Source organism: Marmota flaviventris, chromosome 7 (assembly GCF_047511675.1).
Source record: "Marmota flaviventris isolate mMarFla1 chromosome 7, mMarFla1.hap1, whole genome shotgun sequence".
Lineage (NCBI taxonomy): Eukaryota > Metazoa > Chordata > Mammalia > Rodentia > Sciuridae > Marmota > Marmota flaviventris.
The window spans coordinates 95556646-96133361 of NC_092504.1; the positions used below are offsets into that span (position 1 = coordinate 95556646).

Below are 576716 nucleotides of genomic sequence, written 5' to 3' on the forward strand. Positions count from 1 at the left end.
TCAACAAATAAATGACCTAACATTACATCTCAAAGCCCTAGAAAAAGAAGAACAAATCAACACCAAAAGCAGTAGAAGACAGGAAATAATTAAAATCAGAGCTGAAATCAATGAAATTGAAACAAAAGAAAAAACTGACAAAACAAAAATTAGTTCTTCAAAAAAATAAATAAAATTGACCAACTCTTAGCCATGCTAATAAAGAGAAGAAGAGAGAAATCTCAAATTACTAATATCTGTAATGAAAAAGGAATATCATGACAGACACTTCAGAAATACAGAAGATAATTAGAAATTGTTTTGAAAATTTGTACTTCAATAAAACAGAAAATATTGAAGGCATCGACAAATTTCTTGAGTCATATGATTTGCCCAAACTGAGTCAGGATGATACACACAATTTAAACAGATCAATTTCAAGCACTAAAATAGAAGACACCATCAGAAGCCAACCAACCAAGAAAAGCTCAGGACCAGACAGATACACGGCTGAGTTCTACAAGACATTCAAAGAAGAACTAATACCAATACTCCTCAAATTATTTCATGAAATAGAAAAACAGGGAAACTTCTAAACAGGCCAATATCACCCTGATTCCAAAATCAGACAAAGACATGTTAAATAAATAAAGCTTCAGACCAATATTTCTAATGAACATAGATGCAAAAATTCCCAATAAAATTCTGGCACATCAAATACAAAAACATAACAAAAAGGTTGTGTACCATAATCAAGTGGGGTTCATCCCAGGGATGCAAGGTTGGTTCAACATATGGAAATACAATTCATCACATCAATAGACTTAAAAGTAAGAATCATATGATCATCTCAATTGATGCAGAAAAAGCATTCGACAAAATATGACACCCATACTTGTTCAAAACACTAGTAAAACTAGGGATAACAGGAATATATCTCAACTTTGTAAAAGCTATCTATGCTAAGCCCCAGGCCAACATCATTCTAAAGGGAGAAAAACTGAAGGCATTCCCTCTAAAAACTGGAACAAGACAGGGATGCCCTATTTTACCACTTCTATTTAACATAGTTCTTAAAACTCTAGCCATAGCAATTAGACAGATGAAAGAAATTAAAGGGATATGGATAGGAAAAGAAGAAATCAAATTAGCACTATTTGCCAACGATATGATTTTACACCTAGAAAATTTCACCAGAAAACTTCTAGAACTAGTAAATGAATTCATCAAAGTAGCAGGATATAAAATCAACACCCATGAATCAAAGGCATTTCTGCATATCAGTGACAAATCCTCTGAAACGAGGAAAACTACCCCATTTACAATAGCCTCAAAAAAATAATATAAAATATGTGATATTCAACTTAATGAAAGAGGTGAAAGACCTCTACAATGACTAAAATAAATTAAAGAAGACCTTAGGAGATGGAAAGAACTTCCTTATTCTTGAAGAGGCAGAATTAATGTTGTCAAAATGACCATACTGTGCCTTTATGTTGGAGTGTCTCTCCTGTTTTTTTTAACATTTTAATTTTCTTTTTATTTTTTAATTTAATCTAATTTGTTATATATGACAGCAGAATGATATTAAATTTATATTACACACATAGAGCACAATTTTTCAATTCCAATCAAAATACAGATTTAATGCAATTCCAATCAAAATCCCAATGATATTCCTTATAGAAATAGAAAAAGCAGTCCTGAAATTCATCTGGAAAAATTAGAGACCCAGAATAGATAAAGCAATCCTTAGCAAGAAGAGTAAAGCAGGTGGCATCACTTTACCAGACCTTAAACTATACTACAGAGCAATAGTAAGAAAAACAGCATGGTATTGGCACCAAAACAGACCTATAGACCAATGGTACAGAATAGAGGACACAGAAACAAACCCACATAATTACAATTATTTTATATTACATAAAGGCACCAAAAACATATATTGGAGAAAAGATAGCCTCTTCAATAAATGATGCTGGGAAAACTGGAAATCCATATGCAACAAATGAAATTAAGCCCCTATCTCTCTTCATGCACAAAACTACACTCAAAGTGGACCAAGGGCATAGGAATTAAACCAGAGACCCTGCATTTAATAGAAGAAAAAGTAGGCCCAGATCTCGAGATCCACCCACACCAGCCAGTGCAGGACCCAGGCTCAGAGTAGGCCCTGGTTCACCCCTCCACCTGTGGTGCAGATATCCGCCAGAGCCTAGCCTCTGGCACAGGACCACCTCTTCTAAACAGCAGACTACTGTGGGAGCCCAGGCCCAGCCCAGATCCATCCACACCATCTTGTGCAGGACCAGGTCCAGGGTAGGTCTGAGTTCATCCCCCCTACTACCAGGGAACGTAAGCCTAACCCACTTCCATCTTGGGACACTGCAGTCATCGAGATAGCCTTCCCCACACAGTAGCCCCTAACTTTTTGACAGCAGACAGGGCCTAGATGCAGCTGCATCTCAGAGCAGGCATCCCAAAGGGAGTGTGAGGCCCACCCTTTCAGCCCCATCTCTGTAAGACATTGGGTCCATTTGGGGGCACCTTAACTATTATCTCGAGTTACCTCAGTTATTGCCGCCACCACCTTTAGATGCAGTAGCATACATTGAGGGACACCAGCAGAGTCTGGAAGCCCATCATCAAGGTGAGGTACAGACAATCTGCACAGGTACTACAAGAATATAGGGAAGAAATTGTAATATCTCAGATCCACATTGCAAGAAAGGAAGACACATAGACAACATGAAAAAGCATGAGAGGAAAGTGCCCCAAATAAACCAGCATACTATAATAACAGAACCAATGCACAGCAAAGTTGATGAAATATCAGAAAAGGAGTTCAGAAGGTTCATAATTAAAATGAACTGTGAATTAAAGAATGATCTAAATGAGCAAATTTAGGCAAAAATTGATCATTCCAACAAGAGATAAGAGAGCAAATACAGGTAGCAAAAGATTACTTCAAGAGACTCTGGGGAAAAAAAAGTCAGAAATCCTTGAAATGAAGGATACAATAAATCAAATAAAAAACTCAATAGAAAATGTAACCAGCAGACTAGATCACTTGGAAGAAAGAATGTCCGATAATGAAGACAAACTATACAACCTGGAAAATAAAATTGATCACACAGTGAAGATGGTAAGAAACCATGAACAGAACATTCAAGAATTATGGAGCAGCATTAAAAGACCAAATCTAAGAGTTACTGGGATAGAGGAAGTCACAGAGCTTCAAACCAAAGGAGTAGGCCCAAATCTCCATCATGTCAGATTAGGCCCTAACTTCCTTAATAAGACTCCTTTAGCACAAGAATTAAAATCAAGAATCAATAAATGAGATGAATTCAAACTCAAAAGCTTCTTCTCAGTAAAAGAAACAATCAGTGATGTGAAAAGAGAGCCTAGAGAATGGGAGCAAATTTTTACCAAGTGCACATCAGATGGAGCACTAATCTCTAGGATACATAAAGAACTCAAAAATCTTAACACCAAAACAAATAACCCAATCAATAAATGGGTCAAGGAACTGAACAGACACTTCTCAGAAGATGACAATCAATCAACAAAAACAGCATGGTATTGGCACCAAAACAGACCTATAGACCAATGGTACACAATAGAGGACACACAAAAAAAATGTTCAACATCTCTAGCAATTAGAGAAATGCAAATCAAAACTACACTGTCATTGCATCTCTCTCCAGTCAGAATGGCAGATATTAAGAATACAAACAACAATAAGTGTTGGTAAGGATAAGGGGGAAAAGGAACACTCATACGTTGTTGACAGGACTGCAAATTGGTGCCTCCAATATAGAAAGCAGTATGGAGATTCCTTGGAAAACTTGGAATGGAACCACCATTTGACACAGCTATCCTACTCCTCAGTTTACACCCAAATGACTTAAAAGCAGCATATGACAGGGACTCAGTCACATCAGTCACAACACAATTCACAATAGCTAAATTGTGGAAACAACCTAGATGTCCTTCAGTAGATGAATGGATAAAGAAAGTGTTATATATACACAATTGAATATTACTCAGCATTAAAACAGAATAAAATCATGGCATTTGCGGGTAAATGGATGGAGTTGGAGAATATAATAGTAAGTGAAGTTAGCCAACCCCAAAAAACCAAATGCTGAATGTTTTCTCTGATATGATGATGATGATTCATAATGGGTATGGTGAGGGAGCATGGGAGAAATAGACAAACTTTAGATAGGGTAAAAGGGAAGGAGACATAGGAGTAGAAAAGATGGTGGAATGAGAGGGACATCATTACCCAAAGTACATGTATAAAGACACAAATGGTGTGACTCTATTTGTGTATAAACAAACACATGAAAAATTGTGCTCTATGTGTGTAATATGGATTGAATCTCATTCTTCCATCATATATAACAAATTAGATTAAATTTAAAAAATAAAAATGTAAAAAAAAATAGCTTTTTATACACCTACAGTAAGTCCACTGAATAGGAAATGAGGAAAACAATTCCATTCACAATCGCCTCCAAAAAAATTCCTAGGAACTAATCTGACTAAAGAGGTGAAAGACCTCTGGAATAAAAATTATAGAACGCTGAAGAAATAAAGACCTCCCATAAAGACTTTAGAAGGAAAGACCTCCCATATTCCTGCATAGGCATAATTAATATTGTTAAAATGCCCCTACTACCAAAAGCAATCTGTAGATTTAATGCAATCCCAATCAAAATACTAATGGCATTCTTCATAGAACTAGGAAAGATAGCCCCACAATTCATGTGGAAGAACAAAAGACTCAGAATAACCAGAAAAATCCTGAGTAAAATGAGAAATGCTAACAGCATCACAGTACCCAATTTCAAGCTATACCGTAGAGCTGTAATTACAAAACAATACGGTACTGGCATAAAAACAAATATGTAGATCAATGGAATAAAATAGAAGACGCAGAGACTAACCAACACAGATATAGGAGTCTGATTCTCAACAAAGATGACAAAAGCCTGTATTGGAGAAAACACAGCTACTTTAATAAATGGTGATAGGAAAACATCACACGTACAAGAATCAAAGTAGATTCCTATCTCCCAAACTGTCCAAGAGTCAATTCAAAATAGGTTAAAGAGAAATGGGTATAAGACAAGCTGCAAATGCTATTAGAAAACATAGGAGAGACACTCCAACATAAAGACACAGGCAGTGACTTCCGGAATAGGACTCTTATAGCTCATGAAACAAAATCAAGAATTGAAAACGGGGTGTTGGGGGGATCAAATTAAGGAGCTTCTGAACAGCAAATGAAACAATTAACAGAGTGAAAAGACAGCCTCAGGATGGAAGAAAATCTTTGCCAGCTACTCTTCTAACAGAGGATTAAAGTCCAGAATATGTAATAAAAAAAAAAACTCAAAAAGCTCTGCAACTGAAAAACAGACTTTTCAATAAATGGGCAAATAAAGAAAACAGAAACTTCTCAAAAGAAGTATAAATGACCAACACTTTTATTTTTAAAATGTTCAAAATCTTTGACCATCTAGGAAATGCAAGTCAAAACTACACTAAGATTCTTTCTCATTCCAGTCAGAATGGGAACCATAAAGAGTACAAATAATAATAAATGCTGGTGAGGATCTGTAGGAAAAGGAACTCTTCTACACTGCTGGTGGGAATGTAAATTTGTAGAGCCACTATGGATTTAAATACGAAGGTTCCTCAAAAGACTAAAATTGGAACCACCAAATGACCCATCTATACTACTCCTCAATATTTATTCTAAAGAACTAAAGTTGGCATATTCTAGAGATGCCTACCTATGTTTCTAGTAGCACAATTTACAATAGCCAACTTATGGATGAAAGATGAATGGATAAAGAAAATATGAGATATATACATGATTATACATATATATACACACACACATATATATAATGGAATTTTATTAAGACATAAAGAAGAATGAAGTTTTGCCATTTGCAGGAAAATGACTGGGTCTGAAAAAACATTGTATTAAGCAAAATAAGTCAGTCTCAGACATATAAGTGTCACGTTTTCTCTCATGTGTGAAGCTAGAGAGGGAAAAAAGGATGTCCTAAAAGTAGAAGGGAGACCATTGGGGTAGTAGAAGGAGATAAGTAGGAAGGGGGACTGGTGGGGAAGGGGTTATTGGGGAGTAAAATTGATCAATTTATATTATATGCATGTACAAATATGCCACAATGAAAATCACTATTCTGTATAATAAAAAATGTATAAATTAAAAAAGAAAGAACAGAGGAAAGATTAACAGTTATTCTTTAGATTGAGGATCATATTCCAACATCATTCTAATTCTAAAACACAGGCTCATATAAATGACAAAATATATAATACCTAGAACAGGAAAATATGGCTTATAAAAATGTTCAAAGACTGCAACGTTACCAACAAGATCAATCAAGTATTCCAGAGTATCATGATGTACCAGAAGCACTGGAGGAACCTGCTGAATACTGCTTCTCTAGAAATTGCCAAACATGTATTTTAATAGAAGAGCATGACTTCCTAGGTCTGCGCTAAAGTCCAGTGTAATCATACTTCACCCAAGTCACTTCCATTATGATACATGACACCTAATTAGTAAGGTTATTCCCTTTAGGATCCCTGCTGAGAATGAAACATTTATTGAAAAGATCAATCTTTCATTAAAATCTGCTGGAATTGCCTGGAAATAGCACTGATCTTGAAATTAATCATCTTGGTTTAGAATTCTGTTAGGTCTCTATTTACCTTGTGACCTCAGGGAAGGTATTTGCATAATCTGTGTCACTGCTGTGTCAATTTAACCTAAAGTAGGGAATAATAACAAGTATTATCCAGAGCAATTGTTTCTATAAGAACTGGTAAGTGCTTTGTAAAATGATCCGTGAACATTCCTTTTACATTCTAAATTAAAATTCACACAATTCATTTGAGGAAAGATGTATTCATCTATTTTGCATTGCTACAATGAAATACCTGAGGCAGTTAACTTTATAAAGTGAAAATGTTTATTTAGCTTGTAGTTATGGAGATTAAAGTTCTAAGATCAGGAAGCCCATTGGTTTGACTTCTAGTGAGGGTGGCAGAGGGTGACAAAGCATGGCAAAAGCATAAGTAAGACCTAACAGTCACATCTCAAACTGGAAGAGAGAGAGAGAGAGAGAGAGAGAGAGAGAGAGAGAGAGAGAGAGAGAGAGAGAGAGACTGGACAGGGTCCCAGATCCCTTTAAGAGCTACACCCCGCAATGAACTAAGTACTGCTCACAGGGCCCTACCTCTTAAAGGCCCACTACTAACCTGAGGACCAAGTCTTTAACATAATGGTCTCTTAACAGAGATTGTATAATGTATGCCCAAACTATAGTAGATGGGGGGAATGAAGAGAAAGAGATTCTTCATGTAAGACTTAATTCAATTTTTAGTTTTCTAAAATTGAACATATACAGACATTATGTTCTTGGGATAGAAAAAATGTTTTTTCCACTTGCGTCATAGAATCAGTTTTCTTCCAGGAATGCCTTTGGTGTTTGCCTGTTATGCTAATAGGAGCTTGAAATACTGGGGAAAGCATGGTTTTTAAATGGATTTAAGTTACTCATATATATGTCTTTCATTTGGTTATTCAAAGTTCTAACTTGAAGAGTAGTTATAAAAATGGTTACTTGTAGCAGAATTTTTTCTACAATTCTGGTAGAATAACAATACGAGCATTTATATTTAGAAGTGACTATCACACAAAGAATTTAGAATGCTATAAAGATAGCATGTCATCAAATATTCTCCATTTCCTGAGCGTATCCAAAATCTCTCTTTTCTCCTAATGAGGGCAAGGAATGCAAGTCTTAAAAGTTATTGAAATCAAATAGAATGACAGTAGTAAAGATGATATTAGAAACCAGAGCTTTCATTTTTTTCTTTATGTGTGTGTGTGTTTGTGAGAAAAGGGCATCTCTTTTTTTCTGATGTAATGACTGTAAAGTAGAGAAATGCATCAAAAAAGAAGAGCATCAAAAAAGCCAGCTATCCCACTCCTCGGTTTATACCCAAAGGACTTAAAATCAGCATACTACAATGATGCAGCCACATCAATGTTCATAGCAGCTCAATTCACAATAGCTAAATATGGAACCAACCTAGGTGTCCCTCAATAGATGAATGAATAAAGAAAAAGGTATATATACTCAATGGAAGAGTGAAATATTAGCATTCGCCAGTAAATGGATGGAGTTGGAGAATATCATGCTAAGCGAAATAAGCCAATCCCACAAAACCAAAGGCTGAATGTTTTCTCTAATATGTGGATGCTAATTCACAATAAGGCAGGAGGCATTAGAGGAGAATATCATTACCTTAGATTAGGTAGGGGGAAGTGATGGGAGGGGAGGGGAAGGGATGTAAGGATAGGAAACATAGTAGAATGGAACAGACATTATTACTTTATGTATATATGTGACTACATGACCAATATCATTCTGCAATATACACTCAGAAAAATGGAAATTATATCCCATCTGTGTGTGTGATATATCAAAGTGCATAAATGCATTCATGTATAACTAATTAAAACAAATTAAAAATTAATTTTTAAAAAACCCTAAACGTAACACCCAGCATGATTAGGTTTCCATCAAAATTTAACTCTCTTTTTCCAGGTATTCTGTAGATTTTAAAATCATAACCAAAATAGGGAAGTTGGAGTTCTGAATAAATGAAATAGCCTACAAGATTATATAAAACATGTGTGGTGTGTAATTTATTTTTGTTCTTTTTTAATAACTAGATAGATTGGGCTTTAAAATTCCTGCTCTATGAATTTTACTGATTTTACTGTTATGAGTTAAATGAAGTCGCCTTGCTTCTACCATGGAGGATGAAAGTAATTTTGTAACATATGTAATATGCCAAAATATACCTACTTATAAGTTGTAATAGGTCCTACACATGCAACTCTGAAAATAGAAAAGAGATAGAAATACTATTTTTGATATAGGAAATGATAACAAAGCCCTTAACAGCTAGGGGGAAAAAAATGAGAGACAATCTTCAAAAGAGTGAAATAAAGCAAAGTACATGCTGACCAGAAAGTACATTGAAATGCTGATAAAGAAGAAAAGCTCTGACCTCAAATGCATAGGAGGAATAATTCTTCAAGCATGGATCATAACTACTGAAGTTCAGGAGCCCTAGGCAACTTATGTGTATGAAGACTGAACAGGTGCTGGTCCTTATGGTATGTGTCTATAGCCAGTTCTTGGGCATTAAGAAAAAATGGCGGGATGAAGGGAGCTAAAATTTGCCACTGTATAGTCTTCTCATCTGAAATCTTCAAGGGTGGCATTAAACACAGGCATCTAAAAGCTAGAGGAAAGTATAAATGAAACAGTAAAAAGAAAACATCAGAGAAAGAGCAGTAAACATATTTTTCTATACCATACATATGGGATTTTTTTTTTGTCAGTAACAGGTGAGCTAGGTTCAACAACAACTTGCTAGAAGGGAATATCCCTGAGGTTATAGTAATATGGATTTGAAGAAAAATAAATTTAAGACTTTGGGGTATTTATTGTTAGCCCACATGATGCCCACGGTCTTGCCTAAATTCACCCAGTATGGCTCTGACACCTATGGAATATACACTTCAAAGATTCTCTGTAGTCTAAAAATTGAGGACTGCAGAACAAATGCTTGAAGCTTGATCCTTCAAGATCCCTGGCAGGAAAGAGGTGGTACAACCGGGGTGATCAATGACAATTTAATGAAGGGACAATTTACAAGGCCTAGGGAAAGAAACCAAGAAGGTATGGTACAAAGTCCCAGAATTAAAATGAGCAAAGCCACTGCAATTCCTAGAGAAGGAAAGACATGCAAAACTAGTTAGATGCATGCTTGTCAGGCAGAACTTCATTTTAACAGCTATGGCCTTTTGGAGAGGAACAAAGCCATCACAGGACCATATTAAGCAAAGATGGAGGGAAGTGTGAAGAGGGGGGCATACGCCAGGGCTTCTTTATTTTCCTATCCTCTGGTTTCCTGCCAAGGCCTCCCTTAGACTGAACCTAGCTGAAAACCAGAGGGAAATGGGACCATTACTTCAGTCCTTAAAAGGCAGCCTCTAAGTGCACAGAACAGAGCGAGAACAGAAGCATAAAGTGGATCCCAAGCCTCAAATGAGAATATCCAGCACAACCTCAGCCCATTAGAAACCTCCTCAGAGTTGCTTCAGCAGTTTGCTGAAAGTCAAGAGAACATTTGGGCAAAAACAACTCCACTTAGTGTATCATTTATTTGGGGCATTGTTCACAACCAACCAATATCATGAAAAAAAGTGGAATTGGCAGTGTGCGAATGTAGAATGGTAAGTACATTAAAAAAAAAATGCGAAACTGAATGCTCCAAGGATGAAACAATGACTAAAAAGAATGAGGATTTTACCATATGGATTGACATTTTTTTTGTATTGCAATCAAAACAAGATATAAAATGCAAATCTAGGGAGGAGAATGTATAACACTGGTAAGAATAGGCACAGCAAGACATTAACAAATGACAGCCCTGAATCTGCAGTAACAGAGAACACTGCAATAATCCCAATGTTGATTAGAAACCAAACCATAACAAAAGAACTATGAGAATATTTTATATCCAGTTTAGCCAGATTTAGTGTTTGCAAAGTGATGGAGCTTTGAAATCAGTCTTTAAGAAGTAATATCAAAACACCGACTGAACAGCAGAGAACAGTCTAGAAATCATTGGTGGTGAGGTCAGGATGTTAAAACACTGAAACAGTTAACAGAGACATTTATAAATATGTAGTTCTTACTTTTGCAAGTAATTGTTCGTATACAAAAAAAAATACACATGGAAGTAAGCCTCAGGTGATGTGTGGGGTGGAAAGTAAATGCTGATATAAAGGTCAGTGCAGGTTAATGAATTAATAGTATATCACAAGTTATGGGAAACAACATAGCTAGGCTCCTAGCTAATTAAAGCTAGAATGCAAATAAGTTGAGCATATTCCTCAATACTCTGTCCATAAATTTCTGCTAAGTTCTGTGACTCTTTTCAGAAATTAGTGGCAGAGATGAATTGGCCATGCTTACTGCCCTCTTAGAAGCTGCAAGACTAGTGGGAGAAATGGACACATAGACCCTAGACCTCTGCTCTAAAAAAGTCCAATTTTAAAAGCCTGTGATGAGATGAGAAGAGCATGAGAAACAGCTGGAGTTGAGCATCATGAACACCTAAATACAATTCTGCCACTATCAGCTTCCTCCAGTTCCCTGAAGGAAATTTAAACTGAAGGGAAATCATCCAATGAGGAAAAAAACCTTTCTGGAAACATTGACAAACAAATCCCAGTGCAGAACCCTAGAAGTATATTCAACTCCAGGAGGCTTCCTTTGCACAGCCTCAGCAAGCACAAGAATTGTTATTTTATCTACAATTGATTTTCAGAGGGAGTCAGGGAGGCAGGGCAGTTAGCAACCCCCAAAGAGAAGACAATATTGGTGCTTTTTCCTAATACAGCTGTATACCAGACAAAGAGAAATAAACCCTGCACATGGAAAAGAACCGCACGGGACAGGGCCTCATGACATGACTCCCTTTTTCCTCATCCTGATAAGATCAGCCTGTACTACCATAATTGAACAAATATCCCCATTTATGTGATCTATTTCTGGGTAACAGACTGCCCCCAAATCTAATGGCTTGAAACACCATTGTCAGTTTCTTCCCTAGTTCTGTGGTTGAAGAGGCTCAGTGGGCAGCTCTCCTCCACTTGATTTTGGCTGGGCCTGCAGTCATCTGAGGGCCCAAGTGAACTGGAACACCAAAGGTGGCCCACTCGTAGTTAGCTCCAATATGGGCAATGTCCAGAAGACCTGCATGCATCCGGTACCCTCTCCATGTGACTCAGGCATCTCACAGCAGGTCAGCATCTGAATTGAAAGCAGAAGCTGCCACAAGGCCTAGAACAAGCACAGTGTTAGCTTCCAGCTCATTTATTGGTTAAGAAGTCATTAACAGACTTGGCCTTGACTCAAGAGGAAATAACAGAAGCCAAAATAGAACCCCCAGCTCTCTTTAGTTCACTACAATCCTTGAACATAAAATATTCCTATTAGCACTTCAGACAACAAAATAAGGGGACAGAGATGAGGAAGTATTGCAGATAGTAGCTTGAGTTCTCTCCAAAGGCCAGCATCTTTTTATCAGAAAACTTGAGTAACAATAGGTAATGTTATTTGGCCAATATTGTCCACTGGTGAAGGACTGAGGGACAGCTGCTTAGTTGTTGACTGACTAAATTATAAATCAGAATTTGCAAGTGGAATAATATGGGAGAATCAAAAGGAGTCAAGAAAATAGATGCTCAAAATGAGATGAATTCAGGGAAATAAGTCAAAGAAAACTGATTCTGAGTCTGAACTCCTTGGAACCAGATGGCACAACTTCATCCATAAAAGTGGGACTGGATTGGGATTAAATAAAAACCCTAGGGAATTAATACAGTGTTTAGTGTTTTGGGAGATTATACAACTGGAATATGAATATGGCTAGTTCAGTTTCTTATAATTTAAATTGTTGTTCCTTCTGTGCTTCTCTATTTTCTCTTTCCCTTCAACCACACAGACATGATTGTTATTTTATATAGGGCTGGGGATGTGGCTCAATGATCACATGCCTCTGAGTTCAATCCCCAGAACCCTCCCCACCAAAAAAAAAAAGATAATGACAAAGTAAGAGATTTCTAAAAGTACCTAGAAGCCTACCCTGTCTAATCAAACTAAACCATACGCAATATTGTTACAGAATGGGAAGGAATGGAAACTGAAAGAAGTTGAGGAAACTAGCCAAATGTGTTTTCCTTCTGTTTGAACTAAGTTGTTTTGCTTTTTAAATTTAAGCTAACTTAAAAAGACAAAAACAATTCTATTTCAAACTCACTTAAATGTTCTATACATCTCATCAACCAATTTTAATTTTTTTATTAAATTTTCTACCTTTAAATGTATTTCTATTATTTTTGTCAGAGATTTCCTGGGGAAGCCTCCAATTTTATAATGGAGGTCAACAGGAAGATCAGCTTTCATGAGAAGAGGATTGCTTTCTTAGGCAATACTTACTTCACCAAGGGAGGTCCATCTGTATTCTCTAGCTAACAGTTCATAGCTAGTAGCTCTTCTTTGTGACTCCTTTTCGGCAATTACCTTACCATCAAATATTTGAGATTATTTTATTGGATAGGGAGAAAGAGAGAGACTGAAGCAAATAATTTCTAATGGCTGAAATAGGAGTAGTCAGGCAAAGTTCCAGAGAGAAGCCAAGATTATAACTGCCCAGTTCCCACTGACATCAGTGTGAGTAATAAAACTAAATCCTCTGGAGATACTTTGAAATTTTAGCCTGCAGTATCTTTGGAAATGTTTCACTGTGAAATTGTATTTCCAATTCCACAGCCAATAGTTCTTCTAACCAACTTCTTCTCCTTATCCCAAACATACAATAGCATCTAACTCTGATCATTTACAGTGATCACTTCAATTTATATTAACTGTACAGAGGGAAGGGGAAGTCAGGCAGCCACTTCTGACCTGCCAGTTTGAAACAGTGCTGCAACAGCTCTTTCCTTTGTCCTGTTGACAAAGGGATTGTGCAAAGTCTTCACCAAATGTTCTCGTCCTACCTTAGAATGTTCAAAAAGGGACTAGGGCTGGGATCATGGATCCATGGTAGAGCACTTTGTTTAGCATGCATAAAGCCCTGGGTTCAACCCCTTTCAACACAAATACACACAAAAAAGGATGTTTGAGGAGCACTACAGCAGTGGGTTGATTCTTAAGACCTAACACACGCATCTTACTCTTCCTCCTCGATACAGGAAGAATGGAAAATAGGAGAGGGAGGGCATAAATGTGGTTTCTCTCCCCCCCCCACTTTTTCTGTTTATTGATTTTTAACCTTTTCCTAAGGATCCAAACTACAGCTCCCATAAAAGAACATGTGCTATGTGTTTATTTAATTTCCCAGTACTTCTCTGTGTCTCATCAAATGAGGGTGATGATGAGGACTAATAAATACAAAGTGCTTAGAAGTGTGCCTAACACATAGCAAGCATTCAACCTATGTTAGCTGCGACTATAAATCTTTACACGGGATTTGGATAAATGGGTAGCATAGTCCTCTTCTGAAGTGATCATTTATACCATGCACACACTCTTTCTCACCCACCTGATTTGTGTACAACTTTTTATACCCAGAATTCTTAAGCAGTAGGTAAAACAATAGAGTTAGTGTTATCGATGACTGGCAGGATGATAATGCATGAAAACCTCCTGGAAAAATACCTACTTCAAAATATGTTGATGATGATGGTTGTGGTGGAGGTAGTGTCAGGGGCTCACCTTTACTAAGTACCAAATGTTGCTCAGGAATTGTGAATTGTGTTTTGCCTATTTTATATATAAATACATATATAATATATTGGTTTTATATCTAAACTACACATGGCTTTTTGACAGATGCTATGGATATGGTTTGACTGGTCCCCAAGGGTCCATTGTGATTAAAGAGTTGATCTCCCCTGTAATGTTGTTAGGAGATGGTAAAACATTTGAGAACAGGGGTTAGTAATAAGTCCTTAGGTCACTGATGGCAAAAGATAGTTCTTCAGTAAGTCATTGCTTCTCCCAACAAGGTTGTTGTAAAAGAAACAAACCTGGGCTCCCATCTTCTAAGGCCTCTAGTTGGAGATATAATCACCTGCCTGCTTCCACGCATGCTCCTGATTTTGCTATCTGCATTGAGGTGATACAGTCAAGGGCAGCCATTGCCAGAGAATCTGCATCATGCCTTTTAGATTTTGAATCTCCAAAACTGGAAGCTAAATGAACTTCTCCTTTTCCATAAGTAACTGATTTCAAGTATTTGTTATAGTGGTGAAATGTTGATACAATATAAATATACCTCTATCTTATATGTAAGAAAACCTAGAAGCATTTCTTCTTGCTTCCTGTTTCAGCTACCTTCACCATTAAGTTTATAAAGTATGGTCTAATTATTTGTCTTTACTTCCTTAATAACATTGACTCATTTACCTACTCAACTCTCAACTCATCAGTGAAATGAATGTCCTCCTTCCTGCAAAATCCAGTAAGCACTTTCCCACTTTATCTTACTTGATCTCTCTATCCACTCTCTCCAGCAAACAGTACTATGGGCTTTTACCTCCTTAAAAATGGCCTCTGTATTTGGTTTGTATGTTACTACCTTCTCTTGGGCCTTTATCTACTTATTGTCATCAATTTTAAATAGATTCCTATTCCTCTTCACTCTTTAAGATAATGGATTTTAAATATTTTTATTGAAATCAAGTGAAGAAATATATCTATATCACAAATCTGTACTCAAATACCTATTTATACATTTCCCAAAACAATTCTTCTTTACTGTGTGCAATGTATTCAGATAACGTTTGTTTTATATTACTAAATAATACTGTTATAGTCATAATGTGACAAACTCATTCCATGGTTTACACATTTTCACATTCTTCCTTAACATCGTGTTTCCTTTTTTGTGTGGTTCAAACAGATCCTGAAGTGACCAGTCTGCTTGGTCACAGCTTTGCAATCTTGCATCACATATTAGCACATGGTGGTAGCAAAGCCCAAGAGAACAGGCAATACTTTTAGTTAAGTTCAAAACACTTTAGAAGAGAATTATAATTAAGTTCATAGAACATTACTTTAAACAATGCTATGCATATCAAAGAGGTGTTTTGCTAAAAATTTTTAATTGAATGAATAAATGCTATGTGGCGATATGGGTTTTAAGTGTTTGGGGATAGAGAAATTTGAATCAACAGAAACATGAAATAACAATAAAGGTCTTTAAAAGTAGAGCAATATACAACACCAGTATTAGTTGCTCATTTTAATATCTTATCACCTAAGTTTACTCCTATTAAAAAAGAAAGAAAACGGGTGCATCTCTTGTCATCACTTCAACAGTCATTCATTCATCCCTTCAGTGATAGATAGCTGTTCAGCATTTTCTGTGCACAAGGTGCTACACTTGAGGTCACACCAGATACAAAGATAAATCACACTTGTCCTGCAAAAGTCTTTGTGTTATTTATTTATTCAGTTTAATCTCTTAACTAATAATGCTTATTTTCTAAGTACTTTCTTGCCTCACAAACATTCATGGCTGTTTGATCTATTCACCTTTCATTGCTAGTTCAATGTTTTTTAATCATGCTCATTCAGCTGTCACAACAAACTAAAATCCAGTCAACCATTTTTATAGAGCATCTCTTTGGTTTTTATACAAATTTCAAGTACTCTTTCATTCCGAGAAGCTATCCCTTGATAAATAGTTAGTATTTAGATCCATATGGTTGAGGGATTAGCTGTGATCAAGTTTTATTACATATAGTGAATCTTAACTACCAATTAGATGTTAAAACTACATAATGAAATCCCAATAAAGTAGATTTTTGTCTATAAAGAGTTTCAATACATGTGGAAACTAGTGTATACTTTCTAATTTTGTCTGTTTCAGATATCAGTGAACTATGGTCACAGAGCAAACCCTACTTGTTTCTTGTTTTTGTAAATAAAATTGCATTGAAACACACACACACAATGTGCTTTTATGACTTTAGCAAAATTCATTACATGGACAATAATCTAGAGCTATTTATGTATTTTTTAATCCCTAAGAAAATGAAAGATTGTGTTTTAACTTCTTGAAGCCTACCGGATATCACTATTTTTAATCTAGTAGATTTCTTTTCTAGTCAAGACCTAGAAACTCTTACATAGTAAGTTAATCACACAGGATATTAATAATGTCTAGTTCTATGGGCACTTTAGGAATGAATATGCTGTGGATGTGGTGATGAGGAGAGGGTTCATGCTACACTATTGGCCAGGATGAAATACCAGGTACAGTTTACCCCAGAGGATTTTTCCTCCAGTCTGGAATGGCAGCCTAGGTGGTAGAAAAATACTAGTCTAAACCCATACCAAGTAGAGTCTACGCACTAAACACATGACCTAAGCATAGGAATTCCACATTGAAATATACATTCTTGCATATATACCTAGAAAACTTGTATGTGTAAGGTTGTCATGCCAAGCATTATTTGTAATCATGAAAAAGTAGAAGGAACTCAAACATCCAACACACATGTACATGTACACATGCACACACAGCATAAAATTCTTCTTGTGAATAATTAAAAATGAGTAACCTACATCTAAATGCATAATTAGGCATAAACCTGACTATTAAGCAACAAAAGTATAATTCAAAGATGCATATATAATGTCACATCACACATGCAAATTCAAAGATGCATATATAATGTCACATCACACATGCAAATTTTATTTTATTTTATTTTTTAATGAGAGAGAGGAGAGAGAGAATTTATATATATATATATATATATATATATATATATATATATATATATATATATATATTAGTTTTCGGAGGACACAACATCTTTATTTTATTTTTATGTGGTGCTAAGGATCGAACCCAGCACCCGGCGCATGCCAGAGAAGCGCGCTGCCACTTGAGCCACATCCCCAGCCCACACATGCAAATTTTAAAAGCCATAATGGGAATATGATAGATTAAGAAAGATAAGTTTCTTCTAGGGTAGAAGGAGAAGATGGGACAGAGGGAAAGAATTTTACTTATTTAAGCATTTTTTTAAGGATTTGAAATACAAGTGGCATAATCTTCCCATTTATTAAATCTGGGTGGTAGGAGAAATATGGGATCTGAATTAGAACAAGATATATTCCATGCTTTTATAATTATGTCAAAATGGATTCTACAATCATGAATAACTAAATAATAATAATAAAAATAAAGAAAATCTGGGTGGTAGATTATTGGCATATTTTAATTTATTCTCTTTAATCATTCTTATAATTCAAACATTAGCAGTCTTTAGACTATTGTTTAAAAGGCAACACAAGTGACATGTGGCCAGAACCATCGAATAGTCTTCCTTGTTCACATTAGCTGATGGGGGCAATCGTGATTTCGGAAGGTTTGTCCAATTTGCAGCCTACCTTTAATAATGTTATTTATTAATTAAGCAGTATTCACAGAAGCTGGCATTTTGGTCTGGGTCATAGTCAAGAATGCTACATTCCTCCCAGGATGGAAAAAGGAAAATTGACATCCTAATTTCCTCCATAACTCTGTCAAGCAATGTGAAGTCAGGCACTGTGCCACAGAAGCCCTTCATATGGGTTGGTTCATTTTATCTTTTGTCTAGGTTTGATATTATTATCACATTTTATAGATTAGGGAGTTGAGGCACTAATACTAAGAAGCAAGAGTTCAAATAGGAAAGGAAAAGGAAGGGGGAGGGAAGGGGAAAAGAAGAAAGTCCCTCCTCCCATTATATTTCAGTAAAAATAAAGTTCAAAATATCTGGGGGCAGGGAACTTATGTAGATGAGACTGACAAAATTTCTTCTCCCCATCTCCAGATCATTGGTATTACAAATGGAAAAGTTGATCGACAGCACCTCTCCCTAAACAATTGGTAGAAACCATCCTTATGCAGTCAACACTTTTGGTTCTATTTCAGAGATTTATGTGCTATTTCTTATGTCTTTGAACTGAAAACAGAAGGTGAATAAATACAAAATAATTCTGACCCCAAAAGAAAAAAAAAGTGATTCTCCATAAATTTAAATCTCTATTTAGGGAAGTAGAAAGAAAACTTAACATATACCAATACAATGAGAATTTCATTTTTGAATATTATGTTTGGCATCCTAGTCTTATGAGGGAAAGTAATTTTGACACTTTTTAAAACAAAAGTCCATTTGAAAAGCTATGGTTGGCTTGTATTTTGTGTCTGCTATTCTCATGAGCCAGAATACAGTCTAGAATACCAAAAGACTGAATGATTGAAGGGTTTTGGGGAAATACAATTTCTTGGGCAATATAAAAGATATGAGCAGGAAACAAATTGCTTAGAGAACCAGTTCTAAGTAAAACAATAAAATCATGAGTTAATTACAGATAATAAAAAACATTTAATTGAAAATATTGTAATTATAGAGACTTTATTATAGTATTTGAGAATTGGGCATATTTTTGTTTTCGACAGTTGAATATAAAATACCCTTGTGTGGTACAATAAATGGCAAGCTGGAGGTGTAGCCCAGTGGTGGAGTTCATGCTTAGCAGGTAGGATCCTCTAAGTTCAGTCCCTAGAACCACAAAATAATAACAATAATAATAATAAATGCAACTCCTAAACTCCACTGTGCTCCACCCCCTCCATCCCCTTCAGCAGGAAGTGTCAAGGAAATGAATAAACATAATTGAGACCTAAGTCACTCTCTAGACAACAGAAAGTGAAGTTCTTTTAAAATTCTGCCAAGACCCAAGGTAAAACTAAAAAGAAGCTTTGTGATCCTTGGTGAAATTATGGGACATATCTACTCAAAGCTTTCTAATAATTCCCAAAAGGATCTTCCTTCCATGAAGTTTACAAGGTGTTTTCATGATGGGAGCATTGAATTAAGCTGGGGAACCAAGACAGAATAAATGTTGTATATTGTAAAAAAAGGCATTGGCAAAACACCAAATTCATAAAGCAGTTTAACTTTGAAAAACAAATAACTTAATTATTAGACTTTCATTTATAGTGAAATGATGAATAAAAGCAATAAGAGGGATTGGTGAGGGAAAAGTTTTGAGGAGCAAATTCTTTGGAGCTATAGAGAGAATAAAATAATAAAACATAAAATAGTAAATTTTGAGGGATTTCAAATAAGAGATATCCATAAATAGAAGAGGATTTTCATATAACCCATAAATCTACTCCAGAAAAGAATCAGTTTCAAATTTCCACTAGAATCAGAGAGGGTAGACCACCCCTTGCGTGTATATTCAAAATAAGAACCTTCGTATTCCCCTTTAACCATCCATCCCTCTGCCTTTATGCCCATCTCATCCTTAGCCCCAGCTGAGACATAAAGAAGCCATAATTGGGGATGGAAGCAAATAAGAAATAAAAGATCAAATAAACATTCTCCCATCCCAGCAGCAATAGAATAACAATTGACCCTACTAGAACAATTGTAGAGAACAAGGTCATTTGGGGGCTCATGGTTTCAGAGGTCTCAGTCCACAGACAGCTGGCTCCATTTCTTGGGGCTTGAGGGGAGGCTGACTATCATGCTGGAAGGGCATGGAGGAGAGATGCAGCTCACATGAGGAACAAAAAGCAGACAGAGATCTTCAGCTTCAGATATATATATATATATCCCTTAGCCCTGCCCCCAATGAATGACTTCCTCCAGCCACACCCCAACCTGCCTCCAGTTAAAGCTCAGTTAATCCCATCAGGGATTAATTCACTGACTATGTTAAGGCTGTAACCCAATCATTTCTCCTCCAAACCTTTTTGCGTTGTCTCACACATGAGCTTATGGGGAATACCACATTTAAATAGTAACAACCATTAAACCACTATAGGCCAGCAAACACAAATACCTTTTGATTTTACCTAAATAACTGATAACATGGAAGCAGACTTCTTTGTAGAACTCCAAATAAGTAACACTCTGTTTTAACTTTCTTTATATACTCAAATACAATATTTTTTCAAGTTATATTTTAAAATATCTTTTATTTTCTCTTTACTTGATGCCTACATATCAGCCACCATCTCTATTGGAAAATAATTATTTTCTTACTCTCTATATCAAGAGCAAAATATTCAGAATAGCTATCAAAAAGTATTTTCTGCTTATGACCTAGAACTAGAAATATAACCTGAAATTTGAAGAAGCATTGCCACATGATTTTATGCATCCCATCTTTTTATGTACAATAATCACACCTTGAAAGTAAATATAAGCCAAAAAGTTAAGTTTCTTCATTACTTACTATACAGAAAAAGCAAAGTAATCAAAGACCCTATTGCTTATAACATTGACAACTAAAATGGGAATTTTGTACAATAAAATTGTCTTCTAAGTACAATTTGTGAACTGTCACTTATAATTGCCTGATTATATACCAATGTTGGCAATCTTTTTGTGGACTTCCTATAAATTTAACTGTTAGGAAGTTAATTTTAGAAGAATTTATAAATTGGATTAATTTTACATGGTTCAATCTGCTTTCCATCTCAGTTCAAATTATTATTACTTCTAACACAGTATGTAGTACTTACAAAATAATTACATTTTTATTAGAAAATGTTAGCATCCAACAAATGCCACTAGGTTCAATTATCAAAATCGAAATAGTCTCTAAAAGAATATTCTTTTCTTATAATTGTGGTGTAATGATGCTCATTTATTGCCTTTACTCATGGCTGTTCAGCCAAAATTCATAGAGAATTTATTCATTCTGGCATTTTTGCTTCATAGACCTTGTGTTAAATGACTTCTTTGCACACGTAAATCAATAATTCACTATGAGCAGGGCTTTGATAAGCATTAGGCAAGTGGCACTAACTTTTGTGTCTTGCCCTCAACTAACAAACTCCATATGCTAGTACTCCTACAGAGGATTCAGATGGGTCATTGTGCAAAAGCTTTTTCTGGCTCATATGTCTTACAGAAGTGAAAGGTTTCCTGCAATGAAGCAAAGGAAACATGCCTTAGGACACTTGTTATACTATTTAAAAATGCCTGAGATTAGATAACTTATAAATAACAGAAATTTATTTTCTCACAGTTTCAGAGACTAAGAAATTCAAGATCAAGACATCACCAGGTACCAGGTCTACTGAAGCCAGTTCTCCCCTTCCAAGATGGTGCTTTGAGTACTATGCTCTCCCAAGGCAGAAGACACAGAAGGCCAAAAAGAGATGAACTCTGTGTTCTCACATGAGAGAAGAGCCCCCCCCCAAAAAAAAAAAAGACAAAGACAAATGTTGCACAAAGTCTTTGATAAGGGCCTTCATACTATTTAGGAAGACTTTAACCTCATGCCTTAATCACCTTTAAAGTCCCAACTCTTAATTCTTTGACATTGGCAATTTCATTTCAACATATGAATCTTTGGAGTACATTCAGATCATAGCAGAAGGATCTATTTTTAAAGTAAAAGAAAGTAAGCATTTATAGTATGTCAAAATACATTCTATTATCGTGTATATTTAAAAAGAACATAATAAGCAGTGTTAGACTGGGAGATTTTGAATGACTGTGTGTGGGTTAGGGTTCTGCTAGTTGAAAGAGAGAGTCCAGCCAGCTGCAGAAAGCTCAGATGGGTTTCCTATACTTCTAACCACATCAACCTAAATCTTCAGTGCAATTAACTAATATGATTGTAAAAACTGCCTTCTACAAAGCACAAGACAAGCTTTATCATTAGGATTCTTGCTAATTATAATGGAGTGAGTAGGCATCACAGGTGAGTAATCACAGGCAATCATTTAACAATAACTAAGCTGCAAACATGACCAGTCTTTTCAAGGCCCAGGAGAGTTTGAGAATAGCAAGGCAGAGCCTGCAAAGACGGCACCCTCATGAAGATGTGACTTTTATGAAAAAAATAATATTTTAAATAATATTACTCTTAAATAACACTATTAGAAATTGATATAAATAAGAAATGAAGGGTATAGGACCTCTTTGTTTCTCATTCTGCAAGACAAAAAAAACCACATTTTTTAAATATTGAATAGTTTCTGAACAAATGTCTACTGATAGCGATTTCTGAACATTTATAATGCAAACGCAACATTTTTTTCTGGTGAATGGAGTGGAAAATGGGCCCTTGAGGTCACAGATAACCAGAGCGCTGTAGTAATCAGTTGACTGAGAGGCCCTAGGTCAGCAATTCCCAGATGTAAATTTACAACAGGGAAGGAAGGAAAGAAGGGAGGGAGAGAGGAAGGAAGGAAGGAATGGGGGAGGGAGGGAAGGGGAAGGGAGGAACTGAAGAAGGGAGGGAGAGAGGGGAGAAATTACAACACACACAAAGAAATCCAACACCTTGAGCAGCTGTCAGGAAATACCTCAAATGGAAGAATTCACACCAACAGAAATAAAATGATGAAATAAACTGAAAAGGATTTTAAAATTAGTATATTTAGAATATTTAGAGATAATTGAGGAAATGATACCTTTGAAATAAAAATAGGAAATGATTTTCTTTAATGAGAGGAAGTATTGAAAGCTAGCCTTTGGGAATCTTGGAAAGAAAACAGAGTCTGATTAAATAGGGAATTAGTGTCATTTAAATTTGAACTGAAGAAGTCATCCAAAGCAAAGCAAGAAGATATGAAGAATAGAAAAATGTGAAAAATAAATTGATACTGGAAATAAATGAATTAAATTGAATTAACTTTTAGGAGTTCCTAAAAGTAATATTTAGGAAATCTTTGAAAGAAATATTAGCTGATAATTTTTCCAATGAAAAATAATGGGGCAATCCTTAGTAATAGAAATGAGAGCTGAGCAGGATTTTCTTTCACACCTAGGTTTATCATAGTAAAATTGTAGAACATGAAGAATATAGAAAAAAATCTTAAAAATCAGTTGAGAGAAAAGACATAGTTCCTATAAAAGAACAACCGCAGGAATGTCAGTAGTCTTCGATGAGAAAGAGGTTGCCTCAGAATTGAAACCGTCTAAATAGTCCTTCTGCTTTAGGGCATGGACCTGTGTTGTGGTGCTCCCTCCCAAACAGAGTCTGAACTCAAATTCCCAGACACTCCCTTGAAGTTGGGATTCAGTTATCTATATTTGACTCCATGAATCAGACACACCCATTTGAGAATTTAATTTGAAAGTGAGCCAAGGGAGGAATTAATCTGTGCAACTTCCACTTTTTCTGGCATGAGTAGTGACAGAGCAATTGGAACTTCGGTGGTAGCCTTAGAAGCAGGGGTGGTTTTCTGCAGTTGCTAGCTGGGCTTCCTCGGGCGGGAGGAGCTGCTTTGGCCTTAACACACACTGCAGCAACGGAGATGGCAGCTTTTAGACTTTTTCTTTTTTAGCTTAGAACTGAGAATCTTAATTACAAAGGGTAAGTCAAAAAATTGACAGATTTCATTAATATTCAAATAAGTAGTCTCTAAATAAAAGTAATGACTTTTATGAATAAAATAAGGTTACATTAGTATCTTAGCAATCTATGCTTTTACTTATCCTAGAAAAACATCATTAAATCCTCTTTGAGTGTCTATGTCATACCAATAATATTTATTTTGGAACACAAACCCTTGAATAGCCAATAGCGCTCCCCTGCTCCTCCCTCCCCACTTCCCAGTACTAGTGATTGACCCCAGGGGTGATTTACCACTGAGCCAATATCCCCAATCCTATTTGTTTTTTATTTTGACATAGTGTCTGGCTAAATTGCTGAGATTGGTTTCAGACTTACAATCCTCTTGCCTCTGGCTCCCAAGTCATTGGGTTGACAGGTATGCTCCAATGAGTCTGGTTCCTTGAATACTTTTGATTGCATTTACTCTATAGAAAAATCTTGCACTTAGGGACAAACTCTGTTGTAAAATGCATTTAGAGCAGACATAAAGAATTTGGATTACATACACCTTCAAAACTATTTGGTAGCAGATGGTTTCCTGCTTTAACCCATATATGTTTAATATAACATATACCCAAAGAATAATACCATCCAGAGTAAGGGAATAAAAAGTTAATTGAGGAAGAAACCAAGAAACATGGATAGTCAGTGACAATATCAAGAAACATGTTGAGGACATGGTCTGAATCACTGAGCTAAAGCAAAATATATTGCCTGAATAAAAGGAATCCAAGCATTCTAAAAGACAAAATGTAGGGCTTTTTTTTGCCTGAGGACTATAAGCATCATTATAAATTTTAAATAGTTGATGGAGAAATGTATTTTTCAAAAGTAAAAATCACCCTAAGTTCCAACACATTGAAAAAATTCTTGTTAACAGAAATGGTTATTGATTGATAAATGCCAGTAATTTTTCTAGGTACATGTAAAGACTTAGGTCATAGATTTCATGCCACTTTTAATTGCTTTCAAATCTTTCCAATAATTGATAGTGAACAAAAGCATGTGTATTCTGACCATTTCTTTAAAAATTCCAATGAAATTTAATGAAGAAATACAAAGTAGGAAAAAGAATCAAATAAGGAAAGTAGATGAGATGCAAACAATAAAATTCCATAATTGTATCCATGAAGTAAGGTTAAAAAAATGGGGATTAGTTAATGTAATTAAATTATGGGTTTGGCCTTTTCTTTCAAAATACGAACTTTCAATTTATTTCAAAGGAAAAATACAGCTATTTACTACTGACAAGAAACACTCCTAATGCAGTATACAGAGAAAAATAAATGTAGGTGTGATCAAGAAAATTTTGAACAAATACTAATAAGAAATGGAAACAACCTGATTAACTTTTCTTGAAGCAGGGCTTAGAACAAAAACAAATGAATAAATGAAAGCATTTAACACACACAAATATAATATATATAATTTATTTATATACACAAATATATATATATATATATATATATATATATATATCCCTTATAATTGAGTCTTTGTAGCCCAAGAGTAAAAGGTAAAAAATATTCGTATAAAAGTAAAAACGTACTCCTAGAAAGGAAGATGACAAAGCAATCATCATGTATTTTAGTACACATCTTTCAGAATTCAAGAAATATCAAACAAAAAATAAGATATAACATATACAATTTAAATGTACTATAAGAAAACTTAAATTGTTTGGTACATAAAACTCTGTCCCTAACGCAGAGAATGCACATGTCCATACAATATGAGCTAGTAAATTCAGGAAAAGTATAGAAGAGAAAAGAGAAAAAATGGAAGTAATCTAAGAGATAATGCTATGTATAATCAGTGAATACAATAATAAAATAAACAAAAACAAAACTAATTTTTGAAGTTTAAAAGACTTAAAAAAGACTTAGTTAAAGCTAAAAGAATAAAATATGCTACTTATGAAATATTTGTGCATAATTCATCTCCATGAAAGAAAACTCAAAACATTGTGCCAGAATAAATAGTCCTAATGATTTCTTCTATCAAGGACCAATACTAGGGAAAGTCACGAGACATACTCTGAGACTTTTTCTTGTAAAGTCATTGAACTTTAAACATTAGCAAATCCTCTAAGTAGACAGGAAATGATTATCAAGTCTCCTACATCGGAAAAAAATGATCTGGTCTGCCTTAGATTTCTCCACAACTACCTTCAACATTAGTAGGTGGTGCAATGACAATTTCAGTCCCATTCAAAGTGTCCTTTATAGGCCATAGAAACAGCTTGAACATGCAGTGAATTAAGGGAATATTGTTTCAATGAGTCCCTTTGAGTAGACCAGTAGAGGCTGAAATTCAGCCAGTGAAGAGATACCTGAGGAAGCAGACACTGCCAAAGAGAACTGGTGTTGAACTGTGTCCTGAGACCAAAATAAACATAGGAATCAGGATGGCTAGAGGGAATGTTATTTGTCCCATCAATGCAAAAGGGTAAAATTAACAAATGTTTGGGTGGAGAAGGTGAAAGAAGGTAACAGAGTTGGTAAAATAGATTGCCTGTAATCACTTGGAATCAAAAAGTTAAAATGAAGTAGATTGTTCAAGAAACGGATACACAAACATATTTCTTTTCAAAAGTAAATGTCAACAAAACTATTATCTAATATTAAATCATGGAGGAAAATCAGAGGAATGAGGAGAAAATGTGCTAGTTTTTCAGTGAGGACAATAGAAAGCTAATAGACAATTATATACAGATGTAATTTTGAAGGACACAGACTTTCACATATATAAACCTTTCGAAATATATGAATACTAAGTGAAAGTTTTTAAAAAGAAACCAGACTATACAGTGTAATGCTGACCAATTTAAGTTCACAAAAATTTTTAATTGTTTAAAAAAATAATACTGCATGGAAAAAAAAGTACAAAAACACAACCAAAAAGCTTATGATTATTCTGAAGCAACTGACAACAGGAGAAAAGATCTGCAACTCATGCTTCATGTGTAAAACTAATATATAAATTTGAATTTCACATATAAAACTAATATATGAAAAGCTCTGCTGACCAATAAGAGGAAGAAAAACAATTGGTAAATACAGGCAAATGATACAAAAATGGAACAATTTGCATGAGGCAAGTTCCCTGTGAATCTTAAACATATAAAAGGAAAATATAAAAATATAAAAGAAAAAAAAATCATGAAAAGAAAAAATCTTAAAGATATTTTAAAAAGTTTTAAAAATTGAGATTTTTTTCTCTCTGGCATTTGAAAAGTTTGTTAACATACAATAATGTGAGGTAATAGAGAAACAGAATGCCCCATACATATATTACTAGTAGGAATACAAAATGGATTGCAGTAGAAGTAATTTTGCTATCAAAAGCATAAATGGTTATCTCCCTTTTATCTGCAGTTTGGCTTTCCACGGTTTCAGTTACCTGGAGTCATCACAATTCAAAAATATTAAGTGGGAAATTCCAGCAACAAACAATTCATAGGTTGTAAATAGTGTAGCATTGTGAGTAACTGGATGAAATCTGCTGCTGCTTCATCCCAGCCTGGCCAGGACATGAGTCTTCCCTTGTTCAGTATATCCCTCCTATTCTGAATGCAGTACCCATCTGTTAGCCACTTCGTAGCCAGCTTGATTATCAGACAGACTATTGCTTTTCATAAAGCTTATTCTCACATAAACTTTATTTTAATAATTATCCCAATTCCCAACTGGTAGTTCAAATATTGAAAATTAATATGGCACAGAAACCAGAAGAAAACAAAAGATAAATTTGAATAATGATAAATTGATGGATTTTTAATAAATATTTACAACAGTGTGAAGACAGTATAGGGAAACCAAAGGGAATAATTGAGTATATGGTGACTGGTAACAATGTAGCCATAACTCCTCCTAATTCCCAAGTTTTAGAGATGGAGCTATCAGAAGAACCTGGAAGAACAAAGCACTGTGTAAGAGAGGAGCTGGAAAGGAGATGTGTCTGTCTGTGCAGGGACACAGGTGGCCTAGGATGACCTCACAGAGAGGATCCAGACAAACTAGCTCCATAACATTCATTAGTCCTCCTCTGGACCCTCTTCTGGAGCTAACTTGAATCCAGAGGGCAAGGAAGTTTGATTATGTAATTCATGGATGTCAGACTCTGTAGGCATAAAGCAGACTGGAGGTACTACACAGGGGCTATGGAAGGACAGAAGGAAGATCATCTCCTTATCCTTTATACCAGTGTGAAGATTGTGTCAGCAATTCAAGGCCCATACAAAATCCCTATCAATTACTATATTATTATTGAATGATGACAATTTTGTTGTATGTGCCCAGTGGAGCAATTTTTTAATTTGTTCTAATTAGTTATACATCACAGTAGTATGCATTTTGACACATCATACATAAAATGGAACATAACTTCTCATGATATAGAATTATACCGGTCATGTAATCCTATATGCACACAGTGTAATAATGTCCAATTCATTCTACTATCCTTCCTACTCCAGTAGCCCCTCTCCTCCCTTCACTTCCCTCTGTCTAATCCAAAGTACCTCTATTCTTCCCTAGCCACCACTTACAGTGAATTAGCATGAAACAAAATTTTAACTGTCCTCAGTGTTCTTAATATAAGAGATAAAAAAGGATAAAAAAAGAGCTAAGTAATAATCACAAATGCTCCTATCATATAGATAAAATAAAACAAATATTCTTATCTCCTTAAGATATAACTGATTATTAAAAGTGTGTATTTCTACCAGTATTCTCATTTCCAAGCACAAGTCAAGTACCTTGGCTTGATGGATTTCTTTGCTGGGTAGAGTAATTCAAATTTTCATTATTTAATAGAATCTAGTCCTTGGCTCTCTTGTCTTTATTGAGATGATGCAGGTTTTGTTTTATTGACATGAACTACTACGCAAAGGACTAAAGTGAGGTACCATACTGAAACCTCAAGGTTCCAGATATAGTCCCACTTCTTCCAATGGATACCAACCACTAAATTTATCCCAATAATGGTGATCAAATTCCTGCATCATCATACCTATATGACTATTACTGTAAGGGCCAGAAGCTTCTGAGCTTCAAAATCATTATTTTCTTAAGTACTAGTTACTCTACATCAACCATGATTAAGGTCATAATGGCAGGAAGTAAAATTTCTTAAAGTTAGTTGTTAGATATCATCATGAGTATGGCTACTTTATTGTCAAATCTTATTTCTGGCTAGGAGAAATTGCATGATAAATGGCCTGCTAGAGCAAGGCGTGTACAATAAGTTGGCAAAATTTTACCAGTAGCAGGAGCCATAAATGAGCCTTCAGTGAGCCATTCCACCATTCTCTTAAACCAACTGTTGTTTTTTTGTTTTTTTTGTTTTGATGTTGTAGTACATGGTAAGACCAGTGAGTTTCACAGGGCAAAAGTCCATTGTTGCCATGTGTATGTTGCATATATATGTTCCTTAATCAGAGGAATGTTTGTACAGGATATAATGGCATTTTGCCAGTTCACAAATTGAAGTACTGAGAGAAGAATGAAGTCAAGGAAGGCCAGTGTAAATATGGAAAAAATGTATTTCCATGAGAAGAAGAATCAAATATAATCAGTGGCTAATGTCCAGCTGTCACATCCGAGAAATGGTCACATATTGAGAAAGTAACATTGATCTCTATTGCTGTACATTTGGGTCCTCAACAATGATGGCTGCAGTAAAATCACATTTGATAAGAAGACCACCTAGTTGAACCTGGATGTAGCCTCCATCCCTGCCATATGGGATGTTCATGGATCACTATTAAATAATAGGAAGGGAGGAAGTTTTGAGAGATAGAAAGTCTGGTGTCCATTTTCAAAATAATCAGCCTTATTTGGATCTAATTATAGTCCTTCCTTTTGGCCACCCTAATTCTAAAATTAGCCAATCACATAGATAGTAACACCAAACTCCTCCAATCGGAGTGAAGGCCAGCACTGTTAAGGATATAAGCAAGTGGACTGCCTGCCTAGGCTGCTTGCTAGCCAGAAGTAAAGGTTTGCCTGTCCACCCATATTAGAGAATATGTTTAATTTCTTGCAGGCACCTCATTACATCTAACAAAGTGACATCAAGAAGTAAAGCTATTATGTGACCTTAATTACTAGTAACATCTTTCACTGTGAATAATTCTAGTAAACATAGGATACATGGATATTTATGCATTTTTTTCATTGCAAACAGTGTGACCATATATATTTCTCCTACACTTTCTGGCCAGAAATTTCCAATGTTCTTGATTCCAGGTCACTAATCAACGGGGCAAACAATAGCTGATGCCCATAAACCAACATACAAACACACATCAAACCCTTTCTCCTCCCATAAAATGTAGACAACTAGATGTTCTAGTTTTGTTGACTTGAAAAATTTGTCTTCACCTTTTCAGGGCCACTCTTCCATGCGACACTCCCTTCCATATGACACTCCCTTCCATGTGACAATGGCACACTGTGTAGCTCTATCCATAAACAAGTCCCATTATTCCTTTCTTCCATTAACTGGAAACAGGGAACTCCCTGCGAAGCTGTAGGTGTGGACTCAAAAGGAGACAGTGAAGGAACAGCTACAGCAGGAGTCTGAGCCATATGTTCATGCAGTTTACTATTAGACCTGTATAAGCAAAGTCATACAAACTACTTCCATTTCATTATGAAACGCTGCTGTGTATGCAGTTTTATATTATAGTGTGATACCCAATTCATATGGGCACAGCGTTGTTTGTTCCCTGATCATGTGTTTTCTCTCTAACAAGCCTCAGTAGCAATTCAGGAGGAATTACTTTTCAAGTGGAAAATGGTTACTCACCAAAGTAAGCATAGATTTACTCTGAAAAACCCTACAGGCATGCAATGTAATTATCTTCAGCACTGTGTATTGACTTTATACAATATCGTTTTTATCTCCAACATTTCTAACAAAATTGACATTACTTAGGTCATAAGAAGTATGCTGCAGGGCAGCCTGCCCCACTGCCTGGGACTACTGTAGAGCCCTACCTATCTCCATGTCACACCCGAAACCAAACACTGTAAATAAATACAGAGGAAAAAAAAAGTTTGAATATGTCATATGTTGTCTCTAAAATCCAAAAAAGTCCATAAAGTGGTGCCTCATTATTTATGATAGGTGCTTAAAAATTTAAAAAACTATATGCCACTTTAGACATTCTCCATATAAACGAAACCAGGATATGACCCAGAATACCAAAAGGAAATAAAAAAGAGAGAAAAACTCACAAGTGTAGCAGACCTTTGATATTTTGAAAGGAATATTTCCCACCACTAGCATAGATCAGACATAACTAAGGCATCTTAGGTGTTTGCTACTTTATTCTTGCCAAGTGTAGTTACTATACTGCCATCAGTGAAGTCAATCTCTGTAATATTCTGTTGGTTACCAAGATGACCAAAGACCCTCTGATCTATATTACCATATTAAGAGAAAACACAAAATTTGTTGTCATGGGGCAAATCAGTAAAATTGTACTGTTGTCTCTGCCTTGTAAATACAACCTGCTTCTGATTTTATCAGTTGAAGGGAATTGACTAGAGAGCATTTTCCAAGTCAATAAGTATATATCAAGTTCCAAAAACTGTTTCATTTGCTGTAGTAAAGACAACACATTTGAAATTTCAGCTGAGGCCCTGTAGTTACCTGATTATGCATGTGGTGATCTACTCTGGGTTCCACAGATTATCTAATTTTCAGTTCAATGTTCAGTTAACAATGCAACTATGAAGTTATATGTAAGTAGGAAATGGTAGTTATCACTGCTTATATACATATCACAAGTCTTTGAAAGATGGGAATAACCTCTGTTATTTCCATGTGGATGCAATATTACTTTTGATACTATATTTTCATGAGGATTGTTGGAGATAGTAGCAGGGATTTCCTCTTAGTTCTTCCTATTATAATAACCCTCACTCCATAATTCAAGGATCCACCATGATGATTTTGGCAGATACTAAATACAGGTATTCCCACCAGACATTCTGTGACGAAAAAGGGCTAATAACAGGACAGGTCTGTAGTCTGTCTTGACATACTGTGAGATGGAATAAAGCCATAATTCCATGTATCATTTGACTTGCTTCAAACCCCTACTGGGTTCATAGTTTATAGTTACATTTAAGTTTTCCTGATCAAATTTAGAGTCAGTATCTAATAAGCCCAATAAATTCTAGATTTTTTATTTTATCTAGCTCCCAAGTCATTTAGATTCATGTATGAGTCCCTCTAACAGAATCATGGGTCAAGATTCATTTTCTACACCTGTAGTCACATTGCAGACTCCTTTCCCTCATGTGTTCTAGCCTGTCTATCTCAATCAAAGCTGTCTGGGTCTGTGAAAGGGCATAGTTCTAGAAATAGGACATGAAACTATAGAACATAATCCTCACACAGTGAAACAAGTTATTTCTCTGCCTAGCAGAACTAGAGGTTCTTTTGCAGAATTATCTTCTTAGATTACCAATATTTTATTTCTATAGAATATATAATAAACATTTATTGATATACAAAATGATCATTAGCTTAGGCCACAGCTTTCTGTGGGTCAAAACATTGTCTAAATTTGATCTCTGGCTTATCATGATAATGGGGCCCACACAGGCTACAGGATTAAGCATTGAAATATAGCATCTAACATTTTCAGAACCATGTATTCCCAGTAAAATCAAGAAACTTAGTTCCAATGATATGTATCCAACCTTACCCTGGGCCTTTACAGGTTCACCACCATAAGGCCCATCAAAGTTGGTAGTGTCCTCTCACTGATATTATTTGAGAGAATAGAGTCCTCCAGGTCCTCAAAGGAGTTGCAGTAGAGGGAGGTGGGTATTGAACATATATAAATCTACCACTGCATTTACATGTTTCTAATGCTTGGGTTTTTTCCTCTGAAGAATGACATGCCATGTCAAAGAGGGGCCTGGACCATGGGTGTGATTCTACTTAGGTGATATATGTAAAGAAGCCAAATGCACAGAAACAGAAGGTAGAATTGTGTTTATCAGGAACTGAGATGAGGAGAAAAATGTATACTGTTCATCATGTATAGAGTTTTTGCTAAATGGAAAAGTTCTGTAGATATGTTTCATAACCATATGAATTTTTTTAATCATACTGGATTGCCTATTTTAAAAATGTTATGTTTTACATTTTATGTTGCTCTTTACCACAATAATAAATTAGAGAGATGAGAGAGATCTTGAGAATTTTCACCATGTTACCATTATCAGATGATTTAAACAATGCATACATGTTACCTGGGCATTTTTTCTGATAAAAATGAATGATGTCCTGTAATTTTTGGCATGTAATTTAAGATCTCCTCAAGCAGATTTTGTACCTCTTAATCTAGGCTCTCTTGGAATTTAACTCTCAAGGCAATGGGAGTAGATAAACGGAAGCCAGGAAGAGAACTGGTATCAGCATGTGAAAAAGGCCATCCCCGGAGTAATTAAAAGGTTCTTCAGTTTGTTCCTCAGATGATAGGAAAGGTCTTTCTCTGTCTACATGGATATAACCAGGAGAATGTGAGGGTTTGATGATCTCAGCTTCTCCCATGATTGCTGCCATGTCCTGACCTTATCTTGGGGAGTAAGTCCCACTTACTTTCTCCCACATGTGACTTTACTTTTAAATACTTTTGTGAACAGCATTTAATTGTTTCTACAACTCTGTAATCTTTATTATGAGATAGACCTCAAACTTGAATCTGAGCCGCATCTGCCCTATACCTGTAGGGATGAGAGAGAACTGACTCCCAGAGCAGGCCTGATGGTCTCCTCGTTTGTTTCTAAATGTACATGTATAGCTCACACTGTCCCTTTTTACCCTACTTACTAATCTAGAAATGTAAGAAGGAATCAGTTGACTCATCTCTATTATTCCTATTGTTGCTATAGAAAAGAAGTGCTACATCCTCCTTATCCTTACTATTAAATATATGGTCTCATGGCAATTTTATAAATGTTACATGAAAGCTAGTTGAAAATGTAGCCTCTTAGAACCATCACAGACTTGTATTAGTAAAAGCATATTTTAACAAGAATCTGCAGTAGTCTATATAGACCTTAAAGCTTGAGAAAGGTAGTTTTAAAAAGGGTGATATTTCTATACACTACAGATTTATATGTGATTCATTTCTCTTGTCAATAAAGTTGTCTGTACACTACTTAATTTTATGGGCAACTCATCTTATATTCCACTTTGACAGTCTATTTTCTGGAACTACTTCTGGTACTTTACCAGTGAGGATGCTGGCAGGCAACAGGAGACCCAATAAAGTGTGATAATTTAAGGATGTTAATAAAATAATAATTTATAAGATGTGAGTTATGAAAGAATAATATATTAAGACATGGTCATGCACATCCAGAGAGTTCCTTTCTGTAAGAATTTAGCCTCATTGTTCCTAAAATTTTCAAGTTTATTTTTGTTTATCTATGTCTCTAACTTTTTTCTACCATTGAAGCAAGAAAACAAGAAATTTCACTAAATCAAGACAAAGTAAATTCAAAGGAGAAAACAGAATGAAAAAGCAAAGAAGTAAGAAATAAGTAAATGAGACCATTACAAAATTCTTTGCTATATTCGTAGGACCAAATATGGCTAAGGACTTCTTGGAATGAACAAAGAAATGTGTACAAAGCTAAATCTGCAGGAGTAACAGCTTTTCCTACTTAAATACCAGGAATAAATATCTCTTTTTCAAAGAGAGAACACTATGTAACTTAGTGGTCACATTTCCTAACAATGAATTGACTTTGTAAATATAACAGAAATTGAAAGTTTGTAGACTAAAAGATCAAATCAGCATTGAAACTTTAAAGGCCCTGTTTAGAATGTAAATACTTTGTTCCAGTGTCAAATACTTGCCAACTCAAAAACCTAACCAAAAGATATGTAAATACAGATCCATAATCCCTTATCTTAAAATTTTACTGCAACATGTGTTTTGCAATTTAAAATTTTCCCAAATTTAGAAGGCTAATACAGGACACATGTATATATTACGTAACACTGCAGTGAGGCAGTCCATATTCAAACAGATTAATATATCTGCAGTGATATACATGAATATTCACATAAAGTGGGATAAGTATATTTATAAGGACTATAAATATCTTTATTTTAGTCCAGAATAATTTCAAATGAATCTGTACTAAAGATGAAAGAACTTTGAATTTTGGATATTTGGCAAGGGTAGATTTTGGATTTTACAATTATCTTTAAGGGATTATGACTTTATGTCACTTTATTTTATTAACCTAAAATCAATTGAATTTATTCATAAATTACTTGGGGAAGCAGTATAGAAAATAATTTCATAGGTTTTCAATACTTGCAATAAATAATATGTTTACATTGTAGAAATAAGATAATCATCATTATAAGACTAAGAAAAGGGAAAACCCTTCCCAGGCAATATGTCAGAACTCAACACCTGACCCAACTGATTATAAGAAATCTTTATTATCGGTATTATAAAGTGTGTGCAGGTGTGGAACGAGAGAGGTTCTCTTTTATTTTCAGATCTCCGGACACTGAGGAGATGAACTGAACCTGATACAGGGATTACTGCCTATCATCTAGTTGTCCTGGATTTTGAAGTAGATAAAAATACATGACAAAATGTAGGTTTGTTTTCCATGAAGAGAGTCAAGTATTTACGATGTGTAGAAGGATCAGTACAAAACCATTTATCAGATGAGAAACATGTCCACCAAATATTTATGGGGAGTGAGTAATATATTCCAACTACAGAAAAAGATAGGTTTATTTATAAACTGATCTTAATGAAATATAGATACATAATTTAATCAAACAAGTATTCAAAGGAAAAACATAAAGACTCGTACTAAGGCCAGGAAAGCAATGCATAAATAAACTTTGAATTTCAACAAAAAGCAAGAACATATTGAAAATATCAAATATAAATCATAGAGGTGAAGAATAAAAAAACTGAATTGAAAAGTTCAATAGAAGGTGTACCAGTGGACTAGATTGAGCAGGGAGCTCCATGGCAGGCCATTAGAAAGCACAGAACCTGAAGAGGAAAGAAGAGAATGAATGAATAATAGTGAAGAAAGCTTAAGGGACTCATGGGTGCCATCAAGTGAAACAATATATGCATCATCAGAGTTCCAGGAGAGAGAGAGAGAGAGAGAGAGAGAGAGAGAGAGAGAGAGAGAGAGAGAGAGAGAGAGAGAGAGAGAGAGAGGATTATTAGAGAAATAATGGTTGAAAACTTCCTCATCTTAGGGAATGAAATAAAAATTCAGATCCAGATAGCACAAAGGATGCTAAATGAGATATACTCAGAAACCCACACTGAGACATATTATAATCAGAGTGTTAAAGATACAATGGGAATTTTGAATAAAGCAAGAGACAAGTGATTGTTACATAAAGGGGACTTCCAGAACACTATAAGCAAAATTTTCAGCAGATATTTTGCTTCCCAGAGAGAATAGATGATATAGTTAATGTGTTGAAAAAAAAAAAAACTACCAACAAATAATACTACACCCACAAACATTTTCTTCAAAAATAAATGACAAATATTTTCTCAAACAAAAATTGAGAAAATTTATCAACATTAAACCTGTTTTACAAGACATGCTGAAGGGGATTCTCCAAGTTGAAATGAAAAGATGCTAAACTGCAACATGAGAGCATAAGAAAGCTGAAGTTCCTTTTTTAAAAAAAAATCATAAGGGGCAACTCATTGACATTGGTCTTCATAATGAATTTTTGGATATCATATTAAAATATTAGGCAGAAAAAAAGAAAGGATCAAAAAAGTGGAACTGTGTCACCTAAAATTCTTCTACATAGAAAAAGAATAATAAAAAAATGAAAATGCACCCTATAGATTGGGAGAAAATATTTGCAAATCATATATTTGATGGGGGGTTAATAGCCAAAGAATTTAAGGAACTAAAGAACTCACACAGTTCAACAGCAAATCAAAACAAATAATAAAAATCTTAATTTAAAACAAATAACTTATTTTTTTAATGGGCAAAGTATCTGAACAGACATATTCCCAAAGGAGACATAAAACTGGCCAACAGGTGTAGGAAAAGGTGTTCAAGTTCACTAATTGTTAGATAGATGAATAGGTAATTAAATTGTGGCACATAATCACAATGAAATATTATTTAGCCTTAAAAATAGATGTTGCCAATTGCAAAAACTTGAATGCACCAGGAGGACATTAAACTAACTGAAATAAGCCAGACACAGAAAGAAATATACTACATGACCTCATCTACATGTGGAATCAAAAAAAAAATAAAGTCAAATATATAGAAAGAGACAATAAATAGAATAGTGGTTATCAGAGAATAGAAATACCAGAAATATGAAAATTTCCCACAAGTAGATTTTAGGTGTTCTTATTACACACAAAGAAAAAGATAATTGTGGAAAATGATAGGTGGGTTAATTTGCTTGACTATAATAATCATTTCAGTATGTATATGCATATCAAAATGTGATGCTGACCAGAAGTTCCATTACAATTGCTTCTCTAAGGAAAACTACAGCAAAGTATAACAGTTCCTTCAAGGGGATGAAGTAACAGTCAATCTAGAATTCTACACCCAGTAAAGGTACCTTTCAAATAAGATGATGAAATAAAAATTCTCAAAAGAAAATTCTTAAAGATGTATTTTAAACAAAATAAATTCCCACATGGAAAGTCTGAAGTTCAAAAAGAAATCAAGAGCAAAGAAGTTGTTGAATATGAAGATAAAGGACATTATTCTGACAATTAGCTAACTTTGATTATGAATTATATATTAGACAACAGGATTATATAAATTTATATCTTCCTAATTTTGCTAATTGTACGTTAGTATCAAAAAATGCCCTTCTTCTTATGGAAAATATGATTAAATTTTTAGGAGTAAAAGGCATGGAATTTGCAATTTAGTCTCATAATTCAAGGAAAAGCTACTATGATAATATACTAACAATGAATGAAACTAAAACTGAATGAAGTATATTCAGGATTTCTTTCATTCTATTCTGGAAATTTTTTTGTAAGTCTGAAAGTACTTTAAAATAAACTGCTTCTAAAAGAGAAGTCCAAATTTACATAAACTCATCTGAAAAGACAGACTAAGAGTTAACACCCTCCTATTGTTAGTCATTCTTCATATTTCAATGTGAGCATAATTTCAATCTCAAATTTTAGAAATGGCAGGAAGTCAAAGGAAAATGACAGACCAACTCATGAATTCAGGTGAAAAACTTTCTGAAAAAAAAATTGTTAACAAATGGAATCTATAAATATAGAAAAGAAAATGAATCATGAATAAAGTGCATAGATCCCATGAGTCAAGGGTTAATATTTAAAAATCAACTAATGCAAACCAGAGAAAAATCAAATGATCTTATCACTAAGTAACAAAGGATAAAATTCAACTTTGTTTCTTTACATCAATAGTCAGCAAGCTAAGAATAAAGGGAGAACTTGATCTCATAAAGAGAGTTTACAACAACCTAGAGCAATCATCAGAGATAATGATGAAATATCAGAAGGTTTTCCTTTGAAATTAGGAACAAGAAAAGCATGACTACTCATGTGATTTCTATATCATATGCAAGTAGTACTCTCCTGTATAAAAACACTGCACTTATGCAATGAAATTACTAACACCCTGCTAGTGTTAATAGTACTAAAACAAAGGATTTAAAAATTAGAAACAAAAGCAAAAATTGTCTATTTCAAGTGTGTGTGTGTGTGTGTATGAAATTTCCAGTGAAGTGAAAGTGATGCCAATTCAGTAAAAACTGTAGTTCAAATTTTGAATTTTTATGTTTTTCCCAAGGGTGCAATATGCAGCCTGACATTCTCCTGCAATGCCAGGCAACATATAGCCTCATCTCCTAGTCAGCCACATGATCACCAGGTGAACAACCCATGCTCTACAATGTACTGTGTTGATAAATTATGATGTTTAGTAGGTTACAGCTTCAACTTAGGATATTTTCAATTTAAAGTAGTTTTATCAATACGCAACCCAATCACAAGGCAAATCTGTATATATAAACTAAAACCTCCAAAAATCCACAGATATATATTTAGCTTACTAACACCTTACCTTTTTTGAAAGAAAAAATTACATGTAATACCAACTGTTTCTACACCAGTAAAATGGGATTAGAAAATGAAAGTTTAAAAGATAACATTTATCATTAAATATATGCAATATTTAAGAAAACATTTCATAAGAGAAGTGCAAAACCTAAATGGTGAATTTTTTACTGAGATATATTTGCAAGGTGCTATATAAGTGGAGATATATCATGAACATGGATTGGGAGACTTAATTGTATAAAGTTTTTTAAATTAGTTCTAATCAGTTATACATGACAGCAGAAAGCTCTTCAATTCATTGTACACAAATGGAGTGAATTTTTCACTTCTGTAGTTGTACATGAAGTAGAGTCACACCATTCATGCAATCATACATGTACCTAGGGTAATGTTGTCCATCTCATTCCACCATATTTTCTACCCCCCATTACCCTCACCTTTGCCCCATCCAAAGTTCCTCCACTCATCCCATTATCACATTACCCCCCCCCCCCCAATTATGGATCAGCATCCACTTATCAGACAGAACATTCAGCCTTTGGTTTTTTTGGGATTGGCTTACTTCATTTAGCATGATAGTCTCCAACTCCATCCATTCACCTGCAAATTCCATAATTTTATACTCTTATAATGCCGAGTAGTATTCCATGGTGTATGTATACCACAGTTTCTTTATTCATTCATCTATTGAAGGGCGTTTAGGTTTGTCCCACAGTTTAGCTATTGTGAATTTTGCTGCTATAAATAATGTTGTTAAATCCCTTCAGATTGATTACATATTAATATGATCCATGTCCAACTCCCAAGACCCATTCTCCAATATTTACCCCCACTATGGAATTTAACAATCTGATTCAAAAATTTACATGAAAAGAATAAGGAAGAAGAATAGCCAAGACACCCAGGAGGAAGAAACAAGAGGGAGAAGCCTAGATTTCAATAAACATAAAAATTGATGCAGTGTAGAACTGAAGCAAGGACCAACAAATACACGAAAAGATCAAAGCTGCCAACTCAGAGTACATGTACGAGGAGACATTTCCTAGACAGTGGAGGAAAAAATGGTAAATGGCACAGTGACAACTTGCTATCCATTTAGGAAAGCACAACTGTATCTGTTTAAATTTTTTTCAATAAATTTAGTTTAAAAAATGTAATTGGCTTTAGCAACTTATAGATCAGACAGTATCCTATTAAAAAAAACTTGAAGGAACTTCATTAGCATGAGAGAACAGTTGATTTTGGTGAGGTAGCTTCAACAGGAACAAGAAAACAAAATAATACCTAAAGGAGACTGGTTGACATCCTGTTCCTTCAGGTTACTTTCCTCTTTCAAGCAGAGAGGACTTCCTTATGGTGCTGGTTGGGCCCTTTCCAATTGGTTACAGTGAATCTCCATTTTGGGGAAGAAGAAAAAAAAAACTAGTCTTTGGGGGGATTTTCCTGTTTCCTTTTAGCTTCACTTTGATGACCTAGCAGGTGTGACTACATTTTGATTAGGTCTGTTGGGGCCTAGTGTAAGAGCTCAGACCCAAACAACAAATGTCTCCTGTCATTTCTATATCCTCACCACATGTGTCAATTCCAGAAGTAGAAAAGACATTATATCAAAGATGTAAGTAAATAAACAAATAGAATATGAACACAGGATATAACTTCAGCACTTCTGGGCAGAGAAAAATTTCCTAAGTACAAAAGCAATAAGCATAAAATAGAAAGCTTGATAATTTAAACATTAAGAACTTTATTCCTCCAAGCCACCTAAAAAGAGTGAAAAGGTAAAGTGGGAAAACAAGTACAACACATGTAATCTATTTATTTTTATTTAACAAAATTATATTTCCCCCTGCCACACAACACAATTCACATTTCTAAGACAGTACTCCGACAATTTGAAACATACAGCAGGAAACTGCCTAGGAAAGATAAGGAAATCCATTCAACAGCAATTTAATTATAAAAGCATTTAATTACAGGGGTAGCAATCAGTACATGGAAGTTCACACTACGTTAAATGGAGAGCCTGTTAGGAGAGATAGATTACCTCTGAACTGAAAGCCATTTATGGAGCACTAAACTGTTAGAAATTTCATTGTCTAAAATGGGTCTTTCTTTCTTTCTTTCTTTTTTTTTTTTTCAGGGTCACACGACTTTAATGTAGTGCTTTTGTAGAAAAGACCAACTTTGGAAGTAATATTTTTGAAAGCCCTGGATGTCCCTGGTTTCTGCTTGAACTGGACCGGGTTCCGAGAGTCTTGGCCACTTACACACCTCCATCTCCCACTGCACCAGGTTCGGTGCTCGCGGGTTGCCAAGAACGCAGAAGAGCAGGAAGCGCTCCCCTCCCTCCCCTCCTAGTCGCAGCTGTTGGGGTCCAGTACTCTGCGGATTTCCCCGCAGAGGGATCCGTGGAACTCGTGGTTTTCATGCTCTAGGTGAAACGCAGGGAGTGAGGTTTTGCTTTTTTGTTCTTGTCCTTTTGCTCAACCGAGACATCGCTACTTCTTGTGAATTTTGAGGTTAATTTACTAAAACGATTAGTGGAGCCTGTGCTTCGAGTCTGGGACAGTGGCGTAGCTTCGTGGGACAGGCTGCGCGAGGCAGGAGGGCCGTTGGATGTTGCGGTTCGCCGTTCCGCGGGGCGGTGGAAAGTGTCCGTTAGGAGATGGATTCTGCCCAGGGTGGCGACAACTGCTAACCCTGTGGGTTGAGCAACTGGAGTTGTCTGATCCGGAATGGTGCTGTTCTCCTTGCCATTCTGGATCGCTGAACGTCTGTCCGCTGTGGTACTCCGCCGCGGTGTCATCCCTCCAGATGCAGTGCTGCTGCTGGGGACAGCGGGGCTTTTCTTGGGTTCAGGGATATCTGCCTTGTTGGGATTACTTGTGTTCCCACGCATGGGACTGACTGGAGCAATTCCCTTTCCTCCCGCCGCACTGCCACCTGATTTCCAGGAGGGAATTCCATCTTCTTGGAGGTCACTATCTGCAGTGCTGCTCTGACTCCTCTTCGGATATGCCACAACTAAAGGAATAGCTGGTCCAGCATGGTCACTGCACCGTCTGGGCTCCTGGCTTGAAAAAACACTTTGTGGTGAGAAGACTGGCCGGTGCTGTGGCTGAGGTCGCTGCTTGGCCGCACCTCTGAAGATTTTTCTCCCCAGCAAGTAGGTAGCTGTGATTTCATCATATTTCTTTTATACTGAGAGATTCTTGAATTTCTTCTTATGAATATCCCATTCCTACCATAATATCTATTCTCTTCTGGTCTGAGATGTCTAGCTCTGCTTTAACAAAGGGTTTAAGTTCATCCTGCTCACGCCTGCGTTGATCCACCTGTCCTTCATGATTTGCTCTAGAGTGCCTTGGGTAATTGGGTTGAGCGCCACTACACGTTTGAGAAGGTTTTCACAGCCTGTGGACATGTAGAAAGGGATTCTGTATTTCCCTGGTAACACTCTCTAAGTTCCTTCAGATTTTGCCTTTCAAAGGGAAGCGACCTGCTGACCTGGGTGTACAGGATCAGGATAACTCTGAGACTCTGCACTTCGACTTCTGGCCCATCGGACTTCTGGCCCTGGGACATCTCTGGGACTGCATATGGAGGACCACCACAAAAGGTGTGTAGTTTACTGTCAAGAGTAAACTCATTGCTAAAACCGAAATCTGCTATTTTAACGTTCAAATCCGCATCTAACAACAGATTTTCAGCCTTGAGGTCCCTGTGAATTATCTGCTTTTGGTGGCAGTCCTGTACTGCAGACACCATAAATCTAGACTTAGCTCTTGTTTCTTCATTCTTCATTCTTCCATGTGCAACCAAATAGTCAATACTTCACCTCCACTTGCATACTCCATGATTAAGTAGAGTGGTTTTTTGTTTTTTTTTTTTTTTTTTTTTTTTTTTTTTTTTTAGTTTCAATGACTTCAAACAACTTCACTATGTTTGGATGATTTAAAATCTTCATTATTCTTACTTCTCTGAAGAGCTTTTATAGACTTGTTGGATTGAACTGAGTTTTGTGAATTATTTTCATTGCAACCTCTCTGCCTGTAAGGATGTATCATGCCAATTTCAGTTTCGCAAAGTTCCCCTTGCCGATAGTTTTCAACAGTTGTTTCCGATGTGTGGCTGCTCATCTGCACAGGAAGCTATGAAATTTCCACACTGCAGTACAGAGTGCCCAGTTCTGGAGGTGACTTCTTGTTGCCCATCTCATATGAGGTGTGCGTGATATGTGCAAGGTTCTTCATCATTAAGTATCTTCAATGGCTTTTTATGACTTAACAGAAGAAAAAATAAACTCCTAAATCTACTCAATGAGCAAAGCTAATAAATGCCATGGGTAACACTGGCAGGCTTAGGATAAGTAAGGGTTAGGTAAGGGAAGGGGAGACAAGGAAAGAATTGGAGATACAGGGTTATAAAAAATAGCCTCAAATGCCTTCCACAACAAAAGATGCTTGCCTAGTTTAAAATTATCCTTCTGGGTAAGTCTAAGAGTAGAAGGCAAATGAGGAGTGCTTCTAGGTCTATTCATTCCCAAGATGTATATTCTAAAATCTGCTATGCAGTCAGTGCAGTCATAATGGTATTGACTGCCTAAAGAATGGTTTTTTACACTCGTAAGTGGATCAAGGACCTAGGACCAGAGAGCCTTCCCCTACTAGGAAAAAAAAAAAAAAAAGCAGGCCCCAATCTCCATTATGTCCTCCTAGAAAACAAACTTCTCAACAAGACTCCAAAGTGCCAAGAAGTAAAATCAAGAATCAACAAATGGGTTGGTATCAAGCTAAAAAGCTTCCTTACAGCAGAGGAAACAATCAAGAACACGAAGAGAAAGCCTACAAAATGAGAAAAAATCTCCACGACTTTCACTAATCTTAGAGCACTAATCTCCAAGATTTACAAACAACCCAAAAACTCAATACTAAAAGAACAAACAACCCAATCAACAAATGCACAAAGGAACCAAACAGACAGTTCACAGAAGAAATACAATAGGTCAACATATATGTATACATACATATATATGTGTGTGTGTGTGTGTGTATATATATATATATATATATATATATATATATATATATATATATATATATAAATGTTCATCTCTAGCAATTAGAGAAATGCAAATTAAAGCTACATTGAGATTCCATTTTACTCAAGTCAGAATGGCAATTATCAAGAATATATGCAACAGTAAATGTTGGTGAAGATGCAGGAAAGAAGGTACATTCATACATTGCTGGTGGGACTGCTAACTGGTGCAACCACTCTAGAAAGCAGTATGGAGACTCCTCCGAAAACCTAGAATGGAACCATCATTTGACCCAGTTATTCCATTCCTTGACATTTACCCAAAGGACTTAAAGCCAAGATACTATAGTGAAACGAACACATCAATGTTCATAGCAGTTCAATTCACAATAGTTAAGCTATACAACAAAACTAAGTGCCCATCAACAGATGAATAGATAAAGAAAAATGTGGTACATGGAATATTACTCGTCTACAAAGAAGAATGGAATGATGGCATTTGCTAGTAAATGGATGGAACTGATACCATCATGCTAATATTCTCTCTGATATGTGAATGCTGACTCACAATGGGTAGGGGGAGATTTCAGGGGACTTGACAGGGAGGAATGGGGAGATAGGAATGGGGAGATAGGAATGGGAAAGACAGTAGAATGAACATAACTTTCCCATGTTCATATATATATATACATACAACTGGTGAAACTCCCAATCATGCACAACCACAAGAATGGGAAGCCACACTCCTTGTATGCATGACATGTCAAAATACACTCCACTGTCATGTATAACTGATTTATATAAAGATGAAAATAATCCTCAAACTAAAATCCATAAAATCTTCCCTGAATTCTCTGAGCCAATATAAACATGACTACTTCTAAGATCAACTTTATTTTTAAAGGCCCAAACAGCTTGATGATCTCTTTCATTCATGGTTGGCAAGGTGGTCCTTGTGAACATCTTACTGCACTTCAACTCTGCACCATGAGAGGCCCTGGGCAGCCAGTGAGCAGTAGCTAAGAATTGCCCATTTCACAGCCCCGGTCTAGATTCCAGGCCTGCCCTGACTGTGCCCTGGCGGGTCCCAGGATTCATTCAACCCAGCCCATTGTGCTACAGAGTTCAGCTCCACAGCCTCCACACGGTGCCACTACCCTTATTTATTTTCATGTATCCCAAATATATAAAAATCAAAATGGAAAAAAAAAATTTAAATGGGAAAAAAAACATGAACAAGCAATTCACAAAAGAGAAAATCTTTTTTGCTACAACCATATACACATGCTTATTTTCTCCGGTAATAGGAAAATGCAAATTAAAATAGCATGATAGCATTTTTAACTTAAAAAATAATACATAAAATATGTTTATGTTTATTTTGGAACTATATGTGTCTGTATGTGTATTAGAAACATATGAACCATATTTCACTAGGTAATTGCAGATTCTGTACCAAACTTTTTTGCAGAAAAGAGGGATGTGCCTATTATTTTTTAAAAACTTGTGCCATTATTTCTAATAAATCATTAGTAATAACTAACCTGTCTTTTGTGCAAGATTAGGATGCACAGAATAGTTGTGAATATACACTAATGTGGTGACATTGATTATGCTTTGAAATATGGTATTTCTATTAAATCTATGATAAAGTTCAAAGCAGAAAAATTATAATTATGCATTTCCTATGCCACAGAAAGCTCACCATTATTTGTACAATCATTGCTGAGATACTTTCAGATATAAGGAACTCAAGGGAATCCCATTCAGTCTTTGAACAGTTCAGGACTGGAAAGTTACTCCTTTTCCTGTTTTGTTGGGATGGATTTGCTTCATTTTTGAATTAATGTTTCCTCATTATTTTCTCCACTTGAATTTTGTCTCACCCTTAGAATCAGGTAAAACCTTCTTTCATCTGACACAAAAGTTTCTATAAATTAGAATAATCCAGTATAATAAAAGTTAATTCATGAGGTAGTAGGCTCCTACAGCTAGAAATATACAAGCAGAGGATGAATCATCATTTTTCACAATGTTATGGAAGATCATATTCACTAAATGACTTCCCAAGAAATGTCTAAGGTTATGTTTCACCAATTTTAAGAAATATCCAAAATTCCTTATAGTATTCCTAGGGAAAGCATATCCCATGAATGTGTTCCTCCTGTCCACCTTCTGATTCACTTGGGCAGTTGAAGCTGAATGTTGCAACAATAGCAAGAGCCAATGGGGCAGGACAGAGGAGATCCCTGTTCCTGATGGTCAAAATGCCCTAAGCAATCAAAGACTTGATCACTGTTTATGTGTGTATTACAGAAAGCACTCTAAAACCAGGAACTGTGCTGTTCAATATAGAGCCACTAGCCATGTATGGATTACTAAGACTTTGAAAGGTAGCTAATAAAAATTGAAATTTAACATATATGTAAAGTATATACTGCACATCGGACTTAAAACAAAAATGTAAAATGTATCTAGTGAATCATTTTTACAATGATTACACATTGAAATACTAATATTTTGAATAGCTGGATTAAATAATATTTGTTATAAAACTAATTTCATGTTTCATTTCACTTGTTCACATCTATCCTGGAAAATTTTAAGTTACATATGTGACCCATGTTGTATTTCTATTGGCAGCACTGTCATAGAAACTAAGGTGGTTGATCACAGCCTGATGCTCTGTGAGGTAAATACTGCTGACGGAAGTATTTTGTTTGTCCCCTGTAGTATTATTAAAAGGTAAACTTAGTTGCAGAATTTGAAAAATTATCAGTATTTTCATAAATGGAGATGTTTAAAAAGTTAATTTGACTTTTCTTAGAAATTCAGGAGATGGGGAATTTCTTGTGTTGCTTTGTTACCTGACACCATTGTCTGGAGGAACTGCTGAGGATTTTTAGCCCAGGCTTGCCCCTTCACCACAGTCCCCAGCATTCTCTATGGTTAGCCTTTACTACCTTCAACCTTGGGCTCTATGTAGATATGTTGCCTCTATAATAATCCTGGTAAGCTTTGGAATTTGCCCCCTTTCCTTTAAGATCTTTACTTTAGCATTCAATGTGGGGGTGGGGGGAGAGAATTGTTGCCATGTTTGGGGGATAGAAAAGGGAGATTTTAGTAACAGGTATTTAATGACTCAGGTATCACAAAGTAGAAATTTGTGCTTGCATGTGGCAAAAAACACAGGTAGGAAAAATAATTGTTGCCAATGACATCCATTCAATGAATGAATTAGATGAGGGTTCCCAGCCACTGGCTGAAACTGAGGATTATGTTCAAAACTCGTGTTACAATCCCACATCCTGAAATCAATAGGGAGCAGTCATGCCTGTGTATACTAGAATTCTACAGCAAGTGGTTTGTTGATTCTTCTTGAAGAGAAACCAAATGGCAGTCACCCAAGCCGGAGAAACAAAAGTCAAAGGGCTCTACAAATCAGAACAAACAAGGAAACCCCATGGAGGTGGTGCCTGGAACAAGAGAAGCCCTCATTACCCTTTGATAATCAGTTTACCATGAGGCCACCAGGGGAGACCTAGTATTCGAAAACATATTGGCATTTATGATTACCTATTTGTCAAGATGGTCTAAGAGCTGTCCTTTATATAGTGTCTCCTTCCCAGCATTTCAGTTTCTCCTTCATTACCAGTTGGCCATTTAGAGACCTGGTCATTCAAAAACGGCACAATCCTACATTGTTTCCTAGCTCAACACTCTTCCTGACAGGATTATTGAGGAAGCATTATGCAAATGTATTGTTTACTAAAGCCATAAAACCATCTGGTCCTAGAGGTTCATTTTTTTTTTTTTTTTTTTTGTATCTGACTTCTGGAAACCAGCATGGGTTTAACTTCCTCTGTCCTTCCTATTCTAACTGCCAAGCCACTGTTGACAAAACACAGGCACTTTAAGATTCTCGTTTTTGACTGAGTTTCTAATCCTGATTTTTGCTTTATTTAACTCTGTTCTATTTTCTCTAAGAGCACCTTATCTGCAACATTTACATATCCCAATTAATTTCCATATTTTTCCTGTAGGCTTCTTTTGAAACCCTTCTGAGTATTTCCAAACATAGTAAAATATTTATAAGTATATCTCAGCGATACAAAGGACATTTGTAGGAAATCATAAAAACAGCCTTGGTAATAAACCTGAGGGCATGGCCATAACAGTCAGATGGCAGCATCTAGCTTTCCAAAATCCATCTGTGTTCCTACTCATGTATCTATACGTTTGGGATAACAGATATCAAAAAACTAAGATTTTTTGTTTATGAGTAACTGGAAAAGTAGATTTAGTTTTCGAGATTACTGCACAAAGTTATGTTCTTTCATTCTCATTTTCTATGAGAATTTTGGACTTTTCAACTTGCCACTGTTCTGTAACATATCACTATTCCTCCAAATCATTGCAATTTCTGAATTTGCTTTGGGAATGGAACTGTATTTCTGTCCTCAGATCTTTCCAACATGATCTCTGGCAGCTGATGGAAATCATAGTATGGAAGTGAATTATGCCTCTTATTAGGCTCTAAAAACATGAGGGCAGTTGTCAATTTGGAGAAGTGAGGCTATCCTCTGATCTTGTTATCTATCTACTGTGAACAACAGGCAAAAAGGAAGTTATCTTGTCCCAGTGATGTAGATAAGTCACACCTGCCACAATATTTATTTTCTATGACATATAAAATGCTACCAATGCCAGAGGGCTTTTCAAGATGATTGTAAACAATATTATGTTTACTATATTGTCCAAGTACTATTAAAACAGGTTGAACCTTCATGGTTCCCAGATAGTTGCAAAAAAAAAAAAAAAAGAAAAAGTCAACCAGAGAACAAATTTTAATGGTTTTGAGATAATAAAGGACAGATCATTTGGAACATAAAATAAGCAAATGTTGTTTGATCACTGCTTTTTCATGGCTCCCCTTATTTGACCATTTGGTCATTTCAAATCCCTTATGCCTAATATTTCCTTAAATTGCACACCCTGTGCTCTGTACTATTACTACGCTTATTCTAAGAATTGCTTGTGAGAAATTAGGTATGAGAGCAATACAAAGAATATGTGAACTTTGGTTAATGTCAGAATCCTAGGAGTTGCCATCAGCTAAAAAAAGAACTGGTGGGAGGAGGATGTGGCTCCTTCTACTCAAAGGCTTATAGTACTTTCTGGTAGCCACATCCTGCCTGTGGCTAGATCAACCCAAGTACCACATCTTACTGTTTTCTTGAATGATAAAACATCATCTGATATTGAAGAAGGGTCCTCCCTGCCATAAATCAGTGTTTACATTACAGGTGAATAAACATTCAGGGCCATAGGAAACTTGGGGTATTGAAACTTCCTAAGCATTTCATATACATGAAAATGTTTGTGCCCAAGATGTTTTATTGAATATAAGGAAAATGTCATCTGCTGTGGTTTGCATCTGGAATGTCCTCAGAAAAGTTCTTCTATTGAAATTATGATCACTGCGGAGCAGAGTTCAGAGGTGAGACTCTTAGGCAAAATTTTGTGCTCTAATATCATTAGTGGATTAATCTATTTACTAGGTTAACTGATTGACAATTGAGTGAACTAGTGGATAGTAACTATACGCAAGTGGGGCTTGGCTAGAAGAGGTAAGCCATGTACCCTTGGAATCTATTTGTCCTTGGCCTCTTCCTCTACCTCTGTTTCCTGGCTGTCATGAGCTGAGAAGTTTTCCTTGGCCAAGTCCTTCTGCCATGTTGTTCTGTTTTATCTTGGCCCCAGAGCAAAGGAGTCCATTAACCATGGACTGAAACCTCTGAAACAACAACCCAAATTAAACTTTTCCTCCTCTAAATTTTCTTTTCAGGTATTTTGGTCACAGTGATGAAAAGCTAATGTGCCATCATAGAAGAGAATTTGAAAAAGAACATAAATGTACAAATAAGTAATTCAAAATGACTCCCACTGACTAGTATTTTTTTCCTGCTAGCATGTATTTAATGTGTATTTGTACATATACATATGTAAGAATTATGTTAATCTTATAAATATATGCATGGGTATATTTATAAAATTGAAATCACATACAAAATTAGCATAGGATGATATTAATATATCAAGAATTTTATTCCTTAATTCACTTAGTAAGTTTTCTTTAAAAACACTCTGTGTAACATTTCATTACATCAATGTCTCTCAAACTTTAGCATGCATCAAAATTGCTTTGAAGGCTTTCTGAATGCTGGCACTACAAACTTGTTCACTACATGATACAATCTCTTATAATTGGATATTTACATTGTTTCCTTTTATTAACTTTTTAAATTTTTTTTTAGTTGTAGATGGACACAATACTTTTACTTATTTATTTTTTATTTATTTATTTTTATGTGGTGCTGAGGATTGAACCCAGTGCCTCACGTATGTAAGGCAATCACTCTGCCCCTGTGCCACAATCCTAGCCCATTTTTAGCATCATCTCTGACAATTCTTAAATTTACTGCCTTTTCCTTCTTCCTTCTTTCCTCCCTTCCTCCCTCTCTTTCTTTCCCATCCTTTCTCTTCTCTTTTTTCTATTACTTTTTTCATCCCTTGTTCATTTATCATGTTTAATATGATGTGAAGTGAGTTCATTACCCAGCACAGTTATCAAATACCTATTCCTTACCTATTAAAACATGCACGAGCACATTTAAAAGTTAATTTGCAAGCTGCTAAATTTGATCTTGGTTGTATTTGTAGGAAATGTGAACTGATAAAAGATATAATTTTTACTAAAGCACAACAGGAAACACGTGTACGACCCATAATGAGAAAACCAGAAATAAAGCCATGGTAATTGGTGTCCTCTAATTTCAACATGTGTCTTAGCTTCAGCTTGTATTTCTAACCAGTTGTTTATAGAGTTTCCTTGATTTGGTCATTGTCTTAAAAGTAATCTTCTCACAGAGACAACAACATAAAAAGAAAGCTTTTATTTCTTTGGGGAAACACCTTGAGAGTTGAGCATGTTTCCTGGAGTTTGGAGCAAACGGGAACTCTATTTAAAAATCCCTCTGCATCACTGTACAAAGTATATATTTTTATTGTCTGGCCTGACTTCTTTAGTTGCCCTTGGTCTGACAAATGCCATACTTTCCTCAGTCTGTTATACTAAACCAACCCCACAACCCTAGAATATGTCAGAATTGCATTAAAAATTGCAACAGAAGTTAAAATAATCACTTTGCATTTGCTTTGATGAAGTCACATTTTGTTTACAAACACAAAAGTCCCTCTCATAAGTACTTGTCAGTAATTCTTTACTCTTACTTTATCTCCCTCCATAAAAATCATCTCAATTGTAATGCTAGCAGAAAAATATCACTGTATCATCTAATCTCTGAGGCAATGACATTTATTTTGCACTTTTCAGTTAGCTTGTACTGTCACTGTATCACTAGAACCCTGAGCCTCAATTGTTACAATGGTAAAACTGAGGAGAAATACCAGAGCTCCAGATTTGAAACCAATCTACTGACCAATTTCAGGGCTCTGCTGAATGAATGGCAAAGTAATAAAGTATTTTTATAGCATATTTTTCCTAAGAACTCACATCTTAAGAATTTTGAAATGAGGAACACTGTTATTAACAGAAACACATGTATAATTCAAAGTCAATTAGATTTTTTAAATGTATTTAGCAGTTGTATCCAGAGAGTTGGCGTTGGAGTTTTGTTGTGTTTTCATTTCCAACAGTCTAGTACTGCAGAGATTTGTGAGGATTCCATTTGGGTTTTGGGAAATTATACCCCGACACTTCATTCCATACCTCTTGTCCACTTCTTTCATTTTATGTCTTCATGCTTATGATTACAGCATACATGATATTTTTATTTTTTTCCTCACCCACATAGCTACTGTTACTGATCTGAATTAAAAGTGATAACTATACTAGCTCTGTGCTGTTACTGCCCCATTCTGGTTCCATAATGGGTACCACTAGTAAACCACATTTCTCTCTTTATATTTGCTATATCTTTCCACAACTCTTCTACAGGTAAGAAGATAACCAAACACTGAAAAAGTCATTCCTAGCTGGGTATGGTGGGCCTGTAATCCCAGAGACTCAGGAGGCTGAGGCAAGAGTATCTCGATTTTGAGGACAGCCTCATTAAGTCAGCAATACCCTAAACAACTTAGCAAAAGTCTGTTTCAAAATAAAATAAAAAGAGCCAAACAACTGGGGATGTAGCTCAGTGGGAAAGCACCCTGGGTTTAATCCCTGCTACAAAAAAAAAAAATAAAATAAAAGGTGAGGGGAAGAAAAAGTCATTCTTGAGCCTAACTCCTAACTGTGGCAAATAATCTTGTGTATCATTACCTTCCATGTGGACAGAAGGAAGTAACAATATCTGCACCAAGAGTGGAAGCTAGGAAATAAGGGTTTAAGGAACCTAGGAGTCTCTTCAATCTGTTTCAGGTTACCAGCTGACACTAAAATAATGAAGATTTCAGGATCCCTGATTGTTGATGTTACGAAGCTGCACATGAGTTATTCTAGATTAAATAAATCCCAAGTGTGGGGTTCTCCTTGTTATGTTCTGGAAAATTCAGACATAAAATGTAGACATCATTTTATGATGAATGACACAATATTTTCTACTCTTTCTATGACTACATTAAATAATGACTGCATTGTATCTATTTAAGTATGACTTATAAAAAATCAGGCCTGTCTTGTAAATTATTTCTCCAAATAGAAGATACACATTTAAAATTAAAATTTAATAATGTCAGAATCCTAGGACACACACAATTTAAAACTATAAAACATGTTTGCTCTCTCCCTAAAGGTTTTGAAGTAATAAGAAATATGTGATCTATTACTAAAATATATACAGTCACTATTTTTTTTCTACCATAAGAAATAAGACTGCAAAATAGAGAACATGGGCACACGGCAGCCACTCTCACACAGAATTCCTGGCACAGGTATTTCCACAGGGCTGGGACAATGGACATAATTCAGCACCTTGGAGATCTGCAAGAACACCTGGATTCTTCTGCTTTGTTTGACTTTCTATAGTAGTCATCACTACTATTTTTCCAAGAGCTAAATTTGGGTTTATGATAGTTAAGAGGTTTGCATTTAGCTGAATAAAATATTAAGTGTATTCTTGGGAAATTTTTCATAAATATATCAGTGGTATTATCTAATTTCCTTTTTTTCTTTCTCACACACCTAACTGTCATAATTGAGATCACAGTTGGCCAATATTTGACAGTGGGATTCTCCTCCCTCTATCTGGACCCATTGCAGCCATCACTAATGGATCACAGGATACTTCTCCATCAGCTTATCTTAGTAACAGGACTCTGAGCAGCCTTTGTCAATAAATTTAAATAGGGTTGAAAGATGAAACTTAATTAACTCCCCAAACTAGACTGAGGTCATGTGGTGAAATAGATGTTTTAAACCTGGCTATATAGCCAAATTACTTTAGTATATACAAATAATCCCTGGGTTTAAGCCAGACTTACCAAACTAGAATGTTCAGGTATGGGAGACTAGAATTTATATTTTAAACAATTTCAACAGGATGATAGCATGAAGCCAATCCTGCCCCTGTTCACAAGTTGATTTGGGGGAAACATTAATAGAAGGACAAAAAGTGGGGATTGAATCCAGGGGTGCTTTACCACTGAACTACATCCAGAGTCTCTTTTATTATTTATTTTGAAGCAAGATCTCACTAATTTGCTGAGGTTGGCCTCAAACTTGCAATCCTTCTGCCTCAGCCTCCCAGTCACTGGTATTCATAGGCAGGTACCAACTTGCCAAGCTAAAAGGGGAAAAGATGAATTAATTTATTAAATATTTTCGAATCCCAGTTTACTAGTCTATACAAACAGTAGCACGATACTTCCCTCAGTAGGTTCTTTGACAGACAAAATGAAACCAGGTACTTGGATGCACTAAGGAATGGTGGTCCATACATGTCAATTCCCTTTGTTAAACTGCCTTTTAGCAATCTGACTTCACAGGAGATCATCAAGATGTGATTACCTCACTGAAGTCTTTATCCATCATCAAGGAAACAAGAAGGCACAGATCTCATTTTCCTACAGACTTTATACATCTGCATAACTCTGGATATTTTTAAAATCACCATTATTTGTATTATTTGAGATGACATGGTTGGTTCAACATGCAAACTTGTGCACATCAAAGTATACCTTAAATTCACACTAGCTTCTGTCACTATGGGACAGATATGAAGAAGTGATACATATCACAAATAAAGGAAGTTGGGTTGTCTCTACAGCATGTGGGTGAGTAAAAGCAAATATCACTCTCAGACAATGTTTCATCAATCTCCCTCCAGTCAATATCTTCACAATTGAGCAGCTCATCTGAGGAGGAGCAAAGCCATGATTTAATAGGAGATATGTGTGTGTTTGTGTGTGTGCAGGTGTGCTAATTGAGAAGTCCTTGTGGTATCCCTAAAATCTTACCAAATGTACTAGTTTGCTTTTATTGTTCTCCTAGAGAGTCAACATTTTACCTCAAAGATCTTGAAAGCATTGAAGTAAAAGCTGTACACCAAAATGGAGAAGAGAGGGTGACAAGAAAATGTGATGGAAAAGATGTTCAGAAGATACTATGATATAGGCCAAGTCAAGGTGACGTGCTCTGTGCATATCCTATGGCTTGGGGAGGAGAGTCTACAGGTGGATGAAGAGTAGGTATGATCACAAACCTTATAAAGACTAAAACTATTGGAGGGGCAGTTTCTCTGAGGAAGAGCTGTTGAGCATATCTGAAAAGCATATGACCAGTGGCCTCAACAAATGCCAGGCTAAAATGAGTATTAATTACATCAAATGCAAACAAAGGCAATTTTTGTCCATTCTTTATGTTACATGTCTTCCAAAGAAAGGTTCATTCTAGAAATCTAAACAGACCCAGTGAGGAGAGAGTCTCCAAACAATACCTAAATGAAAGCTGGCTCACAAGGTGACATAATACCATTGTCAAAAGGCTCCATCTGCTTATTCTAAAACACTGAAATTATAATTATAATAAAATAGCATGTAAGTGGTGTTTAAAATTATATGCATGATGAACAACATAATTGGTCATTAGTCATTAAGGAAATGCAAATCAATCCTACCTCATACCTACTAGGACAGGTAAAATTTTAAATGATAAATAGTAAAAAGTGTCATTGACTTCTAGTTTCCAATTCAATAAGTAGAGAGAAATCCTTACTCCATCTGTTCGAGTTCATTTTCTGTTGCTATAATAAATACCCGAGACCAGGCAATTTATATACAAAATAAGTTTATTTTGCTTCTATTTCTGCAGGGTGGATGGTCTGAGAGTACAGTGCTAACATTCGTTCAGCATCTAGCGAGAGCCTTCTTGCTCTTGTATTACAATATGATGAGGGTATCTCATAGTGAGACAGAGGAAGTGAGCCCCAGAAGTTCCTATGTTAATGCAGATATGTTCAGAGGTGAAGGAGTTGGATTGTGAGAGAGATATCCTAATCAGTTCAGTCTAGTTTGAATGAACTGACTGGGTGGTAACTGTAGGCAGGTGAGGGAGGAGGTGGGCAAATGGAGAGTACTCCAGAAGGTCTCATCTTCCCAGTGCTCCCTGGCCCACTCTCTCTCTGCTTCCTGACTGTCATGAAGGGAGCAGAGAACATCCACAAGCCTTTGGCCATAATGACTTTGTTCATCTCAGTCTCAGAGCAACAGAGTCAGCCCACCATGGACTAAATTTCTGAACCACTAGCCAAAATAAACTTTTCCTCCTCTAAATTGTTCTTGTTGGGTATTTGGATCAGAGCAATGCAAAAGCTGATGAACACAAGTGGATTATTCTATTCATAGTGGCAGAATTTTATGACCCAATCATCTTCCAACCAAAGGTCTTATTACTTCACACTGGGGACTCAGCTTCCACCATGTGAATTTGAGGAAAACACATTCAGACCATATCACCATTCTAACAAATGAGAAGCTTAACAAATTGAACAATCAACAACTGTTCTAGGATCACAAAGGTTAACCTAAGTGCCATCATCCCAGATATGGGACACATATAAAATCTTAAATTGAGCAACATATCACTTATGGTAACTTTTGAAATAAATGTTATATTTTTAGAGTTCTAGTCTTTTGAGGAGAGCGATAGCAAAAAGATTAGAGCATTTGGAAAGATATATAAAGCATATAGGTAAAGGATATATAAGATCTAGATAATGATTTCTGATCTATTTAATGCACCTATGACAAAGTTATTGAAATATTTGCAGTATTAAAAATGTAGAACTTAATGGAACAATATATAACAGTCATTTTTCCCATGAATCACCAATAAAATAAAATTTAAAACATAATAACATTTTCATTAGTCTCTCAAAATGAAATATTTAAGTATAAATGGAGCAAAATATATATGATGTCTAAGAATAGAACTACAAAACTCAGATAAACTATATCAAAGAAAAACTAAATAAATGGAGAGATATTCCATGCTCAAGGATAAGAAGACTCAATATTACGCAAGCTCAGTTCTTCTCAAATTGACCTATAGCCTCAATAGAATACAAATCAAAATCTCAGCAAGTTATTTTATGAATATTGATAAACTTATTCTAAAGTATGGAGTAGAAAAGACCCAGAATAACTACTCACTGTTGAAGAAGAAAAAATCAGATTGACAGATACTAACCAATTCCAAGACTTAGTATATGCTATAGTATCAACAGCATGGTGTTGTTAAAATAGAAAAATCAGTAGGGCAGAAAATATATACGTAAATACAGTCACTTGATATTTCACAAAAGAGCAAAGGCAATATGATGAGTAAAGATTGTCTTCACAAAAAATTGTGCTGGAGAAATTGAATATCCATATGCAAGAAAATAAATCTAGACACAGCCCTTATACCCTTCAAAAATTAACTCAAAATAGATCAGAGATCTGTATGTAAAATGCAAATCTATGAAATTCCTAGAAGTCAACACAGGGTAAAACCCAGATCACCTTGGGTACGGTGATAACTTTTACATACAACACCAAAAGCATGAATCAAGAAATAGTATCAATTAGATTAGGTCCAAGACCAACTAGCACACCCACACTGGAGCCCAGGCCTACCACACCTCCATTTTGGGACACTGCAGCCATCTCCATAGTCCTGCCCATGCAGTAGCCTCCACTTTGGGACAACAGATAGGGCCTGGAGGCAGATGCATCTCGAAACAGTCAGCCCAAACTTTCAGGCCCATCTCTGAAAATTGTTGCATCTATTTTGGGACACACTGCTACCCTGAGTTACCTCTGCTATTGTCACCTTTAGTTGCAATATCATCTATCATGGGACACCAGCTAGTGACAGGAAGCCAAATATCAAGGTAGGGTACAAGTAATCTGCAGGGACACTACAAGATTATATGGTATAAACTCTGTAAAACCTCAGATCTGCACTGCAAGAAAGGAAGATATATAGACAACATGAAAAAATAAGGGAAGAAAGTACCCCCAAAAAACTAAGTTACTACAATAATAGAATCCATATATAGCCCAGTTGATAAAATGTTGTAGGAGTTCAGAACGTACATAATTAAAATGATATATGAATTAAAGAATGACCTAAGTGAGCAAATACAAACAAAAATTGATAACTCCAACAGAGAGATAAAGGAGCAAATATAGGCAGAAAAAGATTACTTCAAGAAAGAGAGATTCTGAAAAAAAAAATCAGAAATTCTTGAAATGAAGGAAACAGTAAATGAAATAAAAAATACAATAGAAAGTATCACCAACAAACTAGATTACTTGGAAGACATACAACATCAGATAATGAAGACAAAATATACAATCTTGAAAATAAAGTTGACCACACAGTGAAGATGGTAAGAAACCATGAACAGAACATTCAAGAATTATGGGATAGCATTAAAAAACCAAATCTAAGATTTATTGGGATAGGGGAATGCACAGAGACTCAAACCAAAGGAATGAACAATCTCTTCAATGAGATATCTGAAAATTTCCCATACATGAAGAATGAATTGGAAAATCAAATACAAGAGGCTTACAGGACACCAAATGTACAAAATTACAATAGATCTACACTAAGGTACTTTATAATGAAAATGCCTAGCATACAGAATAAGAATAGAATCCTAAAGGCTGCAAGAGAGAGGAATCAAATCATATGTAAGGGGAGACCAATTTGGATCTCAGCAGATTTTTTCAAGCCAGACCCTCAAAGCCAGTAGATCCTGGAACAACACATACTAATCTCTGAAAGAAAATAGATGCCAACCAAGAATCTTATATCCAGCAAAATTCAGATTCAGATTTGATAACAAAATAAGAACCTTTCATGATAAACAAAAGATTAAGGAATTTACAGTGAGAAAGCCTACACTACAAAGTATTCTCAGCAAAATATTTCAGGAGGAGGAAATGAAAATCAGCAAAGGGAGCGACTACACTAAAGGAAAGACCAATCAAAAGAGAAAACAAGTCAAGTTAAAAACCAAAAATAAACCAAAATGTCTGGGAATCCAAATCATATTTCAATAATAACCCTGAATGTAAATGGCCTAAACTCATCAATTAAAAGATAGACTGACAGTTTGAATTTTAAAAAGAACCAACAATATGCTGTCTTCTAGAGATTCATCAAACAGGAAAAGATATCACAGACTGAAGGTGAAAAGGTAGGGAAAAAAGTACCATTCACATGGACCACATAAACAAGCAGGGGTTTCCATCCTCATATCAGATAAAGTGGACTTAAAGCCAAAGCTAGTGAAAAGAGATAAAGAAGGACATTTCATACTGCTTAAGAGATTCATACATCAACAAGATATAACAATCATAAATATATATGCCCCAAACAGTGGGGCATCTATTATGTCAAACAAACCTTTCTCAAATACAAGAACCAAATAGACCACAACACAATAATACTGGTGGACTTTAATACACCTCTCTCACCACTGGATAGATCTTCCAAACAAAAACTAAACAAAGAAACTACAGAAGTCAATAAAAACAATAAATAATTTGGACTTAACAGACATATGTAGAATATTCCATCCATCAATGAGCAAATATACTTTCTTCTCAGCAGCACATGGATCCTTCTACAAAATAGACCATATGTTATGCCACAAAGTAAGTCTTATAAAAACAAAAGATGGAGATACTACCTTGCATTCTATTTACCATAGTGGAATGAAATTAGAAATCAATGATAAAATAAAAAATAGAAGCTACTCCAACACCTGGAGACTAAACAATATGCCATTGAATGATACATGGATAAAAGAAGACATCAGAGAGGAGACTAAAAAAATTCTTAGAGGTAAATTACAACACTAATACAACTTACTGAAATCTCTGGGACACTATGAAGACAGTGCTAAGAGGAAAGTTCATTGCATTAAGCTCATTTATTAAAGGAAGAAAAAGTCAACAAATAAACGATCTGACATTACATCTCAAAGCCCTAGAAAAAGAAGAACAAACCAACTCCAAAAGTAGCAGAAGATGGGAAATAATTAAAATCAGTACAGAAATCAATGAAATTTAAATAAAAGAAACAATTCAAAAAAATTGTCAAAACAAAAATCTAGTTCTTTGAAAAAATAACTAAAATTGACAACCCTTAGCCACCCTAACAAAAAGAAGGAGAGAGAAAACTCAATTGCTAAAGTTTGTGATGAAAAGAAAATATCATGGCAGACACTATTGAAATACAGAAGACAATTTAGAAATTATTTTGAAAATTTATATTCCAATAAAATAGAAAACCTTGAAGACACCAACAAATATCTAGAGGCATATGATCAGCCCAAACTGAATCAAGAGGACATACACAATTTAAACAGATCAATTTTAAGCAAGGAAATAAAAGATGCCATCAAAAGCCTACTAACAAAGAAAAGCTTGAGACCAGACAGATTTGCAGCTGAGTTCTACAAGACAAACAAAGAATAATTGATACCAATACTCCTCAAATTATTCCATGACATTAAAAAGGAGGGAACCCTTCCAAACTCATTCTATGAAGCTAGTATCATCCTGATACCAAATCCAGGCAGAGGCACATCAAGGAAAGAAAATTTTAGACCAGTATCCCTGAAGATACTGATTCAAAAATTCAGTATTTTAATTGTAATCACATTGAATTTGCATATCACTTTGGGTAGTATGATTCAAAAATTCTCAATAAAATTCTGACAAATTGTATATAAAAACATATTTTAAAAATAGTGCACATTGATCAAGTGGGGTTCATTCCAGGGATGCAAGGTTGGTTCAACATATGGAAATCAACAAATATAGTTCATCACATCAATAGACTTGAAGATAAGAATCATATGATTATATCAATTGATGCAGAGAAAGCATTTAAAATGCAGCTTGCTTTCGTGTTCAAAACAATAGAAAAACTAGGGATAGTAGGAACATACCTCAACATTTTAAAAGTTATCTATGCTAAACCCAAGGCCAACATCATTCTAAATAGAGAAAAATTTGAAGCATTCCCTTTAAAAACTGGAACAAGACAGGGATGTCCTGTTTCACTATTTCTATTCAACATAGTCCTTGAAACTCCAGTCTGAGCAATTAGACAGACAAAGGAAATTAAAAGGATACAGATAGGAAAAGAGGAACTCAAACTACCATTGTTTGCTGATGACATGACTCTATACTTATAGCCTCCAAAAAAAACTTCACAGAAAACTTCTAAAATTAATAAATAAATTCAGCAAAGTAGCAGGATATAAAATCAATACCCATAAATCAAATGCACTTCTATATAACAGTGATGAATCCTCTGAAAGAGAAATTAGGAAAACTACCCCATTCACAATAGTCTCAGAAAAAAATAAAATATTTGGGAATCAACTTAACAAAAGAGGTGAAAGACCTCTACAGTGAAAACTACAAAACACTAAAGAAAGAAACTGATGAAGACCTTAGAAGATGGAAAGATCTCCCATGTTCTTGGATAGGCAAAATTAATATTGTCAAAACAGTCATACTACCCAAAGTGATATGCAAATTCAATGTGATTACAATTAAAATACCAATGTCATTCCTTTTAGAAATAGAAAAAGCAATCATGAAATTCATTTGGGAAAACAAGAGACCCAGAATAGCCAAAGCAATCTTTAGCAAGAAGAGTGAGGCAGGAGGGAACACAACACCAGATCTTAAACTATACTACAAAGCTATAGTAACAAAAACAGCATGGTTTTGGCACCAAAACAGGTCTGTAGACCAATGGTACAGGATAGAGGACACAGAAACAAACCCACATAAATACAGTTATCTCAAACTAGACAAAGGTGCCAAAAACATACATTGGAGAAAAGACAACCTCTTCAGCAAATGTTTATGGGAGTAGAAATCCATATACAGGAAAATGAAACTAAACCCCTATCTCTCACCACACACAAAAATCAACTCAAAGTGGATCAACGACCTAGGAATGAGACTAGAGACCCCGCGCCTTAATAGAGGAAAAAGTAGACCCAAATCTTTGTCTCATCAGATTAGGCCCTGACTTCCTTAACAAGACTTTTAAAGTAAAATAAATAAAACTGGATGGATTCATACTAAAAAGCTTCTTTTCAGGGAAAAAAAACAATCAATGAGGTGAAGAGAAAGACTACATTTTGGGAGCAAATTTTTGCCACACGCACATCAGATAGAGCACTAATCTCTAGGATATATGAAGAACTCAAAAAACTTAACAACAAAAAAACAAACAAACCAATCAATAAATGGGCTATGGAGCTGAAAAGACACTTCTCAGAAAAAGACATACAATCAACAAATATATATAAAAAATGTTCAACATCTCTAGTAAATAGAGAAATTCAAATCAAATTATTCTAAGATTTCATCTTACACAAATCATAATGGCAGTTATCAAGAATACATTAAGTATTGATGAGGTTGTGGGGGAAAGCCACACTCATATATTGCTGTGGGACTGCAAATTCTTGCAACCACACTGGAAAGCAGTATGGAGATTCCTTAGAAAACTGGGAATGGAACCACCATTTGACCCAGCTATCTCACTCCTTGGTCTACCCCCAAAGGATTTAAAAACAGCATACTATAGGGACACAGCCATATCAATGTTTATAGCAGCACGATTCACAATAGCTAAACTGTGGAAGCAATATAGATGCCTTTCAATAGATGAGTGGATAAAGAAACGGTGGTATATATGCACAAAGGAATATTACTCAGCATTAAAAGAGAATAAAAATTATTGCATTTGAAGATAAATGGATGGAGTTAGAGAATATCATGCTAAGCGAAGTAAGCCAATTCCAAAAAACCAAAGGCCAAATGTTTTCTCTGATAAGTGGATGTTGATCCATATGGGGGAAGGCATGGGAAAAATGGAAGAACTTTGATTAGGCAAAGGGGGGATGGGGGAGAAGGAAAGATAGTGGAATGAGATGGACATTATTACCCTAGGTACATGTATGACTGCACATATGGTGTGATGATACATTGTATACAATCAGAGGAATGAAAAGTTGTGCTACAATTCTGTACAATGAATAAAATGCATTCTGCTGTCATATATTCCTAATTAACGTAAATAAATTTAAAAAGAAAAAATAGAAGAAGTAGTATCAAGCAGAGCATGGTGGCACATGTCTGTAATCCCAGTAGTTCTGGAGGCTGAGGTAATGAGAAAAAAAAAATCGTGAGTTCAAAGACAACTTCAGCAAGAGCAAGGAGCTAAGCAACTCAGTGAGACCCCACATCTAAATAAAATACAAAATAGGACTGGGGATGTGGCTCAGTAGTTGAGTGCCCCTGGTTCCAATCCTCCCCGCAAAAAAGAAGTAGCATCAAGAAATAATTGGTAAGTTGGACTTCATGGAATTAAAAGTTGTGCACTGTCAAGAGAATGAGAATACAAGCCAGAGATGGAGAAAACATTTTCAAAAGACACACATGTTAAAGAACTGTTTTCTAAAATACAGAAAGAATGCTTGCAACTTCATAATAAGAAAATTGACAACCTGATTTAAATGGACAAAGGACTTTAGCAGACATTTTATAAAATAAGGGATGCCACTGGAAAATCATCACATGAAAATGTGTCATTAGTTGCAAATTAAAATGAAATAACCACACAACCATTAGAGTGGTCAAAAGCAAAACATTAGCACTCTAAATATTGGTAAAGATACAGAACAACATGAACATTCATTACTGGGAGTAATGCAAAAAAAAAAAGGTGCTTTGAAATATACTTTGGCAATTTCTTATAAAACTAAACAAATTTTCTCCATGAAATTCAGTAACTCCTCCTAATTATTTGCCCAAAAGAAAAAAGAGAGAGAGAGAGAAGAAAAGAAAAGAAATATATCCACACACAAAGTAACTGCCTTCTAATGTTTTAGTAGCAGCTTTTTTTTTATAATTGACAAGACTAGAAATCAGTCAAGATATCCCTCAGTAGGTAAATAAATAAATAAACGATATAACATCCAGACAATTGAGTTATTTGGCATGAAAAGAAGAGCTACCAAACCACAAAAAGACACATAAGAAATTTCACTGCGTATTATTAAGTGAAAGAAGCCAATATGACAAAGCTGTGTGCCATACGCTTCCAACTTCAAAACATTCCAGACCAAGAAAAACTATGATGAAGACAAAAAAGGGTGAGTGATTTGCCAGAGGTTAAAGAAAGGGAGCAACAAAGAGGCTGAGAGCAAAGGGATTGTAGGGCCATGAGATCATGCTGTACGATACGACTACACAGGGTAGATGTCATATTTTCCCAAAGCGCATAGAAACCACAACACCAAGAATCAAACCTACACCTTGGACTTTGCATGATGATGACATCCATTGATGCTCCCTGATCATACCAAATTTATCACTGCACTGTGTATGCTATGGTCATAATGTGGAAGGTTGTGCATGTAGGGGGACAAGGTGTTTTTATAAGCCCTTTGTGCTTTCTTCTCTATTTTTGTGGGAATTTAAACTACTCTAAACAATGAAGCTTATTTTTAAAACAACAATGTTGCAGGTTTGTGGGAAAACAAGAAACACATATGGGTGGTGGGTACATAACAGAGTACCCTCTTTGAAGTACAGTGTGGCACTTCCTCATGGTGTTCAATACAACAGGATTACTGCATAAGGTAGACAGAATAACAACCCCTGAAGCTGCTCATGTCCTAATCATCAGAATCTGTAAATATGTTACCTTATGTGACAAATAATACTTTGCAAATGTGATCAGGTTAAGATCATGAGAAGGGGAGACAGTCCTGGATCACGTGGCAGGCTACTGTAATCACAAGTCCTTATAAAGAAACGAGAGTTGCAAGAGAGTTAGTCCCATGGATGTGTTGGTGGAAGCAGAAGCCACAGGAAGCAAACAATGGAAAGATGCTCTACTGCTGTCTTTGAAGACAGGGGATGGGTTTTGAGCCCAGGAATTCAGGAGACCTTTTTTAAAAATTATTTTTTTAATTTATATATGACAGCAGAATGCATTACAATTCTTATTACACAACCTTTTAAAGCTAGAAATTTCACAGGGAAAAGATTCTCTAGAGTTTCCAGAAAGAATGCCATCCTGGCCTCCTGAACTTCTGATGTCCAAAACTGTAAACTAACAAATTTCTGCTCCTTTAAGCAGCCAAGTTTGCGACAAATTTGTACCGCAACCATAGGAATCTAATTCACCACAAGACCCACCAATTTGGCACCTTGGTGCATATTTAAAATAACTGAAAACATGTACACACCAAACATAAAACTTGAATGTTTATATTATTAATCATGATAGTCACATAGAATACCCCAAATGCCTATCAGTGAATGACTAGATAAACAAATGTGGTATGTTTATATAATGAAATATTATTCACTAATGAAAAAGAACAGATTGCTGATACATGCTCTAATATGGATGAGCCTTGACAACAGTGCTAAGCAAAAGAAGCCAGAAACAAAGAACTACACATTTTATTATTCCATTTATATGAAATGTCCAGAATATTCAGATCCATAAGGACAGAAATCAGATCAGTTACTATAAAAACAGCAGGGGACAAAGAAGGGAATAGGAAGTGATGGCTAATGGATGCAGGTTTACTTTGGGGTGTGCAGTGATGAAAACTTCTTATACTATGTGGTGGTGATGATTGCACAATTTTGTGTGTATGTTTAAAATGGGAAATTTCATGAGATATAAATTGTTGGTCAATAAAATTATTATAAAAAGTATAAATACCAGCCTGATACATCTAATACTTGAATATTTTATCTCAACATTATGTATTAAATTCCAAAAGAGTGGTAGTTTTAGATAAAGGAGGACATGGTTTACAAATTACATCATCTTTACCAGCTTCACATCATGAAATATGGTATCTGGAAAGAACTATTGAAATCATTGTATTTGAATAACCCAGAGAGACAAACTGAAGCAATAATATTACCGACCAATTGAGAACTGCAATTCAGTCACTATGTCATGCTTAACTTTGGCAGTGGTTGCCTCTATTAGAGCTAGGAAACTTGGTGACAGGAGGCAGAAAACTGGATAGAAAGGCTTTGGGTGACACATAAAGGAAAAATCAGGAGAAATAATAAAGTAGTTTAAAAAAAATAAATGTTCATTGACCAAAGTTCTATTCATGGAGCCTAAAGAATGAATAACAAAAAAACAAAATGGCAACTGGCATGGCAAAGCCTTGCATAGGGACCGTTGTGTTGAGATGAGCCAGACCTTGTTCCTTTTATAGAACACCTGTGGGTTTTTAATGTTTGTCTTACCTAACACAGATTCCCAGATGCCACTCACGGCTGCCTTTGGTTCCTCACCAGACACCCTGCTTTATCCTTCTTCTCTCATTATTTTCTCTTTTCTTGTTTCCCCTTCAATTTCAATCTCAGAAGATTCTTTTCAATAATTTCAACATATCCATCTTTTGGCAAAATTTGAATCTGGGCTTGTCTTTCCTGGATAAATGTAGTTATGCTCAGACACGTACCACTTCCATAAGTCAAATCAATTCCATTCATCAAAACTCAGAAGGTCTACCTATTTTGCTATAACACACTCATAGTCACATGAAAAAAAATTCCCTGTGTTTCCTGTGTCATGCAAATGCTTCTGAGAAAATTAGGTAGCAGACAAGGAAAAGTAAGAGAAATAAAATCAGGCTAAAATTTTCCAGAAAAACTGGATAATATTTTTCAGAGATAGAAGAAATGTGAATACTTAAGAAGATATAATCAGAAAAAGTTGGTCAAATATGACAGTAGACAGGGGGAAAAATGGAGATGAAAGGAAATGAAATAAATATATGGCACAAGAAGAAAGAATGTTTTAACATTTATATTCCCCCCAAAATAACTATAAACCTAGTCTTCTCTTTTTTTTTTTTTTTTTCACAATACCTTTCAAAAGTGTTTGAGGTATAGGTAAGTTACAAGATGTCAAAGTAAAGCCAAAATGTGTCTTCACATGACAATAAAAATGCACTTTTTTCCAGGTGTGTTGGTGCACACATGTAATCCCAGCAGCTGGGGAGGCTGAGTCAGGAGGATCATGAGTTCAAAGCCAGCCTCAGCAAAAGTGAGGTGCTAAGCAACTCAGTGAGACCCTGTCACTAAATAAAATACAAAATAGGGCTGAGTACCCTCAAAATTTAAAATAAAATAAAAATACACTTTCTAACACATAAAAATATTCCCTACTTGCATTTATTTTTACTTTTTTCCCTCAGGAAATAACTAAAATCCTCTAGAACATAATTCAGCTGAGAAATTTCAAAATATGTACTTTATTCATATTCCTTTGTTTTCTCTACAATGTCTTATCTTCATTGACCTAAAAATTACACAATACAATGAAAGTATTCAACTCTGTGAAGATAAAAAAAAAATCTCAAATTTAGAAGATAAATTACCTGACATTTTACCCTGCCATGTGGCGGGCACTAGTGTTAATTTTTCATGGCTGTGACCAAAATACCTGACCAGAATAACTTAGAGGAGGAAAAGTTGACTTTGCCTCCCAGTTTCAGAGACTCAGTCCTCGGTGAGCCAACTTGCCTGCTCTGGCTGTGAGGTGAGTGGAAGGGTGTGGTGGAGGACAGCTGCTCAGTTTATGGCAACCAGGAAGCAGAGAGAGAGGAAGGAGCCAGGGACAAAATAGAATGCCCAAGGGTGTGTCCCCAGTGACCTGCTTCCTCCAACCATGCCCCACCTGCCTAGAGTTGCCACTCAGTAAATCATTCAAAGTATTAATCCATCAAATGGATTAATCCACTGACTAGATTACAGCTTCAAAATCTCACTATTCTGCCTCTGAACATTCTTGTATTACACACGAACCATTTTAGGGGACATCTCATACTCAGTGATGTTGGTTTTAATACCTGATTTTGGAAAAGTGTTTGAAGTTGGGGATTCAGGAGTGGAGAATTGTATAGAAGCTAACATACAAGTACTTTAAACAACTAAATGACCTATCCCAAAATACATCATCAAAAGGGGGATCAATATTCTGAATGCTTTCTTACTCCTAATAAAGGAAGAAGCATTTGGGGCTGGGAGAGAACAGCAAGAACTCACACCACCATAGAAAGTAACTGGAAGAACACTCGTTATTTACTGAGATTAGGAGCATTAGTTGGTCAGGTAATAATAATTTTTTAAAAGGTTAAAACAAAGAATCATATAAACATTTATATATTGTCACAAACTGAAGGTTCAGAGATTGTTCCCTTCCTGAAAATTAACATGTTAACAAGAGGTTCCAGGTGAGAAGAAGAATCACTCAGAGAGCAGCAGGCCACACACATGCTACTTGCCCCGCCCCATGCAGTGACAAAGAATAGTTTGGGAGAAAGCGCACAGGCAATGGATGCAATCTCACCAGAGCAATCTCCAGCTTAGGACACACCAAACTTTTATAAGGGAGAGGAAAGCAAAACTTCCCAGTTTCTGCCCCCAAGGAAGACACCAGCTTTACTGTCAATCATTCTCCCATCTGCAATGATTTCTTGAAAGTAAAATCATCAGATCTTATTGTAGGTGAATAAAACTGCGTGTGTTTAGGAATAATGTTGTATTCTAAAATATTAAGAACAAACACAATGATTATTCAAAAATGCAAAAGTTTGGAGAATTAAGTGATTTTCAAAATACTCAAATTTCAAGCAGGGTATTATCCACCACCCCTCCACCTTTTCCTCTTCACATTACATTGTCATTATTTCACACTCAGGAGAAACTTTCCTGAACACTTTCACTTTCATCAGCTTCCTTTTAGAAAGAAAGAAAAAAAGGACCAGTTTCTTGGTTTTTATCTTCATGGGCTCAGGCTTCTGCTTATACTGTAGCATAACCAACCAGGGGTAGAATACATTCTGTCTCTCACAGCCAGTTCATTGTAAGTCTTAAAATCCCTCTGCCAAACTTGACTAGCTTTGTGCATCAACCAGATCAATTCAGATCTATAGATTCTTTAATCACCAATCCATCTCCATATAACTTTTGAAGTACAAAATAATTAATTCATTTAGGAAGATCCTCTACATTTGCTACTATTGATAATGTTAGATGCTAATTGATAATAACATGACTTGGGTATTTTAATTAAATATTGTTACTTAATTTATTGGCATAGACAATCTCATTGCCATATGAGAAAAATCAATGAAAATGTCTAGACTTCAATAAGGAGAATACTTTGTGGTCAGAAGACAGTGATCTTGCCTTTGAGGCAATGCAGGTTACAATGTGCTCAAGAGGAATATTTATATAATGCAGGATGTAACTTTTGAGAGGGCCATTTGTTTGTTTTATTGCTACATGAAGCATACAAGTTAAATATTACTGGCTGCTTGAACCACTGGGTGAGACAACAGTTCTGCCTGGGTAGAAAAGATTTATATACATTATTACTGTGCACTGCTTTCATGGAGAGCAGTAAGGAAACTTGCTAACAGTGATCAAACCTGCATATTTCAAAAAACTTCAAATGCTGAAAATCATTTTTAAAGCCCCATTTTTTTTTTTTGAGAACTTGGAAAAATCAGAAAAAATCCCAGTGGAATTATATTTTCACATGGGGTTTTAGTTTTGTTTTATTTCACTGAGATTTTAAATGTGTAGTGTTTTGGAAATACCTGAAAATTCATGAAACCCAAAGATTTCATTAGAAATATATGCATAGGTGTATGACTCTATGTGTGTGTGTGTGTGTGTGTGTGTGTGTGTGTGTGTGAGAGAGAGAGAGAGAGAGAGAGAGAGAGGTGTTTATTAAGGTATTTTAAATTAACTTGTCATTTTTAAACTATAAGCATTCTTTTCTGAATAGAAAAAAATGTGATAAATGCATTAAAACAAGATAAACCCAAATTTTATTTTGTGATAATAGAAATTTATATTCTTGAAAAGGAAGTCAAGTAATTTCAATAACATGTAATCATGGGGATATATTAAATAATCTGTACAAAATTTCAGAAAAAAAGTCTTTTAAAAATATTTTTTAGTTGTCAATGGATTTTTAATTTTGTTTATTTCCATATATGTGGTGCTAAGGATTGAACCAGGCCCTCACACATGCCAGGCAAGTGCACTGAGCCACAACTTCAGTGCAAAAATCCTTCTTTTTTTGCCTCTTATAATCCATATTCTGGTAGGGGATTTCAGAAACAATTTTTATCTTTTTTTTTTTCTGCAACACACATCAATATATCGACGACTCTCTTTAAAGGAATGAAAAGGAAAAAAATCCAGAGAAGTGCTCCTCAGAGAGAATCTTCATTTTGTTAGCAGCTCACCATATCAAAAGATTGATTGGAGACAAATCTTGCCTATGAATAAATTTTTTTTAAAAAGCCAAAAGAAAATGAATTAATTTGGGGAGGAGGGAGAAGGAAGGTTCTGGAGATTTAACTCAAAGGCACTTTACCACTGAGCTATATCCCCAGCCCTTTTTTTTTTTTTTAATTTTGAGACAGAGTCTCATTAAGTTACTGAGGGTCTCACTAAGTTGCTGAGGATGATTTATTTGAGATCCACCTGCCTCAGCCTTCCAGTTGCTGGGATTACAGGCATGTGCCACCAGGCCCAGAAAAAGTGAATAAATTATAAGTTATACTAGGTTTCTTAAATATTACTAAAACACCTTGACATTTCTAAAATGACTCTGGAAAGGATAGCTTTCGGTTACTTATCCTTTGGAACTCAGTCATAAAGGAATTTTAGTTTCTTTATATGAAAATATTTAATGTAAGTATTCATTATTCTGGTAAATTTTCTTCTTACTCAAGAGTCCTTTCTCAACCATCTTAATTTGTTCTCTACTGTTTGACTTTTTATTATTCTGATGTGCCCATAATTTCCTCTGCCTTATTGTTTCTACATCTAGTGGGAAGGATGGATGTGGCAGTGTGGCAGATGTAATGATAATAACAAGAAAGGGAAGACCAAGATGCAGACCAAAAAAATAGTTCATTATGTTTTATTGTGTGTTAGGAATTCTTCTGAGTGCCTTGGAAATCTTTCCTCATTTAGTGTTCAACAGAATCCAGTAAAATACATTATATTTTATCCACATTTTAAATATGAGAAAACCTATGAACAGAGATAATAAGTACCTTGGCCAAGGTCCCACAGCAGTCCCAAATGGCAGGCTTTCTAAGCTAAGTTGCATTGACGCGACCTAGGCTTCCCTTGCTTCTAAGAATATAGTCTGAGTCCTTGTGCCTACTTAGAATAGCTTCTGGAAAGTTCATGTCCACAGCTATTTCTTCCATAGATTTCTATAGAGACCTGTACTATGGTATAACTTGGAGTCTCAAACCATATAATCAACCTGGTATTAGCTTAAAGCTTACACACTCTCTTTTCTTTATTTACTGACCTTTCATGTCAGATCACCTTTCTTAAAATCCTGGACTCAGGATAAGGCCCTTCTTTGTGTCAGCCATCAAGATTCCTAATCAAGCCAAGTTAGTTGATCTCCCTCAGTGTTGGGCCAAACTTGTCAAGGTCACCCCATTGAGCTTGTTTTTCCTGGCACCTCCTGGTATGTTCTCTTCTGAGATGTGAGCAGTGGCCTTGCAATCAATACAGCTCACAAAGCAGCAACAGCAGCCAGAAGCTTCTCAGAAATATATAGTCTTAAGTGTCATCAGAGACCTGCAATTCCTACATGCCCCACATTTGAGAAGCCACGCTGCAGGACATTCCCTGCCCTTTGATGGTTGGAATTAAGACTCCAACACTGTGGATTTAAACTCTAGTGGACATTGGAACCACTGGGGGAGGGTTTGTTCAAACACAGACTTCAGGATCCCACTGGAAAAGCCTCTGATTCAGCAGGTCTGGGGTACACTGGACCTCAAAATTTACATTTCTAACAAGTCCCCAAGTGGTGCCAAGGATGCTGAGGTGGAATGACACTTTGAGAACTACTGTTTTAACTCCCCCTGGATTCTCTCCTCTTTTGTACTCAAAATTGTGATAGAACCTTGTGAAATCTTAACTACAGGTTCACCACCACCACCCCAGTGAAGCTGGAATCTAAGAATCAATTGCAGGCTGATGAAAGCCAGCGTATGTTTGAGAGTAAGGGATGGATATCTGAGATTCCTGCCCTCACCCTGGTATATAGACAATTGTTTCTTCCAATATGTTAGTTTCATAGGATAATTTTACTACCATATTTAACTGAAATGCTCACAATTAAAAACCAGATAGAGCAAAATATACTTTAAAATTTCTATTTATATAGAACCTTCAAAATTAACACTATTGTGATAAAGAGGGACATTCTGGTAGGAAATCTATTAAATTACTGAAGGATCATGATATAAAGGAAGAATTTGAAGTCAAAAAAGGAGCAGCTAGGGGATTATAAATTATGTTTCAGGACCTTAATTGAGGAGAGATTAGGAAATTGAAAACTTGCATTCCCAAATTGCTTCAGAAATTGATATTTTGGAATTTTGAAACTTATAAAAATAAAACTATTTGTTATTCCAGACCTAATAACAAATACAATATAAATGATTTACCTGAATGTCACTGACCTACACAATTGGAAAAATTCAAGGTGTTCAGTTGTGGAATATTTCCCAGAATGTTTAAAACAGCTGGTGATTTTTCCAATGTGATAAGCACTTACAAAAAGGGTTCCAGCAGAAACATGGAGAAATAATGATTACAAACTTTCTCTTCCATTTCAGAGGTTGTTAAAATTTAGAGCAAATTGAAACAAAATATTAAAGCATAGAAAAATAAGATGATTTGAATACACACACAAACATACCATATATAAATGGTTTCAGGAGAACTGGAACTTATTTGAAAGAATATAGGGAAAATGAGAATCAATAGTTATAAACTATCAAGATTTTCAGTTAATTTTCTGCATTAAACACTATTAACATAATTTAGTCACCAAGTGATCAGAGTGATTAGAACTGTGGTTTTACAATGGTTTTGAGCAAGAAGTGCAGGATAATGATAAATAAACTCATCTCTGAAGTGTTCTTTTATAGATTTATAAATAATTTGGAGGAAGCAGTCCAGAGCCAAATTTCCAAGTCTATAAATGGCATAAACTTTTTATTGCAGTGAAATCATAAGCTAACAGAGATAAACTGCAGAAATTTCTTTTGGTATGAGAGGGCATAAAAATGGCAAATGAGTTTCTATATAACAAAGCCCAGAAAGAAAGTTGCTTATGGAAGGATTATCCAAACTTTACTTATGACTTAGCAGGAACTTGGAACCAGCAACTATCCAGATAAAGGCCTAAGCATTCCTTATAAAGTCTTTCCTAAGGACATTGGTCCTCTGAGATATCTCAAGGAAAACAGTCAAAAGCTGGTTATTCTTGAGAGAATTAAAAAAAAAAAAAACTTGTTTGGATATTGCACAAAGTCATAAGCAAAGACAAAATAGAAATTAACTCCTATACTAGTAATCAGAAACTATTACATATGTAGTAGAATGTTGAATTAGATTAGAACCAAAAGATACAACATTTCCAACTGCAAAAATGAGACTCTGGCATGAGAGGGCAGACTTTGAAATGTGAAACAGATAAACAAATAATTGGAAAAAAAAAGTTATTTTATACAAAGGGGAAATAAATGATCTACTATTTTAACCTGGGAGTTAGAATCTAAGCTTTAAAAAAATTCTAAAGGTGTTTGATACCACCATGATGGTTGTCACATATTAGGAAAAAATAAGGGTTAGGTTTAATACCACCTTTGAAATGAAGGGGAGAGCCCGGCAGTTGTCAATAACTACTACATTTTCCTAGAGCCATTTTTACTGACAAAATATTAGTCTGCAATATACCATACAAAACATTTTCTTGTATCATTGTTCTTACAGTTCTGTAAAGTAGCTCTCTTCCTGATAAATAAGAAATTCTCTTTGTATCTGCTTCAGTCCTCTGCTCCTGTCATTTGTGTATTTCTGCCTTTATCTACAATCTACTGCTTATCTTCCCACTCTGTCCCCTTTCCCCCACATTATACATTATTTTATCTTATTTTCAGCTTCTTTTTGTCACTCTCATTTCTATTCCGATTTCTTTCATCTCCCACTTTCCATTCAAACTCCTTCTCTCTTTTCTAGATGCCACTAAACTTTTACTATTTGATGTATTAGAAATTGTAAAGAGGAGGAAAGATAAGAAAATGAAAATAACTAAAGGAAAAGAAAAGTCTATTTAGGGTTGGGAGGAGATTTGGGAATGTACTACATCCTTGGCCACAGGGACACATAGTGCTATAGTATTCCAGTTCTCTTTCTCCCATTCCATGTAGCACAGGCAGGTAGATAGCCAAGGGCTTGATCATGACTTCTTAAATTTTTCTTCCTATAAAGGTACAGAATCAAAAAGAATAAACATGATTTTCTTAAAATACTATTAAAATACTCATTTTTTTAAAATTACATTCCTCTGTGAAACAGCATGTCTTTATGTAAGTCAACCAAATATTGCATTAAATGTAGAAACATGAGAATCCAGTTCTTTTCCATTAAGCTTGATGTTAGCAAGTGAAAAAATAAAACAGACACACCCTTCTTGATGTTTATTTGTTTGTTCATTTATTATGGAAAATATATTTAATTTTCATGAAAACATTTTCATGGTAAAATGTAATAGGATTATTATGGCTACCATTCAATAAATTGCTGAATAGAAACTTAAAATTTCTCAGTTTTAGTTTATAAAATGGTAAACAATGGTAACTAAACCCATTAAAGTAAAAGGTTTTAGGAGTCCTCAATAATTTTAAACAGCGCAGTTTCTTTATAAATTATATTTTACTATTCTTTAACATTATTAAATGGAAACAATAGACTGTTTAGCATAGTTGAGATTAATTAAGTCAATTAAGTTTCTTAATTGAGCAATACTTTGTCTTTCTTAGCAGTTATCATCAGCTGCTGAAAAACCTAATTTATGGCTTTATACTGAAGAGTTGTGAAAAAAGGCAATCTTTCTTTCCAGGAACACTTTTGTATTCAATGATGGAAACACATACCTCTCCATCTCCACACACACCCCTCTTGAGACAAATATATAAAAATCCCGTATAAACTTCTTTTGTACAAATGTTGCATTTGCTGGTAACCAAAAGAAATCCCTACTATCTCTTAGAACACAGAAATTGAAGGTTGGTGTTATAATCTGGCACCAGCAAGTTTGTAGTCACGGAAGTTTTGCTGGGCTGAGTTAATCAGGAGGTATGTCTTTTAAAGGGCACAGGAAGCCCTAGGCATTCGTGAGTTGATGATTTGTAATTAAGATGACTAACACAATTTCAACCATTGAAGAATGTCATCCATGATGGGAAGTGCGAATTTCATTTAAATCTGTACACTTGGATATGAATATGACAAGGAAATTTTAATATTTGCCCATAGATGGAACAAACTACGGAAACTGTATCTAAATGTGTGTTTTAAATTTATATAGTTTTTCATGGTCTGGAAAATTAGTACAAAAAGTATTTCCCAAAGTGGTAAGATTTCTAAGAAATTTGGCAGATGCAAATCTATAACTTTTCTGTAGAGATAAATCATCAAGTCATCCTCCCAGGTTTCTAACAGATAAAGCCAACTGAACACGATTTCACAGTCTAAAATGACAAAACCCTTGAGGAAAATATCCAGAATGAGTCAGAGCCAACAGAAAACTAATGGCAGGAATATACTCCTAATTCACTCATGTTATAGACGTATAATATGTGGCATAAAATACTATTTGAAACGATAGATGGGATGAAAGAAGCAATTGTTTAAACAAAGGGAAAATAAAATACTCTCTAAAAAGATCAGGCAGTTTAGAATGACTGAGTTGCAAGAAATAAAATAATGTAATAAATGATTTTTTTAAGTAGAGGTAAGAATTAGGTTCAAAAATGGATTGAAAAGAACCTATTGAGTTAGAGTATATACCATTATATACCTGGAGAAATTATTCAGAATGTACCATAATAAGGAAAAATAAATAGAAAAAAAAATGTATAAAAAAGTGACATGAAATTTAAAATGGAAAAACCATTCTGTATCTAATTAGTTATAAGAGAAAAAACAATGAAAAAAGGAAACATCTATAGAGATCCATTTCCAATAATTTTCTAGAAACAATGAAAGTCATGATTTCTCAAGTTCAAAAAGCATAATGATTGTAAATGTGGGATTATAAAATCAAATTTATTAGACAATCTAAATATCTTCTAATGAAAGTGATGACAGAAAAAAATTGAGGATAAAAAAGATAGCTTCTCCATAAACACATGGCAATCAATTAAAAATATAATAGGGTTTTACAACAGTAACATTGAAGCTGTAAAATAGAACAATAATGTTTTCAAATAACTTCCTTCATTTTATATCCATCTAAACTGTTAAAAAGGGACGAAAAAACATTTTCAAAAAAGTTGAAGAATTTAGCATAAACAAGCCTTTAAAGATAGAGAAAATTGAATAAAAACTGAAGAACTAAAAAATAAAGAATAGAAAGAAATAATTTATAATTATGAATTTTAACAGGCTTTGCCTGTATCTAAACATGTAGTATAAATATATTTAGCAATAAGTAAATAATAAAGTTTTTAAAAATGTTAGAATGCAAGGGTAATCTCAGTTTAACAATTCAGAAGCCATTTAGGTGTTGAGGAGTCTAGACTCATTTATCTCTTTATAGCAGCATTTAAAGGATAAGCAAATTAAAGAACAGCTATAGAATATATAATTCCCTAGTATGAAGGGGAAAGGGTGGAAAGATAAATAAAATGTGGCTAATCCAAAGGAAATTGAGATAAGTTATAGTGAAGTATTAGGAGGTAGGCATAAAGTAAAATAATACAAATAAATCATAAAATAACACATCACAATAAATTTAATAAATACTTAAAAATATAAAGGCAGAAAAGATGAACATCAAAGACATTTTTAAAATATAAAGCCAGTCCTAAAAGGAAAACTAGAAAAGCAATATTAAGACCAGACAAAAATACACATTCACTCAAAAAGCATTTTAAAAATAAACACTGCCTCTACATTATTAATTTAAAAAAACTCAACAGAAAGATATAACAATGAAGATGTAGGAAAATGTATTTTAAAATATACATAGCAAACTTTGACAGATGAAAATAAAAGACATGTCTGTTATCAAAGAGAATAACAAGTCTGATTTAATGGAAATATATAGTCAATCAAAATCAATAAAATGCTATTTTTTATTAATTCTAATCAGTAAGCATGACAGTAGAAAGATCTTTGATTCATTGTACACAAATGGAGCAGAATTTTTCACTTATCTGGTTGTACATGAAGTAGAGTCACACCATTTGTGCAATCATACATGTACCTAGGGTAATGATGTCTATCTCATTCCACCATCTTTCCTAACCCCTTCCCTCTTCCCTCTCCCCTTTGCCCCATCCAAAGTTCCTCCATTAATCCCATGTCCCCCCTTATGGATTAGCATTCACTTATCATATTTTTTTAAGCACACATGAAAGAGTAAAACAAACATGACCAAAATATTTGATCATGAAGATGGCTTTGAGTTTATATATGTGGACTGGTATTAGATAATTCCAATAATCGATTCATATAATAATAATTTTCTGGAATATTTTCAGGGAAGAAACATTATATAAATATCCCAATAGGTGAAGAGTAACCATATGATAAAATTCAACACAAATTCAATATGTGAAAACATATTTTTAAAAAATCTCTTAACAAACTAGAAATAGAAGGAAATTTCCATAACTTAACAGAGAGTATCTACCAAATTCCACAGCATACGTAATATTTCATGGTGTAAATTTAGTAATATTTTTATAATCAGAAACAAGAAAAGAACATCTGCTTTCAGTGATCCTATTTCCATTTTTTTTCCCAGAGGTTGTAGCTAAAGTAGTAGAAGAAAAAAATTAAGAACGAAGGCATACAAATTAAAAAGGAACTGCAATTATTCTCATTCTCAGATGGTATGCATTACACATTTTTACCAACCATGTTAAAAAAATTACTAGAACAACAAGAAAGCTTAGTAAAGTTGCTTGATATAAGATCAAGATAAAATTTAATCACAAGTTTCCAATAATAATAAAATTGCTTGTATGAGACTAATCCTTTGGCTTATAACAATTACAATTATAACTTCTCAATTTTTTTTAAAAAAAACATCTTTTGAAGAGAGATGAAAAATAGGAAAATTTAGAGCAATCTCAACATTTGAAATAAGGAAGCTCACCTGGGGAAAATTAGCATTTATATGACTTTTTGCCTGAGAGAACTCCCCAGTGGTCTCTATGCACCATCTAGATCTAAATCAGAAAACAACAGTTTCTCTGCTCTCCTGATGGCTCTGCTTGAGGGATCTGTCATTCCACGGACTTCAGGTCACTTGACTATCCTAAAATCCAAGCTCTATGACAAGCTTGAGAACATTACCATGATGTAGTTCATCTGACCTTTTCTTGGAGTTAGGATGAAAGCAACACTCTTTTCCACTTTCTACCTCCTTAGTAGAAACAAAAGTCTCCTCCTGTGCACTCCACTTTTTAGCAAAGCCATGCTTGATTGTCAGCTGGGTGATTCTCAATTCAACTCTGAACTGGGGTTGGATTTCAGAGGTAAGCAGAAAGACTGTCCATAAATACTTTACGTTTTAAAGTTGTTTCTATGGGAGTTCATTAATGTTTATTGCTGTATTCTGGTAGATGAATATATAAGATTTTGCTGATTCTATGTTTAAGGGATATTTGAGTTGTTTTCATTGACAAATGCAAGATAAGGCAGTAAAAAAATGTGTTTGGTTAGGTCTTTGAGTGCACAAGTGCACATGATTCTTTTGAACAGAAACCTAGATGTGAAATTGCTGGTCTTCAGGAATGTGTCATTCAACTTTAGTAGGAAATTCTGAGGAGTTCTTTAAGTCCTTATATCAATCCTTTTTGGTTCTGTGGTTCACTCCACATGCTATTACAGTATTATGTGACTTGATGATTTCACACCATCTTATTAAGTGTAGAGGAATCTCATAATGACAATTTGAATTTTACTAGCTACATTTGTACCACATATCCAATGCTACTCTGTCAGTCTTTAATAGTATCTATCAATAAACAAAATTTTAATGTTGTGCTGCTTATCAAGGTTAAAATGATTTTCTACTCTCACAGACCTCAAGAGATTTTACTATAATCTTCAAAGATTACTGTTTCTTGCTCATTTATATCTGCAAACCATATGGAATTGATTTTTCTATCTACTGTGATGTAAGCATCAAAGTCCTTCCCCCACGCCATATACATATTCAGTCGATCTAATACTATTTATTGAAAAGACATTCTTTCTACATATCTCTTTGGTGTCGTGTTTGAAGGAATTCAAATGTGTAAATACTTGAAAGTTATTTTATGGACTTTCTCATCTGTTCTACTTGATGATTTGACTCTTCTTAAATGAACTATTCACTGTCTAAATCACTGTAGCTTTCTAAGTCTCGATATCCAATAATATGAATCCTTCTACTTTATAATCCCTTTCAAGAATGTGTTGGCTATGTAGGGACCTTTGAACTTGTATAAAATATTAGATTCTACTTACTAAGCTTCATTTTAAAATATTTTCTGGAGGGCTGGGGTGTATCTCAGTAGTAGAACACTTGTCTGATATGTAAAAGACCCTGGCTTCCATTCCCAACACTACCAAACAAAACAAAACAAACAAACAAACAAACAAAAACAGAAAGAAAGAAAAGAGGAAAAAAAGAGAAAAAAAAATGGCTGATTTTAAGAACTTTTTCCTTTGATTTTCAAGAAGCTTATTATGATGTTTCTACATGTTATGCTCCATGTATTTATCTTGCTTCGTGTTTATTGTGCTTGATAAATATATTGCTATAGAGTTGTCACCAGTTTTGAGAACTTTTCATCCATCATCTCTACAAACATTGCTGCTTTTCTAATTTTCTCTCCTTTCCTTCTAGACCACAAATTCTTTATATGTTAAAACATTCTCTATGTTTTCATAAGTCTTTTCTGTGTTTTTCCATATTTTCCCCCTTGGTGTTTTAGCTGATTAATCTTCATTTGTGTTATCTTCTAAAATTTAAAAAATTATATATTTTAGCTAAATAATTTCCTGTACATTAAAATTTTAAGTTTTAATTTATTTCAAAGATAAATTGAAAGGAAAGTACAGTGATATCCTATATGTGTCTGGTTTCCACAGAGGCATAGCTATCCTCCACAGCAAGAACCCCCACCATAGTGGTAAAACTATTACAATTTATACCTACATTGAAACATCATTATCATTCAAAGCCATAGTTTACTTTTTAGTGCTTGCTCTTGGCAATGTACATTCTATAGGTTTAGACAAATGTATAATGGACTGCATCTGTCCCTAAAGTACTATGCAGAGTATTTTCATTGCCATAAAAAAATTTTGTGTTCAGTCTAGTCATCATTCCCTCTCCACTAACCCCTGAAACTACTTATGTTTTTCAATAGCTCCATATTTTGCCTTTTCCCAAATTTCATATAGTTGGAATAAATACTTTATAACCTTTTCTGATTGGCTTCTTCCACTTAATAATATCATTTAAGTTTCTTCCAAGTTTTTTTATGACTTGATAGTTCATTTGTGTTTTGTACCATATCATATTCAATTATCTGTAGGTAACATACTTCATTCACTTACTAAAGAACTGTCTGGTTGCTTCTAAGTTGTGCGGACATAAGTTTCCAACTCCTTTGGTAAATACTCAGAAGCATGATTGCAAGATTGCATGGTAAGTACACGGTCAGCTTTGTAAAAAACTTCTAAACTAAGGGCTCAGTGGTAGTTCTCGCCTAACATGTGTAAGGCACGGTGTTTGATCCCCAACAGTGTAAAAAAAAAAAGAAACTGTTAGAATATTTTTTTCTTGATATTTCATCAATTATTTCTCAGGTAATCAATCATCATATCCAGTTAAAATATTTTTTAAAGTAGCCATGCTATTTTACATTCCCACTAGCAGTTGAATGTGAGTCCCTGCTGCTCAAAGCCTTACCTTGTCACTGTTCTGTATTTTAGCCATTCTAATAAGTACACAGTAGTATACATCGTTGTTTCAACTTAAATTTTTAATGACATCATCATCATCATCATCTTTTTTATATACTTACTTGCCATGTGTATATCTTGTTTTGTGAAATACCTGTCAAAATCTTTGACCTGTTTTAAAATAGAATTTGTTGTTGCTGATGGTTGAATTTAAGAGATTCATATATGTTGGAAAACAGTTCTTTATAAGTTTTAAAAATATTTTCTCCCAGTCTGTGTCTTGTTTTTTCATTGCCTTGACAGTGATTTTTGCAGAGCAGAAATGTTTAATTTCACTGAAATCCAGCGTATTGATTCTTGGACATGATGAATTGTACCTAAGTTCTTACATCTAAAAGATCATGACCAAATTCAAGGTGAAGGCCATCTAGATTTTCTTCTACGTTAGCTATGAGAAGTTTTATAGTTTTCCATTTAACATATAGGGCCATGAGACATTTTTGCAAGGGGTGCAAAGTCCATGTTTTTTTGTTTCATTTGAACATGTATATTCATTCTTGTTTATTTTTTATTTTTAATTTGTTCTAATTAGTATATTCATTCTTGCAGCATTATTTGTTGAAAATATTCTCTTTGGTTATTGTCTTTTCTCCTTTGTCAAAGATTCAACTGACTACATTTAAGGGGAATCTATTTTCTCTCTGCTCCACTCATTGATCTTATTTACTCTTTCTCTAACCCCACATTGACTTGGTGATTCTAGCTTTATTGTAAGGGGTGTTAGTTTAGTGGTGTCAGTTACCTGACTTTATTCGTCTTTAATAGTGCGTTGACTAATCTGGGCCTTTTTCTATGCCATATATCTATAGAATCAGTTTGTCAATATCCACAATACAACTTGTATTTTCATTGAGATTTCATTGACTCAAAGATCAACTTTTTAAGAATTAGTATCTTGACATATTGACTCTTCCTATCCATGAACAAGGTATAGCTCTCAATTTATTTAGTTCTCTGAATTCTTTCATCACAGTTTTGTGGGTTTTCTCATTCAAATGTTGTATGAATTTTCTTCCATTTACACAAAAGTATTTCATTTTTGGGAGTGCTAACAAATGTGATATTGTGCTGTTGTGTGTTTGTTTTTGCAATTATATGGACTAAATCTAGGGCCTTATGCATGCTAGACAAATACTGTTCCCCTGAGCTAAATTCCTAACCCCTGGTGTTATGTTTTTAAATATCAAATTTCACTTATTCATTGCTGATGTGTAGGAAAGTGATGGACTTCTATATACTAATCTGATATCCTGAAGCCTTGCTATAATTGATTTTAATACCATGAGGGTTTTTTTTTCATTCTTTTATATTTTCTACATAAGAAATGTTACCTATGAACAAAGATTGTTGTATTTCTCCCATTGTTGTTTGTATACCTTTATTTTCTGTTCTTATCTTAGTGTGTTGTGTAAAACTCCCAGGACAATGTTGAAAAGATGTGACAAGAGGAGATAGTCCTGCTTTATTCCTGATATTGGTGAAAAAGTCTTGAGTTCCTCACAACTAAATGATGTCAGCTGCAGGTCTTTTGTAGATATTCCTGATTAAGATGAAGAAGATTTATACTGTTCATAGTTCCCTAAGAGTTTCTAATCTCTTTTTATCATGAAGGGTATTAGAGTATGTAAATGCTTCTTCTTCATCTATTGACATGATCATATGATTGTTCCTATTTAGCCCTTTGGTGTGATAGATTACATTAAATGATTTTTGGATGTCAAAATAGTTTTGCATAAATGAGATAAATCCCACTTGGCTGTGGTATATAATTCTTTTTATACATTATCAAATTTGATTTGCAAATTACATTTCGATTTTTATATCCATATTAAAGACAGACATTGTTTTGTAGTTTTCTTATAATGTCTTTATCTGGTTTTGGCATTAGGGTCATATGGTCCTCACAGGATAAGTTAGGAAATATTCCTTCTACTTGTATCTTCTGAAAGACATTTTAGATAATTGATATAATTACTTCCTTAAATGGTTGGAACATTTCACCAGTGAACCCATCCTAGCCTTCTAGGGGTCTGTCTGGGATTTTAAACTCTCATATTCAAGATATTTGTCGATTACATTTCAGGTTTCTCTGTTCTGATGCTGCTTCCCATGGAGGCTTCAGCTTCACTATTTTGTAATTTTCTGTATTCCCGATTATCTCTCAAAATTTGGGGCACCAGTTTGTCCTGTGTTTTCATTTCTCTTATGAATCCAGAAAGATGTGTTGAATTTTCAGTTTGTTGAGCTTTTTACTTGTTAGGATAGAGTGAAGACTTTTAATCTTCTTATACATGCACAACTAAGAACTAGAAATCTATCCTTTTAAAAAAGTTATAAATAAATTGGCTTTATGCACTATGTTTGAATTTTTTGATATGTAGTTTTACAGCTAGATATGAACAGAGGATGGTGGGATGACTTTTGGCAAACAGACATATATATTTCCTTTTTCCTTTAGGAAATGTAGACATCGATACTTACATATCTCCTAATCAAGGCAACAATCTATAGATTTATCTATAATTAAAGAATGCAATACTTTTGCAGATTTTCAGATTAAATATTCTTTTTTAAAAAAAACTAAACTTTTTTATTCTTTCTTTATTTTTTTATTTTTATGTGGTGCTGAGGCTAGAACCCTGCCTCATATGTGCTAGGCAAGTTCTCCAACTTCAGCCTCAAATTAAACATTCTTTACCCATTGCATTTATATTATTGCAACATTAAATATTTCCATTGATGATAATTTTTATTTTTATTTAAACAATACTGGGTTCCAGTTTTATAAGTTCTATTCCATTTCTGGTGAGCAATCACTCCCCCAGTGTACTCCTTTACCAGTGTACTCGTTCAATAAAAGCCAGAGATTTTACCAGGGTCTCTTCACCGTGGAGCAAGCCTTGCTTTAATGTTTCTTCCTCTTCATCCCAAGGTCCACAGACTGCCAAAAGCTTTGCTCAGTTTCATGACCTCTTAGTCATTTTCCACTTGGCTTCTCCTCCACTCTGCTTCCATTACACTCATCTTCTTAGAATATGGAGAGAGGCTTAGCATCTGGCAAATGCATGGAGACAAAAATTATATCAGATACTGGGTTTATTTCAGTTCCTGTCTTCTCTCCCAGATCTTAGCCTGTGGGGTTCCTGCTTCTGTATTTGCTGTTCACAAGTTTCTAGGTTTTCTAGTTTTGTGTTGTTTTATTTTGTTTTCTGAGGAATTTATACCGAAATAAAAACTTACATAATTGTAGGAGTAACTAGGAAACTTGGGTTCCAAAGGGGAAAATTAGATAATACAGAAAAATCACTGCCCAGTCCTCCTGGAGACAGGTTCTTCCAGCTGCTGGAACTGCAGTGCATAGGTAGATAGGCTCTGTGGAATGCTGCTGCTTCTGGATCTCATGGGGCAAGTCCTATGACCAGGAAGAAGAGCTACACATAGGAGGGTCAAGAAAGGACATGCTGGAAGCTATCAATATATCTGTGTCTGTCTCTTACCTTTTCCAGTCATGATACTCTCCAAAGAAAAATGGTGATTGCTTTACTTCTCCCTTCCAAGTCTCATATAAATATCTCTTTTGGCTGACTAACGGAAATCATGTGGGGAAGGAGATTCTGGTAAGCATGGTTCTAGCCTAGCCATGTTGAAATAGTACCAAACCACTAGAGATATAACAAGTGGTTTACTCAGAAGGAAACTAAATGGCCAGTAAACATAATAAAAGATGCCAAAGTGCACATTTACTCTGAAAAAAATGTTATTTGAAAACATAAGATATGATTTCACGTGCATCCGATTGGATAAAATAAAAACTGTTAATGAGGATCAAATATTCCTGGCAGAGTGTAAATTAGTTCAGTTGGGTTAAAAAGCAATTTGAAATATTAAATGACATTGGAAATATACACAGCGTTCAAGGCAATGATTCTTCTGTTAGATATGCTTGGTTCACACATGTACACAAAGAGAAGTTTACCAAAATATTTATAGCAGCATTGGTTTTAATAGCTAAATAAATAAATAAAGCTTCAAAAGAAAATTAAATGTCTGCTAATGGGGCTCTGGATAAACATCTACTTATTCATAAAATAAAACTTATGCAATGGTTAAAATGAAATAATAAGAGCTAAATATATAAATATGAATAAATCTTAAAGACAATGTTGAAAAAGCAAGTTGCTAAAAAATATAGAGAGCATAATAGCATTTCTATAATTTTTTAAATATGCAAAATAACACCACATATATTTATGGAATTCATACATATGTATTAGAAGTATAAAACGTCCAGAAGAGTGATGCCAACTTCAGGGGAATGCAATAAGGGAGAGTTCACAAGAGGCTCTGATAGTATTTGCAATAGTTTTATTTCCTATGTTTGGTACAGATGCATGGGTGCTTGTTCTGTTATCCCAATACATTTTAGTTAGCCATCACTCCTCCAGTGTACTCCTTCAGTCATTCAATAAAAGCCAGATTTTTTACTGAGATACCTTCTATGTGGAACACTCCATGCTTTAATTTTTCTCCCTTCCTCATCCCAAGGTCCATAGACTGCCTAAAGCTTTGCTTACTTTCATGACCTCTTAGTCACTTTCCATCTCGCTTCCCTTCCACTCTGCTTCTGTTACATTCATCTTCTTGGAATATGGAGAGAGGCTTCTAACCTGGCAAATGTATGGAGGCAAAAAATATGTCAGATATTGGTATCATTTCAGTTTCTGTCTTCTCCATTGGAAACAACACCAGGATACAGAAACCTTAACTGAAACTGACAAACTCTTGAGTAGGAAAGTTTAAAGTTCCAAATTTATTTCTTAATTGCTGAAAACAGAAATCTGATCTTGCAAAGTATATTTAATTCCCCTGTCCACAAAAATAGTTCCTTATCTTCACCTATTCCACATATCAGTGCATCATCCAAACTTTAAATCTCTCCCCTCTTGATTCAAACGTTTTTTCTTTCTTTTTATGTAATATTAACTAGTTTTTTGATATTTTATGGTTAAGACTGAACTCTTGCTTAAAATTAGAAAATACTATCTCAGTAACTTTTGTATTATCACACATCTTTGAACCCATGTAATATATTTTTCTTTACTTGGGTTTTATCTTATTTTGGAATTACTTTGAGTAAAAAGTAAGGGTCATTTATTGAAAAGATAAAGGATTTATTCCTTATACAGTAGTCCCTTGGTACAGTAGAATGAACTGGACATAACTTTCCTATGTTCATATATGAATACATGACCAGTATAACTCTGCATCATGTACAACTACAAGAATGGTGGTTATATATTCTACTGTTGTGTATAACTAAAAAGAACAAATTTAAAAAATAGTCCCTTAGTATCCCTGAGGGATCAATTTGAGGGCTTCCTTCTACACAAAAATATGAGGAGGCTCAAGTCCCTTATATATAATTGTGTAGTATTTGCATATAACCCATGCGTGTCCTATTGTAATACTTTAAATCAGCTCTAGATTTCTTTTTTAATATATATTTTGTTTATTTTTGACATGTTATGATTTTTTAAAATTTGTTTTAATTAGTTACACATGACAGTACAATGATCTTCACATATCATACATTTGAATCAGATGTGGTATAATTTCTCATTTTTCTGAGTGTACAGATTGTCTAGATTTCTTATGATGGCTGATTCTATATACATACTAAGTAAGGAGTTTATACTGTCTTGTTCAGAGAATGATGATAAGAAAAAAAGCTTGTACATATTCAGTACAGTCATAATTGCTTTCTGATTATTTGTTATCTATATTAGTTGAATCCAAGGATAGGAAGGACAACTATATTTAAGAAACTGATAACATTTACTAGAAAGGTTAGAAAGGCATTTAAACTTGGCAGGGCTGGTACACTTGAGAAAGTCTGTAGGAGAAGGGGAATATAATACGGAAGGGAAGAACAAATGGAGGGAGTCCCATCTTTGGGATATACCAGAATGAAAAGGAGGAACAAAGGAGTTAACAAGAAGACATATGTTGTAGATTGTGTGAAATGGTCCTTCCTCAAAACCCTTCAAAAATTTTCAATATATTCATTAATTCATGAAATGCTGATAAAGAGTGAAATTTTAAGGAAACAGTGATGGTGGGGGATATTCACATGAGAGTATAATATGGCCAAGAACTAAAATAGCCCATGTAGATTAGGAGCTCAAAGTCACATGAGGAAACATGGTAAGGAAAGACCGATTTTACAGAGAGCTCTGCGAACAGCCACTACCCCTAGAAGTGGAAACCAGACCACATTCATTCAAATTGCCAAAGAATATGACACACCACTGTTGACAACTCTACCACATTAAAACATATTTTAAACAGGCTGACCTTTTCCCATTCCTTTCAATACAGTTTGTAAGTGAAACTGAAATGCAGTGTTTGCTGTCAGGAAAGTTGATTCAGAGCAACATAATTCAAATGACATATAAAGTATGTGTATATCCTGCTTAGGCCTTAATGGCAGAAAAATGGTAGCATTATTTTTAGAAAGGTGGATTAAAGTCAAATTTACATATAAGTTTCATTTTTACAGTTAGATATGTAGAGAAAATGGATTGATAACTTTTGGGAAGTTGATGTATGTTTTTTCTCTTCCTTTTAGCAAATGTAGACATCAATATTTAAGTAACTCCTAATCAGGGCAATAATCTGTAGACAAAGTATCTGATACTTTTGCAGATTTTTAAAATTGAACATTGTTTACCCTTTGGATTTAAAATATTTCAACATTAAGCATGTATGTTGTTGGTAACTTTCATTTAAACACATTCATTGCCTTCTTATATTTTTCTGGTGAAGTGGTCATTAAAAATAATTCTTCTTTATTTAAAATTTAAAAGTTTTATTTTAGAAAAATAAATATGATAGAGTTACAGAACAACATTGCTTTGATTTAAAATAGTATGAACTGAACAATATGAAAGTATGGTTTTCTTGTTATTAATTAGCAAAATTTTAATGATTTTTGTTTTGTGCATGATATTTGTTCTTTTTAAATTCCTTGCTGGTATATACATGTCTTGAATTATATTATGCCCTTGCGATGGAAAAAGAAAGTTGGACCCAAAACTTCTTGTTTGTAATGAGTTATTTGCTAAGCAACAGAAATTTTAAACTTCTCTCAGAAGTTTCATTGATGGTAACAGTTGGAACAAGCCACCTCAGTATTAGTGTTAGGGTGGAAGGGTCTAGAGTCAAGGTTTTATGATTTCAAACCATTGTTGGTCTTTGTAAACCTGGGTCACTTCTTTAATCTCTGTGAGAACATTACAAAGCTCTCTTCTTGGGAGAATTTGAATGAATGAATAGGATCGTAAGTGCAGAACTTCCCGTGTAATGCCTAACATAGTAATAATCAACACTTGTGAGGTATAATTATTTTTCTTAAATTATGTAGGCTAAAAATGGCTATTTTGGGGCTGGGGTTGTAGCTCAGTGGTAGAGAGCTTGCCTAGCATGTGTGAGGCACTAGGTTTGATCCTCAGCACCACATAAACAAATAAATAGATAAACAAACAAATAAATATATAAATTTATTTATGTCCATCTACAACTAAAAAAATAATTAAATTTAAAAAATGGGGGCTGGGGTTGTGGCTCAGCAGTAGAGCCCTTGCCCCGCATGTGCAAGGACCTGGGTTCGATCCTCAGCACCACATACAAATCATAGATGCAATTGCTGCTTAAGCTCAGGCCATTGCTGCCTGTCTTCAGTAGGCAACATAGTCAATAGAAGCACCTTAGGGGCCAGAGTGTCTTAGACACTGCCTCCTTTGTGACTTGAATTTAGGTCTCTACACCTTACTTTGCTCATTTGCGAGTTGAGAATTTAGAGGAGAGGATTTCTATAGGTCTAATCTAGTTAGTCCCAATAATCAATGAGTTAGTATTCTTTCTTGAATACACCTGTATTATCCACTAGAAATACATGGACCCCACATTAAAGTGAGGCTCAAGAGAGAAACACAGGTAGCTGAAGAAGAAAGAATGTCTCTCCTGACAGATTCACTCAGCAACAAAACTCATCATACATTTTAATATCACTAAAAAAGGTGAATTCACATAGTCTACTTATTCTCTAATTTCTTCATTCATGTGAAAGCAGTGCATACCTACTTTATAGGCGGTACTAGGAATACAGAAATAAATATTTCCCCTCCACAAAGTTAGTGGGACAAGCACACAATCACACCATTGTGAAAAGGACCTGAGTGTTCATGAATATATGGTTAATTTCCCATGTGGCACTGCAGAACAGTGGCAAAAGGACAGTCTCTGCAGTCAGTTAAGTGTTAGATTAATTGAATAGCCATATGGAAAAACCAACCTTAACAATTAATAACCTTAATAATAAACAAAGATAAAGCCAGGTAGATTGCAGAATCAAATATGAAAAATAAAATAATAAAGCCTTAAAAAGATAACAGAATGTCTTTATAAATGTGGAGTATACAAATATATCTTAACATATAAAAAGTTCTGACTATGAGAGAAAAGACTGACAAACTGGATCACATTAAAATTCTCAAAATATTTCCTTATCAAAAGATAACACTAGGCGCTGGGGCTGTGGCTCAGCGGTAGAGTGCTTGCCTGGCACTGTGAGGTACTGGGTTTGATCCTCAGCACCATATAAAAATAAAATAAATAAATAAAATAAAGATATTGTGTCCAACTACAATATATGTGTGTGTATATATAAAGATATATCTATCTATCTATCTATCTATCTATATATATATATGATAACATTATTAGAATAAAATGGTAAATTCCAGAAGAGAATTCATAAAGAAGTGCTAAAAATCAGTTAGAAAAAGACAATCCAATAGAAATATGGAAATGGACTTAAAATAATCTTTCACAAAAAACCAGATATCAAAATGGTCATTAAACATATAAAAAGTTCTATAATATCATTGCAAATCAAGGAAATATTAGGTGAAAACATAATTTTGGCATATGTACAATGATATGCCACCATATAATGGCAAAAATAAAACAAGGAGAACCAACCTATAGTGTTGAGATGCTGTCATGAAGAATCATGTGATGAGTCATGTTTGAAATGAGGCTTCTGAACAGATAAAACACTCAGCACGCACCCAAGGCCCTCCCAGGCTGGGAAGGGGCCCTGGCCACAAACACCTGGGAGAGGCCTAGGCTCTGAGTTGACTCAATGCATTTCCTGTCTTAAGAATATTTTCGTTTTAACCATAAATGGGTTAAATGCTATATTCTGTGACTTGAGAATTTCAGGCATCGAAAAAAGGGACATTAGTTGAGGATTGGAAATGGGGAAGGAGTAAAGCCATCTGCAAGTGAAACTGCAAAGGAGGAAAATTTGATATTGTATGAGAAGAGATATGATTTTTTTTAACTCCCTTTCTTAAATGAAGTGGTGTGGTTACTTTCCTTCATCCTCCCTCTCTCCAAATGTTTTTCAATCCTGGCTAGTTAATGGTTTCAGTGTCCTGTCTGTAACCCTCTAAGTTTCCCGTCTCCATGCAAACAGCTCCCTATGTGCTTCTACCTATGTCTTTGTTGGGGGCATTGTGCTTAGACTTGCCTGGCATTAGCCCCAGGCAGTTTTCTGCATTGACTGTTGGGTATATTTACTTAGCTCTTTGGCTCTGATGAGTCTGCTCTAAGGTGACTTATAAACCTCCTTGCAGGATTGTACCAAAGTTTCCTCATCTGTGGGTCTTTGCTTGATATCAAATCCTTGCCGGACTTTCTTTGCTCCCCTGACACATTCCTAACTTTCTTACTACTTTTTTTTTCCTTGGAAAATCTTGTCTACATCACTTTTATATGAATCTTCCTCTCAGGGTGAACATTTAGTGACCCCAACCCTTAGGTATCTATGTATTATAATTACCTTGGAAGTAGGTATTTAGGTGAATAGAAATTCTTAGCTCAGACCATGAGAAAAGAAAGCAAAGTAAGGAGCTTAATCTTTTCATGACCATGTGATATGGTGTGTGTATGTGTGTGTGTGAGGGGGGGGGCAGGGGTGGGAGGGGGAGAGACTTGTTCAAGGCAGGCCAACAGGCAGAAAACTCAGGCAGGCATTGATGCTGTGCTGTTGAAGAAGAATTCCTTCTCTTTCTGGAAATCTCTATTTTGCTAAGTCCTTAAAATGATTGGATGAGACCCTCCCACATTATTGAGGGTAGTCTACTTAAAGTCAATTGATTATAGGTATTAGCCACATGTATGAACTATCTTCATAGTAAGATCTTGATTAGTGATTAATTAAATAACTGAATTATAGCCTGGCCAAGTTGACTTGGAAGAAAAGTCATAACACTGTAGGACTAATGAAGTTAGAAGAGACACAATATGTTTTGCCATGTCAAAGTAGCACCAACATGACCTTCACAGAAACTGCTTGGCATTGATGCTGCATAATAATAAATCTGCACATTATTAAATTAGTCATATTAACTTCTTACAAAATGCTGTGACTCACAAAAATAAACAATCATATATGCACACACATACATAAATATGTATATTCATATTTTTAGATAATCGGCTCATGACTTTCAAAAAATAGAAAGGAATTTTGTGTTTCTACTTATAGTGAAGACGCATTAAGTGGGCATTTTTCCCAATCCAGTTTGTCAACTATTTTTCCAACATTATCTACCTGCAAAGGCACTGGAATGAGAAGAGTGAGGGAGACAGAGCTGGGAAGAAGACAACAAATAGAATTAATACCAGGAATCTGGTATAGGCTCATGGGGCCCCAGGGCAGATATCTTAATACCAAACCAGTCCCAAGGAGTGTATCTGATTTACACCAGTAGAGGCCATGCAAGAGGGACAGAAGGTTTGATTCAGGAAGCAGGACAGGAGTCATGGTCATTCCAAGACTATCTTGGCATCTAAAACAGATAAGACACATCCCTAGTCATTGGATGTCAAACAGTAGCCTGGAGGTCCCGCAGGATAGATTATTTAGAAATCTACTTGGCTTTGTTTCCTTTTATAAACATTTGGTTTCCCTCTAATTTTGGACAGGTGGGAAGATTATGTACCTTTGCCCTCCTTGAAATTAGGTGCAGTGAAGTAATGAGATCAGGCCAATGAAGTGTGAGTGTAGTCACTCATGAGTGCCATGCAGGCAGAGGCTTTTGATTGCTGGGCCTCACCTCTCCAGCCCTCTTCTCCTCCTGCAGGGTGACAGTCGAAGCACCTGTTGATGTCTGCGCTGATTGTGGCACTGGGATGCTGAGTCAGCACAGGGAGGACAGCTGCCCTGGCAGGCTGCCCAGACCTGCAGAGGACTTCAAACTTCTGTTAAGATCCTGAGATCTTCAATTTTTACTGCAGCATTGTCTAAATCTTCCTGGTGGGGACATGGAAACTAGCTATCTAATTAATAGCTCCAGAGCTTACCAAGACTCCCCAGTTAGAGACTATCTGTTGCCTAGAATCTCTGTCTTTCTTCCTTTCTCCATCCATACTGATTAATTCATTTTATTTTTGGCACTGGGTATGCTATAGAGACAACTGGGATGGGCAAAGATGGGATCAGAAGGTAGTCATTTTCATAATGAGGAAATGGATTTTCGTAACCACTGGAATTGAAAGGTGTCAACCCTTGAAAGTGAACAGAGGGCATGCTATAAACATCTTAGCTGCTCTTTTTATCTTACACTTGATTTACGGAGGGCTCTTGCCAAACATATAGTAGGGGAGTTAGTAAGGAACATAAAACACTCAAACCAGCTCTGGAAAACAACCCTATTGTAAGGATACTGAAAGACCTAATATATCCAGGAAAAAGTTAAACAACCAAGCAGCATGAAGGACAAAAAGGAACACAGAGTTCGTAGCTTCTCTTCCTCTGCTCTCTCTGCCTCTGCTGACTCTGACCCATGGCTTCTCTGTCAAGAATGGTATCATCTGTTTATACTCCTTGCACATGAGTCCTGTCTGTGTGGCCACCTTAGTTCATTCAAACTTTCCTGTGAATTTTAAGGTCAAACTCTTCACAGAGGGCATCTGACTAGGCTAAAGTTTCTTTTGTAAAATAGTTCAAGGAATTTAAAGGTCACCAACCTTTAGGTGACCTCAAGAAGATGTTTATGTACCCAGGTCCAACCCCCCCACTCCCAGGCCAGTGGTTGAACTTATGACCCAAATGATCACTCAGCAGGTGAGGTGACTGGGCCTTTTTCTTAAAAATAAGTGTGCTGGTGCTGGTAAATTGTGATTTAATCAAAACATGGTCTGTCATAATTGTAAGAATTGAAAGCATATTCAATTCATGGGGTACTTTTAACAGGACAGATACCCTGACACATATCTAGCACACTTTCCCCAACCAACAGTATTTCTTTGGCCTGGGCAATCGGGGACACCCCAAAAGAGAGAAGGAAACTCTTTTGAGGGACTGCTTTTAAAAAACACAACCCCAATTCTATTTACTTCCTCCCTGAAAATTGCTGATGTCTGGCCTAACTTATCACCAGGGAATAGCTTAGATGTTGCAAACAATAGAACTCTTTGTGTATCTGGAGAAAGAGGAAATATGAGTAATACTGTGCTCTCACTGATCTACACAAGTAACTACTCTTACAGTGAGAGACACACCTCATGCTAACAACTGAATGCTTAAATTCCCATTCCATTTCTCATCCTGAGGGCCCAAGTCAACTGTCTTTATTCTACGAAGGTTAGTTTTATGACTTAAAAAACCCCACTAAACATGAAATTTAATGTTTTTTCTTACAAATACTTTGAACTGTTTATTTCAACTATGAAAAAAATCAGAAAAACTAACTCCAGACTTGCATTATAATAGAATATTCACTTTTTCAACAAACATTTATTAGTGACCTAGTGTGTGCCAAGTGTACTGCAGACACTGTGGATTCAGGAACAAAACAGACCAGTCCTGTTCTCAAGGTTCTTATTTATCTAGTTACGAGTAGCCAAACAAATACATCCCACTCATAATGTTAACTAGTCTAAAATACTAAAAGGAACTGAATCGATGAAGAGAAGCAGAGAGAAATGTGGTACTATTTGAAGTAGGTATACAAGACTTCTTTGTGCAGCTCAACAATAATCTCCCCTTCTGTTAAGACCAATAGACAACTCTCAGTTGTCATCTTAGTCAATCTGTCAGCATCCTTGACACAATTTACTTCATTTGCCTGGCTTTAGAGACATAATCCTTCTATTCCATAAGCTGTCCCTTTCCATGGGCTTTGCTGGTTCCCTTTTCTCCTTACCCTTGAACTGAAATAAAGCATGACTCTGCTATGGCTTCCTAATTCAAATGCCAGAGATGTGAAGGTCTCTCCTTTCAAGTCCAGGACCTACATGTCTGCATGCCATCTCCACTTCTACGTGTAACATGCAACTCAACATTGACATATCTAAGTTTAGTTCTTCTTCATGAAACAGACTCCTCCTTTCCAATCTTTCCTTTCTCAGTAAATGGTAACTTCTACCTTCTATTTGCTCACACCCAAAAGCTTGAAGTTTTCCTTGACCTCTTTTTAATTTTCCCATATCCTGTATTCAATCCATCAGCAAATCCTCTTAGTTCAACTTTTTACATATACTTGGAAATGGATGCTTCTTACCACTCCCTTCTAAACTACATAATACTAACCAACTTATTTCTAGTTTGGGTCATGACAAGAGTCTCTCAACTGGTCTTTCCACTTCCACCCTTTCTCATTTCCCATCACTTTGCTTGTTTTCTCTAAGCCTATATGATAAAATCCCTCTCATTTCATCCAAAATAAAATTCAGAGTCTTTCCTATTATATAAAGGCTTTATATAAGCCGAGTTTACACGATCTCTCTGACTTTACCTTCTGCCACTCTTTGCAGTTCACTCCAGCAACACTGGCCTCCTTTGACAGTTGGTAAAGATGCCAACCAGACTCTGCCCTCAGGGCCTTTGCATCTATAGTTCCTTTTTGTCTGGAACTCACTTCTTCTGTGTGGCTGCAGAGCCATCTCCATCACCTTGAGAATCTCTGTTCAAATATCAGCTTTTCAGAGACCCCTTCTCTGTATGCCATGGCCACCACAGCAGTTTGTGTCACTTCCTTCAGTGCCCTAGCCACTGTGTGTTATGATTATGGTCATCCCTCAGCCCACTTCCATGGCCTGTGTGTAGTGGAAGTGCTGTCTTCTATCATCTGTCTCTCTTGACTAGAATGTAAGTTTTATGAGGGTAGAGACTTTGGTTTTTCCATATTACATTCACAGTGACTGATAGGTATAGATACTCAATAACTATCTATTGAATATATGCCTTCCACTAGCCCTAAATATTAGCAAAATAAAACTTTACTACTTAGAAGTAAATGGAAAGGTGGCTGGTCTGAGTGCCAAATTCAAATTAAGAATAGAATATTTACTTGCAAATTCATGAACTTTTAATCAGTAATGGGCAAACTTTTGTTCTAGTAAGGGTAAATCTCTGCCTGCTTTAAAGGATAAAACTAATTTCTAATTATTTACTGGTTTTGCATATGTAAATCTGCCTTGAAAGGACCAGAAAAAGTTCTTCTAAATTGATCTATCAAGTCTCCAAAAATGTTGTTGTAGTTTGATTAGTGAGTTCTTTGCTATTATTATTGAAGTGTTCTCAAAGCACTTCAAATGTAAATTTCAGCTCATTTTAGGTCAAATATTCTGATTTTTTTGAGTTTAGAAAAGCCAAAATACATACAATTTTATAGCACATTTGTTTCTTGGATTTTTAAAATAGAATGGCAAATGTATAGCTCTTCTTAATGGAAACATTTATGACTTGGCACAATCTATTCATAATTTCAAAGTCTGGAATTAAATTAAAGTTAAAACTGTCTAGGAGAAAGAGTTAATGACATTTCTCTCTCATATGTGTGTTTGTGAGTTTTAGTCATACTGATATCTCCTTGAGAATAGAGACCCTGGTACTTAGCCTAACATCTATCTCATACTGTGAATACCAACACTCATTCAACAAAATTTGTTGAGCACCTACATTGTGCCAAGAACTTGGATATGAAATGAGGATACAAATATAAATAAAATGAATATTTGGTTATTAAATCCAAATGAACATTGATCAAATATTCTTGCCAAATTTTATGTAAAATATTTCTCCATATTGAACTTGGTATACAAGTTCAAAGATTTTCATTTAATCCGTAGTGGAAAAATTATATGTATTCCTATATATACTTGCTATAAAAATGCTCAATGTTCAGAATTGTCTAAATGAATTAAACTACCTCCTGACAAAACCAAGGCTCAAGAAAATTTCAAGACAAATCCAAAAGATCAACAGCATAAAGCCCTTTCAGTTTGAACCTCAAATAAAATCCATGTAGACTAGTGTATTTCATAGAGCCTCTATAGTAAACAAGAAAGAACTCCATACAAATAGAAGGGAATGGTGTGGGAACTTGATTTAAGAACATACATCAAATTCACACACATTCATGGTCTTTCCAGGCCTGACTGTCTATTTACAGATCCTTCAACTTTGTATCCCACCATCTTAAGTGAGAATGTAGATAGAACATACTGATATCTAACTCAGAAGAGCTATGTCCAGAAATTATTATTCAAGTCTAATATCCAAATGATAGTAAATCCACCCCAGAATCAAAGTCCAATATTTTAAAAGTTATTCTCAAAATAAGATATAAAAAACAATGTCGTTTTTTCCTCTTTTCTTCTTTCTTTTTTTTCTCTGGATATAGCAAATCACTTAGTAAGCAAAACAAAATATTTTTCATTTCCTATAATTTGCATCCAAACTGTATAAAGCATTTAAATGCACATGATTCCAAGTACACATTACTTTCCCTCATATTTATCTTTATTATTATTTTTGATGAAACTAATAGCAAACTAGTTTGTTTTCTCCAATAGTAAGAGAAAGCAGCTTCTTATGCTTAATTGTTTGTAAAGATAATATGTATGTAACAGTTATAAAGTAAGACTTTGAGATCCTTGAGTGGAGAAACAAAATCGTTGAATCATTCTTCATTCTATACTTTTATGCATCATCTAACATCATACCTTGTACAGAACAGGTGTTCAAAACACAACTGGTAAATGAATAATTCATTCACAGAAAATTAAGATTTGATGTTCATGTATTAAAAGAGGGAATATTTTTAGTCTTCGGGTTGTTCTCTTATATAACAGTTACACAAGCCTTTGGGATTTAACTAAGGATTTTATTCTTTCAATTAATAAAATAAATGAGTTTTGTATGTTGATATAGTACTACTACCTACCCTAACAAACATATCTTCAACTAGTGGAATAACCCAACAGAAGATTATTTCTTTATAAGGTAAAGTATAATGCAGATTTTCTTCATAGGCGACAGCATTCCTTTAGTTGAAGAATTAGCTCTAGCCACATGATGTTCTGTGGGTCCCTGAGTCTTAGAAGCCTCTGTATGCAACTAAAGGTTGGGAGCTGATAGACTGGAGAATGTGTATCTGCTCCTTAACTACCTTGGCTAGCAAGTGACAGAACACTTTAGCCTGGATCCAGGGTCAGGCTGGGAAATGGACTCCCTAGCTGGGCAGATGCTAGAGAGATAGATTATGGAAAGGAAAGTGCATTTTTTTTTGGGGGGGGCTAACTTTTTATTTTCTTAATTTTTTCTTCACAAGCAGAGGACATTTCCAAAGTCAGCTCATGGAAATTGAAATAACTTTTTGAAAATGTAAATTCCAAAGGTAATTCTATGAAGTGGTAATATAATCAAGAATAGCTCGGACAGTCTAACAGGATTAAAAAAAAAAAAAAGAAAGAATGGCAGTTGCAGACAGTTGGATGTCTAAATGAATATCTGAGTAAAAAAGATAATTTGGCTATCAGGTTCAGTAAGCCAAGTTTATGGATATTAACTAGTCCCCAGTTTTTAACCTGCTGTTAGTTTTCTTTGGAGCAGGGTCCAATTTGTTTAAGAAGTGTCTATGTTGCAACAGTTGTAGAACTATACACATGCTTTAAAAATGCCTGATGATAATAAGATATGTTGTGAAGTAATAATGATTCATAACTTTTTTTTTCCCACACATACCTCAGCTAGGAGGTGTCCTAGACCTGTAGCGGACTGAAGGGTGTGACTGAAAGGTGTGCCTTTATTTCCTATCTCTATCATAAAACTTCTCTATGCTGCTGACATTCTAAGCCTTCTGATGTTGGTTCAATGGCATTTTCCTATATTTGGAGAAAGTTAGTCCAAATAACAGTGGGAACTATATCTGTTTGCCACATGTGTGTGAGAATGTTTTGCCCTTGGAAGTGAGCATCCCTGGACATGGTTTCCTGGTCTTTCCTGAAGCAGGCCCTCTTCACCCACAGGTCTTGGCATCCTTCCCTCTCTGTGTGCCATCTGGCCTGGGACCAACTTCCCAAATCTGCCTCAGCAACTAACTCTGCTTGTGTCCAGGAGGCTGTTTGCAACAAACCCTTTTGGAGGAGATTATGGTGACCTCTAGGAGCACATGATTTTATGTTTTCTGAAAGCTATGCCAGACTCTAGGCTTTACTGACAGAGAAGACCATTTTTAGAGCACCACACCCCTATATGCAGGCTCATAAATTACCTACCACAGTGTCTGGCATATGAATAAAAGGAGCACAATACATAATTATTGAATAAATTGTCTGCCTAATTACCACATCCTATTCTGGGGTTGTAAACTGGCCAGCAGAATCTCACCCTTTGGGCCCATGGCATCCTCTCTTTGCTGGTGGGACACACCCCATATCCTGTCCCTTATCTTGGAGGCCTCCCCAGAGGCTACTTTCTAGTGTGTGTTCCTATTTCTTGCAGTTCACACTACCCCTTGTGTTCCAGCACCACCAGCCCGAAAAATAAGTTATTAAAACTTAGTTTTCAAGTTTGAGCTTAATCTAATCCCTGTCGTCAAAACAGTTCTGCTGGCTCCATCTCCTGCCTTCCTAAACCCTTTTCTAGGCCATTTATTGGGTCTGTAGTTCAATTCAGGAAATAGGAAAAACCCATTTGGAATTTGCAAATAAAATAGGAAGGACTGAGGGTGAAAAATTTGTTTAACTTTCTTCATAATTCCCTCCAGAATTCCAACTTTCTTGAGGGTCCTTGGAGCTGAGGTTGATCCAGGAGAGGCTGAGATGACACCTGGCAGAGGGAGAACCACTTCTAAGATTCCTCTGGTCTGAAAGGAGTATTTCTGCTACTAACACTCTGCCCCCCAGCGTCTAGCATTCTCGCCTTAACTTTCCTTCCAACCTGAGATACCACGGCGGGCAACTGCCTACAGCTCCAAGGTCCTGCGGATATCCAGAGTACCAAGTGGATGACAGGCAGATTTGGTGTCGCCTGTCCCAAACAGTGGCTGAGTGTCCTTGTGTGAACAGTCAAAAGGCGACTTCCACGTTTCTCCCGCTCCCACATTTCTCCATAGAGTGCAACAGGGCAGCCTAGGATGGCTGAATCGCCCGGGGTCGGGTGGACTCCTGTCCCCACCCTCCCAGGAAAGCCCGGTCCTGTGTCCCGCAGCGCCAGACACACTCAGCCAGGTCCCTGATCCGCGACTTTTGACAGGGGACCCTTCCTCTTAAGGTGTGCATGCATGGGTGGGAAACAGTAACAGCCACCATACCGCCAACACAAAAGCCCACTAGAAAATACAACCGTACACCCCATCACAGGCGGAGCCCATCTCCGCAAGGTAAGTTGTTTATTTGTCGTAGTTTTGGCGATTCTCCCTGGACAGCTGCGGCAGCGACAGCAGCTGCGCCGTGGGCCCCAAGCTCCTCGCGCTCTTCCTTCCTCCGCCCTCTCTCGGTTGCCCCCACCCGCTTCACTCCTCTCCCCGCCTTCTCCGTGCCCTCTCACAGGCCACGCACACACCCGGAGACACCGTCCGTTCTTGGCTACTCACACTGCAGCTTAACCCAGTCTCCAAGGCGCGGGTGCCAAGGAGGCGCGGGGGTGTATGCGGATTCCAGGGTAGGAAGCCAAGTGAGGGTGGGGGTGGCATGGTAGAGCCCATCTCCTCCCAGCCACCACCCCCTGCCCATTCTCCTTTCCTAATCCTGGCCTGCCAGCAACAGTGACACCTGAGCAAGGACTGGGCGGTGGAGGCGGCAGGCCCGCTGGACTGGCAGCTGGTGGAAAACAGAGCGAGGGGCGGGGACAGCAAGGAAGAACGGGGGGCGGGACGAATTCGGAGGCCGCCACCTGGCAGTGAGGGACACACGACCTAGCCAATGAGTGCACGGGGCTGCGACGTCGGGGCGGGAGGCCGGGGGCGGGCCCCGCGGGGAGGCGGAGGCTACCTCGGCGCTAGAGGCGGGGGCCGGGAGGAGGAAGGGGAGGAGGCGGAGGCGGGCGCGGTGGCGGTGGCCGGCGGAGGCGGTGGCGGAGGCGGCGGAGGAGGGTAGGTTGTGCCCGGGACTGTGTGTGCCGAGCTCCGCGGCTGTGCCTGTGTGAGTGAAGGAGCGGTGCCGGGAGGCAGAGGCGAGCGCGGGCGAGCGCGGCAGCGGGACGTCTACCGCGGCCGCGGCACCGGCGGCTGCATCGGCGGCGCTCGGTGTGGGGAAGCAGCGGCGGCGGCGGCAACAGCAGCAGCAGCAGCAGCAGCAGCGGCCGTCTCAACGCCACCGGGGACGCCGAGGCGCTGCTGGTGGCACTGACATCCGCGGCCCTGCCTCTTCTCCCTCGCCCCCGGCCCTCCCCATGTGATCGGTCTTAATCCCGGCCGTGTGCGCGCGTGGGTCTCCATTCCGCGGTGCCGGGTCTCCGTGCCGGGGTGGGTACTCGTGTGTGCGCTTCTCCTCCCCATCCCCCTTCCCCCAAGAATAAAAGAAGAACCGGGAGGCGTGCTCAGAAAATAAATAAATAACCACCACACACGCGCAGCCCGGAGCGAGTCGGCGGGGCTGGCGGCGGCAGTGGAGGAGGAGTGAAGGCGGCGGCAGCGGAGGAGGGACGCGCGGAGAAGGCAGTAACTTTAAAGCCAGCTCAGAGCCCAGACCTCCAGCCAAGCGGTTTGCAGCGCGGCGGCGGCGGCGTTGAGTGTCTGGCCCGCCGGTCCGGTGGGGGTGTGCAGTCGGACGGACAAGCAGCGCGTCGCTGTCCCCCGGCGGCTGGAGATGTCCGAGCCCAAGGCAATTGATCCCAAGTTGTCGACGACCGACAGGGTGGTGAAAGGTAAGCGGAGCGCCACGGTCGCTCGGGTGCACTGTGTGCCGCAGGCGCCCGGGCGGCTCGCCTCGCCTCCCCTCCCCCCCGCCCAGGGTTCTCCTCACCCAGCTCCAGCCACGGACCTTCTAGGATATTGTGCAACCCGCGAACCCCCTCCCCCGCGGCGCCCTTCCCCCACGCCTCCCTCTCAGCTCCACTTGGGGCATTTTTATTGACGGGGGCGTCAGTTGGCAAATGGCTGAGCCGCGGGGAGGCGGCGGCGGGGGCGGCGGTGGCGGTGGCGGGAGGGGGCGCCCCGGGGGTGGTTGCTGGCAGGGTGTAGCTGCTATGACAGAAATAGGAAGTGGGTGGCTGCTCGCAGGCTTGCATGGGATCGGGTTTATGGTTTTCTTTTGCAGAGAGAGGGGGTGATTTATGGCTTTTAAAAAATTAATATGGCATTTTTATGTGGCCGTGGCTTTCCACGGACTACCTCGCTGGGGCAGGGTTCTCTCGGTGCTCCATTGCAGCAATTCCCTCCGCGCCCCTTCCCCCTCCCACTGGAAGGGCCTGCACAGGACTCGCGAGAGAGCGGGAGAGCGTGGGGGGAGCCTGGCGTTTCCTTCCGCGCGGGGCTGGGTGGCCGTCCGCGGGAAGGTGGCCGAGGGGGCGCGTGGGGGATCATGAGGCTGGGAACGATCGGAGAACCCCTATCAATGCCCCCGTCGCCCCGGGATTCCCCCAAACGCCTGAGAACGACGTGAAAAGCCATTCTCCAACCTCTCTCACCACCGCTGACATCCTTCTGTCGCCCTGTCATTGCTCTTGAAGGGTTCCCCTCGATTGCACACCTCCCCTTGGGAACCTCATCCCGCTTATTTTCTTCATGCCCCTGGCACCCTTTGTAACGGGCTATTTAATTCTCCACCCTTGGATTTTATGTATACACTCGGTGCAGGGATGGTTCTCTGATTGCTGGTGAAGAGAAGGCGGGATGCCAGGGGTGAGGAAGGGGACAAACTGTGGTCGTGAGATCCCACCGTCTTCATCACGTTCCAAGGTGGTGTGGGGGAGGAACCTTCGTAGGACTCTTGCAAGAATGAGGCAACAGAGCAGATCCACCAGGATTAAGTAGTGTCCCTTAATTGTGGGGTCAGGACACGGAACATAACCGAGATGAACATGGACTGTGTGCGGAACGGGCCTCTGAAATTGGAAACTTGGCCTGTGGTGTGGGGTGTGTGTCTGTGGTGTTGTGTTATGTGTAGAGATGTTATCTGATGGGGCCAGAGCATGCAACTAGAGTGCAAGGCAATAAAGTCATTTGCACCAGGAGCACTTAGGCTAAGTAACACAGCAGCCTAAAGACTACATAAGTTTCCCCGGGGTTTCAGAAAAGATCCTGTGCCTTTCAGTTTTAAAGTAATTGTGTGTGTGAAGTGTGTGTGTGTGTGAGGTGAATGGGTGGCCGGGGACTCAAGGGGGAACTTGTGTTCTTTTTTTTGAGAAAGAGAAATAAAATGTCTTCTTTTGTTTTGATTATATTGGAATAATTCTTGCTTCTTTGCAAGACTCACAGACCCATCAAAATAAGGAGGAAATAGTTTTGCAAAAATGATTCGAAATACGACTACAGTTAGATGCACAACTATGATTTTTTTTTTTTCTGCAGGCATGGATCCTTATGTAAACAGTCAAATCAAATTCATTCCAAAGAACTGTTTTGTATTAAAGATTTCTGTTGACATTTTCAAAAATGAAGACCTTTTACTGAAATATCAGAAAATGACCAAGATCTCCCTAATGTGTAAAGTTTAGGTGTAGCATCATTCTGTAGGTTAAGATTATTTATTCTCAAAACAATTAAGGTAAATTTACAGTTCGGTTAATTGCAGTCAATGTTTGGGCAATTAAAAAACAATCATGCACACTTATGGTCACATTTCTTTTTTTTTAAATCACGAAATATGGATTCCTAATGTAAACATAAAGTTGTTATCAAGTGAGCAATGTGAAAATAATTGTTCATAATTCTGCCTTGGTGTCTTTGCCAGTTAATATGGTAGAATCTATTTAACCATTCCATAGCTATTTTACCTTTTCCCCCATGCTATGTTGTTATGATTTTTCATTAGAAGTACACAGTTCTCAATAATTCCAGAAATTTGATCTACATATTTTTACACAAGTGAAATGGAAATGTGCGTAATAGACTCAAAAGATGAAAAGTTAATCTTGCATTTGTTTTGATAGGGATTCTGATGTAAATCTTAAATAAGGGATTTTGTTTATAGAAAAAACTTTTATTGATGAATCTGATTATAAGGTGGGCACACTGATGCTATTTCTGTTATACTTTCTTGTTGATTATATTGTTGGCTTAAAAGGCATTCTTCAAGATTGTAATCAACATTTTGTCATACGTGAATTTTTTGTGATTAGTTATTTGAGAAAAATCTATTTTGATCCTCTTGAATGTGAATACACATGCTCAGTAAGGGGAAAGTATATATTTACTGAGTGGAAAACAAATTATTAAGTGATTTTCTTTTTACAAAAAGTAGGTAATATATAGTTTATTAAACCAGTATTTACACCAAAATATTGTTAGAATTTCATTTCAGTTGTCAAGTCTTCAACACAGGATTATCCTTGAGGAAATATTTGTGCTACTTTGGCCTTCTCTCCTTTTCCAAAGAATATATTATAGTATTTGCTATGTATACATACAGAAATGAGAAACATTCAGCTCATTATTACCTTGGCATATCCTGATATTTGCTTACAGTTATCTTTATTGCTATGATCTGACTTTTGTTGTGTAGCAAATTGCTGTGTACAAATAAAGCTGTGCTTGTGGATTTTTCTGTGGTGATTTGTTGCCACCTCTTTTGATTTGCACTTCCAGAATGCAACTTTAGAAAGGTAGGTTGAGTCTGAGTGTCAACTGTGCCATTTTTGAGGTTTGTAGAGTCTGCCAAAGTGTGTTCAAAGTCCCTGATCCATTTTCTAAACCTTATGAAAGGGAAGATAGAAGTGGGAATGGGAAGTATTTATTAGATTACCTCAAAACAGAAAAATTACTTCAATTAGTAAAACAGATGTTATTTCATTTTGACTGTTCTTAGCAACAATAAAAAAGTATAAGAATTAAGAGAAAACATCTTGGAAAGGTATTTATTGGAAAGCAGAACAATTTGATTATTTACCGTTTTACATTATGTTTTTAAGGGACTATTTCATAGCTATAAGGCAAAAGACTGAGGGTTATAAATAGAAGAGTAACCATCTCCTTTTCCTTACCTTCAATATACTCTGTAATCTGGCTTTCTATGCAGTGGTACTCCACAGGCCTTGTTCTAAACTTTGGCTTCTCTTCATTGCTTTGTACTTATTCCTGCCTGGAATGATTTGTGTAGCCCTAACATTCTCTCGTGGCCATAGACCTTTGCTGTGTGACAGTTAAAAATACATAGAGAAAATTAGTTCTATGTGATGATAAGTGTGTGACTTTTTAATGTAGCTCTTCACATCTTCAGGTATTTTGTTATGGGCCCTTTGCCCTAATTGATTTTATGTAGAAATTTCAGATACCCTGGGATGCAGCTGAAGGATAACTTCTGGGTAGAGTTCCTGAGAATCTCAAAAACTCTAGGCAGTGCACTGTTGTGCTTTGTGTAAGGTTGCTATTGGCCATGGGGAACGAGCTGTTTTTCTTGTATACTGTCAGCTTATATACTCTTGGTGTAAACAGATACTCATAGGACAATTCTGGAAAGGTATCAAAGACCATGCAAGCAAGAAGTTGTAAGTAAAGTAAATTAATATTACATGAGGATTCAGGCTAGCCAGTATTTCTAGCTGAGAGACTAGTAAAACTACTTAAAATGAAAACAAGAATATGGTACATCAGTTATAACTGTCATGTGTGGTTCTGGAAATGGGGGAGTAAGTAGCCAATAATGCTTTTCTTAGTGATACAGCAAGAAAAGCTCATTGTGACTTTATTTTACTGAATTTTGTTACAACCAGTTGAGTTGTTTCATGTGTCTGGTTTCCAATTTGAGTATAATGAAACCTTATTAATTCAGTATCATTAATTTAAATTTATTATGATTAAGCATCAGTGTTTGGTAGGTAAGTTTTGCATCAGTACTGGATGTGAAGAAAAGGTTCTGCTAATCGAATTAACTCATAGTGCTGTCAGGGATAATATACTTTAGAGAACAAATCCTTTTCAGGACTTAGTGAACAGCATGCAAATTCATGTTGTTAGTTACAAATCAGGTTGATTCATTAATATTTCCTTTCTGGACTTGTGTAAGGTAAATATACCACAAATTCATAGCTTTTAAAACATCTTGTAATCTTAAGGCTTAAGGCAACACCTGAGAGTTTAAGAAAATTCCAGTGGTTCTAAGTGTTATCAATAAAACATAAGAAGAAGAGTTTTTATTGAAGTGTGGGGAAGAACTCTTACTTTAATGGACAATATATTTTAAGACACTCAGTTAAAATGTGAAAAATTAGCACCTTAGAATCTAGCTAGTGAGGTTTACTCTGACATTGTTTATGTTAGTTGAAAAATATGCCTTTTAAAAATCTATTTGTTTATGACCTGTTTTGATTTATAATTTTAGAGATATGAAGTATGACTTGGATATACTGTGCATACATAACTTTTATAATTGGCCTCTTATGCTTTTCCTTATCTTTTTTGTGTCAGCCATGTGTAAAGTTGAAACTAATTATAAAACCAAATAAAGAATCCATTTAGAGTGACCTCATTGGAAAATAGCATTGTTCTAGAGATATTCTCCTTTTAGCAAATGCAGTTAAATTACCATTTTGAACGTTTTGTGAAATTGTGTTGGACACCTCCAGAAATATGAAGAAAGATGATGATTCATGATATGGAATTGGGATAATTACTAAAAAATTACTTTGTCAACTTTTTCAGCAACTTTCTGATATTGCATTCTTGTGCTATTTAAGGATATGGTGAGGTTTTGAGTCCCACTTTAGTGTCTTTTTAGGTTATGTATTATAACTCATCAGGCCCCTTTTCCCATATGTAAAGGACAATGATTATACCCACCACTCTGAGGACTAGAGAATCATTGAATGAGATATGGGAGTTTGAATGGTTACAGTTGGTCTTTCCTTTTGGGAATGGTGATTCAGTGACTGCTAAGACAGAATTACAAATGACAACATGTTATGTATTTTCAGGTCACTCGAGAATAGTAAGAACCAGTAATATTGAAAACCATGAATGCCTTGGGTCTACAACAGTAGCTTATGATGACACTTATTTGTATGTTTAAAGAAATGGAGAGAGAATAGATAGAATGGGACAGGTAGGACTAGACTACAGGTAAGTGGAAGCAAATTTTTCCTTGAACAAAGAGGCTCTTCTTGAAAATATTTTTGAAAATTGATACCTCCTTTTTGGATGTATTTTAAGTTGTCATCACACTTTGTTTCCTATTTTGTTTTACTAAATTACTAACCATGTAAAATAGTTTGATACATTTCTATACCAGCAGAATTATAACATTCCTGTGATGAATATTATAATTTGGTTTGATTTTGGCATGAGAGTCATTGAAGAAATACTGTTAAACATTTTTTTTTTCAAAAAAATAGACACAGAAGTAGAAACAGCATATTTGCTTACTTTTATTTTGAAGAGTGCTGTTGTAAGCCTCTTAGCCTGTACCTCAGATAATGACCCACACTGTTGCTCTGGTCTGAGGATTTTGTTAATTTGTGGAGATCAGTTGGGCAAAAATATCAACCAGTGCTTCTTAGGTATTTCACTCCTTTTTAAAATCCAGTCTTTAGGTGGGAATGATATAGGCACCAAGACAGGATTTCAGTTTATAAATTTAGTCTCTAGTACTTTTGATATTTTCAGCAATTTTAATTTATTTTCTAATAGTTTTGCCTCCTATATGAAGCTATCAATTATATTTCATATAAGAAATAAAATTTTAAAATTCCACATTCTTCCATGGTTGAATTTTCTGAATAATGGCTTAAATCAGATATACTGTCAGCTTGAAGACCTAGATCCACTGCTGAGATCTCAAATTCATTTTCGCAGACATGCACTTCAATAGCAGAAACCTTAGATATTAAAAAAACGAAAATGCTGACTGAGGAAATGGCAACAAATTATTAAAATGCTGCATTTTTGGAGTTAAGGAGGGTTTTTTGAAACTATCATAGAGAGGGATAGAACTTTACGCATTTCTTCTTTTTATTCCCCTAAGCCATGATTTTGATTCACAGCAAAATAGTCTGCTTTTAAAGATGGTTGGTTGGGTTTTCTGTCAAACTCTGTTACAACTGGGAATGTTGCATGTGTCTATAAAAAAGAGTTCAACAAACAGGGAGACATCAGGGATTTATAAAAATTGCCTCTAATTTATGACATACCACCTTACAATGTTTGTTAATTTCAGGTACTTTCTGCAGTTATGAAACCAGAAGAAGGATGTTTGGCCTTCAGAGAGTTTTATTTATATGAAACTAAATTAAGAAAATAACATCAACTCTAAAAGTTTAAGACTTAAAGAGACTCTATCTGTATTGCCCCAGTGTTTTTCTTCTTTTTTGGTGGTGGGGGAGGGGGTCAGTTGTGTGTATGGGACAGAAGGAGTTGCTAGTTCTTATTTTAAATGTTTGGATATTTTTATGTAACATTAGAATATTTTGTAAATTCTATGTCTGTTTTTAAACTATGTCTCTCAGGTTGCTGTGTATTCTTGGAAATGCTTAAAATGATTTGTTACTAAGCATATTTAAAGTTATAGTTTGGAAATGTGGTCATTGCAATGGTGGTGTCTAGCTCAATGCCTTGCTTTTTATGCACTGAATAAATTTTTGTTGAATAATTTGGACATTGCAGAGTTACCTTCCGAAACAATAAATGGAGATAAATTATATATTTATTTTGAGTCATTATGTCAAGTTCTGATTCGTTGTAAATGGTTCTGCATGGTGACTGGTGAATGGAGTGCTTCCATCTCCAGCCAATCATGGAAGGGAGCTTGAGGAGAAGGCATTAATAAGGTGACACAGTTAGGTTGAGGGCAATTTTGTTGGTCATTTGAACTGACTTTATTCTTGCTAAATTTAAAAGGCTGAATTCTTTTCACCTTAGCTTATTAGCTTGAACTTGAAAGCTTTCTTTCAGTTTTCCTTGTATTTCCCCTTAGGCTAATCAATTTTTGACAAGTGAGAAAAGATATGTTAATCACTCAGTGTTGGATTTATTGGGTGAGTTATATATTTTAATTATTTCCCAGACCTGGACTTGAAGAGAAAATGACTTGGCATATTTCATGGAAAACAACAACAACAATTCACCCAAAACAAAATCCAGAAAACCCCAAATTAAAAAAAAGAAGAAAACAACATTCCTTTGTAATATAGAAATGTTGCCTTTTCCCATATAATCTCCTGCCTTCCTCTGCCCCCCAAAATGTCATTGGATCCTACCCAAGGGAAAGATATATGGGCTATATGAGAAGTGTTTTTTTTTTTTTTTTTTTAAAGTGTCACCAACTCTGCTGACTTTTTATTTTCTCCTTAGTGGGCTTTGAGCCATCTAGTGACATTTGTTTTCAAACATCTTGTAAGCTATGCCATTTTATGAAATTAAGTTAAAAGCATAATACATTCTCTTAAAAGTATAGGTCCTGAATCAGGATTTCAAGGATGTGTTATTTTTTTTTTGTCTGTTTATTAACAAGGAAATTAAATTTTTAAAAAATGATACAGTCTTGTATTGTTGGTTATTTATGTATCATTAATGCTATTAAAGTACACACATACCTTTTCTGTGTGGGCTTAATTATTGTGATAACAGTAGTTGTCCTTCTCATTCAGTTCTGTTCATTTGTCATCTACTCTGGAATTTGCCCCTCCTGACATCTTTTGTTGGAGAGAAGGGAGTCAGCCTCTTCATTTCACTTTGATAAGAGCAAGTTGCTCTGATGATTTGTTTACTTGTCTGCCTCTCTTCCCTAGGAAGTGAAAGGCCTTGGAGAGAGCAGCCAACTTATCTTCATACCTTAAGGTCCAGCACAGAGCCTGCTATAGAACAGGCATTTGATACCTGGTTGTTCATTGAATGAAGTAACAGGCAAAGGGTAAGATAGACATAAAAGTTTTTTTTTTTTTTTTTAAACCCAGGGCAGTTTAACCATTGAGCCACATCCCCAACCCATATTTTTTTTTGTTTTGAGACAGATTCTCACTAAATTGCTGAGGCAGGCTTTGTGTTTGTGATCCTTCTGCCTCAGCTTCTGGAACCACTGGGATTACAGGCATGCACCACTGTGCCTGGCAAAGTTTTTAAATTATATAGAGTTCCAGTTTGAAAATTTATGGAACTTAAGTCATGGTCAGCTCACAGACATCCAATGAATCTCTTGATTTGTAAGCCTCAATCCTGTAAAAGTGTGTTTTCATGTGTTTTTAAAATGCTCTTGTTTTATTAACTGGGCTTTTATAGTTTTTGCCCAATAGCCAGAATGTACACACATAATTGGTAGGAGTGCCTTTCCCAGAGGACTGAGCAGTTTTTAGTGGATTTGTGTAGGTCAAAAGGTGTATAGGTTAATTTTCTCCAAGGTAGATGATGGCTTATTTCTCAGGAAGACTAGTGATTATACTAATTTGGGGGAGGGCTAGGTGACAAGCAGTTAGGAAGTCTAGATTATACTTTACAATGTGCAAATGCAAATGAATAAAAGTTAGTAAGTTTGGGAATTAGAGATGTAAGACACATTGCACACCCAGATAGGAGGTGACTGAGTGTGTATATGCCAACAATAAACCTTCAGCCCCGGCTTGAGTACAGACTACTCATAGCTCTCCCCCATCTATCCAATGACTGATGTCTAGAAAAGCTCAGCTCCAGAATTCACACCCATGAGGAGGCAGCATATGAGGCACGACTCTCAGTTCTGTCCTTACAGATGATCACTGAACCTTTACTATCCCAGATTTGTCTACTGGCTTCTGTTTAAATTAGCCGGGCAGGTCGGAGTTTCTCAGCTCTTTTTGATTTTCATTCTGACTATAGTCTCAGATGGTCTGGGACTGACTTTATCTCCCTAGCACAGGATTATTTTCTCTTCAAGGTGTGGAAGACTGAGCAAAGTACAGTTTCAAACATAAAATCTTTTTAAACTTCTATCTGCATTCATCAACTGGGAATGAATCTCTGTGGCTTTCACCTCTGGTTAGAATTCTTCCTGAATATTCTGTTCATCTCACATGCCCTTCTAGAAATGCAAGGGTAAAGTTTTGGAGTATATATTTTTTAAAAAAATGTCTCTGTGATGATTAAAGAACTTTAAATTGTAACAGGAACTGAAAGATTATACAGGCTGAATCTGAAAAGGGTGAGTCGTGATTTAACTAAGGTTCTGAAAGTTAGAGGCCCCCTTTTTGTAGTAGTTCACATTCAGATGTTGTTCACCATTCCTGTCACTGAAGAAGAGAAAGCAGAATTTGGAAGCAGCAGAAAATTGGATGGCATATTTAAAAAATTTTAACCAGGTAGCAACATTTAACAGTGGAATGGATTATGGGAATCTTGTGAATGGAGAGAATGGATGATTCTCATTTATTTTAGTTCTAACTGGGAACCTGTTTGCTAAGGCATAGTCTAATTCTAACATTAGGAGATTTTCAAAGCTGCAAGGAACTTTGGAAACCTAATTTGACCATGTGGCCCACAACCAGTCCTTTGTGTGCTGGGGAGGAGGATTGGAAGGGATAAGGGAAACCTTTTATTTGTTATACCTGCTTATGTCTGAGCCTGTGTATGAAAAATACAACTCATAGAATTGAAAGGTTCACCAGAATTTTAGCACAGGCCACTCCCCATGTGGGCCCTTCTGTCTAGCCTCCTGGACAGGGCAGTCTAGCCACTACATGTTACATTTCTAAGTGAGAGGGAGAGGTCTCTCTGGATACACACTTGTTGTTCTTAGAATTGCCTTATAGGGTTCCAGAGAATGAGGCTCATCAATTTTCCTCTGAGAACTCATTTAATAATTAAAAACTTTTCTTATTCTCAAGTCTTCTAAGTGGTTCCCCCTACAGGGTGATTTCTTGGTCATCTTGCATTGTAGAGGCCTTCCTTTAAATCCAAGTCAGGTTGTTTGGATCCCTTGAATGGAAAAGTAGACAGAGGTTCATCTTGGCCAGTTTCTCATACCTTGCCCATCTGTGTCTTCATGCTGACTTTAAAGCTGTCTAGGATTCAGAAATCTCTCAAAGGTGGGCCCAGCCCTGCATCCCATGATGTCCCTTGGCTGCACAAGGATTGCCATTGCCACGATATTCTTCCACCTCATGCCTTTTCTACTGAAATTCCCTTTATTTCCTCCCAGACCCTGTGGCTTCAAGGTGTCAAATACCTAATCCCTATTAGTAGGAGGATCCAAGAAAACATGGGTAGCTCTTGCATTTTAACATCACTTTCTAAGGTAGAGTTTTCACATTTTATTTACATTAGGCAAGTAATAAAGACAGGATGCTAGCATGGCGCCAAGATGGTGTCAGTGGGGATAACTGAGAGGACACTCTTGCCTGTTTACTTTTCAGGTCACATCACACCACGAAGGCAAGTCAGCCTTGACCAGAGCAAAACCTGCCTCTTCTGCCTGCTCTCACTTGTGCCTGGTCTTTGATGGTTGTTGATACAGAGCTTCTACAGTCATTGAATTTCATTAACCTATGGATTCCTTTGTAATTTGATAATAAGTTTAAGTTTCACTGCGACTTGAAGGAGGCCAGTGGCAACCTGCTGTGGTGTCATAGCATTTCTGTGTTAAACTCAACTCTGAGGTGTTAACTGCTGATAACAACATACAAAGTTTGCAAATGCCTAGCCTAATTTAAAAATATATCCATATAAGCTAGAGTGGATTTGAGTTCAACCTCAAAATATTAATTTCACTTTCATTCTGTCATGAAAAGGATGGAGCTGTATCTGTCATGGTGGGCATCATGCATAAGCTGCAGTCTCCTTGCTTTTAAGAATATGCCTTAAATCTTTGTGGATTTCATACTTTCTTGTATGTTCCTGAACCTTTTTTGATGACAATTTATTGGAACATGGATTCACCCATGCTTATGTTATATGCAGGTGAATTTCATGTCATGTGCCTCCCTGGGAAGAAGTCTATAGCCTGCAATGGGAGAATGTACTGTTGCTAGTCAGGTCTGTAAATTGAGTAGATATTGACACATTCAGCTAGGCGCCTTGACTTCAGAATGTTCTCTGAAGTTTCCCTCCTTAAACATCTCCTGGGGACTACCGTGTCTGAAATTCTATTATTGGTTCTTTGAGAGAAAACTGGCTCTTTTGGATAAAAGTTTCAAAAGTAATTCGTTTTTTTAAAAACATAGTTTAGTGTGTTGATTAGTTTAAATTTTCTTCCCTTTGGTATTGTTGAAACCAGGAACAATCTTGTATTTCTGGAGATTTTTAAGAGTATGAACTTTCATGCTTCATTTTTAAAATCTCATGACATATTTTTTTATAATTATCACTCAGTCTTCCAAACTGCCTTCCCTCCATCTCCAGTATAATAAAATTATCTCATTTGGTGAATAGATTCTCTTATTAAGTGTAAAATGACTTAAAACATTTTCCCTTATCAAAACATCCATCTTCTCATCCATCCATCCATCCATCTGTTCATGTGTGCATCAAAGTTTTAGTGCCTGCTGTTTGCCTAGGATTTGTACTATGTTCTTGGACCCATTAAAAAGTAAGCAATCTCTGAACATGACTGCCCAGTGTGGGAGGCAAAAGTGACTTTAACATGGCAATATAAGTTGTAATTACTTCACTAACAGAAGGTACAACATGCTGTGGAAGGGCGGTAAGGAGACTGATTAACTTTTCATAGACTTTCCTTTCATTTTTGACAAAAATATATTTAACCAATATTAATATTCTCTGGTGTACTGTATATAGATAGATGTTATGACATGGAGCTTATTTTATAATAGAGGTAGCATGAAGGGTGTTGCAAAAACTGATGGGTGTTTTTATACCTGGAATTCTGAAGCTATTGTAAGGGATCTTTGAGTAGCATATAGTGAAATAGAATCAGGCTGTCGAGGGTGGAAGTGACTATAAATGTCAACTAGTTAAATTATCTTTTAAAAATTATGTTCCTATTAGATGGTTGGAAGCCACTTATCCCCACCCATCCTCCTCAAAAAAAAATTATTTCCAGTGGTAGGAAGGCAGCATCAGAATGTGGAAAGAGCATTAGTTTACTGCTGGATAAAACTCACATTTAAATCCTGCATTCTCTATATGCCAACTTGTGTGTCCATGGACAAATCATGTAACTACCTTGAACCATTTGTCTTATGGAAAATTAGAAAGGATAATGCTCATATTGCAACTTTGTAGCAATGAGAGGAATTGTATGTAAAATGCCTAGTCTGGTGTTAAGAGCCCAGAACATGTTTGATGTTATTTTATTGTTGGACAGCTCCTTTGAAAGTCAAGCTTTCAAAATTACTTCTAGAAGTAATTTGCCTTAAAGTATACACTTCCTCATTTCCTGTCCACTGTCAAGTCCGCTGTATTTTGGGGCCCTTTGCCATTTTACCGTGACAGTTGGCAAATGTTAGCAGTGGCTGTCCAGTTTCTGGTTCTGTGATCTTTCATGTGATTGGCCACTTCCTCCTTTTTGAAACATTGTCTTTACTAGCTTTGATGAGTTTTTATCTTTCTTTGGCTTGTTTGCCAGATCCTAAGGGCTGATATTCTTCTTTTCCTTTATGAGTTCTTCCAGGCATTATTTGTCTTATGGGGTTGATTACTACTTGTAGACTGATGACTAGCACATCTATAGTTGCAACCTAGTTTTTTTCTCTGGAACTGTCTCTCAAACCCCACCACAGTTGCTGTAGATGAATATGATGAAAATGAAGTGGTGTTCCCTCTTTTCTACCCTGGGTGATGTGACCACCGTCCGTCCTATCAGTTAAACATGTCATTCAGTTCAGGCCTTTGAAATACTTTACTTATACAGCAGCTTCCCAACTTCATTCTCTTTCGACCTTATCTGTTTGCAGGCACTCATTTTCTTGCATTGTTATAACAATGCTTTTTAAATTCGCTTTCAGTTGTCCCATGTTTTTCTTACTGACTTGTAGGAATAGGAATTCTTCATATATTTGACTGTAGGTACGAATTCTGAAAACATTTATTATAAAGCATGTGTCACTTTGTACTGCATTTAAGTCTCTAGTATATTAGATTATAAGTCAATGAGAGTCTAAAGGAGATTTTTATTCAAATATGTGTTCTGAATGTTTATCTGTGTTTAATCTACAATAGAAGTTGATTGAAATGAACTAAACTTAAAAATCCAAATCAGACCTTCCATGCAACTTTTTTTTAATTTCCAGTGTGAAAGTTTTATGAATCCATTATGCACAGCTCTCTGTGCTACCTCCTGTATTTTGTACACAGTGCATCACGAATGTTTGCAACACATTTTTTTCTTTCTTAACTGAAATATTGAGGGCAAGGTCTTATCCACTTGATTTCCCCAGTGTTTAGCCTGATGCTTGGCACATAATTCTGTTTTTTTTTTTTTAAATGATAAATTAGATAAGATACTCCTGTATCTCACACAAATATAATAATAATGGTGCCATTTTCCCCCAACACGATACTTTCAAATCCATGTAGCCCAAGTTGAATCACTTTATTAATACCCTTGATTTAAAAAAAAAATACCTTCCCTTCTAATTACCCTTGCCAGGGCATTTTCATGTGAAGAATTCATAAGCCAGGTCTTTTTTATGGTGAAGTTTGTTAAGTATTTTATAATTCTAAATGCAAAACCTTAATACCTCGGTTTCATTCAATGCTATCTTTATCCTCTGATTTTGTCTTTTTTTGTTTTTTAAAAAAATTTAGATTTTTCTATCTATTTATTTTAGTTATTTGCTCTCATTTATTCAATAGATTTGTCTAGGCATTTACCTAAACCTGCCTACCAAATTAATTTTTGGAGAAAATTTGGATGAGTGCATTCACAAATTTTTATTTTTGGTTCTGCATATGTAACACTGGACAAATTACCACATGTTTTAGTTAAAAGTTTATGGCTTCTATAAAAATAAAAATTCAAAGAGGCACTTGAGCAATTGTTGCCCTTGGTGTATCTTTCATATTTCTCTATGGCTATGGTTTGGAATTATAAATTTTTTTAAAAGGTCCAATTTCTTTGCCTACCTTGTGCTTTATTTTGATTTTTTATGACTTCACAGAGTTGGAAGAAATGTGTATTCCAGGGACAATGATTAGAGAGTTTGTGTAGTTTTTATTGGCATATGATTTGTAATGTATTTTATTTCACACATGCTTTTTTTTCCTTTTGGTACCAGGAATTGAACCCATGGATTCTTAACCTCTGAGACATATCTCCAGCCCTTTTTTATTTTTTTATTTCGAGATAGGTTCTCCCTAAGTTGCTTAGGGCCTTGCTTAGGTACTAAGATTGGCTTTGAACTTGCAATCTTCCTACCTCAGCCTCTCAAATTGCTGGGATTACAGGTGTGTACCACTGCACCCAGCTTCACACTCACTTGTGAAGAAAACTCTATTAATTTGTAGGCTACTTTACTTTTTTTGTAGGATCTTGCTTAAAGTAAATACATGAATAATAAAGAACTTTTACATCTTTTGAACTTTCTATTCTAACAGTAATAATAATACTAATATATGTGCCTAGCATGAGCATTTCCTCACTTTAAGTGCCTTGTTCAAGGTCACTGCATGAGTAAGTGGTGAAATGGGCATTTGGATTCTAGTAGTTTTGACCTCAAACCCTGGCTTTGACTGCAATAATATTAATTTGAGGGGAAGTTGAGACAGATTCATTAAACAGTGTGGGAAGATTCATTCCTGTGAATTGATAGAAAAAGAGACTGTATTAGGAATTTGTTTTTGTATAAAACACCAGCTGCTGGAAATCATTTTGTAGAACATCATTGGGAAAAAAATCTAGTAATGTAGTGGACAAGTATTTTTGTCTCTTTTAAAATATGTAGCTGAGGCTTATACACAGTGGGACTAGACTGTAAACAAGGCTTTACTTGACATCAACTGACCTTACCTTGGAGTCACAACACAAACTAATCCGAAACATAAGAAGAAGTGCTATGAATTACATGAAGGAGTCATTTTTATTGGACCTTGAATTTTGCCTCTAGGTTAAAACTATGAAAAATAAATCTAGTGCTAGTTATCGCATGCCTCTGGCCTTCTCTGTAGAGACTGATTTTTTATATTCATTTTCATATTTTTGTCACTAAAGCAAATAAAGGAAGCCACACATAGCTAAAGTGAAAGCCACTTCAAGGAGTTGTCACATGAAACATTTTGAGAAAAGAGTTATGTGGTTTCATTGTAACATCTTAGATGCAAATGTGAATTGTTTTGAGATCAGAATTTTTTATATACTACTTTTAACTATTCTGTACCATGATGAACGTTTAAAGCTAGCCCAGTTGGAATTTTAAACTGAGTAAAAGAAATGCTTTACAAGAAAAGGGTGGTGATTCAGAATTTTAATGCTCCTTCCCTGGCAGGTCTTCCATGGCAGGTGATTAGAGAAATTTGTATTTTGTGCATGATTGATAAACATATTTCTGAATCAGCTGAACATGGTTTGACTGACTTTTGAGAAATCCTGTGGTTGAGTAGTTGCAGGTCCTACCTGTAGGTGTAAGGGGAGATTTAGCACCCTGCTTGATTCTCTGGATCTTTCAATTCAGGGAGCTGAAATTTCATACTGGGGCATCTTACTTTCCCTTGCTTCCTGATGAATGCCTCTGCATGTGGGAAGATTTATTCCCTGCAGGAATCAGCATGGGTTCCTATTTTCTTTTTCTTCCCTGTGACATTTTTGTGAACCTGGGACTTCAATATGACTTCTTTTCTTTCTTTACTTTTTTTTTGGTTGTTGTTTATAAATGTGTTTGTTAACATGTACATGAAAAAATTCAAATAACTTTGTTTTTAAATAGGAGTACAGCTAGGATGTTTTATTGAAGGTTCTTGTTTTGTGAACTAGTATTTATTGAAATGTAAGGTCTTTCATGGCCTGAAAAACCAAAATATACATTACACCTTTCCTGCTATGTGTGTTTATTTTAATACTGAAGCCAGACTTTGCCTGAAATAAGCTTTACCTTATAAGGGCATTGATTTTTGAGATATGATTATGCCCAGTGTTTATTATTGCATATATAGATAATTCGAATGGTATAAGTATAGCAAATATCAGTTAAGACTATATCCAAATAGGAATATCTAAGTAAAATAACCAAGGCTTAAACATACCAGTGGATGCATATATGAAGAAAGTATGAAAATATGTAAGACACAAATGTGAATACTGTTTTTTAAAATGTGGATTAAATCTGTGTCTTGTGAGTGAAAATTGAAGTTGGAGATTAACTTAAAGAGCACTTTTTTTTTTGAGAATTCCACAGGTCAATACTTTACTGTTTTTGCTCTTTCTTGACCTCATGAGGGAGGCTGAATATTTGTACATTCCAGGCTTCTGAGATTTTCTTATGGGAAAGGCATGCTAGAATCCCATTCAGTCACTGTGTTTCATAAGAATTCAATTGACATGAACAGAAGTAAAGTTCTTATGTGTGTCCTTGTACAAATTAAAAAAAGAAAATGTACATAAATCATGTTGTGTTTATTCACTATTTTTAATGATGCTTTTCTTTTCACTCTTGTGCTAAGCTATGTATTGTGACTCTTATGCTTAGCTATGTATTGGTATTATGTATTGTTAGAATTGTGTCCTTTCTTATCAAGGTTTTCAGCTGTGAGGTTTTGTGAATGATTTATTTCCAGAATGATGAAATTTTCACCAATAATGTATATTTTTAAATGATTATGTAATTATGCTGCAGATAATAAAGAGTACCATCTGTTCTTATTTGGATTCTGGCCTATGAAGAGATTCCTCCAAAAGTGATATTTTGCTTTTGATGATTTGGCCTGTATTCAAGGTGTTACTCCCCCCCCCCCCCCCCCCCCCCCAAAATGTCATCCCCAGCAACTGCTCAGGGATTTTGGCAAATGGAAGAGAGTGAACGGGAGGAGAATCTATGTTACTCTCAGACGACATTGTCATATACAGAAGTTAGCAGAGGTGCTTGATTGCAGGGCACCTGCATTGATTATGGTGTCAGGCCACTAGCCTTCTCATGCATGCTGTCAAGACATGGCATTCTGGGTGTTCTTTGAGTGTTACTTATTGCTATTTCTGATGGAATCTGGTACAGACCATTATGAAAGAGGTAACAGGAAGAACTGTAAAGGCGTTATCATGGCGCATTGTCTTCATTCAGGACTCATCTACTCCTATTTTGGAAGCACTCCTTGTTCTTCTCTTACATTGGACTGATTTGGATTCAAAATAAGTTTATCTCTATAATGTGATCTGTTTGGTGTCAGGCTTTTCCACATTTTCTTTTTATCCTCAAGACAATCCCCTGAGGTTGTTAAGATGGGAACCCATTCTGAAGTCTGAGAGTTAGTTAGTTCAATGATTTGCTCATGATCACAGAGATGTTCAGTGGTGAAGTTGAGATTCAAAAACAGAACTAAATTTATTTTGAAAAATTTCAATTATACTTAGTAGGTAGGAGAAGAGGACATTTAGCCTATCCCACAGAGTAATTATGGAGATTTTACTACATTTACTTTGTTCTTTTTTTCTTTTCTTCTCCTTCATCTCTCTCTCCCTCTCTTTCCTCCTCCTTCCCCTTCTTTATTAAAGTATTTAAAAACAAATCCCAGGCATCATGTTATCAAATGCATAAACTTTCACTATGGGGTTGATGTTTTGTCTTTAAATGAAATGGTCAGAGTATAGGAGAGCATGCCATATAGAAAAAACTTATTTTTCAGTAAATCAAGTTATATACCTGCATTCAATTTTCTTGGAAACTTACTCATTATCTGCCATCCAGTGATTAATAAAGTAGTAATGAGGGCAGAGGATGTAGCTCAGTGGTAGAGCACTTGCCAAGAGTGTGTGAAGTCCTGGGTTCAATTCCTAGGACCTCAAAATTTAAAAAAAAAAAATTAGTAATGAAATAACTCACAGAGTGTTAAGTCTAGGATTAGAACAGTCCCTCATGCTTAATGTGTATTCATTTAGTTCACAATAACCCCATATTGTATAATAATTTGTGTATTTTAAGTTGCTTCTCAAAAATTGGTCATATTTTTAACTTAAAAATAGGAATATTCCATATGGCCTTGAAGTTCAATGTCTTTTTCACTTTTAATATTGGTTAGAATACTTTATTGATGGGGAGACAGAATGTTGCTGCTCAGGAATGTGGTTTATATAACCTGTAGGGTGGGCATTATCTGGGAGTACATTAGAAATACAGACTCTGAGGCCATATCACATGTTTAGAATCAGAATTTGCATTTTAAATGAGATTCCTAGTTGATTTTTATGTATATTAAAGTTTGAGAAGTGCAGGTAGTAATTAAACAGTGCCTCACAGCAGCTGCACATTATAATCATTTGGAAAACTTTCACCAGTGCCTACCCTTGTCCCTAGCCAATTGAAGTGGACTTACCAGGTGAGACCCCAGCATCCTCTTTTTGCCCCCTCAAATGATCATTTCTATAATACCCCAACAATGACATTTTTAAGAAAGAATCTCACAGGTAATTCTTAAATGTGGCCAGACTTTAAAGTGCATGGGTTTAATAGGACTACAGTCCTTTCTTATTCTATTTCATTTACTTAACTCTGAACAAAACACTTCATTTTGTAAATCGTACACTGCAAATGATGCTGCATAGTAGTTGAAGATGAAAGAAATTCCAGACTTGCACTTAGTCTTTTTGTAGGTCATTGACTGGTGGTAGTACAGAAATTGATTGCCTTTTTATGCAGGATTGAGCTTCACTGTTCTTATCCTCCCTTGACATTATGGAGTGAAAGTGTGACCAGAATTTATTGTTTATTTTTTTATGTCATGTGTTCCTTCAGATTAAAAGTTATGCTGAAGGAGGAAGAGTATTATGAAACACTGAATAGACAAACACTAGACCAAGAGTTTTAAGTAAATTCACATCATTACACTTCATAGGATTCTAAATATTTTTTAATTTTTGTCCCTTTTTTTCTTTTTTTAATGTACACATGGTTATTTGATTTTCTTTAAGTCAGTTTCAAGTCTGTACTTTGTGCATTCAGCTGCAGTTACTGTGAGTGCTCAGTGATGTAATTGAAAGAAGGTGCAGGAGGGAATGGAGTAGTGGAGGCAATTGGAGTATTAATGTGCTGCTTGCCCTGAGCTGTCTCTAGTGGAATGTTTAGAACCAAATTAGCAGCATTGAGTCCTTGCTGTGTGACAGTGGTAAAAAAAAAATTATGTGCCTCAGTTTCCTTATCTTAAAATAGAAATAATAACAGTGTCTATCTGTAGAGTTGGAATAAGGAAAAAAAAAATGAAGCACTACATGTGAAAAGCAATCAGATGATTGCGTGGCACAAAGTAGATGCAGTAAGAAATAAGTGGAGCCAGAATCCCCATCTGAATACGTGAGGAACTACAGATCTCACTTCCTTAACAAAAATCCTGTTTTAAACCCACTGAAAAATCACTCAACTGTTAGGCTAAAAGTCTGTGCTTTCATATATCGACCATGTTTTCTTTTGATGTATGGCATATTTAATTGGAAAAATATCATTATATTATAAAATCATATTGAGTATTTTGTAACATTCACTTTGTGCCAGGAATTCTTCTAAGCCATGAGTGAAGAGGGGGGCTAACATGCTTATAACACAAACATAATTAGACATGGTTTCTTGAAGTGCTTTATATTCCTCACCCAAGAGGCAATGAAGTAATCCAAATTTTAGTCTTTTAAAATCATTGCCTTCCCCATAACATGGTTGAGTTTTCTTAAGGTCCTTCATCTGATGAGTACTATTGTATAGTTTGGTTTGGTTTCAGGAATAGTTACAGGTGTTTCAGTTTAGGCATGGAGGAAAAATGGGGCAGACAGGTGTGGTGGTGAACAAGGGACTATTTGAATCATTAAATATGAGTTCAAACATTTGGTTCATTGCCTTTACTTCCCAGAAGGCAAAATTGTGGCTAAAATGTCAATATTTTAATGCTTTAATGCTATTTTTACTTTTTGATGCTTTAAATAAATACATTTATGCACATATATGCATATACGTAAGCTTAATATATAAAAAGTATTGGGATAGCAACATTGAACATTCTTTTTAATAAGTTATATCATTTTGATGTTTTTCCCTCAACTAAATAGTTCATCTCTTTATCGTAGATGTCTTAGTTTGTTCAGCTGCTCTAACAAAATACCATAAACTGGATGGCTTATAAATAACAGAAATTTGTTTTTCATAGTTTTGGAGTCTGAGAAGTTTAAGATCAGGGTGTCAGTTGAGTGTCTGGTGAGGATCCACTTTCTCCCTGTGTCCTCACAGATGGAAGGAGTGAGGGGTGTCTTTGAATCTCTTTTTGGGCATTCACTGATCTCCCCTTCTAATGTTATCACCTTGAAGATTAGGATTTCAATGTATGAATTTCAGGGAGACACAAGTTTTGCAGACCACAGCACTAGAGCTTTGCATGCATTTTGGAATAGACTGTGGAATCCATTTTTTTTCCTTCATGGGCAAGATTGGGCATGTTTTCATTGGCACAGAAAAAAATGCTTTGTGAAGAGAGTGACTATTATTTACTTAACATTTAACCAGAAAGCCTAAATATGTTCAAAAGAGCTCATTTACCAAGGATCCTGGGGGAGAAGTCTTAGAGGATATGAGACGAGGGTTTTTTTTTTTTTTTCTTTTCCCCTCTCTCAACTGGGGCGGAGGCGAAGGGCCAGGCTTTTGCTGAGGAAAAGACTGTGAATGGTCTTCTTGGTAGCCACCTTCTCTGCTGCCACAACCGCCTTGTGATGGCTCTCTTCCTCATTCTTCACAGTATTGCTGCGCTATCATCTGACTCTTGATTTTCTCTTGCTTCTGTACACAAGTCAAATTCCCTTCTCTCACGTTGGAGGCTTGGTGCCCCCTTGGTGTGAAGCTTTGTTTTCGTTTCATTATCCCCATCTTGGAGGCTGGTTCACTGGTACTTCATATGCTTGGAAGGATTCCTTGTTTCATGCCAGAAGAAAGCAAATGAATTCTGCTCCTTAGTCCTTTCACACACAGCTTTTTTTGGAAGAAAATATAAAGGCAGAAAACGAAAGACAAAGACCTTATTGTCAGCACTGAAGGTGGAGTGACACATGTCCTCATTGGATAGACTTTTGGTCTCTGCTAATACTTTTAAGCCTTTGGGGCAAGGATTGCTTTTTCTTGTTTTATTGATGTGATACTGCATGCTAAGGTAGCATCCAGCCCTGAATGCTCTTGTATTTCTTTAAATAAATTTGTGTAGTTTCTCAACTATGTCTTTTCCTTTAGTAATGTAACTTTGTAAGTTAGTTGTACCATACCCTACTTTTTGGATTGGAGTTAAAGATGCATAAAAAATACACGCGTATGGACAAGTTTCTCTAAGTTTGCTCTCCTGGAGTTTGTTTATAAGTATTTTCATCTGTGAAATATAAGTGAGAAAACTGAATTACAGTTTTGGATCACATAGAGCATTGGTGAATATAAAAGCACAAATGTGTCTATTGTATTAGGTAACAGTATTTTGATAGAAAATAATACAAATCTCAGCAAAAATTCTGTACCTACAACTGGAACAGCATGGGAGCGTCATGGTTTAAGCACTCTGGCATGACACTCTTCTCTTCCCCTTTACCCCTCTGTGAAGACTTCCTGCTGTTGGCATCACAGCTCTGCAAGGTTTTCCATATTGGAGCAGTGATGCTCAGTGGGAGAGCCAAGCTGCCGTGGGCTTTTCATAGAGATCTCAGAATAAGCCTGATATATTCATGAAAATCCATATGCTCTGCCCTGAGGATCCCAAGTGGATCACAAGCCCATTTTGGATGAATAAATCCAGGTCTGTTAGACCCACCTATTTACAAACTCATGACAGCCTAATTACAAATCAGAGTATTGTTGAGCTGAAGTGCAGTGAAGGAGCTCCTATGGTTATTTTAAGCGTTGGTCAGACACTGGTGGCTTTAGGATTTGTCCTTTTCTAGTTGATTATTTCTTCCTAAGCACCATAATTCATCACCTGGAATCCAAGCCCCCTGCACTGTAGGAAACACCCTGAAATAATAAGTCTGTACATGCATGTACATACACACAGAATAGATATTCCCCAATTTATAGTAAGATTATGCTCCCCCCACCATAAACGCATCATAAAGTCAAACTGTCATACACTTGAAAGCATCATGCTTGGCTAACTGTGACAGCAGAATCTATCGCTCCCCCAGGATTGCCTGGCTGGCTGGGAGCTGGATCTTGCTGCCACTGCTCAGCATCATGAGAGAGTATCCTGCTGTACATCACTTTCCTGGGCAAAGATAACTTAAAATTTGAAGCATTGACGTCTTTACTGAATGTGTGTGGTTTTCATGTTGTAGTAAAGTTGAAGACTTCCAAGTCAAATAGCTTTCAGTCAGGGACTGTCAGAATATGCCACTCAAGCTATCCCGTGACTGCCGATAGGTTTAAAAAATACTGTCTTCCTTTTGCATGTGTATTGTTTTTAAAATATTGTAATACTTAGGTGAGCAATGTAGTTTGATCACATTTTAGGGTAGCCATGTGGGGTAGCATATATGGAATGCCTCCCTAATGCTAATGCATGATCTATAATGTAAACTTTTAACATTACAATTTGGGAAAGGCTATTTCTGGTATTTATTTATTAGAAAAAATTACAAGAAATTGTGTGTGTGTGTGCGTGAAGTCTTAGTAGAAGAGTAGAAAGGTGTATGGTGGAAGGGTATTTCCTCATCTTGTTCTTAGATTTAATGATTTTTCTTAATTTTTTGGGCTTGTTATCCCTGAATTCACTGACTCCCATGGAAACTGAGGATTGGGTGGAGAAGATTCAGATACTCAGTGTCTTATGTATTGTTCAAAATTATTCCAGGAAGCAGGTATTTTTTTTTTCATTTAAAGTGAAGAAACAGAAGTGCAGGAGCTATATGAACCCAGCTGTTCAATACATATGATCTCACAAAGACAAGTGTACTGAACAGTTTTTACTGGGTCTGCTGTCTGACCTTAGTAGGCTATTCATTTTTATTTCAAATAAGTTTATTGGTGTAAGCTTATTCTGTCAATGTTCAACAACTTTTAGTAATTGATATTATTACACTTCTGTACCAAAACCTCCTCTGAATATCCCTGAATCGATTCTAAACTCAAGTTATTCAACTAATTTGAGAAGCTTTTTCTTCCTTTGACTTGCTTCTTGATGAAAGAGATGAACTTTTATGGAACTGCTGTCAATTTCATGTCATACCTAACGTACTGTCATTTAAAATGGATGATTCTGTTATAAAGGTGAGTTTCATTTTCATCAGTGAAGTAACATGACTTGTAATTTGAAAGTTTTGGGTGCTCTTGAGTAGGACTTACTCATAGAACTTAGAGTCCTAGAAATTTATTGAAATTAATGAGCACTAATCTTTGGGTTATGAATGAAGTGAACCTTAAATCAGGACCCTCCATTGATAACATAGTCTTTTCCGTAATGACATGCCAGACAGCCAGAAATAAGAATATAAACGTCGTCACTTTTCAAATAGTGTACTCCTAATTTTTGAAAACTGATAATGTAATTTGTTTCTCATTTTTGGAGGTGCACATTATTGAAGGAAGATGAGAGAACTTTCTTTTCTGTTCTTCCTTTTTAAAATCATTTCTTTCTTTTCTGTTCTTCCTTTTTTAAACAGACATTTCTGAGCCTGATATCATTCTGGAAGAGAATTCCTTTAAATGCTCAGTAGATTTTAAGAAAATCTTTCAATGGGTGTCTGCTTTTAAAGTCATTTTTTCCTCTTCATTAGGTTCTCATTTGCTGCCAATTTAAAAGTTTTAGAATTTTTACTTAAAGGGTTGCTTGTTCAGCAAAAGCCGACTAGTCTGCTTTGAGAGGGTGGAACCTGTGTAAAATGATTTATGAACCTAAAGGTTTAGAAAAAGTGAGAATCGTTAAACCAGTCATCTCTGCACATTTCCTAGATTCCAGATCCTTTTATGCTCAGGGACTTGTGAGTCATAATGGACTAGCAGTCTTCTCTTGAATTTGTAGTGGGTTTGATGTTTGTACTGGAAAAGGAATGCTGGCTGCCGAGTTAGAATCCAACACAAGGTTTTTGACCCCAACTTTAGGAACCTGTGGTATCTGAACCTCTTTCATCGTTAGCTACAATTGGATATTTTAATACCTGTTGCTGGAACATGTCCATTATATTTCTGTTCTTAGTAGCTGTTACATACTTCCAGGCTTACTGGATATATTGCAGAACAATTATTATAGTTCTATGTATGTACAGAATCCTCAAATATAATTTTAGTAAGATACCATGGCACCTAGATTAATGGTTTAATTGGCCATGTGAGTATCAAGCCAACCTCTTAGCAGTTTATCTGGAGTCTCAGCATATCGTTAATGAAGCCTGTTTGCTTCTGAAGTTCTCTCATCTTGCTGTTCATATGTTCATAATGAAGCCTGTTATCATTTCCATGGTTTCTTTCTAAAATATTTCATTATTCAAGGAAAAGTGAATATTTCTCTGTGTTTGTTCTCTTGGGAAAGTCAATTTAAAAAAAATTTAGAAGGAAATTTAATCATTGTAGTTCCTTTTATGAAGTATACTGTAAATTTAGTTTACAGAGAAGTTAGGGTTAGGGTAGAGCTCAGTGGTGAAGTGCATAATTAGGAGGAACAGTTTAATTGGTATAGGACTTTTCGGAGTCCAGGCCTTTTATGAACAAATGTTAGTTGGTTATTTTAGTAGTGATTTTTTTTAATGCTATTCAATAGTTTTAGTTTTTCTGAATCTGTTTTTTAAAATATGAATTTATGAGCTTGGGATGAAGTTCAGTGGTAATGAGTGGTGTGCTTGGCAGGCAGAAGGGCTCGGTTCAGTTCCCAACATTACACACACACACACACACACACACACATACACACACAAATCCAATATTCAAAAGCATGTGTGCTATCATTTTTTAGTAAGCTGTTTATATTCCCAGATTGCTTTGATATGTTATTTACTACATTTCAACTTCTTTTTTTCTCAAAAATAAAAAAATAATAGGCAATACTGGTTCAGTTGTGTTATATGTATCAGGTAATATTCCAGCATATTTTTCACCTGTTTTCCAATTAATATTTACTGCCTATAATAACTCTTAAGAAATATTATTGGCCATATGTTATAGATGAAGAGACTAAATCACAGGGTAAATAACTTGACCAAGGTCACATGGTTTGTAAGTAGTGATGATGGGATTCCCAGCCCAGTGATGAGTTTTAGAGCCTAATATTAAATGCCATTAGATAACATGTCTCTGAAGAGAGTGAAAGATTGCTGGGGCTGTCATCAGTGGATCATCAAGTAGACCCAAGTCCACAAAACATCCAGCTTATTAAACAGTGTTCTTAATACTGGAAAAAGTGTGCAAACATTATTATCAGTATATTACTCAGCTTTTTAAAATTTTTCATTCTAATTTGTTATATATGACAGCAGAATGCATTACAATTCATATTACACATATAGAGCACAATTTTTTATCTCTCCGGTTGTATACAAAGTATATTCACACCATGCATGTCTTCATACATATACTTAGGGTAACAATGTCCATCTCATTCCACCGTCTTTCTTAGCCCCACGCCCTCTCCCTTCCCCTCCCGCCCCTTTGCCCTATCTAGAGTTCATCGCTTTTTATTACTGTAATGAAATACCTGACACAAGCTACTTATGAAGAAAAGAGATTCACAGTTCTGGAATTTCAAAGTCCAAATGGCATAGTGCAGCCTCTATGGCTGTGTCACCTCATGGTGAATAGTAAAGACAAGAATGTCCATTCCCGCAGGACCAAGATTATATCTGGAATCAGGAGCAGAGACAACTGGGTGGAACCAGTCTGACTCTTTCTATAACATCCCTCCAGGAGAACTTAAGGGGTCAAATGAGAAGTACCTTCTGAGAGCATGCCCCCAGTGACCTAGGGACCTCCCACTAGACTCCATTTCTGAAAGGTTCCACCACCTCCCCCAAAATGGCCCTGGGGAATAAAACCCTCAATGTTTCTGTGTTTAATTTTTAGGCTTTTATTTTAATCATGATCCTTGGAAATCTGTCTAGATCTAAAGAGTGACAAAATATACTAAAACATATAAAATAGAAACACATGAAAAGAGTTTGAAAAGACTTGGAATGTTTAGTCTAGCACTTACGATTGTGAAGAGATAAAAGTTATCAGGTAAGTGAATTTCCTTAACAAATATATGAATTTTACTATCTTGATTATGGATTGAATTAGTGGAAATGGCATCACTTTACCTCTGGAGACATTTAAGGGTGTGTGTGTGTGTGTGTATGTACACGAATAAGCATGCACTTACCCATATTAGGAGAAAACTGAGTTGAGGGGCTCTGAGGCTGTGTTTAAGGGACAAAGCATGACTTGGTTTCTTTTGCTGAGGACGGTTAAGGATAGTTGTAAATGTACATAAATACTGGGGTAAAGATTAATTACTGAGGCTTCTTTCATATTTAATCCTTATCAACATTTGCATTTTCTCTTGTGTTCTCTATTTCATTCTTGGTTTATTACCTTTTCATGTTAGTTCAGAGGTTTTTAGATGGCTAATAGTCCCTGAAGCCCAGTGGCACAGCTATTTGGTAGGACTCTCTATGATTATCTGATCGAAAGCCATGCAGTCTAACTCTGCAATAAGATGGCCATTGGTGGGCTGGGGCTGTCGCTCAGTGGCAGAGCCTTTGTCTAGCATGTATGAGGCACTAGGTTCAATCCTTAGCACCGCATAAAAAAACAAATAAGTAAATAAAAGCATGCTGTCCATCTACAACTATTAAAAAAAAAAAAAGATTGCCATTGGTAAAACCAGTCCCACCTGATTTTGTCTGATAGGCATTTTTTTTTTTAATAATATGAATGATGAAAATAACTTCCTCAAAAGTAACATTTATTCTTTGGGTTGCCTGTAATGAGATAAATCCATTGGGGTACGATATTCTTCCTAAGAAATACCACTGAATCTGTCCATCTCAGTTACCTCTGATTTGTTGGATAAATTGATAATATTGTGAATAAATTAGGAGTATATACAAATTCCTATGACAGGTTCATCTAGTTGCCTCTAAATGTCCATTCCAGCTTCTGTTTTAGTGATAGTAAAACTCTTGATTTTTAGCTTAGCGCATTTTCTCCCAGCCAGTAAGCCTATATTTCCTGACCTACTTCATAACCAAATGAATGCTTATGATAGGTTCTATCTAGGGGGGAAACTGAAAGGGTGAGTGTTACTTCTGGGACATATCCTTAAAAGGAAGGAGTAACACACTGCTCCCGATTCCCTCATTCTACTTCCTGCGACACAGATATGATGATTGGACCTCTGGCAGCAATTTTGGACTATGAGAGTAAGAATGACACTCTCTATATAGAGGAGTCTGGTAAAAGGACTCAGGAACTTTGTGAAATTGCCATACTAAGGCTGGATTACCCACTTTGACTTATTTTCTGTGAAAGCTAAACTTCTTATTTAAGCCATTGTTATTCTAACAGATACAATTCCCTTCCCATCCATAAAGGCCAATGAATAGGATCTTTCTTGTGTGATTTATGCTCATGGTCATATTTCTGTATCCTAATGAGTGAGTCAAACTCTCAACATGTAAATGTCAGTAAATAAAGGGAAATGGAAAAATCCTCAGAGGGGAAAGAACATGAATTTGATTTTGAATTCCACTGGTTATACAGTCTTGGGAAAGGATTTAACCTAAGTCTCAGTTTTCTGTAAAACCAGAGTGTTAGTGTGTTTTAGTTTGCTCAGGCTGGGTGGCCTGTACACCACAGAAGCTTATTTCTTACCGTTCTGGAGGCAAGAAAATCTTGGTCATGTTGCCAGTATGGTTGAGTTTTTGTGAAGGTCCTCTTCAGAGATGGTAGTGACTTATCATAATGTCATGTGTTGGAAGGGCCACATATAAGCTCCATTAAGTCCTTCTATAAGGCATTGATCCCATTCATGAGTGCTCCACTTTCATGGCCTGATTCTCTCCCAAAGGTCTCACTTCTTGTACCAAGGATATTGTGAATTCTGGGGACACATACATTCAGACCATAGCTTTGTATTTTCTAATTATTATTGAACAAACTGTAGAGTTGGCCCTCTGTATCTGTGGGTTTCACCTCTTGATTTGCTAACTGCAGATTGAAAATATTTGAAAAAAATTCGATCTGTGTTGAATTTGTTCCGACATTTTTTTATGCCTTATCTCCTAAACAGTACAACAATTATTTACTTAATATTTACATTATGTTAGTATGTCATCTAGAGATGATTTAGAGTTGACAAGAGGATGTGCATGGGCTATGTGCAATACTACATCATTTTTGTAACTTGAGCATCTGCAGATTTTGGTATACTCAATGGATCATGGATGACAAGGGACAACTGTAAATACTTGACCCAACATATAGTCAGGAAGATGCTCAATATTTATATTTGTTACTTCCTGTTTTTTCCTTATGTTAAAGTATCTGAGATCCTATCAAATTTCATTTTCCTTTAATGGCATAGAGAGAATAAAGATGCTAGAAAATGGAACACCTTAAGGGTACTGGCAGAAAAAATAGAGGAAAACTTGTGCAAGGTAAGAGGCCTTTCACCAGAGAACTGTTATAGGAGGTCACAGAAGATAAAAAGGTAATTGAAGGAATTCAGTGAAACCTGAAATGAAAATGGAGTTTTCAGGGCTTGGTATTTATGTTTCAGGGTCTTATTTATGGAGAAACTTAGAGTAATGATGTAATTAAGATTTCTCTCATTATGTGGGATTATTGTACTTACATGAAAGAAATCCACTAAAGCAAGAGCTTGTAGTTTGTAAGCGTGCTTTGAGAAAAACACAAGTGAAATCTATTGTTGGTCCACACAGCATTTCTCATAAGGGAAGGGAATATGCAATGATGCATATACTGAAGGAAGACGGGCATTCAGATATCTGGGAGAAACAGATTGGAGGGATTTTTGAACTTTGTTTCAATTTCCCTCCATGTGGCTCAAATGAATATACATAAAAAGCCTCTGATAGAGATGACTTTTATTCTTTTAAAATATATGGAGTTAGTTTTTTTCTCATTACATTATTTCAGATGGCTTATGGTGAGAGGTATTATATTGCTGTTATTTGCAGTTTTCACAGAGCAGCCAGAAATGTAAGAGTTACTGTTTTGAAAATGAAATCTTTTGGCAACTTGACTGGTAACATCTCTTTAATTAAAATATGATAAATTAGAAGCCTAACTCCAGAACTTAGTCTTTAAAATTAACATATGTTGAAATATCTACGATAATGTTGCCAATACAAGTAAGTGTCAGATAGCATAGTGCAAACATATTTTTACAAATTTCTAATTCCCTTTAGTTTCTGGATTGCCTCCCAGTCTGAAATGTAGGATAGGTGATGAAATTGCTGGGCATTAAATGCATTTAAACATTGCAAATGTGCTCAATTTTCTCTCCTATTGATTGACAGACTAGTGTTTCCTGCTGTGTGGGGATGACTATGTTTTTCTAGTGTTTGTCTCTAGATTGCAGTAATCCTCACAGAATAGTTTTTGGGATCAGTTCTCTCATTTTTTTTTTTTTTCATGTGTTCATTCATCAGCTGGAGTTGACATTTAATTATTTCAACCTCACTTTCACCACCATTATAAAATTAGGTTTAATAGAGTTTTAAAACATCCAAACAACATGTATCTTATATCATCTTATTTTCCTTTAAAATCCTGCTACTAAAAAATCCAGAGTGTCCATTTGCTTATAATAAATCATGCCTTCCTCTAGGAATTTTTAGTCAGTTTAATGGGACTTCTGCACAGACAGCTGTGCCTTCTGAATTGTTTCTGAAAACGTTTTATATTCCAAGTATTACCAACATGAAGTGCTGATCAGGAGACTGTTGGGGAAACTCGGGACAGGGCTTTTTTTTTTTTTTTTCCCTCCTAAATCAACATGGATCATAAACTGAAATGAAGAGAAAGTTATATTAAATCCCCATGTCTGTGTTGTTTTGAATGTCATCTATACAAATGGAATGTTAATGTTAGCTTTCAAGAAAACTGAAGCTTGTAAAAAATCGTATCTTGATGTGAGGATGACTCTTCATTTGCTTTAAGTTAAAATGTCAGTGGATTGTCCCAGAGGTTAAGTATATATAGTATATCCTTCAAGAACTCAGAATTTCTTGCTACTAACAAATAAGAAACAGCCAAGTGCAGTGGCACACACCTGTATTTATGGTGACTCTGGGACACTGAGGCAGGAGGATTGTAAGTTTGAGGCCATCCTCAGTAATTAGGGAGACCCTGTCTCAAAATGAAAATGCTTAGTGGTGCAAACCCCAGTACCTCAAAAAGAAATAGAATAAAATAAAATGAAATAGAGATGTTTGTCGTAGAAAAATGCATTCCCACAGGTGGGCTCTTTAGTAATGATGAAAGATGGAGATTAAAGAAAATGGAATCATTTAAAAGATCTAGGTGAAGGATTTGCTTAGATTGGAAGAAGAAAGGGAAAAAGAAATAAGCTTTTGGAAATTTGTCAGAATGCTTTTCTGAATAACTTAAAAGTCTTATATTATGGTATACATCTTCATGTACTTTTTATGTGTTCCTTTTGTCTTGTATAGACTGCAGGTTAGGATGTCAAGGACTCTGGTTTCACCTGCAACCTGTGGTTTGTCTGGTTGTGTGGTCCTTTTACATTCTGATTGTCTTCTGTACATTCTGTCCTTTGCTGGATATTTGTCCCTTAGAGCACTAATCTGTATGTTTCTTTTTTAAAAATTAATAATCGTTATTTGAAATTTCTTCAGCTAGTTATTGTACAGCTTAGCTTTTCCAAGTGACTTTTACTAGAGGAGATATTTTGACTAACTTTTTCATTGTCCACCCAACCTGTACCTTAACATAACAAATGTCTTTTCAACCAACTTAAGAAAGAAAGTAATTCATGAATGTTAGTTCCATAAGTAGGATTCTAAATATTTTTATTTACTGCTTAAAACTGGCTATTTGATTCTTATATAAAAATCTCTTCTTCCATTTGAATTCTTCTAGTAACTATTGAATTACAAAAATAATGTTCTAGCCTTCTATGTATGTCTTATACCAAAAAATCCAAGTTGTAACTTACATACTTACAGTGAAAATGAACTTAAAGGTATTGTAATGATCCATTTTATATAATTGCAGTTCAGTGAAAGCATTGCACAGTAAGTATGCTAATATGTGTATATTTCCTTTATCTCATGCTCAGTTCAAATCAGAAGTAATCTTTTTACACTTTATAAAATGCTTTTTAATACTCCTTACTGTCTTTCTCAACTACTTAATAATGAAAGGAATACTTCTCTATTTCACCTAGAAAAGTACTTAGGAAAGAGTAGACATTCATTAAATGTCATATCATTTTTGTCTTAATAATTGCATAGTGTGTTGTAGGATACAAAGGAAAATGGCAGACAACAGAGTCTGCATAACTTGTAAGTGGCTTTTCTGCATATCATCATGCCTACCTGAAGTGGAAAAAGATAAATAGAGAAATACTTCAATGGCTGGCTTGGGCAAGGTGTGCCTGCATATATGTATTCAGAACCTTGGCTTCCCCAACAGAGAGGTGGGAGTCCTGTGTGGAGACATGGTGTCTCACGTCACAGGCTGACCTGTGACACAGACATGGAGCGTGAATTCGGGCAGAACACCCAGTGGAGAGTTCCATGGACTTTAGTAACTTATTCCATTTTTATGATTTTTAGATACCTCATTAGATAATAGGATGCAGACTTTCAAGTGCATAGCCGTAAAAATTAGATTAGATAATAAAATGAACTAGGCATAGTGCCTTGTCATATACTAAGTACTCAACTAATTTTAATTGTTTTTCTCTAGGGACAAAGAAATAGTAGGAATATAGTGCAAAAAAATAATTAAACATCTGGCATTATGTTTTTATAACTTGTAAAAAACAAACTGATCTCTTGAAATGTAAGTTCTATTTGGGTTCACAGCAAATAAGAAATAATGAATTATCTGTTTTCTTGCTGTGACTTATTAACAAGTGAGAATTGATGACTACTTATCGATTTTAAAATTAGTCTTCCTCATAAAGCAATTTTTTTATAATTTTAGTCTTTGTTTAAAAACAGATTTTAATATTTTTCATTATTCACTTAGTGTTACTTAAACTTTCTACTCATTTCTTTAGGATGAAGAATTTCAAATAACTTGCTACTTCCATTTTAGATACATTAATTTAACTTTATCTTAACAATGTAAATCTATAATTGTTTTTTAAAAAGTTGAATAAGTCCTTAAATCAAAAATGTTTATACTTTCACTCTACTAAATTTTGTCTTTAATTTCATACGTTATTCCCAAGCAGTTTTTCTTGTGGAAGTACAACATATTATTAGTTTTTCAACTGAAATGAATGCTTTCTTTTAAAATGCAGTTTATATAATTTCCTTCTCTGTTCTTTGCAGGAATAGGTATAACTCTTTTTGAAAAACTTTGAGGGTTGTAACTGTATTAGTAATTCCAATGAACCTGGCAAATCAATATTAAAATAAAGCGTAATGGGCTGGCCGCACATGCTTGTAATCCCAGCTGCTTTGGAGGCAAAGGTAATTCAAAGCTAGAGTCAGCAATTCAGGGAGGCGCTGAGCAACTCAGTGAGACCCCCGTCTCTAACAAAATACAAAATAGGACTAGGGATGCAGCTCAGTGGTCAAGTGCCCCTGAGTTCAATCCCCGGTACAACCCCCGCCCCCCGCAAAAAAAAAAAAAAAGCATAACAATCATTAGTATTGGCTACTGAGAAATTATTTCTTTAATACCTTTATTTATTTATTTATTTATTTATTTTATGGTGCTGAGGATCGAACCCAAGGCCTTGCATGTGCTAGGCGGACGTTCTACTGCTGAGCCACAACCCCAGCCCAAATCAAGTTTTTTTTTTTTTTTTAAATTTAGGTCATATTTACATTTTTGTAGCATTGCACTAATAATGATATATTTTTAAACATTGCCGGCTGTGAAAATAAACTTCTATGTAGAACAACAGGAAATTAATCATGGGAAGCTTTTCATTTCACTGATTTAAATATAGTAAGAATTATTAGAGGGGTTGGGGCTGTGGCTCAGCGGTAGTGCACTTGCTTGGCATGTGTGAGGCACTGGGCTTGATTCTCAGTATCCCATATAAATAAATAAAATAAGGCCTATCAACAACTAAAAAAAAAAATTTTTTTTTTTTTAAATTTTAAAAGAAGAATTAGTAGAGTTGGTGTGGTGTCTTATGCCTGTAATTCTAGCTACTTGGGAAGCTTAGTCAAGAGGATCAAAAGTTCAAGGCTAGCTTGGGCAAAGTACCTCAAAATAAAAAATAAAAGGGCTGAGATGTAGCAGAGTGGTAAAGTGCTTCTGGATTTAATCTCTAGTATACCAAAAACAAAACAAAAAAGTAGAGTTAACTAGTACAATTGGCACATTTTATTTCAACAAAAGTAGTTGTTAGCAGCTGGGGCTGCAGCTCCATGGTAGAGCACTCACCTAGCATGTGTGAGGCTGTGGTTCTGATCCTCATCACCACCTAAAAGTAAATAAATAAAATAAAGCTATTGTGTCCATTTACAACTTTAAAAAGTTAAAAAAAAGTAGTTGTTAGATAATTGGTTGATTTGTGTACTGATATTTTCATATGAAATATTATATCAAGTTTGTTAGGACATGGAACAAAGAATTAGAGTTTGAATCATTAGAATAAATCAATAAATACATGCTTTCTTTTAAAAATAGGGTCATATGTAGCATATTTTTAAAATCTATATATATCTCATTTAGACAGTGTAGAAATACTCTATAGAAACGCTTCAATGCATTACACCTTAGAAGACAGAGTCTTTCCTGGTAAATTCTGACTGTTGACCGTAGATTACAAAAAAAATCAATCAGCAGAATCAAGTCTGTTCTTGTGCAAGTATATCTGGATTTAAAAAAAAAATGTACAGTTAGAATTTTCCTTGGGCCTTACCTAGCAGTGCGGGAGTGTGTTTCCCCCTTTTCTTCTTCAATTTTCTCCCTTTCACCGGTCCATCCACAACCCCCACCCTCCCTCCATTTCCTCTTTTTCTTTTAACTGTTCTATTTTCAGGCAGGGCCATATTTGTTTCTTGGTAATTACTGCTCCTGTTGGTCATGTTGGACTGAGAGTTCAAAGCCAGTCTCAGAGACTCAGGGAGACGCTGTCTCTAGTAAAATATATATTTAAAAAAGGGATAGGAATGTGTGGCTCAATGGTTAAGCACCCTTGGGTTCAATCCCCAGTACCACAATAAATAAATAGATAGATAGATAAATTAAAATAAAATAAAAGAATGTCTTCCCTGACAAATGATTTTATGGAACTGTGATATCCCCTTCCTGCTTCACCTTTTAGGGTTCAAATGTTTGTAAGACACCTACTATCACAGCATAACTGCTTCAGAAGCCTGATTGCCTCTGTTTCAGAAGGATTATATTTCTTATATTCTATTATTTATGGGTCATTGTCAAGAAGGGAGCTTTGTCATTCTATAATATCCCCGGGAATAAAGCCCCTTACAACTAGAAGCCACAGGAAGTACGAGGCTAACACCTGATGTGTAGTATCTTTTCTCCCTTTCTGTTCCTGCAGGTTTATAAATCATAGATGACAAAGGCCTTGTTCTCAGAGCACAGAAAGGGAATACAGAGGAAGGTGGGGCTGGGGTACATTTTATAGAGTGGTAATAACAAAAATATTGAGCTGTCATAGGGAAGTTTTTCCTTTCCAGTTTTAAAATGTAGCATTATTTTGGCTCAGGTATATTTTTCTTGGAAGAAAATAACTTAAAAAATTCAGTTTCACAGCATGAAGATATTTGCGTGTGAAAACCACCAAAAAATCTCCATAAATTGCTTTTGATTTCACATTCTAGGCCAGATTTTTGGTGTATGAATATTTAAGAGCACAAACTACAGTCCCTTCAATAGGTAGATGTGAGTCATTACAAGATGTATTGTTAAATTATTTGGGGACACGCCCAATAGATGAAAAAGCTAAAAAACATGTGAGATATAATTAGGAAATTCTCCCATGATTACTCAGTTACCATTGTGCTTTCTTTATCATTCATTATGTTTGGATAATAGATTCAGTAGTTTCATAATAAGGAAGGATTCCTATCCTAAAGTGGCTGTTTACCATAGAACTGAAATACAAAAATAATTTTTTAAAAAAGAAGTTTATCTTTCAAAAAGCAGTGAATAGTCGGATTTTAACCTTTTGGGTTACTTTGGCTGGTGAAAAATCACTGATCATAGTATTTGCTCTGGAGAAGGCTTCACCTGGGAGCCAGCAAGCATCCAAGTTCATCTAGTAGGTTTGGAAGTGGAAGAACATTTCCGTTAAGGGGAGTATTTTGTAATACTTTTATAATGTTGGGTATATGACCAGCTATAGCAGCATTTTTAAGCAAAGATGTATACCATTTGTTACATAATCAAGAAGAGTAAATTGTTAGCAGAAAACTGTTTTAGAGAGTTAGCTTCTCTGCCTTGTATGTATTAAACTTTGACAGGTGAGATCTTTTTAAAGCTGATTTATCAGCTAACCATGATCATCTGTCTGGTTCCCTGGGTTTGTGTTGCCAAAACCACATTTTCAGATTTCTTTCACAGAGGTAGAATCCCCCAAACACTGGAATAAGTCAATTATTCATTCTCGTTTCAACGTGTCCTGTTTTAAGTTCTTGTGGATCAGGAAAACTGAAACTGTGATCACAGCACATGGCTGGAGACGAAAGTTTTATTTGGTAGAGTTCTACCGTCAGACTTCAGACTTTCAACAAAACTGGGGTCATTTGTATAAATACAGTACAGTATGTCAGTGGCATTTGCTGTTTTGATTTAAAATGAAATTAGGGCATCAGGTTCTTTTAATTCCATTTTAGGTTCTTCATGTGCACAAGGTGATGTAAGTTTAATGCATTTTGCTGGGAAACATCACTGTTTGCAGAGCGCTGATACCTGCATTACCACCATTTGCTTCAGTGCTTGAGAGAAGCAGTGATGATATGCATTCACCAACACCCTCAAGGATGCTCCCTGAGCAGCCCTATAGCAGGAGGGGAAAGAGCATGTACTCATCTCTGTCCTGGTCTACTTCCCAGACCTGGGGTTTTCTGTGGCTGTCTGGCTTATCTGTGCTAATTCTCACATCTTAACTAATAGAGATGCCAGTAAGTAAAGAAAGGAAAAAAAAAAAAAATCAGAGTATACCTTCACACGTCTACCAAACTCCATTGAGTAGAATTTGGTTCTTTTAGTCGGTCATTCTATAATACTTGATGTATCAATTTCAGAATTACAGTAAAAGCAAAGCAAATAAAATGTGTAGCTCAGCTTGTTTATTTTTTGGTTGCTTCTGCTGAATGTTTTCCTTTTAGGTCAGAATGAGTTTTTGTGCTCTATTAGGAAGATTAAATAGTGAGGATGGTGATGGATGGACAGCACATATTTACTTACTTTTTTAAAAAAACCATATTTATTTACTTTTTTTCTGTAGCTCCTATGTGTATTAGTAGTTTCTTGGTGGCAATGTTTCTTTCACTCTCCCCTTGGCTCTGCCTCCAAGTGCTGCCTTGTGTTGGCTGCTAATGAGCACTGTCATTTGTATCTTTCTGGGGGGGACACCTTGGTGGTCAGGTGGAGGAGGCAGGGCACATTCCAGAAGTGTACTGGTAGGTGTTCAAGACAGAGCACTGATTCAGAAGCAAGTAGGGGTGTGGGGTGAAAGTTGGCTACTAACTCAACCCTCACCCGAGGCAGTATTTCGCACGCAGAAAAGTGCCTTCCCTAATTAGCTGCTCCAATATACAATTAAATTAATGACAGCCAACCAATTTAGAAATCCCTTCCACAGTCAGCTAACCAAACAATAGATGTTCCATGGATATGACAAAAAGCTAGTTTTCTTGCACGGAGGAATTTATAGCTTTGCCTGTTGTGTTTGTGGTGGACTGCCTTTTGTCTTATGAGAGTCAATTTTGTGCTCTCCTTTTCAGCAGGTAAAAATTCAAACTTTTTCGTCCTTTGGATGTCTGATTGCAAAATAAATAAATAATCTGTTACTCAAGTCTACCTTTCCAGCAATTCCTATCCTTGTAAAGCATTGTTTAAAGCTTTGAAATTAACTAGTTTAATGGCTGGTAACATTCTCAAGTACTGAAGAGTATTATATTTCCATCATTTCAGATTCACTAAACAAGTGACCATTTGAATAAATGACTTAAAAAACTATTTGTTAGGCTAGATGTATCTTGATGTTGTTAAAACATTTTTACACTGTTAGATGCTAGAAGAACTTCTGTGCTTTTTACAAATTTTTTGGTTGATTCTAACCTTCCCCCAACCTTTCATGACCTGTTTTCTGTCTTTCAAGTAGGTAGATTATGACAAATGATTTTAGTTTGAAATTACTCTTGAATAGAGAGTTTTGATAATCCAAATCTCACTTTGTTCTATTCAGAGGTTACAGTTACAATTAGCTCTTGCTTTTATGTATATATATTTTGTAGTTGTAGATGGACTCCATGCCTTTATTTTATTTGCTTATTTTTATATGCAGTGCTGAGGATCGAACCCAGTGCCCCACACGTACTAGGCAAATGCTCTGCTACTGAACCACAGCTCCAACCCCTTAGCTCTTACATTTTATATGAGAAAAGGGTGATTGTTATAATTTCCCCATATTTTTGTTCTCATAGAAATATATTGTAGGCTTATTCATTAACTAACCTTGCCCCAAAGGAAATCATTAAGACATACATTCATACCACGTCTTAAATATTTGTTGGTTTTCTAGAAAACTTCAATTTTGATTAAAAGTAGCCATCTAAATTAATTTAGTATTTTGTACTGAGGCCTGAAACATAGTAATTCTGTAAGTACCTTTCCATAAGCAGTAACTCATGGATCACACTGTGCAGTTCCTCCCAGAGCTATGTAGAAAATATTTACTATATCTTTTCTGAAAAAGGTTAGAGGATGAGAATAAGAAAGAATAATGCCTTTTATGGCCTTTGATATTTTAGTTTTCAGTCATGAGCTTTAAAGTTCATTGTCATAAGCGAAACAGTTACCCTGGTTGAAAACAAGGCACTTTTTCCTTCCCCACATGCCCAGAAACATTTTCAAACCATTCCAACCCACTGGGATCATTTGCTCTGATTTCAGATAAGCAAAATAAAATAAACAAACTGGTGCCCACATGGGAACTGGTTCTTCTGTCTCTTGTTTTAGGCCTGCAAAGCCAAATGTCTCCTTAGCATCCTTGAATGGGCCTCATTGTTTATTTATTATGCTTTTCACAAGTGCTTGTAACTTCACCCTTATTTTACTAATAGCTTTCTTCTAAAGTGGGTTGACATTTCAGTTAATTTTCAATGGCCTCAATGTTTTTCCTTAAATTGGGCCAGACTGACTGGCCTGTTTAAAGTTAGGCAGTCTCATAAATTGTTGCATATAAAATAAAGAACATTTTTTAAAGAGATTTTTGAATTTGCTTTGCTATAAAAAAAAAAAAAAGATAAGGTCATGTGAGAAATTTTTCGTCCATAGTTTTTAGTTACTTGGGTTGGTAAAATTAACTAATTGAATAAAGAGTATAGAATCTGTGAACTAACTTAGTAGTTAAAACCTGTTAGCTATGTGAACATGTATGTTTTTAATCCTCTTTGAATATAATTCTGTTTAAAATCTTAACATGAAGGGATTGAAGAAGTTGATTCGTGGCTTCTTTATCTACATGACCAAATGTGAACACTTTGCACAGTGATCTGTGTTCAGATTTTTATTGCATTCATTTTTAAAGCCATAAAGAAAAAAAATTATCTATAGAAATGAGACTACAGGGGAATGTTGTCCTTATATCAGAAATCAAAATTTACAAACAAAAGGGCAGTATTGGTATAGAAACCAGCATTGTCAGGCACAACAGAAGCAGGTTCCAGGACATAGAGAAATTTACTGAAATGATAAAACAACATTTCAGTTAAATAGAAAAAAATGTGGAACTTTCAGCATATAATATGGCATAGCTTCTAGCCATAATTAAAAATTACTTTAAATGCATTAACAGGATAAATATAACTCAAAAGATAATCTAAGTAAAAAATATTGGCAGAAACCAGTTGACCATTAGTAAAATATCTTCATGAGGTGTCTTTGTAAAGGTGCTGAGAAACCTTAATCTGTAATAAAACAAATGACATGCTAACTGTGGAGATCAAAATCTATCTTGATGAAAGTCTATTTAGGGTTTTGGGATAAAGATGTGAATTTGAATTATGGTTTATCTTTGAATACCACTGAAAGTATATTTAGTGTTCGCTCCCAATTTATGAGTGAGATCTAAATTTGGCACTCAAGTTTTCAACTTGATTCCTGTGCTTTGTAATTCTGCCTAGAGTGACTAGGGAGGCCTCCAAAAGTGGTGGCTGAGTGCCAGCGACTTTCATCTTGTCATGATGAGCTTTGTCTTGCTGACAGAGCCAGTTACTCTCAGGGCACGGAGACTCAGTTTCTCCTTTTCTGAAATGGGAATAATAATATTGAGAATTAGCTAGTTACTGCTGTAGATTATTGAGTATCCTGTGTATCAGTTCATTGCAATGACAGTCTTAGATATGTTAGTCTTATTAGAGGATGCTATAACAAACTATTACAGATCAAGAATTTTTAAATACTCTCTGATAGCATACCAATTTAGGAAAGTTTAATCTCATTTTTTCAATATGTAACACAAAGAGGTTTATAATAGTGTATCATTGCAGCTTGATCTTCTTATGGTGTTATAGCTAGAAGGGCCCTGAAACATGAGGAAAACAGAGGGACTTAGTTGTCCATGGTTGCATAGATGTTTAATGACCGAGATGGGACTTCATTTGAATAACATGCCAGGGAGTGTTTCTGGCACAAATAAATGAACAAATTCATATTCTTACTCTAAATCTAGGACTCTTTCTGTAGCATTTATACATTTTACTACTCCCTATTTTCATATGAATAACAAATTTTCATAAATCCAGGTAGTCTAAAAGAAAGAGAGTACCCTTTTAAGAAGCTGGGTAGCTTTTCTTTCATTTTTACTTTTTTCTTTCAACTGAAATTTCTTTATGATATTCCATAAAGTGAATTAGATGGACCAATTGTTGTGGAAAACAAATACAAACATTCACTTGTTTGCATGCTTTATTTTAATTACTTCATTATTTGGTGGTTTCTGTTGATCACATATATGATTTAAAAATATGTGTATATATACAAATTGCTTTTAAAAGAGAAACAATTGGAGTAAACTTTATGTTAAGTATATACAGAAGTACAAAAAAGCTCACCTGAAATATGTAAACCATTCTTTAAATTCCTCAAGTAGGATTATTTTTCTCAGGAGTGAGCATAGTTGCACTATTTAGGTCAAGAATGATTTAGTAAACTGGGTGATTCGTAACACTAACTGCTTTGGAAACATTTGCATAGAAAGGGCCTCATTTAGCAAGTAGTGAGGATCATGTTCTTTTTTGATAATAAATTGTTTTTTCATTTTGATAACACTTGGAAATTTAAAGACTTCAATGCTTCCTTATATGTCCATAGAGCATGTTGGTACATGTATTTATATAAATGAGACATTTTATATATAAATGTATGTATGTACTTTTTAAAAAGGTTGTTCAATGTGTAAATACATTGAATTATGATTTCTGTTAAGGATATTTGAAATGCCTTAAAAGTAAAATCTTCTATCTTGAATTGTTTCCTAAAAGATTGATAAAGTTTTAGTTTAGTACTTTTTCTATTTTTTATATTTTCTCCAACAAATTACATGAATAGTGTTTAAAAAAAAACATGATAGAATCTGAGTATGGAGAGGACTCAGAATTATTCTGGTAAAAATTACTTTTGGGGAGTGGAATAACATTTATGACCACCATATAAAGTGTTATGTGACATAAAGTGATTTGAAAAGTTAATTTAAAAAGTCATGGCAGCCACGTTTATACATACAGCAATACTAGCAATCTGTACACGTGGAAAAATAAGAATTCATACTCCATTTGAATCAAATGTATGATATGTCAAGATCATTGTATTGTCTTGAGCAATTAATAAGAAAAAAAAGTCATGGCAAATGTTGCTTCATCACCATGGTAACAACACTAATGCCATTTCACTAGTAGATTATCATCACAGTTTATGTTTCTGACTTGATCTTTGTCTTTTATGTATCACTAAAGCCCAAGCCAATATGTGTGACTTTGACAATATGATCCAAATAAGTTTTCTGACTAATGTTTTATAATGTTTCTCATGGTGTTTTATAATGCTACTGTGATTCACATTTCCTGGATACAAAGTGTTTACAGGTAGTTTGACTTAACAGCTTGAAATGTTTAATATGTATGTGTACTAATCTTATTAGTTTGTATCTGTTAAATAAAGTTGATGATATGTTAGCTTATTTGTCCTTATGACCCAAATTATTTGTCTCTTTGAAATAGACTGTGTGTTAGTCTGTTATTAGTCTATTTACTTTTTTTTTTTTTCTTCCTCCCTAGGAGACTGTGTTTCTCGAGGGCAGAGACCATTATCTTAATCAGCTTTGCAAACTCTGTGCCAAACAGAGTTGGGCACACAGAAGTATTCACTAAAAGTGTGTTGAAAGAATTCCTTTTAGAGTAACTCTAGGACTTTGTAAGATTTGAATCCTTCATGATAAGGAGGACAGTGTAAATATATGTTTACCTACTAATGATTAGGACCTGATGAAAAAAAGCTTAATGTTTTGTAATGGAAATTATAAATATATTGAGTCAGCACCAGTTACATGTTTGCTTTAGTGGATTATTAAGATTAAAAAATCAAGCATTTGTTTTTTCACATTTTAAAGAGGATAAACATTCTGATATATAAAATTTATTCATAAGTATATTTATATCTGTATCTATCAGAAGATTCTTGCTAGGTGTGGTATTGACAACCAGTTATTAGAGGTGACCTTATGACCTCAAATTAAAAAAAAAAATTACTTGCTTTAGTTTACTTTAAAAGGTTGTCTGAGTCTTTGGTTCTGAATGACATCGGGCTGCACCTTAGGTACTTTTATCTTAGGATGGACCTTTCTGTAATTCTATCATAGAAGGAGCTGTCAGACCCACTGAGTTGTGCTGATTGTGGGTTTTTTGGGGGGGAAGTACTAGAATTCTTGATCTTTGAAACTGAGAAGAACCTTTGGAGAAAGCCTAGCGGGGATTGGACGAAATATGAATAGAGCCAGTTAGTTTAAGAGCCGGTTCCCTGATTCCTGGGCCTGTTGCTTTGTATCATGTGTTCTCACTCCTGAAACAGTTGAGAGAAATGTACAAACAGCTGAGCTGCAAAAGGGGCAGTAACATTAGGAAAAGGCATGAAAAAATACACAAAGCTAACCTCATGGTTTCATTTAAAAATGATAAAAACAATATGCAGCAGACCTTCAGCATGTGTGACTTAATGCAGGGGATTCTTATTATCTAGACCACTGTTCCTGCACAGGATAGTAGGGGACAAGTCTTCAGAGGCTTCTGTCATGACAGAAGGGTGTCTGTGCTAGCAGCTGTCTCTGTGTGTGGTGGTTGGCTTGGTTGACCCTTTCCCAGGGCTGGTTACCCAGTGGGTTCCTTTTTGTGGAAACAGAGTAATTGTCCAGTCTGCCCTCTGCGCGGTAACCTGCGGTTGTGAAGAAACTGCAGGCCACCTTCTCTTCGCCTTACTTACATGGATCTGTTGGCACTGTCCTGCTCAAGTAGTGACCTCTACTATGACAGCCATTCATGATGCTCATTTTATAATCTCTTGGAATGTGGTAAATGGTTAGGGTCGTGATTAGTTTTGCCCCATGCCTTAGTTTCTGTATTTAAAATGGAGGCTTCCTCTTGTACTAGGCATAGAATTAATGGAGATAATATTTATTAATCTGGGATGAATCCCATTGTAATTCTAAAGGAAATAGAGATGATTAGGGAGGCTCAGAGAATATATCACTTGCCAGTATCATTGACAGAGGTAACTAAACTTCATTGAAAAGACAACAAGAAAAAAATATTATTATTTGTTACTACCTCTGAGCCAATGGTATTTTGATTTGAGGATTGTTAAGTTCCTAGAATGATATTGTGTCCATTTTTACTCATATTGAAACATTTCACAAGCTCTCATTTCAATGTATGTTATTTCAACATATTCTTATTTAACTTCAAAACATTTCTGTGGTAGCCTGACTGTGGACCTGTGTATGGAGGGGGTTAGCAGTGTCTTCTGTGACCATTGATACTCCAGCTCTGTTGGTAAGTCTCTTGATGTGTAGGCCTGGGACTTTTTACCTTATCAGTTGTATTCACGTATATACTAATGTACATTTTCATACATCTGTAATAACAAGCCAGAAACATTTTCCTTGGTATATTAAAAATAAAAATAGGGGAACAAAGAGTAACCTCATGGAAATACTCAAAAAATTAGTGTGTGATAAAAACCCTTAAATAAAATGACATGGTCACCAAAATTTATAGGACGTATAAAATTTCATCTTTAAATGTACATTCTCTAATGTACATATGCTTCTAATTACCTTCTGGTTATTTTTGAAGAGGATAACCCAAAGCAAAAAAGATAAACTGGTTATCACCACCTGGAACTTAGTGAAAGTCATTCACTCATCTTTGTTTTGTGTGTCTGTTATTCGCCCAGACTGCTCATATGAAGGTGGAGGAAAGTGAACCACTGGTAGCCTCTGGGAGAGGTGTAGACTGTGTTAGACTCGAGATAGTAGTAAACTTAAAAACTGTGCATATGTTAAACTCCTATGTTTAATTGTAGATGCAAAAAATATTCCATGGGTAATGGTTAATTTCTTATCAACACTGTAAATTAGACGCAGACAGGAATTTAGAATGACTTAGCGGTTTCTGTGATTGAGATCAACTGCATTTGTTTGATAAAATTACTTGCTTTTACAAGATTGCTAATTCTTAATGATCTTAGGCAATTCCTTTTATTCTATAATGTTTAAATGTATAAATATATATATTTTTAATATTAGTGTGTTTCCTTGACATGTTTGCTTCAAAGATACGTGATATTCCTTTAGGAATAAAAACAAAACTCTTGCCTGCTTCCAAATCCATTAAGTAGGAAAACTCACTGAGAAGGAGACATTTTTGAGGCCTTACAGTAGTGAAGAAATTTGAAGTTCAAAAGTTGTTTTCTTTGTTTCCCTGAAACAAAAGGTCTCACTTTCTGGTATGAATCAGTAACTTTTCTTTTCATACTTTCTGCTGGGATTCAGAATAAGTCACAAGTGTCCTCACATCTAGGCATAGAAACATCTTTAGGATGTTATGGTAGGCAAGGCCCACAGGAGAAGTTATTTGTAGATTTGCTAATTACCCAGTTAAATTTATGAATGTGGACAGCAAGACCCCAAAGAGAAGTTTAAAGCAAAGGAGTCATATCAAGAAACCAGCCAGGTCACAGTTGTGTTTTATTCTGTCTAGACACAGCCTTGACTCATGAGATCTAAAATGAGGTTTTGAATGAAGGTGTCCAGTTTTCCAAAAGGAAAGCTCGGGAAATTTTATTTAGAAACTCTTTCCCTCCGGTACTTTACCACTGAGCCACATCCCCATGCCTTTCATTTTTTTGTTTTGAGACAGGATCTCACTAAGTTGCTGAGGCTGGCCTCAAACCTGCTGTTCTCCCGCCTCAGCCTCCTGCATTGCTGGGATTTAGGCATATGCTACCACACCCAGCTAGAATCTCTTAATAGTCTTAGGACATGTATGTGCTCAATGATGGAGATTTTCCTCCTATGTAAGCTTTATGTACAAATTGGAAAATAGATGCTTATTTTGATACAACTGTTTTCCTGATTATTCATAAGCTGTTTAAGCCACTATTGTATAAGTGAATATTCTTTCAGACAAGAAAGAATTGTAACTGCATATTGATACCATAGCCTATCTTTGTATGATGATCACCTTAATCAGTATTTTATATTTTGAGACTCTGGATAATTAATTATTTTAATGTTATTCCCTTAGTGGTTTCTAAGGCAGGAGTTGGGTTGGCTTTGGCAATTTCCCTAGATAGTTTTAGTTGCTACAACTAAGGGGTGGTGCTGGTATTGAGTGAGTGGAGACCAGAGATGCTGGTATCTACAATGCATAGGTCAGTCCCTTTCTCAAAAAATAACTATCTGGCCCAAAATGTAGTAAGGCCAAGGTTACGAAACCTTGCCATGGGTGGATGGGACTATCTCTAGCTCCCCATTGCAGTATGCAGTGTATTAGTTTTTAATCTTTAAAATTCACAAAGCATACTCTTAGAATACAGCAGTATTAGAGACATAAATGTATCCTTCAGTGAGACAAATTACTCAATTAGCTACATATAGGACAAATATTATACTGTTTACTTGACATGTGGATATCAAATTATAATGCTGAAATATACATGGGTAAAAGAATAGATATGGTAAAATTTAGTGTGTGTCCTACAGTTATATATTGCTAGAGCTACAAGGACCCTCTAATTGGTGGCTCATAATTGGGGTGATGTGCTGGTAGGCATCAGTGCACTAGAGTTATTTGAGGAGATACCTTTCTCAAAAAGGAATGCTTGGAGTCCTTTACCAGTCTTGGAACACGAAGACATGACCTAGGGAGTCTTTTCATTATCTCACTCATTTTCCATAAGTGTAAAGATGGTGACGTTCCCAAGGTAACATGGTCAACTGACAACTGACTGCTCCACTAAAAAAGCAGATTGTTGGGCTGGGGATGTGGCTCAAGCGGAAGCGCGCTCACCTGGCATGTGATACTGTGTCCACCTTAAAAAAAAAAAAAAGCAGCTTGTATCCTTATTGCTTTGATAGGCTAGCTTTTAAAGTGTTGAAGTAAAGTTTGTACTTTGATTCTCCTCACTAATGCCCCCGAGGTGTCTGCCAGGCCCAGTGCTGGTGTCTGAGGATACAGACAGTGTCCCTGCCCTCACAGAGCCGCAGAGAGCTAGAGAAGAAAACAGATCAACAAACACAATAAAAGCAAAGCTGTAGGAATGCTTAGAACATGGGGATAGAATCACTGAAGAATCCCTTGGTTCAGCTGAGACTGAAGAAGTAACTTGCCCAAGGTCACCTCAATGCATGACCCTGGTAGAAAGGAAGGCAGGGCTTAGACCTCTGAATGCAGTTCTTTCTGGCGTCCCACTCCATGCCAGCAGACATGTAGGTGGGGACAGCAGCATCATCTAGGTGGTGAAAAGGAGGGAATGTTTTAGAGTAGGGAACAGCCAAGAGAATGTGACCAGCATTCCTTCATTCCTTAAGGAAACAGAAGCCCTGGCTGGGCTGCTGTCTGCCTAGCCTAGTGCTAGTGTCAGAGGTACAGCCAATGTCCCTGCCCTCATGGAGCAAAAGAGAGGTGTTTCTTGGAGGCCTGAGGGTTATCATTTTCCTGAGCTTGCCTCCTCCCCTGTCCTGGGCTCTGGGCAGTCAGTAACTGCTGTTATGGAAAAGTGTGAAGAAAGGACTAAAGGGGCTTATGATAGTGTATGGAATAGAGGTAGGAGGTGAGGGAGGAGGAATTGAAAGGGTCGTAGGATTAACAGAGAGAAAAGGAAGGACCTGTTTCTGAGCTTCTCGCCCTTTCTGCCCTGCGCCTTGGAGTGCACTGGCCCGTGGACTACATTGTAAGTGAGGAGCACGTCTAGGCCTGCTTCTTGTGCATTTTGACTGTAGCGTCAGCATTATGATACAAAATTTCAACATAACGTGTTGAAAGAGTAGATGAGATTTGGACAAGATGGCTAGCAAGTTCATTTTTTTTTCAAAATTGTCATAGCCCTGTAAATATCCACATAGATTTAGAAAGATATTTTAAATATTTACATAACATGGTATTGTATATTAGATTATACTAACAGCAAAACACTTCAATGCAAAATAGATTCAGTAGTCACTGTATTTGAAACACATTTTTTTTTCTTCTTTAAATCATATCAGCTCTTGAGAATTTGTAAAATTTCTTTCAGGAACATATTGTGACGACCCCCTATATCATGTTTTATGTTTTCTGTTTGTTTGTTTGTTTCTTCTTGTTTGCAATAAACTGAGGACTAAAAGCTGTACTTAGTTCTACTTAGTCTTTTAGTTTTTTTTTTTTCTTAAACTGAGATAACAGCTTGCTTAAGGAGTATTGTGGGAATAAATAGTATCTAGTTCATTGCCACAGCTTTAATGTCCTCTGTATATGGTGCTTGAAAGGGCAACTTTGTAAGGGAATTATCCTCTTGGTTCCTACTAGAACTCCTATGAGTGAGAACAAAGCAGGAAGTTATTTGGACCTACAAAAACTGGGCTGACTTCAAGGCCAGGAGGAAATGACCTGGGTGATGCAAGTGCTGATACTTTAGGATTAGCTCTTCTGATAAGCTTTAAGCTATTCAAAGAGATAAAATTGGTATTTTGTAGAAACACAATGGAACTTAACTAGGATGACAAATAAAGGGCATTTGTAATCTTTTCAAAAGTTTGAGTATGGAACACTCATACCTGAATTTAATAAACATTTATTGGAGACTTTACATGCTAGAATTTTTGGAAGCTGTAAAAGGATTGGATAGTTCTGCCCTCAAAGATCTGACAACACGTTAGGGCAGAGATGCCTTGCACTTTGAGAGCTATGTGCATTAAGTTGATGTCATCAGTGTGGAGAGAGAAGGCAAGGAAAGTTCTAGACCATTCCAAAGGAATTTTTGGTCCCTCTCATCCTTCACACTACTGTTACCTTTGTCCAAGCAACCATTATACTGAATTTACTATTTCAGATATTTATTCCATTGTTTCTTTTCTCTTTTGAAATGTCCTGGAGAACAAAGACTGTGCCTTATTAATCTTATTCTCAGAACCTTGACAATGCCTGATAAACACTGGTTAGAATTAATGACTGAATAAATAATGCATGGATTAATAGGTGAAAGCTTTGAGAACGAGATGGAGCTATGGATGTGGATTGGTAGACAGGAGGGCACGCCTTCCCTTGGCTGAGACTGGGAGTGGAGAGAAGAGGGAATATTCCAAAGCATGACGAGCTGGGAACATAATCTGCATTAACTTTATATAATAAATTAGAATGCATGTCAGTGTAGACTCATTAGGTTGCAAGTAACAGGAAACCTAGCTTAGAGTGAATTAAACAATGTCACACAGCAACTCTTAACTTTTCCAAAAAAGAAATGGCCCCTACGAGAACTGTTAGTAGAAGCAAAGGAGGAAGTTGTCTCAACCTGTGGAGAACTGACTTAGTTGACTTGGAGAATCTTATTGCCTTAAGTAGCTACATGCATCGTCAAGATTCAAAAAATTCAGGTATTGGTGAACCACATGATCAAATGATGTACCCAGTGCTGGTCACTTAGTTCTCCTGGGCTCAGCCCGCCTTCATTCTGAGTTTCCATGGCTTTGTGCTCATGGTAGCAAAATGTCTATGGCAGCTCCAAGCCTTGTTTTGTGTTTCCAACACTATATTTGGTAGAGCTTGCCTGTTCCCATATTATATTTTAATCAGAGCCATTAAAATATAATATCCCATTATATTTTAATGGCTCTGATTTTATTTGTATATCTCAGAATCAATCACTGTGCTCAAGGAATTGGATGTGCTGTTTGGCTTTAGCCCATGCCATGAGCTACTGTTTCTTGACTGCCCCAGGCCCTCTTCCAGGTATTGGAGAGGGTGTATAAATCGCAGCCACACACCTTCACCTTCACCTTCACCTTCACCTGGCACTCTTCCTTTGTTTAATTCTTCTCTACAACACTTACTACCTTCTAACATACTATGTTTTGCTCATGTAGTGGAGAGTGTGCCTGTCTCTGTTGGAATGAGAGCGTTCCAAGGGAGCATAGTTTGGTCTATTTTGTTTACTATTCCTTTCCCTTTGTCCAGAATATGTAGGTGTTCAATATCTGTTGTCTTGAAGTAAGAATAAAGAGGTAGTTCCTTCCTTATGCTTATATTAACACATAAGAGTACATATATTAAGTAAGTGAGCAAATGCCAGGTATAGATATATGTTAAAAATAAAACAAGGTGAGGAGGAAAGCAAATACGGGGGTGATTCAGTTGGGGTGGCAATTCTGCTACAGCTGTTAACAGGAGGGGAATGGGTTATGGAAAAAGATTCCTGGGACTGCCCCAGAAAGATCAAATGGAGAGAAGACAGAAAAGATCTTCCTCATAGAGGGAGCTTATGGCTTAATCAAATTAGAAACACAGATATGTTCTTTAGAAAAAGCACCATTTCTGGCACCTCTCAGGAATTTCTGTTGACTTTTAACTTTATGTCACTCATCTCTTAAAACCAAAAGTGACTTTTGGTTTCCACATTGCTTCTTTATACAGTATTGGCATTGTTCAGTCTTGGTTGTCCACACCAGGGTGGCATATTTCTGATGTCACGCTAGCTTCCTTCCTAACACCTTGTTGTACTCCACTTCAGGAGCATGATCTTAGGTTACACAAGACCATTTCATTATTAGTCTTAAGCAGCATTAGGAAAGTAATCTGATAGACACATATGCCTGCATAGACACACACACACACACACACACAGGAGTATCTGTATCTGTGAGAAGCGGTTAATCTAAAATTGTCAGAATACCTAGTGACGTTGCTAAATTGAATGTGTAATTGGAATCAAGTGATATTTGAATACGACAGATTTCTAGAAATTGTATAATGAACTCACGGTTGATAACAAGGAGAGATTTACTTTTGTAAAATGAAAGTGTCAGAAATTGCATACATACACATAAGCTTGTATATAAAAAAGACATACACCAAATTGTTAAAATGGTCATATAAGAGAATGGATTTTTGCAATCATAAGAATATTGATTTTATTCTGTACTCTGGGAGATATATCTTTGAAGTTTATCTGGCAGCATTCACGTTTTTTTTTTTTATTCCAAGAAGTGAAAAAATATTAAGAGAATTAAAAAAATTGACCAAATAGTTGTCTTGATACTGAATTAAATACTGGGCTTTTTGTTTGACTTTGCTATCCTGGTTTTATAAAGCAGGTATGAACATTTTATAAAGCCATGCCCCATGCTAGGTGGTGAAAATGTTTACAACCATTGACTCCTTGATCCATCTGAGAATTAGTCACAAAGAAGTAATTCAACCACGTAAAGGAGTTATATAGTACATGAAGTTGATCATTGCAGGTTTAGTTACAAAAGTAGGGAAAAGCTTGCAGTCATCCTAGATATTCAACAATAGAATAGCATGATAGTCCCCTTCAAATAAGAATGACTCCACCTTCTACCCATTCTCTCAGAAGGCAGGTTAGAAACAAGCAAATTAATATATAGCTTATTAAATTTGTGGAATATTATGGAATTCTTGGTGACTCTAACCACAAAAATGTGCATATAGAAATGTTTATGGTGATGTATCAAATGAAAATGTGGAGGAAAGAACTTTAAGCAAACATGACCTCAACCATGCAACTAATATTATTCTGATATACAGAGATAAAGGAAATCTGCAAAATAAAAAGCATATTTTAGGTTTGAAGCCCTTTATGTTGTAAATTTAATTTTAGTAATGTGTTTAGTGTAGATATATCTTTAAATAAGAGGATTTGCATTATATTTATAATGGGTTTATAAAAGTGCCTTTTTTTTTATTAAAACAAGAAAGTAAAAACTGAATTTTTTCTCCCGCACCGTTGGAGAGTGGTAGATAGTGTTGATGGTCCTCACTTTCAGGATTTCCATCTTGCAACCAAGTCGGGAGGAAGTGCCTCAAATCAGAAAGGAGAAAGGAGAAAGATGAAGGGAAACAAGGCCTTACTGTGTGTTTGTGTGTGTGTGGTGTTGTATTCTAATGGGTTAAAGCATTGCCTTAACTTGGGTTATTTCTATCCTCAGAACAGTGTGTAAACATTTTTTTTTTTTTTTTGGAAAAAAGCTAAAATATTTAGACAGCTGCTTCCTTTATTTTTAAAAAATATACAGATAATATTTTTACCACCTCACAGACATAGTCATGCCTCTGTAACTAGCATACTTATTCCTGCGTTTGGTAGCACTGTATTGCTGCCAGTTCCTTTCTTACCTTTTAAAATCATTGTTATCCATGAATTCTTTGAACCTAGGGTACCTGAACATTCAGATGACCTGGGAGGAATTAATTAATTTTGTATATAGTTTTCCATTAGGTTTGTAGGTGATCCCCATGCACTTTTTCTCTTTTTGTATGGGTGACTATTATTTTACTTCAGTAAAGTAAATGGACCTTATGTATAAGCTAAGAATTGTAAAAGGGCAGAAGATTAATGTTCTTCACCTGTGACTCTACAGCACACACACATATGTATATTATAAACAATCACTGATTTTGGTTTTTCAGCCAGACACCTGGCCATTTTAGAGATTTATTAATTTAACTGATTAATTTGGCAGAGAAGATTAGTGCTATAGCTCCTTGAGATGGAGGGATCCTTGCATTTCTATCACTAAGAGCTGCAGGCGGTGTAAACCCTTGGCCTCCCAATGAGCTTTGCCTTCCTGGATTCCTTAGACTCCTATTTTTATAGCAGATTCTACTTTGGTTGCTGGCATGACTTTAATCTGGCAGGACAAAGGGCTTTCTTGAAGGTGACAGTATCTTCAACCTGTCCCAACTTCCACAATTGGGGCAAAGGAGGGCAGAAATAGAAAAGAGCTAAAATTCATAGAAAACTAGTTACCATTATGTTTCTTTCTTTCTTTATTTTTTTATGCCATGCAAGCCAGCCATTTTGGAAGGCAGAAAAATAATTCCGTGTGTGCTGATTGAAATGGCAAGCATCTCCCTTTCTCTGGATGTGGGAAGATGGTGGATACTTAAAGCCTAGGTACTCAGTACCCTTGAATAAGAGAAGACAGGCTCCTTAGGGTACCTAAACTTCTGTACCCCATGCTGATAGTTGCCCCATCCCCATATATATAAATTAAAGTGTTTTGCTACTGTTTGATCAGAGATTGTTATTTCCATGCTGAATATTTTCAAAACAAGAACTCTGCTAAGAAGAAAGGTAAACATCACTCTTTCCCACAGCTCTTCTTAACTCTGGCTCTTATGGTGGTACAATATTAAATGTACATATTAAAAAGTTAAAAGTATATGTAAATATGAACGAGATTTTTTTCAGTTGTGACTCTCATGCTTAAAATATGCTTAAAATAAACAAAAATATAAAACTAGTGACTATTTTGAATATTTTAGACTCTGCTCAAACAAGATAAATTAGCTAAGGTATTTCTGCTAGTAGCTACTTTGTCAGTTACTGGGTTTGAGAAATGAAATACGGATTTGAGAATGAGCTTTTTATTTAATGTTTAAACATTAAATGCTGAGTAGATAGCTTTAAAGTGCTCATTTTTTTTCTTAAGAGAAAAATATTATTATACACACATGCACATATATTTTTTTCTTCTGTTGTACAACCTAAAACCTGTTGGGGAAAAAATATGTATTTTCCACTAGGAAAAAAGTTTACGAGGACTTTTCAAAGCCTGAAGGTTCAAGTCCCAGCTGTCGAAAACTGATCCTAGGCTGCTGCAGCTCACCACTCTCTTGTAAGAGTCTGAACCCCATCACAGGTGACAGCTGACCCACTTTCTCAGACCTTGTTAAAGGACCAGGCTCCTTTTGTAGGTCTTTATATTCCTCCATGATGGCTTGTCATGACCAGCTGTGTCTGCTGGAGCCAAATCCCTAACACTTATTTTTTTGTAGTTTTACTGTAACTAATCAGTTTTGGAATAATGGTTAAAATGAACCTTGGGTAAATTTCTGACACATACAGTAGCCTGTAATAGTATTTAGAGTTCTATGCTGAAATGCAAATAGGTCCAACAGATGCCAAGTTCAGTCATGAGTTCCTTCAACTATGTAAGAAAGATTTGTTTTTAAATCAGTGGTTTGAATTTTACCAAAATAATGAACTCCATAAATTGCATTCTAAGATGGCATGATTTTTCTACCTTCTAGGTAACTTTTCTCTATAGTAAATATTTCCAGGTGCAAAATATTATGATCTAAATAATTTGTGACCCCCTCCATGGTGTGTGCAAGTATTTTGAAAGAATCAGGTGTTTGAGCAGAAGCCATTCCAAGATTGTGGTTGGCATTTGTATTCATTTGCCTCGAGATATATTTATTGGCTTTTACACATTTTCTCTAAAGAACACAGGCTTTTGCAATGCAATTTAGGTACTGGCAATTCTGCTGTTTTGCTTCTTTGTTTTTGTTGTGTAAGCTTTTGGCCAAAACTTTCTGTGGAAGGACTACAGCAGGTTCTTGGGCTGCACTCCATGAGCCTGATTTTGTGAAGGTTTATTCTGGCATTGATTAATGGCATGGCTCAGAGTGACAGCACTGATAAGTTCAGAACCTCCTCTTGCTGACTTTGTGGGTCATGCTTGACCGTCTTGGGAGAGGTGTTTCCCGGAGATAGGAAAGGCCCAGCACCTACGTGGGTAGAAATTCTGTGAAACAAATAAATGTATAAATAGAAACACCCCGGTGATTGAAAGGGAAGGAAAAAGAAAGTAGTCTTAGTTAATTCTTTGACGTGTGTATCCTTGTTTCAGAAGATATGGAACGTTGGTTTGCGTGATGTGATAAAGCCAGGGGCAGTCTTTGCTTGCTTACCCTTAAGAAAGAATACCCGTACAAAGAGATGGGTCTTCAGTGGTTTGTTCTGTGCAGGGGCCACAACTCTTATACTCCATTTATTCATAGATTAGCCATATCAGATGCAAATCTATATGGGGGGAAAAGTGTAAGTAATTTATCTTTAATGGAAGGGGGTGCTTGGGATGTTATAAATTCCAAGCCCTTGACAACATTTGACTTTAGGAAAGCAAGAAATATAAGAGTAGTTTAAGAGGAAACCTTTATGTCAAAATTGGTATTGCATAAATTTTGAATTCTATATTTACCTGAAGGAAACCTTTAAGTTCTCTGTGCTGAGGGGATGATTTCAGATTTCACCATAGTTAGGTGTGAGATCCTTCTTCCTGTCAGTTTTTGGGGTTTGTGGGCACATGTGGTTTCCTTCCTTCCTTCCTTTCATTAGGAATCACATATTGCTTTATAAAGATGCTGAAGGAACTTGCTGTAGCTAGTTTAAGTCTATTGATGAATAGGTATGACATTTTAATCCACACGTTTTTAAATGATGTTTGGTTACTATTTGTTCAAAAGCAACTGAATAAAAAATCTCCAGCTACCCAGATTCTAATCGGCACTGATGACTAATCATGTGGAAGGTTTGAACATAAAGGTTCTAGTAAAAAATAAAAATTACAATAACAAATGCATTTGTATGCTCCCTGATTTGAAAGTACAGAATGTTTTCTGTGCCTTTTAGATATGAGGAATTATGACACTGAAATCAATGGTAACCACAGCAAATGCATCTTACAAAACAAATGGAAAAAAGAGTGTTGGGGGTGGGGAGTGGGAAGGATTCAGTGTAGAAACAGCTCAATGAGTAAATAAATATTTAAACTTCATGCCTTGTTACTTGTGTAATCATGGGATTTGTAGAGTTATGTGGTATATTACATTTTAGTTGGTATCCTATTTATCTTGTGTTAAATAACCTATTAAACCAAAGTTAAGTGCAAAAACAAAAGCTAGTTATGAACTTTCTGGTTCTTAATATCTTCTTGTGGAAAAAAACAACAACAATAGGGAATTGAATTAGGTATTTGCTCAGGTTTCTGTGACCCAGAAGGAGTCAAGGAGTGATGGGAATCATTTTTAAGTTTTAAAATGAATTAACTCCATGACTTAAAACTCCTGGGGGGTGTCTAGGCATCTTTTACAAGATTTCCAAGGAGATGTCATTATTCCTTCTGATTGAGATGCTTATGGATGCAAATCAAAAACAAGTCAAAGAAAAATATACACACACAAAACCAAACAAATCCTGAGCCCAGCAGTTTAAGGACACAGAAGGTTTATCAGAGGGGTCTGGGCAGCATTGTCCACTAGAAATTTCTTAGTGGTGGAAATACCCAGCATGTCTGGCTTCCAGCCTGATAACCAGTAGGCATTAGTGACTGAGTGCTTGAAATGTGGCTGGCCCAGCTGAAGAACTGGGTTCTATTTTTTTTTTTAGTTTTAATTAGCCTAAATTTATATAGTTTTTAGTATTTAATGGAACTGTAAGAATCTCAGTCCTGAGATTAGGAAGGAGGCAGGGTGGGCACAGGGACCTAGGACTATAGAAGCTGGAGTGGTGGGCTCTTCAGAGCTGCTGTTCCCATAACTTACTTATTAGTGATACCCAATCAGTGTTTACCAGCTGAAAATAATAATTACAGGGAGAAAAAAAAATTTGTATCTGCATGAATCTGGTGTCTGTGCACAAATCAAACAACTATTGGGTTGCAGATTTGCTGTATCTATGTAGGATAGGAGCACTCCATGTCAGTTTCCAGGGCAGAAGGAAGTTTGAGCCCAGGAGCAATTTCCAGAGTTATCTATCACATTACTTAAAGGGAATCTTTGTTCCCAGCAAGCACTGATTTTCTAAGTTTAAAATACTTTTATTTGCTAATATACTTGTATTTTGCATGACTTAGCTTTTTATTGCAAATGTAAAATAATTCTACTCTTTGTTGAGTAAAAGTTCATTAACCTGGGAGATTAACATTCTAACATTGCATAGAAATAAGTCAGAACATGACAGCTATAACGAATAATAGGAGTCATTTGAACAACCAGTTCTCCTATTAGGCATGAGGAAAACCAAGGCCTAGAGATTGTTCTACCTTCACACAGAAAATCAATTGTTAGGTTAGGGACAGAGGCATGCTTTCATCTAGAACTATGTTGTTGACCAGCTAAATGTTAAAACTGTTTGAAAAGACAAATAGAATAAGATATATTCTATGCTTGTATAATTATAACAAAATGGATTCTACTGTCATATAAAATGAAAAAGAACCAATTTAAATTTTAAAAAAAGAAAAGACATCCTTTTGAAATTTGGGTCTTTTCCTGTAAATTATTCTTATTGTTGTTGTTTTATTTTGCACAATGATAATGCTAAAAATTTGTGGTTAAACTTAGTAGTGTAGGCTTTGATTTCTCAATAGTTTGTTTTGTTGGGTATGGAGGGACACATCTGTAATCCCAGTGGCTTGGGAGGCTGAGGCAGGATGATTGAGGCAGGAGTTCAAGGCCAGCCTCAACGGGTTAGCAAGGCCCTAAGCAACTTAGTAAGACCCTGTCTCAAGTTAAAAAATAAAAAGAGCTGGGGATGTGACTCAGTGGTTGAACACCCCTGGGTTCAATTTTTAGTACCGACCCACCAAAGGAATTTGTTTTGTTATTAATGTGGGGAATTCAGGCCTGATTTTCTGTGTCTTCTATGAAATTGAACTGATCATCCAGGAGAACCTGTAAGACCCATATTTTACAGAATTAAGTCCTCCCTTCAACTCTGGTGAGGTGTGCCCATTGTTTCTCCCATTAGAATCCCTCAGCATCCTTTTGGATTTCACAGATTGGAGAGACTGAAGCTTTTTCTGTGTCCAGGAAGCTCTGGTTATAGCTGTCACCAGGAAGGTATGAAGTGGTTATCAGGGCTCAGACTGTCAAAAACCCTCCTACTCAAAGTCAGTTTTAGCAGTTAAGCTAGATTGAAATGATTTTGCAAGTGGATTATCTCTGTTAATATAGAATAACTGCAAAATCCTTTTAAACATGTCATGGGTGGGAAGAAGATATAAGGACTAGCTGTTTTCCTAAGAAGATAGAACAGGAAATAGCAAAGTTAATTTTCAGTTATAGATATTGGAAAGCCCTATGAATGTGAACTCACAGACTCCCTAGGGTCTGATTGAATGTATGCTGAGTACAGATTCTTCTGCCTTGCCTCCCTAGGTTTTGCATTTTGGAAACCTAATACAGAAGGCAAACAGCACCTTGAAGAACTAGCAAGCCTGCCTTTGCTCTGTAAAGACAAGAACTTTTATGAATTTAGGGAAGATTATTTTTGCACTAAGTAAAGTGAAAATGAAATTATGAAAGGAAGGGAAAAGGAAAATAAACTTAAACCGTAGTTTGTTTTCCTACCTGACTTGGATCAGGTGTGTTTCACCACATTCTTATTAACATTTGGTTAGTTTAAAAACCAGCTGTACTGTAGTCTAAACTAAGAATTTCAGAAAGTTTTGGCAAGTTCTTTCACAGTCTTTTCAGTCATAGATAGTTTCATTAAAGAGTTTTAACTATGTAAGTAACCCCTAGGCCCTTAAGTCCAGTGGTGGGCCCATGAGACTTGCGTTAGGAGCAGTATTTATCACCTTGGCCAGCTTCTCTTTGTGTGGGTGCTGGGGTACCAGGGAATCACTCTCTGTTTTCCCCTGCCTCATGGGCCATTTTCCCTGGATAGTCTTCATCTCTCCAGCCTCTAACCATCGGGACGCTGTTCTTCTCTTTTCTGTGTAACACACTCATGGAGCAGTCTCTTCCATTTTGCTATCATGGATATGCCGAGGTTCCTAATGTTTTATCTTTAGTTTGAATCTTTCCCCAGAGCCACTGCTCTCTTATTTCCAAATGCCTGTTGGCAGTTTCGCTTGCCCATCTACATTAACTTGTTCCTACTCAGACTCCTGCTTCCCCATGTTCTGAGGAGCAGCACTAGTGTTCTCAAAGCTCCTCCAACACAGTACACATGCTCCAGCTCGTGCCTTAGCATGCCTGCCACGCTCTTCTCCCAGATACCCACGTGGCTTGACTCCCCACCTCCTTAAGCCTTTACTCAGATAGCACTCTCAGGCCACCCAAATTCCCTTTTCACTTTTTCTATAATGCTTATTCCGACAGGTGTTCTATTTGTACATTGGCTATCTTGCATTCCAAGAATATATGCTCTAAAACAGTAATGATTTTTGTTCATTTTGTTCGCCAAGGTAGTCCTTCTTTCTACAACAGAGCCTGATATGTAGTAGGAGCTCAGTTAATATACATTGAGCGGAAGACTACAGAATTTCTGTGGTGATGCTACACTTTAATTCAGTTTCACCAATAGAACATTTGAAGGTGCTTCATTTCGGTTCTCCTTTGAGGCTTCACTTTAGATTCCTTATTTCTTTGGGAGAAAACAGCAGTCCCTAACTCCTAAGGGAAATTTCCGTTGTGTGCCTTTTACTTTTGCAGCTGTCTCTGAACAAATTGCTCAGTCTAGCTGCTTCTTGGAATGAGTTTCTCCTCCTCTGAACTTCACTTGGCTCTTCTGTCTGTCTCCCCGCTTGGCTTCTGTTCACAGAGCTTAGTTCTGCTTCCTGACCTCACAGAGCTTGCCCTTTTTATAGTAAAAAGCCTGTGGTGATGTCACTGGCTCAGCTGGTTTCAATCAGGATGCTTGGTTGAGGCTGGTGAATGACTCTGCGAGCTCTTTTGCCTGGCCGGACTGGCCAGACTTATTTTGACACCAAAGGACACAATTTATATAGCGTGTCAACTATATGACAGGAATTACATGCAAGTCCCAGGAATGATTTTTTAGCTCTTCACTAATGGAAGTTTGAAATGGTTGCTGGCTGCTCATACAAGCACAGCGCAGTCAGGTGTCTGGTGCTGCTGGTCATCTGCTTATAGGCTCTTACCCCTTTAGTACTGCCTCAAGCATTTTTGTTACTTGTTACTTCATTGCTTTCTAAATGTCATCCCCCAGATTTTTAATTAAGCTACCCACAGTCCATTTCCCACCTTGAAACTCTGCCTTACACTTACTCATCCATTTTTTTCTCCTGGATCCATTTTTTTTTTTTTCTTTTTTTGGCCTTGCTCTCTGTAAAATGAAATAGCATTGTGTGTTCTTGTGGTTGAATGTTCAGTTTTTTAGATCAACTTAAATTCTACATGGTCATCTTTACTCTTAATCTGGATCTCCTGCCACAATTGTTTGTTGACTTTAGAACATTGAACAAACTTTTCTTGGTGAGAAGGTGATTGGATTGTCATTCATTTTTTAGGAACATTATGTTCTTCAGTCTCATGTGGTGATTCCAGAGTGAGAGACTCAGGAATCACAGTTCAAGACCCCTTAGGTCACAATGGACAACTCTGTTTCTGAGCAGGCACTGTTTCTAAAACATGGCAGGCTGTTAGGGCATAGAGGACATCAGTGTCTTTTTGGCAGTTAATGGACCTAGTTCTCAGGCAAAATTTGGAATAATGAGATAATAGTGTAGGACTGACAAATGCTAGGGAGAGTATTAATAGAATAATCTTCTAATTTATTTTTTTTTAGTTATATGTACTTATGAGGTACAGTGTGATAATTCAGTGTATGTACTCAATATGTAATAATCAAGATGGTAATTACAAAATAATCTTAAAATATATTAAAACATACTTCCCTCCGTCTAAACTTATAATTTAAAAATTATATAAGATTAAACACAGTCTTAAATGTATTCTAAAACATTGAATTTTAAAGCTATAGTTAAAAAAACTGTTCTTAATTTTTTTTAGCAATAGTTTTTATTTCTTATTTATTTTTTATGTTTGCTGCTAAAATAAAGAAGTAGATCTCTCTTCATATAAAAAATGGGTTTTTATGTATTAGCCGGTTCAACATTGTGACTGGGAGAAAATATCTGGATTTACGTGGGATTTAAGAAAAATCAAGACAATCCTAGGAAGATTAAGAAAAAGACTTACAAGACTATAATATAGTCACCGTCTTAATGTAATGATTCATTGCTTTGGTTTTCATGGAAATTTCTTTTTAAGAACATTATGAATCACTGATACATACAATTCAGAGCACTCAAATCACTGGAACATAGAAAATAGAGACCTTGTTTGCAGTGATTTGCCCATAGTAGGTACTTTCTAAATACTGTTAACTTGCTTTAGCTAAGTGTGTTACTAGAACATGATGAAGGCAGTTGCACATTTACCAGTCTGTTTAATTTTTTGGTGAGAAGGTGATTGGCTTGTCATTCATTTTTTAGGAATGTTATGCTCCTAAGTCTCATGTGGTGATTCCAGAGTGAGAGACTCAGGAATCACAGTTCAAGACCCCTTAGGTCACAATGGACATATATTGGTGAGCATTTAAGCAAAGTTGCGTACCGCTCCCTTACAGAAAAGATGAGTGACTCCTTTTTCTTTTCTCTCTCACTCTCTGTCTAACAGGAATTGCATGCATGGGTGAACTGAGTGTGTGCCCCCCTTTATCCTAGATAATGGATGGGCCCCTAAGGAAATAAATACCCTTAGAAACTCTTGTATATCAAGTTATCTAAATATTGACAACTAAATGCCAATGAGAGAGTCTTCTCAGGTAGAATATTTTTAACAAACGGAGCTTTAGCTTTGTCATTAAAAAATATACTCTCTAATATATACTCAAATGAGTTGGACACTTAGGTCCACACAAAAACCTCCATATGAATATTTATAGCTGCTTTATTTATAATTGCCAAAATGTGGACATAACCAAGATGTCCTTTAATAAGTGAATGGATGAACAAAAAGATGTTCTATCCATATGATGAGATATTATTCAGAGATGAAAAGAAATGAGCTATTAAGCCATGTAGGGAAGTGGATGGATGCCTACTGCTAAGTGGAAGAGGCAAATCTGAATGGCTACACAGTGTGTGATTTCAATAACATCATGTTCTGGAAAAGGATGACCTGTGGTAACAATAAAAAGATCAGTGGTTCCCAGGGGATCAGGGGTAGGAAGGATGATGGGGAGGGGATGGGTGGCATCTGCAGAGCAGGAAGAATAATGGATGGAATATGAGATAGTTTTAGGGCACTGAAACTATTCTTTATGATAAATGTAATGGTGGGTAGATACTTTATATATTGGTCAAAATCCATGGAATGTACAAAACTAGGACTGAATTGCGATGTAAACCAAGGACTTCAATCAATAGTAATATATTGATATTGGCTCATGAGGTATAACAAATGTACCACTCATGCAATATGTTAATATTACAGGAAATTCTGTGTGGATATAGGGGGTATAAGGGAATGCTACATTGTTCAAATTTTTTGTAAACCTAAAATTGTTGTAATGTGCACGCACACACACATTCTTTCTCTCTCATATATATGTAGTAGGTATATATAATTTTAATTTGAATATATGTAATTAAATATTACTATATAAACCCTCAAGAGAAAACCCTATTTCCTGGCATACAATGGACATCTGAGAAGTACGTGGAACATCAGTACATGATGGGATGGTTGAAGACATGAGCCTGGTGACAGTGTATGTGATTATGCCATGTAAATCATGAACTCACAAATGTGGAGAAACATACTAATAAAGAAAAATGGCAAATATTGTGATCTTGAAACAAATTCAGTGAAAACATTTGAGAAAGCATAAGAAGAATTTGAATTAAAGATGGAAACTGTTTTAAAAAGTTTAGAAATAACTGTGATATTCTCCTTTCCATGAAAATTGATACATGTGCTTTCTAGATAGACTGTGTGAATTAGGGATCCCCTCTTGACTCAAATTACTGCTCCTTTTAACTTGTGTGTTCTCCAGGTTTCAGGTTATACTGACTCTCAGAAGGGGCCCTTCTCTGGAGGTGTTGTTTTCTTCATTGCTTAGGATGGTCAGGTTTCTACAACCTTGATACAAAACCCTGATGAGATGTGAATGTGACTTCTCTTCATAACAAGATTTCAGCAAATAAGGCTGAAAGGCATAGAAGGCTAGGTGGACTAACATTTGCATAGTACTTTGCAGTTTGGAGACTTTAAAGTAACTTACTTTGTTAAATCCTGGGTAAATTTTGGAATGATCTTAGTTCTTTAGTTTTACTTTCAACAGTATTAAGTGCAAATATGTTGAAGATGAATTGCTGTTTTTCTCAAATAGGCCTCTTGTATTTGGAAATAATTAAGGAAATAATTTTCTAATGAGTTATGTTTGATAGAATTGTATTTTTCTCAGATTTGTATCTTCTTTGTGATAGTCTACAGGAACATAGGAGGTCAAAGTTTATAACATGTTGCCAACTGTCATAGTTTGGATCTGGAATGTCCCTGAGAGGCCCACATGTTGAAGGCTTGATTCCCCAGCTTGGCACCATTGGGAGGAGATGGAACCTTTAAGAGGTGGGTCCTCCTTGGAGGTCTTCAGATCACTGGGGACTGTGCCTTTGAAGGGGATAGTGGAACCCAGACCCTTTCTCTTTTGCTTCCCTTCCTTGAGGTGAGCAGTTTTGCTCCCACATGCACTCCTGCTATGATGTGCTGTCTTGCCATAGGCCCAGAGCAATGGGGCTAATTGGTCATGGACTGAATCTTCCAAAATATGATTTAAAATAAATTCTCTCTTTGTTAAGTTGATTTATTTTAGCTGTTTGTCATGGCAACAGAAAGCTAATACACCAACTGTGATTCTTCAGAATTGGATATTAAAGAAGATGTAATGTTCCATAGGTTATTTTTAAAAAAGAACAAGACACTGTGAGGATAGGGAAGTTGCTTATCTGTAGTCCTGAGGCGTTGGGAAGGTGTCTGATGAGAAGTGGCAACTGAACCAAGCAAGACCTGAGGGATTGGTGGCAGTTAGCCAAATGAGGAGCAGGTAAGAGAGGAGCCTGTGAAGAAAGTACAGGAGTAGCCTGGGAAGAAGCTCTGGTTAAGGCTGCCGAGATGGAAGAACATAGAGATGTTCTTTGTGGCTGGAGTATATACCATTAAATGTGAGGGTCATGAGGAAATAATGAGGCTACTCAGCAAACAGGATCAGATGAAAGGCTTCTAAGTCATGTTAAGTCATTAACCTTTTTGGAGCCCAATCACTGAAAATGATTGTTTCATTTTTGAACTTTTGAACATCTTGTGATTAAGAAATAAAAACTAGATATGCGGACTTGAAGTGCTATTGTTCACACACCTTATCTCATATAAATTGTTCTATTGCTTAAAATGACTTGGATTATAATCAAGCACTGTTAGATTTATAAACAAAATTTCACTATAGCTTGATTATTGGTATCTTATGAAGTGAAATATTAAATGAATTATATAGACTGTGTTTCTGGGGATAGATTTGTAGAAGTTTGCTTGTTCGTTGTGCTGGGCATTGAATCCGGGGTTTTGTACATGCTAGGCAGGCGCTCTACCACTGCGCAACACCCCAGTCCTGTGGGAGATTTTAAAAGCAGAAAAACTCTCCACAGTTCTACTAATGTGCGTAAAATGTATTCTTTTTTATAGAATTCTTTTTTATAGAATTCATGACTTTATGCTGTAATGCAGTACAGAATACTAAGGAAAGAATTAAAAGGAAAAGAAGTGGGGAATATTTGTAAACTCTGTAAGAATCTCATTTTAAAAGAAGAAATTGGGAAATTAGATGTAGAGTTGGTTAGTATTCTTTTTGAAGACTACTTTGCCCTAAATTACTAAATGATTCAGTAAATCTTTGATCTAATTAGTTGGACTGAAATAATTAAAGATTAGTTAATTTTGGAAATAGTAGCAAAATAATAGCTGGGATGTCCTTCAGTTTTGAGTAAAGACTGCAAAATAGAATTGAGACCTAAACACATTGCCCATCTATCATGTTTTCTTTTAATCTACTCCATGCTATTTAGAGATTTATTCTGAAGTTTCTTTATTGAATGGTTTTCTTTTTTCCAGGTATCCTTTTTTTTTTTAAATTAAATGGTTTATGTACTTTTAAAAAATTTGCTTGTTGTTTTTAGATATACATGACAGTAGGATATATTTTGACATATTATACATACATGGGGTGCAGTCTATTACATTTCTTGTGGTTGAATGTATTGTGGGTTATACTAGAAATATTCATATATGAGCATAGGAAAGTTAGGCCCAGTTTTATTCCAGGTATCTAATTTATGTATTGAAAGCATTAATTTTAATAGACAGTTGCTCTTAATTGTTGACCCAGGATGATTTCTTATTTTAATTTATTTTAGTCTGAAGTGCTGACAGGTATTGTCTCTTCTATAAAAGTAGTATTTTTGTGAAAGAAAATTTCCAATTTCTTTTTAATTCATTCTTACCTTGTAGATTTTATGTATATTGAAGCTTATTTTTGAAGAGGCTAAAGAAAATTTCAGCTTCTTAAGTGAGAGCTGTCTTAATAAATAAGTAATTTTCATTATTTTTCTCTACTAAAATAAAATCTAAGAGTGAAAACTGTTCTTCATTCCTTCAGTCAAGAGTGTTAGAAACTAATACTTTTAACTTGGTGTTAGGATGTTACAAAACAATTTTTGAATTAGATCATAACTTATACCAATTTGAGTTTTAAACATTCTTTAATATATACTATGCTTAAATCTATTGTCATTGTTTGGAAGATCATAGTAAAAATTTGCAAAATCCACCTGCTTGGAACTTAAAATAATCTTGAGGTCTGATACTACTTAGATGATCTAAAATTGTTTTTCTATAAATAAAGTCTATGTGCTGTCAACAGAGTTTGCCATTAAGCAGATTTGATACAGTCTACGCATGAAGATTATTTTAAACAATCACCTAGTGCAGGCTCTGGTTCAACTGTACAAATACTGAGTCATCTAGTTTTATAGGATAGCCTTATTACATACATTTTACAAATGAGGAAACTGAGGCACAGAGCAGGAAAGTGGGAGAACTGGGATCAGAGCCCAGATTATCTGATAATATAATCCTTAGTCCGGTAGTGCCACTTCTCAAAGCCTAACAGAAGGATCAGTGCTAAAGGAAAACATGTAATGGTTAGTAATGTTGAAAGCATCCTTTTCTTGGATAAGTTTTATTGAAATAGATCAGTTTACTTGATGGTCTTATTCTATACTGTATACTGCATATTCTGTACATTATAGTATGAGGCATGATATCTCTGGTAGTTACCCAGGCTTTGGTGCTTAACAGATGTGGGTTTAAATTCTGACTGCCATTAAGTTATAATTACTTATAATTCTAGGTCATGTCTTTAAATATAAAATGGAGCTAATAGACTTCACAAGATAGTTATGGGATTAAATGTGGGTAACAGGACAAGTATATTGAAACTATGCAGTAAGTGGCACGTAGTATTATTAAGTGTTATAATTAAATGATAGAGCTAGAAGTCCTGTGGTGGAAAAGCTGTGACTGAAAAACAGAGTTTCAGTCTTATGTTACCTACTAAGGACAGTCTTATGTTACCTACTAAGAGATCCACAGGAAAGTGGCAAGATACTCACCTGCCTTGAGGTATAGGGAGTCGGATCAGGGAAGCTTAAATAATAATAAACAAAATTACACTTTTTCCTCAAATTGAGTTAATAATCATAATCTTGTTATCACTGTTAGCAATGACTGAGACAATAGCAGCGTATTTAAAATTTTATTTTAAAAGGTAAGTTGTGTCGATGAACAACATAAACATTTGCTTAGTATTTTTGTTGTTTGTGTTTTGTGTTTCTGTATGTGTGGGTGTGTCAATTCTTTCCACCACACTTTTGGATCCATGTTTTACTTTTGTTTATGGTTAGCTACACTGTGTCAGTCTTGGGGGAGAAGACTTTCCTCTTAATGAACAGCAGGAAGCTGTCCACTTCCGGTGGTGCTGACTCACTAGCAACAGGAAGACAAATGATTCCTGAAGATGGGAGGGGAAGGGTAAGATCCTTCTTTTCCCACCCAGGGAAAAAATAAGGGCAATATTGTAAAGAATTTATGAGATGGATAAGAAATTGTGAGTTAGAAGTTTTTGTCCTTATTTATTGAATTTTTATTTATATTCTTGCCCCATTGCCTTACCCAGGAGAAAGAAATTTCTAATTCTTTCTGCCTTTTAAAAATTGCATTTCCTTTCTTTACTTAGAGGGTGCAAGAAGACTATCAAGTATACACAAACAGCATTATGCTGAACTTCTGGTAGGTAATATGTATGTGGAAAAGTAAATAACTTAATTTACCAATCATGTTAGTCACCAAAATATTCATGGGGTTGAATGAAAGAATTGTAAAAATATTTCAGTTATACTGGATATAACTTTCTAGCTAAGTGCATGAATTCTTAGTATTATTTGTCCTGAGTTTATTTGAAGATTAAATGCTGCGTTTTAATTACTGAAGTTTCAAAAGCACATAATCCTATAAAGGGAGACCTAGATGTCAGAAGATGGTATAAGTGCTGATATTTGGAGCATCGTGTCTCTGTGTGACATAGTGAGACATTGAGGAAGACCTGCATGCGGTGACAAGAAGGGTTGCCGTTGACCTAAATGAACTGCTATCCCTAATTCTGGTGTAATCACCCTATTTGTACCCTCTTCAAATAAAGAACTCCTTCCATTTTTCAGATTATATAATGTATATTATATTGCATTTATTATATATATTTACTCACAGAATAATTTTGGGGGAGAATGAAGCTTGATATATGTAAAATGAGTAACTTTTACAGTAAATTTAATAGGATAATAGATCTTTCCTGTTTTGGAAAAAGCAAGAACTTGGCAGCTTATATAATACAGAGGTTCAACTAAAAATTATTAGAATTGATTTTTACATATAGCTTATGGAACTATTCTTTAAAAAGTCCATATAGTCACACTATATTTAACATACTTTGGAGTATAAAGTATGTTACCAAAAGAATTTTTATCCCATGATTTATTCGAATGCCAATGATAATGATAGTATAGTTAAAAATAGATCTTAGTAAATTATTAAGGCATATGCAGAGAATTAGTGACTGGTCCAACCAGCTTGTAAATTAAGAAATAAAACCATTTCAACTTAAACAAAGTATAAAAGAAATTGAACAGGTCCTTTTACCAATATGAAACTCTGCCATTTCTAGGAGGTACACCAAGAAACAACTTTTTGTATCTAAGTTTTATAGTTCAATATATGCCAGATAATTGGTAGGCAGTTGCTTTGTGTTTCTAAACATATTTTTTAGGAACTTATGATATTATGCAGTGGGCTGGATATTCCTTTGCACTCAGTGTTAGACGGGAACTTAGTTTGAATGTGCTTATCTATTTACCTGATATATTGTGCCTTGTGATAGAATAATAGATTGAGATACATATTTACAACAATTGTTGAAGATTTTACTTTCAAAGGGTACTTTGGGTTTTGTAGGTGCCATGCACATGCTTGGATTTATTCATGTCTCTCATGGATATTTTGATAGCAATAGTTAGACACTTTAGTAACACAGATATGAAATAAAAATGCTACAAACTGAATACCTTCTTTTTCATTGTGGCCTCTTGCAAATTGCTGTCTTTGTGCAATATTTCCAAAGAGCTTGATTGCAATGTATCATACCCAGAAGCATGTGAAGTGTTTCTTCATTACCATACCACATGCTATGTGCTCTTAACTCCATTTGTAGGAATTCCTCCTAACATTGAATGGAATTCTCGGGAGAAAACTCAGTCACAGACATTACCATGGAAACAAGGAAAGTTTATGAAATGTTCACATGTTCACAGAAAACTAGGACGAGCTCATAGAGACCGCCTAAGTAAAAGCTTTTCTTCTAACATCTTTCTGATGTTACATTTCTGGAGTGCTGCCATATTTGGACTCTTACCATATAAAAATTTGTATGTTATCTTCCTCATGTTGTTCTTGTTTTGGTTCTTAATTATGCCAGTAGTATTCTCTCTCTCTCTCTCTCTCTCTCTCTCTCTCTCTCTCTGTTGTGTCTGTGTTCTTACAGTACTGGAGATTGAACATATGACTTGATGCACACTAGGAAAGCTCTCAACCACTGAGCAACATCCCTACCTCCACTTTCTGTATTTCGTAGCTGTGAAACAAAGTGGATTATCACCACATTGCTTTTACATGACATGAATATGAAGCCAGTGAAGATTGTGGTGATAGTGGCATGACTGTTGCCAAGCTTCTGAAGTATTATTCTTATCAGGGCATAAAGAAAGTTATTTTGACCACTGTTTACTTCCCAGTTACACTATAATTTATTTAGAGTAAGATTTATAATAGCCTGTTTTAGGCAGTGGATTGACTGATAGACCAAATAAGTATCACTGTATTCTAAGCAGAAGTAATAAGTACCCAAACTCATACACTGGCACTGGGAGATATAACTGAGATAAAAATTGGAAATATTTACTAATTATGACTTAGAAACTATATTCATGGGGCGAGAGAACAGGACAAGTTCTGGGGTATCCCAGCATTTCTAGTTTGAGTGGAAAGAATAGTGAGCTTGAGGACAAAAATAAGAATTCTGGGAGTTGGGAGATCAATATAATCAGAGTAGAGATGGCTCAACAAGGAAACCAGGAGATGAGGAGATGGGTGGGAAGTGCCCAGTTAGAGTAAATGTAGGCTGTCTTTACTTTTGCTTTCCTTCCCTCTGCATGTCACAAAAGATACTGTGTTGAGGTGGAATAGACCGGGGAAAAGATTTTTCTTTTTTTTCCTTATTTAATATAAAAAACACGGAGAAGACTGACAGTTTTTGTAGGAAGGGAGAAAGGAGACAGTCCACAGGAGAATCTGCAAATAGAAGAGAAATAGTGTCCATAATTGATAAGACAATAGACTTGAGTGGGCATTGAGGCAGTTTCAAAGGAAAAAGGGGAAGATTTGCCTTGACAAAGAGCAGGAATACTTAGAACTCAGAATGAGCCTCTAAAGGAAAGAGGAGGTGAGAACCATGGAATCTCGTAGTCCAGGGCCTCCATCTTCTTGGGGAGGCTTTGAAGGTAGGTTTACCATGGCTCAAAAGTAACAATAAAAATGAACAACATTGACCAAGTTGGTGGCATCATCAGTGAAGTTGGTGACTGTTCTTTTGCAATCCTCAGTAGTTTTCTCCCGGGCTGAACAAAAGTTTATGAACTTTGGGCAGCTAATATTTATCAGGAAGTCCCAAGGGCCAATCAGTTAAAAGAATCAAATGCCAAGACTGCGTTCATGAACATAACATCAAAATCAAATCATGCTGTTGTCCTTGGCTTTTTTTCCCATAGCTGGTTAAGGAAGATATCTCAAATGCACCTAAGTCTTGGACATTTGGTTCATAGACTTGTTCCTTAAATGTCTGGCTAATATTTGAAGCTTAATATGGTTCAGCAAATGTTAATGATTCATTGTCAGAATTATTACGGGATCTGAGTCTTTAGGTTCCTCTAGGTATATAGGTAAGATAAATGTGAAATTTTATCTTTAGTTCATGAATAGTTAAATGTAGTTTTACTCTGTGCATTGCTTTCTGTTCAATTGGGAGCTTTTTATGGTGATGTTGACAAATTTAGGGTACTGTTATAGCTGAAGATGGTTTGTGTGTTTGAGTTTGTTTTAGCTTGTGATCCCATAGCACCATGGAGTTCAAGTTGATAACTTGAAAGATCAGAATTCTCCTCCTAGTTGCTGAAGGCCCATTAATCACTGTGCACCTCATCACTGAGATGGGACAGGTTTGTCTTCTGTTTTCATATTTCCCCCACTGACGATTAACTGTAGGCAGGTACTTTTGTAGAAAAGGAGTACTGTCTCTTTCCCTTTAATTTAGTTGAAAATAGACTAATGAGAATTTATAGAAATTTTGTTTTTCTGTGTAATGATTTTAATTCAGGCCAGTGAGTGCATTTCTGAAAAATGAGCAAATTACTTGTTTCAATTAAAAAAAAAACTTTAAAAACAATTAAAAATCTTCTGGTATAATTAGATAGAGCACTAATCTCTAGGTACAAACTCAAAAATCTTAACACCAAAAACAAAAACAAAACCAAAAAGCCAACCAATAAGTGGGCCAAGGAACTGAACAGACACTTCCCAGACGATGATATACAATCAAATCAATAAATATATGAAAAATTGTTCAGCATCTCTAGCAATTAGAGAAATGCAAATCAAAACTATGATTTCATCTCACTTCAGTCAGAATGGCACAATTAAGAATACAAACAACAATAAGTGTTGGCAAGGATGTGGGAAAAAGGGCACACTCTTACATTGCTGGTTGGACTGCAAATTGGTGCAACCAATTTGGAAAGCAGTATGGAGAATCTTTGGAATTCTGTAAATGGAACCACCATTTGACCCAGATATCCCACCTTAGTTTATACCCAAAGGACTTAAAAATAGCATACTACAGGGACACAGCCACATCAGTGTTTGTAGCAGCATAATTCACAATAGCTAAACTGTGGAAGCAACCTAGATGCCCTTCGGTAGATGAATGGATAAAGAAAATGTGGTATATATACACAATGGAATATTACTCAGCAATAAATGAGAGTAAAATCATGGCATTTGCAGGTAAATGGATGGAGTTGGAGAATATAATGCTAAGTGAAACAAGCCAAGTCCAAAAACCAAATATCAAATATCTTTGATAAGGATGCTGATTCATAATGGGGAAGCAGGTGTAGCATGGGAGGAATAAATGTACTTTAGATAGGACAAAGGGGAAGGGAGGATAAATGGGGGTAGGTAAGATGGTGAAATGAGATACAAGTGGAAGTACAACATTACCCTAAGTACATGTATGAAAACATGAATGGTGTGACTCTACTTTGTGTTCAAACAGAGATATGAAAAATTGTGCTCTATTTGTATAATATAAATTGAATTGCATTCTGTCATAACAAATTAGAATAAATAAAATAAAAATTAAAAAAATCCTCTGGTATAAGTTAACAGTAACATAAACAGTATATTAATAGTGGAGTAAACAGCAGTGTATAAACTATGATTATATATTCCTATATGATAAAAATCACATCTTGAATTCAAGTTATTGAACATTTTAAATAATTTTTGTCAATTTGAAATTCACTTTCGCTAGCAGTATAGTAACTAAATTTTCCTTTTTACAATAGTGTAAATTATTATTAAAATGAAGATTCAGGAGACATAATTACATTTTTACATATGTTAATTTTTCTTTTAGAATCATGTATCGATACATAAACTATTATATTCTGGTAAATTATTATTAGTAGTACTAAAAATGAACCCTCAAAAAATTTTGTTAAGGAGTAAAGATTTATTTCTATAAACATAATGTAAAACTTATTATTCACTGTATCAGATTATCTTTTAATTAGCTACTTTTAGAAGAGTTTGAAAATTTTTAAAGGTAAACACAAGAACAATATTGTGTGTTAAATGATTAGACATGTGAATTATTTGTGTGCAATGAAGTATACTTTATTGCTGCTCTTAGATATGAAGAGTAATGGGTATTATCTCAGAATCATAGTATTTCAGTACCCAAAGAGTTGATAATACTATTAGCTAATGCTTATTGATTGCTTACTGTAGTCAGGTACTACCTCAAGTGCTTTTGTATTTATTAACTTAATTAAGATACCAAAGAGTTAGTCTTTTTAATGTCTTCTGGACACAGAGCTAAGGGTTGGGATAAAAATAATACAGAATTCTTACCCTGAAGAAAATTCCATTATAAAGATGCAAATTAAAAAATAAGAAGGAATTCAGAAAGAGTTATTAGTGGACACCTCCAGAAGACGACATTGAACTTACTCCCTGCAGTCCTGGGATGAATTCTGAACTTCACTTCTACCCTTTACCTGTCTTCTTAAGTTTTCTTTACCCTCTTTCCTTCTTTAATCATGATGGTTTCATTGGAATCCTTTGCTTCTAATGATTCACTTGCCTTCTTTTCATTTCAAGAGTTTTTCTCATTCAAGCCAAATTGTCTCTTGACTATTCACAGTACCTTTCTCTGATATTCCCAGTTCAGGCTCTCCCTACCCTAGTTTACCCTGGATTCTATCTGCAGACATGGGGAATTTTTTTTTTTTTAACTTCTAAATTAAATAAAAGGCATTTAACTCCCCTTTGCACCTTTTCATTCTTTGCCTTATTTTCTGACACTGAATTCCTGCCATACTTAGACAGTGTTGCAATGGGTTGCTCTCCCTTCCCATATCTCTGTTTCTGTACCCTTGTTCATCTTAGATGCCTCCTCCCACCCCAGTTCTCTAAGTCCTTATTTTTTTCTTCAAAGCACACCATCTTCAGAAAATATTTGTTGAGTCAATTAATTGCCTAATAAGAAATGAGAGTAAGATTTGAAAAGATTAATTGGAGAAGAATTTTAGATGTTGGGTGGATCCAACTGTTTGGCTGGTATTTAGTGTTAAAGACACATTTTGGGGCAGTTCAGTGGCCAAAGCCTGCCATGTAGAAGTAGGCTTGCATGTTATTCCTTTTATCAAAATCTCTTTGATTTTGCTTTACTTAAAGGTTGAAGTCTGAACTGCCTTCATCCCTGGGTTCCTATTTGCTTTCCCACCAGGCTCCCTGTTGTTTCAGAGGTTTTTCTCATGGTCTTTTATCTGCCTGGAAAACACTTTCCTCTACTTCTTTGTCAAATTAGGTGTCACCTCCTTTAGAAACCATTGCCAAATTCTGTCACATCCTTCCTCTTCTGGTCTCAGTCTAGTATTGGCTTCATGCATTTGTATTAGTAAACTTCATTCTTAAGTTCCTCAAAGCAGAGTCAAAGCACCAGTACTGTCATGTGATTATTTGGCTGCTTGAGTGTCTTTCACAAGACATTATGAGTACCTGGAGCATAGGGGCAGTATAATCCCAAGTATAAGACATTCTTCCTAGCATAAACCCTGAATAAATATGGTTGGAGAAGTCTTTATTCATATTTATAGGTAATTTATATATGTTATGGACTACATTGACTTGTGGAAACCTTTAACTCAATACAATTTCTAATGAATATTCTATGCAATACAGGAATTATCTACTACTATTTGTTTTTCTAACAGAAAAGCAGCTCACTTCCATTTATATTGTCCTCCCACTGTGGAAGAAGGTGTGTAAATCTGCACATACATATTACTTCAATCCTGGGTAACCGAAGAAGCCCTAGGGCTGAAGAAGATTAGTAAAATGTCTTTTTGGATTCCATATCATAGCCCTATCACGTGGTCCAAATAGGAATACCTAGGGATGGTAGTCTGCAGCTTCATAACGTTTGGTTTATTGAAGACAAGAGTTGATCAGTCAGATTCTGTATATGAGAGTGGGCAACATTAGTAATCAACACTTATTGACCATTTATATTTATTCTCTCCTTTTATACTTAAGGACACTTCTGGGAAGCTGGGTATAGCAACTTTATGTTAGTCCCAACCTTGACTTTTACTTGAGATTTTATTAGGCCATTCTTAGTCATACGTTTTTAGTTTTATTCTTAAGTTGGAGTTGGTATAGACTGAGTTAATAACACTCTGACCTTAAATGAGGGAGATTAGATAGTCACTCAGTGTGCAATATAGGACTAATTTTTATACTGCACTAGTAACAGTAACTATCACAAAACCAGGACTACATTTTAATTCAGTAATTTCATTCAAAATGCATTTGCTTACAGGGCATAGTGGCACAGGCCTGTAATCCCAGTGGTTCTGGAGACTGACACAGAGGATCTCAAGTTCAAAGCCAGCTTCAGCAACTTATCAAGGACTTAAGCAATTTAGCAAGACCCCCATGACAAAATTAAAACAAAAAAATAAGAAAATGGCAAGGAATGTGTCTTAGTGGTGAAGTGGCCCTCAGTTTAATCCCTAGTACAAAAACAGTATCTGTTTTATAATGCTGCATACTTTTTTATAGTTCTGATGCCACATATAAATCACAAAAGTATAGGATGTATGCAAGTTTTTCTACTCTTCCTTTTCATTATTAGTGGCTTTACATCTTTTGACAGTTTAAAGAACAAGAGCATGGAGACTGATGATGATGCTCCAGAATTTTGGTGAAAAGTATAATAAATGGTGGCATTCTTAAAAACAGGCTGGAATTATCGTTATTATATCCAAGGCACTTGATAAGAAGGTAAACTAGCTGAGGAATAAAGTTATTTTACTGGTTACTTGAATTTATAAAATACACCTCAAGTCATTTCAGGTACAGGTAACATGAAATTCCACATTCCCTCTCCTGTGATATCACAGATGCAGTGTAGAAAGTACAGTCTTGTGTTTTTCTTAGTAGAACACGTGAACTCTACCTTACCTTAGAAACATTCATCAATGTTGCTCTTCCTGTTTTGTTCACCTGCAATTACATACTGCACAATTAGGTCTTTCTTTAGTTGGTGAGCAAATGACCAATGGCATTTGTCAAATGGTCATGTGTGGTTTTTATTTGGTTTATCACTCAACTTTGGAATTTATCCACTCCTTACCTTTCATTCAACTTCTCTCTCAAAATGTTGAAAAAACAGAGGGAGTGGAGAGGGATAAAAAAAGTCACTGTTATTATTTATTCATGTCTCCAGGTGATTCATGTTTAGGTATATTCCCTGAATCACTATTTATCACAAGCAACTACATTTTTTTTTATGCCCCATCCTCTTATGTGTGAGGAACCTTACTGTTCCTTGGCATTCAGGCCAAACTAATAAGAAAAACTCAAGGCTAACTATCTTGGAATGTCTTGAACAAGGTCGACTGTAATGCATTATTGCATATGGCTGATGTACAGTGGCCTACAAGAAAACTAAATCCAGTCAGAGACTAGGAAAACCAGTACAATTTTTTGTTCCTCTTCTGAATTGTCTTTTTAAAAATCATTTAGATTGAAGGTGATTGGCTACCACCAGTTCAGAGAGAATTGTTTGATCTGCAAAGAGACTTAAATGGTTTTCCTTGGTTTCCATCATGGAGGATTCAGATTTCACATTGGAACCTGACTCGCCGGCTACATCCTTTTATAAGGGCATATGTTGGCAGAACCCATCTTGCCTCCTCTGTCCCCTCTTTACTCCACAGTTCCTTTGCCTCCGTGGCTTCTATAGGCATATGGGTCTACTACACTTTCTTGAGTGATTAAATGAGATATGGGTTTAAGGATTATTTGAAATGAACAAACCACTGTGAGAAATGGAGGGTCACTGGCCTGTGGGATTGTGCACCTGGGCATATAGCATCTTGATGAACATAGAGACTGAGTGACAGAGATCAGTGTAATAAACTGGATTCATGTGCATTTGTTCATTACACATTTTTCTATGTTGCATAGCAGTTATTTACTAGTTGATATAATCTGGAATGTGAAGAACATTCAAGAGGAATTATTTTTTTTCTACATAAGACTTAGAAATCATTTCAGTTTTTGTTTCAAAGACTTTCAGAAAGACTTAATTTCTGTTCAAATTCAAACTCTCACAGTTCAAAGGCAGCAATAAACGATAGTACCTTCTCATTTACTAATTAAATGCTGAATCATTGAGAGAGAGAAAGAGGGAGAGACAGAAACAAACACTACCTCCTTTGCAGAACTTTGTTGTATAGACAAAAAAAATATGGAAAGGATTCATGCTTTATTTGATTTAGGATGTGAAAAATACTTCATATGAATATTTATTCTTTCCTCTTTTGAAGTCTATGTAAAGGCAAAATTGCTAATTACTATGAATATCTGTAAAGAGATAATCTTCTAAACATAGCTCTGGATGGAGATAATTCCAATGATTTTTGTGTTATACCAATTAAAACATTCTCCTGACCACCAAACTGAACTTGGTAAAGTGTGAAGAATGATCCCAGGAAGATAATTTGCACAGCATTTCTAGGTTTCTCTTCTACTTACATAAAACTTTGGGATGGTACTTTAATAGACATAATATAAGGTTTATGTGGGGTAGATGATAATGTGGTTAAATAGATTATTCCCTGTTTGAACAAAGAAATGAACAATTTAACTAATGGTTCCTATCAGTCTAGAGAGATGCTTCTAGTGGTGATGAAGCAGCTCTGACCTTTGTGTGTGTATGGGGGTGGGTATTGATATTTTGCCATCAATCATGGCAAAAATAAGGAAAAAAAAAAAGAACTCACTGGATAATATGAAAATAAAATGTGAAGTTGTCCATGGAAAAAAACCCCAATTTTAGAAAGCACCCTTCCTTGAAATTAAGGAACCCATCTTTTTTCTTCTTTGAGGCCCCTCTTGTATTGCACTTTATTAAAGAGATATTCTAAGACTTTTTTTCCATTGATTGAGATGTAATTCACATTTTTCAGTGGGAGGCATAAGAATGACACTGTTGTCTTGACCTTACTCTTACAAATTCTGACTTAGTTAATCTGAGATGTGGTGAAGGAATTAGTGTTTAGTATAAGCTCTTCAGGGAATTTAAATAATCAAGGTTAAGGACCACTGCACTATTTAAATCATTGGATATCTAAGGTTTTTGAGGTGGAAGAAAGGGTACACATTTCCATATACTAAGCAATAACTACTACTTTCTAGTTGTATGTGTTGGGCTTGGGTGCCACCTTGATAAGAATGAGAGCTGAAAACATTGAAAATATCCTGAAGAATATTAGGTTCCTCTTCTGTTTACTTGTATTTTCAAACTGCGTATAGAGAACACACAGGGTTATGGTGTGTTGTGCACCATAAGCTAAATAAGTTGGTATCTGCTGTCAATCATGGTAGTGCAGTCTCAGCTTTGATTCTCTGCAGTTGCTTATTCTTCTGCACCCCTCTTATTTGGTTCCTCTGAGCCCCCACTGCCCAAGAGAAGATACTAGGGCCCCCTCAGTCATCCATGGGTATAGATTTTAATGCAGACTTTCTTCTCAGCTAGGTCCACTAACTAAAAAAGTAAGTGGTCAAGTAGAAAGCTATCAGAGTCAACATTAGCATGATTTGTGTTTTCCTAATTATTCTTAGAAGGCATTGTGTCCAGTTGAAAGTGACAGAACATGAATAGGCCCAGGAAAATCAAACTGAACATTGTGACCCCTACATTGCAGTCTCATGCATGGAGGTTTCCTAATTTCCTGAGACACTTATTCACTTGTCTTTATTCACCTCTTTGTAAAATGAGAAGCTTCAGCTAAGTAATTACTGTTTCCTTCTAGTCCTTACAATTTGAAATGCTACTTTATTATTTTAGTTTAAGAGGGCTTAATATCTTCTTGTTGCCAAATGCTATTTCCCAAATGAAAAAAAAATCCATGTAACAAGTGAATAAGAATTAAAATTTTTAGATAGTTTCATACATACACTTAGTTTTGGAGTTTTGGGAGTATTTTATATTATGAATTCAGATCACACTAGTCTGGAAATATTTCTATAATCTTAGGTTAGGGGAAGACTGGATATTTGGATATACTCTTATGATTTCGCTTAAAATGCTTCTATAGAGTACAGAAAAACTATCTTTGCCATTTTGCAGAGTGATTATTAGTAAAATATGGAGGAGATTGGCAGATTGCTTTTTTTTTCTTAAAAAAATAAGCAATATAAAATATGTTAAAAATAAGTCTTTGCATTCTATCTTAGTTCCTGGTTAATATTTAACTCAGTGAACAATTCTTAAAAATCTTTGAGATAGGAGAAGACCAGTGGAGTAGAAAGAGATCTAGAGGGAGGGAGAAGGGTCAGGAAAGGGGAGAAAATGGGGAATTAATTTAACTAAATCATGCTGTGTGCATATATAAAGGAACTATAGGGATTCCAGCTTTATGGATGCATAGAAAGCACCAATCAAAAATAAATAAATAAATGAGTGAAAAGAAGATCAGTAGAGTAAAGGAAGGAGAATGGGGGAGGTCTGGGGGAAAACAAGGACTGAAATGCAGTAAATCAAATTCCATGCATATATGATTTTGTCAAAATGAACACAGCTGCCATGTATAACTATAATGATTTCATAAAAATCTTTGAAAGTAATTTTTTGTTGTTATGTAGGAAAGTTAATTACCTTCTGAATATTTCATATTTAAATCCTATTGATAGATACAAGTAGAATTGATTAACTTGAGGAGTTCTGGAGAGAATAAGCATTAATGCTTTATTCTTTCTTTTGATAGCTTTTGGAGGGGGAAGCTAATGACATATACATAGAATATCAGTATTTTTAAAAGGAGATGTTTGTAAGAAAATTGATGATGATTAGAATTTATATGAAAATTCATGATGGTTTTCTAAATATTAATTTGGGAATTTGCAGAGCCAATGATTATGTAGGATTTTCTAAACTGATGTGTAATGTTGATTTTTCTAAACTAATGTGCAATGTAAATCTCTGACACAACACATGCTTTGTAATGGGATCATTGATGTTTTGCACAAAATAAAATTCTGATTATTTTAAGTGAGTTATACTACATCAGTAATTTATAAATCGTAGTGCATGTTTTTATATTTTTTCAGCTAGATATATTAAAAATTGCAATGTAGTGTTTGTAAATGCTTTTGGAAAAATGTAGTTGTTTGGGGACATGCCTTTTAACGATCTGAAACAGGTGTAAACAATGTGTAAAAATAATATTACATACGGTAGATAGAATGTCTTGGTATAAATACTAAAGAGTAAGGAAATTCTTTCTGTGACTTCAGATTCAAGCATTTGATTCTGAAATGCTCAAGGCTAGAGGTATTTGTTGCATTGTTTTGTAGAATTTTTTGCAGTATCCCTTCCCTTGGATTCAAAACTGACTGAAGTCTTGAGGGAGTCAAATCAAGTCTACCACTGAAACGCCATCAGAGCCTTGACCTACCACCTGTTTTAATCTTGGTTAAGTGACTTACATTGCCAGACCTCAGCTTCATGATCTCAAAATGGAGATATTGATGGTACCTATCTCATAGTTCTATGAGAATTAGGCAAAACTATATACATATATGATGTCTAGCTAGGGACTGCTGTATACTTAAATATTCAGTAAAAGTTAATGATAATGTTATTTTGCTTATGTGCTATAATTTTTTTCTTTTGCCATTGGTGTGTGCTGTGTCTGTTTCCATTCCTTCTCCTTCCCTAGATCACAAGCATTCCCTGGGACAGTGAAAGCAGTTAAGTGGTTTTCTTAACTTTAATGAATCTTCCCTTCTAGCTCATTCCAGATAGAAGTAATGAGAAAGTAGGTGCTGATACTGACTAGAAACAGAAATATTAGCATCTTTTGTAGGATAACTTACCTGATGATAATAATTGAGAAGTGACTCTAAAATTGTCAGGGGGCAGTTTATGGAACGAATTACTTTAGATGAATAGAAGTTGTTGCTTTAGGAGAAGGGGAAGACAGTGTGGATTTAAATATTAGGGAAAGTGGAAAATGATAGTGTGTCATTGGCATCCTGTCTTGAGTTAACCATTTTGACTTGTCAGGGTTGTTTTATTAATGAAAGACCTTCTAATATGAAGGCTTATTTGGATGGCATAGTATCACTCTAGAAAGATCTTAGGTATTACCATACATACTAGGAAAGTAAAAGTTTTCTTGAGAAATCAGATATGCTATTTTGAGGAATGATTTTATCAGGACATTTAAATCATGTGGTAGACTTTGAATTCTCTTTTTTGGATTATGAAGTGTTCTGTGAGACTGGAAAATATATTAAGAAAGTTTTAAGTTATTACATTTATAATCACACACATACATAGACACACAGAGTATTTTGTTGGCTGAGAATTATCTAAGGAAAAATGAAATGAAGAGACAGTATGAAATCCAGCAAAACCAAAGATCTTTACTGCACTAGCAGTTTTCACCTTTCTTCTTGGTATGATTTGCCCTGTCTTCAGATGCCTGTGCAGCTGAAGATGAGTCATTAAGAAAAACTGCATTTTATAATAATGCTTTCTAAACTGGTCAGCTAGCTAAAATTGGCTGAGGCTGAAAACAGCAGTTTCTGCCTTGAAAGGATAGAGTAATTAGTATTAAATTTGGTCAGGAAGTTTCTTATGTTCTCGGCCTTGAGCATTTTGTTAGTACATACTTTTGAAACAGGTTGCGTGGATTACATAGAGGCTCACAGGGGCATGGGGCTCACAAAAGTGTATACAGAATGCACCAGTCTGAGAGAAGGGGGCATATGAAAGAAGATTTGCATACTTATTGTAACTTGCAGATCTACTGCTCTGAAGGTTAGCATCTTTTAGGACGATGTTGTGGTTTTCTATACAAGGATCCTAAAATACTTTTCAGAATTTGTAAATTTTTCTGAATATAAAGATTGTGTGGAGCAGTGTGAAATAACTGTGGCATTATAATGCTGTGCTTTATACTTTTTTAACCAGGTTACTTTTACATTTTGCCAGATATATTCTAGCACAAGTGCATTTGTAAAGGTACTACTAGGATGCCTTGTTTCAGCTCTTATGGAAGACAATTCTTACTTGGTATAACAAGCAACCCCTTGTGCAAAGAGATAGGGCCCCACTGTGGGAACTGGCCTGTGGGCATGGGGTGGGGTGTTTCAAGTTACTGAGATTTATTGATCTCTCTGATGATCTTGGTCAGTATGGCATCCCTGCTCCTTGTGGATATTTGTTGACTGAATAGCTGTCTACTTTTCAACTGAACAGGAAGAAGGAAATGGTAAAAGCAAAAAGAAAATGGCCCAGCAATCAGATTCACATCAGCTGGGTTCAAAACCTGCCCTTTGACCAGTTTCCAAAGTTGCTTTTATCTTAAGGACACATGAGAGGAAGCAGTTAGCACGTGAGGTGGTAGAGTACAGTGACAGAAGAGAGGAACATACTTGCAGTGTTGTTTTCCTCTGAGTGGAGAGAAGGAAGTGTTTGTAGTAATAAAAGTATTTAAATATAAACTGAAGAAAATCTTTGGTTCTCGTTTTTGGTAAATGGGGAAACCCAGCACAAAGATGAAGAGGTGTAATCTGTCTAGATGGAGTCAGTTGAAGATTTAAAAATAGAAACAAGCTCTTCTGACTCTGGGAATATGCTACATGCTCCTTTTAGCACTAGGAAGACTTGGGTGAAAATCTTCATTAGAGTGGTTTTGGGGTTTCTGGAATCAATATACTTGTCTGATTACTTCTCAAAGAGATAGTTTTCCAATGATTTTGAAATATAATATCCCAATGATTTCTTTCCCCCAAGAGGGTAAACAGCAGATTTCATTGCCAAACTTGAGAGAAAAGCTAAGCTTACCATTTCTCACCATTTCTTCTTTCTGAGTTGCATCTCAGGAAGACTCACCCTGATTCTTTGGGGAGAAATGAGGACAACGAAACCAGGAAATAGGTGGTGGTAGAGAAGTGGTTTAACTCAATAGAAGGTGAACAAGAAAGAAAGAAGTTCAGAGACCAAAAAATTCCCTAGGTAGAGAAGTGTTTATGGTTTTGTGTTCAAGTTACACCTTCCCACTAGAGAAGATCTAATTAATTAATCAGCTAACTCTGATTTAGATGGAATTTACTGGGATTTAAGTCTTTGGAATACTGAGATATTTGAAGGAATATTAGATTACCTTCTCATCCAAGAGGAAGACTGAGGTGGAACAATACAGGAACCCTCTTCTCTTATGTCTTTTTCATTTTGTATCTTTTGTTTGCTCCTTGGGTCATTGGTTCAGCAGAAAATTCGGGAAACTGACTATGGGCCATAGTTCCTTCACTTCAGAGAGAAAATCCATGTGGATAGTTCCTTGAGGTTCCTCTACGAGGTCCATTTTCTTCATAAAGTCTTAACCCCATTACTTTATAGGTCTTTTTCCATAAATAATCTATGAGAGCTTTGTATTTATATTTCAGATACTGTCTTCTTGGTTAAAGTTGGAATTTTTTTCCCCAACCTGGTTTTGTATTGCTTTGAATGCTAATATCACAACTGGAAACATGCCTTTATTTTAAAGTATTATTATTTATTTATAAATTAACTTGTTTTTTTTAGCAAATATTTATTGAATACCTACAGCTTGGATGAAAAATTATGTTTTTCTGCCTTTGGAGCAGTAGGACACAATTTTAGTAAATTTGTTTCAGATAGTTTTATTTGTTAACAAGGTTTTAAGATAAATTATTTTTGGCTACTTTTTGGACACTGAAAAGACATTCTGAATTTTCTAGACAGACGATAGAGAAACTAATTGAAAATTTCTTGGGTACATTCTAAACACAAATAATGCATAATCAGAATCTCATTTTCTTGAATAAAGTAAATAGTATGGTTATGGTAAGAATGAATGCTTTTACACAGCTATTGATATTTTCTGTAATGTATTGGACAGTAGTATTATGTCATATTCTGAAGGTTTCATGAATGAAGATCTCCATCATCCATCATAATATAAGTTAAAAATAAGTAGGATTATATAGAGCAGGTTTGCCTGCCAGACACTATTCTATGTATTTTGTATATACTAATTCTTTTAATCATCAGAACATTTCTGTTTGTTAAATACTGCTAACATATTAAACCATTTGTCACTGATTTTCACATTCTAGGTAAGTTTAACAGAATCCACAAACAATAAATATCTGTAGACCTCCCAGCAAATGCATAGCAGTTCGTAAATATCAAATAAAATGTCTCAGGATGTGCCCATTGGATTCTGTCACTTGAATATGGAATTGTCAGTGCAGTTGGAAACCTTTATCTCTCTAACTAGGTGGAGGCAACCAGTCAACCCATTGCCTGGTGCTTTTTCGCTTGGGAGTGTTGGTATACCTTACCTGAATTAAGCAACCTTTCACTATACATTCATACAGGAATAAGCAGGAAGACAACAGAGTTAAAGAACCAGGAGTAAATAGTAACATGGAAGTGTTTTTAGAACTCATGGTAAGATATGGATGCTGTGAATCTCAGATAGATCAAGCGACAGGTTCAAGGGCACATAGCATGGCTGGGATGGGTTCTGTGATCACAAATATCTAGATTCAAATCCCACCCCTTCCTGCTTGAGTGACCCTATCAAAGTTAATCTTTCAAAGCCTGTATTTCTTTATGTACAAAAAACAAGGCAGCAACAACACTTACTTTACTTTCTTCCTTTAATGAGAATACTAAATAAAATGATATAAATACTAAATAAAGTGATATACTTGATGGTGTCTAGTTCAGAGTTTTGTATCATAGTTGCCATAATAAATGCCAGTTTTTCTTTGTCCTCATTGTTTTTCTTAGTCCCTGTGACTCAATCTGCTACCCTAGAAAAACAACCGTGAGATTTTGATGCTACTCATGGGACCAGGCAATCCTACTGGCAAACATTCCCAAAACACACAGCTGTTTCATAACAGGCCTATTGACTCCTTTCATCATTAAAATTCTGCAATCATCATAACTCAGTTTAACTGCATCAGACTTCTTAATGATCATTTAAATGGAAATTTCTGTTGTAGATATGGTTTATTTGATATCAGTGAGTACTAACACTAGTGAGCAGGCAGCCTTGCTAGACAAATATTTGCCTTCAGTGTTGGCCGGTGATCATGATTGCTGTACTTTGAAAGCACATGTAGTTACACTTCTAGCAGGTGGGCATTTGCAATTTCTAGCTGTGTGTGTGTGTGTGTGTGTGTGTGTGTGCGCGCGCGCGCTTGCACACACACCCCATCATATAATTAGCAACCTGTTGTAAATCATTCAAGCAGTGATTTACCAGAATGAACAATAGCTGAGATTACGCATCGCTAGCTTTAATACTGTAACCTGAAAGATAATACTTTCTCCTAGGAGTCTATTCTGGCATTAAATGATTTTAGAACAGTTTCCAACTGCACTGTGGACTCTAGTTTGACAGCAGATGATAATACAGTGTTGATGTTGTGCTAGTGACAGATTCCTTTTAATGATCTCTATAGCGCACCTTTATTCCATTTTGAAATATATGTTTACAGTAAAAATTTTGATATGCAACAATGGAAAATAGAAGATCAGTGCCATGTCCAAGGACAGAAAAGAATACAAATTGTTAACCATATTGGTAATTCACCAATTGCTTTGGCCATCTAATGACTAGAAGTGTAGATAAAGAGAGAAAAATGATTTAACATTATTCATTATCCTACTTAAAAAATGGGAGGCAGGGGAAAGGTAAACAGTAGATTTGAAGATTAATTAATGGCTTCTTTATGAAAAACTAGCATTAACACAATGCCAGCAGCAATTAAGTCATGAAACAGAAGGGCAAGATAAAGAGGCTGAGAATGTTTCAGGACACTTCTGAACAAAGTAATTAAGTGCATGTAGCACCAGACAGAAGTAGATGTAAAAACCATTCAATAAATCTTTATTTAAGTTTGAGAAATTTCACTCTTATCTTCAGATGATTAACAAATAATAGACTGCTTTTACATTTGTAGAGTTCATTTTCTTGTGGGTGATAGGAAGATATCACAATTGTTTTATTTCTGATTTGAAGAATACAATTGATTATGGTTAATGTGATAAATGTGGTGAAAAATTGGAGAGGAGAGTCTGTATCTTTACTTTTTTATCCCTTCTGTTGTCCTTCTCCTGCAGAGCTTTATATTTATTAAGTGCTAGGTGAACTATCCATGTAAATTGGATAATGTAATAAGTAAAAAAATAAAAAATAAAAAATTAAAAGTGTAACTTGCATTTGTAAGTAACCAATATAACTTGAAGACATTATGTCTTTACCATTATTTCTTTTAAAATAAAATGAAAATTAAGAACTCCTTTTTGGTGGAGTACAAAAAATAATAACTGAGTTGGGGAGGAGGAAAGGAAGAGAGATGAAGTCTGTGTGAATGTGGAGCGCTGAGTTTTCTATCGCAATGTGTTGACCCTTCCTTGCTCCCTTCTGGTTTTCCTCCCTCTCTCTCCTGCTTTGCTTTCCTTCTTTCTTCCTCTTCCTCTCCTTCTTCCCCTTAGTCCCTTTATTTCTTCCATTTCCCCTCCCCCTCCTCCTCCCCCTTCCCTGCCTCTCTTCATTTCTTCCTTCCTTCCTTCTTCTGCAGATATTCTGCCTCAAAAATTCATCAGGGTTAATAAACATTTAAAGGTCCTTGGTGTTACTGGTTATTTAAATATTGTAGTATGATATGAAGTGGCTCTTCTTTTGTAGATGTGATATAACCACATGGAGAAATGGAGGTTATGATCTGAGATAAATAGAAGCAAGTCAAAAGAGGTTTGTTGTAAGAGATGTTAAAGGATAGGCCTCTGGCTTTGGCTTTGCTATGAGTTAGGGCTGTAATTCCCCAGGCAGAAGAACAAAATTGGAAGTCAGAAGGGATAGGCTTTCCCAGTTCAGTGATTTCAGTTGTAAAATTTGAAGATTTCTGGTTTGTTTAAAAGAGACGTGAAATAAACATTTTGCTAATTACTTTATATCTTATTTCACGTTCAGTATTGTGGGACAGTAGAAGATTCACTCATTCACATACTACTCATTTCCTGTCAATGACAGAAGGCTCAGGATTATGTAAAATGGAAGAGGCAAAGATTAATTGAATACATGGTTTGCTCTCAAGAACTTTGTAGTTTACAGGGAGAATCAAGCCATTGGCTGACTGAGTCACTGAAACAATTTATAGCAATCATAGTGGCTATAAATACAAAGCTTGTAAAGACTCAAAATCTAATATTTAGAATAATTGAGGGAATAGCCGAATGATATTTATATTAATTTTTTCAAATGAAGTTGGTCTACAAAGTTCATTTAGACAATGTTCTCTCATTGATCATTTCTGAATGAGTGATGTCAGGGAATACAATTCCATTTTTGTAATAATATGGAGTTATAACTTGCTTCTTAAATACAAAACATTATTTTTATTCATCCTCATTGCTAAAAAACTATAATTGTTAGTTGTTGTAATAATCAGCATTTTGGAGTTAGAAGAAAGTGATAGAGGAATCAGTAAGTTAGTGAATCTTGCAGCTTTAAAAATTAAAAATGCAAGACAAGTTTTTAAAAAAGGAAACTTCCCCTACTTACAGAATGTATATAGTTTATTTCCTGATCATATGTGTAGAATCAGTATATAAATGGAAATGAACCTGTGAATTGTATCTGATAATTCTTTCATTATTCATTAAGAGCTTAATATATACAAGGTTTTCCTGCTGAATGCAAACATGATTAATGGGCCTCACCCTTGACCTCATAGGTTTAGAACTTCAAGCAGATATATAAACTAATATATCTAGCACAGTTTTCTAAATTGTACCTGGAAGAACAAACTACTAGGAATTGGTGGGGATTGAGTCAGTTTTCTAGGATAAGTTCTTCACCACATCTCCACAGAGGAAACTGGGATTGATTTTTCTTTTTCTAAGAGTGGATTTAAGAAAGAGGTGCTATTTTCCCCTCTTCCCTTCATATATGAACACATTTCTGAGACTATTTCATTCAGTGAAAGACCAAGAATAGTCTTTTGAGTGGAGGGGGGAATGGTAAGCTCTTATTTATGCCATACATTATTTTAACCTATTGTAATGTGTTAACTTAATCAGATAACCTGCAAATATGAAATTTAAAGTCTAAAGAGAAAATCAGATTTGCTTAATAAATATTTACTAGAAACAAAAAAGATGACACTGTTAGGGACCTTGGAATTCTGTACTTGTATAAGTAATGGGAAAATTTAAGAGTAAACTCTTTTTGCATGATTAGATAAGGTGATGGGTTCCAGGTGTGAGAGGTCACAGGAAAAAATGGCCAAGAAAGAGGAAAGGTGTTCAGAAAAGAGATGTGAAAATGCCAGACAGATGTCACATCTTGGGCTCAAGTTCTGACAATCATTGTTGTTTTTGAAACCCATAAAGTCACATTTGGAATGCTACTTTAGGTTTCTAAGACTCAGGTACTCTTGTAAATGGTACTTGGGGAATCAGATCTTTTAATGTTCAGATCTCTCTATTGAAGCATATATACACTGTTAATGTGTATAACATAGTCCTTCCCTTCTTTCTTTTCTGGAAATTACAATCAGCAAATCATTGCCTTTGTACATCTGGGTCATTTTTTACATAAATGAGGAAGGTCTGGAATATTTTCTGGTACTTTTGTCTTTGTCTGTAACAATTTTATCTGTGAACTCTAAACATGCAGAGCCTAGAGATTGTCATTTAGAAATTATAGACCAGAAATTAGAAATTACATATGTATTTCATTCAATTTCCTTTGAGTGTAGTGTAAAGAATATAGATGCTAGAGTTAGGATTACATTCGAATGCTGAGTTTGAATGCTGGCTGTGATACATAAATACTGGGTGACTTTGGGCAAAGTATTATTTTCTGTGAATTGGATATAATAATAGTGTTCGTATGTGCAGTCAGGGCCAACTTCACCATCATGCAGCCAGTGACATTGCACATGGTCTGGTGCTCATGTGTAGCCCTGTGTTCGGTATTTAGGTGTTCAGATTGTCATTTGTTGTAGTTTGTATCTAGAATGTCCTTCAGAAGCTCAGGTATTGAAGACATTTCCCCAGTGCAGTAATGTCCAGGGGTGGGGCTTTTGGGGAAGTGATTGGATTCTGGGGCATTAAGCTCATGAGTAGTCTTATCCATTTGATAGGTGAATGGACTACTCATGGAGGTACAAACTGTGGGCAGGTAGGGCATGGTTGGAGGAAGTAGGTTACCGAGGGCGTGCTCTTGGGGACTATATTTTGTCTTGGCCCCTTCTTCCCTTTCCCTCAGCATTCCACCTTCCATAAGCTGTCTGAGCCGTTTTTCTCTGGTATGCCTTTCTGCCATGATGCTCTCACTCTCCTCAGACTCAGAGCAGTGGAGCCGATGACCATGAACTGAAACCTCAAAATAAAACATTTCCCCATTGAAGTTGATTATGGAAGGTATCTGGTCCCAGCAGTGACAAGCTGACTGCTTTCTTAACAGCTTTAACTGTGAATCTCTGTTTTTTAGTGAAGTCATGTAGGATAATGAAGCATGGAGCCTCAGCTCCATGTGGTCCCACTGGGTACTGCCCCCTCACTTCCCAGGAGGGTGTTCAGGAGGCAGCTTCTCCTGGTTACTCCATTCCCTCTACCTCTATCTGGAGCCTGGACATGGGATTGGGGAGTCAGCTCAGCCATTGGTGCCTGTGCTGAGTTCTAGGGACAGGAGGGGGCTGGTACTGTGAGGTTTTTGCCTTTGCCCTGATTATGTGTCATGATATCATGGAGGAAATAGGTTGCTTTTCTTCCTGCAGTTTTAATAGGGGACCTCATATTTCACTTAGCATTGGGTACTGTGGATTATGTAGCCAAGCCTGGATAAGGTGCTTTCTAGGTTGCAGAGCTAAGAGATGTAAACAACTAGAGCTATGGTGGTATACAGTAAGTATCGTAGAAATGTGTGCCATTATAACTATCTGGCAAATGTACATGTCTAGCCTATTATCTAGTTAAGTCCCAAGTACTAGTTATTTATAAGTATTATAATACAGTTATATAACAAAGTGATTTTATAAAAAAGGAGTAATTTATTAGCATAATTTCTTTGTACATGTTGTCATGAGTAATATTTATTGTGTTCGTTTGGATACAGGTCATTTTAAAATGAGGGGCAGCCTCTAATTTGTCATAAATTCATGAGGTCTAGTAACTATTTTAAAGTTATTTTACTTTTGAATTTCCCACTTCATTAATTATAAAAAAGTATTTGAAAAATAAAAGTTATACAGTGGTGGAAAGTGTTATTCTAAGCCCACTTTTTGTTAAAATCCAATGTGAAACCAGCATATCACAGAAGATTTCCCTCATTAACATACTTTATGCTCTATGTATTATTTAACTTTTCATCACTATGATAAAATACTTGAGAAAGTCCACTTAAAGGAGTAAATATTTATTTTGGCTCACAGTTTCAGAGTTTTGGTTTATGGTCACTTGGACCCATTGCATAGGCCTTTGGTGAGGAAACACATCATGGCAGGGAGCACACTGTGGTGGAGAAAGCTTCTCACCTCATGGTGGCCAGAAAGGAGGGAGAGAGGGAAAGAGCGAGGAAAATAGAAAAAGGGATAGAGAGTGTACCTGCACACAAGAGGGGTCAGGAACAAAATATACCCTTCAAAGTCCTGCTCCCAATGACTTACCTCTTCTTCACAGGTCCTGAAGGTTGCCCCACCCTCCTAATAGCACCACAGAATAGTAAACAAGCTTTTAGCACTTGACCTTCTGGAGACTTTTCAGACCAAACCTTACCATTCTCTAATGCAAATGAATACAAACTGGGCCAGAGTATTTATGATTGCTGTGTTTCTCATTGTGTATCCTCCTATTGTAAATGCAATTTATTTTCTGTGTTCCCCCCCTCATTTTAGCATACATTTTCTTAATTCCTTTCTTTTTTTTTTTTGTCCAGAAAGTATCTGTGGGATATTGTATATGTTTATATTTATGTATTATTAAATAAAGTGGAATTCAAAAACATTTATCAATAACTTGTTGTGCTTGAAAGGTGCTTTGCATATGTATTATAATTGTTGAGAGTTCAAGAAAGACAGGGATTTTGGGTTTCAACAATATCATTGCCTTTCTTTAATCTTTGACTAATGTTCTGAATTTGACTAGCTGTATAAAGAACAGATGGTGGAATGGTTCAAGTTGATGTTCACCATCTGCTTCTCACATATATAACTTGTAAGAATGTATCTAAAAAATAATATAGCAGGGATCTTCCATTTTGTGGTGATTGATCAGAGAAGCTGTGCCATTTGGGATGATTGTATTTCGATATGAATAACTTCATCAAAGAAACATAAGCAGAAATGCTTCATAAGCTGTCTCAGTGTGTTGCTTTGTCTGTTATTTGCATGTATCCACATTGTCATCATTGGTTTTGGTCAAATCTTGATCAGTGTCCAGGAATCTTTGAAAGTGTATTAATGGTTGATTGAGTTTACCGAATACCTTGACATATTAAAAGTCTCTTCACTCTGAAATAGTAGCAAGCGTGCACTTTCCCCTCAATGTTTAATGGAAGGAGAGAGTTTGGTTAAAAACACTTGATTTTTATAGATTATATGCAATACAGCATTAGAGGTTTCTGAGTGAAATTTATGTCAGAATTGATCACAAACAAATCTGCCACCCTATTATTGGAAAAATAGACCCAAGTAGCTTACTCAGGTTTTTTTTTAGTTTAGTTTTTTATTAGTTCATTTTAGTTATAGAGAATATTAGGATTCATTTTGACATAATTATAAAAGCATGGAATATAATTCGCTCTAATTCAGCCCCCAGTACTTCCTCTTTCCCTCCTCCCTTCTCTTTATTCCACTTATCGTTTTGCTGTTTATTACAGTGCTTTGTGAATATACATTGGAGTTGGTTTTGTGCTCCCTCGGAGCTGCCCCTGGCATTAGGCTTGTCAATCCTTTGCTCCCTGTGTGGGAAGCATGTGTCTTTAATAAGTGGCAAACCCCTGGATCAGCAGCAGGTGGATGGCCATTGGTGTTGGTCACGTTTTCATTGTTGTGACCAAAATACCTGACATAAATAACCAAAGGAGGAAAGATTTATTTTAGCTCATGCCGCTGAAGTTTCAGTCCATGGTCAGCTGGCTTGAGGGGCCTCATTTAGAAGGTCCTCACAAACTAAAGCCTGTCAGCTCATGGCAGCTGGGAAGCAGAGAGAGATGTGGAGAGGAGAGGCCAGGGAACATGAATACCCTTCCAGGGCATCCACCCAGTGACCTCCTTCCTCCAAATAAGTCCCATGTACCTATGATGTCCACTTCCTCCCAGTAGTCCATTTAGCTCTCAGTGGATTAATCCACTGATGAGGTCTGAGTCCTCATGATCCAGTCACTTCTAAAAGCCCCATTTCTAAATCATTGTTGCATTGGTGACCAAGCCTTCATCATAAGAGTCTTTGGGGGACAGTTCATATCCAAATCATAATAGCCATAGAATTCACTCTGTTCACCTCCCTCAGGTGTTTTGCGTGGGCTTCATGGTAGAGTGAACTAGTATGAGAGCAGTAGTCTGTCAGAAAAGGGAGATAGATCAGGACTGCTTTATTTGAGGGAAAAAAGATAGTAGGTATTGAGCTTTTGAGTCAGGCTGCAAAGGTATAAAGAATAATGTTAGCACAGAGAAAGTTATTGTTATTATTATCAGGTATCCATGAAGCAGAATTATACTTGGACCTATGTGGGTTCAATATATGGTCTTAGTTCTGGGAACTTCAAAATTCCATGAAGTATGTCTTTGTCTTTTTTCTTTCTTTTTTTATATAGTTGAAAGCCGTTACCATGGAATTACAAATTTAGGTACAGAGATTTCCCACCAGACCCTTCTTTATCTGTTCCACTGTAGTGTGTCTTAGTTTATGTTGTTGAGTTAATACCAACTTGGGAGAAATGACATATATATCAGAAAAAAAATGTAAGAAATAATGTTATTTTTGTTGAGTGGATGTTTCTGAGTTTCTGTAGAAATTTCTGTTGAAGCCTTTGGTCCAGAAGGTGGTTTAGGATTCTGGCTTGTGACTGTCCTGTGAGTCTCATTACCCTGACGGATTTTGGCATTTATGTGTGGTTGCTTAAAGGTGGAGATGGAGATCCTGTTTTACTCTTTTCTTTTGGAAATGGCAAAAATCTCTTCCTGCTGGTGAAAATCAGTGGGCCCTTCATCTTTGAACTCTTGGGAAAGGAAAGAAAGAGGACATTAGAATATACTTTAATGAAGCAGCAATTTGTTATTGTATACCTTTATGCTTGAATGTTACATTTAATTTCCACACTTTTTTTTCCTATTATTCAGAAGTGCTCTAGAGAATCCCTGGGGTTAACAATTATAGAACATTTAACAAATAGTCGTTGATTCTAAAGGGTGAAATTTCATAGTACTGTATTCTGAAGAGCTAGTCATTCATTGTTAGATACAGCTTAATTTTTTTCCCTGTGAAATTTATGTAGATGTTTCCATTTACTTTTAGCAGCTAGGGATACTGTTTGTTAGTCATATTTTTACACAGTAGCAAAACCTCTGGGGTTGAAACCTTTGTGTGTGTGTGTGTGTGTGTGGTACTGCAGAATGACCCAGCGCCTCACAAATGGTAGGCAAATGATTTACCACCAAACTACATCCCTGTGCCTTTTTAAAAATGTGTTTTGAGACAGGGTCTTCCGTTGTACTGGCTAGCCTCAAAGTTGGGATTCTCCTGTCTGAGCCTCCAGAATATCTAGAATTACAGGTGTGTGCCCCTGCTGGTGTTAACTTTATAATTAGCAAACTATAAGCAGAGATGTTTATAGGTACCTGTCATTTATAGCTCTCATATTATACTAAAGGAAATTTATTCATCATTGCAAGAACACTGAGAAAAATATATATTTATATATACCTGTGTAATAGGTATATATGTTGCATTTCTTTTTCTGATAAATAAAACTGTATTTTTGATAAATGAAACCTCAAAGGACTTTCTTTAGATTTCCCCTGTCATATTGTTCTCACCATTCCATATTTATATCCATATAGACAAAATTTTCTGACTCTTTGGGAGCAAAGGGAATTATTGCCAGTTCTTCATATGTTAATATTAATTCATAATGGAGAAGTTAAATAAGAGATGTGAAAAATTTCTTTGGGTTAAATAGAAGTGCAGTTTTTCTAATAAAATAGAAAGCACTCTTTCCTTATAGGCTATAAAGATATCTTATTTCAAAAAAAGGAACAATGCTTTCTTTTTTTACTTTTTTAATCATCATACCAAACTAATTTTTCAGGAGAAAGGCCAATTGGCAACCACAGTTGAGACATTTTATTTGCCTTTAAAATTTTTATTTTTCATTAACATAAATATTAGAAGTCTTTTGTATTTACAAAGGGAAATACACTCACTCATTAACCCTATTAAGATTTTGCAGTTGGAAAAAAAATAATCTCACTTAAGGGAAAAATTAGTAGAATGGAAAGCTTTTTTAAAAAGTCACTTAAGATTAGCCAATTATGCTAATTTAATATTTAGGTGGCAGAAGGAACGGTTTTGAATTTATGAGATTCAGGTAATTGGAATTAGTTTCAAAAGTATATGGGAAAAATGTATATTTTGAATTAAAAGCTACCAGCAAGTTAAGCTAGCACCATATCTTCTCTGTCAGGTGTAGATAAGAAGGCCAGAAAACTATATTAGTTGTAGCTATTTATTTTTTATAATGATGGCAGCTCACAAAAGTTTAATATCCATCTTTGTACCATGATATTTTGTTAAATTTGTTTCTCATTGCAACATATGAAATATTTTTCATTATTTCCTTTTCACAGATGCAGAAACTAAGACTTTGAAGGATGTAGTCATATGTAAAATATGATAGAGTAAGAAGCAGAGCTTGCCCTGGAATCAAAGTCTGTCTGATTATTAATCCTTGGCTTTTTCACTATGCCACATAAACTGTGTGACCTTAGCTAAGGGGCTTAACTTATCTAGGGAACAGTCTCCTAATCTATCGGAATGTTTAGATTGATCTATATCAGAAATCTCATTGGTTCTCAAGTTCCAAGAACTAATTTTTTTCTCCTGGTTTGAAAATGGATATCATAAAATAATACAGAGGTTACATATTAAATAACACTTCCAATAAATTATTACCTTGATATCTTGTATAGCATTTCAGCATCAAAGTGTGTAGTCATCCAAAAGCTAATATTTGATGGCTGTTCAGTTGTGCTTTACCTCTGGGAAAATTATACAAAAGGTTAGTTGCATATAATTTATAAAAAATTAATTGGAAAACAAATTTGTTTTTTTATTATGTTCCAAATGCATTGATGAGACTCTCTTTAAAATGTGATAGAATATAAAAATAGCAAACTTATATTTTTGGCAATTAGCCTTGTCATACAAAACATGACATGGGGGACTACATTCAGAAACTTGGCAATATGATGTTGTCATTTGTCCTACTTTGAAAATAAAAAAAAATACATGTAAATATTTTGAAAAATGTGTAAAATGAAATCGAAAGCTAATGTTTGCTTTAGGTTCTTTGTCATGTTCTTAAAACCCAATTAGTTCTGATAACTGATGTGAGAATATCAAGAAATATTTTGCCTTATCACAGAATAATAGCTTCTTGTGTACTTTCTTTTTCTTGTGCTGAACTTTACTATTTTATGAGGAATGAATACATTTACACATACAGACACACACACACACACACACACTTATCTTTCCTCTTGCAGGCAATGAAAAGTTTCTAGCAACTTCTTCCAAGAAAACATGTTGTACTTTTAATGTATTAGTATAAGGACAAATGATAAGAAAAGACATTAAGAAACACTTAATATTATATGCCAAAAAATGTAAAGCTAAAGCGAAACTTATTTGTGTTACCTTTGCTAATCGTGTATTAAAGTGATGTTCAATGTGGATGAAATGCAAAAGAGAAAATCTAAATCATCTTTGTAGTAATAGCTGCATTCTTTTAACAAATTTAAAAATCCCCCAAAGCAATAATTTAGAATTTTTTCTTTTTAAGTGTTGTTTAACATTTAAGAATCTTTGATAGATGTCTTAAGAACCCTTTAAAGGTTTGAAATACAAAGATGAGTGCTAATGAGGAGCAGACAGAAGAAAATTAATAGAACTCCACTAATTACAAATCAGAAAATTTTGTCAGTGTATAGCTATTGGGCATCTTAATCTGCATCATTCATATCTTTGGGGAAAGAGGACAGATTAATAATTTGAAGTGCAAAAAGATAATCCAACCAGCATTGAGTTGATTATGTGTCCATCAGCTGGTGTCAGTGGGAAAGGTAAAACCCCTTCCCTAGAGCGATTGCATGTACTGTGGAAGTTGAAGTTTACTGTTTGGTAAAAATGATGATACATGTATACATTTAAATGTTTGAGAGATGATACAGCTGACTTTCTTAGAATAGTGGCTTCCTTTTAATTCAACAATTGCCATTTATTCTGCACCAACTTTATTCTGTATGCCTTTAATGTAGCATCTCTACTTGTAACAAGAATAACACAGGAAGGAATTCTAATCTATAAATTGAACGTACTTAGGTCCATCTGGCTCTATAGCTCAAGTTCTTTTTACCTCATACTACCTTTTAAGACTTTTTTCCTGCAATTTTCATTGTAAAGGACCCTAGAATATTAGAGATAGAGGGAATCTTATTGGTCATCTAGTGAAAATCTTTAGTACTCTGGCTTTGGGAGAGCCAGAAGAAGTTTATGGACTTGCAAATAAGACATATATAGTGTCTAGATTGAACTTTAGTCTGACCTCCTTTCCAGTACCATTCAAGAGCAACTGAACACATACTTTTCACTCAATTCTTCATCTCTCTATAATGTTAAGTTTCTATGAGACAAAGAAGGGTTTCTTGTCCTTTGAGTAGGGCCAATTAAGTGACACATGCCTAGTAGCATTCACTAAATATTAAGGTTATTTCTTCTGTTTTGTTTCTGTGTTACTTCAGAGTTGCTGTTTCAGTCTTTCAGTCCTCCAACAACTGTTAACTGATTTCCAATATTAAATTTCTCCTGTTGAAATATCTACTGTGGTTTTGAATTTCCTGAGTATATTCTAATGTAAAAAAAATCACAAGCAGAGTGAAAAATATTAAATATATGTGGGGAAAAGACATTATGTTAGATCACTTAAATTTTGTGAATTATTTGCTTAAAATAATTATAGAAACGATGCACATGTTGTGTTTAGTACAAAGGGCAGAATAATGTGACATGGCATAGAAAGGGCTGGTAGGGAAAGATCTTCAGTGATAGCATGGAGGAAGACATTTATTAAAATGGCAGAACATCTTTTCCAGAATAGAAGGAGGACATTACTGTATCTCTATTCGATGAAACTTTAAAAATATTTAATATCCAGAATTCCACAAAGTTTATTTTATGGTAAAGAATGTTCTGTTCTAGTTAGCAAGTTTCTGTGTTATTTGCATTTGATTGCAAATGAATTCTCTGTTTTGAAGGAATTGCTTATGCTCTACTTATTGTACATACTTTGCTCTTCTCATAAGACTGGTAAATTTTTCTCATGCTTTCATTTTATGGGACAGCTGGAAGATCAAGGTGGAGGTTACAGGATAAGGCTACAAACTCAAAGTTTACCCATCTGGCTCAGAAAGACTAACCATTTTCACCTTTGATTCATTAGCATTATAATTTAACTAAACTGATTATAAATCACAGTGACAGAGCCCTTTAAGTCTTCATATAAAGTAGTCCTCAAAATGACCATAGACATTTACTTACCTGTGTATTTTGTGTGTAAACTAATTTAGCTTGCAGTTAATACATGGTCTCTTCTGTAACACTTATATATTAGATTATTTTCTTGTATTTATAAAGTCAGAGTAAAAGGAAAATTTTAACTCCAAATAACCCAAATTACATGTAATTTATTACCAATTAAGGTTTTATTAGGTATGCATTAAAAATAGATGTCTTGCTGCTTCTCTTCACAAATCTTTTTCTAGTGCTCTTGGCTGTTCTTTTTGTTTTAAGGCCACAAAAGTGGCCAAAGCTTTGTTTGTCACTTTGGGCTATCATATTTCTTTATATGACTTCACTGGTTAAAGATGATCACAATAAATAAAAAGCATCTCATTGTCCTCTTCTCAAAAACAGTGTTCTAGTGTATATGTCACAGTTGCTATCTTACTTCAATTGGGCATTTCTTTGTCTCAGGTCATCAGTAATATGATTGTTAAAGCAGACTCATTTAGACCCCAAGATATGCACGTTTTTCTGGAAGTGAAAACACTGACATAAGACATAGGTGCTTCTTTTACAGAGTTTCTTCTTTAATTGGGAAAGATAGAGGCCTAAGTAGGACGAGGTGGTTGGGAAAATTTTGTAGATGAACTGTGACTTGCACCAGTTTCTGGAGACTAGCACAATGTAAAACTGTGTGGAAAAGGGGAGGCAGAGATGGGTAGAGTCAAAATATACCCAACTGAGCTGAGAAAGAGATGAGTGCATTTGGAAAGATTAGAGATAAGGGAAAGTGATAGGAAATAAGGATGGCTGGGTGCCCACTTGTCCACAGGACTAAAGAGGGAATCAAGAGATAGAAAAGTGTTTAGAATAAAACATGATAATAGTGTTTCCCAAATTGCTTCATTAATGCATGCTTTGGGGGTCTCTTCTTCATATAAGTGTAGAATATGGTAGGCCAAAGGAAGGTTACAGATTTCTATACCTCAAGACTTCAGAGACTTTAATATGTCAATGTCCATGGTGAAATTTTAAGAAGGAACCATGGCAAACAGAATATGTTAAAACTAGTTGGCTATAAGTGTTTTTGTTGTTGTTGTTTGTTTGTTTGTGTGTGTCTCTCTGTGTGTGGTTTGTTTTATCTGCTTTTGACAACAAAATACATTTTGGAAAATATTTCGAAGGAGATTGATGGCATCATTGTAGGTTTTAGAGGACAACAATGCCATAGTGTTTTAGGAAGATAAATCTTCTTAAGATAAACTGGATAAATAGAGAAAGAATAGAAGCTCTTGAAATACTTCAGAGGAAGGCTGCAGCTTGGTCAAGGGTGGCAGCAGCGACGTTGAAGGATAAGAGATACTTTCAAGAAGTTAGTTAATCAAATGAAAACCCTACAGGATGTATTGACATGGTGCATTAAATAAAATGATGGTAAAGTGCTTGGTTTAGTGGCTGAATGCATTTTTTAATTTGTACTAATAAGGATAAAAGGGTGGAAAAAAAAAAACCCAGAAATAAGACCTAGATAGCTCTGTTCCAGAAGATTGCAAATTTGGTGGCATCACTAATAAGACTGAGGTAGCAGGGAAGAGCTGGTGTATATGAGAGAACATGGTGAGTTAAACAGGTGATAAGCAAGTGCAGTTGGATGGTGGGAGGAGGGGATGGCGGAAGGTTCAAGGTTGGAAATCTTCCTGTGCAGTCTGTGAGCCTTCTCTTTTGTATAATCAGACTGCTTCTCTTTATCTTTTAAAAGCCGTGATGGGAAGCGATTTTTAAAAAAAATATCCATTGAAGTGAGTATGGAGAAGCTACTCACCAATTTCATTTAATTTCTGTAGATTTTTTTTAAAAAATATGTGGGCTGATGGTGATGATAGAGCTGATGGCTCAATTTCATAGGCGGAGTCCATTTTTCTCCTTTCTTTTTTTGTCAGTGATGCATATAAAATTATGACATAGCTTGGAAATGACTTTAAATAGTCTCCTTTAAAGCAGTTTCTCACAGAGCCACATTTGGCACCTTTAAACATTTCAGAGTCAGGTATTGGGTGCCACAGAGCCGAGGGCTTAGGTATAAATTCCATATTAACCAGTTCCATACTTCATTGCATCATGTATAAAATAATCAAGGAAAAGGTGTCAAAGCAGTTTGAAATTTTCTAAAATCTAGAAAGTGTCACATCAACTAACCAGTTCTGTTCTGAGTCTTTTGTTTTCCTGTGCAGCTTTAGTGGGAGTCCATGTATGTGATCTGTTGGCTTTTCTTTTGTCTGCAAAGGGACAGCATCCCCTTAATGGTGCTGTTATTCAGCTGTCTTTTGGGATGTTCCGAGGAAATTATTTCTCACTTCCTTCTATTCCATGGACTTAATTGAAATCAGCATGTCGTGTGCTCTCAATAACATATTTCTTTTCTTTTTTAAAAATATTTTTTAGTTTTTGATGGAACTTTATTTTATTTATTTGTATATGGTGCTGAGAATCGAACCCATTGCATCACACATGCTAGGCAAGCGCGCTACCACTGAGCCACAACCTCAGCTCCTCAATAGCATATTTCACTGCTGACTTTTTTGTATGTTGTTTTTGGGTTGTTCAACTTGCAGATTAAAGAGGTCAATTATCTAGACATTCTGATTCACTCTTATTAATATTACAGAAATGTTTAAACAACAACAATAGGAAATCATATAAGTGTGTACTAACTTATGTTTGTATGGTAAAGAATAGACATTGGTACAGAATAAAGATATCCATATTATTGGAAGTTGGTCCTAGAGTGATTTTTTTTTTTTTTTGTAAAAGATATTTTAAGGAACAAATCTGTATAAGGAAGCATGTTTTAAAATGATACTTTGAAACTAAAATTGAGTTGATTTAGAGACAAGAGTGACTGATATATTCCTCTCATGTCTCAAGTATTAGTAATATTTGGAAAATATTGCAATCTCGCCTTCGGTCCTGGGAAACCAACATTCAACTCAGTAAGAGACTATGGTCCCAGTCATCATGAGATAGAACATTTTGGTCTCATAAAAAATATACTAAACCTTATCATATAAGTTAAAACTATTCTTTTAAAATTAACTTTTATTCTTTTAAGAATTAATAGTTTCAAAGTGGGGTGTGTATTAGGAACATCTTTGTTTAGGAGTTCATGTATTTTCCAAGCGAGGATCAGAAAGATGAAATAACCACCCAAGACCATGCAGGCAGGTAAGAAGAGCTGGTACTTGAACTTAGGACATGCAACTCCCGGCCAAGAAGCCTTAACCCTGTACTCATTTTCACAGCCACTTCTATCAGTTGGTATGGTATTTCTTATACAGATGGTGCACAATGGGTGATTTTTTTTGTATCCTTAGGGACACAGATGAGAGCATCAGGGAGGTTGTGTGTTGCTGGTGGGTGTGCACATGCGCATGTGTGCTTCTGCTTATGCGTGCTCACATGTACTGCATATAGAAGTCGGGGAACTTCCAAAAATTGATTGACAAAGGTGGTGGTCAGGCAGTTTGAAGAAGTTGAATAGAAAATAAGAAGAGGTTTCAGGAAGTTTGTAGGTTATGAGGAGTGGGTATAAGGGAAATAGTTTTGTCCCAAACATGTCCTCAGGATATGGAAGCACTCTTGGCTTGGAGCCACTATTATGGTCACCCTTGACCCCTCTGCTCACTTGAACATAGTAATATTCCACTGTAGAGTTGCTGCCATGATAGTGGGTAATAAAACACAGAGTCAGTGGCACCTTGAGCCTTCGTTCAAGGACAAGTTATGAAGCAACGGGTTCACTTATGAAACAGATTTCATAATGTAAACAGATTTTTGAAAGTGACACATACAGGACAGCCTGCAAGTCTTGTGATTCTGTGAGGCATGAAATGGGTGGAAAAATCCAATCTTACTATTTTTTTTATTAAAATTATGTTTTTCTCACTGAACAATCTGAAGCACATGCAGTTATTAAACTTGACTTCTGTGTTGTGGCACTGTGCATCCCCACAGTTGATTCTTCCTATTTCTCTTCAGTACTTGTGTTTTCAACTAGTAGCTTATGAGTTTTCTGTTGGAGATGAGTGGATTAAAAAATAGTTTCCAGGCCATCTCGCATGTTTATATCTTAATTAGATTTTAAAAATAACTGTTTTAGGAAAAGACTAAGTGGTTAACAACTTTAATTGCTTGTCTGTTCCTATTCAGTTCCTAATATAATGCTATTGCCATCAGTAGTAAATAAGTTGTTGATGAACTGGCAACTGTCTATAAACATTCATATAATGTAGGTGTTTCTACCATTATTCTTTGTTTGAGAATTTTAGTGTTAAGCATTATCACATCTATTAAAAAAAAAAAACCATGAAGTGCATTTATGAGTGTGAGTGTGAGTGTGTGTGTGTGTGTGTGTATTTTGGTGCTGAGGATTGAAGCTAGGGCCTCATGTATACCAGGCAAGTGCTCCACCACTGAGCTACACTACCCAACTCTATGAGTGTATTTGAGGATAGGGGAAGGATGTATTTGGAAGACAGAGTAGTGATACAGGTCATGTATTGGTAGGATGCTGTATAATTGATATCTGATAGCTCTAGAGTATTAAAGAGTAGTGACTTCAAAGCACAGTTTATACAGTATATAATGCTTCTGGATGAATTTATCAATTTTATATGAAAATCCCACTTTCGTCATGTGTTATCAATCTATCTATCTATCTATCTCTGTATTTGCCAGTTTGTTATTGAGTACGTGTGTTGGTGAATTTATTTTGTTTAAAAGTCCTGTTGATGGAGGCAGAAGTTTTGTGTTTGAATTTTAAGTAATCTAGTTACAGTATGATTTTTGAGCTCTATATTTAAGTAATTTCCATTTATAAAGAAGGATTTATAGATGAAGAAGATTGTAATAGTAAATTTTACTTCATCAAGTTGCTGTCAGATTAATATTTTGTTTTCTTCTTCTTCTTTTTTTTTTTTTTATAACAGGGCCTGGCAAATGGTACAAACTAGATAAATGACAGCTATTATTATAGAGAACTAAAATAGTTCAGATTATATTATTGTTAACATAATTAATATAACATAAAATGATTGGAATAATTTGTTCTCAGGTTTTTAAAATATTTTAAAACTTCCATTTGTTTACTCAGCAAAAATTTGTTGTGTACTTACTAATATTAGAAACACTAGCATTGATATTGTCTCTTATTGCAGCTTTGTACTTGGAGCAACTGTTCTTAGGGATGCGCAGGTGTACCTCATTGTAAGAATTAAAGACTAGGCCTTTTATCCCTTTACCACACATCTCCTCTTTGGAAGGAGTCTCATGGGATTGTTGCCTCTTCAGATTTATTTGTGGATCGCTTGGACTTCGGTTAAGGCTTCAATTTGCTTTGGACTCTTGTAAGGTTGGATCACTAATTCCATCCTAAGGTTTTTGCTTTTAAAAACTTTTTTTAAAAACTTTTTAATGAATATTTTACCATATTTTGCATTTTAAAAAATGAAAATGATTTGATTTGTCCACAAAGTGTTTTACTTATTTCTGATGTTTCTTTTTATTCTCTTTTATCTTTGTATAATGCAAATCCTACTTTCCCTTTTTTTTTTTTTTTTTGCCATCTGCTTATCTGACTTCCCTGCATCCCAGATTTTAAATTCAAAGACTAATCTGTTTATTTTTCCTTACACACAAACAGAAATCTGAATAAGGAAGGGTGGGGAAAAGAAAGGAAAGCTGTCCATAAAACATGTAATGGGTCTTTCTAATAGACCTGATTGAATTGATTACTCTAGCAGCTCACCCAGTGGAATAAAAAGTGTAATGCACTCATCATTTAGTTATAAATTTATTCATTGCAAAGAGCCACATCCCATTAATTTTATGTAATTTGGTAATTCCCAGTAGCTGCTGCTGAAGCATGTGGTCCCTCTTGGTATTGTGTAGTGATGTCCTCTGAAGAGAAGAGAACTCTATTGTGTATATAAACTTTAAAGGCCCAAGATTTTCACAGCATTCACAATCTTAACTGTTGCATTAATCCTGTGTATACCCTCCTTCTTAAAAAATGCTTTTGTCTACTGTATTTCTGAACATAAGATTGTGCAGAACTGTAGACAAAATGATGTATAAACTGGTTGTTCTGTGTTCCAGTAGCTACCCTAAAAAGCAGTCATTGTAGTTACTTTTACCCTAAACCTCCTTAAGCCACCCAGTCTAGATTGTATTTAATTAAGATCTGGCTGATATTAGTGTACAGTAAAATGTGTTTGAGCCCACCACCATAGGGGAGTTGCATTTTAATTATTATTATGTCTGAGGAGTGAGATTTTTGACTGCCTTGGCATGCTTGTGTAATCCTTGATGTAATTGATTCCCTAAAGGGATAATGACTTTGAGGAGTCAGTTTTAGTTACTGTTGGGTTGTAACCTTTTATTTTACTACTTGTTCAGTGTAGATGGCCCAGGGCAGCCTTAATATGTCTTCATATTTTCTCAGATGAGAGTTGCAAAAAGCAGAGAAAGTCATTAAGAGGATCATCATTTTAGCATTGTTACTATTAACTTGTGAGTTTGTATTAACTATTATTTCAGGCTTACCCTCTGTTCTCCCCCAACCCCTCCCATAAATTCTTTTTGCTTTTCAACTGTAATTATAAAATATTCTAATTTCTTCTTTGCTCTTCCCCTACATTTGAAGAGGAATTGTGGGTTTTTTTTTTTTTTTTTAAGATTATTGAGAAGAAGAAGGGTGTAATTGAGTGGCATCAAAGCACCTTAGTGCTTTGGCGAATAAAATTAAACAAAATGTTAAAATTTTGTTGAAAAGTACTTCAGTGAGATCATAACATTTTTTAAAAACAGTTTGTTTGTTTGCTTCTGACAGAGTGAGATGTTTAAATGTGCATATAATAAGAGGTCAGGCAGCATACTCTAAGGACCTTAAGCAGTCTCTTTGCTATTATTGGCAGAAATGCTTTTGTTTGAAGTTCTGCTCAAGGGGTTCACAACTCCCCACAATCTGTTTCCTGACCTTCAATAAACTTTCTTTGAATAATAGTGTTTGTGGAAGGTGGAGGTTGATTTAATTGTTGGTGATAGGTGTGCGTGTTTCAGTTATACTTGGGAGTACTGGCAAACAGGAGGATGGTTATGTTAGATTTTTGATCCTAAAAATAATTATGAGTCATCAAAGTGCCAGTAAAGCAATAATTGTGTAAGACATTCAAAACATCTTAGGTCAGAGAGAGAATTAAGTCTCTGAGAAGGCTGGTTGAGGGATAGGTGATAGAGTATATTGAGAACATGATTCTAGTCTCTGGTGAGCAGAGGAGATTCTCTTTATATATCCATTAAAATTGAAGAGCTTCCCACAAACAATTAAGATCTAGTTGTGGTCTGAGATAAATATTGATTTTTAAAGTAGAGAAAATATGATTTTTGAATCCCAGCTCTTTAAGTTATGCACTTTTGGACTCTAACCAGCCCTAGGGGAGTTCAGTACTTTATTTGGAGGAAAGTAAGTTTGAATGTCTTTCCTGCACGTCCATTTTTAGAATTTTTCCTTAGTTTTTCATCTTTAAGGAAAAAAAATCTTATCTTATAAATTCAATAATTAATGTTACACCAAAGGGTTTATGAACTGCTTTTTAAATCAAAAATGTATTAATTTGTCTTAAAGGGATTTTTTTTCTTGAATTAAAACATTTTTGCCTTTAAGTATATATTAAGTTCATTCTTATAGAAACAGTAGTTAAACATACAAGTTTAAAAGGAATGAACAAATCCCAAATATTTATTTTTGTTTTATACCATACATTATTTTCTCCATAAAAATGAAAGTAATTTTCTTGAAAATATTATGGAACTAATGTCATTGCCTTTCAACTGGTTCATGATCCAGTGAAGGCCAAGCTAATAAATCTTTTCAGGTAAAATTTATTTTTGTTTCAAACTTAACATTAAATGTTATATATATAAAATAATATATATTTGCTAATCAAATTAACTCTTATGCAAGTTCATTGCTGATTTGCTTTCTCTACTATAAGCTTATCATGCATTATATATTTTTTACATTATTTTGTGTGCACATTATTTAGCTATTCAGCATCTGAATCAGCATATACAACTCTTTACTCCCCAGAGTACTGAATAAATCTAATTCATATGATTCAGTTGGCAAAATGATAATGTTATATTCACCCACTAGCTTAGAAAAGTATTAGTATGTATACATTAGATCTTGTTAATTGGGAAGTCACACATCCAGCTATGATATGTTTCGCTGGACTTGAGGTTCCAGGAGAAATCGTATTTTCAAAATACTGTAAAAAGTGTAGCCAATAAAGGGAGACTTTCAAATTAAATAATGATAGCTACTACTTCTGATTATAAGGATTTAGTTGCAAAGATTTTTATATAGAGTACTTTAATCATGATTAGCCTGCTCTTCTAAGAATTTGACACAGATTATATCATATAATTTTTATAATATTTCTATAAAATAAGTTCTGTTATTATCCCCTTTTACAGGGGTGAGGACACTGAAAGTAGAATCTTCTCAAAACTAGTACACAGAAGAGCCAAGGTTAAAAGTTGATATTCTGAGTGCAGAGATTTTCCTAGGGACATATTATAATGTGTATTTGAAAGAATGTGTTGCTAGTGCAAAAATCAGATGATGTAAAACATAAGTGATCAGCAATTCAGGGGAAAGAAACTACTTTAAAATGTACCCTCTTGCTTCCTATAGATGGTAAAATTTCATCAATGATTGAGGCAAAGTGCTGACTGTCATCAGCTCGGATTCTTGCTTTCCCCCCTTCCTTCTCCACATGGCAAAGAGAGGGATCTTCTGCTGGTTCCTGTTGCTCCTGCATCTGAACCTTTTCACAGCTTCTCATTGCACTTGAATATACCTTCTTTTCTCTGGTGCCTACTTCTCCAACTGCAGAGTGGGTCCCACCCCACCCTTCAAATTTGCTCATGTCAACATGGTTCCTTTCAGTTCTTCTAAATGCTAATAAGCTTTTTCCTACCTCAGACTTTCACACTGGCTGTTGTCTATGCCTAGAATATGCTTCCTTCTGCTTTTCACATGACTGAGTTTTTAATCATCCTTCAGATCTTGACTCAAATATCCCTTCCTCAGCAGAGTCTGTTCTGACTATCCTGTTGAAGTTGGTTTCCGCTTTTACTCTCTGGTTCATACCCATTTCTTCACAGTGCTCACTATAATTTGTGATTCCTTTGTTTATTCATTTAGTTGTTGTTACCTAGGCACTGTAGTATACTACAAACTCTGTGAGTACAGGGCTGGTGTTTATCTTATTGCCTTTTTTCTCAAAGTTGGCCCAAAGCCTGTCAGAACTCATGTTCTGTATCATTTGAATGAATCATCAGCTGTGGTAATATAATGGTTCTTCCCGTCAAGCCATGGTAAATTTGACAATTTTCCTTGCTTTCCTTTTTAGGCCCTATAAATACAGAATCAAATTTAAATTTAAATATAGAAAAAATTGTCAGTTTTATTGAAAAGTGGGCGCTACACAGTACAAAGGCTTATTACTGTTAAAAGAACTTATAATCATTTTGTAAGAAATTTGCACATTACCTTCTCTGACATCAGTGAAGGAAGCTAAATGTGAGGTGAAACAATCTGAGGGTTGACCATCAAATGGTTATATGGTGTTGTTTGGGGTAAATGTTAGTTATGTGAGAAAATGGTACTTAAAAAATCAGATTCTTTCAACTAATTGTTGGAAAAAGCACTAAAGTATTTATTATACATTATTATTCTAAAATCCAAATGTCAATGGCCTTAACATGTTTTATTAATTAAACATGTTTACTGTGCATCTATTTTATACCCAAACATATGTATAGATTGTGGATATAGACAAATTAGTTTTTGCCCTCTTGAAATTTATTCTGTCATAAGGGAAGAATTGTATTAGCAATCATTTTCCATTGCACATCATTTTTCATTGATGCCAATACTAACACTGAAGCCAGTACATATATTATATATCCATATTGGGGTGTGTGTGTGTGTGTGTGTGTGTGTGCATGTTTGTGTGTCTGTGTATGTATCTATTCTGATGTGTTGATTATGTACATATATGTCTAGTGAACCATTCAAAAGTTTGTAGTGACATGCATTGAAGATTGCTTGTCTGGAAAAATGGTCAACCTCATTTATATTCTTTGAGGCCCAAATGAGATACCTTAAAAAACCATTTTCAGTTATATTTATTCCTAAGGTAATTTAGCCTCACCCCAAATAAGGGATATAGCTTGTTATACAAAGTATATAGTTCCTTAAATTGTCTAAACTATGTATAATTTGGAAAGTTTAAAATTAGATATATCTTTTTGAAAAAAATTATAATTTTGAAGTAATGTCTCAAACATTACTTTCCATGCATTTATAATTTACATCATAAAACACCCACTCTTTTTGTTACATTCAGTTATATATATATATATATATATATATATATATATATATATATATATATGTGTGTGTGTGTGTGGGGGGGTAATATATGTATTAAAAAAACTTCTAAATACAACCTATTCCCAATATTTATTCATTTTTCATATCTCTTCTAGGCATATAAGTTCTTCCCTTTCATAATAACTTTAAAATACTATCCGAACTCTTGTTAGTTTATGTTAAAAAAATAAAAGAGTAAAGATCTTGGTTTTTAGGCAAAAAGTTAATGACTAAGTAAAAGGAAGTCATGTCCTGATAACATTTATCTCTGTATATCTTTCACTTTGAACATGTAAATTTCTTACTGCTTTAACCTTACCTCATGTTAAAAGGATGGGCTTTCTGTAACTTTTATTCATTTTTAAGCAATTTATTTTCACTTACTGAGAACAAAGAAGCAAATAAAAAAAAAGGTGGCTACTTAATGAAAGCATTTATTTTAAAATGCCTGAAAAGTCCTAGATTTGGACTTACTAAAGTTTTCATTTGTGTAAAATATATAATGTTTGCTCATTTTATTTATTTTTCTTGACTTTTAAATTCACAAGGCCATTTAACTTTATAATAAGAAGTGAAAAATAAACATTACAGGCTTAATTTTCTACATAGTGGATTCTCAAAAACCTTTTAGGGTTTATTTGCATTTTACTTAAGATATGGAAATGAAGTAGAAATTATCCTGAGTTATATAAGAAATCAATTCATTCCTTTAAAAATGTTTATGACTTACTTTTAGTTTACTGTTATATAAACAGTAACTGAAGATCAAGTTTCAGCTTGCTGTGTCAAGTAGGGCTAGCAATGGTTCTCAGTTTGCCTAGAACCAACTTTTCTGGGTTTTGCACTGAAATTCCTAAATTCAGCAAAAAAATTCTTCCTCCATCTTTGGTAAACCAGGATGTTCACCACTTTGATAGACAAAGTATGTCTAAACAACACTGCTCCATTCAGGTTTCTACATAGTTACTCTTGTAGCTGTACATCTAAAAATACTTTCTAATATGAAGTTTTTAGAAATTATTTTATACTTAATGTAATCCTATTAGTTAGGTAGACTTTTCTTTAAAAATAATTACAAATGAAAAAAAAAAAAAAACAGCAAAACCCAACTCTCATTTTTGTAGTTCATGTGAAATTGAATAATTTGTTGGAGGAATATCAGCAAATGTCATATCCATTACATTGCACGGGAGTTAAATATGAGCCTACACAGAAATCCTTTAACTGAAGGTGAAAGAAACAGCCTGTATTTATAAAATAGGTTTTATTTCATGGTAAGCTTTATAACTTAATAGTATATTAACTTAATAATATATTAACTATATTAAGTATATTAACTTAATAGTATATTAACTATATAACTTAATAAATATAGTCAATGTGCATGATGGTCCTTTCTTGTTACTACTACTACTATCATTTTGTGGTACTGGGGATGGAATCCAGGACCTTGAACATAAGAGGCAAGCACTCTACCACTGAGTCACATACTCAGCCCCTTCATTTATTATTGATTATATCTTTTTCTATCGTTGAAATATCAGAATATATACTATTAAATATATTTAAAAATTGACTTTTTAGAATAAATTAACAAAAAATAGTATTTTTAAATTTAAGGCATGCAGCTAATGTAGAATTCAAGTGTTTTAGCAAGCAGGTTTTCTATAGAATTTGGAATATAATATAATATTCCTTTCTTTGTGAAGGTGACTTGTGTTATGAACACTGAGCAAATTGAAAGGCAAACATGTGAAATTGAACTCATAAATTTTGGGTTTACATGTGATCCGTCATAAGATATTGAGACCAGCAACTGACTCATGAGTGATGGAATCAGAGATGATCCACTTGAAGTACTCCCAGCTAGACATAAAGCAGTACGTGTTCTTGTGTATTTTATTTTTTGGTCGTAGTATTATCACTTTGAGTGAAATAGATACTTTATTAATTATTTTTTAGAAACAACCTTTTCATGTTTGTTCAGTGCCCCAAAATTGTTTCTTAAATTCTGGCAGAGTATATTAAAAATGTGTGCCATTAGTCCCAGGAGGAACCAAACGGCTCAGTCAGCACAATTCATCATTACTCTACTGGAAAAAAATAACTCAGCGCGCCTGCCCTGCTTGTGGTGAGTCAGTGGCATCATGTTCATATACTGACAGCACTTTTTTCTTTTTAGGAATTACCCTCTCCATCCTGAGCCAAAATTCAAAGCAGTGAGACTATATTAAGTATCAGCATTCCAGAGAGCAAAGGCTGATAAGTTTATTTAAAATAATTCATCCAAAAATGTCAGGTTAGGGCTTACCACCTTTTAGGTGCGGAGGTGATGGCAGAGGTCAGTTTGATGAAGGTCTTCATTTTGGGGAGCTTTTGATTTTATAGAGAATAGGAAATATAATGAAGTCACTTCTTCAGTACTGAGATCTGAGTTACAGGTAATATGCAGTGAGAGTTCAGAGGTGGGAGTAAACCCTCAAGTACTTACAAGGAGGGCTTCTCTTCTTTGTTCAATTATTTCATGCAAAGTTCTTGGTTTCACATATGTTGGGAATGTGAGGGCCGGAGGATAGAAGTGTAGAAGAGAAAGAGGAAAAAAAATACTCGAAGGAAGAAACCAGGTTTGTTGCTAGTATTAGAGATCTCTTTCTTTCCTGCTTCTCTTCTCATCCAGTAGGTGGGATTGACTGTTGTTAGCTGGTGTCTCTGCCCTCCAGATGGTGGCGGTAGCCAGGGTGGGAAGACTGATCCTGGTGCAGGGCTCCTGGAAACAGGGAGTGCCACCCACCAGTCCCTGCAGGGAGACTGCACCTCATGGGTCTCTTTTTAGGACCGCTCCTATGACTTGAGTGCTGGTTACTATCTCCCTATCTTACCTGGAGATTTCCTAATTCCTGGTCTCTCTCTTAGGCTCCAAACTTTAGCCCTGTCTCCCTCTCCCTTAGCCGTTCCCATCTGGGGGACCTCTCACACCATGTGGGTGGCGCCCTGGCCACACTGCACACCTGCCCAACAGAGAGCTGCTTTTGTGTTGGGTGGTTACTGTGTTATTACTGCTGTGGGGGAGGGGCGGAGTTGGAAACCTGATACCTGGCCAGATGGAGATCCTATCTGGGAGCTGCTCCCACCAAATATGGTGAGAAAGGTTATCCAAGATGGAAGCATATTCCTCTCCTGGGTCTATATTCAAAGGACTTATAAACAGCATATTACAGGGACACAGCCACATCAATGTTTATAGTAGCACAATTCACAATAGCTAAACTGTGGAACCAACCTAGATGCCCTTCAGTAGATGAATGGATTAAAAAAATGTGGAATATATACATACATTTTTTTACACACACACACACACACAATGAAATATTACTCAACAATAAAAGAGCATTTGTAGGTAAATGGTTGGAGTTAGAGAAGATAATGCTAAGTGAAGTTAGCCAATCCCCAAAAAACAAATGCCAAATGTTTTCTCTGATATAAGGAGGATGATTCATAGTCCGGTAGGAAGGGGGAGCATGGGAGGAATAGATGAACTCTAGATAGGGCAAAGGGGTGGGAGAGGAAAGGAGGGGGCAGGGAGTTAGCAAGGATGCTGGAATGTGATGGACATCATTATCCAAAGTACATGTATGAAGACATAAATTGGTGTGAACATACTTTGTGTACAACCAGAGATATGAAAAAAGTTGTGCTGTATATGTGTAATAAGAATTGTATTGCATTCCGCTGTCATTTAGTTTTTAAAAAATCAATTAAAAAATTTAAAAAATATTTTAACAAAACTATACTCCAGTAAGATTTTTTTTTTTTTTCCACCAGGGATTGAACCCAGGGTCACTTAACTGCTGAGCCTCTTCCCCAGCCCTTTTTATTTTTTTATTCTGAGACAGGGTTTCGCTAAGTTGCTCAGGGTCTCTCTAAGTTATTGAGGCTGGTTTTGAACTCATGATCCTCCTGCCTCAGCCTCCCAAGCCACTGGGATTACAGTCATGCGCCACTGTTCTTGGCTCTAGTAAGAATTTTTAAGTAGAAGATTTAATTATGGTTTTGATGCAATAGCTGAACAAAAATTTATAGAACATCTACAATATGTTTCATGTTTAAGAGAATAAGAGCTGCCTTAACATTCAGCTTACATTTTTTTAAAAAAGTAAATCATAGTTCAATGGAGGGAGACAGACATATAACAAGTATTAGTAATAAGATAACTGTTATACTAAACGGGATGTAGTTCCTTATTTATGTTACATTTGTGTGTTTAACATCTATATTCATGGTGGCTTTGGCCAAAGCCACCAACCCTGGATTTAGTTAGAACTGGAAAATGTCTACCACCTTATCTCATGACTAAAGCTAGTCTTCATATATCAATCTAAAAAGCCAAATCATTCTTAACATTTTTGGTAAGGAAAAGTATAAATTCATTTTTTTTAATTTAAATAAACTTATCCTAAGCATCTCATTCTTGATCTCTAATGCTAAATTGAATGGCCTGATAACTTTCCGACTTACAGATCGATCAAGGTGTGGAATGTAGTGGCCTGATTAATTAAAACTCTGCTGACTTTGACATTTATTGTTTTGCTCTTATAGGATTCTCCCTCTAGACTAGAGGTCTGTGTCATCTTAGTTGCTTGGAGCTTGGGAGGTTTTTAAACTCTGGGCAACACAACGTTGTAAGATTTGAAAAAATGGAGAACAACATTCCTAAAAAAGAAGACTGGAATGGAAAAGAATTTATGGACAACCAGAAATATTCTGTAGGAAATAATTTTATAGAAGAGGAGATTTGGAAAATGAATATCTGGAAATTGTTTTTTAAAAAGTTATCTATATACATATGCACCTGGGGTGACTTTATGTTTTGAAAAAACTGCATGAAGCACAGGGTATGGAGTATAAGGTTTTTCTAGATGAGGAAGGTCTGGAAGGGAGATCAAAGAAATAGTTTATAGAATACACAGAAGTCTTGAAAAGAGTGGAGAATAGAATCATGGAAAGGAGAAATTCTCCCTCTAACTTCAGGGTAGAGTTATTTTTTGTAAGTGGAGGTAAGACAAGAGAACTGATGGGGGTCTTGTGTGTGAAACAATTTGCATGCTGTCAGTATCTGATTTAGATTTTATTGATATGGGCAGAAGGGAGACCCTGGCCTTTTAGCTGTTGAGTATCATTACCTATGGGTAAGAATGGTAGTGGGGTGCAACTGGTAGATAAGACAGGAGGCAGACAGTGGGAGACTTCATACATTAAGGAATGAACATTCTTTCTACTTATTTCTGAAATGAGATGTATCTTATGATTGGTGGCAAGTTATAAAATAATTGACAGTTTATTTCTTTTGTATAGATAAATAAAATGATATACTTTAAAGTCTACAAAAAATCATAATTCAGGCAGAGGCGATATTGGTCTTAAAGTAGGACCTGCAAGTGGCGATAGAATCTAAGACAAGAGAAGAAAAATCTGGCTGACATGCTGATTGTGTGTGCATGTGTGTGTGTGTGCCTGACTTATAATTAAAGGCTTCTGAAGATTTTTATAACAATGTTTAATATTTGTTAGGATGTATAATGAAATTCACCTTCATTAAATCATACTGATTTGAGTGATGAAAATTTTAATAAGAATTTTCAGTAAGAATTTATTATAATGAAGAAAGAATTCTATCTACCTATCTGTATATATCTCAAGACCAGTAATAGTTTCAAATGCAGCCTTTTTCTCCTTTTTGGATATCTTTTCTTCTTTATCTCATTACCTGAGATTTTCTCCTGTTTTTTTCCTAATTCTCAGTTTTTGTCTTACAACAGCTACCACTCAGAGAGCATTATGTGCCATTTTGAATTTTTTTATTTGTTCTAAGTAGTTATATATGATAATAGAATGCATTTTTTCACACCATACATAAATGGAGTATAACTTTTCATTCTTATGGTTGTGCATGATTTAGAATCACACTGGTCGTGTAGTCATATATGTACATTGTGGAATTAATCGGACATTATTATCCTATCCTTCCTACCCCTGTATCCCCTCCCCTCCCTTCACTTCCCCTCTGCCTAATCTAGTGTACCTCTATTTACCCCCCCCCCCCCCTTCTTTTTTCTGCTTCTCCCTTTGCCTTCTGTCCTTTTTACTCTCTGCCCTGTGGACAACACTGGGAATAATATACAATACAGAAGGGAGCAATTAGCTCAGCATTTGGCCAAGGGATTATCTTGGAGACTGAGTAACTTGTGACTAACTCCTTAGGGCTCAATTTATATTAATGTTGCCTTCAGATTCACTTTCTTCACCTCATAGCATACTGCCAACCTCCCTAGTTGTGTATTCAAGCTTTGCTTTGTCAACAAATGAATAGATCAAGTAGGAACCAAGTACAGTTTTTGAAAGGTGCCAAAGAAGAGGTTATCACAAAATGACACTTTTTTTTTTGCAAGAATTCTTATCTGTTTCTTATATACTTGGTATCTGAATCCTGAAGAACAGTCATTTTCTTTGCACAGAGGAATCAGCAGTAGAAATACATAACTGAATACATAACTGACTTCCTAGATCTAGCCTAGAAGCTCCAGCTTTCTTAGCTTTGCAGTTGAGCATTTGCAGTTTCATTCAAAACTGCAAAATATTTTCTCCAAAATTTATTGCTTTTATGTATGTTTATGTGTAAAGTAATTAATAAAAATCTTTATTCTGAAAAATTGTTACCCTATTGGTACTTTAAGAGGTTGCTTTTCCTTAGAAGTTATGCTTCAGGCTGAATTATTTTTTGTTTGGTTCCTAAAAAAAACTTTTTTATATGTTTTGTTCCACTCTGCAGTGCTTTGAAGGCAAAGAGTTATTTATTAGACTCATTTAATCATTCTGTTTTTATATTACTTTTTTTTGCAAACTCATATTAGCCCAGCAGAAATGGCTTATTGTTGTGGAGTGGCAAGAATGTAAATGCTGATTGTCCAATCAAAAATAAATTCTCCAGACAGACCCTTGCATTTTGTTAATTGGAAAATCAAAACTGATTATCTAATGGCACAGCACTGACTACACTCTAAAGAAGTTGTCTTTTTAGAGTTTTTGTATTTCCAGATCTTTTTTTCTAATTGAATGATTCCCTTTTCAGTAGTATGTCATTGCCAAAGTACTTGTAACTAATAAAGAAGTGTGTTTCAGTAGGGATAGATCCTCTGTTAGGGTTGGCTGGCCCTATTCTTTTGCGAGAATTTAAGTCTTTGATAGTTGACTTTTTGTGCATTTCAGTAAGTGCTTTGCAGTCACAAAAGCGTCTTAAAAAAAATCAAAAAAGCTCCTTTTCATGAAAGATTTTTTTTTCAGATGTTTGTGGAGAGATTTTGTTTTTATTTCTGAGGAACTAAATGAAAGAGTCCCAAATTAGAACAATTTGAGAAGATAAAATGTAAAATCCTTTTTTGCATATTGCCTTTAATCAAGTCTTTTTAATGTTATTTGTGTGGTTTTTAGTTTCCATATCTCAGAATGAAATGGTTTATATATAAATTAAATTTGATTACTTCGTAAGGCTTTTGACAAATGCTATGGATGTTCTTCTCATATTTTGAATTGTGATTTTACTCTCATAAGATTTTTCCCATATTCACATTTCAGTAATTTTCTCTGAGAATGAAGAGTCTTATAATTCTGCTCAGTCTCTGGAGGCCCTGAAAGATTGTCTCATGGTGGTTTCTAAGTGCATTCCCTGTTTAGGTGGCTAACAGATTCGTATCATGAAAAAGAGACACTGTGTTCTGACTCCTTTGAAGCACAAGTATTTTAACTATTTGTTCTCTAATTAGGAAAAGGAGTTTGTATTTATTTAAAATGATTTTCACATTACATTTTATGCACTACATAACTTAATTTTATCAAATAAAGTTTACCTTGAAAAACTGCTGAGAGAAGCCCCTCCTAATGATGCGCTGCAGAATGAATGTCTGCTCGCTCTCCTTAAACCATGGACAGGCTTATGTAGTAAATATATTTTCTTTTCTCTGTGTGAAGACGCCACAGTGTAACTGAAACATGAGGCAGGGAAGTTAAAATTTATGCACTTGTTTATCCTTTTCTTTATTCCCTTAGTGCATCCAGCAGATACTTAATGAGTGACCTTCAGTTTGCCAAAGTATTAGGATGAAGATTTAGTGACATATGCAAAAATGTGTTTCTTGTGTTTCTTACCTTGTAGAACAAGAGACAGCTGGAACTGTTGTACTATAATATATGATAGTCCTACCTAATCCTGCATGTAAAATAAGAAGAGAGAAGAGATATGAGAAAAAGCAGGTGTCAAATAAGAAAGATGGTGTTAATTTTAAATTATGTACCACACAATGTATCTGTTAAGAAATTGATGAACATTCATTTTCCTAAGAGGAATTTAATTAGGGCCTGTTTCCTTTTTTATCATGTGTCGTCTCTATTAAATGATATCATTTACGTTCGTGTGTGTATGTATGAATGTACAAAGCAATATATCACGACCCCACGGACATCTAAATTTTCAACATTGAATTTATTGACAGGACTGCATTTATTTTATGTTTTAGAATGCTTACTTGAAATAGACCCTGTCTTACTATAAGAGACATTTGTACAGTATCTGCAGTTTATGTGTTGTGTTTCATGTAAAGAAAAATCTGCTTGAACCATGGATAGGCTTATGGTAGTAAGTATATTTTCTTTTTTCTGCTTAAAGTGATAATGTTTCACTTTACTTCACTTTGAAGTGATGATATTTCATGATTTCAATATTTCCCAAACATTTGTACCAGAAGATAACATGATTGCTTGGATGTATGATCATCTTCTTACATGGGAAAAATAGCTCAGAGAGACCTTCCTAATTGGGAACATATTTTGAAAGCTCAGTCTGTACATGAAAAAAAAATCTTTTAAGCATCTGTGTTATTCAGCTTTTCATCACTGTGACCAAAATACCTCATAAGAACAACTTAAGGGAGGAAAAATTCCTTTTGGTTCACATTTTCAGAGGTTCAGTCTGTGGTCGACTGACTCCATTGCTCTGGGCCCAAGAAGAGGCAGAACATCATGGTGGAAGGGCCTGAGGGAGGGAAACTGTTCCACTCTTGGTGACCAGAAAGCAGAGAGAAGGGGGTGGATACATGGGGAAGATGCACCCTACTAAGGTACACACATAGTGACCCACCTCCTCTAATTATGCCCTACCTGCCTGTAGTTAACACCCAGTCAGTTCCTTCAGGTTAGGATGGACAGGTTAGGTTATAGCTTTCACAGTCCAGTCATTTCACCTCTGAACATTCCTGCATCAACACAGGAGCTTTTGGGGGACACCTTGTGTCTGAACCATAACAGCATTGTTCTCCTCCAAATATATGCTTGTTTGTTTGTTTAATACAAATAGTGATCTTTTTCTGTGAAATCTCTGAAAAAAACTGAGCCTAGGCAAGCCATGCTGAGTTTCAAGAAGCCACATCACAGTCCAGGCTGCATGTTTGGTATTTTAATTTAGTGATACTTTGAACTGGTGCTTTCACTGAGTTAGAACTTGTTTTGTTTTTGAAAGTCCTTGACTCAGTTACCTAGCAAAACTCTTCAGTGTATCAGTTGTCCTCATTCTCTGACTTTGGTCATTCATATTATAAATGTGCTCCATTAATCACAAGGAAGCTTGGGTCATTGAAACACATGTCTTTCCCAAGTACAGACTGAGAGTATCTCGTGGTCCTAAGTTGGGAAGTTTTGCCTAGGTGTTGGGTTTGGTAACAATAAGGGCAGAGAAAAGAATGGAGACAGAGGTGTGTGGGGTGTGTTTGTGTGTGAGAGAGAGTAAGTTGGAACTGGAGAACACTGAAAGAAGCTTGGACCCTCAAAAAGTTCACAGATATACTGCAGACATGGCAAAACTTGCTCAACACAGTTCCCTTAACCATTTATATTCAAGTTCTTCAAAGCTTAGGTCCTAATCTATAAGGTTTTATCATATAAAGCAAGAGTAATATTATTTTATTTTAATATTAGAATTTCAACATTTCAGCTATTTTAACCTCAGTATCATGACTGTAGGATGTAATACAATTTATTTTCCATAAATATTTTCTATTTGAAGCAAATATAGGTTTTTTTTGTTTGTTTTTTTTTTAATGCTCACCCACATTTTTTATTGCCTATACTCAAACACAAATGTTCATCTTAAGGACAGGAGTGGAAGCTTGATTGGCATTGTTTCAAGTGTTGATATTTTCATTTTTATGTAGTTGGCACAGAGAAGGTCTTGTTAAGTCTACATCTCTCCCAGATGTTTAAGAAAACTGAAAGGAGTCATTGTTTTCATATAAGTATTTTGCTCATAATTTATAAAATTATCTTTATTGTTTCTATTTTAAGTGCCTTTTAATTGTCAAATATGTGTATATTGCCTGGCTCAGTGGTGCATGCCTGTAATCCCAGCAGTTTATGAGGCTGAGGCAGGAGGATTGCAAGTTCAAAGCCAGCCTCAGCAAAAGCAAGGCCCTAAGCAACACATTGAGACCTTGACTCTAAATAAAATACAAAATAGGGCTGGGGATGTGGCTCAGTGGTCCAGTGCCCCTGAGATCAATCCCTGGTACCAAAAAAAAAAAAAAGTATACATTTAACATTACTTTTAGAAACATTGCTAAACACATAAGGAAACTCTAATTTGCTCTTCCTGTTACTGATAAAAGCATTCTAGAATGAATAAATTCTTTAAAATTAAAAAAAAAAAAAGTTCTGTAGTTCAAAGGTTCCCAAAGGGTTATATGCAAAATGGCCATTTTATCTGTGAATTTTAGGTTAACTTTAGCTAACTACGCTTTCTATGTGATATTGGTTCAGTTAAGGGTTACATTTCTTAGACTATTATTGTATGTATTCAACAAATATTTATGGATCTCTTTTTAAAATGATAGTTGTTTTCCTAGCTACTGATGATACAGTAGTAAGCACATTTAACACACATATTTTTGTCCTCATAAAATTTGCGTTCTTGATCTGGGACTGCCACTCAGTTGCAGAGTGCTTGCCTGGCATGTATGGGGCACTGGGTTCGAGTCTCAGCACCATATAAAATAAATAAATAAGGGTGTTGTGTCCATCTGCAACTAAAAAAAAATTTTAAAAAGTTGCATTCTAACAGGGTCATAACAGAAAAAGTTAAAAATTTGATATATCAAATAGTGATTTTATGAAGCTGGAAAGAAAGATCCAGAGTGCAGGAAGTGTTCAGTTTAAAAATAGGGTGGTTAGAAAAGGTGGCAGGAGGTGACACATGTAGGAAGACCTAGAGGAGATGAGGGATTAGCTTCCTCTTGTGGAGTAAGGCTCAAGCCACAGCAAATCCTGCCTCTCTGAGGGGACTCCAACTCCTGGTGCAGAGTGAATGAGGTGGGGGCTGAGGAGAGGAAGAAGTCAAAAGAGGTGTCCCATGTGGGAATCCACGATGTCATGTAGTCCTATGAGGGCATTGGCTTTACTCTGAGAAGCTACTGGAAAACCTTAAGCAAGAAATGTAATTGAAAAGTTCTTCAGAAACTGTAACCGTAGAGTTTCTTTGAAACATATTTGTAATATGTACTGACTAGCTTCCACAAAAATTTTCTTATTTATTCAGAATATTGAATTTTGGAAGACTTTGTATTTGTAACGGTCATTGCTCAAGTTGGCTACAGCAGTTCCTTCATAGTCCTGTTTCAGGTGATTTCAAGTCTAGAACAGTGTATTAATGTAGGAAGAAACCAGACTGCTATTTTTCTCCTTAGGGCTTTTCAGTGACATTTTGAAATGGAAACATTGGGGTAATAGAGTGAAATTGTCAAAGTAATAGCTTTTAAAGGAAGTTTTTAGACTAATAAACATTTCTTGCTTCAGTTTAATACACAAAAGAGAACATGCACAGAAGAAAAGTTAAGGGACCTGACCAATATTTTCCTAGAGTGGGAAAGAGAAATAAGGGTCAAAGGGAATTAAAGAAGAAAAAATTCTGACTGTAAAGACAGACAAGCTATCAGGAAACCCCAAAACTGAAATGCTTGGGAATCCTTGAAAAAAATCCACTTGGTGAAGACATAGAATTAGTGTCCATACGTCCTGCTTTCCTTTTTCCTCCAGGACAATCCCAATTTATGCTTGTTGTCCCAGTAATTATTAATAGCATCCTTTTCATTCTCCAAAGTGTCCTGGTTTAGATGATAAATTTGTGGTCACTTAACATATGGTTCCATAATTGTGCTTCACACCTTTCATATTTTTTAGTCATTTCAAATTTGGGTGTCTTCATGATTTTTGTTTGAGTTGAGGTAATATTAATTCCATAACTTTGTTTTCTCTTTATTTTTTTCCCCTATGGTAATGGTTTCACAGACTTCTTTTTAGAGAGGAGAGATTATCCACTTTCTAGGCAGTTCTGAAGAATATACCTTTTCTTTTCTTTTTTTTTTTTTTAATTTTAAGGGCTACTGAACATTGATTTTTATTTTCTCTAACATGTCTGCCTGTTGAGTAAGAAACTATTTTACATTAAAATTTACATTTGGTTTCTAGAGTGATGCTGTTGTTATTGTATTATATAATTGTACATAAAATTGTGGTGTTATTTGTGTATTGTATAAAAGCATTAGAGTTTTGGTTTGTAGAAGGAGAGAAAGATGAAAATTTTATTTTAAAGGTAATTTTCTGGAATGAATGCTTTCAAAAGTATGTATAGTTTTGCTTTGCTAATATATTATCTACATTTGAAACATCCCTATATTGTAAATATTTCTGTAACAATCTATGGACATGTAATTGTGGAATCAGATGACAAGAACTAAGTTGAGAGTCAGGAAACCTGGATTCTAGTTTTGTTTTCTTTTTTAAGTTCCGTGATGGTTTAGACCCATCTGTCCCTTAGGGCTTCTGGCCCAAACTAAGTTATTAGGCTACTGTGTGAAGCTTAGAAGCTAATATGTTTGGAAAACTTTTATAAATAATAATTTCTATTTAAATCTGAGATTGCATCAAATTTGCAATAAGGAAAGCCCTTTTAAGAGAGACAGTTACATTTCTTTCCTAAGGAAGTTCTGAACCAGTAAGTTAATTACCTCTTTCCCCTAGGGAGTAAATCAGCTAATTATAAAGAGAGACCAAGGTCAAATTTAAGCCAATCTTTTCATTAGTCTGGGAGACTACTTAGTCCATCCCTTGCATGGGGGAATGCAGGAGTTAAATGTGAATAGTTTGACAGGTTGGGAAGCCTTGGTAAATGGATCTAAATAGACATTTCACAATGACTTAATTTTTTCATTGAAATTAAACTGCATTAATAGACTGTCAGAGATACCCAAATGTCTATCTTTCACATATATATCTTTTTGTTTATGATACCCAGTTTCCTGCACAATTGGCATGTATAATTAAATTTTAACTGTGTCTTTACAGCTAATCTAGCTTGGTAACTATGTGTCGTATCAGATATTGCTTAGCTTTATCCTTAGAGATTTTGGAATAAAAATAACTGTGTTTAAATAGTTTAAAAATATTCCTTTTAAATGAAAGTTCATTCATATTTTTATTATTTGATTAAGAATAGATCCATATTCTATCCTTGTACAATTGGCCTATCTTTGGTACAAAGGATAGTTTTATGAACTACATTTTTATCAGTGTAACAAATTGTCCATTCCTGGTTACCTGCCAAAAGATAGTCATGACCTTGGAGTAAAGAAACATTGGGAAAAATAATCACATTTCCATATGTGATGTTGGGCAATGCGAATGGTATGAGGTGTGCCCTTCCTCTCTTGTACACTTACTTAAGCACACAGGAATGAAAGAAAAATAAAGTTAACCTATTGTGATTTTTTTTTTTTTGAGGACTAGAAAAGCAATGGCCAAACAGAACAATCATGGTTTTAACACTATTACTGAATGTGTTTTTAATGTGTGTTTGAGACAAGATCAGGAATGGGATACTATTCTGAAACAGTAGCCCAGTTTTATAAGTTGGGATACTATTTCAGAATGAAAATGAATTCTATCCATTTATTATAATGAGTAATATATATATATATATATATATGTGTGTGTGTGTGTGTGTGTGTGTGTATATATATATATATATATATATATATATATATATATATAAAATGTTCTTTCTCCAATACTAAAGAAAAGAAAAAATGAAAGGGAAAGAAGGCGGAGGAGGAGGAGGAAAGAAAATGAACAGAAGTTCCTGACCAGCCCTGGTTCTTGGATTCATGGTTTCTTGTTTGATGTATTAGTTCTGGCCCTTCTTAGTTCTGGGGTACTGCTGGCAGTTGTCTTGAAAAAGAATGGATTTACCTTTAAATATGATATATAAGAATGAGGAAATAGAGATTTTTAACAGTGAACACATTAATAGGTAAAGGTTTTGTAATTATCAAAAATTCTTCCTATTATGTATCATTGAACCAAAAAGAGAAGAAGTCATATATCCTTAATTGTAAAAGAGCATTGTCTGAAAAATGTATTGAATTGAGAAAATTAAAACCAAAACATATTTAAAATATTAATCATTTTGTATATTTTAAAATACAGAAATTTTCAGAATTTGCTTTACATTATTATTTTCTCAACTGATGTTCAGTATCAAAGAAGACAATTCAAAGATGTTAGTACTTTTGCCCTGCATTGTCCAGAAAACACTCCTTTAAAACTAGATCTCTCTTAGTTTGGATATAGATGGTCAGTTTCAAGTATCTGTCCTATTCTGTTATTTAGAAAGAGAGTTTTTCCCACATACTATTTATTTAGTTTATTTTTTATTAATTTTTTATTTATATATGACAGCAGAATGCATTACAATTCATATTCACATATAGAGCACAAATTTTTCATATCTCTGATAGTATACAAAATATATTCACACCATCTCTCAGCTCCCACCCCTCTGCCCTATCTAGAGTTTGTCTGTTCCTCCCATGCTCCCTATCCCTATCCCACTATGAATCAGCATTTGAATGAATCATCAGTTTGGCATTTGGTTTTTTGGGATTGCCTGACTTCACTTAGCATTATCTTCTCTAACTCCATCTATTTACCTGCAAATGCCATGATTTTATTCTCCTTTATTGTTGAGTAATATTTTAATGATAAAGTTGTCATGCATGACTGGAGAACCCAGCTGTATGTCTAACTCCTGATCCTGTGAGTGCCAACTCCTCCTTTCTTGTTTGACTGACAGTGCGAGTGAAATATCCCATGGTATGTGACAATGTGCTTGTTATAGGGGTCCCACTGCTGCTTCATGTAATTCTTCAAGTAATATATATCAACACGGAAATGACTTCCCAAATGGTTTTAAAAATATGATAAGTAATTATGATGACTTAAAGTATTTTCAGAATTCACTCATAATCTAGACCCCTAAATTTAAATATAGGATATTTTATATTTGTAAGAAAAAAGGAGAAAAATCCAATAAGACACATCTCATAAGAAAATAAAAACAAATTAAGGATTATTTGGATGTCTCCTTTTGGTTGGATAGCTTCTATTTTAAAATGTGTTTTGACAGTGTTAAGAGCACAGTCTAGGAGAGAAAGCATGTGTGAGCTTTCAGTCTTCAATAGTGACTAGGACATGTATTTTTGTCCAAGGGAAGTGTGTTTTGTTCATAAAGTAGTTGTTTAAAAGTAACTGGGGCCGATGCTGTTCTATATTATTTTTGTACAATCCATATGTTCTGGAGTTGCATATGTTATTATGTACTATGATGTGTCCACTCTGGTGATAGGCAATCACCCTTAGCACTTGACATTTGGGAACTAGGAAATTCCTTACATTTCTATCCATGTACTTATTGCTGATGGTTGGGTTTGATTTTTTTAATGTGGTTTTCATTAAAGCAAGCTGCTTGACATAATTTTTTATATTATTGTTTTTTAGTAAAATGATCATGAGACTTAAATTCCAGTTTGAAAATGTATATATTTTTTTCATCTGTGAAGGGAAGCAGACAAGAATGCCTTTTAATTCTCAAAATGTGTTTTTTCTTTGAAACAAACTTTTAAGCAATGTGACCTAGAATACATCATATCTGATAGAACTGCAAATCTTCAATAGTTACATAAGATATCCTTTTACTAAAACAAGTTATATGAACAGACTGATTTAGTTCTATAACATATAAGAGCTACAGAGGCTGCTGTGTATTTCATGTAATTTTATGTGAAATTTCCTTGAAAATTGCACTGTGATGTCCGGTTTTTTATGGTCTTCAGATAATTTTCTATCACAACACTTCAGATTTCATAGAATGTAAAATTGAGATCAATGTTTGCTAACTCTCACAACTAATGGAAAATGTATGTGAAACTTGGAATCTGTAGAAGCAAGTCATCATATAAGAGGAATTTGGAAAGCTGTCTCTTAACAAATTGTACCATGAATGAATTTTACTTGGAATTGCTCAATTCTTCTTGATGTTATTATTTTTTTCAAGTTTTTTATTTGTTCTTCTAGATGTACATGGCAGTACAGTGTATTTTGATATATTGTACACATATGGAGTATAACTTATTCTCGTTAGGATCCTATTCTTACAGCTTTATATGATGTAAAGTTCACTGGTACTATATTCATATATAAACATAGGAAAGTTATGTCCGATTCATTCTACTGTCTTTCCTTGATGTTATTTTTGATCATCAGAAATTTCCTGGTCAATGGAATTTCTGTTACAAGACTGATGTAGAGTGATTTAAAACAGAATACTTGGACTTCTCATGGTTTAGTCCAAGGAGGACAATCTGTTTCATACCTGCCATAATTTAATATGAATTATTCTGTATGTGAGTGACTGTGTATGTGAGTTATTAACAGAGATTGTATAAGAGAGCCATTGGTCAACAGATGCTATCCTTAGGCAAAATGGGAATTTGGAAAAATAACCAAAATATTTCATTGTCACGTAATAGGTAAAAAGAATAATTAAACTAGAAAAAAGGGGCTTCCATAATTCTGATTGTATCCAGATAAGTATATTCTACTTTGAACATCATAAAAACTAGTTATTTTAAATTCAAACCTATTGATCTCCAGCTGAAAAGCTTCAGTAATTATGTTAAATAAAACAAGTGTCAATAACATATATTTGTTAGATTATATTTTAGTTTGTTTATAAAGAAATAGATTAAAATAGAAGTTGAAATGTTTCTGTGAGAAAGGAATATGTTAATTTCACATCTCTCACTTGACTATCATTTTCACTGTTAATTAAAGGAAACAAGGCAAAAAGAAAAAAAACAACAAACAAACTAAAGTACCAAAATCCCCAAACATGCTGTTATGAAATTGTAAAAAACAAAACATCAGGCTGGGCATGGCGGTGCAAGCCTGTAATCCCAGCAGTTTGGGAGGCTGAAGTAGGAGGATTGCAAGATCAAGGGCAGCCTCAGCAAATCAGCGAGGCCTGAAGCAAGTTAGTAAGACCCTGTCTCAAACAAAACAAAACAAATCAAAAAGGAGTGGGGATGTGGCTCAGTGTTTAAGTGCCCCTGGATTCAATCCCCAGTACTGAATAATCAGGCAAAACAAAGCATTGGATACTCATAAAATTATTTTATAAATCTATTCTCTAAACCTTTCCAAGAGGATTTGAAAATATTCAAGTCTGTTGTAAACATTAGGCCATTGAATCATCTGCTTTCCTTTAGGTGTGAATATTCATATGTATTTGTAGCACAACTTTGTAACTGGAAACGAGACATACTTTTTTTCCTGAGTGTGATCATCTGTTTTATACTTAATTGAAGAAGATTTCTTCCAGTTTTCTGATTATAATGATGACATGGCATGTAAGAAACCAGAGCATGTTAATCAAACCTTGTGATTAAGTATTTAACTTCATGGAAAATGATCATTATGGATGTTCAGTAACATTCATTTGGCTACATTACATGTGAAGTTAGTTTTATTCTTAATGCTATGAAGTCATGCATTTGTATATCTTGTTAATGAAGGAAATGTGGGACTGTTGATTTTGAGTTTGACTTATTCGTTTTGCAGTTTAAAGAATACATTTAGAAAATCAGTCTGCATTGTTACATGGAATATAATTTGTTAAGCAGCCTCTCCTAAGTTGACAGTACTGAAGGCTGTAACATGTTTTGAATATTCATTTCATTGTAGGCATTGACTACTTTTAAGGTTGCTTTAATTGAAGGAAAATGGAGCTTCTGGGAATAAAGTTTTCATTTTTCACCACTGAAGGTTCAGAATAAAGTGATTTAATTTCTCTTTGGAAATAACTTGTAAGTGACCTTTGCTTATAGTCTGGTCTACTGAAAGGTAGATGAAACAGAGCATGTGTACTGAGCTTAATGGTGAGATTTTATTATCACAATCTAATTATTTTTAAAGAAGAAATTAATTCCCTTTTGTCTTTGTTTTCATGCTAGTTCTTAATTTAATTTTCAAAATCTGATTCAGAAGCTTACTTTGGGAAAATAATATTCTGGATCTTTACTTTTAGCTTAATATATATGTGCAATATTCACAGTACTGGAAAATACTTTGGGAGAGGAGAGAATATTTTATTAAAATTCTGTACATGTGTCACTCATGGTAGGCTAGTCTCTTCAATGAAAAGTAGAGGGAGGATCAGGCTATAAATTTAGTGATGTCATTAAGGAAATAAGTATGTGTTGGAAATGTCCCCCATATGTTTAATGAGTCTTACTGAGGAAATTGTACTAGTATATTAATGGAAATGTCAGTAATACTCTACTGTATGTAATTTCATTACTACATTTAGATTTTCTTTAAATAGTCTTTTGGTATCTCAAGTATTTCTATTAAGCACTAACTTGTGACTATTGTATTTGTCCTGAACTTGTTGCATTTGTAATTTTATTCTTACTGTGGAATAAAATTTATTTTCTCCTTATTCTGTGATCCCACATTTTAAACAGTTGTTTGAATATTATACTTCCTAGTTGTAATGAGGAAATAGGAAACTTTTGAATACAATACCATAAAATGTGACACATCATACTTCTGCAGTGAAGCTGAGGACCTCAGCCATATCTTTCCAAGACCATTCTCATGCTCTTGGGGCAAAGAGATGTCATGTGAACATTGACTATTCCCACAACACCTAGCTCAGTGTCTGACACAGTGGGCACTTTGAACAGTTTGTGTAAATGAATGGACACACTCAAATTTTCAACATATGTTCTCAAGAGGACTTAAGTGTTTATTTGTGTTATGAGGGTGCTTTTAGATATCCAGTAAAAATATAGGGGACACATAGAGCAGAGAGATTCTTCTATTGGTTGCTGATTGCTTGTGTCTGATACAAGACTATTTAAAAAAAAAAATTGTGTCTGCTCATTTCAGTCATCAAACCCTGTCAGTTTTCCCTTCATATCCTTTACTTCATTAAGTCTTATTCTTTTTCTCAGAGAGTAGTTTGTTTTTCAGTTATCTTCATCACTGAAATATTCTATTATTTGTGTTCCTACCTTATCAGGATGTTGAATGTACTGTACTTTCCATTGTTTCCATCATTTTTTTCCTTTGTTTTCTCTAAATGAATTGTTTCTAGAAAGGAATTTAAACTTTTAGTGATTATTATTCAGCCTTCCTAGTGTTTGTGAAAATAGAAGTTGACCTTAGTATTGAGTGCTATGGGAAAATTTGGGTGTAACAAAAAATTTTAAATCAGGGGAAAAATTCTTCCACATGGATGGCAGAATGTGCTTGTTTTTCCACATTCCAACTCCAAAAGGGAAAAAAAAATATTTGATAATATAATATAATGCATTTCCTCCCTTACCGTAGTAAATGTTAGCTGTGAAATATATGAGAGTAAAAACAAATTGCTTTTTTGTTTAACTAGGAATTGGATGAGTATATAATCCTATTCTTTGGGAAGACTGTTCTATTCATATTGAGAAGGAAAACTTGGGTATGTTCTTTATAAGTCCACTTAATAACTTCCTATTTCCTTTTCTTTCTCTTCCAACTTCTCTGCTTTTTCCTCTTTCTCTTTGTTTTTCTCTTTCCTCCCATTTTCTTTGCATCAAGTTTAATTAAGAATTCACTTATTGGTGTGCTATTCCAAGTGAGGTTCACTCTCAAGCTTCAGAAAGCAGAGAGGAGTAATGGAACCATTGTTTGTTTTTTTTTTCCCCCAAACAGACAAACCAATCTTTTATTAAGATGTAGATCCCTTTAGCATCACTCTGGGCTTGGGATTGGCCTGTGTCGGGCGTGGGTTTACCCAGTGCAGGAAGTAAAAAAGGCGCAGGGTTTGATTCCTCCAGTGATACTAGGATTTTGGTTCTGTAGTTTCTACCTTATCCCTTCGTACAACATCCATTTTATACAACTGACTGCACTTTTTTCCTGATTTTTGTTTTTGAAAATGTTCCCCTAAAATTGTAGTTTGGGGAATAACCCCCTAGGTTTTGTTAAATATTGAGATGGCTATCAGAGGTGCATACATGCATACCACACCCTTTTGTGGTTCTCATTTTGAAAATGGAATGGATCTGGAGATTATTGGAACTCTTCGCTCCTCATTCAACAAAAGAACTGAGTGATTGAGAAATGAAATGAAAGGGCAAGTTTATGTAGCCAGTGAATGGCAGATCCTTACCACAATCTTTCTTTCTACTAAATTGAGGACCAATAAATATTATACCACATTGTATTACTCACTCAGCCTGTAAATAAATTTGTTTTCGTTAGTCTAAAAATCAAATACATTTCTGAAAGTTATTTAGAATACCAATTTTATTTCATAGATTAGGTGGTTTAGTGTGCATAGTATATAGAATTAAAACCAGATGTCCTGGGTGTACATCCAAACCCTGCCACTTAATATTACAGTGAACCTATACAAGGTATTTAACCTCTTTTCCTTAATCTGTCAAATTGGAAAAATAAACACTTTATATGATTGTAGTAGAGCCAGGTTTGAAATCCAAGTATTTAAAACTCTAGATACCATAGTAAAGTGCTCAGGGATAAATGAAACCCACAGAGAATGTCTGGCCTTAGATTACCCATTACTGTAGTTGACTTCTTAAATGAATTTTAGAAAAGTTACTAAAAGGTAGCCCATGAAATTCATTTGTGATCTCAGATAGCATTCTTATATAATTTTTGGAACATTTTTATTTTTCCTCATCATTGAAGGTACATTATTAATATTTGTATATGACTTTAGCAAAGGGATTTTTTTAGTAGCCTGTCTTTCAAAATGGTTTCTCATATGACTTACCATAGATGTATGTGGTTATTTTATATTTTAAGAAGTATATTATTATAATCCATGGGACACTTTTAATGGAATTTATCACTTCTAAGAAGTGGTTTTGAAGGACTTACGCAGTTTTGTCATGCAAGACCCCAATCTGGTGATGCCTTGGTGAAGTATGATTCATTGTACTGTGATTGAAAACACTAAAGAAAATTTAGGATTCAAAAAGTATAATTCTGCTCATTTGTTATAATCACAGTTCCTTAATTCATCATTAAAATGAGAAGAAAATAGTTCATCTAATTACAGTTTTGGGGGTACCATATTACATTTTTCCTTACATGGCTACAAATTATTTTCAGATGAGAAGTCTGGTGTAGTGCTATGCAGTTTATTGATAGTGAAGTGTCTTTCCTCTGCATTAATATGTAGGTCAGCCAAAAAAATCACCCCAATAAGCAGTATAATTATTAGGTTCTTCTATTAATCATTCTTGGCACAAAGGTTGAAGACTAAGGATTTTTTTTTTCTCTTTAGTTTAGTCAAATAGTTGTTTAATGAAAGATGTTCTAAATTGGTTTTCATGCAGTCTCTCATCTACTGAATGCATCTTCTATTTCTCCACCTCTTTATGTTCCTTTTATTGAACTCTGGTGATACTTAGAGCATTAACCTTAAAGTGAACATTTAAAAATATTTGCTGGATGGCATTTATTTTGATTTTATATAGTAAAATACATTATACCTTCTTCTGTTGTTTTAGAATCAACAGTATATCAAGAATATGAGGTCTCTTGTAGAGTAAATTGCATTAGCTTTGTTGAATTATTGAATTTTTCATTTAAAATACTTAAATGGAATCAACAAGTTGATTTTACTTAGCCATTACTTATTTACCATTCTAATCCTTAGAAGGGGAATAAGGATTAGAACTGTAATCAAGTTCTTGTCCTCTGGCATACATAATTTAATTTTTCCCCTCTTATAGTTTACCTTTCTCCAGCAAAGGAAAGAAAATGCTTGCACTGTAACAAGTTGAAACATTATACTTTGCTTAATAATTAACTGGTTGGTTAATAGGTAGAAAAGAAAATAGAGACAACTTTTTTTATTCCTTTTCTAGTATTATAAATGATGAATTTGGAAGAAATCAACATAATGCATATTGATTAAAATATTCTGTGTACTTTTTGACAGCCTTGTTCTGTTACATATAAGTATTTCTTAGCAAGAGAGGTTTATTTACATTCTCTTATTTTGCTTAAATACTTTTGGTTAACTGAATAATTTTGTTTCAATTATATGGTGATTTGTATGTATTTAAATAAATTTGACATAAATTTCTCTTCTTGGCTTGAAATAACATTACATTTGATAGATGTAATAATATATTGCATACTATTATGTTATGAATTATAAATATCATTATTATAAATAATCACGTTTGGTAAAATGACTTTCCCTAGTGCACACTCAATCCAGTGAATATATACAGGACAAAATACAAAGAAAGGACAGAAGAGTTGTATTAGGAAAGTGTCCACAATTATACTGTTGGACCATGAGAATGAAAATTCTCGATTATTCCTACTAGGGGGAATAGATTGTGTGCTTTTAACATTTGTCTCTTGCATGCTGGTTAAAGAACTATTTTAATGTAAATGAAAATGAGAGAAATTACTGTGAAGAAAGTTAATATGGTAGATTGTAGGCACATGACTGATTAGTGTGTCAGTGATTTTTGGATTTCTCTTCAGTCAGAGATTATCGAAATGAGACTTTTTCATAACAAAATTTGGATCTTTGCTTTTGATCACTGCTCATTTCAATGAGATTTCCCAGGTGATTTTGGTAGCTAGTCATATCAATAAACCTATATGAGTTACTTCAAAATGCATCAACCTGAGAAAGGAAACTGTCACAGTACCCTGCTATGGGAAGAGTTACACTCTACAGTTTTGAGATTTTAATTTTGCTTACCAAATATGTAGGAGCAGATCTTCTTCCCTGGAGGCACATTATCAGTAACTGAAGACCAATGTGTCCTACTGTATGAGAGGTGGTCACCTCTCAATGCTGGCCTATAATAATTCTTGATATTTTTCCTGGTAAGTCCCAACACAGAAAGCTGTCAAATTTTTCTACTTTTGCTCTCATTTCACTCATCATATAACAGTAAACATTGATTGAACTCTTGGTCCTTGTTTGGCATTATTTTAAGTTTTTGATCATCCTCCCAGATGTCACAAGACACATAACCCATTCAAATCCCTAAGAAAACTTGCCCCAAATAAAACCATTTAACCTCATTTAACATAGATATTCTGAAGCTCATTTCCCCTTGAAAACTGTTTTTTCTTTTCTTTTCTTTTTTTTTTTTTTAGTGATAAAACATGTATTTATCCTAGCACTATAGTTGGGAGAAGCTTCTGTATGCATAAAATCTGATGTTCTTCGAAGGCCTGCTCATCATCGGGCTTCTTTGTGAGTTGCCCCTTTGAGCCTTCCACTAAGGTCATATTATACTGATAGTCAGAATTTTCATATTTGAAAATGAGGACAAATAAATTTTTGATTAGATAGCCATCATGGGGCCATCCCTAATCCCAACTGGCAGATAAGTTCTTTCCTGTTAAGCCAGTTAGATGGTATAATTATTTACATAATATGCAGGGTTTTGAGTAATAAATATGCCAAGTATAATGAGGGTTTTCAAGGATATTACAAAATATAGGCATTCTGAACAAAGGAAATCTTGTGGGAATTCACTGGAGTACAATAGCAATAAATGTGTGTTTGTGTGTGTGTGTGCACTTAACAAATGTGAGTACTTACCTCACACTAAGTACTGTACTAAGTGCTTATGCAAGTATGATCTCATGTAATCCTTTCAACAGTTTTTTTGAGGTAAATATTTTATTGTGTTCATTTTACAGGTAAGGGAACTAGTTTCATAAGGATTTTCTCAAGGACCCTGAGCTATTAAAGTGAATGTGATGATAGGCAATTTTCTAATTTAGAACTAATAACCACTATACTTTACTACATTTAGAGCTCAGATCCTGCTCCATGTTGCTGGAAATTGTCAACAGTAGGTTGGCCAGAAAGCTTTTTAAGGAGTAAAGGTAGGGGAGGAGCACTTTACAAAATTCCAAGCCTGTCTGAGAGGTAGCAGCTAGCATTGATGGAAAAATTTTGGATTTTGGGTGTGACCCAAGCTCAGTGGAAATACTTTGCAGGATTCTTTTCCTTCTAGATTTACCCATCCGAAGCCAAATTAAAACAAAAAAGCTTCTACCTTTGCAAGCTGAATACTGAACTAGTTGGTCATTGAAATATTTTGGTTTCTTTAAAAAATGAAAGAGATTAAATAATAAAATAAAGGAGCCAAATAAGATGTTCAAGGAGCAAAGTGTTCATGCAGGATAAATAATATCACATTTAGAAAATTGTGTTGAGATGTGAATCATACATGATAACTAATTAGACAAATGAGTTTGAAAGGCTGCTATGTTCATCATACTAGTTAAAAAATGGTGAATTCACAAGGAAAGGGAATCTGGAGAATTAAGTACTTTTGGCTTTGCCCCTCATTATCTTTGTTCCTTGGATGAGTCAGCTCTGATCCACAGAGGTAGTATAGCAAGGGGTAAAAGCACAAAGCAGCAACCAGGAGCCCTGCTGTTAGCCCTGGCTTTCTCTAATTATTTGCTTTATGAACTTGATATAGTCATTTTAGTTTTTTTGTCCCTGATGTCTAGCATATAGAAAATAGAATAGTATATCCATATCATAGTCTTGGGAAGGTTCAGTAAATTAGCACATATCAAGTATTTAGAAGAGTATCAGACATGTGTTCAATTCTGTGCAAGTGCTAATGATTTGTATTTTTATTATTTTATTGCTATTACTACTCCTCTTACTCTGAAACTAAGTTTTTTTTCCTAGTAGAAAATTTGGGGGTTAAATTGAATAATCTGAAATAACATGACTTCAGAATTGAATAAATATTTTTGAATTCATCATGGAAGCCGTCTAGTGGCTTGTGGAGCGTCTTGTATGTGAGAGTATGAAAATTACTATAGTCAGTGAGTGTTTTGTGTTTTAAAGACACAGATAAACATGAAGTAAAGAAAACTGTTTGGTGACCAAAGGACATTTTATAAGCATTTGGTATTCACATGTGTGGAGGATTTAGGTAGAAAGCAGGCTTCTGCCCTTTTCAGAGATTGTGACATTTGAATAGGAGGTCATATGATGAAGGAGGTATGCAGTATATTTGTTAATAATGAGGAATGCATATGACATACTTATTTTTAATAATATTGTAGGCATTTTACAAATATTTGTCTAGTGTTTAACTTACCAATAGAAAATTGTAGCATAGAAGCAGTTAAATAACTTGATCAAGATGATGTAGATTACACAAGCATTCTGGCTTCTGAATTTGTGCTTTTATTTCCTTCACTTATCATCTCTGAAAGGTTTGAAGAAATATATGACATTTAAATCGGAGGAGTGAGTTCCTGGGAATAGGTAGACTGTAGGGTATGAGGATAAGGTGAATCAAGAATAGGTACCTGGGAATGTGGAGAAATAGTTTGGCCATTATTGGAATAACCCAGACAACAATCTACTGTGGAACTAGACTAGATGGTTACCATGGTAATGGTGAAGAAAGCATGGTGAAATGGACTTTAAGCTTCATTGGGTCATGCACTCTTGATACTCAGTTAAACTATGGAGTTTCTTCCCAGATATTTGTGTGATAAACAAAATTGCAATGAAATTGCAAAAAATATCATAAACCCATTACTTATTTGATGCTTTACCCAGCTTGCCTTTTTCCTCTTTTGTATTAATTGTTTGTTTTCAGAAAAGTCTACAATTTTCCTTTACTTGGTATTTGTTTTGTGTTCTAATGTGTTTTCTTATAGTAATTGTGTTTTAAAATATTTCACTTTTGGGCTTGGGTTGTGGCTCAGTGGCAGAGTGCTTGTCTTCCACCCTTGAGCCATGGGTTCGATCCTCAGCACCATATAAAAACAAATAAATAAAAATAAAGATATTGTGTCCAGCTACAACTATAAAAATTTTTAAAAAAAAATTTCACTTTTTTTTTTTAAGTTACCCATTCTTTGATCAGTAACTTTCAAAATATAAGCTTGGCAGGATTTTTTTTCCTGGTACTGTGGATTGAACTCAGGGGCACTCAGCCATGAAGCCACATCCCCAGCCCTATTTTGTATTTTATGTAGAGACAGGGTCTCACTGAGTTGCTTAGTGCCTCACCATTGCTGAGGCTGGCTTTGAACTCATGAAGCTACTTTCTTAGCCTCCTGAGCCGCTGGAAACTCGGGAGGTTCTTGATGACTTACTCATCTTTGTATCCAAATGTATAAATGTATATATAGAAATGCTTGTAGGGAAATTGTCCGTATTTCCATTTCTTTGTTGCATGAGTACAAAAGTGGTGGCAGACCTTGTGGTCAATGGATAGTCTCCACTGTGAGCCACAGCATTCAATGTTTATTCACAGATGCTCATTATTTGAATAGCTATATCTGGGATGGAAAAATTATTTGCATTAAAAGGAAGACATCAGTCCTGTTTCCAAATGCACCTTAAAAGTCCTCTTGTAGAGAATCAGAACTTGAGATTCTGCCTTTGCTTTCAGGACATACTTTTTCTGTCTCCTGAGCATGGAAACCCTCAGGGTAATTAGAGTCTAGTGGCATGGGAGTTCAGAAGAGTTTGGACCAGTGATTATTGTTTGTCATGTTTATCATTTGGTGTGAGCGTAATAATTGAGTCCCACTTGACTATGTGGGGAGTCACTATTGCAAATGGCTATGAGAAATTGTCTAGTAAAACTCACATGCTATTTAGGGTTGTCCGTTCGTCTCTCTCTCTCATTCTCTTTCTCTCCCTTTCTTTCTTTCTTTCTCTTTCTTTTCCTTTCTTTTCTTTTTCTCTCCTTAAATACAAAGTAACTTGACAATTTAGTGAGCTGAACGTGAATTTTTCTTCCTCAGGACATAAAAGTAATCAATTTTTTCTTATTATTTTAAAAAAAATTTAGCCCTGAGTGTTTACTACACTCCACAGTCCCCTTTATGAATGTATAAATTATCTCATAATGGTAAATATTCCACCAACGATAATGTTAATGACAGTTATTTTGGGAAAAGAAGCATATCAGAAAAGCAGTTTTGTAGGTTTGATATTTTCTTAGATTTTAGGCTTATAAGGAAAATTGATTTAAGTTAGTTTTTTTTATACTTAGATAATGGGTAGATTTTTTCTCTAATATTTAATGAATGAGTGTACCCTACTTGTCATTTTAAAAAATACACCTGATACATTGAATACTAACAAATTGAAGAATATTTTGAACTTCATAATGAATTCCCACATTTTTGGGGAATAAAGATCTTTTCCTGATTTGAGTCATATACCAAAAATAAAAGGATTGGCAAGGTATTTAAACCTTTGTTTAAGTGCCACCGGAATCAGGAAAGGAGGTATTTTGCTGAAGATGAAATTATCACATAACTAGGACAGCTCTTAAAAACAGTAAGTCATTTAAAATTCTGCATAATGATAGTGTATACCTTTCCCTTTCTTTGAAGCAGAGTGCATTGTTTAGTGAGTGATCTGTTATAAGAGATAATTGTGAAGTGTGAAATATATATCATCATGGACACTGTGGATATGCCCTGACATCCCTCAGGGAATTAGGAAATTTAGAATTCTATGCAGATGTCAATCATGCCAGGAGCTCACCTCTTTCTATTTAGGGTGCTGAGAATGGCTCTATTTGCTTCCTGTGGAATAAGGGGCATAGATTTTGTGGCAAGGCCCTATTCTGAGTGTGGAATGGCCCTGTGGTTGGTGAGGATGATGGCAGGCACAGCTCTGAATGAGTGGAGCAGCATTAAGTGTCAAGGGATTGCAACGTGAAACACAACCCAGTTTTTGGAGTAGTGCATGTTGTTACTCCATCTGATTTTATATTTGTGTGTTGATTACTTTTCAGTGAACATATCTTACATTTGTATTAGCCTTTCAATATCTCTACATTTAGTAATACTGACTTCTTAAGTGGGGATTTTAAGGCAGTGAATGATTTTAAATAACAAGGTAATTTAAAAAAATAGTAAATGTCCATTCTACCAGCTCTGAGTTCTGCACATGTAATAAAGACTAAAATTTAATTTTATTAATTTAAAAATACCACTGACAGTGATTCCTAAATGGCCCACCATCACGTCTGGAGTGTTTTAAACTTGAATAATGAAGAATTTATGGGACTGATCCTTTTTTGAGTGCTCTGAGGAACCATAACCCAAAGTCATATATCATGAGAATTTTGTTGTCCTGTTTATCATTTAATATGTGCTTAGAATGAGCAAGATAAATCTCGGTTTTAGCTATTCTTGACAGATGCATTTCACAAAAAAATTTTCCATTTGTGTCTACTAGTAAGATTTGGACTTAGTCTGATTGGTTGCAGATAACTTGTCCTGCAGGTACTTAAAAGAGGGGACAGGAGGCTTTTCTCCTCCTGGATTTCTTATAATATGATGGTTCTGAGAAAGTGAGTTTCATAAAATCTCAGATGTTTGTTTTAAGTTTAACAATAAAACTTATTTTCTATTGATGCATACTTCATAAAATGTTTATTAATAGAATTCCTATAAACTTGGAGAACATTTTGTCTAAAGGAAATATTTGAACTGTTCTTTGAAACTTAATGGGATAGTACTTTAGGAGCTTAAAATCACTGAAGCCCTGTGGTCTTGATGTATCATTATTTTTATTATTATTATTGCATTAGTTTTTGTCATAAGTAACAATAGATTTTATCTGTGATCCTACATTCATATATCGGACCAGAATCATGTAGCACATGAAAACTTTTGAAGTGACTTCTTCTCTTTTTGCAGTGTTCTGTCTAGAAGTTGCTCATTTTTTTACTGTGTCTGTCTGTGAGTCATCTTGGGAGTGGCCCTGGCTCCCATCCCACCATGTGGTATCTGTGGTCTCTTTCCTGAACAGGTACTTTAAATGACATTTAAAAAAGAAGGTTTTAGTTTCTGAGTTATTATGACAATAGGTCTCATTTTTATAATTATATACTTTTAGATCTGAAGAAAGTCAGTTTTCTATTCCCTTTTCTTAGAATACTACTTCTTCTTTCTTTCTTCTACCACGGAAACTTTTCCAAATTGTGAGCAAGTAGGAAGTTTTTATTCATTCAAAAACACATTGGTCAAATATCTACCCAATACCAGGTCACTGAGCTCAATGGAACTTGATTATTAATTGTTGTATGTAATTATTTTTGTTTTTTTGATTAGTGATTATTGATTGAGTCATTGTTTAATGTGAGGTTTAGGATTACCTGTAAATTTTCAATTGGAATTATAATTCCAACAATGTTTCCTTCATCATTTGAAAATTTTTAAATGATGTTCAAGATATGCTCTACATAGGAGTGTAAACTATTTATTAATAATGACTCTTTTAAAGGGAATGAATTGTAGTCTCTTGATGCTTTACTGTGAAATTGCCCATTTTCCATTTTTTTTTGATTAAGAAAATGAATGTTTGATTTTAAATGAGAATTGGCAATTTAATTTTAAGGCTAAATACAAAAAGTGAAAATAAAGTTTGAGAGGACCTGATTTTAGGTGATACTCATTAAAACATTCCACTTTTTAAATACAGAGAAGTGTAATATTGTGATTTGGATCCTACACATTGGGGGAAGTAGGGATTGGGATCTCTTGTATGGTGTATTATTCACATGAGCAAGTGTTCATCAAGGACCATTAAAAGCCGTTAACAAGTCTGGTCATCAGAATGAGGCAAACAGCATAAGCATTACTGAAGCCTGGAGAGGCCCACTGGGCCTCATGTTACCTGCAAACTGCTCTGGTGCCTACTGGGAGAAGGGAAGACAGAGGCAGGGCCCCAGGGAATTAAAGCAAACCTGGAGATTTCACTCCTGCCCCTTTCTCAGGGGGGTGACTCCTCTGAGGCCAAATATTTCGATCTTTGCTTTACTGTGGTGCACAGATACAAAATGCTGTATAATAGTTTTTTCTTTTTCTGTTAAATGATCACCCTTCATAGGCAAAAGCAGCAGCATGGTAACATCCCCACATTGCCACTTAGGCTTACATTATTTGATGTTATTTGGGACAGAGATTTGCCCTTTTATGAAGACCCTTTCAAAGGAGAAAGTTTATTCATTAAAAAAATGATTCATGCATCTATATGTGTTTTAATCACAGATGATAGGGACTGCGTTGGGCACAGGTGGGCATGGAAAACAGGTGACCATCTAGAGTTGAATTGTGAATGTGAAAGGAAAGAGTTGTATGTGGGCATAGATGGATTTTTTGCATATCCATTTACAAGTTTCTCACTGAGGACAAAGAAGTCAGTATTCCATTTTGCAGGGTTGTTATTTTTTAATACAGAGGTTTCTAAAGTTCTTATTTATCGCAGAATGTCTAATAAAGTAGTTCAGCTCCAATATAGGTAAAGCCTTTGCTTACTTTATGTTTTACACTGTTGAGTACAGGACTTCTGAGGGGTCCAGTGTGCCTTGGCTTCACTAAAGTTTTAGAATCCTGGGAATTCTTCATTTCTGTAGGGCAATTATCATGTTTAAAGGGCTTGCTCACTTGGGATATAAATTATAATTGTGTGAAGTATCTATCATTATTTGTTTCTTGATTTTAATCTCCTATGATATATTTCTCTAGAGAAAATGTCCAAACCAAAATATAAAAATAATTTTAAAAATCAAATAAATAAAATAGAGCATATATATAAATAAATAGAAACTCCTCTGTTGAAATTCATCCCAATGAGAGAATTTTATGCATTACTGTAAGTTTTATTCTGGAGATTACTGTAAATACTCTTTGCTGAAAATACTGCTATAGTCATTTCACACAGTATTGAGATTTTTCAATGTAGCTGAAGTACTTCCTGATGTAACCAAATATATAGGTTTTAAATTAAAGTAAAAAAAAATGCAGATCTGTAAAACAATAGCTCCTCAATTATATATTTAAAAATTTTAAAGTATTTGTGTTTACTTAAATATTTGAATTAAAACATTTAATGTTTAATTAAAATTATTAATTTAATCTGAACATTGAATAGTATTTCAAAATCAGATGATATACTTTTGTTTTGCTCGTGTCCATATATGAAACAGTGACCACCATGTAAGTTACTAGACTTTTGGATATAACATTTGCATCTTACAAATTAAAAAAATATTTTTTGAGCAATGCTGAAATATTTTGAAACTCTTAAAATAAAACTTCTGTCAAATAACCTTTCATGTTGAGTCACTGTTACATAATTCATTATATAAGCTATTTTACATTGTAATGAAACGAATTACCCAAAATATCAAAAATTAAAATAGTTTTGTGATAGAATTTCCCAAGACTATGTGTGGAGGGGGTTGTGGACTATTACCCATTCCTTTGTTCTTAGGTCCTTATAGATAACAATGCATGGTGGCAGGAGAATAAGAAAAGCTGTATGTGGGAACAAAAAGAAGTACTGTATACAAATAAGCATATTTAAATGAAAACTATTTTAAAATTCAGTTAATAAAAGAAGCTGTGACTATACTATTCAGTACTCATTTTCTCTAATTAATCATTAATCCCTGTAATAAGTTGTTGTCTGATATTTATTGAATAATTGCTTATAGCATATAACACAGTTAAGTTTGATACATACTATGAATGATATATAGTCCATAGCCAGAGAGCAAAAGAAAATTGTTATTTCAATGAAAGCCTGGAGTCCATTTGTACCCTTTTATTATCACTTTTCGGATGTTACATAAAATACAGATTGTCCTGTATTTGCATGTGAACATTCAGGAAAACCAAAGGAGGTATTTAATTTGCTAGTGAAATTATCAGGACACATACTGTGTTTGTTAATTGAATATATTTTAAGGCTTAGGACTTCTAAGGTAGCATTTAAAGGAGCTGGGTAAGGAGATCTGTGCTAAGGATGGAAGTCGTCATTACAGCAGTAGGAAAAACACCAGCAAATTAGTAAATCAGAATTTTACTTATAGATCTATGAATAATCATTTTTTAATCTTAAGTGGGACTGGATGTTTCTGTTTACAAGCTAGTCAACCACACTTGAGGTAGGCATGCATATTTTAATTTGACAGGCATTAATATCTACAATAAAAACTAGACTTCCAAACAAGCAAGTGATGACTATCTGCAGGAGTAAAAATGTGTTCTTATGGTTGGATCTTCTTAGAGAATAGCTGCAGTTTAGCTCTATTTTCCAGGCATGTTTTGCATACTTTGCATACAGATACACTGTGTGTGGATCAACTTTTATCTCTGTACTGATAGAATTAAAAAAAAAATTCTGAACTCTGTATAAATTAAACCAAATTGCTCAATATTAAAGCACAAATACAAATTTGGGGAGCTGGAGATGTGGCTGAAGTGGTAGCGCGCTTGCCTAGCATGTGTGATGCACTGGGTTCGATTCTCAGCAACACATAAAAATAAGACTGCATATATATATATATATATATATATATATATATATATAAAAGTAAAAGTTTAAAAAAATTTGGCAAAAAGTCTTTTACTTCCTTTTACATACTCCTTCATTTTCTTCAGAAGTAGGGTCAGATTTTGCATATGTTGATGACTGATGGTGGAGTTACTTTTGTATATTTTAATTGGTATATTGTATTTTAGAATAGCTGAACTAAACAGTTCATTATGTCCCTTTAAAATAGAATCTTGTCTTCTGGAGTCATCTAAAGTTTATGTATTTATTAAACACTTGAAGAGAACTATTCATCTAGATCAAAATATTTCTAGATTTAACCATTGGATGTATAAAGATTTTTTTGTGGCTAAAGATACTTTTTCCTCTCCCTTACTGCTTACATTTTGTTTTATTATCTTTAAATTAATTCTTTAATTTTATAGTCTATCATTTTGCCAAACTTTCTAAAGCAACTAATAATTGTAGGACACTGGGAACTCTTCAAGTATCTGTGTCTGCTTATGATTATTTTCTATTACCCAATTACCCCAGCCCTTCTCATTGCCTAGTATGTAATGTGGTTCATAAATACTTCAGAAGTGCTTCATGATGGATTGGTTAATTGATATGGTTTGATTAGAATAGAGGTTGGTAACATATACAAATTTCCAGAAGGGAATGGATGGAGTGCCAATCTGAGGTCAGGCCAGAATGTGTTTTGTGTCTGACATGTGATATCCTTAAGCTGTTTTCTTAACATGTGCTGACACAAGTATCTTTGACAGCCCTTGTGCAGAATAGCCACATAAAATATGGGACAAGAACTCTTCCTGTGCATGTCCTGATTACAGAAAGGGATAAATAAACGTGTCTGGACTTGCAAAGACATTGCATCTGCTGTGGTTGATTGACTGGCCTGAAGCCTGTTTGGGGGAAGATTAAATGGCTTGGCATTTGTATGCCTTTGCTTGCAGTATAGGCTGGTGGATCTCAAATTGGATTTCACGTTGGTATTATCTAGGATTCTTTAAAAATATGCCCATACTTTAATATTGTCTGGGACCCCTTTAAAATAATACCAATGACTTGGTTCTACCCTAAACTAATTAAATCAGAAATCTCTAAAGGTAGGGAATGGGCATTATCCTTTGCAAAAGTGATTCCAAATGTGCAGTCAGTTTTGAAGTAGTTTGAGGTTTTGTAGGAATCAAATGAAAGTTAAAAGAAAGACCAAGGAATATAATTTCCATATACCTTTTTCTCATTTATTGAGAAGGAATACAGAATCTAGAACACCATTGTCCGGTAATAAGAAGTATATGTCACATAGTATTCTAGTAAAAGGATTACATGTAATTTTAAATGCTTACATAGCCATATTTTTTAAAAGTAACAAAAACAGGTGAAATCAACTCAGAATCCAGGGTTTGAGATGAAACTCAATTCTCTGCTTCTGTCTGCAGGTGGGGTTTGTGTAAATTGTGGGTCTCTGCAGCTGAGAAAGCCCATTTTAGTGTTAGCAGCTAATCACAGCAGGTGATGCCTGCTGGCATCAACTCTGAGGGTCACAGCTGGAAAAGTTGGATTCTTCTCTACTATTATTGAGTGGCGTATTGCAGCTCTTAATGGTGGGCTATGCCTTCCAGCAGCTCACCGCCAATTTTTTCTGGGTTCTTGTCTTGCAAATTCAAAGAATGAAATCCATGGGCAATAATGGAAGGAAAGAGTGAAAGAGTGAAAGGAGTAGAATTTATTCAAGTGAGAAAGAAAGAGAGAGAACTCTCCCAGGGCGAGAGGGCACCTGATTGCAGGTTGCTGCTAGTCTAGCGGTTGATAACAGCTCTTGGGCTAATGCCATCATTGGTCCACATTTATGCTAATCAAGTCTTAGAAAAGTTTGAACACTATTAGTTAGCCCTTGAGTCTGAAAGTTCCTGCAATCACCATTTGGGCCTGTCCCAACCTCCTTTTCCTTGCTGCTCATTTGCCTGGGCCAGGCCACTGCTGGGCTGCTGGTCACTATACCCTAGCTCACCATGCCTCAGACTTGTGAGGGGATGATGGCAGGCCCTGTGCTGTTGCTGCCCATGCTCCCAGCCCACGTTCCAGTCTGCCCATTCCACCTCTGTCAACACTTCTCCTGGGGATTAGTCGGCCAACTGGCTCCCTGGTTGCCAGGCTGACCAGGACAAAGGCTAGAATTTAACTTCAGGAACAAATTATATCAACTCTTCTAAATCCAGGGCTTATTGTAGATTGGCTTGGAATAGTTATTTTCAAGTGCTAAAGAGCCATGTTAGCTAGTCAGTACCATATTGAACAATGCAGGAGTAGGTAATAGGGCGAGTTCAGTGGTAGAGCGTGGATTAGCACGCACAAGGCCCAGGGTTCATCCTCAGTTCTGACAAAATAAATAAATGAAACACAAAAACAAAACAATAAAAGCCCCAGAATTTGGTTAGCATTCCTTGGAAGCCATCAGCAGAGAAAAGCAAGGTGAGCCAATTGTTTTAGGCTCCTTTCTACTCTGGATATGCTTGAGTTTCCAGGTATGATATTGTTAGAGGAATAAAAGCAAAGGTTTTTTTAAAAAAAAAAAAAAAAAAAACACTTTGTTAAATGTTCTTTTAAGTCCATTATTCCTTCTTGTCAGCATTTATGCTACTACTCCAGGCAGAGGTCAGGCAGCAGGAATCCTGTTCTTCCTTGTGAGGAAGGTGTTACCATGACAATGACTCAGATGTTTCCTATAAAATATTGGGAATCTCTTCAATAGTGGTTGAAGCAGCTCAGATTTGAAAAACAGATATTCCATACCTGGATCTACCCCAGGATGGTAAGAGAACACTTATAGTTACTTTGCCACATAGTAGTTGTTTAAAACTCATTTAACCCAAAACTAAGGAAGAGGCCCCTGATCTTTTAGAGGTGTGTTTGCCATCATCAGACACATCCTCTGACTACAGGTGTTTCTAAATTGGAATGCCACTCTTTCTGGTGCATGCATAACTGATAACATCTTCAATATTAGTTGTATAGATGCCAATATTGGATATATGTGATTTGGGTACATAATCTGGTAACTTTTCTCCACGTCAGATAGATGAAATCTGGTGTACCAGGAAATAGAAAAGGAGCAAAGCTACATTCTTGACCATTGGAAATGAAGATCTGCCAGATACCCGTTCGTGACAGAAGAACACAATCCTAGTCATTGTGTTGTTTGCTTTTTAAAGCCATCTGTGATGTTTCCTGTTAGGAGTCAGTCAAGGACTTACATGTCTCAAATTATAGCTAATTTACTGTTTTATTAATTTGAGGGAAAAAAAAGTGACATCAATTGGGAATTGTAGAGAAAGCTGAGAGAATTTTTATCTATTTATAGGATGCTTCTAAGAAGTCTTACAACACTATATTCTGTACTTAACAGGCAATTTTAACAAAATTGTTTTGGAAAGAGCCAACCCAAATATCAACAGCTATTTGAGACTTTGAAGCAGCACGCACAAACTTAATTTCTCTAGTTCTGGTCTATACCAAGGAAAGCAACTTGTTATAATACTTAAAGCAAAGGAGTGGAGGAGAAATTTAATTTCATTATATGAAGCATAGACACTTTCACAATGAGTTAATGAAATTAAAAAAAAATGCTTTCCAAACACATTGGATTCTTTGGTCCAAATAGTTCTTGTTCAATGTTTGGCACAGACCTACATGTGGGACACTAGATGAACAGAGAAAGCAAATAAATGTGACCTTTATAAAGCTGGTATTTTCTTTATGAAGCCAGAAGGTGCACAAACACACAAATATTAGCCCACTCTTATTTTTGTCCCAGAAAACTTCTCTTTGGCTGTCGGTTTCTCTGGGTTCGATCCTTGGCTTCACTGCTGTTCATCTTGGTTCCCTGAGGCCTTGCCATCTGTCTAACTGGTAAAGGGCCCGATCTCATCAGAATCCCTATCATCCATTTGGAAACACAGCCCTCTGATTGGCCATTTTCCTCTTCGTTCTCACCTGGTTTATTTGCAACCAACTCCAGCAGGTGCAGGTGAGGAAAAAAAAGTTTATTTGCAACCAACTCCAGCAGTGCAGGTGGCTTTACCTTAGCCAGTTACTTTAGGATTAGCAATTACTGGAAGGAATAAAATCTGCATTGAAGGGTGGAGCATCTGTTATTGCAGTGATCTTGGCTTGGAGAGTCTAGGGACTTATAGAAAGTCTAATTCACGAAGGTGAGGCTCTCCCTACGGTGCTGTTTCTTTGCCTCTCATCTTAAATATTGCAGCACTTTCAGGTTTAATCCTTTGATCTGTGTGAAGTCGAATAAGACCATCAAGAGCAATGTGGCAGAAGCCCACTGCTTTTATCTGCCTGACAGTAAATCATCCCTCTTACTGACTGTGCTCCTGTGATTTTCTCTGAAAATCTTGCAGAGCCATTTAAACCTTCGCAGTTGTTTAACTCACATCTTGGCAAATCTTTTTTTTTTTTTTTTTTTTAATTTTTAAATCAGATCTTGCCCTGGCCCCAAGTATGTTTTTGAAGTTTCCCCCTCTCTATCCTCTATCTTGGTTTATATCCTATAGCCTGAATACTTTTGAAGCAATGCTAGGTAAGCTATTTGTTAACCTCTAAACATACATAAAGAACTCAGTTAAAAAACAGTAATAATGTGGTCGCTGAAATGTCTCCATATTTTCTTTTCTTTTTTCCCCCTATGTTTTCTTATTATCCACATTAGTCATCACTGCAAGAAATAGTGGGTGGCAACAAAACAAAGTGGACAAAATAACTCCCAAATTTAATGACCTAATTTCCTTCTATTCTTACCTCCTTACTTAAAGCTTGAATTTTCTTCTGTTGAGCATGATGCTTTGACATTATACATTTTGCTTTTATTTTATAAAGCAGCCCCAAATCTTGAAACTAAAGGTTTTTAATTGAAACTTTTTCTATTTATAAGAAACATCTCTCAGTATTTATTAGAATTTCAATTCCAAAAAAACATGAGTTAGTAATCACTTTTTAATTATTAAATACTTTCTGGAAAGCAGTTTAGTTTAGTTGCTAACACAGGTATTCTGGCATCCAACTGCCTGAGTTTCAACTCAATGTGTCTATACAAATCACCAGGTGATTATCTTGGGAAGGTGTTTATATTTTTGAGCCTCAAGTTTCTCCCCCACAGCAATGTTATGGGAACTAAATGAGTTTATACATAAACACATGTACATATACCTTACTCATCTTTCAGCATTATTGCTGTGTCCAATTTTATTAACCAAACAACACCTGGCAGAAAATAAATGCTCTATAACTATTAGCGACTGCCATTACTACTTACTTTATTTATTAAAACAGTCATCTGGTAGACATAATCCTCACTTTATGATGAGTTAACTAAAGCCAAAGGAGGTTATTGAATTTGCCCAAGGTCACTCAGCTGGGGAGTGTGCACTGCCAAGGTTTGCACCCAGGTTCCTTTAACAATGAAAGCCTCTTGCTTACCCAACGAGTCTGTCACTGCCACTTTATTGTGGCGCCATAGTTCCATAGATGTGGTTGGATTGTTAGGAAAATCATGCTTGCATCCATCCATAAAGGTTTATTTCCTGATATTTTTATAAAGTAGTTACAAGTTCACTCGGATAACAAATTTGTGCTATTAGATTGCACAGAATTTCTTGGCACACATCCAGCTTCAGTCTTGCTCTTTTGAGAGACCCTTTTAGAAAGTGGGAGGTTCAGGTGTATTCCTTAATTTAATGTTTCTTCCTGAGAAAAGAACCTTCATGGATAGGCTCCCATTGCATGTGGGGCATTGCATATGGCACTTGAAAGTAACCTGAATCCACATTTGTGCTCATTGCCAGATAGTGCTCATAGATCTGAGTTGTCACCCAGTGTGTAAAATAGAGAAATGGTGAGTTTTTGCGTGGCTCATTGACCTTTAATCAGTTATTTAACCTTTGTGATACCATCTCTGACATATGTCGGATGTCCTGGCACTGTACTGGAGTTTGGTGAATAGGCTGTGGCTGAATGATTGACTGAGTGGCTCACAGACATTAGGATGACTGTAGCTATAAGGGAACTTCTCACAGTAAAGATGGGGTGGGGTGGGTAGAAGAGAGGCTGTTTGGTTCTGAATCCAAGGAATAAGTAGTGTTTGTCTTTATATCATTTTCCTAATTATCTGTATCCCCTTTCTATTATATCATTTCCCTTGATCTTCAAGTTTCCCTTTCAGTTCAAGGGCACACACTTTCACATGCAAATCTTGATTTTCCTGTTTAGTTTTTGGTGCATTTGCACCTTTCTGCTAAGTCTTGATATGTCTCTTAAACAGAGAATCAGTAGCTCAGTGCTGGGCTCCAGTTGGAGCAGTGAATCTGGTGGGGCAGCTGTTTTCTGTTTCCTTAATCCCAGCAGAAGAGCCTGCTTCACAGTGGAGAATTATCTTTGCCTTGGTCAGTTATGGTTGGATGTTTAGGAATTATTGTGTTTTGTGGAATGAGTTATTGCCCAACAGGACACTTTTCATTCCTTAAGAAAACAAAACAAAACTCAAACAGGATCTTTTATGTGTCGGAGAGAGTACTGAATGAATAACAAACTGCAAATTTCCTTTCAGCAATCACATTACATCTAGAATCAAAGGGGGAAAGATATCTTTAATTCTTGATAATACATGATCATATTTTAATATGGAAACTTTTAAAATTATGTCTCTAGGTGGTTAGAGACAGGGATGGATATTTGGTGGTTATGACTAAATCTTTTGTTGTTGAATTTCGGTTAATGTAATAATTTGACTTTTTCTCTTTCAGCTGTTCCATTTCCTCCAAGTCACCGGCTCACAGCAAAAGAAGTATTTGATAATGATGGAAAACCTCGTGTGGATATCTTAAAAGCACATCTCATGAAGGAGGGCAGGCTGGAAGAGAGCGTTGCATTGAGAATAATAACAGAGGGTGCTTCCATTCTTCGACAGGAAAAAAACTTGCTGGATATTGATGCACCAGTCACAGGTAAGTCCTGAGAATGGAGTCTGCCCACTTGTGCCTACACTGAGTCTTCAAATACTTTACCATCATACTCTTTACTGTTGAATCTCTACTGAAGGACTAAGGATAGAATGTCTACAAAAATATTTTTTATTTTCCTGTACTAAGTACCTATAAAATTGCCATGTTCTAAAAGTGGTGTGCAATGTAGATATAGTGAAAATATTCTAATATAATTAAGAATTGATACTCTCTGCCAGTGGAAACATGAATTGCCATAAAGCATACAGATTTATTCACTGGGAAAGATTAGGCTGAGTATTGTAAGCCTTCTATAGTGTTGACAAAGTCACCAAGTTAAAGCAGTGGTTCCCAAAGTGTGATTCCCAGACTGACATCATCATTGCCATCACCTGGAAACCTGTACAATGTAAACTCTCAGGGCCTACTCTCTGACTACTGAATCAGGCAAATCTGATTCATTGGGGGGAGGCCCAACAACCTGTGTTCTATCAGGTCCTCTAGTTGTGTGGTCCTCTGGGTTCTAATGTACATTAAAGTTTGAGAAGCACTGGATTTTAGAAGAAGTCTGAATTTCTCTCTTTCCTATGGCATTTTCTGCCTAGAAGATGAGTTTTTTTTAAAAAAATATTTTTTTAGTTGTCAGTGGACCTTTACTTTTATTTATTTATTTATATGTGGTGCTGAGAATCAAACCCTCACAAACACTAGACAAGAGCTCTACCACTGAACTACAACCCCAAACCTGGAAGATAAGTCTTTATTTTTTAAATTTTTTGGTTCTGTTACTTCTTGTGGACAGATACATATTTTGTGTAAGTTTGCTTCTTTTAGGCCATAACCATTAAATCTTATCAGAAAAACAGAGCACCTAATACCCATGAAATTTTGATTGACTCTTTGTGGAGTCTGCTGTACTTGAAAGTTTTCATTTTTAGAGAAACTAAAAATGATTATTTTTCCTGGAAATATTTTTATTTTGGCAAGGGGAAAACATTTAGACACAGAATATTGTTCTTTTTGAAAGAAAAGGGTCATTTGAAAGTATCTCATGTACACTATGAAGAATTTCTTTCTTTTAAATTTTCATGTACTTTTATTGTCCTTCATATGGATATTTGAGTGTGCCTGTTAGAAAGAAAATAAGCTGTCTTGAAGATCAGACTAGGCCATTTTTTAATCAAAACATTTCTAGTAATTCCTATTCCAAAGAAACTGGCCTTATTCACATATTAGTTTTGATTAGCAAGGCTATTTTTCTTGCTTTTAACTAGAAAAAAAATGACCATGGGTAGAGGCTGGCAGCAGGAGGAGTCTGCTCTAGTAGTTTTAACCTATTGATGGGCCATGGGCAACAAAATCAAGAGCTAACCCTGTGCCCGGCACTGTGAACATATTATACAATTGAGTTACCTGTTATCTCCAGCTCTCAGGATTGTAAAAATACAAGGACAACACATGCTTTACTCTCTTGCATACCAAACTTCTAAAATTTTAAAGTATCTATTACTTAAGAATCCACATTGGGGTCTGGGGATGCAGCTCAGTGATAGAACACTTGTCTAGCATGTGCCAGGCCCTGGGTTCAACCATAGTACTGGTGAAAAGAATAAAAAAATATCCATTGCAATGAATTCACACCTATATGTTATTAATATAAGCATTATATAATATCTTTATCATTAATTTTGATTAGAATAAATGGCATGATATTTTATTTAGTTTACTTTTTCTTCACTTCCAATGAAGAATTCATGTTGAATTCACTAATGAGCGTTGTAGGTGTTAATGGAAGTGATAATTATAGCTAAAAGGAAATGTGTAAAATAGATATTCAAGGTAAAATGTTTTCTGGAATGGCTTAGTTATCTATTGTTTGATTAGGCTCTGTCCTGAAGGATCACACAGGGAGGATTTTGGAAGTCTCTTTTATAAGGACACTGATCTCAATCAGTAGGGTTCTGCCCCCCCGATCTGAACCACCTCTTCAAGTCCCTACCTCCAGATACCTGCCCCTTGTTGATTAAATTTTAACGTAGGAATTCCAGGGAAACATCCAGACCATAGCAACTGAGTTAGGATATATATTCCAGTTTATGATTTTTCTAAGCAAAAGCTGAAACATGGGGTGCATTCCAAGAAAAAGAGGGTACATTCATCAGATAAAATGACAATCTCTATGTATTTTGAGATAAAATTTAAGCTAATCTGAAATCTGGAATGCTCTGAAATTTGGAATTTTTTGAGCATCAGGTGTCTTCTCAAAATTTCCAAATTTCATAGCATTTCAGATTTTTAGATGAAGAATAAAGTCTCTGCAAATATTCCTAAATGTACAAACTCCAAAATTTGAAACACTTCTGATCCCAAGCATTTTGGATGACAGATACTCAACTTGTACTTCTTATAATTTATCAGTGAAATTTTACGATACATGATTGTATTCTAAGATTTCATTTTATCTGGACAGCTGAACAAACAGGATAGTATTTATTTTTAGATTTAGAATTTATTCTTTGGGCAGTTGAATCAGTAAAGTCTTCAATATTAGGCTGTGCAGTAAAAGGCATAGTCTGCACTTAAAAATCTTCAAGATAAAGTACTCTTTATGCAATTCAGAACTCCATACTTTAGAAGATAGAGAATCTAAAAATTTAGAAAAGAAAGAAGAAGAAGAAGAAGAAGGAGGAGGAGGAGGAGGAGGAGGAGGAGGAGGAGGAGGAGGAGGGGGAGGAGAAGGAGGAGGAGGAGGAGGAGGAGGAGGGAGGGAGGGGTGAGGTGGGGAGAAGGAAAATAGTATAGTTACAAATGAGAACCTGTGAAGAAAGATTAAGAGAAAGAAGCAAGGACTTCTTATTAGGGAGGGTAAAAGCCTGAACCCTGACCTTCTAGTGGTTTTCAATGATATTCGATATAATATCTCACCCGGGATATGTCAAGTTTCTAAAATTGCTAAGGTGGGTGGCTTAAGGTAGAAAATAAAAACCCAGTAACTTTTTGAGTAGACTATAAACTCTCAAAAGGATGTATCAAATATGTTCTAATTATACATGAAGCTGCTTCTCAGCTTTCTCTTCAACCTTCCCTCCTATTTTGTTGATAAAAAATTTAATTTTTAATTGTTTAGGCAGGAGTCATGCTAACATCTGCCATGGTTTACTCACATTCAAAAGAAGCCTGGGAATATATGTCCTAGATATTGGAACTCTGGATTGCACTTCTTGGCATTAGCATTTCTTTAATGTTTAAGGGCACAAGGCCTCCTCCTTCATGTGTACATAAAGGAATGCAAGTTTTCTATTCATTTAGAATTTCCCCCCTTAAATTCTGTATGTTTTACTTTGGAGAAGACAGACGGACCAGGGTGTTTCCTGCACCTGTCCCTTGGAAGAGAGTGATGAAGCAGTGTGAGTGTGGACGTGGAAGCCAACTAGCCATCTTCTCTGGGTTCCCTGTCAAAACAAGAGGGGTATGCCACAAGTTCTGCTCTTTTCTCTAAGCTGACTTTCCTGGTTCAAGTGGCAGCTGTTTCCAAGATTGAATTTGAAGTGTGTATTTCTGAGTTGGAGGCATCTTGTGAAGAAAATAAGTATCACTCTTTGACTTTCTTTGGAAAATTGAGTTGAATTTATCTCAGTTCCCTTGCAAGTGTACATATGAAAGATTCAAAAAAGCTTCACATATCAGTGTGGCCACTCATTTTAGAAATTCAATTTTGCAAGCATTTACTGGGCATCTGCCTGGTACAGGAGGTATGGATTATACACATGGGAATAAGACCAGGTTCCTGTCCTCCAAGGCTCAGAATGTAAGAGGAAAACCCGAAACTGTTACTTGTCCAAAGATAACTCTATCAAAGTATTGATTAGATTAAAGGCCTAGATTCTTCTCAAACAAATTAAGAAGCATCCAAATAAATATAGCTAATTAATAGACAAAAAGGTTTTCTATCCTTTAAGTGTCTAAGGTTTCTCTAACAGTACTCAATGATGATTATATCTGTTTTTGAGTTTAAGAAACTACTAAATAGCTGAGATTCTAACTGACCTGAAGATGATTGAGATCTGTTTTAGAAGGTTAGTACCATGCATGATGTATGAGATGTAGTCCTTGACTAGAATATTCAAGTTCCAATTGCAGAGTCAGACACATAAACAGATAATTACTATATTTTTATATACACACACACACACACACACACACACACACACACACACCAGGGATTAAACCCAGGGGCGCTTAACCACTGAGCCACATCCCCAGCTCTTTTTTATATTTTATTAGAGATAGGGTCTCGCTGAGCTTCTTAGGGCCTCGATAAGTTGCTGAGGCTGGGTTTGAATTTGTGATCCTCTTGCCTCAGCCTCCTGAGTCACTTGGGATTACAGGCATGTGCCACTGCACCGGGCCACTATGTAATTTTTGAAGATCTGTATTGAAGGTATCTAAGAACTGGTGTGGCAGTCAGAGAAAGGAATGTAGAGAGCCATGAAAATGTTGACATATTACATGATGTTTAAATTGAACCACGTATTATGAGTAAAATTTTACTTTGTAAAAATGCTAGGGGCAGGGTATGGTGGTTCACACCTGTAATCCCTGCAACTCTGAAGGCTCAAGCAGGAGGATCCCAAGTTCAGGACCAACTTGGTCAACTTAGTGGGACCCTGTTTCAAAACAGAAAAATAAAAAGCCTGGGGATGTTGCTCAATGGTATAGCACTCATGGCTTCTATCCCCAGTATCCCCCCAAAAAAGAAAAATAAAATGCTGGGGGAAGGGTATTCTAGATTAAGACAAGAGCATATTGATATATTGATTACTCTGGTGTTGTTTTGTGAAGTGGCAAGGCTTGTTCTTGGAGGATTATTGTGGAAAGAAAGGGTTTCAGAGGGTGTGAGAGGTAGAGGGGCCAGTGAGTGAGACCTGGTTGGAAGGGCAGGGTCACATTCTAAAGCTCTATAAGTAGTGGGTAGTCCATGCTTTCATGGGTCTTTGAGCAGGGCAGTTACATAATGAAGTGTGTGCCTAGGATAGCATCCTGGATGAGATAAAGTAAGGTGGGGCAGAGGAACTCTTGGGAGAGAGGTTGATTAGGAACCTTTTATACTCCATTAGGGGAGCCAGGATGACTTTGGCAGGGTCGAGGGATTGGATTCAACTTTTATTACATGGCCTTTTAAATAAATGACTGTCAAAGTTGATTTTAAAACATCTGTTTAGTTTGTATTTTAAATATCAACATGTATTAGAGACTTTTGACTATGGTAAAAGGGTTTAGGTAGGGATCCAATTTGCTACATTTCTTCTTGAATTTCTCATATTTTCCTGTTTTCCCTTTGGCTTAGCAGGGAACATTCTGCTTATTTGTAAAGCAAAGGCAGACCAGGAGCTGAATAGTGATTTAGAACTCATTTTCTGCTCTCTGGGCTGAGGGGATAGGCCAGCATCCTCTGGGCAAACTGCTAATCTCTCCGGTTTGTCTGTTTCCTGCAGTGGGGGATTTGTCTCTAGGGCAGAAAAGGATTCCCTCGGTGGACAGGCCTGCCATTTAGCATGTCAGGCAGTTGCCAGGAGAACCCTTTGGCTTTGTTCCTGGATGTGAGAGTGGACTGGTGGCCAAGTTTAAGGTCATGGCATTCCTTCCCTTACAGCAGCTGACGTCAATTAGGAGAATTCCCCTTGCCGGTGCTCTGGGGAGAGTTCAGTGGGGATTGGAATCCAATTGCGACCTAAAAGATCAGTGTTTATTCTTCTCGTACTATCACTTGTCATTATGAGGCGGTGTGATCTTAGTTTATATGGGGATAAAATACAGCTTTGGGGGCATGTTGCCCACTTGGAACTTCAGTGGCCGAATCTTTGGGGCCTGCTCTGCAGCCAGAGGCCTATTTTGGTATCTGGCCCACTGCTGGCAAGTCAGCATTTTTCTGTCCTAGCCTGTGGCAGCAGCACATCATTTTGTTGTCCTTATTCTCTTTAATTTTAGGCTTTTTTTTTTTTTTTTTTTTTTGAGATAATGATGAGAATAGGTCACTGCATGTGAGCCAAAGTCCTTTTCGCTCATCCATTCACCTCTCTGGTCTTGGATGTTTTTAGGAAGCCCATTTTACAAATGAGAAAAGGGCAACTCCATCACAATGATATCTCCAACCTTGAGCATGGATTAGAATTACCTGGAGGGCTTTGTAAAACATAGGTTGCTTGGTCTGACTGTTACCATCTAGGGTTTCTGGGTTTGTCATCTCTGTTTATCAAAGAATTGAAGAACAGGACACAGAGAGAGCATGCAAGTAGCAGGTTAATTGCAAAAGCAACAGAGGCACAGAGAGAAACTTCTGTGGAAAGAAGGGGCCCCAGAGCTGGGAATCTGGTGGGGGAGTTTTGGCCTAATCTTTTTATGATCTCTGGAATTTCTTTTTTTCCCTTTTCTCCTCCCCTGTCCATGCTCTCCTCACTATTATTGATCGGTGCCCCTCTATCCATGTAATCTGTTTTAGTTTTTTTGTTGGATCCTCCACTGAGGAGCACACGTAAGGAAATGTCTGTCTAATTGGGTTCACCACTTGTGTCCATGAGTGCTTTTGTCAAGCAGGAAGTTGACTTCATCAGAAGACCCTCTCTATACTCCCTTTTTCTGGCCCTGCCACTAACTTCCTCACTCACCATCTTGTCCTGGCTGCCTAAGCCCTTCTGCATCTCCTACATGGCCTTCAGAGTTTCTGATTCCTTAGGTCTGGAGTAGGACCTGACAATTTGAATATCTAACAAATTCCCCAGTCATAATGATGCTCTTGATCAGGCACCAAACTATGGAAACCACTGGTTTAAGTACTTGGACTGCCCTTTCATAGCTAGTAAGGGGAAGATCTTGCTTTGGTCAGACATCATCTACTTAACTCATTCTTAGTGATACTATGTTGTATATACACTGTTCTACCTGGATATTAAAGAATTGGAGTCACAGCTTTCAGTTCATTTGATGAGAATTTCTTTCTTATTCATTAACTAAAGAAAATATGAAGAATAAAAAAACTATGAAGCTAAAGGTTCTCAAGAAATGTAAGGGATAAATTATTTTGCCTGCTGATTATATTTATTGCATTCTACATTAAAATTTGTTACTATAATACAAGCAAGGCAAAACAATAATGCTTAGCATTTAGGGGCATGGAGTATTATCTATTTAGTTTTTCTAGTAAAAAACATTCACAGGACTTATCTTTACATCCTGTCCCAGAGTTGAGTATAGGAAGCCACTATAATTTGTAAAGAAAGAATCAAAAGCATGTTTAAGTGAACTGGGGGTGATGAACACCATTTTTGTGTCTCAGCCACGGAAATTCAGTGTTTGTGTGCATAAGTCAGTAATAATCTACTGACCTCAATAAACATGGACCACCATTCACAGAACATATCTGATGATCATTACAATTATACTGTAGTTACAAACACAGATATTTTTTACTTTAAAACTCAGTATTCCATGCCTTTCTCAGTTTTTGGTCAGTTGTTACTTTTCACAAATAGAGAAGTGTTTGAGTGCATTAGTAATGCAACTCCTGTAATTGTTTTCATAGAAACATGAACATTCCCCCAAATTCTTTTAAATCTGAAAAAGATCACTTGGAGGAATAACTACTCTGGTTCTTTTGAAGAAGGTTAGATATATGAAAATTATTACTACTGTGGCTTTTCAGAGAAAAAGTATTTCAAATAATGGTGTTTCAAATAATGCTGAAATACCTACAGGTAAAGAAAGTCTCTTAGGTACTTTAAAGGAAAAATGTAGGTGTTTGCTTTTATCTACCCAGATTATATCCGTGTTTTCAATCTGATTCATGTTCTAGATTCCCATTGGCTCCTTGTTGAGCCAGTAACACTTATGGGCTATAACGGAAAGTCCTAAACATGGGTTGTGGACTGGTACTGATCCATGATGAAGTTTTTACTGAGCCAGAATGGAATTATCTTTTCTATTCTAGTGAGACTACTTTCTTTTTGTATAAAAAAACTATGGTGGCAGTGGATGGTAATTCTTTTTTATGGCTTTTTGGTGGAAAAATTAATGACCTGTTATTGTTGTAGGGCTTACTCATATTTGTTAAACTCTTTATCATCAGTCACTGTTACAAACACTGTTCTTTTCAACCCTTAGAGTTCACACAGCTCTATGAAAAAATTATTGTTCTCACCCCCATTTTAGGAGTGACGAAATTGAAGCACAGTGAAATTGAGTATCCTTAGGACAGTTAACCAGGTAGCAAGTGCCAGCACTGGGGTGAAACCTCAGGCAGTTTGGCTGTGTGATTTTGCTTTTTATTTGGTGATAGAGGTTAATTTTTCAAGTCCATGAAATCATTAAGTCTGGAGTGGCCATTTAGCTCTATTGCCCTGAACTATTTTTTGTTGTTATTATTGTTGTTTCTTTTTATTGTTCCACTAAATGTTAAATATATAGAACACATATCTTTTATTTTCGTTTTGGGATGTTCTTCTATTTAAGAATAGTTTTAATGTAAATGCACTGCTGATTTGCACAGAGTGCATCATAATAATGATATAATGGAAACCTCTGAGTTTATTATTTGTGTGTGTGTGTGTGTGTGTGTGTGTGTGTGTGAGAGAGAGAGAGAGAGAGAGAATCATTTAAATAGCAGTTATCTTTTTATTGTTCTCTTTTTCTGAAATTGTTGATTTTTCCAGAATGTATTGATTTTGATCTTAGTGCAGTGTTTGACCCTGAGATACTGGATAAATAAAATACTCAAATTTGTCAGAAGTCTTTTCTCCTAGAAGAATTTGTGGTTTAATTAGTTGAAGAGTAAGAGAAAGAATGTGTTAAATTTTGAGGTAGATGCTTTACTTGTATAGTACTTGAAATTAATTTCTTGGTATGTAAAATGTATTATTTAAGAACATTAATTGCTTTTATAAACATCTTGCTAATGGAAAGATTTATTACCCGAGAGGAGAGAGGAGGCCTGTAGGCAGTTTATTCCTGTCTTTGCTTCTGTCTGAAGGGCAAAAGCTCATCCTTCTCCTGAATCTTGTACAGATTGCCAGCAGCATCATTGAGTGACCCTTTTCTCATCAAGTAACATGGAAGTCCATGGAATGGTTTAAGAACTAGGTCAATCTGTTGAAGAGGAGAAGAAATAGCTTTCAAATCCAGTGTTGTTTTCCTCATATGAAATCCTAAAAGGTTTATGTTAGTGCATTGTGTATATCTAATTACGTGTGTGTGTGTGTGTCTGTGTGTGTGTATACATTAGTATGTAGGGAGAAATAACAAGTGATAATAATTCTCCCTTTAAGTTGTTTTTATCATAGGGAAAATAGCATTTATAGCAAAATGTACTTTGTTAAAATAGGATTGTACTGATTATATGATGGTGGAGAAACTACAGCACATCCCATTTTCAGGGGTCTTTATTCAGGTATTTTGTTGTTGTTTTTCAGAGATCTTGATGAAACCACATCCTATTTTAAAATTCTGAACATTTCCATGTCTGCTCATGTGATTATTTTCTGATTTTAATTTATGGTATCATATAATGTTTTTGTGCAATTAATTTATATTCTTATTTGCTTTGGCAGTTGGTGTGACCACTTATCTGAGTAAGTGGCTTTATTTCATTGTGTTTCTGGAGATCTCAAGGTCTGGACAGCATGGATTTTGAATTTCATAGTCACTAGTTAAATATGTCGGTGAAGTAAACCTGGCCTGTTTTATTCTTTCTGTAAACTTATCTCTTTAGTTTCTTTCTTAATTCTCTGTGCTTCTATACTTTTTAAAAAAAGTTAATTAGTTTATTTACAATAAACAAACCTCTGTGCAAGAATAAAATAAAGATAAGTGGGAAGGAAAATTGTACATAAAAATACCATTTTTAGGCTGGGATATATCTCAGGTGTTAGCATGCTTGCCTCACATGTACAAGGCCCTGGGTTCAACCCCCAGCACCACAAAACAAAGACAAAAACAACAACAACAAAAAATTATCTAAAATGATTAACTGAGCATCCTTTTTCTCTTCTGGCTCCATTTGTAATGAATTCTTTTTTTCCTTCACAAAATTAATGTCAAGTTTACCATTTTATTTATACTATGCTCATTTTCAGATTCATGTTTTGTTATATTCAAAAGAGTATTTTTAAAAGGAAAGTATTATGATTGGGTCCTTTGGATTTCATGATTAGTGTCAGACATTTTGATATTAAAAAAATCCATTTGGAATTCTTGAACCTGATTCAGAAACAGTTGTTAATGCTCAGGATTTCCAAATGTGTTGCCTGATTTAAGATGCCATCTGGTGGTATGCATTTGATACATCTAGCTGTACTTTTTAAACTGCCATCAGAGTTGTATGTCCTTTATTACTAATGAAGAATGTTTTTTAAATGACAGGTAAGGACATGTGTTTACATGTCAAACAACAGATACTTTATATCTTCCTTTGTGTTTTCTCAAAATAGTAAGCATATTTGCTTTGCCTTATTAGCATAGTAATTTGATTCTTTAGGGAAAAACATTATAATCGGGCTCCAATTTTAGGGACTCAATTTTGCTCCTAAAAATGCATAGATATTTAAAATCACCTGTCAAAACTTAATTGCATATGTTTTTCACTTAGTTTTTGGAAGATAAAATTTGGGTATTTAGCTATCATGTGGTAAATAAGAGATTATCAGATAACCACAAATGTGACAAGAAATTGCTCATTTGAAATGCTTTTTCTCATGTTTTAAACATTAAAGTCCACCTCCTTTTAATATGAACTTTAGCTTAATCTTAGGTACTTCTTTATTTGTCTTCTTAAGGGAAAGCTGGTAATAATTATTAAATATATATCAAAGCTAGGCAAAAGTTAGTAAGTTGTTTGCATTGTTATATAAAATGTCCAGTCCACTTAATAAATCATGGCTGGTTAATTTATTTTATTAAGGGCATGTGACATTGAGCCAATGTATAGATTCTTTTCCTACTATAACCTGTTTAGCATCTCAACTTTTACTCATACTTCTGGTCCAGCTAGTTTCTCCTTAAATAAATAAATATTTTAAATAAAGTGACTAGAATAAAAAGGGATGAGAATAGAAAGTGTGATAATGCCTGCTGTACAAATCACTTGAGGTATATCATGTAATAACAGTAGGGACTTAATTTATGGTGTCTGGGTAAAAATCATCTATGAGCCTTCTGGGTCAGCTACCTCCTAGTTATATACCATTGTTTGACCCTCGGCTTCCTCATCTGTTCACTAGTGTTGTTCCCACTCCTGTGGCTCAGATGTAGTTCAAAGCTGCAACTACAAAACTGGTAAACTAAGTGCCCCAAGTAGTAACTGTGTTGGTATATTATTCTAGTAAGTGTTTGCTGTGGCTGTTAGTCTTAATGCTGTTTTGGTTCTGTTCCCTTGCTTGGTGATTAGAACATAGAGACCTTGTATCTCTATCAGTTTGAACAAAATAGCAGAACTATGCAGGGGTAAAACCTCGAGGGCTCTGGTGTGGAAAAAGGAGCTGACAGTTCTTCAGGCCCGTAGCTATCCTCTATCCATCCTTTCTTAATTCCAAATGAGCATTAATTTATTTTTTAATTTTTAATTTGTTCTTTATATATATATATATGACAATAGAGTATATTTGGTGGGAAGGGCAGCAGGTACCAGGGATTGAACTCAGGGGCACTCAGCCACTGAGCCACATCCCCCAGCCCTATTTTATATTTTATTTAGAGACAGGGTCTCACAAAGTTGCTTAGCCCCTCACTTTTGCTGAGGCTGGCTTTGAACTTGTGATCTTCCTGCCTCAACCTCCTGAGCTGCTGGGATTACAGTCATGTGCCACCACACCTGGCAATAGAGTATATTTTGATATATTATACATACATGAAGTATAACTTATTCTAATTAGGAGCCCATTCTTGTAGTTGTGTGTGATATGGAGTTTCACTAGTGGGAAATTAGCATTAATTTTTTTAATATCTTTATTTTTTATTTATTTTTATGTTGTGCTGAGGATTGAACCCAGTGCCTTATGTATACAAAGCAAGTGCTCTACCACTGAGCTGCAACCCCAGCCCAGATGCACATTAATTTTAGTTAAAGAAAATAAAATTTTGTTTTCATTAAGTTTTTTTCATACATTCAGTACATCAATGATAAAGAAGAAAATAAGAAATAAGAGTACAATGAAATATGAACTTAAAGATTTTTTTTTTAAATTAGAAGTAATAAACTGAGGGAGAGTGGGCCTTTCTCACAAATTGCTGTTGAAAATAATGATTCTTTTCATTGATGACAATTCCTCTGCACCAATACCCTTTCATTTCTAATTTTTCTGACTGATTTTTTAAACAACAATTCATGGAACTACCAGCAAAGTGTACATTATCTGTATTTTGTGTTTCCCAAGTAATATGCAACCATAGTTCGCTTTCTCACATTTAAGCAGAAAATTGGTGCAGGGATTTCCAGTGATTTTTTTCCCCTCCAACTGGTGACGAATCCATTTGGGAATATTTTGTTGTATACCATTTTGTCAAAGTCTTGCAACAGTTTCTAGGCTTAGGCTACCCTTATAATGATTTCTTAGTATGTTTCAAGACATGTCAATAATTCTTTGAGTAAGATAACACTAGGCAAATATGAAGTTTAGACAGAGAAAAGAAGAAATTGTAGGTTAAGAGGTCATGTGTCAAAACAATATACATTGGATATATATTGATTAGTTTCAAATATACCTTTATTCTCTCATGTACAATAGAGGAATGTAAGCCATTTTTTGGATAGTTAGCCAAATGTTTCAGGTTCCATTTCAAGCAGTGAATGATTCAACAAGAACTCTGGGAGGTAGATACTCTTAAATGCCTATTTTTATATATGAGAAAATTGAGGCATGGAGAGATTTACAGAGCTTTCCCAGGGTCACAGACGTGGAAAATCCATAATCTAGAGGGCTCTGATCTTTCCATCATAATATTATACAAAGCCATAAAAATCTGCTTCAGAGCCCAATGAGGCAGGGTGGTTGCCCCATGGACAGTTCATTAAAATATTCTTGAACAGGAAATTCTCTGATATTCTTAACTAATGCTTTGAAGCAAGTAACTAATGATACTTATGTTTATAATCATCCAAATTGTGCCCTCAATGTTATGCAAATTATAGAGAAAGAATGTACAGTTAGTGAGGTGAAGTAAGAATTAAAATATGCTGGAAGACCTGAAGTCCTTTTAATACCACTCAATGAAATTCAGTTTATATACGCCCTCAGTTCCTATTGGCTCTTTAATGAACGATGAACTTCAAAGTAAATTTTGTTGTTTTCCCCCTCCTCTGAAATTTCCATTAAATAGTATTTGTTGCAAAACCTTGATAAAAATGACAAAATCTTATTATTTAATAATTTTATTATTTATCTTGTCACTTCTTCTCTAAAATTGTACCTTTTTTTTCAGGAAAAATGACATGCAAGTACTAGGACCAAAGGAAATTTAATGATGATGTTTGGTGTTGAGAGCCACAGCCAAAGTGGCCCCAGCAAACTTCCAGCTGATTGACTCACTGCCCCTGGCAAACTTCCAGCTGCCAGCTGATTGGCTCCTCTGCCGTGATGCTCATTGGGCTGTTTCCCTGCCCTTTCAGACCAGGGAGCTGCTCATTGGGGGACTCTTTTGGCTCCGCCCACGCGACCCAGCCAATTCGCCTCAAGAGCGGGAGGAGTGGGGCTTGAGAGGCTCCCTGGAAGCTTGCTGGGGCCGGTGAGCCAAACAGCTGGAAGTTTGCTGGGGCTGCTGTGAGCCAATCAGCTGGAAGTTTGCTTGGGCAGCTTCCCTGTGGCTCTCAACAGTTTGGTTTCTATTTCAAAATATATTTGGGGCCTTAACAGCTTCTACCCTTCTGCTTCCAGCTGCTTCTTCCATTTTTATAGACCTGCTGCAGTTTCCCCTTGACTCTGATCCTTGCCTGGTGCTGGGGTGTCCAGGCCACATGCCCTTGACTCCCCCTGGAAAGAAGCTCCTCCCTTAGGTCTTTTCCAACTCCAAGAGCTAAAGAATGGTAATTAACATTCTTTGAACTCTTACTACACACCTAACAATGCATATCAGGCTGTATGGCCTGTGTTATGCCACTTGGTGAGGTAGGTACTATTGTTATATCCTATTTTAGACAGGGACTCTTTCCTGGAAATCTATCATATAAGCCAGATTTGTGGTTTTAAGTTTTATAATAACAACTTGAAATTTTTGAGACAGGTGAAATTAATTTTAAAAACATTTGGTTTATCTAGCGTAGTGGTGTATGCCTGTAATCCCAGTGGCTTGAGAGGCTGAGGCAGGCAGATCATGAGTTCAAAGCCAGCTTCAGCAAAAGTGAGGTGCTAAGCAACTCAGTGAGAACCTGTCTCTAAACAAAGTAAAAAATAGGGCTGAGGATGTAGCTCAATGTTCGAGTTCCCTTGAGTTTAATCCCCGGTACCCCCAACAAAAAAAAAATTTGTTTAGCTTTTTTAATCTAAAATACTATTTTAATCCATAGTCAATATAAAATTATTAATAAGTTATTTCATATTCTCCTCTTAAAAACTCTGAATTATTACATTTATTTGATATCCATGGCACATTTTATTCTGATGAACTGTATTTCCAAGTGCTCAATAGCCAATAGTGGGAGCAATATTGGACAGAATAGTTTTAGATAAAGCTTACACAAATAACATGCTTATGATATATAGTCTTGGTAATCTAATGCATCAGCCTAGACTCACATTCATGTAACTGAGACTGAGCTCTCAGAAAGTGCTCTATTCTATCTCAAGAGCTAGATAGCTGTTTTCTTCTTTCAATTCACAGTGCTATCCTTGCCAGACTGTTCAGTGGCTTTAATTGCCTGCATCTCCTCTAACTGGAATGGTCAGTTTCTGTTCTCTACCTATTTCTTTCTGTTTCAGTTGAACCTAAGATATTGTGTTCTGTAGTCTTTTATCACTTTCCTTTTTGGGTAATGGATGTAAAATCACACACCAGTGGAAATCTGTGGGAGTCACTTGTCTATTTTATTCTAATTTAGCTATTTCTGTCTTCCAATAGTTGTTAGCTCATAACTCTACACTGTGCACTATTTGCTATTTCCATTTGGCAAAAGCTATATTCTGTTTCTAATTCTTCTGGTCTGTCCACTCCAACACACTTTGTTTTATATTCCCAAGTGATCTTGCAAAAAGCCACCATATTAATTTCAGTAAGGTAGTGTTTCGATTACCATTCCATTGCTTAGAAAGCATCTCTGATTACCCATTCCTCACAGTAATAATTCCAAATCAGCGTGGAGCAGTGTTCACAGGTAAGTGTATTGCAATATTTAAGGAACTAGGTGGGGTAATATAATGGCATACAGAAGCAAAGATGTAGAAAAATGGAGAATTCAATAGACTTGATACAGAAAGTGACCAACTTGGCAATTTGTCAAATAGAAAAACTTACTCTTAGGATAACAATCATAAAATAAAAGCATCCTGAGTAAGAGAGAACACAAAATCATACTTACATAGTTTTAAATAGTTTAGAAGGGATGTAATATTAAATAAATGGGTATATATACTATTTCTTTTTTTTCAAGTCTTCCTACTCTTTAACACCATGCAAATTTTTATAATGTGCAATGTTTATAATTAAATTTTTTATAACTGCTTTCATATGTGTCCATGATATACATTTTTAAATATTCTTTTAGCTGTAGATGGACACAATATCTTTCTTTTCATTTATTTATTTTTAATGTGGTGCTGAGGATCAAACCCAGGGCCTCATGCATGTTTTGATTATGTTTAATGATTATATTCATAGATTTTAGGATATTAGGTAAAATAAAAGGCAGAAGATTTTGATAGTGTTCCATAGGGGACATTGTAAAGCTCTGTTCTGTACAACTGAGCAATTAGATATGCTGTCTCCCTGTTATATTCTTCCAGTTCTTACCTTTTGTAAGTGGTTCACATGGCTACTCTCTGAAGACTAAATTTCCTAGCTTCTCTTGTAGCTATATATAGCTGACTAAGTTCTGATCCAGGGGGTCTGAGCAAAAGTGGTAGGTCACTTCTAGATCATGCAGCCAAGAAGAAATGTAATGCCCTCCTCATTTTGCTTTGACCTTCTTGCCAATATACTTAGCATGGCAGAAGCTGAAAATGCCATCTTCCATGAGAGGGAAATCATATGTTGAATAGGGCAAAGTACCAATATAGAAGGGTCCTTGGCTGCCAATTCTGTGTAATTGCCACATTTGCTTAAATTATTCACATTCAAAAAAGTATTTTCTCATATTTAAGCCATTGTTTTCTCATATTTAAGACATTATTACATGTGCATCTTTATTATAATTTGTGTTCTAATTCTGAGTCTATATCCATTCATGACTCCCCTACAGATTGTTTAACTCTCTGTTCCAACATAGCTAATATGAGGCCCTGCCATAAACACTATTATTTTCCAAAGAGAAGCTAATATATTGTTCTTTTAATGAACCTTGATTATTTTTGTTTCTCTATTTTGAGGTACATTTGGGAAATTCCATTTATCTGAGGTATAGCTTCTCTGGAATTTTTCTTTTCCCATTGATGTGAATATTTTGTTTTTTTTTTTTTTTTTTTCAAGAGCATACCAAGTCTTGTGTCCTCTGAAAAGATTTCCTTGACCCATAAGATAGGAAGTGCTTTTTCCTCCCCTGTTCACATAGCATTTTATTACTTATGCTTGTTGTTGAACGTTTGCCTTGTATCTGGTTTCTCAATTAGATTGCAAATTTCCTGGGGAAATTATGGTAGCTAAAATTTCTCAAAAGCCACCTTACTGTTTATCCCAATGCCTGCCTGTATTAGGTACTTAATAATTATTTGATTTTTGTTTAATATTAATAAAATGTTACTTTATCATCATGAAAATTTAGAGGCTTTGGAGATACTTGTATACATTATTTTTGTCTGAAAAATCTAGGGCTACTTTTCATTCTTCTTCCAGTTACATTGTCTTGGAAATAGAGTAGATCACAGCATAGCTCCTTGTGATGACTTACATGTGACATTGGTCAGGCGAAATCAGACCTTTTGTTTTTCTTTTTGTACCAGGAATTGAACCAGGGGCACATAACCCTGAGTCACATCCCCATCCCTTTTTATTTTTTATTTTGAGATGATCTCTCTGAGTTGCTTAAGGAATCACTAAATGGCTGAGGCTGGCTTTGAACCTGCGGTCCTCCTGCTTCAGCCTCCCAAGCCATTGGAATTACAGGTGTGCACCACCACACCTGGAATAAATACTCTTTTTTTTTTTTTTTTACGTGAGACATAAACTATTGTGAACACTTATTTTATTTTGACTTGACAGGCTTACTGATTGTCACAATTGCATTTCATAACATCTGTGTTGTGCTCTTTAGCTTGTCACCTTATATATGTCTTCTCATAATTTCTTATGTAAAGATTTGACAACTTTTGTGCCTCTCATGGGTAAACTCATAATTGCCAAACTTTGATAGAATCATTGAATTGTAAGAGACTCTATCTAATCTAATCCTTTCATAGTAATGTATTTCTTTTCTTATATGTCAAAAAGCAACTTCTTAGCATTTTTCTATTTTATATGTCAAATGTGATTTTTGAGCAGTCTGCCTGAAAATGTGATGGGCCTTCCTCTGTGTGTTTTCATCAGATTCTTTTAGGTACCAGATTATAGTTACTTGAGGAATATTGAAAATCAGAAAAATAATTTGCATAACCGAGGATTATCCCCTTTATTGTTACTGAAATAATTTTATAGAGTTTTTTTTCTTACTTTTTGATTCTAAGGTATAAAAATTTCATTTATTTTGGGTTACATTATTTTCTTTGAGCTTTGTATGGTAGTTTTGTGGACTTGTTTTACAAAGTATTCTCAGGGTTTTGGAGTATTTATTATTTCATCTGATGTTTAATTGCTTCTATTTAGTGATCATCAACATATGTATAAGGGCCCATAATATACCTAGTAGAAGTGTTAAAAGCAGATATACCTCCTGTGTTATTCTTTTCTACTTTTAATATGTGACTGTAAATTAGTGATATTGCATCAGTTTGAAAAGATTCTCATCCATAGCTAATAAAGGAAAAATTGCATTATTTTCAGTCCACATTCTGAAATATTAAACCAGAGCTATTGGAGCAATATTTATTCCAACATGAAGTTGCTCTACAAATTTTATTTACCACTTGATTTGGTTGTGCTTTTAAACTCCCGGTATAAGAACATTGTAGTTGAGTTCATTATGACATATTATTATTGTTGTTGTTGGAGATTATTATTGTAAGATAAAATGCTAATTATTTCTTTCAAATAAATATTTGGAGTAGTCCCAGAGAAGGCCAACTTCTGGAATTAGTGAAGACATAGGTAAGTTTTTTACATAATATATAAGCAGGTGGGCTTTTCAAAATGGCCAATGTGGAGAATAATTTAGGTTTCAAACCATTGCACTTTTTTTATTTGTTCTTTTCAGTTATACGTGACAGTAGAATGCATTTTGGCAGATTATATATAAATAGAGTATAACTTGTTCTATTTAGGATCCCAAAAGGTATGGTGTTAGTAATTACAGCAGCACAACACACTTAGTTTAGGACCAGCCCCAGACAAAATAGCTTAAATTGTTCCTGGAACTGTGCCTTCAGGGCCCCTATTCGATTCTGTCAAGTCCACCAGATATGATCATGTGGTCTCAATAATGGGCAAGCTGAACGTATAACTTTGGGTACATTAATCACAGTCTTATCATTTGTGGCTGACCACAGAACAGTATACCACAGGCACATATTAGGATGATCTGCACTAACAAGGTGTGGGTGATCTTCATATCAATAAAATGTATGAATTGCATGTGTTTATATATAAATATAGATGTGACTGATTTTCCAGGAAATAATAACGTGAAACATTAGAAATTCAAGATGGTGATGGTTGGGTAAGCCAATCAGATGTCAAAAATTATAACAAAGCAGAAGTGCTGGTTTTATAATGTTCTTGTACACACGAGGAAATGCATAGGACAAATGAACAATATAGATTGACACACTGAGCTGATCCAAATATTTTTATGGTTTTCATTTTTTGAGCATTTACCCTGAAATAGGTGCTGTGCTGAGTACATACCTATAGAGGTGTTCAGCGGCTCTTAGCAACTTGTCAGTGTCAGCAGAATGGCATCCCTGAGAAAGCTTTCTTTACCTCTGACATTGCAGGGTTTCACAGAAACAGGTAGATTATGATGAAAAAGTAGCAGCAGTCACTTCTGCCCAAGGTATGCTCTGTTTTGTAGGCAGAATCTTACACAGGGTGGAATGGTTACATAGGACAGTGTTCTTGGTTCCTTGTCATTGGCAATTCACCTAATTGAGGCCGGTGGTGATTTGCTTAGGGACAAGGTGAGTGGTATAGCAATGAATGAGTTTCGTTGTTGACGGAACTACTTCAGCCAGATGGAGGATTTCTTGAGACAATATCCAAAACTAGGTATCTTATCCCCAAATGGAGTGAGATCATAGATGGAATTTAGACCTAGATATGTATGTTTGTTTGTTTTAATTCTAAATATACTTTCCAAGAAGTTAAATAATTTATAAGGGGACCTGTGATTTTTCTGGATACTCTGGCATGAGATGAATCAGAGGAAAAGAAGCATTAGAAATTTAGGATAGTGATGGTGGAGTAGGTCAGTCAGATGTCAAAAATTATAACAAAACAAGAATGCTTTATAATGTTCCTCAATGCATGCAGAAACGGATAGGAGAAATGAACAATATAGACTGACACACAGTTTTAGAGAGTGCAAGAAAGGGAAGAAAATTGAGGGAAGAGTGGATCAAACATGATGAAAGCATTCATAAGATTGTTTAGAATCTGGTCCAGTTGGCCAAAAAGGCTCAGGATCCATAGACAAAGCAAAAGTCACTGGAAACTAGCCATGGGTGAAAGAAACAATTATCTAATGGCTGAGAATGACCAAAGAATGCCCATTTTGAGGATGAGGAGAGGATTCATCAGACACTATTCATGTGTGATTGGGTCATATCTGAATAAATAGTCAGGAGGGACAATAGGGACACTTGTATTCATATGAGGAATGTCTGGGCTCCCTTACCAGCATGAAGGTTTTATGTTGGATTTAGACACCACTAGGTAAATGTATGGACAAATGCTCATTCCTAGAAAGGCACTGATGGTAAAATTACCACGGATATAGACATGACCTTTTTTGAGGATAGACTGCGATAGGTTTGGGGGTTGACTCACTGTACATAATTGTCCAGTTTGGAAGGGTAGAAAGGGAGATAGGAAGGGCTGTAGTTAATTAAGCATTTCATCTAATCAAAGGATTCTGAGAAATGCTGGACTTGGAAAAGAAGACATAGTCTGACTAGTTGAGGTAAAAGGGGACATTGTGCCTGTCTTTACTGGATAGAGTAGATTATTTTAAGGATCAGTAATGAACATGATTTCAAATAAATTATTAAAATATAAAAGCAAGTTTTTTTGAGCAGAATTTGATTTTCTATTTATTTAATCAAAGTCTACTGTTAAAGGTTTGTTCAGTATTCATCATGTGATTGCTAAGTAGAAAAATATGAACACTTGTATAGAAAGTAAAACTGGAGCATCAATGTATTCAATCCTGTGTGATTTCTTTCATTATGTCACATCTGCTTTCTATTGTATATGTAATGGGAATGTCATAAGAGTAACCCTGTCACCAAGTGGAAAGATCACTGGCTTAAGAATTAAGCAAAAATTGGTTTAAATTCAGCCTAACAAGTTGCCTGACATGCTCCTGTGCACTTACACCTCTGTGCATGTGTCTGATGCAGTCAAGCATTGCTTAGCAATGGGACAAATTCCCAGCGCTGGTCATTAGGTGGTTCTGTCCTTAGGCGAACACCATCAATTGTACTTACAACTGTCTCTGACAGCTGTGTCCTCATTATACAATAGAATCTTATTGGAACCACCATTGTAGATGCAGTCTGTCATTGATGTGTCATTATGTGGCACATGATTATAATTTCTACCCTACAGTATGTTAAGAGTTGAAAGAAGGTTTGAAAAGTTTCTCACTCAATAATTGTTGTAGTAGGAACCCAATGAATAAAAGTTATTATTTATTACTAGTAAAATTAATATATATATATGTACACACATATATATACAGGTATGTATGTATACACCCAAGCCTTCTGTAAGAGACAAATTTGAGTCTCTAAATGTATTTCTTACTCAGAGTATGTATTACATAGCTTCAAAGTGACTAATCTTCATTAGAAATTTGATTAGCCTAATCAGGATTTCCTTTTGTCATTCCTTAAAACACTTCTATGTCAAAGTAAAGGACACCCTCAACTTTGGTTGCTTCCTACCACATCATGGTTTCCTGAACATTTCAGAACCATTTCTATATTTTTTTGAGTTCTTCCATATCCATAATGACTTATGTCATTAACACAATCTGTATTATTATAGCAGAGGCTTTCCATCCCTATGGTATTTTTTTAGAAGAGTTCTTTTTCACCAAAATGCTTTTCTTCTTTAAGTACGTGTTCTTTCATATTCTTCTCACACAATAAGAAGTGGATCAGTCGTATTTTAATTTGAATTATTTTTCTATATGGCTAAAGAGAAAAAGAATAATGATAAGAAAGTAGATTTATGAATTTTAAGTAAAATATTCTAATGTATCACATAATTTCTGACGTTTTATTGGATGTTGGCCATGTTTCACTGTATTTTTAAAATTTTTTTTTTAAAGGAGAAGTATTTTATAGAGGGAGTAAATAAGTAATGGTAATTAATTGAATGAACAGTGCCATTTTTCCCTCTATCTTTTGATTGTTCTTAAGAGTTAATCATTTGTCCCTCTGCATTGAATTATTTACTGTGATTATTTTCTTGCTTTGCATTGTCACCTAACTTTGCTTTTGGAAGAGACTTGCTGGTCACGATAGCTACAGATCGGAAGGTCTGATGAAATGGGAGTTGAGTGGTCAGGCCCTGTCATGTGCAGTTGGTTGATGCTGAGCTAGGGCTAAGAACTTGGGTCTCTTCTATGCCCTGAAGGCTCCAAATTATGTTCCACTGCCCTTCTTTGCTCTGTGAACAAAAATGGAGAACATCAGTGATTTCACTTCTTTAGTATGTTCGTTTTACTTTCTCAACTTAATTTATCTTGGCTTTATTAGTATATAATATATTTATGTTCAATTAAAGCCTGAAAACACACCCTAAGTCAGTCTTCCCCACTAACCTTTAAATACAGTAATCCCTTAAGGTGCTTCTCATTTTGTCCTTGACCTAACACCACTTCTTCTTCTTACATCATATTTGGCAGCAGGACAGAGGTAATGACCTGAGAAGCCTGATGTTTGTCCATTCCATGGCCATCCCTATTTAAGTGCTGGGAAAGTTTCCCTCATCTTCCCCATAATTACCTTTAAAGGTCTTCAGCCTTGAGAAAGTAGGGTTTGGTGGAGACCACATAATGCTAATGGGAGTGTACCACAGGTCTCCATTCTCTATTTCCTGTGGAAAATAGAGTGGTTTATGTTTTTCAAACTCACTCCTCCATGTGATAGAACCAACTTTTATTTGTTCATTTATCCCTAAAAAGCAAACAACATTCTGCCCCACTGTTTGCTGAGTTTTCTTTCTGGCCCTCCCCTCTCAATTTGAAAATAGAAAGCATTTCATACACCAAAGATCATCATTTCTGAGGTGCTGCTTTCTCATCAAGCATGGAGAACAGATTCAAATATGCATGTTCTTAATATTATGCAGGGCTGTACAATTTAAAAAATCAAAGTGTATATATCATAGAGCTTTAACTCCTTTGGTTTCATTAAATGCTCCTTCTTGAGTGAACATTAAGATAAAAAACAGAAAAAAAAAAGCCTCATATCTGGAAGAAACCCTACAAAAACCAACTCAAGTAGCAGAGGGAAGGAATGGGAACCTGCCACTGACCAGCTGGAGGAGGCTTGGTGTACATCAGTTCAACTCACTCCTCCTGTTTTCTCATCAATAAAAGGAGGCAGCCCAGTGGTGCAGGAATCACCCACCCATGCCTTGTCTTTGGTTTCATTCACTCCTCGAACCTCCCACAGTGGGTCCCTATGTCCCCACTGAAGCTTTCACCTTTCATGGTCTCTTTAATTTCTCAAAAGTAAGACCTTTCTCTTTTACAGGTTCCTTTTGATTTCTGTGGCTTCAAAAATAAGCAAAGTTTTATTCCAGCTTGTCCTGGAAATTCTTTTGTTTCCTTTCTTTAGTCTTTGTTTTAACATTGGCTTTCAGGGCATTCACATCTCCTTTTCTTCAACCAGAAGAATTATCTTAGATCTTTGTCATGTCTCCAGATATTTTCCAGGATGTTAAGTCTTGCCCTAGTCCTCCGGCTGTCCCTGGAGCCCCCGCTGCACAAAGTGTACCCCTTTGTGACTACATGGCCTGGAGTCACAGTGCATAGACTGAAATCCCAGCCTGTCATTTCCCGGTTCTGTGACTATTCAAGTTACTTGCACTGTCGGTGTGTCAGTGTGTCCCTGAAAGTTGTTGTAGGGATTAAGTGAGTTAATATCTACGAAGCTCTTGGAGTGGCATGTGGCACACAGCACACACTGTGTGAGCCCTAGCTTTACTGTCACTACTGCAGGCTCTGTTCCTTTCTCCACCTTGCTAGTTTGTATAGCCAACTGAGGGTTTCATCTGACTCAGAATCAGAATTCATGACCTTTTATGTTCTTTTAGATCAAGGACTACACATATGTTGGTGCCTACTTAGGTACTTCAAATTTTACACAATCTCAAATTTAGGTTCACACACATCTACTCTAGATTCCTGTTGTCCTAAAAGTCATTCTCAGGGTTCATAAAGCTCCCATACATTATTAGAGGAAATGTTTCACTCAATTCAGGATTTTTTAGAAAATCTTTAAGCCAGATTACAAGAATTCATAAATACAAAATGACTTAAATTCTCTTTGGGGGAAAAAAAAAAAACCATTTGAAATCTGGATTTTGGTGAATTATCCCCCAATCCCGAATTTTGTGATTTTTTTTCTTTTCTTTTCTTTCTTTCTTTTTTTTGTTGTATCAGGGATTGAACCCCAAGGTACTTAACCACTGAACCACATTCCCAGCTTTATTTATTTATTTATTTATTTATTTATTTATTTATTTATTTTGATACAGGTTCTCACCAAGTTACTTAGGGCCTTCCTAGGTTGCTGAGGCTGGTTTCGAACTTGCATCCTCCAGCCTCAGCCTCCTGAAATTTTGTGAAATCTTAGAGGAGAAGATCAATCCACTGAATACTTTCATTTTTTTCACTTCCTTGGAAATAAACCTTTCAGGTTTATACTTTAAAAAGAGCTAATTATGGGCTGGGGTTGTAGCTCAGTGGTAGAGTACTTGCCTCGCATGCATAAGGCACTGGGTTTGATCCTCAGCATAACATAAAAATAAATAAATAAAATAAAGATATTGTGTCCATCTACTATCTCTCTCTCTCTCTCTCTCTCTCTCTCTCTATATATATATATATATATATATATATATATAGATAGATAGATATATATAGATATATATATATAGAGAGAGAGAGAGAGAGAGAGAGAGAGAACTAATTACTATTGAAAAAGGCAAACTGATAAAAACATAAATATTGAATAGATTATAGACTATCTAGAAGTTTGATAAGGTTAAAGTTATTGACTGTAGTGACTTCCAAACTATTTATTAACAACTCAGGTTTTTCTTCAAATTAAGTATTGTGTAAGACTTTAAACATGAAATGGGTGGCCCTAGTCACCAGCAGAATAAAGAAAAAATCACATAAGAAACAGATTTGGGAAACAGGTGCTCTGCTTCATTTCTCATTCTAATCTGAAAACACTGAGGATCAGAGAGTTCTCTTTCATTACCAGGCTGTTTGACTAGTGAAAAGCTGAAGTTGGAGTAGAAATCAGTTGCTTTAATTCTATGTAAGCATGATTTCTATACTTAATTCCACTTTTGTGCCATGAAATTATTGTTATAGTTATTGAGGATTATTTGGAAGATTACATGTGTATGAAAGAGCTGGTGCTTTGTTATGGGTTGATCTAGGTTCAAATTCTGAATCTGCCTGTTTTGTTACCTAAGCAACTTAACATCTCTGCACTTTAGTTAGCCCATAAGATTGTCTTATCTGTAAAATAGGAATGACACTAGAAGCATGTACCTGAGTTTTTTTTTAAGTCATGCTATCATTTCAATGTTATCTATCATTATTAGTATTGACACGATAATTACTAATATCATAACATTAATTTAGCTATTATCAAACACATCATTTTGATTTAAAAAATTAAAATCATTTGGATAGAAAATATCTTCACAGGGGGTGGGGCTGTGGCTCAGTGGTAGAGCACTTGCCTAGCATGTGAGAGGAACTGGGTTTGATTCTAAGCACCATATACAAATAAATGAATAAAATAAAGGTCCATTGATATCTAAAAATTAAAAAAAAGAAAATGTCTTCACAGAACTGTTATTGAGACTTAACCATCTCTGAGTCTGTACCTGTATCTGCACTTTTATCTCTATCTGTGTAAATCCTGACACCACACACAGCCTTTCCTACTGCAGAAGAATGTGGGTGTGATGTAAATACAATAATGTTCTTTTTTACCTGTCAATAAAAATGACTGTGGCTACAGCTGTCTGTAAGTGTAGAAATCACCTAAGGTTTCATTTTAGTACTAAAACCATAGGCCCTCTTAAGTTAGGATTTTTTTGTTTTCATTTACACTCAAGTTGGAAACCACCAGGTTTGCACACTCTTAAACATTCAAGTGCTGTTTTTCCCTCCTTGCACAAGGCTGAATGTCCTGGCCTCCACATACCATCCCCTGCTCATAGGGATCTAGCTGAGCCTACAGGACATTTTCACTTATAGCCTAGGCCACTACCCATTAATGGTCCATTAGTCCCTAAAAGCCATTTTCAATGCCCAGAATCTATCTTCAAAATCATGGCCTCACTGCTACACTGGGCAGATGTCTCTAGTCCTCCACTAAGAGGCAATGGTGAGAGAGGAGAATGAGCAGGGAGGTTGGCTTATGGAACTCGGTATCTATATGGACTATCATAAATCCAGGAATATGAAATTTAAATATCTAGGCAATGATTTTTATCATGGAAAGAAATCTCATGTGTGACTATTTAGTGATTTGATTTTTATTAGTCTGAATTGTGAAAATAAAGTGGTGTTATAATTTTGTAAACTGTTTATTTTAATAGGATCATTATAAAATGTATTAAAGAGATGCTACGGTTTTTAGAAATGAGAGCTTAGGTACTTATGTTTAATATGTCTTTTGGGAATGAGAAAGCAAATGAACTCTGAGTGTAAGTTACAGCCTGTCCTGATTTAAAGATTAGATTCTGTCCCCACCTCCACCTTAGTGAACTAGGTAATTTCATGGAAATAGGTCTAACCCTCCTAAGATTCACTGTGGAAGGGGCCACAGGTGCTCAGAAGGAATCTGAAATGGGGAAGGTTTACAAATAGTTCCTTTTAAGATTTTAAAGGGAAAGGGAAGTGGGGATAACATTTTAGGCATATTTAGTCACAAGGGGACTAAATGACTAACATATAGTTAGTCACAGTCCTCACTAATTTATGCATGTTTTCGTATTTAAAGCCCTTAAGAGCCCCACAATTCAGTAATTACTTTAGCACCAACTATATGCCAGCCACTCTTCTAAGTGGTTGGAATATATCAATGAATAATCAGCAAGATAGTGGTGTATCTCTTTTCATAAATGAAATAGCCACAACTCAAGGAGGTTAGAACTTGCACAAGGGTGTGGGAGAGGAGTGTTGGAAATGGGATTTGAACACAGATCTCTTTAGTTCTACAGCTCCACTTTGGAGAATACAGCACACTCATGTTGGGGGTTTTTGCCTACAAAATATGGCAAAAATATCTGTTCTGCCCATTTGGGTTTGTTGTGAAAATCAAGTAGTACTGAATCAACTGTGATGGTTTTCAGTTTCTTCTTTTTTCTCACTGCTCTCTATAGGTATTTTGATAGAGTATTAAACACTCTATATTAATTCTGTTCACAAGTATGACTTTTCCAGTAGAAAATACACATCTGTGGTCTCCATGCTGTCATACATTCAGTCAGCCAAATATAACAAATATTATTGAGTGCTGTTAGGCACTGTGTTAAATACAGTGTGCTCATGTAAATAAGATACATGCTCATTTTCTCATGCGTTTTTTTTATCCTAACAGAAATAGATATTAAACTCTTTACACAACTTTTTATATTTGTGATGAGTACCAAAGGATAAATGGAGAATCGTTTGTGTCTTTTATACCTGTTCCTATTTACCAAACTAATTCGTGAATTAATGGATAGTTAGTATAAATTCCTTTGCAAAGTAGTGACTGAGCAAAAGCAGCTGAGCATCCTCGTACCAGGGATCAGAACCCAGCCCTGTGTTTACTGGCTTCGGTACTTTACACAACTCACTAAGCCCCTCTGTGTTCCATTTTCCTGCAGATTAGGGAAAATATTGGTTTTATAAGGGCTAAGGGAAGAACACTGGGAAACAGTTTAGAACAGGGCAAGACATGGTGTGCAGTAAGACTTAGTCATTATTATTTTTAGTACGACTACCATGTAGTAGAAATTCTCAAGGAATTTTCTGTAACCTGTAGTATTCACCTATTAGCCTTATTAGAAAAGTTTATTCAAAGAACTGTTCTTATGCTGGATGGAGTGTGCGTCAGAACCAACTGGAGAGTTTTAAATAATACACATCTCTAAAGTCCCCTTGTAGAAGATTCTTATTCAGTTAGAATTGAGCTCTACCTTTCAAAATCTTCATGGATCACTCTGATGCAAACCTCAGAGGTAAGAGTGAGGAGCTTCAGTGACCCAGGAAGGAGTTTACACACGCAGAAGGGCAAGAGTGTGAGTATTGACAAACTGCCCAGTGAACTTTGCTCTGTATGCCTGCCTGCCTTTGAGTGAGTATTGATAGCTGGTTTGAAATATGTGATCAGTAAGCAAAACAAATAAATATTTAGGGATTCCTGCAGACTCTGTTGTAGCCTTGAGGATCCAGGAGATAAAGCCAAACATCTCAGGTACTTTGCAGTATATTCTGCTATTTGCTCTCCTTTGAGAGTTTTCTTTTTTTATTTGTCTTTTCCTTCTTTTTTCTTTTCTTTCATTTATTTATTTACTTTTTTGGGGGGGGCGTGGTACAGGAAGTTGAACTCAGGGGCACTTTACCACTCAACTATATCTCCATTCTTTTTTTTCTTTCTTTTTTTAACCACAATTTTTCATATCTCTGTTTGTATACAAGGTATGTTGACACCCAATTCAGGTCTTCATACATGTACTTTGTATAATGATGACCATCCCATTCCACTATCCTTGTCCATTCCTTCTCATTTAATTTTTTTTTTCTAAGACAAAGTCTAAGTTGCTGAAGAATATTCTCAAATTTATGATCCTCCTGCCTCAGCCTTCCAAATTGCTGGGATTGAAGCTGTGTACCACCATGCCCAGTCTCTGTTGGTGATTTTCAAAAGAAGCAGGACTTTTTTCTGTATGTTTTAATATACTTATGGAAAAAAAATAATTTCTTGATAGTTCAAATAGTAGATTTTACATGATTTGTTTTAAGGTCACTATCATTTTATAATTTCAATAAGCAATCCAGAAATGTTAAATTATTACATGAGGGTTACTGAAAGTCACTTTTGTATCCTGTGTTATGATTTGTTACTCCACTGAGGGTGATGCAGATCAGAAAATACTAGCAAATTCAGTAAATACTGAATTCTACATGGGGAATCATAGAAATAGGAAAATTTCTATAATTGATGGCAAAGCCAAAGAACATGGTCCTGCCTGATAATTCACTTCCCAAATTTAAACTATACCACATGATACTCACTGTAAAATGAAATATTTTCTCTTTGGAATCTTCATGGACTCCCAAAGTTGAAGAGAATAAAAATCACCAGCCTGTCTTAGAAACCTGGATTATAAATGACTTCTGGGGATTACACCTCTTGGGTCCCCTTCTTCCTCCAGGGAGAAGTCTTTTCTACTGTCCTTTAATAAAACTTCAACTTTCCACTCTAAAAAAATAAAAATAAAAATAAATAAATGACTTCTGAATCAGAATTTCTTCAAGCCTCTTTTTACAGATTGCTATAAGGTTTCTAAGTATTGTATCTATGAAAGATAGCATTAACAAAGGTATTTACAGCTTCTTATACATAGCTTTTGTGTGATCAACTCCTGCCTTTTTAGCAGTTTATAATCAAATACTCAGAACATAGGTGTAGCAAAGAAAAAATCATCAAACCCACATGTAGACTGTTTTAGTCAGCTTTTTTGCTGCTGTGACCAAAAGACCTGACAAGAAATATTAGAGGGGGAAAAGTTTATTTGGGGACTCATGATTTCAGAAGTCTTAGTTTATAGACAGCCGACTCCATTCTTTGGGGCCTGAGATGAGTCAGAACAATCATGGCAGGAGTGTGTGGTAGGAGAAAGTGGCTCAGGACATGATGATCAGGAAACAGAGAGAGATAGAACAAAATATAAACCCCAAAGTCACACCCCCAATGACCCACCTCCTCCAGCCACACCCTATCTGTCTGCAGTTAGCACTCAGTTAATCCCTATCAGGAGATTGATGCACTGATTAGGTTAATACTCTTCCAATCCAATCATTTCATTTTAAACCTTTTTTGCATTGTCTCACACATGAGCTTTTGGGGGATACCTTAGATCTTAAACTATAACATAGGCATTTAGTAACCACCTTTTCCTTTTTGCCTATTTTCTGTTGATCTCAAAGGATATTTAGCATGTGACATTACTATGATTGCTTTTCATTTTAGGATTAGAAGTTGACTAATGTTCCCTGGAGCTGCCCATGTGGTGAGAGAGGTCTGGCTCCTGGTCCCATGTCCTGGGGTCTAATGAACAGTGCCCTCTGGGGTGGCAAAGGGCACAGCATGTTTGGTCCTTGAAGCAGCTCTGTGCATGCTCACTGCTCCTTCTCCATTTCACTCTTACTCATCATCTTCTCTAAGTGCCCAGTTAAATCCATGGAGGAGGTGCAGGTGAATTTCATCTAGGTGCTTTCATTAGGATTAGGCAATATTCAGTTTCATAACTTACCTACACATGATTCCCATCTAGACACGCATTTGAGATTCAGTGAACAGGCAGGCCTACTTGTTGACCCTTGCAAATAGATAATTGCTGAACTGCTTATCTGTAGTTCTTTATTGTGATTAATTGCCCTTGTGGAAAAGAGAGCATCTCAATTTCCTGTTTGCATTTGTTATTAAAATCTATGAAGAAGCTTTATCGTTGTTTAATTTAGTACATATTGATCATCCTCTGAATAAAGGGAAGATAGCATTATCAAAAAGTAGTTCCAAGGGTTTACCATTGCTTTTTCAGGACATGTAGCAGCATCACCTGTGTATAAGCAGATGTATCTAATGCAGCAGACTTAAACTATCTAATGTAATGAGGTCCAACTTACTAGACATGTGGATATGATGAATGCTTCTAAATACTCATTTTCAAGGACTAGTGTTCATGGTCTTATAGATGAGGTTCACTTTTTACTGTGCCAGCCTTTTTTTTCTCCATCAGCTTTTGAGTCCTTCTCTTTTGGGGCCTCTTGACAAGTTGATTTTCCTTCCTCCTTACAATACTTTGTCTACTTGGTTTTAAAGATATGATGCTTCCTGCCTTTCCCTTAGTTCATGGCCATTTTTACTTAGTGTCCTTGGAAGCTCTTCCTCCTCCAAGAATCTCCAGAGGTGTAGTGCTTAGACACCTTCCCTCCTCTGTCTATACGAGCTCCCTTTGGACATCTGGCCTGTTTTCCTACTTTCAAAACTGTCTTTTATTGGATGCTTCGTAAACACCTGTGTCTCTAGCCCAGTCCTTCCCTTTAAATCCAGTCGTATTTCTAACTGCTCACTTCATTTGCCTTGGCTAGGAGACATCGTAGATTCAAAGATGTGCACAGACCCACTCCTGAAATTCCTTCATAAATCTGATCCTCCTACTCTTCTCCCATCTTGGAATATTACAACTGAGTTCCTGATATTGCTTTTTTCTTTCACATCCTTTCTGAAAATTCGTAGGACTGTGTTTAGAACAAATCAAACAAATTTGAACATTTGTCATCTCTGCCACTTCTGCCCTGACCTATGCCACCTCACCTAGATGATTGCAGTGGCCTCTACTTAAAGTGTGTTCCAGCCCCTCCCTTACTTAGGTAGAATTACATGATTCATTTGGAATCAGTAGAATTGTGGGATTCTACTTAGGATCACATTGACTGATGGGTAGAGATGGCTACATGTAGAATCATCCTAAGTAGAATCATACAACTTTGTACGCCAATGGCTTCCCTTCCTGGTAGAGAGGTCAAGACAGCAAGTCCTTGGATTCATTTAAGACCTGTCCCTAACACTTCTCTTCTTCTGTTTCCAGTTTTCTCTAATTTCATCTGTTTCTTCTGTCACCCTTATTTATTTATCTCAGTCACTCTGGCCTCCTTTCCATTCCTCATACATGTTCTGTACTCATTATTCTTTCTACCCAGATCACTTTTCACCTACATGGTTTGACCTCCTTCATGTCTTTGCTCAAAAGTAAGTTACCCAGTTGCCTCACGGACTGCTCTATATGAATTTTTAGCTCCTCTTCCCCTAATACTGACCATTTCTTGGGTTTTTCTCTTAGGCATACTTCGTTTATATTCTTTGATTGCACTTATCATCCAATGATGCAATTTATAGCTCAGCTTTTAATCTACTTATTATCTGTCCTCCTCATTAGAATGTAAACGCAAGGAGGAAAGGGATGTTTAATTTTTCCTATTTCTTTTTCTTTTTTCCTATTGCTCTCTTCTTATTGTTTAGAATAATAGTTGATATAACTTAAGCACTTGGTAAACACATGTCCATTCAGTTAATAATGTTTTAAATATTGACTAATCCCTTCTTTGGAGCTGCATATTGAAGCCCTCTAGCTGAAGATTTTCTGATAACCATGTGGCTTGGATTCAACCAGAAAGACATGCTGTTTTGTGTGCATCGCGAAACAATTTGTTCTTAAGGGATCTTAACCAAGAGCCTCTGCAGAAATGCTAGGAATCATCACCATTATTACTCTTTAATGGCTGTGGCTTCTCAGTCTGACACAATAACAGACATTTACAGAATCTATTACCTAAAAAAAAAAAATTATTTGTCCCATTTCTTACAATTAATGACACAAATGCATTCATTTGGAAGCATGAAAGTTTGAATTTTGACTTAAGGCAAATCATTGCTCACCTACTTTTATCCTGAATTCAGGTCATAATGTTCACTTGCAAGTAGAATTAAAAAGAGGAAGCAAGAAAGAGAGACTGGCCATGTGATATTATATCAGGGTGTTTTTTTTTTGTTGTTGTTGTTCTTATTGTGTCACTGTTTTCTAATAATCTAGTTCTTGGTAACACCAATAGTACAAGGTGAAGAAATCAGTATTTTGGCTTGAACTCAGTATAGGCAGCTTTCATACATATTAATGTTATAAAATGAACAGTATAAGTAGCAATCAATCAGTGTGTTCACGTTATTGAAATCCTTAGTTTTGGAATCTGAGAGGTAGAAACCAACTTCAGCTCCCCTCAAAGACAAAGAGTGCTGAGAACCAGGTGGGACACACTTGGAATCCTGAGGGTGCTGTAGCTGCCATAGCTACAGTAAAACACAGAGAAGCCCAGGGATGGGTGATGCAGACACAAGAGGCTGAGATTTCTGGAGGTCTGTACTTTGGGCTGCAGTATTGGCTGCTCCAGATGATTCTGCTTGCATGTGACTACCAGGAGTATTGGGATCCCTGGAGGCAGAAACTCTATTATTCATATTTTAAATAATGAACTAGCTACTTTTTGAATGATGATTTTTATAGAAAGGAATAATGTTGATTAAAATCCAAAATAACAACAGTTTAGTCTCCTCAGAAATTAATTATACTAGGTGAAGTCTGTGTGTCAGGGCACGCCACTGCTGGCAGAGGTGAACTAGGCAATGAGAAATTAAATTTAGGAAATGTGGTCTTCTTCTTTTCCCACACCTTTTTAAAAAAATTTCTTTGGGGACAAGAAAGTGTTCAGGAAAAAATATTCTAAATATTCAAAAGGAATTGGGTAAAATGAATAAATGTGGGATGTCTGTATTGAAAATGATTTTTTTATACTTTTATTTATTTTTATGTGGTGATGAGGATCAAACCCAGTGCCTCATACGTTCGAGGCAAGCGCTCTATCAATGAGCTACAATCTCAGACCCAAAATTGATTATTGCAAATTAAAAATCCACTTGGTTGGATGTGAAGGAACTGTCCATTGCACTGCTCTAGAAGGGCAGTCCTGTAATACTTTTGCACTGAAATGAGTCATCAAACATCACAGAATTGTGTACCTGAGAAAACTTGCAGTAACAATTGGTTGAAGAGAAAGGAAAATCTTATCATTTGAACCTCACAGCATCTGGAAGACATTAACTTTAGTGTTAATTGCCTATAACAAGGAAAATTTCTTTGCTTAGAAATACTTTGTTAAGTGATGCAAATAGTTGTTGTATATGTCTCCTCCTAAAATGATTTGGGGCCATAATGTAAGTGCAAATTCAAGTTTATCTTTTCAAAATTTGCTAAGGAAATTTGTATTGCAGCTTCTACTGACTGTATTTTATTACCTCACTATAATTTGAAATTTTACTTCACTAATTTAGCAAGCCTGCAATCTTCAAACTTTGCTAATTCCCTCACTCTGTCATCCTGCCTTTATAAAATCAATGAGGCGAAATGTGTCCCTCTAACATAAAAATCATTTTTGCTGTTATTTTGAAATTTTTATGTATCTCTGGCCTTCGTCTCCTTACCAGTAAAGCTAATGCCAGTGTGTTAGTCAGCGTTTTTGTCACTGTGACAAAACACCTGAGAAAAATAAGTTAGAAGGGTAAAGAAATATTTTGCTACATGGCCTCAGACATTTCAGTTATTGGTAAGCTGGCTTTGCTACTTTCAGCCTAGTTGCAAGACAGAGACATCATGGCAGAACATGTGGCAGAAAAAAGTCCTCATTTCAAGGTTGCTGGAGGTGGGGGGAGGGAAGGAGAGGGAGAGAGAGACAGAGACAGAGTGAAGGGTCTAAGGACAGGATGTGCCTTTCCAGAGCATACCCTGTTTCCTGCTTTTTCTAGTTAAGTCCCATCTCTTACTACCTGTTAAAGGTCCATTCAGCTATGAATTGTCTATAGATCAATCATTAGATGAGGTTGTATCCTTTATGATCCAGTCATTTCCCAAGAGCCCCACCTCTGAATACTGTTGCATTGGGGACCAATCCTTCAACACATGAGCCTTTGGGATCCAAACTATAACAAGACAGTATATTGTATAGGCTTCAATAATATTATTTGAGAAATTTCTTTTTTTTCCCCATGACTCATAAAAGATTGATCTGTACTTGTGTTTGTCTAGTTCTTTTGAGATAAGTTTTGTTGATGTGTACTCCTAAGTTGTATAATATTTGGACAGCTTACACATTAATGAAGAGAAAAAGTTTAGATGCTAGTAAACTTTTCTTCTTCTTTAGTAAAACAACAAGGAAAAGGGTTTAATCTCAAAATTTAAAGGTTAAGAACATACCTGATTAAATAGAAAAGAAGCTGTATGCAGCACTTTAAAGAGCTAATGTGTATTCCATTAATTAAAAGGGCATTATTTTACTCACATGTTTGAAAGACTCTCCTTATGCAATGATAAATGTGCAATGTCTGTGTTTCTTTGATTACTCTTGTTTTTAAATCATATACATCATACCTTAACCCTCAAAAGGAGTGCAAAAAAGTGTTTTCTATATGGAGCATCATCTGGCCTGAAATAAGCTAGTTTTTCTTTTGTTGACTTTGTTATTATTGTTTTGCTTAACTGAAAATTCTGCAGAACAGATGCAGGGATCACTCTTCAGGTATTACTCTACCCAACAGATTACTGGACAAAATCTTCCAATCCTTCATACTTCAAGAAGGACTTTGACTCCCACAAAGTCAATGCTAATCACTACATCATATTATATGGTAATAAATAAAGAAAATACTTTGTATGTATAAATTCCTATATGTTTGCATTGCTTTTAATTAATTTATTTGTTTTGGTAAAATGAAACTTAAATATTTATTAATCCTGAATTAGGTCAAATTATATAATATGCTGCACATAAATGCACAACAGTTTTTACAAATATTTTCTTACACTCATGGCCAGTGGGTTCCAGTGGTCATTTATAAGTACAAATAATGAAGGCCTAGATGTAGAATTACAAATACTAAAATCCTTTCATCTACCATCTTTCACCTAAGGTCATGATAGAAATGTATTTATTTATGATAAATGGCTACTAGCTCAGCCTCTGGCACTAAACCTCAACATAGAACCTGAGGAGCTAAGCGGAAAGAAATGGAATACTCTATTCTTTTTCTCTGCACTAGACTCAAAAACTGTACAAGGTCTGCTCTACTTTTTTCTACATCTAAATTTAGCCAAAATATTTAAACTATAACCTACCATCCCATAGACAAGCCAGAAAAAGGAAGAGAATGTTGAACACAATGGCTACCGTCATTGTCAAGTGCTATTTTCTCCAGAATCCACCTCAGGCTTTTGCCAAGTGCAAGGAGTAGAGAGAAGAGGGAGCATGCACCTTTTCCTGAGGGCGTGAGGAGGAAAGGATGAGAGGATGCTAGCTCCATCTTTTTCAAAGCCTCCACCAGACAGTGGCAGAGACCATATTTGCTTAGGCTCTGTGTTTTTGTGTGGACTTCCAGACTGTAACCTTGACTTGTGCACTGGCACCTCTGGAAATGTGACAGATTAAGACACTGGTTTCTCTTGGATAAAGAGCTCAGGACAAAAAATAGAAAAACTAGACATTTAAAACTGAAAAGAAGTTTAAAGTAATGAATCATATTTAATTCAGATTGTTGGAACACATGGAGGAGTATCTATCAGTCAAGGTTTTTTGGTGTTGTTTTGGTTCACTATGGTGGTATAAACTGGAGTCTAAGAGACTACTGAGGCCATCCACGGTGCAGGAAACCCATGCTCAGACTATATCTACTCTATAGTCCCTAAACTGGGGACTCATATTTGAACATAGAATTGCCAGTCATTGAAAAGTATTTACCAAAGCCCACCGACCACAGCTAGGTCGAGTGCTAGAGAAAGGATAACTTCCACCTCGCTTGACCTTCAAGCATCACATACGTAAATCTCCCTGGAAGAGCCTAAGCCATATCTTGAAACGTGAAGCAAGGAAATCTGGGAAATGCAGTTCTTAGACTCCCAGCCCCTGTTATACAGGGAGAGTATATAAGAGTGTGGTAATGAATGCTAGCTAACAATGAAGATTTGTCAAAGCCTTGCCTGTTTTCTAAGTGAAGTGAAACCCAAGGTTCTTAAATGGAGAGAATGAGAATCAAATTTGCTAGTAAGAAATTTAAACCCAGGGACAAGATATTGTAAACTACATATAATTTGTGTATGTTTACATGTGTCTGTGAACTCTACTCCTTTGGCTAAGAAATTCATTTTCAAGGGCTGGGCAAAAGTCACATTTTCCACAGGGCATCAAAGAAACAGAAGTCAATTTGATATGTAATTAATATATTTATATATTTTATCTTAAAAAAAGAAATGTGCACTATCAGCTTCCCTATAGAATATATGAATGTATGTATACCCAAGTTATGTACAGATTGTTGCTTATGAAAAAAATATGAATATGCCTGATTTAGGACAATGCCTATTATGGGATGCTGGCGAAGACAGTGGCCTTTCCTTTTCTTTGGGAACAAATGAATTTTCTCTTACATATCAACTGCATCTGTTCCTTTTCCTGTATCTTTCAGAAATTTGCACCTGTACTTGAATTTGTTCAGAATCCCTCACCAGGTTTTGTAAGATCTACACTGTACTCAACTGTATGTGTTGAAAGACATTTTTGGATTGTGTAAAATCATAATTGTCAACTAAATGTTTTTTTTCTTAATGTCTGAATTTAAATGGTTCTTGGGACTGCCAGTCTTTTAGAGCTATGAATCCTCTCCCATTTGGCAGCAGATAGCTTACTGCGAACCTCTTGCCATCTGATAAATGTTCCCATAGCAACACTAAGGCAATCTGTTTAGTTTCACTAAATACAAAAATCATAGTCTGAGAAAACGTATAATGTGCCATACCATATTATAGCACCTAGTGAAATGATTTATGGGTGATTGAATTCATTGTGATGAAGGGAGAAGCTTTTAAAAAAATCAATAAACATTTATTGATTTATTATCTTTTTATTTTTGTAGAGACAAAGAAACCCTTAAATCCTGAGCTGTCACTTTGAACCTCAACAATCATTCAGATTTTCTTTGACATTAGCAGATCTAAGTTCCTGGGCTCATTTTTTTCTGTTTCTAAAATCTGACCCCTTATTATCTATTTGGATACTTTTGCTCTCACACATATTCTAAACAAGATCTTCATTCATCTGACTAAAAAAATATTATTTAAAAGAATAAATACATTCTGGTATCTAAAACACACAAATGACTTTCTGGCTTGTAAAAATCGAAAGCACACCAACATCTTTTTCTGAAGCACAATCATTGAAAGGGGTTTGCTGCTTGAGTGAGAGAGCCAGTTGGGCCTGTTTTAAGCAATTCAAATGAAAATTTTACTTCACAGAAACCAATGAGGGTACTATTAATAATCTCACAGAGTGTACTTTGCCTCCTAAGAATGCACCATAGTTATCCTGTACTGAGATCTTTTTGTGCATTTATCATGATTGGACTGCCTCATATTTGATTTAGACATAAATTTGAGGTTATTATTTTTCAGGGGGTTGATGGACATTAAAGTTGGCAGAAACTAAAGAAATTACATTAGCCCCTTTCCTCCTTCTTTAAATGAAAGGATTGGGGCAGAAGGGATCAATTGCTTGCCCAAAGCCACCCAAACCTTGTTGGTAAGGATTAGAATTATTTATGATCAACAGTCCTTGTCATTGGATTTGCCATGATAAAAAAAAAAAAAAAAATCAGTATTGCTACTTCATCATTGCAGTCACTAGGAAAGTTTTTACCTATAACACAATTAAATTATATGACACATCGCAGTTCAAAATAGTCTGGAATGTAGCAGCCACACTTTTCTATTCTACTTTCTATTTTATATTACATTTTCCTTCTTTAATTTCCCAAGGTAGTTGCTGCCTTCTCCCTTCATGATTATTATAATGATGTGCACGTTAATATTTTTGATTAGGCAATTTTCAATAAGAATCGCACAGAATATAATATCCATAGCTTCAATTTTTGTAACTCTAAGAATAATACTGCCCCTAGCAGTGGCCCCATTTCTGTGTACAAATGGTTTTGATGTATGTATTTCAGGTATCTGGAGCAAGCAGAAAGACGTAGTCCTGGTTGATATCTATTTTAGAATTAGCCCTACATCCATAAATGTATATTGTTGAAAGATTTCTTTCTGGAATTATTCAGTGCTTTAATAAGATTATTTTGTGTGAATTTTTAAAGTAATGAGAATACAGCACATTGTATAAGTATAAATTCATGACTAGGAACATTATGAGGGCTTCTGAATCAGTTTTACTTAGCAAACTTATGACCAATTAGACCAATATTAACCGGTAATAAACAAAGCTTTCTTCCTATGGACACCAGAAAGGCCAATCCAGTTTACCTAATTGAAAAAACGTAAGGTAAAAACTGATTGCAAGTCTAAACCTGCTTTTGAGTGGAAAGGTTGGGTTACTGTCAAATCCCTGCTGTCTTTCTGAGATAACAGAAATTAAGATGAAATCTGGGGCTGGCCACTGTTCCTGTCATGAGGCAGGAGTGGAGGGGTTGGGTCAGTGGGCAAGTGGGGTGAGGAGAGCGAGGGAGGTAACTGGTGAGGACCTGCTTAGATCAGCACCACCTGATGTGGCGGAACAGTGGCTGCCAAGCACTGGCTTTTAGAATCTGCCCCTTTTCTAGATCCAACTTCCCCCTCCTGATGAGCTCCCTGTGGGCCCTGGGCCATACTGCCAGGAGTGATTCACATTTTGGCAGAATGTGTGACTTGCTGTCTTCAGAATTTGGGCCATTTACCTAAAACTCTATGAGACTCAGTTTCTCATTTGCAGAAGATAGACAATAATGCTACCAACTTTAGGGAACTCTGGAGACCTGACCTCTGAGCCAAACCCTGGAGTCTGCTAAGCCTGCCACTGTTTTCATGGTTTAAGTTGTTTAAACATTTTGAGCCTTAGTTTTTCTCATTCACAAAATGGAGTATCATGAGCAGTGTGAAGATTAAATAAGATGAATGATATTGATTAAGAGTATTTGGTAAATGTTACTGAGATACACATTAACTTTAAGATGATTAAAATACTCTAGGTAACTTCATTAGCCATTGCATCAAATGTGAACACAAAGCTTTGACTATGTTTAATAAATTATATTCTATTCATGGTGCATATCAGATTTCTATCTCATTATTGAATATTGCAATTGGCTGATTTCTTACAGATACTGATTATTGAGTGCCAGCTGTTTGTCATAGAAAAGGCCACAATTGATGTCACTGAGGCCCAGAAAACCTTGACCCAGGATATGGTACCAAGTTTTAACTGGTCCCATTGTTTCTCCTCAAACATTTCAATAAGATAGGGTGCAAAGGTCCAAAGCCTTAAACATTAAAACTGAAAAAAGAGACCCCTAAATGTCTCTATTTTTCATTTGAATTGCAAAAACATCTTTTTATAGGAAACAAAATCCCTCTCAGCTTAAGTACTGTTTTTTCTTGTTGTACATTGCTTCAGCTTTTCTCTCCTCACCAGGCTCCCATTTGTGATATATCTGAAAACTATTTCCACATAACACATTCTCTGTTCACTGCGCATCTCCCCTGGAGCTGCTGCCTCCCTGGGGAGCACAGATGAAGCTGCCTTGCTACCAGGAACAGGCAGGGAACTCAAGAAAATGACTTTTTGTCATTGTGAGCAATTTTCTGGGTCTGAAGTCTCAGGTTTCTGGTGGGTTATTCTTTCTTTCTCACCTTGTTGGTGATTTTCTAGCTTTAATTGTTTCACAGAACATTTGTCACTCTGAAGCTTTTCCTTCAAAACAAAGACGAAAAATTAACATAGTAAAATTACTTCCACAGTGGCCTTTCTCTCTCAGTTATGATGCATGTCAATAGGATGTGAGTATTTGAATGTAGGAAAGTTGAAGCATTATACCACTTTGGATACTAATTGGAATTAGATCCTGAAAACTGGGAGTTTTTTTGTGCCTGTCAGGGAACCTTTCTGGATTCATGACCATTTTCTGAAATAAGAGGCAGAGTTATACAATTTTGATTTGTAAACTAAGCAATTAGAGTGCTCCAAAGTCCTTAACATTAAAAGAGTGTTGGCCAAAATTACACAGATCAGTTCTCTTTGTCCTGACAAGGGTTCACTTAAGTCAACCTTTGTGCTCACAGACACCAGCTCTTTTTTCTTGTGCAGTGTCCCCTCTAAGATTTATTTTACTCAAGACCCTGACATGTGTCTTGTCTCTCAGGCTTGAAATTTTAGAGACCTTCTTGGTTTCTTATTTTCCCTCATCCACTTTGCTCATCACTTACTGACTCCTATGTTACTTAAAAACAAAATAAAACAAAACATTTTTTTTTAGTTGTAGATGGACACATTACCTTTATCTTTTTATTTGTTTATTTTTCCTATGGTGCTGGGGATCAAACCCAGTGCCTCCTGCATGCCAGGCAAGTGCCCTCCCACTGAGCCACCACGCCTGCCCCTATTTACTTTTGATGCCTTCTTGTTTCTGTTTCCTCCTGAACTATTTCCACTTCCTTCTTGTTAACATAAAGGCATTGAGTGTGGAAAGTACAAAAGGGCTTGACATTCCCAAGGAACTCATCTGTAGAGCTTTAACATTTAAATCACCAATCCTATTACTTTCCAAACTCATTGTTTATTTGTGCACCTGCAGTTGGAGTTTACTTAGGGGCACTTTGTATAAAGAAACATTTTTCATCATTTAGTAAGCCAGATTGATTACAGGACCTGGGAGGGGAAAACAACCTCACAGAGAAGCAGAAGCGTGGTGCTGGCTAACAGCTTGCCTTCTTTCACAAACCGACCTTATAACTCTGTGCCCTAGAAAAATGAGAAATGAGAACATTTGGAGATCACTTGGGAAAAGTTGAAATCGTGAATGTTAAGTCTGATTGCTAAGGGGCTGTGGTATTTCCTGCCTGTTTTGCCTGTAGTTAGTCTCTTTCTCTTCTAATTCATTTTTTTTAATCTGCTAGATTAATTTTTGCTAAAATACCATTTTGCATTCCTCATGCCTTGTTTAAAAATCTGCAGTGATTCACCATTAGTTCTAGAAATCAGTTCAAAGGCCACAATGAAGCTGGTTTTCAGGCTGCCCACAGTCTGCCTCACACCCATCTATCCCCTGCTTTCCTTCATAAACATTGCAGAACTGGCTAAATCGGTTTGTTCTTTGTCCCTGGAGTATAATTTTCCTATCTCTGTGCCTTTTTTTCTGAATTTCTTTAGAATAGCATTCAAATCTGGTACTCTTTCTTTAATGTCTTCCTGTCTGTGTTCAGGTCCTCTGGGCTTGGCCTGAGGACCTGAGTGGTTGTAAAGGGCCTAGCAGTTGAAATGCAGAGCACTCCATGTTCCTTAAAGAGGATTCCAAAGACATAAGCAAATGTCATTGCTTCCATTATTAATGCTTATTGACACAAAAAGGTAATTGAATTAGGACTGAGAGGTTGACCACATACTAAAAAGAAGCATTCAAGTCAGTTCAGAATTGTTTATCTTTGCTACCTTATTGCTTTAGCAAAGCTGGTTTCCCAGTTTAATGTGAAAAGCCATAATTGAATCAGAAGAGATACAAGAATCAGATTGGATGTGAAACCTCCCTCTGCCTCCTCCTGAAGTACTTCCATATCTCTAAATGGGTATAAGAATGATGCCTGCCTCCCTACCTGTAGGATAGTTGTGAGGATAAGAATGGTAGTAAGCTCCATAATTATAATCTGCTAACATTATTATTAGTAGTAGTATTGGTATTATAGATATTTTTTGATGAATTTGGTATTTTGTCTCTCAACATGTACTCTACCACATTTGATGTTGAGTTCAAAGTTATTTCCTGCTTTGAAAATGAAGTCTATTTCAAGTTAGAAGAAAAATTCATCTACCTTTAAGCAGTAATGAGGCATTTAGCTCACTGAGGTAGTTATATGCCTCCCAAAGTGGGAACTTACAACAAAGGAATCATTTATGCTTAACAATTCCTTATATTAGTCATGTAATTATCCCTTCTCTTAGAAGCCTGGGGCCAAATGGATTCATTCCCAGGAGAAAGAAACTATCTCTTCTGGGCTAACAAAGGTTGGAGTATAAAGGCCAGCCATCCTCTAAGCATTGCCACCTCCCTGATCTTGGAGCTCCTGCTTCTTTCTCCTGAGTAGGTATGGTTAAGGCATAAAAGCAGGGAGGACATTTTCTCCTCCTAGGAGCCAATCTGAGGCCTCAGGTGCAGAGAGAAATGCCCGCTTTAGTTCTTCAATGGGAAAGGGGCTCAATGAAACCATTCCACATGTATGAATCTACTTTCATTCATCTATGCATTTACCCACTCTTTAATTCTTTTTTCAATTCATCAACCATTTATTAAGTGTTCCACAGGTGACAAGCATTATACTAGGTACTGGATATGACAAAAAGAAAGAATGAGATTGATTCCTCTGCTTTGAGGTTAGGGAGGTTTTTGTTTGTGTGTTTTAGCATAGTGAGTTGAATTAAATCTTAAAATATTTCTTCTGGGAATGAATATGTTCTGAAACAGATTTACATTTGCTAAGCTCCATGCCAAGTAGAAAAAATGGAATGCAGTGCAATTTAAAATTCATAAAATGGAAGCACTTGAGTAGCTGGAGATTTTCTTATTGAGGTGAAGAAACCCAGTCTTAGTTGGAGTCGCAATGATTAAGCAACTCTAGGGTAGGCTCTAACCAGCAATTTCCAAAATCCAGTCACTTTGTATTACCTTTGTGATAAGATGTTGGAATTTATGTTACAACTAGAAGGTTTTATGATTTTTAGATGTGTTGAAAACATTTTTATTGCCCCAAAGCACAGAATATTTTTTACCACTCATCCCACCTGCCTAGAGAAAGAACCATTTCCAAATTTCTGTGTAGAATAAGCTGTGTGCTGCTCAGTAGTTGGGACTAATTTAAATTTTGATACTGTTTGTAGGTTTGCTAGTCAGAATTGTTACTGGGTATGCTACTTTGGATTTGAATATTTTTTCTTGTTTACTCGCTGGTAGTCTCTGAAGTCTGTACAGAACATCTGCACTACAAACTTTCTCATTGACTAATAGGACCCTTCATGGTTCTTAAAACATTCTGAATAAGAAATAACTTATAGGGCTGGGGCTCAGTGGTATAGTGCTTGCCTGGCATACGTGAGCCACTGAGTTCAATCCTCAGCACCACACAAAAACAAATAAATAAACAAAATAAAGACATTCTGTCCATCTACAACTACCAAAAAAAAAAAAAAACCTAATTTATAGATGAGGAAAATAGGAGGCAAACAAGCAGTATTTATCATATGGATGATATGAAAATGAACGTGGTACTTCCTGAAAAAAACAATTTGGTTCATTGATAGAATATTCGCTCCTTCTGAATTACAGATTTTTTTTTTTTTTTTTTTTTTGTCTCAAATGTGGCCATGGGCTTTCTCTAATAACTTTTATCAAAGAACAGCAGACAAGACCTTGAGTAGTTGTGGGTCTGTTCTTGTAATAAAAGTGAGCTGTGACAGATGTGGTGACATTACTGGAGTGTGACTCTTTAGTGTGGTTCTGAGAGTGGGATTTTCCTGCTCCTTGTCACTGTTAACTAAAGCCCACCAGGAAGAGATCCTCATAAAACTCCTTTTCTTCTAAGTAGATAAGATATGGGGGCCCCCTCACTGAGGAGGAAGCCCAGCAAAGTGCTAATAGGATACTCAGTTTCGTATTCTAATTGGCAGCCCTAATTAAGCTCTGACAGAATCTTGTTCTGTTGATATTTTGACACCCTCTCTGTTGACCTGATTCTTTGTTCAAAGATCTCTTAGTGGCTAAACAAACACATGTGTAGTGATGACTAGAATTTTATATTCCATGTGCCCAAGATACAGTTCTCTTTTGTCATCCGTATATCTCCAGAAATCTTGAACTGCAATATGTGCTGTTGAAATGAATGTTATAAAAAAAAAGAAGATGAAATAAACATGATAATGTATTTTTTTGCTAATAGTTGAACTTAACAAGGGATGCTCCTTTCCTTGGTATAATATCATGCTTTGTTTAGGTTCCATGCTGAGAAAAGCCTGAATTCTTTTTTCCACATACTGCCTGCCTCATTCAGACCCACGCACAGAGTCCTTTCTGCATGTACAAGTCAGGCCACTGCCCCTGCATAAAAGCCCTTAATAACTCCTCTTTGCCCTTTGGACAGAATCCAGGCTCTACCACAGATGGAAGGCTAAGGGTGGCTTTCTTCTCCAGGCTTTTCTGTGTCCTTTTCTCTGACACTACAGACTCTGGTCTTACTGGATACTAACCTTTCATGGAATTTGTTAAGTTCCCCTTTAACCCAGATAAATCTTATTTACCCTTTGAGTCTCAACTTAAATGTCACTCTTGCAAGGAATCTTATCCATAAATGTTTGCAATCTGCTGCCTACACACTCTTCTTTTTGTTGAGACCAGAGCAGTTAGATTTGCTTTTAATCAAGCTCTCTGTGGTCTACATTATCTGTATTTCTTTCTAGGCTGTTTATTTCTTACAAGGACCATGTCTTTCTCTCTTCTTCTCTCTCCATTGTGTAATATTTTGCTTGCTTCATGGTAGGTTATCTTAAATATTTGCTGATTGACTGATTGATAAGAAGAAAAAGTTGTGCAAGAGCCTAACCTCATGATGGAGAAATCTGTTTCTAGCAAAATTAACTCTTGAGTTACATTATTGCATTTTATTGTATTTTTAACAATGGCCTATTTCTTACTTTAATGGATAAAGGGATAATATTCTATAATCTTATAAAATCAAACATCTTCATTGAGCACTCATATCAGAATGTGATTAGACAGTTTGAATTGACAAGTTTTCAAGATAATTCACAAAAAGAAAAATCTTCAAATATCCAAAAGGCATTATTTTACTTAGTTTTCATTATACTCAGTTATTATCTATTTCTTATCAGGTTTCATAAAAGCCTTGATTGTTACATTCAAGGACAAAGTCTCAAGGTATTTCTAGGCATTAAAAGTGGATTTTTCTACACTGATGTATCTAGTCAGTACATTTTTACTGAAAAAATAATTAATTTAAAAGTTCTTTAATACTAAATTGTGAATATTTAGAAAAAAACTTAAAATACTATCTTTGCTGTCTTGAAATATTTGAAAAATATTCTTAAGTTCTGAATTTCAGCAGTTCACATATACATTATCTTTCCAATTATGCTGAAATAATGAGGTTTGTCTATATTTTATTTCCAGAATACAAGAATATTTGAATACATATAAAGCAATTGAAAATTTTGGCTTAAGTTTGGGTATAATCTGTATCCCTTCCTAGGTTAAAAAAAAGAAAAGAAAGAAAAATCAGAGTAATCCCAGAAGCTTGGGAGGCTGAGGTAGGAGGATTGTGAGTTCAAAGCCAGCCTCAGCAATCTAGCAAGGCACATAGCAACTCAGTAAGACCTTGTCTCTAAATAAAATATAAAAAGGTCGAGAATGTGGCTTGATGCTTAAGCACCCTTGGGTTCAATCCTCAGTACCAAAAAGAGAAAAAAAAAAAGAAAAATGTAAATCTGTTGAAACTCATCAAGATAAAATGTAAACAGATGACTATTTGTTCAGAACAATGATTGTTCAACTATTATATTTAAATCCTGACCAAAGGTCCATGGCTGTGTTCCCTGAGCATGCAATAAAATAGCTTTCCAGCATGAACTAGTAATGTTAAAGGGAATGTCTTATGGATAATGTTTTAATTTAATTTTGAGGTATTATAAATAGTTATAGTCATTGTACAATTTGGTCACACAATCTTTATTTCATTTTAAACTAACTTGTTGACTGTGTAGAGTTTATAGCATAGAAGAGTAAGTAAGCCTAGAAGATACACACAGGGAAAAGGTCATGTGGGTCTCCCTTAGGACTGGGATTCTGTGTTTGTTTCCCCAAATAATATGTTGTATGCCTTGACAAAATCCAAAAGTTAAATGAAAAACAATCTAGTGTGTGAATGCCAAGGACGAAGCCATTTGTATGAATTTATAGACTCAGAAAATACTCTAAAGCATTTAGTCTTTATTTTGCTTCTTTAGTACTTTATTTATTCTGCACAAAATGTCATATATAATGCTTTATTATAGCAATATTTTGACATAAGTCAAAAAATACTTTGGTTCCAGTGAGTTAATGGAAATAATGATGGATCATAACTATGCTATCACTCTGTTTTTTAATATTCTAACAGTGATAACAGTAGTTCCATAAAGGGCTTTATGCTCAAAGCAATTTAATACATGTTCTCTCAATAACTGAGGCAAGAAAGGCAAACGTTAATTTGTTTAATGGATGAGTAACATAAAACTTTTAAGAATTAGGTTAGTAATGTGCTAAACCTGCTATGCTGAAGTCTTCTGTCTCCATGGTGAGTTCTCTTCATGCTGCTCAATGCTGCCTAGGAACTATCATAGTTTCAAAGCACTAAGAAAACTCAAGAATCAGCAGTAGTACAAGCACAGAATTTGGAAGAATCACCGATCTGACCTCAAAAATCAAGAACTCTAGAATAAGCTGCAGAATTAGTCACTCTACTATATCTGCCAGTTCATCTTTCCCAGATTCAAAGAATGCTAGATCAAAAAATATTTTTTAAAAATTAAATCTGTTATAAAAAAGTAAGGCTTTTTTTTTTTGGTCTTGTCATTATTTCCTAAATAGCAAAGTGTAGCAGTTTGACAATGTATTAGGTATTTTTTTTTTTTTTTTTTTTTTGCAATTTAGAGATGATTTAAAGGACATTTGAGGATGTCCATATTATACGCAAGTTTTATATATAAGTGCTTAAGCATCTATGGAGTTTGGTATCTAGAATAAGTCCTAGAAGCAATCCCTCATGTATGCTGAGGGATGAGCATAAAGTATTTTGGCCTTTTGATTTTTTTTAAAAGATGCACATGCCAATAGAGTGTATTTTCATGGTGATGAGTATATTATGAATCTTTTAATTTCCTTTGAAATTCTAATTATATATTCCTTTTTTTCAGTCTTTGTACAGAGAGTAGAAGGTCTACTATAGGGCAGTATAGTCTGGGTATCAAGAACAGACAGAATTAGATGGCTTGGCTTCAAATCCTGGCTTCATTTATCATGAATGTGAATTCATGTCACTCTGGAACAACCATACTATCACTCTTACCCTTAGATTGCTCCCCATTAAACTGGAATGGGTGGTATATATGGAATAGAGTTTTTAAGGACCTTACCACCTGGTTTTACTCATTGTTCTCTCTCAGTAGCCTAGTCATTGCTGGTGTAATGACCAAATGAGATGGTTGAACCCTGGGAGTACTGCTGATACTACCATCACCTCTCACTTAAGATCTCAATTATAATTTAATGATTGTACTTGACAATTTTATCAGTGTTTGATAAATATATTTGATGAATGCAAATGTTAGGCTTGGGGTTGCCCTGCTTAGCTCACCACTATTGGTCAGGGAAAATCATGTCCTTTGTGATACAGAACGCATTATTGTCTGAATTTTCAACACCTAATACTTAAGCAGTGTGAGAAGCATCTTTATGAAGACAAAACAAGCAAACATTTTCATTTTTTTTTTTTTGTCCTGATACCAAACGTGTAACCTTCAGCAGAATTCTTCCATTTCTACCCATGTTTGATTTTCTTCTTTCCCTGGGGTTGAATTAATGCAGGATCTCAAAGGTGATTTTTCAGTTTTGTGAACTAGAAAGCAATTTCTTTCCTTACCTTCTGATTAATACATTCATTGGTTTTTAACATGGGTTATATCTCTGAAAACAATCTTTCCTAACACATGAATTACATAAGAAAGCGTGTGAGACCCAAGCCATGTCTTGCTGGTATCACATACAACTTTTTTTTTAGCTGTGTTGCTGTGAAGGTTACATGATGAAGTTCGTATAAGGAAAGATAGTGCCTCATACCTGTAAGTGCTCAATAATTTTATAATTATTCCTAACTTAATTTTATCTATTTCTGCCTTAAATACCTTTTAAAGAATTTAACAATTTATTTCACATGAGTCCCAGCTTTCAAAGAAAACAAAATCATGGCATTTTCAACAGCAACATTTTAAAAAGTACCAATTTCTGTTGCTTTTGAGAATATAACAAGAAACCTTAACACAATACAAAAACATTTAAATTGAGCTTTATTCATTAATGTGATATACTAGTGAAATACAAACTATTGTTGTGATATGTTGCTTTTTAAAATATATGAATATATTGTGCTTTAAAAAAATTTTTTTTTCTAATTTTGAATCTGGTAATAGAATTCCCTGAGAGACTTGCCAGCTTTACACCTTTTAACCATTAAATATATAAATTCTGACAGATATGATGATGCCCTTGAGAGAACTGTCCATTCTTAACCTTCCTTCAAAGTCTCTGTTCCCCTGTCCTTTCATGGGTCTGATGATGCACTTACCATCTGAGATACAAAACAGGCTCAGGCCCCCAAGATCTCACGATCTTGTAAAGTGCTGTTGAAGCTCAGAAGGCTGAGTCAGGATGAATGCAAATTCAAAGCCAGCCTCAGCTCCTTAGTGAAACCTAAGCTACTCAGTGAGACCCTGTCTCAAAATGAAAGAGAAAAAAGCCTGGGGATGTGGATCAGTGATAAGGTGCCCCTGGGTTCAATCCCTGGGATGGATTGATAGATAGATGGAGGATGGATGGATGGATGAATAGATGGATGGATGGATGGATGGATGGATGGATGGATAGATAGATAGATAGATAGATAGATAAAATGCTATTGGAATCCAAACAGGTGTCAGTTCATCTGCTTGTTACTTTTAAAATATGTGTGCTGATTCAATTGGGAATTCAGTCAACAACTCTAAATTATTAATTCTGCATTCTGAACAGGATAGCAAGTCATTAATATCATTCAGGAATACTGTTTATAAGTATAAAACATAAATTATGGTAATGTTTCTTTCCATGGCATCTGTAATTTCTGAATTTAGAAAGATAAATTAGCCTTCATGATCAAGACTTTTAATATATTAATAAACAGGCTAACTGGAGCACTAAATGTTTAGAAATAATTCTACATGAAAAAGTCATTTTGAGGAGCAATAAAATGTCACAGATTTTAATGGGAGTACTTACCTTGATGTAATTAATAAAAACTATATATGTAATTTAAGGAGTCGTGTGATTCATAAGTCACACTCACCTTTCCTAACTTATTTTTATTTCATATCTAATTCAATGGGAATATTTTTTCAACATTTTAAAAATTGTATAAGACCTAACAAGTTTGATACCACGATAAAATTTAATTTTAAGTGTATTTCAGTAATAATGCTACTTTTGGTGTATCTGAGAGAAAAAGGTTCTTCTCTTATTTACATTTTAGGCAAGAATTGAAACAAACATTTTGAGATGGGTTGTTTTTGTGTGCTGTATGCCCAGAACCAGTGAAACTACCTGATTGTGTCTATTTCGGGCAGAAAAATGTATCTTAGTTTAAAGAAGCCAAGTTATTTAATTAGATTTTGGAAATAATAATTGTCCTAGGCGATTTGATAACCCAGTTATTTAAAAAATTAGTTTCTAAAATGATAGATGCTAGATATTTTTCAGTATAAGCTATTGTGAGTTATGGAGAGAGCTGCATGATGTGTGATTTGCATCTGTGTGTGTGTGTGTGTGTGTGTGTGTGTGTTTGTGTGTGCATCTATATGGGTGTAAAGGTGGGGATGAAGTATGGGAGAGTGGTAAGGAAAAAAGTGGAAATTGTTGTAAATTAATCGAGTATATTATGCTTTTAAAAGAATAGCTTTTGAAGAGAATCCAGATTGGTCCCATTTCAAACAGCAAAGGTAATAATATCTGTGAATTACCTGTATGCCAACATTCTTGTATTGTATTTCAATGGACTCAGCTTATTTTTTCCCCTTCACTGTAATAGGAACTCTGTGTCTTTTTTTAGTTAGTGGCCTTTGATATGCTCAGATAAAAGGCATCCTTCTGAATTCTTTCATCATATACTACAGCTAGCTATCAAACTCTCACTCAGGGAGTGTCTGAAAAATAGTCTCCAAATTTGTTTTAAATTGTTTAACAATGCAATGGCTTTTTACAAAACTTAAAGGAAAATTAAGCCTAGATTTAATTGTATGTTCTAGAGAAGAATTTTTAAAAATGGGAATTGATTCACCAAAAAAGAAAACTCTGAATTCTAAGTCCTTGATAATTTAGTCTAATACATCTGGTGACGGAAAATCCAATGGAAAGAGTCTATAGACTTTGAGGCAAATCTGAGTTTAAACCTTACCTCAACTACTTTCTATCTGTGTGTTCTATACCCTTAATCTTTCTCTATTTCAGGTTGTTAATCTGTAAAAGTGGGGATAAAAATAGTACTTATCTCAGAGGGATATTGTACATATTAAATACTGCATGTAAAGCACAATGTCTGGTAGATGGTAAATATACAGTACATTCTGGTTCTTTCTCAAGTTTTGATACTGTGTATGTCCTAACTGTATATCCTGAGTCACTTTACTTACTATACCCTTTGTAAAAAGAAGACAGTGTTGACATTTGGGATTCTTGTGAGAATTATGAATGACATCAGAAGAGCCCAGCAATATTCCTCACCAAGTGTTGCCTTATTTACATTAGTGCTTGGGGAATAGTAGCTTCACTGCAAAGCCCCTACCTAATCTCTGCTGTTTTTTGAGTGCATTTGGATGAAACAGAGAATAAGGAGTATCCATTGGGAACTTTGTAGACTAGCAGAGACTGAATCACAGAAAAGGTAAATACAGGTGAGACTATTCTAGTTGTAGGAATGGAGAAAATTTCATTAACTTAAGCACTTCTAAATTTAGGTTCCTCTTACTTAGCTCTGGACAAGGCTGAAGTTTGCAATGAAAATGTTTGGAATAGATTTTATGTTTTTTTAACTAAATTAAATGTGAAATATAGCTCAAAGGGGATGATTAGCATTTAACATTGTTGCTAATGACTTTAAGCTCAGCTTTTATACAAAACCTTTTTTATATATTCATTAAAGCCAAGGCCTTCAGTTCTTTATAGTTTACAGTAAAGTGTGAACTTCAAAGAAATAACATATTCTTTCTTTAAAAATGTCCTATAATTTTTTTCCACTCATTTACATGGATTTTCCCACATTTTGGACCAACTTTAACTGCTTTCCAATAACAAATATGGTTAAATATTTGGTAAGAAAAAGGCATAACTAATCCAAAATGTTAAGTTCCTTAAGCTATTTTCTACAAACATTAAATATACAGTGGTGTTTTAATTTTTATTTATTTATTTTTTAATATTAATCTCTTTCTTTTCATTTCTCTTTTGGTACTGGGAATTGAATTCAGGGGTGCTTAAACAATGAGTCACATCCCCAGCCCTTTTTATATTTTATTTAGAGATAAGGTCTCTCTAAGTTGCTACGGCTGGCTTTGAACTCACTGTCCTCCTGCCTTAGCCTCCCAAGCTGCTGGAATTATAGGCATGTGCCACCACACAGAGCCATGTAGCAGTGTTTTTAAAAATGTAGCATCACAATCTATGAATCATGAAAACAATTTTTTGTATCAATCTAATATTTTTTTTATTTAATGAAAAAACTAGAATGTTAAAGAAAATATAATTTCATCATACAAAATAAGGGAAGTAGCCATATTTTTGTGTTTGTATAGATGTATTTTTATATAGCTTATGATTTAAACATATTTCTAACCTTAGTCTGTGAGCAGATAATTTTGTAAAACACTGCCTATGGCACAGAACCTTGCATAAAATTCCCCTTCTTCAGAGATAAAGGCATAGTAAAAACCATGAAAGAGAGTTCCTGAAGCGTGAATTGTCAACCTCAGAGAATATTGAGAAGAGTAGAGTGGACTAAATAGAGTGTTCATTCTTCTATTTAACTCAGAAATACTTATTGAGCATTTATATATTTAGGATTTACAAGCACAGACTTAGTAAATACAACTTGAGTATCCCTAATTCAAAAATATGAAATCTGACATGCCCCCAAATCTGAAATGCTCTGAGTGTTAATATGATGCCACAAGTGGAAAATTTTGTATCTGACTTTATGTGATAGGTTGCAGTCAAAATGCAACATTTCCTGCAGGCCATATGTGTATGAGGTATATAAGAAACAAATGGATATCATGTCTGACTTGCGTCCATCCCCAAGATACCTTATTATAGATATGCAGATATTCCAAAATCCAAAATACTTCTGGTCCCAAAGCATTTCAAATAAGGAGATTAATAATTAGAAAAAGAAGTTAGAAATATAAACGAGGGAATAAATATCAGATGATGGAGCATGATCCCTGAGGAAATAAGAGCAAGATGGCGGGCAGATTCGTTAGCCTCAGGTAGGAGTAAAGACCAGCTGAGATCAGAGGGGAAGAAAACGTATGAGTGAAGACTAAAGGGTGAGGTAGGGAGTGGGGAACCAGGTCACAGAGAATGCGGATCCCAGCCTTTCTCCTTTTACTGGTGTGGTAAAGATTACTGAGTGTGAAGCCTTAACACAAAACCTAGAGCTGACATAGAAACCTGAAAAGGTGACAGGAAAGAGAGGTAACCGAGGCATGGTAAAAAGCATAGCAAGATCAGGACTGGGATCCAGATACGTGGCCAGGTGTATTCAGGGAGAGCGGCATCTTCGTCCTTGCCCTGTGTGATGTGACACCCCTGATCGTCAAGTATCAACATGATGCTCAGACTCCTGGGATTCCTTGCTGCTTTTCTTTGGGAAAATGGATGACCTCTGAGTTCTTCCCATTGTCAGTTCCCTTACCTGAATGTCTGATGGATGTTTTTCTTGTATATTTATTAGTCTTTGAAAAGTTCCATGGGAGAGGCCTGAGGGTGGAAGAAAGTTGAGTGCACAGCACTTTTTACAGCACAGACCCTGTGATGGATGGTCAGTGATGGACATCACAGTCCTTACCACTATTTTTCATTCTGAAAGTCTATAATGTGGGTCTGGAGTTTGTTATTTCTCCTTCCTCTCCATCTCCAGTGCTAGCTGATTCCACTAACTCGGGGTCACCTCCAGTACATACACCAGGTCTTTTCTGTGCATAGAAGTCAGATTTAGACAAGTAGTAATCCTCACTGTTTCTTTTTGGGGAGAAATTTACAGCACGCCCAATCTAGTATTTATCAGATGCTCTGCTTCTCTCTATATATTTATGAACATAACCAGAATTGTGAAATCTCCCCTTTCTAACATAGTTTTGCTTACATACCAGTTTTTTTTAATTAGTGTCTTAAATATATTTTATATTTTCTTAATCTGACCAGATAACATGTAATCAACCACAGCTTCTGTTTTTCTTTTGTTAGTCCTGGTTTGCTCCTGATAATCAGCACATTTCTCAGTCCTCCTCTACCAGCATGCTAAGGTCAGGATTCTTGCACCACACTAGGTTGGGGTCTGCGAGGTGACATTCACTGTACAAATTCAGCCTTTACATCACCCAACCTCACATTCAGCCACTCATTCAGCAAGCTCTTTGAGACTGTCACTGATATTGTGTTGGGATTCTGAAATGAATGAAACCACAGCTTTGTTCTCTTGATGTTGTATTCTATAGAGACAGATAAATTTCAAAAATACTTGATCTAGGGTTATAACAAGTGCTTTGAAGAAGACTGAAGAAGGATGAGGGATGGAAGATGTAGGGTAGAGAATATAGGGTAGAGAAGAAGGGAAGAAAGGCCTCTCTGAGAAGATAACTCTTGAGCACTGTCCTGAGTAGAGCCATGTAAGATCAGAGTACATGTTTATGGCAAGAATTCTGTAGGCAGAGGAGTGCAAAGGCCCTGAGGCGGGTGCTGGTTTGGTAACCCTGGGAAATCAAGGCCACTGTGGCTGAAGCAAAGTTAGTGTCTAGGCGAGAGGGAAATTGAGGTTACAGTATAGGGGACTTGACTTACTCAATTCAAATAGGAGGCCATTAAAGGGTTTTGAGCAGGGAAGTGAAATATTGGTCTTTTGACATTTTTAAATTATATTATTTTTGTTTCCACTATGGTTTAGGCTGTTTATTGAATTATGAACAACTAACCCAAATTAGTATTCTATGAAAGTATCCTACTGGTGAATGTTATGGATAATTTAAGCTTAAATTCTCTACCCACTTTTATTTGTTTTGTGTGGATAGAATACTAGAAACAGATAATATTATTTCTGTTTAATTTAATCATGTACTTAAAAAGAAATTTATGTGTCTGTGGACACAGAGATAGCCAAGCCCATAATTCCAGTGTTGTACACTTAATTGGAATGCTTTTGGAACATTGTATGATAATCCTGATGTCATTTCTCGTTGCCCATAATGTAATATTTATGACCTGGTCATGGATGTATTTGATTTTTACCAAAAATGGTTTCAAAAGAAAGGGCAAACTATTTCTTCCTAAATAAACATATGAGTTAGAACACCACTTCTTTTATTTATTTATTTTTTCTTTTTTGTCACCAGGGATTTAAACATAGGGGCACTTTACCACTGAGTTATATCTCCAGCCCTTTCTTTTTAAAAATTATTATTAGTAGTAGTATTATTTTGAGAGAGGATCTGGCTGCGGACCTGAGGGTCTTACTAAGGTACCTGAGATTAGTATTGAACTCGGTGATCCTCCTGCCTCAGCCTCCTGAGTTACTGTGATTTCAGGTGCGTACCAATATGCCTGGCAGAATACATTTTTTTTTCATGTTATTCTGAAGCACATAGTTAATACATCTTATCCAGAGAGGATAACACTGAAGAAGGAGAGAAGATAGAAAAGGAGAGTGTCCTCGGGGACCAGTAATGCTTGATTCACCTTCCAAGTGCCACTGAAGAGAGTTGTTCAAGTTTCCTAGGGCTTCCCTGACATTAGCATGATGAAGTATTGCATAGGGCACATGTGTTTGTGTGTTGAGATTTATGTGTTAAAAGGGAAGTGTTATGGAAATGAGAATATTAGTAAGGCTTTAATGTTGAATTTTGCATTCATAACTCAGCATAGATACATGCTAAAATCTAACTTAATTCAAAAAAAGTAAATTGTAAAGAGAAATACAGTATAAGTTCCACTTTCCTGAGGACAGATACACATTTTATGCAGATAATCTCCTTCAGTAAACTGAGATAGAATGATGTTTGGAAATGATCATTAACCTTTACAAAACTCATATTAATTAATTAATAGCTTGGAATGGGGAATTCTTATTCTTAATTGTTCACTTCTAGAGAGCAAACAACTTAGTAAAATAGGAAAGTAAGTACTGTGAAAGATTCGTTGGAAAAGCAATGCAGAAGACAGCTAGTGGCCAAAATCTGTAATTACATGGTAACACTCTATTGCCTGGTGGCTTAAAAATTCCATAAGAGAAATTATTGTTATAGACTTTAGGGGACCGAATTACCTCACCCTATTTATTTCAGTGTGTTTTTTCAAATAATAGTAGTATTGGAAGAGATGTACACTTAAAGCCAATAGAAAACAGAATGAATACTCAAAGCCCTTTGTTATTTGTCCCACAGCTATAGGACAAAAATAACCAAGCAAATAAGCAAACAAAGCAAAACTCACTTTGGGTAAAAGATCCATTTCATTTTGTCAATATAACATGACTCTTATTTAGATTTTACTCTTTCCTGGTGAGTATCTAAAGCATTTTTATGCATATGCCCTATTCTTTTAGGGATTAAATAAAATATTTTTGAGCTTCAACAATGTGCAAATGCCAGGTATAGTATTAGTCACTATAGAGAACATGAAAAAGGTTTTCTTGACCCTCTAGTTAACCTACATAAATTTGGGATGGTGAACATCACTACACCAGGCTTAAACGAATCCTGAGCCTGAGCCTGTCACTAAATCTGCCCAATCAATTTAATAGGTGATCCTGAATCTGAGATTTAGTTTCCACATTTTTATTTAGCAAACTAAAATACTCCATTTGCTTGCTATTATTTTGAATATTATTTGTGAAAGTTTTCTTTATATACATCATTTTATAACATATAATTAATGTCATTTTCATTTCATATAATATTATAATATGAAAGTATTAACTATAATTAAAGTTACATAAAGGTCTAGATGTAACCCTATGTATGTGTATCATAGAACCATAAGGTCACATGCATAACCTTAATTGTAACCATATATAAATAGATGTGAATTTATTGTAAGTATACAATGAGTAGTGACACCAGCTTACTAATATTTCAGACAAGAGTGCAGAGTGGAATGCTTCTGTTATTCTATACCTACCATTTATATTAACTTACCATGTGTCAGATAATGAGTTTGGTGATTAAATATGATATATAATAAGCCAATTATTAGATGTATTAGTCCCATTTTAGACATGAGTACTCTGAAGCCCATCTGGGTTTATTTATTTGTCCAAAAATTGTGCACTTAATGGAAGTAAAGCCCAGATTTGAATCAGCTAAGTGAACAATAAAGCTCATGCACTTATTCACAGTATCAACTGCTTCTCCAAAAAGGCTCACTGGGGATAAGGCTGGAGAGGTGGGACAGGACTGGATTGAATGAGAGGAAAAATATGCAGTGCCTTGATGGGAAATTTGGATTTTGTCATTTAAACAAAAAATAGCCATTATTTCTGCTCAGAGAAGTGTTATGGTAAAATCAATACTTTAAGAAGATGAGTAAGATTTTTGAGTGTGTTATATATCCTAGAGATTAGTGCTCTCTCTGATGTGCCTTTGGTAAAGATTTTCTCCCATTCTGTAGGCTCTCTATTTACCTCACTGATTATTTCTTTTGATGAGAAGAAGCTTTTTAGTTTGAATCCATCCCATTTATTGATTCTTGGTTTTAATTTTTGCACTATAGGAGTCTTATTAAGAAAGTTGGGGCCTAATCTGACATGATGGAGATTTGCGCTAACTTTTTCTTCCACTAGGAGAAAATATCCTGCTACTTTGTTACTTTGGCTTAATTCCTAGATCCTTGATCCACTTTGAGTTGAGTTTTGTGCATGGTGAGAGAGAGAGGTTTAATTTTATTTTCTTACATGTGGAGTTCCAGTTTTCCCAGCACCATTTGTTGAAGAGGCTATCTTTTCTCAAATATATGTTTTTGGCACCTATCTCTAATATGAGATAACTGTAATTATGAGGGTATGTCTCTGTGTCCTCTATTCTGTACCATTGATCTACAGGTCTGTTTTGGTGCCAATACCATGCTGTTTTTGTTACTATTGCCCTGTAGTATAGTTTAAGGTCTGATATAGTGATGCCAGTTGCTTCACTCTTCTTGTTAAGGATTCCTTTGGCTATTCTGGGTCTCTTATTTTTCCAGATGAATTTCATGATTGCTTTTTCTATTTCTATGAGGAATGTCTTTGGGATTTTGATTGGGGTTGCATTGAATCTGTATAGTGCTTTTGGTAGTATGGTCATTTTGACAATGTTAATTCTGTCTATCCAAGAACAAGGTAGATCTTTCCATCTTCTAAGGCCTTCTTTAATTTCTTTCTTTAGTGTTTCTGTAGTTTTCATTGTAGAGGTCTTTCACCTCTTTCGTTAAGTTGATTCCCAAGTATTTTATATTTTTTGAGACTATTGTAAATGGGTAGTTTTTCTAGTTTCTCTCTTTGAAGATTTGTCACTGATGTACAGAAATGCCTTTGATTAATAGGTGTTGATTTTATATCTTGCTACTTTGCTGAATTCATTTATTAGTTCTAGAAGATTTCTGGTGGAATTTTTGGGGTCTTCTTGGTATAGAATCTTATCAGCAAATAGTAATAATTTGAGTTCTTCTTTTCCTATCCAAATCCCTTTAATTTTCTTTGTCAGTCCAATTACTATGGCTAGAGTTTCAACAACTATGTTAAGTAGAAGTGGTATAGAAGGCATCCCTGTCTGGTACCAGTTTGTAGGGGGTATGCTTTCAATTTTTCTGCATTGAGAATGATGTGGGCCTGGGGCTTAGCATAGATAGCTTTTACAATGTTGATATTTGTTCCTGATATCTCTAGATTTTCTAGTGTTTTGAACATGAAAGGATGTTTTGTCAGATGCGTTTTCTCCATCTATTGAGATGATCAAATGATTATGATCTTCAAATCTGTTGATGTGATGAATTACATTTATTGATTTCCATATTGTTGAACCAACCTTGCATCCCTGGGATGAACTCTACTTGATCATGGTGCACAATCTTTTTGATGCATTTTTGTATTTGATTTGCCAGAATTTTATTGAGAATTTTTAATTTTTGTTCATTAGAGATATTGGTTTGAAGTTTTCTTTCTTTGATGTGTCTTCAACTGGTTTTGGAATGAGCAAGGAACTGAACACACACTTCTCAGAAGAGGATATACAATCAGTCAACAAATATATGAAAAAATGTTCAACATCTCTAGCAATTAGAGAAATGCAAATCAAAACTCCTGTAAGATTTCATCTCACTCCAGTCAGAATGGTAGCTGTTAAGAATACAAACAACAATAAATGTTGGCAAGGATGTGGGGGAAAAGGCACACTCATACATTGCTGTTGGGACTGCAAATTGGTGCAGCCAATCTGGAAAGCAGTATAGAGATTCCTTGGAAAACTTGGAATGGAACCACCATTTGACCCAGCTATCCCACTCCTAAGTTTATAGCCAAGGAACTTAAAAACAGCATACCACAGGAAGACAGCCACATCAATGTTTATAGCAGCACAATTTACAATAGCTAAGTTGTGGAGCCAGCCCAGATGCCCTTCAGTACATGAATGGATAGGGAAACTTTGATATATACACACAATGGAATATTACTCAGCATTAAAAGAGAATAAAATCATGGCATGTACAGGTAAATGGATGGAGTTGGAGAATATAATGCTAATTGAAATAAGTCTATCCCCAAAAAAACAAAAACCAAATGTTATCTTTGATATGAGGATGCTGACTCATAATGGCAATGGAGGAGGTGGGGGAGCATGGGAGGGATGGAGGAACTTTAGGTAGGGCAAAGGGGAGGGAGGACAATGGGGGAGTCTTTGGGGTAGGAAGGACAGTAGAATGCGTTAGACATCATTACCCTACGTACATATATGAAGACATGAATGGTGTGAAAATACTTTGTATACAACCAGTGACTTAAAAGATTGTGCTCTATGTATGTAGTATGAAATGAATTGCATTCTGCCATCATAAAAAAATAATTAATTAATTTTAAAAAAGAAGATGAGCAAGATATCAACTTTACAGACATATAACTACAATCGCTCAACATTAATGAACAATTTTTTTATCACATACAAAAAATAAAGACACAGTCCTTGCTTGCTTTTGTTTGTTTTGTGGAAGGTTATTATGTTATTTTTTTTTCCTTTGAGGAATGACAGCTACAAGTTATAATGAGCTTACCAAATTTATACATGCTTACTCTTAGCTCATGGAGAGTAGTAAATTGCTCTCATTTTAATGACACATTTAGATTAGGAGGAAATGTTGGAGGAGGAGGGCAGCACTGCACTGACCAATTAAAGCTCATGTTGGATGATGAGACTCTGAAAAGAATGAGATCAGCAATGATATAAAGAAAAAATAGTATATGGACAGGCATCTAGACCAAAGCCGGTGGGAATCCTGCTTCTCTAGGAGACACAAGTCTGCCCCTGCTCCCGCATGACCTAGACTTTTCTTTGAGTGCATGGGGAAGGGAGGGTAGTATCTAGGCAGTCCACAGAGGAGCTATAGAAATGACATGTTTCCCACTAGCACACTAGGAAAGCTTGGTTATGTTTATTTTACTTCTCACACCAACTGGGCATGATGCTTGAGAACTGCAAACCGAACCATTCCTCAGACACACAGACAACCAACTCTGTGATTCCTAATTAGTTGCATTTCAAAGAATGTTCTTGATCAGAGCTCTAGTACTTCCACCCCTCTTGCCTTTTAAGTTGCTTTGGGATGAAAGAATCACAGTATCAGAAAGTAATTGAATAATCTTCTACTCCAGTTAAGTGTAGCAGAAACTACACTCTCTGTTATACCTTCCAAAATTCATTCCATTAAACAAATGTTTATGAAACAAATGTTTACTTATTTGTGTAAACAAATATTTACCCTTTTATGTAAATAAGGGGGTACATATTTAGATAGATGCTTCTCTTATAGTTGAGGAAAATTATAAAAATCAAATAATAACCATATTTTACTACTTCTCAGATGCATTTTTTTCTTGTGTTAACTCCTCTAAAAGTTGCCTGCGGTTCACATTGCTACACTCATGATGTGGTTACCATTGCCAGCTCTCATGTACAGACTTGGACAAAGCTATTTATATTTTTGAGTCTGAGTTACGTGCATTGTTGGAACCACAAGTGTTGACTTTAATTGCTGTTTACAGTGTCTTCAAGTAACTAAATGATGTGGAGCAGAAAGGCACAGAAATAGGACAGTGAGGTATAATTTAATATTAGTAAAAAAAATATTCCTTATTGATGGGCTACATGCAATTTCCAGTTTTCACACAAAGCAAAAACCAAGTGCTTTACAGGAAGCACCTCAGATATAAAGATTACCGTTAAGATGATGAAACACATTATGTTTTCTTACTAACACACAAGCAGAGAGTTGCTTATCATATGTCAAATCACAAAATACATCAGTGAAACCTTGTAATAATACTGGAGTACTACTTTAAGAAACATGGGATCAGGAGCACTTTTGATGATCAGGAGCACAGATGATATTTTGGTGAAAAAAGCAGCAGCAATAATGATTCTGATTAATCAAATTCAGTGGTAAGGAGATTTAGAAATATATTAATCCATGTTTTGTTCATAACGTGTAATAAACAGTTTAAGTGATAAGAAAATTTTTATTGTTTAATGTTTACTTGTAGATAAACTAATCATGTATCTCACAGTCTAGTGGTATCTTCAGGTCATTGAAATGTGATAGTGAGCCAGGCATGGTGGTGTACACCTGTAATCCTACCCAACAGCTCGGGAGGCTGAAGCAGGAGGATCACAAGTTCAAGGTCAGCTTCAGCATCTTAGTGAAGCCCTAAGCAACTTATTGAAACCCTGTCTCAAAACAAAAAATAAAATAAGGGCTGGGGATGAGGCTCAGTGGTTTAAGCATGCCTGTGTTCAATCCCTGGTATAAAAAAAGAAGAAGAAGAAGAAGAAGGAGAAGGAGCAGGCGAAGGACAGGGAGAAGGGAGAAGGAATATAATAGTGACAATCGCGATGCAGTATACTTGCTTTCCTCCTACAGTCCCAAAAGGTGTAACATTATTGTTTCAGTTTTTCAAATGGGGACATTTTAAGTGACTAGCTCAATTCCTTATAGTGTTTGTGCTGCCATTTGAACCAGAGTTCAAGCTGTTTTGTGGCAAATGAAGAGAATCATTAATAAAAAAAGAAAAAAGATGGAAGGAAGACACAGGGATATGATGAAATAACAACTTGATGTTTCACACTGAGCTTAAATATTTGTACTTGTGGGTGAGCTCATTATACCACAGTGCCAGCTATTCCTCTGAATGATTTTCTTGTTAAAAATGAGTCTTTTTTTTTTTAAATTGGACTAAGGAGGGCTTTCTTTTAACTTCATTTGCCTTTATTTTGCCCTCTAAAAAAACCAAATAAACAAAATACTCCTGAAGCCTCATCCATGAAAGCTTCTCTGTACTTGAATACAATGTTGCTTCCATCTATTTTGTTTTCCAGACCAAATAGTTTTTATTTAAAAAAAAATGCTTTCAAGACTCAAATAATGTTAATCCTACTTCCTGATTATATTCTGTATTGTTGGTATGTTTTTAAAAATGCAAAGTACAGAATAAACTGTTGCATTAGGGGTTTCAGCATATGACACAATTTGCCCTCAATTGAAACTTCCTTGGCCTTTATAAGGTACTACTTTTGAACTCAGGCTCCCCCATCCCCTTGACCTGATTTTTCTTTTCTTTTCTTTTTCTTTCTTTCTTTTTTTTTTTTTTTTTTTTTTGAGAAGGATTTTTATGTCAGCTCTTGGGCCAACTAGTAGCCAAACTCTTACTAGAATACAGGGTATACTGGAAGACTTTATGGCCTAGACGTATGAATATAGAGGATGTTTTACCATAAAGACCCAGATACTTGTGATGGCTAAAGGTCCTGTCTGTGTGTGGAGTGTAGGCATAGGGGTGAGACTATCTGAGTTTGAATTCCAGTTCTGCTACTTAACCAGCTTGGAAATTATTTCACCTTTCCCAATTCTCTGTCTAGAAAGTGATGATAAATAATAAGTACTTACCTTTTGTGATTATTTAAAAGTTGATTGAACTAATGCATCTAAAATGTTTAGAAACACTACTTGATATTTTGTAAGAACTCGAGTTGTTGTTATGTGTATGTCACTAAAACTCAAATACTTGAAGAGTAAATCTGGTATATCTGGTTCCTAGGGCTTTCATAACAAAGAACTGCAAACCAGGTTTCTTAAAACAACAGAAATTTATTGTCTCACAGTTCTGAAGCTAGAAGTCTGAAAGCAGAATGTTGGTGGGGCCATCTTGCCTCCAGAAACTCTAGAGGGAGTGTATCTTTCCTTCTCAACTTCTAGCTCCTTAGAGTAGCAGGCATTCTTTGGGTTATGACAGCAAAACCCTAATCTCTGCCTCCCATTTTTACATGACCTCTGTGTCTTTGTGTTCAATTTTTTTTTTCTCTTCCTACAAGGACATCAGATGAATCTCATTAGGATGTATCCTAATGAAGTATGATCTTATGTTAACCTGATTGCATCTGCAAAGACCCTATTACCAAATAAAGTCGCATTCATAGCTATAAGAGGATAGAACAGCAAGATGTCTTTTGGACTGCAGCTCAACCCATATAATTTTGAGAACATGGACATTCAAAATAGAAAAACTGGATGTTTTCTCTAACGGGCTTGGAAGTTTGAGATCTAAGAAAAGGTGATATTTTGAATTTATCTGCTGAGTAGCCCTAGACATTTATGAGAATGAGTAAAATAGCCCCAACTAAACCTCTGATAAAGGAAAGCAATATTTTAGTCCCATGAGGGCAGGGGATCTTTTGGGGCTTAATCTAAATCCTAGAATAACTGCAATACTAAATAGTTTTCTGAGAAATAAGCTATAGACCTACTACTGGCACCAAGGAGCCTGTTCACTTTGGGAAGTACCTTTCCTCCAACATGGAATAAATAAGATCTTGACAGCTTTGGAGTATTAAGATAGTTTTTAAAAACCTTCATAAAAACAGCATGTAGGTTTAAGTTGTCTGACCAATTTCCAACACAGATAGATAGATATCTCTTGTGTAAGGAGATTTTAAAGTCTCCTAAGGATGACAATATGTTTTTCTTCAGGTTGAAGAACTTAACTGATTTGCTGTGGGTAGCCATTAGGTATTGTCTGTTCTTGAGAGTATTATTAGTGGATATGAGTTTTTTAGTTTTTAACATGCTTAAAAATACTATGATCTGGGCATGGTGGTGCAGGCCTGTAATCCTTGTGGCTTAGGAGGCTGAATCAGGATGACTGCAAGTTCAAAGCCAACCTCAGCAATTTAGTTAGGCCCTAAGCAATTTAGCCAGATTCTGTCTCAAAATAAAATTTTAAAAGGGCTGGGGATATGCCTCAGAGGTTAAGCACCTCTGAGTTTAATCCCTGATACCAAAAATATATAGATAGATAGATAAGTAAATAAGTAAATAATTGTATAAATACCATGAATAAAAGGCACATCACAAAATAGAGGTTTACTACAATAATCTGTGTGTCTGCATCTCAATATTTCCAGAGTAACCAGTCATGATTCCCCAAATAGAGGACTATGGCTACAGATAATAAGCAATAAATAGCTAAAATATTAATAAACTCATCTCTTTTGTGTCTTAGTCAGAAAGTCTTATGTAAATACTGTATTAATGACAACTGTGGAAAGGGAAATATGGAAAGTGTACTTAACGTAGAATTTTTCTAATACTTACAGGAATTTGAATCAACGAAGATTAGATCATTCCCTAAGTGGGTTTTTATATAGTTGTTTCTTTTCCAGTTTTCCATGCCTTTCTAACACTTGATCTTTGTATGAAAACTGTTGCCATATTCAGAGACATGAGTCATGGTACTTAAAATGTTTTCACCATATTTTAGACATCACAGGATATGGTAGAAGAGTAGTCTCTTGGCATCCACAGTTTTTACATTCTAAGCTCTGACCTTTCACAGTGGTTCATTACATGTATTAATTTAGCTCACACATTAGGATAGTGGACCCCTTAGCATCTGAATTTCATTATCAGTTTTCTAAAAAGCATTGTGTATATATTTACCTGTACATCTGTCTCCTTCTCCTCCCACCACTGTGTGGTATGTGTATGTATTTCCTCTGGGAGGAAAAAAAAAGATGTCTATAAAAAGAAATTCAACTCCATTGGAAGTGAGAAAATGATGATCAGAAGAGAATGATAAACACAAGACTTATAGCCAGAAAGAATGGCTTCAGAAAAGCTAAAGAGTAGACGATCACATTCTTCAGGGATTTGGGTCTGAAATATAAATGAAGCCAGCATAAACTCCATACAAAATCTAGATAAAGTGCTTATTATAACCATTCCAATGAGTTTCCAGAATTGGGCACTTAACCTCTAGCCAAAGCCCTGAAATGGCTACTGAAATTATCATTATGATAAAAAGAAGTTCAAGAATTGCACTATTTTCTTCAATGCACAAACCTCTGAAATTATTGCCTAGAATATTTATTTCCCCCTATTCCTTATATTTTTGTTAAAAGACTTTGTCTCCCTCCCAACAAGAAGTGGAAGTGGGTGTGCGTTTCCAGATTGGCAGAATAGACCATTCCCTAACACAAGGATTGATGTACGGTTGAGCAGGGGACTGTTAAGGGACCAGTCACAGCTGTTTCATGGCTAAGATTTCCTGCAATTGGAATTGGGGGAGGAGGGCACTTCTTAAGTCAGTAACGTGACAGGATGTGATGTGAAGGATACTTGTAGTTAAGTCTGAAATACTTTCACTCTGCATGGTCTGAAAATAAGACCGATGTGCAGAAGGAAGCTGATAAGAGAGTGGAAAGTTAGGGAGGATTTCTTTAATCTCAGATCCATTTGTGCCTGAAGCTAATGCACATGTTGTTCTGCATTTTATGGAAGAAAAAATGCTTATTAATATTTCCGAATTACAAGATTTGCAAAGATCTTGGGAGCAGGTACTGCCGGTGGCTTCAGGTTGAGATACCTTATATCTTTCCACCTACACACTAATAAAAATTTATACTTCTCTGTTTCATGCCAAGGCTTTGATGAATTCAATCACTGTATTTTAATACACTTTGAAACTCTTTGCTTGTATTTGCAAACAGTGAAAAGAGTTGTGTACATCAATTAATAATTCAGAAAACTGTAGATGTTTAGCTATTTGTCCTTTAATAATAAATATCAATTAAGGAACTCTGCAGTTTGAAAACATGGTAATAAAAAATGTGTCACCCAACACCAGACTAGTAATTTCTGCATAATTTATTCATGTGTAGTTTCTACTTTAAGTGTTTCTACAGTTTTTTTTCTGATATAAATATACTGTGTGAAAAGAGATGAATAAGAAGTCGTGCACTTTGCACATACAGTTGTAGAATTATACCATTGGCTTCTTATCACCTAACATTAAAGAAAAGAAGGAAAAAATGTAAAATATGATATGCAAAATTTATTAAAAGCATAGGTTGATACTAGTGAGATTTTAAACATTGAAATATTATGGTAATCATTTATAAGGGGGCAGTTCCAATCAAGTGGAGCTGAGGTGTGCTTGTGTTGATTTCCTAACCTGTGCCAATTAGGACAGCTTTATCGGATTTAATCTTCACAACCACTCTGCCTGGTAGGTGTTATTGTCCTTATTCCCCATGTTAGGAATTTGAGGCTTAGAGAAGCAAGAGTGACTTGCCAGAGGCAAGATAGAATGTTTCTCTTGCCCAGATTCCTTCCATGGTTCCTCTTTGGATAGAGTTCATACTTCCCAGGTTGAATGACAAGATCCTTATTATCTGTCCCTTGTTAATCTTTACAGCCACATCTCTTTTCATTCCTCACCTAGACTCCAAATTTACAGATCTTACTTTTACTTCCTAACATGCTACTCTTGTCTTCTGCTGTAAACAGTATTCATGTCCCTGCCATTCTGTGACTAATTCCTTTGCACTCTGTGGGTTTCAGCTCTAGTACCACACCCTTTAGGAAACTTCTCTAAGTCCACACTGCCCATTGTATTGTTTATGCATTCAGATATTCAGCAAATACTTATTGAGGATTCCATATATGTCAGGCACAATCCTAGGCACTAGAGATCTAGCAGTAAAAAGAGAGAGAGAAGAAAATCTCTGCTTTTATATAGTTTATACAGTATTATTACTCTTTATATTCAGATATTATTTTATCAAAGCACTGATTGTGTCTAAATTGTTCTGTTACATTCCTGGGACCTAATATAAAATGGGATATTTTAAGAATGTCATAGGTACCTAATATTTATAAAGTCAAGGTACAAATGAATGACATTGTTAATTTATAATTATCATATAGATGTCTAAGAACATTCTGTTTGGCCTCTGTTACTTTTTCACACTGATACATGTTATAATTTATTGCCTTAGGACTGTATTAATTCAGTGAACCTCCAATCAAAAGCACCACTGGATGCTCCATAGAGCTCCAAGATTTATCTTCTTGAACATTGTTGAGATGGTTCTTCTTGAAACACCTTGCGCTAGAATCTAAGACCCCTCATAATCTAATGCCACCTTTCTATTCTAATTTATGTCCTGCTGTTTCACATAGACCTTATAATCAATCATTTTTTTTTAAACTTTGAAATCCAGTTATGTTGGTTCATTTTCACTTTTCTACCTAGAGGTCTCTTCCTTTCACTCTCAGTTTATTATAAGTTTATCAACACAGCAAGTCAGTTATTTTTCATTAAGTGACCTTGATGATGATAGTCAACCTTCATTTCCTTAATTTCTGATTTTGTGTAGGATTTTCTCTATATGAGCAGTATTCCAAAACGAGTTCTAAGCAGCACAGTCTACTCCCACCACACCCCTCACACACACATGTACATTCGCATGAACACAGAAAGAAATCTTGCATGAAACTAAAGTATTAAAAAAAAAAAAAAGAAAGAAAGAAAGAAGTAGAGCTTCCTATATTAGTGACCCCTAACACTTCTCCTGTACCTCCAGGCCTGCAGAAGACATTTGCAGCCATTGTGGAACTGTAGCCACATTGGCCTTTGCTTGGTCTTGCTATTAATAAGCAAGGGGTAGGTTACAAACAATCAAGATGACTGCACAGAGAGGAAAATTGCTTACTCAGAAACTGAGGAAAAGAATCGCACTTGCCATGGCTACTCCAGCAAACAATTAAGATCCAGGTTTTTGTTTGTTTGTTTATTTGTTTCTGTCTTTTTGTACCCAGGATTAAACCCAGAGGTGCTCCACCACTGAGCCACATCCCCATCCCTTTTTATTTTGAGACAGAGTCTCATTAAGTTGCTTAAGGCCCCAGCCTCCTGAGCTGCTGAGATTACTGCCCTGCACCACCATGCCCAGAAAAGCCCCATGTTTTTCACTTCTGTCACTTGCTAAGAATCATTTGAGGGGGCCTGAGGAGTAGAGTCTGATTTTCTCTCTTCCTCTAGTTGAGATACTTTAAGTGCTAAGAAGCCTCTAGACTAAACACCTCTTACACTTCCGTAGTCATCTACAGTTCACATGTCTGTGGATGAGCCTCAGGGAAAAAAATGTGCGGTCAATGTCAGTGTCTCCTTAATGAAAGATCAGATTAACAGCATTGGTTGGAAGCCCCATTTGGTCCCTATCCATGTGTTTAAGATGGTATATTCTAAGCATGCTCTGTATTTCTGAAGGGAATTTGCATTTGTATCCCATTGTTATAAAATTACACATTTTAAAATTATTTTATATTCATATAGATTTGTCTTTTGATGAATTTGCAAACATAATGACTTTTTAAATATTTATAACACCAACTATATAGGAGATAAATAACAACTACCTACCCTTAAAGCTGAATAAAATATTCTAATTCATAGTTATTACTTAAAATTATAGAAATATTTTTTACTCTGTCATGAAATATATAAAATATCATGGCCTAAAATAAATCAAGTATTTTTAAAAAAAATATATTTCATATACATGACTAGTAACAAATACTGTTTTAAAAGATAGTCTTATATGTATTAAGAACATTCAGAAATTTTATTTATCATATATTAAACAGTGAATATGCAAGATGCAAAAATGTCTGCAAATTCAGTGAAGTGAATGTATGAGGAAAGGTGACTTAAAATTATAGGGTGTTATGAAACAAACTTTTTCCTTATAAAGAGCAATTTAATCAGTTTTCAAACATGCGTTATGAACATGCTTTTTAATATTTATTTTGTTAAGGGATGGGATAAGAGTTGATTGACAATTTTGATTTGCCTTTTCAGCAATTCAAATGTATAACAAACATTCATCATTTTTAATTTATAAAACTTAAACTAAATTTGAAATTATGATTGCTAATGAATCACAAGTTATGATGAGTTATCAGCAGCTATTTTATATTTTCTAAACACCTACATTAATTTGCCATGATTACTCAGTGTAATGCTCTGTATGACATGTTAGACAAACATGGTTTTTGAATAATTTAATTAGATATTTGCTGTATGTAAAGAAACAAGTTGCATAAAACCTGATGTATGCTTAAATTGGAGATAAGCAAATATCGAAGTGTAAAAAATGTACAACTTTATAGATACAAGTATCCAATATCAAGTTAGGAAACTGTGACCCAGCTTTGTTTCATAGACATAAACAAAAATGATTCATATCACTGTAACATATACGAAGCTCCAAAAATAATGTGCCTTCTTCAGTTGAGTGAATATTAGTCCAGACATGGATATTTGAGATAATCTAATACAGGTTCCCAAATTTTAATTTTAGAAAATTACTAAAATTAACTATATTTATAATTTAACAATTATTTAAAAAGTGTGTGTGTGTGTGTATGATGCCTCTATTAAGAAATTGGATGGATGACAAACACTCAAAGAAATGACTTGCCCACAAAAGACTAACAAAAGACCCAAGGCTTGAATCCATAATTTCTAACTGTGAGCCAGTGCCCAGAAGTTTCATGTTTCAATGATTTATTCTTTTTATTTTCAGATATTTAACAAGTTAAATATTTCTGGAATATCTATTTATTAGGATTTAGAAAAGGAAAGGAAAGATTAAAGAAAATTAGAATTAAGAAACAAGGTATTATTTTTGTCAGATTCAGTTTTTAAGGTAATACTTTTCTCTAACTACTTTTCAGATTAATATGTTCTAACACCTCCGAGTTGTTCATGTTTTTTATTGCCTATTTAGTTTATTTATTATTACTTTTAAATTGATCCCTAATAATTATACATATTTATGGAGTATAATGTCATATACTTTAAATAACTTGTCAATTCAGAATTAAGAATTCAATTTCTAAATGCTACATATGACAAGGAAGCCTATATATTTTTACTGAAGAAGTGGTAGCTATAATCACTTTAATCTTGCATCCTATTAGGACTTACAAGTTTTAGCATAGCACTTACTAGCTTTGCTTATATACCAGTAGACATAAAGAACTGACTACTTGAAAGTCACCTTTAGCTAAAGTCACCTTTGACTAATATTCCCACTGTCTGTAATTGCCAAATTAATAATGTATATGTGATCTTTAGAATTTAATATCATTAACTTACTTGCCTTGAGTTTTTAAAATATTAAAAACAATGTAGCTATTTAAATTGTCAAAATTGAGGAATGTCATGAAAAGAAAAAGAGATTATTTTTATCTTACTCAGAAGATTTTTCTTAATGGAGTTTTCCAGAAATTTAAAAAATGTATTTTATTTATTCATTCATTTATTTATTTTTTGGTGAAATGTCTTACATTTCTTCTACTTACTATGTTACTTCCAGCTTTTAGAACATTTCTACCATTACACAGTCATGAACCAGAGTGGTCTTGTTAATGAGCTTTGCTAGAAAAGAAAATGAGACTAACTGGAATCTCATCAAGGGCTACCCACTAAAAGATGGGTAATATCGTTAAAGCCATTTGGAAATATTTACTCCTAGAAAATGGAAATTATAGAGCATAAGACCTAGTCCATTTTATTTTAGCCTTAACAGTTTTTAATACATATAATAGCATATGTTAGGATAAAAAGTAAAGCAAACAATCCAAAACAGAACAAATTTTATGTGTTTTCCTTATGGCTACATTGAGTACAGATTTGTAGCTCCTGTATCTAAAGCTTGCAGAATATTCAAAATCTTTCTTAGGCAGATAATCTGTGAGACGACTGCTACATCTAACATTTCATATTGTACCACTATATTGCATGCACTAAAACTTTTTCTCCCTTATTTTATTTTTTTACAAAAAATTCTATAACATAAGTTTTGTTATGAGGCCCCTTATAGACGAAGCAGTTGAGGGCCTCCTACGAAGAATAAATATATTGTCCCAATTACACAAGTGCTAATTTACACAGCAAGATGGTCCAAGCCTAAAAAATGTACTAAAAAAGAATAAAGCGTGAATATGCAAAGGAGAGGTTTGGGAAAAGCAAATTGGAAGAGCCCAAGCATTCCTTAGATAGTGACAGCTGCTTCAGCAAGAATGAATAGGAAATTAATTAAGAGAGAAACTAGAGCTTATTGTTTAAGGCAAAACAAGAGGAATATACATGCAAAACAAAAAAAAACTGATTTATGCAAATGTTGCAAAAATTTCTGAGCTAAGAGGTAGATGGATGATAGCAAAACTTTGTTATAACATTTCCTACGAGTCAGGTGTATTTTAAGTATTTAACTGATATTAATTGGTTTAGCTTTAATTCTTGGAGGAAGGTGCTGTTTTCCTATTTATGTTTGCAAAAGAGAAAACAAATTCAGAGAAGTTGGCTAACTTCTCCAGGGTCACTGGGCTGGTTGGGTGCTGGAGATTAGTTTGGAAGACCAGACTATCCAGCATCTGAGTCCCCGTTCTTAACTATTACATCCATACTGACTCTCCCCCAGATGACATAACACACCTGGGACAAAGCAAAAAGCTAGAACTGAGAGAATACGATTGCCAAACAAACAAGGCCTTAGAAATATAGCCTTGAAAGGCTCAAATTCAGAACAGTAAAATGTAGATTCACACCTCATATCTCATAGCAAGAATGAGATCTTCTTTAGGGTCCTGGTGGGTGTTCTTAGGGATCTGAAACTTAAGGTTAGTATTTTACAGAATGAAGAATATAATCCGTTTATTGATAATAACTTAAGTAGCTTCTACATACTAGCAAATTGATGTATGTTTGGTTAAAATTGTATCAACTCATAATGTTCATCGAATGCTCTTCATTAAAGATGACAATCACAAGTTTAGTGATCAGCATAATATAAATAAATCTACTTATGAAATAACCAGTAGTTTTTAGGAATGGTCGAATTTAGATAAATGGAGAATGATGATCAAATTTAATTATAAATAATGTATTACCATTGTCCATATTTATTATTATTTATCACAACCATAATGTGACTTATATAATTCCACAATGGCATTTGAACCTGTAATAATTATGCATCTTTATTATAATGTGATTTTGCTTAAATGGAAAAATAGTGATAACAGTTGAAACAAATGCATTATTGTTCAATAAATCAAGTTCCTCTGGTGAATAAAATCTTCTAATTCATCCAGTCTATGAAGGAAAATTTAACTACAAAAACAATCTCAATAGCAAGAATATTTATCTCTAAGAAAAAAATAACATAAACATAAGTTTCAATAATTTGCTTTCCATTGATTAGACTACACTGTGGTAGTAACCATGGTATTGTAAATTCTTGCTCCTTTTATTAAATAATTAAAAAATACAGACTATCCTAATTTCTTTCTTTATAATTATGGTTACAAACTGATATTCCAGGTAATAATGAAGTATTTAGTACCAGATTGTTGTAAATTGTTATTATCTATTGTAATCTATAGTATATTCCAGTCATTTTTCGATTACCCTGTATTATTTCTTATTAACACTGGATAATAGATAATTTATTTATTTTTGTTAAACATATTTATAAATACAAAAATGATGAGATTTAAAATTATTACTGATCTGAACTGATGATAATATTATATTATATATTTGATTTTATAGCCTTATTCTTAAAATTACTTTTAGTACATTTTAATTTAATTTGAATACTTTTCAATATTTTCCTACATAATCTTTAGTGACCTATTTAAGAATTTATCCAGTACATGTTTTAACAACTGAAAAATAACATTTATTATGGGAAAATAGTAATCATTTTGAAGTACACTTCTTTAGTGAATTAAAACCTTATTCTTTTGTTCTGTTTTTGTATACAGTTGATGGAGACTTCTGGTTATAACAAAGTATAATATGATTCCTGTGTAACCTTTATCTCAGTAATTACTTGACTTTAGAAGTCATACATTCTGTTAATGAACTGCACATACTGGTTCCGTGGTTTGTACTTGAATTTATCATATCCTGAAGGCTGCTTGAGGGGGATTGCCAGCAGGAGGAAATGGAAGGGTACTTTAGTACCCTCTGTGGTTATCCTCCAACACAATATCTGCACATAGAATCTCTCCCTGAAAAATTGCAGATTTGAGTAAAGAAAAAGTTATGGTAGATAGAGTATTCAAAAATCAAACCAATAGATTCAATAGGCTGATCCCCGTATGCTGAGAAATAGACATAATGTTAGTTCCTCGACATTAAGGATTTTATTGTCCAAGGAATATGTGACTATTAGGGAAAAAATATGGGGTTAAAGCCAATGAAGCTAAATGTGGAGTGAAACTCAATAGTAAAAATTCCTTAGCAACTCAGAAACGTCTTTTCTAAAGGAAAATCTGTAATCTCTTAGTTTAGTATGAACTGGAATAACTTGTACAGGAAGTTATTCTACTTCATGCAAGACTTCCAAGATGATAAAACCAGTATTTTGGAGGAACTAAAAGGTCTTTACAGAAAAATAAATAATGAGTCAAAAATTAAAAGCAGTTGAATTCTAAGTCATGGTTCTGATACCATCTTGCCAAGCAATTTTTAAATGCTGGTCCATTAAAAATCTATTTTTATGTATAATTTATTTTTTATTGTTTGATAGTTTGGGGGCTTTCTTTTTTCAATTTCTTTTTTCTTTTTAACAATTTTCTGGAATTATATGACATCATAAAATTTTTGCTTATTGTCAAAAACAAGTTAAATTAATGCTGTTCTTTGGTAGATTTCCTTTCATATAGGCAAGTAAACAGGACCAAATATGTAAGTCTGTACACTGATTACAAGTTATTGTGAATGCTTTCATATGAAAGCATATATTTCACATTTTAGTTTTTATTCCCTTCTATTCAGGATGACAGTGTTATTGGAGACCTTTTCAAGTTATCAAGTATGTAGCAATTTTACTGGGACCTCATCATAGGGTCCTTAGCCCTCTGTATTTTGGCTTATATTTTCTATTCAAATAATTTAATTGCCAATAGGAACATAGAAGCAGTAGAATTCTTTGAAAAATATTGTTATACTATAGATATTCTTATTTGCATATTTACTACGTTAGTATACCTAGGACACATATAATATAATATAATTCATATTCTGGTATGGACCAGTTCTTCTCAATGACCATACATAATTCTCTGGTCAGGAAATGCAAGGCAAACATTTTGTCCTAGGTATGGTTAGCATTCCAACTTCTCATTCCTCCTTTGCCTGAGATCCTCTTCTTAAGGGTCTCTTTGTCTTTAACAAGCTAGTCATTATTTTCTCCACTTCATAGTGGCTGGTTTTAGAGACTCTTAGACTTGCCCTGTGATTCATTGTATATGACAAGAGCTTACTTAGCTGACTACGAGATCCCCCTTGTTACTCCCTTGCTCTTTCCTGTTTTTCTTTAGCACTACTTTGCTGTAGTCTGTAAAAGTTCTGAAATTCTGATTAATGACTCCCTGATAAGTACACTGCCCCCTAATCTCTAAATCCTCATTTGTGGTGAGTAGCTATATTACAAACACATACACAGACACGTTTATGTCTATGTTTCTGTTTATATGTGAACCCCCTTAAGCGAATGATTTCAAAGCTTTAAAACTAGCTTTCTACCAATGATATGGGGGGCAGGAGACTTTTGCCTTCTGTAAGAAATAAAAACCCATATTTTCTGAATGTTATTTTTATGTTTCATGCTTCAAAATTCAAAAGATAAATTCACTTAAGTCAAAAGTTGTTCACCTTATTCCAGTGTGAAATTGTTTCCAGTAAAGTTTTATTTAAACTGGTTCAGGAATTATGGAATAAGGAAAGCCATATAAAAGACAATTATGCCAAAGTAATGATTGCTTAAGTCATAGTTAGCAGTTGAGTATTTAGGCAGTATGTGTGTATTTCCTGATTGGAAGAGAGAATGTAAAAGCATTGCAGGATGCTGGCTACCCATGCCCCATTCAGTATATACAGTATGTTAGATTAGCCATACTCAGAACCACTGAGTCACCCAGGGGATGCACCAAGATATTACTGACCACTTTGCCACCTCCTCTTCAAATAGATTCATCTCTTCAGTGTGTTTGTTAGTTCTTACTTCTCCTATCAAAGGCAAAGGGAAAAGTTCTCTCAGGGAAAATAACCATTGTCTTGTGGTATCCTAGGTTGATAATGTACATAATTAGCAATGGCTAAGGAAAAAAAAAAAACTTTTTATTTCAATGTCTTTACCATGTTAATTTTTTAAATGTCATGACTCTTTACTTTTCTGTAAAAAATATGCACAATATCTGTTGAACCTTGCCCACTAGCAGTGTTTCATTGGGAATGAGAAGCAAATAATGGGAATCATGGGAATGTGGTAAACCAGAATATGTTGATGAAGTGTGAGCTTGCTTTGAAGGCATAACAGAACTTATCATAACTTGTTTGACCTAGAGATGCTGTCAAAACTAAATGAAATAGAAGATTGTAGAACTTAGCTTTGGGGGAACTGGGAGCAGACAGCTTGCCTCACCAGCAGGTACTGGGCATGCTGTAGTTCTTTGGATATCACTGTGTTCACCCCTACAGGATGGAGGGTGGCGCCATGGTAAGTAGAAAACAGAGCCAGGCAGGCTTTCCTCTGGATCTCACTTTCCATCCTCTCGAGTACCAATGTATAGTGGTAATTTTCTTTCTGAAGTTTGATATCCAAAGAGTGACCTAAATTTCAGAATGTTATAATTATAAGTCCCTTAATTTATAATTAAAATACACAAGGTCCAAGCAATAACTACAATCAAATGCTGCAAAAAAATTTGTAATCCTTTTTATATGTTAAATTCTTCCCCCATAGACTCTATCAAATAATCACTTCATTATGATCATTTCACATAATAGTAAAAATCCTGATCTCACACTAACCTGGAATGAGCATGGAAAGAGTTTGCCTTTCTGATGTATATCTCTTCCACATCTAACTTATGAGCAAAACCATGCAAAAAGGCAAATGAGACCTATGTGTGCTTTGACAGATGCTCAGAAGTCCAGGTGTGTTTAGTCATTCGAACTAATCATCTAACAGCTTGGTAATAAATATGAATCCTTAGAGATACTGATTCAGGGCCCAGGAATTTTTAGTTTCAAAACTTGCCCAAGGGTATTCTGATGTAGAACTAAGTGAGGAAACTATCATAAAATGCATGGACGTCCTGCACTAGTCCCCAGTCTTACATTGTTGATTCCTGCAATTGAGAGACTTAAAATAGCTCCTATCTCAGATTTTAAGTTGAAGGCCTCTGGCTTCCACCAAAGCAAATTCCACAAACTTGTCCTCATCTCTAGCAATCTCAAGAGCCCCTCAAAATATCTAACTTCCTACTAAATGAGTTTTCAAAGTAACCATGTAATGGGCTCAGTGGAGGAATCCTCAGACATTGTAGTGCTGGGGTAAAGTGAACAACACTGCAAGTTACCCACCCTAGTGGGAGAAACAGGCATGAAAATAAATCATCTAGGTAATTTCTGATAATGGTAAGTCGTGTGAAAAAGGTGTAAGACAAAACAATGTGATTTGTCTTAAAAATGATCATAAGGTGATCTTGAAAATCCTTATTTTTCAGGCAAGTTTTGAGTTTGTGTTTCCTTGAGTTGGGCTTCAATTTTTAAAAATAATTATATGTGCAAATTATTTTCCTTTGCTGAACATTATTAAAAGTGGTTCTTACTATAAAAGCATGATTTCAGAACTCTGTGGCTGTTCTGTGGTTAAGTCTGTGATAATATGACAATTATACAAGTAACTGGATTGTAGGCTATTTGTTTTCCATGCCTGGTTTGCATTAATTGCTCTTTGCTGTTTTATGTCATCAGACCAAGATCCAATAATTGCAGTCATCTTGTAAATCATTGAGATCTCTTATCACAAAGTTATTATAAGACAGAAAAAGAGCTCAATTTTCTGATTTTACAAAACTATATTAATGAATACGTACTTTATATTCCAACTAAAAATGATATTATAATATTTTCATGGTCTAGAACCTATTTGTTTATTTTTTCTGGCTACCCAATTATGCTATGTTGTCAATTGCTAAAATCTTTTAATTCCTAAACTGCATTCTATAACCTGAATGGATGTCCTGGTATTTATGTCACTGACCTGGAGAAATAAAAAGTAATTATCATGGGATTTTCAGCTATGGAGAGCAATTGAAATGAAAGAGCCTATAACTCCAGGAACTCAGGAAGCTAAGACTGGAGGGATCACAAGTTCAAGTTCAGTCTCAGCAACTTAGTGAGGCCCTAAGCAACTCAGTGAGACCCTGTATCAAAAAAATTAAAAGGACTTTGGATGTGACTCAGTGGTAAATGGCCACGGGCTAAATCCCTGATTCAAAATAAAAAGAGAGACAGACAGACACACACACAGACACATAACACACACCAAGGGAGGTGTATAGGAAGGGAAGATGCTTTAAAATGTCTTGAGAATACCTTCCATCTCACATTCCTTCCAGCCACAAGCAGTAGAATACCATTCTTTCTGAGATCTGGACATTTTAAATGTGTCTCTTTGGAAATGCCACTTGATGTAACCTTTATCAGTTTCTTATCAAATTCCTGGAACCCTTCTAAGCTGGTTACTATATTAGCTCATTAAATCCTCACAGATAGCCTAATAAAGTAAGACCCCAATATCACCCCATTTTATAAAATAAATATGCTGCAGCTTAGAGAAAAAATCCCTTAGTAAGTGGTGCAGCAGGGATTGGAAGCTGAATGATCTGGTTTCAGAATCCAGGTCTAAATACTATATCATACTGTCTCAAAGATTTTGATAGAACCATTTTCACTTGTGAATATTTTAATAGTAGCGTAAAATGTGATTATTCAGGCAAAAGCCGTCATAAATATTACAAATAATGTTTGAAGCCTGTGTCTCACTTTGTCACCTGGCTTCATAGTTTCTTTGAGCCTTGCCCCCTAATCAGCCCTCATCCCTATAATAGGGATCCACTGTAGGAAGAGGGTCAGTGGCAAGACAGGCCAGAGCAGTCTGAGAAAGTGACTACTTCATGCTTTTCTTCCTGGAAGGTCCTTCCTTCACACTCTTAACTTACTGGAGGACATGGAGAAAAAAAAAAAAAAAAGATTTCCAGCCAAACACCTTCTTTCTTTTGTAATTTTTGAAACATACACAACTGGTATCAAAATTCCCACAGCTTGAGAGAAATCAGTGCTTTTGTTAAGTAAACTGTACCAATTTATCCTTTTAAAGAATAAACCAGATGAGCTATTTTATTATTTGTTAGATAATAAGGTTTAGTTTTATCTCTTTAAAAATCACAGAACAAGGTAACCTAATGCAGTTTTTAAAATAGACATTTATTGTTATTACTTTAAGTTTTAAGATTTTCTTTTTTCCTTTTTGTTTTTGTAACTCCAAATGTAGTCATGAAAGTCTCCTCCAGAGGGGGCACTGGCATTTTTGCCTGGCAAATTTTGAACCATAACGCTCTTTATACTGTCCCCTTACTATGACAAGAAAAGACTTGATGTATTGTATCTCAGAAATCATATTCCTTCAGGATAAGGATCCATTTGCAAAATGCTCAACTCTAAGAATAAAACAAATGTATACATTTATAAATATAATCTTCTAACCTGTGATATTATTTTTTTTAGTTGTAGTTGGACACAATACCTTTATTTTATTTATTTTTAATGTGGTTCTGAGGATCTGAACCCAGTGCCTCGCATGTGCTAGGCGTGTGTTCTACCACGGAGCCCCAGCCCCAGCCCTGTGATATTATTTTTAAAAGGGAAGAATATGTTTCTGATATTTCTACAGTGTACCTCATGCTCCAGGAAGGGAAGAAGCAATGTGATTGTTATCCACAAAAGGGGTTCATTAGTAGTTACAGCTTATGTTTTAGTGGACTAAGATTTTGAAGAAACACAGACACTCAAAAATAGAGCCCACCTGTACCTGTTGCAGGCTTAGAGAGTTTTGGTCCTTATTAGCTGTTCCTAAGTGGTAAAAACAGGAATTTGCACATTTTATTTCATTTATTGTTTTACAGTTGTTTCAACCATGGACTCTTTGGGCTCATTCTTATTACTGTCCACTTCTATCAGGCAAAAAAATGAGGTTAAAATATTTCAGTGACTTTCTTGTGATCACAGTATCTGAGATAACATCCTTTGGCCTCCTGATTTCTTATTTGCTAATACGTTCATTCCATGAGCCTCTTGGTGCTGCATAAACCACCACATAGTGTTCATAATTCATATATAATATATTATGTGTATAACATATACACACACAATTATATATATAAAATACACATATTGAATATATTACACTGTGATGGTTGAAAAGAAAAGCTTTGAATGAAATAAATCTAAATTTAGGCACTGGATTGTTCATTATTTTTTAATTTTTTATTTGTTTTAATTAGTTATACATGACAGTAGAATGTACTTATATACATCATACATAGATGAAATATAATTTCTCATTTTTCTGAGTATGCATATTGTAGAATCACATTGGTCATACAGTCACATATGTATATAAAGTAATAATGTCTGTTTGATTCTACTATCTTTCTTATCCCCACATCCCCTGCCTTCCCCTCCTTTCACTTGGATTGTTCATTTTTAATGGTCACATTGCCAAGATACATAATCTTTCTAAGGTACACTGTTTTCTCAGTTGTAATATTATTATAATATTGATTTTTGAAGGCTCTGAAAGTAGCAAATGAAATAATAAGTCCTGAGTAAATGATTTGAAAAAGGAGAGACTAAATGTTCTTTCAAGAATTTGTGTTTAAAAGAGATAAGAAATTAAAGAAGTATCAATTCCACTAATTTGTGGACTGTTTTTAATATTTTCTAATACACAATTTGCCTTTGTATAAACATCTGATAGTAGGAAATATTTTATAAAAATACTATTTTATAACTTGAGTTTAATGCTTTTTTCTTAGTGGTTCATAAAATAATGTATGTTGTAATTGATTACATTTTATATTCAACAAAATATTGATTTTATGATACATTTCAAGATCTTCTGTTTTTTAAGAGGCAATGTGTACTGGCTATGCAGTCAGACCTCATTTTCAGATTATGCCAAATTCTCAAACACCTTTCTCCATCTCTTAATTATATATGAAAACATATCCCATGACATTGTTGAATTGAACTATAAAATGTTAATGAAGTTCTTGACAGTGTTTCCTATAAAACTGTTAAATGCATAACAGTAATAGTTATTAGTATTATTATTATACATATTTTTCCAGTTAATTTGTAAAATAGTAGACTTCGATGGTAGAGCCAGGATTGCCACTAGCTAACTTGTGAATCTTGAACAATGTACTTAGCTTTTCTGTCTCGTTCTCCTGTTCTGCAAAATAATGTTTTGGCTAAAAATTAGCTGTAAGTTAATTATGGATCTACAATTTTGTGATCTAATTCTGATTCGTAACCTAATATGATCATAAAATAAATTTTATTTCTGTCTTTCAGTTTGTGGGGACATCCATGGACAATTCTTTGATTTGATGAAGCTCTTTGAAGTGGGAGGATCTCCTGCCAACACTCGCTACCTCTTCTTGGGGGACTATGTTGACAGAGGGTACTTCAGTATTGAAGTAAGTCCATAGCATTTCTTTTTTATTTTTATTATTAATATTTTAAATTTATATATGACAGCGGAATGCATTACAATTCTTATTCCACATATAGAGCACAAATTTTTTATATCTCTGGTTGTATACAAAGTATATTCACACCAATTCGTGTCTTCCTACATGTACTTTGGATAATAATGTCCATCACATTCCACCATCATTTCTAACTCCATGCCCCCTCCTTTCTCCTCCCACGTCTCTACCCTATCTAGAGATCGACTATTCATCTTCTGCTCCCCCTTCCTATCCCACTATGAATCAGCTTCCTTATATCAGAGAAAACATTCAGAATTTTATTTTTGGGTTTGGCTAACTTCACTTAGCATTATCTTCTCTAACTCCATTCATTTACCTGCAAATGCCATGATTTTTTTCTCTTTTATTGCTGAGCAACATTCCATTGTGTATACATGCCACAAGGGCTAGGGATATAGCTCAGTTGGTCTGAACAAGGCCCTGAGTTCAAAAAAAATAAAGCACTACAAAAAAAATAAATAAATAATTACAAATCCTACTTTCAGTTGACCCCGATGTGCTTTTTAATGTGAATAAAACTGATTTGGAGTAAGATTTTTGCCTTTTGTACATTATTATACTTGCAAATTTGAAAAAAAAATTTACCTTAGTTTACAATAGATAATTCTATTTCCCATTCATTAAAAGAACTAATCAAAGTTGGTAAACAAGAGATGAATTAGCATGTTTATGGCTTATAACTGAGAGACAGTGTTACCTTTGTAAATTGGTAACAAAGTGCATACATACGGGGCTGTGCTTGGAATGTGTATTTGTGTGCATATGTGAGAATGCTCTATTTTGTCTTTCTTGGCACCTGTCATCTGACTAGAGTAATTTGTCAAACTGATTTAATAAAACAAAACAGATAACCTTTGAGTAGAAGTTCTTCTTCAGCCTCCCATCTGCATCTGCTTTACTTGAATAGAAAAGGCAAAGAGGACCTCGTTTCTTTAATGTTTGTTCTTCCTAGTGCCCTAATATGGTGTGTCATACACAGTAAAAGCTCAATAAATGCTTATTGAAAGAAATGGTTTGATATATAAATATAGCTTTAAAAATCAGAGTATACTAAATGACATTTTGTGTCTTTAAAAAAACATTAAAAAAGAAAACATGTGTTCCAAGGAATAAATCAACTGTATAAAGGCCTCACACAAACATCTATATTCACAATCATATAAAAATGATTCTGTTTTAAAAATTTTATTATCATATTGATTTACTGAACAAGTATTTAATGTTGAAAAACATCACCCTCAAACAACTTTTACTTTAAAATCAAAGCAATTGTTTCTTAATTATTTGATTAACCTAAAGTCATTAATTCTCTTTATGTCCATCACCATTAGGTGTAGAAATATATATATATAGACACACATATATGTACATATGTAAAAAATACATACATGGTATTAGAACTAGGAAGAATATAGAGAAATGTAACATATATCCTTGATCTCTACAAACATAAATCTATACAGGAATATGTAAGTACAAAAATCTATATAGAATCCAAAGCCTAGAATAGGTCATCATTCATGGTTCAGTTATTTGAATGAGTTATTAAAAATTTTATGATAAAGGAGGAACAGAAAATAAGTGTTGATAGGATATAGAAAAATGAGAGAATAATGGGATGCAGCTCACTGAGGAACTGAATCAGAGAACAAGTAAGATTTTAGCTGGCAGGGAGATTGAGGTGAGCAAAGTACAGAGAAGACCTAGGTTAACCTCATAAGTCTTGGTCATGTTCTTGGGCTACTTGATCAACATAACCAGTAGGGAAGGGCGATTGAGTACAAATTTTGTAAAACTTTTATCTCACATTAGGATAAATATCTTCAAGGAGAGACAACAACAAAAACAAAACAAAGCCCCCACATAATGGTCATTTGAAAATATAGAAGTCTATTTCTCTAGGAGAAGCCCATATGGACACACCAGGACTTGTGCAATCCTCCATAGTTCCCTGGACCCAGCCTCTTTCTGCCTTGTTTCCCTGATGTTCATGGCCTCATTTCAAAGTAAACCTCTATGACCGGAGACAGCTTATAGTAGCTTCAATTCTTCTGTCTCCACAGTACATTCAGCAAGAATAAAAAGAAAATACGAGAAGGGTTTGCAGTCTTGTTTAAGGATGTTTCCCTAAAGTGGCACATATACCTCAACTTGTTTCTGATGGATGGGAATTTGCTGATATGACCACTGGTGATTCCAGGTTTGAGGGAAACAATGAGACACAGAAAAGAGCAAGGAGAGGTTAAGATTTCTGCCATTCCCCTTCAAATAGGGCTTCATAGAATATAAGTAAATAGTAAAATAATAAAAATATTTTAGTAGTTCTTAAAGTAATCTTACTAATCTAACATTTGTATTGCTTCTAAGAAATATTCCAAAGATAAATGAAATAGGTGGTCTGCATATTTCAAAGCTCACCTTCTAAGTGAGGAAATCCTGACACTTTTCTCTTAAGAGTGACTATTTTTATCAAATAATAGAGTACTATGCTGGAACTTTTGTTTTTCTTTACTATGGATTAAACCTAGGGGTGCTCTACCACTGAACTATAGCCCCAGCCTGTTTTATTTTTTATTTTGAGACAGGGTCTTGCAGTTGTCCAGGCTGGCCTGGAACATTGAATTCTCCTGCCTTAGCCTCCCAAGTGTCTACAGGTGTGTGCCATGGTGCCTGGCTGAAAAAAAATTAATATCATAATATTTGTGGATTTTAACACCTTAGTTTGTATCCTTTTAAATATAAAGATTACAATAATGTTTCTTACTAAATTGATAATGAAGAAAAAGCACTAAATCTTGTGTTGCTTGAATAACAGCACAATTGGACTTTCTTATCTCATCAACTGTCTTTGGATTTTAATATTTTTTAACTTTCTGGATCTCTATTTACCTTTGACTTTTTTTTTTTTAATTGAAAAATGTAGGGTTCTGAATCTCTGGCCTCAAACCACTTGAAATGTCCTAAGCTTTTCTTAATTAAAGCTTTTTTTAGCTCTGTTTTGTGTTTGTTTGTTTTTAATTTGAAAAGCAATAATCATTAACTTGTTTCCTCAATAGATTAGTCTACAGTTAATATAATATTTGAATCACAAAAGTATTTGCAATATTTTGTATAGTGTGTTTCTTTTAATAGTCAAACAAAAGATCAAGAGATCAAACAAAAGTTAGTGACATATCAAATGGAGAAATCAAGACATTTAAAAGTTCTGAGATGCATATACTAGAGCCTCCATCATCAAACACTTTTTTAATTAAACTCCAAGGGTCTGAGAGTACAGCCCAAGCGACTTGCTACATACACACACAAAATGACAAACTGTATCAAAGTAAAATGATCCTTGTTGATTAGATGTCACTTTGGAGGGCACTTAAGAATGGTGCAATGATATCAACATCATATTAAAATAGAACAGACATTTATATAAAGTATACTTACCAAAAATACTTCAGGGATATTTATTGTGGATTAAGGAAGCTGACACTGTTCACAGGCTATAAATGCTGCTGTTTTCATGGTATAAATTATCTCATTTATTCCTCAAGTTTTGAAAGTTACATGTAAATGCCTAAATTCCTTTCAGAAGTGCCTCAACTAAGGTTTAGAAAGGGCCACACACACAGTAAATGCCAATGCTAGGATTCAAAACCTGTCCTCTTACTACTATCCTACGCCCTGGTCATAACATATTCACCGGATGTACCACAGTGTAACACAAAAAATGCACACATCAGTAATGCAGAAAGGGATACACATTGTTGCACTTACCCATGAATGTACTAATATTCACACATATATAATCTGAAGGGCAAAGCATTAAATAGAAAATATTCTCTATGAGAATGGTATTGTTGGTTTAAGAAAAATCCTAAAATAAGAGCTTATTTTTACAGTGTGTGTTATCCTAACAGGTTTCAAAAGGGTCTTGATTCATCTCAATAATTTAAGGCTACACTGCAGACATTGTTTGGCTATCTTTTGAGTAAAAAGGACCACTTAATTTAATTTTTATCAAATCAGTTTTGAAGGGTAGGTTCGAATTTCTAGTAGTTTCTGTTTGGTGTATTTACAGACTGGATGGAGATAATATACTCTGAGGAGCACATATAGCTCATTTTATGCGCTCTCCCCCTGCCTCCCCAATTTTCTCTCTTTGCCAAGATTAGAAATCATTTCCCACAAAGTTAGCCCCCAAACAAGCAAGCTTTTGAGTAGTGATGAAAGAGGTAATTTTGTTTTGAGTAATAATTTGCCTTACATCAAATATTCCTTTTTTGATGATTGCATTACACCACCTAATCTCTTTGATCAAGCATATGTGTATATATAGGTCCACCGGCTGAGTGTGTTTCTCTGCGAACACAGGGAAAAATTCAGAATTGCAAACAGAGGCACACACAGCCATTTCCTTCCCTGTCGTTCATTAGACTCTCTTTCTAGCCCTTATGCGATACAGTGCCTTGGGCTTTGCAGGAAGCTGGCCCTGCCTGTTCCACTTACACTCAGATCCTAACCCAGGTCTCAAACATATTTAAGGGTGAAAAGTTATCCTGTTTATTAGCTGTGAACTCATAGACTAGAGTGAACCTCAGCAAGCCAGGCAATGCTCCGTTTTCTGCCTGAGAATAACGAGCAAGCAGCACAAGAGAGGATGTAGGTGACAGAGTGTTGCCACAGACATGAGGAAGAAATGTTCTGCTGTCTCATCTTATGAGGCATTGCTGTTCCCCTGGTACTTCTCTGTATGCATGTCAGACCAGGCAACCGATGTCTTAGAGAAGCTTTCTGCAATCTGTGTATGGGGTGAAGGTGGGAGTTCATAACCCACTTGAATCAAAGTGTGGAATATGATATGTCAAGAAATTTGTAATGTTTTGAACAACCCACAATAAAAATTAAAAAAAAAAAAAAAAAAAAAAAAAAGAGAAGCTCACTTAACATTTCATGAGTTTGGATCTTGTCCCAAACAATGCACATCTTTAGATTCATTATTGTCCAGTAATGGAGGGAGAGCACTTTTGATTGGAACATTTCACAGCTCAGATAATAAATGAGTTGAGGGAGCTGATTAATATATAGCTAAAGCTGTGTGTTTTCTTTTTTATCTTCTTGTTTCCTCCTTCACATTTTCCTTTTCTGTCCTATGCAGTTTTTTTAAGAATAATGTTAAAAAGCATAAATTACAAAGCAAACCATTGCAATGTTATTTGTCAAAGCAACAACTTAATGAAGAAAATGATATCCTTAGTATTGCTTTGCTGGAGAAAATACAGAATTAGTAGAAAGCGATGTCTGTGACAGAAAAATAATCCAAAGATAAAGGATGCTTCATCTTTCATATTGAGTGACTCAGTTTACTTTAAATTGTAAATATTTGTTTAATTAAGGGTAAGAATGAAAAGACTCAGTTCAGTTGATATGACTGGTACAACTCATTTACATCTCACTGTGTAGAAAAGCTAGCTAACATTGTGCTATTTCTACCTGAGCAATTAATTCAGTGAAAATTGTGTTCAGTTTACCATCTGATACCACATGGACAAAAATAACCATGATTTAACTAATTTTTATTTATCTTCATTGATTATGATAATTTCTTTTTACAAGAGACTGTAGTTCTTTCTTTTTTTTTCTTTCAAAAACTAATGTGCAGAATATTGGAACTTTAAATGGCAAAACAGTTGCTAGCCAGACAGTGTTGTGCTTGGCAGCTCTGTCCACCAGATGTGGAGGGCAAGGGCTGGCAGGGCTCCACTCCCCAGTCCACCCTTGCCCTTTCATTTGCCATGCTTTTTCTTCCATATTGCTGCATTTGTGGTTTAAGTCAGTGTTTGGGAAGACACTTTATTCTTGCCACAGAGAAGGAGGAAATGAAATGTGAAAAGAGAACTTTCATTTTTGGAATATTTAAAGCCAACCATTTGGAAATTGAGTTATTATCCTTTTTTTTTCTTGCTTTCTTACTTTCTCTTTCCTTTCTTCTTTCCTCCCTCTCTTTATTCTTCTTCCTTCCTTCCTTTTCATTTGCAGAAATAGAATCAGCATTTCTTGATTTCCTACCATAGGTAGTCTGCATTCATTAAATAATAAGGGAAATTAAATGTGTATTGCATCACTGGAAAGCCGTAAACAGACATGATTAAGAATATTTAGCAGAGCAATTTTGTATCTCTCTTTGCTCAATTAGGAAAGTGCTTCAGTAAGAAGTAATTACGACTAGAGGTGATAAAGTTATAAAGCCACATGCTAATGTCAAAACAAGATCTTTAACAGATGGCCCAAAAGAAAATGTGGGTTCTAAAATGTGATTTCTCTAAAGTATTAGAGTTTTAAAAAAATGTAGTTAAGATTTAAAATGAGGAGATTAAAGCTTTGCTTTAAGATAACTTGTTACAGGCAAAACTAATCTAAAGGTCAAATTTTTGATTACATGTTCAGAAGATACTGACTGGAAAGAGGCACACAGGAACCTTCTGGGTACGGGAACATACTTGGATCTAGGTAGCAGTTCCATGGAACTATACATATGTAAAAATTCATTGACCTATGACTTGGGAGGAATGTACCCAAAAGATAGCTACAGAGCAGTCTAAGCATGTAAATAAATTGCATTCAAAATAGCAATTTCAGCAAGTGAATATATATATTTATATATACATTATACACATATATAAATACATATTTATATATAATACATGTGTGTATATACATTTATATACATTATATACATACATACATAATACATATTTATATATACAATATGCATAATGTATATATAAATATATGTAATATATATTATTTATTATTATTATTTTCATTTTCTTTTCTGAGGGATTGAACCCAGAGGCACTTTACCACTGAGCCACATCTCCATTCCTTTTCTTTTTTTATTTTGACACAGGATGCAGCTAAATTTCTTAGGCACTGCTGAGTTTCTGAGGCTGGCTCAAACTTGCAATCCTCCTGCCTCATCCTCCAGAGCCACTCTCATGTACCACCAGGCCCGGGATGTAAATATATACATGTAAATATATTTTAAAGGACTTTCCATACTCATTTCTATTCCAAATTACACATTTTAAGTTAATAACCTATTTGGAAATATATATATATATATATATATATATATATATACATATGTGTATATATATAATTTCAATTAAAATACAGTCTTCTACATTTTTAAATTGGGAGCTATCATTTCATTGATGTTGATGATAGTTTATAAATATCTTCCCTGGAATGTGAGAAAAGCTTTTTTTAAATATTTTTATATTTAGTTGTAGATGGACACAATACCTTTAATTCATTTATTTATTTTTTATATGTGGTGCTGAAGATTGAACCCAGTGCCTCACACATGCTAGACAAGTACTCCACCACTGAGCCACAATCCCAGCCCCTGAGAAAAGTTTGAGTAATACACACATCACTTTTTAAAACATGTCAGTGGAGCTATCAAGCCTGATACACAAGAGCCTCCTTAAGCCACCATGCCATCCACTGAGATGACAGGGAACTGCACATACAAGTCCGAGAGGCTTCAAGCAACACTCATACAGCCCCTGTGGTCACCTCTTCAGAAGTACTCATATCATAGTTCACATGCACTTAGCTAATAACTAAAATTGGGAAGTGGTAATGAGAAAATTAATTAATAAAAGAAAAGATGTATATATAATTTAATGTCAATCTTTTATTTTTTTCTTCAATCACATGTTTATTATTTTAAGACAAATCTTGTCTGAACATTACAGTAATACACATGTGCTTTGATAATTAGTATTTTCTCCAAATGTTGGGCTGTCTATTCAAATATAACTAGTCTCCACTCATTTCATAAATTATAGAAACTGATGGAAGTAATTATTCCTCACAGGTAGCACAGTAAATAAATTGGCAATAGTCTTCTCCATAGACATTATTGGGCATATCTATATTATGTTGGGAAGCTGATTGTTATTTGTGTATTTTTGTCCCAAATTTGAGTATCCAGACTCGGACCTGCCTCAGTATTTCTGTGGTGTTTTCCCTTCTCATCTTCAGTTTTAGAAAGTAAACTTCATGAGGATGAGGCAGCACACTTGTTTCCAAAGCATGGTTTCCCATTCCCTGAGGGTTCTTGTGAATGCCAGCTGAGGATAATAAACTTTATAGTAGTACTTGAGTACTCTGGTTAGCTCTAGTTAGCGCACCTTCCAGGAAGAGTATGGCAGTACAGGTTGATTCCACACTTGGTGCCTGCATAGATGACCATCACTGTCTCAAAATGCAGCGACGCATAACTACTTTTAGAGTTTTAAGGTATATGAAATGTATTCTCTGTCATTAGTATGTGAGATTCTCTGGCCATTGATTTAATAATGTTTATATGTAAAACTGAAAGGTAAGACGTGAGCCTCCATGGGAGGAGAAGTCAGGGAGTTAGTGAAGGAGAGAGAAAGTAAGTGAAAATGACAACAAAATCCGCATCTCTTGGCTTGTCTGTATTGAATTGCAAATCATGTCTTGCCCTTGATTTCTTCTTCCATTTCTGTTACATGATTTTTTTTTAAATAATGAAGATGTATAAATAAAGTGTCTTTTTAAGTTTATTATTTGTTTGCTCACCATAATCCTTCTCGTACAGTTAGGCAATATATTTTCTTTCTAGTGTACTTTGATTTAGGCCTCTTCCTCTTTCCCTGTGTTTCTACATACCCCTCCCTCACTTCCCACAGGCCACAAGAGTTTCTTTCTGTTGACCGCTCACCCTGTTGTTTTCTGTTGCCTGTGATCCTTGGTGCATATATATTTCAAGCACAGGTGAACCTGGGCTTTGTACCAGCTGGTTGTTTGTTATGATTGTCATTATCCTTCCTAATAAGATCTAGGCTGCAGATCTTTGGTCATGAAAATACATTTGATTCATGTGTTCCTGATATGTAAGCAATGGAATGAATAAGTAAAATGAAAAATGTTGATGTTCATGTTCTTTTTTATTTTTCTCAGTGTGTGCTGTATTTGTGGGCCTTGAAAATTCTTTACCCAAAAACACTGTTTTTACTTCGTGGAAATCATGAATGTAGACATCTAACAGAGTATTTCACATTTAAACAAGAATGTAAGTATACTGTAAGCTTCTTCCTTTAATACTGTATGTAGTAAATTGTCATTTTAATCAATAACTAAGAGCACATTATAATATGATCCATTGCCTAACAGTTAAAAATTTCAAGTGACACTGGTTCATGTTATTGCCTATTTCTTTCTAAGCTTGAGCAGTTATAGAAGTTCTAATTTTATTTTCAAGTTAAAAATTCTCCAATTAATATTCAGATTAATATTTGAGTATATTTGAGAATTCAAATTGATATTTGGTATAGTTGATCTTAAGAGGCAAGTAAGTTTCCTTTTTAAACCAGTTAAGTGTACTACTGTTTGAGACAGTAATTCTACCCTTAAATCTCACATCACTCAAGAAAAGCAAATGGAGGTCAGACAGAACCTCGTTCCTCTATTTTTGAATCTGATGTATACTAACCTCTGTTCTACTTTACAAAATTAAAGAGATGGCTTTCTTCTTTAGATATCAAGACTAGGAGCATGTAGTACATCGTGTAATTTCATTTTCTTCCTCTCAATTTTCCCCTAAAGCCTCAATTTCTGTCATGTGTTCATGTATTCAATGGAGCATGAAGACTTCTCAAAACATTAGATACAAATCAATAGGGGAAAAGCAATATGCAGTGAGTGAGATATGAACAACTTTAGAAAACTTCTTGCCATCGGCTTTTCTATAAAATCATTCAGGAATATCAGCCAGTTTTATGACCGTCATTCTTTTGGTCTCCAGTTAAGTGTGTATTTTTGTGGTGATATGTCTACAGATAATTAGCCAGAATATATGTAAAAAGTCTCTTCTTTGCTATAAAAAAGTCATAAAAATTATAAAATATGCTTGAGTAATAAAAATATAAAATACCATATTAAGATTAACATATAAATCTTTAAAAGTTGTATTTGATTCTGTTTCAAAATTTTGCAAAGTGTAATTTTATGCTTATCATGTCATATTGGCAAGAAAATGTTAAAAAGAAACAAAACTATTTTAATGCATCCATACTAATGATGAAACCATGAGAGTAAACATTTCACCATGTTTGAAAGGTAAAATAAAGTACTCGGAGCGTGTGTATGACGCCTGCATGGATGCCTTCGACTGCCTTCCCCTGGCTGCCCTGATGAACCAGCAGTTCCTGTGTGTACATGGCGGTTTGTCTCCAGAGATCAACACTCTAGACGACATCAGAAAAGTAAGTCCTTTTATTTTCCAAAAACTCCACACATTTTTTCTTGATGCCCAAATCCCCAAAGACATATCTTCTTATATTATCTTAAAATAATATTACCTGGAATTATTTTAAGGTATTTGTTTACACTAATATATATGGCATTTTATATGTGATGAGAAGACTTTGTTCACTACCAAGCTTCCATTTAATGGAAGTCTAAACTAAGATTTCTCTTCAAGAATTCTGAATATTTGAGAACCATATTTATTGTCAAAACTTCCACCCTCTACTTTTAGAGACCTAAGAAACTTTCCTTGTACTTATATCAAAGAAGAAAAGAAAGGTGAAAATAATTCTAATTATTTTATTACTCTTCCCAGTAATTTTTGCCATAATAATTTGTTCACATTTTTTTTAAATTACTCTAACTGAATCAGGTTTCTGGCTGAGTTTTGTTATAAATATATGTTATAAATATTTACTTAAACAAGTAAATATTAAATATGTAATTTAATATTTACTTGTTTAAGCCTTATGTGTTATAAGTAGACTGTAGCTCAAACAAGTGAGGGCCTAATTTCAATGAGTACAGAATTTTTTGCTTGAATATAGATTTACTTAAGATTGATAGTGGACACAACTCAAATTCCAACCCTTGCTTATTATTACTTAAGTGGTATTTGTACAAAGATCCCTTGGTGTCACTTGTTGGAATCATTGCCACTTAATTGTTTTTTACATTTCCCTGTGTTTGAAAATTTCAGTGCTTAATCTCAGAAATCTATATATTGAATAATATTTATCAGTTAATTCCATCAATTGCCTTAATATTAAATTAGTAAATAGTATTTCCCCATAGTGTTTAGTAGAGAAGGAAATCAAAGAGTCAGGTGAGCTTTTCATATATTAGTAACCTTATAATCAGTTACTACAATAAGTACAGAATGGAAAATGGAATAGGTCAGAGTATAAATAGCTGTAGTTGTTCTGTAATGGGCTTCAGGGATGTGCATTTATGTTTTAGTTGACTTTATCCAGTTTTATGGACTTACTTGGATGAGAAACTTGCCAAGTATCCTAACAGGGAGGATGAGTGAAAAATTCACTCAATATAGCCCTTTCCTTATCTGAACACAGCTGATGTATAGATGTATAAAGTTCTGCACCACAAAGAATAAATAAAAAAGATATGGCTATTGGGCTATTTTGTTAAAGATACAATCATGGGTAAAAATATAATCTACAAACCTCTACAACCCACACAAAAAATCATTTCTACGTGATTCTCATTTGTTGTGTTTCTTTAGTAATTTTTCTTCATGAAACTCATGATGTTGAGGAAATAACTTATTAAATCATGAACATATTTAGATATCATAAATCTCTACTGCCAGGAACTCAGTATTCTTTAAAAAGCTTATTGATTTTTAGAGAAAAATTATATTTAGGGTAGCAAAGCATACAATTTTTTTTTCTATCAGGAGATTTCCATCCTTAAGGTTCAAGTGAGCAGGTGTTAAAATAGTGTTGTAGATAAATTGTAAATTATACCGGATTTACTTTCCTCAGAGAAAGGAATTACATGATTGTTATTTTTAAAATCAAACACGGGTACATTAAATAAACCTCTGTTTTCTACTTTACTTGGGTTAATTTTTAAGACACCATTACATATTTGCTTCTGGTCCTCCGAGCAATCTGTCTTTGCTTTCAATTTAAAGTGCTATACAGATATGTTGTTGAAAGGTAATCATGGAGTTCATGTATAGAAAGTTCCTTTATATATGAAGTTAGCCAAATTCTTCTACAACCTGATGGACTCTTGAAATCAGTCACTAAAGGTTTCATGGTACATTGAATAGTTAAAAAAAATATACCTGCAATCCCCAGAATTTACTTTTTGGCGTATTTCAGATATTCTATACAATTATTTATATATCATCAAATTCTAAGCCTTGCCATAAAATGATTTTGAGGTTTGCATTTCACTATATGTCAGAGTTTTTACTACACTTAACTTTATTTCATTTTGTATTTACATATTTTAGTGTAGATGGTGTGAACCTCTAGACTGACTTTATAATTTTTCCAGAGTAAATTCTATATTAGGGTTGCTTTCCCAACCTATGATTGGGAATTTATATTGGTCTGAAAACCTTCCCTCCTCCACTGTTCTACCTCTAGTAATAAATTCTTATTTCTCTGTAAGAAATTATGTATTTGCATGGACAAGCAATATTTTTCTTGTATGAATTGTTTCAAAGACATAAGTTATTTAAATTTCTCAAACAAGTCTACATTTATAATGAATATGGCTCATATAATGGTTGAAAAATAGAGGTGTCTTATTGAAAATTTTCATTGGGTGTTGAAAATGTGAAATATTTCCTTGTTTTCTTTAGATAATATTAAACACCAGAATATAGAAAAACCATTACTTCATCATCTTGTATGTCCCAGGTGAAATAGAGAATTCCACTGCTTGTCAGCCTAATATTTCAGCTGTCTCTACTGGATTTTTCCAAATAGTCAAGTATTGACTCTGAAGTACATCCATTATTAATGGATTTTCATAATAGTTTTATGCATTTTTTCATTGCAATTAAATTATGATAAACTCAAGTAACAGTCTTATCAGATTGTTGGTGGGCTGTTATTTCTAGTTATGTTGTTCATACTTCCTAAATGCACCTTTTTAAATTGAAATATGACTTTGATAAACATTTATCACTGAAAAGTGGATTTTATATAAAGGATTCAGGTAAAACTGTAATATTTAGAATGTAAGCTAAAGAATGACCCCAAAATTGTAGAATGATTTGATTCCTTATCATTTCTTTTATTTTCCCCTTCCATAGTTGTATGGAAGACTGTGCTTTTGTTAGACACCTAGATGGGCCCTAATGACTTAATATCCACAATGTCATATAGCAAGTAGCTCCTCTTAAATCATAAGCCTTCTGCTCCCAAAATCCTGTTAATATAAAAATCTAAAGGAGGAAGTAGGAGGAATCTCCCCAAATATAATTAACACTTCTCCTTTCACAAATGAAACACAGATGGAGTCACATTAATTGGCAGTGGCTAAAACACTTGGATAAATAAAATAAGTAAGGAGAGGTAAAGATTAAAGGAGGAGAGGAGAAAGGGAAAAAGAAACTTTGGGGACTATTGAGGCAAGAGAAAGATAAAGATAGTGATAAAGACCAAAAAGAAATAAGCTCATCTGGAGAAAGAAGGAAGGAGTTGGACTTGGTGATGAAGAGTAGCAAGATGGGAAGGAAAGAAGGAAAGCAGAGGAGAAGTGAGCAGTGGAGTTCACCTATTGGGGAGAGGCAGGTGGACGTGGTTTCCTCTGGTTTTTGAATTCCAAGTTTCCAAAGATTAGTATTTTGCTCTGTCTTCTATTTTTCTTAGTTAGACCGATTCAAAGAACCACCTGCTTATGGACCCATGTGTGATATCCTGTGGTCAGACCCCCTGGAGGATTTTGGAAATGAGAAGACTCAGGAACATTTCACTCACAACACAGTCAGGGGATGTTCATACTTCTACAGGTGAGGACCCAGGGCTCGCTGGTTGGGACAGGTTTGCCTCATAAATGCTGGAATGTAGCAGCCATTGGATTCATTAATGACATTTGTATAACTCCTTTAGGTAACCAGGATAAGCGAAAGGTTCACTTTGATAGTTTGGCTCAAATGGGTTCTTAGAATTCTCACAATGAAAATATAAATAAATGAGTGAATAAATTGATGTGAATATATATATATATATATATATATATATATATATATATATATATATATATATATATATATACACACACACACACACACACATATACATAAATACACAATTCCTGTGAAGAATAGAAAAGGCAAAGATCATGTGATGTGAGAGTGGAGAGGCTGCTGAAGAAGATGGTAGGATTAAGTAGAAAATCTCTTCTACTTCAAGAACTCCAGGGGAAAAAAATCCATGACCGACCTTGAGTTTTCATTAAATATGCAATCACATTTAAAATTTTTTACCAGTTCTCATGAATTCAATCAGAAAAATAACTTTCTGTTGGTTAATTAAATTACATTCAAGCCATTCATATATATATATATATATATAAAAAAATATATACACATATATTTTTTTAAGTTTGTCAAGCTTCCTGTATAAATTAAAATTAGCAGCTGGATAGGTACATAGGGAATTTATTTTTAGCACCTTGATAACCAAGTTAAAATATTTTTACATTTGCAGATCTCTGGGGATTTATTCATTCCATAACATTTCAGAACACTTTACAAAGAAATCTGCCAAATAATTGGGTTTCTGCATGTGCTCACTGTTTTCTTGACATGTCACCCCAATTTTAGCTTAGTGTATCTGTCTGATTGTCTTCAGTTTCACTAGGATCTCCTGTCTTAGATTTGTGGCTTACATGAAAGTTTAAAGAGGGAAACAGGTTATGAAAAGTTGAGAATTTAAATTCTAGAGTATATCTATCTACCTACCTACTAACTTACACTTTCTTTCCATCTGCTTTCTCTCCCTCTCTCTTCCTTCCTTCCCCTCTCTCTCTCTCACTCCCTCTCTCTTCCTCCCTCCTTGCCTCTCTCCTCCTTCCTCCTCTCTCTTTCTTTCTTTCTCTTTCTTCCTTCTCTACCTCCCTCCCTTCTTCCTTCCTTCCTTCCTTCCTTCCTCCCTCCCTCCCTCCCTCCCTTCCTTCCCCTTCCCCTTCCTTTCCCTTCCTCTTTCCTCTTCTCCTCTCCCTCCCCCACCACTTTACTTTCTTTCTTTCCTAAAACCAAATCTGGCATTTCCCCAAAGTTAGGGCTCAATTCCAGGCAGGGAGTTAAGGTAATGGCACAGCTGGAAGAATTCTGTAAAACACATCCAGTTGCATACCTTCTATCTGTGAATTAAGCAGATATCCTTTGTATAACTTTGATCAGTCTTTTCCATCGTAGAACATTTTGTTTTATATTATTTATATTTATATATAAATATATATAATTTTACTATGAGGGAAAAGTGTTGTTATTCTTCTGTTGATGTGATTGAGAAATTATAGGTTGTAGGTAGAAAATCGTACACTGTGAAGGATTAAAAAAATCTTTTTTATACATAGTAATAGAGAGGTTTATTCTAAACTTTTTTATCCAAAAGTTATAATCCACCTCTATGTTTTGAAAATTTGGGCACCAAGTCTAAGGAGCTACTTTGGACAAAATGAAGAAACATGTATAATATTTATGAAAAAATCCTAAAGATTCTTTGCAGTAGTTAATTTAGGAATGATCCTTTATTAAAGATGTTATTTCTAGAGAAAAGTTAAGTATTATTGAAGTATATAAAAGCCAAGTGTTCAATTTTCCAAACCTAGTATTAAATCCCCAATCATACTAGATGTTTAAATTACCTGTGTGATGCCACTGAGTTGTTCTTTATTATCATAGTATCAAACAAAATACAAACTCTTGATTTTAATAGAGTTCCATTCATTAATTCATAGCATGGCATACTGCCATGAGTTTTCTGCATTAGCTATCCATATAAATCATTCTAAACCAACTCCCATACTGAACTTACATAAAGTGTAGTATTTTTATTTTGTGAACATATACTCAAAAATGTGTTTAGATCAGGAATAAAATCTATCAACTGGATAAGCTGAGAATTAAGCATGTTTTTAGATTTTATTCTCCACAAAATGATTAAATCATTTCATAGGAGGTTCTTACAGATATTATAATCTTTTAGCCATAACAAATTATCGTGAGGTTGAGTATTTAAATCTGCAGCTCACAGATTCCAACTATTTGCAGAAAAGTCTAGATTATGTTTTGTCTTAGAAAGATAAAAATGTCTTTCCTGTTCTCCTGGAGCTTTTTGGTCCTTTTGCCTTTAGCAACATCTTGAAAATATTGAGGCCTTTTCTAAGGTGATGGTTTCTACAGTTCATCTAGATGGACACAAGCAAGCCATGAAATTAGTAGAGAAACTTAGCAACAATTACCTTTTCAATTAATTGGAGTAATTTACATATACCACATCCAGATTTATTTTTCATGTTCATGTATAGTTTGCATATATAACAATATGCAATCCTATCGCTATCTAACGTATTGTCTTGGTTATGATTGACATTCAAACAAAAGTTATACAGAAAAATACATCAGAAGGATTTTTTTTAATTCTGTCCCTGAGACTTATTAGACAGGCAAAGTGATGGAGAGGAAAAAAATCCATGGGAATCTGTTTTTGCCCCCGTGCTACATTTATTTTTATGATCTTAGAGTTTGCATACTCAAATGCCTATAATGTTCAAGCAGGTAATTGAGCTACTTGAGCAGACCAAGTGTTAGATTGAAGATGACATAGGAGGTAAAATATTCACTTTCTTGTAAACAAAGGAAAACTGTTGGCAGGATATGGTGCTCAGGTTGTCAATTTGTAGCTCTGCCTTGAATGAATCATTCGCTTCTTGTTTTGAGTTTTCCTGCTTCAAAATGAGTGAGTTCAGTTCCTTTAAGCGCTGAGTCTTGAAGGACATATTGACAGACACTGTTAGTATTGAAGGCTGCAGTTACATCTCACTCTAATCACTTCTGATTTCTTGATCACAAATTTCCATCTCTTTACATGCTGCTTAATTTCTCTGCAGCAATTGACCTTCTTATCATTCCCTTCCCTTTTGAAATCCTTGGATTCCTCCTCCCTACTCCCAACTTATTTTCCTCTAATTTAGCAGCAGATGCTGCCTCTTTCTTTGTCTTCTTCATACTTTTTTTTTTTTTTAATTCACATTCTCTTCTAGGAACCTGGCTCACTTGCCCAGGTCCACTGTAAACTCTAAACTCTGTGGTTTGCTTATTTAATCTGTGTCTTGCCCTTCATCTCTTTATCTTCCTGGGCTCCAATCCCCTATGTCTATTTGTCTGATGCAACTTTCTGTCTAGGTATTCCATTGTCCTTAACCTGCACTTAACTTGTTTGAAGCAGGTATATACTTCTCACTTGCTTAATCCCCATGGAGATGCCTCCTGGTTTTTTGGAGGTTTTGGTTGTTTAGTTTTAATAGCATTTCATTCTCCCAGTTATACAGACTAGCATACATTTGCATACATTATACATTTGCCTTTCCTTCTTATATTGAAATTAGCACCAATCAGACATCATGTCTTATTAAAACTTTCTTTATAATATCACCAATAACTAAACCATCCTGCCTTCTTTCCCTCCCATTCTAAGTTGAAGAAAATTTGGGCAGTTTTAATCTGTTGAAATCACACCAGAGCTCTCTGTTCCCAATTTTATCAGTATCCTCTCTCCCCCTCCCCTTCCCTATTTCTACACTTCCATTCATGGGCATCCTTTATGAGAATCCACTCACTTATTCAGTTATTTAACAAACATTGGCTGAGCACCTGTTGTGTATGCCCTCTGCTAAGTTGTATAGATGCTCAGAGTCTCTGCCTTTAAGGGAATGATAGTCTAGTAGCAGAGAGCAAACAGCAAAAACAGACCAATTTCAAGATACATAGTGCCATCACAGGTGTGCAGGCCATTACACACATGCATACAAATACGGAGTTAGGAGTCTTAACCCAAAGACAAGGTGGACTAGGGCTTTAGGCACAGGTGTTACCAGAGTTTGAAAAGATGAAGAGAACATATCCATCCAGTCATGGAGGGGTAGCTCTTATAGGCAAGGAATGTGGGGGAGTTCTGCAAAAATGGCCACTTGAGTTGTTTTACTTCACTTCTATTCCCAAATTACATTTAGCTGCTTTGTTGTTCACTGAAGCTGAACATTCATATGACTAAGCTGTTCTCCTATTTTTATACATGGTAAACATATGTACATATGTGTACCAAGTTATAGCATGAATAATAAACTTTAATATGTATATTAGACTGCACATAGCAACATGGATGAGTGGCACAAGTATAATTATGAGCAAAGGAGACCAGATACTATTTATTAATGGTACATGTTATATGATTCCATCCAAATGAGCTCAGCATCTGAGAAAGCTAATCTATAATGTTAAAAGCCAGGATGGTGGATACTTAGTTAGGAAATGATTATGAAGGAGCAGTGAGTTTCTTGGGTTCAGGTTATGTTCCCTGTCTTCATCTGAATATTAGTTACCAGGATGTTCACTCTGTGGAAGGTTATCAAGTTGTAATCTTTTGGTTTGTGCCTTTTTCTGTATTGGTATTTTACTTCAATAAAAAGTTTGCCGTAGGGCTGCAGATGTAGCTAAGTGGTAGAGTGCTTACCCAGCAAACACGAACCCTAGATTGAATCCCTAACATCACAAAATAAAATAAAAAGTTTACCTTCAATAAAGATTGCTTGCCACTCCTGAGGCCGCCCGCAGCCAAGTATAAGCGAGGACTCAAACTCTGCAGAAGCCTGGCAGGAAAAGTTGGAACCCTAGTGGGTAAAATCAAATTAGTTGGAGAACCCTGGGGCAAAGAAGAAATATAGCAAGCACTAGAAAAAGATAGGCCTGACAGTGTCTTGGAAGACTCAGATCATACAGGGCTAAGTGCCCATCTACAATAGATATCAAGAAGCAAGTGAGAATGCAGTAGGGCTGGGAGAGGTTGAGGGCACCTAGGAGGTGGAGGCTGCCAACGAGGTACCTTGGAAAGTGATTGCAGCCTTCCTGCCTCTGCTTTGCTGAAGCATGAGGCAGAAGAGAAACCCTTTGAACCTCTCACCTGCTTAACTGCCTCTCTTTGAGGCTACCTCCCCAACTCTGCTTGAGCTCTAGTAAGCTGATAGACTGTTGCCAACTGTTTAGGTGGGAAGTGTCGGAAACAGTTCATCCCTCTCTTAAGACACTCACTATTGCTGAGGGCAGATATGTGAATATATTTTACATCACAACATAAGTGATACCTTAGATCTGTGCGTTATAAAAGCAGAGGATGCAATAGTTCTGCATTGATTGGGATTGGGGTGTGGGGGCTTTTGGTGAAGGCTTCTCCAGTGAAAAGCATCATTTCACCAATACAGGGCAAAGAATTCACCTTTCAAGGAGAAAAAAATGCACATGGAGTGTCTACAAAGATATAACCATAAAACCACATCCTAATAATGCCTGCTGGGTAAAATCATAAAGTCTTCAATCTGAGAGGGTTAATTCAACATCAAAACTATAGTTTAATATGCTGTAGAAAGAAAAAGAGGAGAACAAACAGAACTAAGCTAATATAATGGAGCTATTTGCTTAGTACCAACTCGTTTTTCCTACTGTTTTTATCACATTTTTCTCTTTTCTGCCTTCTTCACCTTTGTTCTTACTCAGTCCACATTCTGTCTACCCCTTCTGGATAAGATTCTACCCCTTTCCCATCTACTCATTCACAAAGATCATTTCCTTGAAGATCTCACATAAAGGAGATTTTTCATGAACAGTTCCCTAATTAACTGCAGAATCAAATGCTTTCTTGCTTCATAATGGTTTTATAAAACTTGTGCTATTTTATCTTTATCTTACACACACTCACACACACACACATATATATATACATAGACATTTATGAAAAGCCATATATTTTATTACATATAAATATATGGATTTTCAGCTTGAATCTTTTGTTTTGTGATCATTTCCATTAAAAAAGCATAGAAATGTTGTAGAATGTTTTGGTTGTTTTTCAAATACTATTTAAGATTTTAATGCACCCTTGGCAAGTATTTCATCAGTAATGGGAATCTAGGGGATACTTGATTATTTTCTAAAAATTATTTAGGATAATTCTTTAAAAGCTTGAGCATTTAATTATGCATATTTTTAAATTTATAATTTTTTTCTTCAAAATGAGTTTTTTCCATGTAAATAATAGAAGTAAACCTTATGTAATACTATTAATCAACAAATTGCTGCTTAGTTAATTTTATTTTTTGTCAGGTTTCCATTCAAAGTCATATTTTTTTCATGAGGAAAAACACAGTCTAAACATATTATGGTATCAAATTAGCATGAATAAAATATATTGAAATTATATTTTCATCAGAGGAGTGTAAATTGTTTCAAAAGGCAGGAGTGGGGGAGAGCGTAACGAAGCCATTTTACACAAAGGCAAGTGACAAACTAGGCAAGCAGTCCCCATCCAACAATGTAACAAGACAATACACTGTCTTATAAAGCCTCAAAGGCAGGAGGACTATAAAGCGCTCAAGAGATGGGGGGAGGAACATTCATTTAGAACATACTCAATGACACTCCTTAGCTGGGCATTTATAGCTAAATATGTACCAAACAAACATGCTGTTTTTGAAAGGCCAGCCATTGTCTCTGAAATAAAGATTTATTTTCCCAACTTATATGAAAAGGGTAGAGACTCACCTTTTCATTAAGTAGAACAGACTTTGAAGACATGGGCTAATCAGTTCCTGGTCTTAGATACCAGATGGGCACATTCCGACATAGAGGCATAGGCCATCTTCATCAGTCTCTCAGACATACTCCTGACCAATTAGGTGGATGGCTTATTGACCATGTGGACCTGGGACAGCTAGGAAGTGGGGTCCTCATGCATATCTCCTTTTTTTCTCCTTGCAACACACACACACACACACACACACAGATGTGCACAGAAATCATTTTCAACATTTGATACCATTTTTGTTAAAGAACTGAAACTTTCTTACAATCAATTGATGTATAACTCTGTGCCATCTTAGTGGTATTTTTTTTCCTGTTGATGAGGGAATTTATACAAATGTAGCATAGAAACTACACTCATCATTTTTATGATAAATTATTTTAGTAGTATAAATAGCTAAAATATTACCACAAAGTGCTATTTTATAATTGATGAATGCTGTCTAATATATGTATAGAGTAGGTTTTAGTAAATATCTGCAGTTTGTTTATGAGTATTGGTTTTGAATTGTCAAAATTCATTTTTATAACACAAATTTATCTCATTAAAAACTTGTACAGCAGAGATATTGTGATTGTAAAAAAGGTTTCTAAAATTTTAATTTGTAGTTTCAATTTCACTTATAATGGAGTCCTTCGAGTTTGAAACTTTTAAGACAAACATAATAATTGTATATTGGATATATTTACTAAGTCAAGATAAATAAGTTTTGAGATGAACTGCTCTTGATAATATATAATGTACAATTTAAAAATCTTGTGAATGTCTATAATTTTATTTAGATGTTGCCACAATACAGTCAGCTTAATATACCCACAATATTAGATCAGCCGAATTTGATTTCCTAGTACACTTACTCTCCTGCATTTCCTAGCTCACTTTTCTGTTGCACACTCGTGCATGCAAGCACATGTACAAACGGTGTCATGTTTGGGAATATTCAGGTTTCATTCTCATGATATATTTATGTTTCTGTTTACTTTGTATTTAAATGGAAATTTGTAAAAATTGATCATGACTGAGAGGGAACACTCCACTGTTGTTATATAATGGCCTGGTTAGTTTTGTTTCCAATTCACATACATCCCCTGTTTGATCATGATTACTGCTGTAGGTGCCTTTTCTGCCATAGGACCAAACTGTCCTTAGAGCCAAGAAGCTTGTTTCAGGAATGGTGTATGTTTGATTATGCTCTATCAAACTGGTCTGGATATCAGAGGTGAATATGGGACTCCTGATGACTTGATAACTGATACTTCTCTTTTCTTTTTGTCTCTGGCAGTTACCCAGCTGTTTGTGAATTCTTGCAGCACAATAACTTGTTATCTATACTCCGAGCCCATGAAGCCCAAGATGCAGGGTAAGCAGACTTGAGGGTTTGGGAAAACTGTACATTGCCCCTTTCTGAAAACTTCCTCCTGTGCTCAGGCCCTGTGGATTCCCTTTTGCCAGGCTCACTCCCAGACAGAATTAGGTCTTAAAATGGTCACTGACAAGGCAGGTAGGGCAGAGTCCCTGGTGGTAAAGCCCCTTTTAAAGTTCTTCAGTCTTTAGTTTTAACAAGTCAATTTTTAGCTTTTCTAAAGTACTGTAAGGCAACCTCCTCCCTTATTTCTCCCAGTTCCTACTTTGACCATTGTCTTCTAATTGAGTAAATTACCAGCTACATTTCAGTCTTGGTTGGCAAGATGAATGAGAATCTCATGTATATATTTAAAATATATTGCATGTTATATTTTTGTTTTAAAGAATGCTATTCCTGATCACTGTAGAGCTCTAAAGGAAAAAAAAAAACATATAGGGACATTTAAACAAAGGAAAAACTCATATGTTCTAAGCAAATAATTACATAAAATTGATTTGTAAATTTTTAAATCATAGACCAATTTTCAGAGTTTAGAAAACTAAGAAATGTCAAATATGTTCACTTCAGCAGTTCATTAAATCTACATGAGGAAGAAATTAGCATAACAAATTTAGGATTTGATTTTGAATACCCTTTTCCATTATGCTCCACTGAAAGGCATTGTTTGCCTTTAAATTATTAAATGCATTCGTTCATATTTTCGATATTGGATTTTACAACTTTTCTGAAATTGACAACATAGGATACCTACATTGTTTCTAAGAAGGCCCCCATCAAGCATGCTCCAGGAACAAAGCAGAAACTTAAGTTCCTTTCAAAGTTAGCTTTTTTTGAAGCAGTTCATCAATAGAGAGAAGAACAATCAATTATCTTGATAACTTGTAACCATTATACTTTCAGAAAGTTGCCAATATTTTTGACATAAAATGGTCCAATAAATAGAGCAATATACAAAGACTTGCCACTTATAACCAGGCCATTTTTTTCTATAAGGCTTCAGTATTATATGAAGGTTATATATAAGCATTTTGCCTGGACTGAGTGATTTCTTTTCAAAGAATATCTGATTAAATCTATGGAAATTTATATCTCATTAAATTTTTGGACATCTGTAGACTGTTTCCATTTTAGAATTTTATTTATTACCAAGCTTTGCTGGTGTCTGCAAGTTAAAGATTATTGTCTCAGCAGGGTAATATTTAATCAGTCAGTACTAAAACAGACCAGCCACAAGAACTTTGGAAATAAACCAGCAATCCAGTCACATTTTTCTACTAAAACAAAACTTAATTTATAAAATAGCACTCTACTTCTCAAATAATCAGGGCATCTTTTCCATCAGGGCAAAAAAGCATCTCATGAATTCTATGAAATAGATTTAAGGAATACCCACTTAAAAGCATGGCTAGAAAACAAAATTTTATCATTTTCTTGGTGTCTTGCATTTGTTATTTCTGGTAGATGAACTGTGCCTTATATAGCTGGGTTCTTAAAGTAGTTCAAAAAGTACCTTTTGATAGATAGGTAGCCATTTTAAAATTTATAAATTTAAAAAGACTTCGATTTTTTTTCTTTTTGAAACTATTCAGGTATACTACTTTTCTCTGAAGAAAACAACTAGTAAAATCTTCTTGTAATATTCTAGAAGCATTTTGTTTATGGAACTGAGCTTTGTCAAGGGGAAAAAGATCAGTGTGAAAGACAGTAGTAACACTATTAATCCTAGCACCTTGACTTTGTATACTGAAGCTGGCTGTGTGTACTTGACAACAATAATAAACAAAAAACTGGATGACATATTCACAATTTCCCCAAGGAGGGATTCATCAATTGCTCATTTTCAATAAAAAGTCCTGCTGATATTAATTGATTCACACAACACATTTTTAAGTAAGCAAATAAACTGTGGTTTTCCACAAAATCCTGTCTTCCCCTGAGGTTTGCTGAATTTAGAACATATCTGTTTGGAAATTACACATGATTGTATGTTTTCATTGTCACTCCTGAAATGGATTATAAAAGACTTCAGAGAGAGAATTTTATTTAGTATTATGTAATTGAATCCTTTTTGAAAGATAGAACTTAATTTTCATTTAAATTTCTATTTCCAAATCTGTAATTTGATATCACCCTTTTTGCACACTAACCTTTTTAACTCATATTTGTTGTTTTTAGGTATCGCATGTACAGGAAAAGCCAAACAACAGGCTTCCCTTCTCTAATTACAATTTTTTCAGCACCAAATTATTTAGATGTATACAATAACAAAGGTAAGACCTTTTTAAACTCTTCTTGCAGTCTTGTATAATATGTGCAATTAATCTTTAACTTGCCTTATTTGGGTTTGATTTTAAGGATTTTTAACCATTTATTTTTCTCTCAACTTTTTCAATTTTTGTTTGATGCCAATTTTGTGATTACACATGGAGACACATTTGATCAGTGGTGGAGGTCCAGGCACTGGTACCTTTAAAATATTTTTCAAGACATTTCTAAAGTCTGTAAAGAATATCAGCTGCTGCTCTGGCAGTTAGAGATATTTTTAAAAAAAACAATGAGAGGTAATCTAATATCATGGTCCCTAAAAAGGATGTGTATTTGAATAAGAGTAGTGAGATCCTGTGTATAAATGATCAGCAAAAAAGTGGGCAGCATAAAGAAACTATAGCTTGAAATTCAAGTTCAAATTGTATTTATTGAGCACCTAGCAAGAGTCTTCTTTCTAGGCAAGTATGGGTTCATTTCTTAAAAAAAAATTAAAAAATAAGTAAAAGTAAGCTCCAAGGTAAATATTATTAGCCAAATCTCCCCCTTTTTGATATGCAGAATGGATCGCTGTGGTTAATTGCCTTGCCTGAGGTCACTCATTTAGGAAGTAATGAACTGGGATGAAACCTAACCATCAAGTTCAGTGACCTGCACTTGCTTTCTGAAATTCTATATTCAGTATGCCTGGAGGTGGTGAGGGGGAACTGGGAAACAAGAGGACATTATTTACTCACTGTGGAGAAAAAAGGAAAAGCAAGGGATCCATTATCACCCTCTTTCATAAAGGTAGTTTCTTAATTTGGAAATCATGGTGTTATAGGAATGTCAGGATAGGTGATCAAATGCGGAAGTGACATGACCTCTAGTTGATATTGGTTTGTACATTACATGCGTATCAAGTCTGAGTAGAACTTTCAGAGATGAAGAGAAATGGAGACCAGAAGGGAAAACTCAATCAACCCATAGTCCAGGAAAAGCAGAAAAAGGCAGCCTGGTTTCTGAGTCAGTCTGAAAACTCTTATAATTAGGAGCCATTCCCATGCATAAGTCAGGTATGATGGATGTCTTCCTGCCTTGTGTCCAGGATGCCTAATAGGGGCTTTCACCTCCAGTATTCCCAAGTGCCTGCTGAGTGTTCTGTCTTTAATAGGTTGTTGCCTCGGTTTCTGGTGTTCCACTCTCCCTGTCTAGTACTTCCCACTTCCTCCTTCTCAGAGATAGACCTTGACCTTCATATATTCGGGAGCTCTCAGGGATCTTCCCACAAAAGGCAAATCTGGTGTAATCACAGTGCTGACCCACCTCTCCTCCTGTTCCTTACTTCTCCCTCCACACACTTGCTCTTTCCTACAGATGGAGCCTACAGCCCTCCCACTCCCTTCCCAAGAGCCCAGAGAGAGACATCTGCTGGATGGAGTTTGCCATCACTGTACAATCTTTTTCATGGCTATATTGACAGTTATGGCCCCCTTTTCTGTACTCCGGAGCATAATTATCAGTAGACACAGTGCAGTTTCTGTCACACTTGAGGGTGGCAGGGAGCACAAGACAATTCTAGAAATGAGGTGCTGCCTCATGTGGCAGGAAGTTTGCGAAGTCAAATAACATTTGTCCTCTGCATGCCATGTGCTTGTAAGGCAGTTGACAAAGCAAGATTTTAGTGGCTTACTAAAAATATAAGACATAACGTGATTTAGCTGAAACCAAGGGACTCAATATGATATACATTTGACAAGGGGTAATTTTCTGGAATGGTCAGAGAAGTCCTTGTTTGAGATAAAATATGACCTGAATCATAAATATTGGCCAGTGTTTGGTGAGAAAGAGGAAAACACAAAGTCAAAACAAGTGATTTTTTTTTTAAAGCAGCAAATACTTTGTGTATAAAATCAATTCCCAGGGTTTTCAATCTTGCTCTATAGAGGGCACCTGAAGTAGCACCAAGCAGTTTAAGAACTCAGTAGGTCGTATTACACATCCCATCAGGATCCTATAATTTATCTTAGGTGTGTAAAATATGAACACAAGTTTTTATTATTCTATGTCATTTAAACTTTGTTCTATTAAACTTAGGGAAAGGAACACCCAAAAAGTTATGTTCTTTTCAGAGACTGATTGCTAAGTTGCACGAACAAACAAGGTTTCTAGCAATTAAACAAAAATAGAATAATAAAAATTAAAATGGGATTTTATTCCGTAAGGAATGGTCTTGCCTCTTTTTGTTCTTTCTAATCGTAGGTAATATGATTTTTGTTAAGACCAAAACCACTTGTCACATATAGTGTATGTTGCTTCTTTGTATATGGTTCTGAGATAACAAGGTAGGAACTTAAAAACACGTGTGTTTTTAAACACACACACACACACACACACACACACACACACACACACACAGGTATCGGGGCACAGCTATCTTTGAGACCGTATTGTTCTTTTATTCTTTTGCCTTAGGGTAGAGCAGTCTTTTAGGAACGAGATAGAAGTGTTTCATTTTGGGAACCTTTTCATAAAACAAGAAATTCTCCCAAGAGAAAAGAATAAACTGATAGGAAAAAGAAAGACATATTCTTCAGTTAGAACATAATTTCAAAAGACTTTTGTGTAAATTTTCTGAAGCACTTTAAAGCTATTATGCTAACAGTGTGTACAGTATCTGGGAGTGGGAGTCAATTATTCACAGCTAAAGTGAAGATTATTCTTTTTGAATAAAATCAGTGTTAACTAGAATATTAAAAAGCAGTGCAATGAAATGAGGTTGTGAGATCCTCCAAAATACAATTAATATAAAAATAACACTGAAGAATCTCTGAGTTAAACATCTGATTCTTAGAGAGGGATGACCATAAAGGATTCTGGAATTATAACCCAATAGTTATGTTATGGTTTGATTTGTAAAGCTCCTGCAGATTAAGACACCAGCGACTCTCTCTAACAAAATAAAAGTATGTTTGTTCTGCCATCTTAATTAAAAAGAGTAATAGTTGTGATCAGATGTGTATTTATATATCCAGTAGTTCTGATTAGTGGTCCTTAATGGCTTATAGCTAATAAGAAATGCTTGGAAAGTGAGGACTGAGTGTTCCATCTCTTGGTGAAGCCCACGTTAATTCTGTCAGCTCTTATCCTTTGCAGTCTGCCGTAACATAATTGTTTTCTCACTGGTCTCCCTGCTTCTGTTTCCTCACTCTGACAACTGCAAGATGCCAGGGCAAAAGATGTAGGTTTCAATCACAGTTGTGCCATTAAACAAATAACTCATTTAGATTTATTGGATGTGCAGTGCTATCTCTGTAAAATGAGGGAAAATGTTCTTTTGTGACTAATACATAGAATTGCTTTGAAACAAAGTGCTATGCAATATTAAGATATTATCATCATTGAATATGTTAGGTTATTATTATGCCACATGTTAGTTCAGGGCTTCACAAAAGCTGGCAAGAAAAGGCTGCTTCTCTTCAGCTTTTTACTTATCATTTCACTATATATTATTTTACCTACCTTATGACCTCCCTCTTCACTTCGGAGTGAACCCTTTACTGTAGACAACTTGTTCTGCTCATTTCCCTCAACAACTTTTGACTTTCCATCTCTCCACACCTTGGCCCACATACTTCTCTCCATCTAAAATGCTTGACTTGCACCCTGCCCATCTAGGTAGATTAGACCCTTTCCATCTCTGTTTCCATGAAGACCCCCTTTGAATGTTTTCAATGCCAGTCATTTTTTTTTCTTATACATATCACATATATATTTTAGTTAGCTTTCCCATAAATTTCAGTTACATGCCAATCAGATGGTCAGTAGTTTGAAATATGAAGCTTTTGACTTAACATTGTACGAGGTCCATTGACATTGTGAAGCCAGACTGTATACATTGTACCTGGTAGGCAGTTGATACATGAATCTATTGGAGCATTTTTCTTCTAGGAATTAGTAGAAGACAGTGCCCAATAAGTGCCCTATCAATATTGACCTGGAGATTTTTTTTTTATCTCTCTTGAAATTATTGCCGTAATCAGTGCCAATGTCCTTTCCAAATTGGAGTTAAACATTTGCAGAGCACTTTGTACATTTGAATTGTTTTTCTTCTGTGAATCTGATCCCTAAAAGAAAAGTTATTTCCTAATTCTTTAAATATACCAGATGAAAAATGAAGTAATGAAACATAGTTTCATTTTTTTCTTCATAATTTGCCTCCTGGAAAAATGGCTTCAACCATATCCATACACCAATACAACAAACTTTCACCAAAAACTTGGTATACATCAAGCACCATGCTAGGTGTTGGGGTATAATTAAACAAGGCAGACATGGTCTTTGCCCCAGTGTGCTTTATAATCTTGCAATGTGATAGATATTAAGTAAATAATTCAACCAATCAATATTAAAGAATATTTGGAAAATGCTACAAAGAAAAGAGTAGCATTTGGAAATTAGTCTATGGGAACAGAAGAGCTTAACTGAGAAAGTGAAATTTAAGGGTACAATCACTTAGAATTCAGAAATACTGTGGCAGATGTAAACACTGCTTTAAAATTTTTAGTTTGTACAAATACTCTAATGAACCTCTGGAAAAATTCGTTTTACACCTGATTAAAAAAAAAAAGAGCAGGTCCTTTTTCTCGCTACAGAAACACCTGTGCTTCAAAGGAATCTAAGTTAGATTGCATAGGATTTCCATGTGGGTCAAGTTTTCTATAATTCATATGAGTTCTTGGGTGGGTGGGTGAGTGGGTGAGCTAATGGATATATAGAATATATTTAGATAAATGTAATCATATATACCAGAGGTTTAAAACTATTTCAGGTACTGACAGTAAAATTAAGGAAATTTATTAAATGAAACATATTTTGAGTTGAGAGGAAAATATAAATAGCAACCAAACTAATATAGCAATCAAGACCAGAGATTAAAATGACAGCCAAGGGAATGAATGAATTTAATATTAAACTACTTGGGAAGAGAGAGCTGGAAAATTGGATTTAGAAGATGGAAAAGAAGAATATCATTTACTATAATTTTAAGATGCAAAAGTCCTTTTTTTTTTTTTTCCTTTGGTATCAATGATTGAACCCAGGGGCACTTAACCACTGAGCCACAGCCACAGCTCTTTTTATTTTTTTCAATTTTGAGACAAGGTCTCACTAAGTTGCTCAGGGTCTCTCTAAGTTGCTGAGGCTAACTTTGAATCCTCCTCCTGTGATCCTCCTACCATAGCCTGCTGAGTCACTGGAATTACAGGAATTTACCACTACGCACAGCTAAGTCTACCATTTTTTAGAGGGGTACTGGAGATTGAACTCAGGAGCACTGAACCACTGAGCCACATCCCCAACCCTATTTTGTATTTTACTTAGAGACAGGGTCTCTCACTGAGGTGCTTGGTGCCTTGCTTTTGCTGAGGCTGGCTTTGAACTCAAGATCCTCCTGCCTTAGCCTCCTGAGTCGCTAAAACTATAGACATGCATCACCAGGCCTGGGAAAAATCTGTTGAGATATTTAGATTTTTTCAATTATACAACTTAGTAGAATTGCTGATTAATAAAAAGCATTTGTGTGTGTGTGTGTGTGTTACCAAAATATGACATTTTCAATAACCTCAAATATTTTCCAAGAAGATAACATTGATAAATAAAAAGAGGATTCTTATTTGGCAGAAAAATGCCATTATAATAAGTGCTATCATGAACCAAGATAAGAATCTTATTGATGATCCTGATGTGAACATCTAGGAACAGATGCACCACATTAGAAGCCAGCTTGCCTTGGTCCCCGACTTCTAGCAGGGGATCTATATGGTGTCTAATGGCGGACCTGAGAAGCTCATTCCATACTGCACCATGTGTTTTTCCACTAGGTTCTTGATATCTGGTGTCATTCTGGTGTAGGAGCCAAATTCATAACCAACTAGATCACATCCTTATCCTGGGTGCCAGAATGAGATGAGGGATTTCTGAAAGGAGAATACAACTGGGCCCAGGTATCCCCGAGTCACATCTCACCCTGAGTTGCACCTCTTACCTTACACATGTCACAAAAATCACTTTTCTACAAAGTTGAACCATATTTTACAACAAAGGTCCATTTTTACAGAGTCTGAAGCCTGTCAAGTTTGGTCGTATCATTTATCATTGACACAAACATTTTTAAAGCATGTTTTGTGTCCTTAAAACCACAGGTATAAATAGGATTGCTAGTTGTTTACACTTTGGATAAAATTGATCCAGAGGTTTTTTTTCCCATGGCTGCAGTTTTGCCAGCTCTTGATTTTTTTCCCACCATCTCTAAAACTCTTCTTAATTGGTTTTGCATGACTCTTTACCTCAGATCGCTTATTTAAATATTTTAAAAAATTGTAAACATATATTCATGGCAGTATTTTGTTATTTAATGTTTGCTGACAAATTGTAAGCCTAGTTCTTCACTTTCTGTTTTGTTTTGCTTTTGTGGGTTTTTTTTTAATCTTAAGAAAAACAATATGTAAAATACTTTTCCTCAAAAAATTCATTTTTTTGGATTTATTCAATAAACATTGTTATTCTTTAGCCCTAGGAGTATCTTACAATTATACTCACTATACAGGTAATCTCTTCTTAATAACTATTAAAACTAAGAGGATCTACCAAGAAAAAGTGTAGAATATAAGAATTTATGAGGGGCCAAGCAGAAACTATGGGCAAAATCTCAATGTTAATTCTTTTATTATGAATATAAGTTCTTAGAAAAGAAAAGAAATTGATGTAGACATTTAAGGCTGAACAGCATTTGAGATTAGGAAGTTTTGATCAGTTTTATCTGAGAAGGACAGATAACATTCATTGGAGAGGTTTTGGCAGAAAGCTTCCGTTCACTGACTTCAAATCCAGGGCCCCTCAACATGTGGAATTCGTCCGTCTGTGATTGTTACCTTTTCTTTTTCCATTGTCATTTTTGTTGTCACTGTGAATGATACAGCTGAATATATTTCTTTAGAATCTTAAGTTGGTAATGTGTCTTGTAAATGTTAGTATTTCCCTTGATTTTGATAGCATACTATGCATATGCTATTTACTTTATTACTAAGAATAGCCAATAATACCAGTAACAGCATTGTTTTAGTACTTACCATGTGCAGACGCTGCTGAAAGTGTTTTCTATGTCTAAATGTATTTACTCTCTCGACAGCCCTATGAAATACCTTATAATCTTGATTAGATAGTTGAAAAGCTAGGGCACAGAGGGATTGCACATTTTCCCCAGGGTTCACAGAAGCTGGTCACAGAGAGCACTGAGATGGAAATACAGCCTGCTGCCTCCAGAGTCAACCTATTAACCTCTGTCCTTAGCTTTGTTGTATGAAAGATCTCAGGGCAATTTTCACAGGGAAAAGCTCTTCAAATCATGGCTCTGTTGTGTTTAGGTGACTCTAACTGTTCTTCAATGTGAAAAGAAAAGCTTTTGAAATGAAAAGTCATTTATTATCACTTCAATATTATGTGAGTGCTAGGTATCCAAATATTTCCATTATTTTAAAAAAATGTAGTAAGAATACTCTTTGCATTTTTTTAAATAAATAATTCATCTCTCCCTTTAAACTGTAGCCCCTCAAGCACTTACACTTGTGCCTTTATTTATTCAGTTCCAATGCATAAGTGTCACTGCCGCAGGCCACTTTTTAAGTAGGTTGGTTTTAGGCCAGTATGCTCTTGCTTTCATTTAAATATTGAATTAATGGAAATAATGGTAAAATAGAAAACTAGCCATTAAGATTTAATGTTTAAGAATTATTCTTAGTGTATATTTCTACTGCATTAATCTACATGTAATCTATGTACCTTTGCTCTAATAAATAATAATAATAAATAACCTTCTTGGTAAAGTAACTGTGAACCTTCAACAAAGTGATAATATGAGTAAAATATTTATTTTTCACAGGGGTTTGTCTATAGAATTACTGGATTTCAGATCTCACAATTATGTGGGACCTTAATCGAAACAAAGGCCCTACCTTCAAGCTAAATGAAGCCTCCATACATTTTCACAAAGATTCACTGTCAGATGTCCTTTCGTCCCTTGATCGGGAACAACCAAGAAATGCGTCTTGAGACATTGAAATCCTTTTTTTCTGATAGATCTGATGGTCAAAAGATTCTTACAATGGATTGAAACTACTATTCTAGAAATCTAATTCACTACAAAGCATTTGTTGGGAAGAGGGACAGTACAATATAAGTAATGTTAAAGACTTGAATTAATAGACTGTCACTTTATATTTATTATATAGAAATTCTAGACCTACCAAAGTCCATTATTTCCATAGGAAACAATGTTGATAGCAAGTGTATGGACTAACACTCACTCAGTACCAGGAATATCTTAAGAGATACCAATCTAAAACCAATGTAAGCTATAGCTCAAGGCTTAATACCAACTACAAGATGGAAAGGTGGTTCTGTTATGGATCTGTGGTTTCCAGGTGCCTCTCATCAGGACACACTTACCCTTACTTTACATTTGGATATGTAAGTATCACCTGCACTGAATGACAGCAGGCCAGGGGCACAGTGCTTACTGTGACCTTGCATCTCCTCCAGAATCTTAAAGTTTCTGTCAAAGCTCTATGTTGTTAGTTTGGACTTACATTGGCCTCCTCTGAGCATTATAATAATATGGATTAGAACATAAAACTGTATGGAAGCTGAAACTGGTAAAGAACTCATCAGTAATTCTTTCTTATTAACAAAATACATGTACTGGAAGAAATTCAATTTTCTGTGAGATTTTAGTGGTAGTAGTGATTCACACTGTTTGACTTGATTTGAGCTAAATCCCAGGATCACTTTTTGGCTCCAGATTCTCTGCATCCCAGTATATATAGATGTGACCCATAAGGTGGGATTATAAAATGGCAAGCTATCAAAACAGACTGACATCTCCTCCTTAAGGAATTTGAAACTGACCTATGGCACTTCACATTTCTCAGGTGACAAGTATTTCATCTGATCATATATGTTATCATGTATATTGATCATATATTAGATTCAATCTTTGTACATGAAAAGTAGGAGATCAAGTTATTATCATTTCCATTTTACAAGTTGGGAAGATAAAGCTGAAATAAGGAGAAAATAATGTTCATGCAATTGCTATGACAGAGCCAATATTACTTGATTTCTATTCCATATCCTTGCAATTTGAAAACAAAGAGTGTGACCTCTGAGGTGGCACAGTGCCTTTGTTTTCTAAATTTCTTCATGCTCCCCTCAGACTTCTGCTCATACGGGGTTAGTTATGTGATTAGTATTCTGGTAAGATCATATTCTATGTTTCTGAAAACTTCTTTGTCTTTTTTCCTACTGTTTTTTTCTTTCTTCTTCTCCTCTCCATCTTGTCCTTGCTTTCTCTTTCCTTTCCTTGATCTGTTCTTCAACCAACACAATCGACCATCAACTATATGCCAGATCTAGTGTATAACACTGTAAAAGCATCAAAGGGATTTATGCCTCTTCATCTCTTCCCTCCTCTTCCTTGACCACTTTACTCACATTTCTGTATTTGAATAATAATCTGGTCTGTAATTTGCTAATGCTGTATTAAGAAGGGAAGCACATGTTCTTGAATGTGCATGGGATATGCTTGAACACACCAACACGTGTAAGTATAAGATCGACTCAAATTATTTCACAGAAATAGTTAGTGTATCCCCCTCCTTGGTGTAGATAAGATAACATTAACCAAATTTTATGAAGGAAGCTTATAAAAAAGCTAAAGCTGTTGTTGTAGGCACCATGAAGCTGACATATATAAGGATCAAAGGTATATAAAGGTTGAGAAGACTTTCCCACTGGATAAAGTAAGAGGAATGGGGCTAAGGCTAGATGTAATCATAAAAGTATGATATGTGGTGACACAAGTGTGCCCTTGGCACATACAAATGAGTAGAAATATAGCTACTCTGATCACAAAAACAAGCAGCAGTAAAGTTATGTGAGATGTTGAAAATGTTAATTTGCTTCATTATAGTTAATGTGGTACTTTTTATGGGTATCTTATAACAACGTGCTATAGACTTTAAATATACACAGTAAAATTTATTGTTAGAAATTCATTATCTTGCAGTTTCAAGTAAGATATATATTGTGGGTATCCACTAATAATAAATGTTTATGTTGTTTGAAATTTTGTCATGATATGGAACTTACTTAGAATTTGCCTATGACGAACTCTGTATTAGGTCCTAAACCATGTAGTGTAATTGTTAAATTCCTCATATGAAGAATATCATTATGGCCAAATTACTACAAATTGAAAAGCGGAGATCTATATTGATAAATGATATAAACACATACTTTATGGCTAATCCTATGAGGTATACAGTAAAAATGAGTTATAAGGGCAATCCTTGCTCACCAAATACAGTAACCATCATGAATTAGTAAATTGCCTTTTATCTAAGTAGATAATAACAATAATACAAGGAACCATAAAGGCTGTGTTTATATATACATAAAGTATGCCTATATATATACATAAAGTATGCCTATATATATACACACACACACACACAAAAATGGTTGTACTTTCCTTCCCCATTCACCCAAGTAGGAATATATATATCCTCATAATCTTAAATGAAAATTATACCACCAAAGGAATCATTTTGAGAAAAAGAAGATTTTTAAAAACTGTATAGCTTGTTTCCCAGAATTCACACCCCTTTCATGCAACATACCAGCATAGAATATGAGTATATGCATCCTACCTCAAGAACTGTATCTACCAAGCCCTTACACCTCATTCTAATGGTAGGACTTTGCCCAAAGAACACATTGGTGCTAGGTTTTTTTGTTTTTTTGTTTTTTGTTTTTTTTCTGCTAGGGCAACTTCAGGTAGAAGGATGGGAAGGAAAACATATCTTAGATCTATTATGCAATTGTTTTTTTACTATTTCTGGATGAATTATAATGTGATTCTGGAATGTCCCTATTTGGTTTCCTCTCATTTTTGTTTCTTTTCTGTCCCACTGTCCCATCTCTTGAAGATGAGAGTGTATGGCCAATTACAGGTTAGCAAAATGTGAAAGAAGGACTGACATTGAAGTCTTCTCTGTCTTTTGACCTCTACTGTCCCCTATCTTAAAGCAAGATTAGCAATGTTGGGAAGGTCTGTGTGTGGTGGGAGCATTCATTCTTCACCATGGTGTTATTGAAATGTGGAAACCTTGAGGTTTTTCATGTGTTCCTCTTGAAACCCACTTCAAAAGTGCTGAGCCCGTGTTTTGGTGAGCTAGTCAGTGCTTCTTAGTAGCAATATGTTAATGACTTCTTTTAACTTTGATGCTTTAGTTTGATCTTTCTTTTCTTGCCATTTATTGCTTTGTTATCAGCTTCCCTGGGTGGTAACGATTATGGAAAGATTTGATACATGTTACCAAGTTCTCATGAAATAAAAGTTTTTATGCCTCATGAAATTTTCATATTGTCAAATAAGAGCCCCCCCCCCTTTTTTTTTCCAGATTTAGTTGTGGTCTAGCAATTTAGTGCATGGCTTATTAGATAGAGCATTGGAATAAGGTATGCATTCTGTTCCTTGAACTTCACTGAATATAGAACCCCAGTGTTGTTATTCAAAACAGGGCACATGCAGTGTTCCTTCCCCCATTCACCCAAGTAGGAATGGGCTGTTTACTGATTTTAAATCTAAAGAAGCATGGCTTTGAAGACAGAGTTCTAAGGGTACCTGAATAGGTCAAGTAATTGCATAATTTTCAGATGTTAATTCAGACATGAGGAAAAGAACTACCAGTCAGGCCTCCAGATTCATGGAATTAGTATTCGTTCCATTACAACAATTTTTCTTCCAGCTGTTCTTCACACCTGCAGGTGCAACAGAAAAGTATTTGTTTCTGTGCTGCTGTCTGGTCTGCTTTAAATTACAGTTAATAGCATAAGGCCCATATGTATGTCACATTCTCTCTCCAGACCTCTGATACAAGTGTTAATAGCATGAGGTCATGTGAAATTGCCAGCAACATACAAGAGCTCCTTGTTAGTAGACTTTTGTTCTTTTTTTTTTTCTCTCTTTATTTCTCCAAGAAGGTCTCAGGAGGTGGTCTCAAGTGGTTCTCAAAGTACAACCAATTGTATTATTTGTATTGCACTGGGGATGGACATCTTTCAAGTACTTCAGAGAAAAGCACACTATTAGGGCTCCAGTTGGGTTTTGTAATCCCAATGACAGTCGGAGGCAGGTGGCAGGGGCGGAGGATGTAGGAGGTGGAACATGAAATGTTAACTGTGAATTTCGTGACTGCAGATATCTGGAACTAATTTGGTTTAATTTTTTTCATGTATTTTGGTGATTTATAGTTATACAAAAATATAAAAATTAGTGAATAACTTATTAATGTAAGGTTATTCAAAGAGTATTTTTGCATAAATAGATTATATTGCCAAGAAAAAAAAATATATTTTGGTGTATTTGAATTTTTAAGAAAAAGTTATTCTTTTTTTAAACTTAGGGAAAGTAAGAAAAAGTTCTACTAATAACATGTAAAATTACCGAGACTATTAATCTGTCATTGTGTTAATGATGAGGTTTTTCTTCTAGAAGTTTTTTAGCATCATTCAAATGGGAAAGAGATTATATAAATTCTAAAATATTATTATAAAAATAAAATATTATCCCTTATATTCATATGAGAGAACTAAGACCTAACTTAGGGACCTTAAAAGTGACTGGGTAAGTAATTAGAATCCATCTAGTAACCTGGACTCCTGGTCTTCCAGTTCAGTGCTCTTTTATAAAGAGACTAAACAGGAAAGGAGAAATAATCTGTGTTCAAAACTTGATAGACATTAAATGATTTATGTTGTTAGAGTGGGTACATATACACTAGAAAAAGCAGCAATTTTAAATTCAGGCCAAAACTGAGTTTTGCTAATTCCAGTGAATTTGGGCAAATAATGTAATCTCTGTTTTTGCTTATTTTCAAAATGCAAATGATAACCAGTTTTGAGAAATATTGTGAAGATTTGTGATCATGTTTGTAAAGGGCCAAACACAGCACTTTGTATATAGTAGATGCTCAATAAATGTAGCTACTGCTAAAATATGTTTTTTCTGTTATTGATAAGCAAAAATAAAATGTAATAACAGTATTTACTTTATCAGTAGATACTCAATTGTGTAGAGCCAATGTAGAATGAATAATCACTTTTATCTCACCAGCTACCAAACAGTACTTCTGTTTAATCTCTTAAGACAAGCCCCACCTTCATTTCTGAATTTGCACCCCATTTCACTCAAACATGGAATCTGGCAAAGCTAAAACCTCTTTAATTATAAATTCCACATTCAAAATGAAATTAGAATAACTGGTCTAACTAGAATTCATGCATTTATAATTTATGGAAAACAGCAGGAAATGGTGGAAGGGGACTGGATGTGGTGTCAGGAAAAGCGGAGTTGGAGTGTGGGTGAGATCTGCCAGGTATTGGTTACATGATCTTGAGCAAGTTTCATTTGTCCACACCACTTCCTTTATCCGTAACATGAGAGTCAGGCATCACTGCTTTTCAGATTTACCTCGAAGATTAAATGACAGTTGTACTTCAGGGCACTGTTCATAATAATATAGTCATGCCTCATTACTCACTAGAGACTGGTTCTAGGACCCTCTGTGGATACCCAAATCCACAGATGTTCAAGTGCCTTATATAAAATGGCATATATTTGCATATATCCTCCTTTATACTTTAAATCATCTATATCATTGATAATATTTAATATAATGTAAGTGCTGTGTAAAGATTCCTTATACTGAATTTTTTAGGGACTAATGACAAGAAAAATAAGTCCATACATATGCGATGTAGACACATTTTTCTTTTTTCAAATATTTTCCATACAAGTCTGGTTAAATCCATGGTTGCAGAACTCTAGATACAGAGGAATGACTATACTTCTTTTCTTTTCTTCCTGTTATATAACCACCCTAATGTTAATAAAAACAGGGGAAACTTAAATGTGAAATTACTCTTTGAAAATACAACTTAGAGCCTTGAAAGATTATTTTGAATATAAGAGGATATATATACCTGCTGTAAATGTGCAATATTCAAAAATAGTAAAGAACGTTTACATGGAAAGGTAGAACTTGGCAGACATTACAAATACTTTGCCTTTCCCATCCCCCAAATCAGAAGTATTGATATGATGATTTCAATATAATAAAATCATTGCCATGATTTTTTTTATTTTGCTTGTTTTTAATACCATATATCATTGTATTCCTAGGCCAAATGATGTATAGCATATAAATTATAGAATAAGGTAAAAGAGAATTCATTCCAGAAATATATGCAGGATTCAAGGTTCCACAAAAAAAAAAAAAAGAGGATGACTCCCTCTATATTGACGTTGACTGTAGTAGCTGAATGTGTTATTCCCAAAGTTTGTGATTCTTTGTTCCCTGGAACCATTGTCATGCACCAGGTATTTAATTCAAAGCAAAGCCCTTATTGTGCGTAAGTAGGAGCTTAGTCAATTGGAAGCTGCTGAAAACATCAACATTGTCATCAGGCTGCAGTATGATACACATAGTAACCAACTCACAGAAAACTATATATCTTTTCTATACTCCATGTAGATCCAGACCACCTGAAGGATTATGTGTACACTAAGCCACAATTACACAGAGGCATTGCCAATCTGGCCTGCATCTAGATCAGAGATGAACAGGGTGATGAAAAGTACCAAGAAATGAGCTCACATTTCTTGTTGAAGTTCAAGGAAATTTAGAATAGTTTGCTTGAAAAAAAATTGTAAGAGAAAATGAAGATTTGTCTCTACCTTCTGAGCACTGGCACTGAGTAAGGTGATATGTGGGAAACAAAGGCTATAAAGCTTGTTGTGTGGTACTTGTCTTTAAAGACAGTGGGAGAAAGAACATGTGTTCACAGGATACCTGTGATTAAAGCCAAGTGATAAATACAATATAGGGGTATAAATCAAGTGTTTCTGGAAGCAGAGTGAAACATGCAGGTTTGATTTTGTAAGTCATCCATTCTATGCCTTTTTTCAAAAGTCAAGGATAGGGTCAGCAGCATATCATTTTATGTAGGATGCAATCCAAACATTTGATTAAGTCAGAAAAGCAATCTAATTTAAACTATTTTGTACAACTATTGTGAGTTCTACAAAACAAAAAGTTTGCTTTTTTTAACAGAAATTCGATTCAAATATTTGAGGAGATTATTAAATTATTTCTAACTAACTTAGCCATGCCACCTTTATTCTTGTCATCGGGTATTAAATAAGAGTGGAATGTTCTTGGCTGCAAGAGCAGGCTGATACAATTCCCAACAGACATTTGATTAACTGTTTTATATAAATATTTGCCCAATTATGATGCTGCTTCATATTTACTATTCACATATTGTGCAGAAACACATTACAGTGGGTACAGCTTAAATCCATAAGTAGTTTAAGTACTCAGGATTGATAAAGCAATTTGGTTTGATGTTTTGGAACTTAAGTCAAATAATTGAGTTTTCGTAATCAACTAAACCATGTATAGAAGCAGAAACGTGCTGTGAATCTAACATGCTTCTTTCTGTTGTTTTTTTCTGTTGTTTTTAGCTGCAGTATTGAAGTATGAGAACAACGTTATGAATATCAGGCAATTCAACTGCTCTCCCCATCCATACTGGCTTCCAAATTTCATGGATGTTTTCACTTGGTCCCTGCCATTTGTTGGGGAAAAAGGTGTGTTGTACAATCTTGAGAGGTCCTTAACCAGATGGCATATAATGGGAAGAGAGGAGATTTGTTCTGTTTTAATAGGAAGTGTTCAGAAACAGAAATCCTTTGGTCTACCCAGTAAAATGACAAGCTGGGCCATGAGAGAAGACATTCAAAATTGTGTAACTGTGTTTATATTAACAATATATAATGAATGAGTTAACAGGAAATGAGGAATATATTAGGAGAACTCATAAGAATTCATTAGGAGAATTCATTAGAATATTAGGAGAACTCATAAAGTCTCATTAGAATAATCTAACTTAAAAATAGTAGGAATATAGCTTTAGCTGGTTTCAACATACTTTTGTGAGTAATGGTCATGGTACTGGTAGCACTTAATGGCCACCATATTTTGAAGAATAGCTCAAAAAACAATTAAAAGAGTAGTTCATTAAAAATATATTGAGCATTAGTGTGTTACAAGGTAGGAACAGGGAGACAAATTTACATTTGAAAACTTGTGTATTAACTTGACCCAATTTTTCAGAAATTGGCTTTTTCTCCTTTTTTTTCCCTCCCTTTTTCTCTCTCTCCTTTTTTCTCCTCTCTGGCTCCTGTCCTTCCTATCTCTCTTTCTTCCTTTCTTCATTCCTTCCTTCTTTTCTTTTTTGTTTTACTTTTATATATTCCTAAACCTCAGAAAAAAACCATGAACATTTAGTCATGAGGCCTCACAGTGACAGACAGATCATTCCTAATGCATCTTCTCACGTACCTCACAAGGACACAAGTGGGTTTGTAATAAAGATTAGAGTTTCCACGTGTTTCAGAAAAACAGGGTGTGCTGTGGGGAGCTTTAGAGAAGAGCTACACATCTTTCTGAAGCCCCATAATATTTGAGTATATATATATCACAAACCAAATTGTGAGTGGTCAGTGAAAAATTCTTCCCTTTAGAAACCAAAATAAGTCACAAGTACATTTTCATAATGTCCTGCCAGTGCTACATTGGATGCTTTCTTGCATTGCTCAAATTGCAGCACCTGGTAAAATTGTCTCTTGGATCCTCCGGAAATCAAAGCAGTTTGAATCCTGATAACTATTGGATGCTCTTGAACACACTTGAGTTGAATGGCTTCCATTAATTATTCAAATTTTGACCATGTATTATAAAACGACACATTAATATATTAGTAAAGCTAATTCTTTTTTTTATTATGAAACTGAACCTCTGCATTAATTTTGGCTCCACTGCGGTTTTACTTTATCTTCAAGAACATTTTTTTAAAATATCATATTACTTTTATTTTATTTTTTATTATTATTTTTATACGTGTGATGCTGAGGATCGAATCCAGGGCCTCACACTTGCAAGACGAGAGCTCTACTACTGAGCCAAAGCCCCAGCCCTCGTATTACTTTTAAAAGTAACTTTTAAAGAATTAGTGTGCAACTTTCTCTTCATATGTATGATAAAACTCAACTGTGCCCAACTGGTGGCACACACACATGTAATCCCAGTGACTAGAGAGACTGAGGCAGGAAGATTACAAATTGGAGATCAGGCTGGACAATTTAGGGAGACACTGTCTCATAAAGCAGGGTTGGGGGGATAGTCTGAGGATGTAGCTCAATGATAAAGCACCCTGGGCTCATCCCCCAGTAAAATAAATAAATAGAAAAGAAAGAAAGTAACTCAACCTAATTTCAAAAAATATTAAATGTAATACCATTTACATTAGTGTAAGAATAATACAGCACTAATTTCCTGAGTATGTGTATAATACTTTTATTTTTGTAAGCCTATTGTAATATACTTAACTAAATTTCTGATTAAACTATAACTAAGTTATTTTAAAGCCATTTTTGGAAAATTTCTAACATTCTTCTTGAAGATTTATGTTTTCAAAACAACTTCAAATGTATTAATTCATCAATCTAAAATTTTTATTAAGTACAAGGCCACATACCTGTCATTGTGCTGGGCTCTCTGGAGGAGTAAAAAAAAAATAAAAATGAAATCTGAATTTACTTAGTCCCTACTGAACAGAAGTTTGTAATCTAATCTAGATCACGCAGAATCATTTTGCAAATAAATAAAAAATTAAAAAATAACTACTTGCATCTTCAAAGATTTATATGATATTCATATTCATATACTTGACTTATCCATTTTCTGTTGACCTTCAGCTGAAATATATTAGCAGTACATTTCATAGGGATGAGATAATAACTTGATAAACATACAGTCTACATAAAATCAAAAAGTCTGTGTCTTTTATGATGTGGATTTTATATAGACTGCTTTGCAAGTGATTCTGTATACTGAGAATCTCCTGTACTAAACTTGTTGATTTACAATATCAGAGTAGTAATTAAGGTTATAACAAAATCTGGATTTTATTTTCTTTCCTGTCCAGTGACTGAGATGCTGGTAAATGTCCTCAACATCTGCTCAGATGATGAACTGGGGTCGGAAGAAGATGGATTTGATGGTAAGAGTCCTGGGTCTTTGTACTAATGCTATTTCCCAGGTAAATTACTTGGCAATTCAATGCTCACCCTAAGCATATGTTTCTGAGATTTGGGTTATGTTTAAATCTCAACATACTATTGAGATTGAAAAATATAATTTTATTTTCTATTTTCTTTAAAAAACATAAGAAACAAAAACCATGAGAGAATTGTTCCATTGCTTTGAAGATATTGTTTAAATAGTAAACTCCCTTAAAAACCATCTTTCAGCTGGCACATTTGTAATCCTAGCTTCTCAGGAGACAGGAGGCTCATGAGTTTGAGGTCAGCCTCTCACAATGTCATGAGACTGTCTCAAAGTAAAACATTAAAAAAGAAAAAGGACCTGGGATGGAGCTTATTGGTAAACCCTGGGTTTAATCCCCAGTACTGATAAGAACCATGTCTCTGTAGCTCTTATTGCTAATGAGTTTTTTTGACATCCTTAAAAAAGATATCATCCTTTATCTCTGGCAGATATTACCATCAACTGAGCGGTTTTTGAATTGTCTGTTAGTGGGGTTGTTCCTGTCAGTTATTAACATTTTAATGTTTAAGATAAAAGAAGGCATTTATCTATTAGTACTTATGTCAGCCCCAATAGTTTTTTTTATATCTGTAGTAATAAGTATGAATAAGCTATGAGAGGTTTTCTGTTATTGTGATTTATTTTTTAATTTGGTATTCAGTTATCCTGAAAGAGTGTACTTTTTCTACAAAAGACAAAGATCCGTGAGGTTAAAATGAAGGGAAAAAAATTTCTCTGGGTCTTACAAAAGTATACCTAAATGAATGGAAATAAACAACAATGTAGAGTTGAAATGTGCAAGAGTGAATTTCATTTTCACAAACATTTAGTAAGTTCCTCCTCTGCATAGGTCACTCCAGGTTCCAAGAAGCCTTCGACACCTATTTGTTAAAGAGATTGCAGTCTGGTTAGGGATGTGTAAACAGATAATGTCTATAAACTAAGACAAATAAAGTGAAGGTGGCAGAGGGAAACTAGATGTTATGGTGAATTTAAGTAGTTAACATGCCATTAACAACTGCACTTGGGTAAAATGAAAAGAGAATGAAGCCCTTTCTAAAATTTAGTATCTGAGTGGCCTGATTTAATATTTACTTGATCTTGATGCCAGTCAAAGCTTTAAATACAAAATACCTAAGTTTCAGGCAAAAATAAAATAAAACTCATGCAGTTATATAAATAGAGCCTAAATAAATAAATAAATAAAAGTCATGCAGTTATATACAGTTTATATACATAAACAAATATAAATTTCTCAATTTTTCCCAACATCTTATACTCACCCTCCTTTCTGTAACTTCTCTTGTCTTCATTATGTGTTCCTGTATATTATTTTTGAAGCATATACCACATTTCAAGGACATGGGGATGTGCACTATAGAGAAGGAAAGAGAAAATGGAGATGATAAATAAAGTTTTATTAAGATTACTAAGAATAGTCATGAGAACTTAAGCAAATCTGTTGATATGTTTTGAAATTTGCAGAAAATCAATGGACATTTTGCATTTCATCTAGATTCTAGATGCTTCATGTTATAGCCAAGTTTGCTATAGTTATCTTTGTAATTTTTTTTTATTTGTTCTTTTTTTAACTTTTTCTTGGATAGTGTTATCACTTAAAAGATAATATATTCACAATGGCAGAAACTTCTTTCCTAAGGGAAGAACACTAACATCAACATTTTCTAGTAGCTGCTTCTCACTATTCCTTTTACCCTTGTAAAGGTGGACAGGTGTGATAGCCCTGCTCACCCATCAAGAGGGTCACAATGGATAATCCTATGACAAAAGTCAGGTCCACAAAAGAAAAGCATAACGTATTTATTTAAGCAAAGTTTTGTGTTACGTGGGAGACAACAGAAATAAAGACCCAGAAAGACAAGGAAAAAATGCCTGTTTTTATGTTGGGGTCCAGTGAGGCATGGGCAGCATATAAAAATGTGACTAGACAAAAGGATTTGATCAAATGGTAATGACTGAGGGGAAAAGCCCAACAAAGTCGGCCTGTTCAGATTGTTCCTGAATTCCTTTAGATTCCTTTCTCCTGCATAAAGGGCAAGACCTCTGTGGAATGAGGGTCTTCAAAGTGTAAAAGAGACAGTAACTTTGCTAGGTTTTATGACTTGCTTTGGAGGAGGGCAATTCTGTTTTATATACTTCAGGGGAGAAGAAAGGGACGAGAGATAACAGGATGGGAGAAGGTCAGAAAGACCTTGATTCTGAGGCTTTGAACTGAGTGTCTCTCAGTTCAAAGTGTTGCATGCCAAGTTGTTACACTTCAGGGTGCGGTATTCTGAACACTGAAATCCTCAAAATTATTTACCATTAATACAGGAATACTTCCCTGTTAACAAATTTCTATTTTAGTCGAGTCCATTAGCCAATATTTATAAATATATGCAATAATAATGTAGAATAAGAATATATATATATATATATATATATATATATATATATATATATATATAATAAGAACATAAGACTATATAATAATATAATATATAAGAATATAATATATAATATTTATGTATACAGAATACGTATGAGTGTGAAAAATAAGAATATAAGAATAATAATGTATAATAGAACTATGTAGGCATACATGTGTTTGTAATTATTTATGAACCCATTCACTCAGCAAATATGTACTGAGTGTCTATTATGTGTCATGTACTGTGGCCAAAAGTGCCTGCACATTTTAATGGCACAAGTTATTCCTGCAGATAAACATTACCAAGACTAACTCTGTGTGTACTTCACTTCCAGTCATCTCTCCTTACACACCCCTTCAATCACTTACATGAAAGGATATATTTTGACTTCCTCTGCTTTCAAATAATTACCTCCAATCAATGTGCCGTGCTCATCAGCAACTGGCTTGAAGCCTGTTAATTCCACTTATGGGAGTGCATTTCCTTTTTCAAGACCCTTGAAAGAATTGTTTCTTTCTGAGCACATTCCACTACCCTGAAGTCTGAGGTCAGTCCTGCAGAGAAATATGACTCTTCCCTGTCCAAGTGCAGGGTGGTAAATGGTCCTGATGACCTAACCCTGTCTTGCCAGCTGGCACACATGAGAACTGTGTTCTTTACTTTTTTCAGCTTTCTTCAGTGGTCCATTTCTGTCAACTTAAATATCAGTCAGTTCTTCCTTTTTCTGAACAGTTTCTTCTGCTTTAATACAGGTCATCTTCCTTGTCTGCATTTAGAATACAACTAATGTTTAAAATTTTGAAGCAATATTAATGCAGAATACTTAGAAGTGTTTAAGATACATTCAAAGTTCTACCTTTCTCTATATAATTGTTATCAGTTTGGGGATGAGAAGAAGGAGACAGACTTTTTAGGGGAGGTAGATGGCATTTCCTTGGTATCCTGTCTCTTGGATATAACATATTTTGCTTCATAGGTAATATGGAAATTTTTTCCCCGTCTTTTATTCTCTTGTTCAAAATTTGTTGGTTTGTCTCCTATAAACAGGCTAAAGAGGCATATTTACTTGATCTCTTGCTTTATGTCTTTAGTGTAGAAGTTATGGTAGGCAGGAGGAAAGAGATAGGCAGTTGAAAAGAGAAGGTCCCTCTGGCTGATGGGACACTCCAGCACCTGCTAGCACTACAGGTCCTGGTTTCCATTAGAAACACTGGATTCAAGTTTCTCAGAAAAAGAACCTCAAGGAAGTAAAGAAGAAAAACTACGTTTAACAAGGACAGGCTCCATATGCATCTAAAAATAGGTTTTGATTAAGAAGAAGCTGGTTCTATGGGGAAAAAATCTTAGGCTCTATTTTAGCCTTTTGTGAGTAGTTTTCTCCTCTCTAAATAAGGTGATAATAAAACCCAAGATGGCTCTCTATGAAATTTGGAAACTATTATACGTAAAACATATAAAGAACATCCAGAATTTCCTAGCATTAGTACAGTCTTGTCTGCCAGCACTTAAATAGATGGCAGTTTAAGATCATGTCTAGTTAAACTGTTAAGGATTTCCAGATCCAGAATCTGAAATGGGCTAAAGTCAAAGCCAGCAGATGCTGCCCTCCTATTTCAAAGATTTGACCTCTAATTGACATTGATATTTTAGCTTAAGTCTTATAAATTTGCCCATTAAAGGGGGAGCTAATAATTTTTTTAAAGTTAGAAGTATATTCAGCTTAGTACATTGTACATGTTGATGTGAGCAATGAGGAAGAGACCTAGCACTTTATTCAACATGACATAAAAACCATCAGTTACTTCCAGAGTGCTCCAAGAACACCCTGAGCCTACCACAAATCTGACTCCCTTTGGAAATACAATTTGTTGAGCACATGTTTTGAAGTTGTCTTTTTTGTGGCATTATTTCCAACCTTGGGATAAAGTTCCAGTTCTTCCACCCTGCCCTTCCTAGGAGCAGTCTGCAGCCTGTCCCTGGGGGCTGGCCCTCTGCTTCTGCCTGCCAGGCTCCTCCTGTTGCCTGCATAGGTGCAACCAGGAGTCAGCAGTCATCAAAGGACTTAATTAATGCTCTTCCTTAAGTTCCTATTTATTTTAAGTGGGGCCACCTCCTGGTGAGTCATCTATCAGGCCCTTCTCAAAATTTGTCCCATATCTGATGTCAACTAAAAAGTCCAAGGTAATAATGCCTTTACAGTCCATCATTTTTATTTGATGAGGTTGACTTCTTACTGTCTGTAGGGCTATAGCAAATAGGAATTCTCATTCCCTTCAGCATCTGTCAACTTCCCTTTAGCATTTAATGGGGATGATATGTAAATATGACAGAATTTAACACTTATGTGTTGGGCATCATTATAAGTTGTTTTAAGTGTCTTAGATAATTTATTAGGTAACATATTAACTGTAATCTTCAAAGCAGCTTTTTTATATAGGTGCTATTATTGTCCCTATTTTACATCTGAAGTGATTGAGTCTCAGCAAATTTAAAGGCTGAGTTCATAGAACTGGTAAAGGAACAGATGGAATTTAAACTAACATCTGCCTGGTTCTCAGACTCTTGATCTTTCCAATGCCTGAGACTACAAAAAATCAACAGGATGGGAAAAAATAAATAAACTAGTAAACTAGTAATTAAACAAAATATACTTTTTAGACTGTTACAAAAGTTTTATAAAATATTATGTAAGATTTTTAAAGAAATGGATTTCACACTATTCCTGCACATGAAACTCTGTGCAAATGAAATAGGTTTATTCTACTTGTTCAACCTCAGCCTAGTCTACAAAGTGAAGTGTTTCATCATGTTAAAAATTTAGGTATGTCTGAGCAGACAGAAAGTGATCTGGCTCACACAGTTTTCTGCTGTATTGAAACCACATCATGATTCTCTCATTAGTTTCTGCCTTACAAATGAAGGAATTTGATAGCCAATCTTGAGAAGAGTTGCTGTTTCAAATTGGCCTGTGGTTGGTTTTATATTTTTTATGTTGAAAATAAAAATACAAAACTTCTGTTATCTTGTGAAGTTTGGAAGCAGTTTAATGCCAATGAATGTCTTCTGCTGATCAAATTTATATGTATTGGGGTCTTTTTTTCCTGTTTCCACTTCTGATTTTGGATGATAAAATGACAGTCTGGTTTCAATTTAGGGTTGTTGTTCACCAGAACATTTTAGAGAAGAAAGAAACCTAAGTAGATGAATCTCATTTGGTAGTTAATCCTCATTAATGAAGAAGATTCATTTTAAACCAAGAAATAGGAAGAGATCCCAAAGTAGGGGGAAAGCAGACAGGATTGAAGCCATCTTCATCAAAAAGCTTTCTTTTCTTGTTTATTATTATAGTAAAGAAATCTGAATTAGTAGTAAGCCTTAGAATCCTAGAGATGATTTGGTGAGATAGGAATATGTATTTATCTGGGACTTTCTTTTAGGTCCTTAAAGTCATAGACTCTGAGACCATTTTTTTTAAAACATAAATTATGTTTGAGACTTTGATATATGATAAGTCTCACTAACCAGGAAAAGTTGTAGCGGTGAAACTGAAATCCTGCAGAATTAGAAAGGAAAGAAAAAAATAATAAAAGCAATATATTGCAAGCCAAATATAATTCAGGCTGCACTGGAAAGACAACATTGAATTAGAATTTATGTCTCTGCTTTCAACTAAAGAGCAAAACCACATGGTAGAGCTCTTATCCTTTGTCCACATTTTTGTCTTTTCCTCATGTTAACCACAGGGAAGTTATTGAATATGGGATGGGAGCCAATTTTTGTAAGCCTTTTGCAAAGCCATCTAAATTGTATACTAGAAAACTATCTTGCTTTAGGTTATTAGGTAATTCTTCATATCTAAATCACAGATTCCAGAGTGTCTCATCATTTGATTCTGTCTAGCTTTAAAAAGTCGTATAGAACTTTTTAAAGTGCAGTGTTGAGAATTAGTGGGACTAATATGGCATCTTATTGGTCCATGATAAGTGCCTCAGTAGGGATCTGGTCATATTATTTTCTACGAAAACTATATTTATTTGCCATGACAAATGTTTGACCTACTAAAAAGGCACTTAGCATCAATAACTCTCATGCAGAAATACATTGGGACACTAAAAGTAAAGGAATTTTACTTTTTTTACTTTGGCAAGAACCAAAGTCAAATGATTATCTTTGGCAAATATCGACAACATCTAAATGTGATTGGTTACTTTAAAAATCTAAGTGGAATGAATGAATTAAAGGTGAAAATTTCATTCTGGAAAGTTCCCTCTGCTTTGTGCATCTGGAAGTACAAAGAGCTATTAGTTTAGAGCTCTTCTTGTAGCTGTAATGACTGATTTCTTAGAGAAACTCATTTTAGCATCCTGTATTTCAGGTTCCTGGTCTGGGGGGAAAAAAAGGTATTATCCCAATGGTAATTGACAATTGGGGATCAATCCCAGAACTGTGTACCTGGTAGATAGGCACTTTACCACTGACCTACACCCCCAGCCCAGAATGTGATAAATTTTAATGTGGAAATTAAAATAGAGATATAAACACAAAATAACAATTTAAAAAAAAAGCTCCCCTGAGCAGCACAATGGTGATCTGGTCCTTATTCGGTTCATATTGATGTCTAACCTAAAGTTGTTCAGGAGACAAGTAGCATAATAAAATCAGTTTTTGAGAAAATGCTGCCTAGAAAAAATGCTTTGTTCAAATGATTTGTTCAATTTCCATTGAACAAAGGATGAATAGGAGTATAATTTAGGAACTCAATAAAATATCTCCAAGTGGAGGTGCCTAGAATGAACAAAGATGGAGGTGCAAAAGAAATTAAAAAGGAGCTTTTCAAAAAAGCACTTTCTAATCACTTCACAGCATAAAATCCACAGGACTTAGACAAAGGTTAAGGGAAATGAGAGCTGATTTTGATGGTTCAAACCTAGGTGCCTAGGATAGCATTTATGGAAAAACTCACCAGTTTCAGGAGAAAGATGAGTTCTTAGGGACAGGAGTTTGGGTAGAACGGGCCTACATGTAACTCTGGAAGTGCCCAGACTGCATTTGGAAATGGGAAAAAATCTGTGTGGGTGACAGAGCCTTGGAATTAAATCATAACTGAATCTATTAAAGGTGAATAGGCCTCCAAAATTGTGAATGTGGTAGGAAATATCCAAAAATTGAGGGGAAAAAAGACAAGCGAGTGAAGGAGAAAGTAGGATTGATCAGAGAGAAGGCACAAGAATCAGGAAAATGCAAAAACTGTGGCAGAAGCTACTTAAAAATGTGTACCCAATACAGAAAAATGAATCTGATCTATAAGTCTGACCAGAAAACGAAATATAAAGACAGTGACTAAGGTTATCAGACATCAGATTATTGAAAATAGGCAAATAGCAAAATTTATTTTATTATTGTGAAAGCCCCAAAAGAATTGAAATAATCAGAAACAATAAAATGAATAAAATTCAGAATGTCTCAATTTTAACATGACATTTTAATTTTACATATTATATTTTTATTTCCATTTATTTATTAATAAATATTCACAGAATATCTCTTTTTCTGTGTATTCAGTAGTGAAAAAAACACATGTATTCCTGCCTTCATCTGGTGAAGAGTCTAGTAGAACAAGAATTAGACCAATTTTAAACATGCTAGACATACAGAAGATTTAGAAGGTTTAGGGAATGATTATGGTAAAATCAGAATAAAGTATTTGATACCTAAAAGAAGAAGATGAAGGACATCTTTCTAGTATTTGTCTACTTGATAAGTTCAAGAAAAAATATTTTTATGTATTTTTCCATTTTAAAATATATGAATATGTGAGAAACTTAGATCATATGATTTTTCCAGAAAGTTATACACAAGAATGTATATCAATTTTCTCACCTTTTTGTAAAAACTGAGTTTTCATTATATAACTGGGGAAGGGTTAAAAGAAAATATAAAAAGAAAGATTTAATATTTTGTAAAAGATAACATTTTTCTTAAGTCTTTTATTAATTATCTTTGCAATTTATTGCTGATTTTTTTTTCAGTTGCCTGATATTTCATTGCTTCGTGTAGGAAGTAAATAATTTTAGTCAGTATCAGTTTATTATTTGTACTTTGTATCCTTTAGGATAGATGACTACTTTTTTTAATGACACTTACACCTAAAAAAATGCATGGGCTTTGAATGGCAGAGATGTATGATTCCCATCATACATTATAGTTACTGATGTTTTCAGCCTTGACTATCAAACAATGTACCTGCCGTCATATTTTAATCAGTTCCAAGTCTGGCCTGTCATTTTGTTTCAGTAATGCAGGTATCCAAAGCACTGCTTTCTCTATGTATTATACTGCCATGACTTTGCACAAATGTGTTTCTTAATTACCTGGCATAATTTTCACATTGCATGGAAGCTCAGACTTTGCAGAATAAGCTAAGTATTATAAAACAGCCATACCCCTGTTGCAGTTAGTTGATTATATTATGTTCACTGGGTAAGAATATTATTCCCACATTTTAAAAATGCTTTGAAAATACTCCGTATTTTATGCTGTATTTCTATACATGGTGTGATATACAAATACAGTGTAATGTATGATAATTTTATACTTTTAAAATCAATTGACTTTCTTAGCATTAGAACCTTTTTTCAACTAATGATGGCATTAGCCAACACACTAAATATGAGCTATTGAATATCTAAGCATAAATTTACTTATAATATTTATTTGAGATAACAGAACAGATTCTGTAATAAGGAAAATAAGCATGTGTTTTATAAACCTTAATGCATTATTTATTTGAAAGACATCAAAACATAGAGGTCTTATTCTCAGTGAAGGTAAAGGCTTTGTTTGTATGTATTTCTCTATGGTTTAGGACAACTTCACTTCTCATAAGCAGAGGTGAGAAAATTGAGACGTAGAATTCTTCCCAGGAGAAATTTTAGTGGGTAATGTCAGCTTTCTGAAAACTGGTACCATCTCCAAAAAAGATCCATACTTCCCATTTTTCTGGCAGCACGTTCATCATTGTCGTAGTAAACGTACTAAATGTCCAGGTTTTAACCTGAAAGTTGTACTTTTATGAAAAATATCAATTTTTTTTTGTCCAATCAATACCGATTGGACAACTGCAAAAGAGTTGTGATTCTAGGCTTATAAAACATTCTCTTCAGAGTAATTGCTTGATTTGATGGCATGTTTAAATGCTACACTGAAAAGTTTAATAAATGCTCAGGAAACTTCAATTTTAAAAGTATTCTTCTATGAGATATTCTATTTCCACTCTTCAAAAAAAAAAGCTATCTTATTTCTGCATCTTTATTCTTAGCTCATGAGAAGTTATAAAACTGTTTTCCCATTTTTTTTCTCAGAACTCTATAAAAATAGAAATCTTGATTCTTTTTCACCAGTGCATCTTTTTGGGGTAGTCCATTTGGTTCTGAAGGCACAGCCAGCAGCATCCTGGCTGCTGACATTCTCCCTTAGTGATTTGCCATTGTCTGGACTCCATGCTTGACACAAAACACAAATCAGGCTGTATCTCACGGCAGCTTGATATTCACCGAGATCATATACTCAGTCATTTAATTTGCAGAGAGAAACATAATTATTAGAAGAACTGAAATTTTCATATCTTCACAAGCATTTTTTTCTTCTTAATAATAGCAAGCGTTTTGAGTACTTACCATATACTAAAGCCTAATACTTAAGTGCCTTAGAAAGTAGCACAGTACCTGGCACAGATGTCTCCTGAAGGATGAGAATAAGAACACATCACTTATTTAATTCTTCCAGCCACCCATGAAATAGACCATTTGGTCTGCTGCCTCACTGAATTCTAGCTCTGGTCACATTTTTCTAGCTGATGACCCTGGGGGAATAACTTGCCATTTCTGTCCCTTACAATTACCCTTTGTAAAATGAAGAGTCCGTACCATCTTCATAGATTCTGTTCTGAGGATTATATGATATAATTCAAATTAAATATGTAAAACATTCTTCACTTTACAGATAAGGGAGTGAGTCTTAATGAAGTTTAGTAATTTGCCACAAATAGCTCAGCTAGTAATGAGAGATGGGGTTCAAACCTAGGATTTTCACTCCAGGGCAGAATTTCTTCAATATTCTCTTCTGGATCTCACATGCCAGTGTACTTAGGTATGTTAAAAGAAGTGGATGAAGGCTGGGCATGGTGGCACACACCTATAATCCCAGTGGCTTGGGAGGCTCAGACAGGAGGATCCCAAGTTCAAAGCTAGCCTCAGCAAAGGCGAGGCACCGAGCAACTCAGTGAGACTCTGTCTCTAAATAAAACATAAAATTGGGCTGGGGATGCAGCTCAGTGGTCAAGTACCCCCGAGTTCAATACCTGGTACCAAAAAAAAAAAAAAAGTGATAAGTTCAATTATGTACAGTGTGAAGCTTTATGGAACGGCCAGAAGACTTGAAGGCTATTGATTCTGGACAGTACCTCCCTAGACAAATGTCCCTGTACATTTCCAATGTTTGCCTCAGTGACTAACTGACATGTTTTTGGTTGGCACATCCCTTTCTTCAAAGAGAGTTGTATATTTAAGTGATGTTGAAGTCTCTTCTGCCTCTTTAAGTTGCCTGTGCACTGATCTTTGAACAGAACCTCTTGCTCATTTCCCTAGTTCTCCTCTTTCTACACAGCTTCATTGCAATTTATGTGTGTCAGTAAAACAACCTGCCTGGGTTGTAAACAGCATCAGAAGATGACTTTGTTTAGGGTAGGCTGAGTACTTGTCAGTGCCTGGGCCATTCTTTGCTTCCAGATGAGGTTATTGCATTTTTTCCTTCACCTCTGCATAGGATCAGTGCACAGTCCTGGGGTGCCTGATTAGGTTAATATCAAGGGAAAAGAGCCTGAGACAAGCACACTATTTTACTATGTCTGTATAGTCATCCCTTTTTGTATAATTTCAGAGATGGCATTTAAATATCATTGTATTGGGTAAATTATAAATCTACACAAGTTCAGAATTAAGTTCTAGTCTGCATTCAGTCGTCCAGCACAATTAGGTCTACAATAAATACCTTTTTAACCTATTACAGCCTCATCTATATCCACAACTGTCCTTGATAGGTTAGACAGGCATTATGATTGTTTCTCTCTTAAAAAATAAATCTACAGTTTTAACTTGATAATTATTATTTGTTCTGTTTTTATTTTGTCATTTTATAAAATCAGTGACATTCTGCTATTAGCTTCTCCCTTTGTAAATATAAAGGATCTGAAATGTCCTTTGTAAGGCACAGGCTGAATGTGATCATTTCCTGAAAAGTCAACAGAAGATTCCTAGTCCATTGTAGATTCTAATTTTCAACCAAGTCAGAATTATATATATATATATATATATATATATATATATATATATATTGTCAAAATCTGCAACTCTACTAAAGAATCAAATACGGACAACATCTCAGAGAAAAATAGTGCAGGCATGTCAAACTAGAGTTTGTAAATGAAAGTAGCTTTTAACTAAGTAGAAATTATTCAAATAATGACAGGATTGGACACATGAGTAGTCTGTACATTTTTAAGACTTTCTATCTAAAGAATTGCGTTATAGCTCATGACCAGAAAGGTGGGGAAAAAACAATCTGACCTATCTCGGCCTTCCTTAAAAATCCATTACACAGAAGAGAATTCTTATTTTTAAAATATATATTTTACAGAATCTTCTGCTGCTTTCAAAATGGGATATAAGACAGAATAGCCTTATGCCAAATATCACACTCTTGTGAGCTCTATGACATGCTGAGATTTTAGTTGATTGAAAAAACACATGGAAGACATTCAGTATGTGTGGTTTGGAGTGGCTTGGAGTGAGTAGCCATTATTGCAATTTTATTACCTTTGGGTGAATAAATAGTAGAGTTAGAATCCAAATCAAGAAGGTCTTCTAAATATTTTAGGAAGTGATCCTCAAAAAAGATGAATTTTTTTAAAAATTTTTATTGTCCTATAGTTGTTTTTCCTGTACCTAAAAGGGTAACCTACACATGTGCCTAGGCAGCTGCTTGTGAGTGGCAGTACTGAACAATCTCTTTGGATGAGATTTAACCAGCACTGACTCTTCCTAGATGGTAGCTCAGGATTTGCAAGTTTAGTCAGATATTTTTTGACATCTTTCACCTCTAGCAACTGAGTAATGTAATTCTTAATAGAACTGCAGTTTGGGGGGCTGGAACACTTGTACTTCTGGGATAACCCCAGGACATTTCAAGGAGAGCTTTAAGGGCTCGGTCATCGCATATTCAACCTCCTCTTGTCCTTCTTAAATGTGCCTGAGGTGGGGGCTCAGCTTCCTTTCCCATCACCTTTTTCTCATTGTTTATTCTCCATTTTAGGAGGAAGGCATAGGTATTCCTGGACATAATCACAATGAACATTGCCTTGAGGTGCAACTACCTTAAAAGTACTAAACAGAAATGTTGGAGAAGCTTAGTATCTAGGAAGCCTCCTCAATTAAGTCATTGTAATTATTGTAATTTCCCCTCATCCCTGTCATTAAGAGACACATTCCAATGAAACATTATTGCTATGCCTATTACATGTTTGTAAACATTTTTCATAGATTTGTGCTGTCTAGTTCAGTTAAGAACTAATAATAACTCAGCTATTTATTCCACAGAAAATTTTGAACATTTAGATCCTTTTATTGTCTCAGGAAATTTTTAAAACCATCTTTAAATTTCTAAGCATATTTTTCACAGAAAATTATCATATAGTGCTAAAAACATTTTAAAGTTTAAATATGTAGTATACTAAATTGGAGAAATATAAGTAGAAGTACAATTTCAAAGAAGAAAAGGATAATATGAGATTTGTAAATAACATTGAAGTTCTCATTCATGAATTTTTCTTTAAATGGATGACTATGCATTGCTAAAATTAAAATATATCATTATTAACAGTGTAGTTATTTCATTTTCAAATTACAATATTTACAATATCATATTTTTATACCTATTTAAAATTGGGGCTGAGTGGAATGTTTGTTAAAGAATATTCTTTTGGCACTACCTGAGTAAAAATTCTAATGGCTACAGTTTTTAAGCTGTTCTATGAGAGCCAACTCAGTTACCCAGAGCTTATGGTGCTCTCCCTAAACTCATGACTCAGGAGCCTGGTGATGTAGGAAAATGTTGTGAAGCACGTCACAACTCATAGCCAAGGAGAAAACAACTGGATGTCCAGATAACTTCTGGAAAGTATTCCTTTGTTGAATATAGAAGCCCAAGGTGTGTTATTGTTGAACCAGGTCAAGAGTGAGAGGACATGGAAGCTAAGACTTAGGGATTATATAGCACATGGTTTACCTCAAATGTGGGACAAAGAGTTTCCAAAAAAAGACAGTCTGTGCATTTATAATTTTCATCATCTTCTGTAGAAAGATGCTGAGTGAAGTTATTATTTAAGTTTCTTAGATGCATCTTAAGTCACATTGTGTCCTTTGCTTTGTATTCTATATTTTAGAGGTATTAATTTTGGATAGAAACCAAACCCATAATTGTCTTTAATGTAACATAACAAAATATATTTCTTATCTCAACACTTTGTGCTTCATTCCATCAGTACTCTTTATTCACATTCAATATTTGCTGTATTTGTTGAAGAATAAAATCTGAAGTTAGTTCTAAACTTGGTTTACTCATAATGATCCATGATAGAATTTTACTTTCCAGTAAAATACCTCTAAAATATAGAATATAAATGAAATGAATTTTAACTTTTAATGAATTTGGAAAAGCAGTGAATGGTAAAAAAGTATTTTTTCTTAGAATTTGAATTAAAAATTTAAAGAAATTTGAAGTCTACCAGCAAATGCAGACTTCAAAATATCTCTCTCCTCTGAAAAAGTATGAAATATTAGCATAAGCACGTGTTTTTATATAACATTTTATTTAAATATACATCTATGGATATAATTGAATTAGTTAAAAATGCTTTAAATTATTAGAGTCGAACATGGTAATGCCTACCTGTAAACCCAGCAGCTCAAAAGTTTTGAGGCAGGAGGATCACAAGTTTGAGGCAATTTATCGAGGCCCTAAGCAACTTAGTGAGACCCTCTCCCAAAATAAAAATAAAGGGGAGAGGGGCTGAGGATTTGACTCAGCACCCCTGGGCTCAATCCTCAATACCAGCAACAAAAACACTTTAATAAGAAGCCTACATAATAACCAAAGATTTGAGGCCAATATAATAATGAAATGAAAAAGTTTTTGTAGTCTTTTTATGAAAAAGAAAATAATTAAATGGCAATAATAATTTTAAAAGCAGTGTTTTATATTTTAGTAATAAGAAAAGATATTTCTATTTCATAAGATATCTGAGTATAAAATTTTCATATACCTGGTCAGCTTCATTTCTTACAGTTGTAAAGATGTATTGAAACTAGTTAGAATCCGTTGTGTTGGATTTATAAAACAAAACCTTCCCAGTTCGGTACTCAGCAGGAGCCTGCAGGAGAAGAGGGTGGTAAGAGGGTGACTTCAGAAACTTTGTCATTGCCTCTATCAGCAAGCTTGTGCATTATCCCAATCACCTGAAAGAAGGGCTGCTCTCTTCTCTTCTCTTCTCTTCCTCTCTCTCTCTCTCTCTCTCTCTCTCTGTATGTGTGTGTCTTGCCTCAAAACTAAGTCTCTTCCTACCATAGTTTAATATTTCCACATCTTATTGCAAAATGTTGCATAAGTATGGATAAGTTGAAAGAACTTTATAGTCAGTGCCAAGGTACGCCATTTATTCTCTACAACTAACACTTGACTGTATTTGCTTGGTGGTATATCTATCTCTCTACCCATCCATCAATGGGTTTCTGTTTTGGTGCCTGACAAAATTTTATTGTACATATGCCAGTGTCTCAATTTCTTTATTTGCCTGTAGTTCTTAGCTAAAGCCTTTACAAGTTAGTCCCAGGCCATTTCCTGTTTCCCTCTCATCAAACACTAACCCTGTGTGCCTAAACTTTGCTTACAACAGACTTCTCAACCATTGTTTGAACATACACAGGTTTTTTCTGCCTCCATGTGTTTAAAAATTCTCTCTGGAGAAGGCTTATTCTCCCTATTTTTGATGTTTATTTATCCTTCAATAAGATCCTTCAAGATCTCTTGACTGTCACTGTTTCTGTGAGAGTTCTTTTGTGCACCTGCGTCCTGTGGCATACTGTTCAATGTCTAACAACCCATCTTCCCAGGGGAAAATGGCCTGGTTTGTAGCATTTGCAGATTTCCATGATATAAATTCTCCCCCAGGCTGCTTTCAAGCTCCCACATGAAGTTAGGGAGTGTGGAGTTTAGAAGAGCTGCACTCAGTGTCCTCTGCTGACTTCTTGTCAGTTCCAACGCATTGCTGTCCAACTTCCTCTGGAACATTTGTCAATGTCTATGATCGTCTTTCCCACGATCTCCTAAAGCAGAATCCATGCCCTATTCACATTTCTGTTGCTAGCCATGCCTGCTCTATGCTATCGGATTCACATAAATACTTGATGAATGAATGAATGATTGATTTGGATAAGAAGTTGTATTCAACATAGCATTTTCTTCAAACTCTTAGTTCAGTTTAAACTAAGGAATTCATAGTAGTAGCTCACAGTGGTAAATGTGAGCAGGGTGACAGAGCCAGCATCTGTAATGTGTGGCAGATACCCGTGTTGTGAGTCTCTCTCACCACAGCACTTGGCCCCTCCTCTCTGCAGTCTTCTTTCCTGTTCTCTTCAGAGACTGAAACCCACCCTGTGGGGTTGCAGCACTCACTCAGGAGGCCACTTGGCACAGAAACCTTTAAACCTTCAGGAGAAGCCAGCAAGGTGCAGTGTTAAGGCCAGGAGGGACACACTTTAAAGAAAATCTTTAAAGATTCCCTTGGTCTGTATATTAGCCTCCCCCACGTTGAGGAAAATTGACTATGCAGGATTGCTTAGATTCTGGAAAGAGTAATATCATGCCCCAGGCATAAAAGCATCAGAACTTAAAAGTTGAAAGGAGAAGCTTAAAAAAAAGGAGTGATAATTGTATGAATGAAAGCACAAAATGAAATTTTACTTAACATTATTCTTTTCTTAACATATGAAATACTGCCTTTTGATTTGAACTTCCAAGTTAAAATAAGAGATTTTATTTTTTTCACTGAAAAAAAAAAATAAGTCATCTCAGTTTTTCTGTCAAAGGTATTTTATGTGTTGTCAGTACTTAACATACTGAATTTTAATTTGTGCTTCAGTGGTACCTTGCCACAATTTAACCAGAACAGTACCAAGAATGTTTACATGATAATATGACATTATAGTTACATGTTGATTACAAAATCCCAAAAACATGCTCTTCTTTTTGGTCTTTCCATTCAATTTTGGGCTGTGAGGACTTGCCATGATCTCTGGGAAATACCAAAACTAGGAATAGCAATACTAAGTATACCAAGACATTTATATCTGAATTCCATTCTATCCCACTACATTTATTCCTTGAAATTCAAGTATCTATTAATCTACACATTTTATTTGCATATTTTATATTTTTGTGAAGTTGCAAGTGTTTAGTAGGAGTTTAATTTAGATTTGGATTATTTGGAAAATATTAAAGGTGATCCCAGGATAAAACATTAAGAGACTTGTCTTAATGTCTCTTCTTATAGACCATGTTAACATTTTTTGACCTTTTGAGTAAATATAGTCTAATTTTATAAAATGGATAATAAAATATTTTACCTGAGTTATTGGTAAATTTTAAAGTGCTTTTTATAATAGATTAATAGATTATAATATAATAGAATAATAGATTATAGAACTTTTCATTAAGAAAAGTTTACATGATAATATGACATTATAGTTATTATTTTTCTTAATGAAAAGTTCTATAATCTATTATTCACCATTTTGGGGGGAAATATAACTATGGATAATAAAATATTAACATTATTATATACTCTCCATTTGAGCTGAAAATATAAGCAATAGTATAATGACTCTGTCAGAATGCTCATTTTGCACTTGAAATATAGTATTTATTTGATCATTTTTCTGAGCATCAGCTCTCTCTGAGCTGGGAAGCAGAGTTCTCTCCATTTACCTTCTTTTCAACTTAGATTCTTACTTTCCATTGCTCTATGGTTTCTGTAAGTCCCTCATTGGAAAATTTTCGGTGAGATTCTTCTTCTCATATATTTTTCATTTGTTTAAATTTATGTTTTTCCCTTCTCATTTCTCTTAAATATATGCAATGTTATTTCCAGACACTTTAACCATTCCTTGCTGCTTTTCTGGTTGTACTTCTAAATATAGTCACCCTTTTTGGAGTTTCCCCCACATTTTCCATTTCTTGTGTCTGTTGGATTGATTTCACAATCTGGCCACAGTGTGTTTTTGAAATAGCCAAGATCTCTTCTTCCCTTGCTTGGCGCATCACAATCTCTAAGTTGATTGGGTCAGCAGGGGTGGGAAATATTAAATTAAAAAAATAGTAATCCACAATGTTAGACTGAAAACAACATCATCCTGAATAACTAAATATATATATGGAGATCACCATAAGGAAATTACTTCCTTCTCACTTTTTTTTTTTCTTAAAGTTATCCATTACAAGTTTCTTCATCATTGATCATTATATTAAATCCAGGTACAATGAATTCAGCCTCTTAGAAGACCTCCAGGTCAAAATTTATTGTTCAAAGAATCTTAAAGACAAACCATAGATAATAAATATTGTTAAATTCTCAGCATAATTTTAAAGTAGAAATCTTACACACATCACCAGGAGATAATGAATCTATGAACTCATAGTGAATGAGAAGCCATGGTTCTTTTGGGGAGGGTGGCAGGGATTGAACTCAGGGGCACTCAACCACTGACCCACATCCCCAACCCAATTTTGTATTTTATTAGAGATAGGGTCTCACTGAGTAGTTGCTTAGTGCCTCCCTGTTGCTGAGGCTGGTTTTGAACTCACAATCCTCATCCTCTGGAGCTGCTGGGATTACCAGCTGTGCACCATGCGCCCAGTAAAGCCATGGTTCTTGATTTCCTCAGGGACTGAGTAAGAGAATTGCTTTCTCCCACATGGATTTAAATTTTCTCCACCCAGTTGCGGGTAGAATAGCTGGCAAGAGTAAGTGCCATTTATTGGATATGTTGGGAGGTAAGACATAGGTGTCATGATACTATTGCAACAGGAGAGACAATGGACAAAAATGTGAGTTTCTTTGAAGTCTAAGGGAAGGAAGCTGAAGAAATGCCGACTCCCTAGCTGTTATGTACCTTCTGGGGAATACCCATCCATACCTGTGGAATGGATAGATGTCAGCTTCACCTTCAGAAATTCACCCACCCAGGCAAAGAAAGTGGGGCATTATGTTTCCACTTTCTTGGAGTGGAGAGAATAGCAGAGGCCTTTTCTCTAACCATTTAAAAATTGTACGTGTTGTTGCAAGTTTTCTTTCTTGTATAAATGTTAGCATGGGGATTAATTGTTTGGCTCTTATTAAAGAATGAAAAATGTTTCCAAATTGCATTCATAAAAACTGCCAAAAGAAATAGCAGAAATCTTTTCTTCAAGAAAGGTCAGAAAATTTTTTCTTCTCATGGATTGAAAAACCAAAAGATAACACCAGTGTTCATCTATAAACTCCAGTCTCAGCAAATTATGTGATTCAACTGTTCTTCCAGATTGGGAACATCATGATATTATTTGAAAAGAATGCTTTATTGTGTATCTGTTAGAGGCAGTAGAAAGAAAGGCTATCTCCTTGTATTAACACTTCCTATAAAGTCCTATATAAGGTATTCAAAGGACTTTTTATCCTTTTCTACCTTGTATTATAAATTCTTAAGAGAAGTATTTTTCTGTTTCTTAATCCAAACACATTTTGAGAAAAATACAAAATGGCTGAATTAAAGATCATATATTAAGAAAACATGGTTAAAAAAAGAAAATGCTTTAACAACAATAGCCCTACATAGATTGATTTTTTTTTTTTTAATTTAGAAAATGGAATAAGTTGAAAACCTGGACAGACCCATGCATAACTTTTTAGCATAGATAGTGCCTCTGTCTCAGCTAAATCCAGTTCAGCTTTCTACTTCTTACTCTAAGAGCTCTTGAACCAGCCAGAAGATGAAGGAGTATCAAATGCTAAAACAAATGTTTTATGACCAGTGAATACTATAAACGATCTTCCAAGGAACATGGGGAGTTCAGAGCCATCCCAATTTGATCACCTCAAGGGAGATTTTTTTAAAAAACAGTTTACTAAGTAGCTTTCCCAGCAGGAGTCTGGAATGAGTGACAGGTGTTGGGGACTCAACTCTTCCTGCCACTGCAGGTAGAAGAGGGGAACAAAAGAGAAGGATGAGAGCCTACCCTTATCTTCTCATGATATTTTTTTCAGCTATCTTTTTGTTCTGTTTTGTTTTGGTTTTAGGTATACATGACAGTAGAGTGTATTTTGACATATTATACATACATGGAGTACAACCCATTCCAATTAGGATCCCATTCTTGTGGTTGTACATGATGTAGATTTACATTGGCATAATATATTCATATATGAATATAGGGAAGTTATGTCTGATTCTTTCTACTTTCTTTCCTATTCCCATCCCCCCCTTTCCTTTCATTCCCCTTTGTCTAATTTACTGGACTTCTATACTTCTCCTCCCTACCCTTCCTTGTTATGTGTTAGTATCCACGTATCAGAGAAAACATTTGGATTTTGGTTTTCTGGGACTGGCTTATTTCACTTAACCTGATATTCTCCAGTTCCATCTGCTGAACAACAAATGACACAATTTCATTCTTCTTTAAGGCTGAGTAATATTCCATTGTGTATATATACCACATTTTCTTTATCCACTCATCTGTTGAAGGACACTTAAGTTTGGCTCCATAGCTTGGCTATTGTGAATTGAGATACTCTCTCTTTACTCACTCCAGATCCTTTGGAATTCTCAAAAGTTACTCCTTTGTATTTGGGAAACTCCTCAAGAATCACATGGCCCAAAGCAAAGATTTTCAAATTTGACATAAAGATGAATCCTCTTAAGGAAAAGCAAAGCAAAGCTGATTTTGCTTACTATAATCTATTACTTACATAAATTTACAAAATAATTGCATTTAGATAAACGTCATTGACTACTAAACTCTCTTTTAAAATACAGGAGCAACAGCTGCAGCCCGGAAGGAGGTGATTAGGAACAAGATCCGAGCAATAGGCAAGATGGCCAGAGTGTTCTCGGTTCTCAGGTGGGATCATTTTTCCTCTATTTCTGTTTTGAATTTTATCATGTGTCACTGAATAACTATTTTAACACTTTAATCTGGTAATTTAAACATTTTACTAATATATATTTGCTCTTCTTTATTTTGTTTGCCCCTTTTAAATGATAGTGTGAGTTCTTCACTGCTTTAGTTACATTGCAATCTGCTAAATTATTTCTCTAAAGAAATTGTCTGTTAATCAATTGCATCACATTTTATCCCTCTATTTGCTGCAGGATTTTAAAACATTTATTTCACAATAGGTTGGGCATCTTGTGAAACAGGGAAAGCTATTATAATCCTTTTTATTTTTCACTCTGGCTTTGGGGTAAAAGATGAATTTATCCAGAGCATTTCACTAGATTTCTAGGAAATGAGCATCAACCCATAGAGCTGTTCATGTGAACCCATATTATTCTCATTAATCACTAAAAGGGAAAAAAAGTTATTTAATGTTTTAGTTCCCATATACTAGTTTGTTTGTTTAAAGTGGATCATGAATCATGCTGTTATTATTAAGCATGAGTTTTGAAAACAAATATTTTCTTGAATGGAATTCATTTTATTTAAATTCAACTATTTCTAGATCATATGTAGTAACTATATTTCTTTTTAGAAGATTATTGTAAAATATTGTGTGTTTATTTGGAGTACAGTCAGTTCACATTTCTTCACATACACTAGGAAAAATAGAAATACTTTGGGAAATACTGCACCTTCATATTGTATAATTTCATGTTCTAATTTTTGTCAAGATTTTCCAAAAATTCTCATAGAAAAAAAGCTATGCAGGGTCTTTGTTTCTCCTCTTGCCATTTCTACCTTAACTATGTGGCTTGATGCAGAAAGCAGGAAGCCACAAGAAGGATGAAATCATTACCATCCTTTCTCAAACACACCCAAAACGAGTCAGCAATAACTCTACAGCCAGTGTAATCACAAAAGGCCTGTTGAGCTGAGAACAAGAGTGTCCTTGCTCCCTACACCTTAAAGAAAGAGACCACCGTTGCTCTCATCTCTTCATTTCTAACTAAAGAGACTCATTCATTCAGGCAACAAATAAATATAATAAAATTTAAAACACTGATTATATATCATAGAGAAAAAGTGCAGAAACCCTTAAGTGGAACAACTCTAGCAGTTTTGAGGACCAGCAAGAAGACATGGGCTTCAACAGCTATATGAAGAGCAGAAGGTCAAATGGCACCTCATCATCAATACTTGCTCACCTATTGTGCCTTAGGTCTACCAGTAAATGCTCTTTCTTCTTTTTCTATCTGAAGTCTCTATGAGGGGAAATGAGAATGGCTTCATCATTTCCATATGAAACTGCAGTTAGGAAAATGGGAGAATTCTTGCTTAATATTAAAAAAAAAATTGAGTTCTTTATATCCATGATGGTAGTAGAAGCAATGCTATAGAATCCTATAGGTCTTACTATTGGAAGATCCCTTCAGTCCCTTGAATAACAGTATTCAAGATATGATTATTCCTAATTAAGGAATGGACTATTTGAACCCAGTGATGATCAAAGACTTCGAAGATTACAAATGTCAATTGGAAGTAGAATAAGGTGCATGGTACTGCTTTCCTGTAATAAAAGCATCTGTAGTGGTATGCAGAGGGATCATATCTAGAAAAAAGTAAACTGAGCTTAGTAAGTAATGGTTGATCAGTAAAAAGGAATCATTTTGAGTTAGCAGTCGAAATTTGAATGGCAGACATGTAGGTTAATATGAGATTATGAAGTATTTGCTAAATATGTGAACAGATGCTCTGCTGTGGTATTGGACAGGAGGGAGCCTTTCTGTTTCCTGAATGGGAATGTTCATGAAGAGGTTGACATTGGAGGAGTGCTGTGAAGGAGAGGCTGGATTCCAGGACGTGAGGTTCCTGTGGTAAAGGCGCTCCTGAAAGAGGCGAAAGCATGTCCTCAGAGCAGTGTCAGTGGCATCCTCTTGTGAGGTGCTTGCTAAATGCCAGGTGCTGTGCCCCATGTTATGAACGTTGAACCGCAACCCACACAGCCAGCTTACAAGGTTGCGGTGACCTCCCTTTAGGGAGGAAATTGGGAAAGGCTGACCACCTGTCCCCGGCAGCACTCCACATGAGTGGAGCGGAGTCTTACTCCAAAGTGAACTGGGTGGTCTAGTGTGATTCCAAGTGCTACCAGCAGCGTGGTGATAAATTCTAAGCACGTAGAAGGGCCAGTTTACAAGATGTGAAGATAGTGAGGAACCTTGTAAAAAGTGAGGCTGAAAATGCATGAAAGCCCAGATCTTTACAGGCCTTGGAAACCATGATAAAGTGTGTTGATTTCCCTGTGTGTAGGCAACGAGGAGTCCTGGAATGGTTTTCCCAGGGTGAGAGGCATGCTTAAGTCATGATTAGATATGTGTGTGTGTGTGTTAATGGAAGTGTGAAGATTGGCTAGCAAGATGATTTATTGGCAGCAGGAAACACTTTGAGGAAGCTACTGAAGTAATCCAAGCAAAAGGTTAGACCAACTGTGGGAGGAGGAATGCAAAGGAAGGGATATATCTGTAAAGGAATTTGAAAAGTTAGATTTTATAAGCCTAGAACATGATGAATGAACGCGGGCAGTAGTCCAGAATGGTTAGATATAGCTACTAAACACATACCTCATGTTTCAGAAATTTGCAACATTATAGGGGAACCAGAAAACTTGTCTTTCAGCAGCCTTTGCAGATAAGGTATAGGCAAGTTGTCTAGGATCTGCCAATTAGATGAAAACACATAACGTTTCTGTTTCTCATTGAACACCATAAGGAAGCAGCAAGTGGAGAAGGTAACTGCTCTGTGAGGTGTGGAATCTGAAAAGTCAGCCATGTAAAAGCTGTGTCTCAGTATTTTGGGGAATAACTGCACAGCATTAGTGAGAGCCTAGGTGTTGGCTGTCAGCATCCGTGGTAGCATTTTATGGAGCTGACCCCATAATGTAGATGGGTCCTGGTATTTCCACTGTTACGGAACATACAAGTCCACTTCTCTGGATCTGAGAGTTTTCTAATAGCCTTTTAGCCATCTCTTTACTGTTAAAATTAGAGCATATTCTGCCCAGCATGGTGGCACACGCTTGTAATCCCAGCAGCTTGGGAGGCTGAGACAGGAGGATCACAAGTTCAAAACCAGCCTCAGCAAAAAGTGAGGTGCTAAGCAGTGAGACCCTGTCTCTAAATAAAATGCAAAATAGGGCTAGGGATGTGGCTCAGTGTTCGAGTGCCCCTGAGTTCAATTCCTAGTACCAAAAAAAAAAAAAAAAAAGAGCAGATTCTGTTGTTTGTACAAAACCCTTTACCTATTTAAGGGGTGATAAGAGAGAGAAAATATTCTGAGGGTTTTCTATAGAGGTACTAGCCTATGTGGTTATAGCAGCATCTATAGGATGCTGCTATAGAAGAAAGAACAAATATTTGAATATCTAAAAGATGAGTTAGATTTGGCAGAACATTCATGCAGAGGCAGTTAGAAATTTTGCCTTGGAGCTTCAGAGAGACTGTGGGGGTTTAGAAATGCAGACAGAGGATTGAATGAAAGGAGAAAGGACTACAGCAGTATACAGGATGGTCTTGCTAAAGCAAATAGTGAAAGGCAGGAGCAGAAACTAATCCTCAGACCAGTACTTTCCAATAGAAATGTAAGTTGAGTCACATCTGTCATCTTAAATGTTCTAGAAATCACAGTGAAAGGAGAACAAAATATTTAATGCAGAGATTCAGAATTTAGTCATTTTAACATATAATCAGTGTTACACCTATTAAGGACCTATTTTTCTATGCCTGTTTTTTTCACCGAGTCTTTGGAATCTACCTGTGGTTTACACTTACAGCACATCTCAGCTCACACTAGCCTTGTTTCTAAGGGTTAAGAGCCTTGTGTGGCATGGGCTGGAGATGGCAAAAATCAGCCAAGGGACTGAGAAAGATAATAGAGAAGAAGAAGAAGAAATAAAGTGTTATAAAACCTGGGTATGAGAAGCCTTTCCAGACAGGGGGGCACGGGCATCAGTAGGAAATGCTGCAAAGAAAGCAGTAAGAATAAGAATGCAGCAAAGATTATTGGAATTCAGAAATGATGAAGCCTCCAGAAACCTGAGGTGCGGCTTCACTGTGAGGCAGGAATGAGAGTCACAAGTGAGGGAGGTAAGGAATGTAGTTGAATGTCAAAGGCAAAGCTGGTGAGGGAGGAAGGAAGGAAGGAAAATGACCACCTTCTGTACCAGGGCTTTCACATAAAGTATAACACTTAATCCTCAAAGAAATCCTATAATTATGGATATGGTTTGATAGATAAGGAAACTGAAACCCAAAATAGTTAAACAACATCCTGACCTCATAGGACAGGATTTTAACCTGGAGGTGTCTAAGCCCAAAGGTTTGATTAAAAAAAAAAAAAGAAGAAGAAGAAGAAGAAGTCTTTCTACTTTTGGCCACAAAAGTCAAAATTTTGAACATTGAGAAAAAATCACTCCAGACTAACAGAAACCTTTTATAGGTAAGAAGCTAGTAATTCAGTTTATCTTCTGAGCAATGTAGGTTTTTATTGTTGGAGCTGTCCTATTTTTTTAAATATAGGATTTGATACCAAAGTTATTTAAGTATGAATAATAACCAGTCATGAGGCTAAGGCCTTATTTTGAATCTGAATATAAAAAAAAATAAATATGAGTACATTTCTGTGCAGTACTCTTTAATTTTTCCAAATCCACTTAGCATTCAGGATATTTCTTCTTTGTGTGACCTCTAGTGATTTGATGGCAGAGTCCTGCAAAGGGTGAAATACCTGCATGAAAGTACACAATGATTGATTGACTGGCTCAACCCTAATACTTTTAAAAGAGACAGAGGGTGTGAGCCACGCAGACACCCGGGGTCAGATTCCATGCATGTGCAATGCCCTGAGGTGAGTGTACTGGTGTGTTTGAGGGACCCTAAGTGGACAAGGTAGGAAATGTAGTCTGAGAGATGAATGAGAAGGGAGAGCATGGGCTTAAAATACTAGATGTCTAGTGTTTTAAAGGCCCATGTGGAACTTGCAAATGTTTTACCTTTCACCCTTTCTCAGAGAAGCCATTAGAGGTTTTGAGTAGAGGAGTGACAGGATCTGGCTTTGGTATTAAAAGACTCCTTGGGGTTGTTGTGCTGGAATAGCTATGGGAGGAGGGGCAGGCATGTGACAAGGGTAGAGCAAAAAGACCATTGGGAGGCTACTCTCAGCAGGCAAGAGATGCTGGATCTGACCAAGAGACACTGTCACAGAAGATCACAGGTGTATGATGCCATTTGTCTGAATGTCCAGAGTAAATTAACCTGCAGAAAGTAGACTAGGAGTTACACAGCACTGGAGGAAATGGGAAGTGACAGCTAATGTGGGTATAGGGCTTCTTTTGTGGGTAATGAAATGTTCTAAAATTGATGATGGTGGTAGTTGTACTGCTCTCTGAATAAGCAAAAAACTACTGAATGAATCATACACTGCAGATAGGCAAACTGTGTGCTACATTAATTGTATCTCAATGAAGCTATTTACCAAAGGAATGAGAGAGTAAGCTTCTGAGAAGTGGTACAGTACTGGAAATATGTTGAGGGTAGAGCCATCAAGATTTATTGGTAGAGTAGCTGAGGTATTAGGATGAAAGAAGTTGCAGGGTGATACTTGAAGTTCAGATAGCTAAAAGATAAAATTTTCAATTTCTGAGTTGGCTACTGATATGAAAGTAGCAGATTTGGGGAGGAGTTATGAGATTTAGAAATCTTTGTAAAAAATGTTGAGTAGATATATATATATATAATATATATTAAACATCACAAATGATATGTATATGTATATATTAAAACCTTATGGAGGGGCTGGGGTTGTGGCTCAGTGGTAGAGTGCTCACCTAGCATGCAGGAGGCACTGGGTTCAATCTTCAGCACCACATAAAAATTAAAAAATAAAGATATTATATCCACCTAAAAAACTAAAAAATAAATTTTAAAAAAAACTTATGGAGGATTTTCTACTTATGGAGGATTGCAGTGAAAAGATGTAAGGTTATTCTTATTTTATGCTAATGTAATCATTGAAATCTATGAGTAAATCAAAGTGATTAATAGTGTTAAAGATGAATAAATATAATTAAAGTACTGAAGTACTTAAAATTATTGTAAAATAATTGTCCTAGTGGATAATAAAATAATTTTATATTAGCAAATCAGTGGGGAAAGTGGCTGAAAAAGAAAAACTAATAAGACATTTTGCCGTTTGCTTTACTGACTAGTTGCTATTCTTTTGTTTTCCCCAAGTATTGTCAAAATTTTTAGTGATCCCTGGAAGTAAAACCTGGCTCTCTAATCCATAGTTCAATTTTTTTTTCTCAATTTACCATATATTCTGGTTTTCCCTTCCAATCAGTTCTACTTACTGTTGCTGAGCCTTGGCTGAAATATTTGCATCTGCATTCTGCACAATTCTCTCTGAACGTGTTTACTATTATCCTAGGGGATACACAACAAACACTTTGTAATATGATATCTGATGACAAAATCGGAATTATTTTCTGTATCTTCAGTACTCAGAAGAGGTTATATTTCCACAATTGCACAATGTAATGTCATCATTTGTGTAGCATCTCCTCTATGTAAATGTATAAAAATATGGTGTATTTTAAGTAAAACAAATGAACAAATAAACAAAAATCCCAGAGAGCCAACACAAGGGCCAATGTGGGTTCTTACATGCAATGTTTTTCCTTCCAAACTAACTCCCCTTCTTTGTTTGTGCCTTCCAGAGAAGAAAGTGAGAGTGTGCTGACACTGAAAGGCTTGACCCCCACCGGCATGCTCCCCAGCGGAGTGCTTTCTGGAGGGAAGCAAACCCTGCAAAGCGGTAAGCAGGCCAGGGGTATGACCTTGACCCTGGAGCATCTCAGCCACCTGTGCCACCAGAGCCCTGATTTACCCATTCATTCAAGCTCTGTCTTGGTCTTCAGTTCTTCTTGGCTGGAAGAAGGGCTGAAACCCCCACATCAGTTTGGTCAGTCATGTCCATGATAATAGCACCCCCACTTACTGCATTGCAGCCCTTATACCCATTCCCTCATCAACATAGGGATCTACATTTGCAGGCTGAGCTATATGCAGACTCATTCAGCTTGCAGACACGCACAACAGGTTTGACTACTAAGAGCCAATCAATTGCTGAAAGTAAGTTTTTAATTACATATTTTAAATAGATATCTGGTTATCTTTTTTATTGATGAAATAAACATATGCACACCCAAATATACATCCATAACTAGATTTTATTGAACAATCTAAGAATATATAAAGGTTGATTTCACTATCCACTTAAATAGATATTAGAAATCTTATGTGTCCTTTGGTTTATCTTTCCAAAATAAAAAGAAGACACTAATTTTATTTTTGAAAGAAATTACAATATTTCCTTTAAGAGAGTCTATATGAAAACCATAGTTTTTAGACCAGTGTTGTACCACAAAAATTTTGTGATGATCGAAATTTCTTCATCTATACAAAAGTAGCTCTGGTAGCTTATAACTGTCAAGCACTTGACATACAGCTAATACAACTGAAAAACTTATTTTTAAATTATATCTAATTTTCATTAAATTTAATTTAAATATCTACATATGGCTAGTGGCAACCATGTTAGACAGCATGGTGCTCAACACACTCTTTTAAGGTCTGGTTATCAATTTTAATTATTATCATTACTTAGAATAAAATTTTAAAATGTGGAAATTTTGGTATTAGATTTGACTTCCACAGAAAAAAATTAAAAGAAAAATACACTATAACATTTTTAAATAATTTCAGCCTCATATTTTCCTGTGACTTTCCCTGAATCGTTCTCATATTTTCTTTTCCATCCCTGTCCTTCATCTTAGAAGATTCAGGTATTTTTACGATTACATTATTTAGACAATGCTACATGAAGGCTAATGATCAACTTCATGAATACGGTATTGCTAAATGATCACATCCTAGCAGCATCACAGTAATTCTCTTTATTATCAGATGAATTTATTCCAAAATCACTCCGAATTTCCACAGAAATTCAAAAAATTTTAAATGAGGATAAGACAGTACAAAGTACTAAAGTAAATTCTCCCTTAATTTTATAGCTGGAAATTATTTATTTTAATAGCTTTATACAAACACAAAAGTTTTTCCACCAAAGCTCACTAAAACGTTAGCATAGATAAATCACTTGTGCACAAAATGCACTTCTACCTAATTGATTGAAATCTACAGTTTCTGGTAAGCACATTTTAAGACACAGCAAGTGTATTATCAGAAACTCGGGGCCTCATTTGCTTAGAAGGATGCATTTAATAGCGGGCAGTACATATTTCTAATATGTCAGTGCTGGTGTGGTTCCAGATTTTTTGCTTTACTTTTGAAACTTAAGTTACTTAAGTTGTTATAATTATTTGTTTCTTTTCTAGATTTCCACCTGCATTTTTAACTTCAGTCATTGCATTTTCTTTTATTTTAAAACCATTGGTTTGTGTTATCCTGTGTTAAACACACACACACACACACACACACACACACACACACCCCAGACAGGCAAAAGACATGTGGATTGGAAACTCGTTTGTCCCCAGATTTGGAGAACTTAATATGTATTGTAAACCACATACATTAATAAAACTTGAAAATTCATCGTCTGACACCCTTCTACTTGTCTCAAAGGGGGTCTTTCTCGGTGCTTTGGTCTTCAGCTCTTCTCCTTGGTGGCAATCGTCCTCTATTTTTGCCATAAGGAATCTAGAATGTACCAGAAGGAAGTTAGAGTGCAGATTTGGCAGTCGCTCCACTTGTAAAATCTTAAAGTATAAGAAAAATGCAAATTAAAGTTAAGGGGTAAAATTTTAATATTAAACATATAAGGGTTACGGAGACATTTTGCATTTTAGCATTTAATTAGGGAAATACCAACTAGCCTTAATAACTCAGAAGGACTCATATACCTGTGAAAGTATAGACCCAGACCTTATCATAAAAATTGCTCATAAAGCAATGGACTATAAAAGTTCTGACTCTGAAATATGCTGTTTCGGTGTATTTTTAAGACACCTCCTAGATGAGGTTTCAATATGTAGGCTGCCTCTTCTTTCAAATGCAGATAGAAAGAATTCTTGCTGCTGCTGCCATGTTACCACTTGGGTTTTTAACACTTCAAGAGTTTCATTTCCAAAACTGATATTCCCATATGGAAAAGAAAACTGATTTTAAATTGTTCTTCCTGGAAAAAGAAGTCCAGACAATCATTCCTTCCTTTCTCTGTTCTCCTTCACCCTCTTGCCAATCCCTACCCCCAAATGTTTATATTTAAAGAATCACATGTACTTGAACATGAACACATTGATTTTATCTTTCTTTAAATTTGCATCCCCTGTCTTTGCATGGCAGTAGGAAATAGTACCATTTAATATTAAACAGTATGAATTATCTCACTGATATCATGGCTCTGCTTCAAGTTCTACCATTTTGTCTGGTCTTTTTAAGTAGTAAATCAATCACCAAATCCAGCAAAGGTTTTAAAGTGTTCTGTGAGACAGAAGCACATTTTAGATGACATAATCCCTTATCAATTCAATCCAAGTAAAATAAAACTTTTCTGAGTCTTTTCATAAAGGGTTAAATTATTTTGTCATTTAATTACTGAGCAAAAACCAAGCAGTTCACTCAGATAGATGTAGCCAACTCTTATCATTTTTTGGTGGTGTTTTTTTTTTTTTACCTTTCTTTTTAGCATTTCTGTTTTGTTGTCTGTGCCAGAATCCAGCACTTACAGGATCATTAGTTCTCTTAGCTCCTTTGATCGTCACTGATTTGTTCTTAGAGTTAAAAAAAAAAAAAATCCTCTGCTCATTTTTCTCATTCATTTTGCACCCCCTTTCTTCTCTTCAGCTACTGTTGAGGCTATTGAGGCTGATGAAGGTAAATTGGCCAGTCCCCTTTCTGTTGTACCTGCAACAGATAAGGGCTCTGCTGGGTGTATTCATTTTTTTTTTTTTTTTTTTTTTTTTTTTTTGCTGTAGCTTGTACAGAGTGTGTGGGTGTTGGGCTAACAGTTGTGGCTCAGTATTAACCAAAATGTTCTTGCTTTAAAGGGGAAAATGTCCTTCTATGGTTTGTTTGTTTGTTTTTTCCCTTAAAGCTATGTTTGACTTCTGTATACAATGAACCTAGTATAATCACAGAAAACAAAAGGAATTTATATATCTTGAATGATGTGGGGTGGGGGTTATGGCAGCTGTTTTGACAAATGACACATAAACAGTATTCTTGGAGCTGAACCATGTCCCTCCCTCAAATCACTTTCAGGCAGCACTGAAAAGGAAGAGTAAAGATAGTTTATTAATTTCCAGTCTTTCAGAAGTTTGTAGCCCAAAACAGTTCATTTGAATAGTGCTTTGTTATAGTTCAGTATTATTTCATGTCTCTAAAATTATTCCAACACGAGACAGATGTGTATGAGATAAAAGGTTTGTTTAGCCTTATCAACTTTAACCTACTGATACTTGTAGGACAGTTAACAGTAGCAAAATATTATAAGGTGTCTAAATGCACTTAGACACCTGTGCAAGTGGCCGATTACAAGAATAGTGAGTATCAAGCGATCACTCCGTTAATTAACTTTCACTGAGTGTCTGCTTTGCGCCAGGCACCGGGCTAGGAGCTGCAGGGGAAATCCAGAATGTACCATCTCTGTGTTCTAACTCTGCTCAAGGACAGTAGAGTTGACCCCTGTGTAACTGTTTTGAGCAAATTCTTTTAAGTGTATGGTTATGAGAGAACTGCATATCAAAATAGATTTTAATATTATCTATGCCATATCTTCTGACAATTTGATAAAGTATAATTTGAAGTTCCCCTTTAAAACAAAATTCTTCAGTTGTATTTTGTTCTTGCAAGATAACTTCTTATTTTTCCCAAAATTGTCTGCATATGGTCCTTTTGGTATGATGTAAAAACGTGCCACTTTAGACTTACAATTTGTACGTGATTTGGATATGGTAGGGGAAATGACAGCACTGTAAGAGAAAATACAACTGCTTCCTAAATAGCAGTGAAAAAACTGCTATTTATGTGGGAATTCTCTATTCCTCTTGGCAAATTCTAATCTGCAGTGTGCATTCTTGTTGATAGTTTGGCTGTTTTCTGTGGTTTCTGTGACTCTGTGTTGTGTTAAGTATACTACCAATGTAAATTGCTAATACCCATTGTCTGACCAGCAACTACAGCAGAGCACATTCCTCCATCCAGCATAGACAAAATAATTAGAATGGAGCCCCATCCCAGAAACATCCATTGTTCTAGCTTGATTTTTACTTCCATGCTCCCTCTTTATTGGCTTTTACAACCTAGAGATTCCACTTTTGCCATGTCAATTAATAAAATCGCTTCATAAATTATAGCGACAAATGTTTTATACTCATTCACGATGATGAAATGATATTTAAAGTAGTTTAGAAAAAGAGTAGGGTACCACTTTGTGCTGTTATATTGTTCCTCAAAATAATTGAGTTAGTTTTCAGGGTGGGTGCTCATTAAACAGCTCTATTATTTCACAATTTATTACCGAATTACAGAAAAATTAAGAAGCTTTGCTTTGGGCCTTGGTCTCTCCCCATTTCCCCATCTACTTCCTCTCACGGTTGACTAATCACCATTATGCTAACCTTTAAAATACAGAGGAGGAATAATCTATTTCTCATCGTTATTGTAATGAGCTTTGTATATCTTTATTTTAAGAATCCCATCCATACTGATGAAAGGCACTCACTCATGTAGGAGTGGCTGGCAGAGTTTGAGCTGGAAACTGCTTTCTGTTTTTTTCTAAATAAGGTGGGAAGGATAAAGGTACTTTGAAATTGTCCTTAATCCACCATGGAGATGCAGCCTCATTCAGCACTGGTGATTGGCCCTTAAGTACCTGGCTTGCACTTCACAGGGAGTAAAGCAAACTGATGTCATTGGTTCCACATTTGTGTATTTTATTTGCAGCTCACTGGTTGATGCATCCTTGGAAGAAAATCGTTAAGTTCCTCATACAAATTCCTACCTATCTCTGTAGTGTACTGAGGGTTACTAGAAAACAAATCAAATATCGCTGTGCCCACTTTGAAAATTCTGTGTTTTAATTGCTAATAGGATCTAAACCAGTCCAATTCATTTTTGCTAAAAAGTGTAAAAAAGAGGGTTTTCCCCACTTTTCTTCTTTAATCACCACTTATGTCTACATTGATCTACTAAGAAAGAGCTTTGCTTTGGACACCAGATGAACATCAGTTTGGCCTGTTCACTGCTGAAGGGCAGACAAAGCCTCTCTACATAGTGACCTGATATGGATTTTTCTGAGTTTGTCTTAACTTGTCACCCACTCTATATGCTTCCAAAGTTGAGTGCAAAAATAAGAGTTTATAATTTCTTCTTTTTTTCATGACACCATCGAGTTGTTTGCTTTGTGGGATTCTGAGATGGCATGGACATACCCAAGTTGATTTCTTTCCTGGCCTGGCTCCTTTTACAGTCTGCTATAAGTCCATTGGACTTTGAGGCATAGAAGACACAGTGATTCTGTTGAATTTGCCATCGAGAGCACATGGGAGAGTAACAGTGGGGACATGCTGTGTCTGTCTAGGTCCGGGCCCTGTGGGTAACCATGCTAATGATGTGGCCAGATGATGCTGTTTCCAGAGGCCTGTCCCTGGAAGCCACTTTCCTCTTTACATATCCACCTGGGGTTTCTTTGATCTAAACTTTCATGAAGACAAGAGAAATGCATATGTCTTAATAACTTCAAGAGGACATTTTGGTTGGCAAGAGACATTGGCTGTTTTCAAACCTTTGGTTATCTCCAAGTATGGTAAGGAGTCTGTTGTGTTGTGTTCAGGTCCCGTCACGTTGTTCTCCACTAAAGGATTCCCACTCACCGCGAAGTCTCTAACAACACCTGATGCGCCTCCTGTGCCCTTTGTCTGTCTCTGGCTAACCCTGTTTCTCTTTTTTTTAATGATTTTCTGTTTAGCTATCAAAGGATTTTCGCCACAACATAAGATCACTAGCTTCGAAGAGGCCAAGGGCTTAGACCGAATTAACGAGAGGATGCCGCCTCGCAGAGATGCCATGCCCTCTGATGCCAACCTTAACTCCATCAACAAAGCTCTCGCCTCAGAGACTAACGGCACGGACAGCAATGGCAGTAATAGCAGCAATATTCAGTGACCACTTCCTGTTCACATTTTTTTTTTGTTTTTTTGAGCTGCAGGGCATGAGGGAGATTGCTGCATATCAGCAGTTGGATGTTCTTGCCTCTGATGGTAGCTTGTTTGCTCTGGGGGCCAGGAATTGGATTCAGTTTACACTATCATTAAAAAGAGGGAGAGAGAGAAACTATATTTTGGTGAGGGTGGTGATTAAACACCTCTTTTGGGTATGCCTTTTAAAAATGCTTATAGGGAAAAAATTTTCAAAGGAAGCTAATGCCTAGTATATACTGCAATGTTAGGGGAATGAACATGTTTTCCTACTGCATTGGGGACTTATAGATAGGTAAATGAACGGCCTTTTATTCTGTTACTGGACATGAAAATTTTGTCTAATTTCTTACTCTATTGTACGTTTACAGTCGCAGCACTAAAAATGGATGACATCAAACATTTTTAACAAAAATGATGTACAAACTAAATAAGGACTATTTATTGATAATGTTTTGCTACTCTTGTCACAATGGCTATCAACTGAATTAGGCAGTCTTAGAAAAAAAACAGAAAAAGAAAAAAAAAAGAATGTTGCAAATTTGTTAAAATGCCAAAAAGGACAGTTTAATTTTGTACAGATTATGCTTACCTCAGGTTTCTTTAGTGTGCTTGAATGCCCTTCTTTCCATATAACACTTATCTTATTAATTTGGCAATGAATATCTTTTCTTTAAGTTTAAAAAAAAACTGGAATAATTACACCTATCTTTTTTGCTGTTTATATTTAGGGGTTTTGTTGATAAATCAAGTCTTGGTTGTGGCTTGCTGAATTAAATATTTATGAGTGGTGCATTTTTAAGTAATAGTGAACAAGACACCATATTAAGTACAGTGATAAAGCATCTATATTCTGTAAAAAAAAAAAAATCTGCCTATGCATGTTTTTTAAGGAAAAAAAAAATGGCTGTATCGGCCTGTATGGGACTGTAATGCGCTTAGTGGTCTGATATATACTGGAAATGTATGTATACTGGCGTACTTTATATTCTCTAAAATGCTTAATGCCTTTGAAATTTTGTAATCAAAAAGCTTTGAAAAAATCTAAAGGGGAGAGTATTCTTAAAAGTTTTTAACATAAGCTTGTCCGTGCACATATAGATGGTTAGCATGTTTAGCAAACCTTGTGAAATTTAAATAAGTTTGTAGTTACATGTGAAACTCTAATGCATGGTAACTGTTAACGTCATAACGGTTTAGTTATTTCGTTCTGTTCTGTCATGTGCCACAAAAATATGTACTTTTTTCACTTTTTTTCCCCTTTGTATATCAGTTACGGGTTACAACTGGTTCATTCTGAAAACAACAACAATAACAACAACAAAAGTCCATTCATATTTTTTAACAATTGTATAAGTGCCCAAGTAATTCACTACAGCCTAAAGCCTGGCCTTTGTAATTTGACTTCTGAAATGTTGGCAATCAAAGCATGCACTTGTAACAATGAAAAAGAAAAAGCATTTTATATTACTACTCAATAAAATGTGCATGAACTTAAAGAACTCTCACCCTTTGACTGAGTCTGCTGAAGGGATTTATGTACACAGCCACCAGGGCGTCTTCCAGGTGCTGGGCCACCACCACTGGGCGCAGAGTTACCTGGATAGGCTGCTTTCTAAGGGCCTCGTGACCTTGAGGTGTGGTGCCTACTTCTGCTGTAAGAATCTTGGTGGATTTGTGTCTCAAATCAGATGAGAGAAGTCTGTTTAACAAGCAAATGCCACCTTCTGGCTCCCTCGAATGTGGGAACCAGTCAAGAAGCCCGCGCATTCCTTTTTATTGAAAAAAAAAAAAATACATCCATTTGTTATCAGGTTGTTTCAGTTGTATCGGCTGCCCTGTCTCCTAAAGCAGAAGGAACTAGGCTACTAAGTGCATTTTCATCAAGGGAGAGTTGCATTTGTATGGATATGAAATTTGTATTCCTTCCTGTGCTTCAACTAATATCAAATCACCGAAAGATTTAAGACACACCAAATTTCAGTTTGTTTCTAACATTGTTCATGTTCAGTGCACTTTGTTTTATGTAAAAAAGTATGCCTGTTATATGAAATAATAAGAATATGGTGATTAGTAATACAGTGTACCAAAACAAAGATGTTCCAGATATATTCTCTGACAAAGACAATCCATCTTTATTCTACTGAATCCAAACATTTTTTCCTGTGGATATTTTCCCCTTCTAAAAAAGAAAAATGATATCCAAGAAAAATATTTAGATGCAACTTACTAGAATGATGTGAAAGAAATGGTAATTCTGGTACCAAGGTGTTTATTTTCTTTCTTTCAGTTGCGGAGAAAATATCCTGACAAAAAGAAAAAAAAAAACTTTTTTTTTTTTTGATTCCTTTCTTTTACGAATTGTGCTAAGGCAACTATGGCATAGAAATAAACATTTGACATTAAAATAAGCAGTTGATGTGAGTATTGCTTGGTCTTTCTGGTCAGTGGTTAGGAAAGTAATATTCTATATTGTTGCTTAAGCTGTTGGTCTATCAAAGAAAGCATTACAGAGCTGAAGTTATTTCTTCAAAAAGTACAATACTTCCACACCAGGTCTCAGTGATTAGATTTATCTCACTTAACTTTTGAAAAAAAAACTATTGAATTCTAGAATTCTTTATGCCAGTGAACCTTTGGACACACACACACACACACACACATACACACACAAAATCACCCTCCAGTCCGCTGCCCTTTACCCACCCCCTGGGCAGAAACCAGAGCCCCCAACCTGAACTCAGCACCACAATTGGGACAGTGCATGTGATTCTACTTAGTGTCTCATACTTTCATTTGACTGCTTCCTTCTCTCACTGGATCCTTCTAGCTTAGACCTTTTAGTTCGCCCTACATGTGTATCAACATTTCCTTAAGACCGGAAGCCCTTGAATTGAACAATTGAGAGATCTCCTAAACATTTTTCTTTGTTCTGTGACTATGCACTCTATATTCATTCCGTGAACATTGAGCTTCTCAGTGTTCCTCTCACTGTTCTAAAGTCTTATTTTACACACACACACACACAACATCTGGCAATTGTAACAACATATCAGTTTTCATGATAATGTTAAATGTCAACAATCCATCCAGCAGTGAGTCAGTTTCTGGCTTAACACTGAGCTGCTTTTCCCTCTATTCCATGAATATTCCTTTTGGATATATTATACGGTGATGTTTAACCAGAAAAGCCCGCTTAATGTTATATTCAGTTTTTCAACCAAAAAAAAAATCCATGCATAGTAATGAGAGGCAATGTACCTGCTTCTTGTGCCTGCATTTTCAAGAGGCAGCCATCAACAAATTCAAATGGCTGTGGGAGGCTTAGACACCCAGCAGGAGAAAGAGTGTGTTTCAACGAAAAACTGAAGAAACTTAAAAAGGTGAACAACAGGAGTCCTGACAGCTCTGATATTGAGTGCTTATTCCAAAAGACATAGTACTAAGTCAGAAAAATGTCTACTTATGAAGTAGAAGTAGCAAAGAAAGGTTGCTTACTCAAAGAATAAACAGTGTGAATGCTTTGCCTGTATAGGAAGAGTTAAAACCCAGGCCAATTTAAGTCAGTGCCACAAATACCTCCTGACAGATGCTGCATGGAAGGAGCCACATACTAGACATGGTAGAAAGGGCTGTCTTCAAAGAGATTGAATTAGATAATATCTAAATTACTCTTCACCTATAAGCTTCTAAATATCCATTCAACTACTCAGTTTTTGGAAGAACAGAATTTTGATAGGCAAACTGTGCCCTGGCTGCCTGTGTTCACAGGAATACTAACACGGGGCTGAGCTCTGTGTATCAGCTACAGTAGCCCTTTTATGGATTTTCCATACTAAGCATCTATATAAGATATCAATTGAGAAGTCTCCATTAGAACAGCAAAGCTTTAAATTGACAATTATATATAATGAATTATATAACAAAGTTGACTTAAACTCCAGTCTTAAGACATTCTTGTCAAGTTACACAGGTGGAGTATCTCTTATCCAAATGCTTAGGGCCAGAACTGTCTCAGATTTGGAAACAGTTACATAAAATTTACCAGTGAGCATCCCCTATCTGAAAATATGAAATTCTCCAAAATCCAAACATCTAAAGTCTTACAAACACTCAAAAAGTTTCAGATTTTGTATTTTTAAGATTATGGATGCTCAACCTCTACTTTCAAAAATTTTTTATCAAATTCTGGGGACGTCTAGGTTTCCTCAAAATATTTCTAATTTATCTATAATATGTCAACTTCTTCAGGATGACATGTGAGGCAATTTGCCATCTGACTCTTGCTTTTTGAATGTATATTGAACAAAACTTACCTTCAAAAAATTTTAATATATATTAATATTATAGAAGGAAACTATAAGTCATTGTCAGCTACTAAAATCTTAGTAAGAAATAATTTATCACCATTCTGACAGGGCTGGTCAAATGCTAAGATAGGTCTGTTTATATGAAGAGCGGACTGCTGGAGCTTGGGGAGGAGGGATGGGAGTACCGGAGCTCAGAGGAAGGACCAACTGGGTACATTAATTATGTACTAGGCACCTCCCAGTGCCCAGTACAGAACACAATTCAATGAAATTTGAGAAACAATCTTAAATCTTGCAAAATGCAATAGCAGTGAAAATAAATCAGTGTTTTTGCCACACATGCTCACTTTTGTGTGATGTACTCCATACTGATTCTGATCCAGAATTAGACCAGAGTTGGAATTTTTCTATCTCTGCTACTATGTCGCCTTGAGAAATTTAGGAAGTGTTTTAAAGAGTAGTCAATTCAGAAATTTTTCATGGCAATTAAAGGAGACAATGTAAATGAAGTACTTGGCCTTGTGACTGGCACAAAATAAACACTCAGTAACCTTTAGTTATTATTGTGGTGTTCAACAGCATGCTGAGTTACATGAATGCTCAATAAAAATATTCTGTAGTTGAAGATTGTGTGTATGGCAGGGGCTGAGAGTATATATGTAGTCAGGAAAACTTACTAAAAGAAATGGCATTTGGATTGACCCTTCCTAGGAAGATGACTTGGTAATGAAAGAGAAGTTGGGCAAGCTGGGGATGGGGCTAGTATGGAGGGTACTTTCAGCCTGAGAGAAAAGGTAAGAGCAAAGGAGGAGATATGTCATTCATCTTGTCTAAAACATGCCAGTGAGGGGAGTGAGAGATGAGAATGATAAGCTGGGGTGCCATCCACTCAGTTACGTGTATCAGAAAGCCAGCCACAAGTAATCAAATATCTGACTATGCTCCATCCACTAGGATATTTACAGTTAGGTGACAAGGACATCTGGACTACAGGCTAGGTCACAGGATTAATTTGGTACATCAATAGTATGATGAAGGACCTAGCCTCTTTCCATCCTCACACTATTCTTCTGTTGGTTTCTATTGCAAAAAAAGAAAAGAAAAAAGAATGAAAGAAAGAAAAAAGAAAACCTCTACAGCTCCTGGAATCACTTATTCACACAACACAGTTTGATTACTGGAAAATAACACCAAAATAGCCTATAAATAAAGCAAAGGTGAATTTATTGCTTACTGCAATAATGTAACTACTACCTTGGCAGAGGTGTAGTAAACCTAGATGAGTGGAAGGCAAAAGCAAAATATTTATAGCATTTTGTTTGGTTCTGATTGGTTCTTCTATGTAGGCATCTAATAAGGGTTGGAGAAAGTTTATGAATGTACAGTTTAAAATCAGAAGAAATAGTACAGGGATCACTACTAAGCATATTTTGAAGAGATGACAGTAAATATCTAGTTAAGAATAATAGACTTTGTTTCTCTCTCAAATTCTTTTAAGATATTTATGACAAGTGTAGCAAAAACTTATGAAATTTTGTTGTTGAATGAAATCAAAAAGACCTAGAAGTAGAGACATACTGAGTTTATGGAGTTGAAAACTTAATATAGTTAGATGTCAATTCATCTCAAGTGAATCAATAGATTTAGTGCAATTCCATCCAAAATCCTAGCATGATTTTCTTATAGAAGAGCTGATACTAAAATCTATATTGAAAATATAGAGGTGAAATAGCCAAAACAGTTTTTGACAAAGTTGAACAATATTGAAAGACTCACACTACTCAATGTTTACATTTACTGTAAATCTATATGACTCTAAAGAGTATGATATTATTGAAAGGATAGAGACATAAATTTATAAAACAGAGTACAGTCCAAAAGTAGACTCATACAAGTGGTCAGTGGAGAAATATGCAAAAACATTTCAATGCAGATAATTTATCAGTACATTATGCTGGAACAATTAGAGATCCATTGTCAGAAATCCCTATGTTTTACCTCACCCAAAAATTAAAGCATAGAACAATATATTTGTGACCTTGACTAGGCAAACAGTTGACATTTATGACACCCAAAGCATAAGCTATAAAAGAAAGTTGGTGACCAATTGGATTCCATCACAATTCCCATGTTTTGCTTTATAAAGGGCATTGTTAAGAAAATGATAAAACATAATAGTCTGGGAGAAAATGTGCTCAGATCCCAGCTATATCAAAGGACTTGTATATAGAATATGTGCAAATCTGTCTAAATTCAGCAACAAACAAGCAAATGAATTTTAAAATGAGCTAAGCATTGCAAAAAACACCTTAAACATGACATTTAGATGACTGATAAGCATATAAAAAGATGCTCAACATCATTACTCACTGAGGAAATACAAATGAAAGCCACAATGACATAACTCTACACGCCTATTTCAATGTGGAGGGGGGGACCCTCACACAGGACAAAAAAAAAAACTGACAACATCAAATGCTTATAAAGATGTAGAGCAACTGGAACTTGGATGCATTCCTGTTGGAAATCCAAAAATAATATAACAGACCAACCTAGAAACCAGTTTCTTAGAAGGTTAAGCAGTTTCATATAAAATTACCTTATAACCAAGTAATTCTACTCTTAAGTATTTACTGTAGAGAAATGAATACTTATATTTACACAGAACCTTGTATATGAATGTTTATAGCTACATTATCCTTAATTACCATAACCTGGAAATAACGCTAATGCCCTTTGATGGACAAATTATAGATAAACAAAAGTAGTACAAACCATTTAATGAAATAGTATTTAGCAACAAAAAGAAACAGACTACATGTTAAGGGTTGAATTGTGTTCCACTAAAAAAGATAGGTCACAAAGCCAGGCACAGTGGTGCATGCTTGTAATCCCAGTGATTTGGGAGGCTGAAGCAGGAGGATCGTGAGTCCAAATCCAGCCCCAGCAAAAGGGAGGCACTAAGCAACTCAGTGAGACCCTGTCTCTAAATAAAAATACAAAATAGGGCTGGGGATGTGGCTCAGTGGTCAAGTGCCCCTGAGATCATTCCCTGGTACCCCCCCCCAAAAAAAAAAGATAGATCAGGGTCCCCACACCTAGTATCTCAGAATGTTATTTTTATTTGGAAATAGAGCAATTGTAGATGTGATTAGTTGGAGTGGGTGGACCCCTAATTCAATCTGCCTAGTGTCCTTCTAAAAGAAAGGATAGCTATATAAAAACTGACACCATAGGGAGAACATCATGTGACTATAAAAATGGAGACTGGGGTTATGCAGCTGCAAGCCCATGCCCACAAATGAGTTCTTAAAACCACCAAAAGCTAGGAAGAAACAAGAAAGGCTTCCCTTATGGTTTTAGAGGAAGTATGCCACCCTTTGCTTCAGACTTGAAGCCCCCAGTGCTGTAAGACAATACATTTTTGTTGTTGTTTTAAGCCACCCAGTTTGTGGTGCTTTGTTACAGCAGCCAGCAGAAACTAATACATTATTGGGATGTACAATAACATAAGAATCAAGATGGGGGAGAAAGTATCAAGAATTGTGGAAAGTATGAGGTTTTGCCTGCTTAAAAAGTAACAATATTATGGTATAATAGATGCTAACTGAAGACAGAGCACTCCCATGTCAGAGACAAAGGTACAGCAAAGTGCAGCACCAACAGCAGTGAGCTGCATATTTTAATGGGTTCCTCTAGCCCTGCAACAAAAGCTGTCACAAGATATGCAGAGAAACAATGGAGAATTGCCCCACAACAGATGCCAGTCTCAAAAGATTTCATGCAAGTGATTGCACTTATATGTCATGTTGGCAAAGGCAAAGCTATTGTGACAGGCTACATAGATCAATGGTTCTCTGGGGTTAGGGCAGGGACAAGGGTCAAAGAGTCAGTCAGGATAAGGGAAATTTGGGGTGTTATAGAACTATTTTGTGAACAGATTTCTCTGGTTACGTGCATTTATATAAGTATTAAAACACAGAACTGTACATCAAAATTAAAGCTAACATTATTGAAAATAAATCAGAATACTAAAAAACACAAAAATCAGCCTGGCACTGTGGCACATGCCTGTAATCCCAGCAACTTGGGAAGTTGAGGCAGAAGGATGACAAATTTGAGGCCAGCCTCAGCAACTTAGCAAGATTCTCAGCAATTTAGTGAGAACCTGTCTCAAATAAATAATAAAAAAGGGCTGGGGCTCAATGGTAAATCCCCCCTGGATTATAGTAAAAGAAAGAAGAAAGGAAGAAAGAAAGAGGGAAGGAAGGAAGGAGGAAAGGAAGCAAAAAGGGAAGGAAAGGAGGAGGAAAGGAAGGAAGGAAAGAAGGGAGGGATGGAGGAGAAAAAAGAGGGAGGGAGAAAGGAAGGAAAAGACCTAACAAAAATCAAATACCACCAAGCAAAGAAGGTTTATTATGAAACATTAGATCTTAAAGGTTTACAAATTGCTGTTCTAAGCATTCCTTCTAGTCTAGTTCTCCTACAATTTCTGCTTCCATTTAAGTGCTCAGTGATCAGAGGCAGCCTGGTCTGAACCATTTACACAAGCCCAAGAAAGTTCAGGTACACAAGTCCATGTGAAACACACACAGTAAAGTCTTTGAGAATTAGAAGACAAACCTTAGGTTTTAATGCCTGGTTCTGACATTTGCTCAATTTGAGAGGAGTGAGTCTTCAGGGGAAATGGTTTGCCCATTGTACCAAGCTTCAATTACTTTCAAGCAACTGATTACATGATCTATTTCTTTTAAAAAATAAAGTTTTGACCTGACCTCCTTGGCTGAATCAGAAGACCAGATTTTCCTGCCAATATGTAGGCATTTTTCACTTTAGAAATGAAATGGAATGCTATGTTACACCTGACCTCTTTTCCCATCACACACCAGGCCATCTACCCTGCGTTTTAATTTCTTTTCCAATATTCTTTTTCTCTTGTGAGGAACATTGCCACTTTAAACTTTCGCAGACTATGTCCTTAGGCAGAGCTGATGCTTCGGGGAACTGGCTTAGAATGTGGTTAATTAATTTTATCACAAATGTTGTTGACTTCCTATTTCCAAGGCATTTTTGTAGGAAATATATGTAAATTAAGCCACTTCGATCAATAAATATAGGAGCTGAAAAAAAAAGATGGAACATAGCTGTGTTTAATTTAGCACATAAGTCTAACATCTCATCTGTAACTCATTTTGCAATCATACCGATTAATTTCCTTAAGCATTTGGTTCTTGAAAAAAAGAACAGAGAAAAATTAATTTTTCTACATAAGGAAGTCACCTGAAAACACTGAGTTAATTGTCCTTGCTTCCAGATGCTCCTCAAATCTTCCAACATTTCTATTTTTCTCTTGATTTTCTGTTGAAGTCAGTTTGTTGGAGTTGCTTGCAATCATAATTCTGCCACATTCAATCCTTACAAATGATGTACACTCCAGATTCTCACTCTCTGTATTTCATCTGTTTAGAGCCTTAAGTTTTGGGCATAATATTGTTTTCTTTTGACATCCAATTTTTGGTTCTTTTTTAAAAAAATTATTTATCTTTATTTATATATAACAGCAGAATGCATTACAATTCTTGTTACATATATAAAGGTCATTTTTTCATAACTCTGGTTGTATACATAGTATACTCACACTAATTTGTGTCCTCAACATGTACTTTGGATAATAATGATCATCACATTCAACCATCATTAATTACCCCCTGATCCCTCCCTTTCCCTCCCACCCCTCTGCCCTATCTAGAGTTTGTCTATTCCTCCCATGCTCCCACTCCCTATCCCACTATTAATCAGCCTCCTTATATCAAAGAAAACATTCAGCATTTGTTTTTTTGGGGATTGGCTAACTTCACTTAGCATTATCTTCTCTAACTCCATCCACTTACCTGCAAAGGCCATGATTTTATTTTCTTTTATTGCTGAGTAATATTCCATTGTGGATATATGCCACATTTTTTTATCCATTCATCTATTGAAGGGCATCTAGGTTGGTTCTACAATTTAGCTATTGTGAATTGTGCTGCTATAAACATTGATGTGGCTGTGTCCCTGTAGTATGCTGTTTTTAAATCCTTTGGGTATAGTTTGAGGAGAGGGACAGCTGGGTCAAATGGCAGTTCCATTTCCAATTTTCCAAGGAATCTCCATACTGCTTTCCATATTGGCTGGACCAATTTGCAGTCCCACCAGCAGTTGAGTGTACCTTTTCCCCATATCCTCACCAACACTTATCGTTTGTCTTCCTAATAGCTGCCATTCTGACTGGAGTGAGATGAAATCTTAGAGTGGTTTTGATTTGCATTTCTCTAATTGCTAGTGATGATGAACATTTTTTCATGTGTTTGTTGATTTATATATATATTTTATATATATATTTATATTTGTTTAAATATATATATTGCTATAAACAGCACAAATTTTTGGCTCTTGCAAATTTGTGTACTATTAAAACGCAAATAATTCAAATAATTTAGAAGGCAGAATTGCTCTTATGGCCCAGTATATCTTTGTCATGTTTTAATTATGAGAAAAGATTGGTAGCTCAGTTTTGTGAATGCACAAAGAAAAATATTGAAAATGGGACTCAGGTCTAAGACTTTGTCTTCAAGTGTCATTGCTTTGAAGGAGAGACTGAAACAAACACATCTTGGCAGTGAGATAGAATTCTTCTTTAGAAATTGAACTTGAAAGACTGGTGAATTCTTAGCAAAAATTCTAGGAAAATTCTACAGTCGAAACTAACAGTTCTTTCTCTTAAATAGAGTTGCTAATTCTGGGCTTTGGAGGAATAAGTCACTATAGTTTCTAAACACAGTTAGTTTGGTACATCTGTCTTCCTGCCTCTTCAACATTTATAAATGATTTCCAAGTTCCATTCTATTCAAAAAGAACCTGATGTCTGTCATGGTCAATGCGCTCCACCATCTTCTCTCACTCTCTCCTATAACCTGCATCACAGACCTTCTTATTGCCTTCTCAGGGTATCTCAACATCCTTCCATGACAGAGCGCTTCTCCAATTGGCCCATTGCATTTCAAAAAGAGTTGTGTAACTTGTACCTTTCCCACTGAACCATTGAACAATTTTCTTTACAGATACACTTCTATTCCAATAGATATAAATGTGTCTTTTTTATTTAGCCACTAAGAGTTCTCACATTTGCCCCTGTGTTCTCAACAGATTTCAATATGCACATTAACATCTAAGCTATTTGAAGAATATCTTAGCAATTCTCAAACAAGGTGCTCAAGACATATCTAAGGAATGAATGAATGAATCACAAATAGTCTTTAGTGTCTTATGGGAGATATATGATGTACCATAATGAATATATAGTTTATTTCCTAGAAACCTAAGTATGTATACAGCTTACCATGTAATAAATGAAAGAGACTCTTTTAGCAGATGAGAGGCCTCTGTGCAGGAAGCCAGTGCTAACCTGCTTATTATGCATTTTAAAAATTGAAGAAAAAAACAAATACTGGATAAGATTAACAACAGATCAGGAATTATGAGAGGAAATATGAAATCTGATTTAAAAAGAAGAAGAAGACTCCAAAATAGATAATAAACTGAAACCAAAGAGAGCTTATCTGGAGCTCAGAATGGTAACCAGTAACTCATGAGCAGCTGACAAATTCAGATCACTAGTAGCCTTACCGTGACATGAACGTATAATATATAGATGAATTCTCAGCGTACAGAAGTCATCGGGAGACATCAGCATCTACAGCTGGGGAACAGACACATGATGGGGTACTAGACTCTGAAAACTCTCCTTAACTTGTGCTTCACTACTTTCACCTCACATTCCCCCACCGAGACACATACTACAACAGTCATTCAAGAAGGAAAAGGGGATACAATGTTGGTATCCATGAGGAAAGCTGTCTATAATCCTTACATTTTATTGGGAAAGAAAGTAATAATCATACTCCAAGTCATCCAATAAGGAATGGAAAATAACAAACTGAGAAAGAATATTTGATTCTCAGAGGCCAAATTTAAATCACTTGTTGAAATTTGACCCACTTGAGAAGGTATCCATTATTTTATAAGGAAAGTGACACAGATGTTATCTTCTAAGTTCAATTAAAAATAGGCAGACTTGAATCTCCAGTCTTTTGATACTTGAGAAAAGAGTAAAATCTGTAGGATTTCTCTAATTCTCACACAGAATTGAAGCAATAAGAATGCCAAATACACTTTAGGTGAAAAGAAATTGGAAGGATGGGGAAGTGGTGCGTTTAATCAAAGGTTGGGAAGAAACCATGTTAGACATGGAAGATGACATGGTCTAGGTATGTACTAACTAACAGTTATTCCCATGGTAGATTTGAAAATTGCTTAACAGTCAACAATTGGTTTATCAAAATTATCTCTTCAGAACCAAAGTGAAAATGTGCTTTTTTACATTCTTAAAGTGTGAAATGGAAAAAGAACAAGTAATGTCTCTTTCTATATATATTCATAAATACAAGTGAGAAGTTCATGTAAACATACTAACTGTACTTGCTAAATGTTCAGGAAGTAGGAACAAAAAGGCGTTGGTTAAGTTTGTATTAAGACTGCATTCTAAATATGGTCTAGCTATCTTCTACATACTATTTTGTTTGGTTGGGATAGCAATGCCCTTACTTCTATTTCTTTCTATTGTCTCCCATACTCAATAGCAACTGGTGAAGCTACTTAATGAGGAACTCCTCTCCACTTGATTCCTGTTTTCTCCCTTTCTTTCCTCTCCCATTCTTTTTTCTCTCCTTCCTTTTCCTAACATCCCTTCCCTTCTTTTCTCTTCTTGCATCCTCCTCTTTCCTATCTTGTGTTGTCCTTAATTCTGAGCACAGCAAATGATTCAATGGAAGAAAAAGGCGCTTTTATTGATTTGGTGAACAGCTGTCAAGATCCACTGAGCTCTAGGAACTGAGTTAGGCTATCCTGGCTACAGATAATACACTTGGTTCCAACCAAGTGTATATCTGGGGTGGTAGATACAACAAGCATAGTACATGCAATTTAGCAGAGAACAGAGACAATCAGAGGGTAATAACAAAATGTGAAATGCATGTGGTGGTGGGTGTTCTGATAGGACAAGACACAAGTGATCTCAAAGTAAGAGAACTTCTCCCAATCCAAGGATGGCTCTGTACCATTTATATGTTAAAATATAGAAACATGGTCTGAATATGAGGGAAGCTTTGAATTTCAAAGGATTTTATTAGATACTGATAACTGGTCAAATTTCTCCTGGCTATTGAATTTTTGAGCCTACAGCATATTTATTATGAAATTAACAAGGTGAATAAAAGATTCCTGAGTAAAGTTTATGAAATTGTGAGAAAAGTACATATTATGTTTTTAAATCATGAATTAAGTGAATTTCACTTAAACTTGTTGCTTTGAGACTTTTTTCCTTCTCATATGGAGGACTAAACCCAGGGATATTCCCCCACTGAGCTATATCCCCAGCCCTTTTTATTTTTTATTTTGAGATGGGATCTCGCCAAGTTGTCCAGGATGCCCTGGAACTTGCAATCCTCCTGCCCCAGCGCCCTGAGTAGCTGAGATTACAAGTTTGTGTTACTGCATTCAGCTGGTTTGGTTGTGTGAACAGTAGGATTTCTTTGCTCAAGTTCATATGCTGGAGGAAAAAAAAAAAGAGGGGTGGTGGATAAAACAAAAATAAGCATAGTTCTTGTTCTTGTGGGCATTCGATAAAGAAAGTAAAGTTAAACCTAGTTAACTTTAGTAAACCAGGCATTAAATATATAAAAGGAGGGAAAGGAATTCCAGCTTGGGTTTCTCAAAAGCAGAGCCTGGGAAAGAGTTGCTAATGCAATTTAAAAGTGAAGAATGCCCCAGAACTGCGTCTTCAAAAGCCAGGAGATAGGAATATTTATCCAGCTATTCCCATTGGTTGAAGTCTTCATGTAAACTCTCCCAGATCCTGCTCTGTGCTTTGCATGTGGGCCACAAGAGCTCCTGCTGGTTCTAGGATAAGGGAAGATTGCATAAAGATCTTCCCTTTGAGGCTAGACACTAAGAAGAATGTGCAAACAAAGGAATTGTTCCCTGCACCTGTATTGAAACAGAAAGACAGGGGTAGAGGGGATGTGACAGAACCAAGGCATTAACTGCAGATGGCATTTTAGGACTGCTTTTCCTGATGCAGAGCCAAAACAGGATTCAAATCTACAAGCGAGGAAAAAAAATAGTATAATGCAAATCTATCTGCTCAATTGATCTTATAAAATGGGTTTGGGGATAACAACTATCGAATCATATATCCCCATACTTATTTTTGCCAAATTGGGAAATATCCCAGAGTCATCCAAATCAAGTATCAAATATTTTGGTATTCTTGGATTTCTTTTCTCTGTGCTTAACCCCATGGTCCCATGGCTCAATGCTGTTTAAAGATGAATTGACACCATGAGGAATGAAATAGGTAGGAAGCTACAGACAGAGACAATCAGGTAGATAGCATAGGTTTTTGCCACAGGAGTAAGGAAGGACGAAATTATCTCTAGTTATGCTTTTATTTGTATTTGAATAGTGTGTTCTCACCCATCCACTAGTATAGGATAATGCTGTTTTTCTCTGAGTAACAGCAGCGTTGGGTGAGCTTGTATCATTTCATACCTGGCCAGGTATGTTTTGATAGGTAGAAGGATTTGTCCTGAAGTGATCTAAATGAAGGTGGCAGTCAGTGCCCTGTAACCAAATTCATAGGCATTTGATAGACTTTTTTATATGTGCCTATATGATGAAAATATTTCACGATAATGTTTGCAACTTAATTTTGGTGCAAAATGTTAACTGAGACATTAAGGTAAAAGCTATTTGGCAGAATCCATTGTTCTAAGTTTTCTGTAAGTTCTGTGTCTCAAAATTAAATTTCAGAAAATGTAGCATGACATATAAGTATAAAAAATATATGATTGATGAAAATGGGCTGAAAGTATAATAAGTGAGATAAAAAATAAAGAAATTTCATCGTGCAAATGAATAAACAGGTTTTGCTATAACCTCCTAGACTTTTCCAACAGAAAACAAGTATGTTATGTAACCTTAAGAAAAAACTGTCATACATTATGTGTGCTAATCTTTACATAAGGTACTTTTTCCTCTCAAAATTTTTATGATCTTCCTTTTTTTCTAACAAATATATTAATAGATTGCTTTCTGATTAATATCTTATATATTTTTAAGTAACATTGTTATAAATAATTTAAATCCCTTAATTTTGGACATTTGGTGGTTTCTAATTTCCCCCATTATAATTTTTACTGTAAGAAACATCTTGTTACATGCATCCAGGTCCATCTGTGGACAAATCTTGGTGAGATAACCTAATAGAAGTGGAACAGCTCAAAGAAAAGTGATACACTTTCAATTATAGTTTAAATAGAGGTTATTGAGATTTTATTTTCAATCAAATGGAGTAACAGAAACTGAATTTATCCTCCTGCCTAGAATAATAAAAAGAATAAAATATATAAAATAGCCATTCATAAGACATTGGACATGAAGCAAAAGAGGACCATGATCCTTTAGAAAGGGAAGAAAATATAGTTGGGTCCTACAGCTGCCCTTGCTTACTTCCTCAAGAGACTGTCCAGGTCATGGCACAGGGATAGGGGACCAGCATGGAGTCTGACAGACACCTGGAGTTGGGACGTTAGGGTTCTCTCATCCAGGAGAGCAAAGTGCTTCAATTTCATAAGGCAGTGCCACAGAGAACAGAGCTGCTCAGACAGAGAACTCCAGAAATCTTCAAAGGGTCCCTGGCAAGTATTTGATTGAGTATCTGCTCTTGCATGCATGTGAGGAAACTATATGAGGCCAGGGAAAGACATTCAAAAGAACTGGAAGAACAGGGTGCAGTATAGAAACAGTGCCCATTCCAATGCCACTGGAAAATGCCATTTGAAAAAATCTCAGGATTCATATGCACTGGGTAATATGCACAGAAGGATTTTGATTCAGGAATGTCAAACCACTGGCTTAAGAAGGAGCCCTGCTCTAATGTATGCAGCATATCCTAAAAAAAAAAAAAAAAGCATCTTATGGTATCCAACTAAATCAACCACATCTCAAAACAATTGCTAAAGAATATTTATGGAAGCCAGGCAGGCAGAAACACACCTAGAGGGCCAAAACGTTCAAAAGTTCAAAAGTTAAATAGAGACATGGAAGATACATGTATTTTTAAAAAAGAAAAGATGAATGAACGTTTTAGAAATAGAGACTACAATATTGAGATGAAAAAGTATACTGAATGGGATTAGGGGAAGATTACATTATAGTGTAGAAGAAAAATATCAGTCGTATTGAATTCATAAACAGAATCTACCCAAAATGAAACAATTCAAAAAAGAAAACAAAAGGAATATCTGTGAGTGGTAGATGATTCAAGAGGCTCAAATACACACACACACACACACACACACATACACACACCACACACACACATATATATAATTAAGAGTTCAAAAAGAAAGTAAAGATTAGTGGTGGACAGTAAAAAAGAAAAAAGAAAAAAAAAGTAAAGAAACAGTGGTCGCACCAATCTAAATTTGATTAAAATTACAAACTCAATGTGCAAGAAGCTTAACTAGTAAAATGTACTTCTTCCAAATGGTTAAAATAATGTTGCTGCTGTTACAAATACAGGATGGAGGCTGGGCCCCCTTACCGGAGGCCACCAGAGGCTGCAGGGCTGACCACTGTGGGCCTTCCCCAGGCCTCTGGCTTACTGCCTCTAGGAACTGTGAATGGCCGGATCCTTCCAGGCCAGGACAGCGCTTCCCTGAGCGCTGGGACAGGTCCAGGCCTCGCAAAGGCCTGCGTGTCCCGCCCTTCGGTCTCCCTGGTTCAGCGCCCACTTGAGCTCACGCCCGCCCTGCCCCGCACCCAAGCTTTGTTCCCCCCTTTTCCAGTCGAATTAGTCCTTCTGCACAGGTGTTTCCATTGGCCTCTGGACTCTGGAAAGTTTAGGACTGTACCTATCCCATGATCTAGTCATGGGACCCTGGAACCTGGAATTCCTGCAGAGCTGCCCTTAGGGTTCCAGGTCCCCAGCTTCTGTTCTTCACACCAAGTTGAAACTCTCTTCCGTCTCCTCAAACTCATCAATGGTCTATTATGTTTTGTTGTACTAGAACTTCTCAAACTTCGAGGGCTATGGCCGCCAAGCCCCGGGTAAGTGGAGCACCATCCTGTCCCACCTGGTGCTGGGAATGGTTTCTCCATGGAGCGGTGAGTTCTGCGCAGTCCAAGTTGAGGGGCTGCTGCTGGTTTCCTGCTCCAGGCTTTGGCTGCTGTCTCCATGCTGGTCCCAGGGCTGGGCACTCGTTTAGATTGTCTCACTGGAGTCTGGGTGACCACAGTCATCGGCCTTTGACTTCCACTGGGGGCACAGGGATGCTCCTCTGCTAACCTACTCCTGGGCGGGGTCATGGTGCTGGCAGTGGCTGGTGACCACCTTGGCCCTGAAGGCTGCTCTGTGGCTGGTCAGGCAGTACTGTTGGTGGTCGAAGTGACCATCTTAATTGTAGCTATTTTCAGAGCCAACATTTACAGGATGTGGGGGCAAGAGGGCGCCGGATGCTAGGTGTAGTAGGCCTTCTGAGCCAACTTGGGGAGGAGAGGCCGCTGCTGCTACTGCCTAAGGAGGATGTCTGTAGCTGGGCCCTGGCTGCAGGCAGTTGGGCCTGCTGCCAGGCCCTGCCTAAGTGCCAGCAGTGGGAATGACAGCTGCACACAGCAAGGCAAGGTTCTCCCTTGGATACCAGCTCCCTTTCCACCAGCCTGTCCCCTAGGAATAGGCTCTCCCTCCTGCTGCAGTGGGCTTTCTACAGGCTGATTGATCAGGAACGGAGCTTAGGTGCTGTCTCTTCTCCAGTCAAGTGCAGGAACTTGCCTAGACCTGAAAAGGCCAGGGTCCCAGACATGTTTGGGGCCTGATTCTGGGAAGAACAAAGTTGCAGGTTCAGAGAGGCTTGATCTCCAATAAACCTTAGGAATTCTAAAAAACAAAACAAAACAACACACACACACAGACACACATAAAAAAGCATGGAATTTGATTAATACTGACTGCAGGGTTTGCTTATAAAATTTCTGGACAGGGACAGGGCAATTCCCTAAAAACCTTGGATTTATATATTATTTGGCAATTATTTATAAAATTGGTGGGAAAGAGAAAACTAACCATCTGGGACAATGTATACATGAAGTGAATTCATTGTTTTTTGTTTTGAACCTCTTTGAAAATGCATTTGTTTATTAAAATAAACTTGCTTAAAACAGACGGTGGAAAATATAAATAAACGATGCTCCTTTTCCTTATTCTCTACTCTGGCTGATCCTCTGAACCCCATTTTCTTTTGTATTTGGACACCATGGAATAAAATGATGAATTTTCCCCTCCCTTTAATTGTTTTTATGATGGTGCTAAAATATTTTTAAAAATCACTAAAGAAAGAACAATGACCATTGTGACAAGTGCACTTGGGCCATCACATGGAAACAGCTGGAAAACACTGTCCCCTTGTAAGCTTCATAAATCATGCCTGGCAGAAGGCATCACCCACTGTTTAACTCCCCTGGAAAAGACTATAATGTGGGAAGTTGCAGATGGCTCTAGAATCAGAGACATTAAAAACTACTTTCAGATCTTGGATTTTGGCCTTGATAACACAGAAGAATGACCTTAGAATTCAAGGGTTTTTGAGTGTGCCCTATGATGATACCTTGGTGAATTAGGGAATGTCCTATTGGTTAAGTAGAAGACCCAGGAGGCTAAGGGAAATTAAGACAGTAAAGAGGGAAATAAAATACTTTGGGAATATTCAGGCTCTAACTACCTTCCTTTCTTTTTAATTTGGCTTTCTTTCTAAAAGTTTTTTTTTTTTAATAATAGAACATTTCAGATACATACAAATATAGAAAATATAATATCTTAATATATCTGGCACTCAGCTTAAAATGGTCTATTATGTTTGTTGTACTAGAACTTCACAAACTTCAAAAAAACATATGAAGCAACTCTGAATGTTAAAATGCATTTTCTATGCTTGATGTGAGACTCTCCATTTCTTATATTCTAGATGATTGACTCCTACTAGCTGGTGGATCACTTTCGGAGTAGCAAAGCTATATACCCCTACCTACTTCTACCCTGGCTCACTCTTTATTTTGAAGTGAACTCCGTATATAATATCATTTCATTTTAAATATTTCAACACATATCACTAAAATATGAATTAATTTTAAATACATAGCTACAATTCTATTCTTTTACTTTGGAAATTAATAATTTCTCAACACACTCAATATATAGCCATTATTTCCATTTCCCTCATTGTCTCACAGTTGTTTAGTCTCTTCTCCTGCTTGTTTGAATTAGGTGAAATAAAGTCCATCCATTGCAATTAGTTAATGCTACAATTGTTTGTTGCAATCAGTTGCTGCTTTTAAAAATTTATTTATTCTGTAGCATCTGTCTCACAGGCACACTGTCTGTTTCACTCTTTTCTTTATACTTGTTTTCAAATCAGTTTTTGAATATATTGAAAAATTTGTCATGTAGACTACTTTTACAGTAGTCTAAAATTTTCTGATTATGTGGTTTTAATTGGTATGACCCTTGGTTCCTTGTAATTCCTATAAACATGGAGCTGTTTTGATATATACTGTTCCTGGCACAGAGCTGCTAAGAATCTTGTAATTTCCTGGGATCAGAATGCTAAAATATCTTTTGTTCTAGTGTCTTTCACTCCAGTCCTGACACTTAGGTCACAAATACCTTGGAATTTCCTTGGTTATTGGTCTCTTTCCTTCTCAGGAGGCAAATCTTGGTGGACCCCTGGAGAGTCTCAGGATGGGAGACAGTCACCAAAACAAAATTAAGCCACAATTAGAAGAGGAGCACTTTCAGCCCCAATCTCCACCCTCCAGAGAGAGGAAAGAGGGTGGAGCTGGGGTAATAATCAAACATGCCCGCTTTGATAACAGACTTCAAGAAAATTTTGTTAAAGATGAGGTACAAAGAATTTCTGGTTTGGCGAACAAACTCATGTGTCGGGAGGGTGGCATACCCCAACTTGATGGGGACAGAAACTCTTGTACCCGGACACATTTGGTCCTTGCTTTATGTACCTCTTCATCTGGCTATTCATCTGTATCCTTTATCATCCTTTATAACAAACAAGTAAAGATGTTTCCTTGAGTTTTGTGTCATCACAGAAAACTACCAAACTTGAGAAAGAAGTCATGGGAACCCCGATTTGTAGCCAAGTTAGAAATGTGGATGACTTGGGTACCTACTACTTACCTGTGCCTGAAAGAGGGGACACTGCTGCAGAGTCTTTGCTAACTCCAGAGAGCTAATGTTATCACTGGATTGTAGGATACCTGATTGGTGGGGACCTTCTCCCATCACGCACTGCCATAGCTACAGAGGTTAAATTTCAAGAAATAGGGCAGAGACTTGGGAGTGTAGGAAGCAAAACCATTACATGAATGCAATTTATTAGGTAAGTAAATATCTGATTCTCTTTGTCATGTTAGATGCTATTATTGATTATTACTCCAACTCTTTAAATACTTAGAGTTGTTCAATGGTGATATTCCATCATTTCTTTATCATTTATGAGCTGACAAATATTTATAAGGACCATCTTTCCTTATCAGGCCTTTATTTACCCTATATAATTTTTTTCCAGGAAATAAAAATAAATGTGAACCTTTTTCTTTACTAATTTTCAAGTGAGCTGCTCTTGTTTGGTTTGGTTTGTTTTTTTAGTGTGAGGGAAGAGCATTGCGAACACATAGACTTAATTATACTTGATGAGTTTCATTCCACTATAGGTCTCCTTATTGATGATCAAATATTTGTTCATGGCCACCTTCTCAATTTAGGTCCTATCTAGCTGTTCTTACTAGCAAACAGACTCCCCACCTCTCTCTCCTTTCTCTCTCTCTCAAAAAAGAAAAAAAAAAAAGAAGAAGCCATAAGATTTTAACAACATATTCAGAATAGTCTGAATATTGGTTTAAAAAGAAACAGAAAAAACTCAATTTTTACCCATTGGGTAGTATAACATCAAGGAACTCTGATGAGTCTGTCTGTGTCCTGGCTCCAGCACACCACTGCTCCTGAAATTTGTTGGTATAACATTCATGTCTTTGAGTACTTCCTGATATAACAAGAGATCCCTGGCTTGTTTTGTACATTTCCTGTTTCCTGTCTAGATTCAGCCATTTCTCTGAGCCACTCTGTTTTCTGTTAGTGGAATACAGAGAAGGTAAGCATCATGGAAGCACTTCAGTACTTTTGCCTCTAGACCAATCCAGGGATAGATCTAGAGCTTCTTTTCAAAGATAATGTACATATGAGTGTATACTAAGATTTCTGATTTAAGTCCAGGACTGCAATGCTTTTACTTGACTTTATCTTTCATCCATTCCTCTTTTCTTCCACAGAGAAAATCTGAGTTCCTAATGAATCAACATAATCACCCATCTGATTTATGCCACAATCCATGTGCAGTAATTTGAGAATAAGAATACCAACACTGTCTCCCACAATGGGTTACTGAAAATATCTTAAGTTTTTGTGTTGTTGTTTTGATGTAGTCCTTTTCGTCTGATTATATATACCACCAGGAATATGTAATCAATTTACTGTGCTATAAAGTTCCTTGAAATAATCTCTCCCTTGAAGTTAAGCTACCCACTTGGTAAACACTTAAGTTTTTTTTTTCTGTTTCTTTTTTAAACCAATGTTGCATTTGCTTTTTAGCACTGTTTTTGAAAATTTTTTATGCTAAAATTATGTAAAATTTTCAGTCATATTTGCAAAGTAAAAATATATTCAAAGAAGTTTGTTTGTCTATGCTTGTTCTCTCCACCAAACTTCCTCCTTCCGCCACAGATATTATTTCTAATAAAGGTTTTGGTTTTTCCTTCCATTTAAAGATTATGTACATATGTGTGTGTTTCTTTTCATTCCTTTCTTATGTGAACTATACTATGCACAATTTCCCCCATATCATTCCTTCACTTGATATACTGTGGAAGTCAACCTATGTGGACATCCTTTCCCTGTCGTGACTGCTACTCTATAGTACCCTATCATGTGGACAAGATGTTATTTAATCAACCTGTAATTCAGTGATGAATTTGTGGATTATTTATAGTCTTTTGATATTGCAAATAGTGCCATCCTTGTGTTTTTGCCAGCATATTTTAAGGATAGATACTTTGAAGTGTCTTTGCCATAGGAAAAAATAAAAGTATATTTAATTTTACTAAATAAAATTTTTTCTTGATCACCTGAAATGCAAAAAGTAGAGAAGAGTAGAAGTCTTGAAGCTCAGAATCATCAGTCACTGGTACCAATTTCTGTGTTTATATCAGACTCCATGACTTTAACAAACTCTTAGTACTGCTAAGAAATCTTTGGGTTTTCACAACTATTCCATTCATTTATTCCTAGAAACATTAAATTTTAGAGGAAGTTTTAATGTGATTTAATTTGTTTTAAAGATAGTATGTATAAAATTGTAAAATAAAATTTTTATAAAATTTTAGAGTTGACATATGTTAAAATATTTCCATTCATCAAAAAAGAGGGACAGAGAATAGATAGTAAATGAAATAACCAAGATTGCATATTACTGACAGAACCAGAGTTCAAATATAGGTCTTATTCTCTACCAATTCCCCTTTATCTATATCTGAGATTCTCAAACTGGTATGCCAGAAGACACAGGATTTTATAGAAATAGTTGGAGTATATCCTTGGAACCTGATTTCATGGTTAGTAATTCAATTCCAGGGTAAGTCAACTTGATTCCTTAGGAAATAATCTAAAACATTTTTTTTTATTTAAACAGGCAGAGATTTTAAAGTAGAATGTTAAAAAGTAACCTTATGAATTTTTAATGATAAAATATGGCACATTGAAAGCCTTTCCCTGCATACCATCTAGTGTGTGACAACACTGTAACTCTAGGGTACCAGAGCCTTCTCCTTGGAGTTGGTGGAAATCGTTCCCATCAGTCTGGTACTTAGCATCTTCACATCCTCCCTGATTTGGGCCAGGTATGTGAAAGAGGGTGAGAACGAAAATGAGGAAGCTATTGGTTTATCCTGACCCCAGAGATAATTTGGTTTCATTCCAATCCAGAGTTAGGGAAAAGAAAAAGAAGTACTCTGCCCTCCTCACCCAGGACTCTCTCAAATATACTGGAGAGAAGTTCTGAGATTTCAGGGGCCAAAAATTTTTGGCACCTGATGCTACTTATCAGGTAAAGACATGACAAAAGGAAGGCAAGAATTACTGTAGGAAAAAAACATCTTTTTTCAAATGTTTTCAAGAGGAATTTGTATTCTTAATGGCTGTCACGTAAATGTCTGAGGATAGAAAATCACATTCTAAACAAAGACTAATTATGAAGAAAAGTTACTATAGCCTAACTAGTTGTGGTTTAATCTGAATGATTTGCCATTCCTTTGAGGGCCCATTAACTCATATCTTCAGAAGAATTATGAGAATTAACCTCTAAAATCAATGCAGAATGTGAAAATAAATACAAGCAAAATAAAAAAAATACTCACTCCATAGAATGTATGTGGTTCTCTACATATTCTTCTACACAGTAATTTCTTTGCAAATCTTAAACTTGAACAGAAGGGAAAGCTATATGCGAATGCCTGAGCATTCAACCCATTTTGTTTTGAAGTTAACTATTAGATTTAAAAGAAAGTTCTGAAGTTTGCTTGCAGTGTTTATGCCTTTCTTATTCAATCTTGTCAACCTTAAATATCAAGGATTACATTTAGGTGGTACAAAGACATAAGCAGAGACCAGTTATTAAAGGCAAAAGTCTATTCTGATTGGTTGTTGTCAGTGTGTTTTGGTTACTGTGTTTGTTAAATGTAGGATCATAGGAATCAAATGAGATGCTGAAATTGAAGCTTACTGTGTATAGCAAGCATACTGGGTACTTTTAGTCACAGATCACAGGAAATGATGTTTATAGCTTATAGTATTATTTTTCATGTGATAAAGTATTTTTAAAGATTGTAGTCATCTTCTTAAGTTACTATGACTAAAACTAGATCCCAGAAAAAAGAAATGTGATTAAGTCAAATTAATCGAAATGGCCCTGCCAATAAGCCCCAGGAACATGTCTAGCTAATTAAGATGAAAAGTTCTGAGGATTGGCCTTAATGGATGATTTTAGAGACAAGGTTGCCTTTTGCGTGCTGTTTCCTGCTAAAAGTTTGCATGTTTGTGCTCTGGGAAGCAATTGTAGTTTTTTGAGTTGGAAAGTTGCTTACACTCTCACGCAACTTAGAAGAAGAGTTAGTGGCTTAAAAACAGTGGAAAAATAAGACTAGCTGGGAAAGGCTTTAGGGACATTTTAAATGTTTTTGAATCTTTTGCCTCAATATGTTTTTAGTTATTTGATCACCAAAATGTGCTTTTTTTTTTCCATTGACGAATTTGCATAAAGTATCTATTTGACTAGACCAACTATTTGGAGTTTGCAGGATACAAAAAAGCAAAACATAGCAAACTATCTACACTGGGCAAGGCATTTATGAGGCCATTTTTCATACCCTAAGATTTGATATTGATTCAAAAGCCTTTGGAAGACCAGGGAATTGAGGGATTCATTTGGAAGAACTTCTGTAAATAAAAGGGGGACAATCAACTGGATACTACACTCACTTCACACCATGTGAGCTGCATGGGGTGGCAAGTAGGCACTATTCTGGTATAGTCACACTGGGCAAGTGAGTGAGTGATTGACAGCTGGCAGTTGAGGGCATACACATTCTGTGGACTATAGCCCTTCACCACCAATCCCTCCAGCAATGCAGCCTAACAAAGTATGTTTCCCAACCAACATACAGCACTCACCCTGAGAAGAATTCTGATAGGTTTAATTCGTTTCCTATTATTTCTTATGTTTTAGCACCTCTTACAAATAGGCCCTTGGAAATAGCCTGACTGGCTCCTATATGAAGTGCAAAGCAAGCCATAGGTATAAAGCAGGGCCTGGGTGTTTCAATCACAACTGTTTTGACTTCTGGATCTCTGCCTCTAACAAGCTGTGTGTCTTTGGACAATTCACTTAGCTTTTATAACCCTTAGCTTTTTCATCTGTAAAATGGCAATAACTATATATTTTAAAAGTTGATAAATATTGAAATGCAAAGACAAACTTCAAAAGGATTGCATTTATCTCTGGGACCTAATGTCTGTGTTACATCAAACTCAGTTTGTTATGACAGTAAGTTAAAGTAATTGCTGATATCAACAGTTTTTGATTTATACAAAAAGTAGTTTTATATAGTTTAAGCTAATTTTACTGTGTCCAAAGAATAAGTGGAGATAAAGTATTAAACTGATGATTAAAAATTTGACCACATATCAATGCTGTACAAAACACTTAATATGTATTCTATCCCATATCTTTAATTGCCCACATACCTGTCTTGAGGCTTAGGATATTATTAAAAGCTATGTTTGCATTCAAATATTAGTTTCTTTGGGAAACAGTTTCTGTGCCTTTCTATATTTACTCCTGAAAACAGAAACTCCTTAACATAAACAGCTCAATATTGCTAAAAGTGTGAATTTTTTTGCTCATGAGCATTATTACAATTACAAAAAGGACAAAGGATAAGAAAAACAAAACAAAACACACTGCTCTTTATTTGTGTTTTTGTACTTTATACTTTGCCTTTACGTATCCTGTGATTTTCCTAAGCAGGGATAATCAGGTTGCTGCCTATGTTGCAAAACAAACGACATGATCAACATATTGTTCAAAGCAGCTCAATTTCTAAAGCTCTTTCCATTGGAAGGAACAGGAGAAGAGCGTGCGGTGTCTTCTTTCGTGCTAGCCTCAAAACACAGAGTCTTTGGAATACATACTAGGCATCTCATTCAGAGACTTTGGGCAGGAATCACAAAGGAATCGCGTCTGTGGCAAAAGCCAAAATGAAAGTCAGTTGTTTCTTCTTTCTTTGCCAGTTCCAATGGCAGGCCCTGGTCTGCAGACTTCAGAATTTTAAAATGTCTTTCCAGCAAGGAATTGCTTCCATGTTTGTCTTCTTTTTGTTAAGACTGCATCTTTTCTCACGATGTTCTTCTTGCATCTTGTCCAGGAACCTTTTCTGGTTTGGAAGTGATCTGAGTTTCCTCTTAATGGAAACCAAGCCCCCAATCTACACTCATCTAAGTTTCTTCCTGCTTTCATGTATCTTGGACCATGTCTTGCCAAAAAAAGAACGAAATCCATTTGGGCAAAGGCCATGAAATCAAACAGTTTTTATGAGACTTCACATTCTTGACTGAGTACTAGAGAATTCCATTCTTAAATATTTTGATCTGCAAGTTAGAAGGAGATGGCCCCCCACCCAAACAAGAGTGGCAGTGAGTAACAAAACCTCAGGTGCACAATGGTAGTCTTGAAGTTATTGTGATGCTCTTAACCTCCACATGTCTTTCTTCTCTATTATGTCCTAAAATGAGGAAGCCTGTGAAGTCTTTTTTTTTTTTTTTTTAAACAGAAGATTTTCGCTTTCCAGAAGTTGGAAGGAAAGTCTGGAGGATAAAGTCAGTGAGTCTTGGAGTGCATCTATTCTCCTCCCTCAATACGCACTGTGGAGACAGAGACAAAGGAAACAATTCCTGCCTAGAAGGATTTCCTCAGCCAGTTAGAGAGGAAAAGATAAAAACCTTATGAACTGGGATGCAAGTGTGCCTCGGTTGCTGTGGGAAATCTAAGGGAGTTCACTAACTGATGGGTTGAAGGAACAGATATTTATGTCCCACAACAAGATCAGGAGACATTTTGACAACAATGTAAATCAACACACTTCTCATCTAGGAAAATGCAAGAGCAAAAGCATAAGAGCTGGCATGAAGCACTGGTTCTCGAACTTGGGAACGTAGGAAAATATTTAATGATACTGATGGCTGAGTTGCATCCCCAGGAATTTGGATATAATTGGTATAGGGTTTGAGTTGGACATTGGGATTTACAGACACTCCCTTGGTCATTAGAATGTGCCACACAGGTTGGGAGCCTTGTAAACTGTCCTCTACCTGAAATACAGAGTTTAGGGGGAACAGGTAAAGATAATGGTTGTAAAGTAGGTGGAGTTGCTGTGTCATGCTCAGGCTTAGTATCAAAGGCAGTAGAATATTCCTGAGGGATTTGTGCAGGTGGATGCCAAGGCAAAATTTATATATTAAAATGAGGCTTTGATAGGTGGCCAGTGAATGGACAGACTGTGAATGTGCCATTGTCAGTGTATGTGTGGGTGGGGTGGGAAGGGGCAGGATGCTGGAAAAAGGAAATATTAGAGCTGGAATCAGAAAGCTGAAGATGGTGGCAGGACTCCATAGCTAGTGCCTCCTGATGAGCCCGGGAGGTATCACCCTCACGCCCGCCTCTTCCAGTGCTGCAACATGAAGGGAAGGCTTCATCTGTATTACCTTGACAATCATCCCCTGTGCTTTCCTTTAATTTGCTTGTGGAGAAAAGTCCTAAAGGAACTGCTGCAGAGCTCAGAGCTAATCAGAGTGCAAGCATCTTTTAATGAAGAAAAGGAGGTAATTCAATGGGCTTTTTCCTTTCCTCCCGTCCTTTTTACAAGCCAAGGCACATTTCTTTGCTTTACTACCTTTGCTCCACTGAAACCTACAGCAATTTTTAAAAAGTCATTTGCCTGAGTTCTCTGAGCTTATCTTGCTTTCTTACTGAAACCACCAACAAGTGGGAAGGAATCACCACTCCCTGAGGAACTAAACCCACAGAACTGCTTGTCCTGGAGGTATATTTCTCTTGTCCCACTGAAGTATTGATTTCTTCTGGTATAGTCCTTAAACCGCTAAACAGCTTGCAAACGACCTATCAGAGTAACTCTGGACAGAAGAGATGTAGCAATGGTTTCTGGCTAATTAGCAGGGCGAGTTCTGGCTTATGTAACAGTTACCTCTGGCAATTTGTCCCAACACCCCTTCTGGCAGCAAAATACTGCAGTATTTTTTAATGGTAGGAGTTTGGCCGGTTTTCAGCCAACCGGCCTTTGCATTTTGCTGGCTGCAATTAAAGTTACTGTTTCCTTCACCTTGTTTCCAGCCAGACCTGGTTCTGTAAATATGTCACTGGGGGTTTGCAGAGAGCTGTGTTCTGCCTCAGTGCCTTCAGTCCATTATTTCAGTTCAAAAAGTCATCACAGCTTTAGACAAAGGGGCCCCGTGATGTATCTGACCTTAATCCCAGGTGTCAGTTGGACCTATCAAGGAGTTAGAACGGTTTCAGATTTTAAAGACACTTTACAGTTTGGAAAGAGGATTTTAGAATTGTCACCAGACAGAGTAGCTGTCTGTGTGGTCAAGCCATTAGGAGATGCCTTATGTACCTCACACCACTTATCACCAGGGTGTAGTCAGCTGCTGTCAAAGAGGCACACTGATTCCAAGGAGTTTAAACAGGAGAAGGAGGTTCCATTTTTCAGAAAATTCAGTGTCTCCTCTTTACCTTTTTAGCCCTGCCAGGATCTGAAGTGGCTAGTACGGACATGGATAAAAACAGAACCTCCTTATTTACCTTTGCTGGACCTAGGCATTTTCTTTAAAATGGATGGGTACATAGTGAAGAGAAAAACTAAGTGTATTATGCAAGAAACACAGTTTAAAAAAAATCATAAGTATTGTTCTCTCCAAAGGGAAAATAAAGACTTCCTTTGTCTTGGTGTCTCTGAATGACTGAGACCAAGACAATGGAGGACCCTTGAAAGTGTGAAAAAAGAACCCCACCCTCAATGCCAGGTGTGTCTACTCTGTGGTCCCTCTTCACCCATCTCCTTCACAGTTAAGAGGCTCAAGGTGTCACTTCTAAGTTTTTCTCTAGCAATAAAATTTCCCTAAGTAATTGTATTTCCTAGGGGTAAGAAAAAAAATAAAGAATCAATATGTATGTTTTGCTGTGGTTCAGATGCGGTTTTCCCAAGGTAGATACATGTGTTGGAAGCTTGGTCCCCAATGTAGCAATGTGGGAGGTGACAGAACCCATAAGAGATGGATCCCAGTGGGAAGTAATTGGGTCATTGGGAGCACTGGTCTCAGAAGGAATTAATGTAGCTCTCATGAGACCCTAGTTATTTCTCAAAGAGGGTTGTTACTGAAAAAGGAAAGCAGCACTGGCCCCTTCCCACTCTGGCTTCTTCCCTCATCATCTCACTGGATATCCTGCCATGATGCCATCCACTATTCATCCCTTACCAGGAACTGAATCAGGGGGCTGCCCAAAACCTCTTTTGTTTTTACATGACCCAGGATTAGTTATTTTATTATAACAATGAAAATCGAGTCATTTGGAACATATAAATATAACAGCCTTCACAGTGTCAAGGATGAATTTTGAAGAGATATGTTTAGAAGTGCTTCTCATTCCAGAAAATAATAAATAATATATCTAACTATCCCAGAATGACTCGAATGTATTCCTTCTTCATATTCTGGTGATACCACTCTGTTTACTTCCAGTTGGGTAATGATAAACTCTGTAGTACCTGTTAATCTCTATTGTAAAAGGGAGGATTCATTATTGCCTCCTATGTCGTCAGCAGCAGGTTGGAAGGACAGAGAACAGTGGAAGGGCCCTGGGTCAGAGCTACAGAGGATCCATCAGCTGTCTCTGCTCTCCTGTATTTTAATCTTTATCCAAACAACACTAAAGAACTAGTTAGCAGGGCCACTTGAATTTACTAAAATTAACTGATTCAGTCATGTTGCATTGTTCAGCACGCTGAAGTGAGAATTTAAAAAAGAAATCTAGCTGGCACTAACCTAGATGGGTATTTGTTCTGGCACACATAAGCAGGCAAAGTAACCTGAAATTATAAAACTAAATAATTCATGAATATGTCTAATGTTTTATCTGGAACCAGTGACTGTTTTATTATCCAAATTTTAACCCTTGCATCTCAAAAGGTAGATTAACTTGGAAAAACTCAAAAGAAAACCAAATGAATTATGAAACCATAGAACAGCGCAAAATATTATGTTGCTCTTTCTTTGGCCAGTAGCAAAAATTTAATCAGTGCATCTGCAAAAAGTGTACTATAACTTGGTAAATTACCACCAAATGAAGATTCCTGTGTGCACCACCAAGATAAAGAAATAGAATATTTCCAGAGCCTCAGGAGACTAGAATATTTCCAGGATCTTAGAAGATTTCCTGAAGTCTTCTCTCAGTCACTAACTCCCTTCTTGAAGACACTCTCTCTCCTTACTTACAGATTGGTTTAGCTTGCTTATAAATTTTGAATGAATAAAATGATGTGTGTGTGTGTGTGTGTGTGTGTGTGTGTATTGCACCAATGATTGAGCCACATCCCCAGCCATTTTTATTTTGAGACAGGATCTCACTAGGTTGCTTACAGCCTCACTGAGTTGCAGAGGATGGCTTTGAACTCATGATCCTCTTATCTCAGCCTCCAGAGCCACTGGGATTAAAGGCATGCACCATCAGGCCAGCCCCTTGCTAATATTAAATAATAAAGACATATTGTCTATATTCTTCCAATCTATTTAATTTTATCTATGTTCAAATATTTTTATTGCTATCTCATTAAGATTTTAATTGGCAAACTGGAGTCTCTCATTCCAAGTGCAATAAGCCAGTCTCCCAAAATCAAAGGTTGAATGGTTTCTCTGCTATGTAGAAGCTGATTCAAAATGGGAGGAGAGAGATTTAAGAGAGAGAGAGAGAGAGAGAGAAAGGGGAAAAAAGGGAGAGGGAATTTCATCAAAATAGAGGAAAGAGCAGTAGAGTAGACAAAGAGAATTGAGGGGGAGGAAGATGGGAGGGGAAAACAAAAGAAAAGTGAAATGAATCCGACCAAACTTTCCATAAATGTGTCCATGGATGTGCCATGGTGGGTCTCAGCATCAGGCACATCCACAGGACACTAATTATAAACAACAAGAAAGTAAACTGTAAATGGATTGAAGAAGGATCTGTGGAGTGGAGGCTAGGGGAAGGGAGGGAGAACAGGGGAGTGGTGGGGACAGAATTGGAAGGGGTTGTGTTCCATGCTTTTGTAATAATGTCAAGATGTATACTGGTGTTGTATATAACTAAAAAGAATAAAATTTTTTGAAAGAAAAAATAATATTTGATCACTTTTTTACATATATTTATTGGCATTTGAAGGTCCACTCTTAAGAAGTTTCTTTTACAAAAAATTTTTATTTTATTAGTTTATTTTTTTATGTGATGCTGAGGATCTAACCTAGGGCCTCACACATGCTAGGCAAGTGCTCTACCGCTGAGCAACAATCCCAGGCCAACAGTTAGTTGTTTTTTTTCTTTCTTTCTTTATTTATTTTTTATTTTATTTTATTTTTTGTATTGGTTGTTCAAAACATTACAAAACTCTTGACATATCATTTTTCATACATTCGATTCAAGTGGGTTATGAACTCCCATTTTTACCCCAAATACAGATTGCAGAATCACATCGGTTACACATCCACATTTTTACATAATGCCCTATTAGTAACTGTTGTATTCTGCTACCTTTCCTATCCTCTACCATCCCCCTCCCCTCCCCTCCCATCTTCGCTCTCTACCCCATCTGTTGTAATTTAATTCTTTCTCTTGTTTTTTTTCCCCTTCCCCCTCAAATTCTCTTATATGTAATTTTGTATATCAATGAGGGTCTCCTTCCATTTCCATGCAATTTCCCTTTTCTCTCCCTTTCCCTCCCACCTCATGTCTCTGTTTAAAGTTCATCTTTTCCGCCTGCTCTTCCTACCTGCTCTGTTCTTAGTTGTTCTCATTATATCAAAGAAGACATTTGGCATTTGTTTTTTAGGGATTGGCTAACTTCACTTAGCATAATCTGTTCTAATGCCGTCCATTTCCCTGCAAATTCCATGATTTTGTCATTTTTTAGTGCTGCGTAATACTCCATTGTGTATAAATGCCACATTTTTTTTATCCATTCATCTATTGAAGGACATCTGGGTTGGTTCCACAGTCTAGCTATTGTGAATTGTGCTGCTATGAACATCGTTGTGGCAGTATCCCTGTAGTACGCTCTTTTAAGGTCTTCAGGGAATAGTCCGAGAAGGGCAATAGCTGGGTCAAATGGTGGTTCCATTCCCAGCTTTCCCAGGAGTCTCCATACTACTTTCCAAATTGGCCGCACCAATTTGCAGTCCCACTAGCAATGTACAAGAGTACCCTTTTCCCCACTTCCTCTCCAGCACTTGTTGTTGTTTGACTTCATAATGGCTGCTAATCTTACTGGAGTGAGATGGTATCTTAGGGTGGTTTTGATTTGCATTTCTCTGACTGCTAGAGATGGTGAGCATTTTTTCATGTACTTGTTGATTGATTGTATGTCCTCCTCTGAGAAGTGTCTGTTCAAGTCTTTGGCCCATTTGTTGATTGGGTTATTTGTTATCTTATTGTTTAATTTTTTGAGTTCTTTGTATACTCTGGATATTAGGGCTCTATCTGAAGTGTAAGGAGTAAAAATTTGTTCCCAGGATGTAGGCTCCCTATTTACCTCTCTTATTGTTTCTCTTGCTGAGAAAAAACTTTTTAGTTTGAGTAAGTCCCATTTGTTGATTCTAGTTATTAACTCTTGTGCTATGGGTGTCCTATTAAGGAATTTGGAGCCTGATGCCACAATATGTAGATAGGGGTCAACTTTTTCTTCTATCAGGCGCAGAGTCTCTGATTTGATATCAAGCTCTTTGATCCATTTTGAGTTAACTTTTGTGCATGGTGAGAGAAAGGGATTCAGTTTCATTTTTTTGCATATGGATTTCCAGTTTTCCCAGCACCATTTGTTGAAGATGCTATCCTTCCTCCATTGCATGCTTTTAGCCCCTTTATCAAATATAAGAAAGTTGTAAGTTTGTGGATTGGTCTCTGTGTCCTCTATTCTGTACCATTGGTCCACCCACCTGTTTTGGTACCAGTACCATGCTGTTTTTGTTACTATTGCTTTGTAGTACAGTTTGAAATCTGGTATCGCTATACCTACTGATTCACACTTCCCTGCCTAGAATTGCTTTTGCTATTCTGGGTCTTTTGTTTTTCCATATGAATTTCATGATTGCTTTATCTATTTCTGCAAGAAATGCCATTGGGATTTTGATTGGCATTGCATTAAACCTATAGAGAACTTTGGGTAATATCGCCATTTTGATGATGTTAGTTCTTCCTATCCATGAACAGGGTATATTTTTCCATCTTCTAAGGTCTTCTTCTATTTCTCTCTTTAGGGTTCTGTAGTTTTCATTGTATAAATCTTTCACCTCTTTTGTTAAGTTGATTCCCAAGTATTTTATTTTTTTTGAGGATATTGTGAATGGGGTGGTTGTCCTCATTTCCATTTCAGAAGATTTGTCACTGATATACAGGAATGCCTTTGATTTATGCATGTTGATTTTATATCCTGCCACTTTGCTAAATTCACTTATTAGCTCTAGTAGTTTCTTTGTAGACCCTTTTGGGTCTGTTAGATATATTATCATATCATCCGCATATAGTGATAATTTAAGTTCTTCTTTTCCTATTTTTATGCCTTTAATTTCTTTTGTCTGTCTAATTGCTCTGGCTAGTATTTTGAGGACTAAATTGAATAGAAGTGGTGAGAGAAGACATCCCTGTCTTGTTCCAGATTTTAGAGGGAATGCCTTCAGTTTTTCTCCATTCAGAATAATGCTAGCCTGAGGCTTAGCATATATAGCTTTTACAATGTTGAGGTAAGTTCCTGTTATCCCTAGTTTTTCTAGTGTTTTGAACATAAAGGGATGCTAAACTTTGTCGAATGCTTTTTCTGCATCTATCGAGATGATCATGTGGTTCTTATGGTTAAGTCTATTGATGTGGTGAGTAACATTTATTGATTTCCGTATATTGAACCAGCCTTGCATCCCGGGGATGAATCCTACTTGATCATGGTGCACAATTTTTTTTGATATGCTTTTGTATTCGATTTGCTGGGATTTTATTGAGAATTTTTACATCTAAGTTCATTAGAGATATTGGTCTGTAGTTTTCTTTCTTTGAAGTGTCTTTGTCTGGTTTCGGGATCAGGGTGATGTTGGCCTCATAGAATGAATTTGGAAGAGCTCCTTCTTTTTCTATTTCTTGAAATAACTTGAAAAGTATTGGTATGAATTCTTCTTTGAAGGTTTTGTAAAACTCTGCTGTATCTCCATCCAGTCCACGGCTTTTCTTGGTTGGTAGTCTTTTGATGGCTTCTTCAATTTCCTCCTTTGTTATTGGTCTGTTTAAATTGTGTGTATCTTCCTAACTCAATCTGGGCAAATCATATGACTTAAGAAATTTATCGATATCTTCGCTATCTTCTATTTTATTGGAATATAGAGTTTCAAAATAATTTCTAATTATCTTCTGTATTTCTGTAGTGTCCTTTGTGATATTGCCTTTTTCATCCCGTATGTTAGTAATTTGAGCTTTCTCTCCTCTTCGTTAGCATGGCTAAGGGTCTGTCGATCTTATTTATTTTTTCAAAGAACCAACTTTTTGTTTTATCAATTTTTTTCAATGGTTTTTTTTTTGTTTCAATTTCGTTGATTTCTGCTCTGATTTTAATTATTTCTTGCTTTCTACTACATTTGCTGTTGTTTCGCAGTTCCTTTTCTAGGGTTTTGAGATGAAGTATGAGTTCATTTATTTGTTGGTTTTTCCTTTTTTTAAGGAATGAACTCCAGGAAATGAATTTCCCTCTTAAAACTGCTTTCATTGCGTCCCATAGATTCCGATATGTTGTGTCTGTATTTTCATTCATCTCTGAGAATTTTTTGATTTCCTCCTTTATGTCTTCTGTAACCCATTGATCATTCAGTAACATATTGTTCATTTTCCAGGTGATGCAGGATTTTCCCTTCCTTCTTTTATCATTGATTTCCAGTTTCATTCCATTATGATCAGATAAGTTGCATGGTATTATCTCCACACCTTTATATTTACTAATAGTTGTCTTATGGCATAATATATGGTCTATCTTTGAGAAGGATCCATGTGCTGCTGAGAAGAACGTGTATCCACTTGATGATGGTTGATATATTCTATAAATGTCAGTTAAGTCTAGGTTATTGATTGTGTTATTGAGTTCTATAGTTTCTTTATTCAGCTTTTGTCTGGAGGATCTGTCCAATGGAGAGAGCGGTGTGTTGAAGTCACTCATAATTATTGTATTGTGGTCTATTTGACTCTTGAACTTGAGGAGAGTTTGTTTTATGAACATTGCAGCACCATTGTTTGGTGCATGTATATTGATAATTGTTATGTCTTGTTGGTGGATGGTTCCTTTTAACAGTATATAGTGTCCTTCTTTATCCCTTTTGATTAACTTAGGTTTGAAGTTGATTTTATTCGATATGAGTATGGCCACTCCTGCTTGCTTCCGAGGACCATGTGAGTGGTATGATTTTTCCCAACCTTTCACCTTCTGCCTGTGTATGTCTTTTCCTATAATATGAGTCTCCTGAAGGCAGCATATTGTTGGATTTGTTTTTTTAATCTAGGTTATTAGCCTATGTCTCTTAATTGGTGAATTTAAGCCATTAACGTTTAAGGTTACTATTGAAATATGGTTAGTACTACCCGTCATGCTTGTTTATTTATTTATTTTAATATGGCTAGTTATTCCTTTTTGGTTATTTTTTTCCTTCCCTTTACTGAGTTACCTCCCACTGTTAGTTTTGGGTGCTGTTTTTCAATTCCTCTTCTTGTAGTGTTTTGCTCAGAATGCCTTGCAGTGCTGGTTTTCTGGCTGCGAATTCTTTTAACTTTTGTTTATCATGAAAGATTTTAATTTCATTGTCAAATCTGAAGCTTAATTTTGCTGGATACAGTATTCTTGGTTGGAATCCATTATTTTTCAGCGTTTGAAATACATTGTTCCAGGATCTTCTCGCTTTCAAAGTCTGTGATGAAAAATCAGTCGTTAACCTAATTGGTTTACCCCTGAATGTAATCTGCCTCCTTTCTCTCGTAGCTTTTAATATTCTCTCCTTGTTCTGTATGTTGGCTATCTTCATAATTATATGTCTTGGAGTTGGTCTATTACGGTTTTGAATGTTTGGGGTCCTGTAGGCTTCCAGGATTTGGCAATCCATTCCATCTTTCATCTCTGGGAAGTTTTCTAGGATTATTTCATTTAATAGGTTGTCCATTCCTTTGGTTTGAACCTCTATACCTTCTTCTATCCCAATGACTCTCAAGTTTGTTTTTTTTATGACATCCCATATCTCTTGGATAGATTGCTCATGAGATTTAAGCATCTTTTCTGTGTTGACTATATTCTTTTCAAGTTGATAAACTTTGTCTTCATTATCTGATGTTCTGACTTCTACTTGATCTAGTCTATTTGTAATATTCTCGTTAGAGTTTTTAATTTGGTTTATGGTTTCCTGCATTTCTAGGATTACTGTTTGTTTTTTTTTTTAAATCTCTATCTCCTGGCAAAGCTCGTTCTTTGCAGTTTGAATTTGTTTGTTTAATTCATTTTCAAAATATACTTTCATTGCTTGGACTTGCTGTCTCATGTCTTCTCTAATATTCCGTTCCATCTGAGTTAGGTATGCCTTGAGTTCTTTCCCTGTCCATGTTTCTGATGCTTCTAGGTCCTCCTGTATATTTAAGTTGTCCTGCATTGTTTGTAATCCTTTTTTCCCTTGTTTTTCATGTTGTTCACGTTACTTTCCAGCTCTGTTTGACTGCTGTGTAACTGCTTTCTCCTATAAATTTGTTTTGGTTTTGTATATCTCTGTTGTCTCTCCTTTGTGGTGGGAGATTACGCCTAGAAATGTTGGGCTTTATTGTACTTTAATGCTGATTCATTCAATTCATAAAAGGCTTCCGGATTCTGTTTGTTTTGGTTTTTATAGTTCCACTATCTCTCCTTTGTGTTAGGAGACAATGTTTAGAGATGTTGGATTTAATTGTGATTTAAGGTAAATTCATTGGTTTCATTAAAGGCCTTCAGATTTTGATGGCATATAGAGAACTGAAGTTTGGACTTAGGATTTTATGTTAAGGTCGGGCGATTTGATGGTATGGAGGTTAGTATATATTAGCTTCTTTAGGGGGTTACTCAAATGCAGGCGGATATTAACAAGAGAATAGACAGGAGTACTTGGGGGTAGTTAAGGGCTTAGGCGGACTATAGACCTATTCGTAGTATTCATCTATTTGCATTTAGTAAGTTATATGTAGTCTGGGTGTTCATGCTGTTTTATTGTTGCAATCTGTCGGATACTGGCGTTGGTGACGTCAGCTCTCCAAGATGGTGGCTGCTGGCTTCCTTGGTGGACTTTCCGTTGTGGGGGATAGAACTGGACCGCTTCCTTCCCCGTCTCAAACCCTGAACTCAGCACGGAGCTCAGTGAGGGCACAGCCGGCAGGACTCCACAGAATCTGTAGCGCTGTTTCTCTGTGCTTGCTGGTCGCTTCTCGTTGGCGCCCCGCTCTCTGTAGCCGGGGGGCGGGCCGCGGGGCATGCGGATCGGTCAGCCTGGATCTCTGGTCGCACAGTTGGCTCGCGTTTGAGACTCAGTAACCGGTTCTCGGTGATGGAAATCCTTCCTCAAGGTTTCGGTGCACCCCAATTTTGCTGGAAATTCCTAACAAGATAGCTTTTTGTCGTTCTAACTCGTTATTCACCTGCACAGTGACGCGGTACACGGGGTGTGCTGCACTCTGTTCGCGGCCATCTTCCTTCCCCCTCTATTTATTTATTTATATGTGGTGCTGGGGGATCGAACCCAGAGCCTCACCTGTGCTAGGGAGGTGCTGTACTGCTGAGTCACAACCCCAGCCCCCATGAAGGTTCTATTTAAGTTATTTGCTTCTCTTTCCTTTGGTTTTCTGTGTTTAAAAAAAATGTAAAGTTTGTGAGTATATTCTGGATATACAATGCAGAATTAGCCTGACTTAGAATAACAGTTTTTTGTTTTGTTTTGTTAATTTTGTCTGGTTTCAATGTGGTATAGACTGTTTTTCTGGAACTTAATCAATTTAAATGTCTATTTGAAAATGTTTGGCGTAATTTATTTGTAAAAACCTACTATCTTCATGATGACTTTTAGAATTCTTGGTATTAATTTATGACTTTTATATTGATCAATTTTCCTGAAGTCTTATCAGTTTTATCAATATTTCCAATAGACCGATATTGCTATTCATTGATCTTCTCTGTTTTATATTTGTGTCTCTTTAAGTAATTCTTTTATCTTGATTATTTTCTTTAGACTAACTTCTTTGGATGATTTTGGTTTTTAAAAAGTTTTTTAAAAAGTACTTAGATTAGTGATCTTCTCATCTTCTTCTTTTTAAAAATATCTGGTAAGGCCTTAGCATTTCTTTTTCTTAGGCCTTAGCATATCCCTTTTTCTGCAGACCAGAGCAAGCATTATGTTATATTCTTACCTGGATGATGCTTAAGATACCTTGTAATTTCCATTGTAACTGCTGTTCTGATCTATGGGTTGTTAAAAATAGTACTTTAAAATTTTTAACATTTAAAAATTTTATAGATATATTATTATTTTCTAGTTTAATTCCACTATGGTTTAAGAAGAGATTCTGGAGTCTATAGGTGTTGCTTAGTGGTGCAAGACCCTGTATTCAATCCCAAGCCCAGCAAAAAAAGTAAATAAATAAATAAAAATAAAAATAAAATAAAAAAGATATTCTGCCACTTTTACAATCTTTGGAATTTGTAGAGAACTGACAATTTTCCAGCTTATTATCAATTTTGATAAAGGTTTCAAATGCACTTGAACAGTCTATCCTGACATTGTGAGTGCAGCATTCTATATATGACAATTAGATTAATTTCTTAAATATATTGTTCACATATTTTATATGCCCTTCTTTTTCCTTTTTTTTTTGGTCTTATTTGCACAGTTACGGGAGATGTGTAGAGATTTATATATTTCTCCTTTTAGTTTGGTAATATTTAATTACATCAGTGATTAGTGTGGATTTTGTTTGAGACTGGCTAATCTCCATACTTGTAAATTAGAAATCCCCAGAGATTTTCATTGCTTTCTCCCACCTCTTACATCCATCTGTTAAATTACTAAATTCTGTCTAGACAACGTATCTCCAAATCTTTTCTTTCCATTCCCTGTACCACTCCTTACTCTTCTACTATCTAATTAACACCACAATCAGCTAAAAACTCTCTCTGCTTCAGTCGTTTTTGCATTTACCTTAAACGCACTTGTAGGATGAACTTTAACTCCTATCATTAATACTGATGAGCTATAACTCCCATAAATAAAAATCAAAGTTTTGGATAGGGGGGTGGAATGCTTGGTTATTACTCAGGAAGAAACTAACTGATACTCAATTAAAAGTCATGCCTTTGATTAAAATTTTTTTTAAAAAAACATGAGGTAATTGCATAAAGCCACAAAGCGCTCCCAGGCAGGCTTCCAGATGCCCTCTTGAAATGTATAGCTGAGGCTCATTCTGTTGTTGACTGAAAAGTCAAGTGGGGGTGAGAACTCTTCTTTGTCTTTTTGAAATTTTTTTTTCCTCCAAATCATGTGTAGACCCACTCTTAACCCCTTACTCTCCTAGGTACCCTAGCCCTGGGCCTTTTTTTTTTTTTTTTAAGAGAGAGAGGATTTTTTTTTTTAATATTTATTTTTTAGTTCTCGGCAGACACAACATCTTTGTTTGTATGTGGTGCTGAGGATGGAACCTGGGCCACATGCATGCCGGGCGAGCGCGCTACCGCTTGAGCCACATCCCCAGCCCAAGGGCCTTTCTGTTTATTAGCAAATAACAGAGGCAAAAAATTCCACCCAGCCATTCTCAGCATTTACTATGAGACCAGGTGAATCATATGACACTTTTCCAGGGATAGAATCCCTGAGCAGTTTTGAATTTCAGGACTTTCTTTACATCTTATGACTCCCAATCAATATACACTCTTCATTCTGTTTCATTCACTGAAATACTTCACTCTCTCATTTTTGTACATTCGTACATACTGTGTATCCGTCTGGAGCACCCATCTCTACTCTTCTCTCTGGAAAATTCCCAGTGATCATTCAAGCCTGAGTCAGCTTGAGTGCTGCCTCTTGTGAGAAGATTCCCTGATGTCATTGCCTCACATATGAATCAGACCCCCACCTCTTCTCTTTTTTTCCTAGACTTATACAGCACTTCTATTGGGCATTTCTTATTTTGTGGGAGGGGGCACCAGGGATTAAACTCAGGGGCACTTGACCACAGAGCCACATCCCCAGCCTTATTTTTTGTATTTTTATTTAAAGACAGGGTCTCACTGAGTTGCTTAACGCCTTCCTTTTGCTGAGGCAGGCTTTGACCTCGTGATCCTCCTGTCTCAGCTTCCAGAGTTGCTGAGATTACAGACATGCGCTACCGCACCTGTCTGACATTTATTTCTTTGTGTTTATATTTTTTCTACCTTCAAAGGCTGAGGCTTAAAACAAAACAAAATAAAACAAAACCACCTTTTTTTGGTACATCTATTACCAACACTTAGAACACAGGACAAATTTAATAAATATTGGCTAAATGAAAATATTATCAAGTTGGATGGCTCAATAACCAATTTATTCCTTTATCTGGTTTAGATATCTAGCAAAGACTAGGCAGTCAGATATTTGTTGAGTTAGTGAATTGTATTAGGATTTGGATAAAATTTTACTTTTTTCTGTAGGTGCAGTTTTATTTTGTTTATCTTAAATAAAATGAACTTTCAAAGAATAACCTGGTGTTTAGATTGAAGAAAGTTGAGAAGTTTGGTGAAAATAGAAAGTTGGTGAAAGTAATTTTGGAACAATCTTTCTGGAAATTAAACTTAGTTCTTCACAAAACCAAGATTAATTAAAGATGAAATCATCAGGGCATAGATCATTTGAGAAAAATTAGTTAGCTATAAGGCCTAATAAAACTGCCAAATGCCTAAATACAAAATTTATCTCAACTATTTATCTGGTGAGCCATGAAAATGGTATTCTTCAGATATTTTAATAATTAAAGAAAGCCATGTCTACTTTTATAGTACTTCCAAACTCCGTGGAAGCTTTACACTGTGCAAGCAGGGCTCAATTGCCACATAGCTATATATGGACACTTAATCCCCAGGGATTTGAAGAAGCAAGTTCTGCTCAGTCAATGAAAAATTATTGGCAAAACTTCTGGAACATATTTTTTATGCACATAAAAGTTTTAGTTTCAGAGGTATATAGTTGTGGCTTTTCATGACAGAATCTGTAGGTTAATTTATATTTTACCAAAATGTGCCATGACAAGTTCTCAAACTCAGGCGCATGAAAATGACTGCTTTTCTACTAATGTGAAGTGAATTCTTATGGGCTGAAATCAGAGCAGTTAGCTGTTGTATATCCCTGTCAATCACGGTGCAAGAAAGTTGAAATGTATTCAGGTGGCCTTCCCTGACTAGAAAATTGTAAGGGTCTTCTGCGGCCTAAAGCATGTAGTAGCTCTCTATTAAGTATGAAGGCAAATGCAGAATTCACACCATATTTTATTTATCCCATAGCTGATAAAATGAAAGGGAAAAATTTAAAAACTTACATTATTGGGAAACTTAAACACGTAAATGATATATTTTTAAAACTTGTAATTGGGCACACTTCAGGGTAAAATGATTGTACTTGAAATTTTTTGATATTTTGATATTAGGATATTTGATATTAGGATATTATGATATCTTCTTTAATAGATAAAACATTACAAACTACTACTGCTTGGCCAGATCAGCATTCCAAAACTAATTAAATTCACAATCTGACAATTTTATACATTTGCAATAAAAAATAGTATAGAAAACATGGTTTGCCATGATTTAAAATGAATAATAAATTTTGACTTATTTTTTATTATTAAATATAGATTCTTGAGAAAAATTAAAAGTAGTAACAGAAATGTAAAGTATTGTGGGAATTTATTAAGGAAGTGCTTAAGCTGTTAAAGGAATTTATATTTTCAGACTGCCAATTCTTTATTATGCCCAATTTTATTAAAAAAAAAGTTTTTGTTTTTGTTTTCTTGATAGAGGTTCATTTCTTTTCTATGTTTATCAGTTAGGGCTGGATTTATATTTGGCTTACTAATGGGAAATGAGAGAAAAAGAGAAGAAAAGTGGATTTTAAAATGCAGCCAGCATAAAAAGGGAGAGATTTGTGAAGGGTCAGTGAAAGAAAGCATGCACAGGCAGGTCGAATTAGGATAAGTTGTAAAAAAGACAAAATCAGGAAATTGAACAGCTTTCTGACTTTTTGCTAGCTGGTCTTCCCAGTGTAATTTTAACTCATGCTGAATGGGGCATATTCACAGGAACAGGTGGGCAGAGTTGCCTTAAAGCTACATGAAAGCTTCTGTATGGTCCCAGGGCAGGAACTAACAGAGAATACCAGGCATTATGAAGTTTGAGTAGAAACCAATTACTGTCTGAGATTATGGGTTAATGCTGGGAAATTGTAAGGGACTTCCTAAGGCACACAGTAGCTCTCTATCAAGGACTCCTCAATCATCTCTGTTGTCCCTTCTAGGAAATGCATCTCCCAGACTCACTGCCTGCTTGTCCTTAGTCTTGACTAGAACTGTCTTCTGCTTCAGCTATCTGAGGGCAAGGGAAGAGTGTGGTTATTGGGGTTCCTGCACAGACTCACATTTTCTTACGGAATGAGGTAAGAAAGACACTTGCATAGCGATCCAACTCTTCCTACCTCCTGCAGCTGTTGGAGATGGCAATCCCAATGATGCCATCTTGATGGTTAGATCCTTCTAGTAGTCATACCAGTGCTGCACATACCAGTGCTTCTGTATGGCCACAATGGGCACCTTACTGTCTCCCTTTTTTTCTTTGAATTATATTCAAGAATATTAAACACACCTATATCCAAAACATAAATATTAGCGTAGAAACATATTTCAAGCCAAAATAAAACGTTTTTGAATCATCAGATAATTTGGAATTATCTGTAGTGTCTCCCCTATCTCAGCAGAACTACCAGAATATGAACATATGTGTTATATACATGTGTCTATTTTTATGTGCCGCCTTATTCTCCAAGACTGGCAAAAATTCTCAAAATATTGCTTTGGAGTTGTTCTTTTGGTTTTTTCCACAGAGCATCTATTCAAGAGAATAAACTTGGCCATTTTCAAGCTGTGAGAATATGAAATGCATAAATTTTCCTGCTAAAAAAATACTTTTTTTGGTATATTTATGTAACTTAAAACAGATGCATCCACAAAGTTTACACATAGAAACACAGATTACCAAAGGAAGAGAGTCAGGTCTGGCATGGAGAAGATTTGGTATTTTTACTCTACAAATGGTTTCAATGTATAAAATTGGTGTTGGGGAGTGGATGCAATGGTTGGGCTCTGGAAAAATTCCTATAGTGCCCCTATATGAGCATCTGATGATGGACCATTTCAGCTCTTGGTCTACAACTTGAGGAATAGATGTGTTTATTTTTAGCTGGAAATGGAGACAAGCCAAAGCTGGTTTTCTGCAAGGTTCTTCTGGATAGAGGTAACATGATCTAGTCTGAAATTTCACCAAGCTTAAAAGTTGAATTTTTCACACATTTGATCAAATTAACAATATACTCTTCTGAATAGGCTGCTAACATGGAAATGGGCCTTTGAGAAAGGTTTCTGTAGTCCCAGATCAAACATGCACGTCAAATTTGAAACAGCTTCCCTCTGGCAGTTTCAGAAATAAAATCCAAGAGTGTTGGTCCATGCCATGAGGTGCCCAGCTTCCTCAGAGCAGGAAACACTGCCATAAAATTCCTATTCCTTTGTCTGAACAAAGTCCGGGAAACAGGCCTGGGAGGAGGGGCCATGCAGATGCTTCATCTCAGCAGCATCAAGAAGTAGTTAAGTTCCATTCCAAGTTTTCTGAGGAATCTCCATATTGCTTTCCAAAGTGGTCGCACCAATTTGCAGTCCCACCAGCAATGCATGAGTGTGCCTTTCTCCCCACATCCTCACCAACACTTATTGTTGCTTGTATTCTTGATAATTGCCATTCTGACTGGAGTGAGATGGAATCTTAGTGTAGTTTTAATTTGCATTTCTCTAATTGCTAGATGTTGAAGATTTTTTTTCATATAATTGTTGACTGTATTTTTTCTTCTGTGAAGTGCCTGTTTAATTGCTTGCCCATTTATTGATATTTGTTTCTTTGGTGTTAAGTTTTTTTGAGTTCTTTATATACCCTAGAGATTAAGGCTCTATCTGAGGTGCAGGTGGCCAAGATTTTCTCCCATTCTGTAGGCTCTCTTTTCATGTTCTTGATCGTTTTATTTACTGTGATGGTTTTTAGTCTGATATCATCCCATATATGGATCCTTGATTTTACTTCTTGTGCTTTAGGAGTGTTGTTGAGGAAGTTGGTTTCTAAGCTGACATGATGGAGAGTGGACCTGTGTTTTTTTACTAGTATGGGCAGGGCTCCTGGTCTAATACCTGGGTCCTTCATCACTTTGAGTTTTGTGCAAGGTGAGAGATAGGGGTTAAATTCAATTCTACTACATATGGATTTCCAGTTTTCCCAGCACCATTTGTCGGAGAGGTTATCTTTTCTCAAAAGCATGCTTATGATGCCTTTGTCTAGTACGAGCTAACTGTATTTATGTGGGTTTGTCTCTGTGTCTTCTATTCTGTATCATTGGTCTTCATGTCTGTTTTTTGTGCCAATACCATGCCATTTTTGTTACTATAGCTCTGTAGTATAATTTAAGGTCTGGTATTGTGATACCTCCTGCTTCATTTTTTCTCACTAAGGATTGTTTTGACTATTCTGGGCCTATTATTTTTCAAAATAGATTTTATGATTGCTTTTTCTATTTCTATGAAGAATGTTATTGGAATTTTAATAGGAGTTGCATTAAATCTATATAGTGCTTTTGTTAATATGGCTATTTTGACAATAATAATTCTGCCTATCTAAGAACATAGGAGATCTTTCCATATTATAAGGTCTTCTTCAATTTCTTTAGTGTTCTGTAGTTTTAATCGTTGAGGTCTTTCACCTGTTTTGTTAGATTGATTCCCAGATAATTTTTTGAGGCCATTGAGGATGGAATAGCTTTTCTAATTTCTTTTTCAATTGATTAATCACTAATATAAAGGAACACAATTGATCTATGGGTGTTGATTTTATTTGTGCTACTTTGCTGAATTCATTTATGAGTTCTAGAAGTTTTCTGGTGGTTATTTTGGGATCTTCTAAATGGATCATGTCATTGGCAAGTAGTGATTGTTTGAGATCTTCTTTTCTTATTGGTGTTCCTTAATTTCTTTCTTTTGATTAACTGCTCTGGCTAGACTATCAAGAACTATGTTGAATAAAAGTGGTGAAAGACTGCATCCTTGTCTTATTCCAGTTTTTAGAAATCTTGGAATGGAACCACCATTTGACACAGTTATCCCACTCCTGGTTTATATCCAAAGAATTTAAAATCAGCATACTATAGTGATGCCACCACATCAATATTTATAGCAGCTCAATTTACAATAGCTAAGCTATGAAACCAACCTTGTTTCCCCTCAACAGATGAATGGATAAAGAAAATGTGATATATATACAGATTGGAATATTAATCAGCCATAAGGAAGAATGAAATTTTGGCATTTGCTGGCATGGATGGAATTAGAGACTGTCATACTAAGTGAAATAAGCGAATACCCCAAAACCGAAGACCAAATGTTTTCTCTGACATGCAGATGCTAATGCACAATAAAGACATGGTGGAAGAATAGAAATTCATTAAATTAGACAAAGGATAATGAAAAGAAGAGAGGAGGGATGGGAACAGAAAAGACAGTAGAATGAATCAGACCTAACTTTTCTGTGTTTATATATGAATACATGACCAGTGTAATTCCACATCCTGTATAACCACAAGAATGTTACACTCCATGAATGTATACTATGTCAAAATATGCTCTACTGTCATGTGTATCTATAAAGAACAAGTTAAAAATAATGTAAAAGAAAAGATAGTTAAGTACATGGTTGCTGTGAAGGTTAATGAAATAAATCAGTTTCTTAATTCTCACTTCCCCAAAACTTTGTTTATATCTTTGTTAAATAAATTGTCATACTGTATGCTTAGATCTACAATGGATCATAAATTTCTTTAAGACAAAGTCAATCTCAATATTTCATTCAATAAATATTTGTCAAAAAATTACTTTGCAGCAGGCAGTTAAAAGTAGCACTGAGTCGGGGCTTTTGTGGCCCTTCTGCACTTCCACTTAGTCAGATTAAAAACACTGTTTTTTTTCCCCCTAAAGTCCCATTTTTCTATTTATAGATTTGATAAAGTGAAAATAACCACTTTTAAGGACTTCAATATTTCAAATTTCATTTAGACCTCTAACATATTTCTTTTAAACATTTCAATGATTTATCTAACAAAAACCAAAAACTTACAAAATACTTAAGAAATTCTTTATTATGATTCTAATAATGTAGATTTATAAATATGGTGTATCTTAAATATGTCCTAAAATATTCTTATACTTTCAACTTAAAAATCACATACATAAATGATTAATTACATATTTTAAATTGCTGTTATAACTCAAACACACCCAAACCACTTAAACATTATGAATATATTAAATAAAAAAGATATAAAGATAATTTCTTATAATTTTTTTGGGGGGGTAGCGGGGTTAAAATCCAAGGCCACCATATATGCTAAGCAGGCACTCTACCACTGAGCTATATTCCCAGCTGTATTTCTTACTCTAATGCAAAAGTATTAAAAATATGGATCACTTTATAATTTCTAACCTGACTTCTCAATTTATCCAGGATTAAAGCCACTTTCGCCACTAATTAAATGACTTTTCCTTCTCTAAACCATTGTTATTCATCCCAAGCAAGTTGTTGTTACCATTTTAAGGGACAGATCATTTATTCCACTAGAAATGTGGTCCCTAGCAGCTCAGAGGTGACTTTTCTCCAGATCTCAGAATGCAAAGTTCTCCGAATGATAGCAAGTGTTTGAAGATAGACACCTGTGATAAATACTGGTTTTAGTGGGAGCGGCTGGGGGGAGAGTGATACCATTTATGAAAAGAGATGGGGAAAAAAGCTAGTGAGAGAGAGAGAGAAAATCTAGTGTTTGAGAGGCCAGTGTACTTTGAGATGAATTTGTTAGAAAGTTGAATATTGGTCTTTAGGGATAGGGCTGGACTGGAAATTTAAGTTCAGTTGTAATGGGAAAATAGATGTTGTTTAAATCTGTGCAACTGACATACAGAGTAATTAGGGAGAGAAAATAAGAAGCCACAAGACTGAGCTGGAAATGATCTAAAGTCTGGAGCTCAGGGAGAAAGAATTGAGAGGGAGAGGGAAAGCCCTTTCCCAAACATTAAAATTACATTGAAACAATTTGAATTAAACACAAGTGGAAAGAGGAGAACTCTGTGGGTAGGCTTCTGGAAATTGCAAAAATGAAAAAGAAAACCCACGGAGATAGAAGCAATGTCAGAAAAAAAATGTGAACGACAAAGAAAGATAAAAATATATATAGAGAAAAAGAGGTCAGCATATGGGGAATGATAGCAAAAGAAATGTCTAATGATATGAATAATGAAATTATTTCCTGAAAAGAAGAAAAACTGAAATCTGCAGATCTCTGAGGCAAAATGAATACAGAACTGACAACAGAATTTTGTATTTAGTCACATTACTGAAATTCAAGGGTAACGAAAGAACCCTGGTGGACTTTCTGTGAAGATTACTACGTGTCAGGCGTGAAGGTTTACCTGGAATACAATGAACACTTGATAAACTCTTCTGTATCTCTTGCTTTTTCTGCCTTCTCTTCTTCATGCATTCTTGTTTCTGTCACCATGGTTGTTATTCACCTCTCTCCACACTTAGAGGCTGATATTGTTGGTGACTGGATCTCCGGTCCCTTCTCCTCTCAGAATGTCCTCTCTCCTGTGGCAATCTAGTCTGAGCTCACAATTTCAGTCGTATTCTGTTAACTGATGATACCCACTGTCATATCCCAGTACCTTGGATGTTACAAAGGACCTCAAGCTCCAGTACTGCAGATATATTTTATCCTCTTCTCCACTGTGGCAATCCCCCTGCCACGTCTCCAGAAAGCTAGATCCTCTTCCAGTATTGCTGATCTGCATGAGTGGCACCCCTGTTCCCAAGAGCATAGGCCAGACTCTTATTCCCGACCGCTCTCATTTATGCCCATGACTGCATCTGCCTCCATTCCTGGGCCACATTCCTCAGACAGTGCTCAGGATGACCCTGAAGATGGAAACCACATGATGAATTCTGCAACCAATCTTGCAGTACTTTTGAATTTCACCCAGAGCTGTGGGCTATGCCCTCCAGTGTTTCTCTAACTCATTTCCACTCTTTTCCCTTTGCTTGCCCCATAGTGGCCTGAGTGGTATCTTTTCTTTTCCTAAATCATACCAAGCAGCTCTAACTACAGATAACTTCTTGATTTCTCTATTGGAAAGCCCTCTCCTCACCATCCACATGCTTCCTTCCCCCACTTCATTTAGGTTTTTGGGCAAATGTTACCTCATTGCCTCACATCTCTGAGTTCCTCTTATTATTCTTTATTTTTTTTTTCATTTAAATACTTAGAAAATGCATATAAAAATATGTCAAGTAAGTATTTATGCATCTGTTTTCTGGCCTCTGTCTTGCTCTCTAAAACTGATCACACCATTTCTTATTTTAATTATTTGCTCTTGCTTCAGAGCCTTTATACATGATGTTTACCTGACTTGTGTTTTAAACTTCTCCTTCAGTACCCACCCTTTGCCCTTTTACCTGGTCAACTCCTTTTACTGTTTTCACTTTAGCACAGATGTCATTTCACTAAGGACATTTGGCCTTTATTCCCATTCTTGCAGCATGCTTTATTTACACCTTCAAAAAAAAATTTCCCCTACATTCTTAGGACTCATCTATATCTGTTACTATATATTACTTGTATCCATGATTTTGGGCCATCACTCCCACTAGTTTTCTGCACAACATTATGGTATCCTTTGTGTTCAAGAACTCAAAATATTTGATTCAGGAGTAAATGTGCCCAGAGGTGCAGACTCACTTGTGTTTCAGCTTGCATCACTACCAGTGATGTGTGGCATGGGCCTGTGTACTTGAGACTGTGCTTGCAGCTGGGAGACTCATGTATGACCCAGCTTAGCAGCAGCCCTGGTGATCAGGGGTTAGCCTTCATCAATTCTACCCTAACCAGGGGCAGCATAGCATGGTGAAAGACCCCATTTGCTAGGAGTAGAAAAGAGTAGAAGGCACAAGATTTTGCCATGAAATGTAAGGCTGAACTGGGAAACCTAACACTGGGCAAATCATGATGGCCCACGCCCAGGCCCACCTGTGGACAAAGCCTCAGGAGTAGCTCCAGTGCTGGGTTAAGACCTGCATCTCCAGTCTGTTGGACTTCTATTTCAGCTAGCAGCCCTATGGCTTACTACAGCAGTTTTGGCCCTGGGTCTAAATATGTTGCTCAGCCCCAGGCAGCCCATTGGAGTACAGGCCTTGGTCTTTTCCCAGTGTTATATTAGTCTTGGTGGCTGGACTCAGGGTGTGACACAGCTTGGTGCCCTCAGTGGCCACAGATGTGACATAGGAGCCAGGGGCTCGTCCAACCATAGTAACTTCTGCCCAGGGAAGAATTTTGCAGTGCCTGACCACAGGCCAGTAATTATGGACAAGGAATGCAGCCTATCCTGGCCCCAGGGAGAGACTACCCTCTCTAGTTACTCTTCTATTTCTTGCTTAACAATATACCAACAAAATTATGTGGACAAACCTGGGCTTGGACTGCCTGATAGTATTGAAACAGTGACGAGTCACCAACAGCAGACTTGTGGCAAATTGGGACCTGGGCACCATCTAGTGCTGAAAGAATGGAAGTGACTATAGATTCAGAGGGGGAAAAAAAAGCAGACTGCTTATAATTTCTAGAAAGTCAGACATAAAGCAAGCCATATTAAGCAGACTAGGATAAATACCTGATTGTTGTTAATGCTTGTCGGTATGATAATGTCTCATACCAACAAGCATTAAGAACTTTCAGGAAAATATGACCTCACCTGGTACTCAAAATGAAGTTCTGGAAACTGACCAGACAGTAATCAGTATGGAAAAAAACTCTCAAAGAATTGAAAACAGCTGTTTTAAGGAAACTCAATGAGCTTGAGAAAAATACTCAGAAGTGGCTCAATACTCTAACAAGTAAACCTAATAAAGAGATGGAAACAATTTTTAAAAATCACAGAAAAATTCTTGAGGTGAAAAAATAAGAGAAAACTCTCCAAACCTAGAGAGAGATACACAGATAGAAGTACAGGAAAGTTAAAGGTTAAAGACCACCTGTTAACCAAGTCTGCTCTAAGACATCTTACAATTAAGCTTTCACATGTGAAAGAAGAAGAAAAAATTCTCAAGGCTGCAAGAGAAAAGTAACAAATGACCCTCGGGGTGTCCCAATTTGCCTAACATCAGCTTCTCAGTAAAAGAGAGAGTGAGATGAGATATTCAGCATATTGAAACCACCAGGTGGTGGTGGTGGTGGGATTGTCAACTGTGATACTGAATTCAGCAAAGCTTACCTTAGAAATGAAGGGGAATAAAGATTTTCTGAGACAATCAAAACCGAGAGAAAACATATTTGTTATGGTTTAGATATTAGGTACTTCCCAAAATTTCATGTGTGAAAGAATACAAGAAGGTTTAGTGGAGAATTGATTGGGTTAAAAGGGTCTTAAGCTAATCCGTGTGTTAACTGGATGGTAACCATAGGCAGGTGGGGTGTGGCTGGAGGAAGTGGGTCCCTGGAGGTGTGCCTTTGGGGTTTATATTTTGTGCTTGTTGAGCAGAGCTCTCTCTCTTTCCTTCCTGGTGTCATGTCTCAGTGGCTTTTCTCTACCACTCTTTTGCCATGATGTTCTTCCTCATTCCAGGCCATGAGGAATGGAGTCGGCCATCTATGGACTGAGAGCTCTGAAACTGGGAGCTCCAAATACACTTTTCCTCTTCAAAAATTGTTCTTTGGGTCACAGCAGTGAGAGAAGTGGATTAAAACAACATCTCTGAAAGAATATATCTCTACCAGACCAAGAAGTGCTAAAGGAAGCACTTCAAAACTGAAGAAAGAGATGTGAATGGGGGAAAAAAGACATAGGATGTAAAAATCTCATTGATAGGTGTAATTATACAGAAAACTCAAACCACTCTAATGTTGTCAGCATGGGGCATAAACCCTTCATAGCTTTAGCATAAAGGCTAAAATGCAAAACAGTAACTACACTAATATGTTGAGTGTTAAGCAATATACAAAGGTATAAAATGGAATATAAAAAATCAAAAATTGGAAAAGAATGAAATACCTCTGGGGAGTCATCTTATGATGATATTTTCTCTTGTTTATTTTCTTATACTATGATCGTGTTAAGTTGCTATCATTCCAAAAATTCTCGTTATAATCAAATTATATTTTATAAGCATTATGGTAAACATGAACCAAAAAACTGTAATAGAAAAACAAAAAATAATATGCAAGTAAACAAAACAAATGACTAGAGTAATTCACTTAATCACCAAGGAAGAACATAAGAGAAAAAGAACTTTCTTATAGTCCCACCTGTGAACTGAGCTTCTAGAACCTAGGAGCTACAAAAAATTAGTAAACAAACTACATAATATCTGTAACAAGACCTTATGTATTGATAATCATGTTAAATAAAATGAATTAAATTATCCAATTAAATGACATAGAGGAACAGAATGGATGAATAAATAAGACCCAACTATGTATTTCTTACAAGGATCTCATTTCATCTCTAAGGACACGTGCATACTGAAAGTGCAAGGATGGAAAAAAATATTTTATGCAAATGGGAGCTGAAAGAAAACAAAAATAATCGTACTACTATCAGATAAAATAGACTTTACATCAAAACCAGTAAAGAGATACAGAAGGTCTTTATGCAATGATAAAGCAGTGAATTTAGGAAGATAAATATAACAATTCTAAATATATATGCACTCAATATTGGAGCACTGAAATATATTCAGCAGGTATTAATAGACCCAAAGGGCAATACAGTAATAGTTAGGGACTTTAATGTGCAACCTTTAGCAATGGACAGATCATGCAGACAATAAACCAACAAAGAAACATTAGAGTTAAGTTGCACCTAGACAAATGAACATAAAAGACATTACATCCAATAACTGATGAGTACATGCTTTTCTTTTTTTTTTTAAGAGAGAGAGAGAATTTTTTAATATCTATTTTTTAGTTTTTTCGGCAGACACAACATCTTTTGTTTGTATGTGTTTGTATGTGGTAGTGAGCGTGCTACCGCTTGAGCCACATCCCCAGCCCGACTACATGGGTTTGTTATGAACATATAGAGCATTCTCCTGGATATATCATATGATAGGCCACAAAACAAGTCTCAACAAATTTTACAACATTGCAATCATACCAAGTATCTTTCTGATCATAATACAAATACATTAAAGCAGGAAATTAATAACAGATAAGCTTTGGAAACAATAAAAATAATGGAAAATAGGCAATTTGTTGTTTCTTTTGTTTTTAACTTCCCAAGGTACAGTTTTCCTGTTTTCTCATATCTTTTTAATAATTTTATTAGTGCATTATAGTTATGCATAGTAGTGTGGTTCATTTTAACAAAATCATACAAGCATGGAATATGATTTGCTTCATTTTATTCCCCAGTGCTTCCTTTTTCTCCTTTTCTCCCTCCCACTTCTCCCCTTCCTCTCCTCTACCGGTTGTCCTTCTATGTACTTATTGTTTCTTTAAATTGGTGCTTTATAGATGCACAAAAAGGTGAGATTCACATATATATTTATATATGTACATAGCATAATTTGGTCATTTTCATTCCGCATTTCTTCCCTTTTCTCATCCTTCTTCCCTCCTCCTCAATCTCCTTCCTCTACTCCACCAATGTCCTATTTTTATGAGATCTCTTGGGGGAGAGATCCCTTAGGGTGCTCTAACTTCTGCATCTGAGAGAAAGCACTGGACCCTTGATTTTCTGAATCAGGCTTATTTCACTTAATATCATATTCTCCAGTTCCATTCATTTACCATAAAATGCCATAATTTTATTCTTCCTTATGGCTGAGTAAAACTCCATTGTGTATATATACCATGTTTTATTAATCCATCTTTTCTTAACGGCATCTGTTGGCGGGCACTTGAACTGGTTCCATAACTTGGCTGTTGTGAATTGCACTGCCATAAATATTGAAGCACCTGTATCACTATAGTATACTGACTTAAAAATAAATAAATAAATAAAACCAACAACAGGAAATAGGACAGCTGGATCTGATGGTGGCTCCATTCCTAGTCTTTTCAGTAATCTCCATATTGCTTTCCAAAGTGGTTGTACTAATTTTTAGTCCACCAACAATGCATGAGTGTACCTTTTCTTCCTTGCCAGCATTTATTGTTATTTATATTCTTGATTATTGTCATTCTAACTGGAGTGGGATGAAATAATGTATTTTTGATTTAAATTTTCCTGATTGCTGGGGTTGTTGAACATTTTTTTCTTTTTTTTTTTTGGCCATTTGTTTTTATTCTCTTCAGAAGTTTCTTTTTTTTTTTTTTGCCAATTTACTGATTGTCTCATTTTGTTGTTGTTAAGTTGTAACTTACATTTGAAGACTTGATGGAATAAGGAATATATCAAGAAGATTTCAAAAATTTATGAAACAAATTAAAACAGAGATACAACACACCAAAACCTATGAATACGACAAAAGAAGTACTGATGGGAGTTTATAGCAATCCATGATAACATCAAAAAAGTAGCCAAACCCTTAAGTACGCTAAGAAAAGGAAAAATAAGAATCAAAAAAGAAATTAAGGGAGAACCGGGAACTATTCTAATTGACACAGCAGAAGCACAAAAGATAATTTATTATGAACCATGCACAAACAAATTGGATAATCTAGAAGGAAAGGGTAAATCCCTGGGCATGTTCATCTTTCCAAAATGGAACGATAAAGCAATAGAAAACTAATAACAAGTAACAAGATTAAATCATTAATAAAAAGCCTCTCACAGATGAAAAGCTCAACACCAGATGGGTTCACTGCTCAATTCTACCAAAGATTTAAAGAAGAACTTCACAATTTTCCTTAAGTTACTCCAAAACATAGAGGAAGAAGTCATTCTTCCAAATAAATTCTATGAAGCAAGCATCACCTTGATGCCAAACCCAGATAAGAACACAACATAAAAGAAAACTACCCATGAATATCCTCAACAACAATCCTCACTAAAATCCTAGCAAACAGAATCTAACAGCCCATTAAAAAGTTACTCACCATGATCTAGTGGGATGCATCCCAGAGATACAAGGTTGGGTCAATATACACAAATTAATAAACCTAGTGCGCCATATTAACAGAATGAAAGAGAAAAATCATATGGTCATATAAATGGATCAAGAAAAGGCATTTATTAAAATTCAATATCCCTTCATGATAAAAAATGCTAAACTGATTAGAACTATAAAGCATTTTGAAAGTTTTCATCACAAAGAAATGATAAATGCTGGAGGAGATAAATGTTTAATCTTATTTAAACCTTACATGATGTCTACATATATCAAATACATGGTACCTCCATTCATATGTTTCTGTTTTTGTGTACCAGTTAAAATATTTAAAAAATTAAAATCAAGATCACAAAATTTAAAAACCAAAACATAGAAATGTGAAGGTACAGATTTTTAATTTACTTTTAGAGTGTGATCATCATACTACATGTTTTTACAAAGCTTAAACTTTAAAACACTGACAGGCAAAAGTTAATTTTAAGTGTTTCTTAAATATAGAGAGAGCCTCTGTTTTATTCTCCCATGAAACTCAGGGAGGCCGTGGGTGGCAGAGTGGAACCTTGGTTTGGGTCTTTTGTGCTGAGTGCTTTTGTAGTACACCACAGCAGCTCTCAGCAAAGTGTGACCTTCCAAATAGTGCTTTTAATCCTGACCCCCTTCTTTACTCCAAGCATCTCTATTATTAGCAAGGGGAAATACAAATGGAGGAAAAACAGTGTGTTTCAAACATATGGGCCTAATTTTCCATCTTACCTCCCTTTGGTTTCCAAAGTGATGGAGCAGTACTGTTCAAAAGCTAAGGTTGTCCATCCGGTTTGGGATCTGCCCAAAGGATATGTGTTTATCCAGAAGATTCAGAGAACTTGTGACTTAACTGAGATGCAACTAGCTAATGGAAAACTTCTCTTCCTTGGGGCGATGAAGACTTGAGCTGGGCACAAGGCTTGGCAAGTGAGAACCAGGGTGCCTCTCAACCTCCATTTACCCACTTCCCAGGGCTATTATACAGGGCACCCTCAACCAACTGCAAGTGCTGTGTGAGTCTTGAGGTAACAGTAAAGTTCTTAGTCCATAAATCATCTTAGCCTGTTCAGGCTACTGTAAAAGTAAAGGGGAGAAAGTTGCACTTATTTCCCAGTTCAGTTATCCCTTGATGCTTCTAGGTCCAGAGGGTCACTCATGAATAGCCTTAACATCCTCTTCATCATATATGGTGCTGTGAAAGTGTGGAACTGTCTTATCTATGGAATCATATGGACTGGAAATTACCCAGACTTACTTCTGGGAATCTTCATGGATGTAAAAAAAAAAATTGCTTGGAAATTTCCTAGACAGGTAATTCCTGCATGCCAAAGGGTTTCTCAGATGACCAACCAATTACCCATTTTGAACCTCACCCAGTTTATTATGGAAATTCTGCCCAGGAATCCCAAGACGGATGTGGTGTAATTAGCATCAGTCAGTCCATTTCTTAATAACTCACACAAGTCTGCTTGCATGAGGGCAGAGGGGTTTCCCAGGAAAACTAATACATAGGGAAAAACGCCCACCCCAGGACTTGGTTTCTTTAATAAAGAAAGTTGTTGTTACATACGTGACAGTGGTGATCTGAGTGTGATTTGCCATTAACTGAATTGATCTTGGAAAAAAACAATGTCTGATGCTAGGCAGAAAAAGAATTTAAAGAGTATTTCCCTAAAAACTTTATAAATTTAGGACAATAGTTCAAGCAACATAAACATGGCTCTTTTGATAGAATAGAACATGGAGAGGAAAAAGACATTGAGTTCACCACCTGTGTTAATGACATATCTTCACTTCTCTCTGAGCTGAGATTATATGCAGATGATGTGCAAGCATATGTGCAACTGTGTGCTTTGTACGTTGTCTTAGTATGTTCAGGCTATGGCAACAGAGAGCCATGCACTGTGTAGCTTATAAACAACAGAAATTTGTTTCTCACTATTTTGAAGGTGGGAAGTCCAAGATCAATGCACCATTAGATTCAGTTTCTGAGGGCTCACTTCTGGTTCATGAATAGTGCCTTCTCACTATGTCCTCACATGGTGAAAGGAGCAAGGATCTCGCTAGTGTTTTTTTTTTTACTTATTCATTTGGTGAAAGCTTCACCGTCACGACTTAATCACCTCAAAAAGGTGGGGACTAGGGAACTAGAATTTCAACATATGAATTTGAGAGGAGGGACACAGCATTCAGTCATAGCACAAGTTCTTGCAAACGAACATGGCAAAATATAAAGGAAAGGCAGTTGTGCTTCTCTGCTGAGCAAATGTCCTAGCTCATTAATTTGAGGAAGAGATGCAGCTGCCTTTGCCAGTTACAGATAATGCTCTCTTATCCCAGCAATATGAAGCTAATTTCCAGTCTCATGTGGTTACCTTATGCTTCTAATATAGACACATTAAATACAAGACCCGTGTTCACTTCTCTCCAAACATGAAACCATGGAAAATATGGCTGATCAGTCAGGAAACTGTTTCCAGAGCCAGAATGGGGCCTGAGAAGTCTCCCTAACATGGTGCTCCAGGAAGTGACTAGAAACTCATTTGCAACCCATGTTCTAATGTATTTTGAATCAAAATATGCCATCTGGCAACCCAAGTCTCCTTGCTGGAAAGGAGAGTTAACTCCCAGATCATCTTTTAATGCAGATGACCTGCTTAAGGTAGTTACAGTCAACAAATGAGGAATCCTTACAGTAGAAAGATTCTTTTCTGAACCTAAGCTCCCTTCTAAATATAACCGAAAGTTGAAAGGTCCTAGCCAGAGTGTTCAGATTACATTTCTTAACACACAAGACACCAAAAGTTTCCTTTAGCTTGCAGTTACTAAATACTTTTGTAAGAAAATAAGTCAAGTCACTTTGGTTTTCAGGAACAGACTGAATAAAAAAAAGGACAGCATAAAATATGCATGTCAAATACAGTAGAGACACAGTTAGGGGACTTCTCTGCTCTATCCTTTTTAGATTCTTCTTAGAGGAAGTTCCATCCTTGGTTCCAACATATGCTTCATATGTATGTTTCATAAAGCAACCAGATGAAAGGAAAGTGAGTTTCTGTTCATGGAGAAACATACACATCACTCTGTCTATGTGAATGATTTTAAGATAGTAAGATTTTTTAAATATTGTATTTAGTGTGGAGTAGAGTTCCCTATGGTTCATTCAAAAAGGCTACATCCAGGGCTGGGAGTATAGTCAGTGGTAGAGGGCATGCCTAGCATGCACAAGGTCTTTGATCCCCAGCACCACACACAGAGAGAGCTCTCTGTTCAACAAGGATAAAACACAGGTGCCAAAGGCATACCTCTAGGCACCCACCTCTTCCAGCCATACCCTTTCTTCCTTCAGTAATCACTTGGTTAATTCCTATCAGGGGATTAATGCACTGATTGGGTTAAAGCTCTCAACACAATCATTTCACCTCAAAACTTTCTTGCATCATCTTACAGATGGGCTTTTGGGGGATAATCCATATCAAAAATACAACATTGTTCATTTATATGTTCAGTTGCTAAATATGACAACCCTAGTATTAGAGGATTAAAGGGTAAGGGCTTCAAACTCCTGGTGGTTTTGGTGTTGCATGGCTTTGCTGGACAACGGCTACTTACAGTGTCCAGGCCAGTGGCAGTAGTCATGAGTTGTCTTTATGAGGTCTTGATGAATTGAATGGCCTTGGCAGCACAAATATAGATAGGGATAAAAATATAGAGCCAACCAGTGGACCAAAGGCAGAACCAAATAGCTGAGAGTGTCCATGACACATTGATTAGATACTGAGTGAGATTCCCAAGACTGGAAGTCTGAAAAGAAAAGAGAGATTCCATAATCCACCCAAGGGCTAAGGTAAGAAAAAATACAGCGTGTAAATTGAAAAACTCCAGTTGATGATGCAGCCTGGAGAGACAGGGGAACACAGGAAACAGAGGTGAACTCTAACTCTGTAAAGGACATGGCCAATTCAGCATGCTGGAGAATATCATCCACAGAGATCAAAGTAACCCTGAGTTTCCAGGGTGGTTTAGAATGCGCATCATGTTGCTTCTCCAAGATTTCACATCCAAGCTGCAGGATGCTCTTGCCCCAGGTACCTTCCTTGTGGAATGCATCAGCAGCATGCATCCCTCCTGGGTACGTTTAGGGACCACACAGAAGGAACCAAGTCATTAACCCTGTTTAATTCAAGATATTAAATGAATACTTTATTCAAATGGAGTGGTTTCATATATTCAGCCTAAGCTATTTGCTTGCAAAAGAAAAATGTTTCCCTTTAACATGTAATTACATCCAAAAATGGCCAAAGTAAGCAGCACAGCTTTAGAACAGAAGCCACAAAGATTACATTAGTAACTTGTCCTGGGAGAACTGGAGTGTCTAGCTGACACATTGTGTGCAAGATGACAGAAAACCTATATTGTTCAGTCTATGTGGTCAACATTGCCGGCCTACACACACAGCATGAACCATACAGCCTAGATTTTTAAAACTCTAATTCTACCCACTAAAAGGTGGCTGGTCAGCCTGATTGACTCTTGATGTGAGAAACAATTATGTTATTTTTCCAAAAAATATAACAATATGTAAAGAAAAAACTTATACCCACATGAGGTACTATCTTTCTGTATTATTTTGTCCATTATTCTAGAAAGCCATCAAAATGCATAAGTTTCTAATTCCAATCTCTCTGACCAAGGTCACTTTGGGGAAACCCTCCCCAATCATGCTCAATGCCACTCTTTTCCCTAACAGAGCGTCTCTTGACTCAGACATAATTCTAAGCCTCAAATCACAAGAACTAGTTAAAAGCACCGACTCTAGACCTCTGGGGTTCCTTGAGAAAAGTTGTCCAGATAATATTTTTCTTGTTAGTTTAACCTTCAATCTGCTTTTGTCCTAATGCAAAGTGTTTGTTTTTTTTTCCAAGAGTTTACAGTGGTACTGAGAAACCTCATAAACCTCCAAGAGGTGAAATGGCGTTTTCCTGATTGAACAAATGCTGAGCATACCAGGTGACATCTGTCAAGATATACTCTACCTTTCTAACCTAGATTGTTCCTTCTCAATTTCTCACTGATCTCAAGTCCTGCTCATTAAGTTGATGGCTTTTCCTCCGTATCTCCTGAAGTTCTATCATAGTAAACTGGGCTTTGCATTGAAGCTCTACAAAGAGCCAGTTCTGTACCAGCCCAAAACATTGAAGTTTTTGATGGTTTTCTCCAATCTCCTCCATGAATAATCAGTAATACATTGGACACAAAGTTGGGGCTCAACACGTGTTTCCTTTTCTTAGTACAGACACACATATATGTCTAACTTTTGTGCTACCACTCTTGCAGCATCTCCATTCTCTCATGTATTATCATTTTTTCTTGCTAAGAAGCTTCAGAATTTTTCCCATAGTGCTCAAAACATCCATTACCAAATAATTAGAATTTCCCTGCTGAATAAAATGGGTGAAGTCAGAATAATATTTACTGTGAGAAAGTTGTAATGGCTGCTTCCCTCTAAGTCTGAATTTTTGTTTTTAGATTCAATCACAAGGAAAACAATAACAATGCACAGTAATAATAATGACAAGCACTGTGCTGGGCCCTTTACATGTTCTCTGTAATCCTTCCATAGTCCTGTAGGCATTTATAAAGAGTAAATTGAGGTCCTCAGAGGCTGAACAACTTTGTCCAGGGCACACAACTGGGACCCGGCCATGCTAGATTCACACCTAGGGAAGTCTGGGTCTAAAATTGTTTTTCCAAATCATTCACTTGTTCTAAATTATGGAAACTTTTCTCAGGAATAACTTAATTAATTAATTACGTTTGTTTTGTTTTTGTTTCCTCAAATAAAGAATCCTGGGGTTAGTTCACACTTGAGTCCAGTGTTTTTTTCAATCCCCTGGCTGAATTAGAGCTTCCTGCTTTGAGTTAATAATACAAAAAATTGCTCTGCTTGACATATAATTTTATTTCTTTTAACCTTGCTCCCTTCTTGATACAACATCCTGCCAGCTCAGCCTTTTGAATCTATTTCTAGTAAAGGAGGCTAATATTGCACTTTTTATCTTGAGAGAAAATAAAGGCAGGTGTCTGTCACTGATTAGTCTCAAAGCACATAATGGTGAAACATTTGAGAATAGTTGAGGCCTTGACCTTGAGCTCAGATATTCATTGTTCTTTTCCTCAGATGTTCATTGTTCTCAGCAGGTTACTAAAGATGAATCATGACACTGTACAATATCTTGGTCATTCATGTATTTACTATCAAAAGGAATATGTCCAAAAATTTGCTCATTAATGAAGCAAGAAATATAATAGTGAATTATGTCGACAACTCAATTTCTTCATTTATAGAAGGACTTTTCCAATGTTTTAAAACTTAAGATTGTTTTTGTCTAATAATCTGTACAGAAACTCCAAAATATAAAACTGATAAAAATGGAAACATGGACTGAAAAACACAGTTGGGATGCACTGCCTCAGCCAAATTCTCCAAGGGAAACTCTCTTTGTTGACTTTGGGCATAAGACCCTCTCCAGGATGTTGTGTGGCAATCAGTGGACTGGGTATTCTTGAAAGTCATCTCTAGCTCGGGCACAAGGATTTCCCTCTCTTACGTATGCCAGTCACTTGGTGTCACAGCAGAGTGTCCTTGTCTCTTTACCTGGGACAGACTGTAGCTCTTCACCCTGTCTCACCCAATCAGATGATGCTGCCACTATCTGAATAACTTTTCTGAGGAAGTTCAGAGCATGGGTCTCTCCATAGCCATTGCTTCATTTCTTCCGACACTGCCATTAATCACATACTCTGCGAAGTTACTGCTGAACCTATCTTTATTCTTCTCAGTGTATGCAGAAGCCAAGACATTCATGTCATAAACAATTTTCAAGAAATATTTCTTCATGATGGAATCTTGGTTGTCAGATGTTGAGGGCCACAGCCGAGTTGGGATGACGCATGGCATTTTTGCCAGAAGTAGTGGTTGAGAGGTGATGCCAGCGAGCCATTAAGATGATGACTTTTGAGTTCTCTCGGAGTTCCTGTTGAGCTCTCCAGGGGATTCCTGAAGAGTTCTCATTGGTTGGGGAAGTGCTGGAGGAGGGATTTCTGGTTGGTGGTTCCTGGAGGAGCCGCGTGGTGTTCGGGTGAGTTCCTGGGGAGCGTGTGTGGAGTGTGCTGGTGGAGTTCAGAAATAAAGTTTGTTCCTCTTGAGTGGCTCATGATTTGTGCCCAGCCAGACTGCAGCAGTCAGAGGAAGAAAACATAGATAATGTATTCACTTTTGATTCAGACCTCCTGGTGGATCACCACTATGATCCTCCAACAGAACCGTGAGTTTTAATGCTTAAACAGCATCAGCAATAGCACACCCAGAATACAATGTGCTCTATAGATAAGCCCTTATATGCTGATACTTGGTACATAGTTAGTTGAACCATTAGAAATGGGCTGAGAAATTATGTTCTTGAATTACATTTGCATCTAAGTTCTGCCGTTTATAAACAGGGAAGACAACCTTTCTGAGCATGGGTTTCCTTTTCTGCAGTGACTAATTTACAACGTTTTGTGAAAATTCATAAGCACAGCATATTAATTTTCCACAAAGTGCCTGGCACATAATTAGAGCTCAATTAAATGGTAGCAATTTTCCTGTAAATTGAAAGGAGATAGATATGGACATTGGGCAAACTTTGTGAATCCATCCTGTAGCCAAAGGCAGAAGGATAATTTCACTAGTGTTCAGCAGAAGAAATATGATTAATTTTCCTTTTTTAAAAAAGTTAAATATTAACTAACACTATGGAAGTTATGCCGTTTTAGTGCCAAAAAACCAGGGTGGTCCTGAAAATTATAAAATAGCAAATGATGTAATCTCCCCCAACTGTATCACATTTAAATTCTCTTCTCAGAAAACAAACAAACAAACAAAAAAAAAGGTCAGGGAAAACAAGAGGTTTGAAAAGCACAAAGAATCACATTTTCCCCAGAGTCATGTAATGGAGTTCAAACTGTAAGTTATTTTTTTTCTTTTCTTTCAGATAACTCCTCAACCAAAAATTATTAGAAGAATGCTGGAGACATTTCTTGGTTTGGATACCATAATGTGGCAATTTCCTTTCTTTCTCAAAGTTCTGTTAATTTGCATTAAGTTGTTTTCTTAGCAATTTTATCATAAGGAGGAGTCCGTGGGGGTGGAAATGCTATTTGGGGCTAATCTTTCAAGAAAAATGATCCAAAATACTCCACAAAGATAAGCCAAAGAAAATAGCATTTGAAAGGTAGGAAGTTAGAGTGGTAGGTTATACAATTCAGATTCCATGCACAAGGAACTTACTGACAAAAGCCAGAAGCAAAAACAAATTACCCCTTTCACATGTTATCATTTGAAATTTAATCTATAATATCATTTCCAGGATTATAATAGTTGAAGTGATCAGAGACAAACACCTAGAAAGGAAAAGTTTACAGAAGAAGCATTTACAAGCACAATCTCAAATACCTCACTTAAGAAAAACACAACAGGCTGATATTTTTTAAGTTCCAGGAATATGGAGTGTGTGTGTCTCTTTTCTGTAGCTAAATTGGACTGTACGCACACACAGAGCTATGTTTAAGCAAAACCAGTTACCATGGAGATGCAGTACCCCTTCTAAATGTGGTATGTGATGTCTAATTTTTGTGTTAACTATTTGGCTGAAAATGGGAAGTAGCTTATAAGGTTCAGACAAATTGAAGAATATCACTCTAGGTTTTTTTTTTTTTTTTTTACTTTTGCCTCACCCATGTCCTGGTCAGTTTCTTCTCTATTTAGACCAAATATTTTCTTCCTCTCCATGACTAAGTTGACAATGTATTTTTTTTTCTAAAATTTAACTGTGCATCTCTAAAAATAATGCATACAGGACAGCTATTTCTCTTATTTAGGGTAGGGTAAAACTTCAACATAAATAACAAACAAACAAAAAACGAGCAAATTCATTTTTAAAGAATTTCCTTGTTAGTTTTCATTAGAAGTGACACTTTCAAAATAAATACCTAATATTAGAGCTTGTTGGTTTCTCTAATTTTAGTCTTTTCCCTCCCACACCCAGTCACGAGTTTTGCATTTTGGAGTCGGGCTCTCCAGCTGAAGTATGGAGAAGCTGTTTTACATGAAAAACGGTATGCAAACACATGTCGAAATGAACAGGAATGTTCATTCCAATCTTTTAAAAGTATATTTTAAAAAACCCATTATCTGATAAGAGTTTTTCCAATATTTATAAGAGCAAATGATACTCATGAGGTACATTTTCCATGACTTTGTGGTTAGGCACTTGCTCATATGTTGGATCAACAGCAGGGGCATTTCCAGGTGAAATAAGAAAGAGGTCTAGAGAGGTCTAATTAGATCCTGACTGTCGCCAAGTCGTGGTTAACAGTAGTCTAGGGCGCTGTGATTGCTTGGCCTTGATTTAAAAATCTAACCCCCAACCAATCTTTCTTTCAAGTTATTTTCAGTGCCAAATCTATTAGTTAAATTTTTACCTCTTCTTCGCTTTTCCAAATTATAGTAAACAGCCAAATGAATTAAGCTTACAAAAAGAGTGATGAACAGAAGAATTAAAACATTATACTTTATCAGTAGATAAACCAAGTAATTATGGTCAGAAAAAGTTAGGAAGAGCAGTTGTGTATCTCTTGTGTGTGATGAATTCAGTCTGATGAGTCAAGGAGGTGTATACTTTTGACGCAACACTGCATTTGGAGCTGTTGTAAGGAAAAGAAAAAAGATTACATTGGCCTTCTAAGCACTCACAATCTAATGTAGAAATATAAATGTACAGTTTGTAGCTAGAATCAATGAGTTATTAAGTGCTAATTGTGACTTTAACTTCTAAAATCCTGGTAGTCTGTTTATGTGAAAGGTTTAATTTGTTTAGTTTGCTCACTATATCGTTGAGCCTTTGAATACCATAGGTAATCACTAAATTTCTTACCTTAAAAGAATTCAAGATAGTTAAATTAGATGGTAATAGAAAATACAAATTCTGGTGCTCTGTCAATGAAAAAATATAGCTAATCAGTATAGTGTGAGATCTATGAGATGTCTGAGAACATATGGCATAATCTAATCTTTTTTCCCACTTGATTATGAAAATTTATAACATATGTACTTCATTTATTTGCATAGATGAATGAACATTTTCACAAAGAGCAAATATTTGTTTTTTTTGGTAAAGGTTCAGAACCATTTCATTCCAAACATGGGGACAACTCTAATGGCAGAGTGGACCATCGTTAAGAAAGTGAAACAAACAGCTCATTTCTCCTGCTCAGGCACACTAATTGAGCGGGTGAGTTGAAGTTTGCTTGCTTGCTTTAAAAATCCCCTTTTAAAAATTATGGAGCAATTATGATAGTTATAAATCATGCAAATAATACAGAAGTTAATAAAAATCCCCCCCATGTGTCTTCATTCCTTTATGATCTGCAACCCACAAATGCTTCTCCATCTTCACTGCAGCTCAGCTAACCTTTCCAGAAAAACAATTACTGATAAGAGTGTGTATTTTTTATATATGTTTTTACTGCATGTGTGATCATGTATGTAAACACATGAATCTTACACTGTGTTACACCAAGGGCACCTGAAAGAGTGGACCAGTATTCATGCTTGTCTCTGAAGTCCAGAGGGAGATGCAAAACATTTCTTTGCGTTTACTTCATGTCACTCATCATATAGATCCCATGGTGGAGTTAATCCCAGTGATCCTGTCTGTTCTCACTCTGGTATCCTCTTTCTCTTCCTTCACAAGTGCTTGCTCATCTCTGTTATCTACCTTTCACCAAAAATATCAATGCTGAAGCACCTGTGAACCACCTGGTGAAGTACAGGATCAGCTCCTTCATTTCTGAGTGGTACAGAGCTGGGGTCACTGCAGAGCCTCACAGACTTCAGAGGGAAATATCCACAAGCCAAACCATTCTTTTTGTGTGTGTGTGTGTGGGGGGCTAATATCTTAGCAAACATTTATGTGTTATGCTATGAAATTGTCAATCTCACCAAAGACAACTACTCATTAATAGAACTGACAGGATGGGGGTGTGGGGTTAGAGGGAAGAAAGAGAGAAGAATATGGTATGATCCAAAACCTTCTCACTCTTTCACTGTTTGTTTTTCTATTTCTGCATTTTTCTCTTGTGCAAACACAGTTTAAAAATGGGTTCATTCTATACTGATTATTCTATACATATTTTTATTTAACAGTGCATCATGGATATAGTTAAGAGTCAGGATATTTCAAAAGGTGCGTAAAATTCAATTTTAAGAATATGCTATTTTATTTATTTAACAAATTCCCTATTTTTGCCATTAGAGTCTTTCTTGTCTTTTGGTACTATAAAGAGCCTTGCAAAGGAATCTGTATATGCATATCATACATACGTGAATGAATATATATGTAGGATTAAATTTCTAGATATAGTATTGTTGGTTCAAAGCCACAATCATTTAAAATTGTAATATGTATTGTCACAGTACTAAATGATGCTGAGAGATTCTGAGAGCATCCTTAGTGTTGTTTAAAGGATAATTAGTTATGAATGATCAGATTTATAATGATGTGGTTTATGAATCTGGAAAAGAAGACATAGAAATTAAACCGGGAAGAAATGAGTAACCTATCACTAAGAAATCCTGTATTCTTAGGATAATTTTGTTTTGCACATAATCATCTTATTTACTTTATCCTGAAAGTTCTCCTCTTTTTTGATCTTGATGCTGTTTATTTTTAGTACTATGTCATATTCATTTATAGACCATATCCATCAATCTCTTTATTTTACAAACAAATATGGGCACTTTGGAACAAGATGTACTTGGTTCCAACATTCAAGAAACTTAGCATTTTGAAGGAAGATAGGCATTAACAAATTAATCAATTGCAGTTTAGTTGACTGTCATAAGGGAAAAACATTAGATCATGTAATAGAGAAATGTAATTGAAGAGCACTTATTCTTTGAAAGTCAACTGCTGATTTCTTATTTCCACATTCTTAAGAACTTTGGCACTTGGCTCGTACCATCACCATCCTCATGGTGTTCTGCCAACACCTACCACTGTAATTCTTTCTTGACTTATACACTCTATTCTATCTCACTTCATTTCAATCACTCACCATAATAACCTCATCTTAAAACTCCAAAATCCAGAATGGACTGTGGTTACAAATTGTGATACTCTTCATATGACTGCCTTACTTTTTCACTCCTATTGAACACAATTTTTTTTAGGTCCTTGTTATAATCATACAACTTTAATGACTGTTTAAATGTAAATATTGTCTGTGTGATTATCTCATTGAATTTCCCCCCTAAATTGTATGAAATAGTCATTACTATTGTTATTTCTTTATTTAATGAAAAATGAAATATTTTTCAAGAACAGACTTACTTGATGCCAAAAGTTAAATGACTTGAACCAGGTCTTCTTTTACCCCCGTGCTGAAGCTCTTAGCCCAGGCATTATTCTCAATCAAGCAATTGCTGGTCAGAGTATTTTAAAAAGAAGCTGATGATTAAATGACAAAGGTATAGCAAATTGCAAAACAGAAGCAAATTTTTTGCTGTGTGGAATTGTGAGAGTCAATAAACGCTCTGTCAAAGTCAATGGATTTAAAACTTTCTTCCTTCAACACTAGTGAAGTGAAAGCTATTAGTACAGGGACCTATTTTTAAGTATTGCCAACACGATAGAGATTTTTCCATTTTCTGTGTTAAATAAAGTTTGCTTGGCACTTTTGTCTATGTCAAGTATCTTAGATAACACTCTACTATTTAAATTTTCTGAGTGAATCAACCACTTACTCTGCTTATTCTGTTTTACTTCCTTTTGACTCTATTGCATTTAATAAAAGTTTGCTTGTTCTATTTCTACTGGGATTGAGCTATTTGAGAGTAGAGACCTTAATGTTGTACTCACTATTTTGTCACCCACCATTGCAACAGTGCCTGGAACACACTAAAGAGGTATAAGTTGAATGCATTTATTGGCCTTAACGGAACCTAAACTCTGGTAGTCAAAAAGCCAAGTCTTACAAACTTCATCTATTCATTTTTCCACATCTGCTTATTTGTTGTCATTCATCTCATGAATTATTTTTTTTGGATCTAAACATGTGCCAAGGCACTATGCTAACCATCAAGAAAGTAAAGAAATTGTCCTGCTATTATCAATGAAAGATATTAGTTGGTTGAAAAAAAACTAGCCAGAACACAATGCTTTATTGCAAAAAGGAAAATTAACTCATAAGTATCTTGTTGAAATTGTAGGGGAGATAGGCACAAAAAAAATCTATACCAAAAAGATTAAAAATTAGAAATCAATGATTTCTCATTTTGAAGTACAAAATGTCATTGTGTAATTTTTATGTTTTGTAGTGTCTTTACTGTTTCATATCAGTGAATATTTTAAATATATTGCTTATGTAAGTCCTCAAAGATGCTTAAATTAGAAGAGGAGCTGGCAAAGATTTTCTCCCATTCTGTAGGCTTTCTCTTCATGTTCATAATTGTTTCCTTTGCTATGCAGAAGCTTTTTAATTTTATGGTGTGCCACTTATTGATTTTTGGTTTTATTTCTTGAGTTACATGTTTGATTAAGGAAGTCAGTGACTGCTTTAATATGCTGCAACATTAACCCTGAATTTTCTTATAGCAGTTTCAGTTTTTCTGGTCTAATTCCTAGGTCTTTGAAAAATGTTCAACTTTCCTAAGCAATTAGAGAAATACAAATCAAAACTACACTGAGATTTGATCATACTCCAGTTAGAAAGGCAATCATCAAGAATACAAGTAACAGTAAATGCTGGTGATGATGTGTGGAAAGTGGTCCACTTGTACATTGTTGGTGGGTTTGAAAATTAGTATATCCACTTCTAAAAGAAGAACAAAGACTCCTCCAAATACGAGGAGTGGAACCACCATATGACCTACCTATCTCACTCTTTGGTATTTGTAAAACAAAAACAAAAACAAAAACAAACCTAGAATCAGCATACTAAAATAAGTGATGCATTCATGCTCATCAGTGGTATATTCATACCAATGTTTAAAGCAGCTCAATCCACAATGGCCAAGTTATGGAACCAGCCTAGGTTGCTGTCAACAGACAAATGGATAAAGAAAATGAGTTTTTCTCAGCTGTAATAAAGAATGAAATTATATCATTTGCTGCTAAATGGATGAAACATCATGCTAAGTGTAATAAGTGAGACCCAGAAAGTCAAGGATCAAATATTTTCTCTCAAATGTGGAAGCTAGAGAAAAAGAATTTTAAAAAATGAATTTAAAAAAAGGAAAGATCTTACAAAAATAGAAAGAATGCTAATACAGTAGCAGAAGGGGATCAAAAAGGAGGGAGGAGTGGAGAGCATGGGAACATACAGGGGAACAAAATATACCAAATTATGCTATGTTCATGTCCAAATATCCACAAGGAATCAAATATGAATATACATATATGTAAATATAATAATGTATAATGAAAATGCACTAATTAAAATGATGATAATGATGATGATGATGATGATGATGATGATGATGAATGTAATGACAGAAGGGAGACAGTACAGAGAAAGTGGATTGGGGGAGCCAGGAGGGGAAGGAAAGGGAAGATACTGGGGAAGGAATTAGAGCAAAGTCTGTTTTATGCATGTAGGAATATTGGCATAAGGAATCACACTATTACGTATAATTATAATGCACAAATTAAAGCCTTTTTAAAAAGATGTCAAAATTTTCTAGGGAATTTCATTGCTAAGAGTCAACTGTGATTAAAAAAAAACAATTTAAAAACCCTATAGCCCCTCAAAAGCACGTTGGTTTAAAACAAGTAGGAGCTTTTTATTTATTGTTCAAGTGTTCCTGGTTAACTGCCATTCCCTCTCCATGGTCTCTCGGGGAAGCAGTTTCCTTCTTTGAGCTTTATCACACTCTAAGCTAATGGCTTTGGCCAATGGTTCTCCTAGTACGATACCAGACTCAGGTGCATCAGCATCACCTAGGACCTTAATAGAATGCAAATTCTCAAGCCACCCTAGGTCAACAGAACTAGAAACTGGGGTAGGATCCAGCAAGCAGTAATTTTAAGGGTCCTCATGTTATTGTGAGGCATGGTAAAAATTGAGAAGCACTGCTCCAGGTTTACATCACACACATCATTTGTCCCCAGAGGGCAGATGGAAAAGAGTTACACCTGTTTGTTTTTTAAAGGTCTCAATCCAGGTATGTAACACACTAACTAGTTCCTCCGTGTTATTATGTAGAAATCAGTAAGATGGCCATATTGTCTCCCAGGGAAGTCTTACATGCTAATTTTCTGTCTCTGTGGGAGCACTGTGTATTGGAGGTGAGGTGTTAGTCCTATGGAACATTTGGAAACATGCTTAGGATTGGGTTGTAGATATCTGCTGTGTTTTCAATAGACCTGGTGTGATTTAACAGATGCTGATGACATTTTGTGATAGACAAAATTTTTCTTATATTTTAATGATTGCTAGTGGGAGAGTATATTCTGCTTAAATAATATCATCAACGGTGGAAAGTGGGACAAATGATTCTACCTTGAAGAATAATTATCTTAAAAAAAAATAAAGGAGTAGGAAGAGAACTTGCAGCAACTTGCAAAGAGTTGCTTTTTGCAGATGGATGGTGAAGAATGTGGAACTGATTTGAAACAATGCAGACTTGAACACACCTCATAGTCAGTAAGTGGGCTTGTTAAAACCCAGATTGCCTGGTTCTCTCCCCAGAGTTGGGGCCTGGGCAGAGAGGAATAATTTGAGTTTTTAACTTCTCAGGTGATGCTGATGCTGGGTGCATACAGCAGCATCTTACCCAGACATTGTAAAAAGGAGGTATTTAGAAGAACACTGAATTTGAGGAAAATCCCTCTTGTCCTGGAGCTTTTTGACAGGTGTTTCTGTGAAATATGGGTCAGAGCTTTTTGTTTTTCTGAAAAAGTATGATGTGTCCTCCTGACTCGAGGATTGGAGACTACATGTTGACTGCTTTCCAAAGGGGAAAAAAAAGAGATTAACAACTTTGTACCTTTTGGGAATGTTTATTAATTCTCATTATACGAGTAGTTCCTATTGTAGTGGGAATAAAGAGCTAAAGGTGGAACTCATTTCATTAATTATACAAATAATCTTTTCAGTACAAAGTACTTTATTACTGTTTCTTCCTCAATTAGCCTACTTATCAATGCTTTTTTAACATTCTCAAACACATACCAAGACATACACACAGTGCACCCTGCACACACACACTTTTAATCTCTTTTACCTTCAAAACAGGTTTGCTTTTAGGTAGCTACTAAGACATCAACCTTCACTATATAAGATAAACATTAAGAACAGTTCATTATCCTACTTAGCTTATTTTATTTCAATAGGAGAACTGGACTAATAAGTATCATTTTCCTGCAGCTTAGTGGAGTTTGTGAGTTTGTTGAATCCAATTGTTCTTGTCATTGTTTCTGAATCAAGTGGGTATCAGGGCTGAAGCTCTGTATTTTTGCAAATTGCAAGAGGTATATATTTTCCGTGTGTTTTAATGTTTTTAATTTTAGTATACATTCTCAACTGAATGTCAGGGATTGTACTGAGCAAAGATTTTTGACAAGGTCCCTGCCCCTGGATTATGGAAAAGCCATTCAGTAGAACTGAGTTAACATAAGACTAGATTTAGAATGGCTGAACTTGAGCATTAGTTTGTGGGAGAGCAAAAGAAGTGACCCCTGGAAATGTTAGCATCTGTTTTTCTGAAACATCTGTTTTTCTGGTTTCAGTAAAAACTGATACCCAAAAGAATGCTTGTTGGTTGTGTTATAGAATGATTGTTGATTGTTTTATGTCTTTGAATTGCAGTATTAGGATTGATGGATCAGCCAGCTATAGGGAATGAGCATATGCCTAGTGTTTTAACACCTCTCTTCATCCAGTTCTGTGGCACTGATCCACCTATTTAGTGTTACATTCCTTGTACCTTCTCTATGTGATAAGTAGATGAGATTTAGCTCATTGTTTCATGTTGAAATAGGTTTGAAAATTTCTCCTGGGGCACTGTTCTGTCCCTTTCTGTTTAATACCTCGGTTAAAAAGTCAGTTTCTTCAATTTTCTAACAACACATGTTACTTTTGCATGTTCTCAGCTTCATGGACGTGGAATCATTTAGTATGCATCTGAATTCTTTTTACTACCATAATCTCTACTTTTCTCATTCCAAATCCTCTAAACTTTAAATCAACCAAATGAGTGCTAATTTTACATATGACTAGGGCTACAGACAATGCAGTATACTAATCTTAGTTTAGTTTCTCTTTTATAGTTCCACTAAAGTTTCATTTCCTATGTGATCTGGGGTCTGTGACATACACTTGACAAGTACATTTTGATAAAGGGCTTTTTGTTGTTTTATCATTGCTTCTGTGGCATATTGTTGGGCATATATATGATTTATCTGGATACTGTGCAAGAAAGCCTCAGACATCTAAGGGAAAATATTACTTTCTTTTAACATGATTTTCAGGAATGCATTGGGATGAAATTGAAATGCAAATAAAATGAAATTGGAATTGTGCTGAATTGAAAATGCTGGCAAGTCCCCCAGTTAGATTCAGGAAGTTCCTAGAGACCAAACTTCCTGTTCTCTGCCAGGAGGGAAACTGGCCACATTGACTATTGCCAGAGAGGACAAATGATGGGGATCTGTGCAGTCAGTCATCGGGGAAAATGGGAGCATGTTGGTAGACAGATTTTTGTTTTTTTTTTTTTTTTTTGGTTTGAAGACAAGTAAGTAACGATTAAAACAAAATGGTGTCTCTATATTAATTTCCTCATCAAAATACAAGCTGCCCGCCACCACCGCAGACTGCAGATGACAGGCTCCATCAGGAAACTCCGTCCGAGGACACTAATGGTGGGCCCCCGAAGAAGTTATTATTATGAACCACCAGACAAGAGCCTGTGTTCACAAGCAATTTGTCAGGACTAATTTTGTTTTTCTCCCATAATTGAAAATTAATGTCTTGAAGTGAAAACAGATGTTCATGTCATCTTCTGAACTGGGATATAAAATGGGGCTCTGTGGATGTGCTCACTAATCTAACAGCAATTTCCCTGTCCTCCATAATGGGGGTTGCTCTGCCTATGTCACCTAAGGCCAGGGATTGGGAGCTGAGAGAAGGGGGCCTGGGTGGCACTCCTTGTGCTCCTTGGGGGATCTGTTTGGGAGGGAGACTGCACCAATAAAAATCTTTTTGTTTGAGCTCTCAAAAAAAAAATACAAACTGGTCTTGTAAAATATAATTGTTATAATCAATTGCCAGTAATTTTGGAATAAAACTATTATTTCAATGAGTTATTGTTTTTTCTTTCTTTTTTTTAAGTGAAGGTTTTGAGTTAAAAGTCTGGGTTGTCATATATAATGAATGACCAAGTGTTACTTTTCTTTGTGGTAAAAGGAAGGGTTAGTTAATTGGATGTTTCCCATCTTCTTGGCCGTCACAAGGTCACACTTGCATAAGAAAAAAACAAGTATGTATCATTTTGTTTGAGAGGGAGCAAATTTATCAACACAAACCTTCGTAGGTCATGATGTGTCCTAAATCTTCCTGGAATATACTTTTTACAAAGGACACGAAGATGTTGTTGACTTTTAATTTCTATTGAAAAGCATACATCCTTGATTACACTATCTTCTGTGATTATGAAATGTCCAGCATACTTTTCCCAGATATGAAATTATGTGACCATTTTCTGTGCTGGCAAAGATGAGTAAGCTGGGAAGAAACAGGAAAGGGATTTGGCTAAAACTGCAAAGCAGCCTTGAGACTTCATCTAGAGATACCAGAAAACACAAGCTAAGCACAACAAAAACGTTATTGACATGATAAGATTTTAAAAAAATAACATAAGAACCCTATATTGCACATCACCTTAACATTGTCCTGCCTTACTTTGCATAGGAGATTGGTTCTAGGTCCCCTTCCAATATCGAAATCCGCAGATGTTCAAGGCCTTTATATAAAATGTCATTCTATTTGTACATTACCCACATTGTACACCTTAAATCATCTCTACATCACTTATGATACCTGATTTAGTGTATATAATACTGACTAGTTATTGTCTATGAAATAATGACAAGCAAAAATTTCCATACATTTTCAATATAATGCATTTTTTTCAAATATTTTCCATTCTCCATTGATGGAATCTATAGATGGAAAGATGATGAATACAAAGAGCTGACTGTACTTTATTTCACTCATGTAATTCCTATCCTACTGCCAATGTGAGACCTCTGAGAATGTGGTCTTTGATAAGGAATGCTTTCACACACACAGTGATGTATGTGTATTATCAGATATCAAAATATATAATTAATAAAAAAGAAAACTAGAGATAGGAAAGAAAATAACAAAAATTTTAGAAAGCAGTATCTGTGAGGTCAGACCAAAAAAATTATACTATACAAGATAGTATATTCTAGTCAGTACATTTTTTCTCATAGTGATATGTGTTAATTCTGAAATTGATTTTTATATATACTATGATTATATACATAAGTAAAATGTATTTTAGATAATGAGATCAATATTTCTTATAGTTGAGGAAAATTTTCCAAATAAGGAATAGGAAAAGCCCAGAATAATCTCTGTGATGTTGGATTGATATTACAGGCACCAGTGTGAATTTATGTTCAATACAGTCATGTAGATAGATTCAGAGATAAACAGAGATGTGTATGCATATGTGAGCTACTATATATACTTGTATTTTATATTTTTCTTCTCATCCACTGAGAGGGAGAGTACAGTAGGAGTGAGCAGACATAATGCCCCCTTGATTTTGGATTATCCATGTCTCTGAAGATATGTTGATTATGAAGCTGGATTAGGGAAAATGCAAGAACCATGTATAACATCTTTTTCTTCAAGGAAATAAGGAGATTTGTATAAGTTTGTATAAGTCCTAATGAATTTTACTCAATATACTTTACAATACAGAAAGTTAAGAAACACCAACTTAAAATTTTCAATATCAACATCATTGTAATAAAAATATATTGACATCAGGCAAACTGTAATTTCATAGAGAAGATATCATGTCTATGGTATTCTTACCAAAAAATGTATAACCACAGACTAAAGTTGAGAAAACAATAGTTAAGCCCAAATTACAAATATTCTAAATCAACCAGTAATTCTCAATGGTGCTACAGTCATGCGAGACATGGAAAGATTGGGGAACTGTCAGATTGGAGGAAACCAAGGAGATACAGCAATTAGTGTAAAGTGGGATATTTGTGTGTATGCTAGATCAGATAAGGACATTAGTGAACAAATTGGTGAAACTTGAATAAAATCCATAACTTAACTAATATTAGTTTCAAATTATACTTGAATTATATAAGATAACAGCATTAAAGTAAACACGATCAAGAGTATATGAGAACTCTATGAAGTTTTTTTCTTTTAAATTTAAGACTATTTCAAAATAGAAAGTAAGAAAATATAGTTGAAACCATGTGAATCCCACCAGTGAAAACATTTTTAGTATAATTTTTTTATGATTTTTCTGTGTGTGTCATTGTAAAGATTTCTTATTGTCTTATAGCCCTAGACTAGCTAAGTATTCAAGGACATTGGGTGTTTAATGCATGTGAGTTACTTGAATAGGCAAGCGATACTTTAAGACCGAAGGAGACACAATCCTGGGGTGAAATTCTAGAATGACAATACATAGTATATAATGATCATACTTTTTGTTTATTGAGTTTGAACCTCTTCTGTGTTATCAGTTCACATCCTAAATAAGACTGTGTGACTACAGTTGATTTGTGTCTTACATGTTTATTTTCCTTTTTAATATATAAGCACTATATTTAAATAATTAAACAGTAAGATTATATGAAAATAGTATGATCAATACCAAACATGTTTGACACTTAAAACTTCCTTTCTGAGAGTTCAGAAATAATTGGAAATCAAAAAAGAAACAGGGGAACAAATCTGTTATTGCTTCTAACAACACTGGTTGCCAGAGTCTATAATTCAACCAGTGTGGAAATCTCTTGCCTAGATTCCTCAAGCAGAATTACCAGGTTACCCCCACCCCCCGCCATAGTATTTCTAATAGCTGAATATATTTTAAGAATTTGGTCAGCATTGTTGGAAATTAATGAAAACAGAGCTAATCCAGAACTCTAATTACTTTTACCAAATCTTGAAATTAACACTGGTGCTCACGAAGAATGGAAAACAACATTGTTTTCTCTCTGGGAAAAGACTGATATATTATTTTGTGTGTTATAACTGGTAGAAACACAAAATGCACATATTTAAGCATTGTAAAGATTAAAGATAGCCACCACACCATATTGCTGGCTTTTTTCTTTGTTATTCATCCTATTCATATTGTTTAGGCCAAGGAATTACTGAACAGATGGACTATGTCCTGAAGGTCTGAGAAAAAAATAACAACTCAGTTGACAGCCAAGTTGGTAGAGAAACAACCCATGTTAAAAAAAAAATCATTATTTTGAGAGACTTTTTCTCTAGAATCCGTTGGTATTTTAGAAATATAACAACTGATTTAACCCAATCAATCCTTGAAGGAAACGTAGATGAGTGAACTTGAAACTGTTAAAATAAACATAGTCTTACTCCTAATTAACATAAAACCACCAGTGAAACTCCACATCATCTACAACCACAAGAATAAGATCCTAATTAGAATAAGTTGTACTCCATATATGTATACTACATCAAAATATACTCTACTGTCATGTATACCTAAAAAGAAAATAAAAAAATAAAGTTAAAGCTTTTTTATACAAAAGATAAAAATACAGTAGTAAAGCTTGATTTAACCTAAAAAAAGCCATAAACCATAGAGTTTTGTCATAATAAATTGCTATATGTCACTTTTCCTTTACTGGGACTTTTACATGTTCTTGAGTAACCTCAATGTTGGAGATATTTGTATCACCAATTTTTTTTTAACCTTCAACTGGTTTTACTATATTCTGGAAAACTCAACACTATTATTTTTTTAAAATAAACTTTCTCAATGTACAGAGTATATGCTGATTTTAGATCTGAAATACTTGAGTCTCTTCTTTCTCCTTTGCTAATGTTCTCATCTTCTTTGTAATAATACAGTATCCTGAAGTAGTCCTTCCCTTCTCTTAAATTCATAACTAATTATGTTACTTCCTTGCATCAAATCCTTTAATAGGTCTCAATTTTCTACAAATTGAAATATGAGTTTCCTAGAATGACCTATAAATATTTTCACAATCTGGTCCCAACCTGCTTTGCCAATCTCACCTACACAAACTATCTTTTATATCCTATGCCATATGACACACACTCTCATATCTTTGCTCTTCTTCCTTCTGCCTGACTGGCATTCTCTCTTTTTACCACAATGGTAACTTGCTGGTATTCTAATTCTTTCCATCTCAGCTCAAATATGTTTACTCTGATGTGCTCCATTCTTCTCACCTGGTTTGAAATAATCACTTCCTTATTTCTCTGTTCAATTACTACAGAAAGTATCATGAAGTCTGCTTCTATACATTATGGATTCTTTGAAGTAAGCTTCATGTCTTACTTAATGTTGGGCTGTTCAAGTTGCTTTATATTTCACAGAAACGTAATTAATGTCAAATGTATGTATGAATGAATAGAAAAATAACATAACCCTAGGTCTTAGGTATTTCTTAAGACTTAGAGAAATCTAGACTGTGTCTACTGACATGTAGATGAAACTACTCTTTAGTCTAGAGGACTGTCCCTTGAATCGCAGATATCAAATAGGCAAATCGTGCTCTGAAGTTATCATGACAATCTAAAACATTGTCACACATTTCCAAATGCTCCCTACCTCCTATTAGGGTGACATTACCCTAGTTTTAAATAATTGTCAGCTTGGTCTCATCACTGTGTTAAGTGAGGACCAAAGAGACTTATGATCTTGTGAGTTAAGGGTGTAGGGTGAAATGATATTGTGTATTGCATGGCTTTCTTTCAACTTGCCAGCTCCACTTCTGTATATTTTCCCCAAAGTTCTTATTTCTAATACTTAATCCTTATGTTAGTCAGTTTTTTCTTGTGTGTGTGTCACCATGACAAAAACACCTGACATGAACAACTTAAAGGAGGAATTGTTTATTTTGGCTCATGGTTCCAGAGTTTCAAGTCCATGGCCCTCCAACTGCATAGCTATGGTCCCGAGATAGGGCAGGACAACATGGTGGAAGGGCACAGCTGAGGAAAGCCGCTCAGCTCATGGCAGCCAGGAAGTGAAGAGACAGAGAAAAGAGAAACCATCCGGGCACACCCCCAGTGACCTATTTCCTCTAACTAGGTTCCTTCTTCTCGTAGTCCATTCAGCCATCCATTGGTGAGGATGGTGTCCTCGTGATCCAATCACTTCCCAACTGCCCCACCCTTGAACACATGGTTCTTTAAGGAACATTCTAGATCCTAACCACAGCAATCCTTTTGCTTCCCTTTCTTGCATAATATGTATTATCTAGTCCCTAGCATACCAACACCTTTTTTTTTTTTTTTTTAAGGAAAAATGGCCCAACCAGATGATCTTCCTTCTCCTCCCTGGTATTCCTTTGGAAAGCATCTCATCTAATTATGAAACAAATATTTCATGTTATGCTAATAGTCAAATTTCCCATGGGCCTTCTTAAATATTACTTATAGATCCTCATTCTATTTATAGGTTCTTAGGGTCTGAATGTTGATACTCCCTTGAAATTCATGTATTGAAACTCTAACTCCCAGGGAAGCTATCTGTGCAGATGGAGCCCTTAAGGAACTACCTAAGGTTGAATGAAGTCATTAAAGTGAGGCCTTATCTAGAAGGATTAGCGTCCTTTTAAAGAGAGATATCAGACTTCTTTCTCTTGTTCTGTTGGCACACGGACTAGAGAAAGGCCAGGTGAATGCCCAGTGAGATGGCAGCTGTCTGTAGGCCAAGAGAAGATGCCTCAGGATAGAACTTAATTTGGCTGTGCCTTGATCTTAGACTTCCAGTCTCTGGAACTGTGAGGAAGTATGTTTGTGTTATTTAAATTTTCTAGTTCATGGTATTTGATCATGACAGTGTGAGCCGCCTGCCACAGGGATGATCATTTATTCCTCAGCTTGAGGCTTGAGATGGCCAATGGGAAAAATACTAAACTAATTTCTTATAACTAGGATGTAATGTTGTAGGACTACTCTACATCAATCACCTTTCTTTTCACTCAACTCCAGATAGTTTGGACTCACTTTCATGTCCCCAAGTTTATCTGTAAGTCAATACTTAGTCCATCCACATGTCTTTCCCATGTTGTTATTCTGTAGCATGTCTACATCAAACCTCACTGAGTATTCTGATACTGATGTTTTCCTACTTCACAAAATTGTGCTGAAAGTTTGGGTTTGCATAAGCTGAGATGGGATTGTAGAACCTGTTCCTTTATAGGCATTATGCCACCTTGCATCTCATTTCCATCCCAAACCATAAATGGGGGCTTGATGTGAGTTTCTATTTTGAAATACACAAAGTTAAAGGATGGCTTCAAAGCATGTTGAGAAATCTGCTGGGATGAACTCCCAGGGTCTGGGTTGGTACTGACTAAGAGAAGGCTCAGGGTATTGAGGAACACACCCAGTATCAGGCACTGGGTGAAACCTGTAGGGATCTCTTGACTGATGGTTGCCCCTAAGATACAGATGAGTATCTTGATGTGCTGACAGAGAAAAAAAGCTGCTGGGGACCTGAACACTGTAAGGTAGGGAGTCAAGAGGGTAAGATAGAGGAGTGCGAGAAGAGAAAGCTAAGGCCTAGACTGTGCTCCATGGGAGAATTCATCACTAGGTAGATTACTCTGATGACCAAGAAAGGGAATAACATTTTGGAGCACTTAAGAAAATCTGGAAATTTTTGTCATCCACATGTTAATGACTCTGCTGGTGTCATAAGTGGTAGGTCCAGCCAGATATCATAAGTGGTAGGTCCAGCCAGATATCATAAATGGTAGGTCCAGCACTTGCACTGTACTCTCAGTGGCTCAGGAAGCTGAGGCAGGAGGATTGACAGTTCAAATCCAGCCTCAGCAACTTAGTAAGGCCCTAAGCAATTAAGCATGACCCTGTCTCTAAATAAAATATGAAAAGGGCTGGGGATCTGGCTCAGTGGTTAAGTACCCAGTACCAAAATAATAATAATAATAATAATAATAATAATAATAATAATAATAATAATAATAATAAAATTTACAAAATAAATTAAGGGGTATATCTAAAAGCCCTGTCTATGGTACTGAAAATGGTGTAAACACAAAGCACTTTGTGTTAAGAGCTAAAGTTCGTACTCACCATATTAGGCCTTTCAGGGGAACCACACTGAGAAAGTAGTGGTCTTCCTTGTCCATACAGGTGAATTCTGCACATGCTTGGAGCAGCCTGGCCTGATGTTGCTGCCACCTCCATGAGGCAGATGGGAGTGAGGAGTAGCTGGATGAACCATTCTGACCACTGCATCAAGCTCTGTGAGTGGGGTGTTTTGTATACAGCATTGTAGCAGGGGAAGCACTCCTCTCCTGTTAGTGGGTCCATCTCTATAAATAATCCACATTTTGCTTCCTTCCTCATGCCTTGCTCCTGGAGGACCTTGGAGGTTCTCTCCCACTGCTTGCTGGATCTTCTGGTCACAGAGGAGAAATGCTTTGACTTGTTCTAAACAGAAAATGGACTTACATATGTTGTCATCACTAAATCTCTAGCTCTTAAACTACTTTTGTAATTCTCAAGCTTTTGTCTATAAGCCACACCTCTCCCACGCTCAGTTCTGTTCAATCTGTGTCACCACCCTGGGACCTTCCTAGATGGATTCCACTCAACTTAGATCATGTCAGTCTTCTCAGCACTTGTATCTAAATATAGCTGTTTATGCTCCTAACTGTGCCTTTGCCTTTATTTTCCTTTCGCTGTGCTCATATGAACCATGTGGGTGCTTGCCTTTCCTTCTCTGTTAGCAGTAGCAATAGTGATAAAATCACAACAGTGCTGTCTTCTGTGGAGTGTAACTGTGTGACCCTTTCCATACTGCACACTTTCGAGATAAGCATTACTTTTGTTGAGACCTCGTGGAAATCCTCTCAGTTAGATAATTTAAAATGTATTTTCTCTGAAAAGTAATATGTTAATGCATACACCTTGTAAAATATTTAAAGAAAAAAATTATGCTAAAACTGGAAGTGTCCCCTCCTCTTCTAACGATGGTGGAATGTTTTACCTTTCAGATCCTCTGTGCGGCTGTGTGCCTCATATATGATTTTCTTTTTCGCTTTACAACATTGCTTAGCATTAGCACGAGGAAGGAGGGAATGGAGGCTTGGGGAAATTAAAGAACTTTGCAGTGTTGGGTAGCAGTTTTCACTGTGGGATAGGTTCCTTGAAGACAGTGGAAATCTCTCTGTTGTACATTCAATTCTGGTGCTTTCCATTCTAGTTTTATAGCTGCCTTATTTCAGAAGGTCAGGCTTCTCCAGTGCCCCTATTCTCAAAGCCCCGTTTTGTCTGTATGTCTGAGATTCAGTAGCCTACATGATCCCTATACTTTGACTCATGCTTGGGTTTTGCATTGCTTTATTTACCTGAAGGAACTCAAACATTTTCCACCTGCTAACAGGCGTTCTGATGCTGGCTGTCTGTGTCTGGAATTTTACATGCTGCTGAATGTGCTGATGTCATAGTTTTCAGAATTGACATTTGACTTATGGAAGCTGCGTTTTTATTGTCTTTCTCTTGTTTACTGTGTTGTATTAATTGTGCTAGCCTTTCTCCCAGCACTGACAGCTCAATCTCCTTTTCTCACTCCTCCTCCTTGCCTCTCTATCTGTGCTATTTTACAGGTCGAATCCTGTTCTAGGTCCCTTGCAGCATGCTTACACCACCCCAATCCTAGCTGCCTTCCTTGAAGTGCAGTGCAATTTGTCATGACTGTAAAAGAACATTAGATTTGTCCTCAACATAAAATGAGGTTTCAGTACATCCCACTGTGAGAAAAATGAATAGTACAATCAAGGCTTTAGAATAATGTAGAGCAGGTAAAGCAAATCAATGTTTAACATATTTACTTCTCATTTATTTAACATTTATGGAATATTGGCTGCATTTAGGCTGATCAGTAACATTTTCTATGTACATTATGAGCCTGATGGTTTCTTTTATTAGGCATATTACTTCTTATTTTAAGAAAAAAAGATTTATCTAGAGATGAAAGGATTCTATTCGGTAGACCTTTGAAACACTAATGAGGCTTTTCTAGTTTAGTAAACAGTCTATTGTCACTTCTCAGCATCCCTTATTGGTCTTGCTTTCCTAAATTTATAATTATTTGCACTGATTTCTTTGTCACCCAAAATGGGACCTGGGTGTCATTGTCCTTGATTGCTGTTACCTGGTCAAGTACTCCTAAGTGCATCCTTGATGATCTTCCAGACTCAAGTTTGCCTCTTTCTTCACCACCATCCTGGCTGCATGCTATGATCTTCTTCTCCCTATGAGCATTGTTTTGTTACATTATCTCCATATTCACAGCTGAAAAATTTTCCTTACTTTTAACTAGAATTAAGTTCAAATGGATAAGAGTTGCTCAGTCTTTTCTCAGATGAAACCTTTCAGATTTAGCAGACAAAATCCAATATATGTTCTTTATTTACAGTTCAATTAACTATTCCTAGGAAAAATAAGATCCCCTGATTTCACATTTCAGTCTAGTTTTCTCAGAGATTTGTCCTTGAAGACCCTCTCTAATCTCTATTCTACTATTCAATCTTAGTCCCCTCTATTCCTCAACAAGAATCTCTTTACTTTCTTCTAAATTTGCAATGCATCTTTTCCACTATCAGCCTTTGGTCATGCTCTTTCTACCCTCCCTTGCAACTCTCTTTTAATCTCCAAATTGATGAGAAGGAGATTGACTGTATTGTCATCCTTGGCTTCTACCAGCCCATCTGGCACCTTAGTGGGAATTGCAAAGTGTGTTGCCATTGGATGGGTCAATCATGTAAAAATACAGCTTTTCCCAAACCATATTATGTCCCTGCTAGGATCCTTGGTTTGATGGCCTACTAAGAGTGGGATTCTAGCCCTCATCCATTCCTTCCCTCAGCCAGGTGCCTCTGTGGAGCACTCATGGTATATAGCAGCCTTATTCAACCTGTCATCCCAGAGACAATGTTATTGACTTGGCTGGTGAGGATATCTTATTTATTCTCTTACAAAACAAGGTTTGTGGGTCGGCTTTCTTTGATGAATAGCAAGTACACGATTGCCATCATAAAATTTAATTCTTGATTACACTGTGTCTTAATTGCTGAGAATTTCTTGGTTTGTGTTTTTCTTTTTTAATTAGATTTCTTACAGGCTGAGAATATGACTTAGACCTTTTCTCCAGTCAATAATATACTCAAAACTAAGCATGTATATTATTTTGATAAATCCAAATTTCCATCATTTGATGGCAAGATACATTGCTGGATGTATCAATAATCCTGAAACATGAATATAATTTAGAATTAAATTTATTGAGATTTTAATTATATAGTACCCCTGTACACATACAAATGGAATATATAAGCTAGATACATTTGTTAAGATATTCCTTAAACTTCTTTAGAGATTCTGTTTTGAATAATTTTTTGACTTGGTGTCTGGTGCCTGCATTTTCCAACAATTTCATTCTCTGTATTATCAAGAGTGAAAGAGTGATGACAATGTAGCTGTTCTTCATTGTTGTTTTGATATATTTTTTCAGGACACGGATGATGCCCATTTTGCAAGTTTTGATACTGGAACTTTTTTCGATCATATGATAGAAAGTTAATTAAACTCAGCAGCTAAGACATATTAATTCTTCAAAAGTTCTTAAAGAGATTTTATAGCCAAATGTCAAGGGGTTGTAGTTGTTCAATTATGCTCACAGAATACCAAAAAAGATTGTGCATGAATAGGTAATTGCATTTATATCTTCACTGTGCCCTGCTTAAAGCAATAATAGGATACCATTATTTCTTAGATTCATCCTTATTATACAGAAGTTAAAAGTGGAAAACTGTTTCTAGTGATGATGAAATATAGGAGTATTTGCTTAGATATATTTCAATAGATTAAAAGTGAATATCAACAATTTTTAAAAATGGTAAAAGTCATGTGTATGAGGCAGAACTGTTTTACAGAAAAAGCAGTGGACACGTATTACAAAGGTTGTGGTTCAGGTTTTTCCATTAAATCCTATGCATAGTTTTATTTCACCATCTGGATTTCTGATTCTTTAATTGAAGAATGAGGAAAGTGACCCTGGTGATTTTCAGAGGCTCTTCGACACTAATAGTCAAGGAACTCCAGAGCAAGAAGATGGAAGTTCCAAATCAAAGCCCAGATTCTTATCCAAGAGAAAAATCTCTGGGACTACAGTTCTGGCCTAGAGGCTTGAATTTGTTTGATGAAATCTGCCACAAGCCATGTGTGGTAAAGGCAGAACACATGGGGGATGATAGGATTCGATCTTTATCCATTTGAGAAGAAATTGTCCATATGCAAACTCTCCTGAGGGTGCAGAAAGAGAAAGTAATCACCAAGATTAACCTGAGAGTTCATTTGTACAGAAAGAGTTAGGCCCTTGGAGATCTCAATTTTTTTTTTCTCCTGAATATTGACAAAGGACAAGAGACATTCTGTTGGAAGGAAATTAGATTGCAAAATGGTTAATCCTCCCCAAATGGAAAATCTGGTAAAGAATTTATATGTGGAGCCTGCAATATACACAGCAGAGCCAAGTGACTCAGGCAATTTAGAAAAGATCACATTTTAATTAAATGCAACAGGAGAGAGAAAAGAGGAGACATGTTTCTTGCTTTTCAAAGATAACATGGAGCCACTATAAATGCCATGCAACATGAGCAAGTTTTTATTATTATGAATCTTTATCCCCTTTCTTTTGTAGTTAGTCTTCCAAAAGTAAGCACTTCTTTTGTTTATTTTGTATATTATATTCAAAGAAAGTTGGCTTTAAAAATGAAGTACAGCTAAGAGGATTTCATGTTTTGTTATCTTTTATCTCTCATATTAAACAAACAAATAAACAATTGCAATTGTGGAGTGGCACTGTGCACAGGAGAAGAATGTCATTCTGTGATCTGGGTTTGCATAACCCAAAGACTCTTGTGGCTTAAATACAATAATAGATGGAAAGTCCTAAGCATAGTTTGGTGCATAGAAAAATCCTTTGTAACTTCTAGCTATTATAATCAGCAAATGGAGTATGAAGACCTAGTATCTGATTAGTGAGAATAGAAGGAAAATGGTTGCCAGGCTTGTGATAACCAGAAGTCATTTATGTTTCTAATCTGAAAATAAAATGTTAAGATATATATAAAACATTTTCTCTCAATATCATACTTCAAATCAATTAGTCCTATGTGAAATACTCATTTAAGCAATTTTTAAAACCTGAATAATATGGCATAATGTTTCAGTGCACAAAAGGATACATCAGACAAACTTGGTAACAAACAATTTTATGGGTTAGATTCATGTGTCTTCAAACTATAGCCATTTTCTCCCATTCATTAAGCTATGTCTACTCAGTGAGCTCTATTTTCCTTTTCAGCATCCTAAATAAAGGCAGCAGTTATCTTTTGAAATTATTGTCTCAGTCTTTGGACAGTATCTGAAATGAAGAGTAATAGAATTTTTGCCACTGGGCTTACAAACACCATTACCCATGAATCTGATATTCACTCTGGGAATGAAAGGAGACAAAATCTAATGGTTTGGAAGCGTCAGAGAACCCGATCTTGCCATGTTCCTCTTTGCCTTGTGGCAAGTTCTCTCGTATTAAGGATAAGCTCAGCATTTAGGACAAAGGCTTTCCCTATTTCATTCATTTGTGGTTATTACAAATTTAAGTCTCTGCTTTCAGGCTATTGAAAAACTGAGATGCCATTTATAATATATTTACTAGAACAGTTCTAAAAAACAAGTCATTATTCAGCTACTTTGATATGGTTCTCTTAATCAAAGATTTATTGGGACAGTTTAGAAATAGTCAGATAAATGTTCTCCCTACCTGGGAGATGGGAGGCGTAAGCAGTGCTCTGTGGAAGATTTATGCTGAATTGCTTTATGCTATCTTGCATTTGATTAACTTTTATCAACCAGAACAAAACCTCCTTCCCAATGCATCATTTATATGAACTTTATAAATGACCCATCTTTTTATTGCCAACATAATTCATTGTGATATAACCATTTTAAAAGACTCCATGAGATAAGCAATTAACAGAGAGGAGATTGTGTGTGTGTGTGTGTGTGTGTGTGTGTGTTTCTTCTGCAACAATTTTATGGTGAAAAACCTGAGTGTACTACTCTGTGATGAGTGTTGTAAAGGATACATAACAAGTGTTAAGTTACCTCTCCTCCTACCTGAGATCAGGTAGGAGGAGAGGTAAATGATTCCACTTGATCATCTTGGTGCCACAAATAATAACCAAGTCAAAGTGTGAAAACAACCTTTGGTTTATGTCAAATGAAGTATCCAAAAGACAACATAGAGTTCTACTCTGTCATTTGTACATGTTATATTTCCTCAATGTGATATTTCAAACAAATATGACAGTGGCATTTTTAGGAGTGAATGATAAAATTTAGGTAAATTGCGCTGAGTGCTCAATCATGACACTCAGAATTGATTTTTAATCCATCAAGAAATACACTTTGTAATATGTTAAAAGGTCCTTTCTAGTGAGTGTGAAAAAATGTTAGGTCTCTCAGGAATAGAAATGTATTTTGAATCTTGTCATTTTCCTTCATTAGCTATATTTTCTTAATGGAAATTATGATTATAATTTCTTTTTCAGCCTAAAAATAATTAGGTTTATGAAAAAAAGTAGAGATGGTTTTTTAAAACTTTTTTTAAACTATCCCCAAATGATTAATTGATAATTTCAATCTTCTTGACATTTCTGTGGTCAAAAATTCTTTTCATATGCTTATATAAAAGGATATCAGGTATACTATTTCTTCTTGCTCCACCAGGCCCGTGGTCTACTTAGCCTCTTCCCTGTGTGTCCCAGGAGGCTGGTTTCTTTGAATGTCTTTGCCTCTTTCTTCTCTAATTTTTTTCACTCTGTCTACCTCCTGTTGGGACCCTAACAGGTTCACTTAGCATCACGTAGGCAGATGTTCAGCCCACTAGTATAGAACAGAGACATTCACAATCAAGTGAAAGGAATGTTTGTAGAAAGAAAATAGGCATTATACATCAACACTAGGACTCTTTCCTTACCCTTTAATAATAACTTGTGGCATCTTGGGGAAGGGTCATTTAATTTTTATGATTCATTTCTTCTTATTTGTAAAACAAAGGATTAGGCCCTATTGTTGCCCAACTTTCAATAACCTAAATTTATACATCGATGTCACACAATCATCTTTTATATAAACTCATAGAAAGCAGGGATTTTTGAACCCATTATAACATTTAGCTGTGCACTTTAGGTACATGGATGCTAAGGACTTATGATAAATCTTAGCACTAACATGTACATATGTTAGTATGTACACGTACTTGCAAATGCCATAATGTGTGTTATCACATAATTCACTGAGTTTTCACATTAACAGACATGTGGCTCAATTGTGCTTACACGTTATTTCAAATACAAAATACAGAAAAGAGGTAAGCCCATAATTTTTTCACCTACTTAATTCTCCTGGATAATTCTTGAGCCTGTTTGATTAAAAAGAGTGTAATTAATTGTCAGTTTTCCAGTACTGAAAATGCATATAAAGAATGATGGTAAAGACGAACCAAGACCAAATTCACACTTATACTCGATAAAATGAAAAATTGCCTGAATTTTATGAAGAAATAGTTAAGATATTATACAACAGCAATACCAGGAGCATGACAAGAAACAAATGGAGTGAGACCTATAATTGTTCCTGTGAAATAACATATGTGAGTTTCTGTGTCAAAGCACAGTGAGAGAACCTCAGGCAGAGCCAGCAGTCTCGCCACATAGAGAAGACAGAACTGGAAGCCAGGGAGATGGAAACCAGCTAGAATTTCCAAATCAAAATACCAGATAAAAAAGAACAGAATGCAAAAAAAAAAAAAGATCATAACTCTAGAGATCTGGAGATTTTTTTCAATAGTGGGGCAAAATTAAATAAAATTTTATAATATTTACTATGTTCCATAAATATATTTGAGTTTTTTTACATTAATTTATGTATTTATTCTAATTAGGTATATATATGATAGTAGAATGCATTTTGATCCATTGTACACAAATGCAGCACAACTTTTCATTTCTCTGACTGTATGCAATGTATCATCACAACATATGTGTAGTCATACATGTACCTAGGGTAATGGTGTCCATCTCATTCCACCATCTTTCCTGCTCCCATGCCCCGCCCTTTGCACAATCAAAATTTCTCCATTCTTCCCATGCTCTGCCCCAATATGGATTAGCATCCACTTATCAGAGAGAACATTCAGCCTTTGGTTTTTTAGAGATTGGCTTACTTCGCTTAGCATGATATTCTCCAATGCCATCCATTTACCTGCAAATTCCATAATTTTATTCTCTTTTGATGCTGAGTAATATTCCATTGTGTATATATACCACAGTTTCTTTATCCATTCATCTATTGAAGGGCATCTAGGTTGCTTCCACAGTTTAATGTTTAGCTGTTGTGAATTGAGCTGCTATAAACATTGATGTGGAGATATGTATATCTCCAACATGCGAATTGAGGTAGGAGGGGCATACATTCAAAATAGAGAATAGATTGAGGTTCTTACACGCTTCTGGTCTCTCTCTCTCTCTCTCTCTCTCTTTTATACACACACACACACACACACACACACACACACACACACACTGATTTTAAGCCCTTTAGGTATAGACTGAGGAGTGGGATAGCTGAGTCAAATGGTGGTTTCATTCCAAGTTTTCTAAGGAATCTCCATACTGCTTTCCAGATTGATTGCACTGATTTGCAGTCCCACCAGCAATGTATAAATTTGCCTTTCCTTGCCGTCCTCCCCAACACTTATCGTTGTTTGTATTCTTGATATCGACAATTCTGAAGGTGTGAGATGAAATCTTAGAGTAGTATTGATTTGCATTTCTGTAATTACTAGAGACGTTGAACATTTTTTCATTTATTTGTTGATCAATTTTATATCTTCATCTGAGAAGTGTTTGTCCAGTTCCTTGGCCGATTTGTTGATTGGGGTGTTAAGTTTTTTGAGTTCTTTATATATCTTATATGTTAGTGGTCTACCTGACGTGCTCCCAAATTTGCTCCCAAAATGTAGGCTCTCTCTTTACCTCATTGATTGTTTATTTTCTTTTCTTTTTTTTAAATATCTTTTTTTAGTTGTAGATGGACACACTATCTTTATAATTTACTTATTTTTATGTGGTGCTAAGGATTGAACCCAGGGCCTCACACCTGAGAGACAAGTGCTCTACCACTGAATATTACTCAGCATCAAAAGAAAATAAAATTATGGCATTTGCAGGTAAATGGATGGCATTGGAGAATATCATGCCCCAGCTCCCAAACCTTATTGATTGTTTCTTTTGCTAAGAAGAACCTTTTAGTTTGAATCCATCCTATTTATTGTTCTTGATTTTATTTCTTGCACTTTAGGAGTCTTGTTAAGGAAGTCAGGGCCTAATCTGACGTGATGACAATTTGGGCCAACTTTTCCTCTATTAGGTGCAGGGTCTCTGGTCTAATGCTTAGGTCCTTGATCCACTTTGAGTTGAGTTTTGTGCATGGTGAGAGGTAGGGGTTTAATTTCATTTTGCTGCATATGGATTTTCAGTTTTCCCAGCACCATTTGTAGAAGAGGCTGTCGTTTCTCCAATGTATGTTTTTGGCACCATTGTCTAGTATAAAATAACTGTATTTATATTGGTTTGTCTCTGTGTCTTCTCAGTCAGTTTGATCCTTAAGAGGCTAGTGATAAAACTTTGCTTTTACATAGCTTAAAAACAAGACTTGAAAGGATCAAACTATTTACAAATAACTGCATCCTACAACAATGTTCAGTATATTTTTGGGCATACAAATATATAAATCAACCCCCCAAAAGTAAAATTTACAATGTCTGTAAGTAAACAGTTTCAAACATTCAAAGAAGCAGGAAAATAGTACCCATGATGAGGAGAAAAAACAATTGAGGAATGACACAGATGATAGAATTAGTAGAAAAAATTAGAACTGTTTTTATGACAAGTTCAACAAGGTGGAGAAAACATTAAACCAGTTAAATAAATAATTAGACAATATAAAACATTCCTAAATCACAATGATAGAGAATGGAAATTTTAGACAAAGGAGAACTATGTCTGAGATGAAAAAGGGAGTAATTCTGATAATTCATAGTCATTGTGATTACTGAATCAGTGAATACGTGATAATACCGCCTATGGGAAATAGAGGATATCTCAGTCTGTTTGTGCTTCTATAACAAAATGCCTGAGCCTACATAATTTATAAAGTCCATAAATCTATTTCCTCATGGTTCTATGGGTTGAGAAGCTCAAACTCAAGGGACCAGCAGTTTTTGTGTATGATAAGAGCCCCATTCTGTTATCAAGTTGCAGGCTCACACTGTGTTTTCACATGGTGGAAGACATAGGAAATGCCAAAGGGGATGAACTTATTCCAGTCCTTTTTATAAGGAAACTAATCCCATCCATGAGTGTGAGGCCCTCATGGCCTATCACATCCTGAAGACTCTACCTCATCCTACTGTCGCATTGGGTCATAAGTTCCAACATGCGAATTGAGGTTGGAGGGGCATACATTCAAAATAGAAAATAGATTGAGGTTTTTACACGCTTCTGGTCTCAAAAATTTTCATCAATCAATCAATCAATACATTTTATTTGTGTTTCTGTTTAAAGACATGCTATTTTATATACATTCTTGATTCACTAATATTCATTTAATGGCTGGCTAACAGCATTAAATGATTGAACGAAGATACTCTGGTACTCATATCTTCTCCATAAGGCACAAAACAACTTAGGAACAGTAAGCAGCACTTTGGCACTATGCCTGCAGACTATTTTGAATAGTAAAATTATCAACAAAAATAAAAAATGTAAAAATTGTGACAACAGGGGCTAGGGATATAGCTCAGTTGGTAGAGTGCTTGCCTTGTGTGCACAAGTCCCTGGGTTCAAAGACCAGCACTGCAAAAAATTAAAAATAAAAAAATAAAAAAGTGACAATAAATAAATCTCAGAAAGGATATCTATTTACAGTATGGGTGTCTAAATAGCAAGACAGAGCTTTGTAACTTCATATTGCTTGACCTCAACTTGGAATACATTCATTCTTGGTTTTTTTTTTTTTTGTACCTTTGTTTGTTTCTGTTTTTTTTTCTGCTGTTGATTGAAAATGACTATGAAAACATACTAGGTACTGATGTAATGATTTGGGGGTTACAAATAAATTTTAACAATAGATAAATAGGTATCTGCAAACAATGAGGATTAAATGTGCCTTGATGGAATGAATGGAAGATTAGACAATACTAAGGAAAAGATGAGTGAACTTGAAGAAACATAAATAGCATTATCCAAAATAAATCACTAAAAAAAGAATTACCTCAAGTATCATAATATGTATGTATATATTGTATGGTCTGGATCTCTACTGTCACCCAAAAGCTCACATATTTATTTTTATTTATTTATTTTTGGTACTAGGGATTGAGGTGCTTTACTACTGAGCCACATCCTCATGCCTATTTTATTTATTTATTTATACTGTCTCACTAAGTTACTCAGGTTCTCACTAAGTTGCTAAGGCTGACCTCAAACTGGTCATTCTCCTGCATCAGACTGGGATTACAGTCAGGCACCACCATGCCTGTTCACAAAAGCTCATGTATGTATTTGAGGACTTGCTTCCCAATGTAGCAATTTCCAGAGGTGGGGCTTTGGGGAAGTGCTTAAATTATGAGGGCTCTGACCTCTTCAGTGGATTAATCAACTGATGGCTGAATGGACTATGTAAGCAAACTGTGGCTCAAAGAAGAAATCAAAATGAAAATTGAAGCATTTTGAAAGGAGTGAAAATTAAAAACATATCACATGAATATATTCATAGTATAGTATTACTTAGTGGGAAATTCATAGCACTGTATCCTTATACTTAGGAAAGAAAAATGTTTTTAAATAAATAACCTTGGTTTCATCTTAAAAATGTAGTAAAAGAAGATCAAATGGAACCAAAACAGGAAAAAGAAAACAGATCATCAAAATTGGAATAGAAACCAACAAAATAGAAAACAGAATAATAGCAGAGAAAATCAATGAAATAAAAATCTGGCTCTTTGAGAAGAATGAAAAAATGTATAAACTCCTAGACAGACTACTCAGGCAAAAAGACAGAATATATAAATCACCAACATCATGAATGAGAAAATTAGGTCACTTCTAACTTACTGGTGGTATTTGATGGCTGACAGAGAATTAAATGAACGTCTTTATGTCAATATATTCTACAACATGGACAAAATGGATAAATTCTTTGGAAGCTACAAAACACCAAGGCTTATTGAAGACTGCACATATAATATAAATGTTCAATGTCCACTTAATAATTTGAAGTTTACCTTAAATCCTACATAGAAAGGAAACTCTATACCATGATGTGTTCAATATGAATTCTGTCGAACATTAAGTATAAAATGACTAATTACGCACATCTTCAGATAATTGAAGAGGAAGCAATATTTCCTAATGGATTCTATGAATCCAAAGTTACCATGATACTAAATCCAGAAAACGCATGTTAATAATAGTAAAAAACACATGTGCTTGAGAAGAATGTAGACTGCTGTTGAGCACAATGTTCTGTATGTTTCTAATAGGTCCATTTTTATGTGAATAAAAGTTAAAATTATAAAAAAAGAATAGTGAAAAACAATATTTCACAAGGAGAGGAACTTCCCAACAAAATATTATCCAAACAAACCCAACAATATATAAAAGGTATAACGCATTATAATCAAGTAGCTTTTATCCCAGAAATGCAAGGGTAATTTAATATTTGAAAATCAGTGTTATTCACCATAACAGAGACACACACACACACTCACACATACCAAACACACAAATACACATGAGATAATTTCAATAGATGTAAGAAAAGCAATACTAAAATTTAGATTAGGAATTTGTTGATCTTATAAGGTAAGTTAAGAAAAATCTATACCTAATGTTAAAAAGTTAAAAGACAGTTGAGTGTTTCTAGCTGAAGTCCTCTGCTCTAATCAATATGTTTCATATTTCACTTGAGGTTCTAGCCAAAAAAGCAATTAGAAGAAATTAAAAACCATTAATATTAGACATAAAGAAACTAAATGATCTTTATATATTGACACTATGATCAACAAAGATAGTTCTATGGGATTATAAAAAAACAACAAGGATTGACAAATGAGTTCAGAACATTGCAGCGTACAAGATGAATATTCAAAAGTCAATTGTGCTTCTGTACACTAGCAATGAACAATTGAACATTCAAATTTTAAAACACATCATTTATAATATAAAAATATAAAACAGACATGAATGTGACAAAACAGGTACAAGATCTCAGCAAAATCTATAAAATATTTCAAGAGAAATGAATGCAGTCTTGAATAAATGAAGAGATATCCTATGCCTCTGGATCCTAAGACTCAGTAATTGTTAAGATGCTAATTTTCCCCAAGCAATCTATAGATTGATTGCAATTATAATTCATGTCCCAGAATAATCATTGTATAATGTCCTTATATAAGCTGATTCTAAATTTCACATGGAAATGCAAAAGTACTAGAATAACCAAATAAATTTAAGAAGCACAAAGTTGCAACACTTAATAATATCGGCTCCAAGATTTTCTTTAATGCTGAAGTAATCAAGACAACATTCCATTTATGTGAAAATGGACAAATAAATCGTCATCATAACAGAACAGAGTTCAAGAATAGACCTACACATATATGACCAATTAATTTCATAGAAAGATACAAAAGTACTTCTATGGGATAAGGTTGCTATTTTTTAAAAAAATGATGTGGAAAAGTTGAATATAAATATGCCCCTCCCCTATAGCAAAATTTTTTTTTAATCTCACTTCTCACAAATTATATAATAATTAACACAATATGTGTGACCCAGAATGAAATGTAAATCCTAAAACTAACAAACAGCTAGTGGAAAACAGGAGAAAATTCTTTGTGACCTTAGGTTTGGCAAAGATTTCTTAGAGGCAATGTAAAAAGTATAATTCTTTTTTTTTTCAGAGAGAGAGAGAGAAGGAATCATGAATCTTTTTTTTTTTTTTTTGGTAGATGGACACAACACAATGCCTTTATTTTTATGTGGTGCTGAGAATCGAACCCGGGTCCCGCACGTGCTAGGCGAGTGCTCTACCGCTGAGCCACAATCCCAGCCCAAAAAGTATAATTCTTAAAAGAAAAATGTGATAAGTGGGACTTCATAAAATAAAGAACAATTCCTCTTTAAAAGATACCATTAAGAAATGGACAAACAAGTTAAACACAGCGAGAGAAGATTTACAAATTGCATATGTGGTGAAGGATTTTCCGAACACTTAAAATTTGTAATAAGCAATTCTGTAAAGAATAGTTGAATAGAAATGTTACCTAAGAAGATTCATGCATGGCTAATAAACACAGAGAAAGGTGCTCAATAACAATAGTTCTGAGAGAAATGCAAAGTAAGATTGTAAAGTCTAAAATTAAAAAGTTTAAACATGAGTACAACAGAAAATTCTAATCATGTCAAATGTTGTTGAAGAAATTTTCTATTGCTTCTGGGAATCTAAAGTTGTACAATCACATTGGGAAATAGTTTTCAATTTCTTAAAATATAAAACATATTATTTCTACCATTTTTTTCCAATCAAATTGAAACACAAATCCACACGAAGATTTTTATAAGCACATTCAAAATATCTTTATTGGTAACAGCTAACTTCAATGACCAGAAATGAGTCAAGGGAAAATTGTGACATATCCACATAGTGGAGTACTACTCAGGAATGAAAATGAGTGAAGAAAGGATGTGTGAATCTCAAAATACACTGGATAAAATAAGCCAGATTTTTAAAAAGTAGTGATATATATTCTACTTAAAGAAAATTCTAAGAAAATAGAAGATAGTCTATAGGTATAGAAAGCAAACCAGTTTTTGCCTGGTGATGGGGAGGGTTGAAAAGGGGCAGGAAGGAAGTATTGCAATTGAGCATAAAGAAACTTTTGGGAGGAATGGTGTTTTAGTCAGCTTTGTATTGCTGAGACTGAAGGACCTGACAAAAATAAAGCAGAGAAGCAAAAGTTTATTTTGGCTCATGGTTTCATAAGTTCAGTTTATGGCTGACCAAATCCACTGGGTCCAATGTGAGGCAGAACATCATGCAGATGGATGTGGTGAAAGAAAGCAGCTCAGGACATAAAAGCCAGGAAGCAGAGAGAGAGGGAAAATATATAAACCCCAAACACATGTCCCCAGTGACCTTCTTCACTTCTTCACCTAATCACACCCTACCTAGCTGGAGTTACCATCGAGTTAATTCATACCATTGAATTAATCCACTGGTTAGTTTAAAGTTCTCACAATCTAATCATTTTACTTCTGAACATTCTTGAATTGTATCACACATTAGCTTTTGGGAGACACCATATATCTGAATCATAATGTTCTGCTTCTGGTCCTCAAAAGTCTATGCCCATCTCAAATTTCAAAATATATTTAGTCCATTTCTAAAAATCCCCATGGTCTTTACAATTACAGAATTCCCTAAAGTCCTAGTCCAAAATTGCATCTGATATCCAAGGCAAACTTCTCTATGAGCCACGATCAAAAGCAAGTTATGTATATCCAATATATATTGGCACAGGAAACATTTCTATCTCACAAGGGAGAAATAAGGGCATAGAAAGAGGGAATGGGATCAAAGGAAAGCAAACAGGTCTATAGCTGCATGTCCATCATCTGGGGAACATGGTATTCTGATGTTCTTTCCAAAGGGCTTGTGTAGCTCTACCCCTATGGCCTTGATGGTTGCAGTCCACATGTCCTCTCTTGGTTTGTCTCTGCCCAACTCCTGAAACTTTTCTTGGTGTACATTTCACATTACTGGCATTTCTTAATCTTAGGGTCACTACTGCAGCTTCCAATTCCTTCTCATGTCTCCATGCATCACTCTCTCAGCAGCAGCCCACAGGGACTGCTGTACTTTACCTGGCCTCTCAGACCTTCCTTTAAAATCTTGGTGGAAGCCTCCATGACCCTCTAACTCCAGCATCCTGCATTCATATAGCACCAGCATCACCTGTTGGTGCCAAATCTACATCAACTTCTGAGTGCCTGGGCTGAGCACAGTGAAACAGCTTTCTGAGCTCCACTGTGCAAGTAGGGTGCCCATGTGGTCTCTTCTGAAATGATTTTTTACTTTTAAACCCTTCAGCCTGAGATGGGTGTGGTCTTGCTAATTCCTGAGATGTCTTTGAGCTATCTTTCTTATTGTTTCTGGGTAAAATACTTAGCATCTCTTTGGTGGCTATATTACCTTCAACAACCACAACTTCCCTAGCCTCTGTTTTATTTCCCACTGCAAGTTTTTCAAATTTTCTGCTTTGCTTCCTGCTTTTGCTTATCACAGTAAAATTGGCTAAAAGTTGCCAGCAATCTCCATGCCACTACCTGAATACTGTGCTGTCTTGAATTTTCTCCACCAAATCTATTAGTGCACACACACACACACACACACACCAGGGGTTGAACTCAGGGGCACATAACCACTGAGCAATATCCCCAACCCTTTCTATATTTTATTTAGAGACAGAGTCTCACTAAGTTGCTTAAAGTCTTCCTGAGTGGTTGAGGCTGATCTTGAATATTTGATTCTCTTGTCTCAGCCTCCTAAGCCACTGGAATTACAGGCATGTGCCACCGTGCCCAGCTCATCCATCACTTTTAAATTAAGTCTCCCAGAAATTCTCAGGACATGGGCAAATATAAACAACATTTTTGCCCAGATTAACATGAATGACCTCTAGTACAGTTTCCAAAATAGTCCTTCTTCTCCTAAAACCTCATGAGCCTAGTCTTTACTGTCTACATTATTGGCAGTATGGTTTTCTGAGTTCCCACTAGAATTGTCCAGTAAGTTCCACTTACAACATGATGAAACTCTTTCAGCTTGCATCTCTAAACTTTTCAAAATTTCTCTCACAGACCAGTGCCAAAGTCTTCTGAACCTCATGTTCAGTGTAGTCCCTGCAATGACCCCACCCTTTATGTGAATTTCTGTTTTAGTCAGATTTGCATCGCTGTGATCAAAGGACCCAACAAGAATAACTTAGAGCTGGAAAAGTTTATTTTAGCTTATGGTTACAGAAGTTCAGTCTATGGTCAGCCAACTCTGTATCAAAGCATCATGTCTGAAGGATATGGTGGAAGGAAGAAGCCAAGGTATGGCAACCAGGAAGCAATAGCTCTGTTCACCAGGGACAATATAAATCCCAAATGCATGACTCCAGTAACCTACTTCCTCCATTCACACCCTGCCTGCCTAGTTACCATCCAGTTAATCCTTATCAGTGGATTAGTCCACTGATAGTTAAAGTTCTCATACTCTAATCATTTCACCTCTGAACATTCTTTTGTTGTCTCACATATGACCTTATGGGGTACATCTCATACCTAAACCATCATTAAATATTGTGGTGAAGGTTTTATGAGCATATACGTAGCCCAAAGGTCGTAAGATTGCACCCTTTAATTATGTGCCATTTTTACATGTCAGTTATACCACAGAGAAGCTGTACATGTAAATAGAGAAATGAGAGAGGAGGAGAGAGAGACAGAAAGGGAGAGAGGGAGGGGAGATCCCTGGGTGTTGGAATGCATCTTATTGAAGACTTTAACCCACATTCCTGAAATGCCCTTGAGTGAAGGCAGGAAAAAGCAAGTAATACTGATACTCAAGATTTTTTTTTTAATTATTTGAAGTTTTGTAAATTCAATGTGTAAAAGGCTTCAGAATGATGGATATGTTGTACTACTTTCTGTAATCCTGACAATAATCTTGTGATCTGGGCATCTTTACATATACCTGGCAGATTAATTTACAGATATTAAGCTATTATTTTAGTTGCATGAAGTCACTACAAATGCAATTGGGAACCATGTATCCTGCTCCATAGCACATGCTTACTCCACTTTTCCAAGCAAACCTCAGTAATCAGATCATTGTGGATTGGATATAAGGTGTCCCTCAAAACCTTGTGTGTAAGACAGTGCAAGAACATTTGGAGGTGAAATGATTGGATTATGAGAGCCTGATAGGAATTGACTGCATGGTAACTGAAGGCAGGTAGTATGGCTGGAAGAGGAGTGTCATTGGGGGCGTGCCTTTGTGGTATATATTTTATATCTGACGAGTGGAGTCTCTTTCTGCTTACTGGTCATCATGTGAATTGCTCAGGCCTCAAGGAATGGAACTGGCTGTCTGTGGTCTGAGGCGTCTGAAACTGTGAGCCCCTAAATAAGCTTTTCCTCCTCTACAATTGTTCTTGTCAGGACTTTTGGTCATGGCAGTCAAAAGCTGCCTAAAACAGATGGCTTTAAAATAATGTGTTTCCATGTCTCCTTTCCCTCGGCCCCTCCCACAATCCAATATAAGATGTTCCTTCTTCTAACCCATTTAATTATATAGAAATGCAAAATCGCACTTTCATCTTTGCCAGTGAAACATGACCTCCTGCAAAAGCCTTGAGTGTTTTCACCAAGTCATTGCCATTTTTTCCATTTGTAGAGTGGAGTGGCAGGTTTTCACTGTTATGCATGGCAACAGTCCTTCTCTGCCCAAAGGAAAATGCAGCCCATCTCTGTGATATTGATACTGGTTGGTTAAGAGCATGAATACACCAAAGAACATGAGGTGGACACCACCCCGTACCCCTCCACCCTCCCACCCAATGTGTAAAGAACAGGAAGGAATCATCACCAATCTTTTTGGATTTCAGACCTTCATTAGAAAAATTTTTAAGGTCCCACCCACAAAATATGCATATTTATATACTTATATATTATGTACAAATTCTAATGATATATTATAAAACATAAAATTCATTCTAAATATAAAATAGAGAATAAACATTAATTTAAAATTAATATTTTGTTAACTGCATGAAAAACAATAATTTGAGCATGATGTGACTGATATAATATTCTTCACTACTGAAAACAAAATATAAATGTCTGGCTTAAGAGACAGAGTGATGGAGTAATGATTTGATTAAGTTTAATTACAGTTATTTTCATTAAGAATTCATATGGCCTTTATACCTCAAAACGTTACTTCAGGAAAGAATAAAAATTGAAAAACTAGTGGTATATACTCACTATGCTTAATAAAGCAATAATTTCTAATTATTGATTATGCAAATTTTTTTAAACTTCTGGTAAATTTCTCTCTCAGTGTAAGTTAGTAATTTTACCAAGTTAATTAATTGCATGAGATGTTGCATTCTTATGTTTTTTTTTTACAAATTAATTTGAAACTTTTCAAAACTTCACATGGAATATTCTGTTAACAAGTTCTTAAAAATATGGATGGTGCTTTTAATGCGATGTTCATCATTTTCAGAAAAAGAAATAATGAGGAAAATAATTTCACATGTCCATTTTCAAACGTTCTCTCTGTAGCTCCGCTTTTTAAAATAAAACATTTATTTTTTCTCATTAACTGTAAAAATGTGACCTTTACTTATAATGGATGGATTAAACTTTTTTTAATGTCTACATTATATCAATAGTGCCTTTCTGAATAGCAGAAGGAAAGCAAACCTAGAATACTTTCTCTCTTTATATATATAAAGTTGGTTTGAAGTTTTGTAATGCTTATGTGTGAACTACATGATTACAAGGAAATATTTCTATGGAACAAAATTTCCATGGTCATTCCATGTTTTATTATATCAGTTGTAAAGATATCTTTCTATTCAGAGGTCTAATTTTAAAATATACTTTTAATTTGTTGAATGACAAGCTTAGCACTTTGTGTGTGTTTCTTAAGTTGGCTGTTACAATGGCTTGTCAAACATAATGCAATGTTGAATTGCATGTTTGGCTTTATTGTGATCCTCTCCCAAGATCCTTTTTAGAATTCTTGAGAGGCTACTATATCAGTGGGTTTATGCACTATTTTTGAGAACATATATTTTGCAGTACCTATATCATTTAATGTATCACATATTGTAGTTTTATATGTTTTTTTAATGAAAGAGGATATAGCAAATACTATAAGCTGGAGCATTGGAGAAATATTTGCAATATGATTAGACACTATAAATTCCCACAGAGCTTGAATGGTTCTAATACATTTTTCTTTTAATCTTTAACAATTATTTGTGTCTTCACACAGTATTTGCTAACAGAGAAACAAATATTGCCTTGTCACATTATTGATTTGTTTGTATTGCCTTGGTCAGTTTTTGCACAACAGAAAGATGTTTCCCAACAAAATATAGGTTTGAAATGGTATATGCTTTAAAAATAAGCAATTCAAATAGTATATTTTAAATATACTATTATTGCTAGTATATATTTATAAACTGCTGGATTAAGATGCTGTATGATTTTAAATATTGCTAAAATTGTTGTGATGTGTTTCACATTAGGAAGTTTGTTCACATTAAAAATGCAGTATTAGCCAGATGCAATGGCACATGCTTGTAATCTCAGCAGCTCAGGAGGTTGAGGCAGGTGGATCAACAGTTCAAAGCCAGCCTCAGCAACTTAGAGAGGCCTTCAGAAACTTAGCTAGATCCTTTCTCTAAATAAAAATACAAAAAAGGGCTGGAGATGTCACTCAGGGATTAAGTGCCCCTGGGTTCAGTCCCTGGTACTGAAAAAAGAATGCAGTATTAGCATTTTTTTCAATCAACAGTTTCTTTGCAAGAATCTTTTTAAAGCACTATTGAGCAAGCATTAACTTAGTTTGAACTGGGCATGATCTGTTAATGTGCCCGACTGAGCACTTGCTATTGAATATGTGAGGACCCTATTCTCAATCCTCCATCCCAGGTACTACTCCTTCTCACTCTGTCCTCTGAACTGAGTGAGGGGCCTGTATCACTCATAATAAATGCATTATGTATTTTTTTTAAATACAACTAGGTATAAATGAAAGTATTACTATTTTTTTTTCTTTTTCTTACTTTCTTTCTTTTTTTTAAAATTTCAACAGCATTTAATGCTTCACATTAATTGTGTACATATCACTTTTTGTGGGGGGAGTACTGGAGCTTGAACTCAGAAGCTTTCAACCATCGAGCTATATCCCAGCCCTATTTTGTATTTTTATTTAGAGACAGGGTCTCACTGAGTTGCTTAGCACCTCACTGTTACTGAGGCTGGCTTTGAACTCACAATCCTCCTGTCTCAGCCTCCTAAACTGCTGGGACTACAGGCGTGTGTCACCATGTCCAGCTGTACATTACACTTTTGAGAGTACTTTTACAGTACTATATTTAATTATCTAAGCAAAATAAGAGTAAAAGTCAAGATTTCTGATTTGGGAAATGAATAGATGCCCTTAAGTGGTAAAGTACAGAGAAAGCTTGCATTCTGACAATTAGGAGAAATGTTGAGATAATAAAAGGCCATTTGTGCATTCATTGAAGACAATGGAATTATAATTCTTGAAGCTACATGATTTTCACTTAACTTCATTTGCCTCTGAGAGAATTGAGTTAAAACATTTCATTTTTAGAAAATTAAAGGAAAGGCCCGCGCCTGCAAGGTAGGCAGACCTGTGACCGACCGGCGGAGCAGGCCCAGCGGACCACCGGCGTGGTAGACACATCGCCCCAACTGGAGGAGGGGCGGAGCAGAGCCGCCTCACGTGCCTGCAAGGTGGGCAGACCTGGGACCGACCAGCGGAGCAGGCCCAGTGGCCCACCCGCGTGGTAGACACATCGCCCAAATTGGAGGAGGGGCAGAACAGAGCCGCCACCCGCATCTGCAAGGTAGGCAGACCTTTGACCTACAGGGGGAACAGGCACAGCAGCCCGCCGGCGTGGTAGACACATCACCCCAATTGGAGGAAGGGCCCAGCTGCCACCCACAAGGTAGGCAGACCGTGCGTCCCGGATAAGGGGCCCAGCGGCACCCAGGCCTAGATGAAAGATCACCCCAATTGGAGGAGGGGCACAGCCGCCTGCAAAGTAGGCAGACCTGCAACCTGGAGAACAGGCCCAGCGGCCCACCAGCATGGTAGACAGATCATCCCTATTGGAGGAGGGGCCCAGCCATTGCCCGCAAGGTAGGCAGACCACGCCACCTGGAGAAGGGGCCCAGCGGCCCGCCGGCATGATAGACAGATCACCCCAATTGGAGGAGGAGCACAGCCACCACCTGCCCCTGCAAGGGAGACTTTGCAACTATACAAGAGCAATATAAATATATAGGGGGAAAATTCAATAACACAACAGTTTCACCAAGCAGAAAAAAACGTGAGCAGTATGAAAAGACAAAGAAAGAAAGGACCACAAGCAATGCAGGTCAACTCAACTTTAGAAGAGGTAATAGCTGCAGCAGATGGAATGTCAGATAAAGAATTCAGGATTTACATGCTTCAGATGATCTGGAGTCTGAAGGAAGACAGTAGACAGCAAAATCAGACAATGAAAGATCACTTCGACAATGAATTACATAAACAAATCCAAGAAGCAAAACATCAACTATATAGGGAGATAGAGGTTATAAAAAAACAAACAAACAGAAATCCTAGAAATGCAGGAAGCAATAAACCAACTTAAAAACTCAAATGAGAATACTACCAGCAGAGTAGAACACTTAGAAGATAGAACATCAGACAATGAAGCCAAAGTATAACAACTTGAAAAGAACATAGACAGCTCAGCAAGACTGTTAAGAAACCATGAGCAGAACATCCAAGAAATTTGGGATAACATAAAGAGACCAAACTTAAAAGTCATTGGGATACAGGAAGGTATAGAGGTCCAAACAAAGGAATGAGCAATCTGTTCAACGAAATAATACGAGAAAACTTCCCAGACTTGAAGAATGAGAAAGAATCCCAAATCCTAGAAGCCTACAGGACGCAGAATGTGCAAAATCATAAGAGATCCACACCTAGACACATTATAATGAAGATGCCCAACATACAGAATAAGGAGAGAATTTTAAAAGCTTCAAGAGAAAGGAAACAGATTACATTCAGGGGTAAACCAATCAGGATAACAGCTGATCTTTCAACACAGACTCTGAAAGCTAGAAGATCCTGGAACAACATATTTCAAATGCTGAAAGAAAATGGGTTCCAACCAAGAATTGTATATCCAGCAAAATTAAGCTTCAGGATGGAAGATAAAATTAAAACCTTCCACGATAAACAAAAGCTAAAAGAATTTGCAGCTAGAAAACCATCTCTTCAAAACATTCTCGGCAAAACATTACAGGAAGAGGAAATGGAAAATAACAATGAAAACCAACAGTGGGAGGTAGTACAGTAAAGGGAAAAAATAATCAAAGAGGAAAAACAAACCATGTTAAGTAACATAAATAAACAAATATGGCTGGAAGAACAATCCATATCTCAATAATAACCCTAAATGTTAACGGCTTAAACTCACCAATTAAGAGACACAGGCTAGTAGAATGGATCAAAAAAAAAAAAAAGATCCAACAATGTGCTGCCTACAGGAGATGCATTTGATAGGAAAAGACATACATAGACTGAAGGTGAAAGGTTGGGAAAAATCATATCACTCATATGGACTTCGGAAACAAGCAGGAGTGTCCATACTCATATTAAATAAAATAGATTTCAAGCCAAAGTTAATCAAAAGGGATAAAGAGGGACACTACATACTGCTCAAGGGAACCATACACCAAGAAGACATAACAATCATAAATATATATGCTCCAAACAATGGTACAGCTATGTTCATCAAACAAACTCTTCTCAAGTTCAAGAGTCTAATAGACCACCATACAATAATTATGGGAGACTTCAACACACCTCTCTCAACACTGGATAGATCTTCCAAACAAAAGTTGAATAAAGAAACTATAGAACTCAATAATACAATTAATAACCTAGACTTAATTGACATATATAGAGTATACCACCCAACATCAAGCAGGTACACTTTTTTCTCAGCAGCACATGGATTCTTCTCAAAAATAGATCATATATTATGTTGCAGGGCAACTCTTAGACATTATAAAGGAGTAGAGATAATACCATGCATCTTATCTGATCATAATGGAATGAAACTGAAAATCAACGATAAAAGAAGGAAGGAAAAATCATGCATCACTTGGAGAATGAACAATAGGTTACTGAATGATCAATGGGTTATAGAAGACATCAAGGAGGAAATTAAAAAATTCTTAGAGATAAATGAAAACACAGACACAACATATCAGAATCTATGGGACACAATGAAAGCAGTTCTAAGAGTGTTGAGAGCCACAGCCGAAGGGGCCCCAGCAAACTTTCAGAATGCCAGCTGATGATTGGCTCACAGCGGCCCCAGCAACTTCTAGCTGATTGGCTCCTCTGCAGTGATGCTCATTGTGCTGTTTCCCCGCCCTTTCAGACTGCCAGCTGATGACTGGCTCACAGCGACCCCAGCAACTTCTAGATGATTGGCTCCTCTGCGGTGATGCTCTTTGGGCTGTTTCCCTGCCCTTTCAGACCATGGAGCTGCTCATTGGGGGACTTTTTTGGCTCCGCCCATGCGACCCAGCCAATCGGCCTCAAGAGCAGGAGGAGTGAGGGAGGTTGAGAGGCTTGTGGGAAGCCGGTGGTGGCAGTTGGGCTCTGAAGGTTTTTCCTGAGGAGCTGTTTTGTTTGGCATGTGTGGTACTAAAAATAAAGTTCGTTTCTTTTGACAAGTGGCTCCTGAATTATGCCCAGCCAGACTGTGGCAAAGAGGAAAATTCATTGCCTGGAGTTCATTCCTTAAAAAAAGAAAAAACCAACAAATAAATGATCTCACACTTCATCTCAAAATCCTAGAAAAAGAAGAGCAAATCAACAGCAAAAGAAGTAGAAGGCAAGAAATAATTAAAATCAGAGCTGAAATTAATGAAATCGAAATAAAAGAAACAATTGAAAAAATTGACAAAACTAAAAGTTGGTTCTTTGAAAAAATAAATAAGATCGACAGACCCTTAGCCATGCTAATGAACAGAATAAGAGAGAGAACTCAAATTATTAGCATACGTGATGAAAAAGGCAATATCACAACAGACACTTCAGAAATACAGAAGATAATTAGAAATTATTTTGAATCCTTATACTACAATAAAATAGAAGATAGTGAAGGCATTGATAAATTTCTTAAGTCATATGATCTACCCAGATTGAGTTAGGAGGATATAGACAACCTAAACAGACCAATATCAATCGAGGAAATAGAATAAGCCATCAAAAGACTACCAATTAACAAAAGCCCAGGACTGGATGGGTACACAGCAGAGTTTTACAAAACCTTTAAAGAAGAACTAATACCAATACTTTTCAAGCTATTCCAGGAAATAGAGAAAGAGGGAGATCTTCCAAATTCATTCTACGAGGCCAACATCACCCTGATTCCTAAACCAGACAAAGACACTTCAAAGAGATAAAACGGCAGACCAATATCTCTAATGAATCTAGATGCAAAAATCCTCAATAAAATTCTGGCGAATTGGATACAAAAAAATATCAAAAAAATTGTGCACCATGATCAAGTAGGATTCATCCCTGGGATGCAAGGCTGGTTCAATATACGGAAATCAATAAATGTTATTCACCACATCAATAGATTTAAAGATAAGAACCATATGATCATCTCGATAGATGCAGAAAAAGCATTCGACAAAGTACAGCATCCCTTCATGTTCAAAACTCTAGAAAAACTAGGGATAACAGGAACCTACCTCAATATTGTAAAAGCTATCTATGCTAAGCCTCAGGCTAGCATCATTCTGAACAGAGAAAAATTGAAGGCATTCCCTCTAAAATCTGGAACAAGACAGGGATGCCCTCTCTCACCACTTCTGTTCAACATAGTTCTCAAAACACTGGCCAGAGCAATTAGACCAATGAAAGAAATTAAAGGCATAAAAATAGGAAAAGAAGAACTTAAATTATCACTATTTGCAGGTGACATGATTCTATATCTAGCAGACCCAAAAGAGTCTACAAAGAAACTATTAGAGCTAATAAATGAATTCAGCAAAGTGGCAGGATATAAAATCAACACGCATAAATCAAAGCCATTCCTGTATATCAGCGACAAATCCTCTGAAATGGAAATGAGGACAACCACTCTATTCACAATATCCTCAAAAAAAAATAAAATACTTGGGAGTCAACCTAACAAAAGAGGTGAAAGACTTATACAATGAAAACTACAGAACCCTAAAGAGAGAAATAGAAGAAGATCTTAGAAGATGGAAAAATATACCCTGTTCATGGATAGGCAGAACTAACATCATCAAAATGGCGATATTACCAAAAGTTCTCTATAGGTTTAATGCGATGCCAATCAAAATCCCAACGGCATTTCTTGTAGAAATAGAGAAAGCAATCATGAAATTCATATGGAAAAATAAAAGACCCAGAATAGCAAAAACAATGCTAAGCAGGAAGTGTGAATCAGGCGGTATAGAGATACCAGACTTCAAACTATACTCCAGAGCAATAGTAACAAAAACAGCATGGTACTGGTACCAAAACAGGCGGGTGGACCAATGGTACAGACTAGAGGACACAGAAACCAATCCGAAATATTACAACTATCTTATATTTGATAAAGGGGCTAAAAGCATGCAATGGAGGAAGGATAGCATCTTCAACAAATGGTGCTGGAAAAACTGGAAATCCATATGCAACAAAATGAAACTGAATCCCTTTCTCTCACCATGCACAAAAGTTAACTCAAAATGAATCAAGGAGCTTGATATCAAATCAGAGACACGGCATCTGATAGAAGAAAAAGTTGGCTCTGATCTACATACTGTTGGGTTGGGCTCCAAATTCCTCAATAGGACACCCATAGCACAAGAGTTAATAACTAGAATCAACAAGTGGGACTTACACAAACTGAAAAGTTTTTTCTCAGCAAAAGAAACAATAAGAGAGGTAAATAGGGAGCCTACATCCTGGGAACAAATCTTTACTCCTCACACTTCAGATAGAGCCCTAATATCCAGAGTATACAAAGAACTCAAAAAATTAAACAATAAGAAAACAAATAACCCAATCAACAAATGGGCCAAGGACCTGAACAGACACTTCTCAGAGGAGGACACACAATCAATCAACAAGTACATGAAAAAATGCTCACCATCTCTAGCAGTCAGAGAAATGCAAATCAAAACCACCCTAAGATACCATCTCACTCCAGTTAGATTGGCAGCCATTATGAAGTCAAACAACAACAAGTGCTGGCGAGGATGTGGGGAAAAGGGTACACTTGTACATTGCTGGTGGGACTGCAAATTGGTGCAGCCAATTTGGAAAGCAGTATGGAGATTTCTTGGAAATCTGGGAATGGAGCCACCATTTGACCCAGCTATTGCCCTTCTTGGACTATTCCCTGAAGACCTTAAAAGAGCGTACTACAGGGATACTGCCACATCGATGTTCATAGCAGCACAATTCACAATTGCTAGACTGTGGAACCAACCCAGATGCCCTTCAATAGATAAATGGATAAAAAAATGTGGCATTTGTACACCATGGAGTATTACGCAGCACTAAAAAATGACAAAATCATGGAATTTGCAGGGAAATGGATGGCACTAGAGCAGATTATGCTTAGTGAAGCTAGCCAATCCCTAAAAAACAAATACCAAATGTCTTCATTGATATAATGAGAGCAACTAAGAACAGAGCAGGGAGAAAGAGCAGGAAGAAAAGATTAACATTAAACAGAGTCATGAGGTGGGAGGGAAAGGGAGAGAAAAGGGAAATTGCATGGTAATGGAGGGAGACCCTCATTGTTATACAAAATTACATATAAGAGGTTGTGAGGGGAATGGGAAAATAAACAAGGAGAGAAATGAATTACAGTAGATGGGGTAGAGAGAGAAGAGGGGAGCGGAGGGGAGGGAAGGGGGGATAGTAGAGAATAGGAAAGGCAGCAGAATACAACGGACACTAGTATGGCAATATGTAAATCAGTGGATGTGTAACTGATGTGATTCCGCAATCTGTATACGGGGTAAAAATGGTAGTTCATAACCCACTTGAATCAAAGTGTGAAATATGATATGTCAAGAACTGTGTAATGTTTTGAACAACCAACAATAAAAATTAAAAAAAAAAATTAAAGGAAAGTAAAAAATCTGCTGAGTCCTGCATTTCATATTTAGAAAAGTAAAGTTAAAAAACAAAACTGCTGAGCCCTTTAGAGATTATCTGTGCTGAAAAGATGCTTAATTAAAAGAATATCTACATACAAATAACTAAAAAAGAAGTGATTTAAAATGTCAAACTACTTTCTCTATGATAATATTAAAATTGATTTTAAGGGTCTAATAAGAATAAAATGATAATCAAAGAAATTGGGAAGAGGTATAATGTGTTCTATTATCTCTGCATCTATAGAAATATTAAATTGTTGGAAGTGGTTATCTTTGATGATCAAAAATTTCATGAAATTATACAATATTTAGCTTCTTCTTGATTACAGTTTTATATCAGAAGTTTGATTCAATTAAAAATGATGTTCATATTGAAAATATTGCATGAACTTGAAATGTAAGAATCTACATACAAAGATAAACTTTATTTGCCCCAATTTGCTTGTCAAAACTTCAGTTTAAGTTCGTTTTATATTAAGAATTTCTGCATAAAGCCAAGAAAGCTTTTAAGCAAGCAAATGAGAAACTGAGTCTTCATTTGCTTCCATCTTGGTCAAATAACGCAAGACAATCCTAATATATACTGCTTCATTAAGATGGAAGTTTGTGGACTAGGACATCATGATAAATAGTTACAAATAAACACTGAAAATTCATCTTCTAATATAAATACTTTCTTAATACTGCAATTTAAGCCTAATTTCAAAGGAGTGTTTTTTGTGAATGTGTGGAAAATTCATATTTTGTTCATCCATCAGACCATCATAATTTCAGCATCCAGGTTTGCAACACCCTGTCCATGATTATCCAACTCATTCTTCACTGGTTTTAATGTTTCTCTAGATAGAATCTAAGTATGAATTTTGTTTGTTTTAAACAAATTCTGCTCAGGACTCACTGGACATTTCCAAATTCTAACCTAAAAAGTTTAGCTTTTTGGACAGTGTTTATGTCATTATTTCTGTTACTTTCTTTTGGAAAATAAACTAGATGTATCTTGGAAATTCTTTTCTATTCTCCATGTCTATTAATTTCATTCAAATTTTCTAACTTTTCATCTTTCTGTGCTGCATTCAAAATAATTTCTACAAATCTTCCATTTCTCTAATTCTTCTTTTATCTGTATCTAGTAAAGCTACTTAACCTAAATTTAAGTTGTTTTTCTTGGTTTTTATTTCTATATTTTTATTTCAAGAATTTGCTTTTAGTTCTACTTAAAGTGTGTCTGCTTTTTTCCCACATTATCTTCTTCTTGCTTAGACTTCTATTCCCATTATTATTTATTTGACCACTTTAAATATACTTGTTTTAATATCTCTTCCATTGTTTTATATTTGTTGCTTCTATGCTTTGTGGTAGTTTGCTCCTTCTGTCTTTTTGTAAGTTTGAATGTCAATCCTCTTTGGAAGAAATTATTTCTATGGAAGACCTGTTTGCATTCATATGAAGACATCTCCTTGGGATAGTTTTATGTTTACTTTTTTCCAAACTCTGATTTTGCCGGTACTTAATAGGTTTTGCATTGATTTCCCAAATTCACATTTCTAAGCTTTTATACTGAAGGATTGGGTTTTGAATGTCTCAGTTTTATCTTCCACCTAACTCTCTATGGTAGTTGACTTTTATGTGATATCCTTAGTGTAGTGGTAGAGTTTTTCTAATCTTTGTTTCAATGATGGGTCAGCCCTTTTTAGTTCATGGCTCTATGCAAAGAACTCAGAAACACACTCAACATTAGAGAATATGAGTATAATTCCTATGTCTACAGAGCATGAAATCCAGCTATCGTGTTAGATGGACCTTGGTTTCCTGGCCTTCAATTTTAATGAACCATAAAGCCATAAACAAGATATTTAATCTATATGAGCCTCACTTTTATCATCTCTATAAAAGAAGTAATGCTTCAAGAGTTGTAAAATTAAATAAGTTTATGTGTGTGAACAATTTGGCACAAAGTAGATAATCCTTTTAATTACATAATCATCTTTAAATTCCACAGAGCCAAAGGATTCTGAGTCAGGGGCAGCATTTGTAGAAGAAGCTGGTCTTCTTTCAGAGAAGTATCCTTGGTTACATTGTCAGTCACAAAACCATTTCTTCAGATTTTTCTCTCTCATTCATCTCATCTTAGCCTCTATCATTAACAATTCATCCAGTCCTCCACAAGAAATTATACTACTCAATTCCCAATCCCAGTGACCTTATAATTTGGTTGTAATTGCTTTCCTGCTCAATTGGTTGAAGTATCCCCTTTTCCACTTTAATTCTTATGTCTTCAGACTGATGTCTGTAGAATGGGTCCTAAAATAACTTAGTAAAAATAGTTATCATCTATTTATAACTTCTTATGTGCTGATATGCTGTTATTCAATATTTTCAACATCTTATGATATAGGTTTTTATCCTATTTTACTGACAAAACTTTGTTTTACTGAGTTTGAGTTATATGCTCAAAGTCAAAATACGTTCATGCCCAAGTCAATTGTCCAGTTAGATCACTGACAATTCCCAATGGGATAGTCTACTTCTTCTCTTAAGGATCCCTTGCTTCTGATGGCAAATGGTTATTGAGTACTATTTTGCCTTTGTATCCTCATTTTTTGAGCGGATATAAAATGTCAACTGCTCTATATTTATAGGCTGTGATAAATATCAATATAGGAGGAAATGTCATATCGTAAATACTTTTTAAACCTAGAACCTATTTATGCAAAGGGAAGAAATGGGTTTGTGAATGCTCATTTGATCTATTCAGTAACATTGCATATGGTTGATAAAATACCTGAGAAATGAGTTGTTCAACTCTTCTGTTCATAATTGCCATCTCATTTTAAGCACTTTGATAGAGTTAAGTCAGGTTAATAGTTGCTGACTAATTTGCTGGCTCTTATAACAGGTGGCTGCATAATATGTTCATGTGGTCACAGAATGGGGCCAAATCTTTGTCAAAAACAGTAGGCCCACTTTTCTGCATGTAATAATGGTACTGAATGTGCTCAGTTAAATTGGTACCAAGAACAGAAAGGCCTGGTGATTTTCTTTGTTTGGAAGAAGTGAGACATGGCAAAGTATCATAAAACAAACACAGTGCAACATGAAACAGGAGTGCTATCAACTTGGTTGCTGTTTGTCAGCCTTATATTTTCAACAATTAAATAAAATCCAAATTTTATTTCTACAACTAGCTTTTCACTAAAGTTATGCACTATTCTCAGCATATTCAGCCATGCAGGGCTCTTGTTTACCTATATGGAACACAAAGAAGAACAGAAAAGAAACAAATACTGTGAAATAATCTGATTTTGAGAGACATAGTGCTCCATTCCAGTCCCAGTTTGGCTGGGGTATTAGCCAAGACATGAGAGGATAAGATTAGGATGGGCAATACTATTTGAGACAATCTGTCCAGGAAAGAGTTAGAATGTGGACTGAAATCCCTTACACAGGGCTGAGAACAGCCCCAGTGAGACCAATTATAAGCACTGAGTCTAAATTGCCAGAGGGGAAAAGACACAGCCTGCCAAGAATTTAGGGTGAAAGTAGGATGGAGTGAGATTAAGAACAGGTCAGAAACATGAGGGAAGAGACTAGGATAATTTTCAAGAATGCCCTTAGAACTTTCATGTACATCTATGTCCATCTTTCAGTCTGGGCACAGTATGTGAGATGTCAGTCTGAATGAAAAAAACAAGGAAGCATATATTGCTTATTTTTCCTTAGAAGAGATGTACACAAGCAGCTAGCTGCAAGATGTAGCTTAAAGACATGTGATCAGAGGTATCATGTTTCTTTGTGGACCTTTCTAGGCAAACTTGGCAATTTATTTTCTCCGATGCTCTGCCCCTGTGTTTATTGTTTATTGTAAGTGTTAAGAGACAAACATCCCATATGTGTGTGTGTGTATATATATATATATATATATATATATATATATATAGAGAGAGAGAGAGAGAGAGAGAGAGAGAGAGAGCGCTTTTGTGCTAAGAAATAGGAAAATATACTCAACCCACAAAATCAGTTTCCACTCGTGAAAGATTTTAATACTATCTTCAACATTTGTTCCATCTTGCTACTGACAGAACAAGAGACAGAAATTGAGAAGTATATAGAATACTTTAAAATGATGTTGATTTAATTAACATATATAAGACTCTGTCCAACAATTGTAGAATACAGTTTCCTTTCAAGTGTACATAGAATATTTACCCAATCTTATTACATACTGAGCTATAAAGCAAGTCTCAATAAATCAAAACTACACAACCTAGGATAATTTTAATCTAGTTTCTGGAACATGTTCCTGTACCATCCAGATGAGGTAGTACAGGGCTATAGTTGCTTAAGTTTTGTTGTGATCAGTCAGAGCCTAGGACTAGGTGAGAAAGCTAAGAAGAATTTAGAAAAAGAGACAATAAAACCAATCAACATGGCACCATAGACTGGGCAATTAATTTGGAAAGACACTCAGGATATCCACAGGGAGGAAGAGCTTGATGCTATGCTGAAGGCTGCCTGGATCAGGTGTTAGGCCATTGTCTTAATTTTCTATATAAGTGATTCTACTTTTATTAGCCATACCAAAGGGAGAGGGTGTGCTTTAAAACAAATTAAAAGCTACAGTACTGAGAGTTCTTTTAGCTTCAGGGCTGTTAAGTATAATAGATACTAGTTAAATTTGAATTTCAGATAAATAACAAATATAGTGATATGCAATATATGAGCATAGGTGAAAAACTTATTGTCTGAAATTCAAGTTTAATTTGGTTTCTTAAATTTTTATGTGCTGAATCTGGTTTTTCTATCTTAGCAGAAAGATATCTAGGGGGAAAGCTGCAGAGTGACATGAACTCATGGAGTGAACATTTGAGAGGCATTTTTAAGATTAGGGAGCTCATGGCCTGTTCAGAGAAGAGAAGAATTTCAGTTTGGTTGCAGCTTAGTTGGAACAGGGGGAGGGACAGTGATAAGGAATAAGTCAAGAAGAAGAGGGACAAAATCTTATTGTAATTTCACCCAGACTGAAGATGTGAATGCTGTGATTACCTGAATGCTGTAATTACTCAAAAGTTCACATTGCATAAGCAATAAATTAAGAGTTAAAGGGAGCAAGTAGAACTTATAAATGAATAGAAATCACTGAATAAAGATTGATTACTTATCAATACAGTTTTTGTTGCTTAGGTGTGATTTAAAATTATGAATTCATGGGTGTTTAAACAGTAATGTTCCAGTTGCCATAACAACATTATAATACCTTATTATGTCACTTTTCAGCCCCATTGTTCATAATATGACTACATTATTTTAAACTATGGTTACCAAGAGAACCAAAATGCTTCTCACATTTAGATAATATAGTGCTCACTTAGACAAAACACAAAATTACGATTTGGGTCTGCTATATAAATGTGTGAAATGGTGAAAAATATCATAAACATAAATGAATGTTATTGAATTCAAACTCTGAGATACTATTATCTGGGATTCAAAGGGCATAACAATTTCTGTGGATTTGTTAGAAAGTTATAAAACATTTTACTTTTCTCTAATACTTCTCTGTCGTCCTTTCTACATCTTTGCTATTTACCTCCTGTTGCCTGTGTCTGTCTCAGTACACTTTTTCTTCTAGTCTTACATTGTGGCTTGGTGTGATTCAGTTATTTCTCAAAGTCAGTAATAAAGAGCTCCTTTTTAGAGGCAAATGTCTTTCTTCCCATATGAACCTAAATTATTTTAATGAAAATGCTACTGAAACAAGCTCACACATGAATCATATGTTAAAAGCACCATAAATTTGTAAATCCTAGACAAACTTAAAATAATATATTTAAAATTAACATAATCAATTTAATGGGGTAGATTGTATGATTAGAACGAAAGTGTTGTATCTCTACTTGAAAGATAAATGTATTGAGGACCTGTAAGACAGGAGCCCTTTACATGATAGGTTGCTTTATTACCGTGGATGATGCAGCAACTCATTTTTTAAATTTTTTGTTTGTTTGTTTTCAATCTACTGGAGAACTTATATTTGATTGGAGCATTGTTATTTCATTTGTACTTACCTGGCACAAATCTAACATTATACATCAGGTTTAGTTTTATTTTATTTTTTCCTCCTTTACAATTTCCCCATAACAATTAAAGTTACACTCCCTGGTGATAATATGAGAGTAAATTGGACATTAAAATCACATGAATGACATATGGCATGAGATGGTGCTACAAACAATCCAGTATGCTTAAGCAAACATTTAATATATATTCATTAGAATAAAGACTCTGTAGACCTGTTTAGCAAAGATTGCAGTAAAAAAAATAATTACTAGGCTTGAGGTAATAAAATTCTTCAGACTTTAAATGGCCTCTCAGTGAAATGTATATACTGGGAGCATTCTCCATGCACAACAGATGTTAAAATGGTGTCACTACTTTGGCAACTTTGAGGATCCAGCAGCCGATAGCAATTGCTCTCTGAAGCTTCCATTTCCTGTTTTTGAATCCGAGCTCTCAAGATCTTTCCTCCTCAATCTTCAGCCCCCGCTGATGTTGCCCCTTCTGAGGTAGATTAACCCCCATCTCCTTGGTTGCCTTCTCTGGGCTTTATTGTTACCAGCTTTGGGACGTGAAGGAGAATCTGGGCAAACCTGAAAGACTTCTTCCCCATTTGAAGAAAAGAGGAGCCAAATTGGACAGATTCTGGTACTAGTACTTTTAGTTCTTTTGAATGTATCTCTTGGGTTTTGAGCCTACGTATCCATTTAGCCAGGTATTTAAACTCATTGTGTCTTGTACAGACTGTATCATATTTCCAAAGAATTGCTCAAATTCTAAATTCTCTGTCTGAGATAATAGAGGTGATGACTCTCCAGCTCCATCTCTGGATCCTCAGGCATCTGTTCTTTTTCCGTGTCATCATTTGTATCCATCTCCTCTCTCTCCCCGTGTAAAAGCTGAGTATTTATCATATTGATGAAAGAAACAGAAGGGCTATTTGAGTTGGACTTTTAACAGATCAAAATTAGTAAGAATAGAGTGAAAGGCTGATGTGGGAGGTGTGTGACGATAGTAACAGTCTATTTGTGCAACATGAAATGATGTCTGTGCCTTTAAAAGCATTCCATCTTTCCAGTGGCCCAGCCATTGGCATTCCTGAGGAACACTCTGTAAGTGATGACCACAGTTGTTGCTCTCAAATTGACTTAGCTGTTTGCTTTATTTTTAACACAATTTCCTCTTGCACTGGGCCTTTTGGAAACTCTCTGCCATGTATATACCACCAATATGCTTATCCCAAGATATTGACATCACTTTTCTCAGACCTAGCTCCCCTTGTCTACAGGCCAGCCCTATTCTCATTGGAAATCAGACTTCATATCTCCTGGATCCCACATTCTGCTATGGAAACCCCCCACCTCTCTCTACACATCTTAGCCCTTGAGATGACAGCCCTGTTCTAAAAGCCATGGTCCCTGATTGTGGCTAACCCAGATTGAGCAATTTAATATTCAAACCAAATAGACTTCAAAGTAAACGGATTATTTTCCTTTTTCAAATCCCTAATCCTAATCCTATGCCTATTTTTAGTTTTAATTAATGACACTAACACATACATAATCAAAAAAGCTAGAGATTTTGATCTTTTTCATTTCTCTTACAATCTACATTTAAAGCCGTTTTTTCCCCCGTTTGTTTTTTGTAGCAAACATCCTAAAAGAAGTTGCTTATCCTCATTTTCTCTTGCATCCATTGAAGTCAGGCTTTTATGCCCATGATTCCTTTGAAATTTCTCCTAATAGCCTCGATATTGACCAGCACTCCTACACTCAAGGTTTTGAGGTTGTCACTAATCTCTGCCATTCCCCATATATGTAGTAATAATTTTTAAATATTTTCTCTTGCCTAGGGGAGGCATACAGAGGTGTTGACTTAGATTTTCCTATTAAAATAAGTTTTGTAGCACAGGCCAGTGTGAGAGTTGACGATGAGGGAAAAAAAGCATCTCAATTATATATTCAGGGACTAGGAATAAGACTGTGGGTGTTGCACTTGAATCCTATAGTCCCACTGTAAGCCTCACTCATTCACTATTGACCAGAACTCCATTTACTAATGACCCCCACTTGTCCCCTACTCTAATAGGGGACCATAGCAGTATTTTGCATCTTTAGGAATCAGAGTTACTTTAGACCCTGTGCTCAGCAATCCCTGAAAAGTCCAAGTTTTTCTCTTTTCATGGTTTCCTGAATAAATCCCTTTGGTGTTTAAAAAAAAAAAATAGGAGAATCAATACTTCATATGCTTAATGTGGTGTTTCTGCTATATATATATTATAGGGAGTTAGCCTCTTTGTTAGTCAGTGGGTTCTGGGCCAGAATACTGGCTTTATCCAAAAACTGGACAAAGGATCATGACTCCTTATTGGAATCATCATCTTTGGACTTATAACCATCAAACTTGGATTTCTTTTGATTATATAAATTACACAATATATAATTGGCTTCCTGTGCTTTTTGCCTCTGGTAATGATGCTGTATAAACCATCGTAAAAGTTCATTGTGTCAGGGACCCTGGCTAACTCTCTGACCTTGTTGTTAGTTGTGATTACAGTACTCACCATACTTCTGACTGTTGAGTGCTTCCACCTGGTCTCTGTTATTTCAGTTCCTCTCTCTCTCCTTACTGTCAATCCAGTTTCATGTTCCTCATCTAGCATCCCAGGGTCCAGGTCCTTGTTCAGCATGCAACTCTTGGCAATGCAAATTAGCCAAAATTTTGCAGCTTTTTTCCTCCTCAGTAGACTTAGCTCCCTGGTACCAGGATTTGGCCCATCTTATTGTCTAGTTGTGAGCCAGGGAAATAGATCCTGGGGGAAAGAAGCATTGTTTTGTAAGTTGCCTCTGCATGATCTTCAAGTAAACAAGGGCCACTTTTTAACTGAGAAGAGTGGCATGCTCCTGCTTCAGGTCCAGTAGGTTCAGCAGGGGATGGCTGTTCAAGATTCCCCACTGTATTCTCATAGATATTCCTGTTCCATGTTTACTGTCATACTCTTTGCATAATAGAGCCCTGGCCTTGGGATAACAGAACGTCCAGAATCGAGAATGTTCCCTTCACTGAAGCTCAACTATACTTTGAATCCAGCACCTGGTCTGGATTTGGCTCTGTTTGTCCTCTAGTTTCAGAAAGTTAGGAATATTAAATATAACTAAAAAGGCACTTGACTTTTACGTGTTGTCTTAAACCAATGATTAGTCATGGTTATCCTGTCTTTAGCTCTCTGCAATGCACCAGTGGTGTTTGACCATAGTCACCTCAGTTCATGTCCTTACAGGGAATGTCTCTAATACCTCTCAAGTGCCAGAGATCAGTTAATGGGCCTTCTACCCATGTCTCTGAACAGATCACCACAGAACCCCCCTTATCTCTCTTCCATTGGATTGTGAGCTCCACAGGAATGAGGGCCTTCCTTGGTTAACTTTGTTCTTTGTTTTATCCCCAGAGCTTAGAATCATGTCCAGTACACAGTTGAAAATAATCTTTCAATCATCAAATACTAACTCTTCTTCCCTTTAAATATCTTAAATTGTATTTTCCATTTCTACTCTTGTCTTAGGGACATATTCCCATCATTTCTTGACTGAATTGATGTGAGAATTTTTTATTTAGTCCTCTTCTTTAGCTACATTCAAAACTAAACCTTGTTCAATACCATAATTTTGATATTGTTAAAAGCTTTCTATGGCTCTTAACTAAGACACATCCAGACTTCCTTGGTGTGAGATACAAATCCCTTTACAATTCGACTTTCAGTTCCCAAACCTGAGTGTTCTCCTGTTATTCTCCCCACATTGCTCTGTGCTGTCAAATGAACTTTGAGTGACCCAGGAGCATGAGAAACTCTTTTCTCACTTAAGATTATTGAGCATGTCATTTTCTCCATTTGTTATATCTTTATCATTCTTCTCTACCTGTTATATTTCAGATATCCACTAGGATCAAGTTCATGTGGTCTTCTTTGGGTATATTTTGAAAATATTTTAGGCAACTTAATGGTTCTTTTCTCTTTCTCCTGTGGTCTTTGGGATGTATGTCCATTATAAGAGGTTGTACTACATATTTACCTTCATGTTTCCTTCTTTTTAGTGCTCATTCTCATTAAAGTGGTGATATCCCTGATAGTGCATAGTCACACTTCTCTCCCCATGCTGCCTGTAACAGTTTATATGTTTATTAAATGGATGAGTGAATGATTTAATGATTATTAATTAGGGGTCAAGTTTGTACAGCTATTGTGCTTAAATTGGCGTGAAATAAGAACAAAAAGTACCTACCTTTATATAGTCCACATTCTTGGAATGAGAATCATTATGAGTTGAGAAAAGTAAAACAGAAAGACTTCAGTGACTGGCTACCCAGGGAACTGACTGAAAGACTCATGCTTAGCATGCTTAGTTGACCTAATCACAACCTGTCAGAGAAAGTTTCTCTGTGGATTAATTTTGTGTGTGTGTGTGTGTGTGTGTTAAATTAGGCTGTAAGACTCACAGTTGAACCATCTTCTATTCTTATTTTTCCATTCTGCCTTTCCTGTGTGTTCTTCTACAGCAGGTACTTAGCCCATTTAGAACAGAACACTGTATTCACACATGACAGAAATGATTGTCCTTTCAGCTGATTCAGAGAGAATTTTAACAGTGACCAAAACAGATATTGTTTAAATTATTTTTATGCATTATATTTCCCCCTGTTGGTTTCCTAAAAATAAGATACAGATAGTTCATGGTGATAACTGAAATTATCTTTCACCTTTACACTCAACAGTTCATGCTTCACATACCCTGATGAATTGTTTAGTGCACAGCTGCAAATTCATCCTCCCGGGACATAAAATTGGTGACATTACAGAGAGTTAATCTGAAAAGAATATGATGCCAGTTGTTGGCTAATTTCAGGGAAAGTTACATGGCTAATTAGATTCTGGACGGAGAGTATTAGGTTGATGCAGGGTTGGTATTTGATTATATTTTTTACATGAGATCAGATCTAAATTTATAAATAAGTATTGAATTGCGATTTCTAATAAAACAAACAAAAACAGAAGGTAAATTTTAAAATATATTGGAAGAGAGGTCTTTTGTCTAAGATTATCAACCACCATGTTTTACGAAGTGGGAGCCTGTACTTGTGCATAGATTTGATTTTTCTGAATTCAAGAGCAATGTGGTACAGAAGAATGTTCTTGTGAAGAAGCTTTATCAGTCCACTTTGCCCTGTATACTTTGCTAATGAATAACAACTCAGACCCTGCTTTTAATTAAAAGATTGAAAAAGTAAAATGATGTATAAGTATGTGTTATAATACTTTTAAAAGAAGCAATTTAAAAGAATATTCTTGGGTTCATAGTTTGAAATGATGTTTAGTTCATATCTTGCTCAGTTTTCCCCTACTTCTTACTCAAATTAAAAAAAAAAATCTGCAGCATTCCTGTCAATTAAGACAACTGTCAAAAAATCTCAGGGAAATCTTCTATGAAAAATAAAGCCAATTTGGGGCTGGGGTTGTGGCTCAGCGGTAGAGTGCTCTCCTCACATGTGCAGGGCCCTGGGTTTGATCCTCAGCACCACATAAAAATAAATAAATGAAATAGAGGTACTGTGTCCAACTACAACTAAAAAATATATATATTAAAAAGAAAGCCAATTCGTCAGGGTGGAGAATATTTTATTTGAGGGTTCAAATAAAATATTCTACTCAGTTAAGAGAAGGTAGCACTAAGTCTTGTACTTTTCCCATTGCTCACCTTGATTTCAGTGCCTAAGGATATATGTCTGCCTAGAAACAAGAATATCAGATGTGTAAATTCAAGATATCTGACTTTTCATGAAAGAGTTCTATTCCTCCATCTTGTCATTTTATTCATATAGGTTTTGTTATCTTTAAGGAGTCTTGGAAGAAAGTCTTGGAGTATATGCTGGGGATTTGATTTCAATGTAATTGAATTTTTCAGCATAGGATTAGAGAATGGGGACAAAAAGATGCTTAATATCAAAAATACATTAAATGAATGCTGTCTAAAACCATATATTAATAGTAGTATACAATGTCTGTATCCCTAGATAGAGATCACAGATATTTAACTATCTCCACCTGGAGAAAAGTGGTATGACAGAATTGATCTGATCTTTATCTTTGGTTCTTGAGAGGATACTCTAAATCCTTGGAATGTCCTAAGTGATAAGTGATAGAACTCTGTGATATTTATAGTGAGTCCTGATAGTTTATGCTAAGGAGGTGACTCAGGACAGGTATAGACCACGCCAGAAAGAACAACAACAGGATTAGAGGGTTAGAGCTTTGAGTTACTTGTATCAGCTGATTGCCCAACTTGATGGAGAGAATGGAGAGCTGAGTTAGACCATATGGACAGTTCTTTAATTAATCATGCTCGTATTATGAAACCCTGATTAAAAACTTTGGACACTGAAGTTCAGTGGAATATGCAGTGAAACACTGGGGTGATCACAAGCCCTGTACTAGGAAAGGGTATAGATGCAACCTATGTGTAACCTCTCTCTAAATGTTTTATTGTATCACACTTAATTGGAATTGTCTTTAATTACCTGTCATTTTTGCTTCTTAAAATGGTGAGAAAAATGGTCATGTATATTTTTCTTACCTCAGTGTCTATTTTTGTTTTTTATGCCTGGAATGATTCATGGAACTACTTAGTAAATAATTATGGAGTGGACATTTGAATGAATGAACTAGAAAAGTTAAACCTCTGGCTTACGGAAGTTGGTTATATTCCTTAAGAGAGAAAAAAATTAGAATAGAATCAATAGTCAAAGACAAAATTTCCTGTGATAAAGGAGAAAATCAGTGCATGCTGGTATAACAAGATAATATGAAATGTTGAATGGCATTTTTCTTGTTGTCTGAAATTGGTTTTTGAAACCTTCAGCTAAGAACAAGAGCCATCAGGAACAATATCAGCTTCAGAGGCTAGTCACTAACCAACAAGGCTTAATGAGGGGTTCATTTTATATGTTCAATGTCTACTCAATAAAACTTTGAAAGTGCCTAAATTTTTCCCTGCCCTGCCACTTGTCTGTAAGAGCCAAGTTACAAAATTGTGCTATATTGCTGAAACTTTGATAAAGAGGTTAGTAAAAAATGGCAAAGTTGAAGAATCAGTTCAGGGGAATAGGGTAGTCTGCATTTCCACACTTTTTGGTATAGCAATCTGAAAAGCAGATAGACAATCATCTAGAAATTCTCAGGAAAAAGTATCTCACTTCCAGGTAAGGGAAATTTAGCAGTAAGAATAGGTGAAGTGACACATTGTGTCATTATAAGAGTACATCCTAAGAAGTCAAGCTGAACTGTATTTTCTTCACCTTGAAACTAGGTATAGGGATATTTAATACATGGGTATTAGTAAAAAGTGGGACAATGGAAAACCTGGAGTAATTATAGCACATGGTCTAGTCACTTATAGCCTTATATGCTTTAGTTAAAGAAATTTTGGGAAGATGGCTTAAGTGTAATAGGGTCTGAGGGCTCAGATCAGCAAGCAAGATAACTTGATGCCAGCAATTGATGCTCAACCTACTGTGTGTTGGGTTTTACCAGGGAGACCTGGACATTTTCTTCAGTAACCAGGTGTAAGGCATGGCCCCACCTACTATGGCCAAGAAGACAGTGGAATTTCTAGATATGTCAATGTTTCAGACATACAAGTAAGATGACGTATAACCCAAGAATGGTAGCGCTCTGAATTTTTGCTTTTATATATATTTGATTTTTTTTTCATTTGAGACAGATGTGCCTTTCAGTTGCATTCAAACTAGGTATAAGCTATCTATTCAGAACAGTTAAAGCTCTTATACAAGTTTGAGATGATTAATACAGAAAAGTTTTTAGAAACAATTCATCAGCTGGGCATGGTGGCACATGTCTGTAATCTCAGCAACTCAGGAGGTTGAAGCTGAAGGATTACAAATTCAAGGCCAGCCTCAGCTACTTAGGCCCTAAAAACTTAGTGAAATCATGTCTCAAAATGAAGAATAAAAAAGTCTGGAGATGTTGTCCCTGGTGATATCCACTGTACCTAAATAAATAAACAAACAAAGCCATTCATCAATCACAAGAAAATTCCATGTTGCATTTGACAATAAAGACTGTTAAGCTCTATAAATAGTATTTAAACTTTTAAAAATAGAATGATACCAATCTTTATTGTCTAGTGGTGAAAGCAAAATTTGTTGATAAAATTTGAAAAAGGATTTTTATTAAATATCAATCAAAAAATAAAGAATTTGTTCTTTGAAAAGCAAAGCAAGATAGATAAATTCTGACCCAAACTAAAGAGAAAGAAGACCCATCAACAAAATTAGAGAAAGAAGGAGCTATCACCACAGACACTTCTGAAATCCAGAGGATTGTTAAAACTATTTTGAAAATTTATACTCCAATAAACTAGACAATCTAGATGATATTAGCAACTTTCTAGACATACATAACCTACCTAAATTGAATCATAAATATATAAAAAATGTAAATAGACCATTAATGAAATTGAAAAAGTAATTAAAAACGTTTCAAAAAAGAAAAGCCCAGGACTTCATGGATTTTCAGCTTAGTTCTATCAGACCTTTAAAGAAGAACTAATATTAATCCTCCTCAAACTATTCCATGAAATGGAAAAAAAGAGAACATTGCTAAATTCAATCTACAAAATGAGTACTGTCCTGATACCAAAACCAAACAAAGACAGAAGAAAGAAGGAAAAGTACAGATCAATATCCCTAACGAATACAGATGTAAAAATCCTTACTAAAGGCAAATCATATTCAAAAACACATTAAGAAGATAGTACCTCACGATCAAGTGGGTTTCATCCCAGGAATGCAAGGTTGGTTCAACATATGCAAACAAATAAAGGTAATACACTGCATAAATAGAATTAAAGACAAGAATAGCATGATTACCTCAATGGATGCAGAAAAAACATTAGGCAAAGTCCATAACCCATTCATATTTAAAACACTAAAGAAACTAGAAATAGAAATAATGTACATCAATATTGTAAAGGTTATATATGACAAAACCAAGGCCAATATCATACTAAACAGAAAAACAACAACAACAAGGACAACAACAACAAAAACAAACAAACAAACAAAAAACACCCTCAAAGCATTTCCCCTAAAATCAGGAAGAAGCCAAAGATTTCCATTCTCACTTCTCCTATTCAATAAATTCCTGAAATTCTAGCAAAAGCAATCAGGCAAGAGAAGTAAATTAAAGGGATATAAATAGAAAAGAAGTCAAATTATCTATTTGCTAATGACATTCATCTCTATGTTTAGAAGACCTGAAAAACTTCACCAGAAGACTTTTAGAGCTGATAAACAGATTTAGCAAAGTAGCAAGATAGAATATCAACAAACCTAAGATTAATGACTTTCCTATACTCCAATAATGAATCTACTGAGAAAGAAATCAGGTAAACTATTCCATTCAAAATAATCCTCCAAATATATGTGGGATTAAATCTAATCAAGGAGGTTAAAGATTTCTACAATGAAAACAATAGAACACTGAAGAAAGACATTTAAGAAGAGCTTAGAAGACAGAAAGACCTCACATATTCTTGGATGGGCAGAATTAACATTATCAAAATGACCACACTACCAAAATTGTTATACAAATTCCATGAAACCCTCATTAAAATATCAATGATATTCTTTAAAGAATTTATTTAGAACAATATGAGTCCCAGAATGGACAAAACAATCCTGAGCAAAGAAACATGATTACATTACAATACTAAACCTCAAACTATACTACAGAGCTGTAGTAACACAAACATCATGGTATTGGAACCCAAACAGACATGAAGATCAATGGAATAGAGTAGAATAAACAGAAACAAATCCACATAGGAACAGTCATCTGATACTTGAAAAAGGTGCCAAAAACATGTTGGAGAAAAGATAGCCTTCATCAAGTGACTTTGGGAAAAGTAAATATCTGTATGTAGAAGGAAAAAAACTAGATCTTTAACTCTCATGCTGCATAAGAGTCAAGTAAAAGTGATCAAAGACTTAGGAATTAGATCAGAAACTGTGTAACTGCTGGGACAACACTCCAACATTTTGGTACAGGCATCAACTTTATTAGTAAGAGTCTCAGAGTGCAAGAAATTAAACCAAGAATCAATAGGGGATGCCATCAAACTAAAAAGCTTCTGCAAAGCAAAGGAAATGATTAATAATGTGAAGAGAGATCCTGTAGAATGGGAGAAAATCTTTGCCACCTGTTCTTAGATAAGGGATTAACAACCAGAATATATAAAGGACTCAAATGACTTAACACCAAAAAATTAGTAAATGGGCAAAAGAACAAGAACTAAACAGACATTTCTCAAAAGAAGAAACATGAACGACCAACAGATATATGAAAAATGTTAATATCTCTAGAAATCAGGGAAATGCAAATCAGAACTATGCAAAGATTTCATCTTACTACAGTCAGAATGGCAATTATCAAGAACACAAATAATAATAAATGCTGTCAAGGATGGGGGAAAATATACTCTGATACATTATTTGTTGGTCTGCAAACTAATACAAACACTCTGGAAATCAATGTACAGAGTCCTCACAAAACTAGGAATAAAACCACTATATGACCCCGTTATCCCACTCCTTGGTATATGTAAAAAAAAATCTAAAATCAGCATGCTACAATGCTACAGTCACATCAATGTTTATGGTAGCCCAGTTCACAAAACCCAACAGACGAATGAAGAAAACACACACACCCACAGACACAAACAATAAAGTTTTGTTCAGCCATTAAGAAGATTGAAATTATGGCACTTGATGATAAATGGATGGAAATGGAATACATAATGATAAATGAAATTAAGCCAGACTCACCAAACTCAGAAAGTCAATGTTTTCTCTCATATGTGAAAGCTGGACCAAAATAAGTGGGGGAAAAGTTGGGGGAATCCCATGAAAATAGAAGACAGATTAGTGGAGAAAAAAATATTAAGGGAGAAGGAAGAGAAAGAGGAAATGGGAGGAATGGTGGAATAAAACTGACCAAAGTATATGTGCATAAGTGAACATACCACAGTGAATTTTACCTTTATGTATATCCATAAAGTAGTAATTAAAAAACTATAAATAAATAGAAGGCAGACCAGTAAAGCAGAAGAAAGGAAACAGGGGATAGAAGGAGGAAATTACTGGGAACTAAATTAGAGAAAATTATATTACATGCTTGTATAATTACATCAAAATAAACCCTGACATTATGTGCTATACCATGTACCAGAAATCCTGTATGCAGAAAAATGAATGGGATTGGAAGACATGAAGTTGAGCAAAATAAATCATACACACAAGGACAAGTATGTCATGTGAATCTTAGACAAAGAAAAGATGACCTGGAAGTAGAAGAGGGACAATTCAGAACCAGGAAGAGAGTGGATGCCATGGGGGAGGGAGGAGCAGACAAGAGAGGGTTAACAAGATTAAAAAATATTTTTCAGTCAAGACTGCACATAGCCATTTGAAGCATACACATTGTATAAAGTTAAATTTCAATGCAATTTAATTGTATCCCATACCTTTAGAAAATCACTCAAAGTATAAAGCTACAAATAAAGGAGAAGTAAAAGGATAGGAAATGTATACTATGTTAATATTAAAAGATAATTGGCATATTTATAGTAATATCACATGAAATAGATTTCAGAGTATAGAATATTATCAAAGATTTTAAAAAGATTATTTCTTATAACAAAGGAATCAATTCATCAAAAGAAAATAACAATACTAAACATACATGTTTCCAATCGTAGAGCTTCAAAATACATGTGGAAAAGTACTGATAGGACTGATTGCAAGGAAAAAAATAGACCTATTCATAATTCTAGTTAGACACCTTAATAGCTTTATAAATTTATAGAAGTCAGTAGGCAGAAAAACAGTAATGACATAAGAGATTTAAACAGTAATGATATAAATGACTTCAACAAATAACTAAAATAAATAACATTTATAGAAGGTTCTGTCAAAACCCATCAAATACAAAATCCTTTCGAGTGTACATGATGTGTTATACTTATCAAGATATATTGTATTAATAATTGTATTAATAATTAATATTTATGTTTGCTGATCACATTGGAATTAAATTTATAATCAATAATAGAAAGATACCTAGGAAATACCCAAATGTCTGAAAACTTTTTTTTTCAAAATATCTTTATTTTATTTATTTATTTTTATGTGGTGCTGAGGATCAAACCCAGGGCCTCGCACATGCTAGGTGAGCACTCTACTGCTGAGCCGCAATCCCAGCCCCATGAAAACTTAATAATATAAATTTAAAATCCTTCGAGTTATAGAAGAAGTCACAATAGAAATTAAAATATTTAGAAATAAATCAACATGATATGCAACATTAAAATTTGTAGGATGTGATTAAAGTATTGAGAAGGAAAAGTATATTCTTCAAAATGCTTACTGGAAAGAAAAAAAAAGATTTTAAATAAATGACTTTGATTTCCACTCAAACTACAAAAAAAGGGGGGGGGGGGCAAGTGAAACTCAAAGTAGATAAAAGAAAGAAAATAGCATTATATCAGAAAACAATTAAATAGAAATAGAAAAACATTAAGAAAACCAAAACAGCCAAAAGCATTAATATATTTTTTTTTGAGATGGGGTCTCACTGTCATGCCCACTTGGGCTCAAACTTGCAGTCCTCCAGTCTCAGCCTCTGGAGTAGCTGGGATTACAGGTGTGAGTCACCATGCCCAACTCCTCAAAAGCATTTCTATAAGAAAATTAACAAAATTGATAGAACTTGAGATATAGCTCAGAGGCAGAGCACTTGCCTAGCATATGTTGAACCGTGGACTCAATTCCCTAGGACTGCCTACATATCTATATCTATATCTATATCTGTATTTATATCTATATCACCTATACCTATATCTAGATCTAGATCTATCTCATTTGTACATATTTATATATGAATATATATAATGTATTTACATGTGTGTATGTAAATAGATAGCCCTTGAACCAAGATAAAAACAGAGAACACACAAATTATCATCATCAGAAAAAATAAAAGTAATATTGCATATATTTAAATTTTAATACACAACATGATAAAATTTTAAATACCTATACAATAAGAAATAGATTGTCATTTGCTAGTAAATTAATGGATGGACCTGAAAAATGTCATGCTAGATGAAATAAGCCAGATCAGAAAGAGTCTGATGTTTTCTGTCATGCACAAAAGATGAAGAGAAAAAAAGAATTTAAAAAATGAATTTCCTGAAAGCGGAAGGGAGAGCAGTAGAATAGACCAAGTGGGTCAGGAAAGGAGGGGATGGAAAGGGAAAGAAGTGAGAAATTCAGTTGAAAAAATCATACTGGGTGCAAGTGTGAATATATCACAATGTATTGAAATTTTATATATAACTATAATGCATCAATTAAAGAATAAATAAATACATGGAACACCAATAGAGTAGAATAAAGAATAAATAAATACATGGAACACCAATAGAGTAGAATAAAGAATAAATAAATACATGGAACACCAATAGAGTAGAATAAAGAATAAATAAATACATGGAACACCAATAGAGTAGAAGAAAGCGAACCAGGAGAGGAGGAAGGTGGTGTAGAGGTGATTGAAAACAAATGCTTTTTGCAGAAAACATGTACTTGGGTCTAATTTTAATTCAGTCTTCTTGTCTTTTAATTAGAGAATTAAAACCATTCAGTGTTATTATAGTGAGGTATGTATTACTTTTGGACATTTTGTTTTATTCATGTTTGAGTCACTCCCAATTTTATTGCTTATCTACCCCTTTAATGAGACTTATTCTTTTTCTTGATCTCTTGGTTATTTTCATCTTCTTCTGTGTGTAGAATTCCTTTAAGTATCTTCTGCAGTGCTGGCTTAGTATCTTGAATTCCACCAGTCTTTGCTTTCATTGCAAAACCTTTGAAAGGTTTTTTGTTCTTCTTTTATTCTGAAGGATAACTTTGCCATATATAATAATATAGATTGGCAATTATTTTCTTTGAGGACCTGAAATTCATCCCATGCACTCCTAATCTGTGGAATTTCTTAAGAGAAATATGCTGTCCCCCCCCCGCCCCCATATGTTTGTCTGTATAAATGACTTGAATTTTTCTCTTGAAGTTTTTCTTTTCTTGTATTTTAGGGCTGAGGATCAAACCCTGAGCCTTGCATGTGCTAGGCAAGTGCTTGACCAGTGAACTACGTTTCCAGCCTTGTCTTACAGTTTTTTTTTTTTTTTTTTAGATTTTTTTTGTCCTAAATTTTTGGCTTTCTAATGATAATGTGTTATGGAGAAGCTCTTTTTTGGTCATGTCAATTTAGAGTCTTAAATGCCTCCAGTACCTACATATCCATCTCACTTACAAGATTAGGCAAAATTTCTGCTATTCTTTCACTGAATAATTTTTCTGTTTTATTATCTTGTATCTCCCCTCCATTCTCATGACATAAGTGTTTAATTTTTTGTCTTTTAATCTTGCCTCAGAACTCTTGCATAGTCTCTTCATAGTTTCTTATTTTTTAAATTACTATCTGAAAGATCTGGTTCATTTGCCTTATCTCAAACCCTGATATGTGTTCTTCCATTTAATCTAATCTACTAGTAAAATTGTACATTAAATTTTTATTTGACTACCTGCATTTTCATTTCCAAGATTTCTCTTTAGTTCTTTTTTAGAATTTATGTCTCTTTATTGACATTTTAAAAAATAATCTGTATTGTCTTCCTTAGCTCATTTCTCACTTCTTTTATTCATGTTTTAAACAGACTTTTTGAGTTCTTTGTATAGTTTGTCTTCCAGTTCAAAAATATGTATTCAATTAAGGGGGAATTAAGAATTTTGGGGGTGTCTTATCACCTTATTTTCTCAGTTTTTCAGTACTTATACATTGAAATTTATATATCTGTTGGGATGGATATCACCGTCATGTAAGGATATTTTCAAAGAATCATTTTCACTTTATTGTGTGTCCCAACTGGGGGTATAACTTAGCATCAAAGTACCCAATCAACATGTTTACAGTGCTATGTTCAATTCCTGGCACTGTTTAATCAGAGAGAATAACCACCAGTAACAATGACAACTTGAAAGCAAACCATATAGGAGCATGTGATAGAAACATTAAGCATGATCACCACAACTCCACCAAATGAAGAGAAGAAAGAGTAATAGTAATAGAGTATAGGATGAAAAATTAGGCAATAAAATTTATAGAATTAATTTTAAAATCTATAAAACATGAAGAGAAAAGGGAAAAAGAAGAGCTAAAAGAGTGTTTTAGTCAGTCTTTGCACCTTTGTGACCAAAACATCTGATAAGAAAAACTTTAGAGGAGGAAAAGTTTATCTGACAATCATGGTTTCAGAGATCTTAATCTATAGGCAGCTGACTCCATTGCTCTGGATCCAAAGTAAGGCAGCCCATCATGGTGGAAAACTGTGAAGGAGGACAGCAGCTCAGAAGATAGCAATGTGGAAGCAGAAAGTACTCCATTCATCTGCAATAAAATGTAAATCCCAAAGGCATGTCCCCTCTGACCCATCTCTTCCAGTCACTCCCCACCTGCTTACAGTTACCACTCTGTTAATCCATATCACTGGATTAATTTTCAGATTATGTTAAAGCTCTCCTAACCCAATCATTTCACGTCTAAACTTTCCTATATTGTGTTACTTTTGGGAGACACCTCATATCTAAACCATAACAAAGAGCAAAGCAGTGGGTGGGAAGAAAGAGAGACAGAACCCCAAAGTGAAAACCCCCAATTTAACCATTAATAGATGAATCCACAAACAAATAGCAGTGAATCTACAATAGAATATGTTGTATTTTGGAACGTTAATGTCCCCCCAAAAGTTCACGTGTTAAGCAATACAAGAATGTTGAGAGGTGAAATGATTACATTGTGAGAGCAGTAACCTCGTTAGTGGATTAATTCATTTTAGGGATTAATGATTTTAATCAATTACTGGGCATGGCTGGAGGAAGTAGATCACTGGGGCAGGTCCTTGAACCATATCTTGTCCCTCTTCCTCCTCCTCCTCCTCCTCCTCCTCCTCCTCCTCCTCCTCCTCCTCCTCCTCCTCCTTCTTTCTCTCTCTCTCTCTCTCTCTCTCTCTCTCTCTCTCTCTCTCTCTCTCTCTCTCTCTCTGTCATTTCTGTTTATTATGAGCTGAGCAGTTTTTTTCTGCTATGCCCCTCTGCCATGATATTCTGCCTCAGTTTAGGATCAGAGCAATGGACAAAGCAATGGAGTTGGCCAACCACGGAGAGAACTTATGAAACTGTGAGTCAAAATAAATATTTCCTCCTCTAAGTTGTTCATATCAGGAACTTTGGTCACAGCAATGTAAAGCTAATTTATACATAATAACTCTTGGAAATAAAATTAAGTATCGATACATGCAAAAGCATGGCTAAATCTCAAAATGATAAAGCTGAGTAGGTGAAAGAAGTTGGACAAAAAAGAACATACATTATATGATTACACTTTAATAAAATTTCAGAAAAGGCTAGCAAAACAAAGTGACAGAAAATACATAGGTTGTTGCATAGAAATGGAAGGGGAAAAGGATGAGAGGGAAGAATTTTAAAGGTGTACTAACATTTTCTTTAGATAAAATCAAGTAGTTGATTAAAAATATGATTGATGTTTTATTGAGGAAGGATAAATAGATTCAATATTTAACATATATCCAATAAAGTCATCTCTGTGGGGGGAGTTCTGTATCTATGAATTCACTCAACCACAGAAAGAAAATATTCAGAAAAAAATATGTCTTTACTAAACATGTATGGGATTTTGAGAGGGGCATTATTCTCTGAACATTATAGTGGAACAACTATTTATATAGAATTTATAGAATATTAGATATTACAAGTAATCTAGAGGTGATTTAAAGCATAGGAGAGGATATACATAATTTATATGCAAATATTCCTCCATTTTGGATATGGAACTAGAATGTCTAAAGGTTTTGGCATCCACAGGAAATGCTAGCATCAGTCCCTCATGGATACCTTGAAACAATGGTACTAATATTTTGTTGTCTTACAATAAAAGTATTTTTCTAAGCCAGGAGTGGGTTGCACAAGCCTGTAATTCCATTGACTTCAGGAGGCTGAGGCAGGATGATCACAAGTTCAAAGCCGGCCTCAGCAAGTAAGCAAAGCCTTAAGCAACTTAGTGAGACCCTGTCTCAAAATAAAAAATAAAAAGAATTGAGAATGTGACTCAGTGGCTAAACACATCTGGGTTCAACCCCTAGTACTGAAAAAAAAAAGTTATTATTTCCAAGCTGTATGGAGGCCCCAATTATGCCTCCCATGATTTTCCCCTGTGTTCTGCACAAATACAATATTATATATATATATATATATATATATATATATATATATATATATATATATATATGATATAATATGGACAAGTTTGGGAAGCATGCAAGGAAACAGTTACCAATCAAGTGTTAGCAACAGTAAGAATGTTTTCCCTCTTCCCTTTTTTCCAGTTCCTCAATTTTAAAGGAAATCTCTACTGAAGGAGAGTTGCTCACAGAGCTACTTACTCCAAACCCCTGCATCTCAAACTCTAAAATCACAAATATAGCTGAAGAAATAGGGTTATTAAAAGATAACATTTTATCTTTTAATAACCAAAATGAGATTTTCTAGAACATATAATATTTTATTGAGTCAAATCTAGATGCCAATTAGAAAACTAAACACAGTAGGGAAGGCCAGTACTGCTGTGAAGGGAAGGTATCAATTATTGGATCAAAAGGATGCTTTTCATGTCTAAACCCCAACAAACTGAGACTTCCAGTAAATGAACCATATGGATTTAAAATATGTTGCGAATTTCATTTGAAATTATTTTGGATACCCACATTGAACACATCCTAGCAAAAAATTAAATTATATAAACCAAAACAAACAGGCTGTGGGTATATAGGTGTAATCACACTCTTTTCCCTGAAAAATAGTTATGTACAGAAGAACAAAACCAGACTTTTTCCTAACTTGTACAGAGTAGTACATAACATATTTTAAGTTGCATTATGAGAGTAAGACTGAAGACCCAATGATTTTGTATTCAGTGAAGATGAATATAATGCAATAAAACAAAAGGCAAAATATTGCCATATATTTGGGTGGAATTGGGAAATGTATTATCCATGAACAAATTTTGAAAAGTTATTTGAAGAAACTACTCCAACCATCAAAATAATGCATTGACATTAAAAATTCCAAAGTGGTGATGTCAAAAAGGGACTTCTGAGGAGTAATAATCCAGTTGATACAGGTTAAATTTCAAATAATTAGAATAACTTTGAGTATCCTAATTTAAAAATATACACAAAAATTAAATATTTATTATCTTTGCATTATATTTAAGACTAAATCAGTGTTTCTCAAATCATGTTCTGTAACAAACTAGTTTTTGAAGAAAGCCTCAGTATTTACATAATATTAGATGAGTCATATCTATTTATTTATCATCTTGAATATTCATACTGAACTTTCAGGCTACAGAAGGCTTGCTTCAAACAACCAGTATAAATGTAAGGAATATTTTGTACATGTATTTGGCCTCAGAAAGTTTCTTGAAGAATAGTTATTTAAATGTTAAAGAATCCTCTCTGAAATAAGACATGTTGGCAGAGATCAGAAAGTTTCTATTAGAAAAGAATAAGTGCTCAATTGATTATTTTATTTTGGAGTAATTTAAAGTTGTCATTTAGTTCTCCATATGGATATTTAAGTAGACACATATGTGACAAGGCAAATATTTATATATTTATTATATTAAATACTGTGAGAAAACTGAGATATTCATTCATTTTTTTCATTTATGTAGTTAATGATTTGACCTCTACCAGTCTTTTAGTGAGAGTTTCATTAACTCTGTCTTCAGGTTTCCTCAGTCCCAATTTGTCCACAAGACCATCCATTTGCTCACAGTACCAAGTGAGTTGGGATAAGGGATTCAGCCTATTTGCGTTTACAAAAACCAACTAGGGAGTAGCCATCTGGTAATCCCAATGTTGCCATTATTCATGTCCATGTCCTGCACAGATGATACAATTTGGCCACTGGCTCTTTCATACACTTGCTTATTCACAACCTTTTCCATTACTACCAAGGCATTTAGATTTTATGCTCAACTATTGTGCAAACTACAAATTATAGATATTGGAAATTGCTTTTAGCTTCATCTATACTGAATCCTAGGGAAACTACCCCCTCTTTGGTTGGTAATTTTGTTGTAGGTATAGATACCCTGGGGCAAATTGATTGTTTTCACTGTTTTTGAACGTGGAGAGCAAGAATTGGGAGACTTCTAATCTTCCAGAAGCCGTTGGGCCTCCTCTGCCAGTTGGTTGCTCACTGAGTAGCCCTACTTACCACAGAGTCTTCAGCATATTACTTGTTCAAACAAAAAGTCTTGGTGTCTTTACTCTAGGTCTAGGGTTCTGCCTACATCCTATTTATAACTAAAGGAGATTACTCACATTATCCTCTATGAAGTTTCAAAGTGGTATTTTTGCCCTGAACTTTCATCAAAAGTAGCATGTGTCTTTGCCAGAAAAAAATACATTTAATTTCTGTAGGTAAATGCTTATAATTTCCTATTTTAGTGAAATGGTATACAAGTGATATAACTAAACAGTGCACACGTGTGTAATGACATGAATACCAGGAGTTTATTATCTCAAGAGGAAATCTAAGGACGTGCAGGGCAGTGGATGCTGCACTTGCACAGGATGCCATCAAGGTTCCAGGAGCTTTCAATTGTCTACATCCACAGTGAATGAAAGGTCAGCCATGGTTGCAGCTTGAAGACTGCTGCAGCGTCCATCATCCTGTGTTTCTGTCAGTCTGTTCAAAGGTGAGAAGTAGGAGGGCCAGCCCCAGTGAAGTCTTTTTCCATCTCATGCTTTAGAGTCTTTCCTAGAAGTTCTCCAGCAAATATTCTTTAGACTTCAGTGACTGGAGACATTTCACATAATCTCGTGTCACACAAATCCCAGAATTGTATCACATGGCCATCCCAAGAATTTTGCACATACCCACAACTGCATCATTTTGCCATCCCAGGTCTGTGTTCCATGGCCACCAGAGATCTGTGTCACACTGCCACCCAAGTACTTTGATACATGGCTAACCCCAAACAGTCTCCCACAGCCACCCCAAATTGTGTCACTTTGTCACCTATAAACTTTATCACATGGTTGCTCTAGAATTGTGTCACATCTTCACATTGTGGCTTCAGGATTCTGACACACCTCATCCAACAACTGTATCAAACTGTCATGACTGTCACATGGCCACCCTAAATATGTGACACATTATTATTTCTGAAAGCTATGAATGTTGATAACTGACATTTTAGCTTCTCTTGTGGGAGGCAAGCTTTGCTAGCAGAGAAGAAAGAGAAGAAAATGGTCAACAAACCCGATATGGTCTGCTACTAAAATGCATTGTATGCACGTGTGTATGTATGTACACACATACACGTGTGTGTATGTGGTGTTCAGAGCAAGAGCTGGAGAGAGAAATAAAGTACCTTAAAATTGAGGGAATCTGTTATGTCACAAGTTGAGCTGAATTATGGAATGTGAACAAGCTAGAGTGCTGTTATGAAAAGAATGAATTTGCAGAAAGTGATCAGATAGATGATTAATGGAGTAAGACAAAAAATAGGTAGCTACAAACTATGCTTTTCACGTTCCAATTTTTCTGTGCTCAGGTAGACTTTGAGTACTATCAGAAAAAGTTCCTCAGGGTTGTTCACCACCCCAGTGTGGATCTCCAGGAGTTAATTCCAGCATCTAGGCTTTGTTCTTTCTCACAGGGCAGAAGCAATATCCCATCATTTCACCCAGTAGGGAGTACAACAAACAGAAGCTGTGTGTGTTCTTACCACACAAGCTCTTTTGCTAATGCTGAAGGTCATAGAGTCTTCTTGTGTTCAATTCTTTAAAAATGTTTTTGGGTGAGGGATAGCCTATTAGCACAGAAATCAGGAAGTGTTTTCCAGATGAGGCACCATGATGTAAACAGGCAAGAGTGAAGACCCACTTTGTTATCAGAGCAACATCTCACTAGTAGCTTCGAGGCAACACTTAGATATGTTCAGCACCTGCTTGACTGAAACCGACACTGTGTCTTTTATCTATCTATCTATCTATCTATCTATCTATCTATCTATCTATTTCTTAAATAAATCAAGGGTTTTAATTGAAACCACTAGTCATATGCATTTCTTGTAATGCTTCCTAATTTATTCACCTGACAGGTATTTTGACTTAATTAAAACTTTTTTTTTTTTAAGTTCTTCAACTCATTCCTCCTTTTACTGTGATTTTATTATGGACATAAAGCCTTAGGGGTTATTTGCTACCGAAATTGTCTAATGATTATGAAATAAAATACTTTCACTTAACTACACGAAGAATGTAGGCACATGGTCCAAAGGCAACTGAGAGGGTGAGATTAGTTTTTGTCAGTTGTGGTAAGTAATTCAGGGCACCTTTGAAATGGCCACAGAGCTTTCCTACTGCAGATCCTGGGATGCACCATTCAAGGGAGAGTGGAGGCTAAGGTGTTGCCTGCAGCCTCCCCAGATCCAATGCTTTTGCAAGGCAGCTGAGCACAGCATTTGAGAAAATTACAGAGCAATGTTCCCGTGAAGAGCAGGAACCAGCCCTCCTCCCACTGCCTAATTCCAGGCTACAGCGCCCACCGTGTTCCCCTTCGTTTCTCTTCAATGACAACCTGACTCTCAAAAGTGTCACTAATAAGCCAGTTCCCAATTAGCTGTGGAGGTTTTTTCAGGGATCTTGGCAATGTTCCTGCAGCTTCTGGGGGCTGTTACTGCCTACAAACAGAGGATCATTTCTGGTTTGCACGATTCAAAGACAAGAGCTGCTGGGAAGGCAATGCTCTGGTTTCATTATTCTTGCTAGCAGGAGAACAGAATACATTGCTTTTAATGTTCAAATATGTCATTTGAGAAAAAAAAAATATAAGTCCTCCTGCCTGAACCAGCTCTCCATTACTTATTTGTGTAAGTGCGTGCACACATCCAACAGCCCACGATGTTCTCACAGACGAGTCCTCAGAAAATCCTGCATAGCAATTTAGAGACTGCAGGGTGTAATAAAGTTGAGGGTTTGGAATGAGACTGAAAGAAAGGCAGCAGCGGTCTGCCATTTGGCTGTCGTTGAAACAGTGACAGTAGGTCCACTCTTGGAGTGCCTTTGTATCTGAGTTGAGCTCTAAGTGGGAAGGGCAGCTCCACTGGGGCATTTAAGAGGTGGAAAGCAGGCAGCCCCTGTCCTCTTCTATGACCCACTTGCTGGAAGAATGTTAATCACTGGTTTGAATCAGTGCTTAAGAAGGTGCTATCAGTTCATGACTCTTTTGGGCATCTATGGCCTATAAATAAAGGATTGAGTCTTGTATTTTTCTAGGCAGCAATTTACATACCTTAGTTCTCCCTGCCAGTAACTGACTATATCTCTGTCTGTACTCCCACCTCAGGCTCACAGAGGTTATATGTACTTAGTACCATGATTTCTGTTTCACAGATGATTTAGATATAGGTGGCCCAATCACTGGTATAGTTTAATTGCAAATCTAGGGAACTTTAAATCTCATGCTCTTGCTACTGTATCATCCATTCTAAACCAGGGATTGAGTCTATAGAGAGACCTTGTATAGGATGGGTACTGAGGAGAAAAAAGGAGAGATTCCCATCATCACTTAGGACCCTTGACACTTTGTACATCAAGGTTATTTTATTTGTGTGTGTGTGTGTGTGTGTGTGTATTTGTATACAAGGGATCGAACCCAGAGGTGCGTAACCACTAAGCTACATTCTCAGCCCTTTTTATTTCTTATTTAGAAACAGGATACTGCTAAGTTGCTTAGGGCCTCACTGACTTTCTGAGGCTGGACTCAAACTTGAAATCCTCCTACCTCCTGAGTCACTGGGATTGTAGGCATACACCACCAGGCCCAGTCTGTACATAAGCTTTTAAGAATGGTATATCAGCACAGTAAAGATAGAATGACTTTTGCAACATTCCTTAATCTAATTGGAGTGAAATGAGAAGTAGACTTTAGAAAGAAAAATACCTAATTTCCTAACAAGGGGCTATTTATACATTCTTTGTCATTTATTCAACATTTAATATGTGCCAAGCATTATAAATAAGGGTCTTTCATGTGATGCCACTAGTAAGTGCTTAATACATATGTGCTCAATGCTGTTGATTCTTCCCCTGTAAATGGAAAAGATTGACTGTGACACCTGTGTGTGATATGCAAATAACATTTTGTACATTTCCAGCTATTTAATTATGTGAAGTCTGTGTGTACATTAAAGAGTGAAAGTTCTGGGAAAACAGTGGTCATCTGTTTGATTCTCTTTTGAATCCATGAGGGTCTTCCTGATGGCAAGGTATTGTATGTTCCAGTAGATCCCAGAAGGACCATGGTCCCAACCTGACCAGTTGTGAGTTCAGGGAAAGAGACAAATATTAGGAGGATGGAGCAGGACTTCCCTCCATTCTTGCTTCCTGGTTGACTGATCTCCTACTAACTTCATTATGGGGATAGAGGACAGGATTAAATCTGCCATATATGCAGTAATGGGGACTGAGCCCAGCCCGGACTGTGTGTGTGCTAGGTAAGAATTCTACCACTGAGCCACACTTGACGCCCCCTTAATCTGTTAAAACTTAGATACTTTTGTCTTCTTCTAGTGTCTTCTGTAGAAAATGGAGATGAAAATGAATCATGAAACTAGAAAACAAGAAAAAATAGTAGCTTTCCCTTTTCTTGCAATCTTACACAGTTCACCTCATTTTTCTTCATAAAGTGCCCTCCCCCAAGTTTATTCTTTTCTTTCCTATGAAACAACATGCTACAAAGGCATAGAATCAGTTTGCAAATGAGGGGAAAAATAGGACAGTAGAACTTTGATTTTTGGCATGCCCTGATCTTTTTCGTCTGCACTCCCTCATCATTCCTTCTCATTTTGTCATTTACAGAACTGAATGAGAAAATAGTGAAGGAGAGTGTCAGTCATTGACTGGCTCAATATTGATGAGGCACAACTCCTAGACATAGTACTCTGGCCTCCAAGGAGTTAGCATCTAATAGATATCTAATAGATGTTGGGTGTTGGAAATAAACATACTACTTGTGGTACCAGCCTGAATTTAGAACTTTTAAGGTAGTCCAAAGATGGAGATGATGGTGAAAATGACAACCATGATAGGGAGATACCCAAAAGGAAATTCAGGGTATTTCTACTAGTAGATATCACAACATTTTCTATGAAAAACAGAACAACAAACAAACAAGAAAACAAAAGGAGTAAATTTGGACCTGATTTTAAAGATTGGTAGGATTTTTAAAGTAGTTCTATTGAAGGAGAGGACTCTCATTAGGAGAAACAAAAGATCTACTTTGTTATTTCTGAAGGATGAAAAGGAATTGACTTTATTAAAAACTAAGAATCCAGGGGATCGATGTAAAGTAATAGGAACAATCCACCTAGGGCCTTTTAGGTGGGGTCTTAGATGTCTGGCGGAGGCATTGGTTGGCCATGCAATCTAGGAAAGGGTTTCACACTGATGTACACACCCAAGGTAGGGAGCAGGGCAGCCTAGACAAGGATGAGGCAGGAAGTTAGGTCAGGCACTAGAGTCTTCTTTTAGTAAACAATTACTAGTGACATTAGTGGGCTGATGTAAGAAGGACTTCAAAATATTAGGAAGTTTTAGTGCACACTGAAATGAATAAAAGCCAGAGAACAGGAGGGGAGTTTAAGCAGAAACTGGTCTTCTGACCTTGACCATAAGGTCTCATTAGCTTCCTGGGTTGCTCTTGCAGGTTGTTATGGTTTGGATGGGAGATGTCCCCCAAAAGCTCACATGTGAGACAATGCAAGAAGGTTTGGAGGAGAAATGATTGGTCATAGCCTTAACCTTAATCAGTGAATTAATCCCATTTGGGATTAACTGAGTGGTAACTTGACGCAGGTGGAGGAAGTGGTTCATTGGAGGCATGGCTATGGGGTTTGTATTTTATATCTGAAGTACAGTGTCTCTCTGCTTTCTGATCATCATGTGAGCTGGTTCCCTCTGCCACACTCTTTTGCCATAATGTTCAGCCTCAACTTGAGCCCTGAGGAATGGAGGCTGCTGTCTACCAGTTGAGACCTCTGAAACCGTGAGTCCCCAAATAAACTTTTCTTCCTACAGTTGTTCTGGTTGGGTCCTTTACTTAAAGCAGCAAAAATGCTGGTTCTGATGTGTGCTGAATAGTGGTGGTGGGGACAGGGAAGGCATGTGCATGGTCACCGTAGTGTTCAGGACCATGGAGGGTAAATCCTTGTTGTACACAAATCAGGAAGAGAGAGACTGGCTCGAGTAGAAAGATATTTTGTTCACACAGAAAAATACCATCATGTTCAAATAAAAACTGAGTACACATCATAAAAACAAAGCAAATATGGTCTTTAGGGTAACACTGTTCATTTGGGAATGAGATTATTTTATTCATTCTTTTATATTTATGCCCCTCACTTCAGTAATATAAACTAGTTAATTATACCTCTAGATAATTAGTTGAGTGCATATTATGCTTCAATTGCTTACTGATTTCTACCCTTTAATTTTTCATAATGAATATTAGATCAGGTACATAATTATATGGGACTGAATTATCGAGAAGAATTTTCAGACCCCTGTCATACAAGGAACTTCAATATTGATGATAATATTTGGAATGTAGGTGGTATGTTGGAAGATCATAATATCCCCACGTAGATTTGAAGGAAAGTCAGTATCTCATTAGGTTGGGAAAAATCCTGGGTTCATGCAATTCCTTTCTCCATGGAAAAGTACTTTCTGGACTTAATACCATCCTGTGAGGACTGTGTAGGCAAAGATTTTTGATGTTTACAGATGGGGCAGTTGAAGCACTGCATGATTAATGGCATGATTTTACCAGAATAAAATCAATTTCTGAATGCAACTTGCAATTCACATGGTTGTAGTCCTCTCCTATGTTGAATCCCTTTGCCTTAGGAACAGGAACAGGTGTGAAGAATTTTCACATTTAATTGGCTACTGAATTCGCCAGAAGAAGTGAATTTTCAGTTCCCTAAAGACTTGCAGCAGAGAGTGGGAAGCTGGCAGGACTCACCTTTGAGTGTCCACCTCACTCGCCTCTCTGCCACCTGGGCAGAGCCTCCCATATGTCCCTCTTCTGGGATGTCTTTCATAGTTGATAGAAGAGTTTCTTTGCTTTCTCTCTCTCTTATACCTACATTTCATCTGTCAATAGAAATAGACAAGCAAAGGAACGAAATTTCATTTGTTAAATTTGACTAATTTTACCAGAGGGCTGCCTACACCCCTGCTTTTTTATTTAAGTAAAAAAAAAATCCCTAAACAGAGGAAAATTGTGCCAAAGCCCATTCAATTCAAAATCCAAATCCTCTAGGGACTTTGAAAATGTTTCTATGAAGATTTGTATTGTTTCAACCTCAGAAAGGGTGATGTTCAACTGTGCATTCAGCGAGATTGAATGAATTCTTCTGGGACACCTCATCAGGCGCTCAAAACATCACATCACTGTTTGTTGCTATTCATTTTGTAGCTTGCCAGCCAAGACTCAAGTCAATCCAAATCAGTTAAATGCAGTCTTCAAATGTTATTTTTTGGGACTGTCTCCTATTCCCCAGATTCAGAATTCATCTTGTGGGTTTATTTTCCCCAAACAGAGCAATTAAATAAGTTGATCATAAATCTTTATTCATAAATCCTGAAGCTATTTCTCATATTTAGAATATGATAAAAGTGATAGTATGTTTATCTTTGTACTCAAATTTTTTCTCAGTACTAGAGATAGAACCCTGAACTACAACCCTTGCCATCACTTTTTTGAGATAGGGCTTCCCTAAGTTTCTGAGGCTGGTTTGAACATGGCCTCAAATTTGCAGTCCTCCTGCCTCCACCTCCTGAGTCACTGAGAGGAGAGTATAGGTGTGTATCATCATGCCTGGCTTTATTTTTGTACTCTATATTAGGTCTGTGTTTTATTTGAGATGACAGTTGATTTTAGTTGGCTATATTATTTCAAAATAGAATATTAAATATTTTTGATATATTATAACATAATTATTCTGATTTATGATTCTTAAAATTATTATTATATATGTATGAGAAACACAACATGCTGTTTTGATATGCATATACATAATGAAATGATTCATACAGTTAAGTCAATCAACCTATTCATTACCTTCTGTAGTTCACCACGTTTTTGTGTTCATGATGGGACAGAGCACCTAATACCTTCTATTAGCAAATTTTCAGTATGAAATATGATATTGGTAACTTTAGTCTTCATGTTGTGCATTAGATCTATAAACCTATTCATGCTACATAACTTCTGGTTTGTAACTTTTTCTGACTCTCCCCTTTTCCTCCCTGCCCTGCCCTTAAAACCACCATTCAATTCTCTGTTTCTTTGTGTTTGACTTTTTCTTTTGAATATTATACATTTAACTGAGATCACATAGTATTTTTATTTCAGTGCCTGGCTTATTTCACTTAGTATAATATCCTCTGTATACATCCGTGTTGTCACAAGGTATGATAACCTCCTTTTAAGGCACATATGTATACGTATGTGTGTATCTGTGTATATGAATATCCATACTATACACATGTTTATATATATATATATATATATATATATATATATATATATATATATATACCTATATATTTGTGCATATATTTGCACACAATGTAATATCCTCACATTCTCTTTGTATATTCCTCGAGCAATACTTAGGTGGCTTCCGTTAATTGGCTCTTGTGAGTCACACTGCAATGAACATGGCAGTGAAGATGCGTCTTCCACATACTGATTTCACTTGCTTTGTTTACATACCAAGCGAAGAGATTGCTGGATAATATGGTAATTATTTTTGGAAAAACTACCATATTGTTTTTCCTAGTGACTGCACCAATCTACATTCAGCCTGATAGTGTAGAAGTGTTCTCTTTTTTTCCACACCCTCCTTCCTCTCAAAGTTTTTGTCTTCTATTTTGTTTCACTTTTTTCTGATCCTTTTATGATATAAAAGTTTAGATCAATAATTTTAAAATATTAATTATTTGGAAAATGTTATCTATCTCCCTCATTTTCAGATTCCCCTAAGGTAGGTGATGTCATTTCCTTTGTTTCCTTTTTGCGTTGTATGTCCTTATTAGTGACAGGTTTGAAGAACCTGAACACCATTGTTGTGTAGGGTTGCTAAAGAACTTCAGGGGAAAAGAAAGGCACAGTGGCTAGTGTCCATTCTGAGCATAGACCTCCTTAGTCCCTGGGAGGGCAGGGATAGGATGGACAGTGCTTTCCCTCAATAAGCCTTGGACTGTACATGAAGCCTCATTCAGGCATTATAGTGTCCAGTGCAAAGTCTCTGGATTTGTTGATCTACAGGTTAATGAGGTCTGATGAGTGCCCAGGGAATGTAGTTTCTTACAAAAGTCAATCCACTGTCTGATCATAATAAAGAAAACTAAAGCAGAATCACTCTAAAAGCATGTCTAAGAACAGATAACAGAAGAACACCGAGAAAATCATAAAAACATCCAATGTTCCTTCTCTTAGTTAAAATGGATGACTGTTACTTCCATACCAATTAAGTTTTAGACCTCTCTGTTTCATTTCATCTGATGCTGAGATAAAAATTGTTAAGGTAACTAATCATACAATCATTCTTACATGATGGCAGCACCAAAGCTCCTGTTTCCTTGAACTCAGTGCAAAATCTCTGAAAACAAGCCTACATCCTATAACAAGAACTCTCCTAAGACTCTCATATAGATTTTCCCAGGGATCTCTATGAGTTGAAGTCTTCCTTACTACAGTAAGGATCTATTAACCCAATCTTGTTCAACTACAAGTATGTTCCTGGTGGTCTTTGGTGGACACTGGCATATTTGTAATCTGGTTGGATATAAAATTCTAGATTAAAAACATCTCACTGTCTTCAAACTTGAAAAGTATTGCTCTGCTTTCTGCAAGCCTCATCTTTATGATGAAAATTCTGGTGCCAGTCTATTTTTCATTCAGTGATGTATGTTCAGTTTCTTTAATGTTTGAGGGAAGAAGAATAACTAATAATATAATAATATTAGGTAATATTTATTGGGTACTGATCATGTTCCAGGCATTGAATAATGCATTCTTCATGCCTTAGTATATTTAATCCTCACAAAAGCTAAATACAGAGCTCCAACCTGAGCTTCATGTAAATACAAAAACTGGCTCGAGGTCACACGGCTAGTTAGTGGCACAGATGGACGTCAGCCCAGTCCTGTGGTATTCCTAATCCCTAGGGCTCAACAATTATGCTAATGATACTTCAGGATTGTCTCATGAGCATTCTGGTATAAAGATTTACTTAGTGAAAAAGTCAAAACTAATGATTAAAACCAGAATTTGAAATTCCATATGAGTTTCATTGGCAGGCTATTCCCAACTTAAAATTTCCTCATGTTTAACTGATTGTAATTCAACCTTGGGAAAGGGCTAGCAGCAAGTCCGGAGAGGGTGGAAAAAGATGAGCTTTTCTCTACAAAAAAAAGTTAGGATCATATTAAACACTGACATTTCCAAAATAGCAAGCTTGACCACCATATAAATTTGCATCACAAAAACCTAGAAATTTCATTTAGAATGATCTAAGAATCTCTGTATCACTTTTATGTATTTGAAATGCAAATATTTGTTTATAACAAATGAGCTTGAAAAACTATTAAATAAGTAAAAGTTGGTATAATTAAAATACAAGAGGTCCACATAAGTACAGCGGAATTGGAAAATGGATGGTTGCCAAAACTTGATCTTTGATGGAGAAATCTCTGCATCTGAAGTTCTCATCAGGGTTTCCAGGCATCTATCAGATCATGCAAAGCCAGGAACTACAAGATTCTCATCAAAGTCTCTGCAACATTAATTGATCTCTTTTCTCATTCCAAGTTCCTCGGATGGACTCTAGTTATTCTGTGTATCTGTGAAAGGGAAGGACAAGTGAGCAGGCTGGCTTTGGTGAAAACTTACAGCTGCAGTGTTTGGCCAAAGGAAGTCTCCCGTATCACCCAGACTGAGTGTGTAATGATAACTGATATTACTGTGGTCAATAAGAAAGAACATAGGGTTTGGAAAATGAATCCTGGGATGAAGAACATGGAGCTGTTCATTAGCTGAGCATAACTCCTCTCTTAGAGAGGGATCAGAAACTTCAGGACAATGTATACTTTCCCATCACCTCTCATTCTCTGGAGATTCTTTTCAGTAGTTGACTATGAAAGCTCTTATTGGTGTCCAGATTAGGTTACTGCTGCAGAAAACATGTCTATTCGTGTGTGTGTGTGTGTGTGTGTGTGTGTGGTGTATATGTGTAGAAGAGAAAGATACAGAGAGGGCTTGACTTCAGAGCACCAATTCCACAGTTGTCTGATATCTTTAAAGGGTGTTGGGAATGAGTGAAGGTGGAGGAGGAAATGGAAGTGGGGGTTAGGATCAGAGCATCTTTGTGAGCATTGATTTTTTTCTACATTCCCTAGAAAGAATATAGAAAAGTTGCTAATCTTCAACTCAACATACATACTGATTAATTAAACAAAGATACTCCTCTCACCACCACAGGCAGGCCAATCAATTCTGTTTTATATAATGCACACTTTAGTGGAGATAGAACATTCCTGAACAAGTCAAGGAACGGGTGGTAAGCAGCCTGAAACCTACATCATTCTGTTCTGTAGGAGGAAAACTCACAAGGATTGTTCATACTCTGGAGGAAAAAGAAAAAGAAAAAGCATACATTATCATATCTGCTAGGTAGGTCATTTAGGTTTCTGTATCACCAGGTTTCCTTTTGTTCTCCTACAGGCATCTTGGGATTTAAAAAAGAAAACACGATTTCCTTGAGAGCAAAATTTCTGGATGTTTCTAATGGCTACAGATCAATTTTACTAGAAATTTTGGAAGCAATGTGGTTGGAGCTCAGTATATTTAGATCCAGTGGACCAGATATCCTCTTTAGTGATGTGGTGGGACAAAGTCGAGGAAGGAGGAAGGGGAAGAGACTAGAATATATTACTGGGAGAGGAAAGGCCTGTTTAATTTCTCCTCACAGAAATGCTGATAGGTCAGAATGGCAAAATTAAAACAAAAAATACACACATCCTACCATTAATTAAACGTCAGACTTCTGGTCATTTTAAGTGCCATCATCAACATGTCTTCTCTTGATCAAATCAAGACTCAAAAGCCAACAAAACGAACAGAATAGCAAATGGTTCATTATCTCAAAGAATATCTAAGTCTTTTTGCAAAATTAATAATTATTATTTCTCTGAGCATAATTATACTCTAAAATATTTCTGCTGATACTCATTATTGTTTCTGATGTACTCAGGATGAAAAATGGTTATTCCATCCTGTACCATGCAACAAGATCCATGTATTGAAAGATGGTGCATTTTGTTTGACTCTTATTTTTCTCTTTTGTTCTTGTGATGCTGGGGATCAAATCCAGGGTTCCTGCACATGCTAGGCAAGTGCTTTAATACTGTGCTATATCCCTAGCCCTAGTGAATTGTTGATTGAACTATTGCTATGATATTATTCACAAATTTTAGGAAAATTTTCTTTAGACTCACCTTGATTCAATGGATTTTATTTTCCAGTACAGGGTGTCACTAAAAATCTTATGTCACTATCTTTATAGAATTTCCTTTTTAAACAAAGATTATGTGTCCAATAACAAATCAACTAGTTATAGAGTGGCAAGTTGTTTGATATCAAGAGGAGGAAAATCAGCTATTAATACATCATTGCCAGGTTCAAATCCCACCTTATCATGAACTAGCTATCTGGCCAAGGCTTTTCTTATTTTTATTTTTTTAAATTCAGTTTAATTAGTTATACATGACAGTAGAATGCATTTGGTATATCATATATAGATGGGATATAATTTCTCATTTTTCTGAGTTTATATGTTGTAGAATCATATTGGTCATGCAGTCACATATATACATAAAGTAATAATATCTGTTTCAATCTATTATCCTTCCTATCCCCTCCCCTCCCTTCACTTCCCTCTAACTAATCTAAGGTAACTCTATTCTTCTCTAGTGCCCCCCCCCTTATTGTGAATTAGCATTTGCATATTAGAGAAAACATTTGGCCTTTGGTTTTTAGGAATTGGCTTATTTTACTTAGCATGGTATTCACCAACTCCATCCATTTACTGGCAAATGCCATAATTTCATTCTTCTTTAAAGCTGAGTAATATTCTATTGAATATATATACCACATTTTCTTTATCCTTTCATTTATTGAAGGACACCTAGGTTGGTTCCATAATTAGCTATTGTGACTTGAGCTGCTATAATAATTGACATGGCTGCTTTAATTTCTTTATCAATAAAATAATACTATCACTAATATGAACCCATCTAGTAATTGAAGAATTTACTGATGATGCTCACCCCTCAAAGTTAGGGGGCTCTTGATGCAATACAGAAAATATTTGAGACCCCACTTTGGGCTGGTTCAGATTTTAATTCTCAGCCATTAGAACCATAATAAATATAGCACATATTTGTGGATACTCCTGAAAGTGGATCATTTCCTTCTAAGGCTTATCTTCACATATATCTTAAACCTGGAGTTTAAAATAGGGTCCCCTAATCTCCTCAACTAACAGACATTATTCTTTCTGAACAGAGATTCATTTGGGAGATTCAAGTTCTCCCAAATTCTTGCCATACTTACAATGTGACTTTCTATCAATTGCTAAAACAACGACTCACACATAAGAGACAAAAAATGCTTTTGTGAGCTACCTCTCAGATTTGAATCCTTGATTATGATTCTACATGATAATGGCAGACTTTACAAAGGACCACTGAGATACCTCACTGGCCATAACAACCTTCTTTATGTTTGATTTTTTCCCCCTAGTATCAAAAATTTAACATAGAGGATACAGGCTTTCCAAGTTACATTGCTCCAGTGAGCCTATGGTGATCTCATGACTAGGTAGGGACCTATTTGCAGGGTTAACACACAAATGTTAATTCCATTAAGTGTTTATTCCATCCTTGAAGCTTTTTGAACCTTTTAATGTCCTCCTACCAGAAAATGTACATAGTTCCTTTCTTATATGCCATATCATCTTATTGAAACCCTCCCTTTTCTACCATCTAAGAATTTTCTTTAAAGTATTACCCAGTCTACCGGAAAATCCCTGAAAATGTGCGTCCACAAAACCAAGATGGTTGAGACATGATGGATATGTAAAACTACTGGAAACATAATTCTCTACAAATCATTAGAAATCCGAGGTCTCACCTTGGTGGTTAGAATTCACTGGAACTGGACAAGATAAAACTACATTCACAAGTAACAAAAAAACAAAACATCCCTGAAGAGTGTCTTTTCTGTTTCATGCACTGTTAGAATCTAAGCATTGCAATATTCAGGCCTTCTTGCTACTGAGTGAAACCTGTAAGAGAAAATTGGATTTCACTGAAGTATGAGGTGTTCCAAACACTCATTGCTTCTGTCTCACTTGAAAAACAGCTCCCTCACTGCTCAGAGATATATTAATATCCCTCCGCTGTCAGTTCTTTGGTTGCAACTACGCCAAGAATGAAATTCACTGCAAGTTTTAAGTAACAGAAGATCTTTGTCATAAATGCCAGAAGATTATTATGGGAAAAAGTTACATTTCATCAGCATTTTTCAAAGGTTGTTTCTTTTCATACTTTTTCCCTGAAATGAAAAGAATTTCATTTCTAGACTAGAGGAAGTTCTGTACTTGCCTGGCCTAGGCTGAAACAGGAAGTTAAGCAAATAGTTCACAAAAAAGTTTGCCAAAACCTTGGAACTTTTGTCCAGGGAAGGTAACATCCAATGATCTGAGATTTAGGGATGTTATATAATAACAAATGATGACTTTAAGGCTTTGGGGGTTTTACATTATTTTGTCACTTTTCAGATAGTGACAGCACTTTAAATATGTCCAGAGTCTTAAAATTGACATTCCCATGAGCAAATGTTTGCCATCCATAAAATCTGCTCCCCCTTTTCAAAATCCCCAATTGCCCTTGGCATTTCTGCAGCATTTTGTTGCTTTCTTTAGTTGTCAACTTCTCTTCTTTGAATTCAAGGGAAGAATGTAATAGGGAGAAAGTGATTGAGGAATTACTTGTCCTTAATTAAGATTATTGATTTAAACATAAGATGTTTTTAGTCTTCCCATTTTTATCTGGCCCGGTTGCTCATGCAGATCCAGAGTAAGGTACTCCATCTAATATTAAAATAGATTCTTTAGAAATAACGGAAGAGATTGGCTCTTCTTTAGATGATCATTTAGCACATACTAAGCTTCATGGTACCTGAAAAGTGCTGAAGAAGTGAGTTTTTTTATAATATAGTTTAGTATATCTTGTATGATCAGGTGTAAATGGGTGTGTGCACACACCAGAACACACTCACATGTTGACTTGCCTAGAGGAACACTTGTTCAGTGAACACAAGGTAAACATAATCAGGTTTTTCTCTTAAAAATAAAAATGACATTTCCCTTCACTTTCTGAAGAAAAGAATAAATCTCTTGCCTCAAAATAGAGGTTAAATACTTTGCATGTGACTTTTAACAAGCAAGTGCAATTCAACTTTAAACACTCCACATGGTGTTGGACTCATGCTGTATTTGAGAAAAGATTTCTAACCTATACCTAGAAAACAGAAATGTTTTATTAATAACTATTAATATATATATTTTATTCACCAAGCAGGCCTGTGAAAATAGCATATGTTATGCAGAGTAAGCTACTTGTTATTGTTGTTTTTTCCTTTTCACTAGCAGGTGAATTAAGTTTGCATCTCCCACCCGGAGAACTCAAGGTCATCTTATATTCTAGTAAGACTTATAAGACTTATTGATTATTTGTAAATAAGATTTTCATGTACATGTTTTTTCTTCCTATTTCTGTTGCATCATTATCATCTTAGGCCTTAACATTTCAGCCTGTGACTGTTTATAACCTCCCATCTGATCTCCATGATGGTGGTCCTTTTTTCTAATCAATATTTTTATACTATGACCAAATGCATTTTTCTGAAAGACTGCATCCATTATAATACTCCTGTTAAACAAAAGAGAACAACAACTTGGAAATCTCTTTGATTACTTCTCATGGCTTCAGGATAAAATTCAGACTTTCCTAAAGTTCTCTTAAAATATGTTCACATAGATTTTTTTTTTTTAGCTTATTTCTTTGGGGGATGAACTCTAATCAATTCAGACTAGGTTTCTCACCAATACTCAATTTGTCTAACACATGAAAACATGCATCTTTACTTATTGTTTTTTCCTGTCTTCATAAAGTATATTTCAAGATGATGTTCAAGTCTTGTTTCTGCAAGTATTTTAGTGATAGAGCCATTGAATGATAACACAGAGGATAAATAAGCTTGAAAATGCATAAAGGGAGAAAGAATAAAATTTCCCATACAGAGAAGGCTAAAGCTATAATCACTTAGGAAAAATGTGGATACAGAGCCCGCTGAGTGAATACAATGACTTGGACAAAGAATATGCAGAGCAAAAGTTGGGGGTTGGTATAATTTGGATATTAAATTTTCCCCAAAGGCCATGTGTTAAAATCTTGGTTCCCAGCTTGGTGCTTATTGGGAGGTAATAAAATGATTAAAAGAGGGGATATCATAAAAGGTTTTGAGGTCATCGGAACCATGATCTTGGAGGAGGTTGTGGGACCTCAGCCCATTCCTCACTTTTGCTTCCCAGTGATGAGATGTGAGCCACTTTTCTTGACCACATGCTCCCACCATGATGTGCTACCTCACCACAGGCCCAAAGGAACAAGGCCAGCTGACCATGGACTGGAAACCTCCAATGAACCACAAAACACCCTTTTCTCTCTACTAGTCAATTATCTCAGATATTTCTTTTTTTTTTTTTAATTTTTTATTGTTGGTTGTTCAAAACATTACAAATTTCTTTTTTTTTTTTTTTAAGAATTTTAATATTTATTTTTTAGTTTTCGGCAGACACAACATCTTTGTTTTTTTTTATTTATTTTTTTTATTGTTGGTTGTTCAAAACATTACATAGTTCTTGATATATCATCTTTCACACTTTGCTTCAAGTGGGTTATGAACTCCCATTTTTAGCCCATATACAGATTGCAGAATCACATCAATTACACATCCATTGATTTACATATTGCCATACTAGTGACTGTCATGTTCTGCTACCTTTCCTATCCTCTACTATCCCCCCTCCCCTCCCCTCCCCACCCCTCTTCTCTCTCTACCCCCTCTACTGACCTTCATTTCTCCCCCTTGTATTATTTTTCCCTTTCCCCTCATTTCCTCTTGTATGTTCTTTTGTATAACCCTGAGGGTCTCCTTCCATTTCCATGCAATTTCCCTTTTCTCTCCCTTTCCCTCCCACCTCTCATCTCTGTTTAATGTTAATCTTCTTCTCATGCTCTTCGTCCCTACTCTGTTCTTAGTTACTCTCCTTATATCAAAGAAGACATTTGGCATTTGTTTTTTAGGGATTGGCTAGCTTCACTTAGCATAATCTGCTCTAGTGCCATCCATTTCCCTGCAAATTCTATGATTTTGTCATTTTTTAATGCAGAGTAATACTCCATTGTGTATAAATGCCACATTTTTTTAATCCATTCGTCTATTGAAGGGCATCTGGGTTGGTTCCACAGTCTTGCTATTGTGAATTGAGCTGCTATGAACATCGATGTAGCAGTGTCCCTGTAGCATGCTCTTTTTAGGTCTTTAGGGAATAGACCAAGAAGGGGAATAGCTGGGTCAAATGGTGGCTCCATTCCCAGCTTTCCAAGAAATCTCCATACTGCTTTCCAAATTGGCTGCACCAATTTGCAGTCCCACCAGCAATGTACAAGTGTACCCTTTTCCCCACATCCTCGCCAGCACTTGTTGTTGTTTGACTTCATAATGGCTGCCAATCTTACTGGAGTGAGATGGTATCTTAGGGTGGTTTTGATTTGCATTTCTCTGACTGCTAGAGATGGTGAGCATTTTTTCATGTACTTGTTGATTGATTGTATGTCCTCCTCTGAGAAGTGTCTGTTCAGGTCCTTGGCCCATTTGTTGATTGGGTTGTTTGTTCTCTTATTGTCTAATTTTTTGAGTTCTTTGTATACTCTGGATATTAGGGCTCTATCTGAAGTGTGAGGAGTAAAGATTTGTTCCCAGGATGTAGGCTCTCTATTTACCTCTCTTATTGTTTCTTTAGCTGAGAAAAAACTTTTTAGTTTGAGTAAGTCCCATTTGTTGATTCTAGTTATTAACTTTTGTGCTATGGGTGTCCTATTGAGGAATTTGGAGCCCGACCCCACCGACTGTAGATCGTAGCCAACTTTTTCTTCTATCAGACGGCGTGTCTCTGATTTGATATCAAGCTCCTTGATCCATTTTGAATTAACTTTTGTGCATGGCGAGAGAAAGGGATTCAGTTTCATTTTGTTGCATATGGATTAGGGATAACAGGAACATACCTCAATATTGTAAAAGCAATCTATGCTAAGCCTCAGGCTAGCATCATTCTGAATGGAGAAAAATTGAAGGCATTCCCTCTAAAATCTGGAACAAGACAGGGATGCCCTCTCTCACCACTTCTGTTCAACATAGTTCTCGAAACACTGGCCAGAGCAATTAGACAGACAAAAGAAATTAAAGGCATAAAAATAGGAAAAGAAGAACTTAAATTATCACTATTTGCAGATGATATGATTCTATACCTAGCAGACCCAAAAGGCTCTACAAAGAAACCATTAGAGCTAATAAATGAATTCAGCAAAGTGGCAGGATATAAAATCAACACGCATAAATCAAAGGCATTCCTGTATATCAGCGACAAATCCTCTGAAATGGAAATGAGGACAACCACTCCATTCACAATATCTTCAAAAAAAATAAAATACTTGGGAATCAACCTAGCAAAAGAGGTGAAAGACTTATACAATGAAAACTACAGAACCCTAAAGAGAGAAATAGAAGAAGATCTTAGACGATGGAAAAATATACCCTGTTCATGGATAGGCAGAACTAACATCATCAAAATGGCGATATTACCAAAAGTTCTCTATAGGTTTAATGCAATGCCAATCAAAATCCCAACAGCATTTCTTGTAGAAATAGAGAAAGCAATCATGAAATTCATATGGAAAAATAAAAGACCCAGAATAGTAAAAACAATGCTAAGCAGGAAGTGTGAATCAGGCGGTATAGCGATACCAGACTTCAAACTATACTCCAGAGCAATAGTAACAAAAACAGCATGGTACTGGTACCAAAACAGGCGGGTGGACCAATGGTACAGACTAGAGGACACAGAAACCAATCCACAAAACTACAACTATCTTATATTTGATAAAGGGGCTAAAAGCATGCAATGGAGGAAGGATAGCATCTTCAACAAATGGTGCTGGGAAAACTGGAAATCCATATGCTACAAATTTCTTGACATATCATATTCCACACTTTGATTCAAGTGGGTTATGAACTCCCACCTTCCCCCCATACACAGATTGCAGAATCACATCAGTTACACATCTTTATAGTGATGGAAAGCTGGCTAACACAGGATGCTTGGTTTGTTTGATCTGCCTTAACAGAGTCCCACAAACTAAATGACTTACACAATAGGAGTTTATTCTCCCTCAGTTTTAGAGGGTAGATGTCTGATATCTAGGTGATTTTGGTTTCTTCTGAGAGCCATGAGGGAAAAAAAATCTGTTCCTGGTCTCTTTCCTTGGCTGGTAGATGGCCATCTTTCTGTGTCTTTTCACATTATCTTCTCTTTACATGCGTCTGTGTCCAAATTTCCCTCTCTTATAAGGTTATCAGTCATGTTGGACTGGGGTCCACCCTAATGACCTCATTTTAACTTGATTTCCTATGTAAAAACCCTCTCTCCAAGTAAGGATATGTTCTAAAGTACTGTGGGTTAGGATTTCAACTTATCTTTTTGACAGAATACAATTCAACTCATAATAGAAAAGGAAGTTGCTATGGCTGGGGGAATCTAGCAAAAAATATAATTAACTCAATTTTAAATATCATATGCACTTGTAAATATGGTTGGCATAGATATTTATTAGTAAGTAATAGGATGATTAATTAGGTTATAGCCCAATTTATAGCGAATTACAAGTTATATGTAAGCCCTCTTTGTGTAAACAGAATTCTACATAAAATAAGATAGATGTGGATATAAACACTAAAACTTCCATTCATTAGCTATAAGACATTAATGTCTTTCAGGTTTGGTTTCCTCATCTGTAGAATAGGAATAATAATATTCAAATTTCCCAACCTATACAATAAAAATCAAGTATTGTCCCTGCCATGTAGCAGGTCTTAATAAAGCATCCTTCTCTACCACTGCATGTCAAAGAGTCCTTCCATAACTTTGAACTACAATTTCCAGAATTTCATTGCATTGCACCAGTTTGTCTGGCATGGGTCTTCTCTCCCATGAAAAAGAAAAAACATCTGGAACAAGTTTAGCTGGCTTACTGGACTGCCTGTCCTCTAGGTACAGGGCTATGTGGCAATCAATAGGCATTACTACATTTAATTCTGAAAACAAATATGTCATCTAGGCATCAACATCATCGTCATCATCATTATTATTATCTCAGTTTTTAAAGTGTGAAATGGAAACTCAGAGATATTAAATAAATTGTTGAAATGTTCTACAAAACTTGCTTCAAACACTGATGACCCACTTGAGACACACACTTTGACATTTGCTGTACTAAACATCCAACATGGCATGTCTGCTTGCCTCTGTAAATGGGAAAACAAACTCTAGGTTCTCAGTTGTGAAATATTCTAGGAAAATGTAGTTGTCAACTTTTCATCATGATAATGAGGCACCAAGGCAAGCTAACTTTAGGAAAAAGCTTGATTTAGCTCATAGTTCTGGAGACCCAGGGCCTGGTGCTGGTATCAGCTGGGCTGTCATGAAGGCCTGGTGGCGGATCAGAACAATGGGAGTGTGTGTGGGCAGATGACCTCATATCAGAAGGAAGAGAGCAGAGAGTGACTCAGGGGTTTAGTTCAGGCAATTGTAACAACTTGCTCTTGAGAGAATTCAGTCCAGGAAACCAGCATTCCCTAGTGAAGGTAGCGCCCAATGATGTCCCACTGGGGCCCACATCTTAAAAGTTTCCATCAGCTACCACATCACCATTCTGGGCAACAAGCTGCCAACACATGAAACTTTCGAGGATCTATTGCATCCAAACCATAAAGTAAATGCATTAAAAATTAAAAACAGAGGCTTGCATTGCTTACCCTAAATATTTTTATTTTTCTTCAAAACCCATAGGAGAATCTTTCTCCCCTGCTATAAGTGAGTGTGGGTATAATGTAACAGAATCAAGGAGTGACTATTCCATCACATCATAGGTTTTGCCCACATCAAGGCAAGGGGATTATTAGACAAGGTGTGTCCACCAGTGGGTGGAAATATTGGAGTGGGGAGAGATCTAGCATTCTGCATATTTTCGGAGCTCATGAAAAGAAATACTGAAATGTCACTGAAAGGCTAGATAAATAAAACAGTATGAGGTATTGGTTTAAAAACTCTCTCTTTAAACCAAAAATACTCCTTTGTATATAAACACTGTAAATCACTGGAGGCAAAAGGCATTGTGGGAAGTGGAAGTGAGGGCTGAGAGTTGCTGAGGTCAGAGGGTAAGTGAAGAGCATTTGCAATGACTGTTGTAATTAAAAGTTCCCCTTCTTGTTCTGGAAACTTACATTGCTCTGTTGCATCCACTGTTGAAGATCTTACATTGAATTTTGACAGTAAAATAGTTTCTGTAAAAGTTTCATTTTAGTTAAAGAAATTTGGGTGAAGTGTGTAGAAATAAGGAATGACACAAGGTCCCTCCTTTGGGCTCCTTCTTTATAGAGGTGGCCGTAGAGCCAGATGTGCTCTGCAGAGCACACTTTGCTCCCCTCTGCCAGTATATGTCCAGGGCTGTGTTAATATTCTATCCTTGTTATGTAAAGAATGGGGTCAGCCTCATATGAATCTTGAACAAGGGCAATCCTCCCTCTGTTCCCAGGAGGAGGTGGAGTTGTAGGTGTCTAAGTGAGTGGTATATGGGTGCTTTCTGGATGCCCTTGATGCTATGCTGCTGAGTAGTGGAAAGTCTGGTAGTCAACTTCTCTGAGACCTAAACTGAAATTTATAGAAGCATCAGCTGTGCCCACCTTGAGTTGGGTAGGTTGCCACTGTTTTATTATCTTTCCCCAGCAATAACAAAGGTCTAATCTCTATAGTCTCTCATTTCATTAGCATCCATTTGTGGTGGGGACAATGCAGGTGTCAGGGGATTTTCCTGTGCTTGGTAGCCGGCTCTGAAACCCACTATTTCTGTCCTGTCACTTTTAGGTTAACCTGCACACTGACCTTTGGCCAGCTTTTACAATACCTTCCCATCAAATTCTAGTGTCTATTTTCTTTTATTTATGGTTTGGGGGATTGAACCCAGGGCCTTGTGCATGCAATGCAAACTCTACCAACTGAGCTATATCCCCAGCCCACCTACTGTCTATTTTCTTTCCACTTAATTCTATCCACTTTTTGATTCTACTAATAAGCAGAATATTGGAATATTGTATTCCAATGCAGTGCACTGTGAAGGGGGGAAGTGACATTTATTAAAGACCTGTTGTTTACTAAGAATGACTCCAGGCCCTGTGTGTTTGTGGTGTTTGTGTGTGTATGTGTGTGTGTGTGTGTGTGTGTGTGTGTGTGTGATTTTTATTTAATTTTTGAAACATCCCAAGAGAAACAGGCATTATTCTCAATATTATATGGAAATTGAAACAGAAATTAAGTCTTGGCCATCACCATATAACCAATAAGAGGGGCAGAGGAATTTAAAATTCAGGTCTTCCTGATTCTAGGGCTCCTACTCTTTCCACTAACCCAGGCTGAGTGGGGAAGACATGGAACTGTACTAAGAGTTCTATTTCCTACCTCTTTTTTTTTCTTTTAAAACTGATGAAACATGAATATTTTTGAGACATCCCCATCTGCAAATCTGAGCACTTCTTATTTCTCTTTAAACATTATCTTTGCACAAATTTTCATGAGATGTTAAATCTCCATTTGCCATTTTATTTTATGCGTGAACAAATAAAGCCTCGTGCATTAACATACCCTTTTCCTGCATTGCACTTAATGTTCAATTAGGGCAATTAACTCATCAAGGCATGACGTTGGGTTTAATGTTGGCACTGCCTTCACCATGGATGTCACCGGTGTGCTCACAGAAGCACTAAAGTTGGCTCAGATATTTTCAGCCCATTTTTGGATTTTTTTTTAACCATATACTGTGGTAAGGTGGGAAGACACATTCACAGTTCAGCTCTGAGGAGATGGAACTGGCAGTAATGAGTCTTTTGAAAATAATAAACTGAATGCTCCCCTTTGCATGTGTAAATATTCTTGAGAAGTGCCCGAGAGAGGGTTGCAAAGCAGAGCAAACCATCTTGCCCTCTGCTTGGGTTATTTCACTTGGCTTTCGCCAGGCTGAGATTTGAGCAGAAGGAGAAGCTCAGAGCCTGCAGAACTCTGCTTCTTGACTTGGAAGCTGAAAAAAAAAATCAATTACACAAACCATGTCGACCACTACCTAAACCAAAGAATTATGAAGGCAAAGCAGTGGCACCTGGCAGATATGAAGGGACCAAGCCTGGCACACTGCTCCTGAGTGGACTGGAAGGAGAGCAGAGATGATGGAGAAAAAAAGCCCCTTCACTCAGAGGCTGTAATTTTTCTGTTTATAGGTCAGCTTCCATCATTTGAAAATGTGACAGTCAGCCCCATTGATTTGTATTGCTGTGAGATGACAAGGATCTTTGAGAATTTGGGCCCAGAGAGCTGCAATAGTTTGATGATGGCTTTGGAGTGCAGAGGCCAGTGCTCATACATTGTTTTATTCTGCTCTTGCCAAATCACTTCACTGATTCTTAGGAATCACACTAATAAAATGCCTTCATTCCAGGGACACTAAAACTATACATTGGAAAGTACTTTGTTATCTGAAATGTAGCATGCAAGTGTTCATTGTTACCATAGGTATTGTATTTTACTTGAGTATAGAGTATCTGTTCAATCAAGTGGAGACAGATGTGCCCTAATTCTTGAAGGTTCTGGTCGGGAAAAGGCCCTGTGAGCCTTTTGAGCAAACAGCTGCCAGTGTGAGCATGCACTTTGAGAACATTTCCTGATCTCTGCCCAGTCTCAAACTTGATTCTCAATTAGAGGTGTGAGAGCTCCATGGTGACTTCACAGGACCATTTCCAACCTCATTAGAGGCTCCAAACACACAATTCACTGGTTCAATACCCCATGAAGAGAGAAGTAAAACTGACAACAGATTTCAAAAAAAAATCAATGACAAGTTCTGGAGGCAAAATTGTTTTGCTAATAAATTACCACTTCCCAAGAGCAGCTGACGACAGCTGTGGGGAACACCCAGGGTTGGTGACTGGTCTGATCATGCACTTGCTTCCCTAATACAATCCAGTTTAGGTGTTTCTAGGTTTGAGACTCATCCCCTGCTACTATTTATTGTTCTGCATAATTTTTTAGGTGGCTAACACCAAGATATTATCTGGTTTTCTTACAGTGAATCTTGATTCCAGTAGTGTTTAATGAATGAGAACACAGGCTGTGGGAACCTAGAATACCTGGTCCCCAGTCATAGACTGTGTGTCCTTAGGTAAACTGTTTAACCTCTAACGTAAATTAATCATGATCAGATTAGTGACTGTAGCAAATACAAGCCAGAAACTGAACATAGGAGAGTTTTATTTCCTACCAATATCAGACTGAAAATGGTCATTCCTAGTCTGCTTTGAGACTTTCCTGGGGGAGGAGATGAAGAGCCTCAGCTCTTTCCATCTTCGTGCTCCTGTATCTCTAACATACTGTCCTCCGGTGCCCATGGAGGAGGCCATGTTACTCACACATTCCACTCCACTCTGTTCTGTGGTCCCACCCATGTGCAAGGGTGGCTACCCATCTGGTCTCTCTCTGTGTTTTTGGGAAAAGAGAAAACAGGCTTGGTGATTAGGTAAAAGAGACAGACAAAAACAGCCACAAAAGTGATGAGGAATATGGATGATAATGTATGAGAAAATAGCACATAATTCATGCTCAAAAATTACTGAAAAAATTATTAATATTACTCATGGTTCCAATTAAGTTTTTATAAAATCTACTATCCTAGATGTCTAGATCAAAATCTCTCATAGTTTTTCAGTTGCCTAGGTGAGTGTAATGCAGAAATAATAACAGAAGCTCATCTTTATTCAGTATATCCTATGTCCTATACTGAATTCACATTTACATTCATCTTCTCATTTAATCAATATTATGTTCACTCACAAGAAGAAGAGTTGAGAAATTAAGGATCTTTTCCAGAGCCACCCAGTTGATAAGTGCTAGAGTTGCATGTCAGCCCTCTCTGCTAAGCTGCACTGCCACCCCCTCTACTTAGAGGACAAGAATGAGCTTGTTTTCTTATTGATGACTCTCAAAGCCAGAGATGCTTTAAGTCCATTACAATTATCCACAAGTATTTCTAACATCTATGTGGGAACAAGATAAAGCAAATCGAGGCCCTCGTTTCTTGTAATCTACACACTACGTGACATGAACAGAAACATGCTACTGAAAATGCACTTCAAACATTTGCATTATACAGAAGAGCTATGGAATTTTTTTTTTTTTGGTAGTTCATCAATGTTTTCTCCTTCCCACCCCACCTGCCATTTGCTTCTTTCTTTTTTCCTAATTCAAATATAGAAGTCCTTCTATTTAATTTCTTCAGTTAAAGGTTGAGGCAAAGTAGAAATTGGAGGTAGTTTCCTAATCTCTTTGGATTAAGCTCTTAGTAGGTTCTTAGTGGACCTAAGTAAGGACAGATGAAATATACAGGACCAAGAGTACACAGGAGCTAAAGTCCACCCAGATTAGGAAAGCAAAAAAAAAAAAAAAAAAAAAAAAAAAGACAGAAAGAAAAAAAAGAAAAACCCAACAACAATCCTGTGGGTTGTAAAGAGGAGATGGGAGATAGGTCATGAGAATAGGAGGCTTGATAATTCTTAACAAGAAGACTCTGGGATCTGTTACTAGGTAGATTCCCAGAGAGGCATCTGGATTGAAAGCTTGAACAAAGGCCTAGGCAGATGAGATTGTAGAAAGTCTTACAAAGATTTCCTCTGTCTCAGGCTTGTTGTAGAAATGATACATCTGAGAACTTCTTAAACTCTTAACTTACTGTTCACTTGTGGATCTCATTAAATGCAAATGCTGATCCAGGAGGTCTGGGATGGAGCCCAAGATTCTGCATTTTTATCTGGCTTCTAGGTGGTGACAAAGCTGCCAACTTAGAACAGCAATGGCAGAGTCACAGGATTTGAAGAGGTCACATGGGCAGGAACAATCACCTTGGAGTTGTGTATGAGCTGAATTATCCTCTGCAGACTGTTCAGATGTTATCTGAGTAAATACCTACCGTCCATTGTCCTATCCTAGAGGCTGCACAGAGGTCAGGGTCCTTAGAATCCTGAGTCTTTGCTCCATACCCATATGACTCAGCCATACAGATACCCTTAAGGGCAACTTCCTATGATACTCTGAAACCCAAGCAAAGAAGCACAATGCCTTGAAAACCCAGCGAGGTGATGTGAATTCCCCAACACTTATGCTTATGAACCAATTTCCAAACTGCAGTACTTCATGTATTTGTGAGGACCAACAAAAATGAAACCTTGGTTATGGAGCTCAACAGACAAGGGTTTGTGCCATGGCTTTGCCAATTTGCCAGCCACATAGTTATAAGAATACCCTCATTTTCTTTGTTGGGAAAATGGGCTTTTTGTGAGGAATAAATGAGAGGATATATTAAGGTCTTTCTAAATGATATCAGTGACAGCTGAATCAAATAAGAGGGAATGAGTTGAGAGGTACCCAAGGTCTTTTAAAATAGTTCAAAAGAGGCTTTTTGACAACCTTGGTGTTTAACTTCAGGGGTATATTTAAGCAGTTTGCTTCCCAAGAAGTAGAGCTCCTCTCCTGCCTGATAATGCCTAGGGACATTTGGCACAAAGGCCTTACAGAAGGCCTGTCACAAGCTCTCTTTTATCATCAGTGATTTGTTCTTCTCTGCCTTTTTAAATTCTCAATATGGTTAACTTTTTTTTCTCTTAGTGACCTTGATCTAAAAGGAAGTAATTACTAGATCTCAAGGTTCTCTTTTTAATAATATTTAAATCATTCAGATCTAAACAGACTTGCCAATAGTGTTTCTGGAATCTCTAGAACACATTTTCTTGATCCTACTCCTGCTGTTTCTAGGGATATAGCACCTGGCTCAACAGATTCTGCCACATTTCGTATAGGAAAACTACATTTTGACAAATATGCATAACTACTGACATTTTAAAGAAAATACTCATAATTTCCTCATTAAATGAGAAGATTAAAAAGGTAGCTACAGGGATAGAAACTGCAAAAAAAGATGATTGCAGAGAGGAGACTGTGATTTGGTATTTGTAGTGGCATACAAATTCTTCTTTCCCAAGGGAGCATTAGATTCTTGCAAGAACAAAATTAGGGAAGAGGAAAATAATTCTTGCTTGTATCATGCTAGGGACCGGAATACTTTGAAGGCTTTTATTTATAACAACCAGAGCAGCAGCTATACCAACAAAAATCATTTACTAAGTGTTAATCATTGTCCAAACACATGCTGATCTTTAAATGCAATATCTAGTTCAATTCCCTCTAAATTTGTGCAGAGATAGCCCTGTAGCTATAGTACATTTTCTCCATGAAATATTTGTTAGTTCACTCAAGTTACTATATCATTTTAGCTGAAGAATGTTGTTCACAGCTGACACTCACATGCTACTTAACCTATGAGAAATATAGTGCTAATCTATTGATTATCTCATTTATTCTTCCTACAAGTCACTAAACCTCAAGCTCCACATAGTTAGATATTTTTATCTTTGATTTTCACTATTGTATCATTAGCACTGGTAACATTTTGGATCATGGAATAGATGCTCGATAAATATTTGTTGAATGAATTACTCATGAATATCATTATACCACTCTTACTTTACAAATAACAGAATTAAAAGATTAGATAAGCTAAGGGCCCACAGCTAGTAGAAGTGAAGATATGAACCCAGTCCAACTCTCATTTGTACTTTAGCTACTATTCCATACTTCTAGTTGCATAATTCTTGTAATTATGTGCTGGGCAACTATATGAGATTTAAAACTCAGTATGTCCAGAAATGCTGAGATGGTAATTGCATAACTGATGCACTCCAAATCTATGAGGTTTCTCTGTGATTTCTTCTGTGAGCTCTTGAGTTTGAAGTGTTTGGAAGGAGCAAGGGGCTAGACCTATGAAAAGGAAATTGGAAAGATACTTCTGGCAAAAGCAAGTGAGGAAAAGATGAGCTGAAATTCAGAAACTGGGGTTGGTGTCCAGGGTAATAAGCAAGTTTGCTTAAAATAAGAGATGAGCTCAAAGGGGGTTAAGAGATAAGGAAGCGTCATTGAAAATGAATGTGCTTATAAAGGGCCTTATCCTTACTAAGAATTTAGAATGAGCACAAGGAATGATTGAAGTTCCCTGCAGGTTTTTAGGTGAGAAAAGTATATTATCACATATTTAAGGACAATGGTTTCTGTGGTTGTATGAAGCATAATTTTGAACACTTAGATATCAGCTGGAAGGTTTTTTTTTTGTTTGTTTGTTTTTGTTTTTTTTTTGGTTGTAGGCCAAAACCCAAGGCGATGACAATCTTCATAGTAATCTTGTCTTGAACACTGAAATGAGATATATTTTAGAAGCAAACAGCAAGACCTTTCCTTGGATTGGATATTGGTGAGAAAATCAGATTTCTTAACATTAGTATAATATTAGTATTTTCTTATCTGAGCTGCAAGAGGGAGAATATATTCCTGAGTGAGGGTTAAAGGAGTAGGAGGAGAGCAGTTTGACCGGTTACGGGTCACAGAACTGGAAAAAACTGTGGGTGGAACTGGCTCATTTGCTGGTTTTGTTTGGACACCACAGTGTTTAATTAATGTCAATTACTGTATCCAATTCACCAGAGATCGCAGTACTTTGTTGTCTTACATATAACCACATTACATAATTTTACCCACCTGGACTCAAAATGCATTTGAATTTGTGACCTCTGTTTTCCATATTCTCCTAGGTCCTGTTTCTGCAATTCTACAATACTTTTTCCTAAATTGTAGCAGAATTACAAAAATTGCCTTTGCCTTTCATCCTGTGGCAGCATGGTTACACAGCTCCCACACACAGCTCTTGCAATTATGCAAACTTTTGGGAGCAGAAAAAAATAGTGTTGTTTCTATGTCAGTGTGTGGGCTACAGAGGAACACGAGGAGTCTCTCGAAATGCAAGCAGAAAAGTGATAAATCGTTGGTTATGAGGTTTGAGTCCAGAGCAGTCTTCAAAGAAAACCTACTCCAGTATACAGAGAGGCATGCAAAGAGGTAAAATCTGAGAAGAGAATTTAATGTGGTTTTATCAGGAAAAGTGTCATATTAATGACTAGAGGTGGCTTGTTGACTACTCAGGCAAACTCAGTAAAGTATCATACATAAAAACAGACTAATTATTGTCCAGGAAAGGGCCAGGAAAAAAATCATGCTTGTTTTTCATCTTGGCTTAAACTTCCAATTGTATGATCCTGTTTTGCTCAGTTGAAGTGATGGGCAATAGGAAGTTGCTGTGGACTTCTTGAATCTGGAAGGTAAAAAGTCATAGTCAGATTGAGGAAGGCACAGAAAAATCCAACATGAATACAAGTTTAACTCAAAAAATGTGTCATGGGAACATGACCGGCATTTTATCTCTGAGGAAAGAGGCAGCCATTGTTTTGAAAAGCTTTAATTCATTAAAATATATTTTCTTTGGAAAGAGTCTTACTGCTGACTGTATCTCCTGAGTACCTATTTTCCTTTCCAAAAAAAAAAAAAAAAGTGTAAAAGCTATTTTTCTTTTTCTTTTTTTCCAGATTAAACTCAGCTCATCTTTAAATGAATTTTGTAGCATTGAAGCCAGCATTTAAGCCCTCCCCAGTTTCCTGTGCTGCATTACCAGCTACTGCATAGAACTCAAATTTCTTATTTTAACAGTTGCTTTCATTATCCAGAGAACACGGTAAAACCACACTTTATAGCATTAAGCTCTACCTTCACAGAGACGGCACAGCTTCAGGAATGCTGGCTTAGTGCAGGAAACCTTGAGTTCAAAAGAGTATAATTATTTTGTACCGAGGCAATAAGATGGGAGTATACAATGCAATCAAAATTCTTTCAAAGTACCCAATTTAACTACTCAACTTTCTAATAGTCTGAATACTTAAGTGCTATAGCCTCAGTATTGTTTGAGGATCAAGGAAATTTTATGGGGAAGAAAATTATAGCTTTCTTTCTAGGACAACAAACACATGATTTATTCAAGAAGAAAAGGGAACATAGGAGACCTTTCATTTGAAGATGATTTTAAATGATAGCATCTTAATTTGTGGATCTAGTGCATTCTTATTTTTGAAATACAATCAACACACAGAAAGTACCTACAGTGTATCCAATACCATGACTGGTGCTTTGCTTATACAGAGTAATTATTCTCTCAATATCTCTGTGGAGTAGCTATCATTAGTATTGTTCTCATTTTAAGAATGACAAAGCACTGAAACTTAAAGAAATTTGCCTAAGAGTTAGCAATGACAGTGGGAATTTATATTCCAATTCTAATACTTATTCCATGACGTACAGATAAACCATTCTCCAAAATCCTTGTGTATTGAGAGAATTTTCAAGCAATTCCCTTGTTGAATAATTTCAACACAGTAGATTTCTAACCATTTTACTAGTTTCTCTAGTTGTATATGATTCTGACTGTGCATGTGTGTCTTGCAGAATTTAGGGGATACAACTCTTTTGTGGAACAAAATAATCAATATTCTTTGAAAACATTTGCTTAATTGTTATCTACTTCTCATTTAAAAATTTCAGTTAGTTAAATAAAATACTAAGTCAAGTAATACTTGTTGTTCTATTTCCAAATTGAATGCAACCAACCAATGTAGTTTACTTCATGCATGACTATTATAAAAGCCTTACCACTGATTTAATAATATCTCCTTTCCCCCAAATTATTTTGTAAGCAGCTAACAGATTAATCCTTAACAAAAATCCCACATTTAATTTAACTTTCACTCAAAAATTTTGATGGTTAAAAATTTTCATTTCTTAACAAGACTCTTAGCCTTCTCTCAAGGTTTCTACCTGTGAAAAATATTTTTGCCTTTATTTTTTTGTTTAGCTTTTCTCCTTCTTTATTCCCTAAATAACTAAAAAGTAGTTTTTAACTTAGATCCAACTGGGTGGGCTGGTAAAATAAATAAATAAATAAATAGATAGATAGATAGATAGATAGATAAGTAAAACCCAAAGATAAAAACCTCCATCATTCTTTTTGTGGAACTCTAATTAAAACTAAACATTTTTGACTCTGAACGTAAGTAGCAATGAACTACAATCATATTAATAATGCTGGGACTTTTCACAGATAGAAATCATGTATTTATAGACAATATTTTGTTTTTTCAGATATTTCAAAATATCATTTATACTATGTATGACTTGGTAATTGCAGCAGTTACTACTATCACCAGAACCTGTTATTAAATGTGTTAATAAAACATCTATTCCTATAACACAGTTTTCGTCTCAATATTTTGATAGCTGTGTTTCAATATATCTTGTTTCCTTTATGGTCTTCTGAAGTTTATTTTAGGCAGTTGGAAACATTGTTCTGAAGTAGAGTTCATAGGTCTCACAAGATGCCAGTCTTAAATGACAAAAAAAAAGCTCCAAGCCCCTGCCATAAGGGGAATCCACTTTTCTAGTGTCCTGAGATTGTATAAAGGAGAATTGATGGATAGTTGGAAGAGAAAGAACAGAAAATGGGAGGGAGGAAAATTGACAGAGGAAGGAAAGCAGAGGTGTGGAGGGAGGGATAGTACCAAATACTGAGTAAGCTGAGATGGAAAATAGAAGGTGAAAGGTTAGGGACAGGGAGAAAGATAGGAATTAAGAAAATAGGAGTAGAAGGATTTTTAGAAATCTTGGTTTTATTGCAAATGGGATCATTTTTAATATTGATAGAAAAAAACAAAGAATACAATTCCTTGTAATTTTAGCTTCAAAATTTTTTTTCTATAATATCTTCTTTTAAAATATCCAAATCTAGGCTACAAGGACACTGGGATTTAATTGGGTCACAACATTAGTGGCTTGTCCATGAAGATCTTCAGAAAAAAGTCAATTAATGACCCTGGTATAAAAGGTGATCAAATTGTATCAATTTCCCTTTTCAAATTTATATGACCTAATTATCAAATATCACTCTCTCTTGGAGTCATGTCAGACTTTCACTATCCTTTGACTGTTCCCAGTCACAGCCTATTTACACCTCTGGGGTTTTTTTTTTGTGTTTGTTAGCTGAATCACCTGATTTCAACCCTTTCTACCTTCTTCCCAGTATGACCCAGATATGGCTCTTCTACTGCCATAAAATCTGCAATTATACTAGTGGCAAGGAAACTTAATCCGGAAAGGATCAGATTGTAAATATTAGACTTTGGGGACTTAAGTCTCTATTGGACTGACAGACTCAGGTCTGTCCTCACACAAAAGCAACCATAGAAAATACTGCTTCTATATGGGTGTGACTGTTTCAAATAAAATTCATCCACAAAAGCATGTGGTGGCCACATGGCCAGCCTTGACCCATGGATTGCTGATTCCTGCTCCCTATCACAGTCATCTCCTCCTTTCTCTGAACTCCACTAACAGCTATTTTCATAAGCACACATTCAATTCTGTTACAAGCTTATATTATATGTTATATTTTTTACTATAAATTTCTTCAGGGATTAATTTAGTAGTATAGGCCCATTATTGAAGAAAGTGAGTAAATTATTACATGTCAACGAGATAGAATGTGTTAGACCTACATGCATTCATATAAATATTTCTAGTCTCATGTCTGTCAGTAATTCAGCTTCAATCACATGTAATTGCCAACTGGGAAAAACCAACCCCAAACCTGTTTAGTTACATTTAGAGCTTTACAAAAGTACTGATATTGTTGATTTAAACTTCAATGAAGAATTAATATTTTTTTACTTATGGTAAAATGTTTTTCTGCTCCTTATATGTAAGTTTTAAACTTATTATCAGAAACTTAATGTTTCACTAATGTATTTGAGTGAATTTGGGTGGATAGTTTATTATATATGTCATAAGTGCTGATTACTTTCCAGAGAAATGAAGTTTGGGATCAAAAAGCTAAAGTTTGAGGCCCATTAGTTAAGTTTGTATCATTAAGTGAAACTTTACTCTTCTTTAATTATGGCTCATACATGTATTCACTACCTTACAATGAATAATAGACAATAAATGTGAAAGTGAAAGTGCTTTGTAATAGGTAAAGTGAGATAAATGTCACTTGTTGATAATGCTAAAGTTTCCCTGGGGATCTTTTGTTTAATGTGTATATACTTACTTATAGTAATACACACACACACACACACACACACAAAATTCTTAAATAATGGCTTCTAGTTAAAGAGAGTTATAACACCATTGTTTGCGCATTCTGGAAGTACTTAGTTGAAGTACTGAACTTAACAGAACTTTAAAATTGTTGGAGATAAATAAAAAAAAATCAAGGTCAAGTAGAGAATTTACTCCCTTGCCCTTTATGATTTAAATAGATTTAAAAAGGAGTGAAAAATCTAACCTCAGGTCTATGACTGTGCTTAAGTAGGATCTAGGTTGAATGGACTAGATAGGAAACAGGCTGAAAATACAGAAGGATGAAAGTGGAGTGTTTAGTGGAGAACTCAGATTAATTCAATAGATCATTTGAAAACAATCCTCACAGACTGAAAATAGGCTCAGCCTCTGCAAGATTAAAGCTTGTGGGGCAAACTATAGCCAGGAAAAAATGAATCATGGAGCTAAGGTTTTCTAGCCTATCTAATTTTTAGAGGAAGAGGGCATTCCTGTGTAGGCCAGACCTGGTAAAACAAATGTTAACTGGTAGGGGCAGGAAGCTGGCACTTGAGGCTTCTACATCTTGATGGAAATGGTATGCTATGATGGGGAAAGCTAGGCTTTGGAGTCAGACAATTAGTTTTCCTGAATCTCAGGTTTGTCGCCTTACAAATTATGTGCTACTAATTTTCTCCATAAACATCTTTCTCCCTGTTATTATAAAAGAAAAAAAAAAGGTACTCAATGTGGGGCTGGGCATGTAGTTTGCATGAAATAAAAATTAGTTCTCCTTAAGAAAATCTGCACCTGTATGTAAGACAGCAGTATATTATTTACAGCCTAATTTTGGTGGTTTGGTAAAAATTCCTCAAATTTTGCTAAACTGGTATATCATCTTTGAGTAGACTTCAGGTGGTTGACTGAGCATTGTGTTTAGCTGGGAGGAATTACATGGAAGGATTACATTTAAAGTTTTAAAATTCTTGAATTTTCTTGATTTTTAATAATAGTTTGAGCAAGACTGATTTCCTGGTTTTAGGTAAGTATACCTATTGGAAAATGTATGAACTTATGCATATAAACTGCAGCCTATGAAATTCCCTTTCAGACATTTCCATTAATGGGCTTTGTATGGCAGCTATTTCCTGGATTGAATGTAAATTGAAAATTTGAAAGCCTAGTGTGAGTGTGAGTGTTATGCAATAATTTTCCATCTGTTAAACTTAGAATTATATACATAGATTTCCATTCCATTTTTCTTTCCTGTCTCCTAGACACCATTTATAAATAGACTTATTAGGATTAGCTTCTATATTTATTTCCTGAAGTTTTGAAAGTTTATTTCCCTTTTATGTGGCATTCTTTTAATTCTATGAAGTTAATTATTAAATTAAAAATTATTAAGTTATTTTCTTCAGAGCATCTCTGTGTGATATTTTCCATTCTTTGAGAGATATGTGTCATTTTATTTTTTATATGTAATGTATATTTATTTATACATAAAAATATATCGTATATAGTATGTTTTATATTACAATATATATTATATGTCAAATATATAATATTTTATATGCTATATATTATAATATGTACTATGTATTATAATTTATAAAATTATTATATAATAATGTGTAATACATTTTATATATAGTAATATATTGTATATATTATTATGATTAATATTATATGTATTACTTTACTAATTAGCCCTCTATGTATTAATCAGACTGAATTGTTTTAATTGAAGAAAATAACTCTTTCCATTTTAAGCAGAATGGAAATTACTAGGGAATATTACACTACTCAGAATCATTGAGGGAGTTGAAGAAACTGGCTCTAAGCATTCAGGAACAATAACAGAACTTTACTTCTGAACTGGACTATTAGGGTTGTTGTTGTCACTGTCAACTTCAAAACAATACCAGCACACCAGAAAATGGGTGCCCAGCTTTCTGCTTTTGTTGGCTCACTTCCAAACAGAGTCTCAGCAGGTACATCTGATTGATGGAATTTAGGGGACATGACTGTACTCTACCTATAAAGAAGACTGGAAATTAGTATTTTTTTTCCTAAAGTTTTAATTTAAGGAGCTACGATTCAAAATATAGGGACTTATCAAAATGAACATACTTTATAAACAATCAGAGATATGAAAAATTGTGCTGTATATGTGTAATAAGAATTGTAATGCATTCTGCTGTCATTTATTTTTTTAAAAAAATCAATAATTTTTTTTTTAAATCACAAATAAAAAAAAATGTACAGAGATATTTAAGATTTGGGAAACCAGTACTATCCTTGGCCTTCCCAGGAATAGTGGAGAATACTGTTTTAAATGTTCATTTGAAGGCTGATAAAATTCTTATTTATTTAGTTTTGTTTCCATTGTATAACTCATACAAACACTGTGTAAACTTGTTCAGGATTGAACTCCTCATATTTACCCACTCTTCCTGGACCCATTGTTCCTCACCATTGTTCCTTATCTTAGTCAATGGCATCAATATTTACAGAGAGTCATCTTTATCATGCTTCTCTGCCAGCACTCTTCTCTATCCAGTCACAAAGTCTTACTGATTAAAAATTTGAGAGATGTGTCAAATGAATCCACTGCTCAGTCAGAACTATAGCCCAAGCTAGCACAATCTACTTTCTGGACTACCTAACACCCTGCTTTTACCTCATGTTATTTTTTAAGGTCACCCCTTCAGTAAACATGAGTTTCTCCTATTATATGTTTACATTACTGTCCATATTTTTCTGTATATCACTTTTCACAGTTGTATTTATCTATCATTGTAATTGAAGGATTTTTTTTATGTTTTAAAATGCCTTTCACTGGACTATAAACTTGAAAGTAAAGACTATGGCTTTCATTGATAAATTCCTTACTTATAACACAGATGCTCAATAAAATATTGGTATAAAAATATATAAATGGGTTTAACATTACATACTGACTTCGGAAAATTGTATAAGTATTTGTTGTTGTTGTTCTTTTTAGATAGACATAACAATAGAGTGTATTTTGACACATTATATACATGGAGTGTATCTTATTCTAATTAGGATCCCATTCTTACGTGTGTGGATATTAAGCAAAAGTTTTTCAGGATTTCTCTACATGGTATGGAAGATTCTACAGAATCTATGCCCAGTGCTTGATCTTTTGGGGTGACATCATTTTTAAATATAAACATCTATTCTCAAGTAGCCAACCCAAAAACGGGGAGGAAAAGAAAGGAAAAAGAAAGACTTATTCATTTCAGATGGACCAACATATGACCTTTTTTCATGAATGGGCCTTTATGTCTACTTAACCCAGAGTTAACTCAAATTGGAATTTTATTCACTTTTTTCATTTATACATCAAATATCAACTATGTATTAGGTAGGCAAGGTGCCAAAAGCTGGGAATACAAAGATGATTTGGGGAAATGACTTTAACAACTTCTGTATAGGATTATGTAATAAACAATGTATTTCTAATAGAGAGTAAATTAGAGAACTGATGATGGAAAGACTACTTCTCTTCACAGTCTGAAGAGCACACAAGGCTCAACATGAAGGACAATCAGAATTTCTCCTGGAAGTGTTAAAGAAAGGTGTTTCAGGCAATAAAAATACAAAGAATATTTGTATTTTTGAGTGGATAGAGATGGTTCTGTCTGCTAAGCAACTGGCAAAAACAAAGAAAAATCAGGCATTCCCCATTCAGCTAAGGGTAAGGAGCTCACCCACTCTCTAGGGAAGTGCTGT

At 35.7% G+C, this 576716-nt stretch overlaps 1 protein-coding gene, 1 long non-coding RNA gene, 1 other non-coding gene and 2 pseudogenes across 3 annotated transcripts; 2 read left to right on the forward strand and 3 right to left on the reverse strand.

Moving 5' to 3' along the window:
- Positions 1 to 41282: 41282 nt before the first annotated feature.
- On the reverse strand, positions 41283 to 43057 carry LOC114092837 (MAP/microtubule affinity-regulating kinase 3-like; annotated as a pseudogene).
- A 37667-nt stretch (positions 43058 to 80724) lies between these two features.
- On the reverse strand, positions 80725 to 80786 carry LOC114092921 (small nucleolar RNA SNORD20). The gene has a single exon (XR_003582828.1). It is a non-coding gene; the product is annotated as a small nucleolar RNA SNORD20 (small nucleolar RNA).
- Positions 80787 to 83605: 2819 nt separating this feature from the next.
- On the reverse strand, positions 83606 to 100116 carry LOC114092888 (uncharacterized). Its single transcript, XR_003582820.2, has 3 exons — positions 99876 to 100116; positions 85497 to 85589; positions 83606 to 83976 (listed from the first exon to the last, which is right to left on the reverse strand). It is a non-coding gene; the product is annotated as an uncharacterized lncRNA (long non-coding RNA).
- Positions 100117 to 100346: 230 nt separating this feature from the next.
- Positions 100347 to 407924, forward strand: Ppp3ca (protein phosphatase 3 catalytic subunit alpha). Its single transcript, XM_027935381.2, has 13 exons — positions 100347 to 101146; positions 247719 to 247919; positions 328725 to 328849; positions 337913 to 338024; positions 339071 to 339216; positions 342613 to 342752; positions 350885 to 350962; positions 353144 to 353238; positions 368859 to 368984; positions 371384 to 371458; positions 392117 to 392201; positions 399010 to 399107; positions 405285 to 407924. The coding sequence occupies exons 1-13, from the start codon at positions 101089 to 101091 to the stop codon at positions 405479 to 405481; spliced, it is 1536 nt and encodes a 511-aa protein (XP_027791182.1). The 5' UTR covers positions 100347 to 101088; the 3' UTR covers positions 405482 to 407924.
- Positions 407925 to 422505: 14581 nt separating this feature from the next.
- LOC114092838 (transmembrane protein 276-like) lies at positions 422506 to 423584 on the forward strand (annotated as a pseudogene).
- Positions 423585 to 576716: the final 153132 nt, after the last annotated feature.

Bases quoted from the DNA above. Each gene is read 5' to 3' on its own strand.
- Ppp3ca (XM_027935381.2), top strand. From the start codon at position 101,089: ATGTCCGAGCCCAAGGCAATTGATCCCAAGTTGTCGACGACCGACAGG. The intron at 392,202-399,009 runs GTGGGATCATTT...TGTGCCTTCCAG, and splicing joins AGAGTGTTCTCGGTTCTCAG to AGAAGAAAGTGAGAGTGTGC. The intron at 399,108-405,284 runs GTAAGCAGGCCA...TTTTCTGTTTAG, and splicing joins GAAGCAAACCCTGCAAAGCG to CTATCAAAGGATTTTCGCCA.